The following is a 555,496-nucleotide window of genomic DNA, read 5'->3' as shown; positions in this document are numbered from 1 at the left end:
ACTTACAATGGAAGTGAATGGGGACAAGCCGTAAACGTTAAAATTATGGCTGGCGATTTAACGTGTTAATTCAGTGCGATTAATTTTATAAAACATAACGTGTTAAAAAATTTGCGCAATTTATCATGTCCCCGGACCATATTAAGGAAGATTCCTGAGAAATTCAAGCTTGAAATACCATCTGTTTTCTCCAGTGGGCAGTAAGCGAAAGTTCAGCTGTATAGGCAATGCGCAGCTTACACAGAGAACAAACCAACCCTTCAGCAGACAGCACAACACAAGGACGCATTCTTGTGTTCAGAACACAGCTTGATGGAGAAAAAATCTGAACTAAGGGATCCCAAGACGTACTATTCTAAGTATTAAACTACGTTTAACTTGAGACAGCGACCTAAAAATGTTATGACGCCACGCAACCAAAGTGAGACACTCCAAAAACATCCGTCTGACGCAGGTGTACATTGGCGGGTCCTTAGACAAGCCCTCATAATAAATCTCAGACTGATTGACAAATTAATTAGCAAAATGGATTGCTGTGAACTGAATGCCAATGATTGGCTAATGTTCAATAATATGCAAATAAACTAAACTGATCACAATGTATAGTCAGAACATTAATAACGTGAAAAATTACAATTTGAAAAAAATGTTCAGAACTTCTTAAACTACTTCAAAGAGTTCTCAAAAAAAATCAATCAAAAATCCTCCACATGCAGCAATGACAACTTTGCAGATCCTTGGCATTCTAGCTGTCTGTTTGTCCAGATACTCAGGTGACATTTCACCCCACACTTCCTGTAGCACTTGCCATAGATGTGGCTGTCTTGTCAGGCACTTCTCATGCACCTTACAGTCTAGCTGATCCCACAAAAGCTCAATGGGGTTAAGATCCATAACACTCTTTTCCAATTATCTGTTGTCCAATGTCTGTTTCTTTGCCCACTCGAACCTTCTCTTTTTGTTTTTCTGTTTCAAAAGTGGCTTTTTCTTTGCAATTCTTCCCATAAGGCCTGCACCCCTGAGTCTTCTCTTTACTGTTGAACATGAATCTGGTGTTGAGTGGGTAGAATTCAATGAAGCTGTCAGCTGAGGACATGTGAGGCGTCTATTTCTCAAACTAGAGACTCTGATGTACTTATCCTCTTGTTTAGTTGTACATCTGGCCTTCCACATCTCTTTCTGTCCTTGTTAGAGCCAGTTGTCCTTTGTCCTTGAAGACTGTAGTGTACACCTTTGTATGGAATCTTCATTTGTTTGGCAATTTCAAGCATTGTATAGCCTTCATTCCTCAAAACAATGATTGACTGATGAGTTTCTAGAGAAAGCTGTTTCTTTTTTTTTTTTTTTTTGCCATTTTTGACCTAATATTGATCCTAAGACATGCAAGTATTGCATATTGTGGCAACTCAAACAGAAAGACAATGTTAAGCTTCATTTAACAAACCAAATAGCTTTAAACTGTTTAAACTGTGATTTTCTAGTATCAAATTAGCAATTTAGCATGATTACTCAAGGATAAGGTGTTGGAGTGATGGCTGCTGGAAATGGGGCCTGTCTAGATTTGATCAAAAATGACTTTTTCTGTTCTGACTATACTTTGTGATCAGTTGAATGCCACTTTGGTGAATTAAAGTACCAATTTCCTTCCGAAACAGCAAAATCTGTATATTATTCCAAATTTCTGGCCGCCAGTGTGTGTGTGTGTGTGTGTGTGTATATATATATATATATATATATATATATATATGAAATGATATATTCTTTTTTTAAATAAAGATAACTATGTATAATTATTTCATCATATATTGAATTATTATTTGAGGTGCTTTCTCAGCAAATATTTATATATGCAATTAATTGTGATCAATCGGGACACCATGTAATTTATTTGATTACAAATTTTTATCGATTGACAGCCCTAGTTAAAATACTCACTATTTTAAAAGTATAGCCACAAAACATAAACAATATGCGTGTTAACATTATTTCAGTTTGATAAAATCGCTTACTAACCTTTTCTTTGTGAAGTTAGTCAATTTTACAATTTCGTTGCCAAGACGATGTAATGTCAACAAACCCTAAAACGACTGTGTATGTGATTTAATCAAATGTACAGCTTAAATAATATATGAATTTTAAAAGAATTAATGTAAGGGCTTTTATAAAATTTTAAGCTTCATATTTCTGCCTCTAAACCCTCCAAAAATTGGCCCCATTCACTTCCATTGTAAGCAACTTACTGTAATTTTGATTTTTGAACATTAATTTTTTTTGATAATAGAAATTATGCCACAAATGCTGTCGATTGAGCCTTAACTTGTATTGAACGCGGAATATTCCTTTAAGGGCTGTTCACACCAAAGCATTTTTGCGTCGGTTCACACTGTATTTCAACTATTTTCTGTAAACATGCACTAGATTTGAGTATTTTTTTCAGCATCTCACACCGGAGCACCACTTATTTTAGATGCCATGTGAAGTAAAGGACTTCAGATGTTAAAAACGCGTCTCTCAGTGGTAAAATACGCTGGCTACCACCCCTGGAGTTCGCTAGTTCGAATCCCAGGGCGTGCTGAGTGACTCCAGCCAGGTCTCCTAAGCAACCAAATTGGCCCGGTTGCTAGGGAGGGTAGAGTCACATGGGGTAACCTCCTCGTGGTCGCTATAATGTGGTTTGTTCTCGGTGGGGCGCATGGTGAATTGAGCGTGGTTGCCGCGGTGGATGGCGTGAAGACTCCACACGCGCTATGTCTCCGTTGCAAGGCGCTCAACAAGCCACGTGATAAGATGCGCGGGTTGACTGTCTCAGACACGGAGGCAACTGGGATTCGTCCTCCGCCACCCGGACTGAGGCGAATCACTACGCCACCACGAGGACTTAGAGCGCATTGGGAATTGGGAGAAAAAAAAAAAAAAAACACGTCTCAACACACCTGGGTTCGAGGTGCAGCGCTTAGCTCTTTTTAGCGCCAACACGTTCCATGTGAACGGCCCCTTAGAAATTACAACTGCCATAATTGCAATTAAAATTAATTGAATATTTAGTCACTCTTCAACATCTCCATCAAAATGCCATAGTTACTTAAGTGTTACTATAGTAAAAACCATGGCACATTTTTATAAGGGTAGCTCACACAAATCATCAATGCTTTACTGACTTGCACAACCACAATGGTTTTACATACAGTTTACATAAAGTAATTTCACACTTTAAGACAGATAAAATGAAAAACAGACCAAAATAATATAGCACATGGTGCATCCCTGCTGACAGGGAGTTTTCTTTTTATTTGGTTGTCATTTCTGCTGCTATAGTACTCACTTGGGACTTAAGAGGTACCACACTAGACTACAGAAAAATAGCCTATAACTCCGTTGTTAAGCCTGTAGGAGCCTATATTTCAGCTTTGCAAAGGGGAAAAAAGAAAATCACACTCAGCCTTTATGCACAGAAAACTTAAACTGGTTACAAAAAGCCAAATGTTTACATTGGATTTTAACTGTTTGTTGTATGATAGATTGTGACTATTACAATGCAAATTATTCCTGTTTATGAACACATGTACACACAAGTTTACCATAATGCAAGTCAAGCACTTTCATGCATTCACATCATGTGCAGATGCACATGCGCACACACACACACACACACACACTCTCTTACACTCAAGCTGAGGAGGGTGATGCCAACAAACTCAAGAGTCCTTTGAGTGAAATTTAAATGACATTTTACAACAAAGATAAATGAGCACTTTTATACATTTCATAGTGTGCACATGACACAACAAAAAAAGAATAAGCCTGCCCTTATTTCCAGTCATATTATTTTTACTGCCAGGTCAGCATCAATTGGGCATGATGCAGTCACCATCAGAGGCTAAAAAGCCAATCCACAAAACCTCCATCCACCCACATCTGTGCACTGATGTTTCACTCCACCTCTGCCACATGGGCCACCTCCACTTCCATGGTCTGGATGATCTCTGGTCCATCATCCACCTTGACTACAGCCTGCTGTGCCAAGACGTAATTCACCACCTGCATAATACTCTGATCTGACAATGTGGTCACATTGGCATCGCTCACAGCCTGCACGGCCTCCACGGTTTCTTCAGTGATGAGCACGGTCTCTATTTCCTCTGTGTGGGGAGGCTGTGGAGGTTGGAGCTCAGGTGGCAGTTCTGGATTGAGGATGCTGACGGCATGCTCCACCTGCGTTCCTTGATTATGGAACTGCAGTGTGTCTTTCTCTAGCATGATCTTGCCAGGCAACTGGTCACCATGGAACTTGGTGATGTGCTTCCGCAGTGTTCGGGCATCTATGTGGGCCTCCTGGCACAATGGGCAGACGTAAGGGCGCTCGCCTGTGTGAGTGCGAACATGGCGCTTCAGTGAACGGGCATCAGCCCATGCCACTCCACAGGTCAGACACTCAAAGGGCTTCACTCCTAACGAGATAACAGAGCAGTATGTCATAAGCAAAACAGGTCAAGCTTTAAAGACTTTTAATGGTTGAGATTTGTTTGATGTTAAATCAAGCTTTATTATATGGCTCAGGAAAACTTGATTCTGACTGATCAATCACAGCATAACAGCAAAACCGATTAATTATTTCTTTAAGGGCTTTAACGATTAATTGTCATATAAATTGTCATATTTCTAAAGGTGCATGTGTGCTTCATACACCAATTTTTACATATTTAACTTCAAATATATAAATCAAAAAATAAAATATTGATATATGATTTACTTTTAAGGCTTTAAAAACATTATCATACATCAAATATCAAAATATTTCTAAATACTTAAATTTCTCTTTTTGATCAACTTTTGGTCAATTTTACATTTATACTTGTTTTTGGAACACTTTTTTTTATTAAAAAAAATTAATATTTTTTATATATTTTTATTATATATAAAAGTGATGAGGTGGTCAGACTACCACGCATAAATGAGCGTTGCCACGCGCTGAATTCAGCGGACAACATGTTGAAAGTATTCTCAAAATGTGGCCCCCTCAGACCATTTGATACACAATGTTTTCTGTCTGGATATTTAAGGAGGGTTGGCAAGGCTGTAGTCAGATCTCCCGCACAATTGCTGTGTCACTTTCTATTGCCAGGTATGTTACTTTGACTTGTCTTTTATTTTTAGCAATGTTTGTTTATTCTGATCATGTGTGAAATTGGCTTTGATTGATTTTGTAACTTCTGTTTTAAATCCTACCTGGCAAATAAATTGCTACTTTATTTATTCTGTATTCCTCCGAAATCATTTATCACCAGTAGATTAGAGGGATGCCTTTTGTTACCGCAAACTTATGTCCAGGATAATGATCATTACTGGAGCTTATGAATAGGAGAAACCACGTAAGACTACCAGTCACTGCTTATCACCGTCTTAGCAAGTTGTATGAAACGTGACTAAATAAAACTATCGTCTGGTTATGAGCAAGCAGTAAGCGGCCGAACCAGATGATTTTAGTAAACCCTGCAACCGCTGACTATGAATGGGACTGGCTATTTTGTGTTTGTGAGATCTATGCAATTAATCTGCCGGCATATGACTCTGAGCGACAATCGGGACCCGAATGAAAGGATAATGAAAGTTAGGACGATTCAGAGGAATCAATAACTTAAAAAGATTACACTAAAAGAATGATCAGAAATCAATTAGAACTTAAATCTAAATTAGAGGTTCAACTTAAATTGGAGTCATATTAATATAAAATTGGAGTCAGATAAAATTAATAACGGAGTCAACTGATAAAGTACAAATTAATAAGTGTTTTTGTTTCAGCGCTCAGAAAAGACAGAACAACACAGAACCATCAGCCATTTTATTGGAATCTGACACCGGACCAATAGTTTTGGCAATACCACTTTTTACATCTATCTTCTACAAAACATGCGTTTATGTATGACTTTCCACTCACCCTGGTGATTGTTAATGTGCCGGCGGTACTCTCTGAGCTGTGTGAACTTCCTCCCACAGTGTTCACACTCCCTCTCCAAGTTCTGCTTTATTCTGCCCTTCTTTCCATGAGTGGCTTTCTTGACATGCCGTCTGAACAGGGCCTTTTCAAAGAACTCCTTCCCACACACATTACACCTGCAAAACAATAAAACACATAACATGTTTGCGGTCTACTTTTACAACAAGTGCTAGATTCACTCTCGAGTTAAGATACTAGAGAAGATAATTAAAGGGACAGATCCCCAAAATAAAAATTATGTCATCATTTACTCACCCTCATGTTGTTGCAAACCCATATTTATTTTTCTTCCATGGAACACAAAAGGAGATTAAGCAGAATGTTAGCCCTTTCACTGCATCTTTTTCCATACAAAAAAAGGGACCGAGGCTAACATTCTGCCGAACATCTCCTTTTGTGTTCCACAGTGTAAACAAATTTGTATGGGTTTGGAACAACATGAGGGTGAGTAAATGAAGACAGAATTTTCATTTTTGGGTGAACTATCCCTTTAAGGTCACTTGAACAGCGTTTTTGTTTCTCACCTGAAGGGCTCTGCAACAGTGTGCGATTTGACGTGGGAGTACCAGTCTTTCTTCCAGCTGTAGCATTTCCCACAGACCTGGCACTGGAAAGGCTTCAGTCCTAAATGCTTATTCATGTGCTGCTGCAGGTCTTTCGCTTCAAAGAAACTCTTATCACAGCTATAACAAAGAAACAAAAGGTGTCAAATATGTACAGGGGATGAAATGTGAATAAAACTTTCTCAGTGGGTGCACAAGTAATCGATGCACATCCCTTACAGGTTATGAAGACGACTTGTCACTTGTTCTTCTGAATTAGAACACGTGAAAGTATAAAAATGTGATAACAATTTACATAGACAGTTTATATATGTCCATTATCCTAACTGTGGCAGTCTAGTTTTTAAGGTGGTTTCTACAGTGCTGTGAAAACGTATTTGTCCCCATCCTGATTTCCTGTTTTTGTGAATATCTCATACTAAATTGTTTCAAAAATGCAAACAAAATCTAAAATAAAACAAAGGCAATCCGAGTAAACACAAAATACAGTTTTTAAATGATAATGTTATTTATTGAAGCAAGAAAGTTATCCACTATCAACTGGGCCTGTGTGAAAAAGTATTTGCTCCTTTAGTTCCTAAATCCCCAAATCTATGAAACTGCATTCATAATGGGGTTCAGCTGGACTAGACACACCCAGGCCTGATTTCTGCCAGACCTGTTCAATCAAATCAACACCTAAATAGAACATTTTCAGCAGCATGAAGTTGGCTAAAAGGTCTCACCCAGTAGCACACTATGCCAAGGTCAAAAGAAATTCCAGAAATTATGAGGAAAAAGGTGATTGAAATACATCAGTCTGGGAAGGGTTACAAAGCTATTTCAAAGCCTCTGGGACTCCAAACAACCACAGTAAGAGCCATTATTCCCAAATGGAGAAAACTTAGTAGTGAACCTTCCCAGAAGAGGCCGGCCTTCCAAAATCCCTCTAAGAGCACTCATCCAGGAAGTCACAAAAAAGCCAAGGACAACATCCAAGGAACTGCAGGCCTCTCTTGCATCAATAAAGGTCACTATTCATGACTCCACTATCAGAAAGACACTGGCCAAAAATGGCATCCATGGAAGAGTGGCAAAGCGAAAACCACTGCTAACCCAGAAGAACATTAAGGCTCGTCTGAATTTTGATCCAAAGCATAGGAGTAAGTCCACCTCTGAATAACTCAAAAGAAGCTAAATTATAGTTTTGTTGTGGACTACTCAAAGTCCTGACTTGAACCCGATTGAGATGCTGTGGCAGGACCTTAAACGGGCAGTTCAAGCTCGAAAACCCTCCAATGTGGCTGAACTAAAGCAATTCTGCAAAGAAAAGTGGGCCAAAGTTCCACCACAGTGTTGTGAAAGACTGATCTCCAGTTATCGGAAGTGTTTGCTTGCAGTTGTTGCTGCTAAAGGTGGCACAACCAGCCAAGTTTAAGGGGGCAGTTCGTTTTTCATATGGGTGATATATACGTGTTGGATAACTTTTTTTGCTTCAATAAAAAATACATTTATAATTGAAAATGTCTCGGTTACATACGTAACCTCGGTTCCCTGACACTCAGGGAACGAGACATTGCGTAGTTATACATATGGGGAGTGCCTTCATACACTACCTATTTGAAACCTCTCTACAATAACGCCAATATTCTAATATTGTCTATGGTGTTTGAGCCCCGCCTGTTTTGGCGCGAAACTGACCGCTATAAAAACAGGTGCAGACACCATTTCCTCAGAATTTCTGACTGAGAACAAGGAGCGCATCGCTCATGCCTCTAGAACTGTGAGTCTTGTAGTGCGGCTAGCATTCGCAATGTTTCGTTCCCTTCGTCTCAGGGAACCAAGGTTACGTAAACCAAGTAACCAAGACATTCCCTTACGACTCCGTACACTTGACATTGCGTAGTTACGCATATGGGGAACAGAATCCCATCACGCCGCACTACACGACATAACTTCTCAGAGAGGAAACATAGCGGTGCAGTCTTATGGGACGGCGACTGACATGAGCATGCCGCAGTGAGTGATCCTTGTGATGGCCTGGAGGAGAGAACTCATAAAGAATATATGAACTATAGTTATATAGTATGAATTAACTCCTTATGAACCCAGTCGGGAAGGGAGTATATTTATAATGAAGTGCTTGTGACTTTATGGTAATTATAACGGCCTGAATGCAGATGGTTGTGTAAATGATGGGGAGCCCGTACTTAAAGGGAAGGGCATAAGTATATACATATATGGCCAATGAATAGCAAGTGCTCTAAACAGAGAGGACTTGTGAAAAAAGAGACGTTACATCTAGGTTGTAAAACCTTGCGAATGTGTTTTGAGAGGATCATCCTGCTGCAAAACATATGTCCTGCAAGGACACACCATTCGTCCATGCCCATGAGGAGGCCATGCCTCTAGTTGAGTGTGCTTTAACACCAATTGGGCAAATCTGACCCTGCGACTCGTAAGCCAGGGTAATTGCATCGACAATCCAGTGAGAAAGTCTTTGCTTGGAGACGGACATTCCTTTTGTGCATCCTCCGTAGCATATAAAGAGCTGATCAGACAGTCTGAACTGGCGGGTGCGCTCAAAGTATGCTTGTAGCGCCCGCACAGGGCATAACAAATGCAATGATTGTTCCTCATCCGAATTAAATGGAGGAGGGAAGAAGGCCTGAAGGTGAACCACCTGCGCATTAAAGGGTGTGGTCAGGACCATGGGTAGATAGCCTTTCCTGGGTTTGACAGTGGCTCTTGAAAGTCCGGGGCCAAACTCCAGACATGAATTGTCGACTGATAGTTCATGCAGGTCACCTACCCATTTTACTGAGGCCAGAGCCAGCAGTAGTGTGGTCTTAATGGAGAGCATGTGCAAATCAACAGTCCAAAGGCTCGAAGGGGGGGTCCTGCGAGAGCTTTTAGGACTAAAGTTGAGTCCCAAGTCGGGACTGTAGCCGGCCGAGGTGGGTTTAATCGTCTTGCTCCTTTAAGAAACTTTATGTTTAAATCATGCTTGCCTATAGAGGCTCCGGTTTCATGTCCGTGATACGCAGATATAGTTGCCACATACACTTTGAGCATTGACGGGGTGAGTCCTGCGTCTAATCGCTCTTGAAGAAATATTCGAATTTCATGTATGGGGCAGTTTACTGGGTCCTTGCTATGTGAGAGACACCAGTCAGTGAACACCTTCCATTTTAGTGCGTAGAGGCGTCTTGTGGACGGTGCTCTGGCCTGTAAAATTGTGTTCAAGACTGAACGCGTCAGTTCTGGCACGTGTAGTGCGCCCCGTTCAGGGGCCACACATGCAGGTTCCACAGCAGGGGCTGGGGATGCCAGATTGTGTCTTGTGCCTGAAAGAGGAGATCCCTTCTCAGTTGTATTTCCCATGGTGAGCTGTACAGCATCTCCATCATTTCCAGAAACCATGGCTGGTTGGGCCATTTCGGTGCAACTAATTGAACCGTTTCCTTGTCCTCTTGGACTTTGCATATGACAGAGTGGATTAGGCATACTGGAGGAAACGCATATTTGCATTTCGCCGGCCATTTGTGTGCCATTGCGTCCGTTCCCAGCGGGGCTTGGGACTTTGAATACCAGAGGGGACAGGGGGTATTCTCCACTGAGGCAAATAGATTGATTTCTGCTTTGCCGAATATTTCCCAAATCCTCAACACAGTTTGAGGATGAAGTCTCCATTCGCCCGGTATCACCCCTTGGCGTGACAGTAGGTCCGTGCCATAATTCAGGTGGCCTGGGACATATGTCGCTCTCAGGGAGAGGAGATGACGCTCACTCCATAGGAGGAGGTGACGCGTCAGTCTCAACAGTGGCGGTGAATGAATTCCACCTTGGCTGTTTATATATACTACAACTGTCATGTTGTCTGAGTGAACCAGGACATGACAGTTTGCTATTTCCAACTGAAAAGCCTTTAAGGCTAGAATTACAGCCGATAGCTCTAGGCGGTTGATATGCCACGCCCTCTTCGCACCTGTCCAGGTGCCAAAAGTCCGGCATCCATCGCACACCGCCCCCCAACCTGTGATGGAAGCATCTGTAGTCACCACTTTCCATCTGACAACTTGCCCCAGTGCGACACCTCGCTGGTAAAACGCAGGAGCTGTCCATGGTACTAAAGCAGCTATACAGCGGCGGGATACTGTGATGCGCATGCGCCCTTGGAGCCAAGCATGTTGTGGCACACGGCGCTTCAGCCAGCACTGAAGAGGTCTCATGTGTAAGAGACCTAATGAGATGACGGCTGATGCTGCCGCCATAAATCCCAATGCTTTCTGAAACAGCATCAGAGGAAGTGTTCTCTCCAGTTTGAACTGAGACAGACACTGTATAATGGCCTGAATGCGCATGCTCGTGGAGTCAAAGCGGACTCCCAAAAAGGAGATTTTTTGGCTGGGGGAGAGCGTGCTCTTCGCCCAGTTTACATTGAGGCGCAAGCTGTTGAGATGCTGAAGCAGTAAGTCTCTGTGTTGGCATAACAGAGCCTCTGATTGCGGCAGTAATAGCCAGTCATCGAGATCCTGTGATGTTGTACAATTTGGATATGAAAGTACGCATCCTTCAGATCTATCGACGCAAACCAATCGTGTGGGCGTACATGCGATAAGATCAGTTTCTGAGTAATCATTTTGAATGGATGCTTTATAAGTACGCGATTTAAATGTATCAGATCCAGGATTGGTCGAAGTCCGCCGTCTTTCTTTGGGACAAGAAAATAACGGCTGTAAAACCCCTTTTGCGCTTGACAAATCGCGTTTTTCATGATAAGATTGTGTAACCGTCGTATAACCATGTTCGATCAGTTTTGGCACCCATTCTGAAATGCCCTTTAGGGCTCGCCACGTGTCCGCGTAATGGGACAGAGGACAATTTGGTTTGTTCACCGTATGATATGTGTCGCTCACCATAGGGAAGCGGTTACGCATAATGTGTGTGCTTTGAAGAGGAAAAGGGCTCTTTTTTGAGAATGTATGAGCATCTCGTGCATTTGCAACAGGTGCTGTATTCTTTATTGCATTTTGTATAGCATTTTTTACTGTATAGGACACAGAAACAATATTCTGCAAAACATTGTGAACAACAATATTCCTCTCCCGACGAACAACAGTGGGGAAGTGGGAACAGTGTTCTGTGTCTCTAATCAAGCCTTCTTTGGAGCACCGGAGGGAACCACGGGCTCTGTTTTCCACTTCAAACCGTTGCACCCGTCAGGAGCGTTTCCGCTGCGCCGGCATGAGGTGGGCGCTGGTACAGCTGCTTCTGTCTGGGCCACGGCTTGCGTGGCCTCACCGTTGGCTCGGGGGGGGGCAGGGGAAGGTGCTGGCGCCGAGTTAGTGGGCATGGGTCTTTTAGCCGGGTGCTGGCTTGAGACAAGAGTGGGGGCGAGCCGTCTGCACTATGCTCCGTTTGGGCATAAAATGTTTTATAGCTTGTGACTGCTGCTGAGTCACGATGTAACACTCAACAAACTTACTGTGCCGGCAAAGAGGCCAGCTGAAGACACTGGTGCATTCAACAGAGATGCTTTCTCTCTGTCACTCGTGTCCGTGATGGTCAGCCATATATGCCGCTTCAGAATGACCATGTTGCCCATGGACTTTCGTGGCACGCAGCACTAAGTCTATAGCGGTCCGTAGGTCTTTGAAACTCTCTGGATCAAAGCCTTGCTCGTCCATTTGTCTGAGGAGCTTAGCTTGGAATACCTGGAGCACTGCCATTGCATGGAGTGCTGATTCAGCTTGTCCTGCCACCGAGTAGGCTTTTCCCGCCAGTGTGTCCATCTACATGGCTTAGAAGGATGTATGGGGCGTGATTTCCATGCCCTGTTACTTGTAGGGCAGAGATGTGCCGCTACCGCCTCCTCCACTGGGGGTAGTTGGGCATAGCCGTACTTTTCCCCGTGGTCCACGTTCATGAGAATGCGCATGTGCGCTGATAAGGGTGCGTGCCAGGACTTAGATAGTTTACTATGCATTTCGGGGAAAAACGGGGCAGATCTGTGGGACGTGGCCGCTTGACGGCATCCGGACTGCAAGAACCACTCATCAAGGAGAGACTGCCCGGGTTCCTCTGGGAGAGACCACTCGAGGTTGAGTTCTTCGACCGACCTTGCAAGGACGCGAAGCATCTCCGTCAGTGGCGCGTACACGGTCCTCGCCTTCGCTGGGGGGAGGGGCGGTAGCATCATCCGCTGACCACTCGCCTGATGCAGCGAGAGACATGACATCGTCATCATCCCCAGCGTCAGATCCACCAAACGAGACGAGGCCACACGCTCCTTCAGAGGGCCGGAGCTCGTCTCGCACATAGCGTATTGGGAAACATGCGCTTCGTGGAGATTGAGGGGCTCGCGGGGCGTGTGCCGGCATGAAATCCACCTCAAATTCATCCTGCTCTACCTCGCGGCCCTGCCGTGCCTCCTCGTGTGAATCCTCGGGTATCACAGAAGAGGCGGGTGGCAGGGCGTGAGAAGCTGAATCATTCCTCAGAACGAGGGCGATTCGTGAGCAAAGCAACTTGAGACTCATGTCCTCACAGTGAGGACAGTCTGTCTCTATGAGACAGAAAACGCAGCTCTCATACTTGTCTGATGGCGGGATGTGTCTCTCGCACAATGAAAACTTACGGAACGACATCTTGAAAAAGACGCGAACACGTAAGTGGCTCTTTTAGATATATGTATATTTATATTTATATAATGTATATTTATATCTCACAAATTACAACTGTATTTTAAAAGGATACTCTACACCTGCCGACACGCTGCGGAGAATCAGGATGCTGAGGTCCGTTCACCAGCAAAGCATCAAGCGGCGAGGCGGAGAGATATTCGCCGGAGCACTGCAGGGGAGCGGAGAGTCTTCTCGCTGCTGTGAAGATTCCGTCCGCTGGCTAGTGTGTATCGACAGTGAAAGGTAGAGGGCTTCGAGACAAGAGATGATCGCTGTCTTGAAGGAAGAAATTCTGAGGAAATTGTGTCTGTGCACCTGTTTTTATAGCAGTCAGTTTCACACCAAAACAGGCGGGGCTCAAACACCATAGCCAATATTAGAATATTGCCGTTATTGTAGAGAAGTTTCAAACAGGTCGTGTATGAAGGCACTCCCCATATGCGTAACTACGCAATGTCAAGTGTACTGAGTCGTAAGGGAACTGTATTTTGTGTTTACTCAGGTTGCCTTTGTTTTATCTCATTTGAAGATCTAAAACAATTTAGTATGAAAAATACAAGAAATCAGGAAGGGGCAAATACTTTTTTCACAGAACTGTTCATAATCTCTGGTTTTTAAATCTTGATGTTTTTTGTAATGCGCATGGTTCATTTACTTTTTTCAAAAGAATAGCATAGGTTAAAGATAGCTTATTTAGAACCATTACTGGTGATGTAACATGACACACTTGTTATTTTTTACTTTTCTTAGGCTGAGTCAGCCTGTGTTTTTTAAATGTTAGAGTACTCTGTACAAAATTATTGAAATCCCCATTCCTTGTTTACAAAAAGCCCTGTGGTACGTGTATGTTTTATGTGTCAAGGGATAAGGCACTCACTGAGTACAGTGGAATGAGCGAACTTCAGGTTTGGGTAGATGTTTCTTGAGGTGTTTGCTCAGTCCAGATGCACGGTGAAAGGACGCTCCACAGGTTGTGCATAAGTACTTTGATTCACCTATTGTACAAATTGTTGTTACTAGGTGAATTCTGTTTGATTGAGTGTACTATAGAGATGTAACCACAGTGTGAAATGACAGATTGTTAAAGGGATAATTCACCCAAAATATGAAAATTCTGAAGTCTTTTTTTTTTTTTTTGGATTGCCCAATTCCCAATGTGCTCTAAGTCCTCCAGGTGGCGTAGTGACTCGCCTCAATCCGGGTGGCGGAGCTGCCTCCGCATCTGAGACTGTCAACCCACGCATCTTATCACGTGGCTTGTTGAGCACGTTACCGCGGAGATATAGCGTGTGTGGAGGCTTAACGCCATCCACGCACAACTTACCACGCGCCCCACCGAGAGCGAACCACATTATAGCAATCACGAGGAGGTTACCCCGTGTGACTCTACCCTCCCTAGCAACCGGGCCAATTTAGTTGCTTAGGAGACCTGGCTGGAGTCACTCAGCACGCCCTGGGATTCGAACTAGCGAACTTCAGGTGTGGTAGCCAGCGTCTTTACCACTGAGCTACCCAGGCCCAATTCTGAAGTCTTTTTAATCACCCTCATGTCGTTCCAAACCCTTATGACTTTCTTTCATCCATGGAACACAAAGGAGATATTACACAGAATGTTAGAGACTGACAGCCTCTGTCTCCATTCACTTTCATTGTATGGAAAAAAAGATGCAATGAAAGTGAATGGTGACCGAGGCTAACATTCTGCCAAACATCTCCTTTTGTTTTCCAGGGAAAAAAGAAAGCCATACAAGTTTGGAGTGGGTTATGGCTGAGTAAATGATAACAATTTTCATTTTTGGGTAAACTATCCCTTTAAAATTCTACAAGTGTAAATATTTAATTTCACAATAATTTTTTTCAAGTTGCAACTTTACTAAATGATGCAATGCATCACAAAATCTTAAATTTGGTCACAATTCTGTCTGATTCATTTAGTTTAGTTCCATTCAAAATTGTTTTAAAAAGTATGCTTAAGACACAAATGTAAATGGAGCATCAACTGTATGCATCAATGCTGAAAGTAGATTGGGGATCCGGAATTCGTGGATTTTTACAAATGAAAATAGGTCAAGAATTGTATTTTCAATGAGAAATTAGTGCATAATACAGTGCATTCAGAAAGTAGTCAGACCCCTTCATTTTTTTTTTTTCACGTTTTATGTTGCAGCCTTGTGATAAAATGCTTTAAATTATTTATTTTCACATCAATCTACACTCCATACCCCATAATGACAAAGCAAAAAACTGATTTTTGATAACTTTGCAAATTTATTAAAAAGAAAAAACTGAAATATCACACTGACATAATTATTCAGACCCTTAACTCAGTACTTGGTTGAAGCACCTTTGGCAGTGATTACAGCCTCAAGTCTTTTTGAGTATGATGCGCCAAGCTTTGCACACCTAGATTTTCTTCCATTCTTCTGTGCAGATCCTATGAAGCTCTGTCAGGTTGGATGGGGACTGTTGGTGGACAGCCATTTTCAGGTCTCTCCAGAGATGTTCGACTGGGTTCAAGTCCACACTCTGGCTGGGCCACATTCACAGAGTTGTCCCTAAAGGCGGGCGCACACTGTACGATTTTGGAAAGTCCTTTACGATTGTTGCTTGTCAAGACTGTACGATATGAACGCATTGATATCGCAATGGCACACTGTAGCCTAGTTTCCATCCACTTTTCGTGCCATTTTGTTGTCGACAAAGTGAAAATGCGTAAAAAAATTCACGAAATTTGCCGTCTTCTGCCTGTTTCCATTCAAATGGCCTTTTATAGATTAAAATGGTGCGTGATGACGTCATGCCTAAAAAAAACACTTTGTCGCATAAGTTTTGGTTTAGCGCAAAAGAAATCTGCCCTGAAGCCGTTTCCATTCAGAAATGTGTTTATCGCTAATTCACCTGCCAGATGTCCCTAATTTTTTTCCTTTTTCCTCCAAAGTTTTGGTAAAATGGGGAGAGTATTGAGACAATTCATTGAAATTAACCAGCTTACTGTCATATTAATTCACAAATAAATGCAATCAGAAGAGGAGCAGTTGCCCTTCTGATAGGACTGTAATATTGGTCCTAATGTTGCGCCTATTGCAAGTTGCCATCGGTTCCGACCCTGTCCAAGCTGGAAACCTGCACCAAGTAGTGGGGGAAACTTTCGGTCTTAGTATAAGGACCATCCATCCATGTGTATATGCTGTGTGTACAGCTATTATAGAAATACTGATGTGGTGTAATATCAGGGTTCATATGATACATTCCTGATATTCATTAGGCTATTTTGAACAATCATCTAATCTAAAGCATTGCCATCACAACTGCATTATGTCCCGCATATTTGTCCAGCAACTTTTAATGACCAACTAAACTTGATTGTCATCTAAAATTAATTTTAACTTCATAATGCAATTTACATTTTCTGAAGAAGCTCAGCAAATGCGATCCGAGGTAAAGAGGGTTAGATTTAAAATATTTAAACGTTTTAAAATGTTCAAAAGCTCGTTTACTGAAAATGAACTCATTGGACAAATAGTTCTGATAGTTTATAGTCTTGAAGTGTAGAAAATGTCATTCAGCCGACTTTATTCATCTACAGAACAGGGTAAGGCTAGTTTAAGTTTGTGTAAAGAAAAGGCATATATACATCTAAAAATATATATGATTTTTTGTTTGGTAATTTATTTTTTAATTTAATGCATTTTTCATTTGGTAATTTATTTAATTTAATAAGGAATTTTGCCAGCATTTTTATAGAATTGTGTTATATGTTCGTGTTCCAAAAAAAAAGCACACTGAAGCTTTTCTCCTAGTATTGTGCATTTATTTTTAATTTAAAACATCTCTGTGCACAGAAATTGTTTGTTTTTTTTGTTTTTGTTTTTTATTGTGGGCTAATTACATGACTGCTGTCTATTATTTTTATTGTTGTGAAAAAGCAACTTTAATAAATAAACGGATGGCTACCGCGATTACATTAATCACAAACAGTGGCCATTAATTTGTTCTCCATGCACTTGTCCATGTACATGATACGAGATATTTGTGTTGGTACTCCTGGAAGCGTAATGTTTGCAGTGATCGGATCTTTATGCCATTAAGATCAATCCATAATCACGTACAATAAATTGACTTTCAAGGATCCTATACCTTGTTTTCATGATTAACACAGGCTAAGGATTGGAGTAAATTCTGTCATGTGACACTACATTTTTGCGTTAATGGCAATTTTCTCGACAAAGTGTTTCCAAACCAGTTTTTCATGACATTTGATGTATTGACATAGAGTTTATGCACTAGAGTCAAACGGAAAAATATTATGTCGACACTTGTGAAATTTTAGCGATAATTTGCGTTTCCATCAGCTTAATTTTGATGCACTAAAACTTTTTAGCAAAAAATCCTTGGATGGAAAAGTAGTTTGTGCAACATTATGTCAGACTGCACGATATACATCGTAGCTGACTGTGGTCCCAATCGTCCCGATCAGTAAACGTGACTCACGTTACGGGAGAGTTGAGGATTAGATGCGAACCGGCGAAATTTGCCCACCACGGAGGAGCAATTTTTTTCTCTCTCTGAAAGTCAGGACATCAGCATTTCCGTTGCTCCAATACCACTCCATCATGAGCATTTTTACAAGAAAGATGGATTTTGTCAAATAGGCCTATTATAATAAGACAGCTTGATCACAAATATAAAAAATTACAGATGTTGAGAATGAACGCGAATGCGGAAGGTATAGCCTTCAGGCAAGGTTGGGAGGGTTACTTTTGAAATGTATTCCACTACAGATTACAGAATACATGCTGTAAAATTTCATTTGTAACATATTCCGTTAGATTACTCAAGGTCAGTAACGTATTCTAAATACTTTGGATTACTTCTTCAGCACTGGTAGATTTTGTCACTTGTTTTGATTATAAAAACTCTGCCAGTACAGTAAGACAAAATATACATGTTAAAAATACATTCTCTGAAAAACCTAAATATCTTATGCAGTGTTGTTTCTAAAACAAGGTAAATCAAATTGATCTTGTTTTAAGGATTTTTAGATATTTTTACAGGAAAACAATACAAAAATGATTATCAAGAATATGATTTTTGCCCTAATATCAAAGGTCTTACTAGAAAAAAAGAAAATGATCCAATGTGAATTTTCTTGATAAAAACTATGATCGTGCCTGGTCACGTGCATGTAAAATGGCTAGAAATAGCATTTTAGCTTAGCATAAAGCTGACAATTTACACAAGGTTTATTTCTATTTCTTCTGCTCCAAACTTATTTCAAACTTACTTCTCTGTCTGCTCGTATGAATGTAACACATCATAAGAAAGTGTTTCACCGCTGTTCAAATGCACTTTGGATCGCATCATTTATATGTATAAATGTTTTCCATCTGAAAGGACTAAATATTAAATGAAACAAATGACAATAAAATGCAAAGTAATCTCTTCAGTAATCAAAATACATTTTGAATGTAACTGTATTCTAATTACCAATGATTTAAATTGTAACTGTAGTGGAATACATTTACTTATATTTGTTATTTTAAATACGTAATCCCGTTACATGTATTCCGTTACTCCCCAACACTGCCTACAGGAATAATGAGCTAGCAAAAGCAAATATTCATTGTGGAAATAAAAAGACAATTACAAACAATTACAAGCTTCTCCGTTCACATTGGAGAAAACAAAAAGGTGGGTTATAGTACGTCTTTCTCCTCTTTAAGATTAGTAACCTATAGGCCATGCAAAATTTCGAAAATTCATATAGGCTGATAATATATCATGCTTGCAATTTCCCTATGGATGATGCACAAACATGACATAGATTTATATAATTTTATCCAACGGATAAAACGTCCCATAAATACTTACCAGTATAAATTGTTAAATCTTTCTATTTTATTTTATTCATTTTTTTTTTTTTTTTATAAATTTAGAGTGGTGTGAATCTTAACTAAAGATGTTTACAGACATTGAAAGTACATTTATTAAAAGTAAAATAGTAATTAAAATAATGTTGTAAAGAAAATGCATGATAAATGTAAAGAAAAAACAAGTTTAGAAAATACAAACATTTATATTAATTTTATAGCCTAAGCTCTGTATTTATTTAATTCAGAGTATAATGCTTTCATATTACTGATGTGTTAACCCTTTTCTCCAAGTATTTTCTGCTTATTTATTTATTAAAACTTTTTATATAAAATGTAAAGAAGAAAAAATATTGAAAGAGCTTGAGTAGAGTGTTAACTGGGCACAAATACTGCTATGGTGGTGCAAACGCGGAGCAGGTTTCTTGCGAGAGGAACGGAATATCTCATCTGGCCGTCGTAATCACAGTCACACTATATGGCCACGATGCTAAATTTCAGACACTGCCCAAACTTCATAGGAGGCTGAAGATCATCGCAAAGGCTATTAATCGGCCGGCTGTGAACGTCACACTGAACGTTGTAAGATTGATGATTTTGCCCTGCGACGAGAGAATCCTTTAGGATTCCCGAAATTTGTCTCAGATGGCAGAATCGTGGCCAAAATCATACAGTGTGCACCCGCCTTAATTTTTTTTTGTAGCCTTCCTCAGATTTGTGCCTCGGCACAATCCTGTCTCTGAGCTCTGCAGGCAGTTCCTTTGACCTCATGGCTTGGTTTTTGCTCTGATATGCAATTTCAGCTGTGAGACCTTATATAGTCAGGTGTGTGCCTTTCCAAATCATGTCCAATCAATTGAATCTGCCACAGGTGGACTCCAGTCAAAGTGTAGAAACATCTCAAAGATGATCCAGAGAAATGGGATGCACCGGTGCTAAATTTCAAGTGTCATAGCAAAGGGTACTTATGTCAGTGTGATATTTCAGTTTTTTCTTTTTAATAAATTTGCAAAGTTATCAAAAATCTGCTTTTTGCTTTGTCATCATGGGGTATGGAGTAGTGCTATTATCGGGTGATATTAGCCTTTCACCGATATATCGGTATTGGCGTATACTTTACCAATATGCGCCGGTATGAAAACTTTTTTCAGAACATATAATGCAGAAAACAATGCTTTAGAATTGGTGTCATTACGTAGTGTCCAGCAGAGAGCGCTTCGACTCCATTGTTTACAGAGCTGAACTGACAGTGGCTCTGCAGACAGGGCAGAGTTGAACTGTGTGTCGGTAAGTTGCTAACTAGTTTGTGAAATACATACTGGAAAGTTAATAAACAATGACCCCATAATTTTCCCTTTTCAATATTACTAATATAACATTAACCTTGTCCCTGACAACCATGTCTGTTTGCTGTTAGCCAGCTATGGTTTGTCAGTGCAGTCAGTAATGTAGCAGACTGAAAGGTGAACATCAGAGCATCTTTTTGCAGCTCAGCAGACAATGGTGCGGTGGTGGATTGTGACTGATGAGTGTTGATTTCATGCTATGTTGTTACCTAGTTGGTGAGAAAGTAAAATGCTGGAAAGTAAAATAAACAACGTCCGTCTTTTACTCTCCGTGACAACGAGCTTATAGCTAACTAGCTAATCACGTAGCTACTTTCATTGTTGTCAGCAGAGTGGAAGCTAATATGTAAACATGTATTCATCAAACTGTTTTGTTCAGGATTCACAGTTTGGTACCCCCTTCAACCGAACAATTCCAGTCGTTGAATTTACAAAATGTAATATTTAAAAGTCTGGTTTCCCACCGTTGAAAGTTTCCCCTGAACTTGTATAGCAGAATACGGTGTAACACCGCTGCCGCTGTTTTTCTCTTGACTCGGCAGTATTAATATAGTCAGCATTTGACTGATACTAAACAGTACTGATGTTTATTTAGCTATTTATTTTATTTTTATTTATTCTTTATTTTAATGGTCAGCAACTGACATACTAAACAGTACTGATGTTTATTTAGCTATTTATTTTATTTTTTATTTATTTTAATGGTCAGCATTTGACTGATACTAAACAGTACTGATGTTTATTTAGCTATTTATTTTATTTTTATTTCTTTATTTTAATGGTTAGCAATTGACTTATACTAAACATATAGTACTGATGTTTATTTAGCTATTTACTGTATTTTTATTTATTCTTTATTTTAATGGTCAGCCATTGACTGATACTAAACATACAGTACTGATGTTTATTAAGCTATATATTATATTTTTATTTATTCAGTGTTTATTTCTAGAATTTGTTGACAATGTATAATAATAATGTCAAATATACTTTGATAAAAATATTTGTTTAAGCAAAGCAGCCTTCTGAGTACCTTTGCATAGTCATATCGGTGCAAAATCGGTGAAAAGTCCATATAGAAAAAATCTGTTTTCATTCCAGCTCAAAAATTAACTATATTGGCCACCATATCGGTAATTGGTGAATTTTCCCTCTCTAAAATCGGTATCGGTCTCAAAAATCCCATATCGGTTGGGCTCTAGTATGGCGTGTAGACTGATGTGAAAAAATAAATAGTTTAAAGCATTTTAGCATAAGGCTGCAACATAACAAAATGTGAAAAAAAATTAAGGAGTCTGAATACTTTCTGAATGCACTGTACATGCATTTTTATGCCCCTAGTTGACACTTATTAGTTAATACCAGTGCTCAGTTAGATACTTGCACGCATATTTGTTTAACACAAGCAATAAGATGTGTACCTGTATGAATGCTTGTATGCTCCTCCAGGCTTCTCTTGGTGACAAAAGACTTTTCACAGACAGTGCACTGAAATCTCTTAAGGGTGTCGTGCAGCAGCCGGTGCATCTTCAGGTTGTGCTTGGTGGCAAAGCTCTTCCCACAAACCTTGCAGGAGTGCGGCCTTACGCCTGTGTGGCTCAGCATATGAATGCGAAGGGAGTACAGCTTGGGCAGTGTCTTGCCACAAATGTCGCACACAAACTCCCGCTTGGTGCGGTACTTTGCCTGATCTTCTGATCCCGGAGAATCTTCTGTGGCTCGTGTCATACTGGCTCTTTGTGTATTCTGATGCTTGTGCCGAGCCAAATGCGCACGGAGCGAGGCTGCATACTGGAACTCCTTATTGCAAATCTGAGAAGGCAAAGGGAAAGTCAGTGAAAAGTTGCTGATAACTTATAGCTGATGTGTGTAATTTGACGATGTTAAAATGCGCTCTCATATCCAAACCTAGAAGTAAGCCATTTGTAGGTTGATTTCACCCAAAATTGTAAGGGGCCGTCAAAACAAAACGCATTAATGCATCTGTCCATGCCATTTTTTAATTGTTTTACTATGTAAACATGTACTAGATGGACATCTTTGACCTTTGGTGTGAGACTATCTACCGGTAATTGTACAACCAATGAAGTATGAGGGCATTTTGAAGAATCTGATTGAAAACAGCAATTATTTTTGCAGTTCCAATTGGTGCTCAGAAATTACACACTTCTGCTTAAATACAGTTGTTTAAGGCAAGTATAAGGCAGGAATCATTCACTTTCAATCGGAAAAAGAATACATACACTGCACTTGAAGCTGCGAGCCTTCTCGTGTTTCAGAGCGTGCATAATGAGGGCATACCGTCTCTGGAACACCATGCCACACTCATTACACGTGTGCTCTTCCTCCACTGCTCCTCCTGCGTCTCCCTGCAGTGTCCCCTCCTTAATAGACTCTGGGTTGGTTGCACCAGACTCCGGCTCCTCTGCTCCAGTTGCTTCTCCATCAGGAGAAGAGTCCATGTTTGTCTCTGAAAACTCACCTGGAGTCTTCTTCACAGACAGAACCATTCGACCTCTCCTGGCAACCTTTTGAGGTATCTGGGGACACAGAGAGATTCTATTAAAACAATCCAGCTGAGTGGATTTGTGAATTTTTTTTGTATCCTAATAATCAATGGTTTATTGCCTTGCATCATTAAAGGAATAGTTCACCCAAAAATGAAAATTCTCTCATCATTTAAACACCCTTATGCCATCCAGGATGTGTATGACTTTCTTTCTTCAGCAGAACACTAATGAAGATTTTTAGAAGAATATTTCAGCTCTGTAGGTCCATACAATGTAAGTGAATGGGTGCCAAAATTTTGAAGCTCCAAAAATCACATAGGTCTGCATAAAAGTAATCCATAAGACTCCAGTGGTTAAACACAAATCTTCAGAAGTGTTTTGATATGTGTGGGTGAGAAACAGATCAATATTTAAGTTAATTTTTACAATAAATTCTCCTCCCTGCTCAGTCAATCTCCACTTTAACTTTCACATTCTTCATGTGTTTTTGGTGACTCACATTCTTCATGCATACGCCACTAACTGGGCAGAGGGAAAAACTTCTGGCAAAAATGGACTTAAATATTGATCTGTTTCTCACCCACACCCATCATATCATTTCTGAAGATATGGATTTAACCACTGGAGTCTTATGGATTATTTTTATGCTGCTTTTATGTGCTTTTTAGAGCATCATCATTTTGGCACCCATTCACTTGCATTGTGAGGACCCACAGAGCTGAGATATTCTTCTAAAAAAATCTTCATTTGTGTTCTGCAGAAGAAAGTCTGCGATGGTATTAGGGTGAGTAAATGATGAGAGAATTTTCATTTTTGGGTTAACTATTCCTTTAACTGGCCCAATCCCAAATTGTGCCCTCAGCCCTTGTGGTCCTCCCCTGAGTCCACACTTTAATGATGTAATCAGAATCAGAATTAGCTTTATTGCCAAGTATGCTTCCACATACAAGGAATTTGTCTTGGTGACAGGAGCTTCCAGTGCACAAACAATACAATACAGCAACAAGACAGAGACAATAATAAAAATAAATAAAATAAAAATAAAAAATAAAAATAAAAATTGAATAGAAAATAAGTATATATAGAATACACAATAGGACAATATATATACACAACATACAAATCGGTTATATACAGAAGCAAGGGTATGTAATGGCAGAAGTGGTATGGTATGCTGGATAAATATAAATAGACTAAGCTGTGTACTGTACATTAATTATTACTCAATGGGGCAATTTTAACTGTTCATGAGATGGATAGCCTGAGCGAAAAAACTGTTCCTGTACTGCTGCACAGACTGTTGGGTAGTGCGCTGGCGTGGACTTCACAGCAGTGCAGGCTCTGCAAAAGGGTGCATCACTGCCACATGAGCACTCTTGAGCACCCTTTTGAACAATAAAAATGGTTTTGTGGATTTCATAGACATGTCACATCTAGAAGGGCACCATTTGGAACAGGGTAACAAACATTTTTAAATGAATGGTTTAAAAAAAGAACATTCTGTCATCATTTACTCATGTCATTCCAGACCATGACTTACTTTCTTCTGCTGAACACAAAACAAAATGATTTAATAAATGTCCCATGGGTCGAATTCAATATAATGGCACTACATCACAACTTTAACTTTATAAGTGTCATAAAAGTAGTCCATACGACTTGTGCGTCTGTAAGCATACAATATTTTGCAAGCATATGATCACTTTGTGTGCTGAACAGACCGTAACTTTGGGCTGAAACGATTAGTCGCCATTATCGACAACGTCAACAATAAAAAAAATAAATTGTCAACAAATTTTTAGTTGTCAAATACTTGTTTGATCTCATTGGACATAACAGGAGATCATATGAAACTGATCCTATACTGCAGAACATTTTCACATTTATTTTCAGAGAATGTTGAATATAATCTTGAATATAAGTGCATTATGTCTTGCTGGAGTGGCAGAAGTACAGACAAGTGAAAAACAAGTTAAAAATACAGGATACTCACTGAGCACTTTATTAGGAACACTATGTCCTAATTAAGTGCCCTACCTTCTGCTATTGTAGCCCATCCGCTGCAAGGTTCAACGTGTTATGCATTCCGAGATGCTATTCTACTTACTACAATCGTACAGAGTGGTTATCTCAGTTACTGTAGCCTTTTTGTCAGCTCGAACCAGTCTGGCCATTCTTTGTTGACCTCTCTCAACAACAAGCCATTTCTGTCCGAAGTTGAAATACTCAAACCAGCCTGTCTGGCACCAACAATCATGCCATGTTTGAAATCACTGGTATCACATTTTCCCCTATTCTGATGGTTAATGTGAACATTAACTGAAGCTCCTGACCCATATATGCATGATTTTAGACACTGCACTGCTGCCACAAGATTGGCTGATTAGATAATTGCATGAATATGTAGGTGTACAGGTCCCCCCCATCCACTATATAGTGCACTATTTCGAGTGTCAGACATTTTGTAGTAGTGTACAAATTTACATTTACATTTAATCATTTAGCAGACGCTTTTATCCAAAGCGACTTACAAAATGAGGAAGGATACAACATAAGGAATTAATCTTAAGGAGACAGTAACACAAAAGTGCTGCATCTCAAAGTTTCAATTGCATCAGAAAAGTACAAGCCAAGACAGGGATTAGAGTGCAACAAGATTTTTTTTTTTAATTATTATTCATTTGAGTGTATGGTCAAGTGCTCACGCAAAAGTTATGTCTTTAGCCTTTTTTTGAAGACAGAGAGGACGTCTGCTTCACAGATGGAGTTGGGACAGTTGTTCCACCATTAAAGTACAGTGAAGCCGAAAATCCAGGAAAGTAATTTGGTGCCTCTTTGTATTGGTACCACAAGGTGCCGTTCATTTGCAGACTGCAGCCTTCTGTTGGGAACGTAGCTCTGCAGGAATGATTTTAGGTAAGCTGGAGCAGACCCAGTGACTGTTCTGTATGTTAGCATCAGAGCCTTGGGGTGCAGCAACTGTCAACCAGCGTAGAGAGACAAGGAGCGGTGAAACATGGGCTCTCTTGGATTCGTTGAAGACCAGCCGTGCTGCTGCATTCTGGACCATTTGCAGAGGCCTAACTGCAGATGCAGGAAGCCTGCTTAAAGAGCATTAAAGTAATCAGTCAAGATATTACAAGAGACTGTACAAGGATTTGTGTAGCATGATCAGAGAGGAAGGGTCTTATCTTCCTGATGTTGTAGAGTGCAAAGCTACATGATCGGGCTGTTTTTGAGATGTGGTCAATTAAACTGAGTTTGTTGTCAAAGGTTAAGCCTAGATTTCTGACCGTTTTGGATGGTGTTATTGTAGATGAACCCAGCTGAACGGTTATGTTGTGCTCAATATCAGGGTTGGCTGGAAAGATGAGGAGCTCGGTCTTTGCTAGGCTGAGTTGAAGGTGCTGTTCCTTCATTCAGACCGAGATGTCTGCCGATCAGGCCAAGATCTGGAAAGACAAGTAGAGCTGCATGCCATCTGCATAGCAGCGTTAAGAAAACCTGTGTGCTTGAATGATGGGTCCCAGTGATGCTGTATATATGGCTAAGAGAAGTGGGCCGAGCACTGAGCCCTGAGGTACCACAGTAAGTAGCTGATGTGACTTGGACACTCCAACTCTCAAGGCTACATTGAAAGACCTACCTGATAGGTAGGACTTGAACTTCACACCATCTAAATATAGTTCCTGTGATGCCCAGTGTAGAGAGGGTGGACAGGAGGATCTGATGTTTGACTGTGTCAAAGGTTGCAGACAGGTCCAGCAGACGGTTGATCTGGAGCCAGCTCTCGCCTGTCTCAGCGATTCGGTGACAAACAGCAGGGCACTGTCAGTCGAATGTCTGCTTTTGAAGCCTGATGTAGAATTCTGAGTGAACAACTCGTTAACTACATTTATTTACTCAGTCTTGCCCACAATGTACTCTGATTTTGAGTGTACCACTCAGTGTACACTTCATTGCCCACCACAGGGAGAACTGCCAATCTGGGAGAGGCAGCGCGTGCGGGAGAGAGAGAGAACGAGCGAGCAACACCAGTTTACAGCTTCCTTCATTCCTGGATTTTTTTATTTCATGCTGACTGTATTGTTTTACTTTTTTGACAAATCCTTACTTGATTAAAATAACATAAAATATAGTGAGCCAAAATCACACAAATACATTTTTAAATGTATGATTTATACAGATGAAATTATATAGATAAGGTTATTAGAGTTTTATTTTTATTTTAAGAATTCTTTCTTCACTAATTCATTAATTGAGGTGATATTATTGTAACTCAGGAGATTGCACACAGTGGAAATTATAATTTTGTGGATCATTCAAATATTCGGTTAGCACGTAGCACATTTTGTAGGAATTTTAATCCTGTTTTATGGTTGGACAAGGGCGCTACGAAATGCTGCCTAGCTTGGATTGGATTTTAAAGAAACTAAAACTAAAAACTAATTTAAAAATAAAAAAATACAATATTTATGCTTGTTAAATGTGTTAAATATTGTTAGCAGTTTTTATTAAATCATTATAAAAATACTGTATATATATATATATTTTTTTTCACATTTTAGAATAATAGTACAGTCATCACAACTATGGAATAATAGAAATGGAAATATGGGAATTATATTGTGACTACAAAAATCCAAAAGAAATCAAAACTATGTTATATTTTAGCATCTTCAAAGTTGGCATTTTCTCAACCAACTTCTTGAGGTTATCACCCTGGGATGCTTTTTAAACAGTATTGAAGGAGTTCCCACTTAGTGGCTGCTTTTCTTAATTATTCGGTCCAAGTCAACCATTTCAAAAACTTTTTTTTTATTTATTTATTTTTTTATAAAATTTTAGTTTTGTAATTAAATATATTAATATGTTGGCACAATTATATTTTTGTCTACAAAACTAATTTCAAACATTTAAGCATACACCTTCAGATCAAAAGATTTTTAAGATCATAAGAAAAATTTCAGGCAAGTGACCCCAAACTTTTGAACGGTAGTGTGTGTGTGTGTGTGTAATATATATATATATATATATATATACACACATACATACATACATACACACACACACACAGTTGTGCTCGAAAGTTTGCATACCCTTGGAGAATTGGTAATATATGTACTATTTTTAAAGAAAACATGAGTAAGCAGGCAAAACACATTTCTTTTATTTCTTATGGGATTCATATTCAACTGTAGGTTATAACAGAATGGCACAATCTTAAAAACAAAACATGGCAACAAAGAAAAATATGAAATGACCCCTGTTCAAAAGTCTGCATACCCTTAGTTCTTAATACTGTGTATTGCCCCCTTTAGTATCAATGACAGCGTGCAGTCTTTTGTAATAGTTGTCTATGAGGCCCCAAATTCTTGCAGGTGGTATAGCTGCCCATTCGTCTTGGCAAAATGCCTCCAGGTCATGCAAAGTCTTTGGTCATCTTGCATGAACCGCACGTTTGCGATCTCCCCAGAGTGGCTCGATGATATTAAGGTGAGGAGACTGTGATGGCCACTCCAGAACCTTCACCTTTTTCTGCTGTAACCACTGGAGGGTCAACTTGGCCTTGTGCTTAGGGTCATTGTCGTACTGAAAAGTCCAAGAGCGTCCCATGTGCAGATTTCGTGCAGAAGAATGCAAATTGTCTGCCAGTATTTTTCTGATAACATGCTGCATTCATCTTGCCATCAGTTTTCACAAGATTCCCCGTGCCTTTAGAGCTCACACACCCCCAAAACATCAGTGAGCCACCACCATGCTTCACAGTGGGGATGATATTCTTTTCACTATAGGCCTTGTTGACCCCTCTCCAAACATAGCGCTTATGATTGTGACCATAAAGCTCTATTTTGGTCTCGTCACTCCAAATTACAGTGTGCCAGAAGGCGTGTCGAGGTGTTTTCGGGCATATTGTAACGGGGCTTTTTTGTGGCATTGGCGCAATAAAGGCATCTTTCTGGCAATTCGAACATGCAGCTTATTTTTGTTCAAGTATCGTCGTATTGTGCTCCTTGAAACAACCACAACGTCTTTTTCCAGAGCAGCCTGTATTTCTCCTGAGGTTACCTGTGGGTTTTTCTTTGTATCCCAAACAATTCTTCTGGCAGTTGTGGCTGAAATCTTTCTTGGTCTACCTGACCTTGGCTTGGTATCAAGAGATCCCCGAATTTTCCACTTCTTAATAAGTGATTGAACAGTACTGACTGGCATTTTCATGGCTTTGGATATCTTTTTATACCCTGTTCCATCTTTATAAAGTTCCATTACCTTGTTATGCAGGTCTATTGACAGTTCTTTTCTGCTCCCCATGGCACAGTATCTAGCCTGCTCAGTGCATCCACGTGAGCGCTAACAAACTCATTGACTATTTATACAGACACTAATTGCAATTTAAAAAGCCACAGGTGTGGGAAATTAAACTTTAATTGCTATTTAAACCTGTGTGTGTCACCTTGTGTGTCTGTAACAAGGCCAAACATTCAAGGGTGTGTAAACTTTTGATCAGGGCCATTTGGGTGATTTCTGTTATCATTATGATTTAAAAAGGAGCCAAACAACTATGTGATAATAAATGGCTTCATATGATCACTACCCTTAAATAAAAGGGACAGTTTTTTTGCATGATCAGTCATATTTTCAAAATCAATGCCAAAATTTCACAATTCCTCCAGTGTTTGCAAACTTTTGAGCACAACTGTATAAATAAACAGAATAAAGATTTATTCTTTTAATATACCATTTAATAAGAAAAACAAGCATTATTATTATTATAATTTTACAAAGTAAGGTTCATATAATGTAAAAGTACATAGGTGATGAAGTCATTTCTGTGACAGCTCCAGAGCTCTCTCCGACACTCGTGTACATGTCAGCGTCCGAATTTACTTACTCTTTTTGCTCACTCCTTGCTGATATAGTGCACTCACTGCCATTCACTATATAGGAAATACTTAATGAGTGAATGATTTGACACAGCGTATGAGTTTTTGCTGATATGATAATCGTCGCAGAAAATACTACAGTATAAAGGTGCATTGCTAATATAAATTTTATTAAATTAATAAATTCGTTTTATTAATATTATAATATTATATATTTATAAAACAATTGAAATAATGTACAATTAAAAATGACTGCCCAGGTTAACAGTTCAGATATGCACCATTCGATTCTGTAATTTGTTGCTCTTGTAATTTAGTTGGTTTCTAAACAATACCTACTGAAAAGAAAACTTAACTAAATGGACAAGGCGTGTACTTAAAAACTATGTTCTCTTTCTTAAGACATTATTTATAAGAATCAAAAATTATTATTCATTTGCAGTTCATTTGCAATTGATGCTTTTTTCCCCAGTACTTTCTATTTTCTGTTATTACTGTATGCCAGATGCACTTTTTAAACCAGAATGGTGCCAAAAACAAAAAACATCCAGTGAGCGGCAGTTCTGCAGACGAAAACGCCTTGTTGATGAGAGAGGTTGATGGAGAATGGCCAGACTGGTTTGAGCAGACTGAAAGCACTCTGTACAATTGTTGTGAGCAGAACAGTATCTCAGAATGCACAACACGTTGAACATTGAAGCGGATGGGTTACAACAGAAGACCACGTCGGGTTCCAATTCTGTCAGCCAATTCTGTCTGCAGTGGGAACAGGCTCACCAAAACTAGACCGTTGAAGACTAGGAAAACTTAGCCTGGTCTGATGAATCTAAATTTCTGCTGAGGCACACAGATGCACCACGTCACAAAGCAAAAGTCTTCTCAAACTCTTTCATGAACATGACAATGACTATGTTTACATGGACACCAGAAAGCGGCTTATTGCGAGAAAGCAGCGTTCCTGTTCCACATGCGCACTCCTCAAAAACCTGTTAGAACGTTGCTTATGTGTTTATATGGCCACATTAAGATGCGTTCTTGAGGAGAAAACTAGGTGTGTTAAACTGCCCTCTCTTAATCCCTTAAAGGTGCAGTATGTAACAATTTCCATGTAATATTAATTTTTTGCCAATGTGTACAACGGCTTGTAACACAACTTAAAAAATTAGCCCTTCCCGGCCTTACTAGGTTGCCTATTAAAGCCTGTAGACTGATTTTCATGTGAAGGGAGCGGGTCGGTTTTGCCGGGAAAATCCATAGGATGTGACGTTTATGCACGCTCCCGAAAGCCTTCTACTGAATCCCATCTGGCGAAGCGGAAACGTGGTCGAGCGAAAACTAGAGCGAACATCGGCAGGGCATTTGATTCCTGGAGGGACATTCGTTCGGTTTTGGGGATCAAAACTGATCCTGAATTGGCATTCTTCTTATTGGACAGGTAAGCTTACATAACTGCAAAGCATGTGAAATATAGTGCCATAAGGACTGATCTGTGTAATTTTAGCTAACTTGATCTTGCCTACTAACGCTGATGAATTGCAAGTTACCTTGCTTCGTAACTTTCAAATAATTTCAACGATCTTCTCTTTATACTAAAAGTCAGGTATACAGGATAAATTTAAGCAAATATGCTGGTTTCTTGATCGTAGTACAACATATGACATACAAAACATACAATAGTGCAACATAACAGTACAGTGCAACAGTAAACTGTCTGGTATAGTTCGGTAGTATGTAGCTTTATGTTAGCTGATAAGTAGTTTTAGTTAGTCTCAAAGTTTGTAGAAAAACAATCATAACTGTGTAATTTTAATTATGCTACCTCATCTGTTAGCATGATGCCGGTGGATCACGTTCAGTCTCTTTGTACGTTACGTCATTGTTTTGGCCGATGCTCACTCGCTCGCGTCCCTATTGAGTGTGTGAACGTGCACGAGCAATAGGTAGCTGGCTGCAGTTCACTTAACGGCCACAGGTGTCATTAATAACAAGGGTTTCTGAATCTTACATACTGCACCTTTAAACGGCGTAAGGAAATCAGCGTTCTCGTTTACATGATGTTTCAGAATGCCGCTTTCTGCAAAAACCCTGGAATAAACCATTTTCTTAAAGAGCACCTATTATGGTTTTTCAAATATTACCTTTCATGTAGTGTTATATATAGAGAAAAGTCTTTGAGTGTGCCGTTCCTCTTAATAGTTCTCATCTAGACAGTTCAAGGGGGAAGTACTGGGACTGCATGTGGGAAAGGGGCTAATATACTGCCATTACATTAAATTCAGCAAATGGGATATTTCTGTAAATTATTTCCAAAGAAGGAAAAAAAGTCATATGGTTTTGGAACAACATGAGGGTGAGTAAATGATGACAGGATTTTCATTTTTGGGTGAACAATCTTTTACAGGGGAACCATCATCAAGTGAATGGGAGTACATACCTTCATAGGGGGTGAGGTGCTGTTCTCTTCCTCCTCAGTCTCAAGTCCCATGTGAAGACGAATATACCCTCCTTCCTTCATAGATCGTTTTCTCAGGTACCTCCTGTTGGGATCAATGCTTTCCAGCTCCTCTTTTTTCTCTTCATATGCAGCAGATCCATCCTCTTCCCCCTCTATTTCCACAGGTTCCACCTCTGGAGGGGGCAGAAGAGGTTCATGTTGTTTCACTTTAGGTGGTCTTCCTGGCCTCCGTTTGAGTGGTGCAGGGGCTGGCTGTGGTGGTGCAACTGACTCAGGTTGATGTGTGGGCTCTGCAGCCTGAGGCTCAGCCTGAACAGCAGTTGACGCTGCTGCGGCTAAATGCACTACCTCAGAAGAGTCTGCTTCACCAGGATCCACACTAATGAGAAAGGCTCCTGGTTGCATGCTCTCTACAATAGGAGTGTAACCAACCTGTGGTTCCTCCACAGACCAACAGGCCTGAACTACAGCTAGGGACTCTCCTGAGCCTGCCTGCCCAGAGTGAGTGACCAAAGTCATGGTCTCATCTGCCTCTGCCTGGCCACTGTGGGCCACCATAGCAAGAGACTCAGCAGAGCCAGCCTGTCCACTGTGAGTAACCACAGTCATTGTCTCTCCATCTATGGTTGCACCAGCGAGCAATGCCAGCGATTCGGCTGTCCCATCTTCACTTGTGATTACAGCCAGAGACTGTCCTGCCTCAGGTGGCCCAGTGTGGGTAAAAGCCTGGCCATCACTCTGCAAACTTACCACGTATGTTTCCGAATTAGTGGACGTGATTGGCTGATGGGGCTGAGGCGCCTGATTGGCCACCACAGTGTGGGCTTCTCCTCTCTGGTATACCATAAGCTTTTGCGCCTCCACTTTCTTGTGAACAGACTCACAGATCTGAAGCACTTCAGCCATCAATAGGTGCCGTGCCAGTGTGGCCACCTCCGCCATCCCACAAAAGTTGAAGGTCAGATTGGAGGTGTATGCAAAATCCAGCAACGGCAGAAAACTGGCTTTGCTGAAGCCTAACAAGGACAAACACACAAACACTAACATCTTAATGATTCAAACATATAAAGTGGTAAGGTAATATATAATAAGCTTAAATTACACAATTACACAAATTCAAATATCAATGTACTCACAGAAATTGTGTTCTGTTTCAAAATATAGTGAGTTGCACAACTGGAAAATATTTTTAGGTATCACAGGCTTGTTTCAGATGCCAAGGCATTAAAGCATTACATTTGCAACAAGCAAAGTTTTCATCTAAGAGGATGGATGTGTGAAGGAAATCTTGCTTATAATATATATATTTACAGTATATTTAGTAGTGAAAACTGATGATAGAAAACAGTTCCATCAAGTTATGTTGGCTTGTTCAAGGTTTTTTTTCAAAATCCATAAACCAAGTAGGGCTGGGTATTACCAACAATGTCACAATACAATAAGTATCACGATACGATAAATGTTATTTTGAATAATCCCAATTTTGAACTGAATTTCTCCTGAGCAAAATGCAGTATAACAACTGTTTATAGTAAACTGTATAACACTTTCTGCAAAATCTATCATTTTGCACCATTCAAAACACAATAAGGTCCATAAAGATAAGAAAAGCAAAATAAATAATTCTGTTACCAAAAAGCAAATTACCTTTATTAGCCCTTTCTTCTTTTAAAATGTTTTGTGCTACCCTTACAAAGGTTTAGTAAAAGTAAAAATTTGTACAGAAATCATATTTCAGTTAGTGATTCTTTTTAAAATCTTCCGAAACAGCAAAATCTGTACATTATTCCAAACTTTTGGCCGCCAGTGTATATACATATACATATACATCCACACACACACACACACACACACACACACACACACACACACACACACACACACACACACACACACACACACACACACACACAACACACAACACACAACACACAACACACAACACAGAAGGCCAAGAGTTTGGAATAATGGACAGATTTTACTGTTTCGGAAGGAAATTGGTACTTTAATTCACCAAAATGGCATTCAACTGATCACAAAGTATAGTCAGGACATTACTGATGTAAAAAACAGCACCATTACTATTTGAAAGAAGTCATTTTTGATCAAATCTAGACAGGCCACATTTCCAGCAGCCATCACTCCAACACCTTATCCTTGAGTAATCATGCTAAATTGCTAATTTAGTACTACAAAATCACTTGCCATTATATCAAACACAGTTGAAAGCTATTTGGTTCATTAAATGAAGCTTAACATGGTCTTTGTGTTTGTTTTTGAGTTGCCACAGTATGCAATAGATTGGCATGATTTAAGGTCAATATTAGGTCAAAAATGGCAAAAAAGAAACCGCTTTCTCTAGAAACTCATCAGTCAATCATTGTTTTGAGGAATGAAGGTTATACAATGCTTGAAACTGCCAAAAAACTGAAGATTTCATACAAAGGTGTACACTACAGTCTTCAAAGACAAAGGACAACTGGCTCTAACAAGGACAGAAAGAGATGTGGAAGGCCCAGATATACAACTAAACAAGAGGATAAGTACAACAGAGTCTCTAGTTTGAGAAATAGGTGCCTCACGTGTCCTCAGCTGACAGCTTCATTGAATTCTACCCGCTCAACACCAGTTTCATGTACAACAGTAAAGAGAAGACTCAGGGGTGCAGGCCTTATGGGAAGAATTGCAAAGAAAAAGCCACTTTTGAAACAGAAAAACAAAAAGAAAAGGTTAGAGTGGGCAAAGAAAAACAGACATTGCCAACAGATAATTGGAAAAGAGTGTTATGGATCTTAACCCCATTGACCTTTTGTGGGATCAGCTAGACTGTAAGGTGCATGAGAAGTGCCCAACAAGACAGCCACATCTATGGCAAGTGCTATAGGAAGCGTGGAGTGAAATGTCACCCGAGTATCTGGACAAACTGACAGCTAGAATGCCAAGAATCTGCAAAGCTGTTATTGCTGCACGTGGATGATTTTTTGATGATAACTCTTTGAAGTAGTTTAAGAAGTTAAACATTTTTTCAAATTGTAATAGTATTTTTTCATGTTAATAATGTCCTAACTATACATTGTGATCAGTTGAATGCCACTTTGGTGAATAAAAGTACTAATTTCTTTCCATAAGAAAAAAATCTGTACATTATTCCAAACTTTTGGCCGCCAGTGTACATACATATATATATATATATATATATATATATATATATAAAAATGTATATGTGTGTATGTATATACAGCTCTGGAAAAAAGTTAAGAGACCACTGCAAAATTATCAGTTTCTCTGGATTTACTTTTTATAGGTATGTGTTTGAGTAAAATGAATATTTTTGTTTTATTCTATAAAGTACTGACAACATTTCTCCCAAATTCCAAATAAAAATATTGTAATTTAGGGCATTAACCATTAGACGACCAGATGGTGGATCGGTGATGATCTGGGGGTGCTTCAGCAAGGCTGGAATCGGGCAGATTCGTCTTTGTGAAGGATGTAAACAGTAAATCCAGAGAAACTGATCATTTTGCCGTGGTCTCTTACAGTATATATATATAAAATTGTATACATTTACACTGTATATACTGAATATATAAACCATTTTATCCTTCATCATTATCATTTTATTCAAACAGCTCTTGCATTCTTCTTACCAGAGAGATCAACCACAGCTTCATGACTGGCCACAGCACCCTTCTCCACAAAGAGCTCATAGAAGTATTCACTGCAGGAGGCCAGGACAGCTTTATGTGCACGATGCTCCTCGCCCTCAATGAGCAGGGTGATATCGCAGAACTCGTTATTGAGTCGCTGCTGATTTAGCTTGTCCAGCATGGTCTGTCCGTGCTTTGGTAAAAACTGCTTGACAATTCCTTTACTGTCCACCTATAACCCAGCATGAAAGAGAAACAGTAACTATATTTCAGCTCTCTTTCTTGTTGTGGTGTCCTAAACAGGGCTTCTGTGTTCCTGTATGTTCCTTTATCCCAATCTTATCAATACCAAGTGCCAGGGGCACCAGAACTGGGGGACCCCACTTTTAGCCCACACCTCAACTGAACTTCGGTTGACATGAAAATATGCCCGCTTGTGGCGCACGCATTAAAAGTAGTAGTGCTATCACGGTACCAAAATTTCAGTAGTCTGTACCGATACCAGTGGAATTTCACGGTTCTTGATACCAATTGCGGTACCACAGCATAAATATGCTAATATGACAATGTGCTATTGAACAAACCCTTTTACCCTATTTAAAAAGTTACATTTCAATGTAAATAATAAATTAAAAGAAATGCATGTCTCCTTCAAGTGTTTCTCAATCAAGGATGCATTGCTTAAGGGTTTTTAAGTAGCGCCCTGAAATCTGTTTTATTCTTTACCAAATCATGTTTTCCTTTTAGTTATTATTATTATTATTACTATTTTCCAGAACTCCATGTTTTACAGTTTAATTTAATTTCATCATCAAAATGGTGTCTAATCAATTAATTCTTAAAACTTTTAACAAGTAAAAATAGATCTTTTCAACATGTCATTGCATTATTTATTTTTTTGCCAAACTTTTATTCAACAGCAGTGTTGCTTGTGATATATTGCTTAGTTATTACTATTATTATTACAGTGAATATTACATTTTACTATACAGTTGTAATGTATTTCTGTCACAATTTCTTCAATTTCAGGGCTCTAGCTCACTGATATATACAGTTGAAGTCAGAAGTTTACATACACTTAGGTTGAAGTCATTAAAACTATTTTTTTAACTACCCCACAGATTTCATATTAGCAAACTATAGTTTTGGCAAGTCGTTTAGAACATCTACTATGTGCATGACATGAGTAATTTTTCCAACAATTGTTTACAGATTGTTTCACTTTTAATTGACTATATCACAATTCCAACTTACATACACTAAGTTAACTGTGCCTTTAAGCAGCTTGGAAAATTCCAGAAAATTATGTCAAGCCTTTAGGCAATTAGCTTCTGATAGACTAATTGGCTAACTGGAGTCCATTGGAGGTGTACCTGAGGATGTATTTTAAGGCCTACCTTCAAACTCAGTGCCTCTTTGCTTGTCATCATGGGAAAATCAAAAGAAATCAACCAAGACCTCAGAAACAAAATGGTGGACCTCCACAAGTCTGTTTCATCCTTGGGGGCAATTTCCAAACGCCTGACTGTTTATCAGAGAGAAATGACATTTCTCCAAAAAGTAAGATCTTTGTCCCCATGTGCACTTGCAAACTGTGGTCTGGCTTTTTATGGTGGTTTTTGGAGCAGTGGCTTCTTCTTTGCTGAGCAGCCTTTCAGGTTGTCAATATAGGACTCATTTTACTGTGGCTATAGATACTTGTCTACCTGTTTCCTCCAGCATCTTCACAAGGTACTTTGCTGTTGTTCTGGGATTGATTTGCACTTTTCACACCAAACTACATTCATCTCTAGTAGACAGAATGTGTCTCCTTCCTGAGTGGTATGATGGCTGCATGGACTCATGGTATTTATACTTGCGTACTATTGTTTGTAAAGATGAACGTGGTACCTTCAGGCATTTGGAAATTGCTCCCAAGGATGAACCAGACTTGTGAAGGTCCACAATTTTTTTTCTGAGGTCTTAGCTGATTTCTTTTCATTTTCCCATGATGTCAAGCAAAGAGGCACTGAGTTTAAAGGTAGGCCTTAAAATATATCCACAGGTACACCTCCAATTCAGTACAAATCCTATCAGAAGCTAATTGTCTAATTATCTAAAGGCTTGACATCATTTTCTGGAATTTTCCAAGCTGCTTAAAGGCACAGTTAATTTAGTGTATGTAAACTTCTGACCCACTGGAATTGTGATATAGTCAATTAAAAGTGAAAAAAGCTGTCTGTAAACAACTGTTGGAAAAATTACTTGTGTCATGCACAAAGTAGTTGACCTAAATGACTTGCCAAAACTATAGTTTACTAATATTAAATATACAAAGTTGGGGGGCCTGGGTAGCTCAGTGGTAAAATACCCTGGAGTTCACTAGTTCGAATCCCAGGGCGTGCTGAGTGACTCCAGCCAGGTCTCCTAAGCAACCAAATTGGCCTGGTTGCTAGGGAGGGTAGAGTCACATGGGGTAACCTCCTCGTGGTCGCTATAATGTGGTTCGTTCTCGGTGGGGTGCATGGCGAGTTGAACATGGTTGCCGCGGTGGATGGCATGAAGCCTCCACACGCGCTATGTCTCCGTGGCAACGCGCTCAACAAGCCACGTGATAAGACACGTGGGTTGACGGTCTCAGACGCGGAGGCAACTGGGATTCATCCTCTGCCACCCGGACTGAGGCGAATCATTACACGACCACGAGGACTTAAAAGGCACATTGGGAATTGGGCAGTCCAAATTGGTAGAAAAATGTGACCCCATATATACTATATAATATATATATATATATATATATATATATATATATATACTATATAATATATATATATATATATATATATATATATATATATATATATATATATATATACTCTAGCTTATATTTTTTGCCTGAATCTTCACTTTCCGGATAAACAGTTTGCGGCACAGTCTTTTAAGTCATGTCTGAAATATCATCTCTTTACACTGGCCTATGAGTCTGACAAATGAAATATAGGACGCAGTTTTGGAGAGTTTACATTTTGTGTTTTAGATTACTGGTAATTTTGTGTATGTGGTAATTTTTAAATGTTATGTTTTAAACTTTATTACGGTGAAGCACTTTGATCAACTCTGTTGTTTTAAATGCTATATATATATATATATATATATATATATATATATATATATATATATATATATATATATATATAAAGCAGAGTTGAGATTAAAGTGCAAATGCTGTGATTTAATTATATAAATATATAGTTTACATGTGCTGCATGGTTCACAGTGGATTAGTGCTCTGCTCTGTCATCTGGTACAACGTGTCGTGAATGATTCTCAATGTCTGTGGAGTTTCCAGTGGATGAGCGGTCGGATTTAAAGTACGCAGCTCATCCACACTAAGATTGCAGCCTTTAGCGGTTTAATAAATCACACTAAGACATGGTTTTAATTTTATTAATTGTCCATTTCAGTGTAAGGAATAACATAGCACATGATCAAAATGAGCATTTTAAAGCAGTCGTGTGTCAGTCATACTGCGTGCTGGTACCGGACTGAGTCGGTGCTCGGTATTACCGGTACTGCAGAAACACTAGTATCGTTAAATTTTTTATTTTAATATTGACTTGGTACCGAAGTACCGGTACTTTTGAAAATATTAAAAAATAGTATAGCATGGGAATTGACTATATAGAAATGACTAGCCGCTTTGCGGCACTGCTTACCTGATCTTGACACAATGATCAAACTGGTGACTTGCTAAATCAATAGGTCAGGCTTCAGTTGAATCAAACAGTAGCACACCTAACTCAAAGGAGCACTAATCTCACCCAGGGTAACTAAAAAAATAAACCCACGTCATAACATAAAACAACATAATTAACATTAAACAGAACTTAAAACATAACTATAAACCCCAATAACTTTTAAATGTTAATGAATACGATCCCCACACAGTCCCCAAAACCTGCACAGACGTACCTAATTTATTATGCAATGACAACAGCCACTAGCAAGTCCTTAAGCATAAACAAGAACAGACGTTATTCATTCCTGGTACCTATACATGACTTTAATTTGATGTAGTTTTAGCATCCGATATTCCTTTAAATACATAAACGTGCCATGTTGCCCTTTGCACTAAAAAATGTGAAAATATACAGACGAGTGATCGTTCCATCTAACCACTGATCTACAAAAGCCCCGGACCACGAAAGAAAAAAGCCCCGCACCATGAATGAAAACAAAAACAAAAAAACACCAGAAATGAATGAAAGCGGATGAGGGTGTGCTGGCTAGCTGTCAGTGCCATTCTGTGTTGTTTGTATATGCATTTAGAACAATAAGGAATGTTCCATTATACACAAGTCCAGATGTTTATGTAAGCAGTTATACCTTGCATGATAGTTATGACTTATGTGATAGTCATACAATGACCATATACAGTTTGCACAATGTTATCATGCTAAACTGTTTGCACAATGTTATCAAGGTTATCTGTTTTAAAACCTATGTGGGTTTTGTATTTTTCTTCTTTCAAGAGGGAAATTTGTCTTAATTCACATTAAGACAAGATTGATATCAAACATCAGTCATAAAGTCAGCAGCATTAGACAAAGTAGGATAATGAACAAATATTGCTTTGTGTCCTATTATTGGGGATGAGGATGTAACTTTAACCTTTACCTCTTCAAGTCACACAGTTTTGGATGCAATATGCTGCTTTAAAAACGGTATAAAACGTAGCACATATTGTGCTTGCGTAAAGTTGTTGAATGCAGACACAAACGATAAAAGACTGTCAAACATTTAACAGACGCATAAAAAAGAGGAACCCATATACAAGAACACGCAGTTGAGCCAATACAGTGTTCCAGTAATATCTGAAACCGAAGACAGCTGCCTCATCAAAGGTATGTGTGAACTGTTAATGTAATAACAAGTGCATAGCCAGTCTCTCTCTGTGCTGGCACGGAAGCAGATTTGAATATCTTTAGTTAGATTACATCAACATTCGAAATGTGTAAGGAGACAGTTTTTGACTAATATTTATGTAGATAAATAACTGGTACAAATTGGCTATACTGATTGCGGAATGTTGCTGTGATGACTTAACAACAAGCCTAGTTTTTGGCCCCCCAACTTCAAAACTCTTTCTGGCACCAGTGCCAAGAGCTAAGCAAGTACACAGGGCTGGGCGATAGGACGATGTAACTGGATATCGACGATATCTGAAATATCCCGATGCCGATTGCGACAGTCATTGACAGACGATGATCAACAATAACGTGAAATTACAAAATCTTGGAGCAGGGATTTCACCAAATATATTACATAGTATGCCAACAGTTATAATGGACTTATGTTATTATATACTAATCCAAATATTAAAAGCATTACAGATTAAAGAGGTCGGTTGTGTCCTCTTTTAGTTCCAACATGTTCTCTAATTAGCATGAAACATTTTCCAGTTATAACCTTCTCTCTATACTCAGACATGGCTTGTTACAAATACAATATAGCTTAGCAACTAGATAAAACAGCACATATATTAGAAATTTAATTAATAAGGAAATACAGCCTGTGGGGAAAATACATGATTAGGAAATGTCATTAAAGTGAAAATAATAAGTGATGAAACATTGCGCTCTTTATGAAAATGCTCTTTGTGACATCAACTTGTATTCATCACCCACTCCATAGAGAAAAGTTTTTAATTTGCAGGCAATGTAATTAAACTCAATTTTTCTTCTGAAATAAAATCATAGTGTGCGTAGGCCCCATTAAAGAACCTTACGATTTGCTTAGCGAGAGTGCAGTTTAAGAACCAAAGATAAAAGTGAATAAATCATACAAAAAAAAGTTCACCTTAACCCTCTGGTGTCTGAGGCGATTTTTTTGGATCCTGGAGATGTTTTGAAATACCCTGACATTTTTGCTTATTTCAGTTACTTACACCATATTAAATGCAAAAGCAATGTATGAGCAACATGTATGCAAGTATTTTTGAGCAACATGTATGTACGTTTAGATTTTTGAGAAAATAAAGCTTACATTTGGTTAGAAAAAAAAAATTTAAGGACGCTGAAATAGGGCCAAAACACATCCTAAAAATTTTTTCAAAAGACCTTTGAGTGCTGAATTTTGTAGACCAGTCTTTGCTACAACATTTTGTGAAAACATTGCTGTCCATTCATTCACATTAACCAATAAATTGATTTAACTTTTGAAAATTACCTATAGTTTCAGAAAGGCTGTATGCATGGCATGTCACTGGTCATGTATACTGATGTATTTCACAGCTAAGGTGATAATGGCCCACCCCCTAAACATAGTTCACAATATTTTTTTTTGTGAAATAGTGTAAATATTAGGGAAATAGTTATATGGCATAATTTGTCAAATATTGCAAATACGTTTGAGACAGCAAGATGCATTTAGAGTAACAAATAAATGTAATGCTTGTTCAAAATAAAACTTTAGAAAAGGGTGCACCATTTCTTGTTCATTTCGATCATATTTGACATTTTATTACCTCTCAAGTATTCTATAAACAAATAAACCTCCATTGTGATTGGAAAAATATATAGTATGGAATAAAAATGATGCTATTTAGTGTTTTGGGAGAGCCTTTGCACCCTATTATCACACAGTATGTAAACATGGAATAGATGAATAAATGACTTATCAGAAATTATATCCTCTGCTGGATCAAGTCAATATTTACAATGCAAGCATTTCTCATCAGAGTCTCGATCTTCTTCTGATAAAAATTTGAATTCTTTCTCACTGTTCAGGATCATCTGTAGAGCTTCACTGTGTGTGTAGTGTGCCATCATTCAAAAGCGATAGTAAAATGATGAATCTGATGAAATTTGATGGCATTTTTACAGCATTGATGGGGGCATCAGATCATTACCGTAAGAATAGCGGGCTCCGCGAATGGGCGTGCCTGGACCAGTGCTAATGAGCTGAGACAGAAAACTTTACCTCTTGTGAGTTTCATACGCATTACATAATCAGAGAATATTTGTTTTAAATTTGAATTGGTTCATTTACAAGTAGACATTTCAAGGTTTCTATAGACATATTATTAATGTCTGTGCGACAATTATACGCTGAGTTTCAGTTCATTTTTGTGACATGCTCTAAGCAAAGGTAAACAGAGATTTAAACAGCAGAAAGTGCATCCTGTTTTTTTCTGTATTTTACCAAAGCACAACGTTTTGTTTTTATTGTGAGTGGACACAAATAAAGGTAGACCCTTTACAGTTTTAAATGATGTCTTCCTCTTATCTGTATGATCATCAATGATAGAGTGTTTTAAGTCATTGCTGTTGTTATTAGAAAAAAATCCAAGTGATCGTGTCACCGCCTCTGTTTACTCCAAAGGGTTAAAGCTAAAAATTTAGTTAGATTTCCCTTTTTTTAGGCAACATTAACTGCATTAACGAAATCCAATACAAACAAAAATTTGATAAGAACACAGTGGAAATTATCAGGCAGCATTAATTGGGCAACACAATTTATTAGGCTTACACCTAATAGGAAAACTGGTGTTTTCTATTTGTTTAAGCACAGACTTCGTTAAGTAAACAACTGATGTAGCCGTTTAATGAAAGAAGAAATTATGTGGGTTGTGTTAAACTTTCCAGAGGTAATGGTTATTTATATTTCAATTATTATTATAACTATTATGTTAGCATTTATAATTGTCTTTAGATCTTAATTTGTATTACTACTACAAATTCACCTGTTGTCGTAGACGGATACTTGCTTGATGGCAAATGGGGCCAGTGGAGGAAGTTGGAAACTGTAAATGTTTGAATTTTGGGAGGTGGTTATATAAAAAATTTTGACCACTTTCTTATTTTAACTGCTTTTTTGTTTCGTTTGAAATTCAATATGAATTTAAAATTATCCAAAATGAAATCTGTGCAAAATTATTCACCAATCCCTTGGCAGTGTGGATAGGGGGATTGACAATGTAATCGGATATTGCAATTTTTTAAAATAAAAATATCGTGAATATATTTCTTGCATAACGCCCAACCCTAATAGGGAATATACCTGGAGATTTTCAAGGGCCAAACTGTTATTCAGTGATACAAGCAAGGAGATACTGTACTTACAAATACCAGTTCGTGTTTATCCCCTCCACTGGACAGTTCCCCTTCCAAATCATCATTTGCCTCATCATCATCATCATCATCATCATCATCGTCGACAGAGATCTTTCGTCTCGCTTGTCGGGCAGCTGCTTGTTTCGTGGTATTCTCAGAATTGCCTCTGCCCCTCTCCTGCTTGCTTTGGCAATGACTGCACTCCTTGATGCAATCCTTCACCTGCTTTAGCACACCTGAGAGTATAAGAATAGCTTTACATATCATCATAGGCAAATATCAATAAACATCTATTCTGCAATTTCCTATATTGGATGAATAATTCTATTTATATATCTATCATTTGCATTTAAATATTTAAGGACTGCTGGTACTTATTTAATGCCCATTTTGTAATACAAGGTAACAAGTAAATTCTGGCTAAATAGAAATCTAACCTGGCCATTAAAATAATTCTGATTATGGCACACATCTCTCTATCCATCCATCCCCTTTCTTATCTGTTTAAACGGCTATGCACAAATTTACCCATATAACACATCTCCATAAATGACACTGGCTGAGTCAACTTTATCATAAGATTTATTATTTAGTGAAACCGGTGTTGCCTGTCACAATTTGTCACATGCTGTGATTGCAAGCAGCAGCCAGTGACATACTGTCAGGAAACCAGCTGTCACAACTTCCATGACAAGAGCATCACAGGCTTTAAACACAGTCAGAAAACCTCATTGGTCATTAGGGTTCTGATTAATGTACCTCTCCACCAGTATTTCTGAGAGATGATCTCCCATGTGTGCTGCTGGTTGAGATGTTCCCCTCCGGACGTGATGTGCGCCTCCGTGATCAGTTCCTTCCGCCGCTCGGCCTGCAGCACTACTTCCAACTCCGTGAATTCATTCAGGCCTTTCTGCCGCCTCTGATAATAAAGAATCCCATTGCGCACTATATAACATGCGGCTGCTTTGCGGATCTTTCTCTTTGTGTTGCCGTGCGTTCCCGGTGCGTAAGGCTCACGTTCATCGGTCAAATAGCGCTGGATGGCTAAATAACTCTCCTCGCTCGACATTACCCCGATTAATGACGCTCACTTAACAAAAGCAAGACACACGAGCCAAAAAAAAGTATTCACGAAGGTAGAATTCAATAAAGTATTTTTTCAGCCCGTTTCCACTTCCATAGAGGACACATAAAAGTATCAAGTGTGATATTTCTTAAATGTTTTCCAAGGGGGAACGTCAGTTCTTGACCGTGCGGGGTGGACTTGCACGAACAGACAAAATGGCTGCTGCACAACCGGATGTTGCGTTTGAAATTGCGGAAACTACGACGAGCAGTTCAAAGTATACATGCGCTTACAGCAGAGAGCGCTGTTTACCAACAAGACAAATTCACTAAACCTATCAAGGTTCATGTACGATGTTTTAGACATGTTTCACTGTACTCATAAGCATATAAACTGATTTTCTAAGTGTAGGAGAAAAATTGGATGCATAATATAGAATAAGGCTATTAATAAACAAAAGTGTTATAAATATTGATTTAAATGTAGCTGTCAGTCTTATATGAACAGAATAAATAATGTAGTGAATATATAATTAAACAGGCTGATGTCATGAAATATCCAATTATTTAATAAATGTTGCAGTACTTAAAAAAAATTAAAAAAATAAAAATAAACAAGGAATGTAATTATATAAAATAAAAAGATGAATGAATGGATGTCTACATCCCTCCATAGTAATAGTACTAGAGTATAACTGCCTATAGCTATTATTAAATAGCTGCCTATTACTCTTATAAACTTAAATTTCATATGACACCACCACATCATTAATTAAACATTAATTAATTGCTTAGCCCAAGTGTTATTTCCTTTAGGTATTCTTGATTTAAAATAAGTGAAGTGTAAATAGCTGATATGGATAAATGTTGGCCTGTGTAATAGTTGGCCATCTTTCAGAAAGTTGCATTAATCTAATTAAGGAGTAGGGTTGCTGTCATTATCAGTGTGCACATTCACATAAGCATCTTCTCTCTTTGTGGGAAATATGAAGGATGTAGTCCACATTGCTTCAAAATTATTAGACTATCTGTTTTGGAGGGTAAATTGAGCATTTTCTTACTCCCCTTGCAAATAGATCATTATACCTGTCTCACCATGAAAGTAAGTTTTGCTTGATGTAATTATAGATTTGTCTACTTTAAATTAACATATTTTTGGACACGCTAGGATGTAGGTCACTGAGAAAACCAGGCAAACATGCAAGATGGTCAGCGGGGAGCAGATGGAACACTGTGTTACACCTACACCGTGGCATGGTTGCAAATTATGCTCCTTCTGGAGTTTTGATAGCTTTTATTTACTCAGAAAGCTGATTTCTTTTTCTTTCTTTCTTTTTTTTTTTTATGCATTTGAAATGAATTTTCTAAGTAGGTTTAGTCCAAAAACATGTAAATGAGAATTTTTGTTTGTTTGCATGTGTTTGCATGTCACAGGATGCCTCATTTCAGGGTTAGGAAAACAAAGAGAGATGTTCCAGCTGATGTATTAAAATGTATCCATATGCAAGCATTAGAAATATCTTAAAACAATCAAGAGTATAAAATGTCTCAGTATTCTTCACTTAAATGACCCAAGTTCAGCCATGAAACTCTATGCGAAACGTTCTCACTCTATGATCATGTGCTAAACCGATAGGGTTTTGTCATTGTGCACCATCTCTGTGTTTACATCTCCCGGGAGTTTGGGGTCCCAGACTTCTGATGGAGCAAGCTGATATGTTCTTGAACTTATTATCTGTCAGTCAATCCGCTCGCTCACATGTGACATGTTAAGCCAATCGTCTCGCATGGTGGAGCCTGATTAGTCCTTTGACATGTTATCGGGTAGCCAGTCATCTTGCTTCTATCTCTTGGTGTAACATTTATGGTTCAGTTTTGCAGACAAGCCATTTTCACAGCAGCATGCTGCAAGAGTTTTTTTCTCTGAAAACCCACCTCCACCCCAGCTACAGCGGTCTAAAACTGCCACAGAGGACTGTTTGTAAAGTCTGTTTGCGCAGCAGCATGTTCATACATGCCTAATGCAGGATGTCTTGCGTTTTGCCTAATTGTGCAGCGGCAGCAGCATGTTCACATGTTTAACTCAGTATGTTACAACAGTACCCTGCATGAGGACAGTTGTAACAAATGTTGTAACATTTACACACTAATTGTGTAAAATAGGAACACTGTATGCAGGTTTTTCACATTTATTTTGTTGGTAGACCAATAAAGGAATCTCATGAGAAATAAAATGGCATGATTATTCTGGTCAGTATTTACACGGTACAGCAAAAAGTGTTACAACTGTACTTGATCTACCCTAGCTAAATACATCCCTTGATACATTGTGTGAGGTGTTTTTTTATTCCCCACCCTCTCTCTGTCTAGGTATGCTGCCGTCTGACAGAGATAACTGTATGGCCAACACCTCTGTGGAGAGTTGCCAGTCAACCAAAATGACTCATCACCTACTCTGTGATGGCTTATATGAAGCATCAGTTTGTTCACAATGCATTCGTCCTCTCTTATCATTGATGCATTCCTTCCATTGAGAAGCCCCATTTAGTACCTTGCACACTTTTGACCTGCTGAACTGATAGAGTCACACTCTATAATGACTGAAATAAATATGCACACATGCTAACACACCCACAAGTTATTTCACAGTAATCATGCTGAAATATCTTATGTTTATCTTTCCATGGGACAGCTGTATACATAAGGCTTCCTGATAAATTACCATTTGAGAGGGACAAAAATAGACCACTTCATGACAAGGTAGTGTCCCATGACTCAGTGTCTCTCTTTGAACTGTCCTACCCTATTTCTGTGACCTTTTATCAGAACGAAATAGCCTTTAACCAGAGTCACAGAGCATCAGCATTAAAATGTATGAATCAGATAAATATTTATTTATCTTGGGGGGGTTGTGGTAGTTGCCTAAAAGTTGTTTTTCAGCTGATGAAGCTGGAAGTAAAGATGATTCCTAGAAATGAAGATGTTTTTTTCTCTCACATTTTGTCTTGCTTTTATAGTGCATTATGTTGTGTGTATGAAATATTGTTTTGGTACTGCAAAATGTGACAATACTAATCTTTCCCCACCAACCTCCAGTATGCCTTTATTAAATATGGAAAACACTGACTTTATGGACCTTGAAAGGTCATTGACAGTAATGTACTACAGGTTTGTGAAATATACACCAGCATATTTGCTATGGTCTTATAGTAGACTTCTTATGCATTGATATAATACAGAACAGAGAGAGCCCGGAAGGAAGAGAGAAGAAATACGTGATAAATGACTGGACTCTCAGTAACATCTCAAACATGGGAGAGGGGAGGTAGAGAAAGGTGGACAGCAGACAGTGAGCATTTGTGTCAGCACTGTCATGCCATGACGGCACCTGAAAGTATCAAGGAAGACACTGTGATGTATCAGGTAAATGTACAATGTCCTCTGGCTCATATGAATACACCTTCAGGTTTCAGGAGATCCATGACTGTTTATGTCAGCTTTTCCATATTTCTATTATTAAATCTGTGAACAAAAACTGAAAAACTATTCACAACATTTAAAGGGCCAGAATTCTGGCAAACTAGCCGCAAATTTGCCTCAAATTTGCCACTCATTTTCACATGCAAATAAGCTTGTGATTCGCCGCAGATGTTTGGCAGAAGTTTGAAGCTCTTCACCGGTAGTGGTGAATTGGCAGCAAAACTTTGGCAACAATGGACAATTTGACGCAAGTTAGCCACAATTCTAATTTCCATGTGAAGATGATTAGTGGCGAATTTGCAGTAAGTTTTCGGCAAATTTACCATGAACTCTCGATTTTTGTAAGGGGGTCATGACATGAAGAATCAAATTTTCCTTGATCTTTTGACAAATAAAAGGTCATTGTACTATGAAAACATACTGTAAGTTTCAGAACTCAAAACTATCTCCTCACTGCAAAAAGCATTTGTTGAAACCAAGCTGCACAAACAACTCAATCTCTACATCCTCCACATTGTGATATCACACTGTGGTAGACATTTGCATCTGACTGCCTCTACAGCAACACATCAACACCTACTTTACCTTTGCTGTAATCACTTTTGTAGCCCACCCATTAATGGTGAGCATTGAGATGGCAAGAAGAGAGAGCAGATCAGTCAAGAGCAGATCTAACAGTGGGCGTATACTGTCAAGTCTTAAAGGAGAGCAGAACCAAAACCAAGCGTTTCTGACAGAGGCTCAGAATGAGGGTGGAAAATGATTAGGTTTTACAAATATATGACTGTTTTTTGTGCAAAAACTTTACTTATATTATAAGTGAAAATCAAGGAACAAATTAAAATAATTAAAAAAAAGGCATGTCATGACCCCTTTAAGAGTGGTGGAAAATCCTCTGTGTTCCCATGAAGAAAAGAGTCTTCTTTGTCACTCTGGCCCTAAATGAACAATAAATGGTGATAATTAAGCTGGGAAAGTACTTTACTTCCTTTCTCAAACACCTGAAGATAAACTGAGGGTTCTATTGAGAGTAATTTTGGATTTTGATTGAACTGATACACTTTTCCCCATATTCTGTAATAAAAGTTTAATATATTGATCAGTGAATACACACACACACACACACACTCACGCACACTATATATATATATATATAAATTATATATATACATACATATATATATATATATATATATATATATATATATATATATATATATATATATATATATATATATATAGTGTGCGTGAGTGTGTGTGTGTGTGTGTGTGTGTGTATTCATATATATATATTTGATTTTGTTAAATAAATCAGCCTCTTTAATTCGGTTTGACCACAACATATTTATATCTACAAATCAAATTAAATCACTTTTATTGTCACACAACTATATACACAAGTGCAATAGTGTGTGAAATTCTTGGGTGCAGTTCCGAGCAACATAGTAGTCGTGACAATGATGAGACATATACCAATTTACAATAAACATCAGATTTACAACACAATTTAAAATCTAATATACACATAATTACACATAAAACAATATACAAATAATAACATACAATGTACAGTATACAATACACACAATATAGAATACACATTATACAATAAAAAAGTATATATAGTATATATAAAATGTACAGTAGGTTGTATTGCACTGTATTGACATTCAGGCTGTCGGTTGATAGTAAGTTGCCAGTGTGTTGTTAAGAGAGAATATAATATAATAATAATATAATTTATGACAGTCCGGTGTAGGGTAAGAGTAATAAAGTGCAGTGCTGATGTATTTTGATCATGGGAGATCAAGAGTTCAAAAGTCTGATTGCTTGGGGGAAGAAGCTATCATGGAGTCGGCTGGTGCGGGTCCTGATGCTGCGATACCGCCCGCCTGATGGTAGCAGTGAGAACATCCCATGGCCCGGGTGGCTGGAGTCTCTGATGATCCTCCGAGCTTTTTTCACACACCGCCTGGTATATATGTCCTGGAGGGAGGGAAGCTCACCTCCGATGATGTGTCTGGCAATTCGCACCACCCTTTGCAGTGCTTTGCGGTTGTGGGCGGTGCTATTGCCATACCAGGCAGAGATGCAGCCAATCAGGATGCTCTCTACAGTGCAGGTGTAGAACCGTGTGAGGATGTGGCGGTTCATTCCAAACTTCCTCAGCCGTCTCAGGATGAAGAGGCGCTGATGAGCCTTCTTCACAACGATTTCAGTGTGGATGGACCATGTAAGTTCCTCAGTGATGTGGACACCCAGGAACTTGAAGCTGCTGACTCTCTCCACTGGTGCTCCATAGATGGTGATGGGACTGTGTTCTCTATCTCTTCTCCTGAAGTCCACCAAAAGCTCCTTTGTCTTACTGACGTTGAGGGAGAGGTTGTGCTCCTGACACCAGTGTGTCAGAGTGTGCACCTCCTCTCTGTAGGCTGTTTCATCATTGTCAGTGATCAGTGTGCCACACAGTCATGTGTGTACAGAGAATACAGGAGTGGGCTGAGAAGAATACAGGGGTGAGCTGAGAAAATACAGGAGTGGGCTGAGATACTGTATCATGAAATAGATATCATGTTAATATCTTGTTGTTGTTAATATCATGCAATGCTTGTGTACTTACGTAGGGGAACACTCATTTTCTCTCACAATTATTTGATATGTAGAACAGAATGTACCACGTTCCACTAATCATATGTGGGAAATGGCATTTAAATGCCATGTTAAATTAGCGGAAACCACAGCACTATTTATTTGTTTGTACTACGGTCATATGAGACAGATCAATAAATACCAGATACAGGTGCATCTCAATAAATTAGAATGTCGTGGAAAAGTTCATTTATTTCAGTAATTCAACTCAAATTGTGAAACTCGTGTATTAAATAAATTCAGTGCACACAGACTGAAGTAGTTTAAGTCTTTTGGTTTGGTTTTTAATTGTGATGATTTTGGCTCACATTTAACAAAAATCCACCAATTCACTATCTCAAAAAATTAGAATATGGTGGCATACCAATCAGCTAATCAACTCAAAACACCTGCAAAGGTTTCCTGAGCCTTCAAAATGGTCTCTCAGTTTGGTTCACTAGGCTACACAATCATGGGGAAGACTGCTGATCTGACAGTTGTCCAGAAGACAATCATTGACACCCTTCACAAGGAGGGTAAGCCTCAAACATTCATTGCCAAAGAAGCTGGCTGTTCACAGAGTGCTGTATCCAAGCATGTTAACAGAAAGTTGAGTGGAAGGAAAAAATGTGGAAGAAAAAGATGCACAACCAACCAAGAGAACCTCAACCTTATGATTGTCAAGCAAAATCGATTCAAGAATTTGGGTGAACTTCACAAGGAATGGACTGAGGCTGGGGTCAAGGCATCAAGAGCCACCACACACAGACACTACAGTTGTTGTATTCCTCTTGTTAAGCCACTCCTGAACCACAGACAACGTCAGAGGCATCTTACCTGGGCTAAGGAGAAGAAGAACTGGACTGTTGCCCAGTGTTCCAAAGTCCTCTTTTCAGATGAGAGCAAGTTTTGTATTTCATTTGGAAACCAAGGTCCTAGAGTCTGGAGGAAGGGTGGAGAAGCTCATAGCCCAAGTTGCTTGAAGTCCAGTGTTAAGTTTCCACAGTCTGTGATGATTTGGGGTGCAGTGTCATCTGCTGGTGTTGGTCCATTGTGTTTTTTGAAAACCAAAGTCACTGCACCCGTTTACCAAGAAATTTTGGAGCACTTCATGCTTCCTTCTGCTGACCAGCTTTTTAAAGATGCTGATTTCATTTTCCAGCAGGATTTGGCACCTGCCCACACTGCCAAAAGCACCAAAAGTTGGTTAAATGACCATGGTGTTGGTGTGCTTGACTGGCCAGCAAACTCACCAGACCTGAACCCCATAGAGAATCTATGGGGTATTGTCAAGAGGAAAATGAGAAACAAGAGACCAAAAAATGCAGATGAGCTGAAGGCCACTGTCAAAGAAACCTGGGCTTCCATACCACCTCAGCAGTGCCACAAACTGATCACCTCCATGCCACGCCGAATTGAGGCAGTAATTAAAGCAAAAGGAGCCCCTACCAAGTATTGAGTACATATACAGTAAATGAACATACTTTCCAGAAGGCCAACAATTCACTAAAAATGTTTTTTTTATTGGTCTTATGATGTATTCTAATTTTTTGAGATAGTGAATTGGTGGGTTTTTGTTAAATGTGAGCCAAAATCATCACAATTAAAAGAACCAAAGACTTAAACTACTTCAGTCTGTGTGCATTGAATTTATTTAATACACGAGTTTCACAATTTGAGTTGAATTACTGAAATAAATGAACTTTTCCACGACATTCTAATTTATTGAGATGCACCTGTATGTACCTAGCACTTCCTTTCATTGGAATGAACTGGTTTCATCAGATTTCCTCAGTCTTAACATAGCAGCACAGCATTAGTTAAAAAAGAGGTGGCAAGATGCCAAAAAAGAGCTGCAATAAATGCAAATTAGTGACAAACATAATACACAGACAGTGATTAATGAATGACTTTAGAAATAGGAAGGTGAGGAAGATACCAGGTTCATGTATTTTTCAGGAGCAGTGGTGGATTTAGGCATGGGTAACATGGGCAGCTGTCCGGGGCAGCATCTTGCTGGGGGAGGCACAGAGCGCTTGCCAGGTATGAGCATATTCCTGGATGAAGAAATGCCATCTTAAGGTCAACCTTGCCAAGACAGTACTTCTTGTGAAAATTCCAGCCAGGAACCTGAGAGTGGTGCTTGATGACAAGCTAAACTTCACTGCTTAAATCCCGTCAGTCGCCTGGTCATATTTGCACTTTTTGATTTTCTGGAAATTCAGCCCCTTCTTGTCCAAATGTGATGCAAAGCTTATGGTCCAAGTACTTGTCATTTTAAGACCTGACTACTGCAATGCTCTGTTAGCTGTCCTCCCAGCTAGCATAATTAAGCTACTGCAGATGGCTTACCAAAAAGGGCCCACGTCGCCGAGGGCACCATACAAGCTAGAATCGCCATTGTTCAGGAGTTATTTAGGGAGCTACAGTTTCACTGTAATAATGAAATATGTCTTGATGAAGGACAAACACATAAAGAAATGGAAGTAAAGGAAAACCGACAGGAACATAATCTTTGGAAAATGTTATTGCTCAGAAGTTGCTCTTTCATAGCTCGCAAGACTGAAGTGGATTGTATTAATTTCAGTATCAACTTCATCTCAGATGTATCTTTTGAAATTCCTTGAAGAAATCAAAATAGAGATAAATCAGTCAAATGTTGACATACAGTAAGTGTATAGTGCTATGAGATATGGGAAGATAGCATAGCCTTGTTTGGGTTTAGAAGAATTTAATGAGAAATGTTTAAGTTGAGTTGAGAATGATATCTCTTGACTTTTGATTGCAGATTTTGGTATTTGTCAAATCTGACCACAGTGAAATTTCAAAAAAAGTCTCCATTTGAGCTCAATTTTATCTCATTGCTGTCTAGGAGAAATTAATGAAATATTAAAAAGATCTCATTTGTGATTTTTCTTTCCTATAGGATCAAGGCTGATTACGTCTGGCTGTTGAGGGGCAGAAGTAGTTTTCCATCGAAAGTCACCTGGAAGAGATTGAGTGTATTTCCCTCTCTCTCTCTCTCTCTCTCTCTCTCCCTCACTCTCTACAATAAGAGAACCTGTTTTTAAGACAGGAATTTATTCTCACTGGGCAGACAAGTCACTGGTGTCTTAGAGCATTGTAAAATGTGGAGGAGTACAACTTCATGGACGATTATGTCATACAGGGACTCAGAGACAAACATGCTGTATGTAGTAGTTTAGAGTTTGTTTTAATTTGTGTCTGTGCTTGCTTTATTTTCGGAACTTTTTAGATACCATTAGGTTGAATGATGCAGACAGACTTAACTCTCAATGCATAAGATTTGGTGCAAAACTGTGACATAAATGTTCACTGATGCAAACAACATCGGTGTAACTAACAGTGTTTGTTTCATAAAATGCATGTGCACATTCAAGTATCACACACAAACCCATTCAAAAAAATCCACTTTCAGACATCTTGCCATTTGCAAAATATGAGGCACAGTGATAATTTGGTGTCTGTTTTCTGTTATGAGGATATGGGGGTTCTGTAAGGTCACACAGGACAAACTCTTTTTTAACTCTTTTAACTACTTCAGAGAAAGTACAGACAACATTTGAGTCTTGAATCAAAACATCCAACCCCAAATTTCACCAGAAATTCCTGCTAATTCAGACCCAGCTTTCAGGCATTCCACACAGTGCAGAAATGACAAATGAAACTGGTCCACTCCTTAAAGTGATTGTCAACAACTCCATCTGTGTCTCTCAGACTGACCTTTAATTAGAGAGTTAAATAAGGGTTAAAATGTCAGTTGAGGAGGGTTTGAAATGAGAAGTATCACACTGAAAAGAAAGGAATGTCCCACTCATAGACAAGTGCCCTGTAAAATTGTCCAGGAGAGGACGATGTATGCTACAAGGTGAATTTCTGTACTGCTGGAAAAATCCCAGAGGCACAAGGAGTTTATGAGCCTCTAAGTAACCTTGAAACAAGAGCAAGACCTCCAGAGAGCATGTCTATGATATTTAACTTGTACAAGTCACCAATTAAAAACTAATCATTAACACCAATAGGCTGATAAAAGTGAATTTTCTCTAACTGGTTTTGTGTCGAAATACAAAAAGCTGTAGATAGAAAAGCAAGAAAGACAGATATGTGTATGATAGATAGATAGACACAGACAGATGATAGATAGATAGATAGATAGATAGATAGATAGATAGATAGACAGACAATAGAATAAGAGGGATGAGTTTAGTTTAAAACCATGCTGTGAAAATGGAGATGCTGTCTTTCCATGGGCCCATTGCCAAAGCATAGGATTAGTAACACCCTGAAATCCCCCCTCCTCATTCCATTACGCACGCCAGTCATGGACTCCCATGCAGGCCATGAGAGTGGAATTGTGATGGTGAAATAAATGTTCTCAAAACCACTCATTTGGAAACAGCCTATAGATATGCAAAGCTCTATCCGAGGCCAAAATCAACTAACTTTATGCATTCTTGTCCTCAGCATTTGTTCCCTGTAAAGGCCTGTTAACAGACTGCAATAAAATTATAGTACACTATTCACAGAAAGTAACTTTGTATTCAAGGAGAAAGTAATTCCTAGAGACGTAGAGAATTATATATTTCCCCAGTGTATCCAAGCATCCCTGCTGATAATGATGTAAAGAATTCTGTACAGATTTCTTAGAAATGGTATGTTCACCTGTAGCCCTGCCTACTCTTGTGAGTGCACATGTACCTTGCAGTGCAAACTTTTTCTAAAAGTCAGTGAACGCCTTAGTTTTGTCAAGGTCTTATTTTGATAGTTCACCCAAAAATGAAAATTCTCTCATCATTTACTCACCCATGCCATCCCAGATGTGTATGATTTTCTTTCTTCTGCAGAACACAAACGAAGATTTTAAGAAGAATATTTTGGCACTGTAGCTCCATACAATGCAATGATTATTTACTCACCCTAATGTTGCACCCAACCTGGATGTTTTTTTCTTCTTCCGTGGAACACAAATGTAATTTAAAAAAAAGTCTTCACAGGGATTATTTGCCATAATTTAAGTTACAGTAATAGTGACTCCAGTCTGTCAAGCTCAAAAAGTGACAAAAAAAAAAAAAAACCTAGATGGATTTAAAACATGATTTAAAATGTACCTTAACATTTCAAATAATTTAAAAATGGAGTAAGAACAGAAAGGAGGAAAGATTATGGAGAAAAGACAAGAGGAAAGGGGAACATGCCACAACATTGATTGACTTTTTGTGTCCATTTCAGTTTGACCTTGAAATAGAGGTCACTGTCTGTGTGGCTGTATTCTTATGTACTCAGCATGTACCCTTGTTTTGTTGTGTGAAATGAAATGAAAACGTGACGACAGCTTGAAAATTAAACATTATTAGACAGGATTCTGGCTTTCACCTTTCCTGTACCACTGACTTGTCTTGTGACTGGACACAAAGAACAATGGAGTAAGGAGGTGAGCAGAGGAAGGAGACATGACAGAAAGGAGGAAAGAGGAGGGAATAAGGAGGCGTGGCGTTTATAAGGTCAGCAGAATCAGGTTTCCTGTCCTGGGTTATTATCATTAATGTGGGAATTGAAATCTGCTCAATAACCATTGACACAACTGACTCAGACGTACAGCTTGCTCCCACTATTAACCACAGAGGTTACTGAATAGGTCACAATTATGTTTCGAAATGTTGATTCCCAGGGCCTAGTGTATTCCAATAATGCTATATTTGTTATTTTGAGTGAAACATTATCATTAGAGATTATTGTCAAAGCTTCGGGGTGGAAGCCACTTACACTTCAGAAGTCTCCATTGTTGGTTTAAGTGTTCACACATTGAAGTGGTTAGGGGTGTAGTATTTTTAATAGGTAACCTAGCCCCTCAGAGTTGTAAGAGGAGATATACTGTTGCAGAAAGAAGGAGATAGAGGTATTTACACTGACCTATACAACAGTAGGAACCTGGAAAAGGTCCTGTTTTCTATTCAGCCATTTAGATGTTCTTTTTTTGGCTTGCTGAACAACAGTGAGAGTAGAGAGGCACGATAAACCTGTGTTCAGCTAGCTGTTGAGGTTAACACACACACAGGTACTTATAGAAATAGTTCACCCAAAAAGGAATATTCTGTCATACTTTACTCACCCTTATGTTGTTCCAAACCTGTATGACTTTCTTTATATGCAGAACATAAAAAGACATAAAAAACTTTTAAGCTTAATAAAGCACTCAAAAGTGTCATAAAAGTAGTCCACATAACTTTAGTCATGAATTAACAAAACGTAGGAAATATTGTGACATAAATGTGTCCATTTTTTTTAAACCTGCCCTTTCATTTTTGCATTTAGTTGGGTTATCTTAAAAGAGCAACTAGAAGGAACATTGCAGCTTGCATGTTCACATGAGAACTTGCATTGTTTAGCATTAACATCAACGCAAGTTTTAATCAATAGCCTTACAATTTAATCATTCTCATTACAGTTTTAAACACCACCTTACAGTCATATTGAAAATGATGACTACTTAAACTATTTAATAAATTAATAACCTTGAACAAATGACACTACATAGCCTATATACAGTATATCTACACTCACCGACCACTTTATTAGGTACACCGGTAACCCTACTTATTCATGGGATTATCTAATCAGCCAATCGTGTGGCAGCAGAGCTATGCATAAGATCATGCATATGCAGGTCAGGAGCTTCAGTTAATGTTCACATCAACCATCAGAATGGGGAAAAAATGTGATCTCAGTGATTTCGAGTGTGGCATGATTATTGGTGCCAGATGGGCTGGTTTGAGTATTTCTGTAACTGATGATCTCCTGGGATTTTCATGCACAACAGTCTCTAAAGTTTACTCAGAATGTTGCCAAAAACAAAAAACATCCAGTGAGTGGCAGTTCTGTGGACATAAACGCCTTGATGAGAGAGTTGAATTGAGAATTGCCAGACTGGTTTGAGCTGACAGAAAGGCTACGGTAACTCAGATAACCACTCTGTACAATTGTAATGAACAGAAAAGCATCTCAGAATGCACAACATGTCGACCCTTGAGGCGGATGGGCTTCAACAGTAGAAGTTGAAGCCCATGTCAAGTTCCATTTCTGTCAGCCAAGAACAGAAAGCTGAGGCTGCAGTGGGCACAGGCTCAACAAAACATGAACAGCTAAAGACAGGCAAAACATAGCCCAGTCTGATGAATCTCATTTCCTTCTGAGGTACACAGATGGTAGGCCCACTGCAGCCTAGTTTGGGAAACACTGGCCAATCATATGTCTTCAGAAGATATGGAATATGACTTACAAGTTGTAATGACTACTTTTATAATACTTTTGGGTCATTTTTAAGCTTTAAATTGATGCTATCCACTGCCATTGTATTGAAAAGACAGACTGGGATATAAAAATGTTTTTTTCCTTTTGTGTCCCGCATAAGAAACAAAGTCATTCGGGTTTGCAATTACATTAATTTTTTAATGACAGAATTTGTGTAACCTGTTTCTTTAATGTTTATTTCATCAGATGTTTTCTATAAAGAAAGGAAATTGTGCCAATAAACCTCCTATATGGCTTCAACTCTGTGTTATTTTTTTGTTATTTTATTTCTGATGATCTAAGTTTATGGTATAATAAAAAGTGGGAAGGAAACTTTCTTTGTTTGTTTTAAGTAAAAAAAAAAATAGAATCCATTACTTGCACAGTTCAATTTACAGTATACAAACAGAAAATACTCAAAATGTTAGCCTAACCTCTTTAAAAAAACAAAAAAACATTTTCCCCTGCCTTTTGTGGCGTCTCATCGTGTTTATCCCATAATTACAGCTGAACGCAGGTTCCAAAACCCATCACAGTTACAAAATAAAGATTTATTCTCATTCCTGCAAACTACCAAAATTACAACATTGCCATTCAAATAGAATTTGGCTATTGATAATGCATATGTGTAACCCTACATAATTAAAACTCACAAAAAAGAAGGCTGAATGCAGACTGAATGAAACTGAGGTCTTACCTGCTGAACACTCTGCAGTGGTCTGCACCTGTTGAAGTGCACAGTAAGTTTCAGGCAGCTGACAGTGTTTCGGCTGTCACCAGAGAGAAAACTTGACTTGGGGACAACCAAGCTGTTTTGAGATGCTTGGCTCCAAGGGTGTAGATTTGTCTTGAACATTGGAAATCTACGCCTCTGCTTGGCTCTATGCCTCAAGTCGGCAGCTGCCATAAATAAACAGTGCTGAGAGTAACTGGCTTACACCCAATCACATCTACACTGAGGGGCAACACTGGACAAAGTGACCCTCTTCTTAACCCCAAACACATAAATGCTTACCCAAAATGGCTGAGAAATGCTTAGTGGAGAGGCAAAAAGAACCAAAATTTATATGAGTAATGGTTACACATGGAATGGCTTAATCCCCAAAACAACTGGTCTTTTCTACTTAGTAATGTTTGCTAACCCTGCTGTAAAGACCAGCTTAACCAGTATGCAATTCCCATGCTGAGTTAGGCTGGTTTGGTGCTGGCTTAGCTGGTGCTCAAAATACAAATTATTTTTATAGGCTTACAGTAGTGAATCGGGGTAAGGACATTGTTTTGAACAATGATTGTTGATGTCCTCAGTTAATAATGGCAATTTGTTCATTTTTAACCAAAAAAATTACATAGTGCAGCTTTAAATATATACTGTAAAAATATGTTAAATACCATATTCATTGTGTACTTATATGTAGTATGTAAGTATAACAAGCTGTATTTCAGCCAATGCTTTTATCCAAAGTGCATGACTTCAACTTTTCCTTTTAAATTACCCCACACCACTCCTAACAACAACTAAAGCTATTCACTCTTTCACTTTTGAATACATAAGGTTGTAATTTTACTACATTATTAGTAAGAAACATGTGATCCTACTCCTTTGTACTTCTGTGAGTGTGTTTGTGTGGGTATGGTTGCTGAGACGTTTCATCTGGTATCACCAGACATGAAAATGGCCCATAATACAGCTTTCTGTATATTATCACCCAAATCTTCTACTCCCTTTTGAATGTGTGAAACTCCTCAGAATTAACCAATAAAAAAAGTTGTTTTTATAAAGTATAAGATTCTAATTTTCACTCTGGCATTCTAGGGGGGTAAAGTCATACAGGTGCATCTCAATAAATTAGAATGTCCTGGAAAAGTTCATTTATTTCAGTAATTCAACTCAAATTGTGAAACTCGTGTATTAAATAAATTCAATGCACACAGACTGAAGTAGTTTAAGTCTTTGGTTCTTTTAATTGTGATGATTTTGGCTCACATTTAACAAAAACCCACCAATTCACTATCTCAAAAAATTAGAATACATCATAAGACCAATAAAAAAAACATTTTTAGTGAATTGTTGGCCTTCTGGAAAGTATGTTCATTTACTGTATATGTACTCAATACTTGGTAGGGGCTCCTTTTGCTTTAATTACTGCCTCAATTCGGCGTGGCATGGAGGTGATCAGTTTGTGGCACTGCTGAGGTGGTATGGAAGCCCAGGTTTCTTTGACAGTGGCCTTCAGCTCATCTGCATTTTTTGGTCTCTTGTTTCTCATTTTCCTCTTGACAATACCCCATAGATTCTCTATGGGGTTCAGGTCTGGTGAGTTTGCTGGCCAGTCAAGCACACCAACACCATGGTCATTTAACCAACTTTTGGTGCTTTTGGCAGTGTGGGCAGGTGCCAAATCCTGCTGGAAAATGAAATCAGCATCTTTAAAAAGCTGGTCAGCAGAAGGAAGCATGAAGTGCTCCAAAATTTCTTGGTAAACGGGTGCAGTGACTTTGGTTTTCAAAAAACACAATGGACCAACACCAGCAGATGACATTGCACCCCAAATCATCACAGACTGTGGAAACTTAACACTGGACTTCAAGCAACTTGGGCTATGAGCTTCTCCACCCTTCCTCCAGACTCTAGGACCTTGGTTTCCAAATGAAATACAAAACTTGCTCTCATCTGAAAAGAGGACTTTGGAACACTGGGCAACAGTCCAGTTCTTCTTCTCCTTAGCCCAGGTAAGATGCCTCTGACGTTGTCTGTGGTTCAGGAGTGGCTTAACAAGAGGAATACAACAACTGTAGTGTCTGTGTGTGGTGGCTCTTGATGCCTTGACCCCAGCCTCAGTCCATTCCTTGTGAAGTTCACCCAAATTCTTGAATCGATTTTGCTTGACAATCATAAGGTTGAGGTTCTCTTGGTTGGTTGTGCATCTTTTTCTTCCACATTTTTTCCTTCCACTCAACTTTCTGTTAACATGCTTGGATACAGCACTCTGTGAACAGCCAGCTTCTTTGGCAATGAATGTTTGAGGCTTACCCTCCTTGTGAAGGGTGTCAATGATTGTCTTCTGGACAACTGTCAGATCAGCAGTCTTCCCCATGATTGTGTAGCCTAGTGAACCAAACTGAGAGACCATTTTGAAGGCTCAGGAAACCTTTGCAGGTGTTTTGAGTTGATTAGCTGATTGGCATGCCACCATATTCTAATTTTTTGAGATAGTGAATTGGTGGATTTTTGTTAAATGTGAGCCAAAATCATCACAATTAAAAGAACCAAAGACTTAAACTACTTCAGTCTGTGTGCACTGAATTTATTTAATACACGAGTTTCACAATTTGAGTTGAATTACTGAAATAAATGAACTTTTCCACGACATTCTAATTTATTGAGATGCACCTGTATATGCATTTTAGAGTTAACCAGCAAGACTTCTTGGTTAACCATCATTACCAGAAAAAAATAAAATAAAAAGAAATTAAAATAAATATTCTTACTGACATTGGGTAATTTAAAGTGTTTTGAGGAGGATGTTTGGCTACTTACTGTGATGACTTTGCATCGTATGAGGTGTTGTTGGCAACAGATGACATTTCTTTGAACAAAATGTAAATACAATATAATTAGTATTTCTTTGAACAAAGTGTAAATACAATATAATTAGTAGCGCGTTAAAATCGTGCATGTGCAAAACAACAGAGAACGTCGTAGCCGTCGCATCCACAGCTGTTGCTTAAATTTCCTACTGACTTGAAAGGGAACACCCTAACAACCATAGAGCAAGTGCTAAAAACCACTCAGACAACCATAACAACTGAATAGCAATGCCCTGTCAACCAAGCACAACACTGTAGTGTAATGGCGTGGACTTTGCAAGACTCACAATTCCTTCAGAAAATGTAGGCCTAAAAATCTTGTTATAAGGTAACAATTCAAAAAGGCCAAGGTCTCTAGAGTGATTCTCTTAAGTTACTAGCAAAACATACAGATGCAGGGCAAAGTACGGTATAGTAATCTACTTTAACAATCTAAATATCCAGGCATATACGTGTGACTAGACAACCTCTTGTTTTACACGCTCATTCCACATAAAGAGGAATGTGTTGCTGTTCTATTTAAACCGGCTCAAGCACTCAAAACACAACCACCCTTATCCAACCTATAATTGTCTCACTCATTGAGAAAGACACACCCAGGCTCTAACATACATGTTTTCTCATACACACTCACATTCACTCTCTTTTAGCCCAGAACCTCATAGATGATGTGTTCAATATTTATACACACTCAAACAAACATCTGGGCACATTTGCACATAGAGAGCAGATCAGATGTAAACTGGCCACAATCACTGCAGTAATAAGTCATTATTTCACGAAGAGAAGAAAACAGATGGTGAAGGATGAAGAGGTAAACAGCCAGCCTTTTCTTGTTTTGTGTGTTGCACAACTCAGAAAAAGACACGTTGACTATGGGAGAAAAGGGGGCTTTATTAGTTCTATCCTTTACCACAAAGAATTCAGAATTTCTGAACAGCTCTTGATTTAAAAAAAAAAAGAAAAAAAGAAAAAAAGAAAAAAAGAAAAAAGAATTCCTTTGGGTCATCGAAACTTTTTTTAAGGTAGTAATACAAAATGTTAAACTGCTATCATAGATACTCAAACTAGAGTGTTCAAAATACTTTTAACATCATGCAGTTCTTATTACATGTTCATATAACATATTTGTGCACCTTATTCATGATAAAGAACAAAACCTTCTGAAAAATATATTTTTTTGTTTTGTTATTGTTGGTAATTTTACTTTTTAAAATAAGTAGAACAAGCTAAATGAGAGCTAAATGTGAGAACAAAGCAATCCATGCCAGCTTACACAGAGCAAAAGAATGACAAAATATCATATGTGCAAAAAAAAAAATATTATTTGTTTTGCATAATTCTCAGGGTATGGCACACATTTTTAATTAGTAGAATTATAAGTGCTCTTGTGGTGGTGTGCGTGCTCATTTCACATAGACATGTCAGTAAGCATATTAACTGAAAAAAGCAGTCTAGAAGTTCTGAAATTCACAATCAAAGTCGGTCATTCGGCACAAGATGTACTTCCACTGCCGATCCCTGCAAGTCATGGAAAAACAGGCTGGTCACTCCCCACCAAGGGAATACAGTATTTATAACTGTTGAAACAATTACTGTGATGCATCAAAATTGAATAAAATGGATGCTATTATTATTCAAATACATCAGGGGCAGAATCTCCCAAGGAAGAGGAAGTGTTCATACAGACCTCACTACACCACTGAAAGTAGTTTGAGCTCCCCTGATGAAATAGCCGTAAGTGGGGATCACCATCTCCCCCTCTTCCCTGTGGTACTCCGGTACATCAGATGTCTTCCTGTGCATAAATTATGAAACCCCAATTAAAGGTAAAAGTTATCAATTATATGAAAAACATCCTTAAGAACAAGTCTTAAGAAGTTATCCTATTTTACTCTAATAACCAGAAGACACCCAGGGCAATGATTAATGTGTACATGTGTACAAAATGTCATCATTTGCTCATCCTCTTGTTGTTCCAAACCATATTACTTTCTTTTGTTGATCACTAAAGTAGATTTTAGGCCTAATGTTAGACTCAGTCACCATTCACTTTTATTGTATGGAAAAAGATGCAATGAAAGTGTACAGTGACAGAGACTAGCATGCTGTCTAAGACCTTCTTTTGAGTTCCATGAAAAAAAGAAAGTCATACTATTTTGGAACAACATGAGGGGGAATAAACGATGACAGAATTTTCATTTTTGGGTGAACAAACCCTTTAAATAATACTGGATCCTCGGGGTGTGTATAGCTTTTTTTCAGTAAATATGTTAGTACAGGTATATTAGATCATCCTTTTTTGTTTCAACCGGGGCTTCTTGGATTGGTGGTTAATGCTGAAAGACTCACCAGCAGGAATACGGGCATTTGCGTCTGTATCGACAACAGTAGAACTGCCATTCCCGATCCAGAACTGCATCAAAGTACTGACTTTGCACGCCAGCAACCAGCCCATTGTTAGAGCAAACAGAGGACCTGTAGACAGTACAAATATGGCTTTCATATGGAGAAACGAGGCAGACCAATAAACATTTGGTATTTTTTTACATTGAAAAAGTGGCTTTGGAATAATTTGTGTATTCAGAGGAGTCAGAGGAACAGTGTCACACATGAAATGCGGTTGTCTAAGGTGTGTTTGTCCTAGCTATTGACCTTGTATTGTGTGCATCTTCCTGTTTATAGAGAAAGGCTGACTTAAACAGTGAGAGGAGCGTGTGCCTGACAAACATACATTTTTCTGGAACACGGCATTAGTTCTCTTCATTTTGTCGGACTCCATTGGCTCCATTTTGCCATTACAGTCAATGGGGTTTTGGATAAGGCAATATTTTATGTTTTTACACTGCAAAAAGTCATTTTCCTAATCAGTACTTTTGTTTTGTTTTCAGCAAAAATACTGAAACATCTTTAAAACAAGAAAAAAATACTTGAGAAGAAAAATTGTGTAAGATAATAAGGTGTGTTTTCAGAGAAAACATCTTGGATTGTGTTTATTTTTCCTACCCACTAACACCTTACTAAACTGCGTTAGATTTATGCTTAAAACCAGAACAAAATTACTTTTAGACTATTAAACAAAAAATATTTGAGACTATTAGGCCTATTTAGTTCAAGCATTTCATTGACAAGTTTCTATCAAACTGAAATTAGTAATCTTTACTCAATCTACATTATTATACATTAAGCATAAATGTGAATTATTTAAAGGAGCACTCAGTCATCTTTTCCTCATTAAAAAAGTTTAACTCCTAAAGTCATTCATTGTAATTTTGTGACATATGTAGAAAATCATGACCAATTATGTTAAAATGAAGACTCCAGTCATATCAGTAACCTTATAGAAGCTGTATTATTCTACATGGAGAGGGTCCACACACGGGGGCTGCCATTTTAGAATCACATGACCAGCCGAATACTACTTGCTTAATCTCAGTAACCGTCCTGTTACTTGACACTTTCACTCATTGATTCAAATAATCATGGCTGACTGTGAATAATAAATTTCTGCAATGGCATCTGAAACTGAAAAATATTGATTTTAAATTATTCTGCATCCAAGCCGCTAGGTGTCAGTGTACGTCCAAGATGACACAAAGACAAAAGTTACTGAGTGCACCTTTATGTTTAATTGTGTACACACAGTTCCACCTAATTAATAATATGTAGATTTCTTAAAGATTACTCAATTCTGAAATTTGTCATACAGCGATAAAGTATGAAAATAATAAATCTTAAAAATAGACTAAAATATTTAAATTTTAGATGCATGCTCTGAAGTCTCTGAAATATTTGACAAAACTGCTTACAATAACAATTTTGCCTCTCTAGTAAATGTATATTGTTTTGATGATGTTTAAATATTTTTACAAGAAGAAAATACTGGTTAATCGTTTATATATATATATATATATTTAACAGTGTACTCAAGAGGATCCATACATTAAGATTTATTTTAGCCATTTACATATTTTTCATTCATCACCCATAATTGTTTTTACACATACCATTGTAATAAACTCCAGCAGGTAGGACAAACTTTTTAACCATGAATAGCAGAATATTCATTTTTAGTTAGTGTGTTTAAGGGGTTTTAAAATATCACTGCAAGTAATTCAAAATTGATTTAACACGTCAATGATGAAAATGTCTTTTAGAAGACAGCAAAGTGTATTTTCGTAATTAAGTACTTCACAATGCTAAAGATCACTCAATTCAGTTTAATGAAAATTTCTAAAATCAAATGTGTAAATATTAAAAGTAGACAGAAATATTTGTTTGTGTATATAGTTGCGAAGTCAACAAAATGTCACGCCTGACATGTTGATGAGACTGTGAGTAGTTTTTAAAATGTTCTATAAATACAGGTTTATTTAAAGTTGTTGCTTGTTTATGGCACACACAAACCGTTGTCATCACAACAGAGACGCAATCCTAAGTGTTGACCTGCTCCCCAGCCACCAGCAGTGCAAGACTATTGTCATAGAAACACTAAGACCAGGGGTAACCATTTCACCAATTGGAAGTAGGCCAAGGCCTTCTCTCACTGGAATGTCATCTACACTGTTGTGCAAATCAAAGTGACTGCTCTTCTAATGTTAAAAGGGAGAGAGGACGGAAGGAAGTCTCTCTCAAATGATTAATAAAATGGAGTGTAGAGACTATTCATACTAAGCAATCATGTCAGCAATTGATTATCCACTCATGGCTCAACTCAGTGTCTAATTTTGAGGGCTTTTGGAAATACGCATGGTTACAGGTATACACACTAGATATGTCAGTGAAAACTCTTCAGTCCAAAAATTGTGGTTTAAAGACCTGCCTTCTAATTCCTGTAACACTTCAGTGAGCCACAGTTTTTTCTTTCAACATAATTCTGAGTGCACATGAAATAATTATGCATCAGCACACTAGAACAGCACATACAGAACTGAGTCGGTATTCGCCTTCTGTCTGAAGGCATTGTTCAGATATGGCCTTTTGATGTTATTCTATTCAGTACTTTCTCCATTAACTCTCTTACAATGAGACTCCTTGTAGGAGCACAGTTAGTGTTTCATGTAAAGAAAAAAAATCAAAATGGAATGTAATTCTTAAAGGGATAGATCACCCAAAAATGAAAATTCCCTCATCATTTACTCACACTCAAGTTATTCAAAACCTGTATAATTTTCTTTCTTCTGTGGAACACAAAAGGAGATATTATGCTGTATGTTAGTCTCAGTCACCATTAACTTTCATGGCATCTTTTATCCATACAATAAAAATGAATGGTGATATTCTGCCTAACATCTCCTTTTGTCTTCAGCGGAACATAGAAAGTCATACGGGTTTGTAACAACATAACCGTGAGTAAATGATGACAGATTTTCCATTTTTGGTTGATCTTTCTCCTTAATGCAATGATGTTTTCACTGAGAGTTTAACCATAGCACATAATAATGAATATATTGATTATACTGTGTGCTAGCTAATAATGTTTTGTACTATCACTTGAATTAAATGGATAGTTTACCCAAAAATGAAAATTTTCTCATAATTTACTCACTTTCAAGCCATACCAGATGTATATGACTTTTGTTCTTCTGCTGAACACAAACAAAGATTTTTAGAAAAATCTCAGCTCTGCAGGTTATTTCAATGCAAGTGAATGGTGGCCAGATCATTGAAGCTCCAAAAATCACATAAAGGCAGCATAAAAGTAACCCATACGACTCCAGTGGTTTAATGTATGTCTTCTGAAGTGATGCAAGCACTTTGGGTGAGAAAAAGATCAATATTTCAATCCCTTTTTACTACAAATCTCCACTTCCACTTTCACATTCTGAAACTGAAAGTGTATTTATAGTAAAAAAGGACATAAATATTTATCTGTTTCTCACCCATACCTATTATATCCCTTCTGAAGACACAGATTTAATCACTAGAGTCATATGGATTACTTTTATGCTGCCTTTATGTGATTTTTGGAGCTTGAAAGGTCTGGTCACCATTCACTTGCATTGTATGGACCTACAAAGCTGAAATATTCTTCTAAAAATCTTCATTTGTGTTCTGCAGAAGAAAGAAAGTCATACAGATTTGGGATGGCATGAGGGTGAGTAAATTGATGAGAGCATTTTTATCTTTAGGTGAACAATCCCTTTAAGACAGCATAATATGATTTTAGTTGTATATCCCCAGCACACATTAAGACTGGCATATAGTAACCCCTTCAAAAAGCTCTAATAGTCAACAGTAGACAGTAGGGAGCTGATGTCACTGAATCCCCCTGTTGTCTAAGGAATTCTCCTAAAGTGGGCAGGGATCAAGGAAAACTATGTTGAGTCCAATTAACCCAGTGGAAAATTTCTCCCAGTGTTCTTGGAGTGGGGGAGAGAGCTTGATGGAACATTGAATAGCCATTGGCACCGTTGTTTTTCCCTCAGAGACTGATTTCAGCAACCAGACTTTTCCTGTTCTAACAATCTGGAGAATTGGCCAAATTAGGTCACTTTCGTCAGGAGAGTCACAAAGAAGTGATCTTAAGGGTTTTCCATGAAGAAATGTCTTTCTGGACAGGATGTGAAGAGTTTGAGCCAAACATGTTGGCCAAAAACACACAGGAAAGAACTGTGACATTTATGGTGTTAGAGCATAAATCACATAACATTAGAACTATTTTAAGAAGGAAATAAGGCAACCATCTCATATTGAGATTCTATAGGAGGAAAATCATGAGATAGCTCTGAATCATTTTTCATTTTAAACATTCTGGACAAACATTCATGTTCCTGTGGCCAGTCAGAGTCTAGATGCAGGATGTTGAGTACTGCATTGTCAAACAAGTGTAGTCAAGTCAACTTCATTTGTATAGCACTTTTCAAAGCAGCTCTACCAAAAATAGTGCCTTCGTATCCCCAGTTGGCAAGCCAAAGGCAACAGTGTCAAAAAGAACAAACCGTCATTATGATGTTTATACTAATGCACCCAGAGGTGTTAAAAGTACTCAGAAATTATACTTAAGTGAAAGTATTGATACTAAGTGAAAAGTGAAAAGTATCTAGCCAAAAATATATTTGAGTGAAAGTAAAAAAGTATTCACATTAAATTGGACTTAAGTATTAAAAAAGTAAAAAGTAACTTTTTTCTTGGCTAAAATAAAATGGAGGAGATTGTAAGAGAGAGGATTTTGTGGCCAAATATGTTGTGCGTGGATTTCATTGGTGAAATAAGTGACATTTAAATTAAATTGGATTGGTTTGTTAAGCATTGCACATGCAATACAAAGGACCGGAGTATGAGTCCTGAAGAGCACGCAAGTTGACACGTGAACCAAAAGAGTCATAAAGGCACCACAAAATGATGTGGTTGCTTTAGCAATTGTGTTTTTCATCTCACGTTAACTTTTATGACATTATTGGTTAGGTTTAGGTTTAAGGTTTAAGGTTTAAGGTTTAAGGTAGGGAGGTCGTTTTGATTTATTTACTTGAAACTCAATAAAGTTTCAGAAGACTAATGGTATGTGATGCACAAACTACATGGATTACTTTTATGATACTTTAGGGTCCCTTTTTAAGTTTTAAAGTAAGGCACTATCCACTGCAATTGTATTGAAAAGACGGGCTGTGATATTCATTAAAACAGTTGCTTTTAAGTTCTGCAGAAGAAAGAAAATACAGGTAAATTTGGGTTTGGAACAACATGAGAGTGAATAAATTAGCATTATCATTTTTGGGCGAACTATTGCATTGATTATCTGTTCGTAGAGTGTCCTGCTGTTACATACTAGCACTGTGACTATAAACTTGTTTTTCCAGCAAAAGTTTAATCCTGAATGTGTTCAGAACAACAAAACTTTTACTGTCTAATGCCGTCCAAGCAAGTCTCATAAGGCTTTAATTGGTCAGTTTTCCCTCCAAGACGTTAGTCATAGGGTCTTTGTGTAAACCAGGCAAAATCTGAGAATAGTGTGTGCATTTTGTTAAGTTAATTTATTTGTAATCCACTGTCAGAATGGCATGTACTATGAGGGACTGTGATGTATGTTTTGTTTGTATCCACTAAAAAAGCTTTTTGATACACTGAATATTATTTTAATATGAATTTGACAGAACACTGAAGCTTCATAGATGTGCAGTCATGTTTATACAACAAGAATACCAAATTTAGTGTTTATCAAAGTCATAATGGCTTTGTCTCTGTAATTATTAGCTAAAGTGCTTCTGCTCTCATGATGTGCAGATGAGTGGCAGATGGCTGACAGAGGCTTTATGTTTAATACACAACTAGCAAGTTAAATGACACATCAGCATTCCCAAATTCAATCTCACATCCTTGGGCTGCTTGTGTGTGTGTGTAAGTGTGTGTGTATATCATATGAACATCACAGAAGTTCTTGTCACAGTTGTACCTATACACTGCACTACAAACACACGTACTCAAATGTATATATACTGTATATTTACATATACACAAATACAGTGTTGGGTAAGTTACTTAAAAATAGTAATCCACTATAAATTACTAATTATTTATCTAAAATTGTAATCAGATTACTTCAATAATTACTTTATTGAAAAAGTCATAACATTACTAATTAATTTGCTTTTAAGTTACTTTCTAAAACAATTTTCCACTCAACAAATTCAAAATAATGTCTATATTTCTTCCTTGTTCATTCTTACACTCAGCACCTCATGTTTCTCCTGCACAATGACTCGTTATGGGGCCATAATTCATGTATCCTACATAAATAATATATGAGAAATAAGCATAACCCTATAATGTACTTCAAAATAATTAAATTAATTGAAAGTCAGTAACTGTAATCTGATTACAAGCATATAAATGTTATGCTTTTTTGACTAAAAAGAACTAAGATTACAGTAACTAATTAATATGTTATTAGATTACACCCAACACTGCACAAATATAATATATAATATTTGCATATATACAATATACAGTATTTACAACAAAACCAGTGTATGTGCAGCAAAATCAAATGGAGACTACTGTACCATTTGATTGGAAAGTTGATGTCTTGAAGTTTTAGACCTATATCTATTTAATCTGTTTTTCCTTTATTTCTAAAATCCTAAAAGTGTGCATTGCATAGTAAATTGACACATCATTGACTGTAGAAATAAGGTTGTGCTGAGTAATTTACTCAAAAAGTGATCCATTGTAGATAACTAATTACTAAAATTGTAAAACGTAATTGTAAGTGTAATTCTTCTTGTTTTAAATGTATTCTATGTAAATTGTATTATTTTAGAAATTCAATTGTAATGTAACCAAAAGTCCGTAACTGTAATCTGATTACAATCATTTAAATAGTAGTCTGGTACACTACTTCTTGACTTAGATTGAAGCAACTAAATACTTTGTAATCACATTACACCCAGCACTGGAAATAACATTAAATTGATAACATATGTTTCCAAGAAAAAATAAAATTTGTAACAGACCTCTTATTTTGTTGTTTATCCTGAAACAACAAATGTGTCACATACTGGCACTATAACTAACTTAGCCTGATGGACCGTCAGTGACGGTTCATCAGAGGCAAAGTCCTTTTCACGCTTCCTCTGAAATAATAACAGACCGAAATGGGCTCAAGATGTTCCGAAGTGATGAGGAAGAACACAATAAATTGCAGGGCATTTAAATGCGAAATGTCAGTGTGTTTAAGTGATTCACAAATGTGCAGTGCTTAGTACATTTAAACATGTCTGAGGACATTTGTGGCAGCTTGTTAAAGTTTTGTTTTGGCACTAAACAAGGCTCTTAAACTTAAGTGTAGCCATTATATCTCTTCTGTGGCTTGTGGTTCACTGAGAACAGCTGACCAAAGGCAAGGATTAAATGACATAAGATATATTATCTGCTTGTCTTTCTCCAGTCCTATTTAAGAAACTTTAAATTGTTTTCAACTGTGACAAACAAATAATCATGATGTTGCCAGCGCAACCACTCAACTCTTGTTGTATCTAGCTTCAATAAACATTCACATCTGAGTCTAATCATATATGCAAGAGCTTGCCACTTCAGATTTAGTCAGAGTAAACTAAACATGCAAACCTTTTTAGGCATGGTTAGAAGAAAGTCATGTGTAAGGAAAGGCAAAGGATATCTGTGTAGCATTATAAATCATTTCCAAGTAACTGTCTAAAAAGCTGAACTATTAGATGAAATTCCATATCCAAATGTAACTATGTCCTTTGTGTTCATCGACTGAACACTTGATACTTGAAAAGGTATCAGATTTGTTTGATGTCTATGTTCTTTATATTAATCTCAGTATTAAACTCACTCTTTTAAAATGATTTGGACTGGAACATCAGGGTGTATTTTCATTCAAAGTTAACATAAAAAAATGTGATTCATGTGGTAACATGTAAATTAGCTGGTTTTATTCAAGCCAAAAATATGATTATGACTGAATCAACCTTACATTAGGTTACAGTTACACCAACAAAACATTATGGGTCAGATCAGGTCAAAATGGCTCAAGGTAACAATTGCAGGTTACCACGTTTTACAATGTGGTCTTCTATGCTACAATGAATCTTATCACACAAAACACATACTCACAATCATGCATAAACCTACATGTATGACTTGTGTTTGGCAACACACTGTCACCCGCATGCATTCAGACATACCATTCCATCCCTGCTCTGTTGATATCGTCCCACCAGCATTCACTGGGCTCTCCCCAGTCGAAGGGAGTCCTCTGGCACTCAAAGTTCCACAGGCGATCAGACCCTTCCTTTTCACTAAAGTAACTCCTGATAGCCACCAAGACCTCTCCATGGGGACACTGGAAGTTGAAGCCCTGGCGCCACATATTCACCCAATCTTCACCCTCATCATGCATGTAGCCCGGCTGAGCATTGACTCTGGAGAAAAGCAAAAGCATAGGCAAAGCCAGAAGAACATGTGCTGAGTTCATCCTGAATCTCTGTGAAACCTCGCAGTGCTTCCTCTGTCTTAAAGCCTCTCTGAGATGTGCAGGCCAGATGTTCTGTGTCTGGATCCAGGGGTGATACTTTGCAACACAAGCAGACATTTATGGTCAGGGAATGAACTTTTTTGTATTGTTAAGGAGGATGTATCCAACCTCCTCCCAGACTGTGCTGGTGACCCTGAGATGAATGTCTTAAAGAGAAATTTCTCTTTGTTTTCAATTCATTATTCATTGTGTTAAACAGTTTGGTGCAACTTTTGGATGAAATAGCATTTGTGAGTTCCAAGCAAGGCTTTTTTGTATGAATTATAATCACTCTTTTTAAAATATATATTACACTCTCATACTGTATGTGAGATCAGAAAATAATCAATATGAGAATCTTATAAGAATTATTTTCCTGCCTGTTTGCTTGTAAACTTTGTGTTTAAACTTTGACATTGGACATCAAGTACTGACCCAATATGGTTACCATACCCGCAACCCGTATTTAATGTAGTCTGGGTTATATTTTCTTTTGCCTTGCATAGGTTTTTTTGGGGGGGGGATTTTTCCCCTTTTTCACCCAATTTAGAGTGCCCAATTCCCAGTGCACTTTTAAGTCCTCGTGGTCGCGTAGTGATTTGCCTCAATCTGGGTGGCGGAGGATAAATCCCAGTTGCCTCCGCGTCTGAGACCATCAACCCGCGCATCTTATCATGTGGTTTGTTGAGCGCGTTGCCAAAGAGACATAGCGTGTGGAGGCTTCACACCATCCACCGCGGCATCCGCGCTCAACTCACCACGCGCCCCACCGAGAACGAACCACATTATAGCGACCACGAGGAGGTTACCCCAAGTGACTCTACCCTCCCTAGCAACTGGGCCAATTTGGTTGCTTAGGAGACCTGGCTGGAGTCACTCAGCACGACCTGGGATTCGAACTAACGAACTAGCGAACTCCAGGGGTGGTAGCCAGCGTCTTTACCACTGAGCTACCCAGCCCCCCCTTGCCTTGCATAGTTTAGTTTCTCTTTTCGAGGATGAGGGCATATCATTCAACCTGAACATGTTGGCATCTGCCTAATGATTGAAGTTCAGCTATGTAACTCTATGTGGCACAAGCTGATAGGTTCTTTGAACTTGTTATCTGTTAGCCACTGACCTGGCTCACATGTGACAGGTTAAGCCAGTCGGCTTGCATGGTGTAAGCACGGTCCTTTGACATGTAATCAGGTAGCCAATCAACTTGTGTCTCTCTCTTTGTTTAACATTTAAATAGCTATGTTTTGCAGATTAGTTGGTTTCACTGCAACGTGCTGCAAGTTTTTCTCTGAAACCCACAACAGTTCTAGATCTCCTATATGGTTATTGTATGTACACTCACTGAGCAATTTATTAGGAACACTGTGGTCCTAATAGTGTGCTCAATGTGGTCTTCTGCTGTTGTAGCCTATCCGCCTCAAGGTTCAATGTGTTGTGCATTCTGAGATGCTATTCTGCTCACTACAATTGTACAGAGTGGTTATCTGAGTTACTGTAGCTTTTCTGTCAGCTCAAACCAGTCTGGCCATTTTCCGTTGACCTCTCTCATCAACCAGGCGTTTCCATCCGCAGAACTGCCACTCACTAGATGTTATTTGTTTCTGGCACCATTCTGAGCAAACTCTAGAGTTTTGCGTGAAAATCCCAGGAGATCAGCAGTTACAGAAATATTCAAACCAGCCCATCTGGCACCAACAATTATGTCATATTCGAAATGACTGAGATCACACTTTTTTCCCCATTCTGATGGTTGATTTGAATACCAGAGAACTGGTGCATGGAGTCTGTACTGATTACACTGTTTTCTTGACCTAAATCTGCTGCTGGATCAGCACTTGTATTCGAGTTCAATCCAAAAAAAGCACTCCAGTTCTTTTTCAAAGGAAATCCTCTCCTTTAGTAATTGTTTGGGGGTTGTCTAAACATGGAAGAAAGTAAAGGAATTCATGATTGTTTTTAATATTCAGTGACAATAAACACCACTAATTTAGTATGTGATGTCAGATTTGATGCTTTAAGCCTCTGATCCCCTGAAAATATATTTCAGAGATAAGTCTTAGTCACAATCTTGTAAAACACAAACATTTATCTGAGGAGGTTAGATAACAATCGGCAGGTATGGCGTCTGCAGAGGTCTTTAAGTTATCATAGTGTTCTATATAAACATTAACTTATCAATGATTGGATGCAAAGCAAACTTTGTACAAGCATAGCAACTAACAGAGCTACAAAGCCACATTATGGCAAGTTGGCTGGTCGACCCTAAGTCAATTCATAGTCAATACATTTACATTGTACAGGAAGAAACTAAATGTAGTTTTTCCGCAGAAGCCACTGTGCAAACATTTAACACTGTTCCTAAAGCACACATCTAACACAAAACAGTGCAGGAGTAAGTTATTACAGTAAATATTGACAGTAAATACATTGTAACAATACTGCATACAATATACACATACTGGAAATGGAAATTTCTAGAAATTTTTACATGCACAAAATGTCAAATTGTTTTTTTCAATTGTAAGGATATTATACTTGACAAGTTAACTAGTTTGTCTGGGTGGGGGAGAGTTAACTAGGGTTAGGAAAATTTTGTAGCCTGATAACCCAGTTCAGTAACCTACACTTAAAAAAAAAAATGTTAACCTAAAAATGTGCTTCAAGTGGTAACATATAAATTAACTGGTTTTAAGTCAAAAATATTATTTAACATAAATGAATCAACCTGAATACATTAAGTTACACCAACAAAAGTCATTTAAAAGTAATAATTCTGTCAAAATTATTTTATTTTATTTTATATTGCAATCCATCTTGTCAATTCAGTGGCAGTTGATAGGTACTCACTTTAAATATTAAAAAAGGACCCAAAAGTATAATAAAAGTAGTCCATGCGACTGGTGCATCTTATTCCAAATCTTCTGAAATCATACGTTGTGGCGAGAAATAACACTCAATAAAATCTTTACATCTGTTGTGCATTCCTGAACACTATGAGAAAAGCTTGTTCACAGTGGCTTGCACATTCATGAAAGAACTTGCATTGTTTAGCACTAAAAACTATATTTATGATTTGCATGATTTTTGAAGATTAAAAATGAATCACTACCCACTTCCATAGAGCACACAATTTTTTCGGAAGTATTTTCCCCATTCATTTCTTCCATAGACTTTTTATAAAATCCTTCATAAAAGAGTTGTAAACCATGAACCAAACCAACCAGCTCAGAGAAGAATCACAACATCAAAAACTTTGTTTTGAGGCACAAAAGTATTTGAAAATCGGACATAAAGACAAGGGTACAAGGCTGTGTACTTACCGTCTTTCATTAGGGCACAACTACAATCCCATGAAGCACTGCGAATGATGTCATTGAATAAAAAACTATGAGAGTATATAAAACTATTGATTTTAGGTTGTTGATAATAAGAATAGAAACAATATAGTTTACGTTTATGACAAAATATTCCAATATGTACAAATATATAAATAGTTTAAGGGTGAAGGGAGACCGACTCGATTACGTCATTCACAGTGCTTCATGGGAGCGTCCGGTCGCTTGCTCGGAACTCTTTCTATTGTATTGAAAAGGTGGAGTGGATATTCATTAAAACATCTTCTTTTGTGCTGCACAGAAGAAAGAAAGTCATATGGGTTTGAAATTATATGAGGGTGAGTACATTATAACAGAAATTTCACTTTTTGGTGAATTATTCCTTTAAACATTTGCTGTTTACCAATTTTACAGTGTATACACCACTTGATGTAAATATCCATGGTGGACGAAAGACTGGCCCCGTAATACTCTGTGGAGTTACTCTGTAATCTGAACCCATAGAACATAAAGCTCTTGGCCATTTCCAATTCTGCCCCATTATTATCCACAGGATAGAGGGCTAAATGAGATTTCCTGTAGTCAACATTTATCTCTTTTGTGTTGTTGACGACAAGAAATTTTAATTGTATCTCTCATCCCTTCTCTGTATAGTTTGTCTCATCATTGTTGCCGCTGAGGCCAAGCGCAATAGTGTCGTCTGAAAACATGATGATATGGTTGGGTGTCTGTTGACAGTTCTGAGTCCACACTGTGAACAAAAGACGGCCTATTTTGCTGCTGTTGTTTTTGACAACTGTTTCTGCTCAATATTGGTCTCAGTAAAGCTAATTTGTTGTCTTTGGAGTGGGGGATTTTGGAAAGGGGGTGTGGATAATCCAACGGCTCAGCTTGTGGGAATTCTAGAAACGGCTAAAATCGCTTACAGCACCTTTAAGTCGGCATGCTGTTTCCGAAAGTTTTGCTTTTAAAAAAAAAAAATGTAAAAAAATGTTTTGGTAATAAATAATATGCCACAAATGCTGTCGACTGGACTTAACTTGTATTGGACCCTGAATATTCCTTTAAACCGCGTGTTACAGAGATGAATTCTGTCTTAATCTGGCACTGAGACAATGATCTGATTGGAGAACTGCCATCTTCAAAGATTACACAAATAAATATTAGCTCAAAATAGTTTGTGTGTCACATCTTAAAATCAGATCACAGAGACGTTTATTTTTAGATTGATAATTCCATAAAAAGCACTTTTATTTGGGGCATGTGTCATACAAACTTGAGAGCATCTCATTCATTCTTTTTACCACCACCATGTATTCCTAATGTTATAGCACATACTATATAGTACAAAGGTAAATTGAATAAAGACAGAGAATCCAAACTCAAAAATAACAATCAACCATTTTTCCTAGTAGACTAATGTAATCAAAGGCAGATAGTTACATCTGCTTTTTATTTGGACATTAATGAAACAACGTGGCTATGGACTGGTCTGCCTGTTTATATGGGCACAAAATAACTCTTTTAAGGCATTTATTTTGTGTCAGGAAGTAACATGTTTTTCAAAAGTACTGTATATCTCTCGTGTTCTCATAATCTCTTGCATTTCACTATTGTGCAGGCGAGTGGAAAAGATTGGTTTCTTTGCTTTGTTTAAAATAAAATAATGCATTTAGCTAAAATTACTCTATTCTGTGTAAGCAAAATCCATTCTTGTGGAACAAGGGCATATTAAGGTAGCTTTAAGACAATATTGCTACATGTAGTTTACCGTGTATTTTTCTATCAATACTAACAAGATTTTAATAATGAGCTGCTGTCATCCTTTCTTGTAACTAGAACTAATGAATATCTGGCTACAGGGTGATGACAGGCATGCACAAATGTAAGCTCTTGACTTGTGGTGCAGAAATTTTGCACAAACTATAGTTAATAATGAAGTAATCTTTGCTAATTCAGAAAAATGTTGATTCCTTTGTTCTATAATGTAAGAGCCAAAGATGACTTTGTTTCTTAATGGAGGGCAGATGTCTCCAGAAACAAAGCTGCATTAACCAAACAGTAACTAATTGACAGAAGGTTGAGTTTGAAGTTTCTAAAATGGATTGGCAACCCAACATAATGTGTAGAGTATACGGTAAAGATGGAGCAAAGGTCTGCATAGAAATATGAATGGGACCTAAACAAGCTGCTAATTGTAATACGATTTTGTTCCCCTAAATCCTCACCCCCACAATTGAGAAAAATTGCCATCTCATTTACAGACCATAGCATTGAGGCTTGCTTTGCAATTGAAGAGATACACTATATTGCCAAAAGTATTCGCTCATCTGCCTTTAGACGCATATGAACTTAAGTGACATCCCATTCTTAATCCATAGGGTTTAATATGACGTCGGCCCACCCTTTGCAGCTATAACAGCTTCAACTCTACTGGGAAGGCTTTCCACAAGGTTTAGGAGTGTGTTTATGGGAATTTTTGACCATTCTTCCAGAAGCGCATTTGTGAGGTCAGACACTGATGTTGGACGAGAAGGCCTGGCTCGCAGTCTTCGCTCTAATTCATCCCAAAGGTGCTCTATCGGGTTGAGGTCAGGACTCTGTGCAGGCCAGTCAAGTTCTTCCACACCAAACTCGCTCATCCATGTCTTTATGGACCTTGCTTTGTGCACTGGTGTGCAGTCATGTTGGAACAGGAAGGGGCCATCCCCAAACTGTTCCCACAAAGTTGGGAGCATGGAATTGTCCAAAATCTCTTGGTATGCTGAAGCATTCAGAGTTCCTTTCACTGGAACTAAGGGGCCAAGCCCAGCTCCTGAAAAACAACCCCACACCATAATCCCCCCTCCACCAAACTTCACAGTTGGCACAATGCAGTCAGACAAGTACCATTCGCCTGGCAACCGCCAAACTCAGACTCGTCCATCAGATTGCCAGATGGAGAAGCGTGATTCGTCACTCCAGAGAACGCGTCTCCACTGCTCTAGAGTCCAGTGGCGGCATGCTTTACACCACTGCATCCGACTTTGCATTGCACTTGGTGATGTATGGCTTGGATGCAGCTGCTCGGTCATGGAAACCCATTCCATGAAGCTCTCTACGCACTGTTCTTGAGCTAATCTGAAGGCCACATGAACTTTGGAGGTCTGTAGCGATTGACTCTGCAGAAAGTTGGCGACCTCACCGCACTATGCGCCTCAGCATCCGCTGACCCTGCTCTGACATTTTACGTGGCCTACCACTTCGTGGCTGAGTTGCTGTCATTCCCAATCGCTTCCACTTTGTTATAATATCACTGACAGTTGACTGTGGAATATTTAGTAGCAAGGAAATTTCACGACTGGACTTGTTGCACAGGTGGCATCCTATCACAGTACCACACTGGAATTCACTGAGCTCCTGAGAGCAGCCCATTCTTTCACAAATGTTTGTAGAAGCAGTCTGCATGCCTAGGTGCTTCATTTTATACACCTGTGGCCATGGAAGTGATTGGAACACCTGAATTCAATTATTTGGATGGGTGAGCGAATACTTTTGGCAATATAGTGTATTAAAAGACCAGAAAAGAATAAAAAGGGAGAAGAAAGGTTGATAACGGTTATCATGGTTTCTGTGGTTTCAGACTGCTCCAAGGGGATGTAAGCTGTCAAAAAAAAAAAGAAAAAAAAAAAGTTTAAAATCTCAGGAAGTGTTTTCTAGGCATAACTGAATTTAAACTATTTTCAATCCTCTTTTCAAGTCTTTTGTCTCTGTAATCCTTTCTACATTGTGTCTTTTTGCTATTCTATAGGCATTACAGACGTTTTTCACAGCAGCGCCATCTTAGATTTTTGATGGGATTGACAACGAGGCTGTGAGGAATAGACTTACAGTCTCTTCAATGGGTTGTACAGCTGTTTAAAGTGTTTTTGGATCTTTCCGCAGACAAAACATTGAAAAAACATCTTTCCAAAAAAATTCAGTAAACAAAAAACTCCAGACAACATGAGTTGTGGAAAATCAGATGTGATCTAGGAGCTTTTTGCAGCTTTATACCGTGCATGCCATTGAAGAGATGGTAAGTCAATCCCTTACAGCCTCATTGTCATTCCCATTAAAAATCAAAGATGGTGCTACCATGAATAAAGTGAATGGAAGAAAAAACACAACACATACACACCGAATCAACATTTAACTTTTAACCCCCACTAATATCCCTATGTGACTTGTTGAAATGTAATCTGGGACGTTTATCATTCTAAATAAAGGACTTCGCTATGCTATCAAATTGCTTGAAATAAGAGAAGGGGACATCTACACGGAGAGATTGTAGCAGGTAGTTGAATTTTGGAATACAATTCATTTTAATAACATTAACCTTCCCAATCATAGATAAATGTAATGAAGCCCACATATATCACTCGAAAACCTTTTTATTAAAGGAATAAAATACCCAAATACTTAATGCCCTGTTTGGGCCACTGGAAGGTGCCCAGCTGGAAATCCGTTACTGGGCAGTACACTGTCAGAGACAAAGCTTCGGATTTACACCAATTGACTCTCTAAACTGAGAACTTAGAAAAGGAATTAATTATTCTGTGGAGGCAAAGCACAGATCTAGTGGGGTCGGAGACGGAAAAAAAAATCATATGCGTAATGCAGAAGCTTATGCGCCACACCTCCCGCCACCACCCGTGGAAAATCATCCTCCTTTCTTGTTGTGGCTGCTAATGGATCCAGGGCAAGCCAGAACAATAATGGGGAAAGAGGGCAATCATGCCGGGTGCCCCTATCCAGAGTAAAATGATATGAAATTAATCAATTTGATTGTACTGCCACTACAGGGTGTCTATAAAGTAACTTAATCCATTCAATAAAAGTATTCCCGAACCCGTACATTTCCAAAATCTTAAAAAGATCATTTTTAAGATCAAACGCCTTTTCGGCATCAAGTGAGATGGCAGCGACCGGAGACTGATCATTCGCCACTGACCACATGATACTGATGAAACGCCTAATGTTATCAGAAGAGCTACGGCCCGAATAAACCCCACCTGATCTATATGTATAAGAGATGTCATAACTTTACTTAATCGGTCAGCCAGAATTTTTGACAACATTTTAATGTCTAGTTGGATCAGGGAAATTGGACAGTAACTCTTACACTCGCTTGGATCTTTGTCCTTTTTAAGAGTCAGACTGATCCAGGCTTGTGTCATGGTTGGCGGAAGCTTTCCATTCTTTAATGATTCCGTATAAACTTCTAAAAAAAGTGGAGCCAGTTCTGTAGCATAAGATCTAAAAAATTCTGGCCCCAGAGCCTTGCCTGTAGGCAAGGCCTTAATTACCTCATCAAGCTCCTCCAAGGTTATCTCAGTATCAAGAGTTTTTTTGCTCAGTCGTCAGTTTATATATCTAGCCAAAAGCTTCCCTGCTTTGTCCCCCGACTCAAAATATGTCTTGCCCTAAATAAGCCAAACTCCACCTTCCGTGACAAAATAGTATTATATCTATATTTCAATCGGGTCAATTCTCTGAGGCCATCAGATGACATACGGCGCTTCAGCTCTGCCTCTGCACTTTTAATATTTCCTTCCAACTCCACAAGTTCTTGTGCTTTGGATTTTCCAGAAGATCTGTGAGCTGGGACTCTGTGAGCTCGCTCGATGTCGAGCAGACTCGGGAAAAGCTCGTCTAGGAATTTCACCATATCTCTGCCCTCCTCATGCTCAGGAATTCCAACAATTCGAACATTATTCCTGCGGCTTCTATTCTCAAGATCTTCATGCTTTTCAAGGAGATTTTCCAAATCAATTTTGGTCGCGGGTGGATTAGTGGTTAATTCCCTCTCCGAAGATTCCAGAAAATCGATTCGTCTCTCAACATCAGTCACTCTTGTAACTAGCTCAGAGAATTGTATTTCCATCGCCGTAATCGATCGATGTAATACAGCGAGATCCTCCAAGTCAGCAAGAATCTTCGTCAACATCACCGACATGTTGGACAACTGACGCTGGATCTCCTCTCCCGCCGCGCCATCCAAATCGAGTCCCCGGTCTGTAGGTCCGGCTTTCATCCTGAACACACAAGTGTCTTTTAATGTCTCCAGAGCCAGAGGATTTTGACTTCTTTGCCATGTTTTGCCTCAAAGAGCAAATGTGTAACTGGGTGTATCAAATTTCACCAGATTATAACATGAAAATAATAAAAAATTTAGCAAAGTGCGCAGAGCTCGTTGCTCACACGTCTGCCTCTTGCCTGGCGTCACGTGACTCTCCGAATCTGTTTGAAAATTTATTCTTTTTGCAATTCTCTTTGGTCTGTTTGGTGAAGAAATTACACTTCAGCTTAAAAATATGAGGAACAGAGCCTTGCCCTTGCATTTAAAGTATGTGGATCAGAGAAATGTAAAATGCATATGTGCAAATGCAAACACACATGGATATTCATACAGCTTCATTTAGTGTTTGTTTAAATACCATCATTTACTAATACCAAATCTGCAATGTAACTCAAGTTAAGGTCTGCACTACAACAGAACTGAAACATTTCTTTATGCAATGTCTTTAGAGCTTCCTAAAAATGTGTGGCCCATTTTTAGTTAATTGCAGCTTTTGGAATCTGCCAAATTGATAATGTTTTGACCCATAATTCAGTTGCAGATAAAGTAATATGTGGCTGTAGAGATGTGCACATGATTCCTATTGCATGTGTGAGTGTTTGTGGTTATTGCACGTTACATGACTACCTTTTTAAGTGGCACGCTTTCAGGAAGAGAAAACGGCAGTGTTTCCCCTGTTGTGTAGCTGCACACCATTCTGCCTCTGTCCCCACCCCTTTGACCCAAATACATACCAACATTATTTATGCTTACATGCTGTTTAATTTTTTTCTTTCTTTCTTTCAGACCTGATTATCTGAATGAGGAGCAGGGAATCACATAGAACACATTTTATTAATATTAGTCAACCTCAAGAGAGGTATTTTCTGAACTGATGCTCCATGCATCTTCATGACATACATCTTATTCTAAATATGTCAACATCTAAATGTTTTTTTATTTTATTGATTTATTTGTTTAGGGTTTATTTTATTATTTTGCAGAGCCAAATCTGAAACTGGTACAATTACCCAAAGATATTTGCTTTTATTTGACGTTTTCCTGAAAGGCAAGTTGGTGTTTTAAACTCTTTAGCTGTGATGTCAGTTTGTTCTACATAAATTACACACAGTCATACCTCAAATGTGATTTTTTTTTGCAAACAAGTTACTAAATAAGGACTACAACAGTTGTCTGTTTCATCAGGCTCATCCACTCACATGTTTGTGGTATTTATAGTTCTTATTTATCAACTTGTTAACAACCAGTACTGGGCGGATTACTAGTGAATTGTAATCAGGTACTGATTACAATATACATGACAATAAAAATGCAATCAGTAACATAATCTCATAGATTACATTTTTGGGGTAATCTAATATGATTACTTTTGGATTACTTTCAACCTAATTCTATTTTGTTTTATGTCACATGCTGTCACAACACTGAGACATCAAGTTCATTTTTAGTGCATAAAACAATAGCAGCATTGCGAACATAATGAGCATAAAATCAACATAAAACGATCATAAAATTAATGAAAATTAATGACCATAATACCAAAAGCACTGACGTTGCCCAGGTCAAAGCATTCATCTAAAAAAACTGAAACACTTTTAACCCTTACTACTTACTGATAGTCCATCGCCTATTCCAAAGCTGAGGTGCAATATGTTATCATTTGAACAGCAAGAATATTCTAAAAGAGCAGAATATATTTTAAAACAGCAGAGTTCCACTGAGTCACACAAGGAACAATTGTGTCAAGTTTTATGTAAAATTTCACGCGGTGGACTCCACTGCAACAGTAGCAACATTAGAGTGAAGGGCTTTATTCCATTTTGCTGCACATTTTGCAGTTGAACTATTGTGTACCCTGCGGGCAGGACCCTTACCATGCGTTCAGACCAGAGGAGGCAAGAGCGTCAAAATTCGTTCTGGCTGCCCTGCCAACAACGCTATCGAAGATTCGTGGATGCTCTGACGTAGTTGAAATAGGCGGCAACGTTCATTCGGAATGCTTGGTTTTGTGAACTATATTTAAAGGGGCCGCAAAACATCCAGACATGTCGACCGGTATCTTTTTGTCCGACCTATCACAAGTAGCGTATATCCTCATGAAATCTTTTAAATGTGAAACTAAGAAATCGATCGATGGCAGAAAGTAATTAAATATAAAAAGACAAATGCTGATGGTATAAATGTGATACCGATTTATCAGGCAGCATGGTTTTGCATACTATGGCGCCAAAATTAGCATGCAATATATTATAATATTATATAAACCCTAATATCCACTTCATCAACTCACCTGGCACACAAACAATTTCAGACATCTTTGTCCACGCATCTGTTTTTTTTTTCACACAATTTGGAATGCCCGATTCCCAGTGCGCTTTTTAAGTCCTCGTGGTCGCGTAGTGATTCGCCTCAGTCCGGGTGGCGGAGGACGAATCCCAGCTGCCTACACGTCTGAGACCATCAACTCGCGCATCTTATCACGTGGCTTGTTGAGCGCGTTCGCACAGAGACATAGCGCATGTGGGAGGCTTCACGCCATCCACTGCGGCATCCGTGCTTAACTCACCACGTGCCCCACCGAGAACGAACCACATTATAGCGACCACGAGGAGGTTACCCCATGTGACTCTACCCTCTCTAGCAACCGGGCCAATTTGGTTGCTTAGGAGACCTGGCTGGAGTCACTCAGCAAGCCCTGGGATTTGAACTAGCGAGCTAGCAAACTCCAGGTGTGGTAGCCAGCGTCTTTTACCACTGAGCTACCCAGGCCCCCCACGCATTGTTTTTTTAATTTATATCCCTGTAAACAAACAGGGACAGTTCGTATATTACGGGAAAACCCGCCATGGCAATAATTTGTTTCTCCTCCATTTTGTCTTCGGAACTATTGTTTAGTGGGAACCAAAGTTTACACTGTTGTGTTCTCCAGACTTCGCTAGAGCGGAGCACTTCTATATTCCAGTAGGTTGCCACCGAACCGCGTCAAAGCTCATTACCATAATGTTGCCCGCACTTGAACTTTCCTCTGAAGCCACCAACGCCCAAGACGCGCCGCCCACGGACGCGCCGCTTCTCGCCGCAGAGAGACGCTGGCTGCCATAGAAAATGAATGACTTTGGTCGATTTGATGCTCTCGATGCCTCTGGTCTGAATGCACCATGAGAGATGGCATCCACTAGATCAGGGGTGCACAATTAGAATTCAAAGAGGTCCAGTAACTAACATTTTCTCCCCCCAAATGTCCAAACCATTAAAATGTCTAACGTGCACTATGATTTGGGGGCATATGTTGTTCTTGTATATGTACAGCTAATAAACAAAGTACTACATTTCAATAACATTTCAACAATATTTATTGCACATTTTCAATGCAGACACATTAAACATAAGGTCAAATAAATATGCAGCCTAAACATAAATAAAAGTAGGCCTATCGCAATTGTTCTCATTTCAAGCAAAACAAGACTGCATCTTCACAGCAAAAAAAAAAAAAAAAAAAAAATTACAAAAATGCCTGTTTCTGAAAAAAGTGCTTTGATTTTTGAACAAATAAGAAAACACAGGTTTTATATTTATCTTTCCTACTCTCTCCAACTTCACTTCTCCATCTCTCTTCTTTAATGAGAGAAATGGGCTTTTACTTGACTCTGGTGGACCGATCATACTGGGCGTTCATTTTGCATACCCTCACCTCAGACTGCTATGTCTTGTAGTAGCGCTTCACATTGGTAATTTTTATTAGAGCCACGGTCCCTGAACAAATCAGGCAGAGTGGTTTGACACTCGCTGCGGGAAGGATAAAGGCATATTTGTCTTTCCACTCCTCTTTGAAAGCTTTGACTTTCCTGACTTTTGCGCAAGCCTTTCTATAATTTCTCCTCTCGCTTCCGCTTTTGCTTCTGTCGCTGTCTCTCTCTCTCTCTCTGACAACATCAGTCTCCTAACATGCATTGTAAACATTCGCTTTGATTGGCTGAGTTTCGTGAAGTGATTTAAATAACACACGTGATTGGACAACACACAGTAGTATAGGGCGCTGTCTGGGACCTTCCCAGCTGTGCTGAGCCAGTGCAGTATGTGTACATTGAAAAAAAGGGTTGCTTCATCAGTATTTAATTTAACAATTATTTATGAGAAATGTGTCGGGGTCCAGATAGAACCTTCACAATTAAGGTCCGCCAATTGTGCACTTCTGCACTAGATCCTTTAAAGTGCACCTATTAGGATTTTTAAACGTGCCTAATTTTGTTTTAAAGGTCTCATACAATAGATTTACAAGCATCCAAGGTCAAAAAAACATTTTAATTTGCTCATTATTTAAACTGCAGCATTACCCTTTTTTCCCAGTGTCAAAAACGACTTTTTAGATACAGTTTTTAAATATTGTTATTTACATAGGCTAAATATACCATTAATGATATCTTGTTTTATTATGTATTGTATTTCAATGGGGATATAATTTATTACAGCTGAGAGTTATGTGAGCAAACAAGGGTTGAACAAGATCAAACTAAAATTCACAGATTTTTAACACTTCTGTGTACAAATTTCAAGGCTACTAATTGGATAATACAGGTAAAAGTCATATTATGCGACTATGCATTACTTTACGGAGAGCTTATGACCTACTAGCTAAGTCTTGCCTTAAGAACAGGTGGTGCAACCAAACTAAGCACTGACTAGTAGTTACTAAGCCCTTAGTGTGAACTTTACGTCCCAACTTACGTGATACCTTACACACATCTGGTGGAACCCTACCCAGCTGTATAAACTTAAACTGGTATTAATACACTTTTATCTTTTCAAGTGACTGTGATAATCATTTCCCTCGATTCTGATTCATAGTCTCCACAGTTTTCAATCAAATTACTGTGTAATTTAACACTTTCTTTTACAACAAACATCAGATAAATATGATTCACAATGTCACTCTTCATTCCAGCCCACGTAAGAATATTATCATTTCCATTTATGAGAATATTTTGCCAAAAACCACGCCGTTCAATGCAATCTCGCATTCATTCTTATGGGAAGTTCTGCAAAGCTTGTCAAGCAAGCAACGGTAACAAAGGGGGCGGAGCTTAGCGAAGGGCCAATTGTCTTTCTGTTTTTAACAGATTTATATACAGTTGTCTTACAAACTGAACAGATTTATATGCTTATTCTTTACATAATACAGGAAGTGACTTTATCTAAAAATAGTTTAATGTGTTAGTATTCATTGGATTACATTTTTTCAATTCCCATATCACACAGCAAAAAAGAAGCGTAATGGTCTTAACTATGCACATGGTGGCTGTTTTGACAAGACAGGCTATTGTGTTTAAAACATATCATAAAGGTAAAAAGATGCATATATTATGTGATGTAAATTAATTTGTTTGTGATGTTTACAATATTTTGCATGCAGAAACGTCTCAGTTACTCTCGTAACTTTGGTTCTCTGAAAGCAGGGAACGAGACACTGCATCAGAAGCTGACACCATGGGAGCACCCCTCAGGGGGCAGTGACCTTAAAATCCTATACCATCACGGCAATTTGATTGGCTGGTAGCACTTGGTGCTCTGCCTATGCTGACATCATTGTAGGAATCTGAGCCGGAGCCCAGCACCAATGAATCATGATTTTCCGACTGAAGTGAAGGAGAGAGTTTTTCCATGTACTGTCGGATCCCCTGGCACGAGTTCTTTAATGTACGCTGTAATAAAAAAAAAAATGTCACCATACACTTCACAGGACAGATTTTGATCAAGCATATAATGAGATTTTAAGATGATTATAATAATTGATTATGATAGATAAAACGTGATTGCCGGCTATGCGCACCGTCATATTGTTTTCATTGCAATTACAATGTTATTCTGAGTGTGTCAAGCAAAGATGGTTCTAAAAACTAAGTCCTTCCAGTTGTTGCACCAGAAGTGGTGAGAATGAGTGATGGACAGAATGGGAGAAGGCTCAAGTGGACTAACTATTTTATACATTCTTTGTTTGACGTCAGAAAACATGGCCGCATTGCTGCATCAAAACAGTCAGCTCCGACATTAACGGCTTTAAACTTTTATTTAGTGATTGTTTAAATGATTGTAACATAAAAATAAAGATATTGTGATATTGAAAAAACTATTTGAGGAACTGATTCATTGTGACAACCGCTTTAGTCCCTATTTGCTGGTAAACAGCAGCTCGAATGCAGATCGCACCAGTTTGATCGTACGCCTCTGAGCGCAGCCTAGTGTAATCACACCAGTTTTATCGTACATGCAAAAGTGATAGCTGCAGCAAAGCTATGCAGCATCTCTGTAATGATACACTGTTTTTTGCCTTGTGTTTCCCCCCGTCATCTGTTTCTCCCGGACTACACTTCCCATAATTCCCTGCCTTCATCACTGCCAGTTGTCCTTGATTGTCCTCACCTGTGGTTCATTAACTTATTAGTCTTTGTGTATATAATGCCCTGATTTCTGTTCAGTCCTTGTGTGTTATGTGTTTTGACCTCCCGTGTATGACCAGTGTCCTTCGTAGATGTTTCCTCCTGTTCATGTTCTTGTTTCCCATTGTGGATGTCCGGAGATTGCATTTGGGAGAAATATGTGAGGCTAATCTTAGAGACACTCGCTGCAGAGGAGCTTCCTCTTTCAATCCCGGTTCCGGCTTCCAAGTCTTCCACGCCTGAGTCTGCTCCATGCCCTGTCACAGCCACGCCTCAGCCTGCTCCATGCCCTGTCACAGCCATGCCTCAGCCTGCTCCGTGCCCTGTCACAGCCATGCCTCAGCCTGCTCCATGCCATGTCACAGCCATGCCTCAGCCTGCTCCAGGCCATGTCACAGCCACCCCTCAGCCTGCTCCATGCCATGTCACAGCCACCCCTCAGCCTGCTCCATGCCATGTCACAGCCACGCCTCAGCCTGCTCCATGCCATGTCACAGTCAAACCTCAGCCTGCTCCATGCCATGTCACAGCCACACCTCAGCCTGCTCCATGCCATGTCACAGCCACGCCTCAGCCTTGCCTGCCATGGCCAACGAGCCAACGGCCATGCCTGCCACGGCCAAGGAGCCGACACCCATGCCTGCCACAGCCAACGAGCCAATGCCCACGCCTGCCATGGGCAATGAGCCGATGCCCACACCTGCCACGGCCAACGAGTCAACGGCCACGCCTGCCACGGCCAATGAGCTGGAAGCTTCGTCCGTCCCAGAGCCAGCATTGCCAGCCTCATCCGTCCCAGAGCCTGCGTTGCCAGCCTCATCCGTCCCAGAGCCTGCGTTGCCATCCTCATCCATCCCAGAGCCAGCGCTGCCAGCTCCATCCGTCCCAGAGCCAGCGTTGCCAGCCTCGTCTGTTCCAGAGCCCATGTTCACAACCACAGAGGCCGTCTCTGAGTCTTTGCCCATGTACATGACCATGTAGGTCGTTTCAGAGTCTCTGTCCATGTACATGACCACATAGGTCATCTCAGTGTCTCAGCCCAGGTTCATGACCACAGAGGTAGTCTCTGAGTCTCTGCCCATGTACATGACCACGGAGGTCGTTCCCGAGTCTCAGTCCACGGCCACGACCACAGAGGTCGTTCCCTAGTCTGTGTCTATACCCATGACCACAGAAGTCGTTTCCAAGTTTCAGTCCATGTCCACAACCACAGAGGTTGTTCCTGAGTCTCTGTCTACGCCCACGACCACAGAGGTTGTTCCCGAGTCTCAGTCCATGTCCACAACCACAGAGGTTGTACCCGAGTCTCTGTCTATCCCCACGACCACAGAGGTCATCCCTGAATCTCAGTCCATGCTCACGACCACAGAGGTCGCTCCCGAGACTCTACGCATGTTCATGACCACTGAGGTAATTTCCCAGTCATCCTGGATTCTTAGCCTCAAGCCGGCCACTGCTCTGCCTTCCACGGCTCCGCCCCTTGAGCCTCCCACGGCTCCGGCTTCCATGGATTCACCCTTCGAGCCTGCCATGGCTCCTGGCCTCCTGACCCTATCTCAACCCTGTGGTCGCCACCCAGGCCTCCTGATCCTGTTTCAACCCTGTGGCCACCAACCAGGCCTCCTGATCCAGTTCCTACCCTGAGGTGGTCTTCTGGGTCTCCTGGTCATCCACCTGATCCGCTCTGGTATCCTTGGTCTCCTGGCCATCCGCCTGATATGCTCTGGTCTCCTGGGTCTTCTGGCCATCCACCTGATCTCCTCTGGTCTTCCGGATCTCCTGATCGTCTGCCTGATCTGCTCTGGTCTCCTTGGTCTCCTGGCTGTCCACCTGATCTGCTCTGGTCTTCTGTGTCTCCTGGCCATCTGCTTGATCTGCTCTGGTCTTCTGGGTCTCCTGACTGTTCGCCTGATCTGCTCTGTTCTCCTGGATCTCCTGGCCATCTGCCTGATCTGCTTTGGTCTTCTGGGTCTCCTGACTGTGCGCCTGATCTGCTCTGGTCTCCTTGGTCTCCTGGCCATCTGCCTGATCTGTTCTGGTCTTCTGAATCTCCTGGCCATCCGCTTGATCTGCTCTGGTCTTCTGGGTCTCCTGACCATTCGCCTGATCTGCTCTGGTCTCCTTGGTCTCCTGGCTGTCTGCCTGATCGGCACTGGTCTCCTTGGTCTCTCGGCCGTCCACCCGATCTGCTTTGGTCTCTTGGCTGTCCGCCTGATCTTCTCTGGTCTCCCTGGTCTCATGGCTGTCCGCCTGATCTGCACTGGTCTCCTTGGTTTCTTGGCCATCCACCCGATCTGCTCTGGTCTCCTTGGTCTCCTGTCCATCCGCCTAATCTGCTCTGGTCCCCTTGGTCTCTTGGCCATCCACCCGATCTGCACCGGTCTCCTTGGTCTCTCGGCCGTCCACCCGATCTGCTCTGGTCTCCCTGGTCTCCCGGCCTTCCACCTGTTCTGCTCTGGTATCCTTGGCCTCTGGCTCCATCTTGGCTCTGCCTCCCTGACCAGCCTTCCTTGGGCTTCAGGAGCTGCCCATTAGAGGGTGGGGGGGGGGTTCTGTCATGATTCACTGTTATTGCCTTGTGTTTCCCCCCTTCATCTGTTCCTCCCGGACTACACTTCCAATAATTCCCTGCCCTCATCACTGCCAGCTGTCCTTGATTGCCTTACCTGTGTTTCATTAACTTATTAGTCTTTGTGTATATAATGCCCTGATTTCTGTTCAGTCCTTGTCAGTTGTTACGTGTTTTGACCTCCCGTATATGATCAGTGCCCTTCGTAGATGTTTCCTCCTGTTCATGTTATTGTTTCCCATTGTGGATGTTTTATTTTGTTCCTGTGTTTACCTGTTATTTTGTACTTGTTTATTTTTTGTTTTGTTTACTTGTAAACTCCTCAGCCACACCTAGATCCAGCTCTCGTGACTTCCTTCCAGATCGTTACAATCTCATTCCCGCCTTTCAGGGAACCAAGGTTACAAGAGTAGCCAAGATGTTCCCTTTCAAGAAAGTAACTTCGATGCTGCCTCAGAATCTGACGCCATGGGAGGCGTATACCATAACACCATAGCACTATTGGACTATGCTCACTAGCCAACAGGGTAGTATGAAGGCATTTCTGTAACCACCTCTTCATATTGAAAAATAGGAAGGAACGTGGGAAACAAAATAAACCAACGGCTCGATACCAAGACAGAGACACTAGCCATCCCAGGTAGTCATTCAACGTCTTAACACATCTTCCCGGTTAGGAGCAGTGCAGTCGCCTGGACAAAACATTTGAACAATGACACTAGCCAACAGTGTAGTGAGATATTGCACACATGCTCTCATTCAGACCAGTTGGAATGGAGAGACCACAGTTTTTGTTCTAACACCAATATATCCAGTTGGTCAGTGATCAACCCTCTTCCTCGGTGATGAGTCAGGCTCAATATTTCTGGTGGGGCATAAACAATCACTTAACCCAACATGTCAGGGGTTGTTTTAACCAATAGTTCTCAGTCATTATTGATTTTTGAAACATTGATGGGTAATTCTAACAGATAAAAAGAAACAAAAAAAAATTGTCTTGACTTCATTCTCTCACACACTCCCGCCCCGTGTTTGCCCTGTTTATTCCCTGGTATTAAAGGAATAGTTCACCCAAAAATGAAAATTTGCTGATAGTCTACTCACCCTCAGGCCATCCAAGATGTATCTGAGTTTCTTTCTTCATCAAAACAGAATTTAGGATTTTTTAGGATTTCATTTCAGGCCTCCTCCTCTAAACAATGCAAGTGAATGTTCTCCATTTTTTGACAGTCCAAAATGCACATTTAGGGTCCATCAAAATAATCCACACGACTCCCGTACATCTCTGTGATGTGCGCTCATGAGAGGGATGATGTAAACTCGTTGGTAAGGTCACGCGTCACGTGGAGGAGGAGTCAGGAATTACGTCATTGTTTACAAGAGAAACTTGTGCCGTTCACAAACCAAAACAGTCCAAAACAATTTCAAAACAACATAAAATAAAATAAAAAATAATTTCCAAATAATAATAATAAAAAAACAATGTAAACAATGACGCGCTTCCTGACTCTTCCTCCACGTGATGCGTGACCTTACCAATGAGCTTACATCATCCCTCTCATGAGCGCACGTCACAGAGATGTACGGAAGTGAACATTTGTAGTTAAAAGTATTGTTTTGTTTCTAAAAATTATCAACCGTTTGGGTTCAGAAGACCTTTATTTGTCGACTGGAATCGTGTGGATTATTTTGATGCACCCTAAATATGCATTTTGGACTGTCAAAAAATGGAGGACATTCACTTGCATTGTTTAGAGGAGGAGGCCTGAAACTAAATCCTAAAAGTCTTAAAGTCTGTTGTGATGAAGAAAGAAACTCAGATACAACTTGGATGGCCTGAGGGTGAGTAAATTATCAGCAAATTTTCATTTTTGGGTGAACTATTCCTTTAAGATGTGTTAAGATGCGTATGAACAGGTGCCATCGGCATTTACATATGGTAATATGCGTCTCTTTTGCGACCAATTGTTTTCGAATTTCGAGGAGAGATTTCATGACTGCATACATCAGTCATGACATCAGTGTGTTAATGCTTGATAATAAGCACAAAAATGTATAAAAAATTTTTTTTAAAAAGGTGCAAAAAAGCAGCGCATTGTTTCTGCCAATTATACTTGCATTTAGTATAAGTGCAAACTTCACGTATATAGCAGAATTGTCAGTTATTTTAGTGGCGAACCTGTAACAGAGCTTCAGAGAAGTGTGTGCATCTCTGTGACACTTTATGCTAATTGCAGGCACACTGAAAAAGTTCAGTGAACTTGTGCATTTATGTATGCACTTTAACCTGCAAAGTTTAAATAACTTGTTTTAGAGCAGTGACAGGTAGAACTTTTAACCTAGAACTCCTTGGTTTCACCAGGCTTAAGCGTGAGGAGTCAAAAAAATATCATATAGGCCTTTCCAGTGTCATGTATATGCCATTATACATGAAACAGCATAACAAAACTATTCAAAACAAAAGACTTTCAATATTTTGCAGTTAATGTCTAATAAAAAAACAATGCATCAACAACATCTCAAAGCAATAACATACAATTCACTGAAATGATGAGCAGTGCGCTTTTACTAATCCAACCAGCAACACATTAGAATAAAATTAGCTTTTAAAACATACCAATGAAGTTGGTTCGCAGGTCTGCACTCAAGAGCGATTAATTCCGAGGACCATGTCAGCTTGACATACATATGATCAAAGCATTTGATTGGCTAAGGGGCAAAGGGAAACGTACCCCTCAGGCTATCACTGAATTCTTGTTGCACGTGCATGTGTTTTATTCTCCAGATCTCCCTTGATTAACACTGAGGATGATGAGCTAGCCCCACGCATACCAAATGAGAATGATTAAATGGCTTTAACGCAACAGACCTTAATAATTAAAGAATTTCTCAAAAGAATATCTACTGTTGTCTTGTATAATGGATATAAAACAAGTTTAGTATGCTGAAAATATCTTATTTCTTAAAATAAATGTATGATTATGCCACGTATTTTGCACAACAGCGCCTAATCTGCCCCTAATGTACAGATACCACTGCTCTTCCTCTGTAAAGATCTGGGAAGAGAGAGAAGAAATATGCAGGTTATAAAACCAGGCAAAGGTGTTAGGGGAAGCCCAACCTGCTGCTAGACATATGTCTTCCAGTGACACGCCCTTTGCCCATGCCCAGGAGGAGATCATACTCCTGATAGAATGAGCTTGGAGACGGCCAAACCAGGTGAACAGCCTCCAAAGCAAACAAAGTGTTGTTCCGATACCCTGAATTGACTCGCTCGGTCAATGTACATGCATTATGCCCACACAAGGCAGAGCATGTGCAGTCTCTTAGTCTCATCTGACTCAAAGGGAGAAGAAGAGAACACATGCAGGGTAACAGCCTGAGCCCTAAAGGGGGTTGCCTGCACTTTGAGAATGGCCTTTGACAGGCCTGGTCCAAACTCAGTGCAATAGTTACTGACCCAAAGGTCCTGAATGTCCCAAACACATTTGTCTAATGCCAAAGTGAGTAGCAGCACAGTCTTCAGTTAGAGTATGCAAATGCTTACTGCCTTTAGGGAACCAGTAAGTGCATATAATACAGCGCTAGGCCCCAGTGACAGCACTCCTCCTTGGGGATTTATATACGCCACAACTGCAATGTTACAGAACGTGACTTCCCTGCATGTCTGACCGAAAGGCTCTCAAAGCCATCAGGACTATTAGCAGTTTGAGGCAATTTATGTGCCACGTAGTTTGTGCACCTGTCCAGGTGCCAAATGTGGGGCATCCATTGCACAAGGCCCTGGTGGCAAAACTAGGCTCTCCTCCAAATAGCTAGGAGGTGAATGTGACTGTGACGCCAAATGTGATGAAGGACCCTCGAGTTGACAATCTGAGAGGTGTCTTAGGAGCTTCCTAAGCTTCATTTGTCTGCAACGAACACAATCAGACCCCATAAGGGAATGTATCGCTTACAAGGTGGAAAACATCTGTGAAACATTGTCCATCTTTAAAAAGATGTGTTTCGACAAGTGACTCTTTTAGTTTGCTTCAATTTGCTCTTTTATGAGTGCAATGTAAACACAGTGCAAACATGGAAGTGCTTTCGAAGCTGTGCTTATTTTTGCTGGAACACAGCAGAGAGAAGACTATAACTCGTATTCGCTGACTGGGTACAAATCAACAGCGAAGCGTTGGGTTAAGGTTTCAGAGCACGAGAGATGTCTATGCTGCCATGAAAGAGGAAAATTCTGACGCTGTAGTGCTAGGCTCCAGCTTATATGCCTACTATGACGTCAGCATGGGCAGAGCACTATGCATCACCCACCAGTCAAATAGGCGTGATGGTATAGAGTTTCAAGGTCACTGCCCCCCGAGGGGTGCTCCCATAGCGTCAGTTTCTGACGCAGTGTCGAAGTTACCTTCTTGAAAGGGAACATTCATTCAGTCCAAGTATGTCAAATCCACTGTAAAGAATGTGCTGTACATAAGTGCAGTTTTCTAGAATAAGGGCTTGTTTTTCTTCAAAACCTGTTTTGTTTAATTGAGCTTCACTGATGTATTTCAAGAAACAAGTCAAAAGGCCACCATGCACAAGAAGTCCTCCAAAAAGCACTTGCTTTGCTGTAGGGCACCTACCTTATAAGAGCAATGCATCTTGGTTTCTTGGAAATGGTGTCGAGGGTCATTGTGAAGGCGGTGGGCATTTTGCTGTAAACTGCCCTGACAGGGGGGATAATGGCAGAAATGAGCATGATGGGTGAGCATGAAACTAATCACATCTCGAAGACTCTCAGAACCCTCTTACAAGGCTCTAACGCCATCTCTCTCTATTCTTTCTGCCTTACCCTCCTTCCATTAAAATAAAGATATTTGCAAAGCAAAGAGCCATTAACTACCTCATAGTTTCAGCCACATTAACCAGTAATACGCAAGCCACTACAGGGTCCTTCAAGAGCTCTAATATTGCGCTACTGCTCTTATTTTTACATTTTGACAGTACAACCCTTCTGCTCATTCATGACACAAGAACCAATTAGGTCTGATTTTGTTGATGTTTTGACATATCTTATATATGTTTCAGAATTTGGTAATGATTTGATGTGAATTACGAGTTACATTTCTGGAAAATGATGCACAAGTCTCTTGGACTACTTTTGTGACACTTTTTAAAGCTTCAAAAAGCATTCAATGTGAGGCAGTATCCCCTGATATGTTATGGAAATTAGTGATCATTACATTCTTTAAAATATATTCTTTCATGCTCCGCAGAAGATATGGCTTTGTAACCACATGCAGGTGAATAAATGATGACAGAACTTACATTTTTGGGTAAACTATTCCTTTAAATGCCCCAGCAATGAGTGCATCAAGCACATACACCAATCAGCCACAACATTAAAACCACCTGCCTAATATTGTGTAGGGCCCCCTCGTCACGCATCTCAGAATAGCATTCTGAGATCCTATTCTTCTCACCACAATTGTAGAGCAGTTATCTGAGTTACCATAGACTGTTAGTTCAAACCAGTCTGGCTATTCTCTGTTGACCTTTCTCATCAACAAGGCATTTCAATCTGCAGAACTGCCGCTCACTGGATGTTTTTTGTTTTTGGCACCATTCGAAGTCAATTCTAGAGACTGTTGTGTGTGAAAATCCCAGGAGATCAACAGTAACAGAAATACTGAAACCAGCCCGTCTGGTACCAACAATCATCCATGCGATTATCTAATCAGCCAATCGTGTGGCAGCAGTGCAGTGCATAAAATCATGCAGATACGGGTCAGGAGCTTCAGTTAACCCTTACCAGCCAGAGCGTTCAAATTTGGGAACAAATATTCCCATGGTTCTTGTCTCAATATCTTCGCTGTACAATCACCAATTTTATTTCTGAAAACTGCCAGATACTCATGACAATATAAGCTAAAAGCACATATGATTGGTTAAGGGGTTACTGGGCGTGAATAATAAATGTATCGTCATCAGCGTCATCCTCCATTTGCCTGAGCGGAGCCAGAGAGGATATCCCGGGAGATTACCTGCAGTGTTGGACTTACTGCTTCAAATTTAAAACTGAGGCGATCTTTCGAGGTAAGACAAGTTATTTAACATGTGTTGTCAATATTGACAATTGAAAGTCTAAACATTTTAGTTATGAAGCATTTATTTGTAGGAGTAACGCTAGTTATTTCTGGAAAAAATGACATGACCGTCAGCGTTCATCAGAGAGGCAGCTAGCCTCTATTTTTAAGCAAATTTCTGTGAAACTTGCTAAATAAACATTAGCTAGCAATACTATGTACATTTTTAGCTAAATATAAATAACTTTTTTTGCCAATTTATTCGCTTGTGAAAAATCCGCCTGAAGTAATGTGAGGCAGAGAGCAGATGCTGTTCAGACCTGCCTGGAAACTGGCCTGCTAGTTAGATAAGTTATCTAGCTTGTTGATTTTCCCATATAATAATAAAAAAAAAAGGTAGATATCTTTCTATAATTTAACAGATAGCCTTACCCATACATCTTACAGACATGATTTTAGGTTGTGTGTAGCTTCCTTTTCACAAGGAAAGTGTGAGAGGGCTGTCTGCAGTTGGACATTCTGGTTAGTCTGCATGCCTTTCAGACAATTCAGTGTACGGATTTGTGAAGAACACGCTGCTGGCTACAAATTGTTGTACTTTTTTTCTGTTGTAGAGATGGATAGAGACTATGGCTCCCTGCTCAGCACCCTCAAGAGGAGGAGGCAGCTGACTGCTGATGAGCTTAGGTTCATAGCAGAGGAGGACGTGGCTTATGAGGGCATGAGCAAACAGGAGGAAGATCTGCTGGACCAGGAACTACTGCAGGAAGACCCAGACCACGAGGAGATGGAGGATGAGATGGAACCTGATCCCCAGCCATGTTTACTGGTGTTGTTGTCCTCCCCCTCCCCTCTATTCTTCCTCTCTTCTCTCCACAGGTATTGCAGTTGTTGAGTATTTATGAATTTATATATATTCTGTTCTTGCACTCTTTATTAAAAATGTTTTTACTGTAGATAGTTCGAAAGTTTGATTTTGTATGTTTTGCTGTGTAATTCGTGTGTAATTCTAATGTTAATATATAATATAAAATGTATATTTCAGTGTTTGTGTCCTTCAATTTCAGATGCAATCTCAATTTATTATTACAGGTGCTCAAAGGAGTATTTGAGGAATGGTCATGTGAAATGTATCTTAACATTCTAAATGTTTGTTTTATTCCATTTTCCCACTAATCACTAGAATGGTCATAACTTTTAAACAATAGATTATATTTCTAATCTGTCTGTTATTCTACATTGCCCACAAAAGTATGTATATTTCATACACTCTAAGTTTCCCTCTAGCTTGAATTTAAAATGGTTGAAAATGCAGTTGTCTGATGAAGTATGGTGGCCGGAGAAGATTTTTGTAAAAATTGCTGTGTGAAATCTTATTGATAAAGGATGATTAGCCTTAAATAATCATACATATATTTATATCATTTGAAACCCCTAGTTCTTCTCTTCAATATGGTATATACAGTTCAGGTGTGTGATGTTATATGAATATGAATGTAATATGAATATGTATATGAATATCATATTCTGGCACAGAATGGAATTTTCAGAATTTTGGGCTCAGGCTTTAAAGGGTTAATGTTCACATTAACCATCAGAATGGGGAAAAAATGTGATCTCAGTCATTTGGACCGTGGCATGATTGTTGGTGCCAGATAGGATGGTTTGAGTATTTCTGTAACTGCTGATCTCCTGGGATTTTCACGCACAACAGCCTCTAGAATTTACTCCGAATGGTGCCAAAAACAAAAAAAACATCCAGTGAGAGGAAGTTCTATGGATGGAAATGCCTTGTTTATTTTTTGTTTGTTTTTTTCTCCCCAATTTGGAATGCCCAGTTACCAATGCGCTCTAAGTCCTCGTGGTGGCGTAGTAACTTGCGTCTGAGACCGCAAATACGCGCATCTTATCACATGGCTTGTTGAGCGCATTACAGCGGAGACGTAGCGCGTGTGTAGGCTTCACGCTATTCTCCACAGCATCCACGCACAACTCACCACGCGCCCTACCAAGAGTGAGAATCACATTATAGTGACCACGAGGAGGTTACCCCATGTGACTCTACCCTCCCTAGCAACAGGGCCAATTTGGTTGCTTAGGAGACCTGGCTGGAGTCACTCAGCACGCCCTGGAATCGAACTCGTGACTCCAGGGGTGGTAGTCAGAGTCTTTACCCGCTGAGCTACCCAGGCCCCGGAAATGCCTTGTTGATGAGAGGTCAACAGAGAATGGCCAGACTGGTTCAAACTGACAAAGTCTACGATAACTCAGATAACCACCCTGTACAACTGTGGTGAGAAGAATAGCATCTCAGAATGCTATACTGAGATGTGGGATGGCGCTGTTTTGGTGGCACGAGGGGGACCTACACAATATTAGGCAGGTGGTTTTAATGTTGTGGCTGATCGGTGTATAGTGTATAAATGGTGCATTGGAAATGTCTCTGAAATATGAAAAACTATAACTATTTACATGCATTTTTTGCCAGGTAGTTTTATCCAAAGCAACTGACAGTGCATTCAATGTATACATTTTATCAGTATGTGTGTTCCCAGGGAATCTAACCCCAATCTTGGCATTGGTAGTGCCATGGCTAGCACAGGAACACTATAATGTAGTATAACGTAGAACCGTAATTGCCAATGAATGGTCAACAGATACAAAGATCGACTCAGTGTTTCCTCTGTGACAAGAGATTTGACAGCGGTCTTTCAAATGTGCACATTTATTCACTCCTCTCCATTGATTAATATGACCTTGTGTCATCCTCTGTCTCAGTGACCTTTAGTAAGCATATCACTACTGGCTTTTTCACATGGTTGAGTGGCTAAAGCACTACATTAAAACAACCACCACTCAAAGGCAGAGTCTACATGATCACCACCTATCAGTGACTTGCAACACGGGTTGTGGGTTACCTCTATGTCAAGACCAATTGCTGTAATTTTACATTTACATTTTTACATTTGGCAGACACTTTTATCCGAAGCGACTTACAGTGCACTTATTACATGAACAATCCCCCTGGAGCAACCTGGAGTTAAGTGCCTTGCTCAAGGACACAATGGTGGTGACTGTGGGGATTGAAACGGCAACCTTCTGCTTACCAGTTCTGTGCTTTAACCCACTAAGCCACCTCTATCTACAAAGCACAATACTGACTTTTGCTTCTCTCACATGTCACTGTGGAGCAGCCAATGAGCCTCTGAAGTTACGTGAGTCTATCAGCCAGAAGAGAAGGTTTTTTGTTTAAAGGGATAGTTCACTCAAAAATTAAAATTCAGTCAGTGTTTACTCACCGCTGTGTTGTTTTAACCCTATATGACTTTCTTTTTCTTAACCCAAAGGGAGAAATTTAGTAAAAATATTGTACTCAATTATGTCATACAATGGCAGTTTATAGTGATCAACTCTTCAAGCTTCAAAAGGACACAAAAGTAATTCAGAAGTCTAATAAATTATTCCATTAGACTCATGATTGTTATGAAAGCATACGATAAGGTTTGGTGAGAAACAAACCGAAATGTAATGCATTATTTAGTGAAAATGTTCACTGACCGTTGATCTCCTGTGCGCGTTCATGACAGCCCTCTCGCGACATTGGGGCGTTCAAGCGAAAACTCATTTTGTTTATCTAAAACGGATCCTCCACAGTGATAGCGACAACAGAACACAACACAGCTGCACACAAAACAGAGAACAGAACTTACTAAATATGTCTGAAGAGTTTTTTTTTGTTTTTTTTTTGGACCGGTGCCAGTTCACAGCAGAAATGACATGTTTGCCAACACAATATAATAGAATAGAATAGAACAGAATATAGATAACAGAATATAAGTGATGATAAAGATTTTCCAGTGCATACAGCAAATAGCATGCCATTTTTAGGGGCAGAAGTGTATTGATTATTACATTCAGATGCAGACTCGGTCTGGCACACACTTCCCTCGGGCTGTGTACCACTTTGGGAGTCCTGTGCTGGGTTGTCTGTCTTTTTACCACTTCCTAGATTGCTGAGGCCAGAACAGAAACATGAGGATTGAGTGCAGAATACATGTACATAACACTGTTCAGAGATGCTGGGAAGGAGTGCAACAGCATCTGAGTTAGTCGTGTTGTATACCACCATAGAGATTACTGATATGCTTATTCCATATTTTACATGTATGATAAAAAGTGATAACCGGCAATTGTTAACTCAAGGATCTATTTCTACTTGATTTAACACATAAAAACTGCAATCGTTTGTGTAACCTAATTTGTCAGGTTTATGTAGTCAGATTAAACATTTTTGATTAACATTCTTACAGTGTAGACCTACATGCAGTATCAACTTTGGTGCGGTGTAAGCACAAGGAAATCGGTCACTAGAGAAGATCAGTATGCAGTGAGAATGGCATCCGTTGCTCATTATAAAGGCCATCCTGACCGCAGGGCTGCACCCACGCTGTGTCTTAATGTAGCTTCTGTACAGAAAAGCCGTTTAGGATAAATTATGACTTCATTAAGCAGGTTAGTTAAGAGTTTAAGACATTGTAGTAGGTTACGCATATATTTTTGGGTGGTTCACATGAAAACTTTGTAAAAACTTGACCTACAGTGTGGCATGCTATACTCCATCTAAAACCTTTAAACAGCATTTTGCCAGTTCTCTATAATTATCAGGCATGTAGCTTTAATGACCTTGAATTAATTGAGAGACTATATGGAATATTTGTACTTTTAAAAAATCATTAAAGTTCAGGGGATAGTTTCTCTGCCAAGATTGTTGTACCTCACAGGTAATAAATTTAGGTATAAAAAAAGGTATAAAGAGTTCTAACAATAGATAATGCATGGAAATCCAGACTCTTAAGGACATGTATAGAATTTGATAGTCTGTTAATATTGGCCCACTTTCAGGTCCTATTGATTCCATTCCATAGACACGGTGGGAATCTACAGCTGAACTGATGTTGTAATAGAGTTTATTTTGATATAGCCACTCTCACATTGTGAGTATTGAATATGCCCTAGTTTATATTAGAATCACTTTACAAAATGATATGTGCAATTTTCATGTGTACAGTACATTTTAGGCACTATTGTTTGTAATAGTTATCAAAAATGATTGAGAATAGGATCATTTAAATTTACTGATTAATTGGTTTAATAACTGTTTATCACTGACAAGACCTCACAGCCCAAGGAATCTTGGGAGGTTTACACATGAGACCACAATTACCTTGGAAACCAAGGCTACACTGTAAGCACACACACAAAAAACCTCTTTCATTTCACTTAGCAATGTTCTGTCACCATCTCTGTTGTCACTTACTGTAACCCATCTACACGGTCTGCACAACTGAATTTTGACACTGCTGTCACTCTTGTGTGCAACACTGTTAGGTGAGATAGAGAGATATCCATCCAGGCACATTAGAGGCCAGGGGGAAAACCCTTATCACCATCCCACTCTCTGCTGGCAATGTGACCCAGTGTCATTACCGAGATAAACACAAAAGAGGCCCCAAACTTCTTGCTTTTTAAAAATTCTGCTGCTTCAGGTAGCATTTGAGACAACCAAGCTAGATATCTTTAACTGGATCACGACTGTGCTCCACACATCAAGAAAAGACTTCTAATACTAAACGATGCACTGACTGTGAGAGAAAGGGCACTGAAAAAAGCTACGACAAGAATAGTTCAGACAGCTCAACACACTATCTTCACCTCAGGTTGTCAGCTAGAACAGAGAGTTGTTTTGAAGTTGAAAGTAATGGCAGAGTTTACTTAGTGTCAAAATGAGGGGGAACAGACAAGCACATATGGGGCTTTCTGTCCAAGAAGATGCCATCTTTCCATGTCGATGCACAGGTATGACACTGTTGATGAACTGGGATCCGGCAGTTCAAGCGCATGCCACATTCAATCAGTAACCTATTCTGGAATGCAGCACCTCCCAGAGGACTTGCCAATAGCCAATAACCTCTATGTAAACACAGAGCCTTTGCATTTTTACTGGCCAGTAAGCATCAGCGGGATTTCAGAAATGTGTTGATGTTTATGTCATGTAAGTTTGCTTAACATTAAAAAATATTGTATGGGAATAAGGGAATAAGGGAATAAGGATCTTTCATTGATCTATCAACACTATTTGTTTTAGCCCATTCACAACTTATTTATATATATTTTATATTCATTTCATATTGCCACTTGCCTGTATGACTATTACATTTATTTACCACACAGCACTTTAAAAGTATGATTACAGTTGGACTAAAACAATAATTTGTCTTATTCAAATGTCATGTAAACTGATTTTTGTCAGGTCGGACAAACAGACCTAGATAGTGCGATTGTGGTTTCGTCCGGGATGTAAACATATTAATCGGACCACAGTTGGCCTCGGCGTTGTGCACATGCTCCGAAAAGACATGTATTTAACACTCCCTCAGCTGATGTCCTTCCTTCAAATATTTGATTACACATTGTATTATGTACTGTATATTTGGACAGACAAAGAAAGACTGTAGCTTGACTACGAAAAATCTGGTGTAGCTTGATTGTAACTACCGTATGCATGTAAACGAACTGACTGTAAATAGTTGTTATTTACAAGAGGAGGAAAATGGCTGCTTGATGACATACTGCTCTCATGAAAAGTCAGTTGGAATAAGCTTCATAATACATATTTGCCAGTGAAAATAATTTTATGGACCGCAGGTCATACTTGTCAAAGGTGGAAACACCTGTATGCACATGTTTGAAGCTTCACACCCACTTTCTTCAGACAGCAGTTAACGCACCTATTTGTTGATGAACTGTTTTATTAAGAGACGCATGCAGCGTTCTTTTCTTTGTATTGGACACATTCACTATTTTAAATAGATAATGTATGGAGTTTTAGGGCCAAACAGACCCCCCAAAACACTGAAAGAACCAGCATTCCAAGGATGTTGGGGTTTATGCAGGAATAATATGCCTACCTGCAAAGGACTAAAACTTGTTGTGGCTTGTCTGAGGTTTAAGAGAAAGAACAACAGTAAAATGACATTTACTCCACTGTACCCTACAGAGACTATAACTGTTTTAGTCTGTGCATGTGTTCAGGCTTATGTACTATAGGTGGGTTCACCTCTCTGCTCCTGTTACCTCCCACACATGACCTTGAATGGAGCACAGAATTGAACTTAACTGTTCCACAACAGGTCATCAGAAAAATGATCCTCCCTCAACAACATACAAGATTAAATGAGAAATATGCATTTATAATACACACACATTAATAGTGCAAATTACTTCATCATGGATTCAAGAATGTACGGTTACTCTTGTGAAAATGTGCTTGTATCATAGCGCCATCTGGAACTGTATGACTGCCACGAGAGTTAATAGTTTTTTGTTTTTTTAAGTATTTGAATTTCATTTGACCGCTTAAATTGTATTCTTCTCACCTCTCCCTCGATATCTCGAGATACAGTATATCGTTCAAGCACTCACAAAGCATGGAGGGGGGAATTACGCATGACATTGCATTATAGTGGGATCAAGACGTAGAGATGCACTATAATTCCGAAGTAAAGTAAAACAGCTCAAAGTTTGAAAGAAACAGCACAGAACTGTGCTCAAGCAAGCATAAAGCCCACCCCCATTTTCGAGCTGTGACGCAAATGCGAAGCGGACTGTGATTGGTCAGAATATGCCCTCCCTCTTTTGAAGGTAACTTATTAAAACAGCCGTTGGGCGGAGTCGAGACCCCGACTATATATTCAGTCACTACAACCTACGGTACCGGGTACGACTTTGTCCTCTTTTACAGCATTTAGAAAGGGGGCAACATCGCTGTTAAGTCCATAAGGCCCACTCAAACATCGCCAAAAAGGGAACTAATCACCGAAAATGTCTGCTAATAAAGATGGGGATGGTGGATGGAAGACCTTTATCTGGAATTCGGACAAGAAGGAATTTTTAGGACGCACAGGCGGCAGTTGGTGTAAGTGTTGACATTTTCTCTTGAGTTAAACTAGTTTTTTCTTCAGTGTTAGATATTGATATTGATACGGAACGATGTTATAGATAGGAGAAACAGCTACAGTGTTGGAAAGTCTCAACACCTGTTTGATCTTCACGCGCTGAGTCGTGACTTTCGTTTTCAAACGGGGAAAAAACGCCTCGCGCTGGCGGCGCTCTCAAACTGTCTTAACCAGATAATTTTATCAAGCGAATTTAAAAAACCAAGTTCGCAAATAAATATGTTATAGTTTGTAAATGTACCGAAATAATTGAGTCATAAACATGTAATACATGAACTGATCAGGGAGTAGTGCGTGTAATGAGCCAGAAGTGGGTGAAAGTGGAAATTACTAAATGGAAAATGAAAGCTGAAAACATTGCTTTACAAAAGAAAGTGTTTAACGTTTGAAGAATCGTTTACTGAGCATTTAAAGTTTAGGCCAATCCTGGGATCTTTGAAAAGAAAAAGGTCATTTTGAAGGTCGTGATAACGATGTTCTGCTATTGTTGAGGAAAGAGTCAGTCAGTCAGCATTGTGTGCAGATATCTGAAATGAACAGCATAGTTGTCTACGAATGATCATTTGTAATATTTATAATATAAGTTGCAAGCAGAAGCTAACGACATGAAAATGTTGTGCAGGTGACAACATTATATGTATTATCTTCCCTCAAGGTTACTCCAAGTGATTTGGCCTGTGTAGTTCACTCTTAGCCTACATTTAGCAATAATGTAATAGTGACAGTAATATCTGTTCATTAAGTACTGATTAATCTTCCTGTTTTCGTTGTAAATACAAATCGCATGAGTCGCCGGGTTTATTTAGGCTTTTAAAGCGGGAAACCGTCTGTGGCTGATAGTTTTATCAACTCTCAACGTGTTTCTATCTCTCCATTCCTGAGACTGACCTGTATTGTTCAGCAACCACGCGTTATAAATCATCCATTTCATCTTTAATCACACTCGATAGGTTGGTTTTTGTTTAAAAACATGCAGTTAAGCAGTGCAATGGATGGAAATATGAAACACACAGCTGAGTTTAGTCTGACACATGAGGAGAGTCATGAGTGTCGCAGTCACATGTAGCTTAGTCGGCTAGGTTCACTGTGTGTACTTTGAAGTATCACTTTAAAAAGTCTTTACTAAATTAGTACTTTTTTTTTTTTAAATAATGAGTCTTAATAAATCAATAACAGGTTGAGTAAATTTAGACCTGGCAAACAATATCAAAACACTATTGTGTGAACTGTATGAGTTTGTGAGTTAGAGGATGCTATCGGTTTTGGAACATTTTCACTGAAGCGCATGTTTTAATTAAAAAATCGTTTTATTCACTTAAAGAGGAGTTTTTGACTTTATTGTTTAAATTTATCATCTTTTAGTCCCGGTTTCAGTGACTTGTTGATAAATGTAAATGGAAACTTCGGCCGTCGTCCATTTCCCCCCTGTGATCTACTTTACTTTGCCACTCAGTTTGTTGTTGCCCAGAAAACATTAGGACTGAGGAATACAAGACAAATTTACTCTATTTTTTATATAATGGAGGAGAGTCCTTGAGAAGTGTGAGGGACTGAAGGACAAAGTTAATTGTCAGTGGACGCTTTTATGTTTGGGTTTTATTATCTGCATGTGATTATTTTTATTTTGTGGTGAATGTGGTTATTATAAGGAATTAAAACCATCATAAGACTTCAAAAGCAGACATCCTCATATTTATACCCTCAGGGAGAAGATTTTTCTCTGCCAATAATGACTACAACACGTGAAACTATTGTTTGTGGCCTTGAACTCAAACTTGAATGTGTTTCCTGTAGATTTTGAGGCGTCGGTTATTCCCTATTGCCAGGGGCGAAGGAAAGGAAGTTTAACCACACACACACAAACACGCCGTCAGTGGCACATGAAATGACGTTTACAGACTGGCACTGCAACTGACTGACAGCAATTTTATTCTGCAAATCAGGAGCTTGTCTTCTGTTGTTGCATCACACAGGAAACGTGAGTTCTGGGAGTTATGAGTTATAATGTGTGAGCTAGACTGAAACTGGTGTCACTGTCACCTCAGACACTCACAGCACAGTGAGGAATTTCTAGAAAGTTTGGGTTGTCGCAAGATGTTGGGGCCTTAAGACAAGCTAACTTCCTCAACTTCATGAAAGAAATCAGGAAGCCATAAGTCACACACATTTGGCATATTTGTAGAGGAAATATTGGTAATTACTATGTATTTTTAAATTGTAGATGTACAAAAGCTCAGTTTAGAGTTTTTGTATTTACACTTTCAGTTATTCAGTCCAATGAATAGGTCATTCATTCATTTGGACAAGAGTCCATTTTCACCTCAGATGACTTTTGGTTTTGTATGGTTTTATTACACTGTATGCCCTGTAGTTTAGTGACTGTTTAGTCTAGTGTTTAGGGTTTTATGTTCCCTTAAATGTCCAATTTATGCCTTAAATTTATATATATATATATATATATATATATATATATATATATATATATATATATATATATATATATATATATATATAACAGGGCTCCAGACTGCAAACCAAAAATAACTGATTGCGACAATAATTTACAATCTAGTTGGCATTGGTGACAGTCGGGTTGTGTACGTTTATATACGGTTTTGTCAGCTATCATCTTGAGAGTTATTGAATTCATATTTAGAGCATGCACCAGTGTGTCTTGAGCTGCTTTTCACCCGTTCTGTTTCTGATGGGCTCGCTGCACCGCACGCAACAACAAACCCAGCGCGAGAGAGTCGTGAACAAATGTCTCTTTTGAACAGGGTCTTTTTCATGAATCACCCGAAAAGAACTGAGGGTTTGAACTCAGGAGCTCAGGTTAGCGGTTTGAATCATGTTCACTTTCTCAGCAAATCAGCCGTCAGTGAGCTCACAACTGGGAGCACAGACATTTCAAAATAAGAGTCCCATGTATATTTCGGGCGTCTTTATAATTAAAAGTCCCGTATAGTGAACCACTTTTTTCTTCTGGTAATTATTGATTGGGATTGGAGTAGCACAATAAACTGCATCTGGGATTTCATTCAATTTGCACTCTTGTAGTCTCTGTGTCTATCCGGTAACAGTAAAGAAAGACTAAGGCAATATTTTAAAACAATTTAAATATATATATATATATATATGTGTGTGTGTGTGTGTGTGTGTAATAAAATAAAGCTTTTGTCACTTAGGACAATTGAGGGACTTGTACACAACTATTACTCAAGGTGCAAACATTCATTGATGCTCAAGAAGACAGCACACTACTATATGCATACTATCTGTAAATATCTGTAATGTAGATTCTGAAAGAGCAGTTCTAAATAAAAAATTCAGACCCACTTTATATTAGGGGGCCTTAACTACTATGTACTTAACCATTTGATACAATGTACTTATTATGTACATACATGTTGCATGTAATTACATTTAAAGTACTTGCATTTAATTAAATTTGTAGTTACACTGTTTACTTTACCCCTAACTCATCCCTAACCCCAAAACCTAACTCTAACCTCTAATCCTAACCCTACCTGTACTTCAACCTCAGTAGCAGCAAATGTGGGAATTGTGCAGAACAACATGTAGTTACACAGTAAATGCATAGTCTTTTATGTTAGTATGTTGTATGTTAATGTTAGTACACAGTAGTTAAGGCCACCTAATATAAAGTGTGACCAAAAATGATTTTATCACTTATATTTATATAAACTATGAAGGAGTGTGAACATTTATGAGACAAAAGGGAATGCAAACTTATCTTCTCAACTATATATACTGTTTATTAAACCTCTGATTAATGGGTTATCAGCTGTCTTCCTTTTCTTCGGCTTTCTATCTTGTTCCTGAACAGCAATCTAAATCGAGCAATTCTGTGATTTGGCAACTAAAAACAGCCATTTGACTAAATTTTTTTCCCAAATTTTTGGAATGCCCAATTCCCAATGTGCTCTAAGTCCTCGTGGTGGTGTAGTGACTTGCCTCAATCTGGGTGGCGGAGGACGAATCTCAGTTGCCTCCACATCTGAGACCGTCAATCTGCACATCTTATCATGTGGCTTGTTGAGCGCGTTACCGCGGAGACGTAACGTGTGTAGGAGACCAGGCTGGAGTCACTCAGCATGCCCTAGCCAATTTGCTTCTTAATGTTTCAGTTTAGGAGCCAATGGCTCCTAAGTCATTTTTTTAGTCTGGAGCCCTGTATATGTGTGTGTGCATGTGTGTGTGTACACTACCGGTCAAAAGTTTTGAAACACTTGACTGAAATGTTTCTCATGATCTTAAAAATCTTTTGATCTGAAGGCGTATTCTTAAATGTTTGAAATTAGTTTTGTAGACAAAAATATAATTGTGCCACCATATTAATTTATTTAATAATAAAACTAAAATGTAATTAAAAAAAAAAGTTTTTGAAATGTATGACTTGGACCAAATAATAAAGAAAAGCTGCCAATAAGTGCCCAACATAGATGGGAACTCCTTCAATATTGTTTGAAAAGCATCCCAGGGTGATACCTCAAGAAGTTGGTTGAGAAAATGTCAAGAGTACATTTCTGCAAATTCTAGGCAAAGGGTGAATACTTTGAAGATGCTAAAATGTAACACAGTTTTAATTTATTTTGGATTTTGTTTAGTAACAACATAATTCCCATAGTTCCATTTATGTTATTCCATAGTTTTGATGACTTTACTATTATTCTAAAATGTGAAAAAAATAAAAAAAATTTTTTAATAAAGAATAAGTGTTTCAAAACTTTTGACCGGTAGTGTATATATATATAATATATATATAATGTCTTCACAATTAAATATAAATATGCCTTTGTTTGTTTTTCTGTTTTGGAAAATGAAATGTAATTTTTCTATTGTACATGCACTGAAATATACTATTGATTACAAAAGCTCAGTTTAGAGTTTTTTATTTACATTTTCAGTTATTCAGTCCAATGAATAGGTCATTCATTCATTTGGACAAGAGTCCATTTTCACCTCAGATGACTTGGGTTTTATTACTCTGTATACTCTGTAGTTTAGTGACTGTTTAGTCTTGGGTTTTATGTTCCCTTAAATGTCCAATTTATGCCTTTAATATATATATATATATATATATATATTCACAATTAAATAAATATCTGCCTATGTTTGTTTTTCTGTTGTGGAAAATGAAATGTAATTTTCGTATTGTAAATGCACTGAAATATACAATTGATTTCATACATTTTTCTTCACAGTCAAAATCTTCACCTTCTATGTAATCTTCTATGGCTGCTTGGCTGGAATTTTCATTGGTACTATCCAGGCCATGCTCATGACCCTCAGCAACTACAAACCCACATACCAGGACAGGGTTGCACCCCCAGGTAATGAACTGAATTGATTAATGTTCAAGATATTACATGCCAATCAGGGCTGAAAGATTTGGACAAAAAATAGAATTGCGATTATTTTGAGAGAAAAAAAATGCGATTGCGATTTGAACTGACGTATGATAACCATAAAACAAAAAAACAACTGATTCCTTTTAACAAAATTAAACCATGTTTTGCCCATGCTTTACTGCCAACTGGAAATAATGTTCTAGAAAGGAAGTTCACACTTGAGTCCTCTAAAAAGAACCAAACTAAATAAATAAATAAAATAGTGAAACAGAGGGGGTGGTGGAAAGCATCACAAACACCCAAAAGTTTTTTTCCAATTTGTGAAAGGGTCAGTTGACTTCTCATCATTATTTTTTTTTAAACCCTGTCAACTTGAATATTATATTATTGCAATAATTATGTTAAGAAATTATTATAGAAATATATTATTGTAAAATAATAATAATCATCATTATTTCTATTATAATTTATTATTATTTAATAGTAATTTATTTATTTAATTTCTAAACTTACTATGCAGTCTCGGTAAATACTCAAGCCTTTTTTTAAACCAATTTCGGCAGAAGCTTTTATTTTGAAAACTGAAGGGATGGAGGTATTCTGTTGTTTGAAGTTGAGTTGACAGCAGCCTTTTAACACTGTGAAATGATCTCATCTGCCTTGCTGTCAACAAAAATCAGCTCTCATGGGATTATTTTAAATGTCTATAGTAAATTGTAGCGGCTAAACATAGAGGTATGTGAAATTACACAAATGTGCAATTAAAGTCAATCCGAGGTGCTTTAAATGTACGTTAGCGCACCTAACTGAACTCAGAGCACATCTGTCACTCAAGGCACCAGATAGATAGTGTGTATGGAGCACAGAATCACTCTGAAACCACATGTGTAATACAATGATCCTGTTGTATTTAAGAAAGCACTACACACTACAGACAAAACAGCCATGCACATAGGCGCAGCACAGCGGGCAGTGCGTTGAGACTATTTATTTAATTAAATCGCAGCCCTTGCAGTTTGAAAATTGCACTGGGTCATATCACGATTTCGATTTTATTTCAGTTTATCATTCAGCCCTAACGGCAATACAAATCTATCTGCCCAAAAGTGTTGAGAGGATGGTAATTTTTGTTTTACATATTTTTAAAACAATGTAATAACATTTTTGCCCCACCTAAGTGATACAAAATGAACTAAATGTACTTTAACCCTAATAGTTGTTTTGGCTGGTGTGGTTTGTGAAAAGTACTAAATGCAGCAGTGTTGTGATGTTGTTGATGGTTTAATGGTCCTCTATGGGAGCTATCACTTTAGTGTTCCCTTGCACTATTTATAACAACTTGATTGTTCTTGACAAGAGATGTTTATAACGTCTTTTTTCAAATGACAGCTTTCAATGTCATTTTTAAAAATAGAAATCACAGATCTGTATACCCTAACAGTGTGGGTTTTTTTTTTTATATATATACCAGAAGCTAATATTATATTGACATAAATAAAAGCTTTTAAGGAATTTCCGGGCTCAATACAAGTTAAGTTCAGTCAACAGCATTTGTGGCATAATGTTATTATCACAAAGATCACTTCAACTTGTCCCTTGTTTATTTAAAAAATAAATTAATCACAGTTACAGTAAGTACCTTACAATGGAAGTTAGCGCGGCCAGTCCATAAACGTTTAAATACGCACTGTTTTAGAGGTATGGCCACAAGACGTAAACATTATATGTGTTAACATGTTTTTTTTGTAATTAACATTTTTTTATTAAATCTTATAATAAGAAGCGCACACACACACACACACATATATATATATATATATATATATATATATATATATACACACACACACACACACACACACACAACATTTAAACCCCAGGACCCTCCCCAACCCCCGAACCCCGCCTCCCCAAAAAACAATCCTGTGGTCACACATGAGTAAATATATACATACACCTACACACACACACACACACACACATATATATATATATATATATATATATATATATATATATATATATATATATATATATACACACATATACACACACATACATACATACACATACATATACACACATAATAATCATACTCACTTAAAAACTATACAACAATACTCTCTCCACTCCTCACCCGAGAGCCCCCCAAAAATTCCAAATACCTGCCCCATTTCCGTACAAACAAATCTAAATCACCCCATCTTCCCAATGACACCTCCTCATAAGCCACTACCCTCCCCTTCTCCGTGCACCACTCCGGATATGGGGGTGCACCAGCTGACCTCCAACCCCTCAAAATAACCTGCCTGCCGATCATCACACAGGTCAGAACCCAGTTCACAATATGGCCATCCCCTACATCGATGACTGCCCCATCGCCCAGTACACAAAGTCTGGGGCAAAATGAAACCCGAGTGCCCACCACGTCGCACACAAAATTCTGAACTTTCGACCAGAATTTCTGGATCTCGACACACCACCAAAAAACATGGGCCATGTCTCCATCCTCCGACTGGCATCTCCAGCAGGTGGTTGTGTCTTTAAGACCAAGCCTATACAGTCTAGGGGGGGTCCAATAAAATCTATGCAAAATTTTTAATTGTATAAGACACACCCTTGCATCTCTAGATGCAGACTTAACGTTTTTAAGAATCTTAGCCCACACTCCTTCCTCCAATGACAAGTTGAAATCTTTCTCCCATACTCTCTAGAGAGAAGTTAAGGCTCCATCCCCCAGACTCTGAATTAACAGGGAGTAGTACACTGACGCCTCATGACCTTTTCCAAAAGCTGCAATCACCTCTCCCAAAGCATCTGCCTCCTTAGTGGGGTGTGTGCTACTCCCAAAAATAGTACAAAGCAGGTGGCGCAGTTGTAAATACCTATAAAACTGAGGTCTGGGGATCCCAAAATGTTGGACCAAGTTTTCAAATGATCTCAACACTCCACTTTCATATAGGTCACCGAGTGTAGCAACCCCCCTCACAATCCACTCTGGCCAACAGAAAGGGGACTTGCCAATACACAATCTTGGGTTCTGCCATATGCTCGAGGCAACATTTAAATAAGTGTCCAATTTAAACAATCTGGACACTTTAGTCCATACCGAGTGTAAATGCGAAATATCAGGGTGTAACTTAACTTTTCCGATTAGTTTGATAAGAGATGATTTGTAATGGCGAAATAGGGGCAAGAACTGCCCGTTCAATAACAAACCAGGGAGGGGGTCTCTCAGGTGGAAGTGACCAATGAGCCAAATGTCTTAGACTGAACGCATAATAATAAAACAAAATCTTGGGTAGGCCTAGCCCACCTTTGTCTATCGGCCTATATAACTAATTAAAATGCAATTTGGGACGTTTACCATTCCAAATGAAGGACTTCGCTATGCTATCAAATTGCTTGAAATAAGAGAGGGGGACATCTACAGGGAGAGATTGTAGCAGGTAGTTAAATTTTGGAATACAATTCATTTTAATAACATTAACCTTCCCAATCATCGATAAATGAATGAAGCCCACCTGCCCACATTGCTCGAAAACCTTTTTATTAAAGGATCAAAATTAACACTAACTAAAGCATACAAATTTGCTGGGAATAAAATCCCCAAATACTTAATGCCCTGTTTGGGCCACTGGAAGGCGCCCGGCTGGAAAGCCGTTACTGGACAGTACGCTGTCAGTGCCAAAGCTTCGGATTTAGACCAACTGACTTTGTATCCTGAGAACTTGGAAAAGGAATTAATAATTCTGTGGAGGCAAGGCATAGATCTAGTAGGTTCAGAGACAAATAATAAAATATCATCTGCGTAAAGCAGAAGCTTATGCGCCACACCTCCTGCCACCACCCCTGGTAAATCATCCTCCCTTCTTATCGCAGCTGCTAATGGTTCCAGGGCAAGACAGAACAATAATGGGGAAAGAGGGCAACCCTGCCGAGTGCCCCTATCCAGAGTAAAATAATCTGAAATTAATCCATTTGTTTGTACCGCTGCTACGGGGTGTTTATAAAGTAACTTAATCCAACCAATAAATGTACTCCCGAACCCATACATTTCCAAAATCTTAAAAAGATAATCCCATTCTATCATATCAAACGCCTTTTTGGCGTCAAGTGAGATGGCAGCGACCGGAGACTGATCATTCGCTACTGACCACATGATATTGATGAGACGCCTGATGTTATCAGAAGAGCTGCGGCCCCGAATAAACCCCACCTGATCTATATGTATAAGAGATGTCATAATCTTACTTAATCGGTTAGCCAAAATTTTTGACAACATTTTTACATCTAGTTGGATCAGGGAGATTGGACGGTAACTTTTACACTCGCTTGGATCTTTGTCCTTTTTAAGAATCAGACTGATCCGGGCTTGTGTCATGGTTGGAGGAAGCTTTCCATTCTTTAACGATTCAGTATAAACTTCTAACAAAAGTGAAGCCAGTTCTGTAGCATAGGATCTAAAAAATTCTGCAGCAAAACCATCTGGCCCCGGAGCCTTGCCAGTAGGTAGGGACTTAATTACCTCGTCAAGCTCGGGGCAGTGGTAGCTCAGCGGTTAAGGCTCTGGGTTACTGATCAGAAGGTCGGGGGTTCAAGCCCCAGCACTGCCAAGATGCCACTGTTGGGCCCTTGAGCAAGGCCCTTGATCCTATCTGCTCCAGGGGTGCTGTATCATGGCTGACCCCACAAAACAAACTCCAACCACTCAGCAGATCTAATGCAAAAAGAAACAAAAATGGCCCAGCTTCCTCCGAAAGCCAGAGTATGTACAGTGAGTCAATCCACTCACAAGAAAAACATCCAATGGTTATTCACCCATTGTTTCAATAAAAGACATCACCTGATTGGGACATGTAAATACTTTGCTGACATCCTTGGTGTTTATTCTCAGTCTGGCTGGAAACATCAGAGCAAAAGTGATCTTCTGCTGATGTAAGAGTTTCTTGCATTCCTTAAACCGATCGCGTTTCTCTCTTGTCGAGGTCGCAAAGTCCGGGAACAAGAAAATATTGTAATTCTTCCAAGAAAGCTTTCCTTTGCCCCTCGCCTGGCACAACACGAGATCTTTATCGGATGATTTCAAAAATTTGGCCAGAATCAATCGGGGCCTTCCTCCCTCAGCAGATCTGTGAGCTGGGACTCTGTGAGCTCGCTCGATTTCCAGCTTGTGGCCTGTTATGTCGAGCAGACTTGGGAAAAGCTCATCTAGGAATTTCACCATATCTCTGCCTTCCTCATGCTCAGGAATTCCAACAATTCGAATGTTATTCCTGTGGCTTCTATTCTCAAGATCTTCAAGCTTTTCAAGAACACGTTCCAAATCAACTTTGGTCACGGGTGGATTAGTGGCTAATTCCCTCTCTGATGCCTCCAAATAATCAATTCGTTTTTCAACATCTGTCACTCTTGTGACTAGCTCAGAGAATTTTTTCCATCGCCGTAATCGATCGACGTATTACAGCGAGATCCTCCAAGTCCGCAAGTACCTTCGTCAACATCACCGACATGTTGGACAGTTGACGCTGGATTCCTTCTCCTGCCACGCAATCCAAATAGAGTCCCCAGTCCACAGGCCTGTCTGGGCTTTCATCTTGAACCCGTAAGTGTCTTTTAATGTCTCCAGAGCCCGAGGATTTTGACTTCTTTGCCATGTTTACCTCGAACAGTAAATGTGTAACTGGGTGTATTGAATTTCACTGGATTATATCATGAAAATAATTTAAAAAATTAGCAAAGTGCGCAGAGCTGTCTCTCACATCTCCCTTCGCATGCCGTCACGTGGCTCCATCTGTTAACATGATTTTAATGTGTGATAAAATTGCTTTATATCCTTATCTGTGTAAAGTTATATCCATTACAACTTCTGTCATGTCAACGTTATGCAGATAAACCCAGTAATCTGGTAAACACCATAATGCTTGAAATCCCTGATTTTATGACACTAAAATCATGTTAACATGTCTTGTGGCTATACTTTTGAAACATAGTCAATTTTAACGTTTATGGACTGGCCCCATTCACCTCAATTGTAAGTGCCTTACTGTAACTGCAATTTTTGGAACTATTCGAAATAATTTTTATGTTAATCAACATTATGGCACAAATGCTGTTGATTGAGTGCCACTTGAACCCAGGGCATTGCTTTAAACTTAAGATTTGTTTGTCATCTGGAAAATGCTGTGGTCTTTCTTTTTGATTATTGACAAGATTCACAAGAGGCTTCTCCATCACAGGTTATTAAAAGCAATCGAGGCGGCATATTATTCTTTGGCATTGATATGGAGAAACGGAAAGAACAAAGAACAGACAGTCTCATTTAATCAAAGTCTCAAACTATTCCAGAATACTGGAACCCAACTTTGTTTCTGTAAACCTTGTGACAGCTCTGCTTCTCTAAAGGTCTGTCTGACCTCAGAGAGAGGAGGGTGGAGGTGGGGAGTGTAAGGGAGGAAAAGGAGAGAGAGACACAGAAAGCCATTTTGACCTTCACACTTCCTGCTAGAATGATGAAGCTTCCTGTTTGGACTCTGAGAGCAAAGCTGTTGCTCACAGCTACACACTTTGCAGGTCTTTGAACTGGTTTGTCTGTACTTCACTCGGGACAGACAGTATCAGTGGATGTGGGCTCGAACATACCATTGAAATAGTTTACAACAGGTTCAGGGTTTATCAAGCTTTCGGTAAGCCTGTTTTGCTCAAAAGAATCTTGTGCAATTGAGCTTTGGCTAAAAAAAATGGAAAAAGATACAGTGGAGAGCATTGTATACTGTACTTTCCATAATCTCTGCGGCAGCTTAGAGACTGTTAGGTTGCTCTACACTAGCCTTGTGCCAATGAATGTTTACATAGTGCACACTCCCACCTTAACATTAAATTTAGCTGGATTCATAAAGCACTGGCTCAGACCCCGTACATAAACGTGTCTGCCAAGAAGAGCCAGTTCCTCTTTAAGAGAGTTGGCCCTCGAACAGTGAACTCTAGAGAAAAACAGACAACATGAGTAGGAATGGAGCGGAGATCACCATGGTGTGCTGCTATTTGCTGTGAAGAAGGCTGGACGTAGAAGACATGCAAGTCCCGCCTCCCTCTTCAGGGCTAAAAGTTTCCATTGTGTGAGAGGAGCACGTGAGGTTGTGGAGAGGGGAAGGGGGAGGGCTGGGAGACTCTCACACAAGCTCTAACTGGATAGACAGATCGCCTGTGTGATTTTAGAACTGTATTAAAAAAATACAGACAAAACTTTCTTGGGTCAAAGTTCTAAAGCTTGTCTTTATCACCCGCTTTGCCATGTGAATGGAAGGTCATTACTAGCCTGTTGAAAAGTATCTTCGCATTACAGACAATATAAGGTTTTGCTCTCCTCTGCTGGCTCTGCTCATACCACGCCCTATTTTAGCCGTCCACTCAAGCTGGTGGAAAATTACTGCCAAGCAGAGAATCTTAATAGCAAACTTCCATGACAATGAATGGAGTTCCTGCATGTGCCTCAGATAGCCGACATTCACTGTTCCTATATCTAGAGGGAGATTGTGTGGGGAAAAGTCACTTCTACATGATAATTTAAATTCTGCCACTTTGTTTTACAGGGTTATCACACACTCCGCACCCAGACAAAGCAGAGATCTTCTTCTCCTTAAATAATCAGGAGAGTTATGCGGCATACATTAAAAATATGAAAAACTTTCTGCAGGCATACAATAGCGAAAACCAGCTTGATCAAATGAAGTACGAAGACTGTGGAGGTACATCAAGTTCTAAAATCTTTAAAGGAATGGTTCACCCAAAAATGATTTCAAAATCACCATTTACTCACCCCTTAATGTTGTTAGGTAGAATGACCGCTTCAGTCATCATTCACTTTCATTGTATGGAAATAGATGCAATGAAATAACTGGGAACTCACACTAACATACTGTGTAGCATCTCCATTTATGTTCCACAGTGGAAGAAAGAAGGGGAGAGTTTTCATTTGTGGGTGAACTATCTCTTTTAGGTAGCTGTGTGTATGTGTGTGGTTTACTGTAAGTCTTAGTAACCCTTGCTGTATTATTAAGTAGGTCATTTAAAGATCTCTACAGCTCTGTCAAATGATCTTCATTCATAACTCAACAGTTCATGTTTGCTTAGGTAGACAATTGTGGCTTTATTTGACCATCTTCTTGCATGCTTATGTTCTATTGTGGTAAACACAGTTGCATTAGTCAATAACAGGCTTTAACACGTTTCCTGTTCAGACAAACCTACAACCTACACAGAGCGCGGAGAACTGGAGGGTGACTACGGCATGAGAAAGGCCTGCCGTTTCGATAGATCCTGGCTGAAGGAGTGCTCAGGCATAACGGATGAAACTTTTGGCTTCGAGGATGGCAAGCCCTGCCTCATTGTTAAACTCAACAGGATTGTCAACTTCAGGCCCAGAGTGAGCTATAGCTTGTTTTAATAGAAATGCTTGAATGCTTAAGACATCCAAGGTTGTTATCCATGACTGTTTAGATTGACATCTCAATATTAAACCTCTCTCTTCAGCCTCCAGCTTCTAATGACAGTCTTCCTGAGCCAATTCGCACCAGTTATCAAGGCAATATCATCCCAATCCACTGCTCAAGCAAGGTAAGAAACTCCTACAAACTTAGCTTATAGCTTACACCAAAAAGCCAGTAGCATCTAATACAAGTTCTGCTTGTCAACAGAGAGAAGAAGAAGCAGACAAGCTTGGGCCAATTGACTACTTCGGAGTGGGTGCTGGTTTCCCTCTCCAGTACTATCCTTACTACGGCAAGCTGCTACAGCCACAGTACCTCCAGCCTCTGGTGGCCATCAAGTTTCAGAACATCTCAAAGGATTTCGACATGCGCATAGAGTGCAAAGTATTTGGAGAGAACATTCATTACAGCGAGAAGGACCGTTCTCAGGGACGCTTTGACATCAAAATCAACATCAAGTCATGACCATAGCTATGATAATAGCACTTTTACTCTGCCCATTTCAAAACACAATAATTTAGACAAATGCAAATTAAATTGGAAAACAACTAATCTTGAACAAACTTTCATAACATACGGGACCTACACTTAATCTGTATGCTTTACACTAGCTATCTCTGCATGTCTAGGGTTAGAAAGTAAATTACAGGAAGAGTAGCAATAGCAAAGTATTTATTCTACTGTAAATGAGAATATTCCGTGAGCCATGGGACATTCATTTATTACTGTAAATTATAATTCCACTACTGATGTAGCGAGCAGTGTTTCTGTCCCCTGAGTATTTCTGCCTAGTGTGGTCTCTTTATATTTTATGGAGTGTGCAGTGCAGTAGTCGCATACAATGGTCCTTTCCAAGCCGTTGAAATTTCTGTTGTCTTATGTGAGAAACTTAGTGGTCCAAGGTGTGTGAGTGTTATTTAGTATAAGCGCAAGAGTCTGTGAGAATATGTGTGGATTTGTCTACTTCAAAACTGAAAATACTGGCATGGTACGCTCTGAACTCCCCAGGTCTGTATGTGTGTAAGTGACTGCACTCCATTCAATTCTTCTTTTTTTCCTTTTCCCTTTGTCTTTTATTTTTTGTTGATTGTGGGGAATATGTTTTTACATCACCTTTTGACTTTTATTTGATTGTCTTGCAATTTGGGAAATTGGGGCTAATGACAATTCTGTGTAAGGCTTTTATTTCCTTTACTATTAAGTGTAGAACTGTGTGTCTAGCCTGGAGGACTGAAGTGTGCCCAGTGGTCACCATGGCAACAGTGCTTTTAATTATTATTATTTTTGTTTTGTTCTGAAGACATCACATAATGTGGTGTTAATTTCTAATGAATGTTTTAGCCATTTTCATGGTGGAAGAATTTTATATTTATGCAGTTGTACAATTTTTTTCAGCAGGAGAACGTATAATGTATGAATCCAAATACCAAAGTCACTGGTCAAAGGTTAGAAACTTATCAGATGCAATGCAGTACCCCATGTAATAGGATATTTTGTTGGTGTTAAAAGTGCTCAAAATTCAATGTTGAACATCACAACACTTGTCAAGAGTTTTGTGTGCTCTTGTAATGTTATTTAAAATCTGAGTAAGACCTAAAAAAAGAAATAAATGGACAGACAACTGAGGTATCTTTAAAGTGGTCTTTATTTAAATACTGTTGTAATGTCGCTCACATTTGCTTCATCCATCTAAAATCTTAAAGAAATACTGGACCTGCAAAACAGAAGTGATCACAATTTAATCTGATCTTCCATAATAACACTGAGCAATACTCTAACTCACAAATCAGCTTATATAAAAATTGTAAAAAATCATCAACGTAAGAAGACTTTACATGCGATTTGAAATCATGAGATTATTCTCTGCTATTGATGTCAAAACGTCACATGCACACATTGAATAAATGATAAGAATGCAGGCAAAGATGTTTCCATGCAAATTGTAATTAGCGTAAAGGGTAAAACCCAACATGATCACACGGGAAGTCGGCATGCTGTTTCCGAAAGTTCTGTTACCTTAGGATCGGCAACATTATGCTAATTCACTGACATGCCCTACCTTCCATCAGACATATTTGGAATGGTGCGGCGCAAAAAAATTACTTTCCCTCATGGCTAGACTGGTAGCGTGTCACGTCAGTTGCATGGGAGACCATTGTTCAATCCCCAATCAAACGAGGAAGTAATCACATTTGTATAAACAATCATGAGCGTGATAAGGAGGCTGCATTTTTGTCCCTAACATTGCATTTTGTCTCTGCTAATGGTTGAGGTTAGATTTGGGTTTTGGTTGGGGGGGTAGATTAAATAAAATAAGCATTTCTCTTCACTGTTTTACACCCTGTTCAGCTGAAAACAATTATTTTTACAACTGGCTTCTGGTGCCCTCTCCTGGATATAAATTTATGTCACACTTGTTTATATGCTCTGAAACACTTAACGCTTTAGCCTCTGGAGGCAGTGTTTTCAAATTCTGTCAACGTATACCGATTTCGGCAAAAAAAATAAATAAATTGGCACACACTTGCCAATTTTTATGTGAGATCAGGCTGGTAAAACCATCGGTTTTGCTTACCCCGATAAAAGAAACGATTTATACCATTGCACGTTACACGTTGTCTTATTGCGCATAATCGGTGTAAGATCGTGCATGTAAACACATTCACTGATAGGTCTGACAGATCAACTACAAGAAAAAGTACACTCACTGAGCACTTTATTAGGAACACTACGATGTTCCTAATAAAGAACACTATGGTGTTCCACATCCCCATTCTGATGGTTGATGTGAACATTAACTGAAGCTCCTGACCCATATCTGCATGATTTTATTAATTGCACTGCCACATGATTGGCTGATTAGATAATCACATGAATAAGTAGATGTACAGGTGTTCCTAATAAAGTACTCAGTGAGTGTATATACAATTGTGAATTATGGATTTGTAACAATTAATTTAGCACATTGTCCGGCCTCATCATCAGGTCACCAAGCTTGTTTTATTTGAAAACAATTGACTTTCCCTGCATTGTGCCTGTTACAGCAGCGCTCGTCTGCTCGGCACAGAGAGTTTGTGTGGGGCCCCTGTAAGGCCTGAGCTTTTGGAATGTCATGGCTGAGTCGGTCAGCAGGCAAATGATTAACAAGGGGCCATTTGTGCTAGGAGGCAGGACAGATCAGGAGTTGTGCAAAACAATGACGTCCACCGGGCCAAACCCACTCTCTGGCATAACAATGAATTTTTTTTCCTTTTACCAAACCTAATGTATCTGCCTGCTTCCTCTCCTGAGAGACACTGGACTGTAGTTCTGGACCAGCCTACGGTGGACAGTCATGAGACTGGGATGCCATTTTGTTCTGGGCTTCACAAGCATTTGTGGGATGCATTAATATTCTTGACGCATCATCAAAGCAAGTTAGAAAACAACAAACTCTCTGACCAAAGCCAAAACGTGCGCGTGTAGCTCTTGCATAAAGCTAAGTTTGAATGAGATTTGCATGAGCAGCTCACCTCCAGAATCCCATCCTCTGGTAGGTCTGTGCAGTGAACTCCGTTCTGCACTTTGTTTTTGCCATAGAGAGCTCGTAAAGTGGTGGGCCGAAGATGGCGTGCAATTTCCTGTAATGAAACAAAACACACAATGACATGATGACAACTCGTTGATGGGGTAAAGTTAGAACAATCGAGCATATGATGAATGTGTTGTGATAGTTATGCCCAACAGAGCTGAGAGATCAGACGACATCACATATTGTCCAGGGCATCAGATTACTCATACATGCTTGTTCATGTTACTCAAACAGATACTTCCTGTTTTCTACTTCTTGTATTATTTCTACAAACCCTCCACTCTATAACAGAATCACTTCTTATGGATTTGGAAATATCAGTCTGATTTTCAAATCACCTTAAACTCTTATTTATGAATTGTAGGCATGTATTAAAATTAATGTAACAGGGAGATTCTCATGTAACCTGTCAAAAACATCCTGTAATATTTAACTCCAAATCAATACAAAAAAATACGTAATGATATTTTGCATAAAGAAAATAAAGCCTACATTTAGGACCATTATGATTTTTTACATTGTGACATTTTTCTGACATTTACCGTCCGGACGTTTTCCTTTTACTATTTTCCCACTATTACCCTTAGCTTAGTTTTTTTAAACACTGTGCAACTTTAAATGGCAGTAGCAAAGGAGTACTACTATGATGTATAAATACTTCACAATTTAAATAATACAACTTTTTTTCACATGTGGTAATGAGAATATTATAATGACCTTTTTTCGCATTGTGGTAATGAGAATTGGGGGTGCCTAATTTTTTATGAAAATAACCACATGAATTAAAAAATCTTGATGGCCAAACAAAAAAGGCATAATTTCCTATATGCATATGGAGCAGAATGGGAACAGGAAATTTTCATGACATGATGATTCATGAGAATGACCCAAAAGTTCTGAATGGCTTAAAGTTATGACAAGTCCTACAAATAGACAATAAGTTAGTCAATGACTGGATTTTCACACATTATTTGTTTGGAAACACGTCAGCTATTTCATTTTCTCTAGTCCAGCTCAATCCATCTTGAGAGTAGCACGAGGCTGTAAAAGAACAGGCTGCTCAACATTGTGGACATGCTGTCATGTAGCAAAAAACAGTGAAAACCAAAACTGTAGCAGAGGAATTTAGAATCAGAATGAGCTTAATTGCCAAGTGTTCTCACGTTCACAAGGAATGTTTTTGGTTATAGGAGAAACAAGTGCACACAGAACATTACAGTGAGACACAGAATATAACACAAGGTAAGAGTATTAACAGATACAAATAATAGGACATATAACAGAATGGCGTATGTACATGTGCAGTTGGTAACATATGTGCAAGGTAGGGGTATGTACAGTTATTGAATTAAAGAGCACCTATTATGATTTTTAAACATGCCTAATTTTGTTTTAAAGGTCTCATACAATAGATTTACAAGCATCCAAGGTCAAAAAACACTTTAATTTGCTCATAATTTAAATTGCAGCATTACCTTTTTTTCCCAGTGTCAAAAAGGACTCGTTCAATGATCCATTCTTAAGGATTCATTCTAAACTCCTCCTTTCAGAGAGCCTACTCTGCTCTTATTGGTCAGATGTCCCAGTCTGTTGTGATTGGTGTACCGCTTAGCGTAGTGTTTGAGGGCAGGTCAAAGCTGTTTGCGAGCAGCCAATGAAGACCAGAGGCGGGTTTTTTGTTACCAAATGAAGTAGGTTAATACAGGAAGTAAGTCTGGAATAACTAACGACTCGTTTCAGGTGTTCAGAATCGTTTCTTTCTTTTGGGAGTCAATAACTCCATTTATCGTGCACTTTGATTTTTGAAACTTTGCAGACTTTTTTACATTCACAAACAGCTATATAACACACTACATGAAAGGTAATATTTGAAAAACCATAATAGGTGCTCTTTAAATATGTGAATTTACATATGCACATGAGATATTTATTTACATTATTGCACTATGGGGGAGTCCTGAGGCAGTTTAAATGTTCATGTGGAAAATGGCCTTGGGTAAAAACTGTTCTTGTGTCTGGATATTCTGGCGCTCAGTGCTCTGTAGAGCTGGCCAGAGGGCAACAGTTCAGAGAGGGAGTGGGCAGGGTGTGTGGGGTCCAGAGTGATTCTACCTGATGTTTCCTCACTCAGGAGATGTGCAGGTCTTGGAGGGTGGGCAGGGGGCACCAATAATCCTCTCAGCAGGAAGTGCAGGGAGATTTCTCCTGAGTCCACTATCATCTCCACTGTTTTCAGCATTTTTAGCTCAAGGTTGTGACCACACCAGACAGCCAGCTGTTCAACCTCCCATCTGTATGCAGACTTGTCACCAACGCGGATGAGGCAGATGACCGTGGTGTCGTCTGCAAACTTCAGGAGCTTGACAGTAGTGTCCTTTGCAGTGCAGTCATTTGTGTACAGAGAGAAGAGCAGTGGAGAGAGAACGCATCCCTGAGGAGCACCAGTGCTAATAGTGAGGGTCCTGGATGTGAGTTTCCCCAGTCTCACTAACTGCTGCCTATCTGTCAGAAAGCTGGTGATCCATCGAAAGATTGGGGTAGGCACGGAGAGCTGGGTCAGTTTGGTTGGGAGAAGATCAGGCATGATGGTATTGAAGGCTAACTCCACAAATAGGATCGTTGCATAAGTCCCAGGTCTGTCAAGGTGTTGCAGGACATAATGCAGTCCCATATTGACAGCATCATCTACAGACCTGTTTGCTCCAGTGATCTATTGAAGATCTGTGTGATGATGGGTGCCAGTTGGTCAGTGCAGACTTTCAGACAGGCAGGTGAAACACCATCTGGGCCTGGAGCTTTCCTAGTCTTTTGTTTCCAAAAGACCTGGCACACATCCTCCTCACAGATCATAAGTGCAGACTGAATAGCAGGAGGGGGGAGGAGGGGGGTTCCAGGAGGTGTTGGTGTGTGTGTGAAGTGAAGTGAAGATCCGAGGGGGGGAGACTGGGCCTTTCAAACCTTCAGTAAAACACATTCAGTTCATCAGCCATTTGTTGACTCTCTGCAGAACGAGGGGGAGGTGTCTTGTACTTGGTGATACTCTTCAGGCCTTTCTACACAGATGCAGGATTGTTGGCTGAAAACTGTTTTTTCAGATTTTCAGAGTAGCTTCTTTTAACCACACTGATTTCCTTAGTAAGTGTGTTCCTGGCCTGGTCGTACAATATTTTATCCCCACTTCTGTAAGCATCCTCTTTGGCAAGACGAAGCTGCCTGAGTTTTCCTGTAAACCATGGTTTATCGTTACTGAACGACAAAAATGTCCTAGTAGGGATGCACATATCCTCACAGAAATTGATATATGATGTCACAGTATCTGTGAGTTCATCCAGGTCTGTGGCTGCAGCTTCAAAAACACTCCGATCAGTGCAGTCTAAGCAGGCTTGTAGTTCTTGTAGCGCTTCAATAGTCAATTTTTTTACAGTCCTTACTACAGGCTTAGCTGATTTTAGTTACTGCTTGTAGGTCGGGAGAAGATGAACCAAACAGTGATCAGAGAGTCCTAAAATTGCACGTGGCACAGAGCGATATGCATCCTTTACAGTGGTGTAGCAGTGGTCCAGTATATTTCTGCTTCTGGTGCGGCATGTGATGTGTTGTTTGTATTTTGGCAGTTCACGGGTGAGGTTAGCTTTATTAAAATCTCCCAGAATAATAATACATGAGTCTGGGTGTTGTTGCTCCGTGTCTGTGATGTGATCAGTCAGCTGTTGCAACGCTGCGTTCAACTTTCGTTGATGTAAAAGCATGTTCCACCACCTCTCGTTTTCCCTGATGATTCTGCAAAGCGATCCACTGTGAACAGCTGGAAGCCCGGCAGATGAAATGTGCTGTCCAGGATGGCTTATACAGTATATGAATATATGGATGGGATATACGGTATACAAAATGAAAGTCTCACAGTTAAGTCTTCAGATACAATGGGACTGATGGTCCTGTAGTTGATTAAGCAGTAGCATGACAGACTTGAAAAATATATGTTCATCTTTACATCACTTTGGAAAGGTGCACAAATGTTAAATAAACACTCCTCTCCTGCCATTACAGTGTGACAGAAGTTCAAGGGGTCTTGGCTGAGTTTACTTTGAGTTTATATTTCACTGCCCTTTAAGCAAAATGTTAGACCAATACCAGGTCTTGACTTTCATTTGCGCTCACATGTGCTTCTCATTCAAAGCTCAGCTGGCCAACATGCTAAGGCTATAATGGAACTTGATGAAATTAAATGTTCCCGAGGACACAAGCTGCCAGCTCTACTGTACTCTGCTAATCTCTACCAGTACGAAATTCAACACCACTCCATCTTAGCCCATGGGGGATGGGTTATCTAAATGTAAATAAATGAGGGTTTCCTCAACCACGCCCATCTTGTCACCTCAATTTTGATCTCTGAAGTTCCATTTCAGTGGCCCAGGACAACACAATTCAGACATATTATTAAGAATGAGAAAGGGTAACAGCAACTACACATTGTCGTGAGATAAATTCAGTGCCAGAATGAGTGTTTCAGTTCAAATAAAGTCAGCATTGTAACATATCATTTACTTTTAAGCTTTGGAGAAGCTTAGAGACTTTCACTGGTTAGTTATTATCTCTTTATCTCGTTTGCTTGGCTACTTCAAATAGACTTTGCCGAGTCAAACAGAGGCAATGAAATCCTTTGGCTTAGTTTTATCAGTCTGTTCTGCAATAACTTTAAAACAAGACATTTGGCACTGTAGTTATTAGAATGTAGATAATGGCAAGGTTTGCTAATTTTCTTAAGTCAATTGAAAAATATAGTGGCGATACAGAACTGAAAGCCGAGGCACTTTTTTATTTGATCAGACAGATAAAAACTAACACACGTCACTGAGGGATTCTTTCTAATTATGAGCAGGCAGTTTGCGCAATCAGCTATAGCACTGTGAAAACTTGCAACAACATTAACAATTTCAAATTGAATAGGCAAAAATATTAAATGTCAAATGCAAAAGGCAGTGCTAGCATAACAGTAAGAAAAGTTTCACTTCTCTAGGCGTGTACTTTTCTGGTTTACTATTGAAATTGAGTATTGTGACACTGCTAATATTGTTGCTCCTTTTTATGATAAATTGCTTGTGTTTTTCCTCAGTTACTTTAGACAAAAGTGTCTACTAAATAAATAAATGTAAATGTAAAAAAATACCAAAAATGTTTTTCTGGACATGGTGATCCCATGTTGTTTGGACATGTACCATGGTAATACCATGGTGCTCTTTGATGCACCATGTAAATACAATGGTACATGAATACGGTAATCATTCTGTACAAAGCAAGACAAGTTTATTTATATATCACATTTCATACACAATGGCAATTCAAAGTACTTTACATTTAATTTTAAAGAAAATACAAGATGCATAAAAAAAAACAATTAAGAACATGAAATAAGAATATAAAAAGTAATACACACATTGAGAAAAGGTTATATAAAAATAAAATAAAAATAATAAAATAGCATAAAAATCAGGAGAACAGGTCTTAAGAGCATGATTTCAGGGAATTAAAAAAGCAGGGAACATGAAATGATCCAAATCATTATTGAATTATTTTCCTTTAATTTTAGTCTCAAAGGCAGATCTCAGTGTACCCATGATAAACCAATGCCTACACTGTGTATATAAAACAAGAAAATAAAAGAAAAATGAATATCTAATCTGAACTAAAAGAATCTGCTATCTATCTTTTCCTAAACTCGAGGCGCCCCTGTCTGAGTGGAGATGCCAAGAGAGATGAGGTATTCCCATTCAAAGTCTGCAGACTATTATTTGCGCCATCCTTCTGCGGATGTTTCCGATGTCACAAAGACATCCTCATATTCTAATCAAGATACCACTACATCCGGGTGTGATATCTAGCCACTGCTAGATTCTTAATAAAGACTCCAAGTGAGGACTAGAACATAAGCGTGGAATGTCAGAACCACTCCCGCCCACTCTTGGTACAGAGTGCGGGATGCCTTAGGCCTCTTTTATTCAGGTACTAACAGCAGTGCCTCAATCTCTCCACCAGACAGTCCCTAACAAAATAATAAAATCTACCTATCTTATTTTTGTTGGTTGATCAAGTTTACACCAATAAAATTGCCCGCATTCTTCCACCATAAGCTGTAGGGGGTGACAGCTGGGTCCTCAATATGGATATTAAAGAATAAAAACTCAGAGTGAGGTTTTGCAATAATCAAACGTGAGAGAGTTTACTGATTGTTCTCTGTTGGTTCAATAGGCATCACAAGTTGATGAGATACAAAATAATTAAAATGAAAGAAAGACAAAAGCAAAATGATTCAGTGAAATCAATAAGTGCAGCACAATGCTCAGTCAGAAAATGCAGTAAAAGCTAAATAGAAGTGTTTTCAGTCTGGATTTAAATGTGGCTACTGTTGGGGCACATCTAACCTCTTCTGGAAGATGGTTCCAGCTGCGGGTGGCATAATAGCTAAACACTGTCTCACCTTGTTTTGAGTGAACCCTCTGTATATCTAACTGACTTGATCCTAATGATCTGAGAGGTCTGTTAGGTTTATATTCAACAAGCATATCTAAAATTTATTTTAGCCTAGGTCCTAGGCTATTGAACAATTTATAAATGAGTAATGGTACTTTAAAATAAATTCTAAATGTAACTGGAAGCCAGTGTAAATACCTGAGGACTGGAGTAATATGCTTAGATTTTTTTGGTTTGTGTGAGAATCCTGGCAGCAGTATTCTGAATGAGCTGCAGGTGTCTAATGGTCTTTTTGGGAAGGCTGGTTAGGAGTCATTGCAGTAGTCTATCCTACTGGTGATGAATGCATAAACAAGTTTCTCTAAGTCTTGACTGAATACAAAACATCTTATTCTGTCTATATTTTTTAGATGATAGTAGGCTGATTTAGTTATTGCTTTGATGTGACTACTGAAACTAAGGTCTGACTCCAAAATGACACCAAGATTTCTTACTTGATTTTTTGTCTTTAGGCCCTTGGTATTTAGGTATGTATTCACCTTTGGAATTTCACCTTTGTTGCCAAATACAATGACCTCTGTCTTGTCATTGTTTAACTGAAGGAAGTTTTGGCACATCCAACTGTTAATTTTATCAGTGCACTGGCACAGACTGTAGTATGGGGCTGTAGTCATTTGGCGATAGGGCTAGATAGATCTGGGTATCGTCTGCATAGCTATGGTATGCAATTTGTTTCTTTTTCATAATTTTGCCTAGTTGGAGCATATACAGGTTGAACAGGAGTGGTGCAAGTATTGAGCCTTGTGGGACTCCGCACGTCATGGATGTCCACTCAGATTCATAGTTGCCTATGTTCACATAGTAACCCCTACCTCCTAGATATGACCTGAACCAGCTGAGGACTGTCCCAGAGAGCCCTACCCAGTTTTCCAATATGTCAAGGAGAATGTTTTGGTCAACAGTGTCAAAAGCAGCACTGAGATCTAATAATACCAGCACTGATATTTTGCCTGAATCAGTATTTAACCAAATATAATTTAGGATCTTTATGAGCGCCGTTTCTGTGCTATAATGCGGTCGGAAACCAGACTGTAAATTGTCCAAGTACCTATTCGAGATTAAGAATTTGTTCAGCTGATTGAAAACAACCTTTTCAATGATTTTGCCTATGAAAGGAAGATTTGAAATTGGTCTGTAGTTGTTCAATATTGAGTTATCTAGATTGTTCTTTTTAAGAAGGGGCTTGACAGCTGCAGTTTTCAGGGACTTTGGAAATGTACCTGAAAGAAGTGACACATTTACTATTTCTAACTGATCTTTTTCCAGACAGTTAAACACATTTTTGAAAAATTTAGTGGGGAGTGTGTCAAGACAGCAGGTTGAAGTTTTAAGATGCTGTACTATTTCTTCCAGGGTTTTGCCATCAATTTCCTCAAAATCGTGCATAGTGACTAATTTCTGAAGTTTTTGTGGTGGGTGCTGTCTGACCTCAGTGCAACATGAGGATGAGCTGATCGCCTTGATCTTCTTCATGAAAAAAGATACAAACTCATTGCATTTTCTGTCGGAGAGCATTTCACAAGCAACCAGTGTTGGGGGGTTTGTTAGTCTCTCTACAGTAGCAAAAAGAGTGCGGGTGTTGTTTATATTGCTGTTAATAATGGGTGAGAAGGAGCTCTGCCTAGCTGTGCCTAATTCCAAATTGAAAGCATGAAGGCTGTCTTTGTAGATATTATTATGAACTTCAAGTTGTGTTTTCCGTCACATTCGTTCTGCTTTCCTGCACTTTCTTTTCATGTTTTTCACTGCTGTTGTGTTTCACAAAGGTGCCTTACGCCTGCCAGTGATCGTCCGGACCTTTACAGGAGCAATGCCATCAATAGCATTTTTACCTTTTGAGTTAGTTATCGAGGAGTGGGGGGCCTGGGTAGCTCAGCAAGTAAAGACGCTGACTACCACACCTGGAGTCACGAGTTCGAATCCAGGGTGTGCTGAGTGACTCCAGCCAGGTCTCCTTAGCAACCAAATTGGCCTGGTTGCTAGGGAGGGTAGAGTCACATGGGGTAACCTCCTCATGGTTGCTATAATGTGGTTCGCTCTCAGTGGGGCACGTGGTGAGTTGTGCGTGGATGCCGCGGAGAATAGCATGAAGCCTCACATGCGCTATGTCTCCGTGGTAACGCGCTCAACAAACCACATGATAAGATGCACGGGTTGACAGATTCAGACGTGGAGGCAACTGAGATTCGTCCTCTGCCATCCGGATTGAGGTGAGTCACGAGGACCTAGAGCGCATTGGGAATTGGTCATTCCAAATTGGGGAGAAACAAAAAGAAAAAAAAAGTTCTTGAGGAGATCGGTATTACCAAATACCGATCTCCTAGAGACCATGGTATTACCAAAGACTATTTAGCCCAAGATAGACCACTGGTGTTAAAATGAATGGGGGAAATTGGAACGCTCAACAGATGTAGAAAAGGAAGTCATGCTTTACAGGTAATCACCTTTTAGATATAGACATAGCTTGTCAGATAACTCGAGAACACACATGTGCATTAGCTGAACCAGCCTGAAAATTTGCGTTTTTTTAGACCTGAGCCAAAGAAGTGCAATTTATGATACCATTTTTGTCAGATTTTACTGCTGATTTTGAAATATGTTCTTTGATCGTAATCTTGACCAACTGCTTTGGAGATTTTGGTCTTTTCCCATTCAAGTAGATAGTAGCTGTCCTTTTATGCCACTTGTTTATATAAAAAATAGCTGCCTGAGAGCGTTCCAAAGATGGCCACTGAGTGGACTAACCTGCCTTGAAAGAGCCTTTGGTATTTATTACCTTCTAACACCATCACTATATGGTAATACCCCAGTACTTTTAGTAAGGGACATAAACTTTGTCAAAACATATCTTAACAGGGCAGGAGTTACAGTATATGGGAAAAGAGCATATATGTATACACCCAAACACATATACACACTTGAGCTGATTTTGAGTTAAAACGGAGGCTGTTGGTTCACTATAATAGCATTAGTTAACCACAAGTGACCTGCAGCCACTGAGCTTAATGTCAATTTAATGAGGCTTGCCAAGCCCTCACACTGATGTTAACACAGACTACAGGCTACTGCTAGGAATAAACAAGCTAAGTGTTGTTCACATAGAACATGTCCTTGCAGTAAAAAGAAGTAGACTCAGTGCCGCAAACACAGAAATGCAAAAATGCATTTTAACAGTTGAAGTCCTTTTTAACTTGACACGGTGTCTAAAAACAAAGCACTCCAGCGCAATACGCTAAAAAATAAAACATAAAAAAACAGCAAGAAGCCAGTAGGTATAGCTGCATGCTGGAGATCTTCAAATGTGTGCGGAATCTCCAAAAGAAAGCGGGGTTGGTCCAAAAAGGGGTTGCACCAACTCCAAAAGGGGGCATTACTTCCACTCATGGTGAAGGTTAGGGAAAGGGTTAGGTAAGGGGCTCCCTATATCTTTAATGGTGGTTTAGAGCCCCTGCACCTTGTTGGAGCACTGCCTGCAGCTACAGCATATCCTTCTCACGAGAAGTGGCACAACAGTCAAAGGTGTCAGTCTTGCGCAAATTTACATAAAATATAAATATATATGACTGAGCCATCAGTGTTAGTGATATCCACTTCTGATGGCCACTGTTTGACGTCAATATCTATACTGTTTCTGGGTGTTCTTATTCTAAACAGAGCCACTGCCAGACACACTGCATACACACGAAACCATCACCCTATCTCCCCCACCCCATCGTACAGAACATGAATGTCAATAGAGAGAACACACTGACGTACTGTCTATGCAGACCGGGGCAAAAAAATCTTTACCTCACAACCCCTCCTCCTTCTGTTTACTAATAAAATGGGGCCTATTTTCAGAGGCTTTCCTAGTGCTACAACATTACCTAGTGTATGAATGCCTGCTTTCTCTCATGCTAAACAAAGTTCTTGTGCCCAAGTAATTTAAAAATATTTTAAGGAATAAAAATCCACTATCAATTACTTCTTTCAAAACCTGTATGTCTGTCTTTCTTCAAAACTTCTCCTTTTGTGTTCCGCAGAAGAAAGAACGTCATATGGATTTGGAACAGTATAAGGATGAGTAAATAATGACAGCATTTTTATTTTAGGGTAAACAATTAATTTAATCTCAAATTATTAAATATTAATATAATAAAGCTTTAAGTTAGAGGGACAGAGTCACACTAGATAGGAAAACTAGCCTTTTATTGGTCAAACAGTAAGCCAATATGGGTGTCAGACTGTGCTCACAGAGCATACTGTTCCAGCTCGAACAGTCTTCAACTTCCCACATTTAACTGTGCATGTGCATCAAGGTGTTGCCATGACTGAGATCAGCCAGATGGCCTGGCCTTAGTTGACAAAAGTTGACAATGAAGCTGGCAACAAAGTCAGTACACTGAGAAACGTTTAGTTTGTCGTCTACGACAATGCTAATGCTGTTCTTCACCAGAAATTCTGCTAAATTGAAATAATACAGACTGACGGCCATTGATTAACAACACTGAAGCTCACAGTAGGTCTGTCTTTAAAGGTTTATAAGTTACTGTTAAAATTCAGTTCCCCTGTGGAGAAAATGAATAGGATTTTTATTTCCATAACCAGTTTGTTGCACTCTAGTAAAGGTAAGAAAACTTTCACTGAGCAACATGAAGGCAATAAAAGTTACCGTCAATAATATGCTGTTTTATTTGCACACTTATAATAGGTCTGGGAGCGACAAGCTGCCTCAATGAGTGGTGATAGCCTAACTGTAAAGAATCTAGCCAGTGAGCTCCATCCCAAGCAGGGATGACGGAGACCTGTGGAGAATTAGTGACATCACAATGCTGCTCTATCACCACTGTGCCCTTGAACAAAAAACTTCACCACAGGTGGTTGCAGGGGGACTGTCCCTGTAATTAGCATACTTTTAAATCATTTGAATGAAAAGCATTACTAAATGGTGAGTAACCAAGCAACCATTTGTTTATGACATGCCTTTTTGTGAATGCAAAAGCTATACCAAGAAGTCAAAGCAGAACAAAGTCTGTGTGTATACACCTAATAGTCACCCTAAAAATTTAAATGATGAAGAATTAAACCAAAGTAGACTGTCTTAATATGAGGAAACTGTGTAAGCCAGATCCACATTTATGTGTCAGATGACAGACAGATTGTTTGAGGGAGTTCCAGTTCAGTCCCGGTCACATGGCTCTGATGTAAGAGGGCCTTAATTAAGCACCAATCGATGCTGTGGGATGACACTGGAGCATCCGAAGAGAGCACTGCCATGGTAACTACAGGTCTCCACGGCTCTGCATTTTTGGCCATATTCTAAAAGCACTGACACATGCTAGCACTCAGCACTATCTGAGATCACAATTAAAGCCAGACTGATTGAATAACCTAGTTTGTAGATAAGCAACAATCTGCTTTACATTAGGAAATGTACATTGGCAAATGTGGTTAGAGAGCTATTTATTCTATTTAGGGTTCCTGCTGTAGGTAATAATGAGCCATTTATGAGCTACTAAATAGTGGGTGTTTTTGCTCTGTTAATAGGCCAATATGTTTAGAAGCATTTATGAAACGAATTACATCATAGGATTAAATTTATAAGAAGAAATAAAAATTTCAAAAGAGCTCCTTTCTCATGCCCAGACAAATATCAACTTTTTTGAGAACAAATACAGTATGAGACATCAGGAAGAAAAGATTTTCTAACTCCTGATAGACATCAATTTACAAGAAATCCCAGAGCAACAAAGCTCCACAAGTCTTTTATGTATTCTCAGGAGAGGTCAGAAATTAGAGGGGTCATGTCATGAAAAATCTAATTGTCATTGATCTTTTGAAATAAAAAAGTAAACTTCAATGTTTTTTTATTTAAAAAAATAACAGTCTTGTAAACACACACATACACAAAAACAGGTATTGAAACTAATCTGCAAACACAAATGGGTGCTTTTGTAAAGTCACAAGGATAAATGCATTATCACATTTAACATATAACCAAACAGATTTACACATCCTATTCAGCAATTTGGCCTGCCCAGTAACTATGAAGTAGTAAGAAAAAGTAAGACAATGAGAGGAAGTTATTAGTCACCAGAAGAATATGATGCTATTACACCAGTTGATAATTTACTAATTATAAGAGTATGCAACTTTGTGGCTGTGTGAAGCCTTCTGAAGGATCCCACCATTAGGGAAGGAGTTGCTGTTTTATTTTTTTACCATGTCAGTCCAAACACACAGCTTGTGCAGTTTATCAGTTTGTTGCACATTTCAGTGTGGATTGTTTTATGAACCTGTCACATTGTAATGCAGGCTTTGCAAAGAGACCATTGTTAATAGATGAGGCAGCACTAACTATATTGGACCAGACAGCAAACCCACCACCCTTAAAGTTCTCTCATCATTTACTTGAAGAAAAAAAGAGATCAGGAAACAGAGCAACAGATCAATATTTAAGTCCTTTTTTCTATAAATCTCCACTTTCATTCTTTCACATTTTGAAAGTGAAAGTGGAGATTTATGGTAAAAAGGGACTTAAATATTGATCTGTTTCTCACCTACACCTATCATATCGCTTCTAAAAATATGGATTAAACCACTGGAGCCGTATGGATTACTTTTATGTGGCCTTTATGTGATTTTTGGAGCTTCAAAGGTCTGGTCACCATTCACTTTAATTGTTAATACCAACAGAACTAAGATATTCTTCTAAAAATCTTTGTTTGTGTTCTGCAGAAGAAAGAAAGTCATACACATCTAGGATCGCAGGAGGGTGAGAAAATTATTTTTGGGTAAACTATCCCTTTAAGTAAACACTCTTTCTCATTTTACATGTGAAGAGTGCATTTAAATAGACATTTTGCAGGCACAGCAACAAAAAAGCCAGTTCAATTATAGACTTCAGAGGAACAAATAAAATGAACTTATAAAAAACATTATATTACTTCTATATGGTTCTCTATTGCACAATGCCAAAAAGTTTCTTCATTTAATTAAAAAAAAGCAATGCACACATTTCAAAGACTGTGACAATGTTTCCGCCTTATTTAGAAGCATAACTCTAGCAAACTTTTTATATTTGCAATGTTTTAATTATTTAGTGTAAATTTATAACATTATACTTTGTAGTGTGTAAACATGGAATTAGTTTAAAAAAATTAGTTACCATAGCTGCGATGAGGTTTTTAATTTAGCTACTGAGGGAGTAACAGAACATTTGGCCCCTTTCTCTCTTCTAACTGCTATAATTCACCTCTCTCTGTTTTTCTTCTTTTGGAAATCTGTGATAGTTTAATAATGGATTTTTTTCTTTTGTTTGGACAGGATATAAGTTTAAGTCTTTTGAACTAATAATGCTTAATATGACACCGTCAGATATAAATAAAAAATCTCTGTCCTTTTTTTTCCCCTTACTACAGTATATAGATCACCTGGGCCTTACTCTGGTTTCCTTGGTGAATTAGCTAATTTTCTATCTGATCTAGTAGTTAATGTAGATAGAACTTTAATTGTTGGTGACTTCAACATTCACATAGATAATGAAAATGACACATTGGGATTAGCTTTTACCGATATTCTCAACTCTCTTGGAGTCAGACAAAATGTGACATGACCAACTCATCACCATAATCATATGCTAGATTTAATTCTGTCATATGGAGTTGATGTTGATACTATAGAAATTCTACCGCAGAGTGATGACATCTCAGATCATTACCTCATCTCTTGTTTGTTGCGATCAGCTAATGTCACTCAATCTACACAACGCTATCATTCAGGTAGAACTATTCTTTCGACCACTAAAGATAGCTTCACTAATAATCTTCCAGAAATGTCTCACATACTCAGTAAGACAAAAAGTGTAGAAGAACTTAATGAAATAACAGAAACTATAAATACAGTCTTCTCTAGCACTCTTGATAGTGTCGCACCCCTTCAATTAAAGAAAATTAAAGAACCATCGCACCATCATACAATGATCACACTCATGCTCTCAAGAGAGCAGCTTGGAAAATGGAGCGCAAGTGGAAGAATACACAATTATTTCGTGGTGCATGGAAGGATAGTGTCTGTAGCTACAGACAGGCACTAAAAGCTGCCAGGTCAGCATATTTTAGCAAACTCTTAGAAAATAACCACAATAATCCTAGGTGTTTATTCAGTACTGTGGCTAAATTGGTTAGGAATAAAGCACCGAATGAAATTGATATTCCGTCGCAGCACAATAGTAATGACTTCATGAATTTCTTTACTGATAAAATTGAAATAATCAGAAATAAAATTGGAACTATGTAATCAACTGTCCCAGCACCCCAGAAAACAGTGTCTCATAATTTTGCTCACGAGCAACTTCTGTGGAACAATCCTTCGCTGTCATAGTTCATGAAGAGCTAACAAAACTTTAAAAAAAATCAAAAGCCACAACACGTATGTTAGATCCAATACCAACTAACCTCTTAAAAGAGGTATTCCCAGTAATCTCAGAACCTCTTCTTAATATTATTAAGTGCTCGCTATCCTTAGGACATGTCCCAAAAAACGTATTAAAAGCCACAGCTTGATCCTAGAGAATTGGCTAATTACAGACCGATTTAAAATCTACCATTTATGTCAAAAATACTAGAAAAGGTAGTGTCCTCCCAACTACGTTCATTTCTACAGAGAAATGGAATATATGAACAATTTCAGTCAGGATTTAGGCCCCATCACAGTACAGAGACTGCACTTATCATAGTTACAAATGACTTGCTCTATTCATCTGATCGCAGCTGCATTTGTCTTCTAGTGCTTTTAGATCTTAGTGCTGCATTCGACACGATAGAAAACGACTTTCTCTTGAATAGGCTGGAGAATTATGTTGGCATTAGTGGACTTGCATTAGCATGGTTTAGGTCCTATTTATCAGACCTCTACCACTCTGTATGTGTAAACGAGGAATTGTCATATCAAACAAAAGTTAAGTATGGAGTGCCACAGGGATCAGTTTTAGGACCTCTGATTTTCTCCTTTTACATGCTTCCCCTGGGAGATATTATCAGGAATCATGGAATAAGTTTCCACTGTTATGCTGACAATACCCAACTTTATATTTCTTCTAAATCCAATGAAAATTCACAATTCTCCAAATTAGCAGTGTATCAATGAAATCAGAGCTTGGATGGCCAGAAAATTCCTCCAACTCAATTCTGACAAAACAGAGGTACTAATGATTGGACCAAAAACCTCTAAAAATAATCCGCTAAAATATAATTTGACTCTCGATGGATGTACTGTTACGTCGTTTTCTTCAGCAAAGAAATTAGGTGTTATATTTGATACAAATCTGTCCTTTGAAAATCAAATTTTCAATGTTTGTAGAACGGCATTCTTCCACCTGAGAAATATTGCTAAATTACGACATGTGCTCTCTGTTGCTGATGCTGAAAAATTTATTCATGCGTTCATGACCTCAAGACTAGATTATTGTAATGCATTACTGGAAGGATGTCCAGCAAGTTCAATAAATAAACATCAATTGGTGAAAAATATGATCATATTAGCTCAATTTTAACGTTGTTACATTGGCTACCTGTTAAATTTCATATTTACTTTAAAATTCTGTTAACTACATATAAAACTTTGAATGGTCTAGCTCCACAGTACTTAAGTGACCTTCTGACATGCTATATTCCGTCATGTTCATTATGATCACAAAAGTCTGGCTTGTTAATAATTCCAAGAATATCAAAATCCACAAAAGGAGGTAGATCCTTTTAATACTTGGCTCCTAACCTATGGAATAGTCTCCCTAACGCTGTTCGGGATGCAGACACTCTCATTCAGTTTAAGTCTAGACTAAAGACTCATCTATTTAGCCAGGCATACACCTAATTTATCCTTCAACTCACAATTAGGCTGCTTTAGTTAGGTCTGCCTGAACCAGAAACATCCATCATGATCCATAACTCTGCATAAAATTGAATGGCATCTACGCTAATATTATTCTATTTGTTTCCATGTCTCAACCTTGGAATTCATATCCCGAGGTTACCAGAGCCTGCCAGATCCAGCTCCGTTCCTGCTTGGTGTCGGACTCCACTGCTACGTGTCGCTGAGAGATGACGACAAACTACAGGCGGTGCTAGCCAGACATCACTTCCGTCTTTTGACTTCAGAGGATGAACTGATGCCAACTACAACGGTAAGACATCGGATACTTCATATGCCACTGCCTGAACCTTGGACTTAGGATGGACCCCACCGAACCTCACCGAAATGACCTGCAGGTTGAACTGCGATGCACCTCATTAATCTCTGCCTACATCGCCTCTGTCTATTGATGGACTACACTCTTGAAATGGAATACAAAGACTATCATTTAATTGCCAACAAAAGCCCTCATCAGCCAACTAACAAAGAACAATGCATCTATGTAAACTTCTGCAGTTAATCCAGGATGGACTTCAAAGACATTAGTCATTCATCAAGTTCATAAAAAATCTCTTCTTTTTATTTGTAAAACACTGGACCTTAACGCTTAATTTACAAATTTAAAACCATGACTTGGACTGCACACAAATAACTAATATTGCATCATATTCATACTGGTTAGCCAGAGGGGAATTGGCCCCCACAGTGAGCCTGGTTTCTCCCAAGGTTATTTTTCTCCATTAACCAACATCTTATGGAGTTTTGTGTTCCTTGCCACAGTCACCTTCAGCTTGCTCACAGGGGTTCTAAATACAATTATTTTTAATTATTTAATTTGTATACACATTTTACAATCATATTTAATCAAACTACACAATGATCTCTGTAAGATATTATAGATATTACAGTTTCATTATTTGTTTTTGTTAATGCATGACTTCCTGTAAAGCTGATTTGAAATGTTGTGTGTTGTCAAAAGCGCTATACAAATTAAAATGACATGACTTTACTGGTTGTTGGGCAAATGGGTAAGCAAAAATTATATAACGCTATACAAGTTTACCCTGCTATCGTTTTACTTCCACATTCCAAACCTGGATATGTGAAAAGGGTCCATGCTATCAAAATATCACTAAACATTACAGAAAAACTTTTTGTATTTTAACTGCTATTATTAAAAAAAAAAAAATAATTAAAAAAAGAAAATGATGGGATTACTTGACAGTGTTTTTTCTCCAACATAAAAGAGCCATCTATAGTATTCCGTCATTTGTACTTGAGTGATTTAAGACTTTTTCAAATATTCTAATCCAGATTCCAGGTAAAAACTTAATTGTTACTAACGGAGTTTGCTTTGTATTTGTAGGCCATATCATGTTGGCATGTCATATTTCTTACAGAGAGATCTAACAGGACAGTACAGAAGATATGACGAGACCGCAATGTCAATAGTGCATTGCTCCTCTATAGCTCTTACAGGCGACACAGGCCTTGTTTTATGACTGACAGAGCCATACTACAGTAAAACACAGAATAATACAGACAACCTAATAAACTGGGAGCACTAAAAATAAATCACAAACTTTACACAAAGACTTATTGAGCTATATTAAAAACATAATTATATCCTCCACAACCATTTTTGGCATTATTTTATTTTATTTTTTTTGTTATTAAAAGTTTTTATTGATTCCATATAACATATAAATATATATATATATATATATATATATATATATATATATATATATATATATATATATATATATATATATATAAAAAACCAGAATATTTGGAATCACATTATATTATTTACAACCCTTCCTCCCGAACATTAACCACCCCACCCCACCACCCAACACAAACAGATACCCCAGTGGTCAAATACAATTGACAAAGACACACAAACAAACAATAAAACAGAAGAAAATATTTAGAAATACATTTAAAAAAATTATATGTTTAAAAACAAAAAGGCTACAACATACACATTTAAAACAACATGTCTCCCTCCATTGTCCCTCCCCGAGAGCCCTCCAAAAAAGCCAAATAGCTGCCCCACCTCCTGATGAACATATCCATGTTGCCTAACCTTCTATATGACAACTCTTCCCAAGCTGCCATCCTGCCCATCTCCTCGCACCACTCACGAAACAAGGGGGCTCCAGCTGACTTCCATCCTCTAAGGATAATCTGTCTGCCCACCATAACACCGGCCAGGATCCAATTCTTCATGTACTTATCTCCTACATCAATGACCGCCCCGTCACCCAAAATACAGAGCCTGGGCAAAAGGAGATCCGAGTACCCAATACGTCGGCCATAAAATTCTGGACCCTCAACCAGAACTCCTGTATCTTACGACACCCCCAAAAAACATGGGTGGTGTCTCCATCTTCTAAATGGCATCGCCAGCAGGTGGGTGTGTCCTTAAGACCAAGTCTATACAATTTAGAAGGGGTCCAATAAAATCTATGTAGAATCTTAAATTGCATAAGGTGCACGGAGGGAGTAATACACTGATGCCTCATGACCTTTTCCAAAAGCAGTAATCACCACTCCCAGAGTATCTGCCGCACTAGGGGGGTGCGTGCCACTCCCAAAAACAGTGCAGAGTAGGTGGTGCAGCTGTAAATACTTATAAAATTGAGATCTGGGAATTCCAAAATTTTGAACCAAATTTTCAAAAGGTCTCAATACTCCACTCTCATATAGGTCACCGAGTGTATTAACCCCCCTCACAATCCAATCTGACCAACAGAAAGGGGACTTATTAATGCATAGTTTAGGGTTCTGCCATATGCTCGAGGCTATGTTTAAATAAATATCCGAATTAAACACTCTGGACACTTTTGTCCATATCGAGTGTAAATGCAAAATAACGGGGTGTGACAACAATTAATTTGATCGAAAGGCTATGCAGAGGCGAGATAGGGGCAAGAACTTCCTTTTCAATACAAAACCAGGGAGGGGCTCTCTCAGGTGGAAGCGACCAATGAGCCAAATATCTGAGACCGAATGCATAATAATAAAACAAAATCATAGGTAGGCCTAACCCACCTTTGTCAATAGGCCTATGTAACTTATTGAAATTTAACCTGGCACCCTTACCATTCCAAATGAAGGATTGCTATGCTATCAAATTGCTTGAAATAAGAGACGGGGACATCTATAGGGAGAGACTGTAACAGGTAGTTGAATTTTGGAATACATTACCTTAACCTTCCCAATCATCGATAAGTGTAATGAAGCCCACCTGTCCACATCATTCAAAAACCTTTTTATTAAGGGATCAAAATTAACTCTGACTAAATCAGAAATATTTGCAGGGAATTAAATTCCCAATTAATTAATGCCCTGTTTGGGCCACTGGAAGGCGCCCGGCTGGAAAGCCGTTACTGGACAGTACGCTGTCAGTGCCAACGCTTCGGATTTAGACCAATTGACTTTGTATCCTGAGAACTTAGAAAAGGAATTAATAATTCTGTGGAGGCAAGGCATAGATCTAGTGGGGTCGGAGATGAATAATAAAATATCATCTGCGTAAAGCAGAAGCTTATGCGCCACACCTCCCGCCGTCACCCCTGGAAAATCATCCTCCATCGCGGCTGCTAATGGTTCCATGGCAAGACAGAACAATAATGGGGAAAGACGGCAACCCTGCCGGGTGCCCCTATTCATAGTAAAATAATCTGAAATTAATCAATTTGTTTGTACCGCTGCTACGGGGTGTTTATAAAGTAACTTAATCCAACCAATAAAATGTACTCCCAAACCCATACATTTCCAAAATCTTAAAAAGATAATCCCATTCTACCATATCAAACGCCTTTTCGGCATCAAGTGAGATGGCAGCATCCGGAGACTGATCATTTGCTACTGACCACATGATATTGATGAGACGCCTGATGTTATCAGAAGAGCTTCGGCCCCGAATAAACCCCACCTGATCTATATGTATAAGAGATGTCATAACCTTATTAATCGGTTAGCCAAAATTTTGGACAAAATTTTTACATCTAGTTGGATCAAGAAGATTGGACGGTAACTTTTACACTCGCTTGGATCTTTGTCCTTTTTAAGAATAAGTATAAACTTCTAACAAAAGTGGAGCCAGTTCTGTAGCATAGGATCTAAAAAATTCTGCAGCAAAACCATCTGGCCCCAGAGCCTTGCCAGCAGGTAGGGACTTAATTACCTCGTCAAGCTCCTCCAAGGTTATCTCAGAATCAAGAGAGTTTTTTTGCACAATCGTCAGTTTAGGAAGATCTAATGGTTCCAAAAAGTTTCTAATATCTTCATCAGTAGACAAAGACGTGGAACTATAAAGATCAAGATTGAATACTTTAAAGGCATTATTAATATCAATGGCTGAGGTAAAAATTTCACCACCAGCAGATTTCACTGAGGGAATGGTAGAAAGAGACTCTCTCTGCTTTATATATCTAGCCAAAAGCTTCCCTGCTTTGTCCCCCGACTCAAAGTATGACTGTCTTGCCCTGAATAACCAAAACTCCACTTTCTGCGACAAAATAGTATTATATCTGTATTTCAATCGGGTCAATTCAGATAACATATGGTGCTTCAGCTCGGCCTCTGCACTTTCAATATTTCCTTCCAACTCCACGAGTTCTCATGCTTTGGATTTTTTGATGAATGAGGCATACTGTATGATCCGACCCCAAAGAACCGCCTTAAGTGCCTCCCAAGCCACGCCCACAGAGGATACCAAGGACCAGTTGGTCTCCATATAAACACTGATTTCAGTGGAAATCAGGATTTTGCAAAAGGGACACATTAAGGCACCAACTATATGATTTATTTTTCTTTATATGTGGCAACACCTCTAAACTCCAAGACTAAGATGTTTCCAACTGAGCAATCAACAACAGATGAAATGAGGGATTTGGATATATATAAAAAAAATCTATTCTAGAATAAATCTTATGGACTTATGAAAAAAATGTATAGTCCCTACCAGATGGGTTCAAAAGTCTCCAAATATCTGTAAGACCAAGATTTTTACACATCCTGTGAAGCGTCAATGTTGCTCTAGGAGGCTTGCACACTTTTGCTTCACTATGATCAAGGACTGAGTCCATCAAATGATTAAAGTCTCCTCCCAAATTTATATCATGAGGAGTGCCAGCGGCTTGCAACATCCATTCAAGATCTATAAAAAAGCTCTGATCATAAGCGTTAGGTGTGTAAATATTAGCCAAAATCAGACTCTGCCTCTGAATTTCTGCTAAAACAATAATGACTCTTCCTAATTTATCATTAAACTGTTTGAGAAATTTGAACTATACAGGTGCATCTCAATAAATTAGAATGTCGTGGAAAAGTTCATTTATTTCAGTAATTCAACTCAAATTGTGAAACTCGTGTATTAAATAAATTCAATGCACGCAGACTGAAGTAGTTTAAGTCTTTGGTTCTTTTAATTGTGATGATTTTGGCTCACATTTAACAAAAACCCACCAATTCACTATCTCAAAAATTTAGAATATGGTGACATGCCAATCAGCTAATCAACTCAAAACACCTGCAAAGGTTTCCTGAGCCTTCAAAATGGTCTCTCAGTTTGGTTCACTAGGCTACACAATCATGGGGAAGACTGCTGATCTGACAGTTGTCCAGAAGACAATCATTGACACCCTTCACAAGGAGGGTAAGCCACAAACATTCATTGCCAAAGAAGCTGGCTGTTCACAGAGTGCTGTATCCAAGCATGTTAACAGAAAGTTGAGTGGAAGGAAAAAGTGTGGAAGAAAAAGATACACAACCAACCGAGAGAACCGCAGCCATATGATTGTCAAGCAAAATCGATTCAAGAATTTGGGTGAACTTCACAAGTAATGGACTGAGGCTGGGGTCAAGGCATCAAGAGCCACCACACACAGACGTGTCAAGGAATTTGGCTACAGTTGTCATATTCCTCTTGTTAAGCCACTCCTGAACCACAGACAATGTCAGAGGCGTCTTACCTGGGCTAAGGAGAAGAAGAACTGGACTGTTGCCCAGTGGTCCAAAGTCCTCTTTTCAGATGAGAGCAAATTTTGTATTTCATTTGGAAACCAAGGTCCTAGAGTCTGGAGGAAGGGTGGAGAAGCTCATAGCCCAAGTTGCTTGAAGTCCAGTGTTAAGTTTCCACAGTCTGTGATGATCTGGGGTGCAATGTCATCTGCTGGTGTTGGTCCATTGTGTTTTTTGAAAACCAAAGTCACTGCACCTGTTTACCAAGACATTTTGGAGCACTTCATGCTTCCTTCTGCTGACCAGCTTTTTAAAGATGCTGATTTCATTTTCCAGCAGGATTTGGCACCTGCCCACACTGCCAAAAGCACCAAAAGTTGGTTAAATGACCATGGTGTTGGTGTGCTTGACTGGCCAGCAAACTCACCAGACCTGAACCCCATAGAGAATCTATGGGGTATTGTCAAGAGGAAAATGAGAAACAAGAGACCAAAAAATGCAGATGAGCTGAAGGCCACTGTCAAAGAAACCTGGGCTTCCATACCACCTCAGCAGTGCCACAAACTGATCACCTCCATGCCATGCCGAATTGAGGCAGTAATTAAAGCAAAAGGAGCCCCTCCCAAGTATTGAGTACATATACAGTAAATGAACATACTTTCCAGAAGGCCAAAAATTCACTAAAAATGTTTTTTTTTATTGGTCTTATGATGTATTCTAATTTGTTGAGATAGTGAATTGGTGGGTTTTTGTTAAATGTGAGCCAAAATCATCACAATTAAAAGAACCAAAGACTTAAACTACTTCAGTCTGTGTGCATTGAATTTATTTAATACATGAGTTTCACAATTTGAGTTGAATTACTGAAATAAATGAACTTTTCCATGACATTCTAATTTATTGAGATGCACCTGTAAATGTTTATTTACCAATATAATGACTCCCTTGCTCTTAAGAAAACATGTCCACCCCATATCTTCCCAAATTTTTCAGCTTCCTGCGGGGAAAGATGTGTTTCTTGAAGAAACACTATATCATATTTCTTACGTTTAAGAAAAGAAATAACCTTCCTTCTTTTTATGGGGTGCCCCAACCCATTCACATTCCATGTGTAGAGAGATAGTACACTCATACCAACATTCAACATTTTGATATAATAAATTGTGTGAAGACCACATTTCAACATCAATGCAACAATAAAACCCCGAACTTCCCCCGAACAAAACAAACAGAAAAAAGAAAAACGTACGCATTAACCCCACGCACGAAAGCGCCAACCGTTGCTCGGATTGCTCAATTTTGCCTCACAAATTTGTAAGGCAAAATTACATAACATCAAATATTTTGTAAAACAAACCCCAGCCAATAGGCAGAATAAACACAAAGAATGTGTAGACTCATTCACAGAACTGTCTCGAAGGTGTGTTCCTTCACAAAACAAATTCCAACCAATATAAAGCCGTTCAGTTTCCTCGGACAGACAAACAAATCTTCAGTGAGCCAGCTGATGAGTGCAGCAGATGACATTATCATTCCAATGTCTCAAGAAAATACTCCACAAATCACACTCCAGCCAACAAGAGGCATAAGCACAAGGAACTGACAGATTCATCCATAACTGTCCAGAAGTAATGTTATTTAACAAAACAAGCTCCAACCGCTAGGCGGAACCAGCACAAAAGGAAACGAAACACGCATCCCGGTTCCTCGGATGGTCAAGATTCAATTAACTCGGAGGCCGCATAAAAGTATATCCCATGATTTACACAGTCCGCCAACTTTATAAAAGACATCCTTTGTGTGGGCATGTAGATATTTTGCAGTCATCCGTAGTGTCTATTCTCAATCTGTCTGGGAACTTCATTGTAAAAGTGATCTTCTGTCAATGCAAAAGTTTCTTTAAGGAAAAGTGTTAATCCACAAAACAAAACAAACTCCAACCACTCGGCGGAGCCAACGCAAAAAGAAACAAAAATGGTGCCCAGCTTCCTCCGAAAGCCAGAGTATGTACAGTGAGTCAATCCACTCACAAGAAAAACATCCAATGGTTACTCACCCATTGTTTCAATAAAAGACATCGCCTGATTGGGACATGTAAATACTTTGCTGCCGTCCTTGGTGTTTATTCTCAGTCTGGCTGGAAACATCAGAGCAAAAGTGATCTTCCGCTGACGTAAGAGTTTCTTGCATTCCTTAAACCGATAGCGTTTCTCTCTTGTCGAGTTCGCAAAGTCCGGGAACAAGAAAATATTGTAATTCTTCCAAGAAAGCTTTCCTTTGCTCCTCGCCTGGCGCAACACGAGATCTTTATCGGATGATTTCAAAAATTTGGCCAGAATCGATCGGGGCCTTCCTCCCTCAGCAGATCTGTGAGCTGGGACTCTGTGAGCTCGCTCGATTTCCAGCTTGTGGCCTGTTATGTTGAGCAGACTCGGGAAAAGCTTGTCTAGGAATTTCACCATATCTCTGCCCTCCTCATGCTCAGGAATTCCAACAATTCGAATGTTATTCCTGCGGCTTCTATTCTCAAGATCTTCAAGCTTTTCAAGAACACGTTCCAAATCAACTTTGGTCGCGGGCGGATTAGTGGCTAATTCCCTCTCTGATGACTCCAAATAATCGATTCATTTTTCAACATCTGTCACGCTTGTGACTAGCTCAGATAATTTTTTTTCCATCGCCGTAATCGATTGACATATTACAATGATATGATGATATCCTCCAAGTCCGCAGGTACCTTCGTCAACATCACCGACATGTTGGACAGTTGACGCTGGATTCCTTCTCCTGCCGTGCCATCCAAATCAAGTCCCCAGTCCACAGGCCTGTCTGGGCTTTCATCTTGAACCTGTAAGTGTCTTTTAATGTCTCCAGAGCCCGAGGATTTTGACTTCTTTGCCATGTTTACCTCGAACAGTAAATGTGTAACTGGGTGTATCGAATTTCACCAGATTATATCATGAAAATAATTTAAAAAATTAGCAAAGTGCACAGAGCTGTCTGTCACATGTCTGCCCTTTGCATGTCATCACCGTACTCCTCCATTTTTGGCATTGTTTACTTTTGATATATTTGAAGGTCACAGTATTTAGATGTCAGACATCTCAAATCTTTAGCAGTGAAAAGACTACGAGACTTTATGCCCTTGTCTAAAGTAGGCATACACATAGCTCTGTCCAAACATCTAATCCTTTATCTTATCTCCACTGTCGCAGACAAATTGTGCATGGTTACATTCCGACAGTATAGGATTACCGTGTTACAAGTAAGTTACCTTTGTTTCCAAGTGGTGGTTCGGTTACTGTATTTTGGCACCTGGAGCTGAAAGCCAGTCAGTCATTGACAGGCAGTCAGTTGAACTTTGTTGATACGATCTGTCAGCACAATACATTATTCATGAACTCCAACACCACATGAGACTTAAGTACAACTAAGAGAACTGGACCTTGGTGCATTCTCACACAGAAAACAAACGGCTAATTCCTTCTTTTCAACACTGGTCAGCCTTGGAGATAATAAGTTCTACAAGACAAATAGAAAAGGTAAATTAATGCAGCAAGGCAGACAGTATGTATTTATAAACACAAAGCTTTTAAAGAGTTATAACACAAGAACTGAAGAATAAATTGGTCTATTCTAATCATACACCAGAATGTACTTTCACACATTTGGAAACAACCTTGTAGCTTATTTAAGGAAGTTTTATCTAGAGGACTGAGTATTAAAAAGACAGTTTCCTTGCAAACATTGACATCTGAGACAGAGAATAGGGTTACACTGAACAATACATAGAGTAAAAAGCAGGAATAAGAAAGGTAAAAACTCCAAACACTTAAGGGGATGCATGATGATACATTTTTCACTCCTTCACACATTAATATTTATTAATTTGACAGATACTTTAATCTAAAGCGACTTAAAAAAGAGGAATACAACATAAGTGATTCATCTTAAGGAGACAGTGAAAGTGTTCCATTACAAAGTTTCAATTGCATCAGAAAAATACCATCCAAGACATATTAGTGCAACAAGAATATATATATATATATATATATATATATATATATATATATATATAAAATATTTTTATGAGTGTATGGTCAAGTGCTCACATATCCCCTTTGTTAATTTTTTTCACGTCAACATGATAAAGAGATCTGTAACATCAAAGCTCTGCACGGGAGCACAGTGTTCCACAATCACTGATACCATTCCTGAAAATTAGCAACACTGAATCACAAATAGGTCAGAAGATAACAACGAAAATATTTGTAAAAATGACATTTATGTCTGTAAAAATAGATTTTACTAAAAACAAGACGCTTGTGGATCAGCCTAAAATGACTGAAATAAGATTCCAAATCAGAACAGAATTCATATACCTTTGATCCTTTAAGCAACAAAAGCGAAAATGAAAATAACCATTTGTGCATGACCAAAGATGGGTCATAATACATTCAAGACTTAGACGGATTGCACTGTGAAATCGGCAACAATAGGCCGAAATATCGTTCTGTGCTTACAGAAATTCGAACCACTACTCCCAGTGGCAGAAGCTGGAAGTACTGTTGAAAGTATGGGCACGTGTGAGCTCCAGTTTCCTTGTGAAATATCGAGTGGCGCCAAAATTAGTTGTATTTTTAGTTGTAAATGACATAATACAGTCAACAGAAATGCATATTTTATTAACTATATGCCCTAAACCAAATCCATGCTCACCAATGGTCACCATTGTTTATGTGAAGGTGATTATTGCCTGTTTTCCATGGGTCCAAAACCCATGTCTCTGAACACCAGAGGGAAAAGGTGAACACATAAATGACAGCAGAGTGACTTCTGGCAAAACAAGCAACAGCGCCGAGAGGGATCTCTCTTTTAAAAGTTCTTTCAGCCAATGGAATCACTTTGTGATCCAAGGGGGCATTACTTGTAGTGGGCGTGCCGCTAAGTGGGTGTTCCTTGTCATCTTCCAGGATGCAGACAGATGCACTTGACAGCGACCCCTGGTGACAAGATGTGGGTGTGGCAAGCAACTTTTTGCAAATGACAAATGACATTCAGGAGCGATTACCAATGGGATTGAAGTCAGTGGAGCTGATGTCATCCATATCCTATGAGATATTGGAGCGAGTGGAGGCAAGACGGAGAAGTTAAGTTACTATGAACCATCTCACTATTTTCTATGATTTGTCTGTAACCACATACATGTTTAAAATAAAAAAGATGCATGTAAAAAACTGTCTCCATTTTGAGTGAGTTTGATATATGCATTGACAGATGCATGTTATGATGGCAAAGAGCACTGCTGTAGGTTATATAAAAGCACTTCACCTTACAGGTTTATTTTTTAGAGACAAGAGAATTGATTCCTTGTTAAATTAGAGTGTTATCTTAGTTTTACCAGCAGTACATGTTATCTGTGATCAGATTTTCAAAAGCTGTGGCCAGTTGTGCAGTTCACCAATAACGTTGAAGCGACAGCAGTCGGAACACCCACTAGCAAAATACAGTTCACAGACTGGTGACATCAAGCGAAAATGTCGCTGATAATGTGAACGGGGCTTAATTCAGCAGAATGGGTCGATTTCAGGGTACAGGAACATTCACAAGCAACATGCTGAAATCCCATAGAGTACATTCTTGAGGATGCAGGACTGGGCAGAAATTTGCAGGAAAGTGCCTCATCACCATATAAATGGATTATATTCCTCAGAATTACATTCCTCAAATAGACTGATGGCACAATATAATACATCAATGCAGCGATTCACAGAAATTTCTAATTAGCCATTAAGCCTTGCAGAGCAGTGAGAGAGATGCTGGCCAGGGCACCAAACAGCCTCTGCCACATCCACTGACAAGTCTGATGGACCACACATGTTCTTTGCAGTGGCTGATGCTAAAATCAGACACAAAGAAGTTTAAACTGTGCAGAATCCTGCGCTTTTGAAGTGGAGGTATGATATACCTTCCTGATTGCAATCTTCAGATCACTTGGATAATGTTACACACGTTCCTACTTCTATTTATTTGTTTATTTATTTTGCCAGATGAATTGTGCTGTGGTAGTGCTCCCTGATATAAGTAGCATAGTTACCATATATGGTAATCGACATGGTACCATTGTAATACCATGGTGTTTTGGACATGTACCATGGCATTCTTTGAAGAACCTTGGAGTACCGTGAAAATAACATGGTATATGAATGTTGAAATCATTCAGTACCATGGTTTATATCAAAGTGCCATGGTGAGATGTTCTCTCTTTGAATCAATATTTCACTTTGCAGGATTACTTTTCTGATCCTTGCCACTTCACTGCCATTTGGTAAAGCATTACATGGTACAAAACTGCATGGACATTTCTTTTAAATACTGTCAGGATCTCACAAAATTTTACACATTCCAACTCGAACGAATGTAATCTTTGTGTTTATACAGAATTTTGAAACTCAGCCAAAATGAAAGAAAAACATGCCTGGCTTCAGATTTAAATGGCGATGAGGAGTACTATCCTCTATGAACTACAAAGCCATCACAAACAATGCAGAAAACCTTTTTCAAACATTACACCCTCTCTTTCATTCACACAATCCATTTAAGCTGACCACAGTCCTTTCTTTGTGATTACAACTCACATTTATGGACAGCAATAATCAAAAAGTAAACATATTAATAATTACCATGCTCAATGCATCATACTGCCAAAGTTTATAAACCACAGACACGTAACCACAGCGACAGCAAGATAGTAGGGGAAATGCCAGGATAATACAGTATGTCAAAAGGTGCATTTTACCATAGTGTGAAATATGGAAAAATAGAATTGTATGTACCATTTTTGCTGTCTTTGCAGGATGCATTCATGTTTGTCCCCATTGAGTTAGAAATTTTAAGTCTGTATATCTTTCAGCTCCGACAGTTGTAATGGTTCAGCTATGTTTTTATTTTATTTTATTTTATCTTTTTTTTTTTTTTTTGGTCTTGTTCATTTCTTTTCCCTTTCTTTCTTTTCTCTCTACTGTTTATGAAAACATACTGAAATAGGCATGTTAATACTAGTATAAAAACTATACATGTTAATAATAATATTTTTGTATGTGGTGAAAAATACAATAAATTATTGCTTTAAAAAACTGCATTCTAGATAGTTAGTTAAAAAAACTTGTGAGATATAAGACAAAAAGTGTTGCTGTTGTTACCAGACAGTGTTGATATACAGTCTGTCACAGAGCTCACACTCTCACGCTCTCTCTTTCCCCTGAACTGTGTGTTTGTGTGTGAAAGAAAGGGTGGGGGAGGGCTTTGGGTGGGGCTGTCAATTGAGAACTGTGAAGCTCTTTCCGGGGCCCATGATTGAGCAATCCAGTTTGACCTTGTAAAGATCACAACACTAGAACCATGTATAGCATATGAAAGATCAAAGCCATTTGTGTAAAAAAAAAAAAAAAAAAGATGATATCTAAAAGAGGAGCATCTGCTTGTTTAAGGTATGAACTGTAAAAAAAAAAAAATCTGTTAATTAAAACATTCTAGGTCAAATTGTGCTTCCAAGAGAGTAATATGTCCATGTTCTATATAACAGAATGATTAATGATACCAGTGAGGTGGATGTGCTTAACAGGTTTCAACAGATGTTTACTCCCACTGTGACTGCAAAAAAGAAAAAGTGGAACAACCTTTTACTGTCCATTATTATCCTAGTTCATCCAAAAAAATGAATAAATTCTGTAATGTACTAACCCTCATGACATTTCACACCCGTATGACTTAATTTTTCTATTGCAGAACACAAAAGGAGATGCTAGGGCCTGTTCACACCAAGACCAATTTTTGGTGCGATATGTTCATTCCGAATGAGCTTTTGAATAGGAACAATGGATTCCCACGGCACTATTCACACCAGGTCCGACAAATTGTCTGCCGAAAATCCACCGTTTTTTTTTTTACGGAGAGCAGTCTGATTTTTTTTTTCTTCTAACTTTGATGAAAACTGACTGACCATTGACAGAAGAGCTTTTGTCATTTTTTCAGAGTCTCTGCAGCTGCACAATCCAGCACGCTGGTGGCGCTAATCAACTGGCGAACACAGTATTCCTGTAACGGTGCTCTTTTTCTCACCACACACAAGAAACTCTGAATTCAATACAAATATGCAATAATTAAATAAAGACAATGAGGATATCTTCTTTTATATTATTTTTAATGTTATGCATAATATTTGAAACTATACTATTTGTTTTACTTAATGTACATTATTCCACATATATTTACATCAATCTACCTTATGTTATATTATCCAGGAATTAAAAAAGAGAAGCTGGGTTTGAGAGTTATTTGGAATATACTCTTATACTCTTATTTTAAATACATACATAAATATGAAGACAGAAGACACGGGATGAATGCAACAGTGCTTTTTACTCATCTCACTCACACAAAAAACATATATTTATATTCCTTAAAATGCATCAAAAACATGGAAAGAACATAATGAAATAGTGATGCCAAATTAGGTAAATTAATGCCTTAACTGTGTTAAACATATTAACCTCATGCATTAATAGCTGAATGCTTAAAGATCCATGCACTAGAATAAATGTGTTTTTCATTTTATTTGTTTAATTCATGGTGTGAAAAGACCCTTTGTTGGCAGTTTTTCTCGCAAATTTGTTGTGAATAGGCCTTTTGCCAGAATGTTAGGCACTGACAGCCTCAGTACCCAATTACTCTCATTGTATCGAAAAAAAAAAAACAGCCCGATCTCATGAAAATAGATTCACTGTGGCTTTATTTTTGTAAAATTATGTGACATGGTTCGTCAGTTTCGAGGTAAAATGTACACTGTGTGGCGCTAAAAGCAAGTTAAATATTCTCCCAAACAGATGAATTTTAGGTGAATGCTTTATCGAAAGTAAAAGTATATAGATGTCATTAGATAGTAGGGTGTGAGTAACAGGTCGAAAAGTGTTTACGAATTGATAGTCTGCCTTTTTACTGGTGATGTGTGCGAAAGGGAATAAAAGTAATTGTAGCACCTCTAGTGTCCATTTCAGCAGGAAACTGCCGCAATACATACTGTACAATAAGTCACGTAAAAACCATTAAGCAAAACTTTGGTATAGTAACACGATTCTGAGATGAGGTTGGTAAAAAGAGCACTGTCAAAATTCAAATTTTCTAATTGTAATTCAAAAATTATAATTAAAATTTTTCCTTTTATGTTCCACAGAATACAGAAAGTCATACAGGTTTAGAATGACGTGAATTTTATACAATATTGTTTTGTTGTTATTTTTTTCATTCTTCACTACCTGGTGAAGATTTTTGTTTTTCTAAAGACCCACACCCTCCTTCCCAAAAGTACAAACAAAAACTTAAAGACTAAACTCCACAGAGCCTATAGTCCAGCTTTCTAACCATACTTATCCACTGACAGAAAACCAAATGGACCATAAAGGAGTTTCTCAGTGAAAATGACAAAGTCCACATTATTATCAAACCTTTTAGTAGTATAGTGAAGGCCGATAAACCCTAGCCCAAGGACTCAAGAACAAGGATTGTAATTCCTATCTAAGGGAACATCATGACTGTAAAGTGCAGGTACCTGGCTACCACTGCCACTAGTAAAAAAACTAGTGGCAGAATGGCGGCCAACAAGAACCAAAACGTCGTGCAACATGAGTGGGTAGGCTAATCTTTTGTACAAGACGAAACCTTCACGACAGTGTACATTTCGATTAGCTGATGCAGACACAAAGCAGGTTTTTACCTGGGGGGTACAGGTGATACGCCTTTAGAGTGCTTTAGAGTACATGATACATAAAGTAAGAGTTCACTGAGTCCAAGAGGCTGAGCCACCATTAAGCTATTATTTGGTTTCAATAACTTTCATGCAACCATGAAATTGAATAGTTTGCTCAAACATTAGTAAATAATGACAGAATCTTCATTTTTGGGTAAACTACTTAATTTACTTTGATTCATACATTTGTACACTTACATCTACAGAAAATACATGATACAGTTATCTGAGTTACCGTAGACTTTGTCAGTTTGAACCAGTCTTACCATTCTCTGCTGACCTCTCTCATCAACAAGGCATTTCCATCCACAGAACTGCCGCTCATTGGATGTTTTTTGTTTTTGGCACCATTCTAGGACTGTTGTGCATGAAAATCCCAGGAGATCAGCAGTTACAGAAATACTCAAACCAACCCATATGGCACCAACAATTATGCCACAGTCCAAAACACTGAGATCACATTTTTTCCCCATTCTGATGGTTGATGTGAATATTAACTGAAGCTCCTGACCTGTATCTGCATGATATTTTGCACTGCACTGCTGCCACACGACTGGCTGATTAGATAATCGCATGGATGATTGTTGGTGCCAGATGGGCTGGTTTGAGTATTTCTGTAACTGCTGATCTCCTGGGATTTTCACATGCAACAGTCTATAGAATTTACTCCGAATGGTGCCAAAAACAAAAAACATCCAGTGAGCGGCATTTCTGTGTACGGAAATGCCTTGTTGATGAGAGATCAACAGAGAATGGCCAGAGTGGTTTGAACTAAAAAAAGACTACGGTAACTCAGATAACTGCTCTGTACAATTGTGGTGAGAAGAATAGCATCTCAGAATGCTATTCTGAGATGCAGGTTGGCGCTGTTTTGGCAGCACGAGGGGGACCTACACAATATTAGGCAGGTGGTTTTAATGTTGTGGCTGATCGTGTATAGCAAGTGATTTAACTGTCTTGTCACTCACAGGGTCGGCAGGTCCACAGAACTCACGGAAGGTTCTGGGTGCGTCGGTAGCGTTGATCTCCAGGGCCATGCAAGGTCCAGAACAAAGTTCATCCACCATATTCTGCAACACAAGCAGTCAAGAGTTAACAATTCTCCTCACTCTACCTGCTGTGCCTGTACCAATGAAAGAGCTTATTATTTGAACAGACCTTGGGAAGACATTGGAGCAGCTGGAAGACTCGGGTTACCAATCCAGCTCTTAATAAATATATAAATAAAAGGATTTCCAAGCTAACAAATGTTGCTATTGTTCTCGAGAACAGGTTATTTGCAACAAGACTAGTTTTCATCTTCTGTTAATCTGGTTTGATGAGTTGGCCTTTGCATTTGGTATGAATAACTATGTTGACTATTACGATTACTTGTATGATGGGAAGTTCCCACCAAGCACAGACCACTAAATTGCCCATGAGCCACTTTTGAAGTATCATATCAGGTTATAGTGTCCAAACATCTTTATAGGCCGATAAAAGCAATTATCTGTACTACCGGACATCGTCCAATTTTTCAAAACAGCCGATATTCAGGGTGGATTATTTCCTGTCAAAAGGGGGTGAAAAACAAACTACAATTAGCCTTCAACTTGTGCTGTGTGTGAAAGAAAATGTCTCTTGTGTGGAATTACCTTGAATAAGGAGGTGTAACTACTGTTAAAACTTTTAACTCAACTAATTTGATTATTCACCTTAATGCTAGACACAGCAAGGAATATGATGAGTTTGTTAAAGCTAAAACAGAGGCTGCTTCAGAGAAGAGGGACACACTTTAACATTTAAAAAACAGTTGATGTGAATAAAGATCATTCAAAAAATTAGGAAATGTTACCATTTTAATGTGAACCTAACAGAAGGCTTTTCAGAACTCAGTTAATGTGAGTAAAATTTTTTTATGTGATTTAATAATGTGCTTTTTGTTTCAGTGTTTTGTTTATAACTGAGACCAATTACTCTGTAGAGACATAAAGAGTAAATAATTTTTTTTTCTCTGAAGTTGTGTAATAAGTGATTTGAAATAAGGTAGCGTAAAAAGCAGAACCATCAAACAATCGTATCAATAGATGTTCTAAATAATCGGATATTGTATTACCATACAAATTTTGTCCACAATGGCATGTTAGTTTTATACAAAAAAATAAAATAAAAAAAATAAATGTGAAAAGCTGGCTGCTTTAAAAACTGTTATCTTCCATTTTTGGGCCTCCAAGACAATTTCCTACATGAATCGTATCAGATACATCCGCTATCATGTTTAGATACATTTTTGTCACTACAGAATTTTTGTTTTATTAAAAAACACATTTATGAGATCTACAAATAGGACTGGCAAAAATATTGATTTTCCAATGCATTGCAATCTTCATTTGAATGATCTCGATATTGATTCTTACATCCAAGATTGAGCTTTTACTATATGCAACACTCTACAATGCGAGTAAACTACTCGCATATGAGACCGAATTTTGCGCTATGTAACTAAAAAAGTCTGCAAATAGTCACTGGCTGGGAAATGTTTAGATTTCACTCACCAGTGATTAAGTAGTTTAGTGGCGGAGAAATTCAGCACTGAGATACTTTCACTGCGTGTTGAGAGTAAAAGTTTAGTTTGACTTGTTCCGTGTAATGTGTGTCCAAAGATGAGATCCACACAATCCATTTGTAATTGAATGTCTCAACAACATTAAAACAACAAAAAATAAACATTTAATTAGAATCAGTGTTAATCTCATCAATGAAATCACTAACGAAAACATTCATTGACAAAGGGTTTTTTGATTTCATCAGTGATAACGAAGACGAGACGAAGGCGCATCATAAGATAATTAAACGATTTAAAGCATACTATTAACGAAAATATGACAAGATAAAAATGATACTGCAAGATATTAACAGTGCAAGATATGAAAAGGAGAAGAAACATCTAAAGAATCTATATAGAACACGATATTAGATATAGATTCATCTAACCCATTAATAATTGGGGATTTCTCCACTTGAGCTGCGTGAGTTGAACACAGGCAAAATGATCTGCTTTAAAACGGGGTAAATACCTTAATCAAACGCATCCTGTTTATTAATTATTATAATCACCATAGTAGCCTATATCCACAACATATATATAACAACTTACATCTGCACAGTGAAGCAAATGAAGAGGTGAACTTGAACTAAATGACGTGCTAGTCAGAATATGCTTAATTTGCATGCGTAACTTGCGTTGTGAATACACTGTTTCCGTAAGAAACACGCTATACGCAATGTAATATCCTTTCACAGAAAATGAATGTCTTTAAAGCATTTAGTATTCAGAGTACGGTATGTAACTTCTAAAAAGTAGCTAATACTTCAGTCTATTCATTTTTATTTTAGAAGCTCAGTTTTGTTCCACAACAAGGACAGTAGGATATGAATATATATATATATATATATATATATATATATATATATATATATATGTGTGTGTGTGTGTGTGTGTGTGTGTGTGTGTTTGATACATTTAAAAAAAAATTTCCCTAAATGTTTGAATATTTGATTGAAGTTTGATCTGTTACAGTTTGACACACTTTTTTATCCATTTTGCACATCATCGCCAACTAAAAGATTTTATGACAAAAAATGTTTTGACTAAAATTGTCATTTCATCAGATTAAAACTGACTAAAACTAATGAATATGAGATGATGAAATATTGACTAATTTTAAAGGACATTTTCATCAAAAGACTAAAACTATGACTAAAACAAAAAACTGTGAAAAAATTAACACCAATTAGAATAGAATTAGAATAGTACAGATGAGCCAAATAAGCCGTTCGAATCCTCTCTGTTAAAATGCACTCATTTACAGATGCTCTTTACAAAACCGCCGGTTTTCTTAGAGACAGTACCAAATTTTATCATGTGTTCTACAAATCAATGTAAATACTTGTAAATAGTACAAATTATGCATTTAACAATAAAGATGTAACAAAATATAATATATGCAATATAATATCATATTTGTTGATTGAAATACATGGATTTGCAGATTTTTAAAAAGCTAAAATATTACTTATATTATGAAAAATAAATAAAATATATATGGTAAAATTAATATTTTCATAATGTACCTAATTAGAAGGTCCCCTGAATAATTAACAGCATTAGCTGGGAGAGATTTTTTTTTCATATGTAAGCAAAATGGACATTATAACCAAAATACACCCATAGATCATATAGGAATCGAATCTAGAGCTTGTGAATCGCAACAGAATCAGCCCTATCTACAAACATTAAAACAACAAAGGTTGCATTTGCAATTGCTTACATATATACCCACTAAAGTCATCGTCATTCAAATCATCTATTAAATTAATCATAAACTATTAAAAACCCATGAGTAATTGACAAGTGTAAGGTTATCGTTGCAGAAAGGCTTCCCCATTTCAGCCAAAATCATTATCAGAGGGTATATAATCACAACCTCTGGTACCCAAGAAGTATATGTCCTTCCTTATGTTACATGCAGTACTTGTGGGATAATGAAAACAAGGAATATACATTTAAGTTTAAGAAAATACTTACTTTTGTATTTTCCATAAAGAACATTTTACAAGATAGCTGCAAGCAGTGTTGACAGGCCCAAGCACCATGGGTCCATTTCCACCAGGTGACTTTCAGAAAAAAATGCATGGTGGTCGCATGCATTTTGCATTTGACATTATTCTAAACAATTTTGAAGGAATTTGGGTAAACATAAGAGGACTATTTTAAAGTCTGTTTTAAGAGCCAGACTTCCTGCTGCCAGGTGGTGGCGCTATGACTGTGACCCAAAATAGTAACATCCATGTGATTAGCCCCCAAGACTAAACATACATCTCAATTTTGATCTAAATCACACATTGCACACAGAAGATATAAATCACTTCCTGTTTCCCATTTTTCGCCATTAATTAAATGCCTCACCATGGCAACACCGTTCGATATATCAAAAATCTATTCACAATTTAACATCTTCAATGTCTCAGCATAATGTTGTCTAAATGTGGTGACAGTCTCATGAATCCCCTAGGAGAAGTATTTAAAAGTTCAGAGACTGCAATATTCAAAAAATCCAAAATGGCTGACTTCCTGTTGGGCAGAGATAATAATTATAATTATGAAAGTTGTCCAGCTTGATGAGAACTATATATGTACCAATTTTAGTGACTGTAGGTGAAAATGTGGGTGCTACAGTGGCCATCTTACATGCCCATTTTAAAGGAGGTGCTACAGAGCTCCCCCTACATGCACATGTGTGAACTTTCACCCAGCCCTCTTGTGTGTGCATAATTTCATGAAATTTTAAGCATGCCAAGTGCCTCAAAAACACCCAAATATAGGAAGAAAGGAACAATAACAATTAATGCATTGCCATGGAAACAGTATTTAAGATCTCAAATATTCCTTTACAATTTTACATCAGCAGTGTTTTGGCATTATTCTAAAGAATTTTGAATCAATTAATGTAAACATAAGAGGGCTATTTTAAAGTCTGTTAAAAGTGCCATACTTCCTGCTGCCAATTGGTGGCACTATGACCGTGACCCATAATAGCTGCATCAATGTGATCAGCCCTCATTACCAAACATACAGCTGAATTTTAATCAAAATCACACAATGCATACAGAAGATACAAGGTACTTCTTGTTTTCCATTTTTCACCATAAATTTTCTGCTTCGCCATGGTGACACCATTCAAAATATCAAAAATCTGTTTGCAATTTAGCATCTACAATGTCTTGGCATGATGTTCCACAAATTTGTTGCCAGTCACATGAATACCCTAGGAGGAGAATTTAAAAGTTCAGAGACAGCAATTTTCAGAAAATCCAAAATGGCCAACTTCCTGTTGGGTGTAGCTAATGACTGCAAGTATGAAAGTTGTTCGGCTTTATGAGAACTATATATGTACCGATTTTGGTGACTGTAGGTGAAAATGGGGGGTGAATTTTCATCAAAATCATACAATGCACACAGGAAATATAAGGAACTTCCTGTTTCTTCATTTGCACAATTTTGGTGCCAGTCACCTGAATCCCCTAGGAGGAGTATTCAAAAGTTTAAAAAAAAAAAAAGCACATTCAATCCAAAATGTCTGACTTCCTGTTGGGTGGAGCTAATGACTGTAATTTTAAAAGTTGTCCGGCTTGATGAGAAAAATATATGTAGCAAGTTTGGTGACCGTAGAAGAAACTGACCCCACCACTTTTGTCAAAAGGTTGCGCTACTGAGCTCCCCAACCATGCCCATGTGTTAATTTTTGCCCAGGCCTAATGGCCGACAACTCTGATGTGTGTGCAAAATATCATGAAAATTCATGCATGCCAAGTACCTCAAAAACATGTGAATTTACATAAAAAGGAATAATAACATTTAATGCATTGCCATGGCAACACTGTGTAAACTATCAAGAATCCCTTCAGAATTTTAAATCTGCACTGTCTTGAGATTATTCTAAAAATATTTGAAGCGATTCAGGTAAACATAAGAGGGATATTCCAAAGTGTGTTTAACACGCCACACTTCCGTGACCTACAATAACCACATCAATGTGATCAGCCCACAAGGCCAAACATTTGGCTCAATATTGATGTAAATCACACGATGCACGCAGAAGATATGAGACGCTTCCTTTTTCCATTTTTTGACATTACTTTATCATGTCGCCATGGCAACACCGTTCGATGTATCAAAAATCCATTCGCAATTTAGCATCGTCAATGTCTTGGCATGATGATGCCCACATTTAGTACCTGTAACATGGAATCTCAAGGAAGAGTATTTCAAATTCCAGAGCATGCATTTTTCAAACAATCCAAAATGGCCAATTTACTGTTGGGCAGAGAATATGACTGTCAGCGCAAACATTGTCTGGCTTGATGAGATCTATATGTGTACAAAGTTTGGTGATGGTAGCTCAAAAGGGATGTGCTACAGAGCCCCCCAAACATGCCCATCTTCTAGGTGGCGCTACAGATCCCCCTCCACACTTTCAGTGCTTGGGCCCTAATAATCCTTAGAAGAACAATAAGGCCTCTGCACTTTCAGTGCCTGGGCCCTAATAATCCTTAGAAGAACAATATGGCCTCCACACTTTCAGTGCTTGGGCCCTAATAATCCTTAAAGACAATAGGGCCTCTGCACTTTCAGTGCTTGGGACGTAATAATAATCCTTTGAAGAACAATAGGGCCTCTGCACTTTCAGTGCTTGGACCCTAATAATAATAATAATAATAATAATAATAATAATAATAATCCTTAGAATAACAATAGGGCCTCTGCACTTTCAGTGATTGGGCCCTAATAATAATAATAATAATAATAATAATAATAATCCTTAGAAGAACAATAGGGCCTCTGCACTTTCAGTGCTTGGGCCCTAATTATGCATTTATAGGTTCATACTTGAAGTTAAAGTCAGATGTCAGGTTACTATGAAATTACTACTATAGGCCTTGTCATAAATTACATAATGAGATCAGCTGGGGCACTGAGTGGTAAAACGGCAACATGTTGCTAGGTACATCACGTTACATTGGGAAGATCAGTGGTCTCTATAATCTAATTCCACAGAATTGTCACATTATCTAAAAAGTCGCTTTAATGAAAAGAGAAAAAGGACCTGTATAATTAAGCCATTTTTAATTGCTCTTTGTACTAAACTGTGCTAAAGTATCAAGATAAGATCTGCTTGGCACTATTGGTGTGTGTTCCAGCAGCCAGAGTAAGACAACTAAATCACTTTACTAAAGAGAGTATTTTTGCAGAACCAAATCATTGGTTCCCACTCTCTTATTAGCAAAGAAATTATCAGCTTAATTATCAATAATATTTGTAATACTTGTTGGCTTGTGCAGACCTTTGCATTTATACCGCATAGCTCAGAAATAGAGGCATGCTCAGTAGAGTGTGCTATTTTGGCACCTTGCACCTGCACAGAGCTGTCTGTGTTTTGGTGAATGTGAGGCAATCGGTATGTTAATGAGACCGTTTTCATGGCAACAGACAAGGTTCTGTAAATCAAAATAGCCTCTGGCCTTAAATACCCAGAACTTAAAATGGCTCATTTTTGGTCTAAAAGATTTGTGTGGACGCTATCTGAATAAGATATTGCTATTTGGCTGAAACTGAAAGGCAAGAGAGCAGTTTATAGAAGCTAAATGGTAAACAGTAATGTAAAAGTTGTTCTTGTGAACCAAAATTCCTCATACTGTGATGTAAGCCTGAGCCCAGGATGGGGAAATTGCCTTGAAGCAACCATTTATATATTTTATATGACCTGCCTGTGACTTTGCTTTAGAAAGACAGGTGCACATGAAGTTACGACATAGCTGAATGGTTCCATCAATCAATGCTTCGGTGACTACGCCTTCTTCTCTAAATGAATAATTAAACATAACTGAAATCTCATCTGAGCTGCAAAAGGCAACATAATTGAACAGGAACTGTGAAAAGTAACATCAGTTAAACAGCAATTAAACAGTACAGTATATAACATTCATGTTTTAAGATTGTTTTTTCTTTATTTTTTTGACGCCATAGAAAATAACAACCTATACTTACAGTATATTCTGCTACAACTCCTTTATAAACTTCTAAAAACTCTTCAGCATTGGCTCGATCCATGTTAAACTGCAGAATAATGGAAAACCCAATCAAAATTTGAATATGGAATAAAAACATACACAAAACAATACTCATTATCCATATCTAAAAATCCAAGTAAAATTAGTAGTCTACTGTTATGAATAAAAATGTAGTAAAAATAAAATCTTGTTTAATAAGTAAAAATGATGATACTATATCACCACTACTGATTCGGTCATTAACAGTCTCCTTTTCACAAAAAATATCAATGTTTTAAAACCACTTTTCTGTATAGTCAATGCAAATTTGGAGTGTTATCCAACAAATTAGAGATAAAGTCTAAAATTTCCAGGACAGCTCATTCCAACACTTCTTTATCACTGTCTGATATTCTTTTTATAGAGCATTTTATAGATGCAGTCCTGGCCATACATGCTTTCTAAAAGTAACAAAACCTTCATTGATCCACTCTAGCCCAGGGGCATCCTCTGTACACTATTTTCAGAAGGGTCATATGTCCGAGCTGCAGCCCTGTAACTGGTCAGCAGAGGACTCATTTGGAGTTGTGGGAGGCCAATGATCTAGTCACTGATTGCATGGTCGATGGCGGGGTCAGGTTACACCAAAGGGAAAAAAAACAATTGTGTTTGCTCTGGTTCGTATGATTTAATTCTCAGGAAAAGAGAGACTATCTGTTCTTTTTACTGCCCTACATGTTATAGGATAATTTGCTCAATCAAAAAACATAAAATGTTCATAAAATATATATGTATTTCATGCCTGATATGTTCATATAATTATTGTTTGCATCTAAACAAAAAAAAAAAAAATTCAAAAAAATAAACGTCCTCTCACTTTCAACAAACTTAACATGTGTAAATATTTGTATGAACATAAAAAGATTCAACAACTAAGACATAAACTGAACAAGTTTCACAGACATGTGACTAACAGAAATGGAATAATGTGTCCCTAAACAAAGGGGGGTCAAAATCAAAAGTAACAGTCAGTATCTGGTGTGGCCACCAGCTGCTTTAAGTACTTCAGTGCATCTCCTCCTCATGGACTGCACCAGATTTGCCAGTTCTTGCAAAGCTGCATTCATCAAAGATGAGCAGGGACCCTGGGCATCTTTCTTTTGGTGTTTTTCAGAGTCAGTAGAAAGGTCTCTTTAATGTCCTAAGTTTTTATAACTGTGACCTTAATTGCCTACCGTTTGTAAGCTGTTAGTGTCTTAACAACCGTTCCACAGGTGTATGTTCATTAATTGTTTATGGTTCATTGAACAAGCATGAAAAACATTGTTTAAACCCTTTACAATAAAGATCTGTAAAGATATTTGGTTTTTACAAAATTATCTTTAAAATACAGTGTCCTTAAAAAGGGAAGTATCTTTTTTGCTGAGTTTATCTGTAACGTTTAAAGAAATAGTTCACCAAAAAAATGACAGTTGTGACCATTTTCTTATCCTCAAGTTTTTCCCAAACTATTCGACTTTCTCAGTCACCATTCACTTTCATTGAATCTTTTTTCCATACGATGAACGTCAATGGTGACCGAGGCAGTCATTCTGCCTTAATCTCCTTTTGTTTTCCAAAGAAGAAAGAAAGCCCTATGGATTTGGAATGACACGAGGGTGAGTAAATGATGACACAATTTTCACTTTGGGGTGAACCATACCTATTACTGTAATCACTAAGCAACATCAGTGGCTAAAACTGAATCATTGTGTAATTCAAATTTTCCTAAAACACTTACCATTTGTAGGGCAGAGATCTCAAATCCATTTTCTGTTATTGACTTAAGGATCTTTCCTGTCAATGCTGTAAAAAACATGAAATGAAAGATGCATTTGAAATGGTAAAAAAAAAAAAAGAAAAAAAAAGAGGTATAGGTATATAATGCAGGTATAGACTATCAAATTAAAACAGTAAAAAAAGGCAAACAGAAAGCAATGGCATATATAAATGAGACACAAAATATCAACACAGATAAAAGGCCTAAAATAAGGGAGGCAAAAATAGCACTCAGATTAAAACAAATGAAAATGCCAAATTGAGATTTATACTAATGTCACCCTGTACTGTCATGAATGCAATTATTTGGCCTCTCTAGAACATACACAGAACACTAAATGCAAGAAAAAGTCAAAATTCCAACACAGTCATATGATAATTTCTAATAATTCATACAACATGAAGGTATAATATGATACGTACGACTTTTATTTTTTATATAAACACCAACCAACTCCAACCATTTAACAATGTCAAATCTATACAATACATGCATAACATTTTTACTAACCTCCTATCCAACACTTTCTTTTAATAAAGGGAATGTCTGTGAACACATTTTATTACTTATTGTACAAGAAAAAGACTGATGTATGTTAATAACCTGTAATACTAAAGACACAAAGACTAGCCCAACAGATTAAACCTTCTACTGTCTTAAGAACCCAAACCCTCCTTCACTCCTTCAGGTAATTTTGGACCTGTATTGAAAACCATTCAAAATGCTATATTCTTGATTACTGTACAATGCTACTAAAGACCCCCCTTAATGAAAATCTGTTTTGTTGTGGTCCCAAAGTGTATAAAGATTGGGAAAAAGGGCTCCATTCTGAATATTAATGAATTAACATAATTTTTGAAATAATAAAAAAAAAAGTTTAAAAACTTTGTAAACACTGGCAAAGGATGTCTCAATTTTGTTTACTTCAATCACTTTGGGCATTTGATATATAACTATATTACAACAAATTCTGATTTATTTTGCTTGTAGAAACTCAACAGTGTACATTTTACAGTTACAATTTTAGTATGCATGCCTATCCCACAAATGAATCTCTACTTAATTTTCCAGTATTTTAAATGGGCAAACATTGCTTGTCCATTGCAATAAATGCATTCCTTCCCACTTATTTTAAACATTTTGTTGCAGTTTTACAGGGGTTATGGAACATTCTGAAATATTTTTTTTTCTGTCAATCTAATGTTTTCTGTGAAAATTACATTCAATGGTATTTTCACATAAAACTTTTATTAAAAAAAAAAAAAAATAATAAAAAACAATCACGTTTGTAAAGGTATTTACTACATATTACCTGTTCAAAACTGTTAAAATTACTTTGTGTGTGTTTGTGTGTGTGGACATGTGCATGTTTTTAGAGAAAAATAATGTAATTTGTGGGAAAGATGCACTACCCCATGAAACTAGAGAACAGTATGGGGGGCTAGGGGCTAAATTTGAATTTTTTAAAAATATTTTTAGGCCAAATTTGATTCATATATGTACAAAAAACTATTTATAGCTTAACAACATCCAGAAAGTCAGAAGGTGAAAGGTCACAACTGTTTTTCCCCATTCAGGTCAAAATTAAATAATAAATGCTTTTGTCCTTATAAAAATATACAAAAAGTCAAAAATAAAAATAAATGAATCTCACATTTAAGGACATTAAAGGGGTCATGATATGCCTTTTTTATTATTTTAAAATGTTTAAGGTTCACTTATTCTATTAGTAAAGTTTTTTTTTTTTGCACAACAAAAAAGTAATGTATATGATCATTTTAATCCTCATTCTGACCTTCTGCTTGGTTTTAGTGCTTCTTTTCATTTAACCCTCAGGGGTTGACGGATGCACCGGCACATCCTGCTGGATTTTTTCCTCATAACAGCGGAAACAACTTAAAATACTCTGTCATTTTTGGACAAACACATAAATGTAAGACATCATTAGAGATCGGTGCAAATGGTAAACGCCCCCAACAGTGCCTTAAAAAGCATCAAGTTTATTCACTTTCTGCGCGTTTGAAGATGGCACGCTACACAGGTGAGGAAGCTCCTGGATAGTGATGAAGAGTTCGTTTTCCTCAGAAGAAGAGTGGGAATCCGATGATAAATGTTTGCATTTTGAAGAGCAACTTGATCCAGCCGAGGATACAATTTTGGATGAGTAAGTCATTTAGTTTTACTTACATATTAGTTGACATGCTATTTTATATAAACATGTACATATTTTACTAGTTTACTATTTCCAGACTTGTCAGCCAGGATTCAGAGTATTGACATTTGAAATATATCCTATTAGGCAAGTTTTAGTTACATTTAAATGTTGTTTCGGCTAAAGCAGGTATTTAAATTGTATGCTGTATTATATAAATATGATATGTAATATGATATAAAAATAATATGAATGTTTAGATTATATTTTAACTAGTGTTTATGCTGCCTCATCATCAATGAAGCTTGTGCTTGCAAATATCTGTTCGGGTGTAAATGTGTAAAATGTGCTGTAAATATGCCCATATTAGAAAATCAGCATATTAGAATCATTTCTGAAGGATCATGTGACACTGAAGACTGCAGTAATGATGCTGAAAATTCAGCTTTGATCACAGGAATAAATAGCATTTTACAATATATTCAAATAGAAAACAGTTATTTTAAATTGTAAAAATATTTCACAATATCACTGTTTTTGCTGTATTTTGGATCAAATAAATGCAGCCTTGGTGAGCAGAAGAGACTTCTTTTAAAAACATTAAAAAATCTTACCGCTCTAAAACTTTTAAACGGTAGTATAGGTCTACATTTTTTAAGTAAAGTCTTTATGTAAAGAAAATGTATAGTCAGATTACTTCTTTTAACTTAAACTTGATTTTGTGAATAAGCTACAAACAATACATTCAATCATTAAGTCTCCTCGCATTCATTCTCTCTCAGGGGTGGGGTCTTTGTCTCCTCAGGTGTGAATTACATCAATATTCATGATCATCCAGGCCTCTTCGCATATGGCCTTTCTAACACTAAAAGTGTCTTACAAAAGTTAAATGACTTTGTATGAATGAGTGATCAGGATGGTTTTCACATCATTTTGTAGCAAAAACTCTAGGCTACAAGATCCAGTTCTCAAAAGTCTTGTGAACAAATGTTTAGTATGTGTTATATGGCCTTATTTCAGTGACTTTTGTTTTTTCAAAAACCATACATAAACATTCTTTTCTCAAAAATACAAACATGTATATACATGCTGCTCACATATTATTGTAGCCCAGTTTGTGCTGAATACAGTGTTATCAGACTTTAGCCATTAATATGTTATTAAGCAACTGAAAAAAACACAAATGTCAAGGCATGTCAAAACTTCTCCAGGGCCCAAAACACCCTCAGACCCCAGAGGGTTAAGACTTGACAGTAAACGCCCACTGTTTTGATTGGCTCTCTGCTTTTGACGGACCTGCTCTCTCCTTGCCATCTCACTGTTCACCACAGAAGTGATTAAAGGTAAAGGAGGCATTGATGTGTTGTTGTGGAGGCAGTCAGATGCAAATGTCTACCACAGAGTGAATGTGGAGGAAGTAGAGAATGAGTCATTTTGGCAGCTTTGTACTATAAAAACATACTGTAAGTTTCAGAACTCAAAACTTCCTCACTGCAAAAAAGAGCATTTATATGTCAAAAGGTCAAGGAAAATGTGATTCGTCATGTCATGACCCCTTTAAAGTATAGTCCAGTGTATATTCACATGCTTTCAGAAACATAAACTGCAATTCTAAGAGCAGATTAATCACTGGATGGAAGACTAATGGTTAAGGATCTGAGATGCTAAACAAAGGTTTCAAGTTTAATACCAAGAAGTAGCACTGTTCAAGGAACTCATGTGATCCTGCTCTATTGAATCGTGCCCTTGAGAAGGCCTTTAACTATAGACTGCTTTAGGGTGACTGTCCTTGCAGTTAAAGAACTATATGTTGTGTTGGATAAATCTAATATATATATATATATATATAGTTGAAGTCAGAAGTTTACATACACCTTAGCCAAATACATTTAAACTCAGTTTTTCACAATTCCTGATATTTAATCATAGAAAACATTCCCTGTCTGAGGTCAGTTTGGATCACTATTTTAAGAATGTGAAATGTCAGAATAATAGTAGAGAGAATTATTTATTTCAGCTTTTATTCCTTTCATCACATTCCCAGTGGGTCATAAGTTTCCATACACTTTGTTAGTATTTGGTAGCATTGCCTTTAAATTGTTTAACTTGGGTCAAATGTTTTGGGTAGCCTTCCACAAGCTTCTCACAATAAATTGTTGGAATTTTGGCCAATTCCTCCAGACAGAACTGGTGTAACTGAGTCAGGTTTGTAGGCCTCCTTGCTCACACATGCTTTTTCAGTTCTGCCCACAAATTTTCTATCGGATTGAGGTCAGGGCTTTGTGATGGCCACTCCAATACCTTGACTTTGTTGTCCTTAAGCCATTTTGCTACAACTTTGAAGGTATGCTTGGGGTCATTGTCCATTTAGAAGACCCATTTGTGACCGAGCTTTAACTTCCTGGCTGATGTCTTGAGATGTTGCTTCAATATATCCACACAATTTTCCTTCCTCATGATGCCATCTATTTTGTGAAGTGCACCAGTCCCTCCTGCAGCAAAGCACCCCCATAACATGATGCTGCCACCCCCATGCTTCACAGTTGGTATGGTGTTCTTCAGCTTGCAAGCCTTACCCTTTTCCCTCCAAACATAACGATGGTCATTATGGCCAAACAGTTCGATTTTTGTTTCATCAGACCAGAGCAAATTTCTCCAAAAAGTAAAATCTTTGTCCCCATGTGTACTTGCAAACTTATACTTGCATTCTATTGTTTGTACAGATGAACATGGAACCTTCATGCATTTGGAAATTGCTCCCAAGGATGAACCAGACTTGTGGAGGTCCCAAAATTTTTTTCTGAGGTCTTTCTTTTGATTTTCCCATGATGTCAAGCAAAGAGGCACGGAGTTTGAAGGTAGGCCTTAAAATACATCCATAGGTACACCTCCAATTCAGTACACCTCCTATCAGAAGCTAATTGTCTAAAGGCTTGACATCATTTTCTGGAATTTTCCAAGCTGCTTAAAGGCACAGTTAACTTAAGAGTATGTAAACTTCTGAGCCACTGGAACTGTGATATAGTCAATTAAAAGTGAAACAATCCGTATGTAAACAATTGTTGGAAAAATTACTTGTGTCATGCAGAGACTTGCCAAAACTATAGTTTGCTAATATTAAACATGTGGAGTGGTTAAAAAATGTGTTTTAATGACTTCAAGTATATGTAAACTTCTGACTTCAACTGTGTATGTGTGTGTGTGTGTGTGTATATTATATATATATATATATATATATATATATATATATATATATATATATAAAAATTTATATATTTTATAAACATCTGTTAAATGGAAAATATGGATGCCGTGATTATATGGTTTCACTATTAACTGCGATAAAAAAATGTCAAGGTTAATTTAACCTCAAGAATTTAGAATCCACGGTTAAAACTGTGAAATGCTTTATTTCGATGTGGCAAAAATAATATACATAATTTATAAATATATCATATAAAAGAGTTATTCATAAGATTTTGTAAGCCTAAATGTGAAAACTCTTGCACCTGTGTGGGTACTGGAGCTGTTGCTATGTTTACGGATGGTGGCTGTGTGGTGCTTTAATGGCCAGGTGTCGCAGACTGAACTTGAACTTTTAATTCATGTGAAACTGGGGCTTAAACACACAAACTCCAAAATATAACAGAGGAATTCAATCTACCAGACTCATATCCACCCAAAAAAAATGACTTAAATCGTCTGTTAGGGAGCATTTAAATTACTGACTGAAGATGATGGATGTATCTTCAACAAACTAGTAAGTTTAATATTTTTAGCTGTGGTGATTTAAGTGATGAACTAAAATATGCTACTTTTTGTAATGTGTAAGAGCGTGCTGACAGCGTGGTGCACTGCGTGTAGTTACTATCAGCGAGTAAACTTTTAAAAGTTCTGTCTTTTCGTCTTCATTATTTAAAGCATTGCTTCTGTACAAATTCATCGCGTTCAACAATACATGTAAATTTTAATCATTATCAGACTTTAAATTGCCTGCTGTGAGCAATGTACCCATTATTATGCATAGTCCACAGGTTTATTTGTAATAAACTGTTGCAGAAGAAAAAAACTGTTGGATGCCTTGAACTAGGCTACGTGTTGCCCACCCACAATAATCTTACATTTTGAAGCACTCCGGTTACATTGAAGCACATCACTGAGCTCGGGATGCGCATAAGCGGTGTCGTACCCTAGATTGGAACATCTCTTATTAAATACCTCCTACTTATTTTTTGTGTATTTATAAGTTTTCTTATTGCAGGGTCGTCCTTAGCATCCACATATCCCCAGAAATACGTCCACTAAGACGTTCAGCTGTGATATGATATGCATTTTTTTGCATCAGTGCTGTTTTATAATAAGACATATCGCAAATAATCGTAAAACCGGTTAACCGTGATTTGTTCTCGGACAGTAATTTCACTGTCAAAAACTCAAAACGCAGAATCCCTAGTGGCAAGTAAGACTTTTGATCTGTTTAATCAATATGATCATGGCGAGTTAAAGGCCAACAAACAGTTCACAAGATCATGAAGGAGAGACTTTGATCTCAATAACGCGAGAGCGAATCTCTACCTCTGCTCTTTTGGACTGGGTGTTGAGAGATTATATTAATACAGGGCACAGAGGGGAGTGGATCCTTCAACAGAGTTAGGGTTTATTGGTTTCAATTGCAGTATAGACAATAGTATAAAAAAACAAAATATTGCAGTGTGTTGTGTTTTTACAAGAAGTAGCTATTTAAGGCTATTAGCAACAAACAGAGGATAGAACACGTTTCAGGCAATATAATAATTTTTTAGACCTAATTCGATCACAGTGCACTCAGATATGTTTATGGGCAAGAAGGGGTTACAGCTGTCTCTACATGGAGTATTACGTTTGCTGATGCATAGAACATAATTTCTGACAAGTTGGTATAACAGCTTGCAATTACCAGTTCCATTTAATCAAACGTGATTTAAAAATGTGAAAAGGGCAAGCACAGACAATCCGCTTAACATTTCCATATTTCACATTTTCTCAGAAATTAGGGGGAAAATTACATTATTTATGCAGTTGATAAGGAGCATGCCTTATGACAAATTATTTTCCTGTGCACAGTGATAACTGCCCACAAGACTTATCTTTTGTCCTATGAATGACATCTTTGCACATTCCCAACTCTCCTGCAGCACTACTGATGACCATAAAGGTTCCAAATCTGACAGCAGCTTCCAGACACACTCAGCCCTGTTGCTAGGCAATGGTATCGGCGCTGCCTGGCAACAGGTTTCTCTATTCCAGTCATGTGCCAGGTCACAGCAAAATGAACCTTTTTCCCATTGGCTGAGAGTTTTTAACAGTTTAAACTCAACCATATGCAGCAATTAGATGACAAGATAACCTAGTGAATGACAATTGAGTATGCTTTTAATGTTGCTAAAGTTATCTCCACTGACTGAACCATTAAAAGGCATGGGTGGTATTGGCCAAAACTTGTTAAAAGGTCTAATATCCAAAGTCTGAACTTTTACAGATGCTTTCAACTACTAACTTAATGCTTATGGACTTTGGACTATGTGGCGTGAATCTAAGAATGCTTTAATGAACAATGCCCAAAGTTTAAGCTATTTAACACTGAAAGTAACATGACTTTAATGGCCAAATTAACCATCTAGAAAAACTCCCTTCACACCACATACTAGGTCCTGGTTAATCATTGTATTCTATTAAAAGAACATAAGCAACAGTGGGCAAGTAAAAGTTCACTAGAACTGACCTCAATGACCCCAAGCCTTCACAATAGGTCTGAGTAAATGATTATCCATTTATTATAGTATGCTGCTTATATGAGTGTACTCCAGGTACAGGCAATTCAGAAAGCAATGACCTTTACACCTTACCTACAGAATGCATTGCCACTATGCATACTCTATGATGTACTTGTAACAAGGTCATACAGGACTTCATTTTCACTCATTTATACAGTAAATGCAATATAAAATAAGTTACATTTTTGGTTGAAACTTCTACATCTTATATATAATTATACTATCAGGATTCGCACACCGTTTGCCCAATGAATTTCCATTATTTTTCCAGTCGCTTAGACAGGATAAGGATTTCTGAAAATAATTTTACTGAGATTACCCTCAAAAAGAACAATATCTGGCCAATGAAATATTTTAGAGCAGAGCATAACTAGAAAAATTAAGATCCACGACTTTTTGAAAAAAAAATTCAGGCTTGGAAATTCATATTTTTAAATTGAATGCACAGCAAGACACTCATAAGTAATAAGTCACAACTATCAAAAACTTGAGACTTAGAATTATCTGCTTTTGACTAAACAGTTTTGAGAACAACACCTGCACACATGTTATAAGCCGGTAATAATGCTGGTAAAGTTTACATGCAAAGTGAAACGGGGGAAGAGGGCAAAAAAAATTATGTGTGGCAATCGTTTTTAGCTCAAGCCGCTAAATAATATTGGATTATGTACAGATATCATAAAACCAGAGGTCAGGTTCCTCTCAAGTTTTTTTTCTCACCACTAAATAACACTGAAAAGGAGTTTTTTCCTTGCTACAGTCACTTCAGCTTGTTTACAGGGGGCTTTCGGACAACAAGGCATGATTTTCTATAAAGCTGCTTTGAAACTATGTGTATTGTGAAAAGTGTAGACAAACTTATTTTCTCAAGAAAAACATGAAAATTGTGAGTTCATATTAGTTTTTCTCAGCAATCAAAACAAAATATATGCAGTGCTGTTAAGTTACTTAGAGCTCTGCTTTTTATTTTCAATGTCAGACACTTTTGTGGCATTTATGATTTAAAAAACATTTATGTTGAATCTATGAATAAGTTTGAGCAAAACATTTGTGGGTGCTCGTATCGTATCATGAGGTTATGCATCGTATTGTGAAATTTGTGTATCGTTACATGCCTAATACTGTATACATATATTGATATGCGATGGATTGCAATTATTTTGATTAATTAATTGACGTCATAATTAATTCGATTAAAAATTTTAATCAATTGATAGACCTAGTTACAACACAAGGCCAACCGCACCACATGGCAATCCTACAAAAATTTACAGAGCAGTTGCTGCATCATTTATCTAATTACAGTCACTGAAAAATCGCAAAAATTAATGTAAAGTGCATCAAAACTGTGAGCATGATTTTCTCTCTGTTTATTACTGCTTGGGCATTCTATTGTTACCAATCAACATCGGTAACATGTACGTAACATTGCCTCCAGGTTAATCAGCCCACAATAATGTACAAAATCAACTTGGGTCCTGTTTAGTCCACAACCACCATGTGAAATATCTTCCGCAGCCCTACTGAAAGAATTTGAGATTACACAGATCAGTACCCTGGTGGCATGCTACATGAACAGGGATAAGGAGACGGATTTTGACAAATCCAGAGGGAAGGCTTGTTTTTGAGTACGCACTGGTTTTGGTGGGGGGGGTTACACTCAGCAACGAATAACAAGCAAAACATCAGTAGGGCTGGAGAGGATGGAGTTATACAAGCAGAAGACAACCACAAAAGGACTGAAAGGACTCTGAATTGACACCCTGGTTAGCTGCACTGCTCCTTTAATTCATTTGCAGACGATTCAACAAATTAGGTTTTCCAACAAGACCACACTTTGCTATTTAAAGTCAAGGCAAATTTGTATATCACTTTTCACAATACACATCGTTTCAAAGCAGCTTTAAATTATGCCTTATGTCTTAAATGTCTTAAAGCCCTCAGTGAATGGCTTTATAGAAAAATATGGCTTAATGTCTTTAAGCCCCCAGTGAGCAAGCCAAAGGCGACTGTGGAAAGGAAAAAAACTTCATAAGATATTTGATTAGTGGAGAGAAAAACTTTGAGAGGAACCAGACTCAGCTGAGGGAACCCATCCTCCTCTGGCAGAAGTATTTTATGATTTGTGTACTTTGAGAGTGAAAGAAAATTGTTTTCTGAAAGACCAGTTTATCAAATCCAGCCTTGGCCGGGCCTAAGTCTAAAACACTGAAAAGGTCTAGTTAAATGGCATTGGCTTCACACACGTGGCCAGGTTTCGAGTCAGGATTAGAGACACTCAAGGCTGCTAATTGGACAGAGCTTAAGACCAGTGTTTACGAGAACTTGGCATAAGTGAGTAACTGGGACAGGAGTGAGGGGGTATGAGATATATGCAGTGTCAGTTGATCTGATGATACTGTGACCCATCACCACAAAAAGTTTTAATAAAAGTGATAATAAAATTTAATTTAATAATAAATTACAAACAGCACACATAGCTATAACTAATTTATAATGGGTTATATCAAAGATCGGTTAAACATTATAAGCATTGTTGGGTGTAATGGGATTACAAAGTAATTAGTTACTGTAATCTAATTAACGTTAAAGTAAAAAAGTAACATAAGCCATTGTAAGAGAGAAACGTGTGGTGCTGAGTGTATGACTTGCTTACATCAATGGATGAGAAGGAAATCTAGACATTATTTTGAAATTGTTGATCGGAAAAACAAAACCTTTTCTGTGAAATGTGTTAGTAGGGGTCTTAGAATGTAACTTTACTTTTTCCATGAAGTAATCAGTAAAGAAATCTGATTACAATTTTAGAGACTTAACAGTGTTAATTTTTACACAGTTTTTTGTTTAAGTCATAGTTTTAGTCTTTTGCCAAAAATGCACTTTAAATTTAGTCAATATTTCATCATGTATAATTCATTAATTTTAGTCTGTTTTACTACGACAAAAATGACATATAGTTACAAAAGTAACATATTTTAGTTGATGATAATGTGCAAAATGACAAGAACTCCTGTCAAACTGTAACAGACCAAACTTTAATCAAATATTCAAACATTAAGAAAAATGTATAAACATTTATTCAACATATATCAATATTTAAGTCCTTTTTCACTATAAATTCTCCTCCCTCCCCAGTAGATGGTGATATGCACAAAGAATGCGAATTACCAAAAACAAAAGAAAAGAGAATGTGAAAGTAAAAGTGGAGATTTATAGTAAAAAAGGACTTCAAAATATTGATCTGTTTCTCACCCACACCTATCATATCACTTCTGAACACATGGATTTAACCACTGGAGTCGTATGGATTACATTTACGATGCCTTTATATGCTTTTTGGATCTTCAAAATTTTAGTACCCATTCACTTGCATTGTGAGGACCTACAGAGCTGAGACATTCTTCTAAAAATTTTCATTTGTATTCTGCAGAAGAAAAAAAAGTCATACACATCTGAGATGCCATGAGAGTAAATGATGAAAGAATTTTCATTTTTGGGTGAACTATCCCTTTAAGTATTAGCTACTTTCCAAGTTCTGAATTTCTCATGCTTTAGAGACCGTTATTAATTTTCTGTATTTAACCAATTTAGGATATTGCATTGCGTGTAGTGCATTTTCAAGGAAACAGTGCATTCACAACGCAAGTTACAAATTCTGACTAGCACGTAACTTAATCTGTTCATTCACTTCATTATCTGTGCAGGTGTAAGTTGTAATATTACATATATATGGTGGATATAGTGATTAATTTCATGTGTAAACAGGATGCATTGTGGTAATTAAGCCATTTGTAAAGCGTTTGTTCCTGTGGTCAGCTCTTTCTGTTCATGCAGTTCAAGCAGGGAAAAGCCCAATATACTTTATAATTGGATTACACAGTATCAATTCTTTCTAGATACTTCTACAGATGTTTCTCTAAATGTTTCTTCTTTTGTTTGTGCACTGTTAATCTCTTGCAGTGTTATTTGTTTCTTGTCATATTTTCATCAACAGAATGTTTTATATAAAATTGTTTAATTATCATAGTCTTTTTAGTCTCATCTTCGTTATTGTTAACATTTAACAACAAGCGTCAACGAACAGTTTTGTCACTTTGACCAGATTAAAGGGGCCGGTCACATTATACTTCACGCTCCACTCCCATACAAACGCATCTGAACGTGGGAGACAGGAAACGCAAGTTAATGCGAAGAAATTTTGTACAACACTGCGTACCAAAGTTCAAGTTTGGCGAACTCTGAACTGCAAAACTGCATGAAGAGGGAGTGTGACATCATATCCTTGTCCGTTGCACCCTCAAAAAAATTGTATACTCAAAGCCTAGTGTGACCACCCCTTATCCACTTAGTAATATGTCATGGATTACTGTTTTTCAGTAATTTACCCAACATTGATTATGAGTATATTGTATCAGTTTTTGTTGGTGGGTTTACCTTCTGAGATGGCATGTGGTTTGATGATACAGCAGGTGCAGTCTGAGAATTTGGCTGTGTTGGAGGGGCCGTGACCTGCAGTGGAGGGGAAGAAAAACTCCAGCTCCTAACAGACAAATATAATTAGCATTCTGTTATCAAACATGCATAACCAGCACTGGGCGTATTCAAGTCTACTGATATGTAGTTCAAAGAGTGGAAACATGACCAATACTTTCTGTACCCTATATTGGCATATTGCTGGACTGAAATACTGTACATTGATAGTTGTTAGGGTGACCATACATCCTCTTTTTCCCAGACATGTCCTCTTTTTCGGACCTTATAAAAGCGTCCGGCCGGGATTTCTAAATTTGCGAAAATGTCCGGGATTCGGCTTTAGTTGCATTATGATGTGCATCTGGTCTAATACTTCATTGTGTGTGCGCACATATTTGCATTGCTTTAACCCCTCTTTGTAAGTCCCGCATTCTCGCACACCAGTTGGTCGATTATAAGAGGCTTGCAGCAACTACTGGCCAAATTCCTGCCTGCCAATCTCTCTGCGAACACACGAAGCGCTGTTGTGTTCGGCATCAAACAGTTGCTTGACAGTAGCAGTAAATGACAGCTGAGTGGAAACAATGCCCAAACGAAAGTGCAAATTTACAGAAGATTTGCACAAAAAATTCCCATGCTTTCGTCCAGGTCGAGATCCGTGGGAAGCAGAATGTAAAACATGTAAAGCTGGCACTTATATGTCAGTTGCTAATAAAGGTGCAAGTGATTTAGAAGCATACATTAGCTCTGCCAAGCATAAAGGGTCAGCAAAAGGTGAAAGTTCATCAGGTAAATTAACCAGGTAAAATTATCACATTGCTTCATTTTCCATGGCCATTCAAAATAATAGTAATAGTAAATGAAGGTACACTCATGGCATCAAATATTTTATTTTAGTACATGGACATTCAAAAGAATGTTGGACATTTTTATTTATTTATATATATTTATGTTATGCTAATAGTCTTTTTTACTGTATTAAAGTTTGCATTCATAGTAACACTGTTTTGAACACTATTATTCCACCCCACTCCAATCCACCCCCCACCCGGCAAAAAAAAAAAGGTGTCCTCTTTTTGGAAAACCAGAATATGGTCACCCTAATAGTTGTCATCATTTACTCACGCTTATGTTGTTCCAACCCCGTATTACTTTTTTCTTCCGTGGAACACAAAGGGAGATGTTAGGCAGAATGTTAGCCTTAGGCACCATTTACTTTCATTGCATCTTTTTCCACAGAATGAAAGTGAACTGTGGCTGTGGCTAACATTCTGCCTAACATCTGCTTTTCTGTTCCACGGAATAAAGAAAGTCATACAGATTTGGAACAACATGAGTAAATAATGACTGAACTGAACTGGAGATTTATGACTATGTTTTTTAATTTTGTTTGTTACCCGTGCAGCAGATGCCAATGAGTCTGATCCATGTCCTGCATTCTTAGTGCCGTCTGTACCAAACTGGGCTCTGAGACTGTGAGCTGCATCTTTTCGAGCAACACCAGAATCAGTGGGCCCAAGAACTTTTCTCCAGACTGATACCGCTTCATCTCCCATCAGCTCCATAGCAATCACTGGACCAGAGCTCACAAACTGCACCAGATTACTGTCAATGATCAAATAAATGGTTTTAGCTACTGTATAAACTGCTTTTAAGTCTCCAAACATGATTTAATAAACTTGTTATAAGCATAACAGGGTCCCCACACTTTTTGACCAAGGAAAATCCATGTATTTTCCATGACCCTTTCAGTCATTTGTGATAGTAGGATTTTAAAAAATAATTTTGATTCAGACTGATTCACTAATGAATCATTCAGAGGGGCAGATTCACTAAACAGTTGAACCACTTTTGCACATGGTATATGAGCGCAATTTATTTTAACAGGCGCAATCAGCACTGAAACTGTGCTGTGTCTTGAGTATTTAAATAAAGTCATTGTCATTCCATTTTGTGCAAACGTGCCTTCCTTCTATGTTAATTAGGCTCATTGAAGATTGCGCTTCATTCACAAAAATTGCCTTGTGCAACTTAAATTGCGCTATTACCATGAATGAAAGTAGGCGGTAAAATGATTTTTATTTAAAAGAGATGTTTGTAAACATTTTCAACCAATCATATCAGCAGTAATTCATCAAACAGTGATCAAATGATGGAGAAGAGTGTTATAGCCTGGCATATATCCAGATGTGCGGTGTGGTCAAGTTCACTTTCTGGATGTTTAAAAGATTATTTAGGTGTCTGGATCATAGTGACGATGAACAGTCCCGCCAGAGTGTCAACTACAGTGGTCTCCGGCATCCTCCGCAATATAGCACTGAGAATTGGCTCGCAAAATCGGAATTACATGTGCAAATTGTGTTTTTGTGGGCACGTTTGCACTATTGCCTGATATGCATAATTTCTTTAGTGAATGGGGCACTAAACCAGCGCAGAGAGCGCATGCTAATAAAAAGCGCATTTACCGGGTGCAATTAATTCTTAGTGAATTCCCCCCAGAATGTTTTGTGAACCGGTTTGATTCATTTATTAAAAAGAACTAACTAAAAATATCAATTTAATTTCAAATCAGACTTCGGCTTGAAGGCAAGTTTTACTTTTTTAAAAAAGCAATATTTATTCAATTAAAACAAATATTCAATATAGAAATTTCCATGACTTTTAGAATCTTTCTAGGCCTGATATTTTAATATTTTCCATTATCATAGGAATCTTGACATAAGCATTAACACTGGTGCAAATTTACTAAACAGTCTAGTTATTAGGAATGCATAGAAGAAGAAAAAAAAAATCACTAAGATGTCAATGATAGATTTGTTTTTAAAAATATGTGCAATGTCATGCAAAGTCAATGGAAGGACACGTCAAAGTCATTTCATGTCATGTCACTGTGACTAAGTCAAAACAATCTCAATGCTGACCGTTCAGGTGTCAGAATCTCCTTCAAAAGCAGCCCTCACATATTAGACAAGTCAATCATTCACTCAGGAAAGACTCACTTGAAAAAAGACTTTGACTGATGTTCCGTGTAAAAGTCTGCTGCCTGCTTCCTGTAAGAAAGCCAAAAAAGTAAGTACACAGGGATAAAAAGTGATCTCCAAAACCCTCCAAACCATCTCTTGACTGACTCCTATAGTGAAACAGAGAACTGCACATACTGTGCATTTCATCTTGTCCTCGCCTCTTGAAATGAACAGTATCCAATCATAACGGTAATATTTAAGACTATATTACATGAATCACTGTGATGACTTTATTGTCAACTAGAAAAATTGGAAAGTTCCCTATGTAACATTTTACACCAGTCTTCATACTTTGACAAGGACAGTCTCTGTCAATGAACAGCTGTTTGCTACTTTGAGGAAAGGTTAAAAGCAACAAAACCTGACCAGGCTAAAACAACATGGTCTTTCTTAGAAACCCTCAAAGTCAGCCTTTTTCAAGAGGAAAAGGAAAGATTAACCATCAGCATTTTCCATTCTCCAAAAAATTTAGTACTAAACCACTTGTGTAGTAACAGTCAAACGTTTTCCACTATGTAATACAATTTTTGTTCCTGGGTAGTAAGTGTTATTTCCTAATTGCTTATGCCTCAGTAGTATAGAAAATGGCTATTATTCCCCACAAAGTTTGCTTTTGGGACCAGGACAGTGATATTTTGAAATGTACCTATTTCCAATGAGAAAACAGGCGAATTTGTGTCTTTTCGTTCACATAAAGTCAGAAAAAAACAACATATGAATCCAAATTAACATGTATTTATAATAAAGTAATACAAAAATGACTACAAAAGATTTAGAAGTGAGTAGTTTTTCGAGATTTACGATTATACTGTAAATCACTTTCACGAATCAGCCCCAAATGTACTCATCATACTTTAAGGCGTCCAGAAAGATCTTGATGCTGTTGTAATCCTGTTTGAGGTGCACCGAGTGAGCCAGGGGAAGAGACGGGTACTTGTTACCATTATGGAGCAGCACGGCTTTGAGGCTCCTGGATGAGCTGTCAATGAAGAGGCACCACTCATTCTGGTTACAGGCGATTCCGATTGCCTTGAACAGACTGGTCACTTTGTGGCAGAAGCAGAGCCCATCTTGACGGGTGAAGAAGCTGGAAAAAGGTTGATGACGCTTCCTCTGATCTGCGACTTGCACACTTTCATCCAACAAGTTCCACTGCTTGAGCCTAGACGTCAAAAGCTCGGCACTGGACTTGGTGAGACCAAGATCTCTAATCAAGTCATTGAGGTCTTTTTGGTTGGGGTAATATGGGTTTCTCTCCTCAGCTCCACCTCTGAAATTGTCATCTGGATCTACAACGTCTTTCTCGCTCTCTGACTTGCTGCTCTCTTCTAAAGACGGCTGCTCTCTCTTCTGAGGAGTGGATACGGGGAGCTCGTGGCAGTGTGGCACCAGGGCGATGGATGAAGGAAGGTCCGGATATGTGATAGCAGGTGCATTCTTGCCAGTCCAACGTTTGGAAGGGTCCGCCATGCAGAAGTAGCAGTTGCTTGAGTGGTCAGTGGGTTCCCGCAAATTCTTGGGATAGCGAACTTCATGGCTCTCTTTTCCACCATCCTACAAAAATAAATGTATTTCACCCATGACTAATGTGTAAGAGATTCTCGCAACATTTTTCATATATGATATATTTTTTCAATAACATTGAAAATTGTATAACATTTTAAAATTAAAAACTTTTACAATTTTAAAAATTAACAAATTTTATAACAAAAATCCGAGCAACAATTGTCCATCTTACCATCCAGAGTTTTTTTTTGCAGTGCTCACAGTTGAAATGAGGTGCCCAGGATTTGTCTTGATCCCCGACAGGCATGCCGAAATATGCTTTGTAGGCCTCACACATCTTAGCAGATGCTTCCATGGAGTACTTTTTCGCTCTTGTCTTGATAAATTGGCCACAGACTTAGCCAAATGCGTCTGCCGGAATGAAGATATGTATCCACTTAGGCAGCTGGAACTAAACTGAACAGGTGGGCTTAAGGCCCCTGTATTTATACTACTATTTATATTACTGGAAAGTTCTAGAAAGTTCTAGAAGTTACTCCAAGTTTACTCAGCACGGAATCTATCTGGAATGTTCTGGAAAATAGGTAAATTTCAAAATATCACTATCCTGGTCACAAAAGCAAAATTTGTGGGGAATAATAGCCATTTTCTATACTTTTGAGGCATAAGCAATTAGGAAATAACTCTTACTACCCAGGAACCAAAAAAATAAAAAATACAAAAATTAATTGGTTACACGGTGTTATTGATGGGGTGTCTACTATTACAGAAACATTTGTCATTTCAGATGTCCAAAATAACTAAAAATTAATTCCACAAACAACTGGGCTTCTGGAAATTACAATTTACACAGAATGTCTGATTGCTCTCAGGAATTCCCTACATATCTCTTTCTGATTGGCTCACATTTGTAGTTATGGAGACACAAGGATACAAAGCCCTGCTAAGTCATTTTCCTCTGATATTTTCCTGAAAATGTCCCCAAATTTACTCTTAATGACCACTCTAATCTTAAGGACTCTCCACTGGAACAATCTTGGCTGATCTGCACAATTTTGATTGAGGAAAGTTATGATCTTAGAGACTGAAAAGTTGTATTAGCAGTCCAGATACTTTTAATCTAACAGCACACATATGATCAAATTAGGATTAAAAACACTCACTGACCTTAACAAAAAAGGGACAAGAAATCATGCCTGCAACTTTCAACACTGCATCTTTTCTCTTACATACTCCCCTCACAACCTAAGTTAATAATTGCTGCATTGTGCTATGAATATAATCCATTCCTGGTACTGTGCAAAAGCAGTTACAAATGAGATACTCATTGAAAGTTACTTACATTGTAAAGTGTTTCAAAATATAAACCCACAAACAGGGTGTATACAACATTTTTATCATACCTGACTTAATCTGTGAGTGCTAATAATGGTCAGGGGCTTAGACAACAAGTGTTGTGGAAAACAGGCAAACATATAGAGCAAGCTAACATCTAAGCAGTGCATGTTTTTTGCTGTCATTTGCTTTTTTTCTGAACATGTGATTCTCTCAAATCCATCACCAGTTTTGAGAATGCACACTTAGATTCCATAAAACATCTGAACTCCACATTAGCATAATAACATCTCAAATTGTTTTAAAAACTCTCCCTGAGGCCTGATTTCTAGACTTTGTTTCTAGGGCTATAATCTTGGTAAAAGGACAGCAGCTAATATGATCATTCTTACTTTAAACACATTTCATTTATTAAAACATTGTTTTTGGCTTACCATGTAAGTTTGGTCATTTTGACTTTGGTGACAATAAGGTTGGCATCATAAATCATCTGAATAATGTCGCCAACTTTGGTTACTGCATCCGGCTTAACCATAGCCAAAGTCCTAAAGACATCAGACAAGAATATTTTAATAATATACACTTTGAGCACTTTATAGACCTTATCACAGACTGTGATGATGCATTTCTGCCTTATTTAACACTGTAAATCTCGCACATTTTTTATAAGTGCCCAACATAGATGGGAACTCCTTTAATACTGTTTAAAAAGCATCCCAGGGTGATACCTCAAGAAGTTGGTTGAGAAAATGTCAAGAGTACATGTCTACAAATTCTAGGTAAAGGGTGAATACTTTGAAGGTGCTAAAATATAACACAGTTTTTATTTATTTTGGATTTTGTTTAGTCACAACATAATTCCCATAGTTCCATTTATGTTATTCCAAAGTTTTAATGACTTTACTATTATTCTAAAATGTGAAGGAAAAAAAATAATAATAATTGTAATATAGAATGAGTAAGTGTTTCAAAACTTTGGACTGGTAGTGCAAATCAAAGAAAAAAGAAAAAAAACCTTATTGCAGCTAACCAAATCAGTATCCAAAGTATAGTTCATAGTAGTAAAAAGTTGGAAGGTATAACCAATTTATTTAACCAAAAAGGGCACATTGGTTAGATTTGTTTAGAGTGAATAGTTAAGAGTTAGCTACAGTCACTGCCAAAAACTGGCACCCTTGCATTTGTATTTTTTAATTTTTTTAAATAATGCAACAATTCTTCCAAGAAATTAAAAGTTTGAAAGCTGCTCCTGTCACAGTAATAGATAATGATGGTCTGACTAAATAACAGCAGTAAATTAAGTAGTCAGTTCAAGTTTACTTAGAGGAGTGAACATAGCCTGTATCTGTCCCTCTGTTATCTTTCCAAATTGATATTCATGACACACTTTCATTAATCTCACAGGAGAGAAACAGTGTGAATGTGATTTATATAGTGTGATAAAAGCAAAGACTTGATTCAATAGAGCAGTTATCAATATTCAGTGATATGCATAGCAGTAGGTGCTTGAGATTAAAAAGGGCCCTGAACAAGTTCATCAGGTACAAAGATGAAGTGTGAACAAAGTTGTTAATGACATTTTTTGTGATATAAAAGAATAATAACTATTCATAACACTAAATGAAGAGTATGTAGATTTGAGATTCTTCCACCATTCACTTTCATTATATGGAAAAAAAAGTGGCAAAGAGTAACATTCTACATGTGTTTACAGAAGAAAGTCATACAGGTTTGGAACAACATCAGGGTAAGTAAATGGTGATAATTTGTTCATTTTTGAGTGAAGTATTCCTTTAATGGTGAAAATGAACTAAAGTAATGCTTCAAATATGAAATTATGAAAATAAAAAACATTAAATTACGAAATGTAAAATATAAAATTACAAACAATAATATGAAATTAAAGATTATAAAATATATATTATTTCAAGACAATGACAAAGTTGAAGGCTGCACTGATGCTGAGCATAAGAGCTGCCTTTGGTACTAGGGGTCAGAGCTGGCATATTTTAACCTCCTGAGACTCTGTGTCCACATGCATGGACATTATGTTTTCGCTTCACTATAGGCTATGCATAATTTAATTTAATTTAAACTGACTGATCTCAGTTCAGGAGACACCAGGCTGTTATTAAAGATTTAAACTTTCGATGCATGAGTCATGTGATAAAACAACATGGCGCTGATCTCAGCTGAGTTTGTCTTTGAGAGTAACGGCAACAAAACTAAATCTGCTAAGAAACCTAATTACATTTTTACATTAAAACCTGTTTGAGTCAAAGGAGTAGAGTCTCTAGTTTAATCCGATATGGCATTTTAAAAATGTAATCGATTTATTGCAAAACGGCATGCTGTTAAACACAATGACCACATACATGGACTATGTTAAAATATCCTATCTTCACTATGCATTATCACATAGCGAATCAATGGAAGCATCCAAAAACTGGAAAATGTTGATTTCAGAGGCTGTATAAATTTAGGGTGAAAACAAGATACATTTCAAACTGTTCTGAGACCAGTGCAGACAGACAGCACACTGGAGGTTAAGTAATTCCCTTATAAGGAAGCAAGATACAAATTGGTGGCAGTGATTGGATGTTGCTGGTTATTACTTTAAATTAGAATTATTTATGCTAATTTCTTGTGTAATGTCTGTAACGTCTCAAAAACATGAATAACCAATCCTCCAGGAAACACAAACAATTTGATTACAAAAAAAAAAATTTGATTAAAACTTTTAAGATTTTTATTTTTGCATGTTTCTTAGGGACTACTAGTTACAAATCAAAAAATGGAATGGAAAATGCACACAGCAGTCATGCTCGGGTCTCAGGAGGTTAATATGGCTTTTATGTATTTTATGTAAATACAGCATTATGTATTTTGAGGCGGTACAGAGCCTGCTCATAGCAGCCTTAACTTGTGGGTATAAAGTCACCTTTAGACATAGAATTACAAAGCTTCTGCCTTGCCTCAGTAGCACAAGGAAAAAGTACCTCTCCTTCTTACTGCCCAGTTTGTTGGCTGTGTATTGGTCCCCATAACCTATGAGGTTCAGCTGACGAGAGAAGATGTTTACTCGGTTGCCAACAAACAGATCCTCTGGATGGAGGTCATCATACTTGGTCCGCCTTAGAAAGGTGCGCTGGTTCTTCATATCAAACTATATCAATGAGAAAAAAGATGCTTGTGAAGGGTACGAAGCTCAAACATAGCTGGATGTCAGAGTCTGAAATCTGATCAGAACGCACCATCTCCACTGAGCCATCTTTAGAGTAGTAGAGCAGCTGGTATCGTCGCAGGAGAGCAGCACTGGGGTCGTACCACTCAGCCAGAAAGGCAAAGCGTTCCTCCTGTGTATAACACAACAAAACATACAGTGAAGACAGGCCCAGCAGGGGAATGTCACTGAGCTGACCCTCATGCTTAGACAAGGAGCCACAACAGCCGCGCTCTGACCCTCAACACAGAAAGGCAGCTGGGCCCTGTTAACATGCCGAGTCAGAAGTTCAGACCGTCAGCCTTTGATCCCCTGGGGAGCCTCAACGCGCATAGGGAGCTATTATTCAACTGCTGGAACTACTGCTCCTGAACTCACACACAAACATTTGGGATGCACAAATATAGACATTCTGGTTGATGTGAATTATTTCATTCTATGGCTGATATATGATTTGATGGCTAAGATTATAAATCTATACAATTTTGTCTGTTTAAATAAAACAAATTATTAAATAACAAAAATAAATACATTTATTATTGAAGCAAAAATAGCTTAAATGAATATTCCGAGTTCAATACAAGTTAGCTACATCAACAGCATTTGTGGCATAATGTTTACTATCACAAAAATTTATTTCGACTCGTCCCTCCTTTTTCTTTAAAAAAAGCAAAAATCTGGGTGACAGTGAGGCACTTACAGTGGAAGTGAATTGGGCCAATCTGTAAACATTAAAATACTCACGGTTTCAAAAGTATCGCCACAAGATGTAAACAATATGCATGTTAACATGATTTTAGTGCATTTAAATCACTAACTAACCTTTTCTGTGTAAAGTTATAGCCAATTTTAACAAAAGAATTAATGTTAGTGCTTTAAAAAATGATAAGCTAAACATTTCTGCATTTAAACCCTCTAAAAATTGGCACCATTCACTTGCATTGGAAATGCCTCACTGTAACCCAGATTTTTGCTTTTTCTAAAGAAAAGGAGGGACAATTTGAAATTTATTGTTGTGTTAATCAACATTATGCTACACATGCTGTCGATTGAGCTCAACAAAGGAACCCAGAATATTCCTTTAAATTGTTATGTATACCAATCAATGTGAATAGTGGTCGACCGACACGAGTTTGTTAAAGGTCAATGCCAATCCCAATTTTTAGAGATCATGGTGGCTGATAATACTGTATATATATCGTTTACATATACATAGCACAAGTACAACTTAATGCTGATTATACCGGTATCATTTAATATGGTCTTTAAAAAAAAAAAACATTGAATGGTACCAATATTGTTATTTTGTAACCCTAATCATGACGTCCTCTAAAGCTAATAATATTTTCATTTGCATAAAACAGTCCTCAAAAGAAGAGTATGAAAAGAGTTTACTAAAACAGACTTTATTTAAATCACTGCCAGTATTACTCTTGTTCCACTGTGAAGTGGTTGATTTCCCCTTGACAACAACTCAGAGGTGCCCTTGAACAAAAACATGGAGAGTATGCTGGTGTGATTTCTGTTTCCTGCTGATCGCCTCCTTATGGGTAAAATCCAGCATATCACAGACACAAATGATTCAGTGGTACGTTACTAAGAACATGAGCAGAATACTGATGAGAAATTATCTGCTAGGCCTAATTATTATGTAATCCATATTAATATTAACATATTGGTAATTACTGAAAAAACTGACAGAAAACCATCTTCAGTGCACACCATTTACTCACCCTCCTGTTGTTACAAACCCATATGACTTTAATTCTTTTGTGGAACACAAACGAGTAGGGCTGGGCTATATGACAATAACATCGTGACGATGATATAAAGTGACAATTGATCAAGATTTTGCTATTTCATGTATCGCGATACGTAAATGTCCATGTGTGGGGAGTGTGCGTATCTATTAGTGCGCAGGACTTCACGTGGGACTAACTGCAAGTAAATGCGGTTTTCAATCCCAAACACGTATTGAAAGTAGTCTGAGAGAATTGAGGAAACATGGACAGGGTTTTTCTGGCATTGAAAATTTCAGCATATTCAATGACATTCATCCTGCGTTTGGTGATTTATAAGTGCTATAATACTTTTCATCTTCTCACACGCATCTGTGTTTCATGTGAGTGTTGAGTGCGCTATCTCTGGATGAAGTCCAGCAGGCTTCCAGGCATTGCTCCAAAAATGGGCGTGAGCTCCAAATTGCCATTGAAGATATACAAAGCCCCTAACCTAACCCTTTCCCTAAACTGTGAGTGGAAGTGACGCCCCCTTTTGGAGTTGGTGCAACCCCCTTTTTGGAGTAACCACGCCCCCTTTGGAATAACCCCGCCCTCTTTTGGAGATTCCACCCCCATTTGGAGGTCTCCAGCCTGCAGACAGACCTACCTGGGATATTTGTGCTACTGAGACATGAGAGGGCAAAATGGGACCACTCACGCTACTCAAGCCTGCTTCAATCCAACATATTAGGCCTATACTGATTTTTTTTACCTTAAAGCACTATAGAGGAAGTCAGACATCTCAAACTGCTAGACAGCCTGACATTCAAACCACCACTGTCAAGAAAAACAGCTACAACACTGTGTCATGTACCAAAATAAAGGGTTTTAAACTATACATCATCACCCTAACTAAAAATCTGTTCATTGATGTTTGATGTTATGAAAAAAAAAATAAACAACCATGTTTGCCTACAGATATTCATATATTCTTTATAGAGATGACTTAAGTAATTAAGAGCCTAATGAAGTGTTTATTTTAATTGGATTTTTTTTACTTATGTATTATTTTCTTTGTTTGATTGCTTTGAGAAGATGTAGAGTATCTTGAGGAAAGTTTTAATAATAATAATAATAATATTGGTCAACAACATATCAGACTGAAATGTGGTATAATGTGAAATTTAGTATTATTTTAAGGTTGATTTAAAACTAAGTTGAGTGGGGGGGCCTGGGTAGCTCAGCAAGTAAAGACGCTGACTACCACACCTGGAATCGCAAGCTCGAATCCAGGGCGTGCTGAGTGGCTCCAGTCAGGCTTCCTAAGCAACCAATTGGCCCAGTTGCTAGGGTGGGATGAGTCACGTTGGGTTAACCTCTTCATGGATGCTATAATGTGGTTCTCGCTCTTGGTGGGGCACATGGTTAGTTGTGCATGGATGCCACAGAGAACAGCATGAGCCTCCACATGCGCTACCTAACACGCTCAACAAGCCACGTGATAAGATGTGCAGATTGACTGTCTCAGACGTGGAGGCAACTGAGATTCATCCACCACCACCTGAATTGAGGTGAGTTACTACACCACCCCCCCCTCCCCCAAAAAACTGTTGTGTTTGTTTGTTGTATGTTAGCCTCAGTCACCATTCACTTTTATTGCATTATTTTCCCCCATGCAATTAAAGTAAAAGGTAACTGAGGCTGTCAATCTCCAACATTCTGCCTAACTTCTCCTATTGTGTTATGCATCATATGGGTTTGGAACGACATGTGGTAAATGAATTTACCAAAAGAATTAACCAAATGAATTGTCATTTTTGAAAATAAAAAAAGCAGCATTCTCAGCTCTTCAAAAACAAACTCCAAGAAAATCCTTTTAACATAACTGAGTGGTCTATCATGAATCTACTGGTAATGGGACTCCTTCCCCAAACAAGGCCTATTTTTAACCCTCAGTCAGCTGTGACAGAGATAGTATAGACAATGAACAGCTCTCTTTGTACAAATAAGATGAGGCACGGGTATACCCTGTAAGAAACCCTTTCTTTCTACATAACCAGCATCCTTAATTATTTGTGGACACCACTTTCACACCGGGTCGATGAATTATTTCCGAATATGTATCAGAATTGACACTGTGCATGACACATTTTGTGCAGACACTATTTAGAGAAATATTATGGTTTCTACAGTGAAGTACTAAAGAGATCCAGGTGCTATTATCCAAAGTTCACATCAATAATGATAAGCACCTCTTCTTTGAGGTATTAAATCAGACCTTAAAAAGGAGTAAAAATAAATGAGGACTTTGTGCCAAAATCTATTTTTTTTTCTCCCCACAGCACTACTATGAAACAGTTTACAGTGCATTTTCCAACCAATGCAGAAAAATACAGATAAACAGGTGATATGTATTACAACACTAGCCTATATTTCCATGATTAAGACTATTGAGATATTTCAGTGGGTGTGCAAAAGGAGAGATGTCCACACATACTGCCTGGGACAAAGTTACCTGAGGACAGCTGTATATTTAAGAAGAAATGTGTAACCATAGGAACTGAAGACTTTTTCTCAAATATTAGCACCATAGCAGGTCTAATATGCCATCTGTTGTTCTTTAGCAATTGTGTCATAGAACCCTGAAGTTCTTCTGCTACATGTTTACAGGAGGAATGAAAACACTTTGAGGGTACACAGGGGCTCCAAACGAACATTTCAGCACAACAAAATCTTATGATCCTGGCCAGATCGAACTGGAAATAGCTGGGCTTATCTGCCACCTCTAACACTCAGAAAAATAGGGCTTTCCTCCCAAAAGCCCTTCTTGGAAGCAAGGACTTTCTCAGACACCTGCTGTTGGCCTATGCTATTACTGCAAACATTTCATGCTGTCTGCGAGGAGATGGATCAATGTACACAACTTATGGAGACAGAATGTGAATTGGAAAGTAAAACAGTGTAGGAGTACAACCGAGCATGAAGATGATGTCTAATTCTTGTACAATTATACAGTATATGAACTTTCATATTGACATGAAATATTTTTAATTGTAAAAATCATTCCTCAGTCACAAAATGGTGATTAAAATGGTAAAAACATAGATATCATTTTAACCTAAAATTTTGTTCATTCAAAAAAGCTCATGGATTTTGTTACTGCAAAAAGTATTATGTTACACACAGAATAACAAGGTTTAGATTATTGTGCAAATTACACACACACAAAAAAGTGTAATAGTATTAAAATTCTTGATTACATTTAAATGAATTTATTTGGCATCCTTTGTCTTCATTATAAACACAATCCTAGAAAAGTTGTAAAGTCTGAGGCCAGACAGTCAATCCGTTTTCATATAAAGTTGAGAAACTCTTAATCAGCTTACTGAAACCAGCCAAAACCACTTTCAGACTGCGAAAGAGAGGCACATTCTTTGGAAAACTTCCGAGTTGTTTTCTCAAGGAACTTTCTTTCTGTAAGCAAATCCTGACATCTAATGGCAGATCACATCAGTGCATGTCACGACAACGGTGGAAATGCAACAAATTATTAAAAATTATTCTATTTGACTAGGGGGAACGTTCTTTTAATTATTATAATTATTATTATTCAATGTATTCTTTGTCATTTACTTTGTAGAGAACAACATTTGTGTAGTACAGCATTACATTCAATCTACTGTAGACATGAGGATCACATTTGCAGCCAAAACGCATTATTATGACCAAATGACCGTCATAAAATATACGATTAACAGCTAAAAATGTTAAAACAAGGGTTAAAAGTAGTGTGAAAAGCATACGTCTTCGTTTACGGAGGATTTATATAGCCAAGGTGCTTGTTGTCACTTTCACGCGCTATCTAACTTCCATAATAGACAAGGTTTCTATTTTCATGAGACTGTGATATTTCATATTTTGGTGAAGATAGCACATTTGATATCACTGGTTTATGTGACTAATGTTTCTATTAGGGTTTAAACTTTGCTCAGGCACACAGTTAACGACTTCCTCCAAACAAAACGCGTATTCATGATTACAGAGTTCAATACTTGATTATCCATATCTAAAGACGGGAAAACATACTCTCCCACTTACCATGTCTGAATCGATTTATAAAGAAATCAAATGTTTGTTGCCGGTTGTTTAACAGACGGTTGATTGTCTTCCTTTAGCCTCGATGTTAAGTCCCATCACCATAGCAACAACATCGGCCATGTTACCGTAAAACGAATTATACAAAATATCTCCTTTAAATTTGTATCTATAGAATGCAGTGTTTCGACATTCAGCTCATTTTAATTTTAAAGTTTGGGGAATTTACGAACGTTTACAGAGCAATTAGCTTGTTTATGCGGTTTTCATTGTAACCCGGAAGTAATAGTTACTGACCTTTACCGCCAACTGACACATGGTACATGGGTTTTTGTTTTGGTGTGGACTTTGACTATAGTTCAAGTTCAGTGGTATTTGGGCCTTCGAGAGAATCGCTAAGCTTTTGGTTACAATTTAACAACCTTTAAAAATGTGATGTTTAAAATGTAGCAAATCTATGGCAATATAAGACAAAGGTCTTTTGAAATATTTCGAAAGTGAGTTTATGTTTATTTGAGGTTTATGCTTGTCAGGTATCTTGTCCCTTGGAAGTATTTCTGTTCTACTGGCATGCACCATATTCGTTTAAAATGAATCGCAGCCCATTAATTTTAGATGGAGGTCTAGCAACAGAATTGGAAGCAAGTGGATTTCAAATACAGGTTGGTAAAATGAAACCATTATCAGTACTTTTTTTTTTTTTTTTTTTTTTTTTTTATACAAGAATCACTAATTTTATCATGCATATATTGTGTTTGTAGGGAGATCCACTGTGGAGTGCAAGACTTCTTCATACAAACCCAAAGGCCATTAAGGATGCACATTACAGGTAATGCATTACTTCTTTAGCAGTTTGACATGCAATAGGCCTACCTCATCTAAAACTATAAACTATTGAAGACTATATTATATAGTTTTATAACTAGATTTAGCAATAAAAACTATTAATGCCTCATCCACACATATGTCTAATTCTTGTACAATTATACAGTATATGCAATTTTCATATTGACTTGAAACATTTCAGTCCAAAAAAAAAAAAAAAAGGTGATTAAAATGGTAAAAACGTGTATGTGTGTGTATATATATATATATATATATATATATATACATATAGTTTAACTTAAAATTCTTGTGTTGATCAAAAAAAGTTCATGGATTTTGCTACTTAATGCAATGCCTATGTCTATGTCAGAAACTAGGGCTGGGAATTGATAAAGGTTTTTCGATTCCAATTCACAAGCTCTCAATTCGATTAAATTTCGATTAGATTTGATTCGATATCGATTCATATGGGTATATTTCAATTCTAATGTCCCTTTTGCTTACATAGGGAAGAAATGATCTCCCAGCTAATGCTGTTAATCATACAGGGGACCTTCTAACTAGGTACATTACGAAAATATTAATTTTACTAGTTATATTTTATTAATTTTTCATACTTTTTTGTCACGTTTTAAATGAACAAATCCATGTATTCAGTCAATAAAATACATATTATATTTCGTGTTATTTTGTGTTACATGTTCATTGTTTAATTGCATAATTTGTACTATTTACAAGTATTTACACTGATTTGTTGAACACCTGCTAAAATCGGTACGGTCTCTTTAACAAAAGCGGCATTTCTGTTAAGAGCGTCTGTGGTTGAGCGCATGTTAACAAGAGAGAACTTGAAAGGCTTTATCTCATCTGTGCCATCCATGATTTGATTTAAATGTTTATTTATTTATTTTTAATCAACAACTGACTGTAGAGAACAGAAAGTATTAAGAGAGACATTGTTCAGTGAGAAATGGGCCGCATGGATCTCGCTTTTGGACACACATTACACGGAAAAACATTTACTCTCAGCATGCGGTGAAAGTATCTTGCTGCTGAATACTTCACCTCTATACTACACAATTACTGATGAGTGAAATCTAAACATTTAACAGCGAGTTGCCATATATATATATATATATATATATATATATATATACAGTAGATTTTAGTTGCATAGCATGAAATTTGGTTGCAAATGCGAGTGATTTCCAATCATTGTAGTAGAGTGTTGCACATAGAGTGAAAGATCGATCTTGGGATTTAAGAATTGATATTGAGATCATTCAAATGAAGATCGCAATGCATCAGAAAATCTATATTTTTACCCACCCCTATCAGAAAAAAATATTATATTAGATGATTGATTTCAGATTTTTTTTATGATCCTAATAGTAGAATTATATTCTTTCAATAGATTTCTTCAAAGTGGTTCTGATGTTATAACAACAGCCACATATCAGGCCAGCATTGAGGGATTTGTGAAACATCTTGGTCTCCGGCCTGAGGAGGCACAGCAGCTGATGATGTCAGGGGTTCAACTGGCAAAAGAGACAGTGCAGGAGTTCAAGTCTCACACATCCGTATCAGGTGTGTTTAAGTCTAAGTTGTACTGAGCCAGAAGTTTTATCAAGTTCCTTGAGGCAGTTTACAAAGTGCTATAACTCCTTAATTTAGGTTACTTGTATATTCATACATGGAGATTAAAATGTTATAAAGGATCTAAACAAAAGACATATTTATCTAAAATGAATACATCCCCTAGAAGACAGAAGAGAGCCTTTGGTTGCAGGCTCAGTGGGTCCATATGGGGCATTCCTACATGATGGGTCTGAGTATACAGGGGCCTATGAGGACAGGATGACAATGGAGGTAAAGCAGGATGACATTATCTGTTTACACAGGAAGCCAATGCTTTGATGTTTTCAAGTGTGTGTTTTCCTCCATTGTCTTAGGAGTTGAAAGACTGGCATCGTCCACAGATCCAGTGCTTAGTAAAGGCTGGAGCTGATCTTGTTGCCATGGAGACCATTCCAGGTCTCAAAGAGGCTGAGGCTTTGGTGGAAGTACTCAAAGAATTCCCTGAAACTAAAGCCTTGCTTTCCTTTTCCTGTAAGGTGACTGATACAAATGAATCCCCCATTATATTTTTTGATTGCAAAGACACATTTCATTCAAATAGCACACACTTGCAACAGTGTCTCAAACTAATTAAAGTGTGCTAGACTTGGTATTAATGCTAGATCTGTTTCAGGATAGTCATAATATTTCAAGTGGGAGAAGATTTTCTGAAGCAGTTCAGGTGGCTTGTAAGTCCACACAGCTGGTTGCTGTAGGGGTGAACTGTTGTCCTCCTCATCTGGTCACACCTCTTCTAGAATCAGCTAAGTCACACAAGAAAGCAGATTTTAGCTGGGTAGTCTACCCTAATAGTGGAGAGGGCTGGGATCCCCAGACAGGGTGAGGTTAATCAATGGCTCCTGACACAGAATTGCCATTTATTACTTCTGAATTCGTTTATAATTGACACCTTATTGTGTTTTTGTTCTGTTGTTCACATGGTTGTTCCAAAACAATTGCAGATGGAAAATGGAGAAAAGGACATCATTTGCAAAATTAAGCATTGACTGGAAAGAACAAGGAGCTTTGTGGATTGGTAAGTATTTTTTAAACTGTAAATAAGCTCTAATGCAAGCACAAGCAATGACTCATTGTTCTTTCCTATAGTACTGACTCACTGGATAGATACTTTACCTCAACAGGTGGCTGCTGCCGTGTTGGTCCTGCTGATATATCTGAGCTGAAACAACTATTACATGTGAAACCATGATGCATGACTTAATTCACATCTAGTTGTTTCTGAAATAATGCACTGATGTGTAAGAAGGTGTATAAATGTTTTATTCATAAATAAAAATCCAAACACAGTAGACTCACAAGTATGGGATTTGTAATGATTAGACATGGAACTTCATACATTGGATGTTGCTGTGTTAAAGGTAGAACACAAATTGTAATGCACATAACATGGAAGCAGTCATGCAGTTTTAGCTTACAGCATTTCATAAAAAATTTGTAATCCTTACTATTAACAATAAGAAAGCATTGGTCACTTCACTATAACCTGAATATAATCCAGCTGCCTGAAATGAAATGTTTAAATGCTCACCTGATATCCTCTGCTCTGAAAACTTTGACTTAGTTGGTTCTGTTTCATGACTTCATGACTTTGTACTAATTTGTAACTTGTAACTAAGCCATTTTTATTCATACAATAATAGAAGCTATATTGATAAATAACAGTGTTACAAGTGTTCTGTATGCACTTCATATAAATCATCCATTCATTCAACAGGCCATATTGTGGTCCAATTATCTAGTAAGTTCACCAAGAAGCATATGACTGAAATGTATTGAAATATTCACTTTATGATCTTGGTGCAGTTAGTGGTGCTATAAGTGATTTTAGCCATTCTAGAATTTCCACGAGCTAAACCGTTGGATTAGCCACGCCCCCTCTTTCCAAAACCCAGCACTTCAAAGATAACAAATGAGCTTTATTGAGACTGACATTGAGCAGAAACAGTTCTCAAAAACAACAGCAGCAAATTAGTGCCAACTGACAGCTGTTATAAACAACATAACATAAAAATGGCATTAAGCCTCAATAATTCGCTGCAACTACAATACTTTGAGAACATGCAAAATGGTCAGATAGGTAGAAAGTGTCAGAGCCCATGGACACATTTTTGTTTGCTGTTTACAGAGTCCAGAGCAGTCACAGAGACTGGTCACAGACACTTTTTTAAAAAATAATTAAATTAATAATTTTAAAAAAGTGCATACCTTTCCATGAAAAAATCGATTACAGCAACCTTTATTGGGCACTTTTCAAAAATTGTGATGAAGCATTTCCGCTTTAATTAGCAGAGCAAATCTAGTATACTTTTTATATTTTTAAGTTTTTAAATATTTAATGTCAATTTATAACATTATTCTTTGTGTTATATTACCCTGGCATTAATAAAATAAAAAAATCTACTCAGCACTGCTGTGGTGGGGTTTCAAATAGAGCTGCTGAGGGGGTAATAGTAAATTTTATTTCTGCATTCCAAACCCAGAAATGTGACAAGGGTCCATTGCACAATTTACTTGTTGATCCTTTTATCCACAATATGTTTTCCAAAGCAGCATTTTGACCAATCGAAGTGACTTAATCTATTCTTGAAGAGTCATTGGTTAGTATTTTTGGATTGAATAGAATAAAAATCAACCTTTATCGCCACAAGACTTGGGCAGACAGAATTTGTTTCAAAGACTTTTTCTTGATGCTGACCTACAATGGCACCTTTAACCTTTAACAACCTGGTGTTAAGTGCCTTGCTCAAGTGCACAATGGCTTATGGGGATCAAGCCAGTAGTCAACCACTACACCACATCACATTTTGCCTGCAGTGCAGTCTAATGTAACATATCTAATTATGCTTACATATGTTTATTTAAAATGACAGAAAACCCAATTAGCTCTTCATCAGGAGGGTTGGACATCTTCAGATTTAGTCAGTTATGTCTTCATCTAAGTCACTGTCTGGAGAGCCTCTGTGCCTGTACTCAGGTGTGTTGGACAAACGCTTCCAGGCATTTTCTGACTTCTGGATCCCAGTACTGATGGAACGGCCCAGGCGTTTCACTGCTCTCTCTTCAGAACTGTCCTCTGATTCTGCTTGACCTCTGTGTTCTGAAGCCTGATGGTGGAGATCATGCCTCAGGTTTTCCAGATTCAGTGCCCATGGTCCCAGCTTTTGCCAGTTCACTCTCTGGAAGGCCATGATGCAATGCAGATTGCCCCCTACCTATAAACATATTTGGAATTACAAAGGGCATCTCTGCTGCATTCTATATATATATATATATATATATATATATATATATATATATATATATATATAGACAAAAAACATAAATCTATGTAATATATATATATATATATTTGAATCCCCTTTTTTTCCAATTTGGAATGCCCAATTCCCACTACTTAGTAGGTCCTTGTGGTGGCGCGGTTACTCACCTCAATCCGGGTGGCGGAGAACAAGTCTCAGTTGCCTCCGCTTCTGAGACCGTCAATCCGCGCATCTTATCACGTGGCTCATTGTGCATGACACTGTGGAGACTCCACATGTGGAGGCTCATTCTACTCTCCGCAATCCATGCACAAATTACCACACGCCCCATTGTGAGCGAGAATCACTAATCGTGACCACGAGGAGGTTACCCCATGTGACTCTACCTTCCCTAGCAACCGGGCCAATTTGGTTGCTTAGGAGACCTACCTGGAGTCACTCATCACACCCTGGATTCAAACTCGCGACTCCAAGGGTGGTAGTCAGCGTCAATACTTCCTGTGCTACCCAGGCCCAATCTATGTAATATTGAAATTTTTGTAGAAGTACCATCACCATAGTGAGTGCCCAAGTCTCTTACCTTCTTGGTTTTACGATACTGAATGCCTCTCTCTATATGGCGAATGTCAAAATATTCTGGGTTCTGAGTGTTCAGATCTGTCACAATGTCAGCCCACCTGATTAAATAGGAACCTAATCAGAATGTGTATAACACATTTATAAATACACCAAGAACTTAAATTGAATAAAATGAACCATACTTTTTACAGTGGATTGCAGGGTGTTTTCTGCTTGGTTCGCCAATGAGAATCCAGTGCTCCATCTCATTAAGAGGCAATGGCCCCCTGTGAAAAAAAGTTGAATTAGAGAAAGGGTTGGTACAAATTAGTAGAGGTTAATAGCATTCTTCTACAGTAATATAGCTTTTCATACCATAATGCTTTATTTCTTAATCTGTCTTAAAACTTTGTCAGCCTAAAGAATTGAAAGTGGATTAGGGTTAGGGTTACTAACTAGACATACGACTCTATATGTTGTACCTGTATGCTTTGGCTGCTTTTAGTGGTGTAGCTTCATAGCCCACAGGACAGAAGTAGTGATTTTGGCAGTGGTAAATGTAGGCCATAGATTCATCTTTGAGTCCCTGGGTCAGCTTCAGCAAAGCCCCCTCGGCTAGGATGAAGAAACAAATGCTCTAAAGTATGCTGAGAAAAACAATTTAACTGCCATTTTATTAGGCAAAATAATATGCTGAGTTCCCATGAATTAGCTTGACAAAAATAGTTTTGTTATTGATCTCAAGGAAGCCCATTAGGTAACTAACTGGATGAAAAACTGGATAAACAATCATTAGGAACTATAATATTTCTTTAAGGAATATTCTGGGTTCAATATGTTAAGCTCAATTGACAGCAAAATGCTGATAACCACAAAAAGTAAGTTAGACTCGTCCGTCCTTTTCGTTAAAAAAGCAAAACTTGGGGGCCTGCGAGTATTGACGCTGACTACCACCTCTGGAGTCACGAGTTCGAATCCAGGGTGTGCTGAGTGACTCCAGCCAGGTCTCCTAAGCAACCAAATTGGCCCGGTTGCTAGGGAGGGTAGAGTCACATGGGGTAACCTCCTCGTGGTGGCGATTAGTGGTTCTCGCTCTCAATGGGGTGTGTGGTAAGTTGTGCGTGGATCGCGGAGAGTAGCATGAGCCTCCACATTCAGAGTTTCTGCAGTGTCATGCACAACGAGCCACGTGATAAAATGTGTGGATTGACTGTCTCAGAAGCGGAGGCAACTGAGAATTGTCCTCTGTCACCCTACCAAGAACAACTCAGTATTTTTAATGAAATCAGGTGAGTTCTCTGTCTGCTACAGAAAAAGACAATTTCTCATAAAGCAAATACAATCAGATCAGATGCACTGAATTATGTCTTGGTTAACATTAAACTACATCTGACAGGATAGACCTCAGATTCAAAAACACTGCAAAGTGTAATTCTACCATGTATTGCATTTAGTGTGTATAGGCAATTGTAATTTGCACTATTCATTAACTTCAGACTGTATTCAGTATGTAGATCACACGTTATCATCATCATCATCGTTGTTATTGTCATAATTAAATGCTGGAGCGTGTCTTTCCTCTGTTTGCTCATGATCCAAAGTCAAACATCACCAGCTAACAGTTTATGGCTGATTTCTATGTTTATGTTTCTGGTTAAGGAGGATTTTAAAGGGGAAAAAAGTTTTGATTCCAAAAAGAAAACAAAATCTAGTTTTAAAGAATTGATTAAAACAAATACACAGAGAGAGAGCGACTGCCATTCGGCCTCGCACCTCTGCTCACATCGCCACCTCCACCGACCGACTCGTGCACTTATGGACACTGAACTGGCATTATCTTTGAGAACTTTAATCGGACCAGTAGGGAACATTAGTGGATCGGATAGATTCATGCTGCATCTCGAATTATAAAGAATAAAATGAGTAAACTGTCATTTAGGGGGCGGGTACTGGACGCTTCCAAGCCTCTACCCATCTTCCACTGCGAGGACCTGCACGAATATGCGTCTATTAACCGGGCAGTGCCACAGATGCCCACAGGGATGGAGAAAGAGGAGGAATCGGAACACCATCTCCAGCGGGCGATCTCTGCTCAGCAGGTGTATGGGGAGAAGAGGGATAACATGGTGATTCCCGTGCCAGAGGATGAGAGCAACATCGCCTACTATAAATCCCTCTACCCGGGGGACTTCAAGGTGCCGAAACAGCTCATTCACATACAGTCTGGACACAGAACAGATGATCTGGACTCTGATGATGACACATTTGTAAATAAGCTGAAGAAACGCGGGAGCACTGCAGTTTGAAGAAATGATTGACCGACTGGAGAAAGGCAATGGAAAGCAGCCAGTGTCTCTGCAGGAGACCAAGCTCTTGTTGAAGGAGGATGAGTTAATAAAGGAGGTGTTTGAGTACTGGAGCAGGAAAAGGAGAGCCTGTCAGAGCGGCTCTTTCATCCCTGTTGTCAAACAGGAGAAGTGTGACAGCTCCAGCACCAGTGACCCCTACGTTGCCTTCAGATGCAGGACGGAGAAGATGCAGACCAGAAAGAATCATCAGAATGATGAAACTTCTTACGAGAAGATGCTGAATCTGCATAGGGACCTGAGCTGAGCCGTTACAATCCTGGAGATGATCAAAAGGCTAGAGAAGAGCAAAAGAGAGTTGCTGCACCTCATGCTTGAGATCGTAGAGAAGAGGAACAGCATGGCTGATTTTGGAGGGGAGGTGATGGCAGAGGTTCTGGCTCAGAGAGCTCTGGAGAAGCCCGTCATCCCGCTGATACCAATCACCAACAGCACCCAGTACAGACACACAAAGCACGACCGGGACTACAACAGCAAGGCGGATAAGCCAGAGGTTGTACGGCAGAAGAGGAAGTATGAGAAGAAGGCAAAGCCGTTGCCCTTGGCAGGCTCTGCCCACTCAGGCCTGAGGGCAATGGCTGTTTTTAACGCTAAAGACCTCAATCAGTACGACTTTCCCAGCTCAGATGACGAACCCTCCCAGATGTTCTCTGGTTCTTCAGAGGTTGAGGAGGAGAATGATCCAGATGGTGTGTTTGCCTTCCAGAGGAGAACAGGCTGTCAATATCATACTGTGCGTTCAGGACCCACAGGGGATTGGCCCTGGACAGACCCAACTGAGGGCGGGATAGGAGATGTGTGGTATTGCTATTCTCTCACCATGCTCACAGTGCCATGGCGATGCCTGGGATTGGCACGGCGGCGAGTGGGCAGGGTGTTATTGGACTGAGCCCACTCTGATTGGGATTCTGTGTATCATGGGCTGGACCCGGATTCCCCCGTGTTCCCCTCACTGTCTCCTAGCCCGCAGCCCAGCATGGATACCTCACACACCAGCACAGATACATCTGCCTCCTCCTCATCTCCACTTGATCTCACACAACTCTTGCTCAACATCAAAGCATTTATTGTGAGGTGTTTACAATTTAGTTTATTCATCAATTCTTATTTTTTCTACGATTAACATTTTTTATTTATTCAACCATTAAATATATACATAGCAGAACACACATATACAGAATAAATATACAACCCCCACCTGACCCCCAACAACACCCCAGTGGTCACACAATCATAGACACACAACAAAATAAGTAAATAAATAAAAAAAAATAAAAAGATAAAATAAATAAAACAATCACACACATAAAACCCCTACACCTCTCTCTCCACTGTCCCTCCCCGAGAGCCCTCCAAAAAAGACAGATATCTGCCCCAGTTCTTCGCAAACATTTCCAGACCCCCCAGTCTTCTGGATACCCCCTCCTCAAGAGCTGCCACTCTGGCCATCTCTGAACACCACTCCTGAAAAGAGGGTGCTCCAGCCGACTTCCAACTCCTCAAAGTGATCTGTCTGGTGATCATAACACTAGATAGAACCCAGTTTTTCATGTGCTTATTCTCCAAATTAATGACTGCCCCATCTCCCAAGATACAGAGTCTGGGGCAAAATAAAATTTGAGAGGCCAAAACCTCGCACATAAAACTCTGAATCCTCATCCAAAATTCCTGCATCTTAACACATCCCCAAAATACATGGGTTGTGTCTCCATCTTCAAATTGACATCGCCAGCAGGTGGGTGTGTCTTTAAGACCAAGCCTATGCAATCTAGAGGAGGTCCAATAGACTCTATGTAAAATCTTAAATTGCATGAGGCGAACCCTTGCGTCTCTGGATGCAGATTTGACATTTTTAGAATCCCAGCCCACTCTCCCTCCTCCAATACCAAATTTAGATCTTTCTCCCATAATCTCTTAAGAGAAGTTGAAGTTCTGTCTCCCAGACTCTGAATTAGTAAGGAGTAATACACTGATACCTCATGACCTTTTCCAAAAGCAGTAATCACCTCTCCCAGAGTGTCTGCCGCTTTAGGAGGGTGTAAACCACTCCCAAAAACAGTACAGAGCTGGTGGCACAGCTGTAAATACTTATAAAATTGAAATCAAGGAATCCCAAAAAGTTGAACCAAATTTTGAAAGGATCTCAACACTCCATTCTCATACAGGTCACCGAGTGTAGTAACCCCCCTCCCAATCCACTCTGACCAGCAAAAGGGGACTTGTTGATGCATAGTTTGGGGTTCAGCCATATGCTCGAGGCAACATTTAAAAAAAATTCTGAATTAAACAGTCTGGACACTTTAGTCCATACCGAGTTCAAGTGCGAGATAACGGGATGTAACTAAGCTTCTCCGATTAATTTGATAGAAAGGCTCTACAGTGGCGAAACAGGGGCAAGAACTTCCTGTTCTATACAGAACCAAGGAGGGGCTCTCTCAGGTGGAAGCGACCAATGAGCCAAATGTCTGAGACCGAATGCATAATAATAAAATAAAATCTTGGGTAGGCCAAGCCCACCTTTGTCAGTCGGCCTATGTAACTTATTGAAATGTAATTTGGGATGCTTACCATTCCAAATGAAAAACTTTGCTATGCTATCAAATTGCTTGAAATAAGAGAGGGGGACATCTACAGGGAGAGACTGCAGTAAGTAATTGAATTCTGGAATACAATTAATTTGAATAACATTAACCTTCCCAATCATAGATAAATGTAATGAAGCCCACATCGTTCGAAAACCGTTTTATTAAGGGGTCAAAATTAACTCTAACTAAATCACACAAATTTTCTGGAAATAAAATACCCAAATACTTAATGCCCTGTTTGGGCCACTGGAAAGCACCTGGCTGGAAAGCCGTTTCTGGGCAGTATGCTGTCAGAGCCAAAGCTTCGGATTTAGACCAATTGACTCTATATCCTGAAAACTTAGAAAAGGAATTAATAATTCTGTGGAGGCAAGGCATAGATCTACTGGGGTCAGAGACAAATAATAAAATATCATCTGCGTAAACCAAGAGTTTATGCGCCATACCTCCTGCCACCACCCCTGGATAATCATCCTCCTTTCTTATCGCGGCTGCTAATGGTTCCAGGGCAAGACAGAACAATAATGGGGAAAGAGGGCAACCCTGCTGGGAACCCCTATCCAAAGTAAAATAATCTGAAATTAGTCCATTTGTTTGTACCGCCGCTACTGGGTGTCTATCAAGTAACTTAATCCATCCAATAAATGTACTCCCGAACCCGTATATTTCCAAAACCTTAAAAAGATAATATCATTCTACCATATCAAACGCCTTTTCGGCATCAAGTGAGATGGCAACGACTGGAGATTGTTCATTCGCTACTGACCACATGATATTGATGAGACGCGTAATGTTATCAGAGGAGCTGCGGCCCCGAATAAACCCCACCTGATCTATATGTATAAGTGATGTCATAACTTTACTTAATCGATTAGCCAGAATTTTTGACAAAATTTTTACATCTAACTGGATCAGGGAAATTGGACGGTAACTTTTACACTCGCTTGGATCTTTGTCCTTGTTAAGAATCAGACTGATCCGTGCTTGTGTCATGGTTGGTGGAAGCTTTCCATTCTTTAATGATTCAGTATAAACTTCTAACAAATGTGGAGCCAGTTCTGTAGCATAAGATTTGAAAAACTCATCAGCAAAGCCGTCAGGCCCCGGAGCCTTGCCTAGGTAAGGCCTTAATAACCTCGCCAAGCTGCTCCAAGGTTATCTCAGAATCAAGAGAATTTTTTTGCTCAGTTGTCAGTTTAGGGAGATCTAATGCTTCCACAAAGTTTCTAATATCTTCATCAGTAGACGAAGACGTGGAACTATAGAGATCAAAGTAGAATTCTTTAAAAGCATTATTAATATCAATGGCCGAGATAAATATTTCACCATCAGCAGATTTCACTGAGGGAATGGTAAAAAAAGACTCTCTCTGCTTTATATATCTAGCCAAAAGTTTCCCTGCTTTGTCCCCCAACTCAAAGTATGACTGTCTTGCCCTGAATAACCAAAACTCCACTTTCCGCGACAAAATAGTATTATATCTGTATTTCAATTGAGTCAATTCTCTGAGGCCATCGGATGACAAACGGCGCATCAGCTCTGCTTCGGCATTTTTAATATTTCCTTCCAACTCCACGACTTCTCGTGCTTTGGATTTTTTGATGAATGAGGCATACTGTATGATCCGACCCCTAAGAACTGCCTTAAGTGCCTCCCAAGCCATGCCCACAGTGGATACTGAAGACCAATTGGTCTCCATATAAACACTGATTTCAGCCTTTAGCATTTGTTGGAAATCAAGATTTTGCAAAAGGGACACATTAAGGCGCCAACTATATGATTTCTTTTTCTCCGTATGTGGCACCACCTCTAAACTCACCAGGGCGTGATCTGGGACTAAGATGTTTCCAATTGAGCAATCAACAACAGATGAAATGAGGGACTTGGATATAAAAAAAAAAATCTATTCTAGAATAAATTTTATGGACTGATGAAAAAAATGTATAGTCCCTACCAGATGGGTTCAAAAGTCTCCAAATATCTGTACGACCAAGATTTTTACACATCCTGTGAAGCATCAAGTATGCTCTAGGGGGCTTACACACTTTTGCTTCACTGTGATCAAGGACTGAGTCCATCAAAAGATTAAAGTCTCCTCCCAATATTATATCATGATGGGTGCTAGCGGTTTGCAACATCCCTTCAAGATCTATAAAAAAGCCCTGATCATCAGCGTTAGGCGCTTTAATATTAGCCAAAATCAACCTTTGCCCTTGAATTTCAGCTAAAACAATAATGACTCTTCCTAATTTATCTTTAATCTGTTTGAGAAATTTGAATTGTAAATGTTTATTTACCAATATAATGACTCCCTTGCTCTTACTTGAGCCAGCACTAAAGAAAACATGTCCACCCCATATCTTCCCAAATTCTTCAGCTTCCTGCGGGGAAAGATGCGTTTCTTGAAGAAACACTATATCATATTTATTACGTTTAAGAAAAGTAATAACCTTCCTTCTTTTTATGGGGTGCCCCAACCCATTCACATTCCATGTGGAGAGAAATAGTACACTCATATTAACAACTGACATATTGATATAATAAAAAAAAGTAAACTGTGTGTCAAAAACAAAATTATACAGACCACATTCCCCATTAGTGAAACAATCAAACACCGAACTTCCCCCCGAACAAAACAAACAGAAAAAAGAAAAACGTGCGCATTAACCCCACGCACGAAAGCGCCAACCGGCGACAATCCCTCTAAACTCAAAAGGTCCATGAACGCCCATGAGCCCCCACGACAACTTTGCCATTGGATTGCTCAATTTTGCCTCACAAATTTGTGAAGCAAAATTACATAACAGAAAATACTTTGTAAAATAACCCCCAGCCAAAAGGAAGAATGAACACAGAACATGTAGATTAATTTCACAAAATTAAAGGTTTTTAAAAGGTGTGATCCTCCACAAAACAAACCGTTCAGTTTCACAGACAGACAAACAAATGTTCAGTGAGCCAGCTGTTATGAGTTCAGCGGATGATGTAATCATTCCAGTGTCCCGTAAACAGCACATTTTCCAGCCGCTAGGCGGAGCCAACACAAAAAGAAACAAAACCGACATCCCGGTTCCATGGATGGTCAAGTCAATTCACTCAGAGGCCGCATAAAAGTATATACCATGACTTACTCAATCCGTCAACTTTATAAATGGCATCCTTTGTGTGAGCATGTAGGTATTTTGCAGTCATCCGTAGTGTCCACTACTGGCCGGGAACTTCAATGCAAAAGTAATCTTTCATCAATGCAAAAACTTCTTTAAGGAAAGTGTTATTCACAAAACAAACTCCAGCCGCTAGGCGGCGCCAACGCAAAAAGAAACCAAAATGATGCCCAGCTTCCTTAAAAGCCAGAGTAAGTACAGTGAGTCAGACCCACTCATATGAGAAACATCCAATGGTTTACTCACCCATTGATTCAATAAAAGACATTGCCTGATTGGGGCATGTAAATAATTTGCGACCGTTCTTTGCTTCTATTCTCAGTTTGGCTGGAAACATCAGAGCAAACGAGATCTTTCACCGATGTAAGGGTTTCTTGCATTCCTTGAACCGATCGCGTTTCTCTCTTGTCGAACTCGCAAAGTCCGGGAACAAGAAAATATTATGGTTCTTCCAAGAAAGCTTCCCTTTGCTCCTCGCCTGGCGCAACACGAGATCTTTATCGGATGACCTCAGAAATTTGGCCAGAATCGATCGGGGCCTGTCTCCCTCAGCAGATCTGTGAGCTGGGACACTGTGAGCTTGCTCGATTTCCAGCTTGTGGCCTGTTATGTCGAGCAGACTCGGGAAGAGCTCGTCTAGGAATTTCACCATATCTCTGCCCTCCTCACGTTCAGGAATTCTAACAATTCTGACGTTATTCCTGCGGTTTCTATTCTCAAGATCTTCAAGCTTTTCAAGAATATGTTCCAGATCAACTTTGGTCGCGGGCGGATTAGCGGTTAATTCCCTCTCCGAAGACTCCAAATAATCAATTCATTTCTCAGCATCCGACACTCTTGTAACTAACTCAGAGAATTTTATTTCCATCGCCGTAATCGATCGACGTATTACAGCGAGATCCTCCAAGTCAGCAAGAACCTTCGTCAACATCACCGACATGTTGGACAACTGACGCTGGATCTCCTCTCCCGCCGCGCCATCCAAATCGAGTCCCCGGTCTGTAGGTCTGTCGAGGCTTTCATCCTGAACACATAAGTGTCTTTTAATGTCTCCAGAGCCCGATAATTTTGACTTTTTTGCCAATTTTACCTCAAAGAACAAATGTGTAACTGGGTGTATCGAATTTCACCAAATTATAACATGAGAATAATAAAAAATTTAGCAAGGTGCGCAGAGCTCGTCGTTCACACGTCTGCTTCTTGCATGGCGTCACGTGACCTCCCATCAATTCTTATTTTTAATACACTGTAACCTCTTGGGTTTCTGTGCAGTGTGTATGTGTGTCTGCAAGTGTAGCTAAAACCGTTTTATGTGAACATCTCTTGTTGGAAAAGCAGCAGGGGTTTCTCTCTCACGCACAGTCTCTTTCTCATGTGGCTGCTCCCACTCCACTCAAGCACTATTTTTTGTTTTAATGTTGTTTTGTTTTTTTGTTTTTTTATCAGTGCTGCTTTTGTATGATTTCTAAGTCTTTTTTTTTTTTTTTTAATCAGAATCTGATAAAAAAAATTCATTTAGGAGTTTGTGAAACTTTAGAAAATGGGTTTATTTTCATTACGTCTGTTATGATGACTGATTGTATGTCCCCTGTGCCGAGCAGCGAGTTTATCTGTGTGTAACACATTCATAAGGGAGAGGACTACAGTGACATCTTGGTATGATTTTTTTTTTATCAGCATTCCACTTTATATGAAAATAAGGAAAATGAACAAAAAAAGAAACTTTTTGTTTCCTGTAAGACTTTATGGTGGTGCCCTTCCAGTGGACGGTACCTCACAAGGCTACTCGTAGTAGTTGTTGTTTGTATGTACCACAATATGAATGCCCATTCCAATGGCATCATCTATCTATGTGGTGTTTTATATATTTATATTATATATATATATAAAAATTATATGATTTTTGTTTTTAATAAACCCAGGGAATTAATTGTTTGACCAACAGAAAAAAAAGAAGAAAAAAAATTATCACTTTTAGTGTGTCTTTTCAATTACTTATTCCTAATAACTATAAGTGTTGAACATGTTACATTTGACTCAGATATTTGAACTGTTCTCAACAATAATGTATCAAAATCAGATAAATTCTTCATTGAACTTTCTTCCTAAGAACTTAAAACACATTTTCAATTAATCTGGTATTCATGTGTACAATCTGGATTTGTTAATAATGATCAGGGATGCGAAATCATGAGAGGTGAAAAAGGAGAGAAAGTCATAACAGGTTTTCCAGTGGTATTTTTTCAGTTGATTTTTGTACTGTTGTTGTATTCAAAAAGTTTTTTTTTTTCTTAAATTATGAAGGTTTAAATACTGTTCACCTGGGGGAGGGGTCATTTTTCAATACAGAACAACATACAGGACGTCCTGGCTAATATAGTACAGTTCGCATTTGTAACCATGCAAACCAGGGGATTTCTATGCCGTACCAGCAATGATGCGCAAATCGTGTCAATATTGGTGGCTATTCCTTCTCCCGCCAAATGATGAGGGCCACGGATTTCTTTGAGCACTAAGGCTAACTCATTTTAACACATTTTCATATTAACTAATTTCAGCTAACATAGCTAATCTGATTTCTGGCTCTTATTAACTTCAAATTCTCAGGTCCTTGGATAATGAGAGCATCTTCACAGCTGGAAGGCATACAATCCACTGAACTTTAATGTTGTTTTGCTTTTATCTTTTAAAGAGCGAATAATGTCAAAATTTCCAAGAAAATAATGCATGTTCTTCCGTGGCCATCGCGATGAAGCAGCTGTTTGCCTCGAGAGCAGAGTGCTGATGTGAGACAGGTATTATTTGCACATGCGACAGTAGGAGGCACTCCTGACTCAAGTGAGTTGAGACAGAACCCGAAGAGAATGCGCATCTAAACCATCTCTCACTCTCAACAAACAGCTGTCTCTATCACTTTATGTCAGGAAAATTCACTATTTCTTTTGTCAGAAATTAAATTAAAACTTGTAATCCTAACAGTAATCCCAATTTTTTGAAAATGTAACCATAATCTGATTACAATGGGGTTTTTTTGTGTTTTGTTTTTCCTAATTTTGTATCCTGATTACCTAACACCATTACAAGTAATCCGTTACTCCCCAAGCCTGTTTACATCTTGTGGCTATACTTTTGAAACAGGAAATGACAGGGGAGAAGAGTAGGAATGGGATCGGGTAAGGACCTCACAAGCCGGTACTCAAACTCAGGTCACCCGTGATGCATCAGCACCACATGTCATGAGCACAGCCTGCTAGGCTACGGCTCTGACAACAGTGAGTACTTTAACATTTATGGATTGGCCTCATTTAATTCCATTGCAAGTGCCTCACTGTAACCCAGATTTGTGCTTTTTTAAATAAAAGGAGGGATGAGTCGAAATAACTTTTTGTGGTTATCAATAATATGCCACAAATGCTGTCGAATGAGCACTTGTATTGAACCTGGAATATTCCTTTAAGCCATATTCTATTTTTCACTGCACAATGATGACTTTAAGACATTACAGGCATTACAGCTTCAATTTCTTTTACAGTGTAATTTTATGTAAAGCTGCTTCATTCATTTACATTACATGAAGTCATTTACAGTCTACTCAAAAGACTACATTGAAAATTTATTTGTTGAACAATATGCTGTTGCAGCCTCTGTTCTTATGAGAAATGTCTTAAAATTCACACACCTGACTCTCCTGCTGTCTTGTGCTTTCCATGAGGTTTGTACAGAATATAAGAGCATCCTCGGACACGAAAATGATCATTGATTTGTCTAAACCATCTGTACCAATATAAAAGTAGATATAGGCTTATTGTATTTTAAAACAGTAACTAGGAATCTTTCCAAGAGCATTAAATACAGCAATCTTACCGCATCAAAGTGGCATTGCCGGTGAACGGTCCAAACTTGATATCTTCAAACGGAGGCTGGAAACCAAGTACGTGGAGGGCTTCTTCTTGAGAAATGGGTGGGAGGCTGAACAAATCAAATCTAAAGGTTACTCTTTGCTATTTCTAAAAAAAACTACAAAAATATCTTACAAATCCTAAAATAGGTCAACTGAATGTGCTGTTTTTGCTCCTAAAATACACTTAGAGACACATTTCTCCTCGCAGCTTTGATTGCAAGAATCTACTGTATTGAATCTGTACAGTGAAACAATGTTATTTCATGAGTTTGTGGCAAGCCTTATGCACTAAATCACAAGAGCCAAATCCAAAAATTCCATGATTCAGAACTTCAGATTAAAAATCACACATACCTGCCTGCTCCTAAAGTGCTGTACAGAAAGTTCCAGCAAGAGATAAGTGAAGAGATTCCACATGAAGTTTTATACTGTGGACGGCTGATGCAGTACCTAGAACATTGGAGAGAACATAATTTTTTTTTTACTTTTACCCTTTGAGGCTTATTTTCTCATTCCAATGAGTACGAATGTAAAAACATGCACTTCTACCATCTACGGAGGTCCAAGACTTTTCTCTGTTTCATCTCCTCCACAGAGGCTTGAGGTGAGAGATCTTGCAGATTTCTGCTGGGCCTGTCTGAGGATTTCATTTTCTTTGAGTTTAATTTCTTTAAATTACCTAAGGAATAAAAATACCAAATTTTACCTTTAACAACATTATAATTATTATATTAGACTAAAATATACTCTCTGAGCACTTAATTAGAAACACTTGTTCACTTATTTATCCATGCAATTATCTAATCAGCCAATCGTGTGTCGGCAGTGTAATGCATAAAATGAAGCAGATACGGGTCAGGAGATTCAGTTAATGTTCACATCAACCATCAGAATGGGGAAAAAATGTGATCTCAGTGATTTCAACCATGAAACTGGTTTGAGTATTTCTGTAACTGCTGATCTCCTGGGACTTTCATGCACAACAGTCTCTAGAATTTACTCAGAATGGTGCCAAAAACAAAAAAACATCCAGTGAGCGGCAGTTCTGTGGACGGAAACACCTTGTTGGAGAGAGGTCAACAGAGAATGGCCAGACTGGTTCGAGCTGACAGAAAGGCTACGGTCTCTCAGATAACCCCTCTGTACAATTGTAATGAGCAGAACAGCCTCTTAGGATGCACAACACATCGAACCTTGATGGGATACAACAGTACAAGATCATGTCAGGTTCCACTTGTCAGCATAGAAAAGAAAGCTAAGGCTGCAGTGGGCACAAGTTCACAGACAGTTGAAGACTGGAAAAAAGTAGACTGGTCTGATGAATCTCGATTTCTGCCGAGGCACACAGATGTTAGGGTCAGAATTTGGCACCAACAGCATGAATCCATGGACCCTTCTGTCAACAGTTCAGGCTGGTGGCAGTGGTGTAATGGTGTGGGGAATGTATTCTTGACACACTTTGGGCCCGTTACCAATACCAATCAATCTACCAATACCAATCAATCTTAAAATGCCACAGCCAATTTGAGTTTTGTTGCTGACCAAGTGCATCCTTTCATGGTCACAATTTACTCATCTTCTAATAGCTATTTCCAGCATGATAATGCACTATGTCACAAAGCAAAAGTTGTCTCAAACTGGTTTATTGAACAAGACAACAAGTTCACTGTTCTTCAGTGGGCTTACCAGTCACAGGATCTGAATCTAATAGAACACCTTTGGGATGTGGTAAAATGAGAGATTCGCAGCATGAATATTCAGCTGACAAATCTGCAGAAATTATGTGATGCAATTATATCAGTATGGACCAGAATCTCAAAGGAATCCATGCCACAAAGAATTGAGACTGTTTTGAAGGCCCTACCCAGTATTAGTGTAGTATTACTAATAAAGTGCTCAGTGAGTGTATATAGATTACAATATATTAGCAAGTTTATACAAGTGTATATAGATTACAATATATTAGCAAGTTTATAAAAATTTATACTTTCAAATTATGAGATAAAAATAAAAATGCAGTGAAGAATGTCTCATTTGGGTTTTATATAAAGCTGAGCTCACCGTTAAGCTTAAACACATGTATGGTAAATCTCCCCTCTGTGCTTCATCTTGGCACAGCTTTCTCAGATCTACCTAATCTACCACTTTAAAGGTTTGTAGCCTAACCTACCTACCCTAGACTCCATTTGATCAGGCAATGAACAGCCTGAGTGATGGCACAGTTCCAGTACATTCTTCCTCTAAACTCTGTATCTGTGACTCATTTTGTAACAAACAATCTATAAATAGACACGGTTAGCACCGTGAGATGACATACATAGTCACCTATGTCAATAAGGCCATCACTGTGGAGTTACATAAACTAGAGCAGATGTTGAGCATGATCTTATTTTCCTGGCATATTTTTTCTCACCAGCTTGTAGATTAAAAATGACCCTGATATATTCACACTTGCTTCAGACTTCTTAATTATTAGAAAATAATGTAATCATTTTCAAAGTCTACAGTGTATATACTTGTCTATGATCATTTCAGAGACACATACTTGTTCTGGATTTTCGGGTTAAAACTGCATCAAAATCAGAGGTGTCAATCTCCCAGGCCAGCACGGGCTTGTTGCTGGATGACACAACCTCCATATCGCAATTGCCATCAAAAGACACGCTGATTCCCCCAGAGTGACTCTGCGAAGGGGTCCCAGTGTTTGGTTTGACTAATGATGTCCCGCTGTCTGGTCTGGTCGGTGGCGCATCTTCAGATGTGATGATGGGTCTGGCTCGGTTGAGCATTGCGTAGTCCGAGCAGACAGTGTAGAACTTCTCCCGGGAGTGTGTTACAGGGCAGGTCCGTGGAAGCTGGAGCTCTGCACTGGAGGCCCGTCGTGCCCGCAGCGCATCACGTGACAAGGGGCTCATGAAGCTGCACTCATCCTCTCTGCCTGGGGCCCGTGACGGGGCCTCCTGATCAGTACTAGTAGATACCTTGGTGCCTTCACTTTCCACAGTGTTAGGCATTGAATGGAGAACTGGGATTATGGTTAAGAGAATAACTAACAGGTTTGGGAACAATTGTGACACTTGGTCCAACGTGAGCTCAAAGAGGGATTCTCGTCCACTAGCTACAGTTTAGAACAAGACAGAATTATAGATAGATGCTTTATTAATTACATGTGACAAACTGTAATGCAAAAGCAGTTTATACAAACACAGAGACAACTATTCAATATATATATTTATATTCTATAAAATTATATAATAATAATAGTAATAAAATGTTGTCTTGACAAAGTTGTTGTCTGAAAGATTTAAAAAGAAGTTTAAGAGTCCAGTTCACCTTTGTTAAAACCTCCAGAAAGATAAATAGATTCATAGATTTTGTATTGTAACCTGAAGCCATGATATGGCACATTGATATATATATGCAGATACCCCATTCGACTGCTCTGGAAATGTCAACGCGTCCGCCATCTTGGAACGGTCAACATTTTGGCGATTTAAAATTCACACCAGCCACAATAATGCTTTTCACTTAAATTGCCACAACATTGTGCTGTCTACGGTTGTAAGAACCGCAGAGATATAAATTCCAGACAAAATGGGATAATCTTTCAAAGGTGAGAATGTGAAGCTTATCAGGCTGTTGGCTTCTCTGATAATTAATACAATTTATAAGAGCTTTAACCATTTAATTTCAGTTTAAAGTCATTTTTATTATCTACAATATTTCGAATTATTTAACATTAATGACAAACTCAATCTTGTGAAAATCAACTGCCAAATACTGTTGCAGGTGCACAGTAACTATTTTTGTGTGTTTATGTACGGACCTTGAGTTTTTCAATATGGTGGACGGCTTACGTATCCACCTTTTTCCTGACTTCTCCACGGGTGGCACCATTACGGCAAGCTACATCCTCTCAGATGCTCCACACTTCCGCTTTGTTGTTGTTATTGTATGCTAGAGCTAGACAAACGTTACTGGTGATGCCAATCATCGGAGGTTCTTGAGGAATATGTGCTGTTAGAGGATGTTACAACAACTACAGGTGGCTTAAAGAATTACTGGAAAATGAATGTTACAACAATAAACCCACCCAAAAGCTGTCAATGCCTGAAACTTTGAGTCGCACCAGATGCAATAAGCAGAGGTGGCATTAACATAATTCTCCGTCATTTGCCTATTTTTTTTAAATACTGACAGATAATTCCAAATGATACATCCCTCAAATCTGCTGATATTTAAATGATACCTAGGGAGGCCACATGTCCTCTTTTTTTGGACCTTAAAAAGCGTCCGGTTGGATTCAGATTCCCAGATTTGTCCGTTTTCATATTGAAGTGCTTTCTATCATCATCTTACATTGTGTGTGCAACAAGAAACCCGGTGAAATCTAGCACATCATAAATGTGAATTCTCTCTTTACACGCTGAATGTCTGTGTGTCTCCCTCTCTTTTACACACACAGGGCTTGTGCAGAAAGCGAGAGCCCAGTGTAGTAACTTTACCATGTAAATGTGTGTGATTGTGTACTTATTCAGCGATTGCCGTCGAATGCGTCCAGACACAGATTTTAGTGAGAAAGGGATTTACGTTAAAGAGCACCTATTATGGTTTTTCAAATATTACCTTTCATGTAGTGTGTTATATAGCTGTTTGTGAATGTAAAAAAAATCTGCAAAGTTTCAAAAATCAAAGTGCTTGACAAATGGAGTTATTGACTCCCAAAAGAAAGAACCGATTCTGAACACCTGAAACGAGCCATTAGTAATTCCAGATTTACCTCCTGTTCTAATCTATGTAATTTGGTAACAAAAAACTCGCCTCTGGTCTTCATTGGCTGCTTGTGAACAGCTTTGACCCGCCCTCAAACACTACACTAAGCAGTAGACCAATCACAACACACTGGGACATCTGACCAATCAGAGCAGAGTACGCTCTCTGAAAGGAGGAGTTTAGAATGAATCCTTTAGAACAGACCATTGAACGAGTTGTTTTTGACACTGGGGAAAAAAGGTAATGCTGCAATTTAAATTATGAGCAAATTAAAATGTTTTTTTTACCTTGGATGCTTGTAAATCTATTGTATGAGACCTTTAAAACAAAATTAGGCATGTTTAAAAATCATAATAGGTGCTCTTTAAGTAAACAGGGAGTGTTCCATCGTTTTTGACTGTCGTTAGTTATTATTTCAATGCTTGGTGATGTGAATAAGTTGCGAACCGGAAGTCTACAGCATCCGCGTTGGGAGTACATGCTAAGTATAATGGGTAATTTCACCGCCTGTGAAAATCGTGGATCGTGGCCCATTGGCATCTATGTACGTATATCTATGATACACAGGCCTTGTATGTGTTTGTTTACATTAGAATTTTTGACAGTTGGAGTTTGAATTAATAAAACATTCCATTCCATGTTTTTGCTTGTTTTGATTATTGGTTGGGTTACCTTCCCCCATCCCCCCTGGAATCTACACCCCTGTGTACAACCCCTTTTTTCAGTGTTGGGTTGAAAGTCCATTAACTAAAAAGCCGCAAATGCAAGTATCTCACATTTTTTAAACACTGAACTAAAAAGCGAGACGCTCCTGCACGAGACACTGAAAAAAACAGCGAAACGGGAAAGGAAATCAATCGAAAAACATAGCGGACGGACGCAAGAACGTATTCAGTTTGAACGGCACCAATTGTGTTTCAGCTGGTTATACCAACATGAAAACGAGAGGGTGTTTTAGCGAATATAAAATATAAGTAATTATTATCAGATTTAAATATTCATTATAACACTTTAAGATACTTCTAAATAAGTTATATATATATATAATTAAATATTTGATGTTTTTGCCTGTTTTGATTATTGGGTGGTTACCTTCCTCCATCCCCCCTGGAATCTACGCCCCTGTGTACAACCCTTTTTTCAGTGTAGGGTTGTAAGTCCATTAACTAATAAATGTATAACAATCTATAGTGGATTTTTGCAAACTAAGGTGTGATAGGGTTGACTCCCATCACCATGATTATTAATGGTTATATGCTTGTAAACCAGGCCAGAGATTGCTTTAATACTGCCATCTGCTGCTGTGGTTGATCGCCCAGCTGACACTGACAGCAGCTTTCAATAAGAAACGTTTCATGGTTTCAATGGACTAAAGCTAAATGGTAGCACATGGCTGCAGAATTCCACTTACATCATCACCATCGTCAACTACCATTGTTTAGGTCTTTTAATTGAAAGCACTGTATAGGCAACGTTTCATTTCAGGAATATATTAAATAATAAATCATCTGAAACTGAGAATAAACCATCGCAGTCTAAAAACAAATAATACATATACAAGACTGATAAATAATAATAGTTAAGTAGTATCCCTGTATCCATCAAACGGCTCCTCGCATGAATTCACCCATTAAATGAATCGTCGTTATTACATGTAGAAAGGTCATTGGAAATCCATATGTATATGATTATAATTCAAATAAAAGAAGCAGACTGTCTGCACCTACCTGGTTAATTCTGCAGGAATAACGTAAATACATACTGCGCTGCGCGTCCCTGTTCGACTGTTTAAGGGGCCGTTCACGCCAAACATGTCCATGAGCTAAAAACGATAGCTCACAAACGCAAGTGTCTCGCGTTTTTTAACCGTTGAACTTCTTTTAAACTTGAAAGAGTGTTTAAAAAGCGAGGCGCTCCTGCGCGAGACAAAAAAAAAAAAAAAAAAAAAAAAAAGGCGAAACGGGAAAGGAAATCAATCGAAAAACACCGCGGACGGACACAAGTATGTATTCGGTTTGAACGGCCCCTAATTGTATTTCAGCTGGTTATACCAACATGAAAACGAGGGGGTGTTTAAGCGAATATAAAATATAAATAATTATTATCAGATTTAAATATACATTATAACACTTTAAGATACTTCTAAATAAGGTATTACAAATTTTTATGAAATATTTGATGTTTTTGGTAGATAGTTTTGAAAATCTTGATTGCCTTAAAGATAGTTCCACCTCTACTTTTGGAAGTAGAGCGTGGTTGTGTTGAAAATGGACTGAACCAAAGTCCCTTTCTAAGCTGAACGGAGTCAGTGAACTGAATGGAGGTTGGTGCATAAACGGTGTAGGTGAGCGTGTGCGAAGGTCCATTAAGTTGACATTAGTTCAAGTTAGTTTCAAATTAAAGCGAGTTTCAAAAGTGTTACTAAATATACTGAAGCGTGGTTCCATCAAACTGGTTTTAGTATGTTTTTTTCCCCTTGTTAAACGTGCAAGGGCATATACTTGAAGATAATGTGTTTTTAATGCTGACGCTTTTACTTGCTGAAAACAGCAGAATGTTATCTTATCAAACTTAATACAAATCTTGATAGATAATTCCAACATACATGACTACATAAGAGGCCACTGTACTGACATTGTTGATCATAAATTTGGTCAACAATGTGTGTATATAATATATAAATATATATAAATATATAGTTTATTAAATTTCGCTGTGCCTCAGCCTAACATTAGCCTAGTATTTTTATATTATCATAACAAAATCATAAACTCAGATGTCCAACCTGACAGGATACAATAACTGACAGTAATACATGACTGAAAATAAATATTTTTTTTTTATTTATTTTTTTTATGAATGATTAATAGTGTAACGAAACCGATTTTTTTCAGAAGGGTTTAATCTAAGCAGCATGGCTCACAAGATGTTAATAATTGACACAGACTGTGGCATAGATGACGCCCAGGCTATCATGGTTGCTCTCGCAGCTCCGAATGTGAAGGTGCTGGGCATCACCTGTTGCTTTGGGAACACTGATGTGGATAATGTGTGTCAGAATGTGTTGCGTGTACTGTCGGTTTGTGAACAAACCCAGGTAAGTCCAATACAAATTAAAACAGTTGATTCTCAAGTCAAGAACTAAGGTGAGACTGGTATAAATATGGAGCCATAAAGTGTATTGTTTCTCCTCAGATTCCGGTCTTCAAAGGTTCTGCAGGCTCTCTAGTTGGAGATTTGAAGCCATATAAAGATCACTTTGGCACAGATGGGTTGGGAGATGTTCTGGAGGACAGAGACTCTGATATTTGGGAGAGGCAGATACAGAAAGAGCATGCTGTTCATGCCATGCTAAGACTGGTGAATGAAAACCAGGGAGAGGTAAGAAATAAACCATTTAATGAATTAAAGAATACAAAAACAAAAACAAACAAAAAGTTTAAAATATCCAAGTATAAGTTAATGTTGTGATGCCATCTTGTGGTTGACATAATGAAATGCACAGCCCTGTTTGTTTACTCATACACAGGTCTCTCTCATTGCTCTTGGTCCACTTACTAACTTGGCTCTGGCTGTTAGATTAGATCCCACCTTCCCTCAGAAAATCAAGGATCTGTATATTATGGGCGGTAATATGGAAGGTAATAAAATGACTCCATACTATTAAAGCTGCTGTGAAAAAAATCAGGCACTGTGCACACCTGGGTAGAAATGTTACTTTGCATGTCTCTCAGTACATGGCTCAGACAGACTAAGCCTGTCTAGAGAACAGCACTATGGAGAAAGCACAACAGCACAGATCAAGGCATGTACCCCAATCAGGAATTGAGGTACATGGTTCTTCTTATAGAGCTTGATCTTCCCATAATGACCACTGTTTATCTTACAGGCAAGGGAAATATGACACCATGTGCAGAGTTTAATTTTAGAATGGATGCTGAATCAGCTTACATAGTTTTGGAGGAATATACCTGCACAACACACATCGCAACCTGGGAGTTTACTTGCAGAAACAAACTATCTTGGGTAAGACTTGTGTATCATGAGCAAAATGAGGGCTTTCATTTACATTTTCCATTGTGCCCATATTGCAGCTGATGTTCCAAAATATGTTACATTTTTTGCTAGGAGTTTTTTGATAAGCTGGTCAATCAGGATACATCAGCTGCTCGATTCATGAAGAAGATAACCTCCAAGTGCTGGGCCTTCTCTAGAGAGTTCGGCATCAACAACAGAGATGTTTTGTTTGGGCAAGGGTTTGTACCCTATGATGCTTTTGCTGTGGCAGCTTGTGTAGACAGAAGTGTGATTACAGAGAGTTTGGAGTGTGCTGTACATGTGGAGATGCAAGGGGAACTGGGAAGAGGCATGATGGTTTTGGACCCAGCCAACATAATGAAGGGCCATTGCGTGTTTGTGATGAAGACCTGTGACCTTACAAAGTTCAGCTCCATGCTCACAGCTTCTCTACAATTAGCATGAGACAGAAGCTTCTTTAAAAATAATCTATGAAAAGGGTGACTTATATCTGTAGAAGATAATCAGTAATTAATCATCGACCAACAAGTATTCCATTTTGGAATACATGATCTCATCTTCAAATGCAGCATCCTTTTCCATGCATATTTACTGTTGACTGAGCAACTGTTCTGTTAAGCAGGGTTAAGTAGAAATAAAATACTAAGTCAGTGTTCCAGCCTGATATGTTTATTTCAACCAATTTGAGCAATCTTTCACTCTTTAAGGGACAAATGAATGCACATAAAAATGTATGGAATCTCGGTCAAATTAAAAGCCAATTTCAGCAAATAAAGCTTTTCACTTTAAGTGTAGGTCAATTAAAAATAAAATCTCAAATCCTTAAAGCTTTTACCATTTGGCTTTGACTTAAAGGGGGAAGACGACATTACGGTCCTAATTAACATGAAAATTATTGTCGTACCCCTTTCTGAACGTTAAGTGGACCAACAATTGTGGCCAAATGCACTCAAATAACCAAAATAATAGATCTGTAAGAGTGGGGTTTTATGCAAAGTGCTTATTTTAAAGTTGAGTAACACTGCATCTTGCATTTTAAACAAAGTAATACTGGGACATATACTTTAATTCCAAACAATGCAGTATTACTCAAAACAGGAAATCTCTAAAATCGTAAAGAAAATCATCCCTACAAGGGCGACAGCATTCAGCCAATGTCTTCAATCTTTCATTCATTATGTCATTTAAAATTTAACTTAAGGCAATTTGTATTATACCCCACCAATATAAATAGGTCTGAATTTTGAGGGGGACTTGGAAATGCAACACTGGATTTCCAGTGTACATTTTTACCATTACAATTTATGACTTTTCATCATTAAAATAATCTTGCTGTACACAAAGTACTGTTTAACCAGGAGAACTAAAATAAGATTAGAAACCATTGCACTTTCTGTCGCTCAATTGGGCTATTCTGTCTCAGATGCTGTTGTTGTCTGGGCTGTTTGGCCATGGCTCAGAGTTCCAGCGATTTAGTGAGGGAGACCACCCCATGCTCCAAGGGTTGTAGGAGTGGCCCATGTCATTGGGGGAAGGTGTGGGTGGCGCAGTGTGGCTGACTATGTTAGTGAGAGTGGAGGAAGTAGGAGGGTTGAAGGAGTGCAGAGTGGAGTCGTTGCCTGTAGACCAGATGGAGCTGCTGAAGGACCAGGGACTGCGTGCATTCCCCAAAATGGACTAAAGACAGGCAAAAACAGAGAGAATGGTAAACTCCTGACCAGCATAGAAACATTATCTGCACTGAAGAGAATTTTTATAGAACTGAGGGGAATTCAAAGTTGAACATGGAGTATTTCCTTGCCTTTTTAAAGAATTTTAAAAAGTTCATAAAATAATTTATTAGCTTAATACACAAAGAGCTTAAAAATGACATGTTTATAAATAATAACTAGATTTTTATCCATGCAAAAGTCGCCATCACAATGTTAGAGTATTGTGGGTGGTTGCCAGGGTGTAATGCAAATGCTGAGGTCTCCAAAGTAGTTTTTAGTGCGTTACTATGTGGTTACTAGGGTGTTCTAAGTGGTTAGGGTTAGGTTCCCTCCTTCAATGCAAGTCTATCACAAGTCTGATAGTTTAGAAAAGTAACAGCACTCCTTTCATCAGCAAGCTGCATTACTTTAGGTATCATTCATGATGGCAGCACAAACAATATGGGATGCGCTACTTGCCTAAATTTATTACATAAGGTTAGGGAATTGAACAAACCGCTAAGTGTCCTTAGATTAAAAGTTCTGCTTTGGAATGAAAAAGTGTCTGTTGAGTTGAGAACCTGATTTCAGCACTTTCCAACAGTATGATCCTATCAATCTCTCTGCAATGTATTATTGCTTGACTGTGCAAGGGGATGTCTTACAGTTGTTGGAGTTGCTGGAGATCCAGTGCTGCTAGCCCAAGAATTAGAAGGCTCAGTATCCCAAATGGATGGGGATACTGGAGTGTAATCAGACCAACTCTGCTGGGGCTCTGAACATTTTGGAACAGTCATGCCTCTGAAAACTAACAAAGAATACCCAGAGATTATATATACAATTTATATGCAAAACATTGTTTTTAATTTGAGTCAATCAGCTTTTGCATACCTCCAGAGAGGTTGAGCGGGTTGTTGGGTCCAAAAGTAGAGAAAGCATTAACCTGACCAAAACTGGGGCTGTTGGTGTGGTCCACTGGGCTCCACAGTCCAGAACTAAAAGATGCACAATAACACCATGTACTTGTAATGTACATTTGTATAAAAGAAGAGACAAAGTTAAATGTTTCATTGCTAAGTTAACACACCTGTCAGAACCATCACTCTCCACTGATGTCATGTGAGATAGTGCCATTTTCCCCAGGCCATCCATCTTACCTGAGCCACTACCACCTGTGGAAACAAGCACACACACAATAACTGCATGCTGCAAAGCAACATTAAAAGTTTATCCATTAGGAACATATTTTATAGACAAACTCACCAGGGCTTTTGTCATAGCCAGCAGCTACAGCTGCAAAAGTTGGATTTCCATTTTGACCAGGCAGGGAGGCCAAATTGGTGAGCTTATTCCCTGGAGCCTTCTTTAAATTAGCCTCGCTATAAAAATATCCAAAAAAGTAACATCACACATCTCCCTTACATTTTACAAACATCTGGATAAAAACAGGGATTGCCTTGATGGCAATTACCCAAATGCCTTGGTTTCACACACCCAAATGTAATTTGTGTTTTAAATTTTTCTGTGCACATTGAGATGTACAGGTGCATCTCAATAAATTAGAATGTCGTGGAAAAGTTCATTTATTTCAGTAATTCAACTCAAATTGTGAAACTCGTGTATTAAATAAATTCAATGCACACAGACTGAAGTAGTTTAAGTCTTTGGTTCATTTAATTGTGATGATTTTGGCTCACATTTAACAAAAACCCAGCAATTCACTATCTCAAAAAATTAGAATATGGTGACATGCCAATCAGCTAATCAACTCAAAAACACCTGCAAAGGTTTCCTGAGCCTTCAAAATGGTCTCTCAGTTTGGTTCACTAGGCTACACAATCATGGGGAAGACTGCTGATCTGACAGTTGTCCAGAAGACAATCATTGACACTCCTCACAAGGAGGGTAAGCCACAAACATTCATTGCCAAAGAAGCTGGCTTTTCACAGAGTGCTGTATCCAAGCATGTTAACAGAAAGTTGAGTGGAAGGAAAAAGCGTGGAAGAAAAAGATGCACAACCAACCGAGAGAACCGCAGCCTTACGATTGTCAAGCAAAATCGATTCAAGAATTTGGGTGAACTTCACAAGGAATGGACTGAGGCTGGGTTCAAAGCATCAAGAGCCACCACACACAGACATGTCAAGGAATTTGGCTACAGTTGTCGTATTCCTCTTGTTAAGCCACTCCTGAACCACAGACAACGTCAGAGGCGTCTTACCTGGGCTAAGGAGAAGAAGAACTGGACTGTTGCCCAGTGTTCCAAAGTCCTCTTTTCAGATGAGAGCAAGTTTTGTATTTCATTTGGAAACCAAGGTCCTAGAGTCTGGAGGAAGGGTGGAGAAGCTCATAGCCCAAGTTGCTTGAAGTCCAGTGTTAAGTTTCCACAGTCTGTGATGATTTGGGGTGCAATGTCATCTGCTGGTGTTGGTCCATTGTGTTTTTTGAAAACCAAGTCACTGCACCCGTTTACCAAGAAATTTTGGAGCACTTCATGCTTCCTTCTGCTGACCAGCTTTTTAAAGATGCTGATTTCATTTTCCAGCAGGATTTGGCACCTGCCCACACTGCCAAAAGCACCAAAAGTTGGTTAAATGACCATGGTGTTGGTGTGATTGACTGGCCAGCAAACTCACCAGACCTGAACCCCATAGAGAATCTATGGGGTATTGTCAAGAGGAAAATGAGAAACAAGAGACCAAGAAATGCAGATGAGCTGAAGGCCACTGTCAAAGATACCTGGGCTTCCATACAACCTCAGCAGTGCCACAAACTGATCACCTCCATGCCACGCTGAATTGAGGCAGTAATTAAAGCAAAAGGAGCCCCTACCAAGTATTGAGTACATATACAGTAAATGAACATACTTTCCAGAAGGCCAACAATTCACTAAAAATGTTTTTTTTTTATTGGTCTTATGATGTATTCTAATTTTTTGAGATAGTGAATTGGTGGGTTTTTGTTAAATGTGAGCCAAAATCATCACAATTAAAAGAACCAAAGACTTAAACTACTTCAGTCTGTGTGCACTGAATTTATTTAATACACGAGTTTCACAATTTGAGTTGAATTACTGAAATAAATGAACTTTTCCACGACATTCTAATTTATTGAGATGCACCTGTATATGTTTTAAGTGAGTCTTGTGTGTCTGAGTTACCTGCTGATGTGGAACACACTGTTGTAGCTTCCACGAGCCACCAGGTTCGGGGAGGTTGGGGGTGGGGAACAAGTTCTGGAGATAACTGAATTAGGTCCTTTCAGGAAGGGGTCTGCATACATGGTCTGCATAGATATCTGCTGAAGACTGTCTGCTTCTAATAAGAAATATGAGAGTACAAAACATAATAAACTGACCATGCTTTAATAACACATATCAATAGACTCGAGTGATTAATTGTGTTGAAGTCCAGGGCATTTCCATGTACAACATTAAACAAGATAAAAAGGTTATGTGCCAGATCTTCTAATGTTAATTTTGTCACCCATGGCCCTCTACTTTAACAGTAATGGAATAAATGGAGCTGTTATGGCTGGATAGGCATGTGACGTATCAAATTTTCACATCACGATAATTGCTGAAGATTTTATCACGGTGTGACAAGGTTCTTTAACTCTCTCTGAAGCGGGAGCCAGGTGAACAATCCAACATGAGTTTTATTTCTACACATTTCAGCGTCAACCAACAAACTGCCTTTCAGCACAACACAAAATTAATGAACAAGTCAGCCTCGTGCGTCTCTCTCTCCCCTCCGGCAGTCTGGACACCCTTTTTATCCCTCTCCAGCTCTCACTGAAACACAGAACAGCTGTAAGAGATAATTTCGAACAGGTGTCAATCCTTACTGATCGTCCATGCCCACATCACCACATACCCCCATCGCCCGACTCAGGCCGGGGAGCCATCCGGCCTGCGACTTACACACCCGCCCCCCCCCCCATTTCTAGAGAGGAAATCTGCCACAACCATCTGCACCCCCGGCCTGTAGACCACCTCAAACTAAAAAGGCTGGAATGCCAGATACCAACGGGTGATCCACGCGTTGGCATCCTTCATGCAATGGAGCCATTGCAGTGGGCGTGTTCCGAACAGAAGGTAAAGGCCCTCCCAAGCGGGTAGTACCAGAGGGTGAGTACTGCCCATTTGATGGCCAAGCACTCCTCTATCGTGCTGTACTTCAACTCTCGCACCAAGAGCTTCCGATTAATGTACAGCACGGGGCGCTCCTCCGCCTCCATTACCTGGGATAATACAGCCCCCAACCCCCGTCCGACGCGTCTGCCTGCAACAAAAAAGGGAGAGAGAAGTCAGGGGAATGCACGAGTTGCCCACAGCAAAGTGCAGCTTTCACCCACTTGAACGCCTGCTGGCATGGCTCCGTCAACTGGACCGGATCTGGTGCCCCCTTTTTAGTGAGATCAGTCAACGGGCTGGTGACGGTCGATAATTAAGCACAAACCTACGATAATAGCCAGCCAGCCCCAGGAACTGTCTCACCTCCTTTTTGGTCTTAGGTCTCAGGCAGGCTGCAATCGCTGTGGCCCAAGACCCAAGTGAAAGCCCAGATACCGTACTTCCATCCACTCAATTGTGCACTTCTTTGGGTTTGCCTTGAGTCCTGCTCACCTCAGCGACCTCAGGACAGCCCTCAGATTCTGCAGGTGCTACTGCTAATCATTACTGTAAATAATGTTATCCAGATAGGCAGCAGAGTATGCAGCATGCAGTCTGAGGATTTGGTCCACGAGCCACTGAAACATAGCCGGGGCCCTGAACAAACTGAACTGAAGCGTCACGAACTGTTGTAATCCGAATGGTGTGGAAAATGACATCTTTCCACGGGACACTGGAGTTAAGGGGATCTACCAATATCCCTTTGTTAAATCCAGTGTCAAATAAAAGCGAGTCATGCCTAATCGATTGAGCAGTTCATCAATCCAAGGCATTGGGTATGCATAAAATTTAGACACCACATTGACTTTTCTATAATCTACACAGAACCAGACCGAGCCATCACCCTTTGGAACTAGCCCCAGTCACTGGGATTCTTCTATTACCCCCATATCTAGCATGGCCTTTTTTGTGCTCGGGTAACGGTAGGGACAACTGCATACCACTACCCCTGGGGTTGTTTCAATATGGTGCTCTATCAGATTCATACGACCGGGAAGAGGCGAGAACTCATCGGAAAAATGTCCTTGCAACCTGGGAACCTCAGTGACTTGTGACGGTGAGAGGTGGTCTCCACAAGTGACAGGGTGACTCGATCAGTGGCTTTTAAGTTGACCTCCAGTCCGAGCTCCTCCCTCTCTGGAAAAACTGTCGCCAAAGTCACGGGACAGCCTCTCTCCATGGTTTTAGGAGATTAAGGTGGTAAATCTGACATGCTCCGCCTCTATCCGTACATTTAACCTCATATTCGATTTCCCCAACGGGCCCTTGTCACTTGGTGAGTAATTTAGAGCTCGATGTGGGAAGAAATACAAGGACTTTATCTCCCGGTGTAAATTCCCGTAGACGAGCACCTCTATTATACAGCCGGCTTTGACGTTCTTGAGCCTGGAGCAAATTCTCCTGTGTTATTTGCCCCAGTGTGTGGAGTTTTGCTATAAGGTCAAGAACATATTGAATTTCGTTTTTGCTGTTTGAAGGTCCCTCCTCCCAATTTTCCCATAGGATGTAGAGCATGCCGCACGGTCAACACCCACACAATAATTCAAATGGGTAGAACCCCGTGGAGGCTTGCGGGACCTCTCGTACCGCAAATAATAGGTGCTCGAGCCAATTTCAAGCGTCTTCGTGCACAAACTTACAAATTATATTCTTCAGTTTCTGATTAAATCGTTTGGCCAAGCCATCCATTTGGGGGTGGTAAATGCCGGTCCGAATCAATTTAATCCCCAATAATTCATACAGTTCGCGTAGTGTACGTGACATACACGTAGTGCCCTGATCAGTGAGGATTTCTTTCGGAATCCCCATTCAGGAGATTATTCTGAAGAGTGCCTCTGCAATACTACGTGCTGAGATGTTGCGCAGAGACACTGTTTCCGGATATCGCATTGCATAGTCCACCAGAACCAACACAAAGCGATGCCCGCATGCCGTCTGCTCTAATGGCCCAACGAGGTCCATACCAATTCTTTCGAAGGGGACCTCAATCAATGGAAGGGGGTGCAATGGCACTCTTGGGGTGGCCGGCAGATTCACCAGCTGACATTCACGGCATGCCACACACCACCTGCGAACATCCCCACGAATGCTCAGCCAATAAAAACAGGCATTACACGGTTCACAGTGTCTTTTCCTGCCCTAAGTGACCTGCCATTGGATTATAATAATCTGGAATAACATTTCCCGACAGCTCTGCGGTATTAACAACTGGGTTGTATCCACCTTTGTCTGAGCGTCCTGTATCATTCGATACAACCGATCCTTGATAACTGAAAAATACGGACAAGTTTAATGTCTGGCTGGAGCTTTGATCATTAATCACTTTCAATTGGTCAAAGGCATGCTTAAGGGTCTCGTCTAGTGTCTGCTCCAGAGAGAAAACCCCGGCAGGGAATCCTCTAAGGGCTGGGGAAGCCGAGACTTCCCCCTCCCTTACGTCCTCCTGACGTAGACAGCCCTAGCTCCACCTCCCCAGCCAGCAAGTCACACACGAGATTTGTTGCAGGACACATCCACACACATTCCCCTTAATAAAGTAGTAAATGCCGGCCAATTCATTCCCAAGATTAGCGGATGGGTGAGGCGGGAATTAAACGCAGCCTCGACACTGTTTTTGTCCCTGAAATTGAATAGTGACCGTCACTACAGGGTAACTATGGATATCCCCGTGCACACACCTTACCTTCACCCGTCGGCTTGTATCCAAAGCCTCGATTGAGCTTTGGTGAATGGAGCTTTGATTACAACCTGAATCCACCAAGGCTTGATATGTACCCCCTTTATACTCACAGGTATCCAGTACACTCCTGCTAGATTGGGGGCGGCCTGTGGCGTGTCGGGAAACCGGACCAAAGTCTCCACCTCCATCGTGGGGCATCGGTCCTGGCCCAGGTTCCCCGCAGCTCCAGCAGACTGGCCCACACTTCACGGCCACAACCGTGACAGCGGATTCACCAGCATGTAGGGGAGAGTGGAGTGGGTTAGGGGAAACTGGCGGGATGAACAGCCCATGGGACCGAGGAACCGGTAGGAATTCCCCGCTTCTAGGGAACAGGATGAGGGGAAGGAGAGGGAGGAGAGAGAGAGAGAGGGGGCTCGTCTGCCCCCAAATACGCTGCCATATGGTCCTCAGCCAGCTGGACCGCACCATCTAGCAATGCCGGTCGGTGGCACTGGACCCACTCCGCTGTCCCTTTCGGTAGCAAGGCGATGAACTGCTCCAGTACCACCAGATCGAGTATCTCCTCGGTGTAACGATCTTCAGCCAGCATCCACCTTCGGAAGGCGAACGGGCCGACCCGCTGCAAGATGGCTCTTTTCAGATCCTCGTACACCAGGAGGTTGTTGACTGAAAGTTGATGGGCCATGAGTTGGGCTTCCCCAGTCAGCAGCGGCAGTAGGCAGACTGCCCACTGGGTGTTCGGCCACTTCCATGCCTCGGCCATCCACTCGAACAGCTCGATGTAAGCCTTGGGGTCATCTTGCTGCCCCATCTTAGCGAGCGTGGCCATAGTCGCGGCTCAGGGTGGAAGACCCCTCCTGGGGTACTAAGCTTTGAGCGTGGACCAGCACCTGGAATTGCTGCTCCTATTCCATGTGCAGCTCAAGCAGGGCCTGATGTTGAACCTGGTGGATGCCGGCGAGGGTCTTGAAGGTATCAGCCAGCGGGCGAGGACTCCACATTACGAAATACTTCCACACTTCTGCCTTAACCCTTATAGGAGGAGGATAAGGGGCAGCTGCGTTCCTCCTTCAGCCAAGCTTCTGGTCCACGCTGGTTTTATTTACATCAGAGTGTGCATGTGTCATTTGTGCCACATGTGAATCTTGATTCGTGGATCTAAAAATAAACTACTACATGATCAGAAAAATTTACAAAATTTGCCTAAAAGGTAATCTAAAATGAATTACTTTATTTTGAAGTGCCCACGAAAACTATGTTGTGCATGTTAATTATATGATATACTGTATTACCGAATACCGTCACATGCCTATGGCTACATTTATACATTTATAAATGTAGCCATTTATAAAGATGCAGTCTAATCCAGTTTGAATTAAATGAACCTGCTTGGGAGCAGGTTTAATCTTAAAGACCTGTCACTTTGAGAACAACATTGTTTGAGATGAGCTTCAAAGAACAGAAAAATCCAGTATCATGCCTAATCGTTAACAATTAAATACTGCTAATTTAGTAATCTATGTAAAACTGGGCCTATATTATGATTCCAGACTCATTACTTACGGTTGCCAGTTTTGCTGAGGGGAACATCCCATTCTGGTGGGGGAGACTCTTTCTCCCCTTCTGATCCACTGCTATGGCCCAGCTCCTGCATGGTGCCATTGGATAAAAACTTTCCAAGTGACAATGGACGCTCATCCCCCATTTTCCCACTGACCACTATGGAAGACAGAATTAATGTTTCAAAACAGGTTCTAGTGTTAACAGTTTTCTTTAGCTATCTTTCCATTTGCTAAAAACAAATGGAAAAGCTGAAATATGACACTTACTTTTGCTCAGAGCCCGTGGTTTGGAGACACTGTGAAGTCCTGTATTGGCCAGGGTTTTTGTGAAGGTCTTGCGCTTATCCTGTTTTTCCAGGGGGGTGACGTAAGGGAGTTCTAGAGAACTGTAGAAAAATACAGACACTGAAACTAGGACTCAATGATCAGAGAAATATTTGTGAAGACTTAAGATTGTGACTGACATATTGGCCACCCCTAGAAACATTAGCATTAAGCCTGTTGAAATTTATAAACAAAAATCATACAGTGTAGAAATGGTCTTTATTCATAATCAGTATCCTATGTTATAGGCAAACATTTTTTTTATTAAAAACAAATTAGTTCTGCAACACTAGCATCACCAAACAGAATTGAAAAAAGTTATTTTCAAACAAGTATGAAAAACTCCTTCCCCATTTTCATTGCTTGGACAAAGAGCTGGTCCCATCCCACACCCAACTTATGCCATTGGTTGAGCCAATTTTATTATGTCCAGCCAAGTCAGGACACTCAAACAAACAGATTACAATCCATTTGGCGTGTCTAGTGACAAATAACTTCAGTTTTAAATACTGAACAAACCTGGATTTCTCCACTTGGTTCTCCTTCTTTGTGGCTAATTGTTTCTTATTTTTTGGTTTGGTGGGGGAGGGAGTAATTTCTTCTTTTCCATTGTCCATTGTCACTGTTTTTCCTTTCGCCTTCACTGGCTCCTGGTTAATATGACAGCAAGTCGTATAATCAAATAGAACATATAAAATATATACGTTACAAAACAAGTTCTTGGAATTTTTTGCCGGTAGTTTAATGTATATAGGCACATACCTCTTTAATATTGGCCTCCACGTCTGGGTTAGAGGTCTCTGTGGTTGTAGAGGAGCAGTCATCAATGTCTGCCAGTGGCTCTTTTGAATCTTCTCCTTGAGTCTTTCCCTTTGTTTTCCTCTCTTTCTCCTCTTTCTTTTTAAGAGCTTTTGTTTTATTCTTCACTTTCCCTTTTATTTCAAGCACTTAAAAAATAAGAAACCCACTAAAGTAAATTACAAGTAATATTCAGCATTTAGCAAATTACAATGACATCTGGGACAAATACTTGAACCATCTACCTCCCAAAGCATTTGCATTACCTTTGTTTTGTAATGACTGTTGTGAATTCTGTTCAGAAGACACATTAATGGCAGGAGACTCAGGCCTGTCAAGGTCTTTATCCATGGCAACCAGGAGTCTGTTGTAATCATGATCCTCTGTACTGTGGGACCTGTTGGATTGTGAGGGTCCTGAGCTCTGGAGGTCCTCATGGAGGCCTGAGCCCTGCTGCTGCTGCTGCTGCTTGAAATTCCGGGCCTTACGGTTTGTCAGCTGGTTGAGTCCCTGGCCACTATCTTTATTGAGCGAAAAGGTGGAGGAGGAGTGCATAGATCCAGAGCGGCCTGAACCAGATCTGGGCTTGCTGTCTGGCAGAATGCCATTGGAATTGGAGTTCGGACCACTTTGCCGACCCCCAACCCGCCCGCCACCGCCTGACCCGTACATTCCTCTTGTGGAGTTCTGGTTTGAGTCAGCAAAATCATTCAAGCTGCAAAAGATAAAACACTCTTAAAACTATTCACATAAAATTGTGGCACATAGCATAACAATGTAAAATAACTTCACTTACTTAGCATCACTTTGAATTCGTACAATTTCCCTGAGGTCAAATGGTTTTCCAGTCTCCATGGGAGAGTTGGATTCTATAGACAACCGTCGTTTGAAGGGCTCCCATATTCCTTGGGCCTCCAGATAGGCTGTGGCGATGACCAGTAGGAACATGGAGCTAGAGAAATATCAGATTGTTAATCATCTACTGATAAAAAGATTTAGCAATCTACTTTAGTGAACTCATTTGGGAAACTGGTACGCATTAGTGGTCATACACAATCGACAAATAGAGAGACCATACATTATTAACACTACAAAACGTACACAATATACACATCTATGGCAAGAATTACTGTAAACCCCAGGGTGTTTAGGCTTTGTTCACAATCAATCCACAAATCCAGACAAGGATTTTTTTTTTTTTTTTTGGTAGTGAAAAAACAAAAAGAAAACATTAAATTTGACTTAACTTGATTAATATGGTTTGAAATCTGATTTTAATAAAACTTTCTGAAATCCGTTTTAGTCTGAACAGTCAGATCAAGATTTAAGTATGTTTCTTTGTCATTGCCAACGTCAAACACAATGCAAAACATTTTTTAGGTATGATCACGTAAAACACTTATCAGGGACACAACTACCCATTTACAGGTGTATGCAATATGGTGCACACCATGGGGGCTGGGGAGAGATTGGGTGTCCCCCTTAAGAGTTATGCTGTCCGACCGTTGATTTACATACATTGCATACTAATGCCTCTTCCACTGCCTTATGCCTTAGCACCATGATGGACAAAAGCAGATGCAAAATGTCAGTCAACTGACAAAGCTAATGCTTATACGAAATTATGTACAATGTGAACAAAGCAGGCTTCAGAAATTTTTTGCTAACAGTGATCAGATATAAGAAATCAGATATGAGAAATGAGACCTCATAATGAGGGAGATGATGATGTATAGCTCAAGCTCCCAGCTGGGTCGGGGAAGAGTCTCTGCACACACTGCCAACATATGATACGGCAATGAGGCATTCAGCATGAACACAAATACTGAGCCCCCCGCAGTCACCAACTTCAGCTCCCGGATCACTCGAGATGATGTGAAATCTGGTGTAAACCTGCATGAAATCAGGAGATAATAGATTTGTTCAACAGTCAGACTTATTCATGTTTAGTCTTTGAAATCAAAATTGAACTCTCTTAATTCTGGCATGGATAGGACTTTAGGTAAAAACATTAACCATCTATACCAGAAAAAAAAAGAAAAAAGAAGTGCTGCACTGGTACTCTTTTAAAAAGGTAATAAAATTACTCACAGTATGATGAGGTCTTTTGAAGTGTTTGGGTTGAGTGCAAATTCTTCACAGTTGAGAACTTTGAATCCATAGCCCTCACATGCATTGCCACTGATCTCAATAGATCGGGTGTAAATTGGGAGAAGCCCTGTATTCTCCAGCCTGAAAGTCCTTCGAAGAGTAAAGTTTGGTTCCTTGGATTTGACTTCAAGACACATTGAGAAAAACAGGTTTTTTTTTTTTCATGATAATTTTAATAAAGGCACAAAATCTCAAATTATTTTAAAACAATGAAAACCTTTAACGTGCTCTGAAGGAGAGAAAAAGCTTCTTATAGTCCTTATAGAAATATGGGGACTGTAATACTTACAGTATTATTTTAATGATCCCCATAAAAGACTGGTAATTTTAAACAAATTAAACTCATGAAGGCCCTTTGAAAGAAATTACTAAAGGAAATGGCTTTTGTGAATATGTACATGTAATGACTAGGGGTGTATCTAAGGATGTGCGGAATGACTAATTTCACTGACGTTTAAACGAAAATGTTGAAGTAGACTAGTCTAAAATGAAACAAACCTTCAGAAAACAGTCAAAAATACAGCTGCGAGCAGCAATTAATGGGGTTCAAGCGGTTTAAGGCTTTTAAGCACGTGCGTAAAAAAGTATTATGTTTTATTTAGCAAGCATGTAACCACCTAGATCATAGATGGAATAGACCATTTACAGCCAATACAGGCAATTTACTAAGGAAATACATGGTTTTTAAAGCTCATAGCAACACCTATGGTCCAATCTCCATAAAAGTCTGCATGCTTGTTTAGAATCATGTGTCGCATGTGCTCACCTAATTTCGTGAAGTGCTGAGTTTTTGTTTAGAAATTATGGGCTTATTTGTACACTTGACCAAGGCCATTTTCTAAATGATACTGTTATAGCTACCCAAAGGGTAGAGAATCCAGAGAATTGTACTGAACTGGTTTTATTGAGATTGAGCGAAAAACCTAGGACTAGTTCACAAAAGTAGGTTTTTTACATAATCGTGAATATTTAATGAACGATTTGATTGACAGCAGTGGTTCTTGAGGCAAAGTTGTTCAGTATGAGGAGATCTAACAGATTATATGAATTATAGCTGCGTCCCAATTCAGAGGCTGCATCCTTTAAAGGTTGCATTCAAAGGCCGATTGCGTCACTGCTGTGCGACAAAAGCTGTCCCAATTCGAAGGCTCCTTCAAATGCGGCCTCCAAATGCGTCCTTCGTTTCCCGTGAAATGAAGGCTACAACAGATGAATCCTTCGCGGCCTTGCCTACCCCAGAATTCATTGCGCGCCAGTGACGACAGGATTTTTTTGAGAGAAATTGCCGAATTACACTTTTAAATGCAAGTACTGGGTTTCAACTTACTCAAATATCTAAAGATACAAATGTAAATAAAACAAAAAAAGGGGTTCAAATGTTGACATATCTTGCTAAGATGCGATTATATATAGTTTATACTCTTTATTATATACAGAAATGGACCATGGTGAAAATATTTAGACAGTTTGTGAACCCTGTTTTGTTTTCAGACAGTTTAATATAACTTTCAAAAAAGTCCAGTACAAACGTTAGTCACTCGGCAGCTTTCACAGTTGTTAGGTGACAAGAACAATCCTCCCAATTAACAATGCTGAGCCTGACCTTCACGGCCTTCGAAGCCGTGGCCTTTGAAGTCTGAGTCCTTCGAAGGATGCAGCCTTTGAATTGGGACACAGCCATTGTGTGTATGTGTGAAACACCACGTGATTACAGATGTGTAAAACTCGTTAGCGCCATCCATTGGCTGATTTCTTTCAAATTTCTCACAGACCTCTAGGGCCAGGAGTCGAACAGGTCCACTGAGTTTTGTGCCAATTGGCCTCCGTTAACCTTGTCTAATAGGTGCTCAAACTTCATTGGCCGATGGTGACCATGTTTTTTGAGATATGCCATTGTCCTCATAGACAGTCATGGCACCTTGGACAAAGACACTGCATGCCAATTTTCAACTCAATCAGACTAACGGTTGCGTAGTTAGAGCTTTTCATGTTTTTTCCTGTTATAACGTTTTGTTTTTTTTATTGTGACCTCAGATTGAGCTCATACACATGTGTGCAGAGTTTTATCACAACACTGCATTATATTCAAACATTAACACCTACAAAAATCGTGATAGCACCACCTATTGGCAGATTTTTTTTTTAAACTTTGCACAACCTAGGTCTAGGAGTTATAAGCAGTTTCGCGTTTTTGAGCGCTGTAGTGCCCCCCTATTGACCGATATGGCCGAGTCCGTGTTTCTGAGAAGCGAGCAACTATCATATGACCAAGTTTCAAGTCTCTAGACCTTACGGTTTGCTCTGCCCAATCAGTTTTATGGCAGAATAATAATAATAATAATAACAACAATTACAATAGGGTTTCAGCGCTAAGCGATTGAACCCCTGAAATAAAAGTGTTTGTGTGACCAATTTAAAATACTTTTTCAAATCCAACGCTAAATTCCACTGAAAAGGGGCATTAATTTGTGACGTGCTCGCCTTGCATTATAATCATTGTACATTAAATATAGAACATTATATACGCTTTCACTGAATCAATGTTAGTGAATATTTAATTTATAATATTTTATATTTAATTTAACAATAAAATGTATTGAAAACAATTGAATGAATAGTGCAGGACCAATAGAGCAACCCAGCCTGTTCTAAACAGAATTCACCAAGTAAAAGTTACTTAATATATTAAAACAGTCAGGACATTGTTGAAAATAATTAACAGGTAGGCTAAGCAAAATCTACAAGAGAAAAAAAAAAATGTGCTGAAAAGTTGCACGTATTTCACAATGTGCAGTCGTGCATTAGCCATTGATCTAATATTACAGCTGTTCGGTAAAGAACGTTAACTAATAACAGTTAGGATGTTAAAAAAAAAAAAAAAAAAAAGCTATAGGATAGAAAAAATAGGCCTGTGATGTAGCCTACAACAAACCTAATGTATTCTAAACATGAAGTGCACAAAGAATAAAAGATAGTTTAACCAGTTAAGCAGTCGGCACCTCATTGAAAATAGCCTTATTAATCAGCAACATTTTGACCAATAAAAGTTTGAACAACAAAGGGCGCAGTCATAATAGGCATATGCATCATGTGTTGGTATGATACGTGATGCATCATTTATCTAAATAACCATAAAAATGTGTTATGAACATTACATATTAAATTATGATGTTAACTGAAGAAGCACACACCTCCATCACTCGTTTACCATGAGGATTCAGATAGATTGCTGACTGTTGATTTGCTCTGTAATGTGATTCAAGTTTACTGGAATTGTAGTTAACATCTGGGAAGGGATCAAGATACACTTTGCGATCAGAATTGCGATATGATAAAATTTACCATCATCTCATATTGCTGCCCTGCTCAGACTGAGTCAAACACGCGCTTCACTCTGACGGAAGTGCAAAAGGGTCAGCGATCCTCAAGGTAATAGATCTATATGATTTAACATGTAATGTCTGTTAAAGCACACTTTAATAAATCGCAGCCTTTTGCATTTTAGATGGTTTCCCTCACCATGTAAGTGATTGTAATACAAGGAGCAGTAGTGAGACAGAGAAAGAGTTAAGTTAAAGAGTATTTTCAGTGCGAGAGTGAATCTGCTCTGCCCAAGAGAAAATTTAAGTTTACAGCGGTTTAATGATAGTGCTATATTAATCTACTATATCACGCTGAATATTATGCACAATAACGCTATAGAGGAATATAATCCTAATGTCAAATGTAATATCTAATTTGATTTCATCAGTAAATTTAAGTAGAGCCTTCATTATTGAACTGGATAAGCATGCGCTTCCATTAAAATGTACTTAAAAGAACATACTTTGATGAAATCGGTGACCAAACAATTGTAGAAAAATAAAAGTATTAATTTAGAATATTTCTATTCTGGTGTCACTATTGCCCTGTTCTGGGCTGATTTTTAGTCTCAGTACATATCTGATGGATCATAATGCACTTTAATAAACAGTATTTTAGTTCAGTTTTAAAGGAATGGAACTGTTTTGTTCACGTTTTAAAAGTAATAATAAAATTTAAAAAAAAAATTCAATCTTGATTCAGGCTTTTTAAACTCCAAATTCAAGATAACATGATACCTCAGCTTAAGCTTCCCTCTTGCTTGTTAAATGGGCAGGGTGTGTGACGTTGGCAGCAGGGCAGATTGTTAAAGGTAGGTTTTAGGGCAACACTGCGAGGCTACTGGCCCGACGGTGGGAACGCAGATCGATTTTGGTCTCGCAGCTCGAGGTCTGAGGCTACTGGCCCCGGCTGGCCAGTTGATAGCCCTGGCTCGCACTGGCCCAATAGTGGAAAAGCAGCTAAGAACGTGCAAAATGATTGTCAGGCTGAATGCACAAAGGCTGTTTACACAGTCTAGTGCTGTCACAGAGACTGGTGAGATATTTCAGGACAATTATTTCAGTGATATCTTTCAGGGAGAAGAAATATTTTCTGCATACCATTTAACAAAAAAAAAAAAAAAAAAAAAAAAAAAAAAAAAACGCTTACAGCCCCTTTAAGTCAACTGAAAACTACTTTTATTTCTACTTAATGTTTTAGGATGCTCACCTTCTGAACAGTCTCTGAGGAATGTCTCTGTAAGTTTAAACCTTAGTGAGCTGCCAAGACCTGGGGCTTTACCAGCTAGCTTCAGACTCTCTGTGGTGCCTTGACCATGGACCATGATCAAATCTACTACAGTCAGGTTGTTTCTGTGTAAACACGAATGACAATGATAAATTGGGGATGGTCTTGCCATTCTACTCAGATTGTTCATTTGGCACATTATGCTCACCTGACAACCAGCAGAGAGGAGACACTGTGATTGTTGATGGGTCTGAATCTCACATTGAAGGACTTCACCTCCCCAGGCATAAGGAGTAAGTTGTATACATAGGGCCGAATCAATCCTTCAGCAAATCCTGTGGAGCTCTTCATTACTGAAGACTGACACATAAACAAATAAAACATTAGCTGCCTAGAAACAGCAAAACCTGGGGATCATGAAAAGAATTGTGCAAGGTCAAGTAGAACAAGCTAAGCTGTCTGATCCATACAATAAAATGTCAGATCAGGGTTACAAAAAGTACTTACTTGGTTTTTCTGGACCTGAAATTCCAGTGTATTTATGTCAATGTTGATGTTAGACAACGTTTCTAAAGGGAAGCTTTAAGTGACAAGGAAAAGAGACATCAGACACCTGCTTTTCAGAAATCAGTGTGTTGTAAAACAAGACATCAAACATACCAATATGAAACAAAGCATTCACTCATGTTTCTTCACTCAAAACATTCACTTGGTGGTGATTTACCTATCAGCAAGTTTTCCTGTGAACACTGAGGGATTCGGGTAAAAAGCCACAGGAAGAACCTGAACATAGACTGGGACGTCAGCAGGGTTTTCTAGAATCACTTCTTCTTCCTTTGAAAGACAAAAGTTCTATCAGGACAATGTATTTGACTTGAGTGCAAATACAGCTTCATTTTTTTTACACAGTCCCAATGGAACACTTGATTCTAATTGGTCAATAGTGGCATTCTGTGGTAAAATATTTTTGTGCAATATTTGTTTTATTTTGTCAACTATTTTGTCTTGCTAAATTGTAAAATGTACAGTTTTTCTACACATCTGTACTAGTTTCACATCCTTTGTATCTCTCGGAGAACTCTTCTGTTTTATAAAATATTTCATTTCAGTTTATTTATTTGTTAAAGTGACATGTAATAAGCAGGATAATGTAAAGACTAGGGATGTGCGAGACTTGTCGACTAAACGGTTCTGATGCTGCAAGTCGACATTGGAATTACTAGTCGGTTAATATTTCCCCCCATTAAACTGATAATAATTTACACATTTACGTTTGGCTTTATATTTTTACAGAGGCTGCACTTAAATTACTGTCATATTAATGTTACATATTTTAAATAGAATTAATAATACAAATATTATTTAAAAAAAAAAGAGGCTATCTGGAGCAGATACAGAGTTTAATTTCACCTCAGGCTGCGCATGCTTCTTCCCTCTCTCTCTCTCGTGGCACGCGCAGGAAAATGTCCTCTTGCTAGACAAGCAAACTCAGCAAAGTAGTTATGAAATCACTTCAGTGGTGCGGGAATCGGCTTTCCAAATGTTTGAATGTCCCTATGGATGTTTTCATATTTTAGTCTTCTTTACATCTGTGCATGCTTGGATGTTATTTTTCCGCTGAGCACGCTTTTTCAAGTGCAGGATAGATGCTTCAGGTGAGTCAAGTCCCGTCTTTCACCAGACCATATCGACGGGTTAATTTTACTCATCAAAAAATGTATGCTTTTGAGTATATAGCCTAGAAAATAACTGTTTTAGACTAGGTATGCCATTTTTTTAATCTGCTTATTCAGGCTATTTTCAATGAGGTGCCGACTGTTTAACGTGTTAAACTATCTTTGATTCTGTATGCACGTCATGTTAAGAATACATTAGGTTTATTGTAGGCTACATCACAGGCCTATTTTTTTCTATCCTATAGCTACTTTTATTGGTTAACGTTCTTTACCGAACAGCTGTCATATTAGATCAATGGTTAATGCACGACTGCACGTCGTGAAATAAGCGTGACTTTTCAGCGCATTTTTTTCTCTCTCATAGATTTGGCTTAGTCTACCTGTTAATTATTTTCAACAATGTCCTGACTGTTTAAATATGTTAAGTAACTTTTACTTGATGATTTCCATATAGAACAGGCTTTTAGGGTTGTTCCAATAATCCTGCACTATTCATTCAACTGTTTTCAATAAATATGTCTATTGAATATTTGCTAACATTGATTCAATGAATGCGTGTCATGTTCTATATTTAAAGTACAATGATCACAATTCAAGGCGAGCACGTCACAGATAAATGCCCCTTTTCAGTGGAATTTGGCATCGGATTTGGAATAGATTAAGTATTTTAAATGGGTCGCATATTTTTTTTTAAATTGTTTTCTGAAGGATGGTTTCTCTTTAGACTAGTCGGTTACAAAACTTCCGTTTAAACGACAGTCAAATTAGTCGTAGCGCACATCCCTAGAAAAGACAGCAGTAAAGTCAGAATGTTTGTGTAACTGTATAGACAGCATTATAAGTCATGTGCAAAGCATTAATATGTCAGCTTGTCAGGGGGGCCTGGGTAGCTCAGCATGTACTGATGCTGACTACCACCCCTGGAGTCGCGAATTCGAATCCAGGGTGTCCTGAGTGACTCCAGCCAGGTCTCCTAAGCAACCAAATTGGCCCGGTTGCTAGGGAGGGTAGAGTCACATGGGGTAACCTCCTTGTGGTCGCGATTAGTGGTTCTCGCTCTCAATGGGGTGCATGGTAAGTTGTGCGTGGATCGCGGAGAGTAGCAAGAGCCTCCACAAGCGGAGTCTCCGCGGTGTCATGCACAGCAAGCCACGTGATAAAATGCACGGATTGACTGTCTCAGAAGCAGAGGCAACTGTGTCTTGTCCTCCACAACCCAGATTGAGGTGTGTAACCGCGCCACCACAAGGACCTACTAAGTAGTGGGAATTGAGCATTACATATTGGGGAGAGAAGTGGATAAAAATGAAAAAAATGCATAAATAAATATGTCAGCTTGTCTTCACTTACCGAGGAGCTGTTGGTGTTTGTGAGAGGGAAATGAATCTGTTGTGATGAGTTGACCAGCGAGGGCCACGTAAGCTGTGCTGAGATTCTGGCCTGCACGTTCTTCTGAAGATCTGTGTTCACTTCGAAAAAAGCTTCAACCCTAAACAAACGAGAATCATGTCACAAAATGATACAATACATTCACTGTGTGGTTATCAAAATTCATGGTTTCAAGCTCAAAGAGTAACAGACTTACTCAAGGCCTGACTGCTCTTTGAGCTCTCTCCATCTTTTCAGGAGGCGCTGATGTAGATCTACATCAGCATCCCATATGTCCTCCTGCATAACCAAACCATGAGGCCTGGACTCCGCTGCAGCCAAAACGCACAGGAAGAGTAGAGTATTCAGTGAAACACATACAAGAACAATTCAGAATAAAAAAATAAAGACTCAAAATGTTGAAAAAAAAAAAACAAAAAAAAAAAAAACATACATTTCAGCACAAAGGGCAATCCCACATAACAGTGATCACCACAATGCAAGCTGGCATCAAAATAAATGTTTGCTATCTGGAAAATGAGAAAAACATCAGGAGTTAATTTCAAAGACATAAATCACTCAACTTAATTCAAATTATGCTACAGTTTTAACTTGTATTCTTATAGTTATATGTATTCTGTAGGCAGCAGAGTATGTGAGTGGAGTGGAGCGGCAACAATTTCCCCTCCACGCTCAAAGCATTCTTTAATCACTCCGCACCAGCTTGTCTACTTCCCGCTCCTCGCTGGATTAGAGAAACCCTGCTCCGTGTTTGCTCCATGGCAAAATTAGCGCCTAACTACCTCTCCACTGTAAAGTTATTTCAGTATGCTTTTTAATATCACAACCTTCCATGCAGAAGGTGTATTAAATGAAAAATAAATACACAATACTAGAAGAAAAGCTACAATGTGCTTTATTAGAACACTAACATTAGCCCAAGACTAAATTAAATAATTTTTATAGCTTACTTTTGAAACATATCGGCAGCATTCTCTGGGTTTGATCAATTAAATAAATTGCTAGATGCAAAAAAACAAAAACAAAAAAAAAAACCCACAATAAAAATATAAATTACCAAATGAATTTTTATTTTATTATAAATTAACAGAATAAAAACAAAACATTAAATTAAATTAATAAATGAATTATATATATATATATATATATATATATTATATATATATATTATTATATAATTATATATCATACATCACACACACACAAAAAAAACATTATTAGGCCTATGTTCTATTATTGCACTTCTTTTAATTAACCTTGCCCTATAATTCTGTGAATGAAAAACAAAATACATTCTCAGAATGTTCTACACTTTTTTTATTTATTTTTTATCAAAACTAGATAAGACTGTCAAAACTATATGTCTAATGCAGAGTTCACTTTTAGAAATACTAGCGTTTTAATTTTTTACGATTTTAAATCTTCCTCTATTCGCATTTGTTGAGCTTCATTTGCAAATGTACAACGCATAAATTAGCCTATGGCACTAAAATTAATTTAGATGGCAATCAATTAAAATCAAACTACGCAATATTAACATGTTGATTAGTTCAGTTGGTGTTTTACATCGTTAAAAGTTCAATTCTATTTAATGCAGGACATAATAGCCTACAGTTAAGATTGAGATGCATTAGATTAGAATGTTGATATGATTATTCAAAATATTTAATAGGGGATATATGCATTACTGATCTTTAGATTTTCTCACCACATGTGAACGGATTATTATCGTGTTTTTTGGACATCTTTTAGGATTTCACAACAAACCTTTGATCGTGGCAATCACCTCCCCACTCGTGTTCTCCTTCACCATCCCATCATTCATTTTCAATATATGCCAGTTGACGTAAGAATAAAGAGACGAGACACAAGCATGTAGTCAAGTCAAGCTTTACCGCAAGCTTAACTCAATAATGAGGAGCGTGAAAAAGCGAAACTAACCTTCGCGCTGGAGGTCGAACATTACCAAGTGCCGCTAGATTTTAAATTAGTATTTTTTTTTATATCACATTCTTTCTGGTTATATCAGAAATTCCATCTTTCCTTCATGCCAACAGTGTTTAACACTGCTTAACACGTGGTGAATTATTGCATTAAGGTCCGTTAACAGGTGTTGTGCCCATGATGGAGCATTAGTGGAGCGCTCTTGGAGCGAAAGAAAACAATGACGCACTGATTTTTTAAAAACCCGCTCCTCGCTCCAGGCAAAATCATGCCGCTCCACTCCTCGCTCCGCTCACATACTCTGGTAGGCAGGTGCATTTTAAGTCAGAGTTGATTTAGTACAGTTTTATATTGCTGTACTTGGTCTGGCACCTTGGACTTTCGTCTGGGTTCCAACTCCACTTTGTTATTGCGAAGTCGTTTGAAGTAAAACCGGACGTCCTCAGTGAGAGAACGAATTTGTTGAAGCCTTACTTTCTGTGAAAAAGAACTCTGGATGCTGAACCCTTGGTGAACTACTTTTCCCTATAAACAAAACACATTGAAATACATAGCTGATGTACTTTGAATGGCTTGAAGAAATGATCTAATGAATGGTCTCTCTTGTCATTAAAAATAACAGTGGTTTGCAAAACATTTTAAATAAGCACATGGTGCTGAACACACAGAGTTGTGTTCAAACAGTGCCTGGTGGTAGAACAGGTGCTTTTTTTTGCAACATTTTAAAAACATACTGGAATTAAATACATGAAAATACAGGACATTTCACTGTAGCAAACTCACCGGAAAGGAAGGGGGAAGAATGATGTGTTTGGGTGAACAGCTTAAAGTTCCTACTGCTATGAGAGCCTTTACAGGGATGGTCAATATCTGCAAAAGATACCGATAAACCGTAGGTTTGGGGAGCATTGCTGATGGTGGCTATTGTGGTATTTGAAATAGAGATCCACACGCACAAAGTTCACAGGTTCTGGATGGACCACATACCTCATAGTCTGTTGTAATGTGTACAGCTCCATCATAGACTCCCTCTAAAGCTTTAGCCACCAAAGTGACTTTAAACGCTGCATAATAGCCCGAGGCTAAGATTACCTGCGAGGAAACAGACCAGCAACACTATAGTTATGAACACCTACACATACAAATGACAGTCCTTTAGGCATCCTGCTTTTCTTAAACACACATGCTTGCTGGATCACAACTGCATGAAAAAAAAAAGTCTTCTATTCACTTTAACAAAATGGAAAAACATGGCATATATGCAGGGAATCCCCTTACAATAAGGTCATCTTCATAATTAACACTAGTCTAATGAGGGAGGATATGCACCTGGCTATACTGATCATTAAATACTGGAATGTAGGCATCATAAAATATCAATAAGTTGATTATTGATTGGCACGTTATTTTATCAATATATTTTTGAAGCATGAATATATTAAGATTAGCCAACATTTAAATTAGAAGCCTAATTTGCGTGCTTTCCAACTCACTCAGTTGGGCTTCTGTGTAATGTCTGGCGTAATACCGTTGGGGGACCACAAGGGGGTGATAAAACATTTACTGAAGCAGGTCGCAAGGCACAGGTATCACAACATAGGACGGGTATTTTAGAGCTCCTTGCACTGGACGCATACACACAAAAGTATAGAAGGTTTTTCTACTTCAAGAACGAAAGTGACATTCAAGAGTTTCAAAGTTAGTGTTTAAAAATGGTTTAAACTGCACAAACTGAACGATTTAAACTTATTATGCAATTTCTCTGTATGTGTCTTTGAAGAGGTTTTATTCAAGCTGTAAAACCACAAAAAGATATACTTGTAACTGAAAATACATTGTGTAGTCTATATGAAAGATACATATACATATATGTAATTTAATGTGCCTCACCCAGCTTAGTATATCCCTTATACTATGGTTTTGGGCCTCTTTTACACAATAAATGAAAAATGCTTGATCATAACTTCTGCCCTTGCAGGAACCCAACAACCACAAATGTTGCGACACTTCTGCAACTTTACCGCAAGTACGGACTTGCAAGGATTTTGCCGGAAGTTATATGACTGCCTGCAGATATAATCAAATCTGTATACTTGGACTGCAATGTATGGCTAATTTAGTAGCACAATTACTAATAAAGTTATGACATTTCTAATCTTTAAAAAAATTATAAATAATTTACAAACATGACATGTGAATTAAGATGCAGAGAATTAAATTTGCACATTTACAAAGCGCTCCAATGTGCTTGACCATTGAAGGTATATAAAGGTTCATATTTCTCAGATACAGATAAACATCTTTGTTACAGCATATTATCAGTTAAAGCTCCATCTACAGAATCTGTGGCATGCTGTTAAATAACCCAGTAAATTATTTCATGTTACGACTAGCTCAAAAGCTATTTTTAGTAAGAAGAATATTGTGAAGTATTTTAATACTTCTGTTTCGAAGTTTAAAGACCACTACAAGATAGAGGAAAAATGTACACCTGCTAGATTTTATTAAACACAAGTTGTGGTAATGGACAGTAGTAACAGTGATTTAGTGAACACTGCACTCTTACAGTTTTGTACTGAGCAGCCGAGGTGTTTTGGAGTTCTCTGATTCTGCTCAGTGCTACACTTCTGTTCCCTCTTTCTGTGTTAAGCAACTCCATTGACAGACTATCTCCTGTCACCAACCATGACTTTATCTCCAACTGCAGGAACAAAAGATATTTCTTAAAAAAACAAAATAATAGAGAAAAGGCCATTCTGTCCTTATTGCTCACTCCAATGCCTCTTTAAAGAGTCATTTTTTGCTCACCCTTATGTCCTTCCACACCCGTATGACTTTCTTCTATCAGAAGGAGCAAAAAAGTAGACTGTCAGGCAGAATGTTAGGGATGGGGAAAAAGCATCAACATTCTTCAAATTTTTCCTCTTGCGTTTTCCATGGAAGAAAGCAAGTCATAGGGGTTTGGAAACCACATAAGGATGAGTAGAAGACAGAATATTTATTTTTGGGTAAACTAATCCTTTAAGGTTTAAAAAAGACTACGTAAAACTCAAATGATCTTCTCTACACAGCGTGCCCAATTATTAGGCAAGTGAGTATTCTGATCTTATCATTATTTCCATGCACATTTTCCAACTCCAAACCATATAAACTTGAATGCTTAATGGATTCAATAATTTTCAGGTGGTATGTATTTGTGTAATGAGGGAGGGTGTGGCGAAAGTGACTAAGATCTTATATCAAGGTGTGCATAATTATTAGGCAGCTTCATTACCTCAGGTAAAATGGGCCAAAAAAGAGATTTAACTGACAATGAAAAGTCAAATATTGTAAAATGCCTTTCAGACGAATGCAACACTCTTGAAATAGCTAAACTATTGAGGCGTGACCACTGTACAAACAAACATTTTGTTGCGAATAGTCAACTGGGGTGCAAAAAATGCATGGTGAAAAAAAGGGGCAAATTAACTGCAAAAGACTTGAGAAGAATTAAACATGAAGCTACCAGGAACCCATTATCCTCCAATGCTACTATATTCCAGAACTGCAACCTTCCTGGAGTGTCCAGAAGTACAAGGTGCCAAGTGCTCAGAGACATGGCCAAGGTCTAGAAGGCTGAAACACGACCACCACTGAATATATTCACAAGTTGAAGCATCAAGATTGGGCAAAGAAATACATGAAGACAGATTTTTCAAAGGTTTTATGGACAGATGAAATGAGAGTGACTCTTGATGGACCAGATGGATGGGCCCGTGGCTGGATCACTAATGGACACAGCACAACACTTCGAGTCAGGTGCCAGTAAGGTGGAGGAGGGGTACTGATATGGGCTGCTACCATTAAGGATGAGGTAGTTGGACCTTTTCGAGTTGAAGATGGACTGAAACTCAACTCTCAAACCTATTGCCAGTTTCTGGAAAGTACTTTCTTCAAGCAGTGGTACAGGAAGAAGTCCTCAGCATTCAAGAAGGCCATGATCTTTATGCAGGACAATGCTCCATCACATGCATCCAAGTACTCCACTGCTTGTCTAGCCAGCAAGGGCCTCAAAGATGCCCAAATAATGACTTGGCCTCCTTCCTCACCTGACTTAAAACCTACTGTGGGCCCTTCTCAAACGTGAGATTTACAGTGAGGGAAGACAATACACCTCTTTGAACAGCATTTGGGAGGCTGTGGTTGCTGCTTCAGTGAAAGTTGATTGTGAACAGATCAAGAAACTGACAGACTCCATGGATGAAAGGCTCATGGCAGTTCTTGAAAAGAAGGGTGGCTATATTGGTCACTGAATATTTTTTGAAAGGCCAAAAATGTTATTTAACTGTCATTTTGTGTTACTTATTTGTTGCACCTACTCTTAAAATTGAGAATAAACAATTGAGTTGGGAGAAATTATTTTTGTAATTTAGTTGCCTAATAATTGTGCACACTAATATATTCCCCTGAGAAAGACAAAACTCACTTTTTCTTTGTTAAACATTCAGGTTTGAGGTTCAATAACATTTTGGATTGACTGAGAGCATGGTGTTTGTTCAATAATAAAATTAATCCTGAAGAATACAATTTGCCTAATAATTGGGCACACAGTGTATATGACTAAATGTCACAAATATACAAAAAATACTGTCTCTTGACATCGTACCTCTATTGGGTTGCTGTTGACCACCACAAACACCAAACTGCTGGTGTCCGTGGCACTTAGGACACCAAAGTCCAAAATGTGCTCTCGAGGACAAGGAGGAAGAACAATGGGCTATTAAATGAGAGAGAAAACACCAATCTTAACAGTTTCTCTGTCTCTTTACTGAAAGAAAGTGAAATATGACCTCATTGTCATATGTAGGCCTAGGGCACTCAAAATCTACTGAGCTGCCTGCCTAGACAGCATTTTTGGGCATCATTTTAATGTTAAAAAATTCTTGCCTTGCCTGAATGTTCCAACATTAAAAACAAACATCAAAACATAAAAAGTGGAATTTATGTGGAAGGAAATGTACAGAGGCTTCATTAACATGCAGAAATGTTTGTGTCTATAGCAGTTTTAATGTACCTCCAGGAAGCCTGTGTAGGCCCTGACTGGCAGGTGAAATTTAGATGCATTGGTGATTAGGAGGATGTTGCTGTCAATGTGGATGGAGGGTCGTACTGGTCGAAACAGAAGGTAGAAAATGTAGCGCGACTCATTGGGAGGGATAAGTACTGGCGTACTGAAATTAAGCACCTGAAAAAAGAAAAAAAAAACAATCACAAAAATCATGTCTAAAGGGCCACAAAAGTCTGCTCACAAGTCTGAACACCATCATTCACAGTCTGGAGGACTGAATTACATCGAACATGGTCTTGGCCTCCTCAGGCAGGGACACATTGTGGATGCGTATGGCAAAGTTGAAGGTATTGGTGAGGTAGATGGGCCTGTCCACTGGATCTACTGGGCTGTCTCTGATGTGGAACAGGGTGGCTGTGTGGTCGAAGCCCAGGTACCTGGGGAACGTTGGAAAGACATCAGAAAAATGGCAGCTTTAAATTGTCACCTGAGCATCATATGAAATACACTGTGAATTAGTTACCATAGTTATTGTAGTTGCCAACTCTAATCTACACTGGTGAACATGAGGAGAATTCTTACCCTTCTAAAACCTCAGCTTGGTAAGGGATTTCAAGTTTTGAGTAGCTTTTCTCTTTTGCCTTCACTGTTATTTTCCCAGAAAACTGGTCTGATCTTCTTGCTTTAGAAGCTGAAAGCATCAAACAAAATGAACATCTGTAAACAAACACTTTCCTCAATGCAAAACAATAGGGATGTGTAAAAATAAGCATACACAATAATGTCTTAAAGGAATAAAAAAAATAATAAAAAAAATAAAATAAAAAAAAAGCACTGCTATATTTGTAAGGTTTAGCTGCTTTGATGATGTGATGCAACTCATTCATAACATCTGTGGGAGTTAATACTAAGCCCACACAGAATCTGCACTCCCCCCAACCCCCCCAACATTTTCTGCAAATTATCATTACAGATTTGAAAACACAAACTTCTACCTCCTAAAGCTATATAAACTTTTGACTGATTTCCTCACTATTTTGCTGATATAATTATAAAATCAATACAGAGAAGTGACTGATGGGTAATCCATAAGACTCTGCAATAGACCATTCTGGACTGAAAAAGTCAAAAGTCATGCTTATAGGGATCATGTTCCAATATTGATACCTCTGAAAAGGACAGTGCTTACCATCAAAACTAATACTTGCGACTTTGGTATATCGGCTCTCTCCTGCTTTTAGCGTGATTTGCTTGAACTCAACTGAGACAGCTTCATTAGATGGAGTTGGCCGAACACTCTGTACAAAACAAAACATATTAAAGCAATAGTTCATCCAATAATTTACTCAATCCTCATGCCATCCCAGATGTGTATGACTTAGTTCTTCTGCAGAACACAAACAAAGATTTTTAGAAGAATATCTCAGCTCTGTAGGTCCACATAAAGGCAGCATATAAATAATCCATATGACTCCAGTGTTTTAGTCCATCTTCTAAAGCAATCCAATCGGTTTTGGGTGAGAACAGGCCAAACTATAACTCCTTTCTCACTATAAATCTTGACATCAGCAGTCTCCTTGACGATCATGATTTCAAGCTCGATTACACTTCCTAGCACGCTCTGTGTATGCATCAAGCACTAGAAAGTGTAATCAAGATGAAATCATGATTGTGCCTAGAGACTGCAATGGCAAGATTAACAGTGAAAAAGGAGTTACAGTTGAAGTCAAAAGTTAACATACACTGAGGCTGAAGTCATTAAAACTAATTTTTTTAACCACTCCACAGATTTCATATTACCAAACTATAGTTTTGGCAAGTCGTTTAAGACATCTACTTTGTGCATGACAAATAATTTTCCCAACAATTGTTTACAGACAGATTGTTTCACCTTTAACTGACTATATCACAATTCCAGTGGGTCAGAAGTTTACACACACTAAGTTAACTGTGCCTTTAAGCAGCTTGGAAAATTCCAGAAAATGATGTCAAGCCTTTAGGCAATTAGCTTCTGATAGGAAGTGTACTGAATTGGAGGTGTACGTGTGGATGTATTTTAAGGCCTACCTTCAAACTCAGTGCCTCTTTGCTTGACATCATGGGAAAATCAAAAGGAATCAGCAAAGACCTCAGAAAAAAAAACTGTGGACCTCCACAAGTCTGGTTCATCCTTGGGAGCAATTTCCAAATGCCTGAAAGTACCACGTTCATCTGTACAAACAATAGTATGCAAGTATAAACACCATGGGACCACGCAACTATCATACCGCACAGGAAGGAGACGCATTCTGTCTCCTAGAGATGAACGTAGTTTGGTGCGAAAAGTGCAAATCAGTCCCAGAACATCAGCTGAGGACCTTGTGAAGATGCTGGAGGAAACAGGTAGACAAGTATCTATGTCCACAGTAAAAACGAGTCCTATATCGACATAACCTGAAAGGCTGCTCAGCAAGGAAGAAGCCACTGCTCCAAAACCACCATAAAAAAAGCCAGACTACAGTTTGCAAGTGCACATGGAGACAAAGATCTTACTTTTTGGAGAAATGTCCACTGGTCTGATGAAACAAAAATGTAACTGTTTGGCCATAATGACCATCATTATTTTTGGAGGAAAAAGGGTGAGGCTTGCAAGCCAAAGAACACCATCCCAATCGTGAAGCATGGGGGTGGCAGCATCATGTTGTGGGGGTGCTTTGCTGCAGGAGGGACTGGTGCACTTCACAAAATAGATGGCATCATGAGGAAGGAAAATTATGTGGATATATTGAAGCAACATCTCAAGACATCAGCCAGGAAGTTAAAGCTCAGTCGCAAATGGGTCTTCCAAATGGACAATGACCCCAAGCATGCCTCCAAAATTGTGACAACAAAGTCAAGGTATTGGAGTGGTCACCACAAATCCCTGACCTCAATCCGACAGAAAATGTGTGGGCAGAACTGAAAAAGCATGTGCAAGGAGGCCTACAAACCTGACTCAGTTACACCAGTTCTGTCTGGAGGAATGGGCCAAAATTCCAGCAACTTATTGTGAGAAGCTTGTAGAAGGCTGCCCAAAGCATCTGACCCAAGTTAAACAATTTAAAGGCAATGCTACGAAATACTAACAAAGTGTATGTAAACTTCTGACCCACTGGGAATGTGATGAAATAAAAAAAAAAAGCTGAAATAAATCATTCTCTCTACTATTATTCTGACATTTCACATTCTTAAAATAAAGTAGTGATCCCAACTGACTTAAGACAGGGAACGTTTTCTATAATTAAATGTCAGGCACTGTGAAAAACTGAGTTTAAATGTATTTGGCTAAGGTGTATGTAAACTTCTGACTTCAACTGTATCTCACCCAAAATCAATTAGATCATATGGAATGCTTTTATGCTGCCCTTTATGTGTGTTTTTTATTTATTTTTTTAAGCTCCAAGTTTTGGTCACATTCACTTGCATTGTATGGACCTACAGAGCTGAGATATTCTTCTAAAAATCTTTGCTTTTGTTCTGCAGAAGAATCTGGGATGGCATTAGGGTGAGTAAATAAGAGAATTTTCATTTTAGGGTGAATTATTACTATAAGAGCCCTAAGAAGCAAGATATTATTAATTAGTTTAACCAAAAACCTTGCCAGACCTACAAAACAAAGCTTACCATGATCGATACATCTTTTGCTCCTGAATTTAACAGATGCAAATTCAGTTGTTTTGGTCGATCTGTATAGTTGAAAAGAAAAAAGAATTGTTACTTTTTTCAGTGTCTGTTTCCTGCAAACTGATTAGCCTTTTCTTTGAATCTGCAGTCAGATATAATGTAAAAAGCACACCTTGCGATCGAAGCGTACCAAAGTCCAGCATCTCTGTGGATGAGTATATTCCAGGTGCTGGGCAGATGCATAAAACGTAAAGAATGAGTCAGAGATAAAATAATACTGATCATATGTTACGAGTCAGACAGGGTGATCAGGGTGACTTCAACTGACCTGTGGTGACTTCTACCTCCACAGGGAGGATGATAAACTCGTCCTCGTTGGACGCATTCGTTTTAATTCTGATGAAGGCTGTGTGGTTGTCAGCATCTCGAGAAGAGAAGCTGGCTCTCATAACACCCTTAGTCTCAAATGGAGCAATCTCCTTTGAAACAAAATTTAGCATATATAAATCCGAAAATGAATAATAAGTAAAGGGTAGCATAATTAGTCGGTTTTAACCGCAGTTCTAAAAAAAAAAAAACACTTCTAGGGTCCAATCATATCACATTTTTAAGAGAGCTGTGTAATAAGAAATTGTTCAACGACAGTGATTAAGAATAATTATAAATCACATCTAAGTGAACAAATAGGGCCCTAACATGCAAATATCAATTTAAAGTAACTCCAGACAACTCCAGGGATCTTTAAAAAATGGTCTACTGTCAATAATTCTGGATATGTAGATTTAAAAAAGATTTTGATGCTTACCCATAATGGTTTCGTGCCACCCTGCTGTCCAGTAGGCAGCTCTAAATGTAGGTCTCCTCCACTGGTATACATTTCTACAACCTGAATCCAAAAAACACCATGTTGAAGAGAAGGAAATATGTGCATAAACAGAATTAACTATTTTTCCATATGACTAAAACAAGAAACAGAACTACACTTGAAGTAGGGTTCTGTATACCTGGAGTGGTTCACTATGTGGGTTGAAGATACTTATGAGTGGCGAGAAGCTACTATTTACTGGAACTCTGGCCCCTACAAAGGGCCTGAGTCTGTAGGGATTTGGGATGCCCACACCAAACACCTAAACGAGACAATTCATGTTCACAGATCATTCCATTAAAAGAGGCAAACATGACGTTCATGAAACTTTCATACATGACAGTGCATGCAATTTACCTGGTATGTAAACACTCCATGATGGGATGTGTTAATAAATAAGGTATTTTCTACATTCCCTACTACTCGAGCTAGAAACACCACATCAAACGAGGTGTTGCCTCCAGGTGGAATTATCTGTAAATAAACAATGGTGGAGAGTGTTACATCAATGCATTACATTAATGCAAACAACAACAATACATTATGGGCTGAACCTGATATTTAAGAGAGCCAAAAAAAGCAAATCACAAGTTTATGGTTGCTGACTGCAAGCCTGGCCAGGCACAAGTCATTAGAGTGGAGCTGATTTATGCAGGTGTCAGGAACAGGTGGGAAATGTTTAATTTATTACTGCCTGGAGTGTGAGCACACACTCAACACACACTCATTAGACATTAGAAGTTTCAGCGAGGCCACGGGCCTGTTTCACTGATGTCAATGTGTGTGTAAGGGTGACGGTCATTGAGCCTGTTTACATGCACACCAATATGCTGATTACTCTCTAAAATCAGCTTTTTTTTAAAAATCTGACAAGGCAAGAAATCCACGTTTACATGACAATTGAAATAATTGCGTTATTCTCTACTTTTGATGAGAAACCGTGAAGAGGCATGCACTCAACATATGCGCACACTGGATGAGCCGGTAAGAACACCGGGTAAGGTGTTGACATGGTACGTAAAATCGAAATAATGGGCAAAAATGGACCCGTGTCGATCGGGTTATTCATAAGCCATTTATGGCCTTTACGCCGATAAAGGAACGTGGTTTATTGCATTTACATGACTGCACATTTGTTGGTTTATTAAGCATAATTGGTGTAAGAACGTGCATGTAAACACGCATAGTGACTCCATTTACACATCTAAAATATTAAAAGTAAATAGGTGCCCCTAACTACTGCCCTAATTAGTTGAGCTGCGGTGTGAGCTGAGATGTTTATCTATGGAGGTTTCTCTCTTTGAGGTTTAGTCATGTTCTGTGCCAAACAGGAAGATGAGGCATTAACCACACACATCCTGGGCACACAAGCTAGAAAAACATATTTTCTGTTCTTTTTTGTTACATTTGAACAGGAAGTTGCCATGAACCAAATGGTCTCAATACATTGTAAACAACAATGGGCCTCTATGGTAACAATGGTAAATACATGTCAATGGTGCAAAACACAAAAAAGATACTTACCCTATTCTGAAAAAAGGATGCATGAAAATGTGATGTTGTTGCTGATATTGATATTAAACTTATTTCTTCTGAACTTGGATTCTGTAAGTAAACTTTTTCCATTTTTGGCATCCCAACTGGCCTACAGATAAAAGACAAAAGAACATAAGTAAATCACAAAATCTATACTTGACACTTGACCCCTATAAAGTCAATGGATTAATTCCTAAGATGACTATTTGACAAACGGAATTGATTCTTAGACTTAAAATCCGAATCAGGTAAACTAAAAATAAGAAAATCTATTCAGCGCTAAGGCAAAAGATCCTAAGTGGGTCATGCACAGTTAAAAACCTGTACTTACGTGGTTACCAATCTGGGCACATTCTGTGAACACTTCAAAATCAAAGGGGGTATTTACACTAGGTCACTTAATGCATTTTTGCTGATCAGATTGCTATCTGATCATGAAAAGACCAAATGTAAATGCCCTCTGAGACGGAGGTGGTTTGAGACACACTCCATTCAAAATGCATCTGGCTGTTCAAGCCAAATATGTTAACTTCGTCCAAACAGCACTACATCACCCAAGGGAAAATGTGAAATATAACAGCTGCAAACATGTATTTGCATAGGGCATATTTGCATGTCACGAAATTAATAATAAATTATGAAATGGATGCCCGTTGTAGGAGAGACAGAACTTTTCTTCATTTATTTGATGCAGATCGCTGGCTAACTGACTCTAAAGATCAAATTTTTATCCATTTGGTGGAGACACATTGATGTGGCCACATGTAAATGGAATGTGCTTATTCAATCAGATAGCAGTAAATCAGAATCTGAATCAGATCAGTAAAAAGTGACCAAATGTAAAAAAAAAAAAACAAAATACACCCAATAGCTTACAATAACGTAATCTTTTCATGTATGGATGCACCAATAAGAACATTTTTGGTCGATGCCAATCAGATCACTGTTTTACTATTGAATTATGCTTTAAAAATGTAATTTTCTTTTTTTTTACTGTTCTAACAATAACTAGTTTCCATTTAACATGGATTGGATCTTTTGAACACAGGCCAACATTTTTAGAAGAGCCACAATGAAAGAAATAGAAGAATAAAAGAAACAAAAAAAATAAAATGTATATAAAATATATATATTTTGTACTTCCAAAAAAATTTTTGCACATCAGTTTTTGCAGTTCAAAACAACAGAACCTACATTTTACATGTATGTACTGTCTAGGTCTGCTGGTTTCAAAGCATTTTAGATGGTTTCCCTCATGTAGCCTATAGATATGTGCAACTTTCACAACTCTCACGTCCGTTTATGCCATTTTTTCCACATTAACGTGAAAACAAGAACGAATAAAAATGGAATATTACATAATCTTAGGAGTGCCATATTGTGGCTTTTATTATTTCTGGATTGAGCATTTGAATTCACAGCTTTTACGAAGTGTTTACTTCTAATTATAATAAACTATTGGTTATTCATATCGCCATTTTCATGCTAATAACGATATGCCGATGGTTTTAATTTGGTCAATTATTGCTCAATAAATATCGGCAGCCGATACATGGGTGCATCTCTACTTTCACATTCTCTACATCCAAAATACAGAATCAAACGGCTGCTTGGCAGTTCTTGTTACTACCAGGAGATTAAAGTACATGATTTAAGATGAGCTTCTAATTTATCTGAGGATTTATTGCTTGGTGAGGGTTGCTGTAGCTCAAGTGGTAGAGCAGGGCATGAGCAACACATTTTATGTGATTAAGATTAAGGATTTGATCCAAATTCCAAATTTAAACAATGAATGCACTGCAAGTCGCTTTGGATAAAAGTGTATGTCAAATGCATAACTGAAAATGTAAATGGTGCCTTCTCAATACAATGCAGTGATTCCTTGTGAACTAGCAAAAATATGGGTATGTTTAGTAAGGGGGTGGGAGAAGAGGGAAGGATGAAGAGAATTAGAAAGAATATTGCAAAGAGAGAAGAGAGGACCGAGGTTTATATGGCGGAATGCCAGAATAAAATCTCATATGCCCATCAAGGGTGAAGACAATACAGCTAGCTTGTTTTACCACACACTGACAGTGCATTCCAAATGGCATAAATTATATCATAGGTTATTTTGAAGAGAGAACAATAATGGCAGCCATGCTGTAGACCAAGTGCTAAAAATCACCACTTCTGGCTACCACTCCTGGAGTTCGCTAGTTCACTAGTTCAAATCCCAGGGCGTGCTGAGTGACTCCAGCCAGGTCTCCTAAGCAACCAAATTGGTCCGGTTGCTAGGGAAGGTAGAGTCACATGGGGTAAACTCCGAGATCACTATAATGTGGTTCGTTCTCTGTGGGGCGCGTGGTGAGTTGAGCGTGGTTGCCGCGATGGATGGCGTGAAGCCTCCACACGCGCCATATCTCCGTGGCAACACGCTCAACAAGCCACGTGATAAGATGCGCGGGTTGACGATCTCAGATGTGGAGGCAACTGGGATTCATCCTCCGCCACACGGACTGAGGCAAATCACTACGCGACCACAAGGACTTGGGAATTGGGCATTCCAAATTGAAAAAAAAAAATAAATAAATAAAAAAAAAAATCACCACTTCAAAGAGCCCTTTGAAACAAATGCTTTCATAGGGTTCAACTGATTTCGAACCAATTGTCAGAAGCCTACCACTTTGAATGAATCTCTCAAGTTCTGCCAAGTGTAATGTTACGTAAATCACAAAACTGACAGTTGCCACTCTTAATTCTGAGCCATTGTGTTAATGCATTTATTAATGTGGCAATGCAATTTGTTGCGTTGCTTGTCAACTGTACAGCCTACAGGAAGGCTAATGAACTATATTATGATGGAAAACTTGTTTATTCAGATTTTTATTATTAATATATTTAACCACTTATTGTATACCGGTTTATTTAAACATATCGCTGTTGTTTCTGTAGTTCACCCAAAAATGAAAATTCTGTCATACCTTACTCACCCTCATGTTGTTCCAAACCTGTATGACTTACACTTTTCATGGAACACAAAAGGAGATGTTAGGCTGAATGTTTCATTCACTTTCATTGCATCTTTTTTCCATACAATTAAAGTGAAAAGTGACTGAGGCTAATATTGTGCGTAACATCTCTTTTTGTATTCCATGGAAGAAAATGAGTGATTTGGAACAACATGAGTGAATTATTTAAATGTAATTTGTTTTTGGTGAGCTATCCCTGTAAGGGGGACACACCTTACTTGTGATAAAAAAAATAAATAAATAAAAAAATCACTGTAGTACACAGCCTCTCATGCTTACTGCTTTATTAAAGCAGCTGCAAGCTATCCTCCAAAGCTCATACTTTGGTGCAAAGGTGAAGCCGTTGCAGGAAATAGGGCATAGTATTTTTCTGAATGGAACGCATACTGAGTCAGAGGCTGTTGGGATCACCTGCACTGCTAACAAGATGAGGAGTGGCCTAATAAAACTAATGCATTTAATGAGTCAGGCATGGATATTGGCACTGACCTTCTTTAAACTAGATTGACAAAAGTACATACAAGACCAAGTAAAACAATTGTTTATTGGCAGATTTGTTACTAGACTCAAGAACACACAAAATTCGGGATTTTATAATATTTCATAGAACAAAAATTACCAGCTTCTGCAGAAAATCATACAACATTACTTGGATTAGGTCATCTAAATGAAATGCTGTAATCTTGTCAGTGCACAATTATACACTGTTCCAATGGCAGGCTGGGCAGATGTTACTGAGAGCTTACTAAAAAGAAAACTATTTTTAGCCATTTTAAAGGGAAACTCCGAGGCATTTTTACAAAGTCGCCATTCTTTTTAGGACATGCTAGAACTTTTTTTCGCAGCATCAAGACTTTACGTTTTTAATACTTGTATAAGGTAAAGTGTATATTTAAGGTGCTGGTAGGGCTGGGCGATTAATCAAATTTTCATTTTCTTTAGGATTTTGGCTTCCAACGATTATGAAAACAAGATAATCGAGACAATAATTGTTTTGCAATAAAAACACCCGGCGTTAAATCTTTAAAGCACCCTTTATTAAAATTAAAATAATAAGGAAGCAGGTTATGAAAATAAACTCAGAAACTGGCATTTCTCTGTGCGGTCAGCGCCATGTCCGAGTTGCGTGAAGTGACTGGGGAAGAGATTGAATCTTCTCCCGGCTGATGCACGCTGGTTACTCATGCGTGTTTTCTGCAGCTAGATTATAATGTGATGGCTCACAACGTAGTGAATCATAATATGTTTCATGTTCACTGCGTGCATCTTATCATGAAGAAAATCGGCGATACGCAGCTCTATTAAGAAGTGAAAGTACATTTTTTCTGTGAGTTAAAGATGGATTGAAGTGAAGAAAGGTGAGAGTGTAGTCTTAGGCTATTATACACGAACAAAATATGTTTTTGATTAGACTTTTTTGGCTTGTTTTCCAAAATGATATCTAAAACTCATTTAAAACAACGTACATTTACTTTAGGAGCTATACTGCAGAAGAAAAAAATGCATCTGAGAATGCTGAATACAATATTTAATCAGGGATCGACATTAAAGCTTGTCCGGGACAAGTGGATTTTTTTTAAGGGGAAAGTGAAAGAATTTTACTTGCCCGACCAGACAAGCAGACTGATTAAAACATCAATAATGAAAAAATAACCATCTATATTTGTGATAACCTAGGCCTGTGTCACATACATACATACATATATATACATATATATATATATATATATATATATATATATATATATATATATATATATATATATATATATATATATATATACACACACACACACACACATACATATATACATATATATACATATATCATATATATACATACATATATACACATATATACATATACACACATATATATACATATACACACATATATATATACATATACACACATATATATATACATATACACACATATATATATATATATTCTTATTCTGCTGTTGAAAATAATCCAGAGCACGTAATTTTATAATTTTCTAGCAATCTAGTAACAGCAGCACCCTGTTTGATTGACAAGCGCCATATGTGTGTGCTGAACATACACGTTCTGAAAATGCTCACGCTAATGCGCACCTGAACGGTCAAATACATATCAAAATTCCACCCAAATGCCCGTCTTGGTGAGGGATTCATGTAAACACAGAGACTGATGTTTAAAGTGAACCTAAACAGTGGAGAAAACAGCAGATTATTTTTTTTTTTTTAAATGTCTGACTTGTAAGTATATATGTAAGCTAATAGACCTGCTGCTGTCTAGTGTGTCATAATAATCAAACAACCATAACAAGAAAATGAGAAAACACTCACTGCTCTTGACTGGGTAACTTTAGTAGCTTTAAAACTTATTAATGTAAACTCAGCGAAGAAAGAAACATCCTCTCACTTTCAACTGCTTTTATTTTCAGCAAACTTAACATGTGTAAATATTTGTATGAACATAAAAAGATTCAACAACTGAGACATAAACTAAACAAGTTTCACAGACATGTGACTAACAGAAATGGAATAATGTGTCCCTGAACAAAAGTAACAGTCAGTATCTGGTGTGGCCACCAGCTGCTTTAAGTACTTCAGTGCATCTCCTCCTCATGGACTGCACCAGATTTGCCAGTTCTTGCAAAGCTGCATTCATCAAAGATGAGCAGGGACCCTGGGCATCTTTCTTTTGGTGTTTTTCAGAGTCAGTAGAAAGGTCTCTTTAATGTCCTAAGTTTTTATAACTGTGACCTTAATTGCCTACCGTCTGTAAGCTGTTAGTGTCTTAACAACCATTCCACAGGTGCATGTTCATTAATTGTTTATGGTTCATTGAACAAGCATGAAAAACATTGTTTAAACCCTTTACAATAAAGATCTGTAAAGTTATTTGAATTTTTACAAAATTATCTTTAAAATACAGTGTCCATTTCTTTTTTTGCTGAGTTTATTATAATCATACAGTAAAGAGCAATAGTAATTTTATGTTGTATTTCATTCGGAACGTTTCCTTGAATGCTTGATAGCCTACTGCTTTTAAAAACTTTTAAAGCTGTATAAAAAAAAAAAAAAATAAAAAAAACCTGAATTTTCTTAATTTGTATTTTGTGTTCTGTTATTTTTATTCTATTACTATTCATTGCTGTTTTTATTGTTATATTATTACTGACTGTTTACTAGTCTTTAATAATTACTTAAGAACTTGAAACCATTCTTCCATAATTCACATATTAGTCAGTGTTATTATTTGTTGCGGTTTTGAAACTGGTATTGAGAATGGTCAAATTTCACTACCGACTACTGAAATTTTGGTATTGTGATAATGTATAGCCTTTATTGACATGGTAGAACTTGCTGCAATAACATGATGAAAAATTAGATCTCATTCCATAAAACTATGAGCACCCCTGCTTTAAATGATGGCGATGGAGGCTTTTCTTTATTTGACTACCATACGTAACAAAATAATATGACAATAGCCTTCTCCCCCGTTCAGTGCAGTTTACATTTCAAGTTCAAGGAAATCCACTGTTAAAAAGACAATAATAAAAATAAAAAAGGTTCAATAAATGCATGATGTTTCCAAAGTCAGTGAGTAATCGTGTTAAATAATCGTGACCTCAATATTGACCAAAATAAGCGTGATTATGATTTTTGCCATAATCGAGCAGCCCTAGGTGCTGGTCACAATTTTGTTGGAGCTTCTGAACATGGACATGAAATGACTTACTGTTCATGAAAGTCCAGCATTGGAGGTTCAAAGCGTATGGGTCTGCTGTTCCCTCTCTGAGAGGACGCACTGGAAGAGAAAGGGACACACTGTAAATGAGAAGACAGTCAGAGATACAACCAAACAGAGACACAGCTTCTTGGACTTCAGTGTGCTATTTTCTCTCATCCTAAAAAAAAAAACACCACCATCAAAAACGGCCTTTTGAGGACCAAATGATACCTCTGCTTTTCCCCCCGTCAAAGAGACAGACACACTATACACTTGTACGAACAAAGGGTTACAAACAGGCTTTGTCTGGCATGGAAGCATCAGGTTTACACCAAACATTAAAGTTCAAGAACCAAAGTATCTGACCTCTAAGAGATCTGTACCAAAAACCAAACCACATTCATACACGCATGGAAAAAGACATCTAATGTAAAACCTAGTTATACCTACATCCTCCTGAATTCCTGTGTCTTTACAACTTTGGTAATCTTGACTGAATTTCAATTGTATATTTCATGACTGCATCATGATCCCATGCATTGTGCTGCATGAGCCAATTCTGCATGAGCAGTTTATTTCTATGAGTCCCCCTCCCCATTCTAGCACATTTGATTTAACACTACTCTCCTCACATATGGGCAAGGCTTGTAGCTGGCGGCCTCAAAAGATCAGAAACGAATACACGATAAATGATATGGTCCCTCAGGGATATCAATGATTTTAGGGTGTGACCAACTAATGTGGCCGAAGGTATTATAATGGTTTTGAACAGATAAATGGCATAAATTTGTTTTCCTTAAAGACATGGTTTTTAGCGTGCAGTCGGTTGTATCGTTTCACTTCAAACTTAGGCTCACTAAAAGTCGAAATACTCTGTTTTAGGTTGCTACATATATCAATTTGAAGATTTTGGAAAAATGTACACAGGGAAGTTGAACTGATTTAGTTTGCTCCAATAAATGATGGTGAAGAAATTAGTTTGCCTTTTGAGGTCACCGTTTCTTCCGAATGTCAGCTACTGTTTTAAGGGTTTTATTAGCTAAAAAACTTTTTTATGAAGAGACTACGGCAGGGCGATAATGTCTTTGAGAGTACTAAGCAAAAAGAAACATTTAAAAACTGTCCAAATTTGTGAAGAGACATTGAATGTCTCATAATTTCTTTTAATTAAATATTACCATATCGTTTACGAATATCAGACCCCAGTTATTTAACTAATTTAAATTCACCAAGAAAACGCTTAGACCTAAACATAAACTAGTCCTTTTATTACTTTCTGCTATCAAAGCAACTGCAACTTTTTTTCTCTCTTCCAAATACGTTTTCAATGTTTATCGTGCACACCTCCCACATTTTTACGTGACAAACTTGTAAAATCGCACCTCTATGATGCTTTCTGCAACTCTTGTCATGTGGAGGGCAATGCAGCGCTTGACGCTGGCGTTGAAAGGAGCATTGACACCTCGACTCAACTCATGTGAAATGCGCTTCACAGTGACGAAAGAACATAACTGAAACTCAAAATTATTACTATTTGTCTATTATTGTGGTATTTTCTGATAAAAGTCATGCTTAGCAGTTTAAATAGGCTACTGTAGGAAAATTATACCGTAGATCTGCTTTGTGTTTATAATTCTTATACTGAAGTCAGTAGATTTGTAGCCATGCAAGTTTTAATAAAGGAGAAGATAAGGACGTTATTGAAACTCACTATTATTAGACTATTATTGTTGTCTTTTTGGACGAAAAATAATGCTCAGACTGAAGAAAGACTATAGAGTTGCTTTGTTCTTTTAATGATTAAACACTAGGGATGTAACGTATGACGGTATGATGGTATACCGTGGTATTAAAAACGGACGGTTTCCATACCGTTGACTTTTCCTTAATGACGGTATTGTGTGAAAAAAATTATATATAAATTTAAAAAATCTCAAGTAAATTAATTATATTTCCATTTACTAATAAAAAAATTAAATAAAAATTAAAAAAAAAAAAATCAATTAAAAAAAAGTTTAAACGAAAGATGAGTCACATTCAACACCTCATGTCACTGTCAGACCAACGGACAGCAGCACATGAGCGCTGTGTAGAACGAAATTTTGGAATCGGAGGAGCCTCTTTCACCCCACCTAAGCGGTTAGTGTGCTGTGTGGGAGTATTTTGGTTATTTAAAAGACACAAGAGGCAACATCAGTGTTAACGGACACCTTATTTGCAAAATGGGTCAGAGAAAAGTGTCGGCTCAGTCGGGAAACACTTCAAACATGAAGCACCATCTCCAAGAGCATCATCCCACAGAATTTGTGGACAAGAATGTAAGCGAAAAACTCTGTGAATTGTCTGGTAATCAATTAAAAAATACAGATCCCCTTTCATAGAATACATAAGCAGATGCAATACACGGAATTGGTTTATAAGCTTACGTTGCGTTAGTGCTTCTGCTTTCTAAGCGCTTATCTGTAACATTTTGAAAGACTAAGGCAATGATGTATTTGCAAAATAATAAAACCCACAGAAAGTCAAATTTACTGTGGCAAAACATTAATATATTACCTACAAATGTGACCTGATCCATCATTTATGGGTCATTTTGACCCCAAAATGCATTTTGAATGAACAAGAAAAGTCTCAGCCATCAATAACAGATTAAGAAAAAATATATAATTCACATATACAAATTAATGCACAAATGTAATATTATATTTAACATTTTGGCAATATACTCCTCTCGAATTTATTGTTCTAGTCAAATAATGAACTATGGGCATTAGATGAGTTAATGTCGTGCATTAGATGACAAGCCATCTCCCCACGGTTGAAACACAGATTTGGCATGCAGATTAAATATTTAGTAATGTATACTGCATCTTTTAAAATCTCTGATATTTTCCATTTTGTGCTACTTGTAATAACGTACATACTATGATACACCCGCGGGCTGCGAGTGTTGCTCGGTGACGCTGCTCGAACTTGAGGTAAAAACAGTGATTGGTGGTCATGGCAAAGACTGTCAAAACATTTATTTTGAGAATTTCATGATTTAAAAATCTAATTTTGTTGGAGCAGGTCACAAATGTATCTTGTTTGGCTCAATTTGATTTCATAAACTTTTTAAAATTACATCCATTCATTACACTGCAAAAAAGATTTTTCTCAAGATATATTAACTTTATTTAATTTACACAATCTAATATAATGTTGTGTTTTCTGGGTAATTTATTAAAATTCAACAAGGTTTATGCTTAAAACAACGCTCCCGCCTCAGCACAGATAACATAAATATGCTTACTTTTTTGCATCACAACCTACCCTGACTTGATAGAGTATGAATCTATTTTGACATATATTTGAAATTTTTCAATTATATTAAAAACCATTTGACTTATTGCAAATAGTATTTTTTTTTTTTACTTTTTTTGAACTTGTTTTATGATTATCTTATGGTTTATGTCATGTGATTAAGAAATAAAAAATAAAAGTTAAAGAACTTGTTATAACTAAAAAAAGATTTTTGTGTGTTTATCAGACATGTGCCAAACCTAAATTTAAAGGTTTATAAGATAAGCACCATAATACCGTGATACCGAGGTATTTTTTTTGTGATGGTTTTCATATCGTGAAAATTTAATATCTTTACATCCCTATTAAACACTCTTGGTAGATTTCGGTCATGAATGACCCAAAATGATTCACTGACTCACTCATAGCACATAAGACGCTCATTTGTCACCACCTAGTGACATCTCCAGAAGGGGTCACTGAACTAATCGGTTAATAAAATTGAACAAATTTGTGAAACAGAAGCAAGCCTCACCAAAATACTCTTTATTTTGCAGCTAATTCTGCACAATTGTAAACCTGAATCACTAAAATAGCTGGAATTGGTGCTTTTAGCTTATTCTTTAAAAAAAATATCCCCAGAAAAAATGTTCGTGGACCAGTGATTGTCTTACCTTTTTCGCCCCTCATGAGTTTGCATCCCTGTAATTTGTTGTGGCATTGCAAGAACAAATCTACAAATTAGAAAAGAAGCAAATTTGTTGTTTTTTCATTACCCATTTAGCGCTCTTGCCACCTGTGACCTCACACAGCGTAGCCTACCTATGTGTCTTTTTTTCTTTTTTGCATAGCCGAATTTCAAACAAGTAAACACGGTACTAAGACGGACAGAAAACATGGACAAGTTCTTGAGAAGGAAAAATATTGATGAAGGTTAGCCTATGTGGGATAGAGGTGTGCTGTAGAATTTATTAGTCGTAAAATGTGTGCCGTGGCAGAAAAAAATGTTTGGAAACACTGCTTTAAAGTATACTCAGTTTAATCCTACATTAGGTGTGTGTGACCTCTTCTCGATTAAACATACACAAGGCGCTTGACATAGGAAAAAAAGCAGAATATAAGAATAAAAAGGATAAAATGTACATAATATAAGCATGCATAAAAGATTTTTTATAAAACGAAATACAACAATATAGCAAACAAGTAGCCAAAAAGCTTTCCAGAAGTAATGCGTTTTAAGATTAGATTTAAATATACTAAATGTCGATTAAGCTCTCATTTCTCTAGGATGAGAGTTCCACAATTTTGGAGCATAAGAGGACAAAGCCCTGTCCCCCACAGAAAGTAAACAAGTCTGAGTGACAGCTAAAAGACAGAAGTTAAAAGATTATGGCAGGACTTGCTGGTGAAGTGTGCGTAACTATATGGGCCAGTATTGAAGTAATACAGGATCAACCTATCCTGCAGAAATTGAAGACTCAGATGTAGTTATGAAGAAATGTTTGTGTGCATTTACCAAAATAAACTTATAATGGCCCTCAAACAGTGGACTGGGATGTGACAGACAAATCTGTCATTCCACTTGGCTGAGGACATTGTCTCTCTGGAACAAGACTTGCAGCATATTTTCGGATCAACAGGGAGTGGCATTTCAGTTCGCACGGCAAATTGTTTGAATGAAATATGGACTGTATCATGTGAATCTCAAGCCAACTGCAGGTTGGGTAAGAACAACTCAAGCATTGTTTATTTGAGAGAAGCTCTGAAATTATGCACACTGGTTCATAACAGTGTCAGCATGACCTCTGGCTACACAGCCAAGCCAAAACAACTAGCAAAATCAGTAAAGAGAGTTAAAGAGTTGGTGACTTGGCCACACCAGCATCACATTAAATTTGCCACTTTTAAAAAATATTTTTAAGCAGGTCTACTTAGGCCTATTTTATGTGTACTTGCACATAAAATAGGCCTAAGTAGACCTGCTTAAAAATATTTTTTTAATGCATGATAAAGATCTTTTCATTTACCAATGCCATGAAGAGGGTGGCATGTTGTGCATGTCTTTTTTTATTTAGAGACAGCAGAGGGACAAGATCAAAGAGATATTCTTGAATATAATGGGGCATAAACTGAGCTGACTAGTGTGGTAGCACAAACCACAGAAAGGAAAAGAACTTTGACAAAGTCCCTAATACAGCTAAAAGAGTGTCAACCACTTCCCAACTGCAGTCTGTGTGTGTGAGACGGCAGGGCAGAGACACAAAACACCCTGAACAGCTATAATAAAAACAGTATTATCACTAGACACAAAGTTCATTATTAGTTCTGAAAGCACTTAAAGGACGATGTCCATCTATCAGCATAAGAGAAAACCACAATAAGAAAGTTTAATGTGTCTATTAGCACCTAGAAAACACAGTTCTGTAGGGCTTTACTGGTTGTTTAGATCAGGGTTACTATCAGAAATAATTAATAATTATTTCTGTAGTTATTAATCAATATTTAAATTAATTAATTGGATCTAACTCATTAAAACCTCATATGGGACTCCAGTAAATGTAGTGTGCTACGTTTAGGAGCAAGTTTGGTTATTAGCAATAATTAATAATTATCAAAGATAATTATTAATTATTAAAATCAATAGAACATTGATGAGAATCAATGTTAGCTTTTTTTAATCCTTTAAATCAACAGTTATCAGAGATAATCGTTAATTGTTAACATCGATGAAACATTAAAATTAACACTAGCTTATTGATCATTCAAATTCAATCAAAGATAATTATCAATCATCAAAAATCAATAGAATATTAATAAGGATTAACATTGACGGGGCACCACCCTGGAATCAGGGACTAATAACCGAATATTAAAACAGTCTCAATATTAGATTGTTTTCTTAGGAAAATCGACATCTGAAGAATATCGATTTTCGGGAAAAAAAACAATGAATGAAGGTTTGAATCCAAGCACTGACATCCCGTCAGCATGACACAGGCGTATGCAAAACAAACCAAAACACTTCTCTTTGTAATATAAACAAAGTTTATTTATGCAGTAATATCAATTAATAATTAATACAATGCAGTCAATAAACTTCCGACTTACAACTACAAACTAAACAGTGATATGATTAGATATGGAAATAAAAATAATTCTATAACAAGGTGTGTGTGTGACAGTGTGTGTGTGTGTGTCAGTGTGGTTAGTGAGAGAGAGAGAGAGAGATGATTAAGTGACAGCCCGAAAGCTGATTTCGCGATAGCTGGAGATAAAGCAGCCGTGTTCATCACTCAGAGACGCGGTTTTACGAGCGGGGCTCGTAAAAGTCCCTTGTTATTTGACTCTTTAATGGATGAACTCAGTTGCTGTCTCACCCGCGATGGCGAAAATGCACAACAGTCCAATCTGGTTGGACCACAATACAGCAAAACAAATTCGTGATAATTAATACCCTGAGTATTAATAATGAGCGGACATGGCGGTCCGTAAACTGTACAAGCAAAAACCTTGAAACACAAGAATAGCACACTATAATATTCTATCTCTGCCCAGACGTAAACCTCTTACTTGAATCGCATGAGGACACAGGTAGAATGTGTTTTCCTCTGTCCTTTAACTTTGACCCGGTTTCTTGAGGCTCGTGTGATGACGAGAGGCCATTTCCACGCGCTGTCGGCAGGCGGTACAGCTATTGATTCTCAGAGGGCGGTACGGCTGTTGATTCTCGGCGGGCTGGCGGAGAACTCAGAAATGTCGACTTGATTGAAGATGGAAGATAAATCTTTAATCTCTTCACTTCTGTAGGCCAACGGATGAAGATGCGAATTGCTCGGCGGTCTCCTTCAGATCCATTAGAGTGTTCGGTTGAACACAGAGTAATCTCAGCTCGTCCAGCGAGATGGAGATTGTATGGCTACAGTTTCAAGTCGGACATTACTTCCTTATGCCACGAGGCTGCACCGGAGAGCAGCAAAAAGAATACGTCCGTATTCGGTGAACTAAGTCGCTGGAAGCCACTTTGGAAGCATTTCAGAATTATTTGAAGTCCTGATGATGTCATGTTTGAGGGACGTTCTGTTGTGTGCCTCATCCAATAGGAGTTGAGAGCTCGATCCTTTAGAGGGCAAGGCTTCATGGATCTGTAGTCTGTTTTGGACTCCCTTTGTTTGATTTTGGCACGATTTTTATCAGTACAACATCTGACTTAAAAGGAGGGGGCTTGAGGAATGTTTTTTATGACTGTTAGGCCTGCCTTTGTCTTCTATCTTAATACATGAGGCCCAACAGTTCTCATTTGTTAACAGATTATGATTTGCAAGCAGGGTCCGAAATTAACACCCGCCAAGCACTAAATGCGGGTAAATTTTCTGAAGACCACTCTTGGATTTACAGTGGATGTGCGAATAAGTCTTAATTACCCACCACCACACATACAAATTCTACGGTAATAATTGCATTATATTAAAAACTGAATGATTTTCATAACGTTCGGTTTCGTTAACGGTTCTTGAACGTGCATTATTCCGGTGATGCGGACAGAAAACCGGACTAAAATACTCAGACATTCTTTCCTGTATTACTATTAAGCACCACAGCAACACTGCTACTGAATCTACAGCACGAGATGAGACAAAGCACTACCATTAGACCGAATCCCAAAGAAATATTACTCTTTTGAGCCGGCTCTTTTTAGTGAATCAAAACGTTTTATGAATCCGTTGGAGCTGAATGAATTAATTGACTCACTCCAAGTAAACCAAGAATTGCTTCTCTGTTGTGTGCACTTTAGGCTCATGAGAGCTCCTTACTGGTCGTTCATATGACAACATGTACTTTCAAATACAAATTTAGTTTTGTTGTAATAAATTAATAATCTGAATTTGTTTTTTTGGAATTTTCTAAATGGACTATCTGGCAATTAAATATTTAATAAATAATAAATTAATAAACTTCATAAAAAAATGCAGTTCACATTTAAACATGCATACAGTATTGTTTATTTGTCTCATGTGTCTGTAAAATCCACTTTTAAAATGTAATAATAATAATAAAAATAAAAAAAGGCCAGTAAGAAATCTGACTGGCTGGTACATATTTTCATCTACCAGCCACCTTGGCTGGTGGGCTAAAAGGTTAATTTCGGACCCTGTTTGCAAGTACAAATTGTCCAGCATACTTTAAGCATTCATATGCAGAAAATATGCAAGATCGCATGGTCTCAGTACACACATGGTACAACAACAAAGCAGTGTTTGCTTGCTTCCTCATTTTCTCACTTCCACTACACTTCAGCATTTTTTCCACCGATGGTATCATCTCTACAAGGGCGTGTCCCCCGTCAGCAACAGCTGAGATGACGAGCCATAGAGTATACAATTAGCCAATGAAAACCAGACACCTGTTTACAGCAGAGCAGGTTGGCCAATCCCCCGTGCTGGAATGCATTGATTGGCTGAGCAAATGAAAAGGCCACCTAGTACATAAAAACTTGATCTACTGGATCAACTTAACAATAAAAATGCAGAAGGAATGCAAACATCACTTTGATAATTTTCAGTGCATGCCAAAAACATTGTTAGTCTTCATAAATATATGTATTATTGTATTATGTTGCATTTACTGTATTGCTATTGTTCTGTTTTGTGGTATCTATGTCTCTGCTGCTGTAACGCCTCAATTTCCCTCCGGGATAAATATAGTATCGTATCAACTAAACATTGGAGGTATTTGGCTGGGATGAGAAATATTACCTGAACTCTGTTCCAAAAAGTAAAATCACTGCTGAAGTACTTAAAATGCTACAGTAAAGACACATTCATTTATCCATTCATTAATTTACTCATTCCCTTTGCTGCCTTCAAAGGAAAAACCCTCCTTAGTTGTGCAACAATTTTCTGCAAGTCCATGACTGAACTAATGTGAATTTGATTGAATTATGTTAAATGTGAAGGAAGTCCAAAGAAATGACATCAGAGGCGGCTTGTAGTTTTTGCTAGTTTGTTTTTTTCCACTAGCATAAGAAATGTTTCATAGTTTAGTGGGAAAGTTCAGTTCACATGTCTCATTAAATACCAAACAAACTTCCCTTGGCCAGTCTAATGTAAACCACATGCATACTATGGCTTTGCCCCAGGATGTACAAAATGAGGCATGCAGAAAATTTCAGGATGAATAAAAACAAACCCTTACCTTTTTTGATGATATGAGCCAAGATCAATATCAGACTCTGTCTGTAAAAAAAAAAAAAAAAAAAAAAAAAAAAAGAAAAAGAAATATTAGTCTCGAAAAGTTACAGTACAGCCAATCTGAACGACATCCAAGTCAAAATGTCTATCTCAAGTAAAAAAGGAAGGGAAGTAAAATCTGATGTATAGTGAGAGGTTCACAAGGACTAAAATAACACAGACCAGGTTAAAAGGACAGTAGGTCTAGGCCAAACATGTCCCACCAATGTGTGAAGGACAAGTTCTTCTTGTATGTATTGGTTACTGCTTATATACAACTATCAGGGTTCCAACTCTTTTCAAGAAACAATTTGGCAGGACAATTTATGTGCCCAATGGTTGTAATACTGAAGCAAAAACACACAAGAGGTCATGAGGTATATTGTGGTTACTGGATGGCTATGTTAAATATAATATTACATTTGTGCATTAATTTGTATATGTGAATTATATATTTTTTCTTAATCTGTTATTGATGGCTGAGACCTTTCTTGTTCATTCAAAATGCATTTTGGGTTCATTTAAACTGCATCATAATGGTGTCTATTTAAATGAATGAATTTAACTTTTCAATGATATTGCTTTATTTTTATCAAATTAAGTGCTATAATCCAAAACAACACTGGAGATTTGTCAAATTAAGTGCTGCACAACAGAACATCACAGATGATATTGCTTTAATTCATTATTGTTATCTAATTACAGTAAACATTACATTAATATACATAAGTAATATATTGTAGTCTTTTTTTTCCCCATTTCACACGTCCATTTAAATCAAGCTTTTATTTTTCCATTTCTGTGTTTCTGACAGTAGTTTCTCACCTCCATATAAGCAGTTTGCTACTGTACAAGGCCCAGAGTGATTATTAAACCCCCAAAAGCTGTGATTTCATTAAATAAACATAGTTAAGTTTGTATGTACTGATTGCATCAGAGCGCTCTGCATCATACTATTGACCTGTTTCATGTGACCTCACTGTATGACCGCACCGCCATGTTTGTGACCAAAATTCCATATTTCTTCATTGTGCTGTGCTAGGATGCGGCAAAAGCCAGATAAAAGCTCATTTATTCAGATACAATTGATTCGGATACAATTAAATGCACATAGGACGATGTTTTTCATAAAGGCCAAAGTATACTTCGGGAGTGCACGTTGCGGATCCCTCCACGCACAGTGTGTGTGACGCAAATGGCTCGACCGTGTGCCACCTAGATTTTCTTGACTCTCGCACGCGGTCCTCGTCTGTGCGCTCATCTGCTGGCCATTGACTGTACTAAAAATGTGTCACAAATCAGTTGTAATGCTCATGCGTCGAACGTGTTCCTATTCGTCGGAAAAGTATACTCACAAAGGCAACGCAGTCGACCAGGCACGAGGCGATCCGGAACGTGCAAAAACGAAGTATACCTGGGCCTCAACACCAAGACTTTATAAAGGTATGCCATAATTGTAACACATAAAAAAAAGCATCATAATGTGAATATATAGTATATATTTAATGTGTATATACTAACATTAGTCAATAAATAACACATCAAGATTATGAAGCACAGACTTTATTCACACCACCAGACTACAATGTAAACATATCTTATTCACTAACATGCTTCGGTTGATTTGTGTATTCTTCATGAGTTAAAATCAGCGTACGGAGGTAAATCGTGGATAAAATATATTTCAATGTCAGCGAAAGACAAATTTGGCAGTATTTGTGCTGACCTCAGACCTGTATACACCTTTCCTGGGACTTGGCATGGATCAAAAGCGTTTGAGGTTTTTCTTGATATAGTTTTCAGGTGTTTTTCCATTCACCGCCATTGTTTTCTCCTGCTGATGGTTACAAGTATGGCAGCTGCAGGGAAAAAGTGATGTCACTGAAACAGGTCAATATACACACACACACAGACCACAGCTGATGATGATGATCATGATTAGGGCTGCAAAATTCATAATATTTTAAGAGTGAACACGGTTTCTGCGTTTGCAATAATAGCAAGCTAGCAAGCAGAAATTGCCTCCAGGTAAAGTTGCAAAATGTTGCTCATTTTGATTACAGGCTGTGTCCATGGAGGAACCGTTGATGTTGTTTTACAATTTTCTCATTTTCCATGACTTGAAGACTGCATTGGAAAATTCCAGGTTTTCCAGGACGTGTGGGAACCCTGACTTATGACTCTGTTTTAGACTCTCAAAAGACAGTCTTGGAGCAGTTCTCACTGTATTCCACTTCTGCAAGACTAAAATAATATTTGCTAGTAACAAAACAGAACAGTTGGATGGAGAGCACGGCCAAGTCTATTTATAAACATTAACATTTCAACAAAAGACCAAACTCTCATGTACACAAAAAAAAACTAATATCATGGAGTTGTGTAAAGGCCAATTCAATGGGGCCATAACAGTTGCAGTACTAAAAGAGCTCAGATTTTTTTATATAATTAGAGTACAGTTTACAGGCTTTAGTATTTTTATTTTAAATTTTTTACAAAGCTTAAAAAAATGGGAGTAAACAAACCAGAAACAGCATTTCAAAAAATCAAAAATGCTTTTTGAAAAAATAATAATAATAATAATAATAATAATAAAATAAATAGTAGTAAATGGAAATAAAAATGCATACAAAACTGTGTAGCTTCTGAGGCTCTTGCAAAGTTAAAAAAAATAAGTTTATATATATATATATATATATATATATATATATATATATATATATATATATATTATTATTTTATGTGAAAATGTGACAGGACTATTCTTTAGGATACACAAAAAGGCAGGACCATACAACAGATGGCATGACAGTCATGAATAAACTGATTGTACTATATTCATAAAGTTACTCAGGCCTGCATTTTGCAATCTTCGCATTTACCATATAACTAACACAAAAGCATAATGACTAAATCCAAAACCATTTGGTTCAATAAATCGGATTTCAATGTCATGTAGACAGCAATGCAGTGCAATGTGATGTGCTTTCAGATTACTATGTTCCTATTTTTGTTGCGCTGCAAAGCTACTCAATGATGTGACATGCAGATGTGACACTAACACTTTTTTGTAGGGATGGGACAATATATCACATCATATATCGCATCAATGCATCCTTGTTTTCTGTCCATCTGATCATAAATGAAATGACCCATCAAACATCAAAATCTCGGTCTGCTTTTTCTATACTGTTTACAGGGTTTGCACAAGGTCCTTGTAGTGCTTAAGGTGCTTGAATTTAGCTTTTAGAATTTTAAGTACTGGAATACCTAGAAAATTGCCTTGCTGAACTGAAACACTGTGAGACTAAGGTTGGGCAATATGGCTATAAAAATTCTCTATATATTTTTTTTAGCCTATTGATGATTTCAAAATATATCTCGATAATTTATTCTGAAATAGCTCAAAATTAATTAATTTTTTAAAATCACAGGAACCACCATCAACAGCCAAGTAAACTCAATATTTTAAAGGCACTGAATAAAAAAATCTATTTAAAAATAATGCAGGCATGTTTCCCTCAGTTTTTCACTAAATGAACAGAGGAAAAATTTAATCATTTTCATTGATATGCAATTTTATGTTTATATTTATATTTTATATACAATGATACATGTTAGCTTAATAAAAAGCATTATTTACCTACATATACACTGATCAGCTACAACATTAAAACCACTGACAGGTGAAGTGAATAACATTTATTATTTACAATGGCACCTATCAAGGGGTGGAATATATTAGGCAGCAAGTGAACAGTCAGTTCTTGAATTTCATGTGTTAAAAGCAGGAAAAATGGGTAAGCATCTGAGCGACTTTGACAAGGGCCAAATTGTGATGGCTAGACGACTGGGTCAGAGCATCTCCAAAACGGCAGGTCTTGTGGGGTGTTCCTGGTATGCAGTGGTTAGTATCTACCAAAAGTGGTCCAAGGAAGGACAACTGGTGAACCGGCGACAGGGTCATGAGCGCCCAAGGCTCATTGATGCGCGTGGGGAGCGAAGGCTAGCCTGTCTGGTCTGATCCCACAGAAGAGCTACTGTAGCACAAATTGCTGAAAAACATAATGCTCATCATAATAGAAAGGTGTCAGAACACACAGTGCCACGCAGCTTGCTGCGTAGCCACAGACCGGTCAGAGTGCCCATGCTGACCCCGTCCACTGCTGAAAGCGCCTAAAATGGGCACGTGAGCGTCAAAACTGGACCATGGAGCAATGGAAGAAGGTGGCCTGGTCTGATGAATCACATTTTCTTTTATATCATGTGGACGGTTGGGTGCATGTGCGTCGTCTACCTGGGGAAGAGATGGCAGCAGGATGCACCGTGGGAAGAAGGCAGGCCAGCAGAGGCAGTGTGATGCTCTGGGCAATGTTCTGCTGGGAAACCTTGGGTCCTGGCATTCATGTGGATGTTACTTTGACACTTATGACCAACCTAAAGATTGTTGCAGAACACATACACTCCTTCATGGCAACGGTATTCCCTGATGGCAGTGGCCTCTATCAGCAGGATAATGTGCCCTCCCACATTGCACACATTGTTTGGGAATGGTTTGAGGAACATGAAGAAGTATTCAAGGTGTTGACTTGGCCTCCAAATTCCCAAGATCTCAATCCGATTGAGCATCTATGGGACGTGCTGGACCAACAAGTCCGATCCATGAAGGCCCCACCTCACAACTTACAGGACTTAAAGGATCTGCTGCTAACATCTTGGTGCCAGATCCCACAGGACTCCTTCAGAGGTCTTGTGGAGTCTATGCCTCGACGGGTCAAAGCTGTTTTGGCAGCACGAGGGGGACATACATGATATTAGGCAGGTGGTTTTAATGTTGTGGCTGATCGGTGTATATTTACTAAAAACAATGTTTTGTATATACAAGGTGCGCAATAACTACTTCACTTATTTTTTTTTGGAACCAAACTATTTCATAATACTAATCAAATTATTATTGTGGGAACCAGTTAAGTTTATTATTATTATTTTGAGCATTAGATTTGTTTTATATAAAAGATATATTTTTGTCCTATTTACTTCACTTTTACCTGAAGCTTTTATTTTGACACTAAAAGTGCATCTTTAACAGTTTACAATGTTCAGCGTCTAGTGAAATACTGTCATCCCCTTTTCTGTTATACAATGCCGCTTTTGTAGATTTGTATAATGCCTTGTAGTGGATACTAACATTTGGAATTGCACGGATGCTTGAACATGCAGTACTTTTCTTTCACAATGCATTGTGCTAAAAACACGAGCCTGAAAACCTGTGCGTGCACAGATCAGCGTGTCACCTATTAATTCTGAAGCACACACAAACCATGTTTATCTATCTTTAATCGCAGCCATCTGCAGTTTAACAATCACATATGACCATATAACCATATTGATGTTATTTTGACTCATTGTGAAGACATGAAGGATCTTGAAATTAGAATGCTATTGATGCTCTTTATAAAACTTAAATGGACATATAAAAAACACATTAAAATCATCACGATATTGCTTAATTTTATATCGTCAGCAAAATAATTGCGATTCTATCGTGAATATTCAATATATTGTCCAGCTTAATGTGAGACTCTCGTTGAACTCTTAAAAACACAGTGCCATTTTAGCGCTTTTTATACAAATGAATAAACTCAATGCAAATATCTGTAAACTGGATGCCCAGCTCCTCTTTCCTTTTTTTTTTATGAAGAGACTGCTTCTGTATTGACTTTTTTTGTATTTTTGTATAATATCCTCATACTTTGCCATCTACATCAACTTGAGCTGTTTGGAATGTTTGGAGTGCATCTGGAATGTGAGCTATGTTTTCTTCCTCTTGCGCATCATCATTAGAACTTAATATGATCTCATGTTACATTAAATGAGATCAAATGACTATTCGACAATGGAAATTTGTTGTTGTTGTCGATAACATCAGCCCTAATGTGCTGCGTTAGATTCGGTTTGGTAAGGTTCACTAAGCATGTTATATTTACAGTGCTCAATTAATTTTAATTGGCCTCTACAAGTTAAACAAATCTTAAATAATCCTATGACACCAGGTTTTGTGGACAGAAGAGGAGATGAGAGCAATAATAGTATGAAATAATTGTTATTACAATACAATTGTAATATGTTTCTGTAATTTTGTAATGTAGTAATAGCTATTATTAATATTAGTAGTAATAATAATAAATAATAATAATCAGTATTATATTACAATGATATAATATTCAAGTTGAAAGGGTTCCAAAAAATAATGAAAAGCGGGCCGTGTCACATCACAAAGTGCACAGTCTAATGACTCCTTTACTGAATTAACTCACTGAATCAGTGTTCTACAATGTTCTTATGACAACGTGTAGCTTGTTAAAGATCAACATTTGCAGTAGTACTGGGCAATAGAATGATGTAATCGGATTTGACGATATCTGACAAATATCCTGATGCTGACTGCGACACTCATTGACAGACGTTGAACAACAATATCGGGAAATTACAAAACCATGGAGCAGGCAAATCACTAAATATATTAAATAGTAGCCCAGGGTATAAAATTAGCACCCGCCAAATGCGGGTAGGCTATATCATGTGCATAGCGGGTAATTTTGCTCATCTACCTGCCACTGTTGCGGGCTATGAGTAAATGCTGTTAGACACAAAGACACGCTCTTGAAAAAACACACTTCATTACATTTTCAAGAAATTACAAAAGAAAAGCCATCATTGCGCATCTCTGATGCGCCGTTTGTTCAGAGGCTTGCAACAGGAACGTGTCTCGTGGAACACACGCATGTAAAAATGCTCACTCTTTCTTTTCTCTTTCAGTCAACTGAAAACTGTTTGCAAGAATAGTGTTGTATATGAAAATGCTGCAAATGACCTCAGACCATCTCAGGACATGCTCGAAGTTTAGTTAGATTTATTTTCACAGAGCAGTTCGTGCTTACCATGCATTGTGAACACAACTGTGTATACAACCTAAACAAGTTCACCTTGAACCTAATATTTATTTAAAATTAGTGCTGTCAGTTGATTACTGAATTTTAATCAGAAAGTGCTGAAATTTGACACTATATATCCTTTTCTAGTCAAAATGCATGTATTTCCATCTTAGGAAAGAAAACAAAATGATATGTAACAATATAATGCATTAACATTTTCCAAGCAAAGCTTTCCACAGTATAAAGATAGAAATGCACTAAAATATCCCCAATTCAAGTAACATTAAATGTTTCCCAAAATCTAAGTGTGAGTTTGACTAATTGAAAGAACTAGTTTCCCCATTGGTTGCATATTCATTGCAATGGGCATTAAATCTCTAGTACTGATGTTAATAGGCATTTATAAAATTAAAAAAGTAGCTATAGGACAGAAAAAAATAGGCCTGTGATGTAGCCTACAATAAACCTAATTCTAAACATGAGGTGCACACAGAATAAAATATAGTTTAACACGTTAAGCAGTCGGCACCTCGTTGAAAATAGCCTTAATCAGCAGATTAAAAAAAAAGGCATACCTAGCCTAAAACAGTTATTTTCTAGGCTATTTACTCAAAAGCATACATTTTTGGATGAGCAAAATTAATACATCGACATGGTCTGGTGAAAGACGGGACTTGACTCACCTGAAGCGCCTGTCCTGCGCTTGAAAAAGCATGCTCAGCGGAAAAATAATGTACAAGCATGCACAGATGTAAAGAAGACTCAAATGTGAAAACATCCATAGGGACATTCAAACATTTGGAAAGCCGATTCCCGCACCACCGAAGTGATTTCATAACTACTTCGCTGAGTTTGCTTGTCTAGCAAGAGGACATTTTCCTGCGCGTGCTGCGAGTGAGAGAGGGAAGCAGCATGCACAGCCTGAGGTGAAATTAAACTCTGTATCTGCTCCAGATATCCTCTTTTTTTTTTTTAAATAATATTTGTATTATTAATTCTATTTAAAATATGTAACATTAATATGATAGTAATTATGTAAAAATATAAAGCCAAACATAAATGTGTAAAAATTATGATCAGTTTAATGGGGGAAATATTCATCAGAACCATTTAGTCGACTAGTCTCGCACATCCCGTGTGTGCGTCAGTGTAACGACTCAGGGCGGACACATAACAAAGGTTCTGCCCTTCACACCAATGTTTATGCTGTATTAACAGTCAATGTGTTAAATCACGATTAAGAAAAATTAACACATTAAACTTTAATCGCATGCGTTAACTAGTCCATTCTGACGGTTCTAATTTAAATTTAAATTATTATTATTAGGTTTAAATTTTTAATTGTCTTTAGATCTTAATTTGTATTAGTAATTTTCCACCTGTTGTAGACAGAAACTTGTGTGACAAATGGAAGGGTGGTTATATAAGATTTTTTGTCCACTTGGTTATTTTAATTGCTTTTTCATTTTTTTTAAAGTGCAATTTGAATTTAGAAACATCTTTGGTTTAAGTTTGTGTTGTGTATTTTTAAAAGCAAAATCAATAAAGCAAGAATATTCACCGATCCATCGGCCAGGAGTTTGTTGATGACGTAATCGCATATCGCAATATTTTTTTATAAAAATATTGTGAATACATTTCTTGCATATCGCCTCGCCCTATTTTGTTGTTAAATAAGTGTAAACATTAAAATGTTACCAATATATAATATAGAAAAACGTTAACAATTGTAAGAATTATATTATAATTAAAAAGGGGGTGGGGGGTTTCCCCCATACTGCAAGAGCTTAATTCTGTAGGAAACACTGGAGAAGTCCTAGGTGACCCATAAAAACACTGTTTGAGAAACTTGTGGCATGGATACTGCAATGCAAGCTGCATGCTATGGTAATCACAAGAACTCTTGAAAGGCTTACCTGCAAGAGGCTTCCTTCCCCAAAATGTAGTACCTCCAGGATGTTGACTGACTGTATGAAAGCTGTTGACAGACAGAGAAAATTCTCATGAGGTTTAGGTATCAGCAAACAAAACCATCCAGGTTGATGATTTGAGCTCAGTGTGTGCAAGTGGCTCTCTGGGAGTGTTTCAGATTTGGACACAATTACCTAAGCAACACAAAGGACTGAAGAGACAGTGAATCATTAGTCATTTTGTGATCATTCACTATCTGTATATGCCTCAAATGAGCTCTTGATGAAGGACTGTTGAACAAAACATATGGTTTCAAATGTGAGTGTTGCTATGGCTTCCCAGAAACACTTATGGCAGAAAAGATCAGAATGGAAAGCAAAACAGAAATGCATCTGGTCAGCAAAGTTTAGTCTAATCTGAATTCTGATATTTGAAGCCAGTAGCTTTAGTACTTTCACAAGAGTTCTTAAGAAACAGTAGACCCTTTTAAGTCATGTTGTGTCTTCAAAACAAGGAAAACAACCACTGATGACACTAACTGCACAAGTAGAGCATCTGTAACAAAGTTAAAACCAACGTAAATCAGTGAGCAGACATCTATACTGTCAGCTAAGACAATACATCTTGTGCTTATACTAAAACATAATATCAGAAGCCTTTTGAGCAGACGCACTAGTTGGGGGACAGCACGCTGCATTTACAGATTAACAGATGGGTTAAGGAAAATCCTCCCAGAGCAGCCGAGTTCTCATATTCAGCTTCATGTCAGTCTACTCACAGTGCTATTATTAGTTTGCCGAACTGTAACTATAGTGAAGTTTATTATGATAGAGACAGGTCAGACTCATGCAGCTCAAAATATTCCTCGTACAGGATACACTTTCAGAGGTAGGCTATACAAAACATGCATCACTTTCCACACCACATCGTGTTACTTCATATAAGTAACATTGAGAGGTGTTAAACTTTAAAGAAGGAACAATGGATTCAATGGACTGATTTTGAATTCATAACATGTATACATTACAAAACAGAAAATAGCAGTAAAATGTAAGTTATGTGCTGGAGAGAAACAACTCTTAAGTGCATCAAATGGCACAATCACTCTTTCAACGCACCTGATGCAGCAACCACTCCACATTAAATTGAAAGCTTATTATGATTTTCTTTGAAGTGTTTATAAAGTGCTCTCGTGCGCTAGACAACTTTGGTCGGGTTTTTCCCGCTTCAGCATGTCTCCATTGTTTTTCCAATGATTTCCATCATGCAACACATTTTCCACCGGGCTATAAAGTGACATCACTGCGGAGCTTCTCCGTGCTTGTGGCATGTATCCAACTAAGCGATAATGAAATTCGTTGTTGATGATCGATTTTAATGATTCATTGTTGCAGCCTTACCACACACAAGAAACTCTGAATTTAATACAAATATGCAATAATTAAATAAAGAAAAAGCCCATGATGCTGTGTATTCTTATATATTATTTTTAATGTTATGCCATATTTTAGGCTAAATCTGTTTTACTTGATGTACATTAGTTCACGTGCATTTATATCACTCTACCTTGTGTTATATTATCCAGGATTTAAAAGAGAAGCTGGTTTTGAGTTTGTTTGGAATATGCTCGTAGCGCAAACATAAATATGAAGACAGTAGACACAGGAAGAATGCAACAGCGCCCTTTCCTCATCTCAATCGGCCATAAAACACTAGCCTATATTCCTCAATGTATCAAAAACATGGAAAGAACATAATTAAACAGTTATGCTAAATTAGGAAGATAAATGCCTTAACTGCGTTAAATATATTAACCTGAACTTTGACAGCTGAATGCTTAAAAATACACGCACTAGAATAAATGTTTGTAGAACAACACCACCATTTTTCATTTTATTCGCTTCATCCTCAGTGTGAACAGACCCTTCATCGGTAGTTCCTCTTGCAAATTCATCAAGAATTTGGTGTGAATAGGCCTTAAGGCTTGTGTTCCTTTAAACAATTGAGTCTGAATTAAAAAAAAAATAATAATCCTCACGTAAACAGAGTGCATTCGTATGTGTGTCAGACCCTTCTCTGATTCGGGCACTGGCCTTTGAAGATAGTGGGAGGGAGCCAGGTGCTGCTGAACAGGCAAAAACAACACAAGAAACCTGAAACCAACTCTTGCGCATGCACACACACCTGTGACAGAATCCTTTGAACCAAAACACACAAGCCTATGGTCAAAACGTTGCTGCATGAGACAATCGCCGCGTTTCCACTATCGGACTAAATGACAGCGTGCTATTGCGTGTCAGGGCCAGTTGTGTTCCTACGGTCACTTCCGGGGCTTCATCATGTCTCCTTGGGCTTTCTTGGCCTGCCGATTACCGGCCGATTACCCTTGGGCCGAACAAGGCCAACTGGGGATTGAGGCAGGGTCAAAGCCATGAGTGATGCGGATCTACCCAGCCTGCCGTGCATGGCTCATATACTCCAGCTCGCCGTGGCCGAGGGAGTTGTCACATCGCAGCATCGCTGATATAATAGCCTCTGGAAGACACATCGGTCATTTCAAACACTCCCAGCTTGCCTACTCCCGACTTCAAAGTATTCAGAAACAACTTGGCCAGCCTATCAAGAGGCTTCAGCAAGATGTACCTACCAGGTGGAACAGTACTATATATATACTACAGAGTCTGCTGGAACAGAAACGTACCGTGTGCTTATGGAGCTGACTATGACTTGCCTTCCATGTTCACTGGCAGCCAGTGGAAACTGGTGGAAAATATGATTTCTCTACTCAACTCATTTGAAGAGCTCACGCAACAGATCAGCTCATCAACTGCATCGGCTGCAGATGTTATACCATCCATCAGAGCTTTAAATCATCTTCTTGAGAAAATAGTGTGTCCAGCTGTGTCCCTGTCAGAGCGAATTAAAGAGCAAACGAGAAAGCAGGTAAATTGAGTATTGAAAACGTTTCAATTCAGAATCGATATAAATTGAAAAATCTATATTTTTGACAACACCAGTAGGCTCCCCAATTCACACTGCAAGAATATCTAGCTTGGCTTAATGTATTGATAATAGGAGCTATTGCTGAAATGAATCCAGTATTGTTGTGCTATTCTTTTATTTAGGCAGTAGGCTGGCTGGCATTTCCTTCAAATTCCGATAAATTTGCTGTAAAAATAAGCATTTGGAAGAGTTAATAAGACTACAGAATAAAAACACAAATTTGGAGTATGCTATGTGGCCAAGACTATGACTAATCAAAACAAGAGCCAAGCATAACCTACGAAATGCATTAAATAATAGAACATTTCTTATTCTCTATTATCTTTTTTCTTATAATTTCTCTATGCTGTTACATTTCTTTTCTAGAATGGAGAAAATGTAACTTAACCCGATTTCCCCTCAGGGATCAATAAAGTATTTCTGATTCTGATTTTTTTTTTTAATAAATTCATTAATGTTTTGTTTTTCTTGTTAATAAAAAGGTATAAAGACAGATATTTCCCTGACGCACTCAAGCCCCAGATAAGTGGGCTGCTTTCTGATGTCCTGGCCACTGGACTGGAGCAGCAGAATGGTGAGGCGAGTTTGGCAGCGAACGGCTCCGAGCCCCCAGAGAAAGTACCACGAGCTGGCTCCTTGCATGCTATGTATGCTGAGTTGTTGGATGAAGTGGGGGAACATGGTGGCGGTGACATCAGCAGCTCAACATCATCACAGATGAACCTCTACCTATTGGAGCCAGTTATCCCATGGAGTGGACAGCTGCTTGTTTTTTGGCAGGACAATAAAAGCCGTTTTCCCGCTCTCACACAAGCGGCACAAACCTACCTCTGTGCACCGTGCACAAGTGTAGATAGTGAGCGACTTTTTAGCACAGCAAGGAATATAGTAGATGAGAAGAGAAACAAGCTGTCTGCCAAAAATGCGGAGATGCTTATATAAAGAAAAAACTGCCATTGATGCTTAAGAAATAAGCTTTGGGAGATATGAATCTACTAATATCTATCCCCCCTCTCTCTTTCTCTACCCCACTCTCCCTCTCTCTACCCCGCTAAAAGCCCACAAAAACTGCCTGAGCTTTCCAGAACAAAAAGTTTATCATTGACTCATGATGCAAATGCCGTCATGACAGTGCAGCTGTGGTTCTGTTAGTGTCAGCTGCGTTTCTTGACATCCCAAGAGATGTGAACTTACAATGGGCCTGGCTTGTTAGGCCTGCCCTGAGAAGTGAGATAAAGTGACATATAGATAGATAGAAACAGATATGGAGGTACAAGGTTTTTGTTTGTTTTTTTCTTGCTGTGTACTTTATTGCTCATGGTCATTTATCTCCTAAATGCAGAGAAATTTGAGGGTTGACTGACTTGAAACAATATTTTGGCTATAGCCTTTTTTGTTGCAGTTTTTATAGTCTAAAGTTGAAGTAAATTTATAAAGAATCTGTTTGTTCTGTTTTTGTAATTTATTCCAGAGGAAAGCTATTTGTTAAGCTCTAAGCTGTTTTCAATAACCATGCATAGGCTGCTATGGTTTAAGTTGTGTCTCTAAGAGAGTGTCACTAAGAGAGGGAGTGGAATATGTTGCACGTTTCCTGCCAATAAATAAACAGTTTTCAATTCATGATATGTTATCATCTCTTAATTTTAATACTTAATATACATTGTTGTTAAGAATAGTTAAATAAATAAATAAATAAAGCTACATGATAAATAGAAGGCTTCAAATAGACCCTGTGATCGGTATCGGCCAATACTGCTTCCAGGGATCGGTGATCAGCCCCAAAAATCCTGATCGGAGCACCCTTAGCAAAGGCCTTCACCTAACTCAGAGCACTTCTGAAGTTCTGGACATCAACATAATCAGAGCCATGACAAGTGGAAGTCAAAGGGAACATCTGACTTCAACAATGACAATGTCATAAAAGGTACATATTTTTCTATTATTTCTCATTATTTTGCATTGCATCATGGTTTTTATGATACTAAATAATGGATAATTTCTGTTTGCAGTGGCTCTGGAGTGCAGCATTACTAGTTTGACCATATTCATACAGATAAAACACAACACTTCTATTCATGTAAGTTTTAAGATGTAATTTAGAGAGATACCAATTTCTTTGTTTATAATTACTCTGCATACTGACAGCAGGTCTATTAAATGTTTCTCTTAATTTCAGGGATCAGCACATCCATCTTCAACCTGAACTTTCATATGGTGTTCAGACCCCTCAGAGAGTGCAGAGGGTTGGCATCAAACGGAAAAGAACTCACTCAGTTTGTCAGACCAGTGGCAACAAAATTATTCTGTATCTGCCTCAGTGCTAAAATTGTTTAACAGATTTTCATAGGTCATTTGTTTTTGTTTTTCAGTTTTTTACTTAATTTTTTACTTGTTTATTAATCTTACTTATGGTTATAATGTTAAATATAGTTAATGTTAAATTATTTAGTGTTTATGATTTTTATATAAAAAAATATTACTACTAATTACCTTTTAGTTTATTACTACAAACCTGTGGATTTATTAAGTCAACTCTCATAACTATTGCATTATGAATTGTTAATTATTGCTTGTGTGGTTATAAATACAAACTATTAAAAATGCTTTACTTAATACTTAAATGTCTTTTATATGGTTATTTCAATTTCTTAGTGATATAGTATATGATATACACAATTTGCATATCCGTTAAACACCTTTCTGGAAATAAAACTAAAAAATACATTTAAAAACTAAAAATATTTAGTTGCATTTTGGGAACCCCTAAAATGTTCTATATAGAACCTTTCCACCTGGCTCAAAGAACTCTTTAGGTTTCTTTTGATAGAACCCTTAAAAAAAAAACATCGTCAAACATTAGACAGTGTTTAGCATCACACAAACCTGAGATACATTCAAAAACAAGATATATTGCCTGTACTTACTCCAAAACTACTCCAGTGACAAATCATTAAGATATGTTCACACGTCTTTAGGGTTTTGCTGTGAAGTAATGCAGTTCATGAATAATCAATTACGTGAAGAGTTCTCATCGCTGTTATTGTAGGATAAACGATTATTTTCTTCTGTTATTACTGTGTAATGATCATGCATATATGGTAAGCTATTTAAACAGGTTTGACAGATTCACACTGTGATAAGTGACTCTCGATCAAACGCTTGTTTTAATTAGTGCCCGACCGATATATCGGTCTGCCGATATTAGCCTTTCACCGATATATCGGTATCTGCGTATATGTTTACCGATATGAAAACTTTTTTTCAGAACATATAATGCAGAAAACAATGCTTTAGAATTGGTGTCATTACATAGTTTGACCAGCAGAGCACGCTCCGACTCCATTGTTTACAGAGCTGACTCTGAGCTGACGTTGGCTCTACAGACAGGGCGGAGTTCAGTGGTGTCTTCGCGGTAAGTTGCTAACTAGTTTGTGAAATACATACTGGAAAGTTAATAAACAATGACCCCATCATTTTCCCTTTTCAATATATCTAATATAACGTTAACTCTGTACCTGACAACCATCTCACTCATGTCTGTTTGCTGTTAGCCCGCTATGGTTTGTCAGTGCAGTCAGTAACGTAGCAGATTGAAAGGTAAACATCAGAGCATATTTTTGCAGTTCAGCAGACAACAGTGCGGTGATGGATTGTGTCTGATGAGTACTGATTTCACGATACGCTGTTGCCTAGTCGGTGAGACACAATGCTGGAAAGTAAATAACAAGGTCCATCTTTTACTCTCCGTGACAACGAGCTTATAGCTAACTAGCTAACCACATAGTTACTTTCATTGCTTGTCAGCTGAGTGAAAGTTAATGTGAAAACATGTATTCACCAAACTGTTTTGTTCAGGATTCACAGTTTGGTACCCCTTCAACCAAACAATTCCAGTCGTTGCATTTATAAAATGTAATATTTAAAAGTCTGGTTTTCCACCGTTGAAAGTTTCCCCTGAACTTGTATAGCAGAATACAGTGTAACACCACTGCCGCTGTTTATCTCTTGACTTGGCAGGTGTAAATGCTTCTTGTTTTACAACCTGCCAATAAATGACCGGCAGTATTGAAATTTGACTGCATTTGACTGATACTAAACATACAGTACTGATATTTATTTAGCTATTTATTTTATTTTTATTTATTCTTTATTTTAATGGTCATCATTTGACTGATACTAAACATACAATACTGATGTTTATTTAGCCATTTATTTTATTTTTATTTATTCTTTATTTTAATGGTCAGCAACTGACTGATACTAAACATACAGTACTGATGATTTTTTAAGCAATTTACTGTATTTTTATTTATTCTTTATTTTCTCAGTGTTCACTTCTAGAATGTGTTGACAATGTATTATATTAATGTCAAATATTCTTTGATAAAAATATTTAAGAAAGCAGCCTTCTGAGTACCTTTGCATAGTCATATCCGTGCAAAATCTGTGAAAAATCCAAATAGAAAATGTCTGTTTTCATTCCAGCTCAAAAATGAATTATATCAGCCACCATATCTGTAATCGCTGAATTTTTCCCCTCTAAAATTGGTATCGGTCTCAAAAATCCCATATCAGTCGGGCTCTAGTTTGAATGACAGAGCGCGCAAGTGCGCATACTGACCGCCACTCTCATGCAACATCAGCTATAATCAAATATTCGTTTTTGTTTAATTCGTTACATTCTCTGCATTTTTTTTTTTTTTTTTTTCGCACTCTAACTGTTCGGCAATACAGGGATACAGAACATTACAGTAAATATTCTTGAAAATGGGCACCTCACAAATGACAAATGTATTTTTGATGTCAACATAATGCAGGCTGCAAAAAAGTAGCACTGGATTAGATGTTTTTATTCTGATGTCATTTTAAGTTCATGTGTTAGGGTTAGTTTCAATAGGGCTGGGTGATTAATTTTATTTACAATTTCGATTTTGGCTTCCAATGATTATGAAAACAGAATAATCGAGATAATTGATTATTGTGCTGCATTCCATTTCGCAATGAAACACCCCGGCATTATATCTTTAAAGCATCTTTTATTAAAGTTCAGGTAATAAGGAAGCGGGTTATGAAAATAAACTTATGAAACTGGCATTTTTCTGTGCGGTCAACAGTGTGTCTATGAGTTGCGTGAAGTGACCAGGGAAGAGACTGAATCTTCTCCCGACTGATTCAAACTCTGGCACGGGGATGCTCGTCACTTGCACGCGTTTGCTGCAGCTAGATTATAACATGATGGCTCGCGACATAGTGAATCATAATATATGTATTATGAAGAAAATCGCCGATACGTAGCTCTATTAAGAAGAGAAAGTTAAAGTTAAAGATGGATCGAAGTGAACATAAAGGTGAGAGTGTAGTCTTAGTCCATTATACACTAGGGATGCACCGATACCACTTTTGCTCTTCCAATCCGATTCCGATATCGGAAATCACAGTATCGGCCGATACCGATCCCAAGCCGATACCAGTGTTGTTTTTTTTGCATAATCAGTTTAGAACATCTTTACATTATTGTATGGAATTGGGAGTACTCTTTAATATGTAAAGAAACACAATCCTCTAGCTACACATTATTTCAATATAAATGCATGGCTTATTAAGAAATACTTTATTAATAACTAGTATACTGGATAATGTAGCAGCAAAATTAACAGTAATTTCAGTCTTCAAGTCTTCAGTAGAAAAGAAACCAGTGTTTTATTTTTGCCTTTTTTTCTTTTTTGTTTTTGAAAAATGTTTCAACTTGCATCAGGATTCAGATCTCTTTTTTGTTCAATTTAGTTGTCAGACATCAGTCCACTTTTCATTCACACAGTTATTTTTTGGAACCCATTCAACTTAAATATCGTTATAAATTGTAAACAAATACTAATGATGACAATGATAATAATAATAACAATAATAAACGTATTAATATTATTATTATTATTGACTTAATTTTAAATACAACAGTAATATATTTAAATTGTGATCTTTTTAAACCCTCGCTTTTATTTTGACATTCTAAACTCTCCAGGAAGTCCTGTATGTGTCTGTTTGTAGGCAAGTTCACAGTAGTTTAATTCACTTCTTATTCCATATTCTTATTCTGCTGTTGAAAGTAATTCAGAGCATGTAATTTTATAATTTGCTAGTGATCTAGTAACAGCTGCGCCCTGTTTGATTGACAGGCGCTGTATGTGTGTGCTGAACATGCACGTGTGTTCCAAAAATGCTCACGCTAATGCGCACCTGAACGGTCAAATACATATCAAAATTCCGCCAAAATGCCCGTCTTGGTGAAGTATTCATGTAAACACAGAGAGATGTCTAAAGTGAATGTAAACAGCGGAGAAAAAGTGGATTTGTTTTAAAATGTCAGACCTGTAAGTGTAAATGTAAGCTAATAGACCTGCTGCTGTCTAGTGTGTCATTATAATAATCAAACAACCATAACAAGAAAACGAGAAAACAATGCTTTTGACTGGGCAACTTTAGTAGCTTTAAAAAGTATTAAATGTATTATAATCATACAGTAAAGAGCAGTAGTAGTTTTATGTTGCATTTCATTCTGTTAACAGCACTTCATGCTGTTAAAAACTTTTAAAGCAGTTACAAAAGCACAGAATTTTCTTAATTAGTATTTTTTTGATCTGTTTTTAATCTATTTCTATTCATTGCAGTTTTTTTATTGTTATTTTATTACTGACTGTTTACTAGTCTTTAATAATTACTTAAGAACTTGAAACCATTCTTCCATAATTCACATATTAGTCAGTGTTATTATTTGTTGTGGTTCTGAAGCTGGTATTGAGAATGGTCAAATTTCACTACCGACTTTCTGAAATTTTGGTATTGTGATAACGTATAGCCTTTATTGACATGGTAGAACTTGCTGCAATAACATGATGAAAAATTTGATCTCATTTCATAAAACTTTGAGCACCCCTGCTGTAAATGATGGCGATGGAGGCTTTTCTTTATTTGACTACCATACAAAACATAAAATTATTATCATATGTCAATAGCCTCCTCCCCTACTCAGTGCAGTTTACATTTCAAGTACAAGGAAATCCACTGTTAAAGTTTTTTTTAAAGTTCAATAAATTCATGATGTTTCCAAAGTCAACGAGTAATCATGTTAAATAATCGTGATCTCAATATTGACCAAAATAATCTTGATTATGATTTTTGCCATAATCAAGCTGCCCTCATTTCACAGCAGTGAAAATGGACATAACTGGCTATTTTTATCCGTAATATAAACGGTTTAACATTTTTAATAAGTATCTTAGTGCATGATAGATATTGGGCTACAATTTAATAGTATTGGTGACTTCCCAGCTCCATGGTTTTGTCATTTAACAATATTGTCAATCTTGTCACAATCAGCATCGGGATATCATATTTGTCAGATATCGTCAATATCTGATTACATCATGCTACCGCCCAGCCCTATTGATATACACCGGAAAGAAACTGAAGCCAGCATATCAAATCACATAACCATTTCACATTCAAAGAATTCACACTCAACTGAAGAGCCTCACACTGCATTGAGTAAGATCTAGGCCTTGAAAGCTAGAACACTATGTGCTCTTACACACATGACCAGACTCAAAGAATTATGCAACAGCAATCGAGCATCTCTCTTTCAACAAATCTTTGAACAATGACTCCAGGCATCTGTTGAGCAGATAAGCTAAGCTCTTGGAAGTGGGAGATGTAGGCTACTTTTACATCAAACTCCAAAATCAAAACATCTGATTTCCAAACTTGCTGCTCTGTGTACACAAATTCTGTCTCCAACTAAATTTTTGGTGAATATACTATCACTGAACTTTTGTCATAACATGTCATAACAGGACTCCAGACTGCGACTAAATGGTCACATTCTGCGAACTTAGTCGCACCGGCGGGGAAAACGGTCGCAAAATGCGGCCATTTAGATTACAATGTTGGCCAACTCTCCCTCTTTCTCTCTCTCCATTTATGCACTGCCGTTTTCTATTAAGCAATATCAAATGCGGAATGAAACAGCACTATCCGGACTAATTATTAGCACGACTCAATGGACAGAGCAGCGCGATCACACAACAGGTGCGTTCACTCGCAAAGTGAATAATAACAGCGCTGCAAGAACCAGTGACGAGCACAGCACGAGTGCGGAAAAGGTGCCAAACCAGTTTCGAGCTCTCGACGCACACCACTGATCATTACAGCGCTACCTACAATAACCAGTGGAACTCGGCGCGAGTTGCGGAAAACATCTGAATTCGGCACAGAATTCTCAGATGCAAACCTCTATGAAAACCCTCTGTGAGTAGTTTAAAATGACATTAAACGGCCCGACATTCAAAACAGTAGACTACTGACAAGATGAACAGGAACACAAGATATAAACAAGACTTTTCACACATCAGCGCCCTTAGAGAATTACCATATATTTACTATAGTAACACTAACTGTATTAGCTAGTATTTAGACAAATAGACTCATAAATATTATAATTTATAATGGGCTACATTAGGGGGTGAGGAATTATTCTTTGTTACAACTATGGCAATTTATAAATGCTTATATTTTGAATTAATAGTTTTTGTATTTAGAGAACCGTTTTTCATTACAAAAATGCCATAGTTTGTTTTATAAAGTTACATCTAACCATGGTAGTGAAGATGTGCTTTGTTTTACCTGCAGTTAACCACTGTTAAAACTATTTAAAAAAAAAAACTATGGTACATTTTTATAAGGGCAAATGCTAAATATAATCAAGGGCTTTTAATCCTGGACCTTTGTGTTTTATGGACAAAGTTAATTTACCTTCTGTGTTAAAATCTGTTCTCTCCAAATGCTCTATGATTGTAGAAAAATTTAATTAGTTTTGTTTGCCTTCAAATTTCCAAGAATCAAGTTAGGTGTTAACTTTTTACTTTTATCGATGTTATAGACAGCCCTCTTGTTGTTATTACCAGTAAATTTACATCTGCATACCAACTCAAAATCAATGCCTTACTGTCAAATGAGCACTTCAGTAGGGCAAAATATTCAATATTATTGGTAATTGGTCTCATTTTTGAAAAAATAATAATATCACTTTTATTATTAGTTTCTGTCTTTAAACTTTTCATTTTATAGGCTGCAGACCCCCACCCCCCACTGGTGCTACCAAATGAGGTGCTGGTGCCACCAAGTTCTACAGTGCCACTGCTCTCAAATGTTAGTCTGGAGCCCTGCATAAGAAAATATTAAGTCAGGATGAACCAGGAAGTCGGTATAAACAGCAAGACACTGAGTGCACCAATATGCTGATGACAATCAAAAATAAGCTTATTCAAAAAAATCTGACAATGCAAGTCTTTTTATGAGACTTCATTTAATTATTCTCTTCTTTTGATGTCAAATCAAAAACAGTCATGCACACAGCACTTTTTTGCTAAGTTAGGTATTTATAGTGTTTATATAGCTATAAATTTACTGGTGTTGATTGGTTTTTGCTTAAACCATTTATGACCTTATCCCAATCAAGAACAGCGTGTGAGGCATTTACATGACCACACCTGTGTCAGCTTAAGCATAAAGGGCCAGTTATACTTCTGGAGAAATTCTTATTCATTATTCATTTAGGGGTAAAAAAAAAAAAATGTCTAAACAGCTGAGCAATGGTATACTGTTTGCGAATAATGTGACATTAAAATGTGTTATCAATGACTTTGCCTCATTCTATGAGTAGAATTCACATGAGGTCAGAAAAAGCTGTTGTTTTAACCACTCAATGATTATTTGAAGTAATATATATGCAGTAGAAAATGTTTAATTTGTGTTTAGATTCTGAATTCATGACACTAATGTGCTAACACGCTATATGCAGCCATAATATGTGCCGATTACACTCTGTTATTATAATTTATGATGACACTGATACAACTGCAAAGATGGGTGTATAAAAGAGTAAAATTGGGCAAAATACAACAAAAGAATCATGATAAGTGAGGCATATCTTACTTTGGGCAGATGTGTGAATGGCTTTTGCTGCATATGGCACATGAGTGAATGGGCATTTGAGAGTATTTGAGTAGCTGAATACTGACTGAAAAATGTAAACTAGTGGAGTAGATGGAGCTTCAGGTCACACCTACCGATGATGTGGACCAATGGTAGCACGGTGTTTAGCAGTTTTCCTACACAGATGAGCTGTTCGGAACCACCAAATCAAACGCAAAAACGTCTTCTTTTTGGTAAAATTTTGTTCAAAATGACGTCATACCCCTTCGATCTTCGATTCCGTATGAAGTATATCTGGGCCTTAAGTGGAGTAAGATTGTGCATGTCAACGCGCTCACTGATGTGCAGGGTCTAATATTAACAATAGACAAGCACCAAATGTAAGAATATAATAATATGGCAAGCCAAAAAAATTTATTTACTGGCAAGCTGGCATTTAAGGAATTGCAACATGTTTTAAAATTGCAATATAATGATCACAGTTTGACCCTCGTTGACATGAGCTAATCAAATCACATAGATAAAAACAGTGTACCAAAGAAAAGCTGGGCTAAGTGACTGTTGTGTGTCTGCAAACAACTTTTACCTCAGCGGAAAAAAACTACCGTTAGGCATTAAGCTAGCAAGCCAAAGTTGTTTTTATTGTCATCCCTCCAGAACTCTTTGGTGAGAAATTTTTGCCCCACCAATGAAAATATAAGGAACAAATTCACAATAGATCTCAACATTTTTGTGACAGATGGTGTTTCAGAGAGACTGGCTAATGCACAATGCTATTAAGTAACACAATGGTCTGTGCTGTTTGCTACAAATATGCAGGGGAAAACGGCAAAATATTTTTTCTAGAGACAACAAAAATACTTTTGCTTGGCTAGTAAGACTTATTTACAGCAGGTAAATTCTCAATAGACCTAATTCACAGCAGTGCCAAATATGATTTTTGAGGGGAATGAAAACGAGGCTGTGTGCATAAACATGCAGTCTCTTCAATGGCATGCACTGTATAAAGCTCCTAGATCTAATTTTCCACAACTCATGTTTTCTGGAGTTTTTTGTCTACTGAAATTGTTTGGAAAGGTGAAAATCAAAAACACTTTAAACCACAATGCAAACTATTGAAGAGACTGTACATCTATCCCTCACAGCCTTGTCATTAGGGCTGCTAGGATCACCGTGACAACCGCCCAGTAAAGTGCCACCAGCGGTGATGTATCAACTTATAAGACCTGAATCTGATAAGAATCTGAAATCAATTAATAAAATAATAACATACAAGTATAGTGAATTATTGGATCCTTAGTTACTGTGTTGTCAATTCTTAATGCTAAAGACATATTAATTATCCATTTTATAGAGGGATTTTGTGCATTGTTACAGCACCGGCATATTCACAACGCAAGTTTCGCATCTAGCGCAACTTGTTCAAGTTAAGCTGTGCATTCACTTTATTGTCTGTGCAGGTGTAGGCGAAGAGGTAATATTATATATGTTGTTGATATAGCTGATTAATCTCATATTAGGGCTGGGCGATAGGACAATTTAATCGGATATTGACGATGTCTTACAAAGATCCCGATGCCGACTGGGAACAGACAATGATCGACAATATTGGGAAATGGCAAAACCACGGATCTGGGAAGTCAGTAAGTATATTAAACAGAAGCCCAGGGTGTGAAACTAGCACCTGCCACTAGGGTGGAAATGATTAGTCGACGTTATCGACAAAGTCGACAATAAAAAATTGACGACAAAACTTTTCGTTGTCGAATAGTCGTTTGATCTCATTTAATGTAACATGAGATCACATTAAACTCTAATGATGACGCGTGAGAGCAGCACTGCAGTTCATGCCTGAATGGAAGAGGAAGAATTACACAGCTCACAGTCCAGATGCACTCTAAACTTTTCAAATAGTTTCAGGTGATGTAGATAGCAAAGTATGAGGAAATTATAATGCAAAAATACAAAATAGGTAAATACAGAAGTACTCTCGTTGTGGAATAAGCAGAGTCGGAGCTCTTTAAAGGAAACAACCTGGCGTTGTATCTTAAATGCATATAGCTTTATTAAAGTTCAAATAATACAGAAGGAGATCATGTAAATAACTACAAACTTCAAAACGGGCATTTCTCTGTGCGGTCCGCACCTCTTCTACGAGTTGAGCGAATGTCCCGATCTAAGAGGGAGAGTTTGAAACTGCACCCGGCTGAGGCACACTCTGTCGTGGGGACGCTCCTCCTTCGAGAGCGCTAGATTATAACATGATGGCTCGTGACTTATTGAATTATATGTCACCGTGCATTTCTTATCGTGAAGAAAATTGGCAATACGCAGCTTTATTAATAAGAGAGAGTTTTTTTTTTTTTTTGTGAGTTAAAGGTGGACTGAATTGAACAGAAAGTTGAGAGAGGGTAGTCTTCACCCCATTATACACTGCAACAAAATACGTTTTTGATTAGCTTTGTTTTGGCTTGTTTTCCAATATAAATATCTAAAAATCCTTTAAAAAAAGATGCATTCACATGAGAAGCAGCATATAAGATATTTAGACTTCTTTTTTTAAAAGGATTTTTAGATATTTTTAAATGGAAAACAAGACAATACACTTGATAACAAAACCATTTTTTGCAGTGAATTTCTTTACTGATTTAAACTTAAAAGGTTGTATTAAACGTGCTTACTAACAATAAAGAGGACACAAAATCATCTTTAAAAAATACTTCTAAATGACATTCACTGAATTAAAGGGAAGTTTTAAGTTGGGCACAAGCCGAATAATCGGTTAAGAGCTAATGAATAATCATTGCAATAATCACAGAATAGTCGAATAATCGTTCTAATGATCGTTAGATTAATCGATTATCAAAATAATTGTTAGTTGCAGCCCTACCCGCCACCTGCAAAATGTGACTTGGCTGAATTCAGTTTGCAAGCTCCTCATCCAAATGTATTTCATGCACAGGTAATTTTGCTTATCTACAACAACAGGCGGGCGACCTGTAATGCTGTTAGTCACAAAGGCACTCGCTTGAAGAAACACACTTTATTATATTTTTAAGAACAGACAAAAGAAAAGCCATCAGTGATTGTGTCTGATCCGCTGTTTGTTCAGAGGCATGCAGCAACCATAATATAATTTGAATATTTTTTTAGCTCTCTGAAAAGTGCAAATCCAGAAAAATACAAATCCAAAAAACTCCAACTTCAGTTGTTGACAAAAATAATACATAAAACAATAATGTACAAAATAAAGTCACATACATGTGATCATCAATCGTTTGATGACAGCTCATTGCCTTGTGGAATGAGGGAAACACATGACAATTTGTCAACTCTACAACAGTCAAGCAACACTTTCAATCTAAAATACTTACATCCCCACGACTTATTTCAAACAGGAGTGTGTGTGATAGTAGTATTTTCTTCCCTGGCTACAACTTCCACAGTTGTACTGAAAATTTCTGTTACAGTTTACTGTGACAAATGTTAGTAAGGGTGTTGATGTGAAGAGTCTTGTAATTGATGTTGGTGCAGGGCAAGTGTTTTCTCTTTCCCTTGTCTGTTCTGGTCAAGCCATTTGAAATGGTTGAATTGCTCCATAGCGCTCTAAAATAGAAAATTCTCATGTAGAATTCAAATGGGTCGCATGCGTCACGATATCGAGGGAAGCCCGATTTAATGATGCATGTGAGCCGCTCTGTGCTATCCTGTCACCAAAGCTCACATTTTGACGGAGGCCCGGTTGACATGCGAGCACGGATAGAGCAGAGCACAACTTCAGGTTTCAATCACTCAGCACACATCAGTGTCCCACACAAGAAGTATATTTAGTGCTTATAAAGCGAGATGAATATCGTAAGTTTGCTGCATCGCATGACGGTAATGCGTACGGATGTGGCCTGCATTAAAGTTTTAAAATAAAGGGGCATCTTAATAAAATATACATTGATGTTTACATGGTGCATCTATGACATCGCATCGTTGGTTATTTGATCGATGCATTGATCCAGATCAATGGATCTGTACACCCCTAGTGATACCTTGCGGTGTTATTTAACATCATATTTTCGTCAGAAGTATGTTTTAAGTAGAATTGTTAAATTATCCTCATGATGTGTATTATTTAAAACATCCGACAATTGAAAAGCTTTCAGCCAAGATAGGACTGAACTATTTAATTTTTGTCCAGCTGTTTCTATATTTATCTTGTTGTATATTTTAGTTTATCTATATACTGAAGCATAAGGCTATTAGTGCAATAATAGACAGAAATTTTAAAGCCAATGCAAAAAAAATTTTTTTGCTTTGTATTATGGTATTGTGGGTATTCTGTGATATTTTACAAATTGTTTAATTTCTATTCCGTGTTCGACGCACTTGTTAAAGTTTGATCCACAATAAACAAGCAATATGCATGCACCCCTCCCCCGCCCACCGGTGGTAAAAATTTGCCACCATAACAGCCCTAGTTGTCAAAGACAATCAATAATCAACATCTAATGGGTTTTAAGGGATTTACAAAATGGTTAAGTAGTGTGATCTAAAGCAACATTTCATCATTAACAAATCAATTTTTTTTGTGTAAGTACATTGGATAGTTTGCTTTGCATTAGTACCAAGTCTATTGACTATATGGGACCTGTGAATAGGCATCTTCAAAATAAACACTGCTCAGACAGAAGGGAAGCAAGCACGTATATACTCCTATTACTTTTTGCCACAACTGTCAATGGTGACCTTATTCATAGTAGCGCCATCTTTCTTTTTTGGCGGGAATGACAACGTGGCTGTGAAGGACAGAAGTACAGACTCTTCACTGGGTTTTATGGTAAAGTGTATTTTGAAAAACACTCCATGTGTTCAGTGGGAAACTTCAGTCAATAACTGAGTTGTAACAGTAAATTAAAGTGGGAACACTTCACAACTCTCACGTGCCTCCCAAAGAACACCTACTCGTCTGCTCAATGGACAAAACTACTGCAACTACTGCCAAGACTCCTTACTTAACACAACATGCTCAATATAAGGTTTTCACATCTTTCTCTTTAGGTCCATATACAAGTAAATATAAATAGCAGAGTTGCAGCTCTGGTATTTACCAGGTAATCTGCCCTGTCAAAGGGGATGATTAGTATTTAACACCAGCAAAAGCAACTATTCCTGCACTTTTTATAAGACTTTTCAATGTTGTACCAGTGGCATGTCTAGGGATCTCTAATTTTGTTTCAATAATCGGAATTCTTAAAAGGCCCCAACAGACAATTCATTTCAATTCAAAGTTGTTTCCTAAACCAACACACCTAGAAACATACAAGACAACAGTATTTATCACTGTAAAAAAAAACAAAACAAAAAAAAAACTTGCATGAACTTGCAGTATGTTATGACCTCCTCCCTCCCCGAGTTACCTAGTTGACATGTCACTGACAGACTGGGCCTCAGAAACAAAACTCTCACATAAACACTTTACTTTTAGCCTTCCATTGATACACACGGACAACGTTATTTTAAAAAGAGGTCTAAAACCTCATGAAAGTATTTATAACCTACAATTTAGACGATCCATAGCAAACCCCCATGTATTAGCCGAAACAGCCTAAAGGCACGAGCTATTTATAAAAGGAGAGTAAACATTTACACTAAAACTGATATTATAAAGGTGGAAATCTCCCCTAGATGGTAGGGATAGGTTTAATATCTTAACACTGTCTGCCGTTCTGTTTTGAGAGTTAGAGTCATTTCAGAGAGGATGAGTGTGTAAGCTAATGTAATATGACTAAGCCTGTTAGCTTTAAAACTCCAACTAAACTAATGTCTCTGAACGCTAACATTCAGCAAGCTATAGATCGGGTAAATGAAAATAATAGGAGCAGACCCTACTTATCTAACCTGTTCAGAGATGTGAATTTAATATTGTGGATGAGACTTGACTAAATATTTATTTTGTTCTCTGACGCGCAAAGGCTCGACGCTAATAGTCATTAGCTTGCAGTGAATCCGCGGCTCACACACACATACCAAAACAGCCCATTACACCACATAACACGCTTTGGTAACTTACCTTGTTTGTTTGCCTGTGCCATGTGAATAAATGCAATAAATAAAAGGCGCATAATTCCGACGCATGGTGATTTTGTTCGTCTTGGACGTGAGGAACTCTGTGTTGTGTCCTTGCTCGCCATCCTACTGCTGCTGTTTCTCTCTCGAGCTGTGCGCGCGTCGTGTGCGCGCTCATATAAACAGCGCTCACGAGCTCACTCGTGAGAGACACCCAGCGGATGTGAGTGCTACAACATCTCCAACTGTCACTATTTCACACTTTTAAAAACTATTAATAAAGATAAACGAAGGAAAAACGGCGTTTGTTCATGTACTGCCTCAACAGTTTATGCATATTTGCACTGCACTGCCTTCCATTTTAGAGATAGGTGTACTATTTTGAGGGCTATTTGACTTTTTGAAATTCTTAAAAAAAATCAAATGAACAAAAGTTAGGAAAAATTCTGAATTCTGAATATAGTACACCAATAGAACTGAAAGTAGTAAATAGGCTTTCCACCTTTGTGTAGAATAAATATAAAGACAGCCAACCCCCTCCCAGATCATCATGCAAAGTTGCATGCATGTGCACAGTGAAAGTACAACACATGCAAACCAGCATACAAAAACCAGGTGCATCTATTCAGTCTCTTTTCCTAACCAAATTAAAGGCCAAGTGTTAATTTGACGGTTCTGATCTGATCCCTTCAGAAAATAAATTCAGCTTTATGAGGACTGAAGACTGCAATACTAAGTTAGCTTGTGCATACTTGTGAAACAGTCCTAGGTATACAAAGTATTGCCTGACAGCTACTCATTTATTTGTTTGGATAACTCATATTAATGTTTCATGGTTTGACTTCTATTTGTTAACCAAGCCTTTATATTTAGACACCACGATAGATGATTTGAGGTTTGTTTGTTTGTTGTAAACAATATATAACATTTCATTAAGCACATACATTGAGTAGCAAATTTACACTGACATTCTAGTTACACCACATGTCATTATCTGTATTTGTAAATAATTACTGTTAAAGCAATATGTAAAGTGTATCAGCATTGCCTTTCTAATATGTAAATGTTGTCATCCCAGTTGAACTGTACTCCCCCCCACACACACACACTAACTGGAGGTGATGGCTGTGATCATGAGGCCACTGTGTTTGCATTATGACAGAAATGCAATGTGAGCCACCAGCTCTATATATGGCCATCATTAGATTTTTCCGTTTAAATATTTATTGTAGGCTTGTGAAGTTATCTGCATAGGCAAACAGGTACTAAGGCCCACTTGCTGCATGTGTGATTTGATTACTGAATATACTGTATACTGTAATATCTGTCAACAGTGTTCAGCTCCTGTCAACAATTAAAAACTTTTTAAACATCTCTTTATGGAAAATCAAAGACAAAAATAACTTTGCAGACAGAAAGAATTCCTTTGAGCTCATGCAAGTTACACAAATGATATCTTCCCTTTTAATCTATGCATCAAAAGATCCACAAGGTTACTATACTTACTAAGCAAATTTCTTATCTGCCCTCACTGTCAACTCCAAATTGTGATGTTCTGCCTTTATTTGCTATTCTCCAGGCACAACTGATACAAATGTGCAATTTGCTAAAAAAAAAAAAAACATCATGAAATACATACAGTATTTACTTAATACAGACATGAAGAGCCTGTTTATATATATATATATATATATATTTCAACCATCAGGTTTTGTTTGTATATATAAACTGAATATTGATCAATTGTTACTGACTGTAAAATCTAATTAGTTGACCTTACTTAGATTTTTTAAGGCAATTGGTTTGCGTGCTTTTTTTTAAGTAAACACTTATTTGGCTCAAGCAAAGTGAACTTAATTATTTTAGCACAGTTTACTAGTTACAAGTAAACATATCTAATCTGTGATTAAAGTATCGTTGTTTTTATTTGATTTTTTAAATTGAGTTATAGCACATCTTATCCAGTATAAGGGAAATTATGATTGGACACTAGGTTAGTCATATGGCACATTGGATTCTACTCAGTACTTCTTAAGTACTGCACATAAATCTGCACTTTTGTAAAGTAACTGAGTAGAGAAGAATGACTTACGCCAGGTTCACACATCCTCCGTGAGCAGCGTGTGAGTGGGGCAGTCGCGTTGGATGTTCACATTGGTCGTGTCTCTTCCGTGAGAAACAGCAGCACCTCTGCGCAGAAAATAAAGTTATCTATGTGGTCCTACACCAAATTTCTTCTTTAATAAGTTCATAATAAGCTGAGGTTATTGCTGTTTCAAAGACAACAGCGGGCAGTCACATGCACTTCATCTTTATCAGCATACATGGTTGTGATTGGTTAATGTTGTCTATAATGTTCACCTATATACACAGAATGGCAAAAGGTTAGCAGTTTATTAATTCTTTCCTTTATTAAGTTATATTTATTATTTTTGTAGTGTACTATAGCTGTGGTTTGAATAATTTTTAATAATAATTAATAATTTGCTTTTGTGTATTATTTTAGTGTTGTACTGAACCCAGAGCTGCTGAGCTCAGCGTGAGCCACGCGGCAAAAATAGGCTCAGCACCAAAAGTATCCACTGCCGCTTCTTGGACGCGTCACCTCGCAACTCAAGCTTGCAGTGAGAACGGTGTAATCTGTTAATATGGGCGCCAAAACACACCACTCACACCCATCTCACGGAGGATGTGTGAACCCGGCGTTAAATTTAACAGGCTCCTAGTTCACCAGAGGTAACACTAATCACTCTAATGGTGACTTCACTCAAATCAAAACTATCAACCAGCAACAACAAAACAACAACAATAGTCATAGGAATAAAAACAATATTTTTTAATAACAATTATTATATTTCTCCATAAGTTCCCTTGTCTTGACCAAACACACATAATTTTTTCAAGCGCAAGGGCTTATGGGCATACCAATACCGCAATGTTGTACTTCATAATTTTGAGTAAGTTGTACTCTAAGCCAAAGTTTAAAGAACATATATATTTGAGTTATTATTCCAAAATATGACATTTCAAGTACTGTTAAATTAGGAAAACACTTGATTATTTTTTATTAATTACTACTTTAGGGTTTAGAGAGTAATAATAACTTAATAAAAACTAGTAAGAATAGTAATAGTAATAAAGCTTAAGTTGAGTCAACACTTTTTTTGTTTTTTATTATTTGAGATAACTATTAGTATTTACAGTGATCCACTTGCTGTGTTCTCAATATGGTTCCATTTATATAAATTACAGAAATAAAGTTATTTTTCTTTTTACTTTATGAATGTTTTCAAGGGGCTTTCATGTCCTCCTCATGTTGCTGTTTTATTTCCAGGCTTTTTATGATACCTTTAACAATCTGGTAATTGGTCACTTCTTGATATCCTTTCCCTTGATGTTCCTTAATCACTGTCTGAAGTATAAGTAGACTAAGCAAAAACACTAGCCATTATTGTGTCAAAGAGATGCCATACAAAGAGTTGGTATGAGATGACACAAGGCCAGTATGAAAGTAGAGAAAACGTATTATTTATTTATTACACTTCTATCAAGAGGATTCTAGACATTCCAGTCTTTCAGCATTTAGGCCTACATTCTTGGACAGGAATGGGTGATAAACAACAATGGTGTGCAGTATGGGACTGCTTCAAACAGAACATTCTATTTTTGATGCTGAATGACAGTAGTCATTTCCATGTCAATAATAGATTGGTAAATGGCAAATTACAATTTACCAACAAATTACGGTGTACTTATAAAAATAGGCCTTAATATAAAATAAACATATAAAATATGAGTGGTATGCTAAACTACTTGTTCCACCAGATCTTCTGACAAGGGAAGCTCCACTGTATCTCTGTTGTGGTGAATCAAGCGAGGTCTGTGCTAAAGCTCATAGCATTGAAAATTTAAATGATTCATTCTTAGCAAGAAGACAACAAATTAGGAATATGTATGGAAATGTTTGTAAGAAAAAACCGGAACTCAGTTGTATTTTAGATGATGAATTTAATCTTTTTGAATTAAGGATAACTATTAATAATTCAAAGAATACTACACCAGGTAAGGATATGATAAGCTATAAAATCTTAAAGCAATTACCAACTAAAGCTTTAAAAGTATTATTGGATCTATATAATTATATATGGAATGAAGGTGTCCTTCCTAAGGAGTGGAAAACTGCAATTGTGTTCCCATTAGCTAAACCTGGGAAAGATATAACAAAATATAGTAGTTACAGGCCTATTTGTCTAGGCCTTTTTCCCAAAAACGATTGATCTTAGCGGATAAGCGCATTTTCTACAAGTGATTTATAAACGTTCGTTATTTTTTACGTGCGTTTCACAAAACTGCACTTAACATGAACGAGCGAAGACTTGCTTTAAGTGCTAAAATTTGCTCTGTGGGTCAAGATTAAAGCTTTCAGGATCAGTGAAGACAGCAGATGCCCTGTGTATGGTCCTGCTAATGACAACAAGCATTAATTGAATATAACGAGGTTCACCGTGTTATCACGCGGTGCAATATAAGGAGATGCGTGGAAGCTGCGCTTTAGGGACATTCACCAATAAAAGGGAGATCTGCTCTTTACTCCCAAAAGTGGTAAATGTAACAGCAATGTTACACAACATGAGCAGTACTACACAACGCATGTTGCGGGCGAGAGCGCCTTTAGGTGTCAGAGAGGAAGAGGAGATGAGGATGAGGAGCCAATATATTGTACAGACGATTTTCACGCACGGTGCAAGTTATTGACTTTTTTCCTTCTCTCTCTGATTGTAATTTTTACAGTTCTCTGCAACAATCATGTCACCACTTTGTTGTTACCAACTAGTCCACAAATACATTTATTTGTTTACCTATTAATTTATCTGTTCATCCAATATTGACTAACCATTTTCTGCATTAATTATTGTTGTTGTTGTTATTATTATTATTATTATTAGCCTTGTCAGTTAAAAATAATAATAAAATAATTGTATTTATTATAAAATAATAAACGTATGTATACTGATTTTAAATGAGCATAAAGTGTAGCAATACTGTAGGTATTTAAATTGTATTAGGTGTAATTTCGATATTGTCCTACAAGTGTCTGCATAAGTCTGTGTCCTTGCGATGTTCTTAGCGCTGTACGATTACTCCAGAGTCCTCGTTAATCTATGAGCATTTTCAAGTACTACTTAAGTTACAATGCTTTTAGGAAACAGGCCGCAAAACTAAGATGAATCGTAAGATGGATTCTACGATCTACTTAGGCTTACAATGCTTTTGCGAAATGAGGCCCTACTTTATGTAAAAAAAAATAAAATAATAATTATAGTGAGGCGACTAAATTATTTTTGGGGGGAAGTGTTTTCAACAATCCAAAGTGGTTTTAGAAATAGTAGGTCTACATTAGATGCCCTGGTGTTGTTTGAAAATGAAATAAAAAAAGCTTGAGTAATGAAAGAATCCCTGCTTGCAGTCTTTTTTTATATAGAAAAGCCGTATGATACTTTGTGGAGGGAAGGATTACTAATTAAACTGAATAAAATTGGAATAGGTGGTAAATTGTATAACTTGGTATTAGATTTTGTATTTGAATGTACCTTTCAGGTGAAAATTGAAGAGGAGTTGTCAGCCCCATATGACATTCTAAATGGAACTCTACTGTTTAATTTAATGATCAATGATGTTTTTGATAAAGTAAAGCCAAAAATGGGATTGGCTCTTTATGCGGATGACGGGGCATTATGGAAGAGAGGTCGAAATATAAAAAAATATAGTTAAAGGCGTACAAGAGGCGATTAAAGAAGTGGAAGAATGGTCCATGGATTTGGGTTTAAAGTTTTCAGTATCAAAAACAAAATATATGATATTCACAAAGAAAAAGCGGATTGACCATTTAACACTGAAATTATACGATCAATCATTTGTTAAGAGTACCAGTGTTTAAGTACCTTGGTTTATGGTTTGATGAAAAGTTGACTTGGAAGTGGCATATAAGTAAAATCGAAACAAAATGTAAAAAGATCATAAATTGTATGCTTACAGTTGCCAGTTACAATTGGGGAGCTAGTCGTAATTCATTGCTGTGTATATATCAAGCTCTAATAATATGTTCTTGTTTTGATTATGGTTGCATTGTATATGGATCGGCAACCAAGTCTTTATTGAAAAGACTAGATATCATGCAGTATAGAGCATTAACAATATGTTGTGGAGTGATAAAATCATTCCCTACAATTGCAATTGGGGTAGAAATGGGAGAGATGCCTCTGTATCTTAGGAGGGAAAAATTGACAGTGGGTAAATCTTCAAGGATCCTCGAGTAATCATCGTACCCGCAAAGTACTGGAGGATTGCTGGGAGTATACAGGTGATGGAAGAAATAGTTTTGGGTGGAAGTACAGAGAGTGGTCCAAGGTATGTGACACTGACAATAAGAGCTTCTGTACTAATGTACCTCTTTCTGGTGCTCCACCATGGAAGGTTCCAGAACCATTTGTACTTCGTAGACTTGAGTTTACTAGAGTCCCGGGAAAAGCCGGAAGAAGGATATAGTGGAATTGAGTTAAAGGCTTTTCTGAATGAGAAATTTTATTCAATATTGCAAATGTTTACAGATGGTTCTAAAGAACATACCAGCCAAAAGGTTGGAGTAGGTTTATTTGTTCCTAAATTTAAAATACGGATGAGTTTGAAATTGCCCTATGATCTGTGTACACTGCAGAATTAACTGCGATAATAGTAGGACTGCAATGGATTGAGAAGGTCAGACCAAACAAGGTGGTAATATGCTCGATTCTTCTTCAGCCTTAGTAAGTATACTACATGCAAGATCAGATAGAGAAGACTTATTAATGGAAATATATTCATTACATAGATTAAAAGAGGTTGGTATAATGGTGTATTTTTGTTGGGTGCTGGCACATGTTGGGATATTTGGGAAGAAGGTTGCTGACAAACTAGCAAAAAAGCACTAGATAAAAGGGAGGTGGATCTCAAAGTACCTATGGGAAAGAAGGAGGCAAAATCGGTAATGAAGAAGTTAATAAACAAATGGCAAATAAGATGGGAAAACAGTAATACAGGAAGGTGTTATAATATCATACAGTCAGTAGGGAGGGTAAACTGTCAGGGAGGAAATAGAAGGGAAGAAGTGTTAATATCTAGATTAAGACTGGGACATACAGGATTGATATCAACGTTGGCACTTATGGGTTTGCACGAAAATGGATTATGTGTTGCATGTGGTGCCTCTGTGCGTCGTAGCTTGTTATTTAGTAGTTTTAAGAATAAGCCAGTGAGGACTGAGGATATTTTGGGAACATGTTTGAAGGACAGACAGGTTTATAGGGCACTATTTAATTTTCATATGACTCAGGTTTAGGATCTAGATTATAGTGTGTATGGATGGCAGTCCCGGTTCTACGGGGGTGCTAACGAAACTTAGAGCACCCTCAATTGCAGACCAGGGCAAACTACTGCCAGCGGGTCGATTTATCATGAACGTTTTTATTAGATCTTTCATTTATCTGGCTTTGGGACCTATCGCACATCCACAAGCTTCTAATATGCTCAGGGTTTCCAGATAATATATGCAAATTTTCATGTCTTTTATTTTGAAATTCTGCTGTTTCATGTCATGTGGTTCCCTTGTCATGTGATTTCATGTTTCCCTCCATGTTCATGTGTCTTGTTTTCATTGGTTGATTGTCTTGTTATCTTGTTTAGAGTTCTTTGTGTTTATTGGTTATCTTTGTCATGTGTTCTCCCATGTCATGTATTTAACCCTCATGTTTTCCATGGTCTAGTGACAGCCTGGCTCAGTATATCGACCTTGCCCTGCAGATTATTAGTTCTACGTTCACTGTGGGGGAGGCGGATGCCGAGCCGGAGCCCCACGTCATGGCCGCCGAGCCGGAGCCCCACGTCATGGCCGCTGAGCCAGAGTTCCACGTCATGACCACCAAGCCGGAGTTCCACGTCATGGCCGCTGAACTAGTGCCATCTTTTGCCCCGGATCCTGAGCCTGCTCCATGCCATGTCACAGCAACGCCTCAGCCTGCTCCATGCCATGTCACAGCCATGCCTGAGCCTGCTCCATGCTATGTCACAGCCAGGCCTGAGCCTGCTCCATGCCATGTCACAGCCAGGCCTGAGCCTGCTCCATGCCATGTCACAGCCACGCCTGAGCCTGCTCCATGCCATGTCACAGCCACGCCTGAGCCTGCTCCATGCCACGTCACAGCCACATCTGAGCTATTGGACCTGGAGATGGTTCCCGCCCTTGTACCCACCCTTAGTTCTCCTGATCAGGCAAGGGGAACTTTAGACCCTCCGACCCTGCCTAGACCCTCCGAGCCCTGGACTACGCCTTTGCCTGTCAATCCCTCGACATCACCTCGGCTCTATGTTCCCTCACTCCACTGCGGTCCTTCAGCCTGTCAGCTTTACCGGAGTCCCTCGTCCCTCCAGCTCTACCTTGGTCAGTCAGTCACCTGGCTCCGCCTGAGCTCTCCAATCCCGCAGCTGCGCTTCGTCAAACTGAGCCTGCGGCTTCACTGGGGACCTTCTTCCCTACGGCTCCGCTTTGGTCCTCAGTCCCACCGGCTCCGCCTCTGTCCTCCAAAACCCCAAGCTCCACCTTGGTCCTCCGAGCCTTGGGCGCTACCTCGGTTCTCCGAACCTCCGGCTCTACCATGGTCCAGAGAGTAGCTGTCGGCTACTCTCTGGGCACCAAGTTCCCTGGTGTTGCCCCTCAAGTCTCTCACGGCCCCACCTTCCACGGCTCCACCCATCAAGCCTCTCAGGGCCCCACTTTCCATTGACTCTACCAGGCCACGCCCCACGCTATGTCTTGCCTAGCCATGCTTCAAGACCCCCAACCTCCCCACCCAAGTTCCCTACAGAACTTTGAGTTTATGCCATGTTTAATGTGTTTTGTTCATGTTTTGGGGCTTCGGGAGCCGCCCCTTAGTGGGGGGGATATGTCATGTGTATTTTGTTGGTTCATGTTTTTCATGTCTTATTTTGAAATTCTAGTTCCTGTTTCATGTCATGTGGTTCCCTTGTCATGTGATTTCATTGGTTGATTGTCTTGTTATCTTGTTTAGAGTTCTTTGTGTTTATTGGTTTTCTTTGTCATGTGTTCTCCCATGTCATGTATTTCACCCTCATGTTTTCCATGGTCTAGTGTCAGGTATTGATGATTGTGTGTGAATGTAACTTTGTTGGATAATTCAAGTTTATGTCAGTTCAAGTTTATGTCAAGTCAAGTTCATGTTTACGTTTTATTCACATTTGTAGTTAGGGTTTCTGGATATCACAATTGGAATAAATTTGCACTTGGGTTCTTCACATCATCTCGTCTTCATCGTCTTTGTCATAGCCAGCGCCAGCCATCGTTACATCCACTTTGCGGCCAACATTAAAATAAGCTTTTAGAATCTCTTTCCCGAATATTTTATTTTACTTTTAAACCAGACTCCTGATATAGAGTGTTAAATTGAATACTAAATTACCATTGCATTGAAGTATGGTAAAATAATCAATTAATAATTTTATTCAGACTTTATTCAGTTTTACTAACAAATGATAGAAAGTATAGCAGCAAAACTTCAAGCAATCGTAGAATGGTCCCATCAGTCTGCAATTCAGAATATTGTGCATCATTCATTGAGTGCATGTCTGTGCTTAAAAGATAAAACTATGCAGAACTTCTTATCTTCTCTGTTCCATGTCCTACTGAACGGCTGATGTGGCCCCAGTAACAAAATAATTGCACACCCCTGCTCAATTGAATATGTATGACTGATACTGTAAATTGGCAAGCAGATTTTCTTGAATACCAGCAAACACATAAAAATCCTTTCATTTTGTTAATGCACAAAATGCTGCATCAAAACTTATAAGCGTGTATGATTTTGCAAACAGTATGTCCTAATCTGAATTTTGTTGTCATTTTCAGCGACAGATCATGGGGGAAAAAAACCCTGAAGCAATAAATGTTTTGTAAATAAAAATAAAAAATAAAAAAACAAAACAAAAAAACTTTTATGTTGTTTAAGTAGCATTTAAACATGATTTAATCTATTAAAAAATTATGATACATCTCCACTTTATACAGAGCACCCTCAGTGATTTTGATCTGGAACCGGGCCTGATGGATGGGGATACTCTACCTGATCTGGAGCAAGAAGGACACAGTGTGGATACTAGAGAAGCTGAACACGCAGCGCTAGCTGAAGCCTGGGCTCTGATTGGTCCAGGGATTTGGGTGGTGTGTGACACATCCCTACAGGATTTAATTCAGACGCATCACCCACATAAGAAATACGGTCCTTTGAACAATGCAGTAGGTGGCGGCAATGCTCTTAAAGAGTGGATCGCCATTAAACAAGAAGAAGAAAAAATCGAGGTCTGCATTGAGTTGCACTATGTCCTCCAAGCCAATTAGTGTCGCTGTAACATGTGTCTCATCCACCGGCCACCATAATCTCCCCAAAGACAAATATGTCTGATTCGTCTCCTTTGTTGTGCTAAAGTAAAGAGACGTATCGTGCCATTACTGTGATATATATTTTTTTTTTTTTTTTAATATAAAAATCAAGCACATTTTGTTTGTCTGTATTGATCAGCCGTAAGAATGAGTGGCGGAGTATATGGAGGAGGTAAGTGGGATTCTGGAGAGAATCGAATGAATGAGTGCGCAACGTTTATGAGCGACGGTATTCTTCAAAACTAGCATGACATGATAATTTCTGTTATGTTGTTTCATTTATTTATTTATTTACCAAAAACTGCTCTATGCCAATGTTTTATATTTTTATGCGTCATAAAATTCAGTCTACAGCTGGATATTCATTAATGCATTATTGTTTGCAGTGCATTACCCTATTAGTTCTCAGAGACCCAAGCAGTGATATTAGTAATATATTTTCCTTTTAATCCTCCTTGAAAGTGTTCTGTTTGTGTATGCAATTTCTTTGCCACCGAAACGGTTGTTGTGATAGTAGAGTGTCAGATACTGTTATCTTTTTTTTTTTTATTTTTTTTTTTTTTAACCAGTTCTAATTGAAAAATAGGAACCATTTAATTGCATTAAACAAAATTTGCAATTCTGCTACAGTGGGTTTCTGAGTGTTAAATAAAGTTATTGTATAAATAAAGAAGTTAAATATAATAATGTCTTCACATTCTCTTCGGCTTCATTTAATAGAAACAGTGTGTTTTATTTTATCTGTATCCTCATCTGTTTCTTTTTGGTTCTTTATATAGACGAAGTTGGAGCTCTTGTCTTTGACATGGGCTCATACTCCGTGAGAGCTGGGTATGCTGGAGAGGATTGCCCAAAGGTGTGAATAGATGAAGCCAAATATTGGTGCTTAAGTTGAAAGTTGATTCTGAGCAGGATTTGTTAATGTGTGTTGTGGTTTCTAGGCTGATTTTCCCACTGTGATCGGTGTGACTCTGGACCGGGAGGATGGCAGTACGCCAATGGAGACAGATGGAGAAAAGGGCAAGCAGAGTGGCACCACCTACTACATCGACACCAGCCAGCTCAGGGTCCCCCAAGAAAACATGGAAATTATGTCAACTCTCAAAAATGGGATGAGTATGTGGTTTTATTTTTTATTTTATTTTTTTTTATAACCAGTGGAAATAAATTTATAAACCAGCTTCAGAATAAATAATACATTTAAATGAATAGTTTACCCAAAAATAAAAATTCTCTCTATCATTTACTCACCCTCATGTCATCCCGCATGTGTATTACTTTCTTTTTCTGCTGAACACAAAGATATTTAGAAGAATATTTCAGTCTGTATGTCCATACATTGCAAGTGAATGGTGGCCAGAACTTTGATGGTCCAAAAAGCACATAAAGGCAGCATAATCCATATGACTCCATTGGTTAAATCTTAAGAAGCGATATGATTGGTGTGGGTGAGAAACAGATCGATATTTAAGTCCTTTTTTACTATAAATCTCCACTTTCACTTTCAAATTCTTCTTCTTTTGTTTTTGGCCATTCACAAAATGGCCATTCACTTACTTGGCAGTTAGGAGAATTTATAGTAAAAGGAATTAAATGTTGATCTGTTTCTCACCCACACCTATCACATCACTTCTGAAGACATTGATTTAACAACTGGAGTCGTATGGATTACTTTTATGCTGCCTTTGCCATTTTGGAGCTTCAAAGTTTTGGTCACCATTCACTTGCATTATAAGGACCTACAAAGCTGAGATATTCTTCTAAAAATCTTTGTTTGTGTTCAGCAGATGAAGGAAAGTCATACACATCTGGCATGGCATGAGGGTAAGTAAATGATGAGAGCATTTTCATTTTGGGGTGAAATATCCCTTTAAATTTGTTAAATGTATTCATGCCGCCTCCGTCTGATAATTTTCCCATCTGAAGTTGAGGACTGGGACAGCTTCCAAGCCATTTTAGATCACACTTACAAAATGCATTTCAAATCAGAGCCCAGTCTGCATCCGGTCTTGATGTCAGAGGCCTCGGTATGTTAATTTTCTGACAGAGAATAAATGTAATCTGCAGACGTCATATATGAGCCACCAGCTGGGAGGCTATACTCATGTCATCTTGTTTTCTCCTTATCTTTCAGTGGAACACTCGAGCTAAAAGAGAGAAGCTGACTGAGCTAATGTTTGAGCATTACAACATTCCTGCTTTCTTCTTATGTAAATCGGCTGTCCTGTCTGCGTATCCTTAATCTTAAAATTGTCTGACTAGAAAAGATGTATGTTATATAGTATATTTAGCATAACTTCATAGGTAGTTAATTTGGGTTATGTGTCTGTTATTAAGGATATTTTTAAAGGGGTCATGACACGAGGAATAAAAATGTCCTTGATCTTTTGACATATAAGAGGTCATTATACTTCAAAAACATACCGTAAGTTTTATAACTCAAAACTTCCTTCTCACTGCAAAAAGATCATTTGTTGAAACCAAGCTACCAAAACGACTTGTTCTCTACTTCCTCCACATTGTGATGTCACACTGTGGTAGACATTTGAATCTGACTGCCTCCACCTCAACACATCAATGCCTACTTTACCTTATTACTTGCGTAGCCTGCCCAGTAACTGTGAGCAGTGAGATGGCAAGGAGAGAGAGCAGATCAGTCAAGAGCAAAGAGCCAATCATAACAATGGGTTTACTGTTAAATCTTAAAGGAGAAGCAGCACCAAAACCGAGCATTTCTGACAGAGGGTCACAATAAGCAGGGTTGGGAGGGTTACTTTTATGTAATCCATTACAGATTACTTAACAATAAATTTAGTCAGTAACAATCCAATTACAGCAATATAAAAGTAATGTAATCAGATTACTTTTCATTACTTTTGGATTACCACAAGGGCACATATGTAAATAAAGTCCAGATAAAATCAATATGATCTCTAAAACTTTTAATTATGCCTTGAATGCAAACAGAACATGTTTGAGTAATTTTATGAGTACTGTTGTAGCTGTTATTATATCTAAGGAAAAGAAACATGTACACTGCACCCTACCAAGAACAATTCTAGTATTTTTAAAGAAATCAGGTGAGTTCTCTGTCTGCTACAGAAAAAGATAATTTCTCATAAAGCTAATATAATCAGAACAGATGCACTGAATTATGTCTTGGTTAACATTAAACTACATCTGACAGGATAAACCTCAGATTCAAAAGCACTGCAAAGTGTAATTCTACCATGTATTGCAGTATAGGGAATTGTAATTACAATTCATTAACTTCAGACTATATTCAGTAGGTGGATCACTTGTTAGCATCATCATCATCATCGTTGTTCATTATCTTTCCTCTGTTTGCTCATGATCCAAAATCAAACATCACAAGCTAACAGTTTATGGCTGATTTCTGTTTAAGGAGGATTTTAAAGGGAGAAAAAGTTTTGATTTAAAAAAAAGAAAACAAAATCTAGTTTTAAAAAAAATAATCAAAACAGATTTAAACTTTTAGTGTGTCTTTTCAGTTACTTATTCCTAATTACTATAAGTGTTGAACATGTTACATTTGACTCAGATATTTGAACTGTTCTCAACAATAATGTATCAAAATCAGATAAATTCTTCATTGAACTTTCTTTCCTAAGAACTTAAAACACATTTTCAATTAATCTGGTATTCAGGTGTACAATCTGGATTTGTTAATATTGATCAGGGATGCGAAATCATGAGAGGTGAAAAAGGAGAGAAAGTCATAACAGGTTTTCCAATGGTATTTTTTCAGTTGATTTTTGTATTGTTGTATTCAAAACTTTTTTCTTAAATGAAGGTTTAAGTACCATTCACCTGGAGGAGGGGTCATTTTTTCAGCTTTAATACGGAGTGGAACAACATACAGGACGTTCTGGCTAATATACAGCGCATCCGGAAAGTATTCACAGCGCTTCACTTTTTCCACATTTTGTTATGTTACAGCCTTATTCCAAAATGGATTAAATTCATTATTTTCCTCAATTCTACAAACAATACCCCATAATGACAATGTGAAAGTTTGTTTGAAATCTTTGCAAATTTACAACACAACACACACACACACACACACACACGTACATAAGTATTCACAGCCTTTGCTCAATACTTTGTTGAAGCACCTTTGGCACCAATTACAGCCTCAAGTCTTTTTGAGTATGATGCTACAAGCTTGGCACACCTATTTTTGGGCAGTTTCTCCCATTCTTCTTTGCAGGACCTCTCAAGCTCCATCAGGTTGGATGGGGAGCATCGGTGCACAGCCATTTTCAGATCTCTCCAGAGATGTTCAATCGGGTTCATGTCTGGGCTCTGGCTGGGCCACTTAAGAACATTCATGGAGTTGACCCAGAGCCACTCCTTTGTTATCTTGGCTGTGTGCTTAGGGTCATTGTCCTGTTGGAAGATGAACCTTCGCCTCAGTCTGAGGTCCAGAGCGCTCTGGAGCAGGTTTTCATCAAGGATGTCTCTGTACATTGCTGAATTCATCTTTTCCTCGATCCTGACTAGTCTCCCAGTTTCTGCTGCTGAAAAACATCCCCACAGCATGATGCTGCCACCACCACCATGCTTCACTGTAGGGATGGTATTGGCCAGGTGATGAGCGGTGCCTGGTTTCCTCCAGGCATGACGCTTGCCATTCAGGCCAAAGAGTTCAATATTTGTTTCTCATGGTCTGGGAGTCCAGGCAAACTCCAGGCGGGCTGTCATGTGCCTTTTACTGAGGAGTGGCTTCCGTCTGGTCACTCTACCATACAGGCCTGATTGGTGGAGTGCTGCAGAGATGGTTGTTCTTCTGGAAGGTTCTCCTCTTTCCACAGAGAAATGCTGGAGCTCTGTCAGAGTGACCATCGGGTTCTTGGTCACCTCCCTGACTAAGGCCCTTCTCCCTGATCGCTCAGTTTGGCCGGGCGGCCAGCTCTAAGAAGAGTCCTGGTGGTTCCAAACTTCTTCCATTTACAGATGATGGAGGCCAATGTGCTCATTGGGACCTTCAATGCTGCAGAAATGTTTCTGTACCCTTCCCCAGATCTGTGCCTCGATACAATCCTGTCTCGGAGGTCTACAGACAATTCCTTGGACTTCATGGCTTGGTTTGTGAACTGTGGGACCTTATATAGACAGGTGTGTGCCTTTCCAAATCATGTCCAATCAACTGAATTTACCACAGGTGGACTCCAATCAAGTTGTAGAAACATCTCAAGGGTGATCAGTGGAAACAGGATGCACCTGAGCTCAGTTCTGAGTAGCATGGCAAAGGCTGTGAATACTTATGTACATATGATTTTTTTTTCTTTTTTCTTTTTTCTTTTTTAATAAATTTGCAAAGATTTCAAACAAACTTCTTTCACGTTGTCATTATGGGGTATTGGTTGTAGAATTTTGAGGGAAATAATGAATTTAATCCATTTTGGAATAAGGCTGTAACATAACAAAATGTGGAAAAAGTGAAGCGCTGTGAATACTTTCCGGATGCACTGTAGTACAGTTCGCATTTGCAACCATGCAACCCAGGGGATTTCTATGCCATACCAGCAATGATGCGCAAATCATGTCAGTACCAGCTGTTCCTTCTCCCGCCAAATGATGAGGGCCACGGATTTCTTTGAGCACTAAGGCTAACTCATTTTAACACATTTTAATATTAACTAATTTTAGCTAACCTAGCTAATGTGATTTCTGTGTGGCTCTTATTAACTTCAGATTCTCAGGTCCTTGGATAATGAGAGCATCTTCACAGCTGGAAGGCATACAATTCCACTGAACTTTAATGTTGTTTCACTTCTTTTAAAGAGCGAATAATGTAGAAATTTCCAACAAAATAATGCAAGTGCTTCCATGGCCATCGCGATGAAGCAGCTGTTTGCCTCGAGAGCAGAGTGCTGATGTGAGACAGGTGTTATTTGCGCATGCGACAGTAGGCACTCCTGACTCAAGTGAGTCATGAGAGAGAACCCGAAGAGAATGCGCATCTAAACCATCTCTCACTCTCAACAAACAGCTGTCTCTGTCACTTTGTCAGGCAAATTCACGATTTCTTTTGTCAAAAATTAAAACTTGGTATCCTAATTTTTTAAAATGTAATTGTAATCTGATTACGATGGGTTTTTATGTAAATGTAACAGATTACAGTTACCTAATTTTATATCCTGATTACCTAACACTGGTACAAATAATCCGGTACTCCCCAAGCCTGACAATGAGCGTGGAAAATTATATTATAATTTTACAAATATATGACTGTTTTTTGTGCAAAGAACTTTACTAATATTATAATTGAACCTCAAGGAACATATTAAAACAATTAAAAAAGGCTTGTTATGACCCTTTAAAGGTGATCGGGATAGAGAAGCACATGTTGAATCCTTGACTCAAGAGTATCAGGTTTGCCAATGGGCGATCCACAAGTTTGGTTTTAGATAGTGGAGCAACACACACAACTGCTATTCCAGTGCATGATGGTTATGTGCTACAACAAGGTAATTCAAAAATGTGTATATTTATGTTTTTCAATTGCCTTTTGATGACGTTTCTATAATTATATATATTTTTATGATCTTCCAGCAATCGTCAAGTCCCCTCTTGCTGGTGATTTCATGAGTATGCAATGTAGAGAGCTGTTTCAAGAGTTAAATGTTGAAATAGTATGATTGCATCAAAGGTGAGACCTGCTCAGTTTAGTCTTTTCAGTCCAAATGATAATTTCTGTTTGGAAGCTAAGTAAGGAATTTTCTTGTTGTTGTGCTGAAACAGTGGTGGATAGTAGGTAAAATATTTACTGAATAGTTAGTGGTGTAAAAAAATCTAGTTACAAAAGTTGTTTTTATTAAAGGATTCAGTTCGAGAAGGAGCCACTGCCGTTTGGAGGAAAAAAGAAAAACTACCTTAAGTTACCCATTCATGGCATAACTAGATGTGTAATGTAATTACTAGAGTAACATGAATAGACTGAGTAACTCTCATGGAGACAGTCATATATAATAAATGTGGCTGCGTGTTGTTTCAGACTGTCATACAGGATTTTCAGGCCTCTGTGCTACAGGTATCAGACTCACCTTATGATGAACAGTAAGTCAAATTATTTTCAAAATAAAATCAAATTTTTTCATGTCATTATTAACTGGGTTCTTGATGATTTTTTGTTGCTAATGATGGTGGATGTTTCTTAAAGGAATATTTCACCCAAATATGAAAATTCTCTCATTTACTTTCCCTCAAGCCATCCCAGATGTGTGACTTTTTAAAAAAAAATTTATTAACATTTTTTATTAAATCTTACAATAACAAAGAAAAGCAAAACATATATCTCCACTCCACTTTCCACGACAAAATAGTATTATATCTGTATTTCAATTAGGTCAATTCTCTGAGGCCATCAGATGACATTCGGTTCTTCAGCTCTGCCTTTGCACTTTTAATATTCCCTTCCAACTCCAGGAGTTCTCGTGCCCAGGATCTCTTGATGAATGAGGCATACTGTATGATCCGACCCCTAAGAACCACCTTAAGTGCCTCCCAAGCCACGCCCACAGAAGATACTGAAGACCAATTGGTCTCCATATAAACATTGATTTCAGTCTTTAACATTTGTTGGAAATTAAGATTTTGCAAAAGGGATACATTAAAGCTCCAACTATATGATTTCTTTTTCTCCGTATGTGGCAACACTTCTAAACTCACCAGGGCGTGATCTGAGACTAAGATGTTTCCATTTGAACAATCAACAGATGAAATGAGGGACATAGATATATATATAAAAAAATCTATTCTTGAATAAATCTTAAGGACTGATGAAAAAAAAGGTATAGTCCCTACCAGATGGGTTCAAAAGTTTCCAAATATCTGTAAGACCAAGATTTTTACACATCCTGTGAAGCGTCAATTTTGCTCTAGGGGGCTTGCACACTTTTGCTTCACTATGATCAAGGACTGAGTCCATCAAAAGATTAAAGTCTCCTCCCAATATTATATCATAAGGGGTGCCAGCAGCTTGCAACATCCCTTCGAGATCAATAAAAAAGCCCTGATCATCAACGTTAGGTGTGTAAATATTAGCCAAAACCAACCTTTGCCCCTGAATTTCTTTTAAAACAATATTGATTCTCCCTAATTTGTCTTTAATCTGTTTGAGACATTTGAATTGTAGATGTTTATCAATATAATGACTCCTCTGCTCTTACTTGAGCCAGCACTAAAGAAAACATGTCCACCCCATATCTTTTTCAGCTTCCTGTGGGGAAAGATGGGTTTCTTGAAGAAACACTATATTACATTATTTACGCTTAAGAAAAGAAATAACCTTCCTTCTTTTTATGGGGTGCACCAACCCATTCACATTCCACGTGGAGAAAGATAACCCATTCATATTAACATTTGACATTTTGATATAAAAGAAAAAATAAATTGTGTGTCAAAAATAAGATTATACAGACCACATTCCAACATTACTGCAACAATCAAACCCCGGACCAGACAAAAAGAAAAATGTGCGCATTAAACCAGCGCACGACAGCGCCAACCGGCGTCAATCCCTCTAAACTCAAAAGGTACCTGTACGCCGACGAGAGCCCCTGCGACAACTTTGCCATCGGATTGCTCTAGTCCGGTGCTTCTGCACAAATTTTATAAGGCAAAATTACATAACAGAAAATACTTTGTAAAACGAACCCCAGCCAACAGGCAGAGTAAACACAAAGAACGTGTAGATTCATTCACAGAACTGTCTCGAAGGTGTGATCCACCACAAAACAAATTCCAACCGATATAAAGCCGTTCAGTTTCCTCTGACAGACAAACAAGTGTTCAGTGAGCCGGCTGTTTATGAGTGCAGCAGATAACGTAATCATTCCAATGTCCTGCAAAAATTCTCCACAAAACAAACTCCAGCCAACAGGAGGCATAAGCACAAGGAACAAACAGATTCATCCACAACTGTCCCGAAGCAGTGCCATTCCACAAATCAGCACAAAAAGAAACAAAACAGGCATCCTGGTTCCTCGGATGGTCAAGAGTCAAATTCACTCGGAGGCCGCATTAAAAAAAAAAAAGACACCATGTGTATGACTTTCTTTAGAAAAATATTTCGGCTCTGTAGGTCCAAACAATGGAAGTGAATGGTGGCCAGAACTTTGAAGGTTTGAAAAGCACATAAAGGCAGCATAAAATAATCCACACGACTCCAGTGGTTAAATTCATATCTTCAGAAGCAATATGATAGGTCTGGGTGAGAAACAGGTCAATATTTAAGTCCTTTTTTTACTATAAATTCTCCTTCCTGCCCAGTAGGGGGCGTATGCAAAAAGAATGCAAATCGCCAAAAACGATTAAAGTGGAGATTTATAGTAAAAAAACAAAACTTAAATATTGATCTGTTTCTCACCCAAACCTATCATTTTGCTTTTGAAGATATGGATTTAACCAATGGAGTTATGCGGATTACTTTTATGCTGCCTTTATGTGCTTTTGATCCTTCAAACGCTAAGGCAAGAACTACCCTTTGTACACTGTCCATACCTCATTGCTCATTAAGAGAGGGCTCCTGTTTAATCTAACTCTTCTTTTTTAACCCTCTTCTCACAGGGTCTGTCAGGGAACACTATGCTGGGAGTTGGCCATGTTGTGACCACCAGTGTTGGCATGTGTGACATTGACATCCGACCAGTAAGATTTCAAACATCCTCTCAAACAGTGCTTCTCATATACATTTATATTCATGTGTTGTCTCCGTAGATATTTGCTGTAGCAATTCTGCTGTCTGTTTGTTTTAGGGTCTGTATGGCAGTGTGGTAGTTAAAGGTGGAACTCTCACCCAGGGCTTCATAGACAGACTTAACAGAGAACTTTCTCAGAAGACACCATCGGTGAGTGTGGAGTTGCATGTGTTTTTTAAGGGTATCATTTTGATGTCCATTAATTCTTAAGTGATTGTTACATTAGTGCAATAAGTTTTTCTTTGCTCTGTGCAGAGTATGCGTTTGAAGTTGATAGCCAATAACACAACTGTGGAGTGCAGATTTAGTGCTTGGATCGGTGGCTCCATCCTTGCGTCACTGGTAAACAGTGTTCACCATAGCACATACCCTTCATTTCATCTAGCAACATCACAGATTTGAAGCTGATTTTTTTAAATCAAATGATTGTGGCTCAAATGTTGTTTGTCACCTTCAGGGAACTTTCCAGCATATGTGGATTTCAAAACAGGAGTATGAAGAAGGTGGGAAACAGTGTGTTGACAGGAAGTGCCCTTAACCAGCTCCTTCAACATCTGCTTCCCTTCAGAATTTAGAGAAAGTCGAGAAAACCTTCTTAGTGGACTCAGGAACTAACAAGGACACTTGCTGTTTTTTTGTTTTTGTGCAAACCATATTTTAAACTGTTTCACATGGTTGCACTTTTTCTACTCTTCCAGACAATATTTTCATATACAATTAGGCAACACAAACCTTTGACCTCCTGAATAGTTTTAAATAAGTCACAAGTTGTAATGTCTCTTGTTATATGGAAATGGTTACAATGCTTCAAATTGTATCAGTGCTTAAGACAGTTGAATTTGTTATTTTTAATTGACACCAGTATACCACTTCCTCAAAAATACACCACAGGAAACCAAATGTTTGTAATGCTTTTAACAATTGATCAGCGCTTTAGGGAATAAATTGTTTTTGCTAAGCTGGTCTAAATGTATGCTATCTGTCTTGGAGAAATTAGTGCGATGATCTCTTTGTTTGGATTCAAACCTTTAATCTTTACATTTCAACTCGTTTATTGGTATGAATATAACAACTGAATATAATTTGGGAAAAAAGCATACCAAGAAAAGCATTAGTTTTTGCCCCATTTAAAAGAGGAGCAGAAAATGATTTTCAATCCTAATAATCCACATATTTAGAGCGAGTTGAGAAACACAACCAGTCATACTGACACGTTTATTTTTATAACTGTACAACAAATGTTTTCCCTCCAAAACTGCTGGAGAAATGAGAAAGTATTACATTTTGAAGAGGAAATATTAAATGCGAAAAGCTCCTTTGTCTTTTCAGTGGTCTCACGCCAGTGCAGTCTTTTTTGGGAATATATCTGCAAGCCTTTTTTGGTTTCTCTTTTCTCTTCTTTCTTTCCGAATTTTGCTCTTCAGATATTTTTCAAGGCTCAACCTGAAATTGAAAAGTTGTAAATATTTATCACCTAATTCATCACATTGATTAGATGTAAAAGAGAAGAAATTGTCCAATAAATTTGCTACGTGCATGAAAACCTCCAGATCAGCTATTTCCATGAATCATCCTATATTAAATAACCACTTTTAAAGCTGAAGTATGCAATTTCTGCAACACTAGTGCAACTGGACGGAACTGCAAAAATAATGTTTTCAAAACAGCTTGCTGAATCTGTCCCTCTCTTTAAAACCATCAGATTGTCCTGCCCTCAACTCACGCCATTGGTTGAGTAATGTTGTTGGGGCAGGTCGCTTAAAATAAATAACAGGAATTTTATAGTGCCACAGAGTCACAGTGTTTACAGTTTTCAAGCAAATGAATTTATGAATGGCTTACTTATAGTTGTCTCTGCATATTAAGCTGAGATAGAAGTATTTTAACACTGAAAGTGTGACATACTTCAGCTTTAAATGTTAAAGAGTTAATCTGTTGTTCCAAAGGGTGGTGGTGGCACCACAATCTATTTTAAAGTGGTATTTTTATTTGTCCTTTATTTAATCAGGAAATAAAACTCACTGAGATTAAGAATCTCTTTTACAGAAATGTCCTGGCCAAGACAGGCAGCCGCAGATGATTTACAGTCTTAAATCACATATGATACAAATACAAATTAAAAATACATTTTTAAAGAAGTTAGAGAAAAACAAAAAATATTTAAAAACAGTTACCAATTGATACTTCTTCCTCAAATTTTCGAATAAGTTATTTAAAAAGTACACACTGACACCAGCCTTTTTATCTTTAAATCATTTTGTAGAATGTTCCAATCACAGGGGCAGCATACTGAAAAGCTTGTTTCCCTAATTCTGTTCGAACAAATGGAACCGAAAGGGTATACAAATTCTGAGAGCGTAAGGAATACTTCACAGCAATTTTCTGTTGGGTAAGAGAACAGCGATATGATGGCAATAAGCCCAAAATTGATTTATAGATGAACAGATACCAATGCTTTAGTCTACATTTGGACAATGAGTGACAAGTGACCCTATTATACAACTCAGAATGATGAGTAGTAAAGTTACAATTTGTTATAAATCTAAGTGCACTATGATAAATAATGTCTAATGAACATAAAAGATAGGATGGTGCAGATTTATACAAAACATCTCCATAATCAAGCACAGGCAGAAAAGTAGCTGAAACTAGTTTCTTTTTTGCATCAAATGATTTACCTTGAGTTTTGTCCCTAACTGATTTACATGAGACTTAAAAGATAATGATTCATGAAGTATAAGAACCAAAATATTTCTATTCAGATACAGACTCTATTACAGTACCCTGCAAGTGTGAAGAGATGCTAGATTTGTTGTTGATTTCGAGTTTGAGACAAACATGGCTTTAGTTTTATCAGCATTTAAAACAAGTTTTAAGCTATAAAGCCTTTGTTGCACAACATCAAATGCATCAAACTACAGTCATCAAATGACTGTAGTTGACGCACAGCTTGATGTATAGTGGGAGCACAACAATAAACTGTGTCTTTGGCATAGAAATGAAAACTACAATTTATAATATCAAGGCAATTAATATAAATAGTAAATAGTGGCCCCAGAACAGACCTCTGAAGAACACCCTTGGTGATCTGTAAAGGCGCAGATGAGTGACCTTCCGTTCGCACCCATTGTGTTCAGTCATTTAAATAGTTTACAAACCAAGATATATAGTTATCAGATAGTCCTATATTTTTAAGTCTTAAGTTTCAATATTTCATGATCAACAGTATCGAAGGCCTTAGATAAATCAATAAAAAGGGATGCACAATGATGTCCTTTATCAAGGGCCTCGATTATGTCATTCACGACCTTCATGGCAGCTGTAGTGGTACTGTGTTTTTTCCTAAAGCCTGACTGGTTAACAGTTAAATATTATTTTCAGATAAATACAAAGACAATTGTTCACTGATTAGAGTTTCTAAAAATTTTGAAAGAATGCAGAGTTTAGGGTCTATAGTTATCCAGTTAGTAGGATCACCACCTTTTAACAAAGGAATAACAAAGGCAGATTCCCACATCTTTGGGATTTCATTTGAGTATAAGGAAAAATTAAAGATATATGTTAATGGAGGAGAAATAAAGTCAGCTGCTAATTTTACAAATAAAGGTTCTAATTGATCTGGACCAGCTGACTTATTTGTATCTAGTAACTTGAGAGCTGTTTGAACCTCATGGATGGTAAACTGTTGAAAACTAAAATTAAGATTCATTAGATGTCTCTCTCCATAGTCAATATCTGATTTCATATCAGTGATTTTAAGTGCCTGAAATAGAGATCCAGTATCAACAATGTGCTTAATAAAACGATCAAGCATTTGAGCTTTATCTGAAATTTTGGTGAGGTTGTTCATTATACATGGTGGAAGCACTGTAGTCTTTTTTAGTGCCAGATAAGGAATCAATATTTTTCCAAAATTTCATTGATTTATTTAAATTCAATGTTGTTTCAGTAAGAAAATATACAGCTTTAGCTCTTCTAAATGCTACTGTACATTTATTTCGTAATTGTCTAAAATAGAGACAATCTGATTGAAGATCAGAGCATCTAGCCCTGGCTCATGCAACATCACGCTCATAAAGCAAATTAGATAATATGGATGAGAACCAGGGATTGTCCCGACCTTTAACTCTATATTTTTTAAATGGAACATGCTTATTGATAAATATTTCCAGGCACACTCAACATTTGGGATCAGAAATGTCTTCTCCCAATCAAACCGAGCAAGATCGTGAAAAAAGCCTTGTTCACTAAATTGAGACATGCATCGTCTAAAGATAATACGTGGTTTTATTTTGGGTAACTTTGCATTTCTAACTGTAGCGACAGCACAATGGTCACTAATATCATGTGCATAAACAGATGCTATTGAATTATTGTGCGGAGCATTTGTAAAAAGATCAATAAGTGATGATTTTTCTGGATTTTTTAAGTTAAGTCTGGGAGGTGTATCTACTAATTGTGAAATATTAAAGGTGTCACAGAATAATTACATTTCATCAGACAATGGCTGCAGCCAGCTCCAGATAAAATCACCAATTAAAACGAGTTCCTTAAAGTTTAGTGATGACAAAAGACCAATTAAAGATGAAAAAGCATCGCTAGTTGCTGATGGAGGTCTATAACATCTTACAATATTTATTTTATTTATTCACTGCAAATGAACTAAACAATATGTGGAGCTGCAGAACAAGAGATAGAGCATTCCTGGGAACACAGGAGGAGGACACTTTTCTGTAGTCTGCTCAAACACTGGGACTTACCTTGTGTAAGGGGCAACATGTGATGGTTCATAGAAACGCTTCCTTTTGTATCTCGTATTCAGATACCAGGGGATGGGGTATTCCCTATAGCTGTGCCTGATGAACAAATATGCTCAGAATTACAATTGAATTATAAAGTTACATTCTGTCTATCATATAAACAAGACAGATGTGCATAGGTGGAACAACCAGCAGCAGAGGAAATCATAAATATTCTACGGATTTATGTGTTTGGCCTACCAGATTGTTTTGCCAAAGACATTTCTTCGCCATGCGCCTGGTCTGGCTTTCTCTTGTCCTGTCTGCAATAAACGGAGAGCATCCTCTCGCTCTTTCACAACAGTGTCAAGACGCTTCATTGACCTCTCAACCTATCAAAGGAATTCAGAATTGAACAGATTTATCCATGTAGATGCTCAGATTCATTTGTGTGCCAATATAAAACCATGTTCTGCTTTTTTAATAATACAGTACCTTGTTTCAAATCACTGATAATTAACTGGCACGACTTCAAAAGAAATTTAAATAACTTTGTCTCTACATGTCTTCTATGTTTTAGATTAACTGGTCTGTTATAAACAAAACATTGGGCAAAAAAAGCACATTATTAACTCACATTAACTGAATTCTAAGTAGCCTCTTATCTGGCTCACATTAAATGTAAGATTTCTAAACATTTTGAATGCTCTTAACTCCCTTTTTAGCAGAAGCAGCCACTGTTTTAGCTTTAACAAACTTATCATATTCCTTGTTGTGTCAATTTTAAAGGGGAAAAAACAAATTAGTTGTGTTAAAAGTTAAATGTTAGTTCCATCTCGTTAAATTAATTAAATAATAATCTAAATAATAGAATACAGAATGATCAGATAATTGTTTTTATCTGCTGATTTAGATACCAGTGTTGGGCCGATACATTGTGCATCTCTAACCCAAACACTTTAAAACATTATATATATATATATATATATATATATATATATATATATATATATATATATATATATATATATATATATAAAAACAGGCTTTGTAGACCCCAAATGCAAAACCAACTAGCATCTAATTGTTTTAGGGAGAGAACAGACAAAAGTATAGCTCCTTTTTTTATAATAAATCTTGACATCAGCGGTCTTATAGGTAATCATAATTAAAGCTCGGTTACACTTACAAGCGCCATCTAGCGTATGCGTCAAGTATTGGGAAGTGTAACCGAGCTTGAAATAATGATCGCCAAGAAGACTGCTGATGTAAAAACTTATAGTGAAAAAGGAGTTCTATTTTGGTCTGTTCTCACCCAAAAACCGAATGGATGGCTTCAGAAGATGTGGATTAAACCACTTATGATGCTGCCTTTGTGATTTTTGGAGCTTCAAAATTTTGGTCACAATTCACTTGTATTGTATGGACCAACAGAGCTGAGATATTCTTCTACAAATCTTTGTTTGTGTTCTGCAGAAGAAAGAAAGTCATACACATCTGGGATTGCATGAGGGTGAGTAAATGAGAGTTTTCATTTATGGATGAACTATTCTTTTAGTGAGTAGTATTCGGCTGGTCATGTGATCCTAACATGGCAGCCCCCCATGAGGGGACCCTCTCCATGTAGAATAAAACAGCTTTTTTTAAGGTTACTGATATGACTGGAGTATTCATCTCATTCAAGTGGTCATGATTTTATACTTGTTTTAAAATTACAATGAATTTGAGTAAAACTTTTTTAATGAGGAAACAATTTCTGAGTGCACCTTTAAAGAGTTAGTCATGAGACCAACAGACAGAACTTGACAAATGGTGGTTCTATAGAATTGAAATACAATTTATGCTTAAAATGAATATTTGTAAGTATACTTGATCCCACAACAGACACTTAGGCTAATTAAAGGGGTCATGTCATGAGAAATGACATTTTTCTTGATATTTTGACATGTCAGAGGTCATTCTATAATAAAAACATACTGTAAGTTTCAGAACTCAAAACTTCCTCTTCAGAGCATTTGTTTCCACCCTGCAAAAACCCCACCTTTACAACATACGTAAACATCACGGAGAAAGAGCGGCTGAGGTACTTCAACACTGAAAGTGTACTATTGTTACTATAGTTTGCTTTTAACCAACAAAAAGATTAAGATATCAAGTAAGGTCCCCAGGTGTTGTTGAGTTCCTGGTTAAGGAAAAGCTGCATCTCTGCACAGCATTTTGAAGGATCCCAAAGTTTGCAATGACTGGCTTATTTAAATTAAGTTTCTGAATGTGGGATTGTATGTTTGTGGCACATTTCTTTATGGATTCATTTGAGACACAAATTTCAGGCTTTGCAAATAAACCTGTACTGAAATATGGAGCAATATTAGACACGACAGGTGAGTAACAAATGTAATTCTAATGTTTCATTTGCCTGTGTTTGTTTGATATGTAAAGAATTGTATATTCAGCCATTTTTATCACATAATAAACCATGATCAGGACTCCAACGCAAAGCAGATGGTGCTTATTACACGGTTACTTACCAAAGAAATGCACAATAGCTCACTTAATATTAATGAGATTAAATTATTTTATTATGTAAGAGGAATACATAGCGTAGAGCGCAACAAAAGACAATGGTGAAGTATACGCTAGTAAGGCTGCCAGCTGTCTCGTGTTAAAATTGTCTACCCTGTGAACATACTGTAAAAAAAAAAGAAAACATTAAAAAGTGAACCTTAATGAAAAGAAAAAAAACACACACACACACACACACACACACACACACACACACACACACACACACACACACACACACACACACACACAGTGCATTCAGAAAGTTTTCAGACCCCTTCATTTTTTTTCCACATTTTATGTTGCAGCCTTATGCTAAAATGCTTTACATTATTATTTTTTTTACATCGATCTACACTCCATACCCCATAACGAAAAGGCAAAAACCTTTGCAAATGTATTAAAAAGAAAAAAACTAAAATATGGAGTCCACATGTGGCAAATTCAATTAATTTGACATGATTTGGAAAAGCACACACCTGTCTATATAAGGTCTCACAGCTGAAAATGCATATCAGAGCACAAACCAAGCCATGAGGTCAAAGGAACTGCCTCAGAGTTCAGAGACAGGATTGTGTTTAGGCATAGATCTTGGGAAGCTACAATAAAATGTTGGCTGCATTGAAGGTTCCCAAGAGCACAGTGGCCTCCATAATTCTTAAATGGAAGAAGTTTGGAACAATTAGGACTCTTCCTAGAGCTGGCCGCCCGGCCAAACTGAGCAATCGGGGGAGAAGGGCCTTGGTAAGAGAGGTGACCAAGAACCTGATGGTCACTCTGGTTGAGCTCCAGAGATCATGTGTGTAGATGGGAGAAACTTGCAGAAGGACAACCATCACTGCAACACTCCACCGATCTGGGCTTTATGGCAGAGTGGCCAGACGGAAGCCTCTCCTCAGTGCAAGACACATAAAAAAGCACCTAAAGGACTCTCAGACTGTGAGAAACAAGATTCTCTGGTCTGATGAAAATAAGATTGACATGTTTGGCCTCAATTCCAAGCGTCATGTCTGAAGAAAACCAGGCACTACTCATCACCTGCGCAATACAATCCCAATGGTGAAGCATGGTGGTGGTAGTATCATGCTGTGGGGGTGTTTTTCAGTGGCAGGGACTGAGGAACTGGTCAGGGATGAGGGAAAGCTGAACGCAGCAAAATACAGATATATCGTTAATGAAAACATAGTCCAGAGCACTCAGAACCTCAGACAGGGCTGAAGTTTCAACTTTCATCAGGACAATGACCCTACGCACACAGCCAAGACAATGCAAGTGTGGCTTAGGGACAACTCTGTGAATGTCCTTGAGTGGCCCAGCCAGAGCATAGACGTAAACCCAATCGAACATCTCTGGAGAGACCTGAAAATGGCTGTCCACCAACGGTCCCCATCCAACCTGACAGAGCTTCAGAGGATCTGCAGAGAAAAATGGCAGAAAATCCCCAATTCCAGGCATGCAAAGCTTGTTGCATCATATCGAAAAATACTTGAGGCTGTAATCGCTGCCAAAGGTGCTTCAACCAAGTACTGAGTTAAGGGTCTGAATACTCATGTCAATGTGATATTTAAAAAATGCAAATCAAGCAAATTTAAAAAAATTAAGAAAAACTGAGTACGGTCATAAAAACTAATTTGTGCATGGAACTACATTCTTACGCGATGGATCAGAATCTGCCGTTGCTGGTTCAAACCATATGATGCGTCCAAGCCTTTGTTAGAAATTCAAAAATGTCACTTTAGAAATAGTATCATGACTTGTTTATCCAATAACTTGGTAGACACCGCACAAGGATGGATGTGTGTGTGTGAGTGTGTGTGTGAGAGAGAGAGAGAGAGAGAGAGACGGAGCGTGTGCTATCATCTGTTGCCACTCCCAAGCAGAGATGCTGTCAGCTTTCTGCAGATCAGCTTTCTCAGTGGAAAAATAGCCGTCCAAGTGGGGGTATTTCTCCCTATTTTGCAGTAGCTGGTGTGCAAGAGTCATTCACTACAGAAACTGCAGTCTCCTCCGCCATTTTAAACAGTATGTCCTCTCCAATGTGGAAAGTCCGGTAAGAGGCAAGCGCTTTGAGTTTGTGCAATTAATCAGGCTGTTGTGTCTCTCAGCCGTGATGAGCTGTAATGCTGAAGTTGTTTGTTTAAAGCCGTTTAAAGCTATTTCCTAGCTTTAGTAGTGTAGCAGTAATACGAGCGATCATAGTGCTGTTGTATGTAAACACTGGCTGACGCTGACTTCACGTCACCTAACTGGCTCATATTACACACAACTTTTGCCACACCTGCTGGCTAATAAATGTAATTCATTAATTACATGTAAAGAGACAGATATACAGTAGCTCTTATCAAATCTGCACTGCTCTTACACTTTAGTTTAGAACAGCACGAACACAAGCAGAGTGATAAACACAGTGAAGCGTCTGAGTGCTGATGGTGTGAGACCATCAGTACTCATGGAACATCTCTCGTCCAATCAGATTCGAGGACCGGAACTAACTGTTTATATATATATATATATAATGCATGACATAACCCGTTTTAAAGCACATGGGTGTGCATTGAGTGTAATAATGGTACATTTCTAACACACTAATTTTTTTATATTTTCCATACCTTTTTGGTGCGTTCTGGACTAGGCATCTGAACACACTGTCGTTTTGCCTCCTGTTCTATAGTGAGTAGCATGTTCCTTTCTTTCAAGAGAACATACCTAAAAAAAAAAAAAAAATAGGGCATGAGTTATATTATTTATTGCAACTAGTCTACTAAATCTACTAACTAGAAACACTACACAATTACCATAGTTTGTGTAAGTCTTCATTTCTTTTTGACCTAAGCTGTTTGGCAGTCCATGGAGCACCTATGGGGTCACAAAATATAGAATAACATGAACTACACAAGATGTGATGATAGTAGATGGGAGTTGAGCCACTATATCAGTGTTTCAAGACCTAGTGTGCTGCTTACCTAGTCAGTAGTTTTTAATATCATGGGTCCACAATTATGGGTAGGCAGCTCACTAGGTTTGCGACACCACCTATACCATGATCATACTTTACTTTGGCTAATGACTGCAGATAAAATCTGGTTTATTACATGGTACCTGATTTAACTGTTGTTTCACCCCAGTTCTCCTGGAGGTCGAAAAATTCTTCCAGTCCTTTTCTAGCACAGGATGTATGGAGGGCTCGACTATACATGGGACTTCGAAACCACCATGTATCGTGCATCTGCCTACATTATAAGACATACGGAAAGTGATGAAATATGTGGTTGAATGGAAAGTATTTAATATATTTCTGGTTAAGACACTATATCACGATACACTGACATTTTAGCTTGACATACTATCAACAGGAAGATATTACCTTTGTGGAAAAGAGTGAAATCTGGACTGAGCTTGAGTTGCATGTTGAGGTTGTGTGTATGAAGACACTGTGAGGATGCGCTGAAATTGTCTGCATACAGCAGACAGGCGGCATGTTATGGCCGCAGCCATCTTGACAAACAAATGTCAATAACGACGACGAACCACGAACGGAAGCGTATAGCGCCATCTATCGGTCGAGTCTAGAATGTAACCTCCTGGATAGGGTTACACAAGCTGTGCGTAAGGTCTCACTTTTGAGACGTAAAGTTCACACTAAGGGCTTAGTAACTACTACTTAGTTTGTAACTAAGTCAGTGCTTAATTTGGTGGCACCACCTGTTCTTAAGGCAAGACTTCACTAGTAGGTCGTAAACTCTCCGTAAAGTAATGCGTAGTCGCATAATATGTTGTTTACTTGTATTGATCCAATAAGTAGCCTTCAAATGTATGCACAGAAGTGTTAAAAATCCGTGAATTTCAGTTGGATCTTGTTCAAACCTTGTTTGCTCACGGAACTATCAGCTGTGATAAATGATATCCCCATTGAAATACGATATGTAATAAAACAAGATTTCATTAATGATAGGCCTATATTTAGCTTATGACATATACAGTACATTAGCCTATGTAAATAACAATATTCAATAACTGCATCTAAAATGAATAAGGGGCAATAAATAAATAAATACTAATACAACAGGCTAGAAAAATAGACATTTATTCATTTTAATATCTATTTCATATATGTTGAAACTTGACAGTGTGGCATACACAGGAAAGTGCACCGTTAGATCGGTTTCATACTGAAGAAGTAAGTTTTTTACATAATGTTTTCTCCCGTAAATGTTAACGAGTGAAATGCAACATCATCATATAGGCTATGTTGAAAGGAGTGAAGCTTGTCAACCAAAACATGAGCTCATTGATTAAAGTCTGCTTTTTTATTCCATCCATTACTCCTGGTCGGAGGCTTCCATAAATATTTAGTTTATGCACAGGGTTACGTTCTATCTAAGTTTAATGGTGCAACGCTCACATATTTAGTAGTGCATAAATTGTGACTATTGCTGCCTTCATGTGCTATCGGATTATCCTAATTCCTTACGAGTACGTTGCATTCAAGTGCTTTGTTGTCGGAAAGAACAGAAAATACCCTCGACCACGAAGTAATGTGAATAAGGTATTAAACTTATGTCTGGGTTTAGATATTATTGACATTTGGAGAATTAGAAATCCTTGGAGTTGCAGTGATTTGTCCAAACAATCAAGAATAGACTTTTGGTTAATTTCAAGCGTAATGGAACAAAGAGTTTCAAAGGTTTCAGTAGAACCATCAGTTCTCACGGATCATAAAGTAATTTTTTTTTTTTTTTTTTTTTTTTAGATATTAATACACCTACATCTAATAGAACCAGAAGAAATAGCAACTATTGGAAATTTAATAACACTTTATTAAAGTATGATCAATTCATGAGCAAAACCAAATCCATTATATCAAATTGTTGGGCCAGAGTTAAACTTTGGAATTATATGGTATGCACCGGGACTTCATGAAATATAAAATTAAAGCAATTAAAAGAGGGAAAGATTAGCAAAGGCTAAGAATCAGAAAGAAGAGGTTATTATTAAAGAAATCATTGTCATCTTTGGAAGAGTGACAAGTCCTGCAGAAAAGGAGAAGTTAACTTAAATTAGATCAGATATATGAAGAAAAAGCAAAAGGGGCAAGGGCTACCTCCCCCCATCCCCCCTGGAAACTACACCTCTGAAAAGGGGTATTTGTCCATTCAAGACATAAATGGCTAGAGGAGGGTGAAAAGAACACTAAATATTTTTTCAACTTGGAAAATAGACATGTTACATATAATTCTATAATGCAGCTCAAGATAAATGGGAACTTATCGGAAGATCACAGGGAAGTCTCTACTTTTGTTGCAGCATTTTTATAAAAAATTATACAAAAAACATTATGCCAATGGTGATATTTCCTCCTTTCTAAATTCAGTTAAAGAAGATGCTAAGCAAATTGACATAGATTCTCAAGAAATTTGTGATTTACAGTTGTCTTTGATTGAGATTGATTATGGTATTAGTAAATTGAAGGGCAACAAATCCCCTGGCACTGATTGTTTAACCAGTGAGTTTTTTAAAGCCTTTAAAGGAGAGGTTATTGAATTTGTTTTGTCAGTATATAAAAAAGCTATAAGAAATGGTAAATTACCCATCTCTATGACTCAGGGCCTAATAACATTATTACCAAAACCTAATAAAAATCTTATTGGAGAATTTGCGACCAATAACATTGATCAACAGTGATGTAAAAGTATTAGCACTGATCTTTGCAGAAAGGTTAAAAAAATGCCTTGACCCAATTATAGATGACTTTCAATCTGGGTTTATGAAGACATATTTTTAATAACATTAGATTAATACTTGATATTGTTGAGTACAGAAATTTTATTAAAGAAGAAAGTTTTATTTTATTTGTTGATTTCTATAAAGCATTTGACACTGTGGATCACACATTTTTATTTAAAACTATGATTTCTTTGGGTTTGGGAAATACTTTATACAAGTCATTCATGCTTTATATAATGGCTGTAACAGTTCAATTAAACTCCCATTTGGCACTATTTCAAGATTTCAAATAGCCCAATTTCCCCATTTTTTTATTTATTTTTATTTTTATTTTTTTTTACTGGTCACCCAAACAATGGCTCTTCATATTAATAAGCATCCCTTCAGCCTGAGCCATAGCCTAGTGGGCTGCCCTCATGACATATAATGCTGATGCATCACAGGTGACCTGAGTATGAGTCGCGGCTCATGAGGTCCTTTTCCAATCCCATTCCCACTCTTCTCTCCTATCATTTCCTGTCACCTCTCCACTGTCCTCTCGCTAATAAAGCCAGAAAAGGCCAAAAAAATAATTATAAAAAATAAGCATCCCTTCACAGGTATACAAATAGCAGGTAAACAAATTAAATGTTGCCAACTAGCAGATGACACTACTCTTTTTATGCACGACTGTTCAGAGATTAAGAATGCACTACAGTGTTTGAAAATATTCTCTTCGGTATCAGGGTTGAATGTGAATGTTAAAAAATGTGAGTTATACACGCGCTCTGATCTCTAGACATGCGTTACGGAGGATGACGTGAGAAAATTAAAAAACAGTTGCCCGTAATGTTACAAAAAGAACTCGATAATTCTCTTCTTTATAATTAAATAACCACATTTAGGGAGACTCATGGGCGCCATGTGAGGGTGAACGGCGAGCTCTGCGCACTTTGCTAGTTTTAATAATATTTGTGTCACAAACCAGTGTGATTCGATACACCCTGATCTTTAATTGTTTTGGGAAGACAATATGTCAAAGAATTCAAAATCCTTGGGCTCTGGAGATATTATGGCACTTACGTGCTTGGGCTGATTCCCCTCAGAGGCAAGCCGGAAGACCCGGACTCAATTCGGATGGTGAACAGAAAGAAATCCGCCGTGAATTGATGAATGTGTCAGCAATGCTGACAAAGGTCATTGCAGACTTGGAGGATCTGGCTGTAATACGGCGATCGATCACTTCCATGGAGGCGAGTTGGCTACAAGATTGTCGGACGTTGAGAAATGATTATCTGGAGTCATCGGAGAGGGAATTAGCTGCTAACCCGCTAGCAACCAAGACAGACTTGCAACGCGTTTGGGAAAAACTGGAGGATTTGGAGAATTGTAATCGGTGAAACAACATCCGAATTGTTGGAATTCAAAAAATGGGCTGTTCCTGAGTTTGCTCGACATAACAGGCCATAAGCTGGAAATCGAGCGAGCTCACAGAGTGCCGGCTTGGAGATCCGCTGAGGGAGACAGGCCCGATCAATTCTGGCAAAAATTTTTGAGATTATCCGATAAAGATCTTGTGTTATGCAAGGCAAGGAGTAAAGGAAAGATTTCTTGGAAGAATCACAACATTTTCTTGTTCTCAGACTTTGCGAATTCGAAAAGAGAGAAACGTGATCGATTCAAGGAATGCAAGAATCTCTTACATCAACAGAAGATCTCTTTTGCTGTGATGTTTCTGGCCAAACTGAGAACAGATACTAAGGATGGCCATAGAGAATTTACATGCCCACAGCAAACAATGTCTTTCATAAAGACATTGGAGTGAGTAAGCCATTTGGTGATTTTAATGTTGCTGCCTAGTGGACCTGTCTCACTGAACATACACTCGACTGTCCGAGGAAACTGAGTGCCTTTCTCCTTTCATTTTGTGCTGGTTCCACCTAGCAGCTGGAGGTTGTTTTGTGTAGAATCATTTCTTCGGGACAGTTGTGGATGAATCTGCTCATTCTTGGTGCTTATGCCTCCTGTCGGCTGGAGTTTGTTTTGTGGAATATTTCTTGCAGGACATTGGAGTGATTAGGGCATGTGTTGCACTAGTGCAATGAGCCGAATGGACTGGCTCACTGAATATTCGTTTGACCGCCCGAGGAAATGAACGGCCCCCTTTTTTTTTTTTTTGTGCCGGTTCCACTAGCGGCTGGAGTTTGTTTTGTGGAGGAACACACCTTCGGGGCAATCTACACATTTTTGTGTTTTTTCTGCTTATTGGCTGGAGTTTGTTTTATAGAATATTTTCTGTTTATAATTCTGTCTCACAAAATTTGTACAGAAGCACCGGACTTGAGCAATCTGATGGCAAAGTTGTTGCGGGGACTCTCGTAGGCGTACATGGACTGTTTGAGTTTAGAGGGATGGACATCAGTTGGCGCTGTCATGCACGGGGTTAATTCACACCTTTTTCTTTTTTCTGTTTGTTTGGTTCAGGGGGAAGTTTGGGGTTTGATTGTTGCTCTAATGTTGGAATGTGGTCGTTATACAGTCTATATTTTCTAATATGTCAAAATGTTAAATGTTAATATGAGTGGATTGTCTCTCTCCATGTGGAATGTGAATGGGTTGGGGCACCCCATAAAAAGAAGGAAGGTTATTTCTTTTCTTAAATGTAAGAAATATGATATAGTGTTTCTTCAAGAAATGGATCTTTCCTCACAGGAAGCTGAAAAATTTGGGATGATATGGGGTGGACATGTTTTCTTTAGTGCTGGCTCAAGTAAGAGCAGGGGAGTCATTACATTGAAAAATAAACATCTACAATTCAAATGTCTCAAACAGATTAAAGATAAATTAGGAAGAATCATTATTGTTTTAGCAGAAATTCAGGGGCAAAGTCTTATTTTGGCTAATATTTATGCACCTAAAGTTGATGATCAGGGCTTTTTTATAGATCTTAAAGGAAGGTTGCAAGCCGCTGGCACCCCTCATGATATAATATTGGGAGGGGACTTTAATCTTTTGATGGATTCAGTCCTTGATCATAGTGAAGCAAAAGTGTGTAAGTCCCCTAGAGCAACACTGACGCTTCACAGGATGTGTAAAAATCTTGGTCTTACAGATATTTGGAGACTTTTGAACCCATCTGGGAGGGACTATACATTCTTTTCATCAGTCCATAAAATGTATTCTAGAATAGATGATGTTGTTTGAAAGTATATCTTTTTTTTTTCATGTTTTATTTCTTTATTTCTTTATTTTTTAATTATTATTATTATTTTATTTTTTAATGTTCTAATTGTCGGTGACCACTGTAGTGCGTGTTTGTGTCAGGTGAGGGGTGTGGGGGAATGTTCAGGGGGAGGGGTTTAATGTATGTAATTGATTCTGTATTTTAGGTTATGTTTGTATGATTTATGTATGGAATCAATAAAAACTGTTAATAACAACAAAACAAAAAAAAGAGAGTTATTCTCTATAAAAGATACACAAAGTAATGTATTAGAAATTGCAGGTATCCCAGTAAAACATGTGGTAACATATTTAGGCATAAAGATATGAAAGGACCAAACAGACAAAACTAGGTTAAATTATGGACCCATAATGGAAAAAAAATTAAGAAGAGATTTGATAGTTGGCTGTTAAGGGATCTTTCTCTTAATAGACACAAACTGCTTTCCAAAAGTGAAGGTCTTTCAGATTGGTATATGTTGCTATGGCACTTGATGTTCCTCAAGAGATGATTAAATAGGTGGACAAAATTATTTTTAATAATGGCTGCCATTGCTGCCATTGCAGCAATGGCACAAATCCCATTATTTAAAGAAGAATATATTATGTAATACACGAGAACAAGGGGGTTTGGATGTGCTTGATTTTAGGACATCAAATATTGTGTTTAAAGGATTGAAGATTATATTAGTTGTAGGGATAAAATATGGTATATTTTGCCAGAATCTAATTTTTTTAATGGTTGGTGGTATTGATTTTCTACTGAAATGCAATTTTGGCATTGAACACATCCCAGTTCAATTAGCACATTTTCGTGTACAAGCCCTATTATCTTGGCTACTTATTTATAAACATAATTTTTCTCCCCATCGATGCCTAATTTGGGACATTAGAGATATAAAATACAAGAATAAATCTTTGTTTACAAAAAAGTGGTTTGAAAATGGTTTAATGCTGGTAACACAACTATTTATAGATGATGGTCAAATGTTCTCAGATTCAGAATTCATTCAAACATATGGCATTCCAGTGACGGTTAAAGGCTATGCAATAGTTTTTGATGCAATTCCAAGTGGTCTCATGAGTTTAATAAGGAAATGGTGTCAATGGTATAAAAGAGAAGTTTGAGTTTGAAACTGAATTACATGGTTGTAGCATGATCATTACATTTATATAGCACTTTTCTGACACTACACTCAAAGTGCTTTACACAGTGAACAGGGGACTCTCCTCAACCACCACCAGTGTGCAGCATCCACCTGGATGATGCAATGGCAGCCATAGTGCACCAGTACACTCATCCGAAGGACAGTGCCTTTTTAGAGTATAGTGTCCCTGTCACTATACTGGGGCATTAGGACCCACACAGACCACAGGGTGAGCACTCCCTGCTGGCCTCACTAATACCTCTTCCATCAACAACCTTAGTTTTAACAGGAGGTCAACCCTGTTTAGCTTCAGTGGGCAACTGGTCTTGAGCTACATGGTGATATGGCTGCTGGCTTTAAAGACAAACATTGTAATGACTGTTACATTAGGAGTTTGTGCACATAAATTTCAATCCCTGCTGCTAAAATGTTTTGGAATTCTAGATATGACCCTATTGATTGGAAAGCAGTATGGAATGTCACCCGAAAGTATTGTATTACCAATAAAGTAAGGGAAGTTTCTTTTAAAATAATTAATCTCATATATCCTGTAAGCCAGGTGCTACTAAAATTTATGGTTGATATTGATGGAAAGTGTGTGTTTTGTAATATTTCAGAAGAAACTATATGTCATCTGTTTTATTAATATATTTATTTACAAATATTTTGGATAGAACTGGAGTATTTTTTATGTATTTATTTACATATTAACAGACAGAATCATTTATCTATGTAGTAAAGATAATTATTTAATTTTTGATCAAAACACAAGCTTCAAAAAATGTATCATGAATTTACTTACTATTTATGGAAAATATTAGATATACAAATGTAAATGGGCAACAGAAAAACCCAATTCTGCACTCTTTAATACAGAAATGAGACTGTTTAAAAACTTTGAAAAACTTGAAGAATCACAAAGCAAAGAAGACTCTGAAGATTTTTATTTTAATATGTCCTGTATACCCCTTATGTATATAGTTTTGTTGCACTTTAAAAAAAGAAAAGAACAGGAAACATGGAGGATGCCAGGTTCATTCATACATATTTTTTGAGGAACTTTTATTATGACAGCATAATACATTACTCAGTTAGCCTGCTGACAATAGTGGAATTTTGGTCAAATACAAGCAATTTTCACAGTGTAAAAATGTAAAAAATGCATCAAATGGTTGCTGATATACATAAATTAATATGACTGAAACTGCCACCATTAACAATTAGCTGTATTTAAAAAAATTAATAAAACCTGTCATTCACTACAGAAATCATACTCTCCTCCATGTTGAAAGATTCCGACTCCTCCCATCTTGGCAACTCGGGTATCATCTAGAATTCTAAGTTTCCCACTTGAACTTCCGACTTTGCTGAGTCATTCCCATGTGCTCGGGACTTGTAATTACAATATTTCCGAGTCCACTTGAAGAGCACATGAGTGCCCATTTACGCCACAACTAGGCTAAGTTGAAACTTACTTGTGCAACTGGCCCCTGGTCACCTAAAATCTTGCAAAGAGTTGCTGCACAGTATTAACTGTTTTAATATGAAGTCCTAAAGTACAGAAACCCTACACCTACCACTACCACTAAACCTAACACTAACCTTAACCCTACCACAAAATCTAACCCTAAACCTAATCTTAGTAAATGCAAATTAGACTCTTGCAAGACTTAGGCTGATGGGTTGTTACCTTCTAGACACAGCCCCATCTATCGGACACTAATATATTATATTTACCACAACATACATTTTCCAAGGTAAAAATTCAGAGTTTTATTGGTCAAATGTACAACACTGCACAAAACAATACTTGTTGATAATGAAATGTTACAAAAGCTCCAAAGAGGAGATAAAGTTAGCATAAAAGTAATCCATAAGACTCAAATGGTTCAATAAATGTCTGCTGAAGCAATCCAGATGGTTTGGGTGAGAACACATCAAGATACAACTGCTTTTTCATTGTACATCTTCTTGCAGTCTCTTGGCATGATCAAGTCACACTCCTTGGCGATCATGATTTCAAGCTCGATTACACTTCCTATAGCGCCATCTAGAGCTCTGCACATGCATCACGTTCAAGGAAGGGCAATCGAGCTTAAATCATGATTGTTCCAAGAGACCGCAATGACAAGATTTACATAAAGTGAAAAAGGAGTTATATTTTGGTCTGTTCTCACCCAAAACCAACTGGATCACATAAGAAGACATTGATTAAACCACTTGAGTCTTATGGATTACTTTAATGCTGACTTTATCTCCTTTTTGGAGCTTTTATTGTTTTGGTCACCATTCACCTACATTGTGAGGACCTACAGAGCTGAGATATTCTTCTAAAAATCTTTGTTTGTGTTCAGCAGAAGAAAGAAAGACACATCTGGGATGGCATGAGGGTGAGTAAATGATAGGAGTATTTGTACTTCGGTAAATAAGCAAAGTTAGAAAAAAGAAAATCATAACTTATACTCATTGTACGTGATACTATCTATTTACAACTATTTTAATATCTATTTATAAATCGTTTTATTGATAGAGGCTTACTGCAGGGATACTCTTTAGCAGAACCTTTGGTTATTTGTCACTAAATGGTAATAATATGAATGAAAATGTAATGCTTGGAGATTATGGATGCAATAGACCTAATGTTTAATTTGCATCCCTGCTGAATCCATTAAATAATTTCTCTATATTATTTCTAAAATTAAGCATGTGATATTGGAAAATAAAAATGTTTTCATTAGTTAAATCAAATCAAATATTCATTAGTTATTTAAACATTAAGTTGTGTATTATTAGTGTTACAATTGGTATCATTTTAAGTAACATATTTTTATACTTTTTTATTTAATACATAGCATATTTATTATTTGGGTTTTTAATTGACATGTTTTGAGTTGAACTTTTATTTTGCCTAAAGTATGGCGAATTCGGCTTCACTCAGTGTCAGATGAACCAATCAGGGAAGCCCTTACTCACTCACTCCCTCATCAGTCATGGTGGGCATGAGCGTATTGCGAACAGTGGCTGCTTTTACAGCCAGATTAAATCCGTTGAAACGACCTTATCCGTCAACAAATCTACTCTCCAGGACTGTTGCACGTTCAGAACAAGGTAAAGAATACGAATATGTTAAAAAAACAAAAGATATGACCGGTTGGTGGATTATTCCTTGTAGTGACCTTGCTACACTTGTAGCATAGTATGTACAAGCTGGCCTCATTATACATTATGTAGCCTTCTATCTAATAGATACATAGATAGATAGATGTAAGGATGTGATATGTAAAAACAAACAAACAAAGCTTTCAATAAAGCTTTTGCCCGTTTCTTAGAAGTAATGATGCTCAAGCAGTCATTTTAATAAACAAGACGTACCAAAGGTTGTATCCTGAAACTTAACCATTTCAGATTTTTAAAGTATGCATATATATATATATAAATTGCCCGTTGTAGTACCGGTATTTATACATTTGGTTGGCAGCTGTAGACAATTTTTGTAAATGTTGCTTCTATTTTGTTGTGGATTGCAATTGCCTCTAATTCCTTTATAATAGTAAAATGAAAAAGAGCCTGATTTGCAGATTGTGTTAAATTATGTGGCATAGATATGTTGGAATCACACCTTGTTTTCCACCTCATAATTTTTAACCTATCTTGTTGTTTTTATATATATATAGTTGTTATCCGTCATGGGAGCCATGGAAAAAGGATGTTTATCATCAAGCCCACTGACTTCTATGATAGAAGATTTCTCCATCTGCTGGTAAAACCGCGGACAGTAACTTTGCCATAATTGCCATGAAGTTGTTTATTAATTTGTAATGTTTGTGTTTTTTCATTTAACATTTTCCCATCTGCCTCTCTCTCTCTCCCTCTCCCTCCCTCTCTCTCTCTCTCTCCCTCCCTCTCCCCCTCCCTCCATTACACCAGAAATACTACATTCTTCTCACTGGCATCCCTGTTGCAGTACTTGTGACTTTTGTGAATGTTTTCATTGGTAAGTTTTAGACATCGCTTAAAGTTTTTCTACTTATGGCTTCTGTATCTGTCATTATAACTCGAGTAATGTTTGCTCCTAAACAGGAGAGGCTGAGTTGGCAGAAGTACCTGAAGGCTATGAACCAGAGCACTGGGAGTACTATAAGGTATTCTGATATTCCACTGCATAAAAACATCAAATAAAAATGTTGATGAATAATGTCTTTTAATTTTAAACCCAATAAAAAATTGAAATTGTGTCCCTTCTGACATAAGGCTTCATATCTTTTCTTTTATTGGTTTTCTCTATTCAATCTTAGCATCCCATCACCCGTTGGATTGCTCGTACCTTTTATGACAGCCCTGTGAAGGACTATGAGAAAATGATGGCACTTATCCAAATTGAGGCAGAGAAGGCTGAAATGAGGTACGTTTTCTCCAGATAATTCCACTGATTTGGTCATTGAGAAATAAATGCCTGTGTATTTCTGTCCAGGTTAATTTCAGAATAGTCTCACTATTAGGTCTATAAACTGTCAAAAAAAAAATGTTATTAATTTGAACAGTAAAAGAATGTAAAAATGCTACAGTAAAAGAAGTAATTTGTTTAACCTTAACATTTTTCCGATTAAAATGATAATATGTTTAACAAGGCAGTACTTGTATTTTTACAGTAAAATATTGTTAAAATTACAGTGAAAAATAATAATCGGCATTCCCAGATGTCCCTGCTTGACCCATCCCATTTCATTATATTTTATGGGAATAGTTATGTTTATTTTTAATGTCAGTTATGTACATTGGGGTGTTTTGTGTTATATTTTTTGTCGTTAAGTGAATGTTTATTGCATTATTTTAGTGTCACATGTGTTACCCAGATGGTGTTTTGTGTTTATATGAGAAACACTGTGTGCTGTCTCTACATGTGTATTAATTATTGCTCCTGGAAGGGCCATTCCTGAAGAACTTTGTGATCATGTGGCCTTTTGTAGTGACTTTGGTGATTAACAATACATTTTAAAGTAAAAAAAAGACTTTTATAGTTCCAGAAGGTTAGTATATCAAGTTTATTTTATTTAATGATATAAACGGTAATGAACCGTAAAATATACAAGCATCAAAATTCCGTAAAGCCTGAAACATGGTCACCGTATTTTTTATGGTAAATTTCTTGCAACCACAGCTGCCACTATTTAACTGTAAATTTAATGTAATTTTTTTTACACTGTAAGGTACTTAAACATCCCTTGTTGTGCTTAACCAGAATTTTAGGAAATGTATATATATATATAAAAAAGGGGTTTTAATTGTAATATATGAATGAGGTATTCAGTTGTTTCTTTAATTTTTCACCAAATGTTGCAGCCTTGAATTTGACAGGCATCAGCCTATGCAGGTCTCTCCTTAGTAGGGACTGAACTCATGACAGAGTGTTTATGTAATTATGCCCACTGCCCAGCATTCACCATTATCAATGTCTTCCTCCTTTCCATTAGCACATTGTTATGGAGCCCATGTACTCCGCTTTCACACCAACAGCTAACTCTGACAGTGTTATTAGCCAAACCATTCATCTAATATGAGTTAAAATAGGAAATGTGTGCTAAAATAGATTATGGAAAGGAGAACATGTAGTATGTAGTTGCCATTTTAACCACTTTTGGCTAAGTGTTTTCACAGTAAATCATTACATGATGCAAGGTATAAAAATAAATTTTGGGGACTTTATGCATCTTGGGCAATATTTACTAATGAAGTAACATAGCTTCAGACAGATTCATTAAAGGGATAGGATAGTTCACCTAAAAATGAAAATTCTCTCATCATTTACTCATGCACATGCCATCCCAGATGACTTTCTTTCTTCAGCAGAACACAAACGACGATATTTAGAAGAATATCTCAGCTTTGTAGGTCCATACAATGCAAGTGGATGGTGATCGCACTTTAAAGCTCCAAAAAGCACAGACAGTCGTGATAAAAGTAATCCATATGACTCCAGTGGTTAAATGAATGTCTTCTAAAGCGATTCAATTGCTTTGGGTGAGAAACAGGTCAATATTTAAGTCCTTTTCACTATAGTTGTTTACTTCCGGTCGCTCTCCAAAGCACCGCCATGAGGGAACTCGGTTCACCCTGCCTCTCACATGCCGTAAGCGCACTGGAATTTTCATATAAAAGCATAACCAATGAAGCTTGTGAACAGCGTTCTCTTGTAAACAAATCAAGCTGCATTTCAGGTTGTATCACGTCAGGTCTCACGCGAACATGCCAGTGCACTTACATCATGCGTGAGGCAGCGTGAACTCCCCTCGTGGTCGCGCATCAGAGAGCAACCGGAAGTAAACAAGTGAAAAGGACTTAAATATTAATCTGTTTCTCACCCATTGTGAACGTTTTGCTTTAGAAGACATTAATTTAACTACTGGAGTTGTATGGATGACTTTTATTACAATTGTCTGTGCTTTTTAGAGCTTTAAAGTGCTGATCCCCATCCGTTTGCGTTGTATGGACCTATAGAGCTGAGATATTCTTCTAAAAATCTCCGTTTGTGTTCTGTGGAAGAAAGTAAAACACATCTGGGATAGCATGATTTTCATTTTTGGGTGAACTAACCCTTTAAAACTGTCCATAAATTAATTACATTTTCTAAAAAGGTTCAACACATAAAAAGTGTAGGGCAGATTCGAATAAAGATTTAGAGAATGACCAGGCTGGTTCGAACTGACAAAGTCAACGGTAACTCAGATAACCTCTCTGTACAATTGTGGTAAGAAGAATATCATCTCAGAATGCTATTCTGAGATGCGGGTTGGCACTGTTTTGGCAGTACGAGGGGGACCTACACAATATTATGCAGGTGGTTTTAATGTTGTGGCTGATCAGTATATATACATATACACTGGCAGCCAAAAGTTTGGAATAATGTACAGATTTTGCTGTTTAGGAAGGAAATTGGTACTGTAATTCACCAAAGTGGCATTCAACTGATCACAAAGTATAGTCAAGACATTACTGATGTAAAATACAGCACCATCACTATTTGAAAAAAGTCATTTTTGATCAAATCTAGACAGGCCCCATTTTCAGCAGCCATCACTCCAACACCTTATCCTTGAGTTATCATAAATTGCTAATTTGGTACTAGAAAATCACTTGCCATTATATCAAACACAGTTGAAAGCTATTTGGTTTGTTAAATGAAGCTCAACATTGTCTTTGTGTTTGTTTTTGAGTTGCCATAGTATGCAATAGACTGGCATGTCTTAAGGTCAATATTAGGTCAAAAATGGCAAAAAAGAAACAGCTTTCTCTAGAAACTCATCAGTCAATCATTGTTTTGAGGAATGAAGGCTATACAATGCTTGAAATTGCCAAAAAAATGGAAGATTTCATACAAAGGTGTGCACTACAGTCTTCAAAGACAAAGGACAACTGGCTCTAACAAGGACAGAAAGAGATGTGGAAGGCCAGATGTACAACTAAACAAGAGGATAAGTACATCAGAGTCTCTAGTTTGAGAAATAGACGCCTCACATGTCCTCAGCTGACAGCTTCATTGAATTCTACCCACTCAACACCAGTTTCATGTACAACAGTAAAGAGAAGACTCAGGGGTGCAGGCCTTATGGGAAGAATTGCAAAGAAAAAGCCACTTTTGAAATAGAAAAAAACACAAAAAGAAAAGGTTAGAGTGGGCAAAGGAACAGACATTGGACAACAGATAATTGGAAAAGAGTGTTATGGATCTTAAACCCATTGAGCATTTTTGGGATCAGCTAGACTGTAAGGTGCGTGAGAAGTGCCCGACAAGACAGCCACATCTGTGACAAGTGCTACAGGAAGCGTGGGGTGAAATGTCACCTGAGTGTCTGGACAAACTGACAGCTAGAATGCCAAGGATGTGCAAAGCTGTCATTGCTGCACGTGGAGGATTTTTTGATGAGAACTCTGAAGTAGTTTAAGAAGTTCTGAACATTTATTTTTTTTTTAATTCTAATAGTAATTTTTCACATTATTAATGTCCTGACTATACACTGCGATCAGTTAAATGCCACTTTGGTGAATAAAAGTACCAATTTCTTTCCATAAGAGCAAAATCTGTACATTATTCCAAACTTTTGGCTGCCAGTGTGTGTATATGTGTGTGTGTGTATACAGTGCATCCGGAAAGTATTCACAGCGCTTCACTTTTTTCCACATTTTGTTACGTTACAGCCTTATTCCATAATGGATTAAATTCATTATTTTCCTAAAAATTCTACAAACAATACCCCATAACAACAACGTGAAAGAAGTTTGTTTGAAATCTTTGCAAATTTATTAAAAATAAAAAACGAAAAAAATCACATGTACATAAGTATTCACGGCCTTTGCCATGACACACAAAATTGAGCTCAAGTGCATCCTGTTTCCACTGATCATCCTTGAGATGTTTCTACAACTTGATTGGAGTCCACCTGTGGTAAATTCAGCTGATTGGACATGATTTGGAAAGGCACACACCTGTCTATATAAGGTCCCACAGTTAACTGTGCATGTCAGAGCACAAACCAAGCCATGAAGTCCAAGGAATTGTCTGTAGACCTCTGAGACAGGATTGTATCAAGGCACAGATCTGGGGAAGGGTACAGAAAAATTTCTGCAGCATTGAAGGTCCCAATGGGCACAGTGGCCTCCATCATCCGTAAATGGAAGAAGTTTGGAACCACCAGGACTCTTCCTAGAGCTGGCCGCCCGGCCAAACTGAGCGATCGGGGGAGAAGGGCCTTAGTCTGGGAGGTGACCAAGAACCCGATGGTCACTCTGACAGAGCTCCAGCGTTTCTCTGTGGAGAGAGTTGAAACTTCCAGAAGAACAACCATCTCTGCAGCACTCCTCCAATCAGGCCTGTATGGTAGAGTTTCCAGACGGAAGCCACTCCTCAGTAAAAGGCACATGACAGCCCGCCTGGAGTTTGCCAAAAGGCACCTGAAGGACTCTCAGACCATGAGAAACAAAGATTGAACTCTTTGGCTTGAATGGTAAGCGTCATGCCTGGAGGAAACCAGGCACCGCTCATCACCTGGCCAATACCATCCCTACAGTGAAGCATGGTGGTGGCAGCATCATGCTGTGGGGATGTTTTTCAGCAGCAGGAACTGGGAGACTAGTCAGGATCGAGGGAAAGATGAATGCAGCAATGTACAGAGACATCCTTGATGAAAACCTGCTCCAGAGTGCTCTGGACCTCAGACTAGGGTGAAGGTTCATCTTCCAACAGGACAACGACCCTAAGCACACAGCCAAGATAACAAAGGAGTGGCTCCGGGACAACTCTGTGAATGTCCTTGAGTGGCCCAGCCAGAGCCCAGAGAGGTCTGAAAATGGCTGTGCACCGACGCTCCCCATCCAACCTGATGAGAGTTCCTGCAAAGACGAATGGGAGAAACTGCCCAAAAATAGGTGTGCCAAGCTTGTAGCATCATACTCAAAAATACTTGAGGCTGTAATTGGTGCCAAAGGTGCTTCAAGAAAGTATTGAGCAAAGGCTGTGAATACTTATGTACATGCGATTTTATTTCGTTTTTTTATTTTTAATAAATTTGCAAAGATTTCAAACAAACTTCTTTCACGTTGTCATTATGGGGTATTGTTTGTAGAATTTTGAGGAAAATAATGAATTTAATCAATTTTGGAATAAGGCTGTAACATAACAAAATGTGGAAAAAGTGAAGCGCTTTCCGGATGCTTTCCGGATGCATTGTGTGTGTGTATATATATAATGTCATGATTGCATCTTTCTTGATGTGTATGAAAATTAGGGCCTTTTATTTTAAGATGACTCATAAGAATGTTTTTGTTCCTAGCAGAATCAGTATATCTAGACTACAGAGGTTTTAAATCTAGTTCTGTAATTGCTAAACATTTTTATGTTTTATTTTTTATTATAATGACCTTTCATGCTGTTCACTGAAGCAAATCCAATACCGTATATTCAGTAGTTACATTTTGAGTATGAGATAGTTAAGAATTATCATAATATCATTCATAGACATGTACTAGAATATTAGATGAAAAGAGCTTCCTGGGAATAAAAAAAATAAATAAAAAATGAAGGAATTGTCACACCTTGGTGGTATTGTGTGTACTACAACAACAAATACACTGTAAAGATGTTTTTACTGCACATAGATTTAATCTTTAACATTGTTTTTACATAGTCTAATTTATAATCTTCCCAATTTGCCTTGTAGACAAAAACAACTTGAAGTCCGCAGACACATGAGGGAAAAAGGAGATGGACCCTGGTTCCAAATTAAGACACTTGACAAGAATCTGATTGACCATAGCCCCAAGTCAACCCCTGATAACTAGAAAAGGTCATGCACACCTGTCAAAAATGTTCAGGCATTATACAATGTATAATGTATTGTTATTAATGAAAAATCTTGGATTCTTGATTTTTTTTTTTTCTTCACTCTTTTGCCTCAGTCACTAATAAACTAAAGATAAAAACTTACTGGTGTTGTGTTTGTTTTTTCAATCTTATGGATTGTTGCCTATACATTTTTAAATGTTAGATTACAAACAAAATCCTTTAAAGTAATTCTCAACCCATATTTCTTTATTCTGTTGAGAACAGCTGTTGTTCAGGATCAGGAAATGTATGTGTAAAATTATGCAACGCTTTGGTTGTAAAAGTGAGTAGTTTTTAACATAAGGCCTGCATGCAAACATTCAAAACTTATAACTAAAGCTCTAAAAACATTAGAACTTTAGCAATATACAATTTATAATGATTTTCTCTTGAAGCCCATGACAAAACAGTGCAAACAAAACACATTTATGCAAATATCTAAAAAATAAATAAAAATAATAATGGAATCAAAACCTCTATATTAAAACAAAATTTGTACATTGTATGCAATGTGCCTGACTACAGCATATTTTTTCAAAAGATTTTGTCCATTACAATATGGTAATAAATCATAAGTAGGCCTTTGTGAATTAAGTACTGCAAAATGTCAGTCAGCAAGGAATTAAAATATAATGGTGTAATGTCAAAATAACTAGTCCAATGTTTTCAGTATTTATTTATGACATCATATAGTGTTATATAAGAAATTTAATAAATAGTTAAAGGGATAATTCACAAAAAATCATTTACTCACCCTCATGCCATCCCAGATGTGTATGACTTTCTTCTAATGAACACAAACAAATATGTTTAGAAGAATATCTCAGCTTTATAGGTCCTTTCAATTCATGTGAATGGTGACCAGACCTTTGAAGCTCTGAAAAGCACATAAAGCCGCAGCATAAATATAATCCAATGGTTTCATATACTGTCTTCTGAGCGATGCAATCAATTTGGGTGAGAAACATATATATGTGGCAGCGGGGGCGTGGTCAAGCATCTCTCCGGAGAGAGAGAAAGCGGTAAGGGCGCTTACACCTGAGCTAAATTATGTCTAACACCTGTCTCTAATTTCAGTGAGCACTGGGAGAGTGGCATAAAAAGAGCCACACCGCAAGTAGACGAGAGAGAGAGAAACAAATGTGCAGCATTGTCAAACTGTTTCCATTTCATGTTGAAGCTATTGAGTGTTTTGTGAAGAAGTTTGTTTATTTTTGAGAGTGAATTATTGAACGGAGTGAAAACCCTGAAAGAGTATATCTGCCGCAGTGAAGAGAATAAAACGCCTACCTGAACCAGGAAATCTGCTTCTCGCCGCCTCCTTTCATTGAGAAGTGTTACACTGGTGCCGAAACCCGGGAAAAGGTTTGAAGATGGACGGAAGTTGCCCCGTAGAATCCTTCCAGTTGGCTGAGATCCTCCAAGCCCTCGCTGGCTTACATCGGAGCCACCAGCGATCCCTGCTTGAGCTCCGGCAAGATCAAGACCGCCGGTTTGTGGAGCTCATGCGCGCTCAAGCAGAGGACCGACAGGCGATCCGGAGCCTCCTCAGCCAGGAGGCATCCCCAGCCGTGACCCCGGACACCCACACGCCGTTACCCCTACCTGCGTTACAGAAGATGGGGATGGCGGACGACCCAGAGGCGTTCCTGGATCTGTTTGAACGCACCGCCGACATCTGGGGCTGGCCGCTCGGCCAGTGGGCGGCCCGACTCATCCCGCTACTGTCCGGGGAAGCCCAGCTCGCGGCTCAACAACTGCTAGCGACGAGCCTCCTGGCTTACGGAGACTTAAAGAAAGCCATCCTGCAACGGGTTGGTCAGAGTCCGGAAGAAAGTCATCAACTCTTCCGGAGCCTGAAGTTGAAGAGCTCTGACCGCCTTTTAAAGTTTTCATTAAATATTACTTTGATGGTTCCTCCGGTTCCCGCCTCCTCCTTTCCCATTTTAATCCCCCCTGTTACATTGGTGCCGAAACCTGGGAAGGAGGGATGCACTGTTGTGGAGTCCTCACCACTGCCATCCATCCAACAGACTGAGGAGTCGCTGCCGACCGCCTGGACGCGGAGGAACGGCCGCCGTCCACGAGGGGAGGAGGGGCTCGCTGCCGGCCACCTGGAGCGGTGGAGCCGCTACCAGGGGCGGAGGGGCTCGCCACTGACCGCTAGAACGTGGAGGGATTGGAGGAACAGCCGCCGTCCGCTAGGGGAGGAGGGGCTTGCTCCCGGACCCCTGGAGCAGTGGAGCCGCTGCCAGGGGCGGAGGGGCTCGCTACCGGCAGCCAGAACTTGGAGGGGCATTCCATCTGCCAGGGGTCGGAGGACTCGCTGCTGTCCACCCGGGAAGGAGCGGCTGTCGTCTGCCAGAAGGTGGAGGAGTGGTTGAAGACCAGGCGACGGCATGTCTGGGAACCAGCGAGCAATTTTTTTTTTCTCTCTCTCACTGTTGCTCCGCCTCGCTCTTTCCCTCTTCCCTTTTCCCTCCCCTTGTCTCCCTCCCAGGTCTGGAGGAAGGTGGGGAAAGCCTGCCGGCAGAGCCACACCCTGCTGCCATGTGTGTGTTTATGTTTGTATCTTTTTGTTTAAGTTTTCATTAAATATTACTTTGATACGTCCGGTTCCCGCCTCCTCCTCTCCCATTTTTAAAAATTTTTTTTTATGTAAAATCATGTGAGATGAAATTGGACGAACTAAAGGGTGTGCAATATAGAGGGGTAGTCAGTGGACATTCTGACCCTTGTTTGAGGTCATTAGGTCACATGACCAAAGAGCTATTAAAATTCCAAATATCAAAAAATTTAATTAAAATCATGTGAGATGAAAATGGACAAACTAAAGGGTCTGCAATATAGAAGGGTAGTCAGTGGATATTCTGTACCTATTAGTATTGGAATTTAACACATTTTAATAAAGAATTTAAAACAGTGCTTGATGTAAATCTACAAAAACAAAGTGTGTGCAATATGTGCCTGTTCCATTGGGTCAGCTAGAACCAGTTTTTAAAGTTTTTGGAGCAATGGATAAAGAGCTACTGAAATGTGAAAAATTAGATTTGTCACTGTTGACAGTCCCTAAATGCGTAAGGAAAACTACAGGCGAAAATCCGTCGAATATCCAATCTGAAACTGTCTTTAACTCGGTCATATTATTGAAAGGGACACCCATTGTTTCCCTCCCCTATACACCCCCGCCACCCTTCATCCATGCCCCAATGTTTTCGTCGTCATATCCCTCGGTCCATGAGGAATGTAGTGTCTGTATGATTTAAAAATAGCACCATCTCATCCTCTGCCTGACACGCTGCTCCTGTGAGTCTCATAGTGGTCTCATAGTGGTGCGAGCAGCAGGAATGTGAAGATGGCTACAGATCTGGGAGAGCTACTGGTCCCGTACATGCCCACCATTAGAGTACCGAGGACAGGAGACAGGGTTTTCAAGAGTGAATGCGCTTTTTCCTACGACTCTCCTGTGAGTATTTTGTCAAATTATTGCTGCATGAACGTAAGAAAAAACATCAGCGCACTTTCTTCCCACGGACGCACGTGAAAAGCTGCGTAGAGCGCGAGACGGGGGTTCCTCGCCCACTATTCTCCCGCTGGACTTATGTGACAGCCTTCAGAAATAAATAAATAATACACTTATGTTTACATCTTGAAGTGGGCGATGGATCCTTCTCTGCATTGGCGTTATTCGCGATTCAGGTGTATTAGGATATCATAAACAGAGCCAGGCTGAAAGCTGACCTGTAGTGGGTAAAATTTGTGTCCTCTGTTTTAAAGGCGTGACAAAGCGATAATCATTCCCCCCCCCTTGTTATGCATTCGACATCCTTCCCATCACTCAGCTCTTGAAGACTTAGGCTGTTTGCGATTATTCTGTACTTTTGTTGGGGATTTCTCTCTTTTATATCAATATAACAATAACAGCTGCTCTGTCACTAAATGTGAAATGTAAAACTGGGATTTCCCAAATGTACTGTAATAAGAAGCAGCTATTCCCATGACCTGTAAATACAATCCAGGTCAATGTGGGTTGTCATTCGTATACAAGTGTAGAGCTGCTGAGCACAAAATATCAAGCATATCATAAAAATGATCATTTTGACTAGCTGTTAGTGAGTTTAGTCCACAACTAGCTCCCAGCGTAAAACGTTTTAAAGGTGACTCAGCTGTTTGGAGTTCATGTCAGACTAAGGTTATTTTTACACACTCTCTGTTCAAACTCATGTGTCACCAGGAGCTAGTACTGACAGGTTTTTTTCAGTCTGGTGGGCCCTCAACACCCAAATCCACACACACTGGCCATGTAACACCTGTGTTTGGATTCAGGTTAATTTTGGAGATAGCTTATTTGTTCATATTTTCTGTCACTGATAAACTTTTTAATATTTAAAGAAGAAAAATTGAAACACTTAATAATATTTTTTATTAAAAGCATGAAGAAACATTATGACATTATTATGATGCACAGGGGCGGACTGGGACTAACAAGTGGCCCTGGACTTTCTGGCCCAGAGCAGCCCACCAAACCCAGCCCGCAACACACCACACCATAACACACCGGCTCATTGACTTCATTTTCCGACTCAATCTCAAAATTATGGGTTAAATAAAGAGACATTTCTATTGACTGCTAATCATGACATCGGGCCCCACCAGTGTAAAAATTGTCATAACTTTAAAACATATAAAACCACTGTAAATGTGATGAGTGGATTTTTTAGAGAAAACACTAAATATAAGCACTTTATAGCTCAGACAAATAACATGTCCGAATACTTTTTTCCAAACACATTAGGTTAAAATGTACTTGAAAGTTCAAGGGAAAATGTGTATTTAATGTGCTGTGACAAGTCAGCATTTCTTCAAAGTTTTTAAAAAATCTTAATCACCTTTCAACTTTTTTCTAGAAGTGCAAATAAAATATTGTCTTAGTTAATATGAGGTTTTGGAAACAACAAGTATAAAAATAATATATTATATATGTATATATAGTTATAAAAGATCATAAAATGATGTGTCACTCAGCAGGACACTGATGACAATGCTTCAAATTTCATGTCAATTACCCACTTAAATATGTGTACATTTTTATTCAAAAAAAGCAATGAAAACAAAGCTAGCCAGAATATGTACATATGTAAATATAAACAAATATAAATATATGGCAAAATAATAGCACACCTCTTAAAGTCTAGATCTTTGCAGATATTTTGCAGATTAACTGCTCATATTTTCACTCTGTGTGAGTTTGATACGTCTTTATATCTGCAATGTTTTAATTCCTTCCCCAGATTATTCTTGAGAAAAAGTGAAAAGTCCTTTGCTTTTACAAGTGCTGTCCTTTAAACAAAGTAAGCCTCAAAGACTCAAATTGCCACAAAGTAATCTTATTTTCTGCATTTTTATTAGGCGTGAGCAATATTCAGCAAGTTACACTTCAGCTCCCTGCGTTAAGAATAAATTATGCAAATTACTATGTACTGCTCATAGCTTTACTGTTTGCAGATTTTATATATGCTGCTGTTATTGTATTTGTTGTAATTTGCAGTTATTTGTCATTTTGTGGTTATTCAGAGCTTATCTTAATATGTTGTCTTTGGTTGACACCATTATTGTGATTTGAATGTCAAAAAATTAGGTCCACAGGAGGAACGGAAGAAATGTGCACAAATGAAAATGCGCTACAATGTGTTAGTAATTTAAAAATAAATGTCATTTCGTTTTTTCAAAATAAAAGCCATTGTATCGGCTTTACCTATAGAGATCATTGAATATTCGCTCTGTAATGGGGTCCACGCAGGCATGTTGGAGCCTAGGGCGGCTGCCTATTTTGCCTGTAGGATGGGCCGGTACTTGCATAGCAACGGGCTGGCCCAAATTACCCCGTGGCCCACCGGGAAAACTCCCGGTGCTCCTGATGGCTAGTCTGCCCCTGATGATGCATAATGTGTAATCTTTCCTTCTAACCAAAGTCTGATATACCCTTAAAAAAGTATTCTTTGGCAGTATCATGGTAGAGTGATGATAACAGATGATAACTTTGTTACTTTGATATGTTACTGAATAATTACTGCAAAGTATTTGAAAAAAATTGTCCCTTATATTAATATGATACCAGTAAACCAGGGTATATTATAAATATTTAAATATTTGAGGTAAATTCACTATTGTAAAAGGAGACTGCTCACAGAGTAATATGTTTGGACATATTGTACATGCACGTATTTTGTAATTTCACAGATTATACTGTAGGTTCAATTCAGTATTTTATGCGCTGCAGTAATCAGTCTGTTAAAAGTATACAGATGATGCAGATTATGTACTGATATGTGGGAGTGGGTCCTCTATTCATGCATATGTTCCTTTATCATGTTAATTATTTTAGTTATATTTTATATGTTAATTATACTAATTATGCTGATCTGGGCTGTGTCTTGATTTGAACTGCCTGCTCTAATCTTTAATAGCTGTAGTTTGAAACATAAGTTTTTGTTTACATTTGTCCTGAAATTAGAACATGAAATTAAAAGTTGTACATTGCGAACAGTTGTTTATAAAAGTATGTTTAACATGAATTCATAATATTTCATGGTCATGTTTGTCTTAACATAATTCTTGTGTTTTCAAGGAATCAGAAGGAGGTCTGTATGTGTGTATGAACTCATTCTTGGGTTTCGGAAGAGAACACGTGGAGAGACATTACCGGAAATCTGGACAGAGTGTTTACATGCACTTAAAACGGCATGTGAAAGAGGTAAGAACACTGACAATTTTTTATTTATTTTTTGCCTGTTCTTGAATAGACTTCAGACAATTGCTTAAAACTTAACTGAAGAAATAAATGTTTTGTTTATTTATTTTATTTCTTACTTTAATGAACTAACTTGGCATGTTCACATGTAGTTTGTGGTAATTTAATTTTTGTAGTTTCTGTTATTCTGGAATTTTTTTATTCTAATTTAGTTCTTCTTGATAGTGTTCCAAAGATTTAACGTCAACAAAACTGAAACCATTCCTTTAATTTAAAGAAAAACCCAGTATAATATGTTACTGATTTTACTGAGCAGTATCCATAACAACAACATAGGAAGGAAAGAGGGCCGAAGCAGGGGCGGACTGGCCATAGGGAGAACCGGGACTTTTCCTGATGGGCCGGCCACAAAACGGGGCCGAACGGGTGGCGATAAGATGAAACGGGTCGCTGCGTTATGCTGAACGGGCCGTGAATGGCTGAAGAGGGCCGCAAAAGGGCGCCACGATATGCTGAAGGGGGCCGCAATATGCAGAAAAGGACAGCGACAGTGTAGTGTTACTGACAACCAGGGTTGGGAAGGTTACTTTTGAAATGTATTCCACTACAGATTACAGAATACATGCTGTAAAATGTAATTTGTAACATATTCCGTTAGATTACTCAAGGTCAGTAACGTATTCTAAATACTTTGGATTACTTCTTCAGCACTGGTAGATTTTTTCACTTGTTTTGATTATAAAAACTCTGCCAGTACAGTAAGACAAAATACACATGTTAAAAATACATTCTCTGAAAAACAAGATAAATCTAACTGATCTTATTTTAAGGATTTTTAGATATTTTTTTACAGGAAAACAATAAAAAAATTATTATCAAGAATATGATTTTTGCCCTAATATCAAAGGTCTTACTAGAAATTAGGATCCAGCGTGAATTTTCTTGATAAAAAAAATATGATTGTGCCTGGTAACATGTGCATGTAAAATGTCTAGAAATAGCATTTTAGCTTAGCGTAAAGCTGACAATTTACACAAGGTTTATTTCTATTTCTTCTGCTCCAAACTTACTTCAAACTTACTTCTCTGTCAGCTCGTATGACTGTATCACATCATAAGAAAGTGTTTCACTGCTGTTCAAATGCACTTTGGATCGCATCATTTATATGTATAAATGTTTTCCATCTGAAAGGACTAAATATTAAATGAAACAAATGACAATAAAATGCAAAGTAATCTCTTCAGTAATCAAAATACTTTTTGAATGTAACTGTATTCTAATTACCAATGATTTAAATTGTAACTGTAGTGGAATACAGTTACTAATATTTTGTATTTTAAATACGTAATCCTGTTACATGTATTGCGTTACTCCCCAACCCTGCTGACAACATAGCTTAATCATTAACTAATAGATAAAAAATTATGTGTAAATTTAATGGTTGTTACTATAAATATAATGCAAAAGTGATTATATTGAAATAATATAAAATATAACTTATAATATAAATATAACTCCCTCCCTTCCTTCCTTCCTTCCTTCCATCCTCCCTCTCTTTCTTTCTTTCTTTCTTCCGTCCTCCCTCCCTTTTTTATAATCTTGAGGAATGAGTCAAAATTATTGTATGTAGTAATTGCCATTATGTTGCACAAATGTTGTCCATAGACATTAGATTACCAAGAATATAATTTAACACAAATCCCTATAATAAAAAGGCAATAATAAGAATTCAAAAAACGTTTACATGCAGTAGATACATTTCCAGTGCTGGATTATTTAAAACACCAGTTTTACACAAGGTCTTTCATGTTGTTTGTCAGGAAATATGTAATGAATGCAATACGATTGTTTTAAAAGTCTCATAAAAGTCATCAGAATTAGACAAAAAGGTGCCATCTCATTTTTTTAATTGTAACCATGGTCTTTCAGTCCAAATTCATAAAGAATAATTTGAGAGAAGCACTTCTGTTGATTTTCATCTTACTCTAATACATTGGCCTGATGTTGATTGATCGGTCATTTGGAATAGGAATTAATTGTTTAATGGTGTCCTCTTAGGTTCAACTGAACCTAGATGGACTGGATAAGAGCTGTTATTTTATTTAATGTCTGAATCTGTCCAGAAATGGCTGACCTTATTCCTGTAGCTCTTGTGTCTGCAGTTTTTACTTAAGAAGTCTGTCAACATTACCCATTCAGTATGTCTCTTTTCTAAACAACTGATTTCTACCATGTTTGTTTTTTACAGTGCAATCTTTTCTTTCTTTAAAGTTTTTATCTGTACACCATATAGATACATGATTGTTTTGGTTCTGACCATGAGTCAGTAATATTTGGTGTATATACACTCCCATGTTAGTCTGTATACACACCCATGATAGGGGCTTCAAATGCTTTTGTAGACTATGTTACACTTTATTACCCTTGTTGTTTCCTGCTGTAATTACAGAAAGCCACAGGTGCTGCAGGGGGTGCCTTACCAAGAAGAAGAAATGGAAAAGTATTTTTAGGTAAGTCTGTTTTGAAGTAAAAAAAAAAAAGAAAAAAAAAAAAACATTTTTAACCTAGTCTAAAACCCAAAATAGAGTCATGTGATGGTACCTTGAACCCTTTTGAATAAGTCTCATATTATTCTGTTTAGCAACCTCACTCATCCCTGGCTGGGGCTAAATTTAGCTTATTTATTTGTATATGTAGTCAGTAACTGTTCTAAATCTAAGGTGCCACATGGTTGCACTGGCCTAATCTTCTGCTGTGGAGGGTTGGTTTACAGTGGGCTGCTATGCCTGTCAGCTGCTGTGCCCTATCAACCCCCCAGGCTGACACACTTCTACCATTGGAGGGGTGACGTAGGAGGAGGGGGACCAGGGGTCTTTTATTCTCGTGCATCCAATCAATATAAATGACTCCTCTGTTTGAGGGCAATATGTCAGAAAAGATGCCAGTCATTTAGTTAACCCTCAGTGCCTTGCCAGGTATGACATTTAGACAACTCTGACTAATCTATTAAAGATAATATCAGTGTTGATCAGGTGTCTTCTTTTAGTCTGATGATCTAATCAGATTGCATAGCCATGTTATCAGACCACAGACAAAACCCTTGAAATTGAAATGTAAAATCTAATTTAACTGGCATGTTGTCTTCAAAATAATATATTAAGGTATACCCTATATTAAGGCTCTATTTGCCTTTAAATCGAAGTCCCCTTTTAAGGCAGTTCAGTCCACAATTGGGAACTCTCCCGGGCAGCTATTTTCTATTGATACAAGCTCCTATCTACTTGAATGGGGAAAGACCGAAATCTTCAAAACTGTTGGTCAAGATAATGATAAATGTACATATTTTAAATCAGCAGTAAAATGTGACAACAATGGTATCATAAGTTGTGCTTTTTTAGCTGATGATGCTAAGGGTCAGCTAATACACATGTGCTATTTCGAGTTTACTGACAGGCAATGTCTGTATCTAGAAAGGGATTGGCTCTTTTAGCTGTATGACAGGACTTCCTTTTCTACATCCACCTTACTGGGTGTTCCAATTTCTCCCATTCATTTTAATACAAGTACTCCATCTAGGAATAAAGAGTCTCTGTTCTAAATTCAGTTTATAAAACTGCAGTGACTTAGCACTATGCTATAATATATTTTGACTACATTTGTGAGACCAATATTATACCGTTGATCGCAGTCAAGCTTTATAGTTTAATCAATCAACAGTCAATCTATAGTTTATCAATAATTACATGAAGACAGCTATGGTATCCAATCACTTATCAGATTTTAAGTAGTTGACATGACATATCAAGCAGTGTGTGACATGCCTTACTTCTCTCTCAAATGACTTTAAACTACATTTTTCGAATTCTTGTATAATTAATTACAATTTCTGTTGTATTCATGACCACATTTTTATTTATTTGTCACACTTATCTCACACTGTGAATTCGGCAACACTAGGTGAAAAGTTTTGTTGCTGAAATCGGTCTGTTTACTGAAATTCGAATCAGAGCCTTCCCACGCATGGGCAAGTGTGCACTCCAGTTTCTGGGTGAAATGCCCACAAAATGGCGCCAAAAGCGAGAGTATTTTTAGTTGTAAATGATGTAATACAGTCAATAGGTAGGCATATTTTATTAACTCTACCCACCCTAAACCTAACTGTCAGTGGAGTAAAAATTTAATTTAAGAGCGAAAACAGCATTCAGCATTGTTTATGTGAATGCGATTACTTCCTGGTTTCATTGGGATCAGAACAAGTGTCTCGGAGGCTGCTCGCACAACACACTATCAGTAGCGCTAGAAAGAAATGTGTTTACACATGAATTGATCCAAAAATGACTGATGGGGGATACCGCTTGTCAGTTTGGCTTAATGGGATTTAGTTCAGGGCAGGGGCGTAGTTTCCAGGGGGGGATGGGGGGAAGTAACCCCCCCAATAATCAAAACAAGCAAGTACAACCCACCCAATATTTATACCATGATCAATGGAAACATGTAGATGCTTCATGCTGCAACCCCCCCAATATTCAAGCCAAATCTACGTCCTTGTTTCAGGGTATATGACATTTCAGAAGCAACATGTCGATTTCCAGTGGGATTGTGTTGGTTATCTACAGTACATCTGCACTCAGTGTTTTTTTTTTTTTACTTTTAAACTGAAAGAAATTAATTGTACTTTTGAAAAATATGCTTAAAATGATGTTCACTCACATAAGATAAAGAGTAGTCAAATCAGTCATAGTGAAAAACTGTCTTATACTACATGCGCTCCCTTACAAAAAATCAAGAGTTCTGACAAACTTGCCACAAATTTGCCACTTATTATTTTCACTTGCAAATGAGCTTGTGATTCGCCACAAATGTCTGCCAGAAATTTGCAGCTCTTCACCGGTAGTGGTGAACCTGCAGCAAACTTTTGGCAGCAATGGACAATTTGCTGCAAGTTTGTTGCAATACTCATTTGCATGTGAAAATAATCAGTGGCGAACTTGCGGCAAGTCTGCGGCAAGTGCTGGGTGCACAATTATGAGTGCCACCATGTTGAGATCATACAACCAGTATGTTAATATTCCCCAGTAATTAGATGCCTTTACTCACGGAAAAAATGAATCAAGGCTGACTGTGAATAGAACATTTTGTACAATGGCATCGGTACCTGAAAAACTTTGCTATTGCTTGATGCTGAATGTATGCCGTTAGGTGTCAGCACAACATAAACTAAACTATTGCTCAGTGCACCTGAGTGAGCTGCAAAAAAGTTAAAAACTGACAAAGGCACTTAAAATGTACACTTTCCCTTATGGATCAAAATATTAACCTAAAATATTTATGTTGGATAAAAAAAATGTGCTGTTCGGATATTGATTCAATTAAGGCAGCTAAAGAAAACATGTTACAGCAGAAGTATACCAGTGACACAAGGCTGAAACATTTGTCTTCGTCCTTCTCTTATATGACGTATATGAAGAGAAATCCCTTTTCTAGTGTTTACATTTTGTGCAGTTTCTTCAAGTGTTTATTAATAATTTTTGGGATATTTTTTAAGCACTTGTTCTCAGTACAGTCATCCCATCAACTCTTGATTAAAAATAACTCTCTTTGCTTCCTTTCCTGAAGATTTAGAACTTAACCGTGATTTTAATGGAGATGATTATGAGTATGAAGATGAAGCCAAGCTTGTCATATTTCCAGACCACTTTGAGATTCCTTTACCAAATATTGAGGAGTTGCCCGCACTGGTTAGTGAGTGTGTGTGTGCGTTCATGCTCCCTTAAGCTCTGCATGCTAAAGTCCTGATTTGAGTTCTGTTTGAGTTTCAGTACTTGCCTGCAAACATCACTTTTATTCTGTCTACAGATAAACTTAGGTACTGTATATACTCACTGTTTATTTCTCTCATTGTGTACACTGATATCATGAGATGTTGTATATTTTGTCTTTTGTATTTTTCTCATTTCACCAGTAAAAGATGATATTGTTATACTCTAAACACAAAACAAAATTATTTCCTATATAAATTCTCATAAATACAGTATTTCTACATTGTTACACAGCATGTTTTGTGTTTTTATTGTTATTAAAGAGTAATGCTTTTGAATGAAATTATGAATTATGAATGATTATTGATAGCGAATTTACACAGTATTCACTAAAAATTCCCCAAAACATAAAAAGAAAAAGAAAAAAGAAAACGTGCATTTTCCACAAGGCTGTTGCAAGATTTCTCAAATTGCCAAATATTGTCAGGTTAATCTGGCCAATATCTCGATCTATCAATACCCATGGTGTATGAAAATGAATTAGGCCCAGTTTTGTTAAGTACTTGTTCATACAACACATTTAGATGCACACAAATAAACACACAGAGACACATCGTTTGTATTGTAGACACTGGCAATTGCATGGAGTGCTTACATACCAACTGTTACTTCGCTAATGCTTATTACCTAGTTATCTAATTGCACTGTGTAACCTGTCTGCTCAGGATTCAGATTTGGCTTAAAATTAATCCGATTAGCTGTAGTCTGCACGACTTTCCAACTGACTGTGATTACTTAAGCACTTACAATTATTATTACATACAGTTTGATGTTACTTATGTTCATATGTCTCTGTAACTTTCAGGTGACAATAGCCTGTGACGCTGTCCTCAATGCTCCATCTCCATACAAAAAAAAGGAGTCTGATTCATGGGAAGAGGAGATCCAAGTATCTAGACATGCCAGAAGTCTCAGACAGCAGGAGAATGACGTTCGGATTCCTCCCAGGTTGGTTGCATGGGAGCCCAGTGTCATATGGACCTCCTAGTACGCTAGAGATGACTGATGCTTTCTTTAGAACACAGCTTGAATTGGATATGTCTGCCTTCCATGCCAAGTGGAATAATATCAAACAATCTGTACATGTGTGTTGAGGAGGTGGAATTTTTTTTTAGGAGATACCTTATTAAAATACTCAGGAGAACTCTTTGAGATCTATGGGGCAATGCATGCTATTGGTGGTTCTCAACTTGTGGGTTGTGACCCAAAATTGGGTTGGAGGTCTGTTCTGATAGGGTCGTGGACAGCAGGGGAAAATTAATGCTAAATGCAAATAATAAAATCCAACTAACCATACAATCATGCATATTTAGGATTGGAAAATAAATAAACTTATCAACTTTTGAAAGGGAGGAGAAAACTCTTCCCATATCTTCTGTTGTTGACTTCAAAGGCTGAGTCTAATCAAACTCTACTGTATTTTGGCACAAATTCTTCTACCTCTTCATAGAAATAGTCTAGATTAGGAAGATGCCAACATGTGCAGGTTGCATTAAAATGCCCTCTTCCTCAAAAGCCTTGAACAAATCTATGCAAGGTAAAATGACCCAGATTACATAAAATATTTGCTAAGAGGATAAACATGGTTTGTGTTGACCATAACGTTTTGTGTGCTAGATTATTGGCTGCGAAAATGTATATTATTTTAACTGTTTAATTATTATTTTTTATTTAATATTTTATTATATATTATGGGCTCTATTTTCATGAGTGCACAAGTTCTAAGTGCAATTGTCGTGCCTATGCAAGTGGGCGTGGGTGGGAGTGTTTGCGCTATCTGTGGGTGTATGCGCGCAAACTGTGTGTGTATTGTATGTTAATGAAGTGGCACAACTTCATTATTTTGATTATATTTTCTTTTCATTTGAAGTGTGATTTGAATTTAGAAATATATTTGGTTTATTTTAAATTTTTTCGTGTTTCAATAAATGAATTTGATTTTTCAGAATTAACAAGAAGTGGAAGTGAGTTCCGATACAATCACTGTTAATACTAGCCATGTCAGTAGATTAAAAATATTAATAATACTTACATTCTTTATAATTTACTGGAGCGTAAATCCAAGTCCTGACAAGAACCACATTTTCCATGCGTATAAAAGGAGCGTCACTGTTATAGAAATATGCCTGACATACAACAAGGATGCATTTAATGCACAAAAGAGTGCAAGTCCATATTTCTATTCTTCTAAATCATTGCATACAGTCCATTTACACTATCAACTTCTTATGAATATGCTGTCTTTACTATATGACTATATAATAGGACACAGACAGAGAAGAATTAAATTGCACTTGACCCATTCTATTAGTGCTTTGCGCATGTAATTTTGCCAAACCCACTTGCGCCTAGACTTAGTGCATGCTTGCATGAAAATACCAAACGTTCCTGGCCATGCCCACTGACTTTGTGTGTATGACTTATGGCATTGCGCTGCGCTTAGTGCTAGCGCTCTTAAAATATGGCTCTATATCTATTATTAATACTACTACATTTCAGTGTTTGTTTTTTAAGGAAATCTTTGTTTACTTTTGTGCAATAAACAATGTCTACTTGACACTACTTGATGTAAAATCTTAGTCTTGAGGCAAAACCAGTTGAGAACCACTGCTGTAGAGATGTATTTAAAATTGTCTCATAATCAGAGACTGTGATCTTGGCTTAGTTTAAACAGTTTAAGAATCTTTTTTTTTTTTTTTTTTTTTGCAGCAAATAATTAGTAGATGACAGAGCAAGTGTTTGTGTCTTCAATATGGTTTATGTTCTATTAGTGGCTGGAAGTGCGCCAAGTGTGAAATGAGAGAGAACCTATGGCTAAACTTGACGGATGGATCTGTCCTCTGTGGGAAATGGTTCTTTGATGGGAGTGGAGGGAATGGACATGCCCTTGAGCACTACAGAGAAACCAACTTCCCCCTGGCAGTTAAGCTTGACACAATAACACCAGATGGAGCAGGTTAGTATCTCTACATGACAGTTTTTTAGAGTATTTCAGGAAATACATTGGTTCACATTTATAAAACAAAAATTGTAACCTTGTACGTAATTTGTACAAACAACCAGATCAATCAATAGTAATTTAGTTTTTCATGGAAGAAATGGTGTACGAGTATTTCATCTTTATTCATTACTCTCTTTCGCAGATGTTTATTCCTTCGATGAAGAAGAAGCAGTGCTCGATCCTCACATATCAGAACATTTGTTACACTTCGGAATAGATATGCTGCAAATGCAAAGGGTATGTTTTTCTCTCTTTTAGCAATGACTGATTGTAATTTTTTGGTTCAGTACTAAACATCAAAAGACCTTATGTAAAATGTAGACTATAGCAGTAGTTCACAAATGATGGGTCATGACCCCAAAATGGGAAAAAGTGTCTCAGATAACAGGGAAAAAACAATGCTGAAGGCAAATGACAAAATGAAACTAACCATATAACTGTACATAATTAGCATAGCAAAATAAATAGGCATGTAAACATTTAAAAGGAGAATCCTTGACGTTAAAGGCTATACATTCAACGAATACTCACTTTACTCACAAATTAGGAAATAACAGGTTGCATGACATACCCTCATTCTCAAAAAACTTTGAACAAAACTATGCAAGATAAAAGGTTTGGTACTGTGTTGGGTCGCCACTTATTTTCCAGTGTAAATTCACATGTCTGTGTGCATCCCTCACAGACAGAGAATGGCAACCATACAGACAACCACGTGCAGCTGCGAGTGAGCGACTGGGAAGTGATTCAGGAGACGGGGCTAAAGCTGAAGCCTGTCTATGGCTCAGGATATACAGGCATCAAAAACCTTGGCAACAGCTGCTACCTTGGCACCACTATGCAAGTTCTGTTCAGTATTCCAGAGTTTCAGAGAGCGTGAGTATTCATACAACCCTCTACTACATCTTCCTTCCATTGTCATTAGGTGTATCTTAATAATAATAAACTTTCTTTTTTAGTCTCATAATCCGTGCCATCTCTCACTCTAATTTCACTTTTATTTTTTTATCTGTTAATGATTTTGATTCACTTGACAAGAAGCCTGCCAGGTGTATAATATCTGGTTGAGGTCTCAGTCAATTTAATATGTGACAATATGTAATTATTGCTTTCTTTCCTGTATTTATATCTCAGGTATGTTGGGAGTCTACAGAGAATATTTGACTACTCACCTCTTGATCCAACTCAGGACTTCAACACACAGATGTTGGTGCTTTTTGTCGTGGAACATCAATATCCATGTTAAATATTAAATTATAAACATTACAAATATTTGTTTTCCAGAAACTTTCGAACTTTCTTCAGTATTGCTATGAATTTTTATTCAGTATCATTCAATGCAATATTATAATTTTTATTGCATTGTGCAAATATTGTATAATTTATAGATGCCATCTAAAGGAAACGTTTGTGTTCTTATTTTTCAAGGGCGAAACTAGGCCATGGACTTCTCTCAGGCCAGTACTCTAAACCTCCAATGAAATCAGAACTCATTGAACAGGTGATAAAAGAAGAATACAAGGTATTTGACTTGGTCTGTCTTGCTTGATATTTTGTTTGAATAGATTCAAATAATTTTGTTTATTCTAACAGGATATTCTGCAGTTGCATCACTTTGTGTGATGTCTTACTGGGTTGCAAGACCAATACCGTACCTATTATGACTAACAGTTATATATCTGAGACCCAAGCAACATTAAATGTAAAGTGTGTGATTTTTTATGTTAAAATACTTAATTCAAAGGTTGATTCCCCCGAAGAGTGTAAACAATGGGGCACTTTCGAAACATTGCTCTGTTTATTATAGTTGTTAGTATTAGTATTTGTAGTAGTATTTAAGCGGGCCAGCATATTAACATCTGGCTCAACTAATTTCCACTTCACCTTTATTATGCTAATATGGTTGTGGTGATGTTTGTTTGTTAGTTTGTTTGGTTTGAATAGTGCCACAATATCAGATATTAACTAGTCTGTCTTAAAGTCTGTCCTCAAGTCTGTCTTTTACTGTTCTTATCCCAACAGTTTAAAGACCTGATTTTAGGTGCCCTGCATTTTTTTGTCATTTGGAGGTCATAAATCAACTTAATCACACATTTCGACTTAATTAGATAGTAGATATTTAAGATAATATCATTTTTACAATTCCAACAATGGAGAGACTTTTGTCTTTTAATTTAATTTTTTTATGAATTGTCAACTAAACAACCATCCTGGCCTTAAGAATGGCACTCTTCAAACCAGCTCTCATAATAGACTCACTCATGGTCAGTGCATTTTTAAAGTTTCATTTTCTTTTTCTGTAACTCTGAGCCTGGGTGTATCGTGCTGTTTTCCTCTGCAGCAGCAGCAAAGAGGAATTTCACCAAAGATGTTTAAAGCTCTGGTCAGTAAAGGACACCCAGAGTTCTCCTCAAACCGGCAACAAGATGCTCACGAATTCTTCCTGCACTTAATTAACCTAGTTGAGGTATGAATGTGTTGTTCTCTTATGTGCTCCTGTTGTTGATTCAGAATGCCTTGGTTGATCTTACCTTGATTTTTTTCTTGATCTTAAAGGAATTTTCCAGGTTCAATACAAGTTAAACTCAATCAACAGCATTTGTGGCATTATATTGATTACCACAAAAATACATTTTGACCCTCCTGGTCCCTCCTTTTCTTTAAAAAAAGCAAAGATCTGGGTTACAGTGAGGCACTTACAATGGAAGTGAATGGGGTAAATCCATAAACGTTAAAATACTCACTGTTTTAAAAGGATAACCACAAGATGATTTGCTGTGTAAACATGATTTTAGTGTGATAAAATCGCTAACAAACATTTTCTGCGTAAAGTTATAGCCAATTTTACAACTTCTTGCCATGGCGATGTAATGTCAACAAAACCTAAAATGACTGTAAAAATTATGATTTAAACAACTTTACAGCTCAAATAATACATGAGTTATAATAGAAGAATTAGTGTAAGTGCTTTTATAAAATTATAAGCTTCACATTTTTGCCTTTAAACCCTCCAAAAATTGGCCCCATTCACTTCCATTGTAAGCACCTCACTGTAACCCAAAAGAAAAGAAAAGAAAAGAAGGGACGAGTCGAAATTATTTTGTGCGGTTATCAATATTATGCCACGAATGTTTTCGATCAAGCTCAACTTGTATTGAACCTGGAATATTCCTTTAAAACATTTACCTTAGTACAACCTTGAACCTCTGCTATATATAAAAAAATAAAAAACGATTCCTTTGAAACAAGGGTTTCTAGGGTTTGGCTGAAATTTTCCCAGACGTGTTTGTAGACTTCGAGTCTTGTCAGCAGGCTCTAGTTTCAGGAGACACTTTCGATTGCACTCTCTTTCCCTCTGCTGGCAGACACACACTTGTGGTTTGAAGTGACTTTCTCAACTGAGTTAAAATTAGATACCCATATCAGTTACACAGGGCAGATAACGCTTCCTTTTACCCTCCCCTGCTTGGTCCATGTCCAGAATGAAAGCTGTTGCCTTGCCTTAACACTTCCATGACCCAAAAACAAACAACAGTAGGTGCCACGTTATTAGACTTTTACATTGTGAGACATACTGTTTAAGTCAGCATGAAACGGCATTTGTAACCCATTTTACCTCTTTAATGTGACTTATTTCTGAGTGAAATTTCAGTGAGAACAACATAGGGCAGTGCATGATTTTATCCATTGCGAATTGATTGGATTGTGAAAAATGGTCTTAATGTGACAGGTGGTTGGAAGGGAGGGATTGAAAAATGACATCAGCCAAAAAAGGATCAATTTAATGTTTGAAATTTTTCTTCTTCTTTGGATTAACGTGCACCCATGAATCATTCACTGACCAGAACGTATATGACTGAAAGGCATAGGATATTAAATAGGGTCATTTTTGTGTTTATTTTGGTTTTGTATGTTTGATTTTGAAGTGATAAAACTCATCAGTAGCTCAATTTCGAAGTTAAAATCAAAAGTGTCGAACCTCAAAAAGCCAAGTTAGACCTATATTCCCTGTCCATGATTAGTGCTTTGAGTTTTGTGGCTGTCCTCAGCTGTGCCTTGTGTAAAATAACGTAAGGGCCTTGAACAGTAAGGGGATCTTATAGTGCATTTCTTCCTCCTCAGCAAGTTTTTTTCTCTGCTGAGTGGTATCTGGTATCTTAGACTTGATAGAGTTAGACTGGTATATTTTTGTATGGCCTTAGAATAGGGAGACTGTCGCACGATGACCTCGTTGATCTTAATTATGGACTTAATCTGCACAGTCCCTGAAGCGGCCTGAATTGAAATAGAATGATGATTGGTTGGCCTTTTTTACAACTGTTATCATATGAGCATTTTAGCAATTTTATGTTGTTATTTGACTTGTTATTGCTGGTAATTTGTTAATTGTGTCAGTTATTTCATGACTTTTCAATGCTGTATATATAAGTCCTTGAACCAGAGTTTAAAATGAACACATGTCAGGCACCAAATGTGAGTAAAAATTGACTTTCAGTTGGCTAGTGACTTGATTTGGAACTGCAACATAAAACATTTACATAAGGTGATTGGCTCTTTTACCTGTAAGGTGGGACTTCTTTTATACATCTGCTGACTGTTGGCTGCCGTTGGACGTTGAAATTTCTCTCATTCATTTTAATAGAAGTGGCCCGTCTCTGGCTCAATCGACAGCGTTCATTTTTACTTGCCCCTCCTTTTCTTTAAAAAAAGCAAGCATTGCAGTTACAGTGAGGTACTTACAATAGAAGTGAATGGGGCCAATCTGTAAACGTTAAAATACTCACTATTTCAAAAGTACACAAGACATAAACAATATGCGTGTTAACATTATCTACTGCACCATCCCTCATACAGAGCAGAATTTTATACAGGTGCCATTGTGTTTTGCTATTTCCAGAGGAACAGTAGTGGCTCTGAGAACCCCAGTGATGTGTTCCGTTTCATAGTGGAGGAGCGGATCCAGTGCTGTCAGTCACAGAAAGTGCGGTACACACAGAGAGTGGACTATCTTATGCAGCTGCCTGCACCCCTTGAGGCCGCCAGCAATAGAGGTAATACCCTCCAAAGCAGCCTGAAACACTGTAGTCTGAATTTGTAGTCACTTATTGTTGAGAACTTAGAAATATATTTTCCCAATTTTCTTTCAATTAATCTGATAGATATAATGGTGTTTTATTAGACTGTGGTTTCATTGTTTGTACAGAGGAGCTTATAGCATATGAGAGTAAGCGAAAGGAAGCTGAGGAGAACATGCGGCCCCTTCCAGAGCCAGTGAGAGCACGAATCCCCTTCACTGCCTGTCTACAAGCCTTCACTGAGCCGGAGAATGTTCCAGACTTCTGGAGCTCTGCACTGCAAGCCAAGTCAGCCGGAGTGAAGTAAGCAAGGTTCTGCCCTAAGACTTTTGAGGGACTTGCCACACATATGCAACAATTCAGAAGAACATCACGTGATTTACACAGACAATCCATTTCTGGACGAGAGGCATAAACGTTGTGAAATGTATGCCTTTTAAACGAAAACATATTAGTGTGGACGTGGCTTTAGAAAGGTTATTACAAATAATCTCTATAACCAGTTAATTAAAACAGTGGTTCTCAACTGGTTGATTGTGATTCAAAATGAGTCGCTTATCTGTTCTAGTCACAGACAGCAGGGAAAAAACAATGCTAAATGCATCTGCTCTTTTAAAAGGGAGATGTAAACACTTCCCATATATTTTGTTGTTGTCAACAAACACTGTGTATCCAATCAAACCCTACAGTATCTTAATATAAATTCATCTGTCACTTGATAATATGGCTTAGACCAGTACTATATTAACCCGGGCCCACAAGAAAAAAAAAAAGAATTGTCAAAATATTAATAACTACAGTCTTGACCAACACAAAATAGGTATTGTTTGAAAGCTTAGAAGCTCTACTTTCCAATGCATGCAGGCATTATGAAAAAAACTGAACAAGTGCTTTGAAATTTGCAGACAAATCAGAAGTGTTCTGTTTTGATAATTAAAAAAAAATTGCACTGTATTATTGCAATCAGTAAAAACATTAAGCTCATCAAATAGCCATGTGTCATATGTTGTTGAAAAGCTCTCAAAGAGTAGAATACAACCAGCCTATTTGTTTTATTCCCACAAATATAGCTAAGTATATTTCTTTGAAGATTTTGTTGACATTGCTTATATGCTGCGTCTTTGCTTATAACTTTAAGAAAAATAATTGGAACATAAATTGTCTCATACCATTATTTAGAGGAGATGATAATCTTTCAAATGAGCCTAACATCAAAGTAATCGGATGCAACGATCATTAGATAATCATTGAGTCAATAGGCACTCATTCTGTGAAATCTCATAACACAAATCATGTCTGCATGCTATGCAAACCGGTAGTCATTGCTGTGTTTGCATGTGTAATTAGTTCTTTCGTAAGAAATTTTATTTATATATTGCCTCCAATGTATAAATAAATTCAAAAACTATTTTTGGACAGTATGGTAAATTATTTTTGTAATGCTATAACTTTTGATTGCTTTGTCGTATCAACATCAATTCTCAGATACAGTTGACATGATTGGGAACAAAACAAAAGCTTTTTCGGAGCCTTATTTACTCCCAGAGATATATAATGTAAAATAAATAAACCTAATTTTCTTAGGCTGAGAGTCTCAGAATTTATCATAATCTATATCATTAAAACATTTGAAAAGTTTTCTTTAATTTTATTTTTAGTTATAAGCCTTTAATTTTGGGTATGCCACTGAAACATTTAAAAGGCCTTAAAGGGTTAAGACTATGTTAGGCTGGTAAATCACATTTCTACTCTTGTTCATTTTCCTCAACAGCCATGTTAATAGTTTAGAATATTGTTGAGCCTATGCATTTCATTTCGTATTAATTTAATATTAATATATTAATATTCAAATATTAATAATATTAGAATATTAATATAATTCAATGTTTGATTTAAATTTAAAAACTATTAATTTTGTGCGATAAACAATTTTGATATTGTGTTGTACCTCCACTTAATGCCCAAAGTACAAAATGTGTCTTGAAGCAAAAACAGTTGAGAAGCATTTCTTTAAATAACTGTATCTTTCTCTCTCTTCAGGACGTCTCGCTTTGCAACCTTTCCTGAGTACATGGTAGTACAGATGAAGAAGTTCACATTTGGGGTGGACTGGGTACCCAAAAAGTTAGGTGAGTGAATTTAAGTGGTCTTGATTTGATTTTACATTGTTGTAGTTAAATTCACGTATTGCTGACTAAAGCATGTAATATAATCATACAGTTTTGTTTCAGCAACCATTTTGCTTGTACAAAATTCTGCATCTGCCTTTTTTTTTTTCCTTCATCCTGTTAAAGGGCTTTTTGATACCCTGTACTGGTCAAAGCAGATTTATTTTATCTTCTTGTTTTTCATCTGTGTTTGCCCATCACAAGCTCTCTTGTGCAATTCATACCATCACATGTTATGCATGTTGAGCAATGCTTAATGACTGCTTGCCTCAAAAGACCATCTGTTTACAAGGTGCAAATTTGCTCAGCAGAAGCTTTTGTTTTGTCCAGCAGAGGGTACTGTAACACTGCGTGTCTGGCCAGTACATGAGCCATTAGGATCAGAGACAGTTTGAGGAGTTTAATGGTCACTGCAGTAGAGCCACAAAAAGGCAAAAGGTCAGCAGGGTTTTAAGAATGTAAGAATACCCAGAGTCTGAGCATTTATTAACATGCATAGCTGTAATGTTAATAACTGCATGTTAAAATCTGATCACAACCAAAGTTGTGAACATGGCATCTACTGTTTCTTATGTTGTGGATTTGTGTCGGGTGATCTGTTTTGATTCTTATGATGATATGTTTTAAAGAATGTTTTTACTGTGTATAGCATGATTGATTTGAATTGGTCTAGTGTTTACATTAACCTGCTCAGGGACAGCAGATAAAATTGGGCCATTTTGGCTTAATCTGGTACATTCATGTAAATTAATGTGTATTGCTCCCAATATATAAATAAATTCAAAAACTATTTTTTGTCATATATTTTCATATATTATTTGACAAATAATTCCCTCCTTTTCCATCTATTTAGATATTTCTGTAGATTTACCTGATTTCCTGGACTTAAATCGTCTCCGGGCCACAGGGCTACAGCCAGGAGAAGAGGAATTGCCTGATCTTACACCTCCCATTGTCATTCCTGAAGATACCAGAGGTGAGTAGTTCATTAGAAGAATCTTTACATTTATGCATAATAAATATTAATATGCAGTTGTCACATGCCACCTTATTGTGTTGCTGCCTATGTTTTGGGACCTTCTTCAAAATGATGTGAATACATTTTAGAATAAATGTAAGATTTTCCCATTGACTAACTGAAATCTTGCTTTTGCATTCAGGCAGTTCAACAAACAACTCTTTGGAATGTAAGTGCCACTTTGATTGTATATGCAAAATTCAAAAACATATATCACAGTAATTCGTTTTTGCTTAGAATGGCCAGATAGATTCTCTTTGTGTGTCATGGGCCTGCTTCCATATTGATTTGGAGCCATTGTTCCGTCTACCTGTTCCTCAGCTCCAGAAATAGATGAATCATCTGTGATGCAACTGGCAGAGATGGGCTTCCCTCTGGAGGCCTGTCGGAAGGCAGTATACTACACTGGGAATATGGGGGCAGAGATGGCCTTTAACTGGATAATAGCGCACATGGAAGAGCCAGGTAGGACCTCGTGACTTGACTAAATTTGACTTGCTTTAAACACTCATTTTTTACCATATAAAACAAATATTATTTAAAAAATGAATAAAATGTTTTTATAAAATAATAATTATACAGTCATTGTGAGTTACTACTTTCAACATAGATAACATGAAACCACTCTTTGTTAGCGGTCTTGCACCTATGATTTTAATGAGAAGCTAAATTGTAATAGAATATTAAGTAGGTTAAATTAACTTGCATGATCTCAAGTGTTAGTAATGAAACCACTGATGAAAATAATTTATACCATGTTAAAATGCTGACACTAGTTATTTGTCAGAAGCAGTTTTACAGTCTCTAGTCACATAGTCAAGTAATCAGTGGGAAAAGGGTCATGTGTCTGCCATTTTAGCTGCATTGGCTAAAAGGTTATTGCCTTTTTGTTGGAGCAGATGTGTGAGGAAAAATTGAGCAGAAGGCAGTGACACCTAATTGCATTCTGCCTTGATAGGAACACTTTCATTGTATACATTTAGACATTAACTTGCTGTCATTTGCATACTAGCAATCCCATTGCCATTCTCTTCAAAATCTAGCATGATTTCATTATAACGGTATGTACTTAGGCACATTCTAAATTATATATTAATTATTTTGTGTTTTATAATGAAAAACTATCATATACGTACATGCTGTTTCCGTAGAGGAAACGTGAATTTTAACTGGCCTCTGTGTTGCCTTGAAGATAAATAAGCCATAGAGGTCTGGCTTGCTTTGTGGGGCTCATTGTCTGGGTTCCAGCAAGAGAGTAATATTTCATGTTTGGATCATGCCTCTAAGCTGGGGTCTAAAATACAAAATGTGACATAAACAGTTATGTTCAATGATGAGAACAGATTCATGCCAAAGTAACTGAGCTGAATGCTGAAAAAAACAATGTTTTTGTCTTAAAGGGATAGTTCACCCCAAAAATCTATCATCATTTAACCACCCTTATGATGTTTCAATCCCATGAAATGCTAGGCAAAATGTCACCATTCATCTTGATTCCATCTTTTCCATACAATGAAAGTGAATAGTAACTGAAGCTAACATTCTGCCTAACATCTCCTTTTATGTTCATTGGAAGAAAGGAAGTCATACAGGTCTTGAACAATGTGAAGGTGAGTAAATGATGACAGAATTTTAAATTTTTGGCTGAACTACCCCTTTAAATCCAGCTAAGTTTAATCACATTTATATAAGGTTGTATTTCAAGTCTCTTGCTATACACCCTTATTTACCAAAATGCTTCTGGCTAGTAAAAACAGTCCTCACAGCTCAGCATCACCTGTGAGCTGGAAATTCTGTCCTCCTCACTTTCCTTCCCCAGTTAAGCAGCCACCTGAGTAGTTGCGGTTCTAGACCATTTTAACTGTTTACCAACCGAAATTGAGTAAAAATGATGAAAAATTAAACAAAAAGGCTCATGACAAATGTTTGAGTCAATACACCTGAAAATTCTGGGTTTGTCCACAAACTATATTCCATGTTGTTCTTTAGAAAAAAAAAAAAATTATTGAGTAAAATGAATTTATGGATTATAAAGCACGCTTATATGTCTTCTAAATGGTCACCATTTATTTTAAGATTGTTGCAATTTGTAAACACATTTTTAACTTCTTTAGTTCATTTTAAATGGGCAGTGTAACAAATTATTTTTTAAAAGTACAAATAGTATTCCATGTAGTATCCAAATTACTAAGAGGTCATAAAAGCTGCATGCTTTATAGAAAATGCTGTTTAAAATGTTTTAGATGGAAGACATGCCACAAGACACGCCAACTTCTCAAAAGTATTTGGTGTCAGCTACCCTAATATTTGACAGCACCCTTATTGACATGGTGTTACTGACCCCCCAAAAATAGTGGCCTATAGAGTCTATAGTGGTCCAGAGCCTATTAGTTTCACATCTCCTAGACTCGTGTGGCTTATGTATGCTCCGCAGCTACAGCTGGGCCTGTTTCTACTAGTGGTCAACCCATATGGATTTTTTAATGATCGATGCCGATATCCAGAGAGCAGGGTATCCGATAGACCGATACAATGCCAATATATTACATAATTTATTATAGTAAAAAACATAAAATTACAAAAAAATGGGGGGCCTGGGTAGCTCAGCGAGTATTGATGCTGACTACCACCCCTGGAGTCGCGAGTTCGAATCCAGGATGTGCTGAGTGACTCCAACCAGGTCTCCTAAGCAAATTGGCCTGGTTGCTAGGGAGAGTAGAGTCACATGGGGTAACCTCCTTGTGGTCGCCATAATGTGGTTCGCTCTCGGTGGGGCGCATGGTGAGTTGTGCGTGGATGCCGCAGAATAGTGTGAAGCCTTCACATGTGCTATGTCTCTGTGGTAACGCGTTCAACAAGCCACGTAATAAAATGCGTGGATTGACTGTGTCAGACGTGGAGGCAACTGAGATTCGTCCTCCGCCACCCGGATTGAGGCGAGTCACTACGCCACCATGAGGACCTAGAGCGCATTGGGAATTGGGCATTCCAAATTGGGGAGAAAATAAAAAAATAAAATTGCTAAAAAATGATTAACATTTTTTAACTTTGTAAAAAAGAATCTTTAAAAAATACAATTTTATTTTAAATGATAGATAGCATTTTCTTCTGATTTCTGTTTAGTCATAACATTTTTGTAATTTATTTGCAAATGAAGAAATTGTTAATATATTAGGAAGAAGGAAATAACAGTACACATAGTAGTCCAGCAACCATGTAATCACATTTTCTCACAAAAGACAGAATCAAATCAATTGTACATACAGTACATAGTAAATAAGACATTTACTTATAGTGTACGTGAAGCGCTTTTACTTTAAAGTTGCACTCATGCGTTCCTGTGGATCCACCACGAGCAGCAATCTACAGTTTAAATGGCCTGGATCTGCTTGGATTGTCATGGACTGACCGTTATGATTTGTGAATCAGAGGAACTTTTGATCCTGATCATGAAGTTTTGATTCTGGCTGATAGAATACACGCTTCAGAGGAAGATATTATTAGATGAGCGCTCGACTGTAAGAAACGGATAGATTTTTAAGAGGTTCGTGAATAAACATCAGCTTAAACAAGACATCCGCATATTTGCTGACGGTAAATGATAGAAGTATGATTTTTGCATTTTTATCATTAGACAATAAAGTTAAAAGTTACAGGTAAATGCTGAGGAGAGGCTGATAAAATACGTGCTTTAAAGGAAGAAATGTGAACACTCCACAGGACGCTGGATTTGCACAAGTTTTGTAAGGTTTGTTTATTGCATTTTTTTAAACGAGGTATCCGCATATTTGAAGGTGGTATATTATATTCGTTTTATTGATATCTGTCTATTTATCATTAGACAAGACAGTTAAAAATTACAGGGAACTGTTGAGGAGAGTGAAATACACAAGCACTTTAACATTATGAGCTCAGACGCGTCTACCGAGGCTCTGATATGCGGACCATTTGAATGAGACTGTGTTGCACATCATTCTATTATTGTATGGCATATATGGCATGGCATGTAAAAAAAAAAAAACATGGTTGTGTTATGGCATGTAACAAAAAAACCAAAAAAAACCATGGTTGTTTACATGCAAGCAGGCGATTCTCGGTACCCTCGCGGCCTTAAGAAACAAATTGGCCAAACACGAAAATTTATCAGCTGATGCTGATCATTTAAAAATTCCGAATATCTGCAGATTTATTGGCCTTGCCGATATATCGGTCGACCACTAGTATACAGTATATAGTCACTGTTTTGATCATGGTTTTTAAGGATGAGGGCATGTAGACCTTATTAGTAGTGGCATATTTAATTTTTGATGGAAATGAAAACAAGACTGAGAGGGAAAGAAATACAGTCTGTACAATGTCATGCCCTATGTAAAACTGTATAAAGATCCTAGATTACGTGTAATTTTCACAACAAGTTTTTTGTCCTCTTAAATTTTTGGGAAAGATTGTTTCAGTGTTTTATCAGCTGAACGATCAACACCTGTTTAAACAACAGTACAACCCACTGAACAGACTGTACTTCTATCCCTCACAGCCTCGTTTTCTTTCCCATCAAAAATTGAAAATGGTGCTACTCTGTATAAGTTCTGTAGTCACAGCTAAAGGGCATTGTTTGGCACAATGTACAGCTGAGTACCTTATTGCTTAATTAGAACACTTGCTCATGTAGGATTGAGGCAGGTCACTTTGTAGCTAGTTGTCATACAGTAACATTTGATCCTAAACAATATAGGATTAGTTGCAGACTACAGGGTTTTAGGTATGGATTACATGGTTTATGTTCATCTGAGTTTCCAGTTTATCTGAGTAGAAATCTAAATAGAGCAGTGATTGCGTGTTATATTTTCATCCACTCTACCCATTTAATGATTAAATCCTTGCCCCTGAATGCACACTGAAGTCCTTCATGAAGTACTTTTGAATCAACTAACTGCATTATCTGTGTTCTGGTATATATACAGTATATATGCAGTGTTGGGGAGTAACGGAATACATGTAACGGGATTACGTATTTAAAATACAAAATATAAGTAACTGTATACCACTACAGTTACAATTTAAATAACAGGTAATTAGAATACAGTTACATTCAAAATGTATTTTGATTACTGAAGAGATTACTTTGCATTTTATTGTCATTTGTTTCATTTAATATTTAGTCCTTTCAGATGGAAAACATTTGTACATATAAATGATGTGATCCAAAGTGCATTTGAACAGCGGTGAAACACTTTCTTATGATATGTTACATTCATACAAGCAGACAGAGAATTACCTTTGAAGTTTGGAGCAGAAGAAATAGAAATTGTCAGCTTTACGCTAAGTTAAAATGCTATTTTTTGCCATTTTACATGCACATTACCAGGCGTTGCATTTTTTTATCAAGAAAATTCACGTTGGATCATAATTTCTTTTTTCTAGTAAAACCTTTGATATTAGGGCAAAAATCGTATTCTTGATAATAATTTTTATATTGTTTTCCTGTAAAAATATCTAAAAATCCTTAAAACAAGATCAATTTCATTAATCTTGTTTTAGAAACAACACTGCATAAGATATTTAGGTTTTTCAGAAAATGTATTTTTAACGTGTATTTTGTCTCGCTCTTTTTATAGTCAAAACCAGTGAAAAACCTGTGCTAAAGAAGTAATCCAAAGTGTTTAGAATACGTTACTGACCTTGAGTAATCTAACGGAATACGTAATCTGTAGTGGAATACATTTCAAAAGTAACCCTCCCAACCCTGTATATATGTAATAACACTACATATGTGTGAAGAAAGACAGCTACACATGTCTTTTATGTCTCCTGTGATACTAACTGTAGATTTTGCTGAGCCTCTGGCAGTTCCCACTTATATGGAACCAGACCTGCCCAGTCCCAGCCTTCCTGCTATTAGTCCACTACTAGACAACCAGCCTCCAGAAGAGAGCATCTCCATCCTTACTTCCATGGGCTTCCCCAGACATCACACTATCAAGGCTCTCAAAGCCACAGTGAGTGCCCCGCCAGCAATCATTTTCTATTCACTTTAGGAAAAGTGCTTCACAGTGCTATCTGCTTCAAATTTGTTGAGGTTAATCATTTTTAAAGCACATTTACTAAACTGTAACTTACTAAAAATTAGGAGATTTGATCCTTTGGCAGGAAGGTACACTGTAAAAAAAAATCCTGTTGTTTTTACAAAAAAAAAAAAAAAAAAAAAAAAACTGGCAGCTGTGGTTGCCAGAATAATTATGTAAAAAATACAGTAAAAATATAAACAACTTTACAGAACAACCTGTAAAACAGTTCCATTCCCTGATTGAGGGAACGAGAGGTTGTGTCGATGTAGTGACACTAGGGGCCACTCTTGGGATCCCCAAACACCTCTGATTTTGAAAAAAGGCAAATGAGAATTGGCAAGTGGAATTTGCATGCCACTCCCCCGGACATACGGGTATAAAAGGAGCTGGCTCGCACCCGCTCGTTCAGGTTTTGTGCTGAGGAGCCAAGACAAGGTTTGAGAAAGATGGTCCTTCCTCAGGGAATTCGTCAGGGGGGTGCTGTCACGAGGAACGTGAGGTCCGAGAACCACATCTGGGTGGGCCAGTAGGGTGCTACCAGGACGACCTGCTCCTGATCCTCCCTGACCTCGCACAGGGTCTGTGCAAGTAGGCTCACTGGGGGAAACGCATATTTGCGTAGTCCCGGGGGCCAGCTGTATGCCAGCGTGTCTATACCGAGGGGTGACTCGGTCAGGGCGTACCAAAGCGGGCGGTGGGAGGATTCCCGGGAAGCAAACAGGTCTACCTGTGCTCGACCGAATCGACTCCAAATCAGCTGGACCACCTGGGGGTGGAGTCTCCACTCTCCCCTGAGTGTAACCTGTCATGACAGCGCGTCCGCTACGGTGTTGAGGTCGCCCGGGATGTGAGTGGCTCACAGCGACTTGATGCACTGCTGACTCCAGAGGAGGAGATGGCGGGCGAGTTGTAACATGTAGCGGGAGCGTAGGCCAAGGCAAGGGCTACCGTCACCATATTGTCTGTCCGGACCAACATATGCTTGCCCTGGATCCACGGCCGGAGCCTTCGCAGGGCGAGCAGTACTGCCAACAACTCGAGGCAGTTGATGTGCCAACGTAGCTGCAGGCCAGTCCAAGAGCCGGTGGCTGCATGCCCATTGCATATGGCACCCCAGCCTGTCCGTCGTAACCACGACACACCTGGAGACCTGCTCTAGGGGAACCCCTACTCCAAGGGCTGAAGAGGCGGCGACAGATCGGCGTGATGACCATGCGACGTGTCCCGCGGCACCAACCCGAGTGGTGTGGCCACCGCTGAGGATGCCATATGCCCAGGAGCCTCTGAAAAAGTTTCAGTGGAACCGCTGTCCTCCGTCTGAATGCCTTCAGACATTTCAGCACCGGCTGTGCACGCTTGTTCGTGAGACGTGCTGACATCGAGTCCAACTCCAAGCCGAGAAAAGAGATGCTCTGAACCGGGGAGAGCTTGCTCTTTTCCCAGTTGACCTGAAGCCCCAGCCGGCTTAGGTGTGTGAGCACCAAGTCCCTGTGCACACACAACACATCCTGAGAGTGAGCTAGGATTAGCCAGTCTTCAAGATAGTTGAGGATGCGGACGCCCACTTCCCTTAGCGGGGCAAGGGCTGCCTCTGTGACATTCGTGAAGACGTGAGGGGACAAGGACAGGCCAAAGGGGAGGACCTTGTACATGGTATGCCCAGCCCTCAAAAGCAAACCGCAGGAAGGGTCTGTGTTGAGATAAAACCGTGATGTGAAAGTATGCTTCTTTCAGGTCTACCGCCGCGAACCAATCTTGATGCAGGAACGCTCGCTAGAATGCGTTTTTGCATCAGCATCTTGAATGGGAGTCTGTGAAAAGCCCGGTTCAGTACTCGCAGGTCCAAGGGCTGTAAAACCCCTTCTTCATCTCGGCTGGAGGGACAGTCTCTATCGCACCCTTCCGTAGAAGGGTAGCGATCTCCGCACGCAAGGTAGCGGCGTTCTCGCCCTTCACCGAGGTGAAGTGGATGCCACTGAACCTGGGCAGGTGCCTGCCGAACTGAATTGGGTAGCTGTGTCAGACGGTTCGGGTCAGCCATCGCGATGGGTTGGGAAGCGCAAGCCACGCGTCCAAGCCCTGGGCGAGGTGGACCAAGGGGACAATCTTGTCGGACGTACCAGCGGGTGGGGTCCCGCAGCGGGGCGGAGCCTGAGGCGCCACATCGAGAGGGCTCGAGCCCTGTGGCCATGCTGAGTCCAGGGGCATCGAAGCACATAACCAGGTCCTGATACCGACCATAGGATTGGCCGGGGAGGGGGGAGGAGGAAGATCATCCCTGCAGTCCGTCGGAACCAACCTGGTGTGGGCATGTTTGTGCCACAGCTGGGTGCGCAGGGGCACCCCTGGAGCGCCATACCTGCCATAAAGGAACGGTGGCCGGTGGTCATAATGAGCACCAGATATGTGACCCAGGGAATGAGAAAACCGCTCTTTTTCTGAACGTGTAGGTGCCGCAGCCATTCGGGCATGCAGCGAATCAACGAAAAGGCAAAGGATTCTCCTTCCAGCCCTCCACCGGGGGATGGAGTGGTCTGCTTACCATCTCTAGGTCTGCAGCAGGTCTCCACGTGCCTGGGACGCCCGTCTCAGGGGCGCTTCGAAGCCTTCCTCGGGTTCGGCCGTGAGACAGGTGGCGTCTGCTTCCTGTGGGTGACTCCAAACCGGGGCCGGGCCACGGGGGTGGGCTGTGGCGGAGCCGGTGTTGTTGCAGCAGGAGGATGCCCTTGGCAATGAGCAGATGAGGTGCGAGGTCTTGAACTGCGCCGATGCAGGATGTGCTGAATAGCCTCCGTCTGCTGTTTCACCGCAAAGAACTGCTGTGTCACCGAACAGGCTGACCTGGGAGACAGGGGCATCAAGGAACCATACCTTGTCTGCTTCCCACATCTTGACCAAGTTGAGCCATAGGTGGTGCTCCTGGACCACCAGGGTGGACATCACCTGCCCGAGAGTCCGCGTCGTGACCTTCGTCGCCTGGAGAGCGAGATCGGTCGCCGAGCACAGCTCCTGCATCAATCCCGGGTCAGAACTACCCTCGTGCAGTTCTCTTAGCGCCTTGGCTTGGTACACTTGCAGGGAGAGCCATGGCATGCAGGGCGTAGGCAGCCTGTCCAGCGGCACCGCAGGCCCTAGTCACCAGAGACGATGTAACCCTACAGGCGCAGGACGGGGGTCTTAGGCAGCCCTGCCAGGTGGCGGTGTTTTGCGGGCACTGGTGCACCATAACCGCCTCATCCACCTGGGGAATCGCCGAGTACCCCCTGACAGCCCCACCATCGAGGGTAGTGAGAGTGGAGGAGCTCAGAGACCGGGTCCGGGCAGTGAAAGGTGCCCGCCACGACCTTGTGGGCTCCTCATGCACCTCCGGAAAGAAAGGGACCGGGGCAGGAACCAATCGTCAGGCTGCGAGGGTTCGGGGGGGTTGTAGGGTTCCACTCCAGCCCGACACACGCAGCTGCCCGGGCAAGCATGGCTGCCAGCCGTGCGTCAGGCTGCGACTTGGCGACTGCACCTGAAGGTGGTAGCCCAGTCGAGTTCTCAGCGTCAGACTGGACAGCCCACACTCCGATGCTGCAATTGAGAGCTCATCCACTTCGCGAGCGCCAAAACGAGATTGCGAACTCGCCCTGAGACAAGCCGGTTGTCTCATCCCAGCAAACGAGCGTACTGGGGAATGGGAGGTCCGTGGGGAGTTACCCGGTGGAGTGGCTCCCATTGGGGTCCCCAAATCGCCCCGAGCGCTAACCGACGTGGCCTCAAACCTGTAGGTAGAAGGACTGAGGCGGGGAGCCGCTGGGGTGGTATTTCCCTCTAAGGAAGGAAAAACCATGACCGCAACGTTGCCATGGTCACGCTCTCGCAGTGAGAACATGACCCGCCCACGAACGCTGTCTCCACGTGGGCAGCGCCCAAGCACGTAAGATTGCGATCGTGGCCATCGGAAGCGGAGAGGTAATGACCACAACCAGGAAATACACACAAACGGAGAGGCATCTTTAAAAAGACGCTCTTCGTTAATGGCACTCTTTTAGAAGGGAAAATATACTGTTTCAGTAGGAAGAATATACTCTTTTAACTGCTGAAGCGCCGAGGGCCGTTCTCTGCACTTCACCAGTGCAAGAGGGGGAGAAGCCACTGTAATGCACCATGAATCCAACAGCTTTTTGAGGTGAATGGATCAGCAGAGTAATTCAGCTCTCTGAACACAACCACTCGGCTCCGAAGAGAAAATCTGAATGAGTGGTTGCGATCCAGCTCCTTTTATACCCGTATGTCCGGGGGCGTGGCATGCAAATTCCACCCGCCATTTCCCATTGGCCTTTTTTCAAAATCAGAGGTGTTTGGGGCTCCCAGGAGTGACCCCTAGTGTCACTACATCGACACAACTTCGAGTGAGTGACAGATGGGGAACAGTTAGAGACAGTGCTCAGTGCTACTCACACAAACAATAAACACCATCAGGGTAACACATGTGACATTAAAATAATGCTACATTAACAATTTTTTTTAACTAAATTACATTAAATATAAAACAGAAAACCCCAATGTACGTAACTGATATTAAAAATAAGAAGAAACATAACTATTCCCATAAAATATAATGAAATATTATGGGTCATGCAGGGAATTGTGGAACGCCCAATTATTGTAATTTTAATAATAATTTACTGTAAAAAGTACATTTACTCTCTTGTTAAACATAATATACATTTTTACCATTAATTATACAGGAAAAACATACTTTTTACATCTAAAATTTTTTATTTTTACAACATTTTATTGTAAAACTACTGTATTGTCTTTTAAAATATATTTAAAAAATGTACTGTATATTTTACAGTTAATACTCCTTAATCAATTAATGTTTTTTTTTCATAGCATTTTTACCGTCTTTTACTGTTAAAATTACAGAAATGTTTTACAGGTGTATGCTTTATTATTGTGCTCTCATGTTACTCAGACTCAAAACAAGTTCCAGCATGTCAGGTTGAGTTCTGCCACTGGGTGCTCATTGGGCAAGCATGTATGAGTAAAGAGGCCATTTCTTCTGCTGAACTACTTGGCTGACCTTCACATTGTCTTAACGGGGTTTTGAAAATTCATACACGTTTACAGTTGTAGAAAATGTAATTTGCATAGATTTTGAAGTTCTTCAGAGATCCTGCTGAGTTTGTCAAATGACTCTGGTCTGCCTTTATTCTTTAATTCACTTGGCAAGCAAATAATGTTCATTGAAAGTCTATTTATGGTTTTATGATTTTTTTGAGGTTATATATTATTTCCTCTGTTTAAATATACTGAAATGATGTACATTATCAGTCAATGGTTTGGACAAACTTGGCTGAATTTATGTCTTCCATAATCTTAACTATAAACTATAAATTGTGCCTACATATGAATTTCATGTTTTTTTTTTTTTAAATTACTAACCCAAAAATGAAACATCTGTCATCATTTCTCACCACCATGGCTTTCTTTTTTACGTAGAACACAAAAGGAGATTTTAGGCAGAATGTTCTGTCTCAGTCACCATTCAATCACATTGTTAGGAAAAAGATGCAATATATGTGAATGGTGACTGAAGCTATTAGTCGCTAACATTCCGCCTAACATCTCTTTTTGTGTTCCATGGAAGAAAGAGAGTCATACATGTTTGGAACAACATGAGGATGAGTAAATTATCACATAATTTTCTTTTTTTGGGTGAACTATCCCTTTAATGGAGTACCTGGACCAGATACTGAAGGAAAATCTGTGAAACTAATGTATGGTCACTACATAATTTCCATACTTCCATTTGTGTTTTTTTGTAATTTTGACTTTTATTATTCCAAATGTGGAAAATAGTAATAATAATGAATGAGTGGGTGTACTCTAACCATTGACTAGTAGGGTACCTATGAACTTCTACAACTTCTATTTGCTTTTTAACCTTTCAGATCTTCTTATAAATTAATGAATGTGTTCCCAGAATAAATATATTGCAAAGATATTCCTTCATATATATAGTGGGACCTGCCTCTTCTCTAATACTCCTTCCTCTTTTCCTTTGTGTTGTAGACAACATGGTGGTGTTTTTTATGCGTGTGTGTATGTGTGTATAAATAACCCCTTAAGCAGCCAATAATAGCACAGTAACAAGTGGACTTCTTCAACCTACGTGGCTCACATTTGGCCAGGAAAAGATGAGGGCGTCAGGCCACATTTGCTTTCAGTGCTGGGATTTGCTATTTCAGATTAGTGCCTATTTCTAAACGGGCCTTTTGACCACACCAGAATGACCTAATTTAAAGCAAGGACTTTCTACTGGTCTGAGCCATTTTTAAATGGCTCTTTGCCTGAGGACATAGTTTTGATTTTCATTGTTTCTTGTGAAGTTAAAACATTTTTTAGATTAGGCTTTTAGACTGCAAAATGTGATTCTATATTAAGAACTCCACTGCATGAGTGGTAATTTTAAGTATTTTGTCTTTTGGCCTGAATACAATGGCAACACTTAATTATAATAGTAATCAGTTTTGCACTCCTTGTTTGTCTGACTACAGAAAAACAACTTGGAGCGAGCTCTTGACTGGATATTTACCCACCCAGAGTGTGAGGATGAGAGTGAGGCTATGTCAGACACAGCAGACACAGAGCCAAATGATAACAGCTTCTCAAACGCCAATGCCTACACTGACTCCTCACTGTCTCCAGATCAGGACCCGTCCAGTCCCCGCGTCAGAGACGGACCCGGGCGTAAGTGCTCACTAAATATTAAACTGAACAAACGGGTCAACACATGTTGAAAATTATGCAATTTACACACATTGTTGATTTTTTTCTTCACCCCAGATGTTGTTTTTCCCCTTTCTTTCTCAAATTGAAGGTTATGAGCTGTTTGCCTTCATCAGCCACATGGGAGCATCTACAATGTCGGGTCATTATGTCTGTCATATCAAAAAAGAGGGAAGGTATGCAGATTGTAATATGTGTTATTTCTTGACACATTTTCATTTTGTGGATGTGCTTGAGCCAGTGGCATAACTTGGATCTTACAGGCCCCATTGCAAAGCACCTTTACCGCCTTTGGTGGAGCCATATAGATTTTTTGGGGGGGAGTCCCCCTCAGTCGTTTCATAACCCACGGACATTTACAAGGTCGGCCATCACGAGCCACCTTTCACCCTGGGCCCCAGTGCGTCTGCACACCCTGCACTGCAAGTAGTTATGCCACTGGCTTCAACACAATCATCCACAATCACAGACTGATTGCAGAGAACACCAAAATAAAAATTGTTTTGCAGTTGTCAACAACAAATTGTCATGAAGTATTGGAAAAACAAATGTAATTGGACATACAGTGGCCTCAAAAAGAATTTAGACATTTAAATCACACTATAAAATGTATCAATTTCTTTATAATATCCTCATGCAACCCTGCGTCCACATGAGTGGATGTTGTATTTTGGCTTTGCTATTCGCAACGCATAATTTTAATTCATTTAAACCGACTGAATACTGTTCACTCTACAACACTCTAGACTGTCATTTAAGGGTTAAACTTCTGCCACACCGAGTCAACATTTCCATGAAGCGCTTCTTTGGGCACACAGCCAATAAAAGTGTCTCTGGTAAGAAACCTCTTTAAGTTTTTTCATTGAAACCTGTTTAGGTTTCAACATATCTAGTCTCGTTTGATATGCCGCTTTAAAAAATTCATTCATTTTTTTACATGTCAGCACGCTGATAAACACGATGTCAACATACGTGGATTTTGGAACATTATTCCCTCAAAAGTTGAAAAAACATTAGTTATTTTAAATAATTTTCGACATTAACACATCTGTGGGTAATTTCGCTTCATTTTAATATAAGTTTTGTTAGATTTTATTTTGTTATCACTGTACAATATGGCCTTATTCATTAACATTAGTAAATGCATTCCTATACTGTTTATCCATTGTGCATTTTCACACTGAGAATCAATGGGTTCATCAAAAAGCTGAAGTTTTATATGGAGTTGGGGTGAAAATAAGGTGCATTTCGAACTGTTCTGAGACCAGTGCAGACAGACAGCACATAACTCTCTGTGAAGCCAAGTGCATTCACTCCTAAAATCTGACCAAAGTTCCGTTTCAGGCTGCAGATGATGTTTGGACCACTCAACATGTTTGGCAGACATGGGACAATGATAATCAGTACATAGTCAGATTTTATAATATATCATTTTATTTTAACATTGCAGTTATTGGTTGATGCTGTCCATTACTTTAAATCAGAATTATGCTAATTTCTAATGTAATGTTTTCAACGTCTCAAAAACATGAATAACCAACACTCCTGGAAACATAATAAACAATTTGATGAAAACAATAGGACTTTCTATAGCTTGGTATTATTTAAAATTGGTCCCGCTGTCCACATATGTAGACATCAATTTTTAGGTCGAGATTTATTTATTTTAATTTTTTTGCTTGCTTATTAGATGCTACTAGTTACAAATCAAAAAGGAAAATGCACACAGCAGTCACGCTCATGTCTCAGAAGGTTAAATAACAAAATATGTAATACATAATAAACCAAGAGGCATTTATTTAAATGAAAGATAGCACAAGCACACTTTTCAAGCTGAGAATTTCACAAACAAAGTGAGTTGGTAGAAAACAATAGATATACTTTACTGTTCAGAATGAACACAAAAGGTTTTTGGACACTTACTTGTTGTCAAACTTTGTGGAAAATATCCACAGATAATGTGATAAACTACACCAGGTTACTCTGCTAGAACACCTATGTGAACTTCATACATCCACTAAAATTCACCTTGAGACCAGTTGCTGGAACGTATTTTTAAAAAGGGCTTAGAAGAGTAAAGTTACTCTTGGTAAAAGCTATAGTGACATTTGTTTCCTGATTCCACTTAGTTTGATATTTTTTATCTAATGCAATGTCATTCAGACATTTTTAAGTGTCCAAAAGGGTTTTTGTGGCCAGCCACTCTATATTTCTTCAAGCTCAAACTTAGATTTCTTTTTGACTTCCCTAGATGGCTGATTTACAATGACCACAAAGTGTGTTTGTCAGAGAGGCCTCCTAAAGACTTGGGCTACATGTACTTTTACCGGCGCCTGTCAAGCTGCTAGATCTGGATCTTCATAATATTATGCACTGCCGTTAGGCCAGAGAGTTATGGGACACCACTGACACTGCTGGAAACTACGGGAGCATTTACATCTGTGAGGAGGAGAGAGGAACTCTCAGTTCCTGCCAAGACCTGCACAGACCCTCACACCACAGGAACGGTCAAGCAGGGAAACAAATGATTTCTGTCTGTCTATGTTGTGACTGTTTGTTCGTTTTGTGTCTGCTTTAAAGGTATAGTGGGGTGCGCGCAATTTTAGGTATGCAGATTATTTTCCTAATATATTCTTTTTTCTCCCCAATTTGGAATGCCCAATTCCCAATGCGCTCTAAGTCCTCGTGGTGGCGTAGTGACTAAGTCCATCCGGGTGGCGGAGGACGAATCTCAGTTGCCTCCAAGTCTGAGACCGTCAACCTGCGCATCTTATCACGTGGCTCATTGAGCACGTTGCCGCGGAGACATAGCGCGTGTGGAGGCTTCACGATATTCTCCGCAGCGTCCATGCACAACTCACCACGCGCCCCACCGAGAGTGAACCACATTATAGCGACCACGAGGAGGTTACCCAATGTGAATCTACCCTCCCTAGCAACCGGGCCAATTTGGTCGCTAAGGAAACCTGGCTGGAGTCACTCAGCACGCCCTGGGATTCGAACTCGCGAACTCCAGGGGTGGTAATTTTCCTAATATATTCTCAAATTATTTGTTACATTTCTCTTTTAATACTTTGAGCTCCTGTGCCAGTATTTATCAAGACATACTTCTTTTGAAACTATAATGTGTGCCTGCATTTAAAAGTGTTATTACTGCCATCTCAGTAGAAAGCCGAATGTACATCAGTTTATTTCATGTCCTTTGGGTTACCCAGTTCTTTTACCCAGTACTGAAACAACTTAAAAATCTATTAGAATGGATTTCAGATAGATCTGCCACGAAGTGGCTGAAGGGTGCTATTGATTCATGGCATAAAGTGATTTTCTCACAGAAATTTTACATGCGTATGTTTAGAGTCATGGCCATAAAGAAAGAAGTCATGCACAGAGAGAAATGGTTTCTATGTTTTTTGCAGGCCTGTGTATTGAAATATTGGACTGTGATCCTTGTTAGGTAAGCCTTACATGTTGCTGTTTGATATGTGCTACAGTAGATAGATACTACTAGCATTAGGGATTGATCTTTCAGGTTTTTTCTCCTGGAGCAGAAGTTGGTCTAGTTAACATACCTGTAGGCAGAAGAACTCTGATGTAACTTTCAACTTAAACTTGGAAAAAGTAAAAGTCCAATCCGTTGTTGCAATTTTATGATTGGCATAGCTTAAAGGATATTTCTTTTGAACACTATCATCATTTTCATCTTTTTGGTTCATGTGGGCATGCCCTTTAAGTCTGTGATGGCTTTTAGTCAGTTTGTGATTGCTGACCTGAAAATGCACCAATATCAAATTTTCTTGCAATGTTCAAGTGCTTTGATGATATCCTTAGCAGTTTAAAAACTGGGATCAGTTTGAAGTAGTTTGTTTCATCTTGATTTCAGTCTTAAAGAATGTAATACTGTTTTTATCCGGTACCTAAGCTATATGTAAGGACAAAAAGAACAGAATTATATGCAGTGTTATACAAAGAACTGTCTCAGATAAATGGATGTATTCTTTCTGGAACTCATTGTTACCAAATTCCCCTCAAGCTTTATGACATATCTGACAAACTTGGCTCCACCCACATCAACCTCACACTTACCGATTTGTTATTACTAAACAAAACACTAATGTATACTTGGCAGGTACTCTTTAAAGTGTTATATTACAACATAAGGCTCAGTCTGAAGTTTAGCAGCACTGAATTCATTGTTTTATTACCTCTCAGGCTGAGGTGGGGCCTGCGCATCTCAATTTAGTTCAACTGAATATTGCACATACTGCTGTAGACTGCACCCTGTTATTTTTCTTTAAATTGTGCACTTTCTGTTAAGTTGGGAGTTCAGGTGTCTTCACAGGGCCTTTTCCATTTACATTTTTTGTCCATTTGTCTTTCAGTTTTTTTCATTTGCTTATCCATACAAGGCTTCTTAAAGGGTTCCCTCTCGCTCTTGTTCTCTCCCTTTTTTTCTCTCACTTGATTGAATGAATTTTTGTACCCATCTCCACTCTCTCCTTTCTGTCTCTCTTGTCTTTATATTGTGTTTGAAAGTGGATGCATTTACCCCATCTTTCTCAAATATATTATCAGTATGTGCACTAAAAGGTTAGTCAGTTGACATTTTGCAATATATTATTGATCTTTAGTGGGTTCTGTTTTTCATGGAACTGAAGGTCAAGTGGTACATTTTTATTGTTAAGCTCTTTTTTGAAAAAAAAAAAAAAAAAAAAAAGTGTGCCAATTATGTAGTTACTATACAAACTTGCCAACTTCTTTGTTATAAGTTGTTTTTTAATGGATTTTCCTATCCATACATTATATTGTTTGGAACACACAATCATGGCTAATGTGGGATTCCTCATTCTAAAATCTGTTCAATCATACTTTTGACTCATAATGTTTGTATTGTTCAATAAAGTCCACAGTTGTTAATGTGTGCCACTGTTATGTTCGGTAACATCTGCATAGAGACAAATTGAAAACAGAATATTTTTCATTTCCTTCAGAGTCCCTGAAAAAATGTAGAAAAACAAACAGGCATATAAAGTCTATTACAATATTTTATTTCAAAAGATAACTTTTTTTGACATGTTCAAATATTGAGCCAGAGTTAATAAAGCCTTTGGCAAACATTCAGAAAGTTTGCATGTATAAAATCAGAAACACAGTTCTGATTGATGCATAACATATAACTGGCTGTTACTCGAGTCTCAGATTCATGGTGTGAATTATGAAGGCTTTAGTAAATCTGGCTATTGCAAGAGTGGTAATATAAGTGACTAAAAAGAATGTCTTGTTCAGATTACCCACTGCATTGCAAAAAAACTGCTTGTTATTTCTATATTTTACGGTTATATGCTATTCTACCGATCAGTATTTATTTTGAATTGCAAAATAATTTGATAACAGAGATATATGTCATAGAAATGAAGGGTATAGATTAAAATAGGCATTTCAAGTTCATGCATATAAATAATTCTACAGCATTCAAAAATAAGTATTTTCGGCATGCAGTCCTCTCATATCAGGAGTACTTCTGGAGCATGAATTAATCTAGACAGTCACACCTGAGATTGTACAGTTCTAGAAAAGGGAAGGTTTGGCCTCAGGCATGATATAATCTATAATCTAGCATTCATCTACAATGCACAAGCCTGTCCTAACTGTATCATTGAGCATATATTGGGCTTTCCAAATAATTTTGGACACAGAATACTAAAATAAATACATAGAACAGTTATTAAATAAATATATAAAATAAATAAATAACACTTGAATGAATGAATGAATGAATGTTACATTTATATAGCGCTTTTCTGACACTACACTCAAAGCGCTTTACACAGTGAACAGGGGATTCTCCTCAACCACCACCACTTGATAATAGGTGCTTGAATGGCTTTACATACTTTTTCATTTATCATTGCTTAAAATTAATTCTTCAACTTTGTGTAGGAATAATGAAAATAGCTTCAAAGTTCAGCTGGAACACTGACTTTTTTAAATAAGATACATAATCAATACTTAAAATAAAAGAAGACCATCTACAGATTTTGAATGTTTTGTAAATCACATTTTGAGAAGCAGTTGACAAAGCAAGTAAAACTTTCTGGTGTCTACGTTCTTTGTCTTCTGTTTTCGGCTGAATGAGGATAGAAACATCTATCTAGGTTTGCATAGCATTTAAAAATCAATAACTTCTATGTACTTTTCTTTAAGCATGTACAGTGTGCAACATTAAGCACTTGCGTGTCCACAAAAACGAGCAAAATTAAAGGGATAGTTCACTTAAGAATGACAATTCTCTCATTATTTACTCGCCGTCATGCAATCCCAGATGTGCATGACTTTCTTCTGTTGAACACAAATTAAGATTTTTAGAAAAATTTTACAGCTCTGTAGGTCCATACAATGCAAGTGAATGGTGGCCAGAACTTTGAAGCTACAAAAAGCACATAAAGGCAGCATAAAAGTAATCTATATGGATTGAATCATACAGTGGTTCAATCCATGTTGTCTTAAGCAATATGATAGGAGTGGGTGAGAAACAGATCAACATTTAAGTTCTTATTTCCTATAAACGATCCTCCCTGCCCAGTAGGTGGCAATATACACAAAGAATGTGAATCGCCAAAAACAAAAGAAGAATGTGAAAGTGGAGATTTATAGTAAAAAAAGGACTTTATATGCTTTTTGGACCTTCAAAGTTATGGCCACCAATCACTTGCATTGTATGGACTTAAAGAGCTGAGATATTTTTCTAAAAATCTTTGTTTGTGTCCAGCAAAAGAAAGAAAGTCACACACATCTGGGATGGGATGTGTGTGTGAAAATTATGAGAGAATTTTCATTCTCGGGTGAACTATCCCTATAAAACTCATAAAAGCTGAACATCAACCACTATAAACTTATGTGAGTAACATGAAGTGCTTTTTCACCAACAGCCTGAGCAAGGTAAGGAATGACACCATTAGCATTTCCACTTAAGTACGGTCAAAGACTATTTTGCCCAAGATGGTCCAAAAATGAATGGGGGAAATTGGAACAGCCAGTGAGTGCTTCCAATTTCTTAAATTGTGCATCCTTGTCAGAGCCCTTCTATCAAGAAGAGCTTACAAGGTTAGCAACAAAATGAATAACGCAGTGGTCCCACAGACATATGGGCGGTACACTGGCGAGGAGTCAGTAGGCCATTTATTTTTAATTGATGTCTATAGAGGAGATGTTTCGGTGTGCTGAATAAACTGCTTTTGTGAGGAAACAGCTCATCACTTAATGAACTGCCTGCCTATCCTTCAACATGTTTTACACTAAGCTATCCTTTTGGAATGAACTATGTGTTGAGTTTACTACGATAAAATTGCTGTTTTATAAGACAAGACACGGATAATTTTGCGACAGGTTGGTTTCAGTTTACGGCTCTCCCTATTCATTTGTATGGTATCTGCAAACGGTGTCTTACTGTCGTAAACGCTAGTTGACCATTACGCCTTCTCCTATGGTAAAAACGCGGACGTTGTTCTCTCAATAAATAAAAGAATCTCTGTCCTCGCTTCTCCGTCCTCAAGCCCGTGACCCAGAAATGGATCAAAGTCTGCCATCATGAAGGACGTATCAATTTTCAGAATGCACCATGAGGAGGTGAGGACAGAGGATGGAGGAAGCTTCCCGAGAATGCTTGAGCGAGGAAGCACAGGACAAGAGCATCCTATATAGAGGACTTTTTGGTCAATGCACTTTTTGTCGATGCACGCATAAATTCTCCTCTCCCTTCACATCTGACACAACAGTTTTAATTCATGTTTCACCTTTGTGGTTTAAATAAACCGTAATTCTTGAATTATAAGGATTTATTATGAATATATATATATATATATATATATATATATATATATATATATATATATATATATATATATATATATATATTATCCCCTTTTCTCCCAATTTGGAATGCCCAATTCCCACTACTTAGTAGGTCCTCGTGGTGGCGCGGTTACTCACCTCAATCCGGGTGGCGGAGGACAAGTCTCAGTCGCCTCCGCTTCTGAGACAGTCAATCCGTGCATCTAATAACGTGGCTCGCTGGGCATGACACTGCGGAGACTCACAGCATGTGGAGGTTTATGCTACTCTCCGCGATCCACGCACAATTTACCACGCGCCCCACTGAGAGCGAGAACCACTAATTGCGACCACGAGGAGGTTACCCCATGTGACTCTACCCTCCCTAGCAACTGGGCCAATTTGGTTGCTTAAGAGACCTGGCTGGAGTCACTCACCACACCCTGGATTCAAACTCATGACTCCAGGGGTGGTAGTCAGCATCAGTACTCACTGAGCTACCCAGGCCCCCTTATTATTAATATATTAATAAATTAAGTTTCAACAGGATATTGGCAAGTGCTCCGATATGTCTGCATACAGGAAGTGTGACACAAATTTCATCATCAGCAGAGTGCTCGAGCTCAGAATAAGTGCGGCCCGATTTTTCTAACCGCACATACTCTGAATGTGCAGAATGCACATGGGCCTGGAATTATTTGGTATAATTAGTGGGTCCACAATGTGGCAGTTCTCACAATTAAGCCGTTGCTTTCATGAAGAAGTGCTAGAAAATGTAATACCGCTTAACATCAGGACAAAAAGGTGGAAACAACAACAACAGTGGATGTGCAAGTCAAAAGCACATGTGTGAGGAAGTCAGGAGATACCAGCATTTGTATAACTCGAGTTATACAATATAATATGAATATAAAGACATTTTTATGGGTCTAAACTCCTAAAGAGAAATAGACCAGTATCTAATAGCAGTTATAGCGCGCATGCTCCAATGAAGTATACTTTGAAAGGCTAGCATTCGACTGTATGCAGACGCTAAGCGTTCACGTCAAAACCGAAGTATACTTTGGGCTTTAGCTAACTGTGCTCAACTGTGCTGGTGGAATGGTTTTAGTAAACTGTACATGGTGACTCACTCACGATTGCCAAGGTATCTCAGTTGTTTATAGGTAGCTGGCCAAGTTCGTTATTAATATTTGGTGAAGTTGATATAATTATCTTCATGATTTTATAATGATAGTTTTTACTAGTATGCCAGTATGGTACATTATTTTTCTACACACCTTTTTCGTCAGGAGGTAGATTGCTAGCTAGCTCATAACTCATAATATATCAATATATTACTCATATAATATTGTCAATAAATGTCCTTTTAGGAACTTTTACCTTTCAGCATGTTTATGTCCGGTGACATACACAACCTTGTAAAAAAACAAAACAACAACAAAAAAAATTATAATATGTGATCATCTCCCAAAGCGCACTCGCTCCAATGTTTACCTCTCATGCCGTCGCCAACTGACATATTTGTTACGTGGATTCCTGATTTCACAGCACCACAGTGAAAAATAAAACCGTAATTGTGCCGACTGGCCCGGAACAGCACGGTTTTGCAACGAGAAGCGTTCGGCACGATGGTGGAAAAGTGCCTATTGAATGTATTTGAGTATAAAATATGACGCTGCACTCTGAAAAACTAAAATTGAAAGGGTTTGGCTTACAGTTTGGGCAGTTTTCTTTCAAAACAGAGACACTTTTTATCTGGTGAAATCCAGGCAGTAAATTCAGGCAAAAGGGGCAGTAAATCAGAATTCCCTGCATCATGTGTGTCTCTAGTAAAATAATCAATATAACATTTTTTAAGAAACGGTTTGTTTCAGAAAAAGATCTTGATGGAATATAGATTTTTGTTCAGTTATATCAGGAGGTCAAAATATGGCAAGGAATGGCTCCTATCTGATATCATACTAACATGCTAACTAATAACATCTCTATTTTTATATTATATCTCACATGCAGGATAAGTAAGGCTTTGTAATCTGGTCTGCAAGCTCCAAGAAATAAAGGGATGATGCAGCAAAGATCAGGTGTGGAGTGTCCAGGGTTTGACTAGTGCCACCCAAAATACTTCTTCAGTATCTTCTAAAATAGCCCCACCATCTTCACCGTCTCAAATAAAGAGTGCAATTGAATAGATGTATGAAGTACATTTCTAATCAAGTCATTATTGATTGAGGAAGTCATCTGAGAATTCAAACAATGTTTTTCTTGCACATGGTTTCCTCTAGTAAATTGTGGAATTGACAATTTCAGAGACTAATCACGTTTTCCACTGGCTCCCACTGGTTAAATTGCAGGTCTAGCAGATATTTTCTCTAAGGCATACTCATAAAATCTTCACCCAGCATTGTGCTCTTTAGTGAACTCATAAACTGCAGTGCAAATCCATTAAAATAGTATCATCCAGCACTCACAGTTCTCTGGAATGTAAAGGTGCTCTGTGGAGAAGAAAGTTATTTGTCTGTTCCATGTTTTGGCTTTTCGTCAAAGTTCTTCTCTTAAAGGACTTTGGATTTTTCACCATGTTTAAAGAGTTTGCTTGCTCACATATCCAGGTTAAAAGCTCTCATGAGTAAGTCCAGGTCCCCTATGTTGGCAGCCTGAAAAAGCTCAGGCTGGTCCAGCATGGACAGTGCTATGCGCAGGGCTGCCCAGATGTTTCCAGACATGACCTGGTGTGAAAACTGCCGACTCCTGCTCTTTCTCTGCAGACCCAGAGCTGTCAGGAAGTTACTGGCTGCCTCCCTGCAGAAAAAACAAGACAGAAGTTCTTTTCTTTCACAGGTCACACATGAATGATTAAATGAATAAAACAAGAAATGAATGTTTTATTACTGTATGTTGCACTTATTCAGACAGTAACTCTGGACCATATAGGATTCATATTTGAATGGAAAGTTGGGTATGATGTATTTTACATAAGTGGCTCTCCACTGCTTTTGCTTCAGGGCCCCGATTTTACATTGGACATAAGGTGGCGTCCCAATCCAATACCAAAGCTGTTAATCACAAAAAAGTAAACAAAAATGTCTTTACAAATCATACATTGAAATTTATTAATGTTACCATGTATATTACAAATAGGCTTGGGATCGATGCCTTTTTCAAGCATCGATAATCTGAAGATTTTCCAGATGATTATCTATATATATATATATAAATCGGGATTTTTAAAAATATATTAATAGGGCTGGTCGCTGCACAATAGTCTTTGTCTTTTCAAACATATTTCTCAACACAACTTTGGTAAAGTTTGAGCGGCAGGGTAAATTATACGGGGTCACACACCAGACGTGTCTGCCGGACGACATGGCGCGTTCTAAAATTCGAAACAATTCTTTTCTATTAAGGCACACACACCGACATCGCTGATCACCGTCTCTGGAGGCTGCTCAAGATTCTGCAATGCCTCTGAGCTCAACTCGCATAATTTTCCATTAAAGGGATAGTTCACCATTCAGTCATTGTTTACTCACCACTGTGTTGTTAGAACCCCATATGACTTTGTTTCTTTTTCTTTACACAAAGGGAGAAATTGTGAATTGTTTTTGTTTTCAGTGATGTCATACAATGACAGTTTATGGTGACCACCTCTTAAAGCTTCAAAAGGACAGAAAAGTATAATTCAGAAGTCTAATAAATTATTCCATGAGACTCATGATTATTATGAAAGCATACGATAAGGTTTGGTGTGAAACAAACCGAAATATAATGTATTATTTAGTAAAATATGTTCACTGACTGTTGATGTCCTGTTCATGAGTCTGCACATGAGAGCAACAGTAGTTATGCAGCATGCGTGAGATGGGATGTTCAAGAAAAACTCAGTTTGTTTAGCTTCAACAGGACCACCAGCAAATTTAACAACAGAAAACACAACATAGCTGTACACAAACCAGAGAACAGAACTTACAAACATGTCTGAAGAGTTTGTAGTGGAAGAATAGATGCATTTCCATGTCCAGCCCTATTTGTTTCAAACAGAGTCCTCCATTAAACAGAGAGATGGGGCTGTTAGCTACAGTCATATCGTGTCCTACTCAGACACCAAACGAAACACAATAAAAGTTATCTTTTATATGTTAATCAGAATTTTCTGTCCTAAGCAGCCGCGACGAGCAAAAGGACATTCTGTCGATCACTTGGTTTCTATATTTGGCGTCACGCCCGGTAACCCTGTCCGCTATGAACTGGCACCTGTCCAAAATGCGATGCAGCGTGTGAGTGTGAAGTGATTGTCTGTGTTCCGCCTAGAATAAGGTATAATGTGCGAGAAATGGCAGCAGGTGAGCAATTCTTGAGCAGGGTCTCAAAAAGCTATGTTGTGTTTTCTGTTGTTAATATCGTTGGTGGTTCTGTTGAAGCGAAACAAAACGAGTTTTCACTTGAATGCCCCATCTCACGCATGCTGCGTAACTATTGTTGCTCTAGTGCAAAGAGCTCGTGTGCAAACTCATGAACGATCACAGGAGACCAACGGGTAGTGAATTTAATTTACTAAATAATACATTCGATTTCGGTTTGTTTTCGACCAAACCTTATCATATGCTTTCATAACAATCATGAGTCTCATGGAATAAATTATTAGACTTCTGAATTATACTTTTGTGTCCTTTTGAAGCTTTAAGAGGTGGTCACCATAAACTGCCATTGTATGACATCACTGATAATATTTTTTTTTTTTTTCACAATTTCTCCCTTTGTGTAAAGAAAAAGAAAAAAAGTCATATGGGGTTCTAACAACACATGGGTGAGTAAAAAAATGACTGAATTTTCATTTTTGGGCGAAATAATCCTTAAAATTCGACCCAACTCATTATCAAAAGACATAGATTTTTTACTCTAGCCATCCCATCACTGGATGATATATTGGGTACATGTACTGTATCTTTCATATAGCCTACACAATGTATTTTCAGTTACAAGTAAATTTTTTTGTGGTTTGACAGCTTGAATGAAATGTCTTCAAAGCTACATACAGAGAAATTGCATAATAATTTCTAATCACTCAGTTTGCACAGTTAAACTAGTTTCATACACTAACCTGCAAACTCATCAAAGTCACTCTGGTTCATTCTTGAACTACAAAAACCTTTGTAGCTTTTGTGTGTATGCGTCCGGTGCAAGGAGTTCTAAAATACCGGTCCTGTGTTGTGATACCTGTACCTTGCAACCTGCTTCAGTAAATGTTATATCACCCACTTGTGGTCTCCCAATGCAATGAGACTTCCAATGGAATGTTCTGGGTTCGATACAAGTTAAAGGTGCACTCAGTAACTTTTGTCTTTGCGTCATCTTGGACTTACACTGACACCTAGTGGCTTGGACGCAGCATAATTTAAAATCAATGGTTTTCAGTTTCAGATGCCATTGTAGAAATTAAGTATTCCAGTCAGCCATGATTACTTTCATCAATGAGTGAAAGTGTCAAAAAACAGGACGGTTACTGAGATTAGGTGAGTAGTATTCGGCTGGTCATGTGATTCAAACATGGCAGCCCCCATGTGCGGACCCTCTCCATGTAGAATAAAACAGGTTTTATAAGGTTACTGATATGACTGGAGTCTTCATTTTAATTTGAGTGGTCATGATTTCCTACATACACTGGCAGCCAAAAGTTTGGAATAATGTACAGATTTTGCTGTTTCGGAAGGAAATTGGTACTTTAATTCACCAAAGTGGCATTCAACTGATCACAAAGTATAGTCAGGACATTACTGATGTAAAAAACAGCACCATTACTATTTGAAAAAAGTAATTTTTGATCAAATCTAGACAGGCCCCATTTTCAGCAGCCATCACTCCAACACCTTATCCTTGAGTAATCATGCTAAATTGCTAATTTGGTACCTGAAAATCACTTGCCATTATATCAAACACAGTTGAAAGCTATTTGGTTCGTTAAATGAAGCTTAACATTGTCTTTGTGTTTGTTTTTGAGTTGTCACAGTATGCAATAGACTGGCATGTCTTAAGGTCAATAATAGGTCAAAAATGGCAAAAAAGAAAAAGCTTTCTCTAGAAACTTGTCAGTCAATCATTGTTTTGAGGCTATACAATGCAATACAATGCTTGAAATTGCCAAAAAAACTGAAGATTTCATACAAAGGTGTACACTACAGTCTTCAAAGACAAAGGACAACTGGCTCTAACAAGGACAGAAAGAGATATGGAAGCCCAGATGTACAACTAAACAAGAGGATAAGTACATCAGAGTCTCTAGTTTGAGAAATAGACGCATCACATGTCCTCAGCTGACAGCTTCATTGAATTCTACCCGCTCAACACCAGTTTCATGTACAACAGTAAAGAGAAGACTCAGGTGTGCAGGCCTTATGGGAAGAATTGCAAAGAAAAAGCCACTTTTGAAACAGAAAAATAAAAATAAAAGGTTAGAGTGGGCAAAGAAACACAGACATTGGACAACAGATAATTGGAAAAGAGTGTTATGGATCTTAACCACATTGAGCTTTTGTGGGATCAGCTAGACTGCATGAGAAGTGCCCGACAAGACAGCCACATCTATGGCAAGTGCTACAGGAAGTGTGGGGTGAAATGTCACCCGAGTATCTGTACAAACTGACAGCTGGAATGCCAAGGATCTGCAAAGCTGTCATTTCTGCATGTGTAGGATTTTTTTGATGAGAACTCTTTGAAGTAGTTTAAGTAGTTCTGAATTTTTTTTTTCAAATTGTAATAGTAATTTTTCATGTTATTAATGTCCTGACTATACATTGTGATCAGTTGAATGCCACTTTGGTGAATAAAAGTACCAATTTCTTTCCATAAGAGCAAAATCTTTACATTATTCCAAACTTTTCGCCACCAGTGTATATTGCAAAATTACAATTCATGTCTTTAGGAGTTCAACTTTTTTAATGAGGAAACAACACCTGAGTGCACCTTTAAGTTAAATCGACAGCATTTGTGGCATAATGTTGATTACCGCAAAAATGTATTTCTTCTCGTTCCTCCTTTTCTTTAAAAAAAGAAAAAATCGAGGTTACAGTGAGTCACTTACAATGGAAGTGAATGGGGACAATATTTGGAGGGTTTAAACACGGAAATGTGAAGCTTATAATTTTATTAAAGCACTTGCATTAATTCTACTGTAAAATTTGTATATTATTTGTGCTGCAAAGTTTTTAAATTGTAATTTTTACAGTCGTTGGGCGTTTTCCAAACTGCATTTATGCACCTTTGAAGGGCACTTCGGGAAGGGGACGCCACTCGAAAGTGTCGTGTATTTTGTTGATTCTTGTATTTCATGTCTTTTATTTAGAAAATTCTAGTTCCTGTTTCATGTCATGTGGTTCCCTTACATGTGATTTCATGTTTTCCCTCCATGTTCATGTGTCTTGTTTTCATTGGTTGATTGTCTTGTTATTTTGTTTAGAGTTCTGTTTGTTTAATGGTTTGTTCTCCCATGTCCATGTATTTATACCCTCATGTTTTCCATTGTCCTTTGTCAAGTACTGTAGATGTGATTGGTAATGTTGTCACGTGTTCATGTTAAGTCAAGTTTATGTCAAGTTTTAAGCCATGTCAAGTTCATGTTTATGTTTCATTCATGTTTATAGTTAGGGTTTTGGTTTTCACATTTATTAATAAATTGCACTTGGGTTCTTCATTTCATCGTCTTTGTCATTGCCAGCGCCAGCAACAACATTGGAAAAGGTTGTTCCAAACAAAAGTAAAAAGCTAATTATTTCACAAAGGGTCCTTTCACAAGACTTTTAGTGAAGGCTACATTTAAACTGTGATGCCATGCTACTTTCAGAGTGCCACATCAAGAGCTCTGTCTCTCGTACTGAGTAGGGCATAGGGATGATCACTTTCGATTGGACTTCACCCATTTTTGGGTTTGCTGACAATACGTTGTCATGGTAACGAAGTTGTAAAATTGGCTATAACTTTACACAGAAAAAGTTTATAACTGATTTTATCACACTAAAATCATGTTTACATATCCATTGACTTGTGGTTATACTTTTGAAAAAGTGAATATTTTAATGTAAAAAAAAATTAGGCCCCCATTCACAGGGTTGTGAGGGTTACTTTTGAAATGTATTCCACTACAGATTACAGAATACATGCTGTAAAATGTCATTTGTAACGTATTCCGTTAGATTACTCAATGTCAGTAACGTATTCTAAATACTTTGGATTACTTCAGCACTGGTAGATTTTTTTTTTTTTCACTTGTTTTGACTATAACATTTCTACCAGTACAGTAAGTCAAAATACACATGTTAAAAATACATTCTCTGAAAAACCTAAATATCTTATGCAGTGTTGTTTCTAAAACAAGATAAATCAAATGTCTCAAAAATATCAATAAAATAACATATTGATAATCGTCATGGTTACTGGTGTAACCTCCGTTCCCTGATGGAGGGAACGAGACGTTGGTGTCGATGTAGTGACACTAGGGGTCACTCTTGGGAGCCCGAGACACCTCTGGTCTTTGATAAAAGGCCAATGAAAATTGGCGAGTGGTATTTGCATGCCACTCCCCCGAACATACGGGTATAAAAGGAGCTGGTATGCAACCACTCATTCAGGTTTTACGCTGAGGAGCCGATATAAGGTCCGGCCATTTCAGCGGGTAGTTCAGCGTTGTGGCAGGAGGGACCAACGTCTCGTTCCCTCCATCAGGGAACGGAGGTTACACCAGTAACCATGACGTTCCCTATCTGTCACTCACTCGACGTTGGTGTCGATGTAGTGACACTAGGGGTCCCTATACAAAACGCCACAAGGCTGAACTGTGTTACGTAAACTGGCGGTGTGTGGTGGGCAGACTTGCTGTGTGCCTCATAGCCAGCACACCAGGTCGACACGTAACCTCCCCCAACACAGTTATGAGTGTCGAACGGCCCTTTTTGGGGACAAGTCGACTACCCAGAGATAGAGACAGGCTTAACCCAGTCATGGCCTCTTTCCCCTTCTCTTTTTCCACTCCCTAAAAAAGAAGGGGGATTATCCGACTGGGCCGCCAGGTCTAGTCGGGGGGTGTCCCTCCCAAGGGGAGGACACCGCGGAGACCACACCTCGCCCCAAGAGAGGGGGGATATTTAAGTGGAAGAATACATCACATGGTCTTTCCAACCATGTGGAGAGCCTTCAAGGTAGATCCTACCCAATGGGGGAGGAGTTACTACAACATGGAGACTGAGGGGCTCTGCCCAAGGAAGACGCAGTTTGCCAGTAGGGAAACGAACTAGCGGAAGATATAGATCGCATGGGGTTAGCCTTACAGGGAACCGCCACATGCGGAGCACCTACCCCAGAACCGGGCTCTTAGTTAGCGCGTGTACTGGGCCGGCAGCGAGTCTCTCCGAAAACTCGACTGCCACAGGGCTCGGAGGAAGTCAACCAGGGAACAACCTTTGTGAACACAACTGGGAATTAACAGCGCACGTCTTCAGCTCAAAAGGAGGTGGAAGGCGCTATGTGCAAACGATACACCCGGCCGGCTATCCCGGGCTTATCCGCTTGTGTTGCGTGCCACTACCTGGGACGAAACCGGTTCCACCCGGAGGTTGTAGAACCTTGCAAAGGTGTTGGGTGTTGCCCAGCCCGCTGCTCTGCAATGTCTGTTAGAGAGGCACCTCTGGCCAGGGCCCAAGAAGCCGCTACACCACGAGTAGAATGGGCTCGTAGCCCTACCGGGGGCGGCATGTTTTGGGCGAGACATGCCATAGTTATGGCGTCAATGAGCCAGTGGGCGATCCTCTGCTTGGAGACAGCGCTTCCTTTCCGCTGTGCACCGAAGCAGACAAAGAGCTGCTCAGAGAGTCTAAAGCTCTGCGTGCGATCCAAATAGATGCGCAAAGCGCGCACCGGACACAGCAACGCCAGGGCTGGGTCTGCCTCCTCCTGGGGCAGCGCTTGCAGTTTCACCACCTGGTCTCTAAAAGGAGTGGTGGGAACCTTGGGCACATAGCCCGGTCGGGGGTCTCAGGATCACGTGAGAATAGCCCGGACCGAACTCCAGGCACGTTTCGCTGACAGAGAATGCTTGCAGGTCACCTACCCTCTTGATGGAAGTGAGCGCAGTCAGGAGGGCAGTCTTCAAGGAGAGTGCCTTAAGCCCGGCTGACTGCAAAACTCAAAGGGGGCTCTCTGTAGACCCTGAAAAACTACAGAGGTCCGATGAGGGAACAAGGCGTGGCCTGGAGGGATTCAGCCTCCTGGCGCCTCTTAGGAACCTGATGATCAGATCATGCTTCCCTAAGGACTCACCGTCGACTGCGTCATGGTGTGCTGCTATGGCAGCAACGTACACCTTCAAGGTGGAAGGGGACAGCCTCCCTTCCAACCTCTCTTGCAGGAAGGAAAGCACTGATCTGACTGCACACCTCTGGGGGTCTTCCTGATGGGAAGAACACCACTTAGCAAACAGACACCACTTAAAGGCATACAGGCGCCTCGTAGAGGGAGCCCTAGCCTGAGTGAATGTGTCTACCACCGCAGGTGGGAGACAGCTTAGGTCTTCCGCGTCCCGTCCAGGGGCCAGACATGGAGATTCCAGAGGTCTGGGCGCGGGTGCCGGATGGTGCCCCTTCCCTGAGAAGAAGGGCCTTTCTCAGGGGAATTTGCCCGGGGGGAGCTGTCACGAGGAGCGTGAGGTCCGAGCACCACGTCTGGGCGGGCCAGTAGGGTGCTTACCAGGACGACCTTCTCCTCGTCCTCCCTGACCTTGCACAGGGTCTGTGCGAGCAGGCTCACTGGGGAAAACGCATATTTGCGAATGCCAGGGGACCAGCTGTGTGCCAGCGCGTCTATGCCGAGGAAGGCCTCGGTGAGGGCGTACCAGAGCGGGCAGTGGGAGGATTCTTGGGAGGCGAACAGGTGCACCTGTGCCTGACTGAATCGACTCCAAATCAGCTGGACCACCTGAAGGTGGAGTCTCCACTCTCCCTTGAGGGTAACCTGTTGTTACGGCGCGTCCGCCGAAGTGTTGAGGTTGCCCGGGATGTGAGTGGCTTGCAGCGACTTGGTGCTGCTAACTCCGTTGGAGGAGACGGCGGGCGAGTTATGACATACAGCGGGAGCGCAGACCGCCTTGGCGGTTGACATATGCTACCGCTGCCGTGCTGTCTGTCCGAACTAGCACGTGCTTGCCCTGGATCAACGGCCGGAACCTCCGCAGGGCGAGCAGAATTGCCAGTAACTCGAGGCAGTTGATGTGCCAACGCAGCTGCGGACCCGTCTAGAGGCCGGCAGCTGCGTGCCCGTTGCCAACAGCGCCCCAGCCCATTTTGGAGGCGTCTGTCGTGACCACGACGCGCCTGGAGACCAGTTCTAGCGGAACACCTGCTCGTGGAAACGAGAGGTCGGTCCAAGGGCTGAAAAGACGGTGACAGACCGACGTAATGGCCACGCGGTGTGTCCCGTGGCGCCATGCCCGTCTCGGGACTCGAGTCTGGAGCCAGTGCTGAAGCGGCCTCATATGCATCAACCCGAGCGGGGTGGCCACCGCCGAGGACGCCATATGCCCCAGGAGCCTCTGAAAATGTTTCGGTGGAACCGCTGTTTTCTGTTTGAACGCCTTCAAACAGGCCAGCACCGACTGGGCGCGCTCGTTCGTAAGGTGCGCCGTCAAGGAGACTGAGTCCAACTCAAAACCGAGAAAAGAGATGCTCTGAACCGGGAGGAGCTTGCTCTTTTCCCAGCTGACCCGAAGCCCTAGTCGGCTGAGGTGTGAGAGCACCAGGTCCCTGTGTGCGCATAACCCGTCTCGAGAGTGAGCTAGGATTAGCCAGTCGTCGAGATAGTTGAGAATGCGAATGCCCACCTCCCTTAACGGGGCAAGGGCAGCCTCTGCGATCTTCGTAAAGACGCGAGGAGACAGGGACAGGCCGAAAGGGAGGACTTGTACCGATACGCCTGACCCTCGAACGCAAACCGCAGGAAGGGTCTGTGTCGAGGAAGGATCGAGACGTGAAAGTACGCATCCTTCGGGTCTACCGCCGCGAACCAATCTTGATGCCGGACGCTCGCTAGAATGCGTCTTTGCGTCAGCATCTTGAACGGGAGTCTGTGTAAGGCCCGGTTCAGTACTCGCAGGTCCAAGATTGGCCGCAACCCACCGCCTTTTTTCGGTACAATGAAGTAGGGGCTGTAAAAACCCCCTCTTCATCTCGGCTGGAGGGACAGGTTCTATCGCATCCTTCCGTAGGAGGGTAGCGATCTCCGCGCAAGGTAGCAGCGTTTCCATCTTTCACCAAGGTGAAGTGGACACCGCTGGACCTGGGCGGATGCCCAGCGAAGTGAATCGTGCAGCCGAGTCGGACGGTCCGGACCAGCCCTCGCGACGGACTGGAAGGCGCAAGCCATGCACCCGAGTTCCGCGCAAGGGGGACCAAAGGGACAACGTCATCGGATGTACCGGCGGGTGGGGCCTCGCGGCGGGGCGGAGCTTGAGGTGCCACACCACATCGTGGCCGTGCTGAGTCCGAGGACATCGAAGCACTTACCTGGCTCCTTGTGACCACCCCCGGAACAGCCTGGGACGGGGGAGGAAGAGGCCTGTCCTCATGACCCGTGGAGACTGTCACATCGGGGGCGGATTTGTGCCACAGCTGGGCGCTCAGGGCGGGAGACCGCCGCTGGAGCGCCAACCTGCCAAATGGAGTGGTGGACGGTGGTCGTGATGCCAGCCGTACACACTGAATATGTGACCCAGGGAACAAGGAAACCACTCTTGCGGAGCTCTTGAGTACTGCAGCCACTTGGGCATGCAGCGCAATTAAATGCAAAAGGTAACAAAAAGAAGATCTGCTTACCAGCTCCAGAGCAGCGGGTTTCGTTGTCCCTGGGTCGCCCGTCTCAGGGGCGCTTCGAAGACCTCCGTGGGTTCTTCGGTGCCGGCTGTGAGACGGGTGGCGTCGGCTTCCTGCGGTGGGCTCCACGCAGGGGCCGGGCCGGAGGGGCGGGCTGCGGCGGAGCCGGTGCAGTCACCGCAGGGGGACGCCCTCAGCGATGAGTAGATGGGGGGATCTTGAGCCACGCCGGGGCAGGACAAGCCGGCTAGCATCCATCTACTGCTCTACCATCGAGAACTGCTGGGCAAAGTCCTCGACAGTGTCGCCGAATAGGCCCGCCTGGAAAATGGGGGCAGCAAGGAATCGTGTCCTGTCGGCCTCACCCATCTCGACCAGGTTGAGCCAAAGGTGGCGCTCCTGGACCACTAGTGTGGCCATCGTCCGCCCGGGAGACCGCGCCGTGACCTCCGTCGCTCGGAGAGCGAGGTCGGTCGCCGAGCGCAGTTCCTGCATCAATCCCGGGGCGGAACTACCCTCGTGCAGTTCCTTTAGCGCCTTGGCGTACTTGCAGGAGAGCCATGGCGTGCAGGGCGGAGGCGGCTTGTCCAGCAGCGCCATAGGCTTTGACCGTCAGAGATGACGTAAACCTACAGGCCTTGGACAGGGGCTTTGGGCACCCACGCCAGGTGGCGGCGCTCTGCGGGCATAGGTGCACCGCGAGCGCCTTTATCCACCGGGGGATTGCCGAATAACCCTTGGCCGCCCCACCATCGAGGGTAGTGAGAGCGGGGAAGCTGAAAAGATCGGGACCGGGCAGTAAAAGGTGCCTCCCGCGATCTTGTCAGCTCTTCATGCACTTCCGGGAAGAAAGGAACGGGGCGGGGCGTGGCTTTGAGCGGCGCCGCGAGCCCAGGAACCAATCACAGAGCCGCGAGGGTTCAGGGAAGAGCGGTGAAATCCACTCTAACCGACGCTCGCGGCTGTCCGGGAAAGCATGTCGTCACCTCCGCGTCAGCCTGTGACTGGGCGATCGACCCCGAAGGGAGGAGCCCAGCCGAGGCTTCCGACTGGACGAGCCCGCTCTCCGATGCTGCGCTCGAGAGCTCATCACTTTCGCGGGCTCCGAATAAGAGGTCGAACTCGCCGTGAGACGAGCCGGCGGACTCACCCGGAAGCCCGATCGGGGCAGACGAGCGTGCTGGGGAATGGGAGTTCCGCGGGGGGATACCCGGCGGAGGCGGTCCCATTGGGGTCCCCAAATCGCCCCCAGTGCTAGCCGCGCTGGCCTCAAACCCGTGGGTAAAAGGACCGAGGCGGGAGCCTCTGGGGCGGCTCGCTTCCTTACGAAGGCGAGCCGCGACCGCAACGTTGCCATGGACACATTCTCGCAATGAGAATGTGACCATCCACGAACGCTGTCTCCGCGTGAGCAGTGCCCAGACACGAAAGACAGTGATCGTGACCGTTAGAAGGCGAGAGATAACGAGCACAACCAGGAATAACACACAATCGGAAAAGCATCTTTAAAAATAAAGATACCCGTATGTTCGGGGGAGTGGCATGCAAATACCACTCGCCAATTTTCATTGGCCTTTTATCAAAGACCAGAGGTGTCTCGGGCTCCCAAGAGTGACCCCTAGTGTCACTACATCGACACCAACGTCGAGTGAGTGACAGATAGGGAACTGCAGATTATCGATATATCGATATTTTATAACATGCCTAATTACAAATAATAAGACTTTCACCACACAAAACAAATTGCTTTAGGTACAAACCACATTTATCCTTTTTGCAAGTAAGCCTGAATTTTAATTAAACTACCGGAGAGTTTCATCGAACACAACCTTTGACGTCAACAACAAAAAATATACAAAACACTTTCTTCTCACTTTTTAAAGCTGATAAGCATATTTATTGTGTTATTCTAACTGTATGCAATTACATTCACTGGCCACTTTATTAGGAACACCTGTACATCTACTTATTCATTCGATTATCTAATCAGCCAATTGTGTGGCAGCAGTGTAATGTAAAAATCATGCAGATATGAGTCTGGAACTTCAATTAATGTTCACATCAACCATCAGAATGGTGAAAAAATTTTATCTCAGTGATTTAGACTGTGGCATGATTGTTGGTGCCAGACGGGCTGGTTTGAGTATTTCTGTAACTGCTGATCTCCTGGGATTTTCACACACAACAGTCTCTAGAGTGTATAGAGAATGGTGCGAAAAACAAAAAACAACCAGTGAGCTGCAGTTCTGTGGACAAAAACACCTTGTTGATGAGTGAGGTCAACAGAGAATGGCCAGACTGGTTTGAGCTGACAGAAAGACTACGGTAACTCAGATAACCCCTCTGTACAATTGTATTGAGCAGAATAGCATCTCTGAATGCACAACATGTTGAACCTTGAGGTGGATGGGCTACAACAGCAGAAGACCATGTCAGGTTCCACTTCTGTCAGCCAAGAACAGAAAACTAAGGCTGCAGTGGGCCCACCATTTGTGTACCTCAGCAGAAATCCAAATTTGTCAGACCAGGCGATGTTTTTCCAATCATTTACTGTCCAGTTTAGGTGAGCCTGTGCCCACTGCAGCCTCAGTTTCCTGTTCTAAACTGACAGTAGTGGTACTAGGAGGGGTCTTCTGCTGCTGTAACCCATCCGCCTCAGTGTTCGACATGTTGTATGTTCAGAAATGATTTTCTGCATAGAACTGATGTAACGCGAGATGGGCCTGCACCACCTGCGAGAGTATGGCCCCCAGCACCCTGTCTGAAGCATCTGTCTGTAAAACAAAAGGGAGAGATAAGTCAGGTGAATGTAAAAGCGGCCCCCCGCAAAGTGCGGCTTTAACTTGCGTGAATGCCTGCTGACACTGCTCCGTCCACTGGACCGGGTCTGGAGCTCCCTTTTTAGTGAGATCAGTCAACAGGCTGGTGACGTCCGAATAATTAGGCACGAACCTTCTATAATAGCCAGCCAGCCCCAGGAAATCTCTCACGCCCTTTTTGGTCTTGGGCCTCGGGCAGGTTGCAATCGCTGCTCTCTTGTCAATTTGGGTACGCACCTGCCCGTGGCCCAAGTGGAACCCCAGATACCGTACCTACACCCGCCCAATCGTGCACTTCTTTGGGTTTGCTGTGAGTCCCGCTCGGCACAGCGATCTCAGAACCGCCCTCAGATGTTGCATGTACGCTGAATGCGGTCTGAGGATTCGGTCCATGAGACGCTGAAACGTAGCCGGGGCTCCAAACAAACCGAACGGAAGTGTCACAAACTGGTGTAATTTCACGGGAAATTGGTGTCAAGGGGATCTGCCAATAACCCTTCATAAAATCCAATGTCGAATAAAATCGAGCAGTGCCCAACCGATTGAGCAACTCATCAACGTGAGGCATTGGATACGCATCAAATTTAGACACCGCGTTGACTTTCCTATAATCCACACAGAACCGTACAGACCCGTCGCTCTTAGGCACTAGAACAACTGGGCTGGACCAGTCGCTGTGGGATTCTTCTGTTACCCCCATATCGAGCATTGCATCCAATTCTTCCTGAACGATTTTCTTCTTGTGTTCGGGTAATCGGTAGTGATGGCTACGTACCACGACCCCCGGCTCGGTCTCGATGTGGTGATGGATGAGGTTTGTATGCCCCTGTAGAGGGGAGAACACATCCGCAAACTCCTGTTGCAACCTAGCAACCTCCGCGATTTGACGTGTGCCCCCTCTATCGGTTCGTTTAACCTCATAATCGAGATCTCCCACTCGTCGTGTGACCTCAAAGGGTCCTTGCCACTTGGCGAGTAATTTAGAGCTTGATGTGGGAAGTAATACAAGCACTTTATCTCCCGGTGCAAATTCCCTTAGCTGAGTTCCCCTCTCATACAGTCGGCGCTCTCATTCTTGAGCTTGGAGCAAATTCTCCTGTGTTAGCTGCCCTAAAGTGTGGAGTTTTGCTCTAAGATCAAGAACGTATTGAATTTCATTTTTACTGTTTGAAGGTCCCTCCTCCCAGGCCTCTCACAATACATCAAGCACACCACGTGGGCGTCACCCATACAGCAGCTCGAATGGGGAGAAGCCAGTGGAGGCTTGCGGGACCTCTCGTACTGCAAATAACAGGGGGTCAAGCCATTTATCCCAATTTCTAGCATCGTCGTGCATGAACTTACGAATCATGTTTTTGAGGGTTTTATTAAATCGTTCCTCCAGGCCATCTGTTTGAGGATGGTACACGCTGGTGCGAATTGATTTAATACTCAACAATTCATACAGCTCGCATAGTGTCCGTGACATAAACGTTGTGCCCTGATCGGTGAGGATTTCTTTCAGAATCCCCACCCTGGAGATTATTTTGAAGAGTGCGTGCTGAGATGTTGCGAAGAGGCACTGCATCCGGATACCGCGTTGCATAGTCCACTAGGACCAATACAAAGCGATGTCCGCGTGCTGACCGTTCTAATGGCCCGACGAGGTCCATTCCAATTCTCTCAAAGGGGACCTCGATCAAGGGAAGAGGGCCCAATGGCGCTTTTGGGGTGGCCGGTGGGTTAACCAGCTGGCATTCGCGGCACGCCGCACACCACCTGCGGACATCGCCGCCAATGCCCGGCCAATAGAAGCGGGCTATTAGACGGTTCAGTGTTTTCCTTTCTCCTAGGTGACCCGCCATGGGATTATAATGAGCCGCCTGGAATACCATTTCCCGACGGCTCCGTGGAATCAAAAGTTGGGTTGTATCCTCTTTAGTCTGAGCGTCCTGTTTTACTCTATACAACCGCTCATTTATAATTGCAAAATAGGGGTATGAAAGGGCGATGTCAGGCTGGAGTTGTTGACCATCGATGACTCTCACTTGGTCGAAGGCGTGTTTGAGGGTCTCGTCTCGTGACTGCTCCAAAGGGAAATCCCCCTCAGGGAATTCCCTGAGAAGGGGAGGGGCTGCAGCCTCTCCCCCTCTCGCCATTATGACGTGGAGCTGTCGAGGACGGCCCTGGCTCCGCCTCCCCTGCCAGAGCATCGCACATTGTACATCTCCCTGATTTCGTACAGGACCCATCCGCACAAATTCCCTTTAATAAAATTCTAAAGTCAGGCCAATCAGTCCCCAAAATCAGCGGATGGGTGAGGCGGGAACTAACCGTGGCCTCCACTCTATGCTTTTTCCCCCAGAATTTAATCGTCAGTGTCACCACCGGATACTTGTGAATATCCCCGTGCACACATTTCACCCTCACCGTTTTAGCTGTGCCCAAAGCCTTGGGTTGAACCAAGCATTGGTGGATAGTGGTTTGATTACACCCAGTGTCCACCAACACTTGGTGAGTACCCCCCTTGACACTTACCGGTATCCGGTACGCTCTGGCCCGGTCGGGGGCAGCCTGCGGGAGGTTGGAGACCTGCACCACCGTCCCCAGCTCCATCAGAGGACACTGATCCCGGAAGTGGTCCAGGTCCCCGCACCTCCAGCAGGCTGGCCCAGGCGTCACGCCCGCACTTGCGTCGGTGGGCGCCTTCACCTGAGAGGGAGAGCGCGGGGCATCGGGGTAGGGGGAGGTGTCGCCTCCCACACCCGGGGAGCTGGTCTCGGTGGCTGAAGTCCTCCTCGCCTTCGTGGGGCAGGATCGGCCCTGGGGAGAGAGCAGAACCAGAGGAGAGAGGGGAGGGGGATGAGACAGGGGAAAACACAGGGGGAGGAGAGAGAGAGTAGGAGGGCTCTTCCGCCCTCGGGATCGCCGCCATGTGGTCCTACACAAGCCAGACGGCATCCTCCAGCAATGCCGGGCGGTGGCACTGGACCCACTCCGCCGTCCCTTTTGGCAGACGATGTATTAATTGTTCCAGTACCATCTGGTCGATGATCCCATCGACGCCACGGTCCCCCGCTAGCAGCCATCTTCGGCAGGCATCGCGGAGCCGTTGGACGAAGGCAAACGGGCGGTCAGAGTTCTCCAGCTTCAGGCTCCGGAAGAGTTGACGATTCTCTTCCGGACTCCGACCAACCCATTGTAGGATGGCTTTCTTCAAGTCACCGTAAGCCAGGAGGCTCGTCGCTGGCAGTTATTGAGCCGCGAGCTGGGCTTCCACGGATAACAGCGGGATAAGTCGGGCCGCCCACTGGCTGAGCGGCCCCATTTTCGCCATCCCCATTTTCTGCAACGCAGGCGGGGGCAACGGCGTGTGAGTGTCCGGGGTCGCGGCTGGGGATGCCTCCTGGCTGAGGAGGTTCCGGATCGCCTGCCGGTCCTCTGCTTGAGCGCGTAGGAGCTCGACAAACCGGCGATCTTGATCTTGTCGAAGCCAAGCAGTGTTTGCTGGTGGCTCCGATATAGGCCAGCGAGGGCTTGGAGGATCTCCGTCAACTGGGAGGACTCTACGGGGCGACTTCCGTTCATCTTTAACCAAACTTATCCTGGGTTTCGGCACCAGTGTAAGGGAGTTCGAGGAAAGGAGGAGGCGAGAAGCGAGGTTTCCCAGTTCAGGTGGGTGTTTTAATTTGTCCAGTTTAAAGTTTACAGCTTTCCAGGAAAAATTTTGACTTTCACACACACAACTTCACAATAACTTCCGTGGCAATATGGCATTTCTTGTGCCGGTCTCTCTCTCCCCGTCTACTGGCGGTGTGGCTCTTTTATGCCGCTCTCCCCGTGCTCACTGAAATTAGAGACAGGTGTTAGACATAATTTAGCTCAGGTGTAAACGCCCTTACCGCTTTCGCTCTCTCCGGAGAGATGCTTGACCACGCCCCCGCTGCCACAGGGTTACTGTCGCCTTCCTGTCAGCTGGCATTCTCCTCTGACCTCTGTCATTAACGAGCCATTTTCACCCACAGAACTGCCGCTCACTGGATGTTTTTTGTTTTTCACACCATTCATCATTTCGCATGAATAAATAGATGTACAGTGGCCAGGGGGTACCTGGCCTAATAAAGTGGCCAGGGAGTGTATATGGTTACAGTAGCATTTATTACTTGCATTTAACATTGGATTTTGCCCCACTGTCCTGTCCTCGACCCTATTAGAGTAAACATGCGACCCATTACTGGGTCTTGTATATCTTTCTGGTCTTAAAGGAAGGAAAACATATGTATAGCCTATCTCCTTCTCTCTCTGTCACTTGCTTGTTCACAAACCTGTGAGCACCCATGTTAATGCAACTGATGCCCAGGTTGTAACGTGACCGAATAAAGCCAGGCTGCAGTTCCAGGGCTCTGGTGTAGGCCTCCACTGCCTCCTCACTGCGATCTCCATTAGCCAGCGTTGCTCCAAGCCGATTCCACAGCAAGTAGTCCTGTACATACCAAGGGCAAAAACAAAAACAAATTTCCCCTATGGCTCAGTTTCATGGATCAAAATAATTATTATCGTTCTGCGCTTTAAAGATTCTGCGGTTACGTGCAACTAGGCTTAATACAATTAAGTTATGACTTGGCATATAAAAATATGAATTTGACCTTTAAGTACAGTGACACTTGATAAAACACAGTGGTAAAAGTGACATCTAAGGCTATGTTCAGACTGCCAATAAAAATCTGATTTTTTGCATATCCAGATTGTATCCAAATGAGTTTTTATAGTCTGGACAGCAAAAAACCACATGAAATATGATTTTTCCAAATCTGATTCAAACCACATCGGGAGGTGGTTTCAAATGCGATTTAAAGGAGACCTATTATTGCCCTTTTTACAAGATGTAATATAAGTCTCAGTTGACCCCAGAATGTGTCTGAGAAGTTTCAGCTCAAAATACCCCACGGATCATTTATTATACCATGTTGTAAATGCCTCTTTTTGGGTGGAATCAAAAACATACTGTTTTCGTGTGTGTCTCTTTAAATTCAAATGAGCTGCTGCTCCCCGCCCCCTTTCCGGAAGAGGGCTGTGCCTTTACAGCTGGTGCTTCGGATACTACAGCAACAACAAATCAGAACCACTCATTCCACTTTTAGTACAACTCTCTTATGTTCACAGAAAATGTACAAAGTTTTCAAAAAGACAATCACCTTACTGTATTGTGCATAATAAAAGTGCGGTTATGAATTATACAGACAGTAAGCGTAAAAATAACGACATAGCTCTGGTCTCCGTGAATACAATCAGAGACAATGGTAACTTTAGCTGCATTAGCCGTGGAATCAGCTAACAAGTACATTCGGAAAGGCGATTTGCAAACATTCACAAAATATAAAGTGCGATACTTACATCTTCATGATATAAAGCTTGAACACGAACAGTTGGTACTGATCCATGCTTGAGAATCAAATTTTTGGAAAATCCTGCTTTATATTGACCATGATTCACAAAGCAGTCCAGTGTAAAATGATTTGCACAAACATACACGAATTTTGGTATGTTTTGGGGAACATTTGCTTCAAAAACAAAACTTGTCCACTGCATCCTCAGTGGCTCTGATGCCGGGAGTACATGAAGAATCTTATGTTCACTTTTACAGCCAACAACAGAACACTTATGACGCTTACGAAGCTGAGACATTATTTTTCTCACCGTAGATGCTCCAGTGTGGAACACTCATGGGAGGATCTATGATAATAGAATGGAGTCTGTTACCAGTCGTGGGCGAGGCCTGCTCTAACGTGACGTCACGTTAGAGTAGAAATGAAAACCAATCACTTTGAGACACTGTTTTAGATTAATAGAAATATAAGAAAGAGGAGTGGGTGGACTTTTAACATTGTGCACACACACTGCCGACTCACATTTATGTTCAAACACCATGTAAAAGTAAATTCTGCATAATAGGTCCCTTTTAAATCAGATTTTTTCAGATGCGTCACAGTCCGGACACTCTGGCTGCTCAAATCGGATTTCAAATGGTCATTTGCATCACTCTTAACGCGACACACAACGATGACATCAAAAATCGGTGACTGCAGCATGGAACATCACAATATTTACCAGTCTCCTCCGTCGCTGAGTTTTTCTTGTGCGACTGAGGAGTTCTGCACCGCGACTGGACAGGGTGCTTATTTGGAGAGCGAGATGATGCACCTCCACTTCTCCCGCATCTGTTCTGAAAGCATCGTCACATGGGTACACCTACATCGTTACCAAAGCAACCCATGCAGATAGGTTGGTTATGTCTGAATGCGCAAATCTGATTTAATCACTTGCAATTAATAGTGCGGACAGAATCCTGAATCCTGATCCTGAAAAGATCTGATTTGAGAAAAAATCCTATTTGCCTGCAGTCTGAACATAGCCTAAGTGCTTGGTGTTCTGAGCTGCCTCTTCACACTATTTGACTACAACATTTACTGCATTGCAAAAACTGCTGCTGTTTTTTTCTAAATATTTTACAGTTAATATGGCATTCTTCAGATCAATACATGATAAAAAATCTACAGCACTCAAAAATGATTCTAAGTTGAAACTCTAAATGGCACACGTCTTCAGCTCAAAAGGAGGTACAAGGCGATATGTGCAAGCGATACACCTGGCCGGCTTTCCCGGGCTTATCCGCTTGAATTGCGTGCCACTACCTGGGACAAAACCGGTTCCACCCGGAGGTTGTAGAACCTTGCAAAGGTGTTGGGTGTTGCCCAGCCTGCTGCTCTGCAAATGTCTGTTGTGAGAGGCACCCCTGGCCAGGGCCCAGGAGGCCGCTACACCCCTGGTAGAATGGGCTCGTAGCCCTACCGGGGGCGGCATGTCCTGGGCGTGATATGCCATAGTTATGGTGTCAATGAGCCAGTGGGCGATCCTCTGCTTGGAGACAGCGCTTCCTTTCCGCTGTGCACCAAAGCAGACAAAGAGCTGCTCAGAGATCCTAAAGCTCTGCGTGCGATCCAAATAGATGCGTAAATCATGCACCTGACTCAGCAACGACAGGGCTGGGTCTGCCTCCTCCTGGGGCAGCGCTTGCAGGTTCACCACCTGGTCCCTAAAAGGGGTTGTGGGAACCTTGGGCACATAGCCCAGTCGGGGTCTCAGGATCACGTGAGAGTAGCCCGGACTGAACTCCAGGCACGTTTTGCTGACAGAGAACGCTTGCAGGTCTCCTACCCTCTTGATGGAAGTGAGCGCAGTCAGGAGGGCAGTCTTCAAGGAGAGTGCCTTAAGCTCGGCTGACTGCAAAGGCTCAAAGGGGGCTTCAAGGTGGAAGGGGACAGCCTCCCTTCCAACCTCTCCTGCAGGAAGGAAAGCACTGATCCGACTGCGCATCTCTGGGGGTCTTCCAGTCGGGAAAAACACCACTTAGCGAACAGATGCCACTTACAGGCACCTCGTTGAGGGGACCCTAGCCTGAGTGATCGTGTCTACCACCACAGATAGTCCAGGGGCCAGACATGGAGATTCCAGAGGTCTGGTCACGGGTGCCAGATGGTGCCCCGTCCCTGAGAAAGAAGGTCCTTCCTCAGGGGAATTCGCCGGAGGGTGCTGTCGCGAGGAGCGTGAGGTCCGAGAACCACGTCTGGGTGGACCAGTAGGGTGCTACCAGGACGACCTGCTGAGGGTCTGTGCAAGTAGGCTCACTGGGGGATATGCATATTTGCGCAGGCCAGGGGGCCAGCTGTGTGCCAGTGTGTCTATGCCGAGGGGGGCCTCGGTCAGGGTGTACCAGTGCGGGCAGTGGGAGGATTCTTGGGAGGCGAACAGGTCCACCTGTGCCCGTCTGAAGTGACTCCAAATCAGCTGGACCACCTGAGGGTGGAGTCTCCACTCTCCCCTGAGGTTAATCTGCCGTGACAGTGAGTCCTCTGTAGTGTTGAGCTTGCCCGGGATGTGAGTGGCTCGCAGCGACTTGAAGTGCTGCTGACTCCAGAAGAAGAGATGGCGGGCGAGTTGTGGCATACAACGAGAGCGCAGACCGCCTTGGCGGTTGACATATGCTACCATTGCCGTGTTGTCTGTCCGAACTAACACGTGCTTGCCCTGGATCAATGGCTGAAACCTCCGCAGGGCGAGCCGAATTGCCAACAACTCGAGGCAGTTGATGCGCCAATGCAGTTACGGGCCCATCCACAGGCCGGCGGCTGCGTGCCCAGTGCAGCTCCAAACCGAGAAAAGAGATGCTCTGAACCAGGAGGAGCTTGCTCTTTTCCCAGTTGACCCGAAGCCCTAGTCAGCTGAGGTGTGAGAGCACCAAGTCCCTGTGTGCACACAACATGTCCCGAAAGTGAGCTAGGATTAGCCAGTTGTCGAGATAGTTGAGAATGCGAATGTCCACCTCCCTTAATGGGGCAAGGGCTGCCTCTGCGACTTTCGTGAAGACGCGAGGAGACAGGAATAGGCCGAAAGGGAGGACTTTGTACTGATACACCTGACCCTCGAATGCAAACCGCAGGAAGGGTCTGTGTCGAGGAAGGATCGAGACGTGGAAGTACATGTCCTTCAGGTCTACCGCCGCGAACCAATCTTGATGCCGGATGCTCGCCAGAATGCGTTTTTGCGTCAGCATCTTGAACGGGAGTCTGTGTAAGGCCTGGTTCAGTACTCACAGGTCCAAGATTGGCCGCAACCCACCGCCTTTTTTTGGTATGATGAAGTAGGGGCTGTAAAACCCCTTCTTCATCTCGGCCGGAGGGACAGGTTCTATCGCGCCCTTCCATAGGAGAGTAGCGATCTCCGCGCGCAAGGTAGCAGCGTTTTCGTCCTTGACCAAGGTGAAGTGGATACCGCTGAACCTGGGCGGGCGCCTGGCGAACTGAATCGCGTAGCTGAGTCGGATGGTCCGGATCAGCCATCAAGATGGATTGGAAAGGGCAAGCCACGCATCCAAGTTCCGTGCAAGGGGGACCAAGGGGACAACATTGTTGGACGTACCGGCAGGTGGGGCCTTGCGGCGGGGTGGAGCTCGAGGTGCCACACCACGTCGTGTCCGTGCTGAGTCTAGGGACATCGAAGCAGTTACCTGGCTCCTTGTGACCACCCCCGGAACAGCCTGGGATGGGGGAGGAAGAGGCCTGTCCTCGTAACCCATGGAGACTGCCACATCGGGGGCGGCTGTGTGCCACAACTGGGCACTCAGGGGCGTGAAGATCACCGCTGGAGCGCCAATCCTGCAAGGAAAAACCCGTGGACGGTAGTCGTGATGACAACCATGCACACCGGGTCTGTGACCCAGGGAGGAAGGAAACCGCTCTTTTGCTGAACTGTTGGGTACCGCAGCCACTTGGGCATGTGGCGAAATCAAATAAAAAGTCAACAAAAGATTTTCCACCCGGCCCTCCACCGGAGGATGGAGTGGTCTTCTTACCAGCTCCAGGTGGGTGGGTTCCGTCATCCCTGGGTCGCCCGTCTCAGGGGCGTTTTGATGACCTCCGTGGATTCTTAGCGGCCGACTGTGAGACGGGTGGCGTCTGCTTCCTGCGGTGGGCTCCACGCCGGGGCCGGGCCGAAGGGGTGGGCTGCGGTGGAGCCGTTGCAGTCACTGCAGGGGGACGCCCTTGGCGACAAGCAGACGGGGTGCGGGATCTTGAGCCTTGCCGGGGCAGGATGTGCCGGAGAGCCTCCATCTGCTGCTTCACAGCCTAGAACTGCTGGGCAAAGTCCTCGACGGTGTTGCCGAATAGGCCAGCCTGGGAAATGGGGGCAGCAAGAAAGCATGTCTTGTCGGCTTCACCCATCTCGACCAGGTTGAGCCAAAGGTGGCGCTCCTGGATCACTATTGTGGCCATCGTCCGCCCAAGAGACCGCGCCGTGACCTTCGTCGCTCGGAGAGCGAGGTCAGTCGCTGAGCGCAGTTCCTGCATCAAATCTGGGGCGGAACAACCCTTGTGCAGTTCTTTCAACACCTTGGCTTGATGGACCTGCAGGAGAGCTATGGCGTGCAGGGCAGAGGCGTCTTGTCCAGCAGCACTGTAGGCTTTAGCCGTCAGGGATGACATGAACCTACAGGGCTTGAACGGGAGCTTAGGTCGTCCACGCCAGGTGGCGGTGCTCTGCGGGCATAGGTGCACAGCGAGCGCCTTATCCACCGGGGGAATCACCGTATAGCCCCTGGCCGCACCGCCATCGAGGGTGGTGAGGGCGGGGGAACTGTGGAATCGTGGGCCGGGCAGTAAAAGGTGTCTCCCATGATTTCGTCAGCTCCTCGTGCACTTCCAGGAAGAAAGGCACTGGAGCGGGGCGTGGCTGCTTTGAGCGGCGCCGCAAGCCCAGGAACCAATCATCGAGCCACAAGGGTTCAGGGGAGAGCGGAGGGTTCCACTCAGCCGCCCGGGAAAGCATGTCCATTTCTGCATCAGCCTGTGACTGGGCAATCGTCCCCGAGGGGGGGAGCCCAGCTGAGGCTTCTGCGTCCGACTGGACAAGCCCGCTCTCCGATGATGCGCTCGAAAGCTCATCATCTTCGCGGTCTCCAAACAAGAGGCCAGACTCGCCATGAGATGAGCCGGCGGACTCATCCGGAAGCCCGACTGGGGCAGAGGAGCGTGCTGGGGAATGGGAGGTCCGCGGTGGGATACCCGGCGGAGGCGATCCCATTGGGGTCCCCAAATCACCCCCAGTGCTAGCCGCGCTGGCCTCATACCCGTAGGTAGAAGGACCGAGGCGGGGAGCTTTCTTACGAAAGCAAGCCGCGACCGCAACATTGCCATGGTCATGTTCTCACAGTGAGAACATGAACCATCCACAAATGCTGCCTCCGTGTGGGTCGCGCCCAGACACGAAAGACAGCGATCATGACCATCCGAAGTTGAGAGATAATGACCGCAACCAGGAATAACACACAATCAGAAAGACATCTTTAAAAAGACGCGTCTTTAAAAAGACGTTCCGTGTGCCGCTCTTTTAGAGAAATATACTCTTTTAGATTAAAAAAGCTCTTTCAGAAAATATACTCTCTTTTTTTTTCTGCCGAAGCGCCCAGGGGCGTTCTCTGCAGTGCACCAGTGCAGAGGAGGGAGATGCCGCTGAAATGCGCCGTCAGATCCAGCAGAGGTGAATGAACGGTAGAAATTCAATTTTCATTGGCCTTTTATCAAAGACCAGAGGCATCTTGGGCTCCCAATAGTGACCCCTAGTGTCACTACATCGATACAACGTCGAGTGAGTGACAGATAGGGAACAAATTAATTGGTGGTATTCAAAAAGTGGTAATCAACCTTACCACGATGTTAAACTTCACATTTCAGTCTGATGTGGTTGACTATATTATTATAAAACACTTCATAAGCCACTTAATGGTTTAAGTCATCTCTGAAAACAATATTTGAATATCTGAATGCAAATCCGGTTTGTTTTCTAATATCTAACATCATTCAAACTGAATTTAATTAAGGGCGATGATGTGTGGTTTATTAAAATCCACATGACAGATGACACATAATTGTTGGTGCATGACACATTGTTTTAGCTGTTTTCCTCGTCAGTGTTGGTTAGAATGTCAGGCTGTCTTGCTGTTTGAGATGTTTAACTTCCCAATCTGGAAACCTCCTAGACTCGCACGCACTTTCATGCTTCAGAGACAGCGCGCACAAAAATCATGTGAAACACAGCTGCGTGTGTCTTATGAGAAGCATATTCACAACGTGAGATTAAAGTCATTGAATTTGCTCCGGCGGCCCGAAATATAGCTTGGGCGGCCGCTGAAAAATTGTCAGTACCTGAAAAACCCTGTTTCTTAAATTCTCTAAGTCTCACATAAAGCCGCTCCGTCTTCCTCCTCCATTTCTCCGACAGAATGTGTACCGTGTACGTGTTACGTGAATAGAATGAGGTGCACATTTCTTGCCACGTGTTGGTGGTTTTGCGTAACCGCGATAGTATATATTCTAGATGATAATCCAGAATATATACCGATTGACAAATTTCTAACGGTGTATCATGTCTACCGGAATATCGCCCAGCCCTATCTAGTATCTATAATATTAAAGTATCTAGCATTCAGCTACAAAGCACAAGCCTATCCTAACCATGTCAGTGAGCATATACAGGGCTTTACAAATATTTTTGGATACAGAATACTTAAAATATATATAGCACATGATAGCACTGCGACACTGGATAAAACAAAATGGTAAAAGTAAAGATTTAAGTGCCAGGTGTTCTGAGCTGTCTCTTTTTGAGTTGTTCCTAACGTGACAGAAAGAGTCTGGTGTCAGATTTTCAGTTACACATGGCCATTATTTTTTATTATATTCAAGCTTTGAGCCACCCAGCAGGCAAGCAGACATTACCAAGTCAAGCAGATGGGGAGGATTTTCGATTGAGTGCAAATGTAGTCTACACAGGGGGAAAAATTCAGCTTAGCAAGCATCAATCGTCGACAAGGTGACCCACTGGGTTCTTTAGTCTGCTATCATGAATGGCAAAGAATAAAGCTCCCCTCAAGTTTCAAATGAACTGTTTCAAAGATTTGGAGACATTTTACATGCCCCAATGACTCTTTGACACTTTGCGTTCTCCCTCTCTTTTTTTCTCTCTGCCTTTGGGGAATGTTTCTGTATGATTTAGCACCAGTTTGTCAGTCGAGTGCACTGAGCAGGGATTTACCTCAGGCCGCACTGACAGTGCAGCATTGAAGACTTCCACTGCTTTGTTGAACTCAGAGCTGAGGTTATACAGCACACCCAACCCTGTCTGCAGGTCTGGGTCGATAGTGTCCGAATTCTGCTGGGCAGCATCCAGGAAGAGCTCCTTCACGTCAGGCAGCAGAGTGCTGGGGCAGCAGAACACAGAAAGAGAAGCAGAGAGAAAAAGAGAGAGAACTGAAAGACTCACAAGAGCTTGCAATTGAGGGATGCCCCCACCAGCAACATCCAAATCAGTCATTTATTGCCTAAAAAAAGGAGAAAAAGGCTCTCTAGAAAGAATACCAATAACCTTCCATTTAGAAGGTGTTGTGGCACTACAAGTGTAGGGGTGATTCTTCAATAAGAGGAACATTTAGTCCCTAAGGATGATTTGAAATGAAAATGCCTTTTAAAACCCTTTTTTTATTTGAGATTTAAAGGATAGATTATAATAGCTTTAAGCTTTTTATTATGTCTCTTTAATTACTCTTTCCTCATTTTAAGAGAGATGAAATGTTATGTTTTGATAGAATTTCTCTATTTTGGATATGTTCCCAACAGAACTAATATTTTCAATTCATTTTCTATATGGCTATTTTTTAAATAATAAAGAATCACTGTCATTGCCAGTGTGCCAAGTATAAAAAAACAAAACAACGGATTTTTCACAAAAAATAAATAAATAAATAAAATTAAAAAAAAAAAATTTTTGGTGATGGAAATGAGAAATGACAGGGAAGTGAATTTCTGCAAGAGCAGTAGAGTAACACTTTGAAGAAGGCTTTTAAAAAAAAAAAAAAAATATATATATATATATATATATATATATATATATATATATATATATATATATATACTGTACAAGTTTAACATTAAGTCACCATGAGCTAACATGTTGGGTTAACAAGTCTTTGGTATTTCAAATATGTTTCTAAAAATTGGAAAAATAAATAAAAATAAAATAATAATAATAAAAAACAAATTATTACCATCACACACAACATTAAAAATCCACACCATCATACATTATACCAAACTCCTTTTGAAAGTTGATCAAGGCCATGATCATAACATTATTCCAGAACATATTATTATTGTTTTAAAGTAGATTAAACATATTTTTTTTAAAGTTTCCTTTTTAAAAGATTTTAAGTAGTCCAAAGTGCCCCTAATTCACCTATATGTTCCTCATGTGGCATTTTATGCATTCATTTGAACCCCTACCAGCCAGTTGAGGAGGGGCAGGAGAGTCTCCGTGATCCAGGTGAGCCCTGCAGGTGCGTGCGGTTCTTCAGAAGATGTTTGTATTTGGGGTTGTGCCTTATCCAGCCCAGCAGTGCCTCACACGCCTCCTGCCTCATGCCTGTGTTGGTCAGGCTCACTGCCAGGGCCATGAGGGCCTGGAGGTTGTTGGGGTGGAGTTCCAGACACCTGCACACACATACAACAGGGAAGCATCTAAAGAACCACTGCTTTTGATGGACACTAATTAGCTCTCTGCCATCATAATGAGAGGCAGATGCTTCCTGATTAGTGCTGGTTTTAATTCATGGATGAATACATGTGTCATCTCATGTGTCTGCATATATATAATAAATATAAATAATATGCTTAGTTTATAATGGACTTTATGTTCCTTGTCTTACAAGTGTAAAAATTTATGTTGAGAGGTTGACATCTGATAATTATTTATTAGAATACATTGGGTACATGGGCGTAGCAAAGAATAAACAGGATTTGTAACAATGCCAAATAAAAACCTTCTTTGTTACAATTAGTAAAAATGTTTTCTCTTCTTCTTCATTAAAATAAAAGCAGTTTACATTGCTAATGATTTACCTGCTGAAAAATCCATCAGATATTTTCATTCTAATCTAATCTGATTTAATCTAATCTGATTTGGAAAAAGATATGTTATACTCATCCTCCCCACCCCTCACGCTTCCTGCCTCCTTCCTGTCCAAATAAGACACAAGCTGCCTCCCAATTTGTATACTTAGGCACTAAAAGTATGTACTTCACTGGTGATGGCAAAGTATATACTTTTTAGCATTAAAATTGCATAAAAAATGTTTGAGCATAAAAAGTATATAATACCATGGCATGAAATTGCATAAAATACCATAGACTACATTGTTGCGTAATGTCGTAGGTTCATTCATTTAAAGACAGTGTGGCAACTTTGGCCTCACATTCCTCTGTGATTTTTTACTACTTAAAATCTCAACAGTGAACACATACAAACTCTTCCACTGTGCATAGGGTTTTTAGTACATTATTGATAGCCAAAATAACATGAACAGATCCATACTAAAGTCTTCCTAGAAAGTCAGTCCACTGGTGGCCATTTTTGGAATGCTCTCAGGCAGCTATTTTTCTATGTAAACAAGAGGCATACAAGAGCAGCTCTTATCTACTTGAATAAGGAAAGACCAAAATCTCCAAATGGTTTGTCAATATCACGATCAAAGAACATATGTCCAATCAGCATTAATATCTGACAACACTGGAATCATAAATTGTGCTTCTTTAACTCAGATTAGCTAACTCGCATGCGCATTCTCGAGTTGATTGACAAGCGATGTCTGTTTCTAAAAGGTGATTGGCTCTTTTACCTGTAAGGCGGGACTTTCTTTCTACATCTGTTGATCGTCGGGCATTCCAATTTCTTCCATTCATTTTAATAGAAGTGGCCCATCTCCACTAAATAGTCTCTGTCCATACTTCAAAAATCCTCCAGAAATAATACACCATCCTGGCACGGTGGAAAATTTGGCATCCAGTCTTTAACATATTATAATTTGGAATGCACTAATACTATTTACTATGGATATTTAATATGATTTAGGATGGATAGTATGCAAATTGGGATGAAGCGATTGTATAGAGAAATCACAGACAATACACCTTTGAAAAAATACATCTTAAATTATTTTGCAAAACATAAGAGAGGCAGACATTATCAAACCAGTTTCACTCCATAAAAGTGACAAGGATGCAGGGTACGAATACACACAGCCTTGAGTGTCGCTGGTGATTATCACACATAGATTGGACTTTCACCCTACGGTCACTCAGAGGAATGTTGTATGAGATTATGGCTGGCTGTTCTATCTGCAATGAATGTAATCTCCCAAAGGCCTCCGTGCTTATGAAACGCAGTTTTAATTGGATCACTGGGTTATTACAGTAGCTCTTTATCTCAAGCAGGACAGGGCACAGCAAAGAGCTTTGTCTCATTTGGTGTCACAGATAACCACATGGAGTTGTGTCTGATTCAATGCCTGTGTGACATTTTTTGAGTTGAACTTCCTCTCTGTGCAACACTCAAGGAAACATGTTGAAGGGTCTTATTTTCATTACCCATTTTATTTCTGGAAGAGATAGGGGTAATTTTCTTGACAGATTAACCTTAATCTTGACTGGCCATTAAGGGTGATCAGTTTAATTTAGTCTAGGTACCTACCCCATTAAGGACTAGTAGACCAAGTACAAACCAATTCATAAGCATTCTAAGGGGTCGCTCAGACCAAACACATTCTTGCATTAAAGTAGCTAGATGCTGATGTCAATGTCAAGATGTGTTATTAAAAGCTGAAGTTCTATTGACTTGACACACTATCTGAAAAACTAACACACTATTATGGAAAAACAGCAAGAAGTGACACAATGGTCAAAAATGTCAGTCTAGCACATGTTTACATAGAATGAGAATGAAAAAAGAATGAAAAAACAACTCTGCTTTGACTTTATTATTTTGGCTATACATTTTCTGTCACATGGTCTTTAATGTGTTGACTCAAATACTTCAATCAGCTCTGTGAATCCTATACACAGGATTCATGTAAGGATCCTTCCTTACCTCTGGAGGGAGACAATTGCTGCCTGCTCATTCTCATTCTCTGCTTGTGTGGTTCCCAGCACCAGCCAAGCCTGGAAAGAAAATAGGTATTGAACAATGAACATTGGGGTTATTACCTTGATACCGGTGAGGAGGTCCTATTATGTAGCAGCTACAGTGCTAACCTGGGGAAAATTATTCATTCTCAAAAGCCTGTGACTGAGACAGAGAACACAATGTTGGCGAAGAACTAAATGGATCTGTGTTGCCAAAGCATTGTGCTGATGAAATATTGGACATGCTGTTTGTCCCAAGCAAAAAAAGAAGCCAGTACTCACTAGTTCTTACCTGAAGTTTAGGATATCGGAACTATAGGTGCACTTAATAATGTACTGGTCTATATGGCAGCCATCTTGAATTTATACTACCACTCAGCAGCGTGGATACTGCATTATGCAAAAGCAAACGGTTAAGTTTCCAAAAAGGCTTGGTCACATTGAACCCTTGCACAGTCATATTCCACAGACAAAATATAGTCATCTCAATTGGAATCCACAAGATCAGGAATTTCACCTGATGGACTTCCAGTGGTGAAGAAATTTCCCTACATGAATTTCATGAGGGATTCAAGTTTGGTGAACTTTGACACATGAATTAGAAGCATAAACCAATATGAAGTTGCTTGGTTTGACACTGACCTCTGTACTGGTAGTGGTTCGTACATACTGTAGCTGCCCTGAAAATTCACAATGGACAATGAAATCATTTTAGTGGTGAGTTTCTTAATAACGTCACTCTACCAGAGTATAAAGTGCATCATAAAAAAAGATGCTGCTTGGCAAGTAGTTCTTGCGGGTTTTACTGGCTTAACATTCACCCATGGCTTCTTAGCTAGCTGAATTTTGCTGTGCAGGGTTAAATGTGACTCTTTATGCGCTATTCTTAGTCAGCTTTGACTAATTTATTCCATGAATGAAAGTATCCGATAACAGGGGCGTTACCGAGATAAAATGAGTAGAATGGTGCTGGTCACATGATCTCAACATGGGGCCACCATGAGGTAACCCTCTCCATGTAGAGAAAAATAGCTTTAATTAAGCCACTGGAGTCTTCATCTCATGTAAGTGTACATGATATTAAACATGCTTTTCAAAAGTACTACTATTCCATTATGTGTAAAACTTTTTAATGAGGGAAAAATTACTCTATGCACCTTTAAGTAAAATTCATTTTACAGAATTATATATGCTACGATTCCTTAATGAAGCATTTGTAGGGTTATGAAAACCCTAAGTAAGACTAATTATTAGGAGATAAGCTTATTAACGGTGTGAAGGAAGAAACTGCTTTTTAAATCCCCCTTGTGACAAGGCTACAGTTTGTGAATACTACAGAAACTGCATTGAACATTATAAATAGAATATTTTAACATAGTTGGCTGTGTCTGTGTTCTTAATTTGGCACAGTGCAGTGAGTTGAGCCTACTTATGATATTTCAGAAAGAAAAATCTCTCTGAAATTACCAAAGTTCTTCCATGCAACTCGGCTACGTTGGCTTAAGCTGATAGGTTCTTTGTACAGTACTTGTTTTCTGTTAGCCATTCGGCTAGCTCAAATGTAACATGTTAAGCCAATCGGCTCATGTGGTGTAGGCTGATTGGTCCTTTGACATGTAATTGGGTATCTAATCAACTTGCGTCTCTCTCTTTGTCTAACATTTAAATTGCTCAGTCTTGCAGATAAGCCGGTTTCACTACAGAGCGCCGCAATAGTTTTTTTCTCTGAAACCCACCTCCACCCCAGCTTCACATGTCTAGATCTGCTACATTGGGATTGTTTGTAATGTCTAATTGTGCAGAAGCATGTCATTTATACTCGGTGCAGCATGTATTGCATTTCTACATGATTTCTGTGTATTTTCTAGCAGTAGCAAGTCTCCGTACTTGCTAGCAGTAGCAAGTCTCCGTACTTGCTAGCAGTAGCAGCAGCGGAGCAAATCTAGTCCACCAAGACTAATCAATATGACATGCCCACATTAACATGCTAAATCTTTCCAAGAATTGTCATGATTGAAATACCATTTGCTGTGTACTATTATCTAGTAACATTCAGGTTTTTTTCTTTCATACTCTTTCTTTCATACTTCAAGTCATCCTGCCTAACATCTCCTTTTGTGTCTGATGGAAGAATGAATGTCATACGGGTATGGAACAACATGAGGGTGAGTAAATGATGACAGAATTGTCATTTTTGGGTGAACCATTCCTTTAATAATGCAAAGTGTACAGTCCTGCTTGCAAGTTCTGAAGGATGTTTATCATTTTGTAAATAAGAAATCATAAAAATTGCATTCTGTGTCTATGCTCTTAATTTGGCACAGTACAGTGAGTTTAGACTACTTATGATATTTCAGAAAGAAGAATCACCCTGAAATGCAATTTGCTGTGTAATACTATCTGAAAAATTCAGTTTTTTGGAGACACAATAATTTACAAGTGGTGTAATTCCAGGAGCAGATGGATGATTGTCTCTGGGATGCAACAGAACTATTAGAGGTTAAGAGAATTAAGAACCATTAATTCATTTGAAAACGGGGAGCCCTACTCTCTGTTTCAGGACTGTTAATGGTTTTCCATCATTCAATGTCAAATGTAATGTTAAAAACCGAGCTCTCAGTTAAAATTAGTGAGAACATGGAACCCTCTGCCTTAGCTAATCATGCCATGATCTGTAAAATGTTCAGTCTGGTCAAGAACTAAACTACCTCTTATCACTGTATGGAGGAAAGTTATGAAGGTAGTCAGAGGACTTTCATTGGCAGAACAAGTTGCTTACTATTTTCAAGCTGTGCAGTTGCTGATTTGATAAAACTACCTGGCTTACTCTTATTTTATAACCCCTATCCCTTACCTCTGAATCCTGAGGGTCCTGCAAGACAGCAGCTTCCAGAAGTAGCACAGCGTTAGGCAGGTCTCCCTCTCTTGACTTCCGTGATCCCTCCTCAAACGCATTTGGCCAGTCTTTGAAAGGGTTATCAGTATGGAAGTAGTATCCCTGTGGAATAAATAATGAAAATAATGAAAACAATAAAATTATAAAACACAGTGCATTCAGAAAGTATTCAGACCCCTTCACTTTTTCACATGTTGCACATACCCCATAATGACAAAGCAAAAACAGGATTTTAGAAATGTTTGCACATTATATATATATATATATATATATATATATATGTATGTATATATGTATGTATGTATATACACACACACACTGGTGGTCAAAAGTTTGGAATAATGTACAGATTTTGCTCTTATGGAAAGAAATTGGTACTTTTATTCACCAAAGTGGCATTCAACTGATAACAATGTATAGTTAGGACATTAATAACATGAAAAATTACTATTACAATTTGAAATTTTTTTCAGAACTTCTTAAACTACTAAAGAGTTCTCATCAAAAAATCCTCCACATGCAGCAATAACAGCTTTGCAGATCCTTGTCATTCTAGCTGTCTGTTTGTCCAGATACTCAGGTGACATTTTACCCCATACTTCCTGTAGCACTTGCCATAGATGTGGCTGTCTTGATGGGCACTTCTCATGCACCTTACAGTCTAGCTGATCCCACAAAAGCTCAATGGGGTTAAGATCCATAACACTCTTTTCCAATTAACTGTTTCTTTGCCCACTCTAACCTTTTCTTTTTGTTTTTCTGTTTCAAAAGTGGCTTTTTCTTTGCAATTCTTCCCATAAGGCCTGCACCCCTGAGTCTTCTCTTTACTGTTGTACATGAAACTGGTGTTAAGCAGGTAGAATTCAATGAAACTGTCAGCTGAGGACATGTGAGGCGTCTATTTCTCAAACTAGAGACTCGGATGTACTTATCCTCTTGTTTAGTTGTGCATCTGGCCTTCCACGTCTCTTTCTGTCCTTGTTAGAGCCAGTTGTCCTTTGTCTTTGAAGATTGTAGTGCACACCTTTGTATGAAATCTTCAGTTTTTTGGCAATTTCAAGCATTGTATAGCCTTCATTCCTCAAAACAATCATTGACTGATGAGTATCTAGAGAAAGCTGTTTATTTTTTGCCATTTTTGACCTAATATTGGCCTTAAGACATGCCAGTCTATTGCATACTGTGGCAACTCAAAAACATACACAAAGACAATGTTAAGCTTCATTTAATGAACCAAATAGCTTTCAACTGTGTTTGATATAATGGCAAGTGATTTTCTAGTACCAAATTTGCAATTTAGCATGATTACTCAAGGATAAGATGTTGGAGTGATGGCTGCTGGAAATGGAGCCTGTCTAGATTTGATCAAAAATGACTTTTTTCAAATAGTGATGGTGCTGTTTTTTTTTTTTACATCAGTAATGTCCTGACTATACTTTGTGATCAGTTGAATGCCACTTTGGTGAATTAAACTATCAATTTACTTACAAAACAGCAAAACCTGTACATTATTCCAAACTTTTGGCCACCACTGTATATATATATATATATATATATATATATATATATATATATATATATATATATATATATATATAAAATGGAAATATCACATTGACATACAGTAAGTATTTATGCTGCATTCCAGACAAAGTTAGAGGTGGGAATACCCAAATTTAAATGACCCACTTCTGACCTAAATGTGTGCCAGTCAAATACAAGTCACGGTCACATGTCAAATCCCTAAACCCTATTCCCTTCAAAGACTTTACCATCCACTGTGAGAGCTTTGGAGTGCTGAAAAGTGTGGGGCTCAAAAATAAAGGTAATTCAGAACTCCCTTTTTACGCAATTTTTATTGGAACTTCTGTTTGGAATAACGTTAAAGCATGGCCATCATGATTGTTCTCCCTATGAAGTGCCCTCTGAAGGCATCATTTATGTTGTTTGGAGCGCAGAGCACATGCTAGCTAGCTGGCTAGAAGCTATTTTATGAGCAAAATAGGCATTGATTGATACACATACAATTATTCTTAATATCCTCTTGTATATTTATTGTATATTGCATGTTCACACATTTCATGCAGTAAAAATATTTAAATAACAAAATACAACTCCAAGTTATGCTCGTTGGTCGCCGCCATCTTGGAAATTATGTCAAATGACACTTCTCGCTGAGGTCGGGGTTGATCGATCTACCCCAACTTCATAAATCAGATGTCCAACTTCGAGTGACGCTACAGTCATTATTTTCAAGTAGGAGGATAGAAAAATTAGGATTTCTGGGTTGTCTGGAATGTACATTTTTTTATGTTTGAACATTTCTGAACCTTTGATATGATGATGAAATTTAGCTCTGGTGCTTTCCATTTGTCTTGATCATCTTTGAGATGTTTCTACACTTTGGGTGCGTTCCATTCTGAAGAGCTCGTCCCTATATGCCCTAATCCTTTTGAAGGATTTACCCTCCAGAGTGCGAGCTTCGGAGGGTTGAAGGGTGTCGAGCTCAAAAATATCGGACATTCAGAGTCATCTATCCAAGTCAAAGAAGCTGCAATAACTGTTGCACAAGGCTGATGCTAATGAATATCACTTGCATCTAATCATAAATCTTTATAGATGATTTTGCCTTACTACTAACTACCGAAAAGATATGCTTTAAAATGTTTAGACTTTATGAAGAAATGTAAGCTTCATGTTGAAATATTTGTGTTTTATTTATTTGAATAAAAAAGGAACCAGTACAGAAATGTACAGTATATGTTCAATTATTAAATGAATAAAATGCCACTGTGTACTTATTTTATTTCAACTCCTTTATTAGAATAACAGATCAAGCGAATTTACAATAAAATAACAAGCAAAAGCCTGTTTCAAATAGACAGTCAGGGATTTTTATTTTATTTTTATTTTTTCACATTAAATAAAGCTTTTATATACCATGGAGATGAAGGAATGTCACATTTTTGTTTATAGAACCAGAGTGTGTTGGCAGCTGCAGCAGGTTTTATTTATTTATTTTTTATTCCATTTTCTCCCCAATTTGGAATGCCCAATTCCCACTACTTAGTATGTCCTCGTGGTGGCGCGGTTAGTCACCTCAATCCGGGTGGCGGAGGACAAGTCTCAGTTGCCTCCGCTTCTGAGACAGTAAATCTGCGCATCTTATCATGTGGCTCATTGTGCATGACACCACGGGGACTCCCAGCATGTGGAGGCTCATGCTACTCTCTGCGATCCATGCACAAAATTACCACGCGCCCTAATGAGAGGGAGAACCACTAATTGCAACCACAAGGAGGTTACCCCATGTGACTCTACCCTCCCTAGCAACCGGGCCAATTTGGTTGCTTAGGAGACCTGGCTGGAGTCACTCAGAACACCCTGGATTCAAACTCATGACTCCATGGGTGGTAGTCAGCGTCAATACTCGCTGAGCTACCCAGGCCCCCAGCAGGTTTTATTTACATTACATTTTCAATATTATTGAAAAGACCAGCTATGCTGGTCACCAGCTTATGTTGTTTTGGGTGCTGGTCCCCCACTATGGGATGCTGGTGTGCTGGTGTCCCCACAGTGCTTCAAACCTAGCTTAACCATCTTTATCAGAAAGACTATGTTGGTCCACCAGCTTCACCAGCTAGGTTTTGATGGTGAAAATCATGGCTATGGTGGCACCACACCAGCATTAGCTAGCATAAACCAGCCTAGACCAGCATGGGAATTGCATGCTGGTTAAGCTGGTCTATTTAGCAGGGGAGCCAAAGATCTGCAGAAGGCAACAAAGAATTTCAGCTGCACTGAAGGTTTCCAAGAGCGCAGTGCCACCATAATTTTAAAATGGAAGAAGCTTGGAACAACTACAGGTGCATCTCAATAAATTAGAATGTCGTGGAAAAGTTCATTTATTTCAATAATTCAACTCAAATTGTGAAATTTGTGTATTAAATAAATTCAATGCACACAGACAGAAGTAGTTTAAGTCTTTGGTTCTTTTAATTGTGATGATTTTGGCTCACATTTAACAAAAACCCACCAATTCACTATCTCAAAAAATTAGAATACATCATAAGACCAATAAAAAAAACATTTTTAGTGAATTGTTGGCCTTCTGGAAAGTATGTTCATTTACTGTATATGTACTCAATACTTGGTAGGGGCTCCTTTTGCTTTAATTACTGCCTCACTTTGGTGTGGCATGGAGGTGATCAGTTTGTGGCACTGCTGAGGTGGTATGGAAGCCCAGGTTTCTTTGACAGTGGCCTTCAGCTCATCTGCATTTTTTGGTCTCTTGTTTCTCATTTTCCTCTTGACAATACCCCATAGATTCTCTATGGGGTTCAAGTCTGGTGAGTTTGCTGGCCAGTCAAGCACACCAACACCATGGTCATTTAACCAACTTTTGGTGCTTTTGGCAGTGTGGGCAGGTGCCAAATCCTGCTGGAAAATGAAATCAGCATCTTTAAAAAGCTGGTCAGCAGAAGGAAGCATGAAGTGCTCCAAAATTTCTTGGTAAACAGGTGCAGTGACTTTGGTTTTCAAAAAACACAATGGACCAACACCAGCAGATGACATTGCACCCCAAATCATCACAGACTGTGGAAACTTAACACTGGACTTCAAGCAACTTGGGCTATGAGCTTCTCCACCCTTCCTCCAGACTCTAGGACCTTGGTTTCCAAATGAAATACAAAACTTGCTCTCATCTGAAAAGAGGACTTTGGACCACTGGGCAACAGTCCAGTTCTTCTTCTCCTTAGCCCAGGTAAGACGCCTCTGATGTTGTCTGTGGTTCAGGAGTGGCTTAACAAGAGGAATACGACAACTGTAGCCAAATTCCTTGACATGTCTGTGTGTGGTGGCTCTTGATGCCTTGACCCCAGCCTCAGGCCATTCCTTGTGAAGTTCACCCAAATTCTTGAATCGATTTTGCTTGACAATCCTCATAAGGCTGCGGTTCTCTCGGTTGGTTGTGCATCTTTTTCTTCCACACTTTTTCCTTCCACTCAACTTTCTGTTAACATGCTTGGATACAGCACTCTGTGAACAGCCAGCTTCTTTGGCAATGGATGTTTGTGGCTTACCCTCCTTGTGAAGGGTGTCAATTATTGTCTTCTGGACAACTGTCAGATCAGCAGTCTTCCCCATGATTGTGTAGCCTAGTGAACCAAACTGAGAGACCATTTTGAAGGCTCAGGCAACCTTTGCAGGTGTTTTGAGTTGATTAGCTGATTGGCATGTCACCATATTCTAATTTTTTGAGATAGTGAATTGGTGGGTTTTTGTTAAATGTGAGCTAAAATCATCACAATTAAAAGAACCAAAGACTTAAACTACTTCAGTCTGTGTGCACTGAATTTATTTAATACACGAGTTTCACAATTTGAGTTGAATTACTGAAATAAATGAACTTTTCCATGACATTCTAATTTATTGAGATGCACCTGTAGGTCTAGCTGGGCTTTCATATGTGTTTTACTGAGGAGGCTTCAGTCTGGCCACTCTCTCATAAAGCCCAGATATGTGGAGTGTTGTAGTAATAGTTGACCTTCTGGAAGTTTCTCTCATCTCCACTCAGGATCTCTGGTGCTTAGCCAGAGGGACCTTCACATTCTTGGTCACCTTCCCAAGACCATTCTCCCCCGATCGCTCAGTTGGAACAGTTGGTCAGCTCAAGGAAGAATCCTAGTTGTTCCAAACTTCTTCCATTAAGAATTATGGAGGCCACTGCACACTTGGGAACCTTCAATGCAGTAGAAAGTTTTTGTGGAATTACGCAGATCTGTGCCTTGACACAATCATGTCTCTGAGCTCCTTCAACCTCATGGTTTGGGTTTTGCTCTGCTATTCATTGTCAGCTGAGAGACCTTAATAGACAGGTGTGCCTTTCCAAATTATGTCTAATCAACCACATGTAGATTCCAGCCAAGGTGTAGAAACATCTCAAAATTATGAAGAAAAAATGGGATGCACCTGAGCTAAATTTAAATTGTCATAGCAAAGAGTCTGAATATGATTATGTCGATATGATTTTTTTTTAATATATATTTGAAAAAAAAATGTATATGCTGTTATCACATTGTCATTAAGGAGTATTGAGTGTAGACTCAGTAGGGTGAAAAAAATAATTTAAACTATTTTAGCATAAGGCTACAACATAAAATAGGCAAAAGCGAAGGGGTCTGAATACTTTGAATTAAGTAATGGGAAATATATGGGTTATGCTCATACGTTTACATACTCTGCAGTATCTGCAACATATGATTCATGTGATTATTTAATCATCTAATCATGTGACAGCAGTGTAATAAATGTGTCAAGATATGGGTCAGGAGCTTAAGTTAATGTTCACATCAACCATCAGAATGGGGAAAAAGTGTGATCTCAGATCGTGGCATGATTTTTGGTGCTGATCTCCTGGGATTTTCACACCCAACAGTCTCTGAGTCTGCAGTGGGCCTACCATTTGTGTACCTCAGCAGAAATCCAGATTTGTCAGAACAGGTGATGTTTTTCCAATCGTCTACTGTCCAGTTTTGGTGAGCCTATGCTCACTGCAGCCTCAGTTCCCTGTTTTAAGCTGACAGTAGTGGTACCAGGAGGGGTCTTCTGCTGCTGTAGTCCATCCACCTCAATGTTCGACATGTTGTATGTTCAGAAATGCTTTTTTGCATAGTGCGTGAAAATCCCAGGAGATCAGCAGTTACAGAAATACTCAAACCAGCCTGTCTGGCACCAACAATCATGCCACGGACGAAATCACTGAGATCAATTTTTTTCCCCATTCTGGTGGTTAATGTGAACATTAACTATAGCACCTGACCCATATCTGCATGATTTTATACATTTCACTGCTGCCACATGATTGGCTGTTTAGATAATTGCATGAATGTGTAGATGTAAAGGTGTACCTAATAAAGTACCTTATATATATATATATATATATATATATATATATATATATATATATATATATATTAACTGCAATTTGAATAATAAAATAATAATAATTGTAAATAATATATATCTTTGTATACCCTGCATTTTTTAGTTCTGCTCCACAGTGGCTCAGTAATGATGAGATCCACTTTGCCACTCTAGACTATTAAGGGACTTAACACAACTATCAGAAAATGCTACATTTACATTTATGCATTTGGCAGACACTCTTATCCAAAGCAACTTACAGTGTACTTATTACATTTTCTTTTTTTTTTGCAATTCTGTTTGGTGGCGGCAGTGACACAGAAATTACACACTTCAGCTTTAATATACTTATATAATAATATTATATATAATATAAGAGACCATTTTTTTTATTAAGCACTGCTTTAAGTATATATATATATATATATATATATATATATGTAAACATACAAGAACAACTCTAAGGTTTTACATACTTAGGAAATAATATAAGGTTTTACCAAATTATATGTTTTAGCTGATATACTATAAATCAATATTTCATTATTTAATGGTTTTATGTTTGTTTTGTCTGTCTTGTACCTTTTCATAAGGCGACACATTGGAGGGAATCTGTGGCTGCTCATTCTCTGTTAGCCAATTCCTGCGAGCAAGCTCTTCCCACTCCGCTTGCATCTTATCCCAAAACTCTGTGTCTGACTGTAAAAGACAGTTAGGCCATAGTCAGATTTGAGAAAGAAGACAGAAATAATAGTTATGTGTCCCACAGAAGAGCACAGCTGGTAATACATAAATGAAACAAAGTTTACTGCATCAAACAATCAATCTGGGTGAATTTCAGTCTATAGTTGAGTCTCTGCAGGTGTGCAGCACTTATGAATGTCTCAAATCTGAATCAACATGAACTCTCTGAACTCATTGTGCTCAGTAATCTAAATAATAAATCACTGTCTATGAATATTGATGGAAAGTGGAGACTTACACAGACATGTTAGCAGTTATTCAACTCAGCCATCTAGGCCATTCGGAAATCTCATTTAAGGCTTTGATTAATCAAAAATGTTACTCTCTTGTGGTAATAGTCAGCGGGCTGAGTACACTGAAGCACTTCACTGCAAAAAGTAATTTCCCTAATCAGTATTTGTTTTTGAGTAAAAATATCTAAACATGCTTAAACAACATAAATTTACATGGGAAGCAAAATTGCATAAGATTTTAAAACTTGTCTTCAAAGCATCTATCTTGAAATAAGTGTATTGTTCTTGTCCTACTGGCAAATTATTTTTTCTTGTTTAAAGGATGAACCTTATTAACTTTTGTTAGAATTACACATAGAACTAAAACAAATATGCCAATGAGGCAAATAAATAAAATTAATTCAAGATATACTCTCAAAAACAAATCTAAATATCTTATGAAATCTTGTTTTGAGGGTTAGACATGCAGAAGGACAAGATGGTTTATTTTGAAAGGTTAATAATACACTCATTCTTTCTCTCAAAGGCTGTTACTGCTTTTTAGTCAAAACCTCACACATCACTGTCATGTACATTAAAATCAGAAAGGAAAGCAGCAGCACTGCTACATTTGTTAAAGTCACCTATCAGTCAATACAGGTCATGAGTCCCTGTATCCCTTCATTGTGCACATAATCACTTGAAAAGCACTGCTGTATGAGAGCTGTCTGCATTTAAAACACCTTCAAATCTGGATTCCCTCAGAGATATGATGAGGGTTTTCAAAGAATGTTGTGCGACTGAAAACCGATGAGATGTTATTTTGTTCAATGACACATCTTTTATTGAGAAGATAAATGCCCCTCCATGCTTCATGGTGGGCAACAGCTTCACTAAGTGGCCAATTACTGTAATTGGATGAACCCCTCTCCCCTCCCACCACCACTTTCCCGATAGTTGGACACAGAGAGAGTCCAACTCCATCAAAGGTTAAAGTTGAAGACTCATTATCTCTCATTCAGAGAAAGATTGCCTGAGTGAACTTGCCAGAGGATTTGGGTTAAGGACATCCTTCACTGAACACATTAGAGACCCTTTTCAGGATTCAATAGTGTTTATCAAAATTGTTCCATGTTTCCAAATTGGATAGTCCCAGTAACATTAAAATGTTAAATTTCCATTAACAACATTAACATTTCCATTGGTCACCAATTTAATGCAATTACTGAAGTGCACTGTTTGTAAATAAAAAACTAACACAGTTGCAGAAAAAAGTTTGTGAACCATTTGTATTTACCTGGAGTTTTTCTTAAATTGACAAAAAAATGTTTATGCTGAATCGAAAGTTTTTTGTTTGTTTGTTCAAGATGCTCTTGCTGTCAACAGAAGGCCTTGAAGGTGGCCTAAACATCATAAAGTTTTTGTTCTAATAAAGCTGAAGCTCTATTTTTGCTCATAGAGTGAGTGTTGCACCTCCTCCTTCTCAAAGTATTTTTTCTTACCTTGCTAATACATTTTGATCTGAAATTTATGAGCATTTTTTTTTAACGGGCAGCATGGCTTTCACCAACACCTCTAATTTAGTCTAGATGAGAGTTCTCTCAACTCCAGATTTGCTAACTCTTGTCTCTAAGTAGCTTCTGGAGAAGTCATTATCTTTGGGATTCACATACTTTTTCTGCCCTGCACTGTGAATTTTTACATGGTATGTTAAATTAAGACATGAAAACTTATCATGGTTTTTGTGTTATTTGTGAAGCAGAATGTGTTTTTCTATTGTTATGACTTTGTTGAAGATCAGATCAAATCTAATGACCAATTTGTACAGAAAAGACTGTACTCAGCTATATCTGTACCACTAAAATAAATATGTCAGAAACACTGAAATAGAAAAAAACCCGTTTACGGTAAGAATAATGAGAGGTTTGCTAAAATATCCCCTGAAGCTGTTATTGTGAAAGAAGCATCTAAAAAGCATTCCTGAACACCCCTGTGACATTAGCTGTCATTCAAGACAGCCATCCTTCCTTTAGAGTTCTTTCACCTCAACTGTACTGTTGTTCGAGTTTATAAATAATAATAAAATATGCATTCCTCTTTACTGTAGTACATAATTCAGTAGTTCACAAATTAATGTAATCCTGCAGTGAGGATAGCTTAAACATATGTGGCTTGCTGTCCCTGGCGGAGGGCTTGAGGCTCGAGACTTGACCTGAGCTCAAATGTCCCCCCCCCCCGACTGGATTAGTATTGATGGAATAGATAGGAGATGGGGAGGTGGTGGGATGAAGGCAACTCTCAATGCTACATAGATGTAAGCAGCTGTTTATATACTCTTACTCTGGCTGTGTGATTGGTCGGATTAAATTAACTTGCTCCTCCCAAACTTTGTTAATAAAACACAATTTCAGTAGTTCACAAGTTAATGTAATCCTGCAGTTAGGATAGCGTAAACATATTTGGCTTGCTGTCCTTGGCAGAGGGCTCGAGGCTCGAGACTTGACCTGAGTTTGAATGCCCCCCAAAAGAAGCCAAGAAACGGAACAGCATGTTGCTGGCATCGTAGACTCATGAGGTGCAGAAGTGATGTGTTGGAAGGAATAAGAGGAACCAATTGATTTTAATGACAATATCATCCCCCCGCCCCCCAAAAAAAGAATGGAACCTGAAATGACGTACTGGAAGGGAAGGTCAAGGTCACATTTATTTATAAAGCACATTTAAAATCCAGTTGAACCACTGTGCTGTACAATTACAAAAGCAAAGCCATAGAACTCAAACATGATAAATAAATACAATTATGACAGGGCTATAGATTTACAACACACAGATTAAGAAGTCAGGGTGTCAAGCTCTACTCGAGTTGAACGTCAATGCGAAGGGGTGGGTCTTCAGCAGTGACTTAAAAATGTCTATAGTCTAAGCAGTACTTATATGGAAAGGTAAGCTGTTCCATAGATTAGGAGCAGCCACTGCATAGGCTCGATCGCCTCTATTTTTGAGCCTGGATCTCAGAACATCCAAGATCATCTGATTGTTCGACCTCAGTGCTCAAACTGGGGTATGATGATGCAAGAGATCTGCTAAATTAGGTGGTGCCAAGCCATTTAAAACTTTAAAAGCAAGCAATAAAATCTTAAAGTCAATCCTAAAACGGACAGGAAGCCAGTGTAGAGAGGCTAGAACTGGTGTTATGTGATCATGCTTTTTTGTTCCTGTTAGAAGATGAGCAGCCGCATTTTGTACCAGCTGCAGACGATGGAGAGATGACTGGTCTATACCCACTTACAAAGAATTGCAGAACTGATGAAGGCGAATGCTTTGCAGCAGAGTTGCATTCTGATGATCCGAGTCACTTGCATGGGTCTGTTCGTGGGCAATGGGTGGGGCCGAATGCCGGAAACTCTCAATGCTATGTAGAGGTAAGCAGCTGTTTATATACTATTGCTCTGGCTGTGTGATTGGTTGAATTAAACGAACTTGCTCCTCCCGAACTTTGTTAATAAAACACCATTTAAAAACAACATGCTTTACAACTCACTTTTGGTGCCCCTCTGTGGGCATTTCACTGGGAAACTGGAGCCCACACATGCCCTTATGTTCAATAATACTTCCCGCTTTGACCACTGGGGGCAGTGCTTCAAATTTCGGAAAGCACAGACCAACTTTAACTCAAGAAAAGTCAGCCTACTGTTTCCGAATTCACTGTGAGATAAGGCTGGATTACTTGACCCCTTTAAATGATTTGTTTTATTTGTCAGAGAATGCACAAATATATTTTAGTGAAGAGCAAGGAAAAGAGCAAATCAGGGCTTATGGATCAATGCACAGCATTTAGAGTTTGACAGGTAACGAGTGAATGTTCATCAAAAACTATAGTTTATAAAAAAATGAATTCATACGTTCATATAAAAGTGATATGGAAAGGGGAAGAAAGGTTTGACATGCTGTCTATAATAGGAAAAGGTGAAGTCGGGGTGGTGGAGGGATGCAGAATTATTTGAACAGCTCTCTGAAAGACTAACTCTTTAATACAGGGGCAGGTAAATATATTCATCTCATAATTAAAAACTAAAAGAGGTCAAGTGTCAGCTCTTGTTCAGAATAATAAAAAGCCATAAGGAAGACAATTAAAAAGCTTGATTGTGGCAGTTGATTAAATAAATTCCAATGAGTTTTCTATCTAGCTTATTAACAACAACTTCTGACAACCTCCCTGTAAAATCTACATAGTTGACCTTACTTAGATTTTTTAAGGCAATCGGTTTTTATGCTTTTTCTAAGTAAACATACTTATTTGGCTGAAGTATTTTGCCAAAATACAAACGACACTTCACATGCCCCACCAGAGAAAGAAATATACTGGACCACTGCTACACCACTGTAAAGGATGCATATCGCTCTGTCCCACGTGCAGCTTTAGGACTCTCTGATCACTGTCTGGTTCATCTTCTCCCGACCTACAAGCAGAAACTAAAATCAGCTAAGCCTGTAGTAAGGACTGTAAAGAGATGGACCAATGAAGCAGAGCTGGAACTAAAAGCCTGCTTTGACTGCACTGATTGGAATGTTTTTGAGGCTGCAGCCACAGACCTGGATGAGTTCACAGATACTGTGACATCATATTTCAGTTTCTGTGAGGATATGTGCATCCCTACTAGGACAGTTTTATAATTCAATAACGATAAACCATGTTTTACAAGAAAACTCAGACAGCTTCATCATGCCAAAAAGGATGTTTACAGAAGTGGGGATAAAACATTGTACAACCATGCCAGGAACACACTTAATAAGGAAATCAGAGTGGCTAAAAGAAGTTACTCTGAAAAGCTGAAAAAACTGTTTTCAGCCAATGATCCTGCATCTGTGTGGAAAGGCCTAAAAAGCATCACCAAGTACAAGACACCTCCCCCTCACTCTGTAGAGCATCAACTAATGGCTGATGAACTGAATGAGTTTTACTGTAGGTTTGAAAGGCCCAGTCTCACACCCCTCCCCCTCTCTGATCTTCACTTCACACACACACCAACACCTTCTGGAACCCCCCCTCCCTCCTCCTGCTACTCAATCTGCACTTATGATCTGTGAGGAGGATGTGTGCCGGGGCTTTCGGAAACAAAAGACTAGGAAAGCTCCAGGCTCAGATGGTGTTTCACCTGCCTGTCTGAAAGTCTGCGCTGACCAACTAGTCCCCATCTTCACACAGATCTTCAATAGATCACTGGAGCAGTGTGAAGTTCCCTGCTGCTTCAAACGCTCCCCCATCATTCCATTCCCCAAAAAACCCAAAATCACAGTACTTAATGACTACAGAGATGGCAGAGGAGCTCGGGGAGTCTGTAGTCAGATATCCCACACAATTACTGTGTGTAGTTTTCCAAATGCCAGGTATGTTTCTTTGACTTGTCTTATATTTTTAGCAATGTTTGTTTATTCTGATCATGTGTGAAATTGGCTTTGATTGATTTTGTATCTTATGTTTTAAATCCTTCCTGGCAAATAAATTGTTACTTTATTTATTCTATATTCCTCCGAAATCATTTATCACTGGTAGATTCGAGGGATGCCTTTTGTTACCGCAAACTTATGTCCAGGATAATGATCATTACTGGAGCTTATAAATAGGAGAAACCACGTAAGACTGCCAGTCACTGCTTATCACCGTCTTAGCAAGTTGTATGAAACGTGACTAAATAAAACTATCATCTGGTTATGAGCAAGCAGTAAGCTGCCGAACCAGATGATATTAGTAAACCCTGCAACCGCTGACTATGAACGGAACTGGCTATTTTGTGTTCATGAGATCTATGTAATTAATTGGCCGGCATATGACTCTGAGCAACAATCGGGACCCGAATGAAAGGATAATGAAAGTTAGGACGATTCAGAGGAATCAATAACTTAAAAAGATTACACTAAAAGAATGATCAGAAATCAATTAGAACTTAAATCCAAATTAGAGTTTCAACTTAAATTTGAGTCAGATTAATATAAAATTGGAGTCAGATAAAATTAATAACGGAGTCAAATGTGTTTTTGGTTCAGCGCTTAGAAAAGACAGAACAACACATAAATCTTCAGGGGCCATTCTATTGGAATCCAACATCGAACCAATAGTTTTGGCAATACCCCTTTTTTACAAACTAAACTAGGCCCAAGTGCAATCATTGTTTTGAAAGGAAAACGTCTTGGTTACTGATGTAACCTCTGTTCCCTGATGGAGGGAACCAGATGTTGTGTTGATGTAGTGACACTAGGAGTTTGCTTTTGAGAGCCCCAATCACCTTTGCTTTATTCAGAAGAGGCCAATGAAAACTGGCAAGTGGATTCAGAGTTGTGCTGAGGAGCTGAGAGAGAGTCCTGGCCACGTCAGCGGTCTGTTCAGCGTCGCGGCAGGAGGGACACAACATCTCGTTCCATCCATCAGGGAACAGAGGTTACATCAGTAACCAAGATGTTCCCTGTCTGTCACTCACTCGACGTTGTGTCGATGTAGTGACACTAGGGGTTCCTATACAAAATGCCATAGGTGCTGAACCGTGTCACGAGGTACGGAGGAACGGACACGGGCAGGCTGCTATGTGCCTTGCAGCGAGCGCTCGACCATGTTGTGACCTTCCAGCGAGTTAGGTAAGGTGTCTCCCTGGTCCTGATAATGGTGGGAGGAGGCACTTACCCGAGGAGGCTACAGGCCACATCCTACTGGAGGGAGGTTAATATGTGGAGAATACCTCACATGGACATACTGACAGGAAAGTTCACATATGGAATGATGCCACTGGGGAGGACCCTATCTACAGAGAGGGTACACAGCAACAGTGGCCGAGGCAGAGCAGAGCTCTGATGAGGGGAATCACAGGGTTCACCTGAGGGGAAACTGAACAGTGGAAACGCATCATACGGGATTACTGAGGGGGGGATCACCACGTATGGAGCATTGAGCCCAAGTACATGGGCTCACCTGAAAAGGGGCATACCACGAGTACTGGGCCTGGTGGCGTTACACCTCTGCCGAGTTCGCCACTGAATAGTGCTTAAAGAATTAATTGTGGACAATTAAAAAAGGGGAAAGGTGCAATGCAAGCGATACACCCGACCAGGTGCCTGGCCTACCTGTTGTCACCCCGTAACACTCGGGTCGAAACCGGTTCTATGCGCAGGTTGTAGAACCTCGCAAAGGTATTGGGTGTTGCCCAACCCGCTGCTCTGCATATGTCTGCTAGAGAGGCGCCCCTCGCCAGTGCCCAGGAGGACGCAACACCTCTGGTGGAGTGCGCCCGGACTCCCAAACAGCATGGAAGGCCTTGTGATTGGTAAGCCAGAGAAATGGCATCCACAATCCAATGGGGCAACCTTGTTTGGAGACAGCTTTCCCCTTCTGCTGCCCTCCAAAGCAGACAAAGAGCTGCTCCAAGCATCTAAAGCTCTGCGTGTGGTCCAGATAGATGTGCAGGGCATGAACTGGACACAGCAATGACAAGGCCGGGTCTTCATCCTCTGAAGGGAGTGCTTGCAGATTCACCACCTGATCCCAGAAGGGAGTGGTGGGAACTTTGGGCACGTAACCAGGGCCGGGGTCTCAGGATCACGTGAGAGTGTGCCAGCCCAGACTCCAGGCATTCACTGGTGACCACGACGTACCTTGAGACCTGCTCTAAGGGAACCCCTGCCAGTAGAATTGCCAGATCTGACCAAGGGCTGAAAGTTTGGCAGCACCGTGGCGTGATAGTCACACGCTGGGTGCCGTGGTGCCATACCCACATTGGGACTCGAGTCTGTAGCCAGTGCTGGAGCAGTCTCATATGCATCAACCTGAGGGGAAATACTGCCGCTGAGGATGCCATATGCCCCAGGAGCCTCTGAAATTGTTTTACCAGGACCACTACCTTCTGCCTGAAGGTAGTGAGCCAAAGAAAGGGTCTGTGTCGAGGAAGGATCGATACATGAAAGTATGCATCCTTCAGGTCGATGGCCGCGAACCAATCCGATGTTGTACAGACGTTAGGTTGTGCTTCTGCGTCAACATCTTGAACGGAAGCCTGTGTAAGGCAGGCTCCAGGATTGGGTGCAACCCCCCCTCTCTCTTTGGCATGATAAAATAAGGGCTGTAAAAGCCCTTGTGCTACATGGCTAAGGGGACGGGACGCCAGAAGGGTGGCGACCTCTGCCCGAAGGACCGAGGCATCCTTGCCTCGCACCATGGTGGAGAGGACACCACTGAACCTGGGCAGTCGTCTGGTGAACTGGATCACGTAGCTGAGCCGGATCGTCCAGATGAGCCATCATGATGGACTGGAAAGCGCTAACCAGGCTTCCAGCCTCTGCACTAACGGCACCAGGGGGACGATAGGATTTATCATGCCCGGGGTGGGTAGTTTGTGGCGAGGCAGAGCAGACGCCCCACTGGGAAGACTGTCCGGGGGAGGCGTGCTGCCCCGCGAGCCGGCAACAGTGGCTGGGGTGGGCGAGCGGCCCCAAGAACCACCGTACTTACCTGTTTGCTGGCTTCCCTTCGACGGAAAACAAGGGATACTCACATACCACTCATTGACCGGAAAGTCTTCCAGCACCTGGCTGTTGCGAGCATTGGAGAATGACCCAGGGAATGAGGAAACTGCTCTTTTACTGACAAACTGGGTGCTGGGGCCCAGAAGGCACCTGGTGATGTTGTGAGGGCACTCACCTCATGCTGGCCCAGGGGCAGAAGTGAAGCCTGTACGCTTACCTGGGTCAGGCCAGTCAGAGTCAGCAACCTCGTCCCTGGGACACCTGTCCCAGGGCCGCTTCGAAGCCCATCCGGGGTTCCTAGTGGATGACTGACGGGCAGGTGGTGCCATCTTCCTGCAGGAGGATCTTCTTCTCAGAGGCCGGTGCGCAGGCTCCGATGGTGGGGGAGCTGGGGCCGACACCGCAGGAGGACGGCCTTGGTGAGAGGCAGACAGTGTGTGGGACTTCTGAGGCCAGTAGGCAGCCGAGTCACGCTGTGGCAGGATGTGTTTAATGGCCTCCATCTGCTTCGTCACCTTCGAGAACTCATGTTTCTTTTTTTTGGGGGGGGGCAAAGTCCTCAACAGTGACGCCAAAGAGCCCCCCTTGGAGACGGGTGCATCGATAAAGCGGACCTTCTTGGCATCACGCATCTCCGCAAGGTTGAGCCACAGGTGTTGCTCTTGGACCACCAAAGTGGACATCATCCGACCCAGGGCACGCACCGTGTCTTTTGTCGCTCGTAGAACGAGGTCGGTCGCAGTGTGCAGTTCCTGTATGAGCCCTGGGTCAGTTCTACCCTCGTGCAGATCTTTAAGTGCCTTGGCATGGTGAAGCTGCAGGATGACCATGGCGTGTAGGTCGGAGGCAGCCTGACCGCTAACAATGTTGAAAACTTACATGCCTGGGAAGGGAGGCTTGGTCGGTTACTCCAGGTGGCTGCGCCCTGCGGGCACAGGTGCACTGCCATGGTGCACTTGACCTGGGGAAGCTCAACTATCCCTTGGCTGCCCCGCCGTCGAGGGTAGTTAGGGTGGACGAGCTCGCGAAGCATGTACGGGGAGAGAAAGGCGCCTTTCATGACTTTGCGAGCTCCTCGTGCACTTCCGGGAAGAAAGCTACCGGGGTGGGGTGCGGCCGTGAGCCATGCTCCGAGCCCAGAAACCAATCATACAGCCACGAATGTTCAGGGCAGGGCGGAGGGTTCCACTCAAGCCCGATGTTTGCAGCCGCCCGGGCAAGCACGGCTGCCAACTCAGCATCCGCTTCGTCTTGAGCTTTACCGCCCAAGACCGGGAGTGCAGTAGACTCGTCCGCTTCTGAAAGCAGGAGCCCACCCCCTGATGCTGCGACCGATAACTCATCCTCGCCGCGAGCCGCGAACGAGACATTATATCCGCCCTGAGTCAGACCGCCTGCCTTGCTCGTGAACTCTACCAGGCAGAACAAGCATGCTGGGGGATGGGAGGTCTGCGGGATCTGAGCCAGCGAAGAAGTTCTCATAACCACATCCAAATCGCCCACGGCGCTCGCCTACCCAGCCGCCTGAGTTCAACACAGGATGAACCATGTTGGGAAGCAGCTGCAGTGGATCTCTGCCTCATGGAGAAGAAAGGGATCTGCAACCGCAGCGTTCTCATGGGCAAGTTCTCACGGTGAAAACATGACCCATCCACAAAATCTGCCTCGGCGTGCTGGTGACCCAAGCACTCGAGACAGATTTCGTGACCATCCGATGGGGAGAGATAACAGCCACACCCAGTGGCACGAAGGCGAAAGGACATCTTTAAAAAGACGCCAATCGTTTGTGCAAGCTCTTTTAGAGAAAATATACTCTTTTAAATATACTCTTTTTTACACCTGTGGACTCAGCCTCCAAAGCGCCCAGGGGAAGCACAACACTCTACCGTGCGAGAGTGACCTTTGATATGCGCCGTGAAATCCAGCAGCAATAGCAAGGTGACGGGACGAACACACACGTGCTTGGCTCCGAAGAACAAGTCTGAATGAGTGGTTGCATACCAGCTCCTTTTATACCCGTATGTCCGGGGGAGTGGCATGCAAATACCACTCGCCAATTTTCATTGGCCTTTTATCAAAGACCAGAGGCGTCTCGGGCTCCCAAGAGTGACCCCTAGTGTCACTACATCAGACAGGGAAATCCCAATAGGTTAAAAAGTTACCTACAGGTGCATGGTTTTTAAAAATATTAATCTGAAATCCATTGTGATCTAAAACAATTCATGCATCGAAATAAACTCTATAGAGAGGAGACTTGAGCTCACCTAAATCTCTACATTTACAGCATCCCAGATTTGGCCTACCACCTATTTTCACCTCATAGATCAGCATCATTTCAGTTGTATTCTGTTTTCTACACCCCAAAATGATCCTCCCTTAAGACTGCTGGCTGTAAAATGTATTTTTCATCTTGCATTTTTATTTACTGTTCAGTAAACAAAAGGCAGACCAGCAATTCTTCATTTAAATTCATTTTAGGCTCCAAGTTATACCACCATTCTGGAAATCAGCAATCATGAAAATGATTGGAAACTAGCCTTACTGTCTCAGACAGTAGCTTTCTGGACAATTTAGATCCCTGTTCAGCTAATAATCAGATGAAATATATAAATTGGAGGCCTATTATTAATTGGGGGGTTATCATTCCCGTAATGATCGAAAATGAAGGATGGTTATATTGATCAGTATTACATTTGTTCTCATTGCAGCTCCGAGAATCACTGCTTACTGTATAATAAGTCCTGTGCCCTCTCCACCCTCTTCCCTAACTGAACATCATCTCAATCATATAGCTATAATGGGCATTGACTTGAGGGCAACAAAAAGGCATAACATCTCCTCGTACTGTAAGTATTACTCTCACTTTAAGATTCCCTTGCTCTCTCTCCTTTATTATTCATCTGTTCTTAAAGATACCCTGGGCTCTATTTTCACAAGTGCACAGAGTGCAGCCCTAAAACCATGCGCAATGTCTTATCCAATTTTTGTGAGAGCGCTAATTCTAAGTGCAATATTCATGCCAGCACAAAGTGCAAGTGGGCATGGCTGGGAGTGTTTGTGCTATCTGTGGGTGTATGCACAGAAACTCTGATATTAGTGACGATCACTGTTGTGGCCGTTTTATAAAACAAATATTTATGAGGTTTGTCTGAAACTATCTTTAGGTCATGGTTTATTTTTCAATTATTATTATTATGTTTATATTTACAATTGTATTTATGATATAATTTGTATTGGTATTTTTCTACCTGTTGTCATAGAGTGATTTATAAGTCACTGCAAAAGGGGAAGTCAGAGAGAGTAAAATATTTGGATTTGGTATGATTTTTTTGACCACTTTGTTATTTTGATCATATTTTCATTTCGTTTGAAGTGTAATTTGAATTTAGAAATATTTTTGGTTTAATTTTTTTGTGTTTCAATAAATCAATTACATTTTTAAAAATCAAAATCAACCTGTATTAGTGAAGTGCGTTCCAATACAATCACTGTTAATACTAGCCTTGATTGTGTAGACATGTCTGTAGATAGTAATAATTCTTACATTCTCTATAATTTAACTGAGTGTAAATCCAAATCCTGATGAGAACCACATTTTTCATGCGTATAAAAGGAGAGTGTCACTGTAATAGAAGTATGCTTGACACTGGCAGATGGTGCCGGAGAAGAACCTCAGAATTAAATTTCACTTGACCCAGCCCATTAGTGCTTTGAATGCAAAATTTCTACAAACCCACTTGTGCCTAGACTTAGCACATGCTTGCATGAAAATACCAAAACTTCATGGCCATGCCCATTGACTTTGCAAATATGACTTATGGCATAGCACTGCGCTTAGTGCTAGTGCTCTTAAAATAGGCCCCCCATGTTTTTGCCCTTGGCACTCAGCCTCTGCAACACATGTACTATAATACAATAGCTGTTTCTTACAAGTTCAACAGCAGACATTCATCAGGACAACCCATAAAGTATTAAACAATATGCACTCTTAACAGTAATAAGCACTCCTATCACAATGTGGTGAAATACAAGGCCTTGTTCTTTGGTTTGCAGGTTTTGGTTACGTGTTTGTATAGGATACTGAAAATCTAAAACAAAATTCGACACCATAGGACTTCCCATTACAAGATTGTCTCTTCTCCAAGAAAGACTGCTCAAAATATGAATATAATTGTAGCATGTATTCGAAAAATTTATTCCTGTATGAATCAGTATAGATATTATGATTAGATATTTTGTTTTCCCTTAGTGACAGGCCTTGGATACATTTTTTCCAATGCATTAGTGGTTGTGATCACTGAAGCAAAGGAACTGATGTTGGATAACAGGGTCTCCAGCTGAAGTAGCCCATATCTAGTTTCCGTAAGCACAATACCTTTTCCTCTGCCATCTGATGCTGCATGACTGTCTTATTTTCTCCTTTCATTGGGCAATGGAAAGTTATTATATGGTGACATTATAATCAATCAATAATTGAGTAGGGATAATTAGCATCACATTGTACTCTTGACAACAGAAAGCTCCTACTAAACTCTTCTAATGCCAGATAGGTGAGGCATTATCAAAAAAAGAGATGATTTTAACATTAAAGGGCATACTTAAATAAATGTAATGAAGGTGGAGTGTGTACTTTTTTATGTTCTATTATCCCACTGTGCAGCAACAACTGTAATTAAACCATTCATAGTTTGAATTCCAGAGTGTAAATACTGCAATTCTAGAGCACTTTACATGTTTTATTTGTATGAGTGGTTCAATATGTCAACCAGTGGAGTGAGCTTGAGGCAGGACCACCTGTTTTGTTGGAATGCCTGTTTATAAGTTATTATTGCAATTCCATTTGGTAGCGTGATACTTTACACTGTTTTGTGATAATTAAAAAAAAAACATGAAATCAAAAATTGCTATTTATGTTAGTTTTGTGATTTTTATTGCATGTCTTTTAGCTTTGAAGCCATCTACATGCTAGTGTTCTCTTAAAAGTTGACAAAATAAATTTTATTATATAGACACATTAAACATTTATAAGTTTACAGTTTTTCTCTTCAGAAATATTTATGACTCATCTTGCATTACGTAGATTTTTGTCATATCAAATGATCTCTAGAATGAAAATGTTATTCTCTCTAAAACCATTTTAAAATGATAAATAATAAAAAATAATTAAGAGCTGTCAATTGATTAACAGTTTTATTAAAATTAATTACATGACATTCCAATCAATTAATCGAAATAATCGCAATTAAACGCATATTGCAATATTTGCTGAGAAAAGATCCCCAATAATAAGTCAATTTATGATGATTAAATAATTAAACAAATATATTCAAAATAATAATAATTTTATATATATATATATATATATATATATATATATATATATATATATATATATATATATATATATATATATATAATATATATATATATAATATTTTAGATAATTAAAATGCATTACATTATTGTGGCACACGAGTAAAGCAATAATTATACTATAAAAAAGTGGCTTTACAAGGCAATATAGGCTAGTAATTATTTTCATATCATCAACTATAAGACTATCATTGACCTACAGTCCAAAGCAATCAGTTTTGCAGTTGAATTTGTCAATCTGTCTGAGGTAGACTTATATAAGGGCTTTTCTAAGGACACATCTACTGTACACATGCGTCAGACAGATGCTGTTGGAGTCTCACTTTGGTTGTGCTGTGTCATAAACATACCTTTGTTAGGGTGCTGTGTCAAGTTAAACCTTGTTTGAAACCCCTGCATTCAGAGTTGTGCTCCTTCCAGCTGTTTGAATCCTCATCTTGTTCTGTCTGCTCAGTGGCTGTGTCTCGTTTGGAAGGCTGCGTCCTCCGGAGGTCACATTTGTTGGCCGCATACTTCATCGAGGCCGTCTCGTTTCATTTTTTTGTTTATTTATTTATTTTATTGGGAATGCAAAAAAGGTTAATAATTGTATAAATGTAAGTGCATATACATAAAAGCATTGACAATAGATAAAAAAATAAGAAAAAGAAAGACAAAAAAAAAAAAAGAAATTGAAACGAGACAGCCTCAATGACGTATGCGGCCGACAAATGCGACCTCCGGACGCAGCCTTCCAAACGAGACACAGCCGGCGTGTGGTTTCATGCCTATACAACTGCGCGTTGCCTATACAACTTAAACTGCCCTTACTGCCCCTTACTGACAGGGACTCGTGAAGGTGGTACTTCAAACTTCAATTGCTCCGATGGTAGGAATATTCCTCATTTTGATCCAGGGGCATGATTCATTTTGTAAATATTTGTAATACTTTATTATTCGCACTGAATTAACGTGTTAAATCGACAGCCCTAAAATAATTAAATAATTACAATAATAATTTTAAAATAATGCAAGAGGAAACCATGAGACAGTGGTTCAGTGATGACACAAAGACATTGTTTACCTCCACTGCTGCTTTGGCTCTCTCGAACTCTTCCTCCAGAGACTGGTTTCTGGACAGGAGTGTGCTACCCCACCTTTGGTCTTTGCTCAAACGGCCCTATCAGACACACGTACACAGGGCAGGAGTCAGTGAGAGCGTTGTCAGCCATCTCTCAGTCTCTCTGACAGGAAAAAAGGCCCTGCCCTTGCCAACCCCTAATGCCAGAGGCAAGGAGAAATGCCAGCATAGCAGCACAGCCTCTTCTAGTTTTCTTTCTTTCTCTCTCCCTCTCTTTCCATCTATCTTTCTGTCTCTCTTTCACACACACTTTTTTTTGCTGTTCACACCTAACATTCTCACACACTCAAAATAGCCCTGGACTGGCTTGTCATGCACAGCAATTTGCCTTTACACAATTTTTCTCTGAATGCAAATCTGCATGGCAGATAGCATGGCAGAAGACTTTTGTTCAGCATGAATTTTTAAATGCACATTTTTTTTTTTTTTTTTGGCAATATACACCTGAAGACATGCTTTACATGCGGCAAAGTCATTCATATTGATTGCATTGATGTACGTGTACACCACCCACCAACAGAAATCAAGCATAATGTAAAATAAAATAACAACTGTAAGATCCAAAAGGTTTTGTATTCTTAGAGACAAAAAATGTATTCAAATTTAGAGAGCGACATATGGGCATAACATAAAGAATCTAAGGCTTTTTTTTTTTTTTTACATTTGCTGATGAGTTAAAGCATTAAAGATAAAGTTTGTAATTTTTTATGTTAAAATGCTTAATATGCAGAGACAACTATAAGTAAGCAATTTATAGGTTGATTTCCTAGAAAAGTGTAAAAACTGTAGCTTTGTGGCAAAATGAGCAGCATTTGCTCAACCAAACACTATAAAATCTAGATTTGGTTAACTATACTGAATAGTTTAATTACTGAGATACCCTTTAAAATTCACCCTCTGTCTGTAGCTTTGTATCTTGTTCTTAGGTCACTCTAAATGTCAAGTGCTAGGCTATTAATGGACAACATCCGTTCCCACAATTAAATTTTCAGCATAACAAAGCCTTGCAGGCAGACTGAATCAAAGGAAGATGATGAGGTATTTTCCACTTGTCTCATTGGACATTTATCAATAACCAAGGTTACTAAGTTAAATGGATATCATACAGGATGCTATAATGTAGGCCTCAAAAAGGACAATTGGTCTTGTTTCATTGTGCTGGTGCAGCCCTGTATAATTACATTTAATGTGCCCTGTCAGACCTTGTGTCAGTGCGACAATTACCTTTAACAATACACATTCCATTTTCACAGCCTCTCATGGTGGAAAGACTATTTCAGATAATTGTTTTAGAACCATGCAGTTCACATGTGTAATGATTGCGCCATCATGACTAGTTTTAACAGATGAAATGAGATCTTTGAAATGGGTCAGATAATTTTTGGTACTCCATTTACTGTAGTACAAAACATAGTATAGTTTGGCAAATAGATGGATAGAGTACAGGAGATATAAGCTCTAATGCTTCACACTTGTCGAGTCAAGATACCAATTTGTAGGCCAACCCGAAAGGCTAATTCACCATGAGTTCCCTCTGGAATTTTAAATGGGTTTTTAGAAGAGGGATTTTCGATTTATGAGTAAACTAAAATCTTTGGTTAATATTCCTCAGAGACTTTCACATTTTGTTCTACAACATCTGATTTGCCAAAACGTACATCCTTGTGGTAGTAGTAGTCCTTTTTAAGCAACTTGTTAGCAACATGCATAAATAAAATCAGGTTTGAGGTGTGTAATTTAAGTTGTAGAACAAAATGTGTCTCCTTGAGTAATGTTAACCACAGTCTTTGTTTTACTTATTAATCAAACATCTCTGTTCTAAAAACCCATTGAAATTTCAAAAGGGAACCAATTGCTCGAAAATGCTAATTCTCTTCTGGGTTTTAGGACTAAAAATTGAACAGTTCTTTAAACCCCTGGCTTTCAGCAAGGGTTCAGCAACCCAAAAGTGGCAAATCGAAGGTTACTAGTAAAGGAGTCATCCACTGATGGAGACATTGCATTTGGTATTATCTTGTGAATAATTAATTTGCTAGTAATTTAATCATGATAGAAAGCAATACCACAGACCTGCATGCTCCACTGACGTAGAAGCGTGTAACATTTGTACCCTGTTGCACCACAAGAAGGAACATTTGAAAGTTCTTGCAAAATGTGAACTGCTATGAGGAAGGCACTATAGTTCATTAGCTGGTATGAATATAGCTCAAGTACTGACAAAATGTTTTAGTCTTTTTTTTGTATTGAATTTGGTGGTGATGCTGTTGCCATGGTGCAAATGCATAGACCATTCAGCGATTCATACAAAGAGTGCACAGAGAGTCTTACATGTCTTCCACTAACATATTGCCTGTTGAGCTGAAAATAAAGAATTCTTCACATTAGCACAGGATGTTCCAGGATGTACTGTGCACAATGTAGTTAAAAGACATACCATTCACAGTTCAAGTTTATGGACTCATAATAACGTTTGAAAACAAAGAGTCGGACAAATGGGAAATAACATGGGAAAGTCATTGACACATGTAGAGATGTTTTCACGACTCATGAAAATAACAGTGATGCTTTAGTGTAGCTTAAAATTGCACTTACTTGAGTTACTGGCACAGCCTCTGCCTCTACTTTATTGATTACTTCCAGGGAGTTCCTGGGGACTGTCTCTAGAGTCTTGCAATCCATAGACCTGTGATTGTCATAGGAAGTGGTGTATGAACTAATTCAGATCCTCTGCACATACATGAATCTTGTGGAATACACTCACTGAGCACTTCATTAGCAACACCTGTGCACCTACTTATTCATGCGATTATCTAATCAGCCAATCAGTGCAGCAGTGCAATGCTAAAATCATGCAGATATGGGTCAGGAGCTTCAGTTAATATTCACATCATCCATCAGAATGGGGAAAAAGTTTGATCTCATTGATTTCAACTGTGGCATGATTGTTGGTGCCACACGGGTTGGTTTGAGTATTTCTGTAACTGCTGATCTCCTGGGATTTTCACGTACAACAGTCTCTAGAGTTTACTCATAATGGTGCCAAAAACAAAACACATCCAGTGAGCGGCAGTTCTGCGGACGGAAAGCCTTGTTGATGAGAGAGGTCAATGGAGAATGGCCAGACTAGTTTGAGCTGACAGAAAGGCTACGGTAACTCAGATAAACACTCTGTACAATTGTAGTGAGCAGAATAGCATCTCAGAATGCACAACATGTCGAACCTTGAGACGGATGGGCTACAAGAGCAGAAGACCACATCGGGAACATTATTAGGACCATAGTGTTTCTAATAAAGTGCTCAGTGAGTGTATATTTGTATATCTGTATATTTTAATAGTCTACCCCCCCCAACAATATTTGAGTAGCGGCTTACCACACAAATTCCCCAGAATTCTTTGATGAACGTCTTCTTTCAAGTTTCCACTTTCTACTACCACTTCGCTCTGGATGAGGGTTGAGTTCTTCCCATTTCTCCAAAGAAGATGGAACTGCTACTGCAAAGAAAATGAGGCCATGTAATTTGACAGAGATATATCATCACAACCAAGTAAACTGCAAACAAAACGTCATGTTTACTTGTGTAACCTCCGTTCCCTGATGGAGGGAACGAGACGTTGTGTCGATGTAGTGACACTAGGGGTCACTCTTGGGAGCCCGAGACACCTCTGGTCTTTGATAAAAGGCCAATGAAAATTGGCGAGTGGTATTTGCATGCCACTCCCCCGGACATACGGGTATAAAAGGAGCTGGTATGCAACTACTCATTCAGGTTTTATGCTGAGGAGCCGATATAAGGTCCGGCCATTTCAGCATGTAGTTCAGCATTGTGGCAGGAGGAACACAACGTCTCGTTCCCTCCATCAGGGAACGGAGGTTACACAAGTAACCATGACGTTCCCTATCTGTCACTCACTCGACGTTGTGTCGATGTAGTGACACTAGGGGTCCCTATACGAAACGCCACAATTGGCTGAACTGTGTTACGTGAGCTGGCGGTGTGTGGTGGGCAGACTACTGTGTGCCTCATAGCCAACACACCAGGTGGACACGTAACCTCCCCCAACATATGTATGAGTATCGAATGGCCCTTTTTGGGGACAAGTCAACTACCCAAAAGATAGAGACAGGCTTAACCCAGTCGTGGCCTCTTTTCCCCTTCTTTTTTTCCACTCCCTAAAAAAGAAGGGGGATTATCTGACTGGGCCGCCAGGTCTAGTCGGGGTGTGTCCCTCCCAAGGGGAAGACACCGCGGAGACCACACCTCGCCCGGGGGGGGGGGGGGTATTTAAGTGGAAAAATATGTCACATGGTCTTTCCAACCATGTGGGGAGTCTTCAAGGTAGATCCTGCCCAATGGGGGAGGAGTTACTACAAACAAGGAAGACGCAGTTTGCCAACAGGGAAATGAATTAGCAGAATATATATAATCGCATGGGGTTAGCCTTACAGGGAACCATCACATGCGGAGCACCTACCCCAGAACAGGGCTCTTAGTTAGCACGTGTACTGGGCCGGCAGCGAGTCTCTCCGAAAACTCAACTGCCACAGGGCCCGGAGGAAGTCAACCAGGGAACAAAGTTTGTGAACACTACTGGGAATTAATGGTGCACGTCTTGCAAGCGATACACCTGGCCAGCTATCCCGGGCTTATCCGCTTGTGTTGCGTGCCACTACCTGGGACGAAACCGGTTCCACCCGGAGGTTGTAGAACCTTGCAAAGGTGTTGGGTGTTGCCCAGCCCGCTGCTCTGCAAATGTCTGTAAGAGAGGCACCCCTGGCCAGGGCCCAGGGAGCCGCTACACCCTTGGTAGAATGGGCTTGTAGCCCTACTGGGGGTGGCATGTCCTATGCGACATATGCCATAGTTATGGTGTCAATGAGCCAGTGGGTGATCCTCTGCTTGGAGACAGCACTTCCTTTCCGCTGTGCACCAAAGCAGACAAAGAGCTGCTCAGAGATTCCAAAGCTCTGCGTGCGATCCAAATAGATGCGTAAAGTGCGCACCGGACACAGCGACGACAGGGCTAGTCTGCCTCCTCCTGGGGCAGCGCTTGCAGTTTCACCACCTGGTCCCTAAAGGGGTGGTGGGAACCTTGGGCACATAGCCCGGTCAGGGTCTCAGGATCACATGAGAGTAACCTGGACCGAACTCCAGGCACATTTCGCTGACAGAATGCTTGCAGGTCTACTACCCTCTTGATGGAAGTGAGCGCAGTCAGGAGGGCAGTCTTCAAGGAGAATGCCTTAAGCTCAGCTGACTGCAAAGGCTCAAAGGGGGCTCTCTGTAAATCTTGAAGAACTATGGAGAGATCCCATGAGGGAACAAGGCACGGTCTGGAGGGATTCAGCCTCCTGGCGCCTCTTAGGAACCTGATGATCAGGTCGTGCTTCCCTAAGGACTTACCATCGACTGCATCGTGATGTGCTGCTATGGCGGCAACGTACACCTTCAAAATGGAAGGGGACAGCCTCCCTTACAGCCTCTCCTGCAGGAAGGAAAGCACTGATCCTACTGCGCATCTCTGGGGTCTTCGCGTCGGGAAGAACACCATTTAGCGAACAGATGCCACTTAAAGGCATACAGGCGCCTCGTAGAGGGGGCCCTAGCCTGAGTGATTGCGTCTACCACTGCGGGTGGTAGACCACTTAGGTCTTCCACATCCCATCCAGGGGCCAGACATGGAGATTCCAGAGGTCTGGGCATGGGTGCCAGATGGTGCCCCGTCCCTGAGAAAGAAGGTCCTTCCACAGGGGAATTCGCCAGGGGAGAGCTGTCGCGAGGAGTGTGAGGTCTGAGCACCACGTCTGGGTTGGCCAGTAGGGTGCTACCAGGACAACCTGCTCCTCGTCCTCCCTGACCTTGCACAGGGTCTGTGCAAGCAGGCTCAATGGGGGAAACGCATATTTGCGCATGCCAGGGGGCCAGCTGTGTGCCAGCGCATCTATGCCGAGGGGGGCCTCGGTCAGGGTGTACCAGAGCAGGCAGTGGGGAGGATTCTTGGGAGGCGAACAGATGCACCTGTGCCTGTTGAATCGACTCCAAATCAGCTGGACCACCTGAGGGTAGAGTCTCCACTCTCCCCTGAGGGTAACCTGTCATGACAGTGCGTCCGCTGTAGTGTTGAGGTTGCCCGGGATGTGAGTGGCTTGTAGTGACTTGAAGTGCTGCTGACTCCAGAGGAGGAGACGGCGGGCGAGTTGTGACATACAACGAGAGCGCAGACCGCCCTGGCGGTTAACATATGCTACCATTGTCGTGTTGTCTGTCTGAACTAACACGTGCTTTCCCTGGATCAACGGCTGAAACCTCCGCAGAGCGAGCCGAATTGCCAACAACTCGAGGCAGTTGATGTGCCAATGCAGTCGTGGACCCGTCCAGAGGCCAGCGGCTGTGTGCCCATTGCAAACAGCGCCCCAGGCTGTTTTGGAGGCATCTGTTGTGACCACGACGTGCCTGGAGACCAGTTCTAGAGGAACACCTGCCCATAGAAACGAGAGGTCGGTCCAAGGGCTGAAAAGACGGCACCATGTCACCATGCCCATCTCGGGACTCAAGTCTGGAGCCAATGCTGAAGTGGTCTCATATGCATCAACCCGAGCGGGGTGGCCACCGCCGAGGATGCCATAAAGTTTCAGTGGAACCGCTGTTTTCTGTTTGAATGCCTTCTAACAGGCCAGCACCGACTGGGCGTGCTCGTTCGTAAGGTGCGCCGTCAAGGAGACTGAGTCCAACTCCAAACCAAGAAAAGAGATGCTCTGAACTGGGAGGAGCTTGCTCTTTTCCCAGTTGACCCGAAGCCCTAGTTGGCTGAGGTGTGAGAGCACCAGGTCCCTGTGTGCGCACAACATGTCTCGAGAATGAGCTAGGATTAGCCAGTTGTTGAGATAGTTAAGAATGCGAATGCCCACCTCCCTTAACGCGAGGAGACAGGGACAGGCCGAAAGGGAGGACTTTGTACTGATATGCCTGACTCTTGGACGCAAACCGCAGGGTCTTTGTCGAGGAAGGATCGAGACGTGGAAGTACGCATCCTTCAGGTCTACCACCGCGAACCAATCTTGATGCCGGACGCTTGCCAGAATGTGTTTTTGCATAAGCATCTTGAACGGGAGTCTGTGTAAAGCCTAGTTCAGAACTCACAGGTCCAGGATTGGCCGCAACCCACCGCCTTTTTTCGGTATGATGAAGTAGGGGCTGAAAAACCCCTTCTTCATCTCGGCTGAAGGGACAGGTTCTATCGCCCCCCTTCGGTAGGAGGGTAGCGATCTCCACGCAAGGTAGCAGCGTTTTCATCCTCCACCAAGGTGAAGTGGACACCGCTGAACCTGGGTGGATGCCCGGCGAAGTGAATTGCGCAGCCGAGTCAGACGGTCTGGACCAGCCCTCGCGACGGATTGGAAAGCGCAAGCCATGCGTCCAAGTTCCACACAAGGGGGACCAAAGGGACAACGTCATCGGACGTACCGGCAGGTGGGGCCTCGCGGTGGGGTGGAGCTCGAGGTGCCACACCACGTCATGGCCGTGCTGAGTCTAAGGACATCGAAGCACTTACCTGGCTCCTTGTGACCACCCCCGGAACAGCCTGGGACGGGGGAGGAAGAGGCCTATGAATCACATCGGGGGCCGGAGTTGTGCCACAGCTGGGTTCTCAGGGGCGGGAGACCGACGCTGGAGCGCCAAACCTGCCAAATAGAGTGGTGGACGGTGGTCGTGATGATGGCCGTGCACACCGGATACGTGTCCCAGGGAACAAGGAAACTGCTCTTGCTGAGCTCTTGAGTACTGCAGCCACTTGGGCATGCAGCGCAATTAAATGCAAAAGGTAACGTGAGCAGTGCCCAGACACAAAAGACAGTGATCGTGACTGTCAGAAGGCGAGACATAATAAGCGCAACCAGGAATAACACACAATCGGAAAAGCATCTTTAGAAAGACACGTCTTTAAAAAGACGTTCCGTGTGTGCCGCTCTTTTAGAGAAATATACTCTTTTAGAGAAATATACTTTTTTATTTCTGCCGAAGTGCCCAGGGGCATTCTCTGCAGTACACCAGTGCAGAGGGGGGAGAAGCCGCTGAAATGCGCCGTCAGATCCAGCAGAGGTGAATGAACAGTAGTATTCAGCTCAGTGAGCAAATCTGAATGAGTGGTTGCATACCAGCTCCTTTTATACCTGTATGTCCGGGGGAGTGGCATGCAAAATACAAATTTTCATTGGCCTTTTGTCAAAGACCAGAGGTGTCTCGGGCTCCCAAGGGTAACCCCTAGTGTCACTACATCAACACAATGTCGAGTGAGTGACAGATAGGGAACTAAAGTTTAGAGAATTTGCAATAGCACATGCTGAATGCCCATATTAAAGACTCCATGAAATTAAAATAGCTGTTCTGTAGCTTTAATTTCATGCCTATTAGCTTTGAGGCCATCTATGTGCTAGTACACTCATAAAAATTGACAAAATTAACCTTTTGCAGATATAAACATGTAAATTTCAGTCACTCTTCTGCGATAACAGATGACTAATCTTGCACTACACAGATGTTTGTCCAATCAAATGCTCTTTAAAAGGAGAATGTCCCTCCCCCTAATACCACATGCAACTGACTAGCAAGTAGCAAATCACAGTTCATGGTTGTGATGTAACCAAGCCAGTCTCATAGAATGAACGTTACTATAATAACTTTTTTGCAAACTAAGTTTTACATTGTGCTTTCCACATTTTTCCACAGTTTCCTGGTTGAATTAACACTAGAGGCACTACAACTTATCAAACTGTACATTTTATTAACTTTTACACAAATTACGGCTGTTTATGACTTAATAAACACCTATTTTTCACTCTATTTTTCGCTCTATTACTTAATATATCAAAACACTTTTACTCTAATGCATCATTTGAAAAACGACACATTTTAATGCTTGTATTACAGACCCTCCTACAATTACACACTTATTCCAACATGACAAGCTTGCACGGTAGCTCACCTGGTAGAGTGTTAGATTTTGCGCTCAGAGAGCCCAGCCAAGGATACTTAAAACGAAAGTGAATGTGAGGCGAAAGTGCCATAGAAGCAACACAAAATGACGTGGTTGCTTCAGTAAAAGTGCTTTTCATGTCAAATTTGCTTTTAAAACAGTACAGGTTAGGTTAAGGCCATTGGTTAAGGGTAAGGATGTCTGTTTTCTTCACCTCTTGTTTATCTTTTAGGACAACATTGGTTAGGTTCAGGTTAAAGTTTTAGGTAAGGGAGGTACGTTTTACTCATTAAAACATCCATCTAAAATTCACCTTACAAATCCCTATCTGATTACAACATCATTTCACTTGCTTTTGGTGCCCCCGCTGGACATTTCACTAAGAAACTGCAGCGAAATGTACAATAAAGCACGGAAAAATGTTGCCATGGTCAAGTAAATTTCATGAGATCAAGGTGGATGTAACTAAAGCCCAGTGGTGTCTCAGTCTCATTATTTCTGGTGGGGCACAAACAATTACTTAACCCAACATCAGGGGTTGTGTTAACTGAAAATTCTCTGTCATGTCATTTACTGTTTTTTGAAACATTGATGGATAATTCCACATGCTATCCATAATTTTAACAGTAACCAAGTGCATTGGTTTTGACTTCACTCTCACACGAGGACCATGTCAGCTTGACATACATATGATCAAAGCTTTTGATTGGCTAAGGGGCAAAGGCAAACGTGCCCCTCAGGCTATCACTGAACGCTTGATACACATACCCATTATGTTCTCCAGATCTCCCTAGATTAACACTGAGGCAGACGGGCTAGCCCCACACATAGCAAATGAGAACGACCTTAAAAACTATTGCATTTCTCATAAGAATATCTATTATTGTCTTGTATAATGAACATAAACAAGTTTAAGATGCTGAAAATATATTATTTCTTCAAATAAATGTATGTTTATATCATGCATTTTGCACAACAGTGCCACACCTGGTGGGGTGCAGCCCCACCTTCTCCGAATTTAGTGATGCCACTGCTAAAGCCTATTGGTTATTTGAAAAAAAAAGGAAAAGCACTTTTATAAGTCCCACACAAACTTCCTATTTTAATATAGGAAAGAAAACTGCACTTGTCAAGATTTTTTACGGGGTCTTTAAAGATGACAACCTAAAGCACTTTGCATATCTTCTTATCCTAGTACAATCTTGCTATGTAACTATATGAAGACCAATAATATTCTTCTCAGTTAAAAAATGAATTAAAGTAATGCCAGTTACAGAAAGGTTTTCTTTAATCAAATAAAGAAACACATCTTTGCCTCTGTAACCATCTGCTTCCACTTAATGGATTTGCAAGAGTTCTTGGCATAACAGCCTTTTATGTTTGCTGTCTGGTAACACATGATACCTGGGTCCAATGAAACTTTGTCAGGTGTGCGGGAACAGGGTTTACTCTGTTTAACGTCCACCTGGATCAGCTCTGTTTCATCAGGTTTCTTCCTGTATGGTGTGCCCGTAGAAGAAAGCGGGCTCTTCCTGTCTTTGCTGTGTCTTCTCTCACCAGGTTCACTAAGATCCAGCAGGTCCAGAGAGGAGGACAGAACTGGACAGAAAAAAAAAAAAAAATAATAAAAAATTTAAGAGATTTGGAAGGAATTCATAAGAAAAACCCCATCCACTTTTCCTATTTTGCCCTTTTGCTTAAAAAAAGAAAGTGCCATTTTTGCACTGTGAATAAAGTTAATGTGCCCAGTTGCAAATTCGCACATGAACTAAAAGCCTAGAGTCTAGAGGAAAGAATAAATGCAACATAATGTAACAAACTCTAGCTTAGTCATTGCTCTAGGCACATATCTACCTGAGTGACCCTAGCAATAAAAGACAGCAGGCAGTTCCGACAGCCAAGGGGCCAGAGTCAAATAATCTTTCATGTTGCATGTTCCTCTTCAAGAGAACAAAGAGAGTTCGATACATTTTATGTACCGTATCAAGAACACAGGTATACTGAACACTGTGTTCTGCTACAGAGGATGAAGGCTTGAGAGAAATGTATTGATGAATATTTGGAGGGAATATAGTCAGCATTAGTGATTGAGATTAAGAAGATTTTAATTATATGGGTAAATATATATTTATTTTTTATTAGCTTTTTGCTATTCAATTAAAGCAAACAATCCAGAACTGATTGTTTTTGACCAGCTAACTGAATAATAGAGGACTGCTGTAAATACAAGCAATTCAGTGACAAGATGATAGGAGACATGAACATGTGCATGTCTGCAGCACAATAAACCACATCCACATTATATTTTTTTCAACTGAATCTATTAAGATTCTATTAAAAAATCTCCAAAAATAGACACAGAGAAATGATTAGAATCATTGTTTGACCAAACAGAGTAGATGTAAATATACGTGACATTTTGTTGACTTCCACAGCTTCTATCCCATTCCTGTTAAACTACAGGCTAGCAGAACAGAGGTCTTCATAACCAGGTGGTAGAAAAAAATGGACATGCAGGTCAGTACTGTACAAAATGTCAACATTTGGGTGAATGCATGTTCCAAGCCTCGAGGGCGTCATGATACACCTTTTGAAATATGACACTAACATGGGCACTGAATCCAAGTTACCACCATGTGATTTTGTCTCTGCTAACCATACAAAGCCAACTGCTGGACAGGTCATGGACTATAAATACCTGCCAACACAACGACATCCACTAAATCCATTTGAATAATGCAGTCAACCTAATTCAAACCAAACTGAATTGCATCAACCTATTCCATCAATATAAAGTAATTGAGAAGATGGTTGAACTCAGTATTGTGAAACTTTATTAAGTTGACCTCATGACCTTTTTTTTTTTTTTGTACTCAAAAATGTTTCAGTTGTGATGTGATACAGACAATCAATGTGGTTTAATAGGCTGGTCTTGCTTCAAATCTTATAAACCGTCTTAAAGAAAGGTGTAGGTGGCCTAACACATTGATAACATGATAGACTAAAGGCTGCTATATTAAAATCTCATTTCAAAGAGCTCACTCAGGAGAATCTGCCAGGGAATAATAATTGAATTCAGAGGCATTCCTTTTTAAAGATTACAACAGATCCCATTAAAGACCTGAATATAAAATTATATAATCAGCTCCATTCCTGGTGCAGACAGACACTGCTAGAAAAAGCCTGACATTCCTCTAATCATTAAATGTCTTAATAATTTTAAGAAGTTTAAGAATTTAGTTTAATTTCCATTTAAGCATAAAAAGTACATAGTCATGTTCAGAAACAATCTATTATTATCATTTTGCACCAAACATAATAATGCCACCAACATTAAACTTCAATGGAATGCTAAGTTGGCAGTTGATTCTCTGGCTTCAGATTTCAAGTCAGACACTAGATCAATAAATGGCACTATGTACTATTTGTTTGAGAGACTTAAAATCTTTCATATTGCACAAGTAAATCAGCACTCTGTGACATTTTGATTGATCAGTAAGTGTTACATTCAGAGGCGTTTCACAGTAATTAACAGACTGCTGCTTTATTACAAGCAAATCAAAAGATCCTCCAAACATAATCTGTTGGTAATTAGAATGTGCTGTTTTCTCTAATGTGAAAGAGCTCTCCAAACTGTGAGCACAATCAGAAATTGAAGAAGATACTCTCTGGGGAGTGGGAGCAGTTGTCTTTATTGCTTTGTGATATATGTAAGCAAGCCAGGATGCAAGTAAAATAAAAGCTTTAGTTGCTCAACCTCTCAGTGTATATTTCACGTAACAGAATCTGTCTTGCATTAAGAGCCCTCATATCTCTTGTAGAGCTTCCTCATTTAGTAATGTATCAGTATGCTCTACTAATTAGTAGTGAAGATGTATATACACAGACAACATCTGTGAGGAATTAATTAGGAAGATTACTGAGAATATTTGGTGTTAGTAGCCACCTTTGATGTCTGAGTATCTCTAACAATATATATTATAACAATATATTAGAATAATATATTCTAAACACAAATATCACTTATCATTTCTCTGAATAGTAGAGATTGGGGGAAATAGATATTTCAAAGTGTTATGATACTTTACCTAACAATACGTTATCAATATTATAATGGCTAGAATCAATATTTTTAGTTACATTTATCACAATAATATTTTGGGGAAAAAAGAACTAGCATCACTAAGAGCAAATGTTTGAGAAAATGAAGCATGCTGCATTATTAGGTCAATGACCACTCCATAGTTTCTATTTGATTTGCAAACTCAGAATTCAAATTACAAACTCAGAACAATCTAAGAATATAAGCAAAGATATTAAAGGTTAAGTCTGGTCACTTGTATAAAGTAGATAGAAATGGGGAAATCGTAACACTAAATATGGCAGCTGTAGTAGTTTTTTTTTTTTTTTTGCACTTCTATTTCTTTGTTTATTACAAGAGGAATGAGTTCTATATTCATACATATAAATACTACTGTGTATCATGTTGATTTTCTATGCAACAGTGAATTAACAGCAATGGTGATTTATCAGTATTCCATGTGTGTACATATACAAATCATAAATGCTATTTCTTACTCAAGGTGGCACTGTTGTCTCAGTGATTAGCTTGATTTACATTTGAAATAGTTATTTGATGAAGAAACAACATGGAAGTAAACTATAGCAAGTACAACACATGAACAGTATTATATGACTATTGTCATTTGGGTATACTACTGAAATTATGTAAGTTGTGCATCTTTTTAGACTCAATAAGCGCTCAGTTGCGTCTCAGGAAATTCCAGTGTGAAATTAATTAATCCTGTTCTACATTTGTCCTGATTTATTGCATTTTCTTTTTGATATATGAAATATAAAACATCAAAATATATCAAAATATATTTTATTCTATTATTTTATAATTGTCTTGAAAATATTTTTGAAAAGTTGACAATACCTGGGCATTTTGTAGATCCATTTGTAATAGACATAAGTGTCAGGTCTAGACACTTGTGTTAGAGTGTTTGGTGAAATTCCCATTCATTTAAGGGTTAAAAAAAGTCAATCACCTTTTTGGTCTGTTTATTTGCAACATGATCACATAGGAATTCGACATGCTGCTTCCGAATGTTCATGTACCCTGAATTACTGACAAGTAATCAATTGAAATGTGTTTGCCTGTCTATGTCGTGCTGATATGGTGTTGCATTAGCATTGTCTGAGATGCAGGTTCTTGTCCAATGGAAAGCAGGCAGTAATATAAACAATGATGAGCGCTTTTCTGAGATTGCATTTTCACTTTAAAATAAACATTTTACTCCACTGATGGTTAGGCTTAGGGTTGGTGTTGGGGTTAAGGAGTAGAGTTAATAAAAATATGCACTCCTGTTGACTGGACTGCATTGTTTACAAATAAAATGACAACTTACGTTTGGCGCCACACTGTGGACATTTCACCTCAACAAAAGTTCCAGCTTCGGCCTCTGGGGGCAGAGGTTCGAATTTCAGTAAGCACAGACCGATTTCAGGAGCACAACTTTCGACCTCCTGTTGCCAATTCACAGTGTGATCAGTCTGTTACTTAAAAGTGCACGTGCGCATTAGCTGGACAAGCCTGTTTATTTCCGTGATTTGAGATAAAGAAGCACATACCATTATTGCCATATTTTATTGCTGATTTTAAATATATTATTTGATCATAATCTAGACCAACCACTTTGAAGATTTCAGCCTTTCCCCATTCAAGAATATAGGAGCAGAACTTGTGCGACTAGAAAATGCTGCTCAGAGGCGTTACAAATATGGTCGCCAAGTGTCTATAACTTGTTTCATTTGTAAGGATGTCCGACTGCAAGGCTTTTTGTGTAATGATAAACACACAAAGACTGCCTATGTTCTATGCTACTTCTATGGCTCTACGGTAAAGTAAAGCAGTAAATACTAAGTCTAATTAAGATGAACGATAAACAATTGAATAAAAGATCGCTATGTATTACAGTTTTAAATTGCAATACACTAAACAAACAATTGCAATATTATTATATGGCGAACCAAATACAATATCTATATAATATTGTATCGCCTGTTCCATGCTGATTTCCACCCCTATACAGTGGACTTATTTAAATATAAGGTTGAATTTTGTTTGTTTAGTTTGTTTAGTACACTACAAACAGTGGAGAAAGAGACTTTTTGGGGAAGGTCAGTATCTCGGGTACCTGCTGTGTTGGAGGTTACTGGGCAGGCAGCTCCATCACACTTGGTCTCACAGAGGAAATCATCGATGGAAGGGCTCAGCAAGGGACGGCTCTCTTGTTGCTCACTCACCAGCTGAAAAATCAGGCAGAAGAGACTGGTGAGAGCAACATTATGCACTCAGCCTTTGGTACTCCTATTGTCTGAGTTGCAGCCAGCCACCTTTGCACCATGACCATCTCTGCGTGTGATTTTCAATGATGGTAGTCACCTCTCTCTTCAACCCCTACCCATTTACAGAACTAAGATGTCTTTTCTCACCTTGGCCCTCTACGACACCTAGCTTCTCCCTTCCCTTTCACACTTAAACAGAGGTAAAAAAGAAAAGTAAAATCATAAATAGTACATCTTTGGCTTGTTTTTCCATTTCAGAGCACATAGTAATTGTGCATGATTGTGACAAAGAGTGAGGCTGTCTTTATAATGCCCCCCATCAGTGTACTATGACAAAATGTGTGTGTGTTCTGAGAGACTGGCAGAGAGGTGGCCCTGTGTCTAACAGAATGGAAAAAAACACATCAATCATCATCCGCTTGCTCTCAGAGTGTTCATTCAGCCATGCCACAGACTCAGAGGAGAGCACTATTGTGGGGAGTCAGTATGGATACAGCATATCTGCATTTTCAGGGATAATTTCCTCTCTTTTTTTAAATCTTTTAGTCAGGACCAAAATAAACTTTTCAACATTTAAGGGATTCACAATGCTTAAAGGGATAGTTTACCCAAAAATGAAAATGATCTCATCATTTACTCACTTTCATGCCATCCGAAATGTGTATGACTTTCTTTCTTCTGCTGAACACAATCAAAGATTTCTAGAAGAATATTTCTGCACTGCAGGTCTTTTCAATGCAAGTGAATGGTGACCAGACCTTTGAAGCTCCAAAAATCACATAAAGGCAACATTAAAATAAGTAATCCATACTCCAGTGGTTTAATATATGTCTCCTGAAGCAAAGCAACAACTATGGGTAAGAAACAAACCAATATTTCAATCCTTTTTTTATTACAATAAATCCCACTTTCACATTCACACCCAGCAGACTGGAAGGCAATCACTTTCCTGATACATGGGCAGAGACGAGGAATCCTCCGTTGAAGATTTGTGAGCACAGAGAACAAGCGTACAGCTAGTTGGAAGGTAACCACACTCCCGACACACAGGCAGAGATAGGCAACCAAACAGTTACATGAGACTGGACCAACTAGGCAGAGAGAGAGAGGTAAGTTACTTCTCATCAAACAACAATCTAACAAGGATGCTGAGTGCATGAAGGGTTTAAGTAGGGAGTGAATTAGAGGAGAACCAGGTGTTGCTAGCACACTAATTAGTGGCATGATCAGCGTTCCCCTGGGAACAATCAATGTTCCCATGGAAACACTGATCATGCATGCCGGCTTCGCCTGCGAGACATGAGGGAGAGAAAATAACAAAACACACAGAATAAACTGACAAACTCACCGGTGCAGTGACATATATTGCTTCTGAAGACATAGATTTAACCACTGGAGTCATATGGATTACTTTTATGCTGCCTTTATGTGATTTTTGTAGCTTGAAAAGTCTGGTCACCATTCAATTGCATTGTATGGACCTACAGAGCAGAACTATTCTTCTAAAAATCTTTGTGTTCAGCAGAAGAAAGAAAGTCATACATCTGGGAGGGCATGAGAGTGAGAAAATGATGACAGAATTTAAATTTTTGGGTAAACTATCCCTTTAATTTGTTTCCTCAGTGTTGATATACTCATTATTTTATGTTGTTCTTACTATGTATTATCATAAGTAAGCCTAGCAGTTATGTAGTTTTGTGTCTGTACAAGGTGCAAGAACAAATTTCTGTATAAACTATACGTAAATACACTCTAAATATTTTTTATTCTTTCAATTTTTTATGTACAAATAGATTTATGAACAATTTATCAACAAACAATCGCAGCAATTCCAAGGTTAAATGCCCACGTGTTGCGCTAAAAGTTAATTAAATGTTCTCCTAAGCAGATGAGGTTAATGCTCTTTCAAATTTTTTTTTTTAGAATGCCCAATGCACTTTTAAGTCCTCGTGGCCACGTAGTGATTCGCCTTAATCCAGGTGGCGGAGGACGTGGAGCTGCCTCCACATCTGAGACCGCCAACCCGCACATCTTATCATGTGGCTTGTTGAGCACATTGCCACAGAGACATAGCGCATGTGGAGGCTTCATGCCATCCATTACGACATCCACGCTCAACTCACCACGTGCCCCACTGAGAATGGACCACATTATAGCGACCACGAGGAGGTTACCCCATGTGACTCTACCCTCCTTAGCAACTGGGCCAATTTGGTTGCTTAGGAGACCTGGCTGAGTCACTCAGCACGCCCTGGGTTTCGAACTAGCGAACTAGCGAACTCCAGGGGTGATAGCCAGCGTCTTTTACCACTGAGCTACCCAGGCCCCGCTCTTTCAAGTTTTAAATAAACAAAACCTACCTTCCTACCCTAAACCTTACTGATAGTGTCATAAAAAGCAAATGTGTGATGAAAATTGCTGAAGCAACCTCATCATTCTGTGGTGCTTCTATGACACTTCCACTTCACGTGTCAACTCTTGTGTTCATCAGGACTCATACCTCTGTCCTTAACATCGCAAATGCAACACTCTATCATTTGAGCTACCACACAATTTGATCATGCCCAAACAAGCTTGTAAATGTGATTAATTACAGCATTGTGTGGAACAGGGCAAAAAAGTAAGTATTTATTAACTGATAATCTGCTGTTTTACTTGTGAGTTGTGTGAAAGAGGATAAAATTTGTTGTAAAAAAAAAAAAAAAAAAAAAAAAAAAAAAGTGTTCCCTCTAGTGTTCATTTCACCGGGAAACTGCTGTGTTGCGTATAACAAGGCATGTAAAAATCATTTTGCAAAAATGTATTTACAGTATACTCTAGTAATGTGATTCTATGAGACCAGATTGCTTGTAGAGGAAGCATGCCATTTCTTTCCTGCAAAAACTTCAAGAACACTTATTATGGGACTAGAAATGTATTACCAGCTGTGTCATCAGAATGCCGCTGGTTGTAAAATAGAACACGTGTGATTTCATGTCACATCCACTTGCTCTACAGTATATTTGGATTCTAACATCAACAGAAGCTTCAACAACACTGCCTTATTTAACGGACTGTTGTATGTTTAGCATTTAAAGCTAATTTAATGGAATTATAAATTGATTGAAAACTCTGACCTTATCAAGACTTGCTTAATTGAGGGCTCCAGCATTTTCCCTTGAATGCCTTTTTAATTTGTTCATGGCTTTACCATTTGACCACAGAGACAAAAGTCCATCAGGAATGAATTTACAGAGAGACATAGGAAAAATAAATAGAAAAAAATGATTATACTTCTCTTGGCCAAAAAATACATACATACATACATACATAGATACATAAATAAATAAATTAAAAATAGCTGTGCTTGACAATTTTCCAAGTTATACACATTCTACTCTCAAACTGAACAAGCAACTGTACAAGGCTTGCGATCTCTAACTTGACAGGAGCTTTGAAATACACACTAAATATTCATGAACAATGAGAGCAGCGTATGTTGGTCAATTGGGTTGTAGAGACAACTTTGGCTCTGCTGGTGTCAGGGAGGAGATTTATCTCTTTGCTGTCTGGAATGCCTGATGTCACCTAAGTTGAACTCCTGCTGTTACAACACCTTGTATGTGTCTAAAGAAAGTGAAGAAGATGATGGTACTTTGTCTTCAAACTGTCATCTTTGCCTAGATTGTTAGCAATTACTTCTATTTTTTATTTCTTTGTTCTGCATTAGTTTGAAAATCTCGTTCGGAAATAAAAAAATAAAAAAATGCAGACATAATATTGCGAAACAGAGTTGAAGGTTTTACAGTATATTACACCTAAGATTTGCTGATGTATGCATTTGAAGTGTCAGGCTGGGTGTTATGTAACACCATCTCCAGTTCGGATATTTTATTACAATATAAACGTCCTCTCACTTTCAACTGCTTTTATTTTCAGCAAACTTAACATGTGTAAATATTTCTATGAACATAAAAAGATTCAACAACTAAGACATAAACTAAACAAGTTTCACAGATATGTGACTAACAGAAATGGAATAATGTGTCATTGCACAGGATGAGCCTGCAGGAAGGGTACCACATGAGGGAGGAGGATGTCTTCCCTGTAATGCACAGCATTGAGATTGCCTGCAATGACAACAAGCTCAGTCTGATGATGCTGTGAAACACAGCCCCAGACCATGACGGACCCTCCACCTCCAGATTGATCCCACTCCAGAGTACAGGCCTCAGTGCAACGCTCATTCCTTCGACGATATACGCGAGTCCGCCCATCACCCCTGGTGAGACAAAACCACGACTCGTCAGTGAAGAGCACTTTTTGCCAGTCCTGTCTGGTCCAGCGAAGGTGGGTTTGTGCCCATTGGCGACGTTGTTGCCGGTGATGTCTGGTAAGGACCTGCCTTACAACAGGCCTACAAGCCCTCAGTCCAGCCTCTCTCAGCCTATTGCGGACAGTCTGAGCACTGATGGAGGGATTGTGCGTTCCTGGTGTAACTCGGGAAGTTGTTGTTGCCATCCTGTACCTGTCCCGCAGGTGTGATATTCGGATGTACCGATCCTGTGCAGGTGTTGTTACACGTGGTCTGCCACTGTGAGGACGATTAGCTGTCCTTCCTGTCTCCCTGTAGCGCTGTCTTAGACGTCTCACAGTACAGACATTGCAATTTATTGCCCTGGCCACATTTGCAGTCCTCATGCCTCCATGCAGCATGCCTAAAGCACATTCATGCAGATGAGCAGGGACCCTGGGCATCTTTATTTTGGTGTTTTTCAGAGTCAGTAGAAAGGTCTCTTTATTGTCCTAAGTTTTTATAACTGTGACCTTAATTGCCTACCGTTTGTAAGCTGTTAGTGTCTTAATGACCGATCCACAGGTGCATGTTCATTAATTGTTTATGGTTCATTGAACAAGCATGGGAAACATTGTTTAAACCCTTTACAATAAAGATCTTTAATATACAGTGTCCTGAAAAGTTTAGGTGTGCTGCATTTGGGGCTCACTTTTAATTTGCACCTCTCAACCTTATAATAAAAGAATAACATCCCTGGTGAATGCCAGCAGAAAAAGGACCATAATGAGAGAGGGGAATATTTTAAAAATGTTTTGGGCCCTACTACTTAATTAGATGAGTCCCTTGTATTCAATTTAAAACTGTTCTTCACTTTTGGCACAAATATAACAGGATTGCTGACATTAATAGGATTTATTAAAGCTACACACTCTCATGACCAAATGTCACTGGCAGTAGTGGTTTTAACCACCACGCAAACCACGCAATTGCGTGGGGCCCCCGGACATCAGGGGGACCCCCACCCCCATAGGAAAGTTCTGCAAAAACTGCTTGAGGGGTGACATGTTGTTCTGTGTACACGCTAAAATACACTGTTGTCAGTCCTCTCAGAGCGGTTCACGTTAGAGGTCCGCAGGGTTCGGGTTAGTTTTTTAAGTTGGACTTTTAGTTCGGGATTGTAATTGATAAAAAAATATACAGGCCCTCCGAACTTGTTTCGCCCATGTGCTCTCACTCGCAGATACATGCAAATGGATGAGTTAGGGGCTGTTCACACCGAATTTGTTTTTGTGTGCTCCTGCTCTGTTTTTCTATTGTTTCCCTATGTAAACACGGGCTGGATGAGCATCCTTGACTACTGCACCTTGTCTCGCTGTTTCTTCAGTGTCTCACGAGGACCGGCACATTTTTGGACACTGTGCCAAGTTAAAAATAACTTCAGGTCTCAAAAATGTATGTCGAGACACCTGTTCAGTTTCATTTGTTGTGCTGCATCTAGATTGTTTTTAGCGCAGGTGTCACAAAGTGACATTCTGAACAAGTTCAGGTCGCAAAGGTGACTGTTACAATTTTTTTAATTATTCCAGATTGTTCTCCACCAAGCAATGTTTTTTCCTTCTGCTCTAGTGTGCTGAGGAGCTGCCGTGCCTTGTATGTTTACTGTTACAATACTGTTACGAATGTTGCCTACGATGCTTACATAAAATACAGCCTTTTGCAACATGGTGAACAATACACTGCAGCTAGGGCTGCTCGATTATGGCAAAAATCATAATCACGAGTATTTTGGTCAATATTGGGATCACGATTATTTAACACGATTACTCGTTGACTTTGGAAACATGTATTTACTGAACTTTTAAAAAAACTTGTCTTTTTAACTGTGGATTTCCTTGAACTTGAAATGTAAACTGCACTGGGTAGGGGAGGAGGCTATTGACATATGATAATTATTTTATGTTTTGTATGGTAGTCAAATAAAGAAAAGCCTCCACCACCATCATTTACAGCAGGGGTGCTCATAGTTTTATGAAATGAGATCTAATTTTTCATCATGTTATTAGAGCAAGATCTACCATGTACAATAAAGGCTATACATTATCACAATACCAAAATTTCAGTAGTCGATAGTGAAATTTTACGATTCTCAATACCAGTTTCAAAACCACAACAAATAATAACACTAACTAATATGTTAATTATGGAACAATGTTTTCAATTTCTTAAGTAATTATTCAAGACCAGTAAACAGTCAGTAATAAAATAACAATTAAAAACAGCAATGAATAGAAATAGATAAAAAATAAGAGAACAAATTAAGAAAATTCAGTGCTTTTTTAACAGCTTTAAAAGTTTTTAATAGCAGTAGGCTATCAAATATTCAAGGAAACATTCAGAATAAAATGCAACATAAAAATACTACCACTATTTACTGTATGATTATAATACATTAATACTTTTTAAAGCTACTAAAGTTACTCAGTCAAGAGCAGTGAGTGTTTTCTCGTTTTCTTGTTATGGTTGTTTGATTGTTATCACACTCGACAGCAGCAGGTTTATTAGCTTACATTTACACTTACAAGTTCGACATTTTAAAACAAATCCACTTTTATCTCCGCTGTTTACATTCACTTTAGACATCTCTCTGTGTTTACATGAATACCTCTCCAAGACGGGCATTTTGGTGGAATTTTGAAATGTATTTGACATCAGGCGCTCAGGTGTGCATTAGCGTGAACACACACATACGGCGCCTGTCAATCAAAGAAGGTGCAGCTGTTACTAGATCGCTAGCAAATTATAAAATTACACACTCTGGATTATTTACAACAGCAGAATAAGAATATGAACTTTCTAATAAGTGAAACAGGCCTAGGCTATCACAAATATAGCCGATTATTTTGTCATTATTGACATTTTAATCAGTCTGCTTGTCCAGTCAGGCAAGTAAAATTCTCTTTCACTTGCCCCTTCAAAAATCCACTTGTCCTGGACAAGCCTTAATGTCGAGCCCTGAATAAATATTGCATTCAACATTCTCTGATACATTTTTTTTCTTCTGCAGTATAGCTCTTAAAGTAAATGTACGTTATTTTAAAGGAGTTTAAGATATTATTTTGGAAAACAAGCCAAAAAAGTTCCAGTGTATAATGTATTTAGTTCCAGTGTATAATGGGCTAAGACTATCTCTCACCTTTATGTTCACTTCGATCAAGGCCGTAACCCATGTCTTCTGTCCTTAAAATAGTAAATGCGGTAAATGCAATAATTTTCTGAATAAAGGCTTTAAATACGTTAAAGTTGTTTAAATGTGACCAAAATTTTATCATTTTTAGTTTTAAATGATGATTTATATTTAAATGAATTTTTTTTAAGTTCACACAGTACAAGACAAACACTGTGTCTGCACTGCAAGCAATATGCCTATTTCAGACATCTTTTCTTTCTTTTTTGTGTTGTATCAAAGAAAAGACAAATATAATATGAATTTCTTTTAATCACTGATGTATCTATAAAATGACATGACAGCTGGCTTGCAAAAGGAAAATACACAAAATGATTTACTACCATCAAGTTCCCTATCTGTCACTCACTCGACATTGTGTCGATGTAATGACACTAGGGGTCACTCTTGGGAGCCCGAGACACCTCTGGTCTTTGATAAAAGGCCAATGAAAATTGGCAAGTGGTATTTGCATGCCACTCCCCCGGACATACGGGTATAAAAGGAGCTGGTATACAACCACTCATTCAGATTTTCTCTTCGGAGCCGAACGGTCATGCTCACTGAGCTGAATTCTCACGACTGTTCATTCATCTCTGCTGGATCTGATGGCGCATTTCAGTGGCTTCTCCCTCCTCTGCACTAGTGCACTGCAGAGAATGCCCCTGGGTGCTTTTTTAGAAAAAAGAGAGCATATTTTCCTGAAAGTGTATATTTCTCTAAAAGAGCGGCACACACGGAATGTCTTTTTAAAGACGCGTCTTTTTAAAGATGTCTTTCCGATTGTGTGTTATTCCTGGTTGCGGTCGTTACCTCTCAACTTCAGACGGTCACAATCGCTGTCTTTCGTGTCTGGGCACTACCCAAACGGAGGCAGTGTTCGTGGATGGTTCATGTTCTCACTGCGAGAGCATGACCACAGCAACGTTGTGGTCGCTGCTTGCTTTCGTAAAAAAGCAAGCCACCCCAGTGGCTCCCCGCCTCGGTCCTTCTACCTACAGGTTTGAGGCCAGCGCGGCTAGCACTGGGGGCGATTTGGGGACCCCAATGGGACTGCCTCTGCCGGGTATCCCCCCGTGGACCTCCCATTCCCCAGCACGCTCGTCTGCCCCGATCGGGCTTCTGGATGAGTCTGCCGGCTCGTCTCACGGCGAGTTCGACCTCTTGTTCGGAGCCCGTGAAGCTGATGAGCTCCTGAGCGCAGCATCGGAGAGCAGGCTTGTCCAGTCGGACACAGAAGCCTCAGCTGGGTTCCCCCCTTCGGGGACGATTGCCCAGTCACAGGCTGATGCAGAGATGATGGACATGCTTTCCTGGGCAGCCGCTCAAAGCAGCCGCGCCCCGCTCCAGTGCCTTTCTCCCCGGAAGCACACGAGGAGCTGACAAAATCGTACGTGTACTTTCACGTCTCGATTCAACCTCGACACAGACCCTTCCAGCGGTTTGCATTCGAGGGTCTGGCGTATCAGCACAAGGTCCTCCCTTTTGGCCTGTCCTTGTCCCCTCGCATCTTCACGAAGGCCGCAGAGGCAGCTCTTGCCCCGTTAAGAGAAGTGGGCATTCACATTCTCAACTATCTCGACGATTGGCTAATCCTAGCTCACTCTCGGGACATGTTGTGTGCACACAGGGACTTGGTGACCTCGCACCTCAGCCGACTAGGGCTTCGGGTCAACTGGGAAAAGAGCAAGCTCCTCCCGGTTCAGAGCATCTCTTTTCTCAGTTTGGAGTTGGACTCAGTCTCACTGACAGCGCGCCTCACGAACGAGCGCGCACAGTTGGTGCTGACCTGTTTGAAGGCATTCAAACAGAAAACAGCGGTTCCACTGAAACACTTTCAGAGGCTCCTGGGGCATATGGCATCCTCAGCAGTGGCCTCCCCACTTGGGTTGATGCATATGAGACCGCTTCAACACTGGTTTCAGACTTGAGTCCCGAGATGGGCATGGTGCTGCAGGACACATCGCATGGCCATCACGCCAGTCTGTCACCATCTCTTCAGCCCTTGGACTGACCTCTCGTTTCTACGGGCAGGTGTTCCCCTAGAGCAGTTCTCCAGGTGCGTTGTGGTCATGACAGATGCCTCCAAAATGGGCTGGGGTGCTGTTTGCAATGGGCACACAGCTGCTGGCTTATGGACGGGCCCGCGGCTGCGTTGGCACATCAACTGCCTCTTGCCCTGTGGAGGTTCCGGCTGTTGATCCAGGGCAAGCACGTGTTAGTTCGGACAGACATCACGGCAACGGTAGCATATGTCAACCGCCAAGGCAGTCTGCGCTCTCATTGTATGTCACAACTCGCCCGCCGTCTCCTCCTCTGGAGTCAGCAGCACTTGAAGTCGCTGCGAGCCACTCACATCCCGGGCGACCTCAACACTGTAGTGGACGTGCTGTCATGGCAGGTTACCCTCAGGGGAGAGTGGACAAAGAGTCCAGCCAATTTGGAGTCAATTTGGACAGGCACAGGTAGACCTGTTCGCCTCCCAAAAATCCTCCCACTGCCCGCTCTGGTAAGCCCTGACCGAGGCACCTCTCGACATAGACGCGCTGGCACACAGCTGGCCTCCTGGCCAAGCAAATATGCGTTTCCCCCAGTGAGCCTACTTGCACAGACTCTGTGCAAGTCAGGGAGGACGAGGAGCAGGTCATCCTGGTAGCACCCTACTGGCCCACCCAGACGTGGTTCTTAGACCTCACGCTCCTCGCGACAGCCCCCCCAGCAAATTCCCCTGAGGAAGGACCTTCTTTCTCAGGGATGGGGCACCATCTGGCACCCGCGACCAGACCTCTGGAATCTCCATATCTGGCCCCTGGACGGGATGCGGAAGGCCTAAGCGATCTACCACCTACGGTGGTAGACACGATCACTCAGGCTAGGGCCCCCTCTATGAGGCACCTGTATGCCTTTAAGTGGCGTCTGTTCGCTAAGTGGTGTTCTTCCCGGCGGGAAGACCCCCAGAGATGCACAGTTGGATTCGTGCTTTCCTTCCTGCAGGAGAGGTTGGAAGGGCAGCTGTCCCCTTCCACCTTGAAGGTGAAGATTGCTGCTATAGCAGCACACCACAACACAGTGGACGGTAAGTCCTTAGAGAAGCACGACCTGATCATCAGGTTCCTGAGAGGCGCCAGGAGGCTGAACCCCTCCAGACCGCGCCTCGTTCCCTCATAAGACCTCTCTGTAGTTCTTCAGGGTCTACAGAGAGCCCCCTTTGAGCCTTTGCAGTGAGCTGAGCTTAAGGCACTCTCCTTGAAGACTGCCCTCCTGACTGCGCTCACTTCAATCAAGAGGGTAGGAGAACTGCAAGCGTTCTCTGTCAGCGAAACGTGCCTGGAGTTTGGTCCGGGCTACTCTCACGTGATCTTGAGACCCCGACCGGGCTATGTGCCCAAGGTTCCCATGAACCCTTTTAGGGACCAGGTGGTGAACCTGCGAGCACCGCCCCAGGAGGAGGCAGACCCAGCCCTGTCGTTGCTTTGTCTGGTGCGTGCTATATGCATCTATTTGGATCACACGCAGAGCTTTAGGATCTATGAGCAGCTCTTTGTCTGCTTTGGTGCACAGCGGAAAGGAAGCACTGTTTCCAAACAGAGGATCGCCCACTGGCTCATTGACGCCATATCTATGGCATATCACGCCCAAGACGTGCCACCCCTGGTAGGGCTACGAGCCCATTCTACAAGGGGTGTAGCAGCCTCCTGGGCCCTGGCCAGGGGTGTGTCTCTAACAGACATTTGCAGAACAGCGGGCTGGGCAACACCCAACACCCAACACCTTTGCAAGGTCCTACAACCTCCAGGTGGAACCGGTTTTGTCCCAGGTAGTGGCACGCAATACAAGCGGATAAGCCCGGGACAGCCGGCCGGGTGTATCACTTGCACATAGCGCCTTTCACCTCCTCTGAGCTGAAGACGTGCGCCATTAATTCCCAGTAGTGTTCACAAACTATGTTCCCTGGTTGACTTCCTCCGAGCCCTGTGGCAGTCGAGTTTTCAGAGAGACTCGCTGCCGGCCCAGTACACGTGCTAACTAAGAGCCCTGTTCTGGGGTAGGTGCTCCGCATGTGGTGGTTCCCTGTAAGGTAATCCCATGCGATGTATATCTTCTGCTTATTCGTTTCCCTGTTGGCAAACTGCATCTTCCTTGGGCAGAGCCCCCTCTGCCACAGTCTCCATGTTTTTAGTAACTCCTCCCCCATTGGGTAGGATCTACCATGAGACTTCTCCACATGGTCGGCAAGACCATGTGACGTATTTTCCACTTAAATATCCCCCCTCCCTTTGGGCGAGGTGTGGTCTCCGCGGTGTCCTCCCCTTGGGAGGGACACCCCCCGACTAGACCTGGCGGCCCAGTCGGATAATCCCCCTTGTTTTTTAGGGAGTGGAAAAAAAGAAGGGGAAAAGAGGCCATGACTGGGTTAGCCTGTCTCTATCTTTTGGGTAGTCGACTTGTCCCCAAAGGGCCGTTCGACACTCATAACTATGTTGGGGGAGGTTACGTGTCGGCCTGGTGCGCTGGCTACGAGGTACACAGTTGTCTGCCTGTCACACACCGCCAGTTCACTTAACACAGTTCAGCCAGTTGCGGCCTTTTGTATAGGGACCCCTAGTGTCACTACATCGACACAACGTCGAGTGAGTTACAGATAGGGAACGTCCTGGTTACTTGCGTAACCTCCGTTCCCTGATGGAGGGAATGAGACATTGTGTCCCTCCTGCCACAACGCTGAAATACCCGCTGAAATGGCCTGACCTTGTCTCGGCTCCTCAGCATAAAACCTGAATGAGTGGTTGCATACCAGCTCCTTTTATACCCATATGTCCGGGGGAGTGGCATGCAAATACCACTCGCCAATTTTCGTTGGCCTTTTATCAAAGACCAGAGGTATCTTGGGCTCCCAAGAGTGACCACTAGTGCCACTACATCGACACAACTTCTCGCTCCCTCCATCAGGGAATGGAGGTTACACAAGTAACCAGGACGTTGTCCCTCATTGTACCCCCAACCCCCCCAATAGAATCTTAACACAATCTTTACTTCAAGAATCCGAATGCTGCTCTTTTACATACAAAAACACTTCATATTAACCACTGCTGTCAAGATCCAAAGAGAGAAAAGTAATCATCATTAAAATACCATAAAAGTAGTCCATACAACACAAAGCTTTTCTATGGCCCCAGAAAGCTTGGAATAAAGTGCACAAGTCATATGGACTGTTATGATGTCTTTATACTGAACCTTCAATAACGATGTATAGTATTTGTCCTTAATGAAACTTGACAGCTCCTGCTCACTATAAACTGTTATTCTATGCAATAGAGCTGCTTAAAATATCTATTTTTATGTTACAGTAACAGCATGTGGGTTTTGAACAACATAAGGGTGAATAAATGAGTAAACGTAAATTTTCCATTTTTAGGTGAACTACTTTAACTGGTGGCTTATTTTTTGAGCACAAACCTGACAAGGACAATCTCAAAATAAAAACTTATAAAAGAAGGCTCTAAGGAGATGTTGTACAAAATTCAGGATTAAAGACATAAACAAATTATTTAGAAAATCTTAAATTTATTGTTAATTATTACCTAATACTATTTGCACTAAAAATACTGTCCTTGTCACAACCTAAAAACTCAATGGAAGCCTCAAGGAACAGGTCTTGCATGTTCTAGTTCTAATCTGAGGGTGATAACGCTCTACTTTGTGTTTTATCAATCATTTTCTCAGACTATGTGAATTTTCTAAAAGGTTCCTTCAAAAGCTTGCCAGATAACCACATTCATTAAATTCCTTTACAATATACACACATTCACGCTTTATCTTAAGACATATGCTGAAAACTGCTTCGTTAATGTTTTCACATTCACAATTATTAATGACATCCGAACAACATACTGTATATGACATATTTCCAATTCAAAATGGCAAATTTAGCAAAATGGAGAATAGTTTGCACCCTTGGAAATTACTTATGGTTGGTACAGCATTTTAATCATATAACAGTGGTCAAATTTTGCATATTTAGTTAGATACTTACATCTTATATGACACTAACACTCTTAACCTGAACTGCTTGCTGATGCGTGGTGCTGGAATAATCCACTAGGTTCCTGCTTAGCTTTTTAAACTTGAGTCCCGCTTTCATCGATTTGACATCTCAAATTACATTGACGAGCGGTGTTAGACTACTGTGATGCTAAAAATGTAACTTTTTAAAACCTTTATATTATTCCTGAAACAACTTAATGAGAATTATACAGCAGCACATAATGGACTGCAGCAACACAGCAACAAGGTTATCACTTATTGGGGGGACAATTTGGCCATATCTGATTACTGGCGGGGACTTGTCCCCCACAGTGTATATTGCAGTTACGGCCCTGACTTCGATCCATCTTTAACTCACAGAAAAACAATCTTTCTCTTCTTAATAAAGCTGTGTATCACTGATTTCTTCATGATAAGATACACACAGTGAACGTGACACAGATATTATGATTCACTACGTCGCAAGCCATCACGTTATAATCTAGCTGCAGCAAGTGCGCACGAGTGTCGAGTGTCCCGAGTGTGCATCAGCCGGGAGAAGACTTAATCTCTTCCTTAGTCACTTCACGCAACTCATGGATGTGGTGCTTACCACACAGGGAAATGCAGTTTCGGAGTTTATTTTTATAACACTTATTTCCTTATTATTTGAACTTTAATAAAGTTTCATTGCGAAATGGAATGTGGCACAATAATCGTTTTATCTCGATTATCTTGTTTTTATAATCATTGGAAGCCAAAATCGTAATTGAAAATAAAATTCAATTAATCACCCAGCTCTAACTGCAGCCTCACAATATAAGCTCCAGGTGAATGTAAAGTAAATAAGACATTACTATATATATATATTGTTTAGTAAATAATATATTACTATTGTATACAACAAATCCTCAAAATAATAATAATAATAATACTATATCATATTATAATGACAAACTGGACAACAATAAATCATTGTTGGGTTATAATAATAATAAATAACAACTGAATTAAATTTTTTTAGTGTTTTGTAAAAATATATGTAGGTAAATATTGTTTTTTTATCACTGTATTGAGTAAAACTGGAACACATGCATTAATTATGCTATCTTTAACTAGATTTTTATTTCAGTAAACATTTTGAATGTACTTGCCTACAACGGCTGATAGGAGGAATTTAAAATTATGATTTAAAATCAATTCTATGTTATTTTTTAAGCAAACTTTTTCAAAATGGTGCCGCGGGTTGGTCAGTTGCTTGGGGCCTCAGAAATCGTAAACCCGCCCCTGGTCACTGGGAGCTAATCACAGAGGTGAAATATTCTTCTAAAAATCTGTTTTTGTGCAACAGAAGAAATAATCATACACATCTTAGATAGCATGAGGGTGAGTAAATGATGTGAGAATTTTCATTTTTAGGTGAACTATTCCTTTAAATGCAGCATGAGTCATTTGATAAGTTATTGTGAGTGTATTTATAATGTACTTGTATTTGCTTCTTCTGGCTTTTATATTGTTGGTTGGTTACATTAGTGGTTTATGGATGGGATTGGGTTAGGAGATCTAAAATATTATTATGATTCAATAATCTAACTAAACTTATATTAAATGCACAATAAATATGAAGATTGCAGAGCCTGTGATGGAATCATCTGAACTGAGGTGAGAATGGCAGGACAATGACGTTTTGATGATGCAAGCAAAAAGTCGGTATGGTAACATTTTGGTTATAAGACTGCCCTGATTAAAGGGACAAAGCCCATTTTTGTAATTAGAGCAGATGACTGCAGTCACATTGCAGTCTGACTTATTCAATGGCAATTGGAAAGGACATAAAAAGATTTGCAGTTGCTGGAAAGATTATAGTGGATTTACTGAGCTGCACTTACTGAATGAAGAAAAAAACACATTTGGCATGTCTACATCAGTCAAGTGCATGCACATTTGCTTATACCCATTAAAAGCTTGATGTCTTTATCTCCTTAAGTCCGATGGTGTTATTTATTTTTTCCTTCCTGCAACATTTTATTGTTTCTGCTTACACTTGTCATTAAAAATGCTTAGTTGCTGAGCAACATGTAACTTTATTTACTGCAACTTCCATCCCCTGAAAAACATCACGCACTCTTAATGGCACATTAAATTGTCCCTCAGAAGATACAGCATAAAACCAATGTTAAGGAGAAGAACACATTACATTAACAGCGTGCGATATATAGCAATAAGAGTTCCTTACTAAAAGCTCAAACAGAGAAGATTGCAACCTTAGATACTTGAAATTCAGTCAAGACTTGAACATCAAGGTCACATGCTTTGGCTTTAATTAGGATTTGATTATTCGTGTAGTGCAAAATTTTCTATTCTGGGATTGTACCAGCATTGTGCGTCTGATGTCCCATCTTGACATGCTGCTTGACAAAGGGATTTTAGCAACCACATTTAGCCCTGTGATAATATAACAAAGCTGGTTACCCTTTCCTGACATTGCAAAAGTTAACTGGAATACAATGGCAGAAAAATAATAATGTTGTTTGAATTCTCACATTATAGGATTATTTGACATATACAGTAGGAAAAGGAATTGACTTGTTCTTCGATGATTTAAAATAACCCAACCATTTTGTACCTTTATAAAGTGCATCATGTCTTTGTGTTTGAGCCGGAGGGCAAATCCAGAATTATATAATGGAAAACTTCAACTAATTGTGTCACGTGGGCTTAGCTTCTGCTGGTAACTCCAAAATATTGTTGTCAAGGGAACCTGGAATCAGTTTAGCTAGCAGGAGTCTATAAGGAAGAGGGTTAGGGAGCTAGGTCGCGGGAGGTATAGGCTCATGTGAGGCAATTATAATGTTATAAATAACAGCATGGGGGGGGGGGGGGGGGGTGTATTTTTAATGTGATATCCAAACCAGGTAAAAAAAATAAAGTAAAATATAAAACTATGAAAAAACAATTTTTATTTTGAGTGATATACTGTTTGTGAAGTCTGTACAATAACCGTATCATTAATATGTCAATTAAACCCAAATATCAGTGTTCATGCAACAAAAGCAAGGTTGCTCATTTGTTATTGGTTGTCAAGTACTAAAACAAAAACTTCCAATGTACAAATATGGATGCCTTGTTCTCATAATGGCTAAAAATGTTTTCAATCAACTTAATAAAATGACTTTCTAAAGATCATTTACTGAAAGGGATAGTTCATCCAAAAATAGAAAATTCTGTCATCATTTACACAACCTCATGTTGTTCCAAACCTCTCTCACTTACTTTCTTCTGTGGAACACAAAAGGAGACGTTAGGCAGAATAACAGCCTCAGTCACCATTCACTTCAACTGTATCTAAAATAGATCGCACTTTTATTATGTCAAAAATAGATGCAATGTAATAAATGGAGACTAGCATAATACATAACAGCTCCTTTTGTGTTCGATGCAAGAAAGTAAATCATAGGGGTTTGGAAAAATTTTTGAGTGAACTATCCCTTTACATGCAGTCTTAAATGCCCTCTTTCTCTTAAAATAAAGTTTTGCAGTTAATTTTTTTTTTTTTTTTTGAGCGCAGGTGTGTAAATATCCACAGTTTAAAACTGTTTGGAGACACAGAGATGGAGACTTTCTCATTATAAAGTTATTCAGGCCTTTAAAAAATGATCTATTATTGAATAATACCCAAATAGAGTAAACTTTGCCAATGAAATCAACTGTTTTGTTTTGTCATTAATTTCCTAAGGTTGCTTTACGAGACTAAATAGACTTAGGTGATAGTTCCACATTGTGGTAAATAGGTCACTATTGATCTGATAACACTCTGGCATCAGAAATTGACACGACTTTACACAGAGGAATGACGCTGTAGCTGTGTCCCAAACGACACAATATACACTATGCACTTTTAAAATATACTATGCACTCAGCCATGTAGTTTATGAATTTTCAAAGTGTAGTACTGTCCCAAATGGAACACTTAAAGTTTTTTTTACTACACAGAAGCATTCACTGTTTAACAGCTGACGGTAGTGATGTTTCAAACGCACGTGATGTGTTGGCGCTAGCTTTAGCAGGTTAGCCAACATCATTTCAACACTTGTATCTTAAACAACATACATATTCACACAGCTTGGGGTGATGGCAAAGCATTCAACTCACATTTGTAAGGTGCTGTATCCACTGAAGCTTCGCCAGTTGCTACATTCTTCATAATTTACAATTGTTTTGTCAGACCAGCAGTGCAGCCAGGTAACTCCGTCCCTTCCGCTATCTATGGCAAGCCGCGTGCGCTGAGTGCATGAAGTGTCCAACATTTCACACTCCTTTTTGACGGTTGAAAAAGTGCATCATCCGGGTACTTAAAGTACACTTCTTTTTGCTGCATTTTCAGTGTAAACGTACTACTCGCACTACTTACATTACAAAATGGCATAGAAATATGCGGTTTGGGGCGCACCTTAAACTCCAGATTCTATAATTGATCAGTAGACTACCTCACCTGAACTGAAAATGAACTAACCTTCATGCTATTATGAACGTATTGTATATTGTCTCAAAAACATACAAAACATACTACTACATGCTTTGAAACAGGATCACATCACTCATTTAGTCAATTATGAAGCAAAAGCAGTGGAGACCAGATTTACTGATTGCAATTAAAATTTAGTAGCCTATAATGCAATTATAATTGAATAGTTCAAAATTATAATCTGTGTTGGATCAGTAAACACAGACAGACAGTATAGTGTTAGACACCAAGACACTACACACAAATTTACTTAGCTATCTAAATAGGGAGCAAAGCAAAGCAAAGACCCACACACACACTTTTTTTATGCTTTTTATACTGTACAAACTATATATGCTATCCCCTAACCCTACACCTACACCTACCCCTAAACCTAACCATCACAGAAACCTTTTGGCATTTTTACATTTTCAAAAAAAAAACATAGTTTAGTATGTTTTTTAAGCCATTTGAATTACGAGGATACTAGGGGTGTCCTCATAAACCACATTTATAGCACAATACCCTCATAATTACTAGTGTAACCTAAAAAAAATGTCCTCGTAAACCACAAAAAACAATTCACACACACACGATTTTAACACAGAATGCACCGTAGTCAGACCACACAGGCAAAAAGAAGACAAGCTATTAAAGCTATGACAATGGCATTTTCTAGACTAATATCAACCAATGAAGGGCAAAGAAAGGTAAATCAATTTGTTTTAAATCAATCATATCATGTAAAATAAAGGCAAAATAATGTTTAATACATCAAAACATGTCAATATCAATATTAGCTACTTATGAAGGCTAATGTGATTTTGAATGTGCAAAGTATGTGGTGAAGTGTCTGCCTATATTAGAAATATTTCTTACACAGCTAGGTAATTATCTATTTCATTGTGGTTGTTCTGTAAAATCCTCTATTCATGGACATCTCCATCACTTTAAGCTTGCCACAAAGCTACTATTTAAATCCATGTGTGTCCATCTAAAAGGACCATTTCTATTGTCCCTATTCTACTGCCTGTGACAAGTCTTGACTGATGTGAGCAGTCCCATTTTATACCCAACAGAGCAGCTCTGAAAGAAAGAAAACAGCCTGTTAACTATTGTGTTGTTTGTTTGGGTTTTCTAATGGCAGAGACACACTGTGATTTTTTTGTTAGGCTTAGAGTTTTACATGTGATGGTCAAAGCCTCGTGATTGGTTATCATCACCAGCAAGAATGGAGGTGCTGTTTAACTCTTGCAGTAACTGCAGTAGTTCTGCCCACCTTGTTTGTCACCGTGAGGAGGGGTTTGCCTTCTGAGGATGCCTTATTGGGTATCTCCTTCAGGACCATGGCAACGGTCTTATCTGCAGCCCTAGAGTCTTTCCCCTACAACAGTGAAATCAACAATGACTTGTGTCAGGACAGAATATTTTGATATTCCAAGTATTATTCGTCCTAAGGTGGTAATAGGCTAAAAGATTTATATGGTAAAAGATGTATATGGTTCATACGGAGTGTCAACAGCACACAGCAAAATGAAACACTGCTAGAAGCCACACATGAAAACACATGTATGGGGCCTCAGTATATTCTTTCTCACTTTCTCAAATGTCATGCTCAGTTTTACTTTGTCTGATGAAGTGCGACACCTCAAAGAGGCCACCACGGTCATGCGAGTGATAGGATGGCTGTCGCCAACTGCTATTATCTGAGCAACAGAGACAGACTAACCCTAACCCTTCTCTGAAAAGTCAGTAACTCTGAACAGTCAGTAACCACTGCCTCTCCAGGGGGGAAGAGAGCATCCTATTGCCCCAAGGCCAAGTTATATAATGGGTTAGATTGATTTGAAAAGTGGCACAACACTCAGCTTTGCTTTACCCAGGACAACAAAGACTGAATACACTCCAAAAATGAAATTAAACTTATATAAACCTTTAAAATATTCACATAAATAGTAGTTCAACTGAAGTTGAAAATACACAGCTGTTCAAGTGGTTTTCTTAAATGGTCTTAACTGGGAAATACACTTTCTCACATTTCTCAATCAAAGTTTCATCTACCTCTGCATATCAAATTCTTGTGTGGTGATGTGACTTCAGAATTAAATTTGATAAAGATGAAATATAAAGCATCTTTGCAACCCCCCCACCCCACCCCCCACACACACAATTTACACCTTAAAGTTTCCAGCTATCTTTTTTTTAATTAATTTTTTTATATATAATAAAATGTATTCCTGGACAGTCCAATCTAGTATGGTTTTGCCATTAGAGATAAGAAAAGAAATCTGTCTCTGTGAATCAGACTGTGTTGTCATTCTTAAAACAAGAACCAAGCACTCAATTCACTTACTCTACCCTGTGATTGTGTGATAGTGTTCTAGTGCCATTGTGTGTGCATGACCTCAAGAGACATCACTCCAGAGAACTTAATGCTTTTAATGGAGAAGAAAAAACACTTGTGTCTACAGACAAACTCAAAAGTCACGTGACCAAGTCTTGTGTGATTTAAAGTATACAGTAAGTGTTTTTAAATCCAAAACCGAAGCAGTCTGCATCAAGAGGACTTCTCGGTTTCACCATTGTGTGATTGACTTTGTCATCTGCCATTATCAAGAGTGTCCTGTTGCATGATTTAACTTTGGATGCTTTTGTGATATCAATATGTTCCAAAACCCAGCCTGAATTATTGTTTGTAAAAAAAAAAGAAACAATTTGACTGCATTTGTATGCTGGTAAAAATTTTAATACAGCAAGAATAATGTAAATGGTAAATGCATTCATTCTTTTTGTCTGGGAGATGGCAAAATATAGTGTATTGACAAAATTGAATTGAATTGAAGCCAATTAAGGTCATTCTAAATCTTAGAATGTATTTTGCACCACAATGTAATGTGTTAGGTGAATAAAACAGGGGAAAAAGGGAACAAAAATAAAACAGTGTGCCAAATCATTGTTGTATAAATCACAACAATGTGGCTATACTGAGATGCTTCACTATTTGTATCACTTAAAGAAATAGTTCACCCAAAAAAGAAAAACCTCTCATTATTTACTCACCCGTATGCCATCCCAGATGTGCATGACTTTCTTTCTTCTGCAGAACACAAAGAATTTTATAAAAATATCTCAGCAAGGGGCGAGGCCAGAAATCTCCAGATTAGTGATAAAAATAAATACAAATAATTAAAATAAGAGATATTGCAATAAACATTATTATCAGACACTTTTCAGTCCTCCTGCTTTGCACAGGTGTTGGCTAGGTTTCCTGAAGCACGAAGAAGCACGTTAGTGGCACTTGAGTAGTACTTAATCTCTATGGTGCGTTTCCCAAAAGCATCGTTACCTATGTAAAAATGCTCGTAAATTAACGACAATTTTGTACCACTCTTAAGTCGATTAAGTGCAACTTAAATGTATCTTTCTCACATCTTTCACAGTTTATCAGAGACAAAAGGACATTGAATAAATTATATTAATATATTTTGATCATTGATTTAGAGGATAAAAATCACACTGAAATCAATTGGCAGGCTCTGCAGTCTGCGAATGCAATGTGATAGGTCTAAATTAGGTCTAAAGATAAATCTAAATTTACATGACACATAATACAGTAGAATTGTTTTATTAACTTTATTTGATAATCATAACAAAGATAGCAATAGAAAGATTATCTTATTAAACAGATTTCTTAAGACATATGTGAGTAAATTGATCGTGCAGTTTAAAACTTTAATAAATAGGCATGAATAAATAAAAAAATACGTTTAACAAAGGAGGTTAGAGTGAGTGTGCAATGAGAGATTCCCTTCATTCTGTTTAGAAAGGTCTATGAGTAGTTCAGTACTGATGCCTGTAATTTTAATCCTGTTCTGTGTGCATCTGTTCAGTTTCCAGCCAGAGAAACAACACAGGCTATGTGAGATCCCCTTATTATGATGCGATGATCATCGGGTACATTAACGGACAGCTCCCATAACAAAGCACTATAGTTCTACTTTATAACGAGCAATCTATGTGCTGGTTTGGGAAACAGCCGTTACTCCATCGTAAAATAATGAGCAACGTAAGTTAAGATGATTGTAGAGGCTTAAGTTGCAGTATTATTGGGAAACCCAGCCGTTGGCTATTTCCCCAAAGATCTAATAATCTTTAATTAAGCTGACAACTCTCCTTTGGCTGACATTCTGGGCTTCATGGAGCTGCTGCAATGTTGCTAAATATTTCTTTTGATGAGTAGTCTATGTAAAATAAGGTCTTGTGAAAAACGTATATGATGATGTTGGCATTGACACTTGTTTACATTTACGGGAGAAAATATTATGTAAAAAACATAGGCTATCACTTCAGCATGAACCCGATCTAACGGTGCACTTTCCTGTGTACGCCGCACGGTGTCATGTTTCAACATATACGAAATAGATATTAAAATAAATAAATGTCTATTTTTCCAGCCTGTTGTGTTAGTATTTATTTAGGCCTATTTATTGTCCCTTTTTAATTTTAGATACAGTTATTGAATATTGTTATTTACATAGGCTATATCATTAATGAAAAGTTTTTTATTACATATCATATTTCAATGGGGAAATAATTACAGCTGACAGTTACGTGAGCAAACAAGGTCTGAACAAGATCAAACTGAAATTCACAGCTTTTTAACACTTCTGTGTACAAATTTCAAGGCTGCTTATTGGATCATTTCAGGGAAACGTCATATTATGTGACTACGCATTACTTTACGGAGAGCTTACGACCTACTTGTTAAGTCTTGCTTTAAGAACAAGTGGTGCAACCACATTAAGCACTGACTTAGTTACAAACTACTAGTAGCTACTAAGCCTTTAGTGTGAACTAACTTTACGTCTCAACTTAAGTGAGACCTTACGCACAGTTGGTGCAACCTTACATTGGTACTTATCCTTTAGTAACTTCCTAGATAAGAACTTTTACGAGGAACGGAACACCTGAGGAGACTTTTCCCCTTTTGCTTTCGCATTCACATAGTTACCACTGTAGTGACGTCATCTAGTATCGACCATTTTTCTTCTGACGTGGTTGGAACGTGAGATTCAATATCAACAACACCGAAATCAACAACACCGATGGAGGATACTTGGAGTTAGACTTTTGTCAGGGCTGTTTTACACGAGCTTTGGCTGCATCCGAAAACATAGGCAGCTGCCTAATCAGTTAATGGTTTAAACGATAGCATTTTGGATGAATGGAACTCTAAAGGAAACTGGTCTCTGAACAGTTTAAAAAGGACCTTATTTCATCCTACCTCCTTATGCAGTCCCCTGAAGGCAGCATTTCCCTTTTTCGGATGCAGTCTGTGTCTTCAGGTTACAATTTTAACTGAGCACGAGAGCTGTGTGTGCTGCAGCTGGAGTGAGAGATGAGACGAGTGGCCAGGCCACCATGCAGCACATGCTGAATTTAGTGAATTTAGTCTTATTGCAAGTTACCACACAGTAACAGGCACACAATACTTCCCTCATGTAAACTAGATTTCATGACAGTTTAGTGTATAACAGAGTTTAATTACCCACTCTCGATAAACATCTGATTATTTATATCCATCATCCCAGGAAAAATTCTATGTAGTAATTCAGAAATCACTTTATTTTTGTATAGTCACAGAACAAACAGTACATGTGGATGAAAACTCAACACACACACACACACGTTGGTGCAGCTATCACTGGTAAGGATCCCGTTCTGGCCCGAGTGAGAGAGTTTGTGCTATGGGGTGGCCCTGTCAAACAGAAAACACAGAGTTTAAACCCTACTTGTCTAGAAAAACAGAACTGAGTATACAAGATGGATGTATTTTGTGGGGTGCTAGAGTTGTTATGCCGCCACAGGGACGCCAAGCTGCGTTAGTGCAACTACATCAGTGTCATCCTGGCATTTCTCACATGAAGGCTCTGGTGAGAAGTTATTTCTGGTGGCCGAGGCTAGATGACAACATTGAGTCACTGGTGAAAGGTTGTTTAACATGTCAGAAACATCAGAAAGCACCAGCATCAGCACCACTTCATCCATGGGAGTGGCCTGACAAACCATGGGTCAGACTGCATATAGACTATGCAGGGCCTTTCATGGGTCACATGTTTCTGATAATCATTGATGCCCATTCAAAGTGGATGGATGTGTATCCTGTGTCATCCACGTCATCAGCAGTTACCATAGATTGCTTGAGGAAGAGTTTCAGTATTGTTTCTGCTCTCTAATCAACAACCAGTGTTGGGCAGTGGGGACACTTTAAGCGCCGCGCCAAGCGTGCGTAGGTCCCAAAGGACTGTTAAAAAGCCCAGACACTTGAAAGACTTTGTGAGATAAAAAAAAAGAAAGAAAAAAAAGAAAGAAAGTTGATCCTTTGAAAGACTTTGAAGAAAGACTTTCTTCTGCTGAAGAAAGAATGTCATACACATCCAGGATGGCATAAGCGGGAGTAAATTATGAGAGAATTTTCATTTTTGGGTGAACTATTCCTTTAATCTATGTTCATGGCTTTCCAAATTTTGGTGGGGATCTTGATTCCTCAGTTTAGATTTTGTTCACTGATTCATAAAAAGCAGGCCTAGATTTCTGCAGACCACATCTTTACGCCAGCAGGTGGAGACAAATTATCATATTTTATGTAGAGCTGTCAAAATTAACGCATTAACACATGCAATTTAAAACGTTTAACGCATTAATTATTCTTAATTGTGATTGACGCATTTACCATTAATAAATTATAAACCAGCAAAAACACTGGTGGGACTGGGGCAGAACTTTTGCAGTGTTTTTGCCCTGAGTCATTACACTGAAGCACACACCACGACACATACACAACACCGATGGGAAAGGACCTCTGCAATTTGTATGTACAAAAGAAGCCCAAACTTGTGACAGAAAGCAAGTACTTTTCAGCCTCTGTAATGCACAATTTAATTACCACAGAAGCAGGTTCAAGTCTTAATTATCACAAAATCGCAGAATGAGACATTGTTTGCAAATACTTTTCATGTGGAGATCAAAGCGGTGCTTGACGCTGGCATTGACACCCTCACACGAATCAACATGATCACACGGGAAGTCGGCATACTGTTTCCGAAAGTTCCGGTACCCTAGGATCGGCAACAGTATGACGACTCATTGACATGCCCTATCTCCCATCGGACATATTTGGAACGGCTCAACAACAATTTCTTTCCCTCGTGGCACGACTGGTAGCACGTTGCGTCAGTTGCATGGGAGACAAAAGTTCAATCCCCATTCAAACGAGGAAGTAATCACGTTTGTATAAACAATCACAAGCGTGATAAGGAGGTTGCATTTTTATCCCTAACATTGCATTTTGTCTCTACTAATGGTTAGGGTTAGATTTAGGTTTTGGTTGGGGAGTAGATTAAATAAAATAAACATTTCTCTTCACTGTTATACACCATGTTCAGCTGAAAACAGTTCTTTTTACAACAGGCTTCTGGTGCTCTCTCCTGGATACAAATTTATGTCACACTTGTTTATATGCTCTGAAACACTTACCGCTTTAGCCTCTGGAGGCAGTGTTTTCAAATTCGGTCAACGTATACCGATTTCGGCTAAAGAAAAATCGGCACAAACTTGCCAAATTTTATGTGACATCAGGCTGCACAAATCATGAACGCGGCTTCACGATTGCTGTAGCAAAGCGGATAGCTACAGTCTACCAGCAGATTAACATTGTGGAGAATGAGTTTAAGAGATTTAATGCCCATTGCAATGAATATGCAACCTATGGGGGGACCTATAAAATGTTAATAAAGCATTATATTGTTACATATTGTTTTGCTTTCTTTCCTAAAATGCACATAAATGGAATTTGAGTTCTGCGGATGGAAACACCTTTTTGATGAGAGAGGTCAACAGAAAATGTCCAGACTGGTTCGAGCTGACAGAAAGGCTATGGTAACTCAGATAACCACTCTGTACAATTGTAGTGAGCAGAATAGCATCTCAATATGCACAATACTTCGAACCTTGAGGCAGATGGGCTACAACAGCAGATGAACACATCTGGGACTTTATTAGGACCATAGTGTTCCTAATAAAGTGTTAAGTGAGTGTATATAGAGTCAAATTTCATCACTTTCAAAATCTGCGATTAATCACGATTAACTGTGAAAAATTATGCGATTAATTGCATTGACTGACAGCACAAATGTTATGTTGAGTGTGAGTCATTGAATAATTTATAGTGATTTATGAAACAACACAGAGGGTGCGGCTCAATCAGATCCCAAGTTCCCTATGTCATGAATCAGTATACCGTGAACACTGGCAAGGGTGTAGTGGTGGTGGCGTAGTGGGCTAAAGCACAGAACTGGTAAGCAGGAGGTTGCTTACACAGCCACCACCACCACCACCATTGTGTCCTTGAGCAAGGCAATTAACTCCAGAGGGATTGTTCCTGTAATAAGCACACTGTAAACCGCTTTGGATAAAAGCGTCAGCCAAATGTATAAAGAAGAGTATTTTTAACATTTTTCAAACGACTCTAATATATAAAAGATTGTTTTCCCTTTCATGGATATTCAGGATGATAGAAATCACAAAAAAGACCTCTTTTAAAGCAAAAATAAGGCTTTGACTTCATAGTTTTACACTTGTGCTCATCTTCTAACAACTTGAAGGATTCAGAAGACATGATGATGTTTCCGGTAAGGGAACATAGTGAGCAACGATGCTCCCTGGTTTTTACGGTGCATTCTAGGTATTTCTACGGAACAAACGTTTCAGTGCACTTGAACGATTTTGCGATTGGACCAGTCCTAGAAATGTCAGACTCCCTAAACAAATCCTGCTGAACAAGGGAGTTGATCGAGACACACCCTGGGTTGTTTACTAACGAGAGAATGGAAGTGAATGAAAACAATTAATTCACTTAAATGATTTGCTCACTTAAAAAAAGGTTTGCTCAAAAACACTGATTCGTTTATGAATGAAACTAGTTCAAAACAAAACCAGACTATGAGAGCAGTGTGGAGAATACAGTTATGCTTGATGCTTTGACTTCTTTTGGAACTATTTTCACTGGCAGAGAAGAAATACCAAATGAAATGGCCAAAATGTTTCTGAAATGTATTTAATATTATTTACTTGTTTGTTGAACTGTTGTAAAAGCAATGTCACACTTGCAATTGTGCAGTTGTTTGAGATCAGCATGGCTGTGATTACCTGTGGCACAAGGCTGTGGCCAAATCACAAGGGTGCTGATCTTCAAGACAACAGTCCTCTTGCTTGTGTGATATTGCTTAATTTTACCAATAAGATGTAACAGAGGTTAATAAAAGTGTTTCTTAACCTATTGTATGCTAGTGTTATATGCAAGCGCTAAAAGTTTAAACCATTCAAGTAAAAAAAAAAAGAAAAGAAAAAAAAAAAGTCCCACAGCATTAAGAAATTTAAAATTTGCCTGTCCATTTAAATTTTCTCTATTTGTCACGACACTGTATGTGTGATGAGTGGTGAGATCATGAGCTCAAATCGGTTGGTGCCATAAACTGGTTGTGAATATAATGCTGTTATTACCAAGCTTACAGTGTAAAAATATTTACTAGTTCCTGGTATCAGCTGCTTTCAGTGGTGCCGAACCAATAGATTCCATGGTGTGTAGAATCACATCTTATCTTGCCACATTGTTAAACTTTCTTAAAATAAAAACTTACAAAAATAAATAAAATCAATTACTGTCAATTGCAATTACAGTCAGTTGATTTAACAGTAGTATTCCCACATTTTGTGGCTATGTGTAAATGAATAATCTCCCACAGGCACAATGTCTCACATTTCCAAATTATGTGGCACAAACTTCTCACTCATCTGTAAACCATCATACATATTTGGCTGTATTTATACAAATTAATTTTAACTTATTTCACTTAAGTGCTGTTAAAAAATTGCTTAATTGGTCTGGTGTGTAAACATGACCATATTATTGTGACATGTACTACTCGTGGTGCTTGCTCTGTGCACCCCCATTGTCTTTGGATTATGTACCATCAGTGTGGATAATGCATGGCTGTTTGATGCATCTCTAGTTCGGCTCCTGCCAGAGCTTTTTCCATTTGCTGGATCTGCCCTCAGCTTCAAAGAGCTCATTCATGTTGAATAGCTTTGACTACCCACAAATTGAGAATCATCTGGACTCAGGACCAATAGCCATTATGTGTAAACAAAACACAGCCCTGTATCTAATATTACATCTCGGAACAAGAAGGAAGAGGAACCGTTAGGAATGGTCTATCCCCAAAAGAAAAACTGTGGGCATGAAATGAAGAGACACGTTAGGAGATGTCCTCACAGAAACTCCAGTAAACTAAAGTCAACCTTTCCAACACCTGTGAACTGCCTCCCTGGGTAACTTCCCCCTTTAAGGCTACATTACGACCACACCACTACAGTGGAAAGCCATCCTATAACCTTTCTCCTCAGGAGAGCTTAAAGTTCGTAGTCCTGATTCATATTTAGACTTCACGCCTGCCTGCCACCTTTAAATGACTGATGTATCAGCAGCTGTTCCAATCTTCCAGCAGAGCTGGAACTGCCTTGACACTCTGAGAGGCGCTTCTCATGTATTTATATTACCTAATGGGTCCTAATACAAACAGCTGACCTCAAGATGCCAATCCAAAGTGCTCTACAGTCACAGCTGGCTCTAAGAAAGGGAATTGAATTTAAGTGCTGTGAAAGATTCCATATCACATTTTATAAATATAAAAAAATACTTCAATGGTGGTCATTTATGCGGTCATTTATGCCAATTAACAGCTTTAGCAGTTCGTCATACAGCTCATAGAATTGTGCCCTATAAATATGCGGCAGACTCCTGCTCATTTAATGATTTTAATTTTCTCCCTGCACTGGGAGCACTTGGGCTGCTGATCTAATTAGAGCATTTCAGGGGCTAAACAGAGATGGAATACATTCTTCTGCTAATCTGGGATAATTTTTGACCAACTTTATTCAGAAGGAGGACTCACGTGTAGAGCCACTTCTGTGAAGATGAGGATTAGTACACATGGACAGCCTATAGCAATCAAAGCAACAAAATAAAATCAACAAAAAGTTTCAGAACTGTTTGGTCCAAAGGTATTAGACTAATTTAGACATAATCAAATTAAAGCCTTATTTCTTAAAAAACAGAGATCTGTTATGTTATGTTGCATTATCATTTTCAGTACAAAGTTATATTCTGTTCTTTCAGTTAATATCAAGCTAGAGCTAAGATTGCAACTAGAGTGATACAATATATGACTTTCATATTTCCCTGCTGAAACAAACTGCTTGTTTAGCTGGTCTTCCAGCCAAGGCAAGCTGGTTAGGCTGGTCTGTTTTGATGGGTTTAGGAGGGTTTTGGGCAATTTTCAGCTGGTTAGGCTGGGACACCAGCTGGCTAACCAGCAAAACACAAGCTTGGAAAGGCCAGTAGACCAGTTAGACCAGATTAAATCAGCTAAGCAGGCACTAAAAACAAAATGTTTTTCATTTCGGTTTCGAAACTTTATTTTTTCGTACTGCTTCTGGCATTCCACAGACTACTTTCCAAATGGTAAACGGTTGAACAAAATAATAGAAGGGTTAATAAAGTTTCTTTTCAAAATTACAGTACTCTGTGCTAAGGGTGGGTGATATACCATTTGCAGAGTTGCCCGATTTCGCAAGAGAAACAAACAACCTGGTCTGGAAACACAAGCCCAAAATAAGTGATTTGCCTCACCAAGCAATTTTTTTCCTGTATGGAAGACATTTCTATTTACCTCTAAGGTTTTTCCCTGTATCTGGATTAACCGTACATGTATATGTAGTAATTATATACAATAAGGTTATCAGCATGTCACGGAATGCTACATCCACAATGTGCAATTAGGCAAAGAAATGTGTAATGCAGCAGTTTCCTTCAGAATTAAAGCACATACTTATGTTCTAGAAAAAGAGAGAAGCCTAATTTTTTCATGCAACAGGAAGTGGTATAATTCCAAAAATATACTGTGATAAACCCTTTGGTCTTTGGTTTCATTAAATAATTATCCAAATAAAATTAACCGGTTATAAACGGTTATTAATAGGTTATTAACCAGGTACCAGTATTTAAAAATAAAGTCTTCACTCCAGAACAATTCAAAGGGACTTTGAATAAAAAATGCTTTTTTTCATTTTTCAGTTTAGTTCCTTAAATTTTTAACCAGCAAGCCACCTTAGGCTGGTTTAAGCTGTTTGTTTGTTTTATCATGAGGGTTGGATAAATCAATTCAGTAAAAGAAAACAGTTCTCCAACCATTGTCAAACATCCCTAACAACAACACAATCACACAGGAAATCAATATGTTGTTTCAGAAAGTTCATATAACCTGAAATCAATCCCATTCTGGTGAATTACTCACAAGCGCCATCTCCCATTAGAAATTTTTGCATCAACTCAAGTATGATCAACTTTCCCTCAACCTCAGAGACATTCGTTCTAGTCATGTGGGAACCAGGAAGTAATCACATTCACATAAACAATGGTGAGCGTGAATTAGAGGTTGCATATTTGTTCTAAAATAAACATTTTACTCCACTGATGGTTAGGTTTAGGGTTGGGGTTAGGGTAAGGGTGTAGATAAAAAAAAAAAAGGCATTCCTGTTGACTGTATTACATCATTTACAACTAAACATACAACTCGCTTTTGGTGCAAGTTGTTGGACATTTCACCTGTAAACTGGAGCTCACACGTGCCCATACGTTCAGCAACACTTGAACGGCCACTAGGGGGCAGTGATTCGAATTTCAGTAAGCACAGACCGATTTCAGCAGCAAAACTTTCTACCTACTGTGCGATCAGTCTGCTAACTAATCACTTGTGGGGTAATGTTCTGCATGATCTGCAACATCCAAGATCTAACTCCCCAAATCAGACATTCCAGTTAACATTGAGTTTCCTTGCTGCAGGACGTGACAGTTTCCTGCAATCAGCAGGACATCTAGATGTCCTTGTGGTCTGCAAAGTGTTTTCAACTGGCTTTGCTGCCTGCAGCCATTCTCGTGTATCTGACTCACCAAACCCTTGCATCATTGTCTGTTCAACGAGTCTCTTTGGACTAGATTTCGCTGTACAGCATGAGTAATGTTGATAATGAGATACTTGACACTGTAGTGCAGACACCATTTTCTCTCACAAAACCAAGGGAGAACCATTTAAAAGCTCATGTTTTGTGTAAAATCTTTTTTTTTTTATTGCTTCCTTTGTTCTTCGTCTACACTTCAAATGCAAATGTTAAAAACTTGGTGCTTTCAATATCTGAAGGCAGAGTTAAGAAGAATACATGGAAGACAATTAAAGGCTTGTTAACTGGAATTAGCATTTTTTTAATTTTTAATTTTTTTTCTCCCCTATTCTCCCCAATTTGAAATGCCCAATTCCCAATGCGCTCTAGATCCTTGTGGTGGTGTAGTGACTTGCCTCAATACGGGTGGTGGAGGATGAATCTCAGTTGCCTCCGCATCCGAGACCATCAATCTGCACATCTTCTCACGTGGCTTGTTGAGCGAGTTACCGCAGAGATGTAGCGCGTGTGGAGGCCCACGCTATTCTCTGCGGCATCCACGCACAACTCACCACGCGCCCCACCGAGAGCGAGAACCACACATTTTAGCAACCACGAGGAGGTTACCCCATGTGACTCTACCCTCCCTAGTAACCAGGCCAATTTGGTTGCTTATGAGACCTGGCTGGAGTCACTCAGCATGCCCTGGATTCGAACTCGCGTCTCCAGGTGTGGTAGTCAGCGTCAGTACTCACTGAGCTACCCAGGCCCCAATGGAGTTAGCATTTTAAAACGATCATAAATCATACATTCATTTTCCGTTTTTTTTTTTTTTTTTTTTTTTTGCCTTGCTTTACCTATCACCAGCTTGGATTTGAAACTACAGACCTTAGAATTATGATGAGTTCACTTCAAAAAATATTTTTCTTCATCAGTATTTTGTTTTGTTTTTCCCAGTAAAAATACCTAAGCATCCTTTATACAAGATACATTTACTTGTTCACCCAAAAATGAAACTTCTCTCTTTATTCCTCACCCCCATTCCATCCCAGATGTGTATGACTTTCTTTCTTCTGCAGAACATAAATTAAGATTTATAAAAGATTATTTAAGCTCTGAAGGTCCATAAAATGCGAATGGTGGCCTAAATCTACAAAAAGCACACAAAGGAAGCATAAAAGTAATCCATAGGACTCCAGTGATTAGATAGGTGTGGGTGAGAAACAGATAAATATTTAAGTTCTTTTAACTATACTGTAAATCTCCACCTTTGACCAGCCCCGACCAGTAGGTGGCAATACGCACAAAGAATGCAAATCACCAAAACACAAAAGAAGAAGAATGTGAAAGTGAAAATGAAAATGAAAATGAAAGTGGATATTTATAGTAAAAAAAAAGACCTAAATATTGATCTGTTTCTCAACTACACCTATCATATGGCTTCTGAAGACATGAATTTAACCACTGGACTTTTATGCTGCCTTTATGTGATTTTTGCAGATTCATAGTTCTGGCCACCATTCACTAGCATTTGTATGGACCAACAGAGCTGAGATATTCTTCTAAAAATCTTCATTTTTGTTCTGCAGAAAAAGGAAAGTCATACACATCTGGGATGGAATAAGTGTGAGTAAATGATGAGAGAATTTTTGGGTGAACTATCCCTTAAAGTTTTGTTTTAAGAGAAATAACATTTAGTGTGGTGTATGCTTTAAAAATTTTTTTGTTGTTTTTGTTTTTTGCTAATTGGGTGAATTGGGTTTGAATTTAGTTATTTTTCTTACCCCATTGGCGAATAGTATTTTCATGTTTTAAGCATAAACCTCATTCTAGTTTGTTAGATTTCTTCCAAAACAATATCTTTTGTCAATATGAGTCAATATCTTCTGTAATTTTGCTTCTCAAGTTAATATATCTTGCTTAATTTTTATTTATTTTTTTACTGGAAAACTATTCAAAATACTGAAAATGATTTTTGCTTTGTAGCAAGTGGGTATGATGCAATAAAAGTACTTTTTTTTTCTTCTCCCCAATTTGGAATGCCCCATTCCCACTACTTAGTAGGTCCTTGTGGTGGTGCAGTTACTCACCTCAATCCGGGTGGTTGAGGACAAGTCTAAGTTCCCTCCGCTTCTGAGACCATCAATCCACACATCTTATCACATGGCTTGCTGTGCATGACACCGCCAAGACTCCCAGCATGTGGAGGCTCATGCTGTTCTCCACGATCCACGCACAACTCACCACACGCCCCATTGAGTGCCAGAACCACTAAACGTGACCACGAGTTGGTTACCCCATGTGACTCTACCCTCCCTAGCAACAGGGCCAATTTGGTTGCTTAGGAGACCTGGCTGGAGTCACCCAGCATGCCCTGGATTCGAACTCGCAACTCCAGGAGTGGTAGTCAGCATCAGTACTCACTGAGCTACCCAGGCCCCAATAAAATTACTTTTAAATATATGGTTCAATTTTGGACGTCATTTTAGAGGAGGCTCACTTTCAACTTTTAGCGACGTCATTAATGCCCTTGAGACTCGTTATGGCTATAGGATTTTAGAATAATTGCAGGGTGATGTGAATATGAAGTAATTTGTGAGTTTCATTTTTTTTTTTTTTTTTTTTTTATGGAGACATAAGACTACTTGCTCTAATTACTCTTGTTGATAGCCGTACAGTGGCTTCATGTGCCAGCTTATCAAAAATGAACAGAGAGCATTGAAAATATTACATGGAGGAATAATTATGGTGCCACAAACACATTTACCAGCCCAGAATGATAAATAACTTGCAGAAGAGAACCAATCTATTTATGTGAAATAATTGGTTCATGCCTCAGCATGCAAAAACTGTGCATTGATGATGGCAAAGTGAGAAAGAGCGAGAGAGCAAGAGAGGGGGAGAGAGAGAGAGAGAGAGAGAGAGAGAGATTGCATTGCATTGACTCTTTCCTGTGATGGAGATGCATGTTTGTTTGTGTTATGCGAAACCAAGCGGGATGTACAATTCAATAACAGTGCAAAAATTCAGATAAAAGGCACCACTCTTATCTCTGAGCTGATGGTAAACCTGAGAATATACAGTACATTACAGAAAATCTATAATTGACCCCTTCAGCAAATACTATATGTAGCTGTGAGAACAGCACACTTCCTGTATAAGTCAGGGGGACCACTTAATTCTGCAGGATGACCTTTTCATCTCCTGATGATTTGTTGTTGACTGTTTAATGAGAATATAATGACTGGGCGGAGAACTAATAATGAGCCGGCACCTTATATGTGGATGACCAATTTTTGATAATAAAAACTCTTCAGAATGTATTTTGCAGCTTTGAGAGTGCCCTGCACAGTCTGTTGTTTCCAGTTCCCTTCTTCAGTAGTGACAAGGCCTATTAGCATAATTATTTAGCAGGCCTAAGTCGTAAGGTCTCCAATTAAAGTGTGTCCTAACTTTCTCCTCTGGGCTTTGGAAGACTACTGGATTCATTGTGGTGTGCATCACTGGGATTGTCTTACGATAAATCTTCTCTTGTCTCTAAGGGAAAGAGCACTTCCGGATAGGGAAGCTGACCACATAATGCCTACCCAAGGTCAGAAAGCTTCACATAGCAACCTATACCCCACGAGACCAATTTTTTGCTGGATTGCAAAGGTGTGAAGGTATAGGAAATCGGAGTGTCCTTAAATAAGGTTGTTAATGAGGATGAAAATGAAGCTTATGGTAGAGCTCTTATAGGCTTTTGGATGTTCTCTGTTGTTAAATTAAATTTAGACCTTACGATCATGACAATTCTCGTCTTTCACCCAGGATATTCACGAATATGGTGTAACTGAAAGATTGTCTCTATTTGAATTCATGTTTATTAATAATTGAACGGTCCCTTGTTAATACAAAAATAAAAATACAAATAAAATAAAAAACAATTACCAAAAAAATTAATGGTTGCCATAAGGCACTTAAAATGAAAGTGAATAGGGCCAGTCCATAAATGCTAAAATATAGGGTACAGCAGGGCTAAAGTCCCCCCTGGGTTAAAAGGCACTTTTGATTTTATTTTCTCCCTAAACACTAACAAAAACTACACCAGCACTTTCCTCAACACCTGTTTGTCACTTTACACTGCAAAATATTACTGATCCTAGAGATTATTGCATGAAATGTCTATGTCTAAATGTCTATAAATATAAATGTAATATTTAAATATTTTTTTAAATGTTGCAAATGTATGTTGCTAATGACAATCCCTGAAACTATCACATTTATTTTGAGACAAAATACTTATTTGTCATTTTCAGTTTTGTTCAAGGTGATTAAATCAAAAGTTTTTTCTTTTTTTAATAACTGTTGAAAGGATAGTATTTGGAGTAAAGTTGACAAAGTTGACAAATTTTGCCCTATAACTACTGTCCCTGTAGTTACACAATATCACAGTAACCCCTGTGGGGACCATTTTTGGGGTAAAAGGCTCCCTCTACACTTTTTTTTTTTTTTTAAAGAAATTTAAATCATAACAACCTTTCATTTTTATGAATTTTCACCCAAATTATGTTGCACCATCAATACTGATTAAAAATAATTTTTTTAAAAATACATTTATTTTTTCAATCTTGATACACTTTGTGACCAGAAAAAAGGTCACAAAGTGTGTTAACATGATTTTAGTGTAATAATATTGCTTACTAAACTTATCTGTGTAAGGTTATATCCGATATTAGCGTTTATGGACTGGCACATTTACTTCCAATGTAAGTGCCTTACTGTAACCACAATTGTGGCTTATTTCTACTAAATAAATGAAGGAAAAGCCCAAATAATTTTTGTAATAATTTAATTTGTATCGAACCCAAAACATTCCTTTAATGTTTCAGAGAGATGAGATACAATTTTATCAAATTTATTGCAATAATCTAAAATTTGAGATCTGAACAATGAGGAAATGTTCAACTGATACTACATTACATTTTTGTCCAAACATACTGGCTATTATTATTAAAGGTGCATATTGTGCATTTAAACAATTTTTTTTTATTAACCATCTCAGAAATATGCTACACCAAGGGAATCTAAAATAGTGCTGAATTAAAGAGATTGTTCACCCAAAAATGAAAATGTTCTCATCATTTACTCACCCTAATGCCATCCCAGATGTGTGTGACTTTCTTCCTGCTAATTTTTAGAAGAATATCTCAGTTCTGTAGGTCCTCACAATGCAAGTGAATGGTTACCAACATTTTAAAGCTCCAAAAGGACAGTAAGGCAGCATAAAAGTAATACATAAAACTCCAGTGGTTTAATCCATATCTTCAGAAGTGATATGATAGGTGTGGGTGAGAAACAGATCAATATTTAAGTCCTTTTTAACTATTAATCTCCACTTTCACTTTCACTGTCACATTCTTCTACTTTTGTTTGTGGCAGTTTGCATTCTTTGTGCATCGCCACCTACTGGGGAGGGAGGTTTTATGGTAAAAACTGACCTAAATATTGTTCTGTTTCTCACCCACACTTATATCACTTCTGAAGACATAGATTTAATGACTGGTGTCTTATGGTTTACTTTTATGCTGCATTTATGTGCTTTTGGAGCTTCAATTGTGTTCAGCAGAAGAAAGAAAGTCATACACATATCTGAGGGTGAATAAATTATAAGAGAATTTTCATTTTTGGGTGAACTATCCCTTTAAGTACAACCTGCTAATTAAGGATTCATACGAAAGCGAGGACATTTCTGAACATTGCACAACATTCTTCAATGAACTCTCTGAGTCAAAGGTCATTTTCTGTGTTGCACCTTTAAAAATTAATGGTAGGAGTGTGTGTATATTGTCTGGAAGAGCACATTTAGAGAGAAGTTTCCAGGCAACTGACAATCTAGTCCATGAATTTAATGACTGATGTTGGCTGGCACTGCCATGCTTCTGTCATGGCAGGAACAGCTCACACAGATGTTTTTTTGCTTATTGAAGACCTACATAACTGGGATAAAATTCTGTTGTTAGAAAGGGGTTTTGTGGTATAATCAAGTCTTACAGTTAGGGAAACCCATCAATTACATTCAGAACAAAGAGGCTGAATGTAATTAATCACTTTGCATTCAACATTCATTTTAAATTAATGTTATTGTATACTCTGAACAGACGACAGAACAAACATTGTTTTTCATGGCAAACTGCTGGTGGAAATTGTTTAAGGTGATTTAGTTAACCACAAACCCTCTTTCTAAAATCCCACCCTCCAAAGTCTTGCCAACAAACCCGTTGTCAGCAAACACAAACATGGAATATGACTGACAGGCTTAAAGCATTTCTGACTGGCTGAACAAGCATGTGTCACTCCCCTGACTGTCTTTTGCTGTTTACAGAGCCTCTTGTTTAACCACAGAAAGGTGTGTTTTCCTCAGGACAACTATTCATAGCTAATATATCTATAACGTAGATAACAAGTGTTATGTTTCCTTTCCGGCAACATAGAGATCAATGAATCATTCCAATTCGGATCTTTCTCCTCATGCATCACTGCAAGACAACAAAAATGTATTTTGGATGGTCTCTTTAAATTTCAATTACTGATTCAGTAAATGTTCCCATGATGATATGCAAATCTATAACGCATAATCAGCAATCTACTTGTCCTCTGTTTGTGAAAGTTTGCATAAAGTCAGACATGATCTTATTCTTTAATAATTTTGTCTCAATAATTAACTCAACAACAGTGTTATTTTTGTATTTTCTATTATGAACAAAACCTCCCTGTCTTCTTACAGTTGTACATTCTTCTGTTTAACACAAAGCATTGCGCATTTATCTCTTATCCACAATTAAGTTTTTAAAACAATGAATGTTTTGTTTTTTTGTCAGTTTTCCTGTACAGTGCAAATCATTCCACCGTTTACAGTATATTTAGTCTTTAGCATATATTTGAAAATAATAATGAAAACAAAATAATTTAATAAAATTTGATGTCTTATTATTTAGCCTAATATTTTGATACATTAACAGGCCTACCTACTCCATTGATAAAAGTGTCATTAATTTGTTAAGCATTACAACGTAACACAGTGCTAAAAATATTTATATCGAAAAAGAAATTGAGGTCCCGCATCATACCCGTCAACTGACAATTTTGAAGCGACTGCCACTCGAAAAGGTTTAGAGCCCCTGCCCCTCAAAATGTCTGTGCACGTCTCTGATTAAGAGCTACATAGTCTGACCCTCACTGATTAATTTGGCGACATATATGTAGAATATTTCTCGCATTATGCTACCAAAACAAAAGTATAAGTAACAAAATCATGATAGAACATCTTTGTGTTTTTCAGGCCGATGGGAAAGATTTGTGAGATGAAGACTAAATCATCTCATATATGATGCTATGAGTGACTCAATGATTTGTGCAGTTTGTCTCTAATTTGTAAGTAAAAAAGCTAAATAATCACATTGTCATAGAGTCAAAATTACAGTACATTTTTAATGACAATAATGCAAAGTACAGTTTCATGGCTGGCAAGAAATAGCTATGGATGGACATTTTGCCATTATTAAGTGTAGCAAAAAGTTAAGTTTGGACCCTGCTAGTATGAACTGAATTTCTCTGTGATGTGCTGTTTATCGGGCCTTGCTAGAGAGGTTTGGCTCATTACAAAATGTTGGTGTGTCCATCTGGACTCCCAATGTCATGACAGAAACATCCTCCATTTTACAACAAAGAGGCACCATGTCTCAACATCCCATGGTAAACTGTGTTAACGTCAGCACAGTACCAGCTACTACTCTGTCTGTTCTCATTGGCTGTGGGACACAAGAAACGTTGTGCCATTAAACCACAATCTTGTCTCTGGGGGCCAGCAGGTGTGCTGTTGAAAAAAAATTCACTAGAGGGTCATGACATTATTCTTTCTTGCTCCGGTGAGGGAGGGTTTGAGGTTGTTACATCCACTCGCACATTAGCAAGACGGATGAGCAAAGCCTTTCTGCAAGCGTACAGTCTTTGACTTTCACAGATGGCCCGTGTGTTTATGAGGTCTCCCTGAATTTAACAAAAGCAGAGCAATTGAAACAGTGCACAGTCACCAAAAAAGTTGCAAAGCTGCACAATGTCAAACTTTCTGGGCATGACAGCACTCATTATTGTGAGTCACAAAAATGTCTGAGCTTGAGACATTCATATGAACAGAAACTGGAGCTTTGTAAAATTGCATCATGCATGTCTCTTTACCTGACTATGGGTACCAAGGTAACAATGAACAATATGGTCACATTATTAGGTGGAATATACCAGTAACAGGACAGACTAATTGGCCATTCAGATAAAATGTGCTTTTGGTTTTAAAAAAGATAGACACAGCACAACAAATGAAATGGAATGCAGGTGTCTCGAGAAGGTGTCTTGTTTTTAAAACGGACTTAAAAAATTATAATAATTATACTGCTTAAAGAGATAGTTCACCCAAAAATGAACTTTTTCTCATCATTTACTTGAAGATTTTTAGAATAATATTTCAGCTCTGAACTGTAGGTCCATACAATTCAAGTGAATGGTGGCCAGACTTTTCAAGCTCCATAAATCACATAAAGGCAGCATAAAAGAAATCCCTAAGACTCCAGTGTTTAAATCCATGTCTTCTGAAGCGATATGATAGGTGTGGGTGAGAAACACATCACTGTTTAAATCCTTTTTATGATCAATCTGAACTTCCACTTCACATTCTGAAAGTAAAAGTGAAAGTGGAATTTTATAGTAAAAAAGTATTTAAATATTGATCTGTTTCTCACCCGTATGTATAAGGAGTCGTATGGATTACTTTTATGCTGCCTTTATGTGATTTTTGGAGCTTCAAAGATCTGGCCACCATTTACTTACATTGAAATAACCTGTAGAGCTGAGATATTCCTCTAAAAATCAATTTTTTGTGTATTTGTGGATTTTATCCCCTTTTCTCCCTAATTTGGCATGCCTATTTCACAATGTGTACTATGTCCTCATGGTGGCACAGTTGCTCACCACAATCCGGGTGGCAGAGGGCAAATCTCAGTTGCCTCCACTCAGAGACAGTCAGCCCACGCATCTTATCACGTGGCTTGCTGGGCGCATTACCACAGAGACTAAGTGTGTGTGGAGCCTCACGCTATTCCCGCAATCTCCATGCACAATTTACTATGCACCACATCGAGAGCAAGAACCACTATATCATGACCACGAGGAGGGTAACCCATGTGACTCTACCCTCACTAGCAACCGGGCCAGTTTGGTTGCTTAGGAGGCCTGACTGGAGTCACTCAGCACACCCTGGATTCGAACTCACGACTGCAGCAGTGATAGTCAGTGTCATTGCTCCCTGAGCTACCCAGGCCCTCTCTTCTAAACAAAGTCATAAATATCAGGAATAGCAATGAGGGTCAAGTCATTTTTATTTGTATAGCACTTTTCACAACACACATAGTTTCAAAGCGGCTTTACAGGAAATCATGCATTAAAAAAAAACATCTGTAATGTCTTACAGTGATCATTGTGTAGTTTGATTAAATATGATGAGGGTGAGTAAATTATGAGATAATTTTTTTTGGGCGGTGAACTATCCCTTTAATAAATCATGCGCAAGACACTTAAAAAACTGTAAGGCCTTGCACAATGGCATAAAACATCCGCCAAGAAAAAAAAAAAAAAACAATACACAAAGAATTTGTTCATTGTGAACAGCTCCTTATACTTGCAATCCTAGTGCCAAAGTTAGCTTATCTCATTTCACTAATTAGCATTAGGTTGTTTTTAAATATTTAGAAATGCTTAACAATTCTCTATTATTGATATGTTAAAAAAGCTACTGGAACCACAGATAACCTTTTCTGTCCCTTACAAAAAATAACCCTGGTGGTACCATATAATTTTGTTGGTATAGCGTGATAAATCCATGCTATGTAGATCAGGGTATATGTGATTACCATATTCATATACCATGGTATTTATTTGATACTTCAGAGAAAACAATGGGATTACTATCATGGGAAAACATGATAACATCATAGTACTTAACTGTATACTTAGAATATAGAGGCTGAGATCTGTTCTAGCTTTTAAATATGTCTTATTCACTTTGCTAATGTTTTTAGAGCTAATTGGTCTTATCCAGTCTCTTAATGTTTTTGTGCTCTGTGGTTTTCCAAATGGTAATTCCTTAGTAATTCAGTAATTTAGTACCGATTTTACACAACTCAGCATGTTTGAAACACAATGTACTTGATGCAAATTATTATATTTTGTATCACAGAGGTAAAGCTGAACTCTGATTGGTTGATATAAACAGGTAAATGTTCTTTATGACTATCTTAAAAGCTGTCCTTTTTTAAAAAAAAAAAAACCATAACAGTTTTAAAAAGAACAGGGGTTATCTAATTTATATAATTACCATTTACCGCAGAGTACACGACATTTTAAAAGATCTCCCCACATAACCTAAGAAAATTGTATAATAAACAGTTTTAATGTGCCATACACACACACCCACACTCATAATGTCTAAATTTAACAATCCCTTCCACAGAGTCAGATTTAATTAAGATGTTTCTGTTAAAGTATGTACTGTTGTGCTGTTATTGGGCTTATGTGGACAATAAGAAAACATGTACCATCAGGCAGGTCCCAGTCTGGGTGCTCTTGGACTTGTGTCTGTCTTAAAGGTGCCCTCAGTAATTGTTTACTCATTAAAAAATTTAACTCCTAAAGACATGAATTGTAATTATGCAATATATGTAGGAAATCATGACCACTCTCATTAAAATGAAGTTCCCTATCTGTCACTCACTCGACGTTGTGTCGATGTAATGACACTAGGGGTCACTCTTGGGAGCCCAAGACACCTCTGGTCTTTGATAAAAGGCCAATGAAAATTGGTGAGTGGTATTTGCATGCCACTCCCCCGGACATACGGGTATAAAAGGAGCTGGCGTACAACCACTCATTCAGATTTTCTCTTCGGAGCCGAACGGTCGATGTTTACTGAGCTGAATGTTCATTCACCTCTGCTGGATCTGACAGCGCATTTCAGAGGCTTCTCCCTCCTCTGCACTGGTGCACTGCAGAGAACGCCCCTGGGCGCTTCGGCAGAAAAAAGAGAGTATATTTTCCTAATAGAGTATATTTCTCTAAACGAGCGGCACACACGGAATGTCTTTTTAAAGACGCATATTTTTAAAGATGCCTTTCCGTTTGTGTGTTATTCCTGGTTGCAGTCGTTACCTCTCAACTTCAGACGGTCACGATTGCTGTCTTTTGTGTCTGGCGCGACCCACGTGGAGACAGCATTCGTGGATGGTTCATGTACTCACTGAGAGAACATGACCATGGCAACGTTGCGGTTGCGGCTTGCTTTCGTAAGAAATACTGGGGGTATCCCCCCGCGGACCTCCCATTCCCCAGCACCCTCATCTGCCCTGATTGGGCTTCTGGATGAGTCCGCCGGCTCATCTCACGGTGAGTTCGACCTCTTGTTCGGAGCCCGCGAAGCTGATGAGCTTTTGAGCGCAGCATCGGAGTGCAGGCTTGTCCAGTCGGACGCAGAAGCCTCAGCTGGGCTCCCCCCTTCGGGGACGATTGCCCAGTCACAGGCTGATGCGGAAATGACGGACATGCTTTCCCGGGCGGCCGCGAGAGTCAGGCTAGAGTGGAACCCTCCGCTCTCCCCCGAACCCTCGCGGCTCGATGATTGGTTCCTGGGCTCGCGGCCCCGCAAAGCAGCCACGCCCCGCTCCAGTGCCTTTCTTCCCGGAAGTGTATGAGGAGCTGACAAAATCGTGGGAGGCACCTTTAACTGCCCGGTCCCGATGGCGGGGCGGCCAGGGGCTATACGGCGATTCCCACGGTGGATAAGGCGCTCGCGGTGCACCTATGCCCGCAGAGTGCTACCACCTGGCACGGACGCCCAAAGTTCCCGTCTAAGCACTGTAGGTTCACGTCGTCCCTGATGGCCAAAGCCTACAGTGCTGCTGGACAAGCCACCTCTGCCCTGCACGCCCATGGCTCTCCTGCAGGTCCACCAAGCCAAGGTGCTAAAAGAACTGCACGAGGGTAGTTCCGCCCCAGATCTGATGCAGGAACTGTGCTCGGCGACCGACCTTGCTCTCCGGGTGATGAAGGTCACAGCGCGGTCTCTCGGGCGGGCGATGTCCACATTAGTGGTCCAGGAGCACCAACTTTGGCTCAACCTGGTCGAGATGGGTGAGGCCGACAAGACATGGTTCCTTGCTGCCCTTATCTCCCAGGCTGGCCTATTTGGTGACACCATCGAGGACTTCGCCCAGCAGTTCTCGACGGTGAAGCAGCAGACGGATATATCCTGCCCCCGCCGCGGCTCAAGATACTGCACCCTTGCTGATGCAAAAACGCATTCTGGCGAGCGTCCGGCATCAAGATTGTTTCACAGCGGTAGATCTGAAGGACGCGTACTTTCACGTCTTGATTCTACATCGACCCAGACCCTTCCTGCGGTTTGCATATGAGGGTCGGGCGTATCAGTACAAGGTCCTCCCTTTCGGTCTGTCCTTGTCACCTTGCATCTTCATGAAGGTCACAGAGGCAGCTCTTGCCCCGTTAAGGGAGGTGGGCATTCACATTCTCAACTATCTCGATGATTGGCTAATCCTAGCTCACTCTCGGGACATGGTGTGTGCACACAGGGACTTGGTGCTCTCACACCTCAGCTGATTAGGGCTTCGGAAAAGAGCAAACTCCTCCCAGTTCAGAGCATCTCTTTTCTCGGTTTGGAGTTGGACTCAGTCTCATTGACAGCACGCCTCACGAATGAGCGCAAACAGTCAGTGCTGGCCTGTTTGAAGGCGTTCAAACAGAAAACAGCGGTTCCACTGAAACTCTTTCAGAGGCTCCTGGGGCATCTGGCATCCTCAGCGGTGGCCACCCCGCTTGGGTTGATGCATATAAGACCGCTTCAGCACTGTCTTCAGACATGAGTCCCGAGATGGGCATGGCACCGCGGGACACATCGCGTGGTAATCACGCTGGTCTGTCACCGCCTCTTCAGCCCTTGGACCAACCTCACGTTTCTACGGGCAGGCGTTCCCCTAGAGCAGGTCTCCAGGTGCGTCGTGGTCATGACAGATGCCTCCAAAATGGGCTGGGGTGCTGTTTGCAATGGGCATGCAGCCGCAGGCTTATGGACGGGCCCGCGACTGCATTGGCACATCAACTGCCTTGAGTTGCTGGCAATTCTGCTCGCCCTGCGAAGGTTCTGACCATTGATACAGGGCAAGCATATGTTAGTTCGGACAGGCAACACGGCAACGGTAGCATATGTCAACCACCAAGGCAGTCTGCGCACTCGTTGTATGTCACAACTCACCCGCCGTCTCCTCCTTTGGAGTCAGCAGCATGTCAAGTTGCTGCTAACCACTCACATCCCGGGTGACCTCAACACTGCAGCGGATGCGCTGTCACGGCAGGTTACCCTCAGGGAGAGTGGAGACTCCACACTCAGGTGGTCCAGCTGATCTGGAGTCGATTCGGACAGGCACAGGTAGACCTGTTCGCCTCCCAAGAATCCTCCCACTGCCCGCTCTGGTACACATTGACCGAGGCACCTCTCGGTATAGACGCGCTGGCACACAGCTGGTCCCCTGCCTGCGCAAATATGCATTTCCATCAGCGGTGGTAGACACGATCACTCAGGCTAGGGCCCCCTCTATGAGGCACCTGTATGCCTTTAAGTGGCGTCTCTTCGCTAAGTAGTGTTCTTCCCGACGGGAAGCCCCCAGAGATGCGCAGTCAGATTGGTGCTTTCCTTCCTGCAAGAGAGGTTGGAAGGGCGGCTGTCCCCTTCCACCTTGAAGGTGTACATTGCAGCTATAGCAGCACACCACGACACAGTGGACGGTAAGTCCTTAGGGAAGCACGACCTGATCATCAGGTTCCTGAGAGGCACCAGGAGCCTGAACCCCTCCAGACCGCGCCTCGTTCCCTCATGGGACCTCTCTGTGGTTCTTCAGGGTCTACAGAGAGCCCCCTTTGAGCCTTTGCAGTCAGCTGAGCTTAAGGCACTCTCTTTGAAGAATGCCCTCCTGACTGCGCTCACCTCCATCAAGAGGGTAGGAGACCTGCAAGCGTTCTCTGTCAGCGAAATGTGCCTGGAGTTTGGTCCGGGCTACTCTCACGTGATCTTGAGACCCAGACCGGGCTATGTGCCCAAGGTTCCCATGACCCCTTTTAGGGACCAGGTGGTGAACCTGCGAGTGCCGCCCCAGGAGGAGGCAGACCCAGCCCTGTCGTTGCTGTGTCCGGGGCACGCTTTACGCATCTATTTTGATCGCATGCAGAGCTTTAGGATCTCTGAGCAGCTCTTTGTCTTCTTTGGTGCACAGCAGAAAGGAAGTGCCGTCTCCAAGCAGAGGATCGTCCACTGGCTCATTGACGCCATAGCTATGGCATATCACGCCCAGGACGTTCTGCCCCCGGTAGTGCTATGAGCCCATTCTACCAGGGGTGTAGCGGCCTCCTGGGCCCTGGCCAGGGGTGCCTCTCTAACAGACATTTGCAGAACAGTGGATTGGGCAACACCCAACACCTTTGCGAGGTTCTACAACCTCCGGGTGGAACCGGTTTCATCCTGGGTAGTGCCACGCAATACAAGCGGATAAGCCCGGAATAGCCGGCTGGGTGTATCGCTTGCACATAGTGCCTTTCACCTCCTCTGAGCTGAAGACGTGTTCCATTAACTCCCAGTAGTGTTCACAAACTATGTTCCCTGGTTGACTTCCTCCGGGCCCTGTGGCAGTCGAGTTTTCAGAGAGACTTGCTGCTGGCCCAGTACACGTGCTAACTAAAAGCCCTGTTCTGGGGTAGGTGCTCCGCATGTGGCAGTTCCCTGTAGGCAACCCCATGTGATGTATATCTTCCGCTAATTCGTTTCCCTGTTCGGTCTTCCTTGGGCAGAGGCCCCTCTGCCACAGCCTCCATGTTTGTAGTAACCCCTCCCAGTTGGGTAGGACCTGCCATGAGACTTCTCCACATGACATACTTCCGACATAGTTCGGCAAGACCATGTGATGTATTTTCCACTTAAATATCCCCCCTCTCTCTGGGCGAGGTGTGGTCTCTGCGGTGTCCTCCCCTTGGGAGGGACACCCCCCGACTAGACCTGGTCGGCCCAGTCGGATATTCCCCTTTTTTAGGGAGTGGAAAAAAAGGAGGGGAAAAGAGGCCATGACTGGGCTAGCCTGTCTCTATCTTTTGGTTAGTCGAATTGTCCCCAAAGGGCTGTTCGACATTCATAACTATGTTGGGGGAGGTTACGTGTCGGCCTGGTGCGCTGGCTACGAGACACACAGTGGTCTGCCTGTCACACATTGCCAGTTCACGTAACACAGTTCAGCCAGTTGCGCCGTTTTGTATAGGGACCCCTAGTGTCACTACATCAACACAACGTCGAGTGAGTGACAGATAGGGAACGTCATGTTTACTTGTGTAACCTCCGTTCCCTGATAGAGGGAACGAGACATTGTGTCCCTCCTGCCACAGCGCTGAACTAACCGCTGAAATGACTGGACCTTGTCTCGGCTCTTCAGCATAAAACCTGAATGAGTGGTTGCACGCCAGCTCCTTTTATACCCGTACGTCCGGGGGAGTGGCATGCAAATACCACTCGCCAATTTTCATTGGCCTTTTATCAAAGACCAGAGGTGTCTCGGCTCCCAAGAGTTACCCCTAGTGTCACTACATCGACGTCTCGTTCCCTCCATCAGGGAATGGAGGTTACACAAGTAACCATGACGACTCTAGTCATATCAGTAACCTTATAAAAGCTGTATTATTCTACATGGAGAGGGTCCACACATGGGGGCTGGCATTTTAGAATCACATGACCAGCCAAATACTACTCGCTTAATCTCAGTAACCATCCCGTTATTTGATACTTTCACTCATTGATTAAAATAATCATGGCTGACTGTGACTACAAAATTTCTGCAATGGTATCTGAAACTGAAAACCATTGATTTTAAATGATGCTGCATCCAAGCCGCTAGGTGTCAGTGTAAGTCCAAGATGACACAAAGACAGAAGTTACTGAGTGCACCTTTAATTCTCTTAATTCTCTGTCATTTTCGGAACTAGATCTAGCCTGATTATCTTGACTTAGAAAGGCAGGAAAGCCAATAGAGTAGTGTTGGGTTTGAGTCTACCTTAGTCGAGTCTGAGTCAAGTCCGAGTCCAAATGGGGTCGAGTCAGACTCAAGACAAAGTCCATAACAGGCCGAGTCGAGTCCGAATGAATCTGTTCATGAATCTGAATTAAAATTGTAACCGTAAACTCAACATAAAAATTTTAGCTTATTTTAAGTTTCACAACTAAGAAAAACAGTTTGTCAATATAAATGTAAAAAAAACCAAAACAAAAAAACACAAAAAAAACACCTCTGTTGCATTTTATATCTATATCTATATCTATCTATCTATCTATCTATCTATCTATCTATCTATCTATATATATATATATATATATATATATATATATATATATATATATATATATATATTATGATTAGTATCCTGCTGAACTAACTTCAAAGCGGTTTCAGAATGAAAGCATATGCTTCAGGTGTATAAAGACAAAACTTTCCTTCAACACAATTCTTATTGCATTCTGTTGACATTTTAGTTATTTGTTGCTTTTTCCCCTCCACTCAAACATATACTATAGAAAGTGAAAGCTTCATTAGTTATTACAACCAAGGTTATTATGTTTCAAATTTTTATTTAGTTTTTATTTCTACTTCATTTTCAATTTGTCAATTCAATTTAATTTAGTTTTATTTACAAAATCCCTATCTAAAGAAATAATAGTCTATACTGAGATTTCTTTCTGAATCTTTTTTCTCTATCTGCTGACTGATTTGGGAAAATACAGTACATACAAATGAGTCAACACAATAGTAATTAGCACTCGCTGAGAAGTTATGTCTCACAATTTGACTGCAAATGCTACATCCAAAAACACTGGAAAAGCCCACTGATAATATTAGGGCCAATTAACAGGAACAAATTTTCTAGTTAATTTGTGGGAAACCGCACAATGCAGGGCAGTTTTGCTTGCTGCTCATGTACCTAAATCCCTTATGCGTCCATGTGCGTCTCGCAGCAGCTGACATAGAATAAGAAAAAATAAAAATAATTATATTTGCTTGAGTGGCAGCCGTGCTGGTCTGCAATCAGTCTGAAATCTTTAAATACCAACCAAAGAAAATTTAATTGAGCTCTTCTTTAACTGCAAAAAACATGGAGAATAATAATTTTGAGTCATAAATTTAACAGAATTGTCCTTCAAAAGTGTCAGCGATATAGGCTAAAAAAAGATTTACCCAGTGATAATAAAAATAAAATAAAATACAAATGTAAAATAAAAACATCATAACCAAATAAATTCATCTCATAACATGAAGTTTAGCTTCACACACAAACTCTGTCATCGAATAATACATTTATTTTATAGTCTATAAATAAATTATTAACAAAACATTTCACTGCCCAAAATATCCTAATATTTTATTGCGCATGGTTGAATGTTGTGAATGATGGACAAATGCTGTAAAAGAATGTATTTTAAGCAGCTCGTCAATGCTTTGAAAATAGTCAATCAAAAATAAATAGGTGCTGTTTATCTGTTTAGAGTTGCTGTCTGCTTTAGCAATAAAAAATTTTTTCCCCGACTATTTAAAAAGTTACACAGTTAATTCATCAAGCTATTATGGACCAATTCAAGCTGACAACACTGCGCGGACCACAAGAGACTACAGAAGCCTACATGTGTAGATACATTATGCCTAAAAAGACTTAATATCCAATATTAATACTATTTTAATGTATTTTTATTTTGATATGCTGTTTTTAGTAAACAGTGAGAGACATGATGTGGGTGACTTGACTCAATGAAGTTCTTGATTTTAAGTTTTTAACCATGATGAAACTGCAATGCGAGCACTGTCTTGGCAGCACAAATGCCACACGCAATTTGACCAGTTTTCAGGTCCCGTGTCATGTGAAACTGTCTTGTTTAGTTTCTATTACATTGGATACATACCCGTCATTATGTTTTTGTCGTGCCAGCCACCTCTGTAGTCGATGTTATACAGTAGTCTCTGTAGTAACATTCAAGCATATTGGTTGACTGATGAGTGTGCCTGTGCATGTGCGTATGTGTGTGTGCGTGTGTTTGCTTAAACACAGTGAAACAACTCTGGCTACGTCTACGAATTCTGGGGCTAATACAGCTGCATGCAGACAGAGAAGTGTTCATTAATTTCTGTTTTGTTACTTTTTTTTTTCATTGCATCACAAATGTCATGGACTCGGCTGGACTCTGAAAGAAATCCCAAGTTCCAAAGACCCGTGTCCAAGTCAAGTCAGAGTAAAAATGCATCCGAGTCCGTGACAAGTCCAAGTCAATTAAAATTGGACTCGTTACTTGGACCCGAGTCCAAACTTAAGTACCCCAACTCTACAATAGAGACCTCCACAGCTGATGTCCTAGATCTATGATGCTATAGCAGGCATCTCTAATGCTGCTCAGGACCATACCAGCTCTTTAGGTGTGGTGTCACAAACAAAATACCTTGAAAGCAAACCAAATATGTATATGTTGTTACATTTCATAAACAATATGGGACAGGCTCAAACAAATCGGCAATTCATCTTTATGTTTACCATAAACAGTGCTATACAAATTACACTACAAATTACACTGCCTGGCCAAAAACAAAGTTGCATACTCTAATAGTTTGTTGGACAGCCCTTTAGCTTTGATTACGCCTTGCATTTGTCGTGGCATTGTTTAAACAACCACATGCAACGTCACAACATTTATTTCCATCCAGAGTTGCATTAATTTTTGCCTGAGATCTTGTATTGACAGGAGAGTCGAACCATTCTGTAAAGTCTTCTCCAGCAAATCCCAAAGACTTTTAATGGGATTAAGGTCAGGACTCTGTGGTGGCCACTTCATGTGTGAAAATTATTCCTCATGCTCCCTGAACCACTCTTTCACAATTTGAGCCCGATGAATGTTGGCTTGTCGTCCTGGAATATGCCCGTGCCATCAGGGAATTAAAAAATCCATTGATGTGTTAACCTGGTCATTCAGTACATTCTGGTAGTCAGTTGACTTCATAGACCTGACCAACTGAAGCAACCCCAGATAATAACACTGCCTCCAGAGGCTTGTACAGTGGGCATTATGCATGATGGGTGCATTGCATCATTCGCTTCCCTTCTGACCCTGACGCGCCCATCCCTTTGGAATAGGGTAAATCTGGACTCATCAGACCACATGACCTTTTTCCATTGCTCCACAGTACAATCTTGATGTTCCCTAGCAAACTGAAGAAGTTTTTTTCCGATTAGCCTCAATAACAAGTGGCTTTCTTGTGGCCACACAACTGTTTAGTCCCAATTCTGTAAGTTCTCATCGCATTGTGTGTGTGGAAATGCTCTTACTTTCACTATTAAACATATCCATGAGTTCTACTGTCGATTTTTTATGATGTGAATTCATCAAGCGTTTTAGTGATTTCCGATCACAATTTTTTTCCGACCACATTTCTTCCACGAAGCTGACGGTTCACCACTATCATTCCAGGTTTTAAGTATGTGTTGACCATTCTTATCCAAATTCCAGTGATTTCAGCAATCTCCTTAGATGTTTTCTTTGCATGATGCAGGCCAATAATTTGCCCCTTCTGAAACACAGTAACATCTTTTCCATGACCAAGGAATACATCTTCCGACATGGTTGTTTAAGAAATGAGAAGCTACACACTGCATCAGTTAAGGTTAAAAGAATTGTTGCCAAGTGAAACATATTAATCACTGCAATAATGATCCAATCTTAGGCTCTTAAGTATCTGCTTATTTAAATCCAAACAATGACTTTTTTTTGGCCAGGCAGTGTATCAGTCAGAACGAGATTTAGACAAAGATAGCCACTGAATCTGTTACTTTGATAAAACATGTCCACAACGTGTATAGCATTACATCAGTGTCCCTCTCTGTCCATGGTGCTTTAAATGCTTTTATTTGCCACACAACATCCTTTGATTGGTAAAAGATGTTTTATATTTCAAGGCAGCAGGTGTTAAGGTCATGAACCCTCCTGCACATCTCTACAGGTGCATGTGTTTGAGAGCAGGCATGTTTGTGTGTGTGCGTGTGCATGAGTGATTGTGGTGGTCCACAAACAGGTATCACCATGTGAGGGACTTTTCAAAGATAAAAGATTATAAACAGCATCAGTGGGGAATGGCAGGAGAAAATGTACATACAGTATGTAATGTAAGCAGTGCTGGGTGTAATCTAATTACAAACAAATTAGTTACTGTAATCAAATTACTTTTTAAATAAAAAACATAGTGTAGTGCATTACATTTTAAAATATTTAATCAGATTACAGTTACTAACTTTAGATTTTATCAGATTTTATCTGACTTTAGATGTAATCAGATTACTGTTACTGAGTTCTGTACATTATAGGGCTATGCTTACTTCTAATACATTATTAATGTAGAATATATGAATTATGGCTGTAACCAGTCATTGTGCTGGAGAAATGTAAGGTGCTGAGTTTGAGACTTGTGTGTAACAATAAACAAGGAAGAAATATAAACATTATTTTGAATTTGTTGAACTGAAAGGTGTTTTAGAAAGTAACTGAAATGTAAAGTAATTAGTAATGTTATTACTTTTTCAATTAAGTAATTATTAAATTAATCTGATTACAATTGTTGAGAAATAATTAATAATTTGTAGTGGATAACTATTTTTAATGAACTTACCCAACACTGACTACAGGATAAATCACTGATGAACAGACAGTATGTGGTTGTATAGACTGTGAATGGCAAAGGAAAATTAATGAGGAATAAAATACAGTGTGGCACAGTTGGCAGTAACATAGGGGAATGTAACACAGGACAGCACATTGGTGCTAAGGTTGTCAGCTGCAACCCAACACACTATAATAGATTGCTGCTAAAGATCTTCCAGTGTAAACAAGACTGTTCAGCACTGTGCTGTTTTGTGGCATTCATTATTATGACATGTCACACATTTAAGTCAGAAACAAAATACGGAAGAAGTTAAACTTAAACAAATACACAATGAACGACTGTAAAACAATTTTGTATAAGCATAACTGAATACACCTGCACTACTTTTAGATGACCTATATGATTTACTAATGAATTATCTAACAAATTATTAATTTGCTTAAAACAAATCGTGAAGGGTGAGTTATTAGTTGACTGTCATATATAACATATTATATTATTGAAAGAAAGCACTGAAATTGAAATAACTTTGCTAAATCACTGCATTCCATCATCTTTCATGTTGGCATGCCCCTTCCAGCTCAGTAATTTGTTTATTATCTAGAGTTTCCCACTTGTAAATACAGCTTTGCTTGGTCATTCATGTGCTCGGAACTTGTAATTACGATATTTATGACTTCAGCTGAAGGCCGAATTAGAGTAATAATCTGTTATCTGTTAAATATTTTTATAGCTGCTAAGGTTACTTAAAGAAAGGTATGTGACCAGAGCAAATATGACAAATCACATTAATTGCACATACAAATGTGTGTAATATATAAAATATTTTCTTATTTTCCAGCTTAATATGCAAAGACAACAAAGCAATTTTGGGTTGATTTCACCCAAACTTGTAAACATTGTGGCTGTGTGATGCTAACAAAACATTGCTCTTTTTAAGCATCCAAACAGCCTGGCATAGCAAACTTGGCTCAACCAGTGAAGTGAGTTTGGGTTGGGGCTATCTGTTTGTCTGAAAATGGAAGACAGGTGGTTTGTTTGGGAAACCTCGTTATTTTTGCAATTCCATTACACGTTTAAACTTTAAATCTAAAGTTTTCTTACTGAACATTAGTTACATGTGTGATGGTATAGAATGATTGTCTATGTTAATTGCTAAATAAACATGCAGTTTTTTGTCCATTTATGTAAATCTTTGTCCTTATCTTTGTCATTTATGATGTTTATCTTTGAATTTGATTGACAGAAATAAAGATGTGTCTACCTCATAGTACATTTCAAGAACAGGACTCACAAGACAGTATAACTCACTGTCAAAAACATATGATTCAGCAAACACTTTAAAACCCATCAAGTTCAATCTGGGCTAAGAACAGCACATTACATTAATAGTTTTTAACAAAACCACTTGCCACTTTCCTGCCATTGCCAATTGGTACTGCATATAAATAGATCTCATTTGAGAAAGAGTATGACCATTTCCCTTGACTTAAAAATTATGAATTACACATCACAGTGTGACACAGCCATATGACACTATGAAGCATATCTCATGTTTGAAGAGAGCTGTAAGTGTGTGTGAAATGCTGCATGTATAATGGTGCTGTACCTACTAATGGATGTGACAAAACAAGCTGTATTCTGCTTAAATAATACAAATGACCTCTTTAGTTACTGTTCATCTTAATTGAAAAATATGCTTGCAGTCTAATACAATTCTCTGTACATTCTACTATAGTACTATATGAAATTAAATTGTATTACTCTATGAAATTATATATAGAGTATATACATACATACATACATACATATATATATATATATATATATATATATATATATATATATATATATATATATACACACACACACACACACACACACACACAGACACACATACTGTATATCTGCATATACAGTTCAAGTCAGAAGTTTAAATACACTTAGGTTGAAGTAATTAAAACTAATTTTTTTAACCACTCCACATTTAATATTAGAAAACTATAGTTTTAGCAAGTTGTTTAGGACATCTGCTTTGTGCATGACACGAGTAATTTTTCCAACAATTATTTATAGACAGATTGTTTCACTTTTAATTGACTATATCACAATTCCAGTGGGTCAGAAGTTTACATACACTAAGTTAACTGTGCATTTAAGCAGCTTGGAAAATTCCAGAAAATGATTTCAAGCCTTTAGACAATTAGCCAATTAGCTTCTGATAGGAGGTGTACTGAATTGGAGGTGTACCTGTGGATGTATTTTAAGGCCTACCTTCAAACTCAGTGCTTCTTTGCTTGACATAATGGGAAAATAAAAATAAATGAGCCAAGACCTCAGAAAAAATTGTGGACCTCAACAAGTCTGGTTCATCCTTGGGAGCAATTTCCAAATGCCTACCATGTTCATCTGTACAAACAATAGTATGCAAGTATAAACACCATGGGACCACGCAGCCATCATATCGCTCAGAAAGGAGACGCACTCTGTCTCCTAGAAATGAACAAAATTTGGTGAGAAAAGTGCAAATCAATCCCAGAACAACAGCAAAAGACCTTATGAAGATGCTGGAGGAAACTGGTAGACAAGTATCTATAATCACTGTAAAACGAGTCCTATATCATCATAATAACCTGAAAGGCTGCTCAGCAAGGAAGAAGCCAATGCTCCAAAACCGCCATAAAAAAACCAGACTACAGTTTGCAAGTGCACTTGGGGACAAAGATCTTACTTTTTGGAGAAATGTCCTCTGGTCTAATGAAACAAAAAGTTTAACTGTTTGGCCATAATGACCATCGTTATGTTTGGAGGAAAAAAGGATGAGGCTTGCAAGCTGAAGATCACCATCCCAACTGTGAAGCATGGGGGTGGCAGCATCATGTTGTGGGGGTGCTTTGCTGCAGGAGAGACTGGTGCACTTCACAAAATAGATGCCATCATGAGGAAGGAAAATTATGTTGAATTTCAAGCAACATCTCAAGACATCAGCAAGGAAGTTAAAGCTCGGTCGCAAATGGTTCTTCCAAATGGACAATGACTACAAACATACCTCCAAAGTTGTGGCAAAATGGCTTAAGGACAACAAAGTCATGGTATTGGAGTGGCCATCACAAAACCCTGACCTCAATCCGATAGAAAATTTGTGGGCAGAACTGAAAAAGCGTGTGCGAGCAAGGAGGCCTACAAACCTGACTCAGTTACACCAGTTCTGTCTGGAGGAATGGGCCAAATTTCCAGCAACTTATTGTGAGAAGCTTGTGGAAGGCTACCCAAAGCATCTGACCCAAGTTAAACAATTTAAAGGCAATGCTACCAAATACTAACAAAGTGTATTTAAACTTCTGACCCACTGGGAATGTGATGAAATAAATAAAAGCTGAACTAAATCATTCTCTCTACTATTATTCTGACATTTCACATTCTTAAAATAGTGATCCTAACTGACCTAAGACAGGGAATGTTTTTTCTATGATTAAATGTCAGGAATTGTGAAATATATTTGGCTAAGGTGTATGTACACTTCTGACTTCAACTGTACATATACTGTATATTTGCTGTATGTATATAATTTCATAAAGAGCAATACAATTTCATTTTGATTCATAGGTTTCATATAGTACTAGTGGAATGTGTGTGTCCTTACTTCTATGCTTTATGAGTATATACTTCCTTTTGTTTATTAAATGTGAAATATGAACAGGATCAGAGTACATACACGAAGCAAAGGGTAGAGAGATGGCAATGTTATGGCAATTTCAGGTCACTACATGCTATCAAAAACATGTTGGCCTCAATTCCATTATAATCCTCTCTGACATCTGTAACAAAGTTGCCTGAGCCCTGTCCGGCAGCTCTACATTACACTGTTTTTAATGGGAAGACTGCTTTGATTGGGTGTTATACTTTGCCTGAGGCACTTTCTAGTCACGACCTCTGCTGAACTGCCTGGCCTTGGCTGGCAGCAGGGCAGCTTTGTCAGGAAGCTTGATGTCCCAATATGGAGGCTCTAAGCCACACATCTGGAAAGCAGATTAGGAGAACAGAAGCTATTCACACGTAATGCTGAGAGGGGCCAGATACTGGCGCTGGCTTTATTGCCTCTGTTTTCATGGGCAGCACGTCAGATTGCTTTGAAATCACTCAGTTGTATTCACAGCTGCACATGAGGCAGAAAGGGCTGCTCTCTGCCAAGAGAGTGCCACCAGACAGACTCATTAAAGCCATTACACATGCTCCCAAGTGCACCAGGATCACAGTGCAATCAGTGACCCGGGCGTTTCATTTTACTGAAAGGTCACAGAATACCCATTTATTGCCTAGATTGGTGTTCTACTGTAATTCACTTTCATGAGGTATAATATGAGGTAGAACATATGGGGTAATCTACTGAAATCTCAGCCCATGAGCATTTTACTGTGCAATGTAAAAGATTAATCAGCCATGTTAAATTATGGCCATAAAAAATGCATATGCAGGACTAACTTTGTTGGAAGCATGCATTTTTCATGGAGTTTCTGCCAAATTAAGCTTATTATTATATCCTACAAAGCCAAAATGCAGTAACTACTCAAGTAACAGCACTGAAGCTGAGAATAAATTGCTTTACAGTTTATTGATTGTCCAGCAAAATGTAAGTTTTCACATTTTTACACGTGGTTTTCTCTGAATTTGAGCATAGTTTAGCCAAACCTGTCTGTCACAGCCCATATTTTCATGAGATCATGCTGATGAGCTCTGCTAGATGCACAAAATCTGTACGTTGTCTAAAAGACCTGATTTTGATCATAACTGTTGAAGGAATTCACTTAGAATGAATTACGACCTCTGAAAGTGCTGCTTATGTGCATGCTTTGTCTGCGCTGGTTTAGCACCAGATTCACTTCAGGAATTATGAAGATCAGGCAACCGCGCTAAAGGTGCATTCACACATACTATTGCACAGCGAAATTCTGCAGATGAAATACAGTAATCTCAATGGGAATCCACGCAATTGTGAATTTCGTGCGATGGACTTCCGATAGCGAAGAATCTTCCCTCGCAGATTTCGTGTGGGTTTCAGGTTTGGTGAACTATAACAGGCGAATTTGCCACGTTAATCAATAGGACGTTGCTTGGATTGGTAGTAACGGGCGATGCTTCATTCACAGCTACACTGAATATTCACAATGGACAAGGATATCATTTTTGCAGGGAAATTATTTTTACTTTACTGCACATAGTATAAAATGCTGCATTAAAAAGAGGCTGCTTGGCATTTTTTTGCTTATTTTATAAGTGCTCAACATCTGCTCACAACTTCTTTGCCTGCAGAATTTTGTCGTGCGAAGGTATGTGTGACCGCACCATAACGCGCCAACAAAATCTGTTCCAAACTCAATTCTGATGCGGTGCGCAAAAATATCTGATGAATTACTGCTGTTATCATCAGGGCACTTCTGAGCATATGAGGGCCCTAAGCAAAATCCTACTTGGAGACCCTCCCACCCACCAAAAATAAATAAACAACCTTACTTTACAGGGCCCCTTGGTGGCTCGGGGGGCCCTAAATGTCCGGTTATATGGCTTATAGCCAGAAAAAGACCTGGCTATCATCGATAGACAATGCACACAAACATATGTTTAAAATAAAATATTGTTTACCGCCTGCTCTCTTCAAGCAGTAATACCGAAATTTTAATTATGCCTGGCAAATCAAGTTTTGTAAATAAAGCACAATCCATAATGTGCCTAATTTAAACAGAAAGGAAGCTTGTTTGTGCAGAAAGGAATGTCAATGACTTAATTTAAATACTGAAGAAGAGTGCTATTTCAGCCCTGATTAGAACTCGTTAAACTAGATTGATGGTGTTTTGTGAATAAGACACTGCTTTTTGCACAACTGTTTAGTGAATTCGCCTCTGGTGTTTTGCATTTGCAGGGCAATATAGGGTCCTTGCCTTTACTAAAGATACTAAAGATTGCACAGTGATTGGAAAAGAGAACTCTTGTGAGCCAGAAAGCTGTGAATGTGTTTAGTTTAGTGCGTAAGCACAACAGCTCTGATCAATATGTGGTTCTCAGGGATAGTGTAGCAGGGGCATCTCGGTAAGTGATATTTGTACTTACTGAGGGCTCTGGAAACCCATGGCATTTCCCCCTCTCCAGACTGGACAGATTTAGACTGGCCATTGGCCCCCCTTCACCTATTGATCTAAAGGTATGGAGTTACAAACTTGCTTACTAGTGTGCATAATCCACCCAATGATGAAAGGGAACACATCATCTCCTTCCTGCTTTCTTTAGTTTTTCTTCTCCTCTACTCCATCACTCTGAATGAAAAATGTGCCCTGCTTGATTTGATCGTTTCATCAGCAATACTCTTCCAAGTGCCAGAAAAAACATGAAGTGCTGGTGGCAATCAGTCTCGGGGAAGGTTGGGAAGAGGGGCACACATTTTGGGGCTGACAAATGATACAGTTACAAGGCTGTGTTTTCACTCAAGTACGTTTTTTGATAGAGAGGGTAGGAAGCAGGCTCTTTCCTACAGTCGTGTAAATGTCTATCTGCATAAGCTAATCACTGAAACTCTGCTAAGGACGTCATTGGGGAGGGCCATTTTGTTAGACTTGTCTTCATGGTTGCAGTGGAGCGCAAGGGCTCTGCGTGAGATTAGACAAGTACCATGGTCTTGATTGCACAAGTGACAGAAAGACCCGGGTAATCATGCCATCCATCCTCATTTCCCAAAACAATACGGCGGCAATTCAGAACTATTGTGAATGAAGTTAAGAAATAATTGGTCATAAAAGTATTCTGCCTGAAGTAGTAATCACTATGTGAGTTCATCACCAGCTGTTTTATTTATTATCAATAAAATATGTGGTACAGAGCGTCAGACTGCCATTTAAAGTTACAGTACAGATTTTTTGCAACTAGCAGAGCATAATCTCATGACAATTATGTGACTGTGATGACTTTTTTGTGAAATACGTTGCTCCTTACAGGTATTGCGGCAGTTCTGAGGTGAAATGTTTAAAAGAGCTTAAAAAGTACTAGGTGCTAAATGTGAGTTAAAAGTTCTACCAAACAAATGAGGCTTCTAAGGTTAATTCTCTATCAAGTTCTAAATCAACAAATCCTACATATCCCTACCCTAAACCTAAAGCCCTAAGTATACTTCAATTCTGATGCTAACGCTCAGCGTTTGCATATAGTCGAATGCGAGCCTGTCAAATTATAATCCATATGACTGTGTGTGCATACACAGGCTGTTGGCACATGCACGCTACAACTGCTATGAGACACCGTACTATTTCTCTTAAAGAGTATAGACCCATAAAGATGTCTTTAGTCCTTCAGACTCATATTATACAACTGCAGGTATCTCCTGACCTCCTCACACACGTGTTCTTGACGTGCACAATCCAATGTTGATGTTCTTACCTACGTCTCCTGTTGTTTACTGGCTATTACACCTTCTTAGTGCAGATAATCCCAGGCGCATGCGCATTCTGTGCGTTCAAAGATGCATGGTTAGAAAAATCGGGCTGTGCGTGTTCAGTGCTTTAGCTCTTTGCTAATGACGAGATTTGCGCTCAGCGTTCGCATCTGACCGAGTCATACTTTGGGTTTAAGCCTAACCAATAGTGTAATAAAAAGCAAAAAACAAAACAAAAACAAATCTCGTTATTTTGTCGTGTTTCTATGACACTTTCAGCTTAGGTGTTGACTCGCGTGCTCTGTGGGACTTGTACCCCTGGTCCTTTGAATTGCAATAGCAATGCTATATCAGTTGAAAAGTCGTAAGATAGCATTATGTGAGGAACAGCATGAAAAGTCGTCATTGTAGCTCCTCTAGTGTTCATTTCACCATGAAACATACTCTACATACAACAAGCCATGTAAAAATCACTTTACAAAAATGTAGGCATAGTAACGTGTTTCTGTGAGACCAGGCTGAACTAGCAGGTTGTTTGAGCCACTGTACTGCAAAAAGTAATTTACTTAATCAGTATTTATGCCTTGTTTTCCACTAAAATATTTAAACATCTTATTTACTTGAGCAAAATTGTGTAGGGTAATAATTAATAATTAATCTTAGACCCAGGGGTAATAATTACTAACTTGTTTTTAGAGAATATATATTGAATTAAATTAAATTGTTTTTCTTGTTTTAAGCATAAACCTCACTAAATTGTGTTTCGATTTATGGCAAAAAACAAATTTGCCAATAGGGTAAGAAAATAAACTTAATTTCAAGATATAGTTTCTGGAAATAAGTCTTTATTTTTTGCTCATCCGGTCTTAATTATGTTTAGATATTTTTACCGGAAAACAAAACAAAATACTGATTAAGAAAATTATTTTTGCAGTGTGCGTTAATAAACAGAGCTCAGCAAACAACAATGTTCTAATTTCTTGGCTGACACTTGATTTATTTTTTTTAATCCTTTTTTTTTTTTTTTTTTTTTCTAGTCACTGCTTTGTTGTTAAGCTTTGGACATGTTCTTGGGTTGGCAGTTGCACTATTTTACCAGCCTCAAATTAGAAGAGTATAACAAATTACTGTAAAATACCACAGATGTTACAGAAAAATGCAAAACAATTTGGATAATTAAGATAAATTAAGAGATGAGATAAATTAGATAATTAAGAGATACAAGATGCAGAAGAAGCAAAGCATTATCAATGTGAGGGACTTAATTATATAAATGAGTGGAATATTGGGACACAGCTTGCCAGGGTTGTGGTCACGACTGACCTTTGTAACCTACTGGATTTCTCTGCCTGAGGACAGGATATCACTGATATGGTCGGCTACTTGAGGGTTTGCTAGTTAGACTGGTATACACTGACAGGGTTATAAATATGCCATATTCTCGACCATTAAGAGACATTTTCCCTCACGTTCTGTTGAGATTAAATTAAGGCCTGTTTAAACTTGTGCATCAAACCTACGGCGTATGCTCTGCGTAGTGGCCAACGTGGTGGTTTGCATTTATAATTCTGCGTTGATGTGTCTGTGTCATTTTGTGAGTACACAGCCAAAATACTATTGCACTGAGACAAAAATGCCTTCATTTCTGAAATAACTGTGCATTTAATAATTAAATAAATATATTATTGAAACATTAAAAACAAGTTCATCAATGTACTATTTAGGTACATATTATTTATTCATAATATTAATCAGACATATACTGTATGATTGCTTTTGACTCGCTTAAATAATATTAAATAAATAATGTGGCATACTTTCATGCTCCATGCTGAAAAAAATGTATCAAATGAATCAATAACTGCTTGCTTGACCAACAAACAAAGGGTATCATGTTAAAGCTTAAACTCTTAACTATGCATTTAAGCAAAATAACCACCTCTTAACAGGCATTTTTTTTTTTTTAATCTGCTGACAAATTAACCCTTGTGCGACCTTTGGGACATTTTTGTCTTTTTCATATTTGTTTTTTTGGATCATTTTGGCTGTGTTAATGCCAATGGCATAAATTTTGCCAAAGGTGTGTCCTTTTTGGGGAATTTTGATATTTCAACCTCAGTTCCTAAAATACATCTATAATACACTGTGTACACAAAATAGTTACACTCAGGACCTTAAGGACAAAAATGTACCCATTGAAACCCATTAAAACTGCAATATGTGATCTCAGTGGCATTAAAGCATAAAATCATGAATTCTATGATATTATGTTTTCATTCCGGAGCCCTGGCTTCAAAATTTAAATGTTTTATATTTTCCACCAGATGGCACCACTTTTCTCATTTTTAGCCTATGGAGCAAATACATGCTTTTCCCTATATTTTTTGTTTGCTGTATTATAGAGCACTGCAGGCCAGTTGAATAAATGATGCAGCTAAAATTGTGTGGGTGTGTTGGTATGGATGTCAGAGTGTGTTTTGTATGTGTGTACTGAGAAATGTGCGTGTGTGTTTGTGTGTGTATGTGTGTGTGTGTAAAAAACAACAGTGGCATTATGTAAACAAACTGGCATTTAAATGGTTAAAATCTTGAAAATGAATGAATATTTGGTAGTTATGATCAGAACTGATGTTGGTTAAAAAATCTAAGTCAGTGAAAGTGGAAAATAATATTAATATGTAATATTTTATGGCAGTTTTTTGATACGGGCATTTTTGTCCTCTAAGGTACTGAGGTACTAAGGTACAGATGTTTTTTTTACATCTGACACTGCACAAAAAATAATAATGCATTAAAATCAATGTTGTTGCTAATCATTGACATATCCCAGACTGTGATAATCCAAAAAAAAAACAAAAAAAAAAAAAAACAATTCCCCTTAGCATTTAGTATATGGAAAATATATATATATATATTTTGTCATAAAAAACAACAGTGGCATTATATAAACAAACTAGCATTTAAAGGGTTAACATCTTGAAAATGAATGAATATTTGGTAGTTATGATCAGGATTGATGTTGGTTAAAAAAATTAACTAATTGAAAGTGGAAAATAATATTATTATATAATATTATTATGGTAGTTTTTTGACACGGACATTTTTGTCCTTTTTTAAATTGACACACAAGGGTTAAACGTGTTCCGTTTTCCGAGCGGAAAGTTCTCGAGTAGAATATGACAAATACTGTTTCACTCATATACCTGATATACTGTATCCACCTTATTTTGCAACGCGGAAGCTGCGGCTGCATTTCCGGAGAATGTGAGATAGTTCCACTGGCATTGACCGCAGTGTAAATAACTCGAAGGTTATAATACCAGAGTTAGTGTTCTGGTCTTATAAACCATCACACAACCACAGGATGTACAGCAGAATTATGTGCCAATGTTGGATAATTTTCTAACGTCAGCATTTATAGTAAAAGAGTAAGTAAATAATTCACTTGTTCCTGTTGTTGTATTGAAGAGACGGTAATAAAATCTGCTTCTTTCTTTACCGAGATTGTGACTATGCAGTCTTTCTTGTCTCCATGAAAACCTCTGTTCATATGTACCTGCATAACCTTCGATGATGCCTTTATTTATTTATTTCCAAAGGCGATGTTTCATAAGAAATGCTGAATGCGAGATCTGCGTGTCTGTTTACTATGCATCGCTAAGAAAGAGAGAATGCTCTCTGACGAGAACGTTGAGTAAAATGCATTTATTATTTTGCCAAGATGAAACAAGATGCAGTTTTGGTGCAAAGAAAGTTGAAGCAGCATTTTCCTGGCATCTTTCCTCTCTCTGCTGGCTGTGTAAAGTTTTTTGAGGTGTTTCAAAAGGCACCCAAGACTGTCCGTGTCAGTGCCTGATTTAATTAATTCTGCCAGTGCAACAGTGTGTGATTAAACAATGGCAACAGTAAAACTATATGCACATGGAGTCTATGAAAATTGTAATTAATGATAATAATATGTCGACATTTATTGCCAGCCTGAAATATAAAGCAGCATAATGAAGTATTTTTGTATAGCTAAAATAGCTGGATTTGGCTTATACCGGAAGTGGTCCACATTCAAGGTTGATAATGGCTGCGCCCTAGTTTTGCTAAAAAATAAGACAGATAGAGAGTAAAAGACCCAAGAAAAAAGCACAGAGTTTATTAGATATAAACAGATGTCTTTTTTAGCATTTTCGCTTGTTCATATAACACAGAATATAAAAACAGCAGATGCTCACAAAAAACAAAACGGGTCCAAACACAATGTGACACGATCACTGATCAGTGGATATAGATGCATAGATAAAATAATCTTGGAGAAAATGCTACACTACCCCAGATAATTTCTTGTCATGCTGGGGGTGGTCTCTGGTAATACAGCGGACCAATCACAGCTGTTGTCGTTTGTGTCGGCGCAATGCACAGTTACATTTTTGAAGAGGTGCACGTCAGGCTATGCCGTAGGCTACGACGTAGGTTTGACGCAGAAGTATAAATCGGCCTTTAATGTTCTTTCCCAGGGACCATTGGTCATTTACAGATGGGACGAGAAGGACATGTCCCTGCCACTTTTTGCCTTTGCCAATTTTTTTCCCCATCACTTTTTGAAAAGTTTTCATCAGGTAAGTGTCTAAAGCAGAAGAAACATCTCCAGTTCTTGAGCAGGAGTTTCCATTTCGTTTATGTGTTTATTTTTTAAATATATGATGAGTGCTTGTTGCGACTGTTATCAGTGGTGCTGAGGGACAGTGGGCGGTGTTCCCTTGTGCATCCAGACACGCGCTCTATTCACTCCGCTCTTGCACAGCTCGCTTTCCAGTTAAATCACAAAGCATGTAAAACGCAAACAGATGTATGCCAGCTAATGATATACATACACTGAGATACAGATGCAATCTTCGTTAATTAAATTAAAAAGTAATTTTTAAACCCCCCTCCCCCAACTGTCCCCCCACTTTTTAAAACAAAGTGAGGACTCTGCCAGGGAACCTAATGGTGTACATATGAACATAATAATAATATTTTGAAATGAATCTTTATGAATTCAAAATATATGAATTAATATTTTGTGTCATAGTACACGTAGTATGATCGTAAATTTACATGATAAAGAATGACAGTATTACAAATCCAAATAAACAACTGGCAAAAATGCACTGCTACTATACAGACCAATGAGAGAATCATAGCAAGTAAAATAAATAGCATTTATTCATATTTTATATCTTGGGGTGTCTGATACCGAAAACATTGGGTACAACAGGGCAAAAGGCTCCACGGGGTAAAAGGCTCCTTTGATTTTTTTCTCTCCCAAAACACAAAATAGCATAAAATCCACCTCAGTACTTTCCTAAACACCTGTTTGTTACTATGAACTGCAGATTTTTCACTCTTCCATGAAATCATTGCATGTAATGTCTAAAGGTTGATTTTGAGGCTATTTTATCTAATATTTAATATTTTTTTAAATGTTGTAAATTTATGTAGCTAATGAATATCCTGGAAATTATCACATTTATTTTTAGATAAAATACTTATTTTTCATTTTCAATTTTGTTCAAGGTGATTATTTAAAAAACAAATTCAATAACTGTCCAATAAGTGAAAGGATAGCATTTGGGGTAAAAAGCACCCCTACTGCACATTTTTCTTAAGTGGGTGAATAGATTTGATATGAAAATTTTTCAAAGTGGGCTCACAATGACAGATCCAATCACAACAGAGATCAGTTTGTTTATAGATCACTTAAGATGTAATGAAATGTCAAATGTGATTGAAATGAACAAGAAATTATGCACCCTTTTCTGAAGTGGTTATTTTGAGTAAGGATAATCTTAATTTGTTACTAAAAAAAAAAAGCATCTTGTTGTCTCAAAAGTATTTGCATAAGTTGACAAATTGTACACTATTACATTTGCCCTGGTATGTACACTATATCATTATAACTTCCCTAGGGGCCTTTTACTCCAAGTGAAGGAGCCTTTTACCTGAAGTGTGGAGGTAAACATTTGGTCAGTGTTAGAAGTGTTGATTAATGATTTTAGACAAAGTTTGTTCTAACATTATCTTTCCCATTAGGTTGCAAACAATTTCCTTTGAACTTTTTATCTGTAGCTACTCAATTTGTTCCACTAAGCAAAAAATAATGCACTGGTTCCTCACTGCTGGCAAGAATCCACTTTACTACTTCAATGCTTATATTTGCTGACAAACAGCCCCCTGCCACCAGAGGAATTATCTGCCATGCTCAACTGCTCTCTGTATGAGGAGCTATTTCTATAGACACACTCACATCATCCAATTTACCAGGATGCCTTTAGAGTACTGCAAACTGGTTATGGCACTACAGCATTACCTTTACTGCACTCTCTCATGGATTAGCTTTGCAGCCTTTCAATTTGATCATAAGATTATAATTTTTTCTTTGTTCCTTTATTCCTTTTTTCCGTTTTTTTTTTTTTTTTTTTTTTTGGCCCTTTGGCTTTGTTTGGAAATGTTTATGACAGAAGTCCTTGCCATAACTACTGCCCACCAAAGTATATGGGCAGCTAAACAAGTGAATTCAGCATGGTAGAACAGAGACCTTTAAGTATAGATTCTGAATGAACCAGTTATCATTTATTACAACATTATATGAAGAATGAGAGATTTAATGTTGCTTCTGCAAAAGCCCTGCACATCATTATGTAGGAGCCAAAAGTGTCTTTTTAGCGATATGGCTGATAAGCACAATGCTTTTAACGAAAAACCTTTGGTGTCAATAACTTGATGTGAAAGGGGATATTTTAATAAACATAAACATAAATCTAGTTTCACAAAATATCTGTCTAAGATGTATACACGCTTGCAATTCTATACCCTCAAAAAAAGGATTTTTGCTGCTTGTTCAGTTTATTTACTAAACCAACACACTTCTAGAACATTTTGTCACAGCTTGATTTTATTGCATTCTATCCATTTAAATTTGTAAAATTAAAGTTTACTTAATCCATTTAAGTTGGGACTAATTAAGTTGTCTGTCAATGTAGCGTTGATAAAACTGGCCAATGGGATTTCCATTTCTCTGCATGCTTTGCATGGCACTGGATAGGGAGAAAAGTGTTGAAATTAAGTTATTTGATGCATTTTTGAGCAAGATGAGAATATGAGGAGATTTGTTCATGTTTAATGTTCTCTTAAATTAGTTTTTAAAAAAAGAGTCTGTTATGCTGGAGTTTTGGGAGTTACTATGTGGCGAAGAAGGGCACTTGTGCTTAGGTTGAAACCCATTAAAACTGCAATATGTGATCTCAGTGGCATTAAAGCATAAAATCATGAATTCTATGATATTATGTTTTCATTCCGGAGCCCTGGCTTCAAAATTTAAATGTTTTATATTTTCCACCAGATGGCGCCAGTTTTCTCATGTTTAGCCTATGGAGCAAATACATGCTTTTCCCTCTATTTTTTGTTTGCTGTATTTTAGAGCACTGCAGGCCAGTTGAATAAATGATGTGAGAGTGTGTTTTGTATGTGTGTACTGAGAAATGTGTGTGTGTGTTTGTGTGTGTGTGTGTGTGTGTGTGTGTAAAAAACAACAGTGGCATTATGTAAACAAACTGGCATTTAAATGGTTAAAATCTTGAAAATGAATGAATATTTGGTAGTTATGATCAGAACTGATGTTGGTTAAAAAATCTAAGTCAGTGAAAGTGGAAAATAATATTAATATGTAATATTTTATGGCAGTTTTTTGATGCGGACATTTTTGTCCTCTAAGGTACTGAGGTACTAAGGTACAGATGTTTTTTTTACATCTTTGGCTTTGTTTGGAAATGTTTATGACAGAAGTCCTTGCCATAACTACTGCCCACCAAAGTATATGGGCAGCTAAACAAGTGAATTCAGCATGGTAGAACAGAGACCTTTAAGTATAGATTCTGAATGAACCAGTTATCATTTATTACAACATTATATGAAGAATGAGAGATTTAATGTTGCTACCAAAGGATGGGTGTTCACTTTCAAGTTAAAACTACTATAGTACATTGATTTTACCTAATCCAACTAAATTATGTTAGCTCAATGAAACTGACTTAAACAGCTTGTAAAAACTACTTCTCAAATTCACTTAAGTAAGGGTAATGACACTTTTTGAGTAATAGGCTATGTTTATTTCTTTTTATCCACTTTTCTCCCAATTTGGAATACCCAATTCCCACTACATAGTAGGTCCTTGTGGTGGCAGGGTTACTCACCTCAATCCGGGTGGCAAAAGACAAGTCTCAGTTGCCTCCGCTTCTGAGACCGTCAATCCATGCATCTTATCACGTGGCTTGCTGTGCATGACACCGCGGAAACTCCACACGTGGAGGCTCATGCTACTCTCCGCGTTCCATACACAACTCACCACACGCCCCATTAAGAGCGAGAAGACTAATTGCGACCACGAGGAGGTTACTCCATGTGACTCTACCCTCCCTGGCAACTGGGCCAATTTGGTTGCTTAGGAGACATGGCTGGAGTCACTCAGCACACCCTGGAATCGAACTCACAACTCCAGGGGTGGTAGTCAACGTCAATACTCGCTGAGCTACCCAGGCCCCAGCTATGTTTATTTATAAAGATTTTTCTATGCATTTAAACAGCTGCTCATGTACAGTATCTAAAAAAGTAGGATATGTCATGTTTATTCTGTTGGTTCATGTTTTTCATGTCTTTTATTGTGAAAATCTAGTTCCTGTTCCTGTCAAATGCCTGAGCCTGCTCCATGCCATGTCACAGCCACGCCTGAGCCTGCTCCATGCCATGTCACAGCCACGCCTGAGCCTGCTCCATACCATGTCACAGCCACGCCTGAGTCTGCTCCATGCCACGTCACAGCCTCACCTCAGTGTGCTCCATGCCACGTCACAGCCAAGCTTCAGTCTGCTCCATGCAAGGTCTTTAGGGGCGGGCTGGGAAGAAAATTCGGCCCGGGATTTTACATAGAAACTGGCCCAAAAGTTATTGGGGGGGTGGGGGGGTTGTCCCTTTCTGCATATCCCGTGGCGCCATTTTGTGGAGCGTTCTGCATAACGCGGCGGCCCATGCGGCCCCATTTCACGGCCAGCCCACCGGGAAAAGTCCCGGTTCTCCCAATGGCCAGTCCATGCCTGAAGGTCTCAGTCTCATCTCTGGCAAACGAAGCAGCGTTGCAGGCCTCATTCGTTCCAGGGCCATCTTTCACTGGGCTATTTGAGCTGGAATTGGTTCCCGCCCTTGTGACCACCCTTAGTTCTCCTGATCAGGCAAGGGGAATTTTCGACCCCCACGAGCCCGCCTAGACCCTCCGAGCCCATCTCCTCGGCTCTATGTTTCCTCGGCTCCACTGCAGTCCTTCAGCCTGTCGGATTTACCGGGGTCCCTTGTCCCTCCAGCTCCTCCTTGGTCTGTCGGTCACCTGGCTCCACCTTGGCTCTCCGATCCTTCAGTTCCATCGGGGACCTCCATCCCTATGGCTACGCCTTGGTCCTCAACCCCACCGGCTCCGCCTCAGTCTTCCGATCCCCCAGCTCCTCCTTGGTCCTCCCTGCTTCCGGCTCCACCCTAGCCCTTCAAGTCTTCAGCTACTCTCTGGGTACCAAGTACCCTGGTGTCAGCCTTCATGTCTCTCATGGCTCTGCCTTCCATGGCTCTGCCCCTCGAGTCTCTCATGGCTCCACCTTCCACAGACATTGCCCTGATCCCATGCTCCACGCCCTGTCTTGCCAAGCCATGCCTCAATACCCCCCCTCCCCCCCAGCTCCCTACAGAACTTTGGGAATATGCCATGTTTAATGTGTTTGTTCATGTGTTGGGGCATTGGGAGCCACCCCTAGTGGGGAGGATATGTCATGTTTATTCTGTTGGTTCATGTTTTTCATGTCTTTTATTTTGAAAATCTAGTTCCTGTTCCTGTGATCTTGTCATGTGGTCCCCTGGTCATGTGATTTCATATTTTCCCTCCATGTTCATGTGTCTTGTTTTCATTGGTTTATTGTCTAGTTATCTTGTTATCAGTTCTGTCTTTTCATTGGTTAACTTGTTTGTCTTGTTACCCTTGTCCATGTATTTAAGCCTCATGTTTGCCATTGTCCATTGTCAGGTATTGTGTTGTGTAACGTCGTGTTATTGTTCAAGCCAAGCCAAGTCAAGTTAAGTATAGTCAAGTCAAGTTCATGTTTATGTTTTGTTCACGTATGGAGTTAGAGTTTATTGGATCTCACTTTTGTTAATAAAATTGCACTTGGGTTCTTCACTCCATCATCATCGTCTTCATCATTGCCAGCGCCAGCGCCAGCGAACGTTACAGGATCAATGATATGTTGGAATTTAATTTTAATTTTGAACTCAGCAACACGTATAAGTTCACAGTGGTTTATACATAGTCCCATGACAACTCTTAGTAATACATATGAGATGGTGTAATAGTAAGATATCGTACAACTTGGCTCGTACGAAAAGGTCTAACTTTTATTTCCATAGAGACCAACCAATCAACAAACAGAATTTCAAATCGATACAAAACAGAAAACATTTTAGCTAGCCTTCTAGCCAACACTATTTCAGGAAAGGAAACGTTAGTAAACAAATTTGGTAACTCATTACATATTTATTTTTGCAATACAAATGACTGATGTATATCAATTACCTGGAAAACGCTTCCCTTGTCTCGTTCCAAACCTCAATGTTTTCTTTCTTCCGTGGTACATAAAAGTTATTTTCAAATTAAAATCATGGCTAGGTTTAGAGTTCAACATATCATAACATAATATATAATTAATACATATCATAAAATTATATCCCAGCATCTAATTTAATAAGATACAATTCGGATGCCTTTCACGTCAGTGTGTTAACGGAAAAGGTTTCTCTTTGAAAGCGGTGGGCTTACTGGCCGCACTGCATAAAGACACTTTTGGCATCTACGTAGTGACACACAGGGCTCTTACACAAGCGGCAGTATTTGAACAATAAAAGACACAAGATGAAGACAATCCTTTAAAAATGCATGTGATTGACAGGGGCCACAAGAAAACCAGTGGCTAGGCTATATACATGGAACCACCCAGCTACAAATTATTAGAGGAAAATGAATGCTGTGGGATCTTCGATTAGATTTATGGTGGTGTGTATCTGTGTTAATTTGTTGGGACCATGTGCTTTAAGAGAAAGTGGGCTTGGCTGTAAAAACAGCTGTTTCAGCAGAAGGAATTCCATCGAGAAAATCCTTAAACTACCTGAGGAAGCTATCTGTGTTTCGACAAGTCCAGTCCCATGACAGTACAGCCAGACTGTGTGGTTAGGGGTCAGTCCAGCACGCACAGACGAACACAATCACACTCACACTTTGAACAGCTGGTGGGAATGTACATGTAGGCCAAAATCTTGTGCCGTGTTTGTAATACAACCACATTCCTTAGCTTTTGCTCCCTCTCAGATATGTATATAAACACAAAAGTTCCATTTAGTTTTGTCAGCAATCTGTTTGTTGAAGAATTCCAGTGATTGGTGCAAAACACAGCCTGTGCTTGGATCTCTGTATGTCAGGAGTGAGTGATTGGACTTGACCAAAAGATGGGCTGTTTTATCAGACCAAAACAGAAATGCAAACTGCCATGTGCAGAGCTCATGTTTTTTTTACCCTCCCTATGAATACACTGGACACTTAAAAGGCCATTTTACCTTAAATGAAAATTCTGTCATCATTTACTCACCCATATGATTTTTTTCTTCATTAGCCCAGTGTGGTTTGCAATGTAATGAATGCCATATTCCTATTTTATAATCTCATCTATCTACTACCCCTATACAATATTCCTGTTTGCATTACAGTCCTGTCAAACGTGGTGACATATTTCATTTATCATTAAGAAAGTCTGTACAGGTTGGATAGGATGATGCCCTTTGACCTCTCGTACTACATGCATCATCACCTCTTCTGTTTCGGAGTCGGGAATTCATCATGCCTACACCACTTGACCCCACCACATGTGAGTTAGTGTGTGTGAAACAGATGAGACTAGGCAAGGTTTTGGGTCACAGCTGTGCTAAAGGCACTGCCCCCTGCTGATGTACTGTATCATTGAGTCTCTTTAAAAAGCCCACTACTGAGGTAAACCCCAAACTGACTGCCAGTGTTTTTATTGCTTACTGTACTTCGCTAACCCCCCACCACTGTAATGGCAGTGCAACAATGCTTTGGTCTGCATATTTATTGAGGTCTGATTCCCTGTTCCCTGCTCTAATTCTCTGTAACATCAAGTGCCAGCATACACTTCATATCCTAAAACACTGTGTAAGGTAGGCAAGGATCTGCCTCATGCACTCCAGTATGCCAAGAGAGATGAATTTGCATTTCTTACATATTTTTTTTTATAGTACACAGAATTTTTATTATTACTTGAAGGTGCTGCAAGCAATTTTTTATAGTATGGTACGCAGAAAAGGTCCCTTTTACTTGACAGATCTCACGGAAATAGGTGTCCTGAAATATCATACCTGTCTCTGTGACAGCCTTGAGCTCTGTGAAGAGAAAACAAAAATGTGACTGCGGGCCACGGTCAGATTCTTTGTCTAGCCAATCAGAGGACTTTAAGGTGCTTTCTGTCTGTCAATCATTTTGCACGTTCACAGGGCAGTTCATACTGTATCTAATAAGCAGGAAGCTGAGAGTGTAGTAGTTGAAGTGGATCATTCAAGTCAAATGCTATATTTAGCTTCATACGCAGTTATAAGTTTGTCAGTTATAAGTTTGTTGTGGGAGAATTCTATTTTGCAAGCTTTTCTTTCAACAACTTTGACAACATTGAGATGATATGCTGCTGTTCTCCTAGCTTTATCTCTGATTACAACAGTCCAACGTGATCACACAGGAAATTGACGTGCTGCTTCCGAATGTTCATGAACCCTGAAATCGACCCCATACCACCGAATTACTGACAAGCAGCATCCCCATCAGATTGATGGTTAGGTTTAGGGTAGCGGCTTTCAAAGCCTTCAAACAGTAAGCCTCCCCTCAGACAAACTTTTAGCAGATATATATACATAAAATTATTTTGTATATGCTTATATAATAGCCAAGAAAATAATAAATAAGATAGCCAACACTAAATGTCAAAAAATATCTTTCTTCCACTAAAAACAGCAGTACATTTTGGCCACTTATTTGAAGTTTTATTAGGTATTGTCCTCTAGTGTTATACTAGCAAAACTCATCATATCTCAGGCGTTGGAGCAATTCGCCAATGATGATCAATAAACTTTCAGTCAAATTCACTCCAACAGACTCATTCAGCAATTCGTCATACACTGGTGCATGATTAACGGCTATAAATATTTCTATTAATAATATTAAACCGTATTTCACATTATTTTTTATTAAAAATACTTGTTTGCCTTAGGGGGGCCTGGGTAGCTCAGCGAGTATTGATGCTGACAACCACCCCTGCAGTTGCGAGTTCAAATCCAGGGTGTGCCAAGTGACTCCAGCCAGGACTCCTAAGCAACGAAATTAGCCCTGTTGCTAGGTAGGGTACAGTCACATGGGGTAACCTCCTCGTTGTCGCGATTAAGTGGTTCTCACTCTCAATAGGGGCATGTGGTAAGTTGTGCGTGGACAGCGGAGAGTCTCCACAGTGTCATGCACAGCAAGCCACGTGATAAGATGCGCAGACTGACTATCTCAGAAGCGGAGGAAGCTGAGACTTGTCCTCCGTCACCCGGATTGAGGTGAGTAATCGCGCCACCACGAGGAACTAGTAAGTAGTGGGAAATGGGCATTCCAAACTGGGAGAAAAGGGGATAAAAAATAAATATAAATGTTTGTTCTTACAACAATGGGATTACTGTTTTTTTTAGCCTTTATTTGTGATAAACTCACATCACATGAGCCATTCTCCGTCTCTGTGTGAAACGGCACTTGTCATAAACACATGAAGACATGTCAGCCTGATATATTGAACTCGTAATAATGGACATGTCATGATTTTGTTCCACATATTTTTGGATTTTTTACATGTGCTGCCACATCAGTTCTGAGAAAACCTTTATGCACCCTAAATAGACTTGTGCAGCAAGTTCCACTGATGTGAAAGTTATAAGAAGACGTGAGTCACAACGGATGTTCTTAGTTGATGGTTTATGTAATTTGATTTGCTTACGTCTTTTACAGGGTCTGCGAGCATCAGAATGTCATTCTTACAATACAAATTCGCAATCGTACAACTGGTACATGGTGTGCTCTCTCAGGATGCTCTTGACACTTAACAGTATTTTATGATGCCACAGATCTGTGGTCTATTAAGATGGACTATGGTCTTTTAAGCTGTTAATTTAGATTTATCCTTATTTTCTGTGCCTACCCTGACATGCTTTGGCACCCCCCTGGGGCTGCGCCCCCCAGTTTGAAAGCCGTGGATTTAGGGAATAAGGTTAATAAAATATGTTGTCCTGTTGACGGTATTACGTCATTTACAACTAAAAATACAACTTGCTTTTCTGCCACCCTGTAGACATTTCACCTTAACAACACTTCCGGCTTCGACCAGTGGGGGCATTGGTTTTGAATTTCAGTATGCATAGAACAATTTCAGCAGAAGAAGTTTTCGAGATGCTGTGTCAAGTTTAAAATAACTCCCCCCTTTTTCCCTGTTCTTGAAAGCTTTAAAAATACTTTTTAAAATGCATCTCGAGACACCTGAATTCTGTTCCATTACACCTGAAGACTGCCTGCTGTGTGATGAATCAAATTCTCCACCATAAATTTTTGAACATCAGAAGGAAGATATCTTTGACTACAACCACGCACTCAGTTACGCAGGCCTCTTTTCATTCAATTAAACTCACCTACTGCTACAGCAATTATCTTGAGTTTTTGCATCAAGATTTTCTCAGAAGCCGTTTCTTCTTCCTAATGTTATGTAACAGAATGCTGAGGCAATTTTGTGTCACAAATAAAGCCTTAAACATTCATTTGAAACTCAAGAGCACTCTCTGTTTGTTTTTCCTCTAATCTCTGTGGACTAGCTTTCAAAATTGTGTTGCAGCTACTTAGTAATGGTAGAAAGACTGAGAGATGGAGTGAGACAAACAGCGAGAGAGAAACAGCTAGAGCAAAAGAGTGTGGATAGATGACATTCCATTGAGAAATATGATAATTTATCGTATCTTTGTTCATCACCTCATTTGTATAAGATGTCCATAATTGTTCATGAGAAAGTGCAGTAATTGCTTTTTAAAGTTGCTGTTGGAAACTCTAAGAGAAGACCAGGAGACTCGGATAAAGCTTCAGGAGGATTCTTTATTGTAGAAGATCAGGAGTATCAGTCTACACATCAGAACGTGATGTCTCGTGCTGCAGTCATCAAGTCTGACTTAGGGAGGCATACGTAGTTTTTTATAGGCATTCAGGGGGCAGTACTTCCAGGTGGTAACAAAGTATTCAAGTGAAACCAAGGCATCCAATGGGTGAAGACTCTGAATTCTACTAGCCCTATTCCAATTAGAATAATTATAACACTCAGACAGCTTCATTATCATAGAAATGATGGCGCCGGTGAGGTCGGCTTCTGTCACGACTGCTCTGACCACAGTTTGCTTTTTTTGCTTTTTTTCTCTTGCACTTTAAGATATTTTAATCTTTCTTATTTCTCACCATGGTTACTATCAATTACGACAGACATACTCTTATCTCTATTGGTCTACAACTTACTCACCCATCGTCGTTTTTAACACCGGACCCATGCTGGCCAAGTGAGATTCTAAGGAAGAACAAAGGACGTGACCCGAAATGGCGGCCCCGAGGGAAACGAGCCGGCGTCAGGAACAGACTGAGGACTCGCACCCACCGTGCTCCTCTGCCTAGTATTCTGCTAGCCAACATTCAGTCACTGGAGAACAAGCTGGACAATCTCTGGGCCGGGGTTAAGTTCCAAAGGGACCTTAGAGACTGCAACCTCCTATGCTTCACTGAGACATGGCTGAACCCAGCGATTCCGGACCACGCCATCCAGTCAGCCGAGTTATTTTCGGTTTTTCACATGGACAGAACAACGGAGTCAGGGAAGTCAAGGGGAGATGGTGTATGTCTAATGGTTAACAACATCTGGTGCGACAGCATGAGTGTTGTTCCTCTCACACGTTCCTGCACATCCAACCTGGAGCTTCTGAACATCAAATGTCACCCTTTCTACCTTCCTCGAGAATTCAACTCGATCATAGTAAGTGCCGTTTAAATACCACCTCAGGCGGACACGGACACTGCCTTATGTGAACTACATGAGGCTCTTGTTGTGCATCACACTCATCACCGGCACGCTGCGCTCATTGTGATGGGGGACTTTAACAGCACCAACCTAAAACGCACAGCACCAAACTTCCACCATCACATTACCTGCCCTACTAGAGGCAACAGGACTCTAGATCATTGTTACACCCCATTTAAAGAAGGCTACAAAGCACAGTCTCTACCACCGTTTGGGAAATCGGACAATGTTGCCATCTTCCTCATACCTAAATACAAACAAATGCTGAAACAAGAAGCTCCGTTTCAGAGGGAGGTCACGCGCTGGATAGACCAATCAGTGGCCACTCTGCAAGACGCTCTAGATGACGTAGATTGGGACATGTTCTGGCGCAGCTCTGATGACATCAACGTGTTTACGGAAGCAGTCGTGGGATTGATCAGGAAGCTGGTAGATGATACAGTCTGCAAAACCACCATTGGGATGTTTCCCAACCAGAGGCCGTGGGTGGATAAATCCATCCGCGACGCTCTGTCATCCCGCACCACTGCCTATAAAGCGGGGCTCGCCACTGGGAACGTGGACAATTACAAAATCACGTCTTACAACACACGCAGAGCGGTGAGGGAGGCAAAGCGGCACTATGGGAAGAAATTGGAATCACAGTTTCAACAGGGTGGCTCTAGAAGCTGTGGCAGGGATTGAGAATGATAACGGACTATAAAACACCATCCCCCAAAATCATGAACGCTGATGCTTCTCTCATAGATGAGCTGAACACTTTTTACGCTCGCTTTGAGGCTGCAGTTTACTGTGCTAACGGTGCTGACAGCACCAATAGTGATAATGGCTGCTTGTATGCGGAGAGCATTAACGCTGGAAACGTGTTCACCATCACAGAGTGTGATGTGAAAATGGCTTTCCGGAGAGTGAACATCAGGAAGGCAACAGGACCAGATGGAATCACAGGTCAGGTCCTCAGAGCCTGTGCTGACCAGCTAGCACCAGTGTTCACAGAGATATTCAACCTCTCCCTGGAACAGTCAGTAATTCCAACCTGCTTTAAACAGTCCATCATTGTTCCTGTCCTGAAGAAACCCCAACCATCCTGCCTTAATGGCTATCGTCCTGTAGCACTGACCTCAATTGTGATGAAGTGCTTTGTAAGGGTGGGCAGACATGTCTCACCCCACCCTCACCCTCAGTACTGGAGCCCCCCAGGGTTGTGTTCTAAGCCCCCTGCTGTACTCATTGTTCACTTATGACTGTGTGGCCACTTCCAACTCCACCACCATTGTCAAATTTGCTGATGACACTGTTGTGGTGGACCTGATCTCTGATAATGATGAGAGGGCCTATCTGCAGGAGATCAAAGGCCTGGAGGACTGGTGCCAGGAGAACAACCTCCTTTTGAATGTCAGCAAGAAAAAGGAGCTGATAGTGGACTTCAGCACAAAGCAGGTGAGGAACTACCACCCCATTATGATCAACAGGGCCACAGAGGAGAGAGTGGACAGTTTCCGTTATCTTGGCATACACACATCACACGGTCTGTCATGGACCTGCCACATTAACAGCATGGTGAAGAAGGCCCGTCAGCATCTTTACCACCTCAGGTTAAAAAACATTTACACCTGCACCACTGAGAGCATCCTGACAGGAAACATCACAGCCTGGTTTGGAAACTGCACACAACAAGATAGACTTGCTCTACAAAGAGTGGTGCGATCAGCTGAGCTGACCTGCAGTCCATCTACAGCAAACAATGCTGGACCAAAGCCAGGAAGATCAAGAAAGACCTCAGCCATCCTAATAATTGACTCTTCTCTTTGTTGTGTTCAGGGAAATGCTTCCGCTCCCTGATGGCCAAAACAGAGAGAATGAGAAGGAGCTTCTTTCCCCAGGCCATCTGTGTCCTGAACCAAGGACAACACCAGGACTAGGTTCACTATTCAACACCACACACTTGTAGCAATATTACACTATGCATTATCATATTATTATATTATCATTATTATACATCTACAACATCACCTCTATAACATCAGCCTGTTGCAGGTCAACATTACTGCACAATTGCACTTTACCTTGCACAATGTACATATTGCCAGTCAAACTGTTGCTGCTACCACCTCTACATCTGTCATTATGCACTATTTCATATTCATATGCATACTTTGTACAAACAGTATATTTCTTCTTTCTCCTATTTTATTGTGTTGTAAACTGTGTCTTTAATTGTGTTTTTTAACTTCTATTTCTACTCCTTATCTATCTATATAAATAATTGTATCGTAAACTGTGGGGAGAAAAGTCGTACCAAGAATTTCACTACATGTCGTACTGTGTGTGGTTATGTATGTGACCAATAAAACTTGAAACTTGAAACTTGAAATAAGGAAGGGTCCACATCTATGGCATAAATGTATTAACTTACATTTGAATCAGACATTTATTGAATGAAGAACAATGGCCACCAATTCACAGATCAGGGCTGGGGCACCTAGAGCCATCACAGGCAAAAAGGGGCTAGACCTAGTTAGCATGAGAAACATGTTTTCATTCACATATACTCTCAGTCAATTGGACAAACAGAATACGGTCATTGGGAGATAATCTCACAGAATCATGATACAAATACCTTGAAAGACCAATACAATGTGCATCACTTTAGTTTTTCTTGTCAGTAGACCATCTGACCTTATAGTGACACTTAAATGTATAATCCCACATTGCTTTCTCTTTTGCTAGACTAGGATGCTTTAGAGATATCAGAATCCTCTGAAGAATGGATTTTATGGTTTAATAGTTTCCTTGACCTCTACTATTATTATTACATTTTAAACTGACTGAAACAAATTCTCCTGCTGACAACCAACAAAATTGTTAAATGTATATATTTGAGGCCATTTTAGTCAAACTGGTCATGTTAATACAAAGGATTTCCATGCAGGTGTGTTTGGACCACAGCCACTGACTTGCTGTATGATGCATTTCTCCCCATGCCACTTTAAAGAGATTAGATTCCTAAAGTTTCCGTTGCCAAAGCACATCCTGCCTTCCCTGATGTCTGCTTTCATTTGACGCTTATATTCCACTGTGGGCCCTGATAAATGCAGAGGGATTTTATCTATATACCGCACTTAGAGATGGATGAGGCACCACCCAGGGAAGGTGATAACTGCCCTACTTCTTGCAATGAGTTTGAATTTGAAGCTCGAAGGAAATGTTCTAGAGGACAAAACCAGCCTGCTCATTTAACTAGAGTTCCATATCCCAAGATTCTGCTGAGATTCTGGTTAACCTTTGTTATAGCGAGTAGATGTGCAAATCTAGTCCCCCTATCCCTCAGTGATTCCTGTGTTTATTAATTATAGCCCTGCATGTCACCATATTTTAATTCATGATATTAAATAATGACACATATTCTGATGCACTCAATAGCTGAGTTTCCATTCAAGTTGCAAATGTATTTTATGCAAAAAATCAGAATATCGCAAACAATTTGTGAATAAAGCAGCGTTTTCATTCCATGTGTTCAAGAGAACAAAATCGTCACTTCTGGGGAAATTAGAGATGGAAATGGAAGTTGGAGCCACTTGGGAACCCACTGTGGCTCTTTTATTAAATTTAATAAATCGTGGCCTGGGTAGCTCAGCGAGTGAAAACGCTGAATACCAACCCTGGAGTCGCGAGTTCGAATTCAGGGCATGCTGAGTGACTCAAGCCAGGTCTCCTAAGCAACCAAATTGGCCCAGTTGCTAGGGAGGGTAGAGTCATATTGGGTAACCTCCTCGTGGTTGCTATAATGTGGTTCTCGCTCTTGGTGGGGTGCGTGGTGAGTTGTGCGTGGATGCCGCAGAGAATAGCGTGAAGCCTCCACACGTGCAATGTCTCTGTGGTAACGCGTTCAACAAGCCACGTAATAAAATGCATGGATTGACTGTCTCAGACGTGGCGGCAACTGAGATTCGTGGTGAGTCACTATGCCACTATGAGGACTTAGAGCGTATTGGGAATTTTTTTATATATATAAATCACTGTTTAGAGTGCACAGACATGACGCTCTGACGAAATTCATGTTTGCAGGTGATCTGCGGCAGATGCCTTTAATCTGGGAGAAACAGTGCATCAGACCTTTCTGGGATGTAATAGTAGATAATAATTGTGATGACAGGATTTGGCCATGCAAAAATGAAAAATTCAGAATGAGCAGAGCAACATTTGAGATGATATGCAATGATATTGGTCTGCTAGTTAATCCTCTTATGAGATAATTATTCAGTCACGTCTTGTTGAGGCAAAGTACACATTCATTTTTTGATGCGCATCTAGGATTTTTCTTGGTAAATTTGTTTCTATCATAGTTTATGTGCATGTCTTCTAACTGAATAAAAACTTGATCCAGCTCAATTTAGTTAACAAGCTATTTGCATCTCGAAGCGCTGTTGCCATATTGCCTGGAGACACAGATCAAAATCTTTGTCTGCCGGTGCAGTGGGAGAAAGAGTATTACTAAATACCATGTAAAGTTTAGTGTAGTATTTAAAGTTTGGTATAAACTAAATGTTTATACCAAATAAAAGTTTATGTACTTAATAAACTGGTTGTTTTGATTTTTAAATGGTAACCAGTTGTTTAGTGCTATAATCTGGCCAACGGGTGAAGAAACACAAAGGAGCAAATATCAGAGTACTTAGTAAGAAAAGAAGGGCTATGTCGTTAACCAGGATAAAAAAATAAAAAATAAAAATAAAAAAACTTTCAGCTGGGTGTATTCTGATCACATCTTTTAAGATAAATCTAGGAACTGTAAGGATATCTCCTGTTGTTACTGGAGCAAAACAGACTGGCCAGCTAAAGGCTAAAGTACAGTTTAAAGGCAGGCTAAAGTTTACCTGGCTGTTTCTCCCATTTGTAAGTATTTTTTCTGTTGCTGTCTTGTCCCTTTAATAAAATATTTTTATCTCTTGTACACCTGTGTAAATACTGAATGACAAAGAATTTAATCGTACAACACAAGCATTCTGTACTTTGTTAACATTAAGAAGTCAGTACTCCAGACAGTTAGCATCAGCATGCTAGCTTGCTTCATATCTTGTGTGTAGGCTCTTATTTATTCAATACTCCGATATTAAGTGTTTGACCGTGTATAATTTATTAAATTTATTTTCAAGTAGACAATATTCAAGGCAATACAAAACTTGATTGGGTATCATCTCTAAATTCCAGATTAAACATTCTCACTCATTGTAAATGCAGCAGGTATCAGTGAAAACAGAGCTATGAGACTATGAATAAAGGGAATAAGTATATGCTGAGTGTGTAAAATGACAATAAACAGAAAAGTAATGATTACACAAGAAGCATGTTTAACATGTTTAACAAGCGTACTGCAGAATCTATACAAAATAATACAGTTAACATCACATTTAAGATGGAGGGGAATCCCATGAAAACAGATAAAAGTGATTTAAATAGAAATATTATTTTGAGCATTGAATTCAATTACATTGAATGACTTCAGGTTAAGAAACACATAGGCCAGATGCAGTAACATCTTTTATGTCTTTATCTGAACAAAGTAGCATTTGCAGATATAAAGTTTCTGCTCATCTTTAAGAGGAAATAATTCGTTTTATATTTAGCATGTGCTACAATGTGTTGTTGTTAACAGACCTTTGCTGTGGCGATTATGCTTTCATCTTCTCAATTGTTCTTTCCCACTGGTAAATGTTTAAAGTCCAGCACCCATCCACAGACGAAATAATACATGATTTTAGAGACTTGAATATCTTTCCAGACTCGTGTTAGCACTAACAGTGTGCATGAAGTATTGAGGATATCATAGCACATGGGTAATATGGAAGGATCCAATCCACCAAATTAGTTTATCTTCATATTTATCTTCTCATAAAACCTTTTTGAAATATTATCCAATGTTTCTATATACACTTAAATGTTTTTCGCTGTAATAATGTTTCAAACTTCTTTATCTTGTTGGTGCTGTAGAAACACACTGATTTGTTTACCAGTGTCTCCCCCTGACATGCCGGTGGGGGCGTGTTTAATGATGTAATCAAATACTATCTGTGTTCATGCTTTTCCAATATTTGCACAGCATTACTAAATTCAGCAAAAGAAGCTTCTTAATAATTAAAGTCTGTCACCGGTCTAGCAACTTTCCCCTACCCATGAAATTTTAAATTTTCTTATTTATTACATATTCATTACACTCTTATTTATGCATTACATAACAGCTTATGTGAACATCTCTTGTGTAAGACCTTCATAATTTATTTACTGTCTTTACAGAAGTGACAGAGTCAGACAGACTGTTGGGAAATAAAATTCGATAACGATTTGACAAAAGCTGCTCACATTTCTCCGAAAAAAAGAAAAGAAAAGAAAAAAGAGAACTATCATTTTTCCGGATGTCTGCATCTCCTTACTCTTTTTCCCTCAAACACACTAATCAGCCTAATCAGCTCGAACAGGCAAAGGAGAAAATAGTCCCTTGTTTTTCATGTATCTTCATTCAGGAACTTAGGTGTCAGAGGTGAGCCTCTGGGATGCAAACTCAAGTGTAAAAGTAGCAAAGATGTCCTCCTCGTCAGTAATGTAAAGATACCCCCTGTCAAGAAGCACACCTTGAGTGAGACAGATGGTCTCATATTGGTTTTATTTGAAAGGCTGCCACATGGCCTCAGAAAACACTGTCCAAATGTATCAACAGGATTTCAGTATGATTGTGATTGATACTGAGAGACATATACTCACTCAACAGCTCAACAAACTGATTCTGTAAGCCCTGAATACTGCATTAAAACATTGTGGTAGATATAACTTATGGAACAACCATTTAAAAAGTTCAAGCATTACCTAAAGGAGCTATTTCTTCTTGATCTAACCCTTAAAATGAGTTTTTTTTTTTTTTTTTTTTTTGGTGTAACATTATGTATTCAGGTTGATTCAATGATGCCAGTTAATATTTTTGACTTGAATAAAACCAGTACATTAAGATGTTACCACATGAAGCAAATTTTTAGGTTTAATCCCCCCCCCCCCCCATTTGTTTTGACAGTAAATGGTGGCAGAAAGCATGGAAAACTGTTTTTCATGAAAAAAAAAAAGAAGCTAGCTCCTCTACATATCGCTAAAAAATAGAATAAAATTAGCCTTCAGGTTCAAAGCTAGCTAGGTTTGCTATAGTAACACAGCTAGTTATAATCATTGATTAAATGAAAGTATGACACAAAGCCATCATAAATACAGAAATATTCTTAGCTATAGCTACTATTATTATAATGATATGAGTTAATAACATACCTGAAATAAAAGGTTAAACAGCTCTGTTGACGGAATCCAATAAATGTGAAGCCCTCTGTTTTTTCCTTACAAAAATCGAGAGTTCATGGCAAATTTGCCGCAAACTTGCTGCAAATTCGCCACTGATTATTTTCACATGCAAATGAGCCTTGCAGCAAAATGTCCATTGTTGCCAAAGGATTGCTGCAGGTTCACTTCTACTGGTGAAGTGCTGCAAACTTCTGGCAAACAAAATGAAACACAAGGTCACTGCATTTGAAAAGAATGAGTGGCAAATTTGCAGCAAATCCCTTACAAATTTAACAAAATTTGCGCAGCACATTTAATTTAGCTTAACCAGACAGTTTAAAGGTAACAGCTAAAGTTTTGAGAACTATTGGCACAGAGAACTACAGGTTTGGTTTCTCTGTTCGCGCTGGTCATTTTGCCACCACTTCCATCTGTGATGTTGCCAAAATATTGGTCTATACATTATGTTACCCCAACTAAAGTTTTAATGGGTTAGATCAAGTACAAATAGTTCCTTAAAGGGATAGTTCACCTTAATTTACTCCTAATTTACTGGAATGTTGTTCCAAACCTGCATGACTGTCTTTATTCTGTGGAACACCGGAGATATTATGCAGAATGGTGTGTTAGGCAGAAAGTGTTAGGTGATCTCCGTCACCATTTCTTCAGACTTTCTTTGCATCTTTTTGTCATACAATAAATATGAATGGTGACTGAAGCTGTCAGTCCTCAATATTCTCCCTAACATCACCACCAAAAAAAGAAAGCATGGAACAACATGAGACAGAAATGACAACAGAATTAAAATGTTTTAGTGAACAAACCCTTTTAAATAACAACTGCCTGTCACATTTGTTTACTATATAATGCTGCATTACATGCCTGCTACATTATATAACCATATTTTTTATTGCCATTTACATCTTTGAATATATAACAGATTATAATCTGAGTGTCTGATGCTCTACTTTAGCGAAATGCAGACAGTAGACAGAGCAGTTTCACAACATCAAAAGCTGTATTCTTCATGCAAATTAATGATAAATTGCTGCTAATAGAACATCAATAATCTTTTAACACAACATCTTTCTCTTAATACATTTTGTCTAAATGCTAAAGGCTACACTTTTGACACAGTGGAAGAGCTCGGGTGTGGTGTCCACAGCAATTAAGTAGAGTCTACAAGTGAACAAACACATTAGAGCTCCACTAGTGATTTGAATCTGCCGTTCCTCTATTTTGTAGAAGTCTAAACCTCTGAGAGACATTTGAGCGGAACTGAAATCTAAAGGAATCGTTGATGGTTGGCCACACCATTCTCTAGACACTTTTTTATGAAAAGAGCTGTTATCCTTGTCCTTTGGGAAGAGACAGATACCACTGATCATGTTGTTGCAGTTTGATCTAATTATTATTTATTATAATTTGCGCTTTTATAATTTGCATGTAGTTTTTTTTTAACAGCATTATATGTAAAACCAATTATCTAATCTTGATTAGCTCACTGAGGATTGCTTGACACATTAATATTCTGAGGATAGTGACTCTAAATCTCTCTGTCTTTTTCTTTCACTGGCTATTCTGTTGGGAGAGGCCTCGAAAGGTCATACTGAGACCCTCTCGCATAAATCAATAACTGTGACAGTTGTAGGGTCTCTAGTCCCTCCTGCCTTTGGCTGCTGTAGTCTGGGCCTGCACACTCACAGCAGTGTCACACAAGCATGTCTCAGTCTCTTTTTCTGAGCCCAACTCAAAAGACAAGAGCCCAAGATGAACTGCTTTTCACCTCCTTCACAAAAATCACAGTCAGAGCCAGAGCTGAAGGCAGCATGAAAGAGCCAACGGTCCCATTGCCTGTCAGCCTATTAGAGTGGCAGAAAAAAGAACATTATCGTAAGATACTATGCCAGGAAAAATTATGAGAGGACTGTATCTCCAGATCTCTGGGAAGTCAAGGAGACAGCATTCACAAGGCAGAACTACATCAAGGGATAATATACAACACAACAGCTCTACAGTGTAGCTATGTCTCAAGCAGTCTTTTTTCAAGAGGTCCCCATTAGTCAGACAATTTAGAAAATGGGAAGATTACCTTTCTGCATTTTTCAAAATTTAATTGGATTAAAAAAAGACTGAAGAAGCTCCTCTGTACATTACAGAGGCTCTATTGAGGGTAATGTCCAATTGTTAACCAGCAGTGCAACTGACTCTAAGTTAAGTATTTGACCTATAGTGCACCTGATGCTTGTAAGACATTTATAATTATAAATGTTTTAATAGTAATTTTTTAGGTACTCAAAGCACTTTACACAGTATTGGGGGAATCTCCTCAACCATCACCAGTGTTCAACATCCACCTCGATGATGCTACAGCAGCCATAGTTCCCCAAAACGGTCACCACACATTAACTATCAGTAGGTCCCTATGAAATCCATTTTTGTTTTTTTCCCAAATTCCATGTTTTCCATTTTATTTTCTCCGAATTCCGGGTTTTAAAGTTTAATTACATTTTATCATAAAAAAAAAAAAAAACCCATCTAATCAAAGAATTCTGTATCAAACGAGAACAGAACAATTACATTTCAACATACCATTGCATTATTTTTAGCAGATGAAGAGCTTTTATAATGATCCTCACAGCACAATCCAAAACCCCAAATTTGATTATTGTTATTATTTTTTTGTCAAATACAGAACTGCACTATTGAGCATCACGGTATTAATGAAAGCAGCGATGAAGACACTGCTTGTGAGGCACTGCTTAAATATAATGTCATTATTATTAATATATTATTATTAGCATTATTACTACTACTACATTGATTATTTCATTTTGTTATACAGAAGTAAAAAAATTCTGTCGCATGTTTTTTTCAATTTCATGTTTAGTTAAATGGTGCTTTTATTTTGACATTTCACTGCAAAACCATATGTTTTCGATGACTTCACTTCTTATCTCTGGAAAAGCCGTTCACTCTATGGGCCAATGTGCTTATTAAATAGCTAAAGGCTATTATTTAATTGTATGCATTTATAGTATGTCAGTGAAAAAAGTGATCTTCTCTTTGTCATTTATACACACACAGATTGAACATGATTTTAATGATGTGATTAGTGTTTAAGCAGTGGCTTCACACATATTCTCTTACTGTTGAAGCTCAGCTCATGCAAACTGTATATCTGTTTAAATAAATCTCAGCCTTTTATGTTTTAATCAACACACTAGGACATATTACAATTTTAATGTAATTAATTGTGCATTTATGCATTCATTTTATCCCAAATATTTCCAATTTCGTGACATTCCGTGTTTTATAGTTAATTCCGTTTTTACGACTTGATTCGGCGATTCCGTCCGTGTTTTCCGCAGTGCGGAAATCATTAGGCCCTATATCGGTGGAGAGGAGAGTACAGTGATGTAGTCAATTCAGGGGATTATGAAGCCATGATGGAAAGAGACCAATAAACAAACTTGGCCAGGACACCGGGGTACACCCATACTCTTTTCAAAAAACACCCTAGGATTTATAATGACCACAAAAGTCAGGACCTTGGTTTAACGTCTCATCCGAAAGATGGTGCCTTTTTACAGTATAATGTCCCTGTCACTATACTGGGGCATTAGGACAGACTGCAGGATGAGTACCCCCTGCTGGCCTCACTAACACCTCTTCCAAGAAGGATATAGCTGCAGGCTGTGCTCCAAAAAGGGATGGGAGCTCCAAATCACCAGAAAAGATATAGGGAGCCCCTTACCAAACCCTTTCCCTAACCTTGCATGAGTGGAAGTGACACCCCCTTTTGGAGTTGGCACAACCCCCTTTTGGAGTAACCACGACCACATCTGGAGTAACCCATCCCCATTTGGAGGTCTCTGGCCTGCAGCTATACCTACTTGCCTCTTCCAGCAGTAACCTTATTTTTCCCCAGAAAAACTCCCATCCAGGTATAAGCCATGCTCAACCCTGCTTAGCTTCAGTGGGAAACCAGGTAAGAGCTGCAGGGTGATATGCTGCTGAATCAACTGAAATACATCAGGTAACACCAATAATAGTTATTCTTAAGGCTTAGATAAAGTAGAAATAGATCCTTAAGGGAAAAAATTGTATTACAGTGTCTACCACCATGTATTAAAGCTGAACATCTGAGAACAAGCAACTACAATTCCAGAGAGCTGTGGACACATTTATGGAATTTGCAAGTAGACCTGTTTAGAGACGATCCATAAAATACTGAATATGCACAAGATGCCTAAGCTAATTAAAGTGAATATGAAGGATGGGAGGCACCTGAGCTTTTTGCCAGAGTTCCGTAAGGTGCTTTATCTTAGGCAGACAGTGCGGTGCAAACCAGCGAAAGCCACAGCGAGATATTACGCACACAGAGCTGCACTTGGACTATTTGTGATGACCATGTATGATAGTGAACGCAATGCACTACGTTGCTTGCAACTTAATCTCTTACAGCTGTATGGCTGTAAAGGGCAGGAATCACCCAAGCAACTGGAGTTATTTATAGCAATTATAACATGTTGTTACATCAAAGGTGGGTGCTCAATAGTTGCTTTAAATAGGCCAAATAACCATAAAATTAAACTACTTTGATATTTATCTACAGTACCATCAATGCACTATCAATGCACTTGCTCTCTTTGTTTTTGTGATGAACAAGCATGATCAAGTAAGTTGTCCTGCCATCACAATACAAAAGACTCTTTCTTTGTTTGGCACAGTGTACCAAATCCTACTGTTGTTTTAGATGAATCAGGAGAATTCACTTCCCTCACCTGTGAGAGAATTTTAGTATATGTTCAGTAAGAAATATTGATTTCCAATGCCCCCTAGTGAGGTAAGAGGCTGAAAACTTTAACATTCAAGTTTCATTTTAATGGTAAAAACCAGCAAAGCATAAACATCCTTAAAGTGGCTGATGTGATAGCTTTGAGGAATGCTGACTTCCTTGCATACTCATGAAGTTTTACCACATACTGATAAATAGAAAATGTACCATTTGCTTTTAACCCTTCAGGCAGCCTTAGTGCTTTTGTGTTTAAGCATGCATAATGTGGATAATGCATATTATTTGCTTTTAATATAAATTAAAACACTTGTGCAGGCTATAAATACTCAGTTGTTAAATGAATTTACATGAACGCCAGAGCAAAACATTAAAAATCTGAGATGGCTTCAAGGGAGAATGAACCATCACTGTCAAGATAAGTGTGTCTATTTAGGGGGGAGGAGCTGAAGAGAGCCCAGTGAAGGACAGATAAGACTTCTGCTTTGCACGAGAGAACATTTCCTCTTAAATTACCTCCATACCTGACAGGGAAAATGTGATATCTTACTCTCCCTAACTCCCCAAAGCCTGAAACAAAAGCCTCTAACACGATGAGTACAGTTATGAATAGGACCAAATGAGACTCTTATCAAGTGTTAGATTACCTTTGTGCTGAAAACACATCTATTTTCTGTCTCCTGTAACATTTATAACAGAACAAGTAAAGCGTATATATGCAAAGAAAATTTTTACTTTCCTGGCACTTTTTTTACAGTATGATCCAAATGCCATATAATCTAAAACCTATACCTTTATAGAAAGCTTAGGATGTCTCCTACCTAAGTCAAAAACAAAAAATAAGAAAAACTAAAAACTGGGAAGAAGAACATTTGAAGACCCTTATTTGACCAAGTTTCAGATTTGTATCAGGCAATACTGGTAAAGTGCGACACTTATTGCCAAAGTGGGACAATTCGAATAGCGATTAACAAATATCAACTTGTTAAATCAATAAGTTGTTAATTCTTCTTAAAATATCCATGAAGATTAACCATTTATAATGTTTTTAAATATTAGTGTAAAACACTAAAATTCCCCTCTGGAAAAAAAAATGCTGTTCAATATTATTTATATATAAAGTTAATAGGCTCAAAGATTAATATAAAAGCTCAGAAAGCATGCACATCCACAACACAAAGGTGCAGATGTGCATCTAAAACAAATCATCAAAAATGGGAAAATAGGCTACATTCATTTGAATTTCATTTGTATGCTACATAAAGATTAGAATACGATCAAGAGAACAAATTGAAAGAATGAATTTTCTTTTCATTGCATGTAAATACACTGCACTGTGCACTATGCATTGCACTACACACATGTAAATACACTACGAAATGCACTGAACTGCACTGCACTGCCATTTAATCATTATTTTTGCTATGTAAGTTAATAATAAACGAACTACTCCTCTGGTAAATGACCTTACCAGTATCACCCTGTCAATATGCCTCTGGTAAAGTGGGACAGAGGAAAACTTATTCTATAGAAAATATCTATTTCTACATTTTTTGATACACTTTTACAACATAAGTCATTACATGTAACATTTACAAAAATTAAGCCAACTCTTACTAATATTTTCCTCAGATGTCTGTCATTTTCCTTAATTCTTATCCCAGTGGTGGTCATGACATAAGCTCTGCCAGGGGTCCCAATGTAACGTCAACTTACATCAACATACAAACCCAAAAAGTTAATTGTTTACTTCCTAAAGAATAGTTTAGTAATGTTTTTTAACCATGTAAGAAATACATCATATGGAAATATAGTAAAGGGGATCAAGCTTAACTGTCCCACTTTACCCTTTATCCCACTTTACCCATATTCACCCTACTCATGTTCTGTGTTGCACACAGTATCGTTTTAAATAGATATGATGTATAGCCTATACTTTACATACACTGTATGTATATGCTGAAATGGTGGCCAATCTAAAGAAAATAAGGGTACAGAATACAAAGAGTTTATCCAGCATTAACTAAGGAATATGAAGGTAACGGAAGACATCTTTAGCAGACCATAGAGACCAGGGGTATCAGAAAGCTTCTCTGGTTTCCCAAGAAGCTGTAGAAGAAGTCATTAAATATTCAACTGCTAAATTACTTCGGAGCTGTAAGACTCTGTAGTAAAACACTGCCTGCTTTTGTTTAGCAGTTATATAATTAAGAGATCTTCATAAAACAGTCACACAATCTATACCCTGTGGTTGTCATTTTAGTATGCATTGAGGTTCAAAAGAAAATGGGTATAGGCACACTACAGTGCAGGATTAAACTTATTTTGCACATAAAGTGATTAATGGATTTCAAACAGGCTTCTTCAGAACTTCAAATATGTAGGCCAATTTCTTATTCCCCAATTAACTAAAAAGGGTAATCCACTATGGATGATGCTACAACCGAGTGTGCAACTGAGTGCAAAATATCTTTGAAGTGCAAAACCATACAGAAGAGAAACATGGTGCCAAGGTTTTATGGCTGGTAAACAGTATTTTTCTTTTCTTTTAATTTTTCAGAGAGCTCATTTTATTGTTCAAATAGCTCAACTGGCATCTGACTAAAGTATATGTCATTGTCATGTATGCTAGAGATGAACAGCAGTGACTTAACGCTGCTTTTGTTTGCTCAAGTTTGCAGTTCCATTACACAAGTATAAATAATATAACTTACCATTCCAAAGCATATTTGCCATATCTTATATTAAGGAATTAAAATGCATAAACATCATCAACATGCACACTGAGGCAAGACTCTTCTGGACCAGGACATGTTAAAATATAAAGCTTTGACACATTATTTGTATGTATTGTTTACTTAACTTTACACCTAACATGCTTGGGCTGTGAATGCTCATCATGCCAACATGCATGTCCAGTGATTCCAGTGTTTCAGTGCAGGTGGTGAACTACAACAATAACAATAACAATAATAGCAATCTTAAAAATAAAGAATGCAAAGAACGTCTTATATGAACAGAGTCTTACCTGCAAATGCCCCTGGTACATATTTAGTGAAGGTCCCAGACTATGGATCTCAGTTAGATGAACACAAGAAATATGATGACAGTTCTAATGTTTATACGTGCAAGAGTGTTCGGAAACTACTGAAAATAACTGCTTTTGAGATTGAGTCCAAAGAGGCAAGACGGAACACGAGAGCTGTCTTTGAATCAAGTGCTGAAATTACGCGCACACCATCGCTTTCGACACCAATGTACTTTATAAGAGCTGAGGAGCCTTCAGCGCTGCTGGTTGAAAGCTTCACACGCGCCGGCGAGTCTCTTCACCAACTTGCTCTGGCGCGCGATGGATGCGCTGATCATCATGCCTACGTCGTTATCGCAGACCCTGTGTGACTCTGAGGGTTTTGTCGTAGTTGGTCTGATTCTTCAGCAATTCCTCCTCTCTCTCTCTCTCTCTCTTTCTCTCTCTCTCTCTCTCTCTCTCTCTCTCTCTCTCTCTCTTCCACTGCTCCTCTCCCCAGTCCAAAAGATTTAGGCGGAGTCGTTTCCGGCATTCACAGAAGCATCGCCCTGAACGCACAGATGCTCAGTCCAGGTGTTGTCGGCGTTTTAATGTGCAGTTTCTAATGCGCTGTTCAGATTTTGTGTTGCAACTTTGTAAATTCCACGGTTATAGCATACTCTTCATGTGGACTGGATAATCGAGCAAGGAGGCGCAACTTACATTTGTTACATAATTG

At 39.1% G+C, this 555,496-nt stretch overlaps 15 protein-coding genes and 2 long non-coding RNA genes across 29 annotated transcripts; 9 read left to right on the top strand and 8 right to left on the bottom strand.

Moving 5' to 3' along the window:
• Positions 1 to 3,247: 3,247 nt before the first annotated feature.
• Positions 3,248 to 45,327, bottom strand: LOC127446351 (zinc finger and BTB domain-containing protein 11-like). The gene is made up of 10 exons (XM_051707222.1): positions 44,791 to 45,327; positions 44,041 to 44,267; positions 35,939 to 36,170; positions 32,268 to 33,304; positions 22,683 to 22,979; positions 21,861 to 22,251; positions 14,101 to 14,218; positions 6,520 to 6,678; positions 5,936 to 6,111; positions 3,248 to 4,448 (listed from the first exon to the last, which is right to left on the bottom strand). Exons 1-10 carry the CDS (start codon positions 45,098 to 45,100, stop codon positions 3,931 to 3,933), a joined length of 3,465 nt encoding a protein of 1,154 aa, XP_051563182.1. The 5' UTR covers positions 45,101 to 45,327; the 3' UTR covers positions 3,248 to 3,930.
• On the top strand, positions 40,716 to 57,228 carry LOC127446372 (uncharacterized). Of its 2 annotated transcripts, XR_007898204.1 has the most exons (5): positions 40,768 to 40,821; positions 42,802 to 42,903; positions 47,467 to 47,856; positions 48,336 to 48,519; positions 54,131 to 57,228. It is a non-coding gene; the product is annotated as an uncharacterized LOC127446372 (long non-coding RNA). The 2 variants fall into 2 exon arrangements; XR_007898205.1 differs by lacking the exon at positions 42,802 to 42,903 and having other exon boundaries at positions 40,716 to 40,821.
• A 5,746-nt stretch (positions 57,229 to 62,974) lies between these two features.
• Positions 62,975 to 73,171, bottom strand: LOC127446369 (dermatopontin-like). Its single transcript, XM_051707262.1, has 4 exons — positions 72,750 to 73,171; positions 64,453 to 64,578; positions 63,791 to 63,898; positions 62,975 to 63,621 (listed from the first exon to the last, which is right to left on the bottom strand). The coding sequence occupies exons 1-4, from the start codon at positions 73,154 to 73,156 to the stop codon at positions 63,555 to 63,557; spliced, it is 708 nt and encodes a 235-aa protein (XP_051563222.1). The 5' UTR covers positions 73,157 to 73,171; the 3' UTR covers positions 62,975 to 63,554.
• Positions 73,172 to 105,332: 32,161 nt separating this feature from the next.
• Positions 105,333 to 121,079, top strand: LOC127446365 (sodium/potassium-transporting ATPase subunit beta-233-like). The gene is made up of 6 exons (XM_051707257.1): positions 105,333 to 105,553; positions 110,819 to 110,947; positions 118,558 to 118,713; positions 119,206 to 119,390; positions 119,498 to 119,581; positions 119,662 to 121,079. The coding sequence occupies exons 1-6, from the start codon at positions 105,460 to 105,462 to the stop codon at positions 119,917 to 119,919; spliced, it is 906 nt and encodes a 301-aa protein (XP_051563217.1). The 5' UTR covers positions 105,333 to 105,459; the 3' UTR covers positions 119,920 to 121,079.
• Positions 120,770 to 193,242, bottom strand: LOC127446362 (nucleoside diphosphate kinase 7-like). 2 transcript variants are annotated; one of them, XM_051707252.1, is made up of 12 exons: positions 192,978 to 193,239; positions 187,190 to 187,291; positions 186,935 to 187,101; positions 184,370 to 184,480; positions 181,071 to 181,121; positions 179,469 to 179,676; positions 178,033 to 178,138; positions 165,595 to 165,659; positions 163,813 to 163,881; positions 156,194 to 156,295; positions 122,967 to 123,074; positions 120,770 to 121,168 (listed from the first exon to the last, which is right to left on the bottom strand). In XM_051707252.1, exons 1-12 carry the CDS (start codon positions 192,978 to 192,980, stop codon positions 121,136 to 121,138), a joined length of 1,125 nt encoding a protein of 374 aa, XP_051563212.1. In that variant the 5' UTR covers positions 192,981 to 193,239; the 3' UTR covers positions 120,770 to 121,135. The 2 variants fall into 2 exon arrangements, with proteins under 2 accessions (XP_051563212.1, XP_051563210.1); XM_051707250.1 differs by having other exon boundaries at positions 121,082 to 123,074; positions 192,978 to 193,242.
• On the top strand, positions 167,550 to 179,679 carry LOC127446371 (uncharacterized). Its single transcript, XR_007898203.1, has 3 exons — positions 167,550 to 167,797; positions 170,509 to 170,643; positions 179,477 to 179,679. It is a non-coding gene; the product is annotated as an uncharacterized LOC127446371 (long non-coding RNA).
• On the bottom strand, positions 181,795 to 182,962 carry LOC127446368 (uncharacterized). Its single transcript, XM_051707261.1, has 2 exons — positions 182,833 to 182,962; positions 181,795 to 182,648 (listed from the first exon to the last, which is right to left on the bottom strand). Exons 1-2 carry the CDS (start codon positions 182,953 to 182,955, stop codon positions 181,923 to 181,925), a joined length of 849 nt encoding a protein of 282 aa, XP_051563221.1. The 5' UTR covers positions 182,956 to 182,962; the 3' UTR covers positions 181,795 to 181,922.
• A 69-nt stretch (positions 193,243 to 193,311) lies between the features above and the next one.
• LOC127446364 (homocysteine S-methyltransferase YbgG-like) lies at positions 193,312 to 196,726 on the top strand. Of its 2 annotated transcripts, none has more exons than XM_051707256.1 (8): positions 193,312 to 193,636; positions 193,736 to 193,803; positions 195,214 to 195,386; positions 195,565 to 195,668; positions 195,752 to 195,913; positions 196,051 to 196,256; positions 196,379 to 196,452; positions 196,559 to 196,726. In XM_051707256.1, exons 1-8 carry the CDS (start codon positions 193,565 to 193,567, stop codon positions 196,624 to 196,626), a joined length of 927 nt encoding a protein of 308 aa, XP_051563216.1. In that variant the 5' UTR covers positions 193,312 to 193,564; the 3' UTR covers positions 196,627 to 196,726. The 2 variants fall into 2 exon arrangements, with proteins under 2 accessions (XP_051563216.1, XP_051563215.1); XM_051707255.1 differs by having other exon boundaries at positions 193,314 to 193,636; positions 195,562 to 195,668.
• Positions 196,677 to 217,954, bottom strand: LOC127446357 (basic immunoglobulin-like variable motif-containing protein). Its single transcript, XM_051707245.1, has 10 exons — positions 217,772 to 217,954; positions 213,817 to 214,389; positions 211,821 to 211,950; positions 211,626 to 211,721; positions 211,235 to 211,339; positions 211,050 to 211,144; positions 199,738 to 199,870; positions 199,459 to 199,542; positions 199,278 to 199,374; positions 196,677 to 198,649 (listed from the first exon to the last, which is right to left on the bottom strand). Exons 2-10 carry the CDS (start codon positions 214,283 to 214,285, stop codon positions 198,353 to 198,355), a joined length of 1,506 nt encoding a protein of 501 aa, XP_051563205.1. The 5' UTR covers positions 214,286 to 214,389; positions 217,772 to 217,954; the 3' UTR covers positions 196,677 to 198,352.
• LOC127446360 (enhancer of polycomb homolog 1-like) lies at positions 199,880 to 202,753 on the top strand. Its single transcript, XM_051707248.1, is given in 2 exon segments — positions 199,880 to 201,542; positions 201,544 to 202,753. Coding segments are annotated over 2 exon segments (1,335 nt in total). The 5' UTR covers positions 199,880 to 201,174; the 3' UTR covers positions 202,511 to 202,753.
• Positions 217,955 to 218,321: 367 nt separating the features above from the next.
• si:ch211-201h21.5 (uncharacterized protein LOC555526 homolog) lies at positions 218,322 to 220,740 on the top strand. Of its 2 annotated transcripts, none has more exons than XM_051707254.1 (6): positions 218,322 to 218,388; positions 218,942 to 219,141; positions 219,240 to 219,425; positions 219,574 to 219,685; positions 219,934 to 220,070; positions 220,173 to 220,740. In XM_051707254.1, the coding sequence occupies exons 2-6, from the start codon at positions 218,959 to 218,961 to the stop codon at positions 220,524 to 220,526; spliced, it is 972 nt and encodes a 323-aa protein (XP_051563214.1). In that variant the 5' UTR covers positions 218,322 to 218,388; positions 218,942 to 218,958; the 3' UTR covers positions 220,527 to 220,740. The 2 variants fall into 2 exon arrangements, with proteins under 2 accessions (XP_051563214.1, XP_051563213.1); XM_051707253.1 differs by having other exon boundaries at positions 218,349 to 218,388; positions 218,939 to 219,141.
• LOC127446350 (transmembrane protein 131-like) lies at positions 220,736 to 298,433 on the bottom strand. 6 transcript variants are annotated; one of them, XM_051707220.1, is made up of 44 exons: positions 298,290 to 298,359; positions 279,244 to 279,305; positions 272,122 to 272,254; positions 270,361 to 270,401; positions 264,843 to 264,902; positions 260,896 to 260,964; positions 254,143 to 254,263; positions 252,976 to 253,092; positions 252,758 to 252,880; positions 252,559 to 252,639; positions 252,082 to 252,232; positions 251,926 to 251,982; positions 251,754 to 251,815; positions 249,301 to 249,409; positions 248,694 to 248,802; positions 248,395 to 248,548; positions 248,118 to 248,288; positions 247,710 to 247,820; positions 245,873 to 245,905; positions 245,631 to 245,765; positions 244,052 to 244,156; positions 243,848 to 243,934; positions 243,437 to 243,589; positions 241,554 to 241,629; positions 241,317 to 241,431; positions 241,082 to 241,220; positions 238,780 to 238,889; positions 238,563 to 238,635; positions 238,264 to 238,415; positions 238,038 to 238,180; positions 233,406 to 233,589; positions 233,022 to 233,207; positions 232,111 to 232,266; positions 231,581 to 232,029; positions 231,279 to 231,463; positions 231,036 to 231,166; positions 230,460 to 230,578; positions 230,194 to 230,349; positions 224,934 to 225,090; positions 223,037 to 223,152; positions 222,861 to 222,945; positions 222,665 to 222,768; positions 222,439 to 222,581; positions 220,736 to 221,759 (listed from the first exon to the last, which is right to left on the bottom strand). In XM_051707220.1, exons 3-44 carry the CDS (start codon positions 272,155 to 272,157, stop codon positions 221,502 to 221,504), a joined length of 5,322 nt encoding a protein of 1,773 aa, XP_051563180.1. In that variant the 5' UTR covers positions 272,158 to 272,254; positions 279,244 to 279,305; positions 298,290 to 298,359; the 3' UTR covers positions 220,736 to 221,501. The 6 variants fall into 6 exon arrangements, with proteins under 6 accessions (XP_051563180.1, XP_051563175.1, XP_051563181.1 ...); XM_051707215.1 differs by lacking the exon at positions 272,122 to 272,254 and having other exon boundaries at positions 298,290 to 298,433; XM_051707221.1 differs by lacking the exon at positions 264,843 to 264,902 and having other exon boundaries at positions 298,290 to 298,358.
• A 10,342-nt stretch (positions 298,434 to 308,775) lies between these two features.
• On the top strand, positions 308,776 to 319,546 carry LOC127446463 (actin-like protein 6A). Its single transcript, XM_051707397.1, has 8 exons — positions 308,776 to 308,943; positions 309,551 to 309,627; positions 309,713 to 309,887; positions 310,698 to 310,798; positions 318,366 to 318,446; positions 318,554 to 318,646; positions 318,752 to 318,838; positions 318,954 to 319,546. The coding sequence occupies exons 1-8, from the start codon at positions 308,919 to 308,921 to the stop codon at positions 319,032 to 319,034; spliced, it is 720 nt and encodes a 239-aa protein (XP_051563357.1). The 5' UTR covers positions 308,776 to 308,918; the 3' UTR covers positions 319,035 to 319,546.
• Positions 319,547 to 319,697: 151 nt separating this feature from the next.
• Positions 319,698 to 329,326, bottom strand: LOC127446232 (39S ribosomal protein L47, mitochondrial-like). Its single transcript, XM_051706981.1, has 7 exons — positions 329,162 to 329,326; positions 328,897 to 329,027; positions 328,593 to 328,653; positions 328,407 to 328,503; positions 323,497 to 323,627; positions 323,257 to 323,352; positions 319,698 to 319,939 (listed from the first exon to the last, which is right to left on the bottom strand). Exons 1-7 carry the CDS (start codon positions 329,290 to 329,292, stop codon positions 319,831 to 319,833), a joined length of 756 nt encoding a protein of 251 aa, XP_051562941.1. The 5' UTR covers positions 329,293 to 329,326; the 3' UTR covers positions 319,698 to 319,830.
• A 9,522-nt stretch (positions 329,327 to 338,848) lies between these two features.
• LOC127445620 (NADH dehydrogenase [ubiquinone] 1 beta subcomplex subunit 5, mitochondrial-like) lies at positions 338,849 to 346,347 on the top strand. The gene is made up of 6 exons (XM_051705801.1): positions 338,849 to 338,978; positions 339,545 to 339,630; positions 339,798 to 339,864; positions 339,951 to 340,012; positions 340,166 to 340,272; positions 346,082 to 346,347. Exons 1-6 carry the CDS (start codon positions 338,861 to 338,863, stop codon positions 346,200 to 346,202), a joined length of 561 nt encoding a protein of 186 aa, XP_051561761.1. The 5' UTR covers positions 338,849 to 338,860; the 3' UTR covers positions 346,203 to 346,347.
• A 3,131-nt stretch (positions 346,348 to 349,478) lies between these two features.
• Positions 349,479 to 387,839, top strand: LOC127445614 (ubiquitin carboxyl-terminal hydrolase 13-like). Its single transcript, XM_051705790.1, has 21 exons — positions 349,479 to 349,711; positions 352,874 to 352,999; positions 355,446 to 355,506; positions 358,613 to 358,734; positions 359,621 to 359,763; positions 361,587 to 361,771; positions 361,959 to 362,053; positions 362,502 to 362,692; positions 362,951 to 363,022; positions 363,245 to 363,338; positions 364,158 to 364,283; positions 366,714 to 366,867; positions 367,020 to 367,194; positions 368,932 to 369,020; positions 369,913 to 370,035; positions 370,220 to 370,246; positions 370,399 to 370,542; positions 375,904 to 376,073; positions 382,691 to 382,883; positions 383,014 to 383,098; positions 385,174 to 387,839. Exons 1-21 carry the CDS (start codon positions 349,601 to 349,603, stop codon positions 385,268 to 385,270), a joined length of 2,583 nt encoding a protein of 860 aa, XP_051561750.1. The 5' UTR covers positions 349,479 to 349,600; the 3' UTR covers positions 385,271 to 387,839.
• Positions 387,840 to 390,805: 2,966 nt separating this feature from the next.
• LOC127445616 (PEX5-related protein-like) lies at positions 390,806 to 555,268 on the bottom strand. Of its 4 annotated transcripts, none has more exons than XM_051705792.1 (15): positions 554,779 to 555,268; positions 483,373 to 483,477; positions 463,916 to 464,027; positions 459,120 to 459,314; positions 452,114 to 452,234; positions 451,333 to 451,423; positions 451,069 to 451,098; positions 448,684 to 448,779; positions 433,366 to 433,482; positions 425,815 to 425,958; positions 422,926 to 422,996; positions 420,288 to 420,494; positions 419,044 to 419,209; positions 410,721 to 410,878; positions 390,806 to 393,551 (listed from the first exon to the last, which is right to left on the bottom strand). In XM_051705792.1, the coding sequence occupies exons 1-15, from the start codon at positions 554,797 to 554,799 to the stop codon at positions 393,350 to 393,352; spliced, it is 1,836 nt and encodes a 611-aa protein (XP_051561752.1). In that variant the 5' UTR covers positions 554,800 to 555,268; the 3' UTR covers positions 390,806 to 393,349. The 4 variants fall into 4 exon arrangements, with proteins under 4 accessions (XP_051561752.1, XP_051561753.1, XP_051561754.1 ...); XM_051705793.1 differs by having other exon boundaries at positions 452,114 to 452,231; XM_051705794.1 differs by lacking the exon at positions 451,069 to 451,098.
• Positions 555,269 to 555,496: the final 228 nt, after the last annotated feature.

This window comes from Myxocyprinus asiaticus, chromosome 9, assembly GCF_019703515.2.
Source record: "Myxocyprinus asiaticus isolate MX2 ecotype Aquarium Trade chromosome 9, UBuf_Myxa_2, whole genome shotgun sequence".
In the NCBI taxonomy this organism is placed as follows: Eukaryota; Metazoa; Chordata; class Actinopteri; order Cypriniformes; family Catostomidae; genus Myxocyprinus; species Myxocyprinus asiaticus.
Note: the sequence above shows the minus strand (reverse complement) of the source record. Positions and strands in the feature narration are given on the sequence as shown.

What these genes read in the sequence shown, in the direction of transcription:
- LOC127446369 (XM_051707262.1), bottom strand. Translation starts at nt 73,156, where the DNA reads ATGTCTGCTTGTGTTGCAAAGTATCACCCCTGGATCCAGACACAGAAC. An exon ending in AACAGAGCAGGGATGGAATG is followed by an intron (nt 64,579 to 72,749) that starts GTATGTCTGAAT and finishes TACTGTCTACAG; the next exon opens with GTCCTCTGTTTGCTCTAACA. An exon ending in AAATGCCCGTATTCCTGCTG is followed by an intron (nt 63,899 to 64,452) that starts GTGAGTCTTTCA and finishes ATTTATGCACAG; the next exon opens with GAAGACATCTGATGTACCGG.
- LOC127446362 (XM_051707250.1), bottom strand. An exon ending in AAAATGACCAAACTTACATG is followed by an intron (nt 181,122 to 184,369) that starts GTAAGCCAAAAA and finishes GCTTTCTTACAG; the next exon opens with GAAGCAGGCAGCAGACTTTT. An exon ending in TCTGTGGACCTGCCGACCCT is followed by an intron (nt 123,075 to 156,193) that starts GTGAGTGACAAG and finishes GTTTCATTACAG; the next exon opens with GAAATTGCACGCCATCTTCG.
- LOC127446357 (XM_051707245.1), bottom strand. Translation starts at nt 214,285, where the DNA reads ATGCCTAACACTGTGGAAAGTGAAGGCACCAAGGTATCTACTAGTACT. An exon ending in GTCTTGGACCTCCGTAGATG is followed by an intron (nt 211,722 to 211,820) that starts GTAGAAGTGCAT and finishes CCAATGTTCTAG; the next exon opens with GTACTGCATCAGCCGTCCAC. An exon ending in CAAGACAGCAGGAGAGTCAG is followed by an intron (nt 199,871 to 211,049) that starts GTGTGTGAATTT and finishes TCTTCATCCTAG; the next exon opens with CCGAGGGGGCTTTGCTGAAG.
- LOC127446365 (XM_051707257.1), top strand. Translation starts at nt 105,460, where the DNA reads ATGTCTGCTAATAAAGATGGGGATGGTGGATGGAAGACCTTTATCTGG. An exon ending in GAAGTACGAAGACTGTGGAG is followed by an intron (nt 118,714 to 119,205) that starts GTACATCAAGTT and finishes TTTCCTGTTCAG; the next exon opens with ACAAACCTACAACCTACACA. An exon ending in TTGTCAACTTCAGGCCCAGA is followed by an intron (nt 119,391 to 119,497) that starts GTGAGCTATAGC and finishes CTCTCTCTTCAG; the next exon opens with CCTCCAGCTTCTAATGACAG.
- LOC127446368 (XM_051707261.1), bottom strand. Translation starts at nt 182,955, where the DNA reads ATGGAAGCATCTGCTAAGATGTGTGAGGCCTACAAAGCATATTTCGGC. An exon ending in GCAAAAAAAAACTCTGGATG is followed by an intron (nt 182,649 to 182,832) that starts GTAAGATGGACA and finishes TTATTTTTGTAG; the next exon opens with GATGGTGGAAAAGAGAGCCA.
- LOC127445620 (XM_051705801.1), top strand. Translation starts at nt 338,861, where the DNA reads ATGGTGGGCATGAGCGTATTGCGAACAGTGGCTGCTTTTACAGCCAGA. An exon ending in TGTTGCACGTTCAGAACAAG is followed by an intron (nt 338,979 to 339,544) that starts GTAAAGAATACG and finishes ATATATATATAG; the next exon opens with TTGTTATCCGTCATGGGAGC. An exon ending in TTTTGTGAATGTTTTCATTG is followed by an intron (nt 339,865 to 339,950) that starts GTAAGTTTTAGA and finishes GCTCCTAAACAG; the next exon opens with GAGAGGCTGAGTTGGCAGAA.
- LOC127445614 (XM_051705790.1), top strand. Translation starts at nt 349,601, where the DNA reads ATGGCTACAGATCTGGGAGAGCTACTGGTCCCGTACATGCCCACCATT. An exon ending in AAATGGAAAAGTATTTTTAG is followed by an intron (nt 355,507 to 358,612) that starts GTAAGTCTGTTT and finishes CCTTTCCTGAAG; the next exon opens with ATTTAGAACTTAACCGTGAT. An exon ending in AATAACACCAGATGGAGCAG is followed by an intron (nt 361,772 to 361,958) that starts GTTAGTATCTCT and finishes TCTCTTTCGCAG; the next exon opens with ATGTTTATTCCTTCGATGAA.
- LOC127446364 (XM_051707255.1), top strand. Translation starts at nt 193,565, where the DNA reads ATGAATCGCAGCCCATTAATTTTAGATGGAGGTCTAGCAACAGAATTG. An exon ending in GGCTGGGATCCCCAGACAGG is followed by an intron (nt 196,257 to 196,378) that starts GTGAGGTTAATC and finishes AAACAATTGCAG; the next exon opens with ATGGAAAATGGAGAAAAGGA. An exon ending in ACAAGGAGCTTTGTGGATTG is followed by an intron (nt 196,453 to 196,558) that starts GTAAGTATTTTT and finishes TTACCTCAACAG; the next exon opens with GTGGCTGCTGCCGTGTTGGT.
- LOC127446463 (XM_051707397.1), top strand. Translation starts at nt 308,919, where the DNA reads ATGAGTGGCGGAGTATATGGAGGAG. An exon ending in AACTCTCAAAAATGGGATGA is followed by an intron (nt 309,888 to 310,697) that starts GTATGTGGTTTT and finishes TCCCATCTGAAG; the next exon opens with TTGAGGACTGGGACAGCTTC. An exon ending in GCTCCATCCTTGCGTCACTG is followed by an intron (nt 318,839 to 318,953) that starts GTAAACAGTGTT and finishes TGTCACCTTCAG; the next exon opens with GGAACTTTCCAGCATATGTG.
- si:ch211-201h21.5 (XM_051707254.1), top strand. Translation starts at nt 218,959, where the DNA reads ATGGCTCACAAGATGTTAATAATTGACACAGACTGTGGCATAGATGAC. An exon ending in TATGGGCGGTAATATGGAAG is followed by an intron (nt 219,686 to 219,933) that starts GTAATAAAATGA and finishes TTTATCTTACAG; the next exon opens with GCAAGGGAAATATGACACCA. An exon ending in GCAGAAACAAACTATCTTGG is followed by an intron (nt 220,071 to 220,172) that starts GTAAGACTTGTG and finishes ATTTTTTGCTAG; the next exon opens with GAGTTTTTTGATAAGCTGGT.
- LOC127445616 (XM_051705792.1), bottom strand. Translation starts at nt 554,799, where the DNA reads ATGTACCAGGGGCATTTGCAG. An exon ending in CAAAGTTTCATTGGACCCAG is followed by an intron (nt 452,235 to 459,119) that starts GTATCATGTGTT and finishes TTTTCTTTGCAG; the next exon opens with TAGCAGTTCCATCTTCTTTG. An exon ending in AATATGTTAGTGGAAGACAT is followed by an intron (nt 448,780 to 451,068) that starts GTAAGACTCTCT and finishes TGTGTCTGATAG; the next exon opens with GGCCGTTTGAGCAAAGACCA.
- LOC127446232 (XM_051706981.1), bottom strand. Translation starts at nt 329,292, where the DNA reads ATGGCTGCGGCCATAACATGCCGCCTGTCTGCTGTATGCAGACAATTT. An exon ending in GTCCAGAACGCACCAAAAAG is followed by an intron (nt 323,628 to 328,406) that starts GTATGGAAAATA and finishes TTCCTTTGATAG; the next exon opens with GTTGAGAGGTCAATGAAGCG. An exon ending in GTCTTTGGCAAAACAATCTG is followed by an intron (nt 323,353 to 323,496) that starts GTAGGCCAAACA and finishes TTTGTTCATCAG; the next exon opens with GCACAGCTATAGGGAATACC.
- LOC127446350 (XM_051707215.1), bottom strand. Translation starts at nt 298,410, where the DNA reads ATGGCGAGCAAGGACACAACACAGAGTTCCTCACGTCCAAGACGAACA. An exon ending in ATCATCTCCCTCATTATGAG is followed by an intron (nt 232,267 to 233,021) that starts GTCTCATTTCTC and finishes ATATTTCTCTAG; the next exon opens with CTCCATGTTCCTACTGGTCA. An exon ending in TGGAGGCCAATATTAAAGAG is followed by an intron (nt 231,167 to 231,278) that starts GTATGTGCCTAT and finishes CATATTAACCAG; the next exon opens with GAGCCAGTGAAGGCGAAAGG.
- LOC127446351 (XM_051707222.1), bottom strand. Translation starts at nt 45,100, where the DNA reads ATGTCGAGCGAGGAGAGTTATTTAGCCATCCAGCGCTATTTGACCGAT. An exon ending in CTCGCAGCTTCAAGTGCAGT is followed by an intron (nt 22,252 to 22,682) that starts GTATGTATTCTT and finishes TTGCCTTCTCAG; the next exon opens with ATTTGCAATAAGGAGTTCCA. An exon ending in ACTGTTGCAGAGCCCTTCAG is followed by an intron (nt 6,112 to 6,519) that starts GTGAGAAACAAA and finishes ATTGTTTTGCAG; the next exon opens with GTGTAATGTGTGTGGGAAGG.